The 418,732-nt window shown below is 45.4% G+C and overlaps 5 protein-coding genes, 2 long non-coding RNA genes, 1 other non-coding gene and 1 pseudogene across 32 annotated transcripts; 4 read left to right on the forward strand and 5 right to left on the reverse strand.

Moving 5' to 3' along the window:
* Positions 1-37,240: 37,240 nt before the first annotated feature.
* LOC118638441 (zinc finger protein 90 homolog) lies at positions 37,241-56,144 on the reverse strand. 6 transcript variants are annotated; one of them, XM_036274279.1, is made up of 5 exons: positions 56,022-56,144; positions 55,626-55,692; positions 43,075-43,201; positions 42,624-42,719; positions 37,241-39,016 (listed from the first exon to the last, which is right to left on the reverse strand). In XM_036274279.1, the coding sequence occupies exons 2-5, from the start codon at positions 55,656-55,658 to the stop codon at positions 37,359-37,361; spliced, it is 1,914 nt and encodes a 637-aa protein (XP_036130172.1). In that variant the 5' UTR covers positions 55,659-55,692; positions 56,022-56,144; the 3' UTR covers positions 37,241-37,358. The 6 variants fall into 6 exon arrangements, with proteins under 6 accessions (XP_036130172.1, XP_036130171.1, XP_036130173.1 ...); XM_036274278.1 differs by having other exon boundaries at positions 55,970-56,144; XM_036274280.1 differs by lacking the exon at positions 56,022-56,144 and adding an exon at positions 55,861-55,894.
* Positions 56,145-71,841: 15,697 nt separating this feature from the next.
* LOC118639721 lies at positions 71,842-71,948 on the reverse strand. The gene has a single exon (XR_004961273.1). It is a non-coding gene; the product is annotated as a U6 spliceosomal RNA (small nuclear RNA).
* Positions 71,949-167,562: 95,614 nt separating this feature from the next.
* On the forward strand, positions 167,563-247,148 carry LOC118638539. The gene is made up of 3 exons (XR_004961114.1): positions 167,563-167,677; positions 232,990-233,059; positions 247,086-247,148. It is a non-coding gene; the product is annotated as an uncharacterized LOC118638539 (long non-coding RNA).
* LOC118638538 lies at positions 243,948-257,944 on the reverse strand. Of its 6 annotated transcripts, none has more exons than XR_004961109.1 (5): positions 257,749-257,944; positions 254,019-254,351; positions 251,143-251,333; positions 249,745-249,822; positions 243,948-244,033 (listed from the first exon to the last, which is right to left on the reverse strand). It is a non-coding gene; the product is annotated as an uncharacterized LOC118638538 (long non-coding RNA). The 6 variants fall into 6 exon arrangements; XR_004961111.1 differs by having other exon boundaries at positions 243,954-244,033; positions 249,757-249,822; XR_004961112.1 differs by lacking the exon at positions 243,948-244,033 and adding an exon at positions 249,443-249,558 and having other exon boundaries at positions 249,757-249,822.
* On the forward strand, positions 247,286-261,820 carry SMPD3 (sphingomyelin phosphodiesterase 3). The gene is made up of 7 exons (XM_036274526.1): positions 247,286-248,578; positions 253,959-254,034; positions 254,162-254,317; positions 255,877-255,966; positions 256,260-256,323; positions 258,397-258,559; positions 258,820-261,820. Exons 1-7 carry the CDS (start codon positions 247,286-247,288, stop codon positions 258,919-258,921), a joined length of 1,944 nt encoding a protein of 647 aa, XP_036130419.1. The 3' UTR covers positions 258,922-261,820.
* Positions 261,821-262,565: 745 nt separating this feature from the next.
* Positions 262,566-345,462, reverse strand: PRMT7 (protein arginine methyltransferase 7). 9 transcript variants are annotated; one of them, XM_036274518.1, is made up of 19 exons: positions 345,459-345,462; positions 343,243-343,250; positions 332,204-332,341; positions 321,470-321,506; positions 312,294-312,443; positions 302,566-302,674; positions 288,861-288,973; positions 285,445-285,686; positions 285,041-285,221; positions 277,056-277,183; positions 276,479-276,614; positions 275,492-275,575; positions 275,053-275,100; positions 274,319-274,408; positions 268,661-268,822; positions 267,466-267,540; positions 264,095-264,255; positions 263,103-263,199; positions 262,586-262,852 (listed from the first exon to the last, which is right to left on the reverse strand). In XM_036274518.1, the coding sequence occupies exons 3-19, from the start codon at positions 332,296-332,298 to the stop codon at positions 262,685-262,687; spliced, it is 2,076 nt and encodes a 691-aa protein (XP_036130411.1). In that variant the 5' UTR covers positions 332,299-332,341; positions 343,243-343,250; positions 345,459-345,462; the 3' UTR covers positions 262,586-262,684. The 9 variants fall into 9 exon arrangements, with proteins under 9 accessions (XP_036130418.1, XP_036130414.1, XP_036130413.1 ...); XM_036274517.1 differs by lacking the exons at positions 343,243-343,250; positions 345,459-345,462 and adding an exon at positions 336,708-336,806; XM_036274516.1 differs by lacking the exons at positions 343,243-343,250; positions 345,459-345,462 and adding an exon at positions 336,708-336,787 and having other exon boundaries at positions 332,204-332,369.
* On the forward strand, positions 336,487-346,007 carry SLC7A6OS (solute carrier family 7 member 6 opposite strand). 4 transcript variants are annotated; one of them, XM_036274530.1, is made up of 5 exons: positions 336,487-337,094; positions 337,217-337,501; positions 341,069-341,269; positions 341,521-341,609; positions 343,408-343,515. In XM_036274530.1, exons 1-4 carry the CDS (start codon positions 336,900-336,902, stop codon positions 341,593-341,595), a joined length of 756 nt encoding a protein of 251 aa, XP_036130423.1. In that variant the 5' UTR covers positions 336,487-336,899; the 3' UTR covers positions 341,596-341,609; positions 343,408-343,515. The 4 variants fall into 4 exon arrangements, with proteins under 4 accessions (XP_036130423.1, XP_036130422.1, XP_036130421.1 ...); XM_036274529.1 differs by having other exon boundaries at positions 336,493-337,094; positions 343,416-343,526; XM_036274528.1 differs by lacking the exon at positions 341,521-341,609 and adding an exon at positions 343,651-343,764 and having other exon boundaries at positions 336,496-337,094; positions 343,416-343,536.
* Positions 337,439-410,973, reverse strand: LOC118638534 (Y+L amino acid transporter 2). Of its 4 annotated transcripts, XM_036274512.1 has the most exons (16): positions 410,802-410,973; positions 407,386-407,542; positions 403,054-403,172; positions 402,458-402,556; positions 401,882-402,106; positions 398,804-399,219; positions 379,537-380,092; positions 359,832-359,957; positions 357,755-357,899; positions 356,950-357,073; positions 356,641-356,744; positions 352,902-352,998; positions 349,768-349,917; positions 349,473-349,656; positions 348,789-349,057; positions 337,548-337,699 (listed from the first exon to the last, which is right to left on the reverse strand). In XM_036274512.1, the coding sequence occupies exons 1-15, from the start codon at positions 410,914-410,916 to the stop codon at positions 348,963-348,965; spliced, it is 2,712 nt and encodes a 903-aa protein (XP_036130405.1). In that variant the 5' UTR covers positions 410,917-410,973; the 3' UTR covers positions 337,548-337,699; positions 348,789-348,962. The 4 variants fall into 4 exon arrangements, with proteins under 4 accessions (XP_036130407.1, XP_036130406.1, XP_036130405.1 ...); XM_036274514.1 differs by lacking the exons at positions 337,548-337,699; positions 398,804-399,219; positions 401,882-402,106; ... (2 more) ...; positions 407,386-407,542; positions 410,802-410,973 and adding exons at positions 337,439-337,494; positions 389,231-389,273; XM_036274513.1 differs by lacking the exons at positions 337,548-337,699; positions 398,804-399,219; positions 401,882-402,106; ... (2 more) ...; positions 407,386-407,542; positions 410,802-410,973 and adding exons at positions 337,439-337,494; positions 387,243-387,343.
* Positions 354,430-354,521, forward strand: LOC118639646 (annotated as a pseudogene).
* Positions 410,974-418,732: the final 7,759 nt, after the last annotated feature.

Genomic DNA, 418,732 nt, shown 5'->3' on the forward strand with positions numbered 1-418,732 from the left:
CATAAAAAAGGACCAGTCAGAAATGAAGGAGGCACAGTCAGAAATGAAGGAAGCACTAACTGCAATAAAGAATAATTTACACAGATTCAATAGTAGAGTAGCTAAAGCCAAGAAGCAAACCATCAATTTGAAATTTAAGGAAGCAAAAAACACCCAATCAGAACAGCAAAAAGAAAATAGAATCCAAAAAAATGAGGATAGTGTAAGGAGCCTCTGGAACAACTTCAAGCGTGCCAACATTCGCATCTTACGGGTGCCAGAAGGAGAAGAGAGAGAAGAAATCAAATACCTATTGAAACAATAATGGCAGAAAACTTACCTAACTTGATGAAGGAAACAGACATACAAGTCTAGGAAGCGCAGAGAGTCCCAAACAAGATGAACCCCAAGAGGCCCACACCAAGATACATCATCATCAAAATGCAGAAGGTCCAAGAAAAGAGAGAATCTTAAAAGCAGCAAGAGAAAACAGTTAGTTACCTACAAGGGAGTTCCCATAAGACTGTCAGCTGATTTCTCAAAAGAAACTTTGCAGGCCAGAAGGGAGTGGCAAGAAATATTCAGAGTGATGAAAAGAAACAACCTACAACCAAGATTACTCTATCCTGCAAAGCTGTCATTAAGAATCAATGGCCATATAAAGAGATTCCCAGACAAGAAAAAGTTAAAGGAGTTCATCACCACCAAACCATTATTATATAAAATGTTGAAGGGTCTTTTTGAAGAAAAAGATAAAATATATGAACAAACAAAATGGCAATGAATATATATCTATTGACAATTGGATCTACAAACAAAATGAACAAGCAGAACAGAAACATTCTCATAGATACAGAGAATATTTTTTGTTGGTTGCCAGATTGGAGGGGTGTTAGGGGAATGGGTGAAAAAGGTGAAGGGATTAAGAAGTACAAATTGGTTGCTAGACTGACAAACCTCAAAGGGAAGGTGGTTGGGGGATGGGAAGAAATAAACCAAAGAACTTATATGCATAGCCATTGGGCACAGACAACAGTGTGGGAAAAGGCAGGAGGAGGGTGGTAGTGTGGAGGAGGGGGGGGGTCAATGAGGAACATCTGTAATACATTCAACAATAAAGATTTTAAAAAAGTCTAAAAAAAAAAAAAAACCGAACACATAGTGCTTAAAAATGTCAGGCAGCATTCCGTCTCCTGTGTAAAATGGTAGAAAAATAAGACCATATATTCATATTTGCTTATATATAAATGAAGTCTAGGGGAATACAGAAGAAACTGATAATGGTGGTTATCTGTGAGAAGGGGCTAGATAGTATACTGTATATATATTTAAGTGCAAAGAGAAGGTAAATAGTACATTAGCTTTTACATAAGAGGAGGTAAGAGTCTATTTTTACATTTGTGTATATATATGTATATGTGTGTATATACTATATATATAACTATGTAACATATATCATTAAACTCCAGAAGGAAAGAAGCTGTAACAGTGGTTATCTGTGTCTTCTCTTGGAGGGGTGGAGAGGGCATTAGGCAGATGGGGAGAAACAAGGGGAGATTATTCATTGTATAATTTTGAATATTTTAAAATTTTTTGACCCATGTACATATTAGCTATTCAAAAAATTAAATTAAAAGAAACAATGTGGCCAAGTGCCTCATGTCCAAATTCCCAGAGGATCATAGGATTGGCAGTTCTGTATTGAAATTACCTTCACCTGGGGTTTAACCAGACACTATGGGAAAGGAAAGAGAGGTGGGAGAGAGAATCCAAGGGACAAGGGCACTGGACTATTACTCACAAGGTGGCTCTCTGCCGCCCCTACTGGGCAGCTGCAAGCACTACCCTGTGGCAACTGAGGGTTACCACTGCCTCTGAAGAAACAACAAGGCTCACAACCACAATGTGGGCATGAATGAAGAACATCTTTCTTCCATCCTGCAGGTGGACATGGTGTTTTACCTGGACTGTTCTGTCGTTCAGTACAGTGAAGTCATCGTCAGTGCTAAGCAGGGCTGACTCTTGCCCAGGGCAGCCCATAGAAACTACTGTGGGGAAGAGAGAGAGTATTAGGAAGGAGGGGCTTCTGGAAGCTACCCTAGAGAAACAAGACCAGACGACAGCCCCCTGATTGGACCAAGGACTGTTCCAGGCCACTGCAGAAGGAGGCTCAGCTTACTTCCTCTGAGCGGCAATGTGACCAAATACAAATTTCAGATGGGGCTTCCAAGTTCGGTCTCTAAAGGGAGGACCACTTTGTGGTCAGTTTGTGGACCAACCCCCTTTCTTCATTCATAAGGCAAGAAAACCAACGTCATAGACATTGAATGACATTAGTCCCCAGTGGCCTCATGAGACATAGAGGTGACCCAAGGTCACAGCTGAAGGCAGTAGATTTTCAGCATCTCTAAAAGCCACACGTTTACCTACATGCAATATGCAGCCTGCTACACCATCACTCACACAGGTTACTCTGGGCAACCTCTGGTTGTTTCAGCTTGTCACACTCCTTCTGAATCCCTCCTGCTTGGCCACCCTTTAAACAAGCATTCTGAGTTTATAACTGCCATTCACCAAGCCAGAGACTGGGACCATTTCATCCTTACAACTACCCCACCAAGGTAGGTGTTAGCCTCTTTTCAAAGATGAGAAAACTGAGGTTCAGAAGCCAGGTCAGTCTGATTCCAAAGCATATGCTAAAGAATACTCATAACCAATGCTCTTACCCACCCTTCCTTGTAGCCAAAGCATGAAATCAGGGAGCCTGCTAGAGGCCACACCTGGACCCATCAGCACCATGCCCTGGCCCAGTGGTTCCCTTTGTGCTGGCCCAGATACCAGCACTCATCAATTCACTAGGCTGTAGCACAACCAGGACCAAGGGGACAGTGCTGTGCCATGGAAACAGCAGGGTGAGGTCTTCCAACTGTCCTTTTTTGAAAAATTGTCCTTTAGTCTTAGATGATGATTGTTTTTTAAAAACCCTTCCTTAGTATAAGCAAGGATAACAGATGAGGTTTTCAATAAACTACAAAAGCAATGTGGTCCTGGCCGGTGTGGCTCGGTTGGTTGGGCATCATCCTGTGCACCAAAGTGTTGCTGGTTTGTTCCCAGTCAAGGTACATACCCAGGTTGCAGGCTTGATCCTTGGTAGGGGGTGTGCAGGAGACAAGCAACAATGCTTTGCTCTAGCATCAAAGTTTCTCTCTCTCTCTCCCTTCCTCTCCAAAATCAATTAAAAATATTTTTTAAAGGAAGTAATATGAACACGATAAAGTCTTCAAACAGTATAATATAAAAAAATAGAATTCCAGCCCTGGCTGGTTTGGCTCAGCAGTTAGAGCGTCGGCCTGCAGCCTAGAGAGGCCTGGGTTCGGTTCCCGCTAAGGGCATGTACCTTGGTTGCAGGTTGTCCCCGGCCCTGTTTGGGTTGTGTGGGTGGCGGCCACTTGATGTGTCCCTTTCACGTCGATGTTTCTCTCTCTCTTTCTCTCTGTTCCTTCCACTCTATCTGAACAAAAAATAGAAAATGTCTTCAGGTGAGGATAAAAAAAAAAATAGAATTCCAAATGATTAATATTCAGAATATATGCCCTGGCTAGTTTGGCTCAGTGGTAGAGTGTCGGCCCCCAGACCAAAGAGTCCCAGATTTGATTCTGGTCAAGGGCATGTACCTCGGTTGTGGTTTGGTCCCTGGCCATGGTGAGGGTCATGCGGGAGGCAACCAATCGACATGTTTCTCTCACATCAATGTTTTTCTCTTTCTCTTTCTCTCTCTCCCACTCTATCAGAAGATAAAAATGGACAAAAAGTATTCTCAGGTGAGGATTTAAAAAACAAAAACAAAAACAGAATGTATAGAGAACTCCTTAAAAACTGAAAAACAGCCCTGGGTGGTGTTGCTCAGTGGTTAGAGTATCAACCCAAGCACCAAAGGGTTGCAGGTTTGATCTTCAGTCTGGTTAGGGCACATGCAGAAGGCAACCAATTGAGGTGTCTCTCACATAGATATTTCTCTCTCTCTCTCCCCCCCACCCCCTCCTCCACTCTTTAAAAATCAATGGAAAAATATCCTTGGGTGAGGATTAACAAAAAAACAAAACAAAACAAAAACCCCTCAAAAACAAAAGATAATATCATTAGTCATTAGGGAAGTGTAAATCAAAATCACAATGAGATACCACTTCACACCCACTAGGATGGCTATTAAAAATAACCCCACAGGGCCCTGGCACCAGTAGCTCAGTTGGTTAGAGCATTGTCCTATATGCCACGGTTACAGGTTCGATCCCCAGTCAGGGCACATACAAAGAATTAACCAATAAATGCATAAATAAGTGGAACAACAAATCTCTCTTTCTCTCTAAACATCAATAAATTTTTTAAAGTGTGTAAAAATAAACCCCACACAGCCCTGGCCAATGTGTTGTAATTGGTTGGGCCTCATTGGTAGGGAGTGTGCAGGAGGCAGCCGATAAACGATAAATGATTCTCTCTCACATCACATCAATGTTTCTCTCTCCCTCTCCTGTCTCTAAAAATCAATAAAAATATTTAAAAAAGAAACCCACAACGTGAAGACATTGGAACTCTCATGCATTGGGAATGTGAAATAGTGGTTCCTCAAAAGGTAAACAGAACTACCATATGATCCTGAAATTTCACTTCTAGGTGTATAACCCAAAAGAATTGTGGGAACTCAAACAGATACTCATTCACAAATTTTCATAGCATCATTATTCATAATAACAAAAAGACAGAAACAATCCAACTGTCCATGAAGAGATGAAAACATAAACAAAATGTGGTTTCTACATACAATGGAATATTATTCAGCATTTATTTATTTATTTACTTTTTGTTTTTTATCCTCACTCGAGGACATTTTTCCATTTTTTGTTCAGCTAGAGTGGGAGGGAGGGAGAGAGAGAGAAACATCAATGTGAAAGGGACACATTGAGTGGCTGCCTTCTGCAAGGCCCTGACCCAACCAGGGTGGAGGACAAACCACAACCAAGGTACATGCCTTTAGAGGGAACCCAACCCAGGTCTCTCTGGACCACAGGCTAATACTCTAACTGCTGAGCCAAAGCGTCCAGGGCTTATTCAGCCTTTAAGAGGAATCAAGTTCTGCCCTGGTCGGTTTTGCTCAGCAGTTAAAGTGTCTGCATGTGAACCAATGAGTCGCAGGTTCGCTTCCAGGGCACATACCTGGGTTTTGGTTTCTACCCGACCCTGATCAGGGCTATGTAGGAGGCAACCTGTCTATGGGTCCCTCTAACGCCAATGTCTCTCTCTCTCTCCCCCTCCCTTCCTCCCTCACTCCCTGCTTTCTTCCCAATCTATCTGAAAATAAATAGAAAAATATCTGGTGAGGATGAAAAAAAAACACTAAAAGTGAATAAAGTTCTGAAATGTACAATATGGATGAGCCTTGAAAACATTATGCTAAGTAAAATAAACCAGTCACAAAAGGACAAGTACTATATTGTTCTGCTTACATGAGGTACTTAAGATAGTCAAATTAACAGAGAGAAAGTAGAATAGAGGTTCAGGGGCTGGAGAGAGGGGAAAATGGGGAGTTACTGTTTAATGGATATAGAGTTTCTGTTTGGGATGATGAAAAAGTTCTGGAGATGGATAAAAGTGATGGTTCCACAACGCTGTGAATGCACTTAATACCAATGAATTGTTTACTTTAAAATGTTTTTTAGCCCTGGCTGGTTTGGCTCAGCAGTTAGAGCATCAGCCTGTGGTCCAGAGAGACCCGGGTTCGGTTCCCACTAAGGGCACTACCTCGGATGCAGTTTGTTTCTGGCCCTGGTTGGGTCGTGTGGGTGGCAACCACTCAATGTGTTCCTTTCACGTTGATGTTTCTATCTCTCCCTCCCACTCTATCTGAAAAAAATATGGAAAAATGTCCTCAGGTGAGGATAAAAAAATAAAAAATAATCTAAAAAAAATGTTTTTTAAATGGTCAATTTTATGTTATGCATATTTTAGCTCAATAAAAAAAAGGGGGAAGTCTGACATGAGAGTGTAAAATGGGACAGTCATTTTGGGAAACTGCTGGGCAGTATTTACTGAAGCTAAATACACACATTCCCAAGACCCAGCAATTCCACTTTGAGATATAGTCCCAACAAAAATACATTGACCAAAAGACATATTCACAGCGGTACTATTTATAATAGCTAAAAACTGGAAACAGCTTAAATGTCCTTCAAGGCAGAACAGAGAGAAACATTAAGGTATATTCACATAATGAAATGAATAAACTACAAGGACATTCGATAACATAGATAAATCTTACAAACATATGATTGCCTAATAGAAGCCAGATCCAACAGAGAACACATGCATGATTCCATTTACATGAAGTTCAAAAACAGACAAAACTATCCTAGGTGAAGGAAGTTAACATATTGGCCATAATTTGGGGAGAGGGGTTAGTGAATGGGAAGGGGGGTAAATGGGGACTTAAAAGCACACAGAGCTGCCTTCAGCTCCCACAGCCCAGTGCCAGTTCCCCAGGGCCCAGGAGCTCACGAATAATGCATAGAGGCAGGATCCTTTGTGGGAAGGCTAGAATGTGCCCACGAGAAAGAGAAGATTGCTGAGAAACCAGCCCTGCATCCTTGACGACATACATTCCCACTGAGGAGTCATGGGAGGAAGGAGAAGAGGGCTCTAAGCCTGATTCAACTCCAGAGGGTCCCAGGGGCACAAGATCCCCAGGAACACCCTGCCCTTTACCTCCAACACACAGCCTAGTAGTCTCATCTTTTGAATTATCTTGCTTTGCTTTAGGGCTAAAAGGACCAGGAATGACATGTGGCAAAGGTTAAATCATCTTAATATAGGGCAAGAGTTAAATAATCTATGGGGTACTAACTCCATGGATTATTAATCCAGCTATGCAAAGTGATATTTATAGTAGTTTTTAAATTATCTACAGAAGTTATGCTATGACATAAAACAACATGAGCAGAATGTGGAACTGCACATATAGTATATGAAATTAGGCACAGAAAAAAAAAAAAGACTAAAGTCCAGTTTCCCAGTGATTGGGGTTATCAAAAATTTCTTTCTCTCCCAGCTGGAGTGGCTCAGATGGTTGAGCATTGTCCTGTGCATGGAAGGGTTGCTGGTTCAATTCCTGGTCAGGGCACTTGTGGAAGGCAACTGATGGATGTTACTCTCTCACATCAATGTTTCTCTCTCTCTCTCTCCCTCTCCGCCCACCCCCCTTTCTCTCTCGAAGCATGTCCTCTGGTGAGGATTAAAAAAGAAAAAAGAAAGAAATTGCCTTGGCTAGTTTGGCTCAGCGTTGGCCTGTGGACCAAAGAATCTCTGGTTTGATTCTGGTCAAGGGCACGTACGTCAGTTGTGGTTCGCCCCTGGCCCTGGTCAGGTCATAGGGGAGGCAACCAGTCGATGTCTCCCTCTCACGTCGATGTTTCTCTCTCTCTCCCCCTCCCACTCTATCTGAAGATAAAATAGAAAACTATCCTCAGGTGAGGATTAACAACAACAACAAAAAGAAACAGATGCTATTTCAAAAAAATAAATAAATAAAATGAGGAGCCCTGGCCGGTTTGGCTCAGCGGTCGGAGCGTCGGCCTGTGGACCAGAGAGTCCCAGGTTCGGTTCCCGCTAGGGGCATGTACCAAAAAATAAAATAAAGTTAACAATATTTTTTAAAAAATAAATAAAATAAAATAAAATGAAGTCATTAGGATGGACCCTTATCCAGTATTAGGGTCCTTCTAAGAGGAGGAAATCTGAACACCAACAGTTAAGAGGGAAGACTATGTAAAGACACAGGGAGCAAACAGCCATTTACAAGCTAAGGAGAGAGGCCGCAAAAGAAACCAACGCTGCTGACACCTCCATCTCAGACTTCTGGCCTCCAGAATTGTGAGAAAATAAATGTTTGTTGTTTAAGCCCTCAGTGCATGTTGCTTTGTTACAACAGCCCTTGTAAACTAATATGACCAGACCCACACCAATCTCAACAGTCAGAAACCTCTCCCCTCATGAATTACTATTAACAGCTAATATTTATATTTTTTCTCATTTTATCTTCACCAAGCACCCTATGAAGTCGATTTTATAATACCTGTTTTCTAGACTGGGAAGCTGAGAAGTCAAACAAATTGAACACTCAAGTTACGTAGCTGGGAAATGGAAGAGCTAGAAGTGGTACCCAGACCCCAGACTGTCTACAGGCTGAGTCATTTTCTTAACCACTGTGGTTAGATTGCCTTTCTGATAGACCCAAGAGTTTTTTGTTTTGTTTTTTAAAAAATATGGTTTTATTGAAATTATTAGAGAGAGAGGAAGGGAGAGATAGAAACAATGTGAGAGAGAAACATCCATCGGCTGCCTCCTCCATGCCCCCTACTGGGAATCGAGCCCAAAACCCAGGCATGTACCCTGATCAGGAATTATACTGATGACCTCTTGGTACATGCAATGGCACTCAATGCACTGAGCCATACGGGCCAGAGAAAGATTTTTTTTTTTTAAATCTCCCCAATTCCCATTACCTATTTTCCTTCTCCATCTATTGAAATGGCAGAGATTGATTTTTAGAGCACAGTGAGGCAGTGTGATATCTGGAGAAAAATACTAGGCTTGGGGATAATAAGAGTACCTTTCTTGCAAGGTTGTCGTAAGGACTAAATTAGAACAAATGTAAATTTATTAGACTGCATTATGGCCAGGTCGCTGTTAATGCTATTAACGGTGACAGAGACCCCATTCTTATGCAGGTGCTGACATTAATTTGCTGGATAATACTGGATAAGGAACTTGAATTCTCTGTACCCAGCTTTAAGCTGAGGCCTGGCTTCCCTTAGTCGGAAAGGAGAGAGGCATGTTCTCAGAGAGGTATTCAAGAGCAGTAGGACCAAACACACTTTTCTTTGATGTCATAGGAAGACTCAGAAAAGTTTAAAGGGAATACTCTTTAGGTGATTCAGCATTCCTTAAAGCTGTGTTAAGGATGCATGCAAAGGTCCCTCAAAATTCCATTAGTTGGAAACATCAATAGGTTGATGCGGAACTTTAGTTAATTTATTAGGAATTTAGGTTTTCTCATTTGGAAGATGGAAATTAGACTTTGCAGGGCCATCTTGAACATAAAATAAGCTAGAACCTCAAAATGCACATTTGTAAACCCCAGCACCTTACACAGACTCTCATACCACATGAAGAAACTGAGGTTCAGGTGAAATGACTTGCCCAAGGTCACACAGCTAGTGAGTGGAATTAGAATCTGGGGTGGTCAGATTCTAAAGGCAAGTTGTTCAACACAGCCATTCATTTAAGAACTATTTAGTGCCTATGTGCCCAACATTCTTCTAGATACCAGGCCTGCATTGGGGAACAAAAGTGTCTATCCCCTAGTACCTTTACATTCTTATAGGATACTGCCTCCTGTCCATCACCTTTCCTCAGCTTTCTAGCAACCTAACCAACAATGCATTAATTGTGATAGTAAAGGCCAGAAAACCTAAATGTCCATCAGTAAGAGGTTAACTTTGTGTGATGATACCATTTATACAAGAGAACATGATGTAGCCATATAAAGCTGTAAAAGATGAGGAAGCTTCTATGCCTTGATATGGAAAGATCTCTAAGATATATAGCTGATATTTTTAAAAAGAAATAGAATAATGTCTCTTCCAAGTGCTAGCATCTGTATTTTTAAGTTGTATTTAAAAAATACCTCTGGAAGGTGACTCAAAAAACTGGGCTTATGGGTGGAGAACTCAGCAGCTAGGGAACAGGGATGAGACTTTTTAGTGTATACCCTTCTGAATTCTGACTCACATGACTGCATTAGCTATTCAAACACTGGTAAAAAATTAACAGTCACTTTTTCCATTCTTAAAACAGCCCTCTTCCTAAAAGAAGATCATTAGCTAGCAGAGGGCTGGCCAGATAAGTCTGTCAGTGATTTTCCTTCATGAGAGACTCAGTGAGCCCTCCAATCCTCCCCTGCTAGGTAACCCAGCAGGAGGCTAATACATCAACTCCCTTATAACTCAGGCCTGACTCTCCCAAACTCTAAAAGCTTTCAGGAACCCAAAAACCCTCCTTTTGCTATCTACAAAATCTGGCCCCCAGGAATGTGAACATACTTCACTACTGTTCACCAGCACATTTCATTATTCTATGGTTCCAATATGTATAGCATAGTATCTGGGCTGTCCATCTATTCTTAGAAAGGACAGCCAATGATCAAGAAGCCAATAGTGCCCGGCTGGTGTGGTTCAGTTAGTTGAATGTCATCTCATGCACTAGGAGGTCACCAGTTCTATTTCAGTCAGGGCACGTGTCCTGATTTGGGGTTCGACTCCCAGTGGGGTCTATTCAGGAGGCTGCCCATTGATGTTTCTCTCTCATCAGTGTTTCTCTCTCTTGCTCCCTCTCTCTTCCTCTCTCTGAAATCAATAAAAAAATTTTAAAAATAAAATGTATTTTGATCTGAAATTGATCTGAAACCAGGTCTCATAACCACTCATTGCCCTTCTACCCCACCTTCTAACAGCTAGTGAAGTAAGCTGATAAAAAAAGCCAGTAGTGCCCTGGCCGGTTTGGCTCAGCGGTTGGAGCGTTGGCCTGCGGTCCAGAGAGACCCGGGTTCGGTTCCTGCTAAGGGCACATACCTCGGTTGCAGTTTGTCCCTGGCCCTGGTTGGTCGTGAGGGTGGCGGCCACTCGATGTATCCCTTTCACATTGATGTTTCTCTCTCTTTCTCTCCTTCCTACTCTATCTGAACAAAAAATGGAAAAATGTCCTCGAGTGAGGATAAAAAAAAAAAAGCCAATAGTGATGTACCTCAAGTGTACATGCCTCCCCCCAGGCCTCATATTCCAGTTGCACCAGAAGGCCTGGCTCAATCAGCTCTAATCCACATTCAGCTGGATATAGAATACAGCCAAGTGCATGAGTCAGGCAGGCAGGAACAAGCTTCAAAAGCCCGAGACACCCAGCTAAGTGTTTCCCTATCCAGTTACCCCCCCACCCCACCCACTTTCCGACAATTCAGGAGACCAGAGGCTGCCTGGGGTTGAAGTGCCTCAGGAAGCAGCTTCAGACAGGTAGGTATAGGAGGCCCCACAATCGGGACCAGATTTCAAATCCCAAAGGCATCTAAGTGATGAAGAAAATGGGATTTAGAGAATGAAAGACTTGGGTTCAAATCCATATTGTATGAACATATAGAAGCTGTTCCCTCCTCTGGAAAATGGGAATAATAATACCTATCTCATATGATTATTGGGAGGATTAAATGGGATAATGTTCACACAACACTGAGCACTGTGTCTAGCCCAGAGTAAGCCTTTAATGAAAGGTTCCTTTAGCCTACTCACAAATAACCTAGGCTTCAGACTGGGTGGGTAGGGCTTAGCTACAGCCAAATGCTTTACCTGAGGGATGAAGCATGGAAGGGAGGAGGAGATACACAGAACCAAAGAGCATAAAAGGGAGCTGGCTCAGTCTGCCTTTGGAGAGGTCTGTTTTGTTAGGGGTGCTCTGTGGTTTACTGGGGGAGGCAGAGGCTACTGTGTATTTAGGCTCAGTGCTGACAGCTCACCAACCTGCCCACGGAAGCTTGCTGAGGCAATTGTAGGAATATGAGCAGTTTTCCCTGTAAGCCATGAGTCACAGAGAGACAGGTAAACAGTAAGCCGTAGGGCAAAATCATTACAAGTTCTTCCCAGATGCTTCCTGGCACCAGAGGCTTGTATCACTGGTTTCAAAATGAAATTAATCTGAAACCAGGTCTCATAATCACTCATCGCCCTTCTACCCCACCTTCTAATAGCCAGTGAAGTAAGCTGACTTCCTGTTCCTGACTGCAGCCCAGCTCTACAAGGCCACAAACCTTGGCCAAGTCAGGAAGGCATGATTGGGCTTGTGTCAAACTCTTTGGGAGGAGCTGGTGAGCACTGATGAGCACATGGGGCAACAGTTCAGATCTTCAGGCTGGAAAACAGAAACCTAAACGTTACTCTCCACACGTATCTGGTACCTTAAACAAAGTTATCTGACCGCTTCAGATTCAGTTTCTCCCACAGAGATTCTGTATCACAAAGTCAATGAACCTGATGAAAAGGAAGGTTTTTTTTGTTTTTTTGTTTTTATCCTCACCCGAGGACATTTTTCCATTTTTTGTACAGATAGAGTGGGAGGGAGAGAGAGGAAGAGAGAGAGAGAGAGAAACATCGACGTAAAAGGGACACATCGAGTGGCTGCCACCCGCACAACCAACCAGAGCTGGAGACAAACTGCAACCGAGGTACATGCCCTTAGCGGGAACCGAACCTGGGTCTCTCCGGACCGCAGGCCGACGCTCTAACCGCTGAGCCAAACCGGCCAGGGTGAAAAGGAAGGTATTTATACTGATATAAAGTGATAGCTTTCAGCACTGAGCCTAAATACACAATTCCTAGAATATTGTTGGAGAAGGGAGTTAATAACCTGAGACTGCTTCTAGAGAAATCAGGTTACAAAAACTGGAGCTCTGTGTACCTGCACTAGATAGAAAGACATCCAGTGGAACCAGGAGTGCCTGGTCTGTGCTCAAAGCTCCTCTCTAAAGAACATCCTGCTAAGTCTGGCCTCAGATCATGAACTGGCACCCCCATAATAAAACTTGGGTAAGAACAGTCAAGTCCCTGGGTTACTAGAGCTGTGGTAGAAAGAAACCTTATTAAATAGACTGATATGAACTGATGCATACTGGACTGGGAACTCATTCCAGGCCTGCTTTAGGTTGGAATTGCCTAGACACCTCCAAACTCTCAAGGGAACACCTTGGAAGGTCAGGAGCCTGTCTTCTCAGCCATGACATGGAGGTACTATACAACCCCAGAATCCATTCCTACTGAATGTTTTGGCAAAATACAACCACCCTGTATTTGGGGGATCCTGACTGATACAGTGTCCCTTATGAAATAGCAGAGCGCATTCAGGTCTAGAGGAGAAACCTTTCATTTGAAGTTGAACCTGAGAGCTGTTGATCCCTACGTAGGTACTGCTTCCTCTCTGTGCTCATTACCTGGCGTAGTTTGTAATTCCTGAATAACTCATAATTGGCACTTATTGCCGATAAGTCATTGCAGTCTCCAGTAAATGATAATGAACTGTGAAACCAAAAATATTTGTTTATATTATCCTAAGTGAGAAGTCTTTTATGAAATTTTTATTTTTAACATACTGCAGAATTTTCTATCTTGAAAAATCTGATATAAAAAATGTCAAAATGTGTTCTGATACACTAGGAATAGTGACTTTTCTGGACATAAATGTGTTTACAATTCAATTTTTTATATGCACTGTTTAATGGTTTGAGAAATAAAAACAAACAGAAACCACTGGTAATTTGCACCCCCAGTTATTTTCCTTCTAAAAAACCATACAAAGCCAAGCTTTTCATGTAAAATATTTTTCTTTAATTATATTTTATATCTTGATTAATGAAACATGGAAAGAGTGAGTTTCAGTTTTGGTCACCTGAGGAAAATATTTTTGTTTGCTTTTGGAAAAGTCCATTTCCTAGACACAATACGGCTACAGTAATGTGCAAAAACCTTTTTTGGTAATAAAAAGTTGTCTGTTATTTACAAAAACAAAATACACTGCCCATCTCTCTGAGGAACAAACATCCTTCGAGTGATCAATCGTGTTCAGTTTCCCTACAGATCGTAGGGCATTTTGACTGGAAGGGAAGAGTGGTTGAAAGTGTTTTAACAGAGGGCAGCTTGCGGGGGATCGGGGAGGGACTGTCAAAGAAGTCTCCATCTAGCTTGGTGTAGGGACACATCTAGCTCATCAAGCAAACAAATTTGTCCTTACAGCTATCACTACCTTCTGCTAGGGATTGGGATAAGAAGGTACCTGGGAAGTATGCAAAATTGCAATGAAAAGATTTTGGCGTTTTCCTGAGTAAGACTACATATAGAAAAGAGGTTCCCTCACTAAGAGATACAAAGGATAAGAAGAAGTGTTGTGAACTACTTGGGAAATGGGTGATGCTATATATTGTTAGGGGGTGGGGGGATGTCAATTAGCACAACCTTTCTGATAATTAAGCCTCAAACAAGCCCTTTGACTAACCCAAGAATTGTGCCAGGAAATCATCCTGGATGTAACAAAACCATAACTACAAGGATGTTCGTGACTGTTGCTTGAACAGTGTATATTTAAAAAAAAAAAAAGCTTCAACTTAACTTTCAAAAGAATTCTTAATTATGTGTGTGACAATTTGTTCAAATTTCTAATACATAGCCTTCAATGTCATAAAAGAAGACCCATCAAGAAAAAGCAGTGCTCTGCTGAAGGAGGGGGCAGGGACAGGCCACAAAACAGCCATTTATAGTTTACAGTATGAATATTTTTATACTTGTAAAAGAGAGAGACAGATTAGCTAGATTAGCTATGACCATGAGTGCTGGCACCAGGAAGGCAGACTAGCTCTCCTCAGAACCAATGATGTTCCTGGGAAAAGAATAACTAGCTGCCGACGGGTGAGCAGGGCTAGAGGGAGGAGGCCAATGGGGCAACACCTCAAGGCATGCTGGGAGCCAAGGGGCGCTAGGTCATTTGATTGACCCGGGGCCGCCCAGCGGCTTGGAAGTGTTGGTGATAACTCATCACCAGAAAATCACCATCTTCGGGGACGCCAAGGAGTCAAGCGCTGTGCTGGAGCTGAAGCGCTTGGTGGAAGGTATTTTCCAGTGGTCGCCAGCCCAGCAGCAGCTTTACAAAGATCATCAGCTACTGGACGACAGCATGACCCTGGCAAACGGCCCCCATCTATGCACTCTTCACCCTGGAACTGGAGCTTCCTGCAGGCAGAGTGGAAGGGGCAGTTGAGGCCCTCAGCATGGAGCCCTCTCCGACTCACAGCAGGTAAAGCTGGATTGTCAGTGGAGCGGGGCTGGAGAGCGGGCTGCGGAGCAGCAGAACGGTGGGACTCGGGTCCAGTCCCTCAAATCAGACATCCTCAACAGAGACTTGGTTAGGTAAACAGACCTGAAAGATCTGTTGAAAGTGTTCACTTGAAAAGACAAAGGTGACCTCCATTTTGCTTATTTTCCACAGTAAACATTTATTTGATTTGCAATCAAAATGAGATGTGATCTCCCTGACCCCCACTTCCCGAAAAGTTATATGTTAACCAGTTGTTAAGGATAAAGCTTCTTCCTAGGGGAGTTAGTTTTGCCTCTCTGCAGAAAGCTCTTTGGAAAGCACTACATTACCCAGGTTCCTCCTAATCCATGGGAGCTGGGTCCTCTCTTAAAATCCTGAGAGAAACGCAAGCTGGGATACACTCCACAGCACTCTGAGAGCTTGAAGCACCAGCAGACTTAAAGCTCAGCATGAGGCAAGCTGTCTGGCTCACTGATTCCTACCTTCAAGGGCCACAGCAGAATGAAGATTCTAGTGATCAACCTGGGACATCTGGGATAGCAATTAAGGGTCTGTTGGGTAAAGGTGCTGCACATTGGCTGGCCCTGCAGCCTTGAGCAAGTCACTTCACATCTAAGCTGTGTAATAGTAAGCACTCAAGATATATAAGCCCTTATTAATTTCCAGTCTCTAAGATGGGAAAACACACACACACAGGCTCTAAGGGCCAAACAAAATGTATTGTGCTATTAGAAGCACAAATAGTCCTGGCCAGTGTGGTTCAGTAGTTGGGCATCTTCCTGAGCACCAAAAGGTTACCTGTTTGATTCCAGGTCAGGGTACATACACAGGTGGTGGGCTCAATCCCCTATAGGGGGCGTGAGGTGAGGCAGCCAATCGATGTCTTGTTCTCACATTGCTGTTTCTCTCTCTCCCTCTCCTTCCTATTTCTCAAAATGAATGAATAAATGAATGAATGAATAAATAAATATTCTGCTCCGGCCGTTTGACTCAGCTGTTAGAGCATCCACCCTCAGACCAGAGAGGCCTGGGTTCAGTTCCTGCTAAGGTCGTGTACTTTGGTTGCAGTTTGTCCCTGGCCCAGTTGGGGTTGTGTGGGTGGTAACCAGTCAATGTGTGTCTCTCCCTTTCTCTCCCCCTTCAACTCTATCTGAAGATAAATGAAAAAATGTCCTCAGGAGAGGGTATAAAAAAAAAAGTTCAATAAAAACATAATTAAGTATTAAAAACCAGGGATAGTGATTTTAAAAAGCAAAACAGAATAACCAGAAGGTGAAGGTCATCCAGAATCCTGATGCAAGCAGAAAGTTAGAAAAAAATAGATCAACTGCCATAGATGTAAGCATTGAAAACTAAATTCAAAATGCCATGCTTCTTTCATTCATATCGTACCAGGTTTTTACTTTTAGATCCTCTCTCAAAGAGACACATTTAGCTCTTCACAATGGCCTTCATGGTATCACAAAGCAATGATTCCCAAACATAGCTATAAAATCACCCGGAGAATTTTTTTTTAAGTTTATTTATTGATTTGAGAGAGAGGGGAAGGGAGAAAAAGAGAGAAAGAATCTTATTGATTTGTTGTTCCACTTATCAATGCATTCATTGGTTGATTCTTGTATTACCCTGACTGAGGATCAAACCTGCAGCCTTAGAGTATCAGGATGTAGCTCTAACCAACTGAGCCACCCAGCCAGGGAGGGGAAGCTTTTAAAAAATCCAAATTCCCTGCTTCCAGCCAACTTATCACTTCTACTGAATCAGGGTCTGGAGGTGGACCTGGGGAAGGCAATTTGTTGGTTTTTAAAAAATGCTCCCATTTATTTCTTATAAGTAGATAGATTGGTATGGCTTTTTGAAGGCACATTAGAATGTGCATCAAAATTTCAAATGTCCAGCCCTGGCCGGTTTGGCTCAGCGGTTAGAGCGTCGGCCTGCAGTCCGGAGAGACCTGGGTTCAGTTCCCGCTAAGGGCACGTACCTTGGTTGCAGTTTGTCCCCGGCCCTGGTAGGGTCGTGTGGGTGGCAACCACTCGATGTGTCACTTTCATGTCGATGTTTCTCTCTCTCTCTCTCCCTCTCACTCTATCTGAACAAAATATTGAAAAATGTCCTTGGGTGAGGATAAAAAAAAAAAAAAAAAATTCAAATGTCCAGATCCTTCCTCTGACCAACACATATCTGTCTATTCAATATTTCACCTAGATGCTTTAAAGGCATCTTAAAATCATTATGTCAAAAAGCAAACTCATGATCTTTTTTACTCTTAGTCTAAATATAGTCCTTTTCCACCCAGCTGGTGTGGCTCAGTGGTTAAGCATCGACCCATGCACCAAGAGGTCACCAGTTCAATTCCTGGTCAGGGCACGTGCCCAGGTTGTGGGCCAAATCCCCAGTGGGGGGCATGCAGGAGGTAGTCATCGATGTTTTTCTCTCTCTCTCCCTTCCTTCTCTCTAAAATCAATAAAGAAAATAAATAAATAAATAAATAAATAAATAAATAAATAAATAAATAAATAAATAAGGTCCTTTTCCACTGCTTCCCAGGGAACAGCATGTCAAGCATTCAGCTACTCAAATCTAAAATCTGGGTCTCAGAAGCAGTCCAGAGTCTGTGTCTAGAGTACCTGGGCTCAAATCTTGGTTCCACCACTGCCTCTGTGTAAGTTTGTTTCCTCACCTATAAAATGAGAATGGTGCTAATAATATCTATCTCAGTTAAATGACTTAATACTTAGCACAGTGCCTGGCATATGATTAGCTAGCATCATCACTTTCCCAGTCCATTTCACCCTCAGACTCCCCCTCCCAGTCAATCACCTAGATTGATGCCTCTCCACCTCTACCTCCACCACTTTGGTATTTACTACACCATCTTTAATCTGAATGCAAAAATCTCAATTTAAAAAGGGATCTCTGGGGAGCACACCCACACCTTTCCCTTCCCCCATCTCTCTCCCACAGGCACTTATCTCCTAAACTCTAAGGGTCCCCATGAGACTTGCAACCAGAAAGCAATAAGTGGCAGCTCATCCCAAGCTAACCCCCTGAACCTGTCTCTAAGGCCCCCTTTTCTCTGACTTCCCAGTGAGCCAAAGAAGCCCAGCCTAGGCTCTCCTGTTGCTTCTTCTATGCTAAGCCCATCTTTGTTTCACTGTCTTGATTGTGCTTTTGCTGTAGCCAATAAATTATTGCTTGCTTTGCTGCAGAAAAACAAAAGCAGGCTGGGGGCTCTTTTAAAAACTCAATGGATGATACATTTGAGAAAATAAAATAAGATCACTTCCTTGTTTAGAGTGCCATTGTTCTTAAGATAAAAAACAATATCTTTAATGTACTCAATCCTTATCTCTACCATCTAGCCATATTAGTTCTCTTCTTAAATTCATCATAAACCCCTTACCACAGGTCATTTGCACATTCTGTTTCCTCTGTGTAGAACAGTGTCTCCCTATGGGCCCACTGCAATTTTAACCAGTTAACTAATAACATCTTTCAGATCCAAATTCAAAAGTTATTTTTTCAGGGAAACTTCCTCAACCCTCCCAAAGTAGATCAGTCTCCCATTTTAAAAACACTCCTGGCTTGCCCAGACAGTGTAGCTCAGTGGATTGAGTATTGTCCCATGGACCAGGAGGTCCCAGTTTGATTCCTGGTCAGGGCACATGCCTGGGCTGTGGGCTTGGCGGTCCCCAGTGTTTCTTCCTCACATGGATGTTTCTCTCTCTATATAAAAAAATCAATAAAAACACATTAAAAAATAAAATAACTCTCCTAGCTCTATGTAATTTCTTTGTATAGAATTCCTTACATTTTGGCATTTTGTTTACTTGTTATTATCTAATTTCCTGTTTCCCCTACCAGTTTCTATAATGCCTAAAGGCAAAGACTGTGTTAGAATTTGCTTATCACTGTATCCTAACACTTAGCACAATGCCTGATACAAAGTAGGTATTCAATAATTGTTGAATGAACTATGAAAGTCCTTTGATATGGAAATTTTTCTTCTAGAAAAACACTCTAAAGAAATATGTATACAAACTTGTCCAGCTGTAATAATACAGTAATGCCTAACATTTATTTACAACATGCTTTTTTTTTTTTGGTGGTACGTGCCCCTAGCAGGAACCGAACCCAGGACTCTCTGGTCCACAGGCTGACACTCCAACCACTGAGCCAAACCGGCCAGGGCTCCTTTGTTATTCCTATTTTACAGATGAGAAAACTGAGGCATAGAGGTTAAGCAACTTACCCAAGTTTCCACAGCTATAAGTGGACAAACAGATTTAACTCAGGCACAGTGGCTCTGGAACTCCAGCTCAGGCACTCTCTGCATTATAATATGGTTATATTCTGTGCAAACTTCAATTATAGAAAGTTGAAATGGTGCCATAAATATTAAATCTCACTTTGTATGCAAAGTTTAAAGAAATGCAAATCTCCAAAATTAAGAACAAGCCTAAAAAGTCACATAATTTCAAAACTAGAAGGACTAATGAATTGTAAGCATCCTCCTAGCTGCCTCATCCCACACACATACACTTCACATATGTTCATATGAGAATGTAAGTCTTGAATTATGGAAGTTATGAATTTTTGAGGTTTTTAAGAATGCATATTTTAGATCAATGCAACCACCCTATATAAGACAAAAACCCATAAGCTCCTCTTGGGGGAAGGGGGAAGTAAGACCATAAATGAGTATCCTCTTTAAGAATAGAAATCAGAGCCCTGGCCGGTTTGGCTCAGTGGTTAGAGCGTCGGCCTGCGGTCCGGAGAGACCCGGGTTCGGTTCCCGCTAAGGGCATGTACCTCGGTTGCAGTTTGTCCCCGGCCCTGGTTGGTCGTGCGGGTGGCAGCCACTTGATGTGTCCCTTTCACATCGATGTTTCTCTCTCTCTCTCTCTCTCTCTCTCTCTCTCTCCCCCTCCTGCTCTATCTGAACAGAGAATGAAAAAGTGTCCTCGGGTGAGGATAAAAAAAAAAAGAATAGAAATCAGACCTGACCTGTGTGGCTCAGTGGTTGAGCATCGACCCATGCACCAAGAGATCATTGGTTTGATTCCCGGTGAGGGCACATGCCCAGGTTGTGGGCCCGATCCCCAGTGGGGGGCATGCAGGAGGCAGCCAGTTGATGTTCTCTCTCATCGATGTTTCTCTCTCTCCCTCTCCCTTCCTGTCTCTCTAAAAAAAAAAAAAGAATAGAAATCAACTTTTATTCAGCACAATGCTTGCTAACTAGATTTTGAAATCTAAAGAAAACTTGAGAAAAATGCATTTTTGCTTTAACTAAATGTCACATTCTCAGGCTCTCAACACAAGAAAAATAATACAGTACAAGTGCTAATAAATTTGAGTTATGCAATTAAAATTTTTTACTTTTGGTGATTTCAATGCTTTTGAAACATTCAGATAATTAAGACATACAACAATGGTTAGTGTGAAAACTGTGATTTTTAAATGGTACAGTAACCTTACTACTAAGCTTATAGCAAAGTTTGTCTTGAAGGTATTATTCAAACATAAAAGCTTAATTTATCTGGATGGGGTTAAGATGAACAATTCATTTGCTCATCTTTCTACAGCAGTCTTTCCTAATAAGGTGATTCTTGATAGAGTTCTAAAAGTCCAAACACTTTAAAATTTTTATGTTAACTCCTCCCCACCTCCACATCTGTAAAAGATAAAAATAGGGGGTTAGCTATATAAATCACAGTATATCTACCATGTGGAAGACCACAGAACTGTTAAAGGACAAGACAGATGTGTATTTAGCAGTCTGGAAAGAAGCCTGATTCAGTAAGTTAAAAAAGCAATTGCAGAGTAATATTGTAATGCATAATATACTCCAATTATTGTTTTTAAAATTTCTGTATGCATCCATAAGTTTTTTGTAAAGAAAAAGGTCTACAATGAGTCACGTTAAACTATTAATTGTGCTTAGGCTTAGGGAGTAGAATTGAGGAAGAGAAGAACTTTCATGTGTTTATTTCTGAGTTGCTTCTATTGTGAGGCAGTGAAGTTCAGTGGTTAAAGTTCAGGCTGCTTAGATTTGAATCCAAGCTCCACTATTCATTAGTTGTGTGAGCTTGGGCAAGTTACTTAACTTCTTTGGCTTCAGTTTTTTCATCTCTTACATGGGAACAATAATAGTATCTACTTCAAGGAATGACATGGTGATTAAACAAGCTAACACACATCAAATGCTAAGGGCAGTACCTGTCACAGAATAAGTGCTACATATTTGAAAAACATGGTTTTTACAGATATCAGGTTATACTACAAGGCGACTGTAATCTAAACAGCCTGGTACTGGAACAAGAACAGGCATATAGACCAGTAGAACAGAATAGAGAACCCAGAAATGGACCCAAGACATTATGTTCAATTAATATTTGACAAAGGATGCAAGAGTATACAATGGAGTAAAGACAGCCTCTTTAATAAATAGTGTTGGGAAAACTGAACAGCTACATGCAAAAAAATGAAACTTAGACCATCAATTTACACCATACATAAAAATAAACTCAAAATGGATAAAAGACTTAAATGTGACCCGTGAATCCATAAAAATCCTAGAAGAAAATGTAGGCTACAAAATTTCGGACATCGCCCTGGCCGGTTTGGCTCAGCGGTTAGAGCATCGGCCTGCGGTCCGGAGAGACCCGGGTTCGGTTCCCGCTAAGGGCACGTACCTCGGTTGCAGTTTGTCCCCTGCCCTGGTTGGTTGTGCGGGTGGCGACCACCTGATGTGTCCCTTTCACATCGATGTTTCTCTCTCTCTGTTCCTCTCTCTCCCTCCCACTCTATCTGAACAAAGAATGGAAAAAATGTCCTCGGGTGAGGATGATAAAAAAAATTTTTCGGACATCATACGCAGCAGAATTTTCACTGAAGTTTTTACAGTGAACATATATTCATCTATTAATGTAAAATTCCAACCAACCAGCCCAACCCTACATAAACAATATAAAATAGTACATACAGAAGGGAGTATAATAAAAATAAAAAGCTCCCTAGGTAATTCCAATATTCAGTCAAGCTTGCAAATTACTGACTCAGAGGCCAAAGGCAGGGCCAAACCAGTTAACAATGTGGTTAAGACCCAGTTGGAGAGTGCAGGAGAATTCAGGAAGCAGAAAAGACCATAAAAGACAAAAAAATAACAGGTCTTGAAGCCCAGGTGGGAAGCCCCAGCTGAAGCCGACTCCACAAGAAGAGGGCAGGGTGTGGGCTTGGTGTCTTGTTCTGGCTTGTGTGTGGAGAGCCCACAAGTAGCTGTCTTTTCTTTCTGCCTGAAGCTACAAGATGGGGCTTGTTGTGAGAGGGCAGCCAGCCTAAGCAAGACACCCAGGATGGTAGCTGAGCCCTCCAGCCCTGCCCTCTCACTGACCAGCCAGCAGTCCGCCTCCTCACAGCTCCAGGGGAAGGGGCATTTCCTACACATAGGACAGTTAGAACCTAAAGGCTGAGGAGCTGGGAACAGAGTCGCTTGCCTCAGACCATATAGTCTAGGATGAGAAAGCAGACCTAGAACCCCATTTCCCTTGTCGGTGCCCAGATGTTCATTATCAAGCCTGTCCCCACTGCTGGGTTGGACAAGAGTCTGAAGAACTTCTGAATGGACCTGAACTAGAGGACAGAGAAGAATGGGGAATATGCTATGATTCCCAAATTTGGGGGGGTAATTTTCTCAGAAGAGTACAAATGCACTCTTAAAATTTATTTATTGAGCCCAGCTGGTGTGGCTCAGTGGCTGAACATCGACCCAGGCACCAAGAGGTCACCAGTTCGATTCCCAGTCAGAGCACGTGCCCAGGTTGTGGGCCCTATCCCCAATGGGGGCCATGCGGGAGGCAGCCAATTGATGTTCTCTCTCATCGATGTTTCTATCTCTCTCTCCCTCTCCCTTCCTCTCTCTCTAAAATCAATGAAGAAAAAAAATGTTTTTAATTAAAAAATTGATTGATTTGGCCCTGGCCGGTTTGGCTCAATGGTTAGAGCGTCGGCCTGCGGTCCCGAGAGACCCGGGTTCGGTTCCCGCTAAGGGCATGTACCTCGGTTGCAGTTTGTCTCCGGCCCTGGTTGGTCGTGCGGGTGGCAGCCACTCGATGTGTCCCTTTCACATCGATGTTTCTCTCTCTCTTCCTCTCTCCCCCTCCCACTCTACCTGAACAAAAAAATGGAAAAATGTCCTCAGGTGAAGATAAAAAAAAAAAAAAAAAAATTGATTGATTTGAAAGGGAGAGAGAGAGAGAGAGGGAAATATCGATCTGTTGTTCCACCTATTTATACATTCATTGGTTGATTCTTGTACATGTCTGACCGGGGACTGAACCCACAACTTTGGCATATTGGGACAACACTCTAACCAAGTGAGCTACCTGGCCAGGGCCACATGCACTCTTGCACACAATTAATTGTAGGGGAGCAAAGACTTCCTAAAAGTAATGTGAGACCCGAAGGTTGGAACTCTGGGGCAAGATCAATTTACTTCTAGCCCCCAGCTCAGGTTTAAGGTTTCTTGGTAAGAGAGATGTATTTTCGAACTAATCTTATGTGCTCTTAAACAGACAAGAGTGGCTTACTGAGATTGAGGGGGAAGTGGAAAGCCTGGGGTGGTGCCTCCTCAGCCCCATCTCCCCATCTCCCCATCTAGCAAGTCCTTGAGATGCCTCAGAGTTCTGGGGGAGAACAGATCTCTCCTTTCTAGGGTTTGGTGTAGCCTAAAGAGGCTCTCTTGTAGGGGAAGCAGCCACCAGCCCTCCCACCTCCTGGCTGTGTGGTCCTGGCTATGAGCCTTCTCCTCAGAAATCAGACAGCAACAAAGCCAATTGTGAGTTCAAAGATGGAGTAAAGGGAGACAGAAAGGTGTTCATTTGGCTTCCTTTTCAAAGATAAGGCATTTGGGTTCACTGAGCAAGAGGCAGGACTCCAGCATCCTGAAGTTCATCAGGACCATGGCCACTCAGCATGGAGGGGATTCTGTTAGCTTGAGGAATTTGCAGCCCACTGATGCTCCAGGTAACCCAGAACTGCAAGGGTCCCCAGATGTGGCTGGAGGAGTGGGAGGGGGCAAAGTACATCAAACTCCTCCTCTCAGAGCAAGGTAGGGAACTGATGCTGGAGAGGGGCAGGGTGAGGAGAGGCAGAAGATAAACAGTCAGAAGCAGATTCTTTGCTGAGAATGTCAGTGAGAGCGCTATCAGGCCTGGTATCTGAACCCTCCCTATGCCCCCTATATCCTAAAAGGAAGGCCAGGGGTCCTAGATAGAAATGCTCCCTCCCCCCAACTCCAGCTCCTGGTCATTAACAGAGGCCTGTGAAGGGGATAGGAATTCAAAGCTCTTGGGTCAGAAGTTCACTATTTCCAATCTTCCTCCTGTTTGGCTGGGGCTCATACCCTCTTTCCCTCTCTCACCCTGACTCCCAAATGGTTATTACCTCACACTTAGAGTCCAACCTGGATTCAAATCCTAACTCCACAATTTACTAGCTGGGTGACCTTGGATAAGTTACAAAGTTAAAAGCCTAGGTTTCCTATACAGTTAGATAGGGCCAATTCCACCCGCTTCGTGAGGTTTTCTTGAAGGATTAAAGGGGCTTGTTACATAAAGTACACAGTATAGATTCTGGAAGTCAGTTGGCTCTTGGTGAATGGTATTTAGGTTGTGTTTTTGTTTTGTTTGAAAGTTCTTCCTCATCAGCATGGTTGCCAGGTTGACAACGCTGGGTAACTAAATGAAATGAGAGGAAACATTCACTTGAGGCTGACAACGTCCTCATCCTCAGGTCTGGGAAAGTCCAGAGGCAGGTCGAGAAGGGATGCTGGCAGTGGGCCCAGCGTCTTTGTTCCAGAGGACTTCAGATGCTGGCCTCCATGGAGGCACAACTGGGACTTACGCCCCATCTCCTGTCTTTCCCAAACACCCCGCTACCCCTGTTATGAGGGGATACTAATTCCAAGCTAGACTTACACTCCATGGGACAGCCAGGTTAGGTGTATTTAAGTTCTGGAACCCAGCTCAGCCGGTGTGGCTCAGTGGTTGAGCATTGACCCATGTACTAAGATGTCATCGGTTCGATTCCCGGTCAGGGCACATGCCCAGGTTGTGGGCCCAGGAGGCGACCGATCAATGTTCTCTCTCATCAATGTTTCTATTTCTCTCTCTCCGTTCCTCTCTCTCTACAATCAGTAAAGAAAAAATATTCTTTAAAAAATTGCCTAAAAGGAGAAACATCTATAACAAAAATTAATTAATAAAAAAATAAAAAGTTGCCTGGTGACTGATCTGCTTCCTCCTCTAATCAGAGGAGCCCACTGAAGTTAAGGAGCTGTGGGTCTTGCTCATTTATGAACATGCAGCACCCTGTGGGTATTCAGACATTTGTTGGCTGAATGACCACTCATCCTGGCTTTGGATCTGATACCTCATTGCCTCTGTATTGAGGGAGGAGTTGGACTTGATCACCTTGGTCATATAAGGAGGCTGCTGCCTACCCACACACTGGCCAGGATAAAAATCTTCACCCAGGAAAAAAACCTCACCTAAGAAATTCAGAGCCCTTTTTTTTTTTCATCTTTATTGTGGATGTAAAATGAATTAAAGATGTTCCACATTTTTCCCCCATTGACCCCCTTCTCCCCACTCCTGCCCCCCTCCCACCTTTTCCCACACTATTGTTTGTGTCCATTAGTTATGCATATAAGTTCTTTGGTTCATTTCTTCCCACCCCCCCAACCCCTTTCCCTTTCAGGTTTGTCAGTCTAGCAATGAATTTGTACTTCTTAATCCCTTTACCTTTTTTACCCATTCCCCCAATCCCCCTCCCACCTGGCAACCAAAAAATGTTCTCTGTATCTACGAGAATGTTTCTGTTCTACCTGTTCATTTTGTTTGTAGATTCCATTGTTGATAGATATGTATTCATTGCCATTTTGTTTGTTCATACATTTTATCTTTTTCTTCAAGAAGACCCTTCATCATTTCATATAATAACGGTTTGGTAGTGATGAACTCCTTTAACTTTTTCTTGTCTGGGAAAGTTTTTATATGTCCATTGATTCTAAATGACAGCTTTGCAGGATAGAGTAATCTTGGATGTAGGTTCTTGCTTTTCATCACTCTGAATATTTCTCGCCACTCCCTTCTGGCCTGCAAAGTTTCTTTTGAGAAATCAGCTGACAGCCTAATGGGAACTCCCTTGCAGGTAACTAGCTGCCTTTCTCTTGCTGCTTTTAAGATTCTCTCTTTGTCTTGAACCTTTTGCATTTTGATGATGATGTGTCTTGGTGTGGGCCTCTTGGGGTTCATCTTGTTTGGGACTGTCTGAGCTTCCTGGACTTGTATGTCTGTTTCCTTCACCAACTTAGGAAAGTTTTCTGCCATTATTGTTTCAAACAGGTTTTCGATTTCTTGTTCTCTCTCTTCTCCTTCTGGCACCCCCAAGATGCGAATGTTGGCACGCTTGAAGTTGTCCCAGAGGCTCCTTACACTCTCCTCATTTTTTTGGATTCTTTTTTCTTTTTGCTGTTCTTATTGGGCATTTTTTGCTTCCTTATATTCCAAATCGATGGTTTGCTCCTTGGATTTACGTACTCTATTACTGAAGCTGTGTAAATTATTCTTTATTTCAGTTAATGCCTCCTTCAATTCTAACTGTGTATCCATGACTTCTAACTGGTCCTTTTTTATGCTCTTGAGGCCCTCCCTAAGTTCACTGAGGTTCTCACTAAGTTCATTGAGCATCCTTATAAGCAGTATTTTGAACTCAGTATCTGTTAGGTTGCTTATCTCCATTTCGCTTAGTTCTTTTATTGGGATTTTGTTCTGTTTTTTCATTTGGGACCTGTTTCTTTGTCTCCTCATTTTGGCTGCCTCCCTGTGTTTGTTTCAGTGTATTTCTTAATGAGAGGTATGGGGCTCGCTCAGACCAGATGCTGCTCATTTCAAAGAATTTAGGAAAAACCTGAAGCAGGATCCAAGACAGGCCAATCCTATGGTTAAGCAAGTGGCAACAGCTTGGGTGGGCTTGAAAGTTGGGTTGGGTTGAGTTGGGTGGGGTGGGGTGGGGTGGGGTGGGGTGGGGTGGGGCGGGGCGAGGCCTCAGGGAGTCAGCAGGGCGGGGCTACCAGTGTGAGCCAGGTTGCTGGAGTCCCAGATATGGCGACTGTCTGCCGCCCCAGGGAAGGGCTCACCAAAGGAACAAAGGCCTCTTACAACACATTTGTCCCTGAGAAAGCCCCCTCTCCAGCCCTCGCTCCAGTGCCAAACAGCTCAGTTCTTCCCTGTATGTCTCTGGCGCCCCTGGAGCTTCCTCCCCTCCAAGCTTAGAGGGAGAGAGTCCGATAAGTCCATGCGCGGGCCCTTTAGGGAGCTGCCTGGGGCTCCAACCACTTCAGTCTCCCTGAGCCTCAGTTCCCGCTGGTTTTTCCAGCCAGAAGGTATGGGGACTTCTCTTTCTGGCACTGGAACCCTGAGCGGGGCACCTCAGGAAGGACCTTCCCAGCCACGGGAGCCTCCTGATTTTTATCCGCCACACGTGGGTGTGGAACCAGCCCATCGCGCCACCGCCCCTCGCACCTCCGCCCCTCCTACCAGTCTGGATGTGGCTGCTGCTTTAATTTCGTAGTTGTAGGACTTCCATTCAGCTTGATTTCAGGGGGTTTTAAATGATGGTTGTTCTGTAGTTTAGTTGTAACTTTGATGTGGTTGTGGGAGGACGCGATACCACGTTTACCTACCCCGTCATCTTGACCAGAAGTCCCCTCAGAGCCCTTTTGAGATTTCCTTTCTACTTTGGTGTAAAGTACAAGCATTGCCTTAAGGGCAAAGAAAGGAAAGGACTTCTCTCCCAAGATAAAGGAAGCTACCAAGTACATAATAAAGACTTGTCTTTTAGCATAGGGCCAGATGAGAAACAAGAATCCAGACGGAATGTGTCTGGTAAGGAAACTGTTGGGGGAGGGGAGATGGCTGAATCCAGAAGAGACTCAGCTACTTCAAGACAGAAAAACTGCCCTGGCCAGTTTGGCTCAGCGGTTAGAGCGTCGGCCTGTGGTCTGGAGAGACCCGGGTTCGGTTCCCGCTAAGGGCACGTAGTTCGATTGCAGTTTGTCCCTGGCCCTGGTTGGTCATGCGGGTGGCAGCCACTCGATGTGTCCCTTCACATCGATGTTTCTCTCTCTCTCCCTTCCTCTCTCTCCCTCCCACTCTATCTGTACAAAAAATGGAAAAATATCCTCGGGTGAGGATAAAAAAAAACAAAAAAACAAAAAAAACCAAAAAGACAGAAAAACTGATTTCTCAGTACACAGTCACAGTACTGAGAGCCTCAGTTAACCTCAATTATGCTCCCAGGTATGTACCTAACAGATCCTGCATATAGTTTCATCAAAACTTGAACAATAGTGTTCAATAGTGTTCACAGTAGCACCAGTCATTATAGCCAAAAAATGGAAACTCCTCAAATGCCCATCAACATAACTGTGGATAGTCACCTCATGACTACTATATGACAATAAGAATCAACTATAACCACATCCAGAACTATGCAAGAATCTCACATATGCAGTAATGAAGCCAGATCCAAGAGGATATTCTCTGATTCTTTTACATAAAGTTCAAATATAGGTAAATTAAATGATGGTATTAGAATGAGGATAATAATGATTTTCTTGGGAGGAAGGTAGAGACTGGGAAAGAAGAAGTATCTGAGGTTATGGTAATACTATTTCTTGATGTGTATACTAGGTACATGGATATTTCCATGATATTCATAGAGCATGTTCCTCCGCCTATGCTATTCTTCAACAACAGTGGTTCCCTGAATAGAGACATTTCAGTCTCAGAACCAAAGACTAAACTGATTTGGGGCGGGGGCTTCTCTACCTCCTCCTCCATCATTCTCCATATGCTTTGCAGAGCGAGTTTCTAGCCCTAGAAACTCATTGCTCATTGTAAGCCATGCCTTCCTCGAGTTTCTAGCCCTAGAAACTCATTGCTCATTGTAAGCCATGCCTTCCTCACACAAGAGAGTTGTGGGCACCCTGTACTGGGTAATTGCCTTGTGAGGAGGTGGGAAGGGAGTCTAGAGATTTGAAACCTACCTCCCAGGCACAAGCTAACAGTGATGTACAACAGACTTCAGCAAACAACCCTACTCTGCTGCTGAACTAGAAAGGCAGGCAGCCAGCCAGGCTCAAAGCCTCAATTCCCAGTATTCATTCCTCAGAGGCAGTATCAGGCATTGTGGAATCCCTCTGGCTTTAAATCCTTGCCTTAACTGCTGACTGCTCCAGTGACCTCATGCCAAGTCCCTTACCCTCATCTTACAGCTAAGGGAAAAACACCATCACCTGCTTTGCAAAGCAGTCAGTCATAAGCTCAAAAGTAACTAATATCAGACTGTAAGCTCCCCAAGGGCAGAGACTTAATTTTGTTCATTGCTTTATAGTTGCAGTTCTAGAACAGTGCCTGATAGATGCAGATACTAAATATATATTTACTAAAATAACATGTAAATAGAAGGCATAGGCCAAAATGGGGGCTTTGAAACAAAAGGCAATTTTTATACAACTTGAAATAAGCAAAACCATCTTGAAGTTAACTCATGTTCAGTCAGATTCATTACTGAACTTTGAAGTTACCCAAACTCTGACTAAGCAGGAGTTGAACCTGCTGAGGGACCATATGAAGTACTGGGTTTCTTGTACTGTAATTAATCTGCCTCTCTCAACAGTTCGCCATTAAGGATGTATAGACCACTTTAGGTCACTCACTTTTTTGTTTTAATCTTCACCTGAGAATATTTTTTCCATTGATTGTCATATAGAGTGGAAGGGAGGGAGGGAGAGAGGAAGGGAAAGAGAGAAAGAAACATCAATGTAAGAGAGACACATAGATTGGTTGTGTCCTATACAACCCCGACTGGGGCCAGATATGGAACCTGCAACCCAGATACATGCCCTTGACTGCAACAGAACCCAAGACTCTTCAGTCCAAGGGCCGACGCTCTAACCGCTGAACCAAACCGACCAGGGCACGATCACTCACTTTACGATCACTCACTTTTATTTTATTTATTTATTTTTTATCCTCACCCGAGGACATTTTTTTCCATTTTTTGTTCAGATAGAGTGGGAGGGAGAGAAAGGAAGAGAGAGAAACATAGATGTGAAAGAGACACATCGAGTGGCTCCCACCCACACGACCCATGTGCAACTGAGGCACATGCCCTTAGCGGAAACCAAACCCAGGTCTCTCTGGACCACAGGCTGATGCTCTAACCACTGAGCAAAACCGGCCAGGGCTGGTCACTCACTTTTAATCTCTACACTAATATTATGCAAATCCTTCCTCCTACCTCTCCTTTGTCTTTGCTTCCAGACCATACTTGAAGAAATGTAGATCCTACACTATGGGGCTGGGGTGGGAAAATATTCCTGCTATCTCCATTTCATCCACCTCCCACTTTCTGGTAGTAAAAAAATGTCAAATGCCAGGGGACTTGGGAGTCAGAAACTTCCATTCCAGTGCCAGCTGGTTACTGCAGTGATGACTTTAGTGAAGACATAACAACTCAGGTTTCACTGGTAAAATGGCCAGACCCATTCATGCAAACCTATCCCGGGGATCCTATTAAGTACCATGTCCTGGGCATAAACCTACAGGTAAAAGTCATGTCCGAGATGCTCAACGAAGCTCATGAACTGTTTACCCAAGTCAATTGAATCTATTTAGCTCTTTCTCCATTTCTCTACCTTTAAAATCTCCAGCAGGCACTAGCCGGTTTGGCTCAGCAGTTAAGAGTGTCGGTCTATAGTCCAGAGAGACCCGGGTTCGGTTCCCGCTAAGGGCACATACCTCAATTGCGGTTTGTCCCCGGCCCCGGTTGGGGTCGTGTGGGTTGCAGCCACTCAATGTGTCTCTCTCACATTGATGGTTCTCTCTCTCTCTCTTCCTCCCTCTCTCCCTCCCACTCTATCTCAGGATAAATGCAAAAATGTCCTCGAGTAAGGATAAGAAAACAAAAAACAAACCTGATTGGAGTGGGTAGAGACGATGGAAGGAGAGGAATTGGAGATAATGAGTATTAGACACCTCTACTGAGGTATATTCCTGTTAAGTGAAGCAAGAAATGGAGCGGCAGGTGGAAGGGGGCATGTTGTATATTTATAAATATATATGAGAAAAATTACATATTATTATGCTGATGGAAGAGATTAAATAGACAAGAAAAAAAAGAGATGCAGGAAAGCAGATGATTGTGGAAACAATGTCCTAGTTTAAGGATGGTATCCAATACACCACAGGAGAAGTTGGTCTAGATAACAGTCAACCACAGTAACAGGAAGAACTGGTGGACAAGAAGCATGTAGGTGAGTAGTTGTCTTCTGATTGCTTTTATTTTTTCCTGTTAACTAGGAAACAGTTACCAGTTAAGTGACAACTGGGGAGAAGTGCTGGAGGTTGAGAAGAGAGAAGCTATAAAACAGTATCTTAGGAGACCAGGTCAATGACTGGACTAGGGAATAAATGCTTGAGGTCAGCAGTCAGGAATTTAAAGTGGGACTCATAACTGTGGTTCTGTTTTTCTCCAGCTACATTTAGTTGCATGGGCACAGTAGCAGACTGGGCAAATATAGAATGTTTTGTTTTAACCAGATGCTCTGGTTCCTTCATTTATATAGTGTTGCATCCATATTTTTACTATTTCAAACATTGCTGGAATGAGCATCCTTGTGCATCTTTGTGCTCACACAGAATTTCTAGTCTAGGGTATATATGCTGGGTCATGAGAAGTGCTTAGCTTCAACTTTACTGAAAATTGTCAAATTACTCTCAAAATAATTATATCACTTTACCCTCCCACCAGCATAAAAGCTCTCATTTTCCTCCTGCCAGTCTTCTAAATTTTTGCCAGAAATAGTACTTCACTGCTTTCTTTTGCAATATTCTGATTTCAAGATTGAGCATATTTTCATTTATAAGCCAGTCTTCTTTGTCTATCAACAAATCTCCACTCCACTGCTCACATAACAGGATTATATCAAGTACCTACTATGTCCCTAGCACTGTAATAAGTAGGGGAAACAAAAAGTAGCAAAATTGATGTGGACTAGCCGTCCTAGAACTCATCTAGTCTAGGGTGAGGGGTGAACACCAAATGATCAAATACAAATTGTGGTAACATTAAGGAATTCAGTTTTCTGAAAATTTGAGACTTAGTTGAAGTAGGGCAGTCAGTGACACTTGTGTTTTTTAAATTGATATTAGAGAGTGAAGAAGGGAGAGGGAGAGGGAGAGATAGAAACATTGATGAGAAAACATTGACTAGTCGCCTCCTGCATGCCCCTCACTGGGAATCAAGCCCACAACCTGGGCATGTGCCCTGACCAGAAATCGAACCGGGGACCTCTTAGTGCATGGGTCGACACTCAACCACTGAGCCACACCAACCGGGTGGCATTTGTATTTTTAACAGATGAGTAAGAATTAACTAGTTTACCAGCTATAAAGAACTAAGCATGACCATCATCAATATGCCTTCAAACTGCAGAAGTGGTTTCTTATCTTCCCATGTGGGCAGAGGTATGCTGGATGTTCTGGGGGACAGAAGGCCTGCCCTAGGGCTTTCCCCAGGAGTAGAAGGCTGGTTGTCTCTTGGACCTCTTTTACAATTTTGAGATGGTTTCTGTTGGGCTACCATATCTAGTTTATTCTTGTATGAGTCTCACACTATCTGGTATACTAACCTCTACATGCAGACCTAGTAATCCCATTTTGGATATTTTATCTCATTCTGGATATGTTAAGAAAACTTTCTGTAGAAAAAAAGGTGAGAGTGCTTAAAAAGATAAAAGTATTCAATGGCATTATTATCACAACAGTAAGGGACTGTAGCACCATGGAAAATATGAAAGTTCCTTTTTATGTGTAATAGATTTTATCTACAGCTCTGGCCAGTGTGGCTTAGGAGTTAGAGCATTGGACCACGGATCAAAGTGTCATGGGTTCAATTCCGGTCAAGGCCACGTACCTGGTTCCAGGTTCAATCCCTGGCCCCAGTTAGGGAGCGTGTGGAACCAATCAATGTGTCTCTCCCACACCTGTCTTCCTCTCTCTTTCTCCCCTTCTCTCCCTCCCTTCCACTCTCTCTAAAAATCAATGGAAAAAATATCCTCAGGTAAGGATTAGCCAAAAAAAGAAAAAAAGATTTTATCTAGAGAATGGGTTGATGTACATAATGATACATTCAGGTATGAAGGTTGTGAGTTTAGGGATTTAATTTATTGAGTCAAGAAAAACATTTCAAGGCCCTTCATTCTGTGGCTGCTTGGTCTCTGACCTATCACCATATCCCTTCCAAAAGACATTGCATTATATACAGCTCCTTGAACCCAACTTGGCCCTAGAGACATCAGTTGGTGGTTAACAGCATGACTTTTTTTTTTTTTTTTCTTTTATCCTCACCCGAGGACATTTTTCCATTTTTTGTTCAGATAGAGTGGGAGGGAGAGAGAGAAACATCGATGTGAAAGGGACACATTGAGTGGCTGCCTCCTGCACAACCAACCAGGGCCGGGGACAAACCGCAGCCGAGGTACACGCCCTTAGCGGAAACCGAACCCGGGTCTCTCTTGACCACATGCCAACGCTCTAACTGCTGAACCAAACCGGCCAGGGCAACATGCCTTTGCAGCCAGTCCTGAGACAGAAGCCTGAATCCACCATGGGCATTACTACTTGGGGTGAGTTACCTTACCTTTCTGGGTCCCAACCCCCATTATAAAACAAGGATATAATACATGAATCAGGTTTATTTAATGAAAGAAACAGAAATCTGACAGATTAGCTTACTCAAAAATGGCATCACTGGACTGATGGTGGGGAACCCACTGAATCCCAGAAAGGGTTTCAGAAATTGAGCCAGGTCCAAGGACCTCAGGAATTAGAATGAGAACATCATCGTGTCAGTGGCACCATCTTCTACAAGAGATCTCCCCTCTCTGGTAAGGAACTGGGCTCCAGGTAGCTGTAGGCCTTCACCTTTCTGATCTAGCAACCCAAAATTAAAGTTTCCCTATTAACTTAATTTTGAAAAAACCCTGGCAAAGGACTCTAATATTGGCCCAACTAGGTCACATGCTTCCCCCTAAAACTATCATTGAGCCCCAGGGACATCCTGATGTATATTTCTGTGGTCAGTACAGCAGGGATGGTTATACAAAAAGGGAGGAAAAAGTTGGGCAGACAGACAAACGTTATCACAAGATCTAGAATGGGGAGTTGTAAGAATTAACTGAAATGATGGCTATAAGATACTCAGTACAATGACTTTAAAGTAGTAAGCATTCAATAAGTGGTAGCTGTTATGAACTCACCTGGCTGTGATGAGTTTTTTTTTTTTTTACACTTTCATTCTTTATTCAGATAGAGCAGGAGGGAGAGAGAGAGAGAGAGAAACATCGATGTGAAAGGGACACATCGAGTGGCTGCCACCCGCACGACCAACCAGGGCCGGGGACAAACTGCAACCGAGGTACATGCCCTTAGCGGGAACCGAACCCGGGTCTCTCCGGACCGCAGGCCGACGCTCTAACCGCTGAGCCAAACCGGCCAGGGCTGTGATGAGTTTTGCAGTTAATTCCTCCTCCTTGACATGCCACTCTTTAATCTAAGCCAAATTCTGAAAATTGAAATAGACAAACTGACTCCCATTCAACTAAAGAGGCTATTTATTGAAATAATACGATGTTACAAGGATGCATTTCATGTGGCCTAGAAAGCTAAGTGTTCATAAGTGCATGGTGGATGGATGCTGGGACTCCAGAATCCTCTGCTCAATAGCCACACATATATCCTGGGCTCCCTCCCTGTCAATAAAGATGTGCTGAGATTCAGAGATTGGTTGGATTTAGGCCAGGCTCCACACACAAACCAGCGGTCTCCTAGAACTAAGTCTTTATAAACTTCCGTAACAGTAGGGTAGCACTCAACTGGTTACAATTCATGCCCTTCTTACAAATAGTCCACTATGCGGACCCCAAATCAATCAGCAGCAAAATGAGTTCCTGATAGGCATCTTGGCCAATCAATCAATAGGGGAAAGTTTGAGTATAACTACCCAAACTATGTACCAGACAACACAAGCATGGCTTTGGCATTGTGTGTGCACTAAGCATGAAAAATCATAAACAAGACATTTTAAATGGTTAATGTCCTGGAAGGGCAGATCTGCTAGGGAGTATCCCATCTTGCTTCACATGAGATAGACATTGGGCTAGACAGCCCATATTTCACCCCCCAGGCAGTTTCCTGTGAAGAATTATGAAGAATGTTTGGGAGCTGCCTCATGTTGTACAGGATGAAACAAGGATGATATATCCTCTGCTACCTGGCATGCAAGAAAGCCAGTAGGAAAGGTTCACCACCAACACCACTCAAAGCACTCCTCCCAATGATTCATCAAGATCGGAAAATTTGCTGATAGAGGGGAGATGCTCTTGTATGAATAGGGTTAATGTCCACAGTTGCTTTCAAATTTATCTGCATTATTAATGCCAATGAACCAACAAAGTTTCTTTTTTTTTTTTTTAATCCTCACCCGAGGACATTTTTTTGCACAGATAGAGTGGGAGGGAGGGAGAGAGAGAAACATCGACGTGAAAGGGACACATCGAGTGGCTGCCACCCGCATGACCAACCAGGGCCGGGGACAAACTGCAACCGAGGTACATGCCCTTAGGGGGAACCGAACCCGGGTCTCTCCGGACCGCAGGCCGATGCTCTAACCACTGAGCCAAACCGGCCAGGGCCCAACAAAGGTTCTTGAAATCCCTTTAGGAGTCTATGAAGTTACATTAGGAGACATGAAGGATTTGAGTGGGCTACTGAAGCTTAGCTCTCAGGCTTTACTGCTGGAAAATCACTACAGAACTTAAAAAGTTAATTTTCAATGTGAAGTATTTCCCTGGCACATATGCTAATTTAAAGACAAATGTTATGGCAAGAGGTAACTGGATTTATACTTCTCTACAGTAAAATTAATCTGGGGAAAAGTCCTTGTCCTAGTTTTGTGTTGTTTCCCCACTGACCCAATATAGGAAGCTTGGGGCAGTGCAAAGAGGAGGACTTAATAGTTATACAATACTGACATGTTAGCTGAAAGTATAATTATGATACTTGGAAAATGGAAAAAAGCTCACCAGTAGTTCAACCATTTAGTTTCTGTTAACATTTTGGTTTGTAAGCTTCCAAGTTGCTTCAAATAAGTTTGTGACAAATTTGAATGTCTTGCTGCCTTGTATGCTTTTATGAATTCCCAGTGTATCCAACTCATTAGTGCTCATTAAATTTTTTGCACCTGATTTAAAATTTAAAAGCCCTCTGAATTCCAAAATACCTTTTCAGTGGCAAGACCTTGGGGCCAAAGATCCAGACCAGCATCCTCCACCCAGTTTTGCCATTATAAGCTGTGTCACACTGTGCAAACCACTTCGTCTTTGGTTTTCAGTTTATTCATCTGTACAATGAAGTGGTTGGACCAGTTGATTTAATTCTTTGTATAGTGCATTTCTGGAGGTGGAATTGGTTTCCACGGTGAATTCAATGTAAGAATTGCAACTGCATGCAGTTGTCAAGCAATTTAAAAAATGAGTTTTGGTCATTACTACAGGAATTTTATCTTCTAAAAAGGCTGTAAACAGTAACAGTTACAAGTCAAACTGTTGAAAGTTGGTAATCTGCATATATATTAAAAAGCTTAATAATGTCCAATATATAGGCATATCATTCCAATAGTTTATATATTTTTGTTTGTAGTTGTTTTTATAAAAAATTGTAACCAGATCCAAGAATGTGGCTTTTATTTATTGAAAAAAAAGTTGTCTATTAGCAGAGTTTTCTCTGTATACAACATACAAATACATACAATTCATTACATTCTCAAGCTTTCTCTTCAGTAAGAATCCTTTGATACAGAGCAAGAATAATATTTTAGCTAAAGTTTTCTGCATATTCTTTAATTCCAGGGTTCCTAGAGTTTATTTTGCATATCAATTCTCTGGTGTTTAGTCAGAGCTGAGCTCCAACTGAAGTTTTTCCCCATATTCCTTACAAGCATATGGTTTTTCTCCAGTATGAATTCTCTGATGATCATGCAGATTAGTTTTTTTTTTTTGGAAGGCTCGCCCATATTCATTACATTGATAGGGTTTCTCTCCAGGATGAGAAATAGGTTGTTGACTGGAGGTCTGCTCACAATCATAGGGATTCTCTGCAATGTGGATCCTCGGATGGTCAGAAAAGTCTGTAAAGTGACTGAAGTCTTCCCCACAGTCACTACAATGATAGGGTTTCACTTCAGTCAGAGTGCTTTCATCTTGAGTAACAGATGAGCTGTGCTTGAAATCTATGCTGTAGTTATTGCTTTGGTAAGGTTTCCCTCTTATGAATCCTCATATGTTTATAAAAGGATGAGCTCTGACCAAAAGCCCTCCCACATATGCTACATTCAAAAGGTTTTTCTCCAGTATGAGTTCGCTCATGCTGGACAAGGGAAGAACATCGACTAAAGGCTTTCCCACATTCCTTACATTGAAAGGGTTTCTCTCCACTATGTGTGACCTCATGCTGAATGAGGGATGAACTCTGACTGAATGCTTTCCCACAGTCAATACATTCATAGGGTTTCTCTCCAGTGTGGGTTCTCTCATGCTGAGTAAGTGTTGAGCGTCGACTGAAGGCTTCTCCACATTCATTGCATTCATAGGGTTTTTCTCCAGTATGAATTCTGTGATGCTCTATGAAACTTGTACTCCTTTTGAAAGCTTTTCCACATACATTACATTGATAGGGTTTCTCTCCAGGATGAGAAATAGGTTGTTGACTGGAGGTCTGGGGACAATCATAGGGGTTCTCTCCAATATGGATCCTCTGATGGTCAGAAAAGTCTGTAAAGTGACTGAAGTCTTCCCCACAGTCACTACAATGATAGGGTTTCACTTCAGTCAGAGTGCTTTCATCTTGAGTAACAGATGAGCTGTGCTTGAAATCTATGCTGTAGTTATTGCTTTGGTAAGGTTTCCCTCTCTTATGAATCCTCATATGTTTATAAAAGGATGAGCTCTGACCAAAAGCCCTCCCACATATGCTACATTCAAAAGGTTTTTCTCCAGTATGAGTCCGCTCATGCTGGACAAGGGAAGAACATCGACTAAAGGCTTTCCCACATTCCTTACATTGAAAGGGTTTCTCTCCACTATGGGTGACCTCATGTTGAGTGAGGGATGTGCCATGCCTAAAAGACCTTCCACATAAGTTACACCGATAGGGTTTCTCTCCAGTGTGAATTCTCTGGTGTTGAACAAGAGAGGAGCTGCGCTGGAAGGCTTTCCCACAGAGATTACACTGATAGGGTTTCTCTCCAGTATGCGCATTCTCATGCTGACCAAGGGATGAGCTATGCCTGAAGGCCTTCCCACACATGTTACATTCAAAGGGTTTCTCCCCTGTGTTAATCCTCTGATGCTCAGTATGCTGTGTCTTCCAGAGGAAGGTTTTACCATAGTCAGTACATTCATGGTGTTTCTTTGCAGCATAAAGTCCCTGATCTGTACCATTGGGAAAAGCTCCCTCTCCTTTATGAGTTTTCTCATGTTTAGTAAGTGATGATCTATGAATAAAAGCTTTTCTACATTTACTACATTTATAAGGTTTCTTTTTTGCAAGGATATTATTCTGATTGAGTGAGTCTGAATTACATCCTAAATTGATTCCAAGTGTATCACATTCACTAGACCTTGAAGGAATGTTCAATTGTGTAACCAGGTCTGTATTCAACCTAGAGTTTTCACCAAATTTATTATGCTCAAAAGTTTCCTCTGGTGTGATTATTTTCTTCTGGGTGGATAGATCTGGCCCCAGATACCTCTTCCAGTTTTCCTGGTGCCTCTCCAACTGATTGCTCACATCCCAAGCATCTTCTAATGTGGCATGTGAGAGATCATCTGTGTGAAGGGATACTTCAAATATGTTCTGCAGCAGATTTGATGATTTAGGTTCAGGCCTGGTCTTCCAGTCTGAAAGAAATCCCAAGTGCAAAAGTCCCTGTTCCCTCCTGTTGAAACAAACTGCTACAGTAGGAATGAGGAAATGAAAGAGATTCAAATTATACGTGACCCTGTTTTGAAATTAGCCCTGTAGCTTGGGGGAGAATACCTAAAATGGAGGAAAGGAAGAGTGAAGAGATGTGATAGTGCAGACTGTAGATCCAGAATGAATGATAAGTCTAGAACTAGGAAGCCCATCTAGGAGAGCTTGTTAGGGAGTAAGGAAATAAGTGATTAAGAGAGTGTTAGGCATAGATACAAAAGCAACAGGATCATAGTCTGTCTTACAGGATCCTATCTGCTCTCCATGACTCCTGACCATTTTACAAACCACCAAAGAATCTATCTTCTTAATTCATCTATTTTATAATTTCTTTAAAGTCACCTCTGAGGCTCCAGATATTCAAACCCTGCAGAGAAAAATCTGCAGCCAGTGATCTAACAGAAATGATTCTTTGATATATTTGGAGATCAAGAACTAGATGTTATAAGCTGAGAAAAATATTTCAGGAGAAAAATCATCCTTGCCCTTTACAACTTTGGATGTGGTTTTAGTCTATTTGACTTCTGGTTCTACACTAGTCACTAACCAAAAAGGACTTACTTTACTCTGCCTAATAAATTGATCTCTAAAAACCATTAAGAAAGATTGAGCTCTAAGTTAATAATATGCACATGAAAAAAATGTAGGAATGAAATATACTCATCTGCACTTGGAAATGTGTCAAAAAGATAAACTGATAGACAAATAGATGAAAAGGTATGGGATAAAGCAAATATAATAAAATGTTAACTACAGAATTTTGGTGGTAGGTATGTGGTGTTCACTGTATAGTTTTTCAACTTCTCATACATTTAAACATTTTCATAATAAAATGTTAGGAGGGAATAACACAGTAACTAAGAGGCCCGAAACTCCAAAATTCCTTACCCTGTAACAAGACTCAATTCTCAATTCCTGAGGACAGGGAATGCTTTGCATTTCTTTTAGAATACGTCTCATTGGGATATTCAAGAAATGTTTGTTGAAATGAATAATAACATTATTTCCCAAGCTAGGTTCCATTAACAGTCAATCAAATAATTTCTAACTGCCTTTTACATGCTTTGCACCACAGACAGAATGTATAGAAATAAAATACTCTAGGAGCTTGAAATCTGAGAACATAAATGGGACTCAATCTTTTGACAACTAAGCCCTGCCCAGTTTTGCTCCATGGTTAGAGCATCGGCCCACGGACCAATGAGTCGTGGGTTAGGTTCTCGTCAAGGGTATGTAACTTGGTTGCCATTTGTCCCTGGTCCTGGTCACGTGGCAGGCAACCAGTCGATGTGTCCCACTCATAATCAGTTTCTCTCTCTCTATCTCCCTTCCTCCCACTCTATAAAAATAAATAGAAAAAAATATCCTCAGGTGAGGATTTGAAAATAAAAATTATCAGATGGTTTATTATTAAATCTGAATTTGTGTGGTAGAGATGATATAAATGGTATTTGTGATCAGGGAAAGAAGTAAATATATTAGTACATATTAGGTTTCATGAATTAGACCTTGAACTTAAAGTAGATGGCTTTGGATGGGCAGAAAGCAGTATCTAACGAGGAAAAGTATATGCTGCTTACAAAGATCATTAAAAAGAAGTTCAACCTAAATAAAGGTTGTTTTAACAGGAATGGAAAGATAATCGTCGAAAGTATGGTGCAGACATTTAAATCAAGGGAGTTTGTTTCCTATAATGAGGTACAGGGAGTAAAAGAAAGGTTTTTTCAGAGGGGGGTGGTTTAATATAATAAGGTCCATCGAGTGATGAATAGATAAACAAAATGTGGTCAATACGTACAATGGAATAAATACAAAGGAATGAATACCAATAAATGAAGTAATACATGCTACAACATGAACCCTGAAAACATTATGCTAAGTGAAAGAAGCCACTCACAAAGAGTTACATATTATATGATTCCATGTATAGAAAATACCCATAGAGAGAAAAAGTAGACTAATGGTTGCCAGGAGCTGGAGGGGGGTGGGGGGAGATGAGAAATAGAAAGTGACTGCTAATGGGTCTAGTGTTTCTTTGTGGGGTGTTGAATATGTTTTGTAAGTAGATAGTGGTGATGGCTGTACAACTCTGTATATATCCAAAAATGACTGAATTGTACACTTTAAAAGAGTGAATTTTATGTTTTGTGAATTATATCTCAATAAAGTTATGATTTTTAAAAATCCAATATGGGTCATAAAAATAATAGAGGAAGCAATTTTAACTGGGAATTATAGTAATCTAAGCCTGGGGCTTGGTTTAAAATGTCACCAAGTGGAAGTTAAAGGCAGGAAAATCTAAGATACTTCTCAAATCAGAAAAATAACCTGGGTTGAAAGTAAAAGACTAAACTGACTATGCTGCCTGGTCTGAGAGATTAGAAATCGTAATAGGTTTCTAATAGGCAAGGAGTGATAGGCAAGGTAGAAAAATGTGCTGGCTAGGGATGAAAATGATTAATTTAGATTTCTATATCTTTTTTTTTTTAATCCTCACCCAAGGATATTTTTGTATTTATCTTCAGATAGAGTGAAAAGAGAAACATCGATGTAAGAAAGACACATCGACTGGCTGCCTCCTGCAGGACCCGGGCCAGGGCTGGGGATGAACTGCAACCAAGGTACGTGCCCTTGACAGGAATCGAACTCACAACTCATTGGTCTGTAGGCTGACGCTCCAACCGCTGAGCCAAACTGACCAGGACTAGATTTTTATATCTTTAATAAGAACTGAGTGGGACTTCCCAGTAGAGGTGTCTTGTGAAAAGGAATAAGTGACCAGGATACAAGTAAGAATGATTTCTGAGTCTATAGCATAAATAAAGAGCTGCAACTACCAGAAGGAAGGTACCCTTTTAGTAATAGAGAAAGAAGGGGGAGGAGGCAAGAGGGCAGACCCCTTAAGGCAGATTTGTTTAAGAAGAAAAGCCAAAGACCTAAAGCCAAGAAACACTTAATAAGTTGAGAGATCAGGAGAGGATGATACTCCAGGAACTGCAGAGGGAGGCAATGAATCAAATCAGCATGAACACAGAATGGATGGCAGACCATTTTGCTCCCGTGACAGGTGTGTTCAGCGAAAGAAGTCTGAACACAAGTTATGAAGGGAGGAAGAATCAAGGCTGTGGCTATTTCCTACAAGTCTTGGGCAGCCAATAGTGAAAGCAGTAAGACACAATGAGAAGGAGACATGAAAGTTCAATTATGCCTGAATGAGTAAGAAAAGGGATCTCTACATAATGATGGGAGACTGAGGACACCAGAGGAGAAAACAATTCAGCAAGTAGGGTTATAGGATACGGAAAGATGGTATACTGAGTATATAACAAAGTGGTATCTTTTCCTCTAAAACCTACCAGCAGCAGGAGCACCCTACTGGAGAAGGAAGATATATAGAGGTGTCATCCAGGAGATGAATCAGCCTCCTCAGCCTGTCTATGAGCTCCCAGGACAGCAATCTGAAAGTGCTTCCTCTTCTTTCAGCTATGCCATTGTCTGCACTGACTCCTACATGCTTGATCTTCACTCATTTACCTGGACAGAAAGATCTTTGGATTTCTCCCTCTGATAGCCACAGCTCTTCTCCTTGCTCCAATTTGAAGATCACCTCTGGTTTGGAAACTTGATATCCTGCTCATGGATAAAAACACAAGATTTGTTTGTTTTGTGCAAGTGGACAAAGAACCCTCCTACAAGTCAGTACTAGTCCTTGATCCTCAGGAACTCTGAAGGAAAAGAAAAGGTGCAACTTGAGGAGTCATGCAATCAAACAGCCTACTTCCAGTTCTGCAAAAGAAAGACCTTTGATCTAAAGAGCAAGCTCAGAAACCCATAGGCTGGGTCTCAAAAAGATGAACAAGTTCTGACCCTGCACACCCACACCCTGCTCACAGTCACCTAAGCTACAGTCACAGAGTCCCACAACCTTAGCAACTGAGAAAGGAAAGTCCCACCAATGGGCAAGATATTGAGATGTGGTCCTTACCAAGAGAAACCAGGTTGCTGTAGTTCTCCAGCATCACATCCCTGTACAAACGCCTCTGAGCAGGGGCCACGTGGTGCCATTCTTCCTGGGTGAAGTCCACAGCCACATCCTTGAATGTTACTGATTCCTGTAGGATCACATTCCTGCTCAAGTAGGATCAACCCCACAAACATTCCCATGGCAACATACTGTAGGGTTTATTAGAAACAATGATCACACATTTAATGTCCCGAGGGGGCAATGTTGGGTTAAATATACTAGTTGTTTACATAATTATATAAAGAATCTAATATTCAGGCCACAAAGTCATGAGGAGCAATATGTGCTGCCATCCTTAGTTTTTGCCTTATTTCCCTTCAAAGCCAAGACTTTTTATATAATCACCAATTCCTCCTTGCCCATGCACTTCCTTTGTTACAAAATCCAAATGTGGTGGGAAGTAAAAAGTGGAAGCGGGAGCCTTCCTTCACCCCCATCACCAATCTTAATTTAAACCCTAGAAATAACCAGTTAACAGTTTGGTGCATACATTTAAGAGTCTACTTTCCATGTTTCTTACACACACACTGTGTCTTGTTTTGTGAAATACCATAAATATTATTCCACAACTTATTTTTACATTTAACTGTGTACCTTGGAGATCTTCCCATAGCAGTATATATAATTTCACTTGATTCTTTTGAAGTACTTCATAGCACTCCACAGTATCATAATATCCCATTACCTAAAACCAACAGCACCCATTGTACTGAGAATAAGATTCAAACTCCCCATCACTTACTGGGCTCTAGTTATGCTGACCCTGTTGATCCCCGAACACATCAAGCTTGTTCCCACTCTGAGCCTTTATGCTTGTTACTTTCTCCCTCCCAGGATCTCCACATGGTTGACAACTACTTACTATTGGTTATTTAGGTCTTATCTCCAGCATCACTTCCTCAGAAAAGCTGTCTTAGCACCTTTCTCTAATTCACTTTCTATCATATTACCATGTTTAATTTTCCCCCAACACAGTTCTCCCTCTTTATCCAAATTCCTGCCACCTGAACTCAGGAACCAAACAGATTCAGATAAAAAGGACACTTCTACTTCTAACCATTATCTGAGATTGCTTACTTGTTAGCTTGTCTGTCTCCCCCACTGTGAGCTTCATGAGAACTTCATCTGTCTTCACAACAGTAATATACCTAGAATGATACCTATACTGAGAATGAATGAATGGACAGGTCCTGTTAACAGACATTTGGCTTATTTCTATTTTACGATTGCAAATATTACTGCATAAATATTGTTTGTGCAATTATGTGCGATTACTCTGGGATAACTAGCTAGAACTGAAATTGCTAGGTCAAAGATCTTTTCACACTTCTTTTCCCATTCCAATCACTTTTTCCTCACCACCCTACTGAAACTAGGCAGACTGAGGTCCTCCATGCCGTTCATTCATCAGTTCTGATGCTCATGGGTTGATTTTTGGTTTGCCTTGCCAGTCCTTGTTAAGCCACGAGACACCTGTCACCACACCCTTCTTGAAATTTCTCCTTTGGTCCTGGTTACTTTCTACCTCAAGAAGGATACAATAAACTATGGTAAAGACAATTCGTACAAAAAGGCATGGAAAGCAGAGCCATGAGTTCGCTGGAGCAGTGAGGGAGGCTACTTGGAGGTGGTCTGCCTTTATCCATGCCTCTTCTCCCCATGTGCTTGGCTACAGCTGAACTGGTGGACTTCTTTCAGTTTCCTGGAAAGTATCATTCTTCCCACCCTCCCACCAGTCTTTCCCTTGATAATTCCATTTCATACTTCAGGTGTTGGTTAGCAGATTTTCACTGAAGGCTTCTGATCCCCCATTGGAGGGTCAATCCCTGTATTGTGTGCTTTAAGCCACTTGGCACAACCACAATTATTCAAATAGACCTAGTAATCTACTTAATGCTTGTTTTCCTAATTAGATGGTGAGCATTATGAGGGGAGCAACTACACATTTGTTTTTAAATTCTAAAACACTAGTATCCCACAAGTGCCTGACCCACACTACACGTTTCCTGACTGAGCTGAGCCTCAAGGAGATGGCTGAGATTTGAATTTTAGAGAATCAAGAATGGCCTCATCTGCTGAGTGAGGTGCATGACTGCATTCATACACACTGGCTTCTCTGTGGCGATGTCCTCACACGAACAGGGAAGGCTTGAAATGTGGCAGATTTTTCTGACCAGCTTCAGAGATCTGTCTGTGCCAGTTAAGATGACACTAGATATTTACTAGGTGTCTAACTTGACCACATGCACTGTGGCAAAAAAATAAAAAAGCCAATGAAAAAACACTGCAGTTCTTGAATATGTTTCAGTTTATTTTAAAATGTGTTATTAGAACATGATACGAGACAATGCAAAATAAAGTGAGATGCTATGAGTGTGCAGGGCAGAGAAGACAGGGAGAGGCACAGAGCCTTCAAGGTGGGCTATACACTGGGCCTTGAGATAAGTACTGATCACCTTCTGCTCGAACTCTTTAGTGGGGAATCTAGGAGGAGCTTCAGGCTGTGACTACACTTCCAAGTGATTCACCAAAGAAGCTTACCCCACCCTCGACCACAGCATCTTCTCAGATGACCCGTGAAGAAGATTCAGCTGGCACTCAAGCTGTCTCAGAAGTACTAGCCAAGTACATTAGTAATTTGACTCTCAACTCCAGTACCGAATTCCTTTCCCTCTACCAGAATGTTCACCTAATAGCAGGACAGAGAAAAACTTACAGGGTCTTGGACTGGAGCTGGGTCAAGGTATGATCTAAAGCAGTGGTTTTCAACCTTCCTAATGCCGCGACCCTTTAATACAGCTCCTCATGTTGTGGTGACCCCCAACCATAAAATTATTTTCATTGCTACTTCATAACTGTAATTTTGCTGCTGTTATGTCTTAGGCGACCCCTGTGAAAGGGGTCAACAGGTTGAGAACCACTGCTCTAAAGAAACAGACGTGTAGTGAGGACACTGGCAATTGCTTAGAAAGGATGCAAAAGATGTTACAGGTTATTAGATAATGCACCCTTTCTCTGCTCCAAAAAGATCCACAGGAGAGGAAACCAGAGATAGAATCAAGATTCAGAAGATTTAGATATAACTGTCATTACTACCTATATCATGTAGATCCTTCTGATAATGATTATGACATGGAATTGATTTAGCTATAAACCTTATTCTTGTACTTTTTTCTCCTTGCTAGTAATTTAAGGTCATTGTGCAGCTGCTTAGGTAAGCTACTCTGTGCTAGGATAGGCTGTATAGCAATATTTTGATAACCTATAACAAAGTTCTGTGATGTCTTTTTCTTGCATCTTTCTATTGTCTACCTAAATGCCAGTGACTTATAAGAAATCAATTTAGTTTGCATTTAAATGACTTCAATATAATGACTTTATGGCAGGGCAACAACTAGCCTCTGCTATTCTACTCTTGGTCCCAAGTCACGTCTCTAAAACACAAATTTGATCATGTTTACAAACCTTTCATTTCTTCCCACTTTTCCCTATTCCTACCACCCTTACCCTACTCCATGCCACCATCATCTACTACCTGGACCATTGCTACAACCTCCTAACTTGCCTCTCTCCTCTTCCACTCATGTCTTCCTCCCAAGTCTGTTTTCCATATGACAACTAGAGCAATCTTGTTAAAACATGCATATCAAGTCACTTCTTTGCTTTAAAGCCTCTAATAGCATCCCTATAAAAAGCCAAATCTTTACAGTGTCTACATAGGCCTTCACAATCTGGCCCCCTACTATCTCCCTGACTTCATCTTGAACCTCATCCCTGACCTACTGCTCTCTCCCCTTCCTTCACTCACCCTGCTCTCCTTACAGTTCCCAGAACTCACTACACATGCTCCTGCTTTGGAGTATTTGCTCTCACTGTTCTTTGACTTGGAAGCCTCTTCCAGCAGATATGCTTGTGGCCCCCACTCACTTCTTTCAGTTCTTTGTTCAAATTTCATCTCACCAGAGAAGCCTTCTCTGACTTCCTTACATAAAACAGTGCCCCCGACAGTGCACTGTCACTCTCTTATTTTCCTTTTTCACAGCCCTTACAACACATATTTTTATTTGTTTAGTCTGTATTCCAAAGCAGAATGTAAACTCCAGGAGAGCAGGAATGTTATCTATTTTCTTTTTATTTTATCTTTGTTATAGATGTTTCTCCTTTTCTTCCCAATTGACACCGTCTTTCCCATCCCCTGCCCCATCTCTGGCTTTGTTGTCCATGTCCATTGGTTAGGTGTACATGCATATAAGTTCTGTGGTTTATCTCTTCCCTCCCCCTACCACCCCCTCTTCTGAGAGTTGTCAGTCGTCACCCTACTTCCACATCTCTGGGTCTACCCTATTCCTCAGACTGTTATGTTCATTATATTCCACAAATAAGTGAGATCATGTGGTATTTGTCTTTTTCTGCTTGGCTTGTTTCGCTTAGGATAATACTTTCCAGGTCCCTCCATGTCGTCTCAAAGGATAAGAGATCTTTCTTTCTTACAGCTGCATAGTACTCCATTGTGTATATGTACCACAGCTTTTTTATCCATTCGTCTACTGATGGGCACTTGGGCTGTTTCCAGATCTTAGCTATCGTAAATAGTGCTGCTATGAACATGGGGGTACATATATTCTTTCTGATTGGTGCTTCAGGCTTCTTAGCGTACATTCCTGGAAGTGGGATCACTGGGTCAAATTGCAATTCAATTTAATTTTTTGAGGTAACACCATATTGTTTTCCATAGTGGCTGCACCACTCTGCATTCCCACCAGCAGTGTACTAGAGTCCCCTTTTATCTACACCCTCACCAACACTTGTTATTTGTTATCTATTTTCTTTCTTTTTTTTTTTTTTATCCTCACCCGAGGGCATTTTTTGATATTTTGTTCAGATAGAGTGGGAGGGAGAGCGAGAGAAAGATCGACGTCAAAGGGACACATCGAGTGGTTGCCACCCCCACACAACCCAACCAGGGCCAGGGACAAACTGCAACTGAGGTACATGCCTTAGCGAGAACCGAACCCAGGTCTCTAGGGACGGCAGGCTGATGCTCTAACCACTGAGCAAAACCGGACAGGGCGTTATCTATTTTCTTTATGGTTGAATCTCCATTGCCTAGAACAGGCCAGGCACATAGTGGGTGCTCCATAAATATTCAGTAAATGTTCCTTAAGATTAAAAATTAGATTCGTTACTGTGAGCTTCAGAACCCTTCCATAACCTAGTCCCCACCTTACTTCCACAGCTTTAGCTCTCTCTGGCTTCTCCTCCCCTCTACACCAAAACTCAGTGTGCAGAAGAGCTATAGCTCCTTGAAACCAATCTCTTTCATCTCTGCAAGTGTTGCTTCAAAACCCTCGGCCTTCCCTCCTCTGCCTAGCTAACACTGATTCTCTCCTTGGAGGTCCATTCCTACTCCCAGGTCTGTGCTAAGTGCCCTCTCATATCCAACATGGCTCCCCTCTCTGGGCCTCTCTCCAGCACAGATCATAGCACATGTGTTACGGTGTCTGTTATCTATTATTTACTGTGGGGCTAGAGGGTCAAGACCTTGTCACGGGCACCTTCAAATCTCCATAATCATTTTGGTACATAAAAGACAATCAAGAGTTTGCATGATTTAGTAGGTAAAATACACTCTGAGAGCCTTGGTGTGAGTTAGCCACTCTGAGTCACATCAATTTTAGGGCATTCTCAGAGCTGCAGGTCACATCTTGGACCATAATAAAATGAACCAGTAACATCTTGTAAACACTACTCACTCTTCTTCCAGATATAACTGGACTTCATCATCAACCCTTTGGAAAATTAACAAGAAGTATCAAATGTTCCCCTTCCTCATGCTGACATAAAAGGACCCTGGCCAAATAGTGAAGCTCAAAGCAAAGAACTGGAAACAGCATATATTAAGTTGAGAAGACTCAGTTTCATGGGTCCCTAAAAAGCCCTACAATTAGTAAGTGTGTAATATCCTTGGTAAATTGCAGATCTTCAAGAGATCCAATTTTCTCATCTATAACGGGGTTCCCTGAAATAAAGAAGAATTTTAAGCCCTGGCCGGTTTGGCTCAGCAGTTTGAGCGTTGGCCTGCAGACCAGAAAGTCTGGGTTTGGTTCCCACTAAGGGCACGTACCTCAGTTGTGGCTTGTCCCCTGCCCTGGTTGGGGTCGTGTGGATGACAGCCACTCAGTGTGTCTCTCTCACATCAATGTTTCTCTCTCCCTCCCTCCCGTTCTATCTAAAGATAAATGCAAAAATTTATCCTCGGGTGAGGATAATAAAAAAAAAAGAAGAATTTTAAAAGCAGAAGGGTGGAAAAGGCACTTCCAGAAAGGATAACACGTACTAATATAAAGAGTCATCTAGCTGATTCCGAAGACTCTGTCATAGGGGTGTTCGGAATCAGACACCAGCTGGCTAATAAACAGCTCTTATTTGGGAAGAAAAAAAAAGAGTCATCTAGCCTGGCTGGAGTGGCTCAGTGGATTGAATGTTGTCCTGTGTACTAAAGGGTTGCCGGTTCAATCCCTGGTCGGGGTGTGTGCAGAAGACAACTGATTGATGTTTCTCTCTCACATTAATGTCTGTCTGTGTGTCCCTCTCTAAGCACATCCTTGGGTGAGGATTAAAAAAAAAAAAGTCATCCAACACTAACATATACCAATTCTAGAGGAGAGATCAGCTCACACTGTAACTCACTTTGAAACTTTACAAAACTGAAAACTAGAGAATGGCAGCTAATGTGTAAAATCAATCTAATTTATAAAAACTACCATCCCAAGACAAGGTTACTTTGCCCAATTAGAATACATTAATTTTACTGGCATATAGTATGGTGTTTTTATTTTTTTCAAATATTGTCATTACTTTTTTCTTTTAGAGAGAAGGAGAGGGAGGGAGAGAACAAAGCGGGGAGGGAGGGGGAGAGAGAAACATCTATGTGAGAGAGAAATATAGATTGGCTGCCTCATGCAACCCTCCTACTGGAGATCTAGCCTGAAACTGGGGCATCTGCCCTGACCACAACCCTTAGGTGCACAGAATGACACCCAACCAACTGAGCCACATTGGCCAGGGCCAGTATCGTGTTTTTATTCAAGTAGTCAGTGCTCTCTGATACCAGACCATAACAGATTGGTAAGCTGCAAGTCAATAGCATACCTAACAATTGAGTACAGAAAGAAGAAAATTACTGTTAGCCTTTACATACATAAACAAATGTCCTATTTAAGCATCACCATTTACAGTATCCCAACTGGAAATCTGGACCTCATCTGTGACTATTCATTTTTCCTATATGCCCTGGAATTACCAAGAGCCTCAAAAATGTCTTCTATATTCACCCTGGCCAATTTGGCTCAGCGGTTAGAGTGTCAGCCCTCAGCCCAAAAAGTTGTGGGTTCGATTCCAGTCAAGGGCACATACCTCAGTTGCAGTTCGTCCCTGGTCTTGGTCGAGGTCATGCAGGAGGCAACCAGTCAATGTGTTCCTCTCACATCAATGTTTCTCTTTCTCTCCCCCACCTTTACTCTATCTGAAGATAAATGAAAAAATATCCTCAGGTGAGGATTAAAAAAACAAAGTCTCCTACATTCATTTCCTCCTCTTCATCTTTCAAACCTAGCTCAAATTCTACCATGCCAAAAATGCCATTTAGCCAGGAAATAACATTGTAGATCTAGGCTAACACTGTTAACCACTAGCCACATGTGGCTAATGAGCACTTGTAATGTAGCTAGTCCAAATCAGATGTGCAGTAAGTGTAAAATACACACTTGATTTGTATTTTAGTGCCCCAAAAAAATTAGTACAAAAAAAAAGGTAAAATACCTCTTTAATAATTTTAAAATATTGATTCACATAGAAATAATATTTTGGCTATACTGAGTTAAATGATATGTATTACAAAAATAAATTTCACCAGTATCTTTCTACAGTATGGCTACTAAAAATTTTAAATCACACGTGTAGCTTATATTTGTTTTATGCAGCATTGTTCTAGATCTCCAACTCAGGCCATTCTCTTCAGGCTACTGAATCATCTCTCTCAAACTCTGCCTCCTGCCATACACTCCTTGTTCTACCACGTGGAATCTTTGCCCTAATTACATTATTCTGTTTTGTGTCTCCTTGCCTTTTTACATACTATACTGACCATCATGTACTTTCTTTATGAAAAGAATGTTATTTCCTCAGCTCTATAGGAGAAATCCCTAGTCATCTTTCCAGAACAAGTTCATTGGTCCCCTCCCTTCTGAAGCTTTTCTAGATCCCTCATCTTCCCCCATTCCTTTCAGCACTTGGTCATCTCCACTTCAGGATGGTAGCTGTTTATTCATGATTTTCTCCCTCTACAATTTATCAAACCCCTTCTCATTTTAATATCTTCAGAACCAAGCATGTTGAAATTTTCCACAATCACATGGGCGATTTTAAAAAACTTGCCCATGGAGGGCCTTGTCAAAAGTTTTTTTGTTTGTTTGGGCGGGGGGGTGTCTTCTGGTGAGAACTGTAAAGCCTGCTAGACAACTTAAAAAGAGCTGTAGCCCGGCTGGTGTGGCTCACTGGTTGAACGTTGACCCATGCACCAAAAGGTCGCCCATTCGATTCCCAGTCAGGGCACATGCCCAAGTTGTAGGCAAAATCCCCAGTGCGGGGCATGCAGGAGGTGGCCAATCGATGTTCTCTCTCATTGATGTTTGCCCCCCTCTCCCTCTCCCTTCCTCTCTCTCTCAAATCAATAGAGAAAAAAAATAAAAAAAGAGCTGTAAGGTTCTGGCTGGTGTGAGTCAGTGCAGTGTCAGCCCTTCTACAGAAGAGTCTCAGGTTTGATTCCTGGTCAGGAACACATACCCAGGCTGCAGGTTCAGTCCCTGGCCCTGTCAGGGTGCATTCGGGAGGCAACCAACCAATGTGTCTCTCTAACATCTCTCTCTCTCTCTCCCCCCACCCCTTTCTCCTCTCTCTAAAAATCAATAGAAATAATATCTTCAGGTAAGGGAGGAACAAAAAAGCTGTAAGTACTCCAAACAACTTTTTTTTTAACCCTCACCCAAGGATATGTTTATATTGATTTGTTTAGAAAGAGAGGAAGGGAGAGAGATAGAAAAAAATTCCATGTGAAAGAGAAACATTGATGGGTTGCCTCCCATAAGCACCCTGACTGGGTATCAAACCCACAACATAGGTATGTACTCTGACTGGGTATTGCACAGGAATCAAATCCAAAACCTTTTGGTGTAAAGGACAATACTCCAACTAACTGAAACACCTGGCCAGGGCTCAAACAACTTTTATTTTCTTTATTGATTTTTAGAGATAGAGGAACAGAGGGAGAGACAGAAACATCGATGAGAGAGAACATTGATTGGTCGCCTCCAGCATGCCCCCCAACTGGGGATTTGGCCCATAAACTGGGCATATGCCCTGACCAGGAATTGAACCAGCGACTTCTTGGTGCATGAGTTGATGCTCAACCATGGAGCCACATCGGCTGGGCTCAAACAACTATTAAAAGCTCCTCAGGTGATAACATTATAAACAAGCAACAGCTAACATATATTAAACACTCACCAGAGGCCAGGTACTAAGCTTAGTCATGTATGTGCTCCCTCTCACTAAATTTCCTCATTGAGGCCTTTACTGTCACTCCAAGAGGAACAGGTACCTTTCCTTGACTGGTTCTGAAACTTGAACCTGGTTAAGAACCACTGCCTGGCATAGAGCAGGCACTCCAAAAATGTCTGAGTTAACAGAGTCTGGATAATTCTTACTGAAGGAAAACGAGGATTCGGTTTTTTTTTGGTACATGCCCCTAGCGGGAACTGAATCCAGGACTCTCTGGTCCACAGGCCGATGCTCCAACCACTGACCAAACCGACCAGGGCAAATGACTCTTTTTCAATTAAAAAGTTTGTATTATGCCCTGGCTGGTTTGGCTCAGTGGTTAGAGTGTTGGCCTGCGGTCCAGTGAGACCCAGGTTCAGTTCCTGCTAAAGGCATGTACCTCAGTTGCAGTTTGTCCCTGGCCCTGGCTGGATCGTGCGGGTGGCAGCTACTCCATGTGTGCCTTTTACATTGATGTTTCTTTCTCTCTCTCTCTTCCTCTCTCTCCCTCCCTCTCCCTCCCACTCTCTCTGAACAAAAAATGGAAATAATGTCCTTGGGTGAGGATAAAAAAAAAAAAAAAAGAAGAAACTGTACTAGTCCCCTGCTTCAAAACATTGGCTCAAGCTATAGTACGCTCCTTGCTGTTCCCTGAACTTCACCAGACACATATCTTGCTGTTTTCAGAAAACTTTTTCTCAAACTTCCTTCAAGTCTGCTCAGATGTCACCAATACCCTGGCCATCTTATTTAAAATTGTAATCCTACCACAAGCTCCCACATCCCCTCCTCAATCCTCTTACCTTTTCTACTTTCAATTATTTTTCTGAGGTCCTGTCACCGTCTAGGATACCATATAATTTTTCTGTCTACTCCTTCTAGGATGTGAGCTCCAGAAAAGAAGAGACCTTTATAAATTTTGTTCACTAATGTATCCCAGTCACCTAGAAAACTGTCTCAATACATCATTGGGTTCAACGACTATCTGCTGAATGAATACATAAAGGAATAAATGGATTACCAAGGCCAAAAGCAAAAAGTCCAAAGTCCTTTCTATTCTCATTTACCCATTGCCTACAACCCATGCCCACTGTCACATGGGACAGTGGTTTCATGAAAATGTCCCTCATCTTCTTACCTCCCAACTCCCCTGACCTACAATCAGCTCGACCTTGATCCCCTTCAATTTCACCTGCTTAGATTCTGCTCCTACTCAAAGATGTCTCCACTGACTTTCCCAACGGCAGGATTTCCTCTTCCCTCTTTGTACTCACAACAGCCTCTGGATCTCTGCAACAACACTTGACACCACCTTTCTTGTGCTCTACTTCAATATGAGGCTGTCTTCCCTCACTAATTAACTTTCTGGATAAGTTGTCACATGACTCAATTACTCATCTCTTGCATTCCCAAGGGCCATGCTCAGTGAAAGGGAACCACTGACAAAGGGAAATTTCTACCTAAAAAGCCTCTGTTGTCCAGCAGGTGTGGCTCAGTGGATTGAGCATCCTCCCATGAACTGAGAGGTCCCATTTTAATTCCTGGTCGGGGCACAGGCCCAGGTTGTAGGCTCCATCTCCAGAAGGGGGCATGCAGGAGGCAGCCAATGATGTTTCTCTATCCCTTTCTCTCTTTGAAAAAAAAAAGCCCCTGTTGTAGGTTCACTGTTCTGTTCGGTCCTTCAGCTGAAGTTCAGTAACCATCAGGCCATTCAATGAGAAATATATAAATAAACCAGAGTGCTTGGGGAATGTGCTTTAAAAGTGAAGCTTAAAGCAGTCTCTAAAACTCACTGCTCAGAACACAGATACACTTTCACCATTAAAAAGGCAACCCACATCTGTGGAAAGGATCATCACCCCCATGAGGTGTTAAGTCATCCTAATTCTCACAGCCTATTGAGACAACACTTTGCATAGAAAGGTGCTGATGACAGTGATTTGCTCTGGCTCGCCTCAAACCCAATAACTGTCTTATTCTAATGTTTTTACTCGTCTTATTCCTTAAGGCTCACCCCTGTAAAACAAAAACATGTAACAGGAAGTAGCAGATATACAGGCATCTTATATCACTTATATGGTGTGTTAAATTTACTGTAAAATGCTTTTAAAGGACATTACTAGTTGGCATTTTTACCTGGATTACTCTTGTCTCACACACAGAGCCATTAGAATCTGATTTTCCCTTAATTCTAAAGAGGGTGTGGATTAAAATACCATCTCGGCCTTGATATATTTGCACCTATATGCTCTATGTAAACCAGTGAACAACCTCAGAGTTGTGATGCTCAGAATACCTTCTCCCTAACAAGAACAAATGGGTTCACAATTCATCTTCATACTCATTACACTGAAGGCTGGACATCTGCGGATGTGCACTACTATACCTTCTTAAAGCAGAAAAAGACATGAAAAGTTATGAGACAAGGCTCCCCCCCCCCCCCCCTTGCCCAAGAAAGCCTGTCTCCAGCCTCTTCTGCTGCAAATCCAGACCAAGCTTCTTAGGACCCTTAGGTTTGTGCATGGCTCCTGGGTCAGAAGCTTGGCTCCTCTCTCCTTCACTCACTCACTGGCAGTCACTTCCTCTAGTACAGCTGTCTATCCTGTAACCCCACCCTCTCCATTCCTTATTGACAAGAGTTCAAGGAACTGGTTTAGGACATGCATTTTCAACATTGATACTTTCCAACACATCTACTCTTAACTCCTCCCAGAAGACCGCACGGCCCTGTTCCCTTCCTCCCCCCACTACAGTCCCCCTTTTGGGAAGCCCGCTCCCCCCCAAACTCTGGACACCTTAGGTTTCACATAGCTAGAAGTCTCTGAGGGGACGACCGAGCCAGGAAACGGAGTCTCCAAAGGAAAACAACGATGGCTCCAAACACGCCCAGAAGTAGAAAAGTCCGCGCTGCTCACCTGGGGCGCGGCCGTCGGAGGCCTCGGGGCCATTCCTTCTTCTCAGGGCCAGGTTCCCAGACAGGGACTGGGGAGAAAAGAAAGGGCCTACTCACCCCACTGAAACCGCCGGCACCACCCCTTCCCTTCGTTCCCGCCTCCGTCCCTCAGACACTTTTCTCCCAGGAGAGGGGTGGAGAGGTGCCTGGGCCCCAGCGTGGGCCCGCCGCTACCCTTCTCCAAATTAAAGGCTCACCGCGTCCAGCACACCCTCTTCTGGCCACGCCCAGCCCCACCCGCAGGATGGTGGGCGCGGCCCCGCGGACACGCGCCAAACCCGTGGGAAGTGCCGCCCCGACCCGCACGTTCGGAATCACTGCCTCCTGGAGTTTCCAGATTTAGCGACCGCAGGCCCACCCAACGTCTGGGCCGGCTCTTCTCGTCCCCGCTTCAGGATCAGTCCTCTCCAATTCTGATGTACGGAGGTGCGGCCAAAGCCGCCTTAGACGCACCGGCCCGAACAATGGCCGCAGTGGCGGGGCAGAGCCGGAAGTGCGCCTGCGCACGCGGAGCCTCGCTCCCGCAACCCCGGTCCGGGCCAGCGCGCGGACTACACTTCCCAGAGGGCCCCGCGCGGCCTTTCAGAGGTCTCCTGAGAGTACTGCACATCTTCCCTGGCGCAGCGGTGGCGTGTGCTGTGAGGGCCCAGAGAGACAGAGCTAGGACTGAGTGCTGTCATTTTCACTTCTTCCTATAATAGTGTCTGAGCACCTCCTATTGTGCCAGGGGCATGTTGCTAGGATCGGGATACAACAGTATATCCGACAGAAAAGACCCTGCCGTTTTTTGTGGGTTTTTTTATCCTCACAGAAGGACATTTTTTTCCATTTTTTATTCAGATAGAGTGGGAGGGAGAGAGAGAGAAACATCGACGTGAAAGGGACACACTGATTGACTGCCACCCGCACGACCAACCAGGGCCGAGGACAAACTGCAACCAAGGTACAAGTCCTTGGTGGTAACTGAAGCCCGGTCTCCCTTGACCGCAGGTGGGCGCTCTAACCGCTGAGCCAAACCGGCCAGGGCAAAGACCCTGCTTTTGAGGACTGGCTTGCAAGCTTGTGGTGAAGGGCGACAGTGAAAACAAACGATCAACAAAATAATTTAATAATTTCAGAGAGAAACATCGATTTGTTCTACTCATTTGCGAATTCATTGGTTGATTCTTTTAAATGTTTTTATTGATTTTGTAGAGAGAGGAAGGGAGAGAAGAAAAAACACCCATGCATCAATTGTCTGCTTCCTGCAAGCCTCCCACCTGGGATAGAGCTAGAAAACCCCGCATGTTCCCTGACTGGAATTGAACCAGCGACCTCTTAGTGCATGGGAGGAGGCTCAACCAACTAAGCCACACCAATGGCTGGGTCATTTGATTGATTCTTGTGTGTGCTCTGATCCCAGATCAAACCAGAAACCTTGGCACATCAGGAGAATGCTCTAACCAGCTGAACTACCTGGCCAAAGCCTCAACAGAATAATTTCAGATACTGACTTCAGCTATAGGAATAAGACAGTGAAAGGGGTGTTGCAGCTTCATCACAAAAATGCTATTCCTATGCCTCTTCTATGCCATCTTACTGGAGGTTTGGACACTGACTCACCAGACCAAACTACTTTCACCGGAAACACAAGGTGAGATATTTAATGATATTTTAGGAGAAGAAAAAAAAAAAAGAACTTTCAGATAAATCCGTGGCCTGTGTGCAGAGGCAAATGGTGCTACCACCATGTTCTTTCATTCTTTGGTATTTCATTACTCAGGATTCTGTGCTCGGGACAAGATATAAATGATGGAAAATTTCAACACCGAGATAGGTAAAAGCCAGTTACAACCATCACATTTATATAATTGTGTTTTACATGTACACCAAAACGTGGTGGGTTCGATTCCCGGTCAGGGCACATACCCATGTTGTGGGTTTGATCCCTGAGTGTGTGTGGGAGGCAACCAATCACTGTTTTCTCTCTCACATTGATGTTTCTTTCTTTTTTTTTTTTTTTTTTTCCCATCCTCACCCAGGACACTCCTACATTTATATTCAGATAGAGTAGGAGGGAGAGAGGGAGGAAGAGAGAGAGAGAAACATCAATGTGAGAGAGACACATCAACTGGTTGCCACCCACACCATCCCAACAGGGGCTAGGGACCAACCAAAACCGAGGTATGTGCCCTTAGCGGGAACCAAACCCCAGAATCTCTGGTCCACAGGCCGACACTCTAACCACTGAACCAAACCATTCAGGGCTGATGTTTCTTTTTCTCTCTCTCTCTCTCTCTGTTTCTCCCCCCTCCCTCTCTTCTTCAAAAATTAAAAAAGAAAAAATAGTATGGGTGTTTAAAAAATTAATGTTTTCTACCACTGCCACATTAATATAATGCTTGAACAAGCAGAAAGCATAATTCATAAATATAAATGAGTTGTCTAAGGTGACCTCTGAGGTAGTGCTTAGTAGTGGAGACGTCGGCAATTGCAGGAACATGAGAGAGAAGAGAATTCCAGGTTGAAGGCACCTGAGGGTGCAGAAGCCCAGAGTTGGAAATGAGCTTACTGTGTTTTAGAAACATGTCTAAGGCAGCTGTAGCAGAGTGAGGGACAGGGAAGTGAGTGGACAAGTAAGCTGGGGTGGTTTGATGGAGCAAGGTTTTGGAGGCTGTGATAAGCAGTGTGGACTTTGCAATGGGAGCCAATGGATTAGCTGCAGCAATGGAGTCACTTACTGAGGGGAGATAGTTTTCCTTTTGTCCCAGAATTGCTAACCAGGACCCAGAGCTGAGATGAAATTATTCTGCATTCTAAAGAGAGGCAAAACAGTTGGGGCTAGATACTCTCAGATCTTACAAATGGGCCAGGTGCTGAATTTGCCCTGCTGCTATTATTAATCATTGCCTCAACTCCACCCCTTTTCCCCTATAAAGAGATTAGATTAGGAAAGAAACAGAATTCCTCAGAATAGCAAGGCCTCCACCTAGTGGGGAATGTGATGTTCTACTGCCCACTCCCAAGATCAATGTGAGAAAGAAAACTACTCAAACATTCAGAGAAGGGGAGGGTTTATAAGCTACCCAGTGCTTCCCCAAGCAAGAATAAGGGGAGTTAAAGCAAGAGTCTGAGGAGTGTAAGGAAAGCAGCATGAGTTTTCATTGTTTCCCTAGTAAGTGGATGAACTGGAAAATAATTGGTCTTTAACCCGCTGGCCCCTGGGGGGGTGGGGGGGGGCAGCTCAGAACTGTAAGAGACTTCAGAATTAACTGGGGGAGGTTGAAGCAGAGCCAGATCTCCCAAGTCAGGTATCCCTGGGTTTCCTCTAAGGAACTCACAAATGCACTTCTGTTTCTGCTAGTGTGGCTAAACAACTTTAATAGTGGATGAAATTATTTTTTAAATCTTTTTAAATGAATTGAAGAGCTGGAAAATTCATAAGGAAGACACAGAGGCCAAAAATGGAGCAAAAATGATAACTTCAAGAGGTTGATGAAACACTGAGAAGCTAGCTTTCACCTGGAAGTCATTTGCCAAAGAGCCTTTGTTTTTCATGGTACTGTAGGCACAGGCACCAGGTGATGAAACTCAAGTACCATCCACACACACACATCCACACACAAATACACACACATGCACCAATACAAATTGGGACTTCAAGGCCCTTGTCGGTGTGGCCCAGTTGGTTGGAGTGTCATTCTATACACCAAAAGGTGGTGGGTTCGATTTTCAGTCAGGGCTCATACCCAGGTTTCAGATTTTGGTCACGAGCTGGGTGTGTGCAGGAGGCTACTGATCGATGTTTCTCTCTTACATCAATGTTTCTCTCTCTCTCTCTCTCTCTCTCTCTCTCTTTCTCTCTCCATCTCTCCTCTCCCTTCCTGTGAAATCAATTTTTAAAAATTAGGGACTCCAAGGGGGAACACAGGTAAATTGCCTGTTTCAAACCGTGGTTGGCATTGAGGGCAAGAGGCAGAAAGCATCTCCCCTGAGACTGTAACTACAGGGTGGTTCCTGTGTAGATTTGCAGCTTGATTTCACAGTCCCTAGGTCCTCTAAAAACTGCAACTGATCATTTAGTTTATATGTTGGTCCTAAGCTAACAGTGCTTCCAGGAATCTGGCAAAAGCAAACATAGATTCTGCCTGGAGGAACTGACCTTCAGCCCAGGCTTCCCCAAATATGATCCCAGGAAATATGAGCTCACAGTCTTATTTTTAAAATATGTTTTTATTGATTTCTTAGAGAGAGAGAGAGACATCAATCGGCTGCCTCCTGCATTCCCCCTACTGGGGATCAAGTTTGCAACCCCAGCATGTGCCCTGACCAGGAATCGAACTGGGACCTCTCAGTCCTTGGGACGACACTCAATCCACAGCCACACCAGCCGGGCTCACAGTCTTTTTTAAAAAAATCCTCACCCAAGGATATTTTTCCATTAATCTTCTGAGATAGAGTGGGAAGAGTGGAGAGAGAGAGAGAGAAACATATTGATGTGAGAGAGACACATCGATTCGTTGCCTCCCACACGACCCCGACTAGGGCTGGGAACCAAACCAAAAACGAGGTATGTATCCTTGACTGGCATCAAACCCGAGACTTTTTGGTCCTCGGGCTGATGCTCTAATTACTGAGCCAAACCGCCCAGGGTTCACAGTCTTTTTAAAAATATATATTTTTATCAATTATTTTTTTAGGGAGAGAGAGAGAGAAACATCAATCAGTTGTCTCCCATATGCACCCTGACCGAGGATCGAACCCGAAGCCTGGGTATGTGCCCTGGCCGGGAATCGAACTGACCTTTGGGAGAACTGGGCAACACTCAACCAACTGAGCCACACCCACCTGGGCTGAGCTCACAGTTTTGAATTACAAAACACATAGAAAACAAGGACCCATGAATGACAGACAGTACGGAAAAATAGCAGAATTGAATTCATAACAACCTCAAATATAGGGAGTTCCCACAGAATTTATAATGTCTAATATGTTTCAAAGTTATTTTAATAAACTCAAGTAGAGGGTTGAGTATATGAGTAGAAAGCAAGAGACTAAAAAGTAATGTCAAATAGAATTTAATAAGAACCAAATAGAACTTGTACAAATGAAAATCTATAGGAAGTTAAATTTATACTTTACACACAGAGTTAACAGCAGATTAGACATAGCTGGGAAGAAAAATCAGTTAACTGAAGATAGACCTGAAGAATTTATCAACAAAAGGCCAAAGAAATGAAACTGAAAAAAAAAAAAAAAAAAGCAGAGAACTATAATATATCTACCTGGATTCCAGAAGAAGAGAAGAAGGGTACTGAGGTTATATTTGAAAGGATAAAGGCTGAGAATTTTCAGAACTGATGAAAGATACAAATTTACAAAACCTGGAGTACCAACATCCCAAACCAGATAACTAAAAAGAAATACATAATGAAACACATCACAGTGAAAGTGAAAAACACCAAAGAATATCTTTAAGGTAGCCAGGGGTGGGGAGAACAGTTTACCTTGGAAAGAATGAGGTGTAACTTCTGGTCAAGATAGCGGAGTAGGTAACCGTGGTACTTGCCTCTGCTCACAACCACATCAAAATTATAACTAAACTACAGAACAAACATCCTTTAGAATTGTCTGAAATTGAGCTGAATGGAAGTCCTACAACTATGAAATTAAAGAAGAGGCCACGTTGAGACCAGTAGGAGGGGCAGAGGCTCGGATGAACTATTCCCACACCCACACATGGTGGATAAAAATCAGGAGGGATACCTCGGCTGTGAAGGTTCTACTTCAGGAGCAAGGGGTCCCTGTCCGACAACAGGCCCCCAACTCAGGGATCCAGTGCCAGGAAGAGAAGTCCCCATCACTTCTGGCTGTAAAATCCAGCGGGAATTGAGGCGGAGAGAGGCTGAGGCTGCTGGAGCCCCAGACAGTTCCTCTTAAAGGCCTTAGCATGGACTCAGACTTTCTCCTTCTGAGCTCCGGCATGGAGGAGGCAGCTTGAAAGGCACCAGAGACTTATGAGGAAGAACTGAGTTGTTTGGCATCAAAGCCAGTGTTGGAGAGGCAGTTTTTTCTCGGACAGACATGCTGGTGGAGGCTGTTGTTCCTTTGGTGAGCCCTTCCCCCATGAGGCCAGTAGACAAGCACCATATCTGGGACTCCAGCAACCTGCCTCACATTGTTTGCCTCACTCTGGTGATGCCCCACCTAAATTTTGGGCCTCCCAAACTGTTTCCAGTGGCGTTACCATAGGATTGGCCTGTCTTGGCTCCTGCTTCAGATTTCCCTTAATTTTCTCAAACAAGCAGCATCTGGTCACAGTGAGCCCCATACCTCTTGCTAAGGGGCCCCAAACCTGACACTAGAAGCAGCCAGCCTTACTTCACAACTTGGCTTTGCCTGGGCACCTCCAAGCCCAGCACAAGAAACAGCCATTTGGCAGATCACTTTGTAGCTTATGTCTGGTGGCCCCAGGTAAAACACCGGCAGTGGCTGACCTTGCCCCAGAGACAACACACCCAGTCAACAGCTTCAGACCAAGTCAAAGCACCACCACCCAAACACCTCCACAAGTGATACACTCAAAGAATGTATACACTCAGTGGGTACCAGACCCCTGCTGAAGTAAGTCTTGCTCTGTGTGGTGGGCCCCTGCACAGTTGATCCTCCAAGGCAGCCAGAGGTCAGTGGTCATTCGGCACAGGCAGTCCTTGCAGCCGATCAGCCTGAGGAAAACCCTCCCACTGACATGCCAACAGCAACCAAGACTCAATTACAAAAGAAAGGTGTAAAGTCCACATGAGGAATGTACCTCAAGGGCCCGGCTGGGGTGACCAGGAAGACTGTGCCACTGGATTTTACAGGACACCTACTACAATAGGCCACCCTAGGAAGCCTAGGAGACCTAGCAACTCTACCTAATACATAGAAACAATCACAGGGAAGCAGCCAAAATGAGGAGACAAAGAAACATGTCCCAAATGAAAGAACAGAACAAAACTCCAGGAAAAGAACTAAACAAAATGGAGATAAGCAGTCTCACAGATGCAGAGTTCAAAACACTATTTATAAGGATGCTCAAGGAACTTAGTGAGAATTTCAAGGAACTTTGTGAGAACATCAAAAACTTAATGAGGAACTCAACAGCATAAAAAAGGACCAGTCAGAAATGAAGGAAGGACTCACTGAAATAAAAAATTATTTACAGGGAATCAATAGTAGAGTAAGTGAAGCCAAGAAGCAAACCATCGATTTGGAATATAAGGAAGCAAAAAACACCCAAGCAGAACAGCAACAAAGAAAAAAGAATTAAAAAAAATGAGAATAGTGTAAGGAGCATCTTGGACAACTTCAAGCGTACCAACATTCTTATCATGAGGGTGCCAAAAGGAGAGCACGAAATTGAAAACCTATTTGAAAAATCAATGACAGAAACTTCCCTAACTTGGTGAAGGGAACAGACATACAAGTCCAGGAAGCACAGAGAGTCCCAAACAAGATGAATCAAAAGAGGCCCACACTGCCCTGGCTGGTTTGGCTCAGCGATTAGAGCGTCGGCCTGCGGTCCGGAGAGACCCGGGTTCGGTTCCCGCTAGGGGCACGTACTTCGGTTGCAGTTTGTCCCTGGCCCTGGTTGGTCGTGCGGGTGGCAGCCACTCGATGTGTCCCTTTCGCATCGATGTTTCTCTCTCTCTCTCTCTCTCTCTCTCTCTCTTCCTCTCTCTCCCTCCCACTCTATCTGTACAAAAAATGGAAAAATGTCCTCGGGTGAGGATAAAAAAAAAAAAAAAAGAGGCCCACACCAAGATATATCATCATCAAAATGCAAAAGGTTCAAGACAAAGAGAGAATCTTGAAAGAAGCAAGAGAAAAGCACAGGGAAGTTCCCATAAGACTGTCAGCTGATTTCTCAAACTTTGCAGGCCAAAAGGGAGTGGCAAGAAATATTCAGAGTGATGAAAAGCAAGAACCCACAACCAAGATTACTCTATCCTGCAAAGCTGTCATTTAGAATCAATGGCCATATAAAGAGTTTGCCAGACAAGGAAAAGCTAAAGGAGTTCATCACCACCAAACCAGTATTATATGAAATGTTGACGGGTCTTCTTGAAGAACAACAACAACAATATGACCAATAAAATGGCAATAAATATATATCTATCAACAATCGAATGTACAAACAAAATGAGCAAGCAGAACAGAAACAGATTAATAGATAGAGAACTTTTTGTGGGTTGCCAGATGGGAGGGTCATGGGGACATGGGTGAAAAAATGAAGGAATTAAGAAGTACAAATTGATTGTTAGACTGAAAACCTCAAAGGGAAGGGGAAGATGGGGTGGGAAGAGAGAAACCAAAGAACTTTTATGCATATATGCATAACCAATGGACACAGACAAGAGCGTGGGGAAGGCAGGAAGGAGTGGGGGTGGGAGCAGGGAGGAGGGTGTCAAGGGGGGGGGAAATGGAGGGACATTTGTAATACATTCAACAATAACAAGTTTAAAAAGAAAAGAAAAAATAAGGTGTGTATAGAGATGTCACCTATTACAAGGTTCAAGGCTCAGAAGGGACCTGGAGAGACAGAAAGGTGATCAGAATGGCTGGAGGTGAGTGTGCACAAGTTTCTATCACTCTAGAGCAGTGGATTAGCAAAATAGTGCAAAGTTACTTTAATTCATTATTTACATAACATTTAAAAAATTTCCATCATCGATTTCAAGGAGTATTTAAAAAACCTAGCTTGCTATGGGAGAGGGGACCAATTGGAGATTTTGGAGGGTGAAGGCCCTCCATTCACAGCGCTCCAGTGGTTGGCTCAGATTTCTGCTTAGAATCTAAACCTTGGGCTTACATGGACTCACATATCAATGCACTCATTTGGAGGAATTCTCCGGCGCCTCCTCACATAACCAAACCAGAACTTCCCCTAAGCCCCAAGCCACTGCCCCCAAGGTTCCAGTGCACCAGAGGTAGGCAAGGCAACAGATGCCAGTCCACTAATGGCCGCTTTGGAAACCCCACTGGTCTCTGGGTCCTGGGGAGGAAGCCGAGTCCGCTGAGGAATGAGGGGATGGTCTGCATGGAGTCTGAGAGCTGCCATTGACAGCCACCACCACCCCCCCTCCTGTCCGAGGCTCAGTCTTCTTTTTTTTGTTCCAGGTCGGAGCTCAGGACTGGAGGGCTGGGAACACTGAGGGGAGCAGTAGGCTCCTTGACTGTGATGCTAGGAGCCCTGGGCCCTGCGCAAACAAGCCTCCCGGCCAATCAAGGGCCACATTCTTCTCAGCGCTGTCCTGTCTCCATGACAACTGCCTTGTAGTCAGCTCCAGACTGGGAGTTCTGCTTCTGAAAGACAGCTTCGAAGGTCCAGTCGAGGTTCAAGTCACTCCAGGGCCTGAGTGGTGCCCCAAACCTCTTCACATGCTGCGACTGGTGGGCAGAAGGCCGCCCGTCTGCTTGAGGAGCAGATGTGGGACTGAGCGGGACATTGTCCGAGTCGGGGCAGAGGTGAAGGAACCGGGACACATCGTTAACACCAAATGCCTTCCATGTCACCTGCTTTACCTTTAACATCCACGTGTGGCATTGACCTTACTAGGTCTACGTGGGTCAGGCCTTCTGGCTGAGGACTTCACTCATAACACAAGAATATATCCAAGTTCCAGTCATTTAAAACGTTTATAAAAATGCTTCGCCCTCATCCAGCCAGTGTGGCTCACTGGTTGAGCATCGACCCATGCACCAAGAGGTTGCTGGCTTGATTCCTGGTCAGGGCACATGCCCAGGGCCTGATCCCCAGTGGGGGGCATGCAGGAGGCGGCCAATTGATGTTCTCCCTCATCGATGTTTGTTTCTATCTCTCTCTCCCTTCCTCTCTAAAATCAATGAAGAAAAAATTTTTTATTTTTTAATGTTCTACTTTCTGGTTTCCACTAAAAGTCGTGAGATGGGACCTAGTGAAGTTGGCTTGCCCACATTCGATTCTGTTAAGCCAGAGAGCCAGCAATTCCTGGTGCAATAGAGAACTCAGGTCCTCTGTCTTCCATGGACTTTTGGGCCTGGAGGACAGAACTGGGGAGCTGAATAGGAGCTGAGTAGCTTTATCCCTCGACTTTGGAGATCTGAAGCCAAGCTTTGAGTCAGACTCAGGGGAAGCATTTCTCAGCACCCAGGTCCCCTTGTTCAAATAAGACCTGCTTCAATTTGGAGCTTCCAGAGCGGGCATCCGCACCCCACCTTCTAGTCACTATAATTCTCTACTACTATAAAGTCATCCACATAACAACAATGCAAACTTTCATTTGGCAGTTTCTATCTGCCAGGAACAGGCTAGGCACTTTATACATATTATAGCAACTGAATTTAACAACCTAACTTTACATATCAGGAAACAGATTCAGGGAGAAAATAAAGAAAACAAAATTTTAATTAAAATAAAAAAAAAAAACTAGGTAATTGATATTGGCACAATAGTTCAGATCTCTTTTATTTTGTTTTTTTTTTTCTTTATTTTTTGAGAGAGAAAGAGGAACATTGATGAGAAGGAACATTAAATTGGCCACCTCCTGCATGCCCAACACTGGGGATCGGACCCACCACCTGGGCATGTGCCCTGACTGGGACTCAAACCAGTGACCTCTTGGTGCATGGGTTGATGCTCAACCACTGAGCCACCGGTCGGGCAATATTGGCACAATAGTTAACTAGTCTACATACCTTACTTGGATTTTTCCTATTTTGCATACACTTTAAAAAAATGTCCTTGTGTATAAATCTATGGTGCTTTATCACATGTATAGATTCATATGACTCAAGACACAAAACTCCTATCACCACAGAGGAACTCCCTTGATGTCATAGTGATACTTTTCTCTCATCCATAGCTATCACTGGTCTGTTCTCCATCTCTACACTTTTGTCATTTCTACAATGTTATATAAATAAAATCACACAGTATGTGACCTTTTGAGATTGGCGTTTTTAATAATTCCAATTTATACAAAATGTATTATTACACTCTGTTCAGGATTACAAACCACCAGGAGGTCAACAACACAACAACAAGCATAAAATAAAGGAAAAACGGGCCAAGCTGCTGAATGTCACCAGCTCATTTGTGGGGGGAAACAGCTCTAGCCTTTGGGGAGCCTGAAGAGATTTGCTCCTTAATAAAACTCAGTATATTGCTCTTGAAGTCCGTCCAAGTCACTGTATATATTAATAATTGACCCCTTTTTATTGCTGAATACTACTCTATTGTATGTATGGATGTACCAGTTTGTCACTAGTTCAGTCTAATGAAAGTCCTTTACTCAAATATATAGGGGTAGTGAAGGTACATGAAGAAAAAACTGAACACTCAGTCTCCCAGGCCCACACACTGAATTGTGAACATCTGGGGCCTTATCACAGACACCCCATGGTGACATCTGATAAAGCTTGATCTTGGTCAATTTTCTGATCATTACGGACCCTGCCAGCTCACCCTCAAGTAAAGTGCTTGAAGTATTCACAAGCCCCAGAAAATGTTTTTCAATTCAACAAAAGATCACTGAGCAGCTATGTAGCCCAAGCTGTATGAGCCTCTGCTGCTTTCATCACAAAACCTGGTGGTGGTCTGCGACCCTAGGCCAAGCTGAAGAAACTCACAGACATTTACTCCATCCCAGCCAAGGTAACTCAGGCCAAAGCCAAGTGGCAACACTTCCCAGGCAATGTAGTCTCTGCAGGTAACGGGCCAGGTGTCAGGAGACCTCTCTTTGGCTTCTGACTCGGCCACCTAGCTCTCCCAGACAGTTTTGTGCTCTCTCTCTTCTCCTTTTGGCACCCCCAAGATGCAAATGTTGGTATGCTTGAAGTTGTCCGAGAGGCTCCTTACACTATCCACATTTTTTTTTGGATTCTTTTTTCTTTTTGCTGTCCTGCTTGGGTGTATTTTGCTTCCTTATCTTCCAAATCAATAGTTTGCTTCTTGGCTTTACCTACTCTACTATTGAATCTGTGTAAATTATTCTTTATTTCAGTTAGTGCTTCATTCATTTCTGACTGGTCATTTTTTATGCTCTTGAGGCCCTCACTAAGTTCAATAAAGTTCTCACTAAGTTCTTTGAGCATCCTTATAAGCAGTGTTCTGAATTCTGCTTCCGTTAGATTGCTTATCTCCATTTGTTTAATTCTTTTCCTGGAGTTTTGTTCTGTTCCTTCATTTGGTACCTGTTTCTTTGTCTTCTCATTTTGGCTGCCTCTGTGTGTTTGTTATTATGTATTAGGTAGAAATGCTATGTCTCCTATGCTTCTTAGGGTGGCCTATTGTAGTAGGTGTCCTATAGGATCCAGTGGCACAGCCTCCCTGATCTCCCAGCTGGGCCCTCGAGGTGCACCCCTTGTGTGGACTTTACACCCTTCTGTTGTAATTGAGTCTTGATTGCTGTTGGCACAACAATGAGAGGGTTTTCCTCAGGCTGATCAGCTGCAAGGATTGGCTGTGCCCACTCTCCTCCGACGTCTGCCTACCTTGAATGATCAGCTGTGCAGGGGCCCACTACACAGAGCAAGACTTACTTCAGCAAGGCTCTGGTACCCAGTGAGTCCATTCCTTGAGTGTGTCACTTGTGGAGGTGGTTGGGTGGTGGTGCTTTGACTTGGTCTGAAGCTGTCCACTACCCAATGCTGGCTCTGGGGCCAGGTCAGCCACTGCCTGTGTTCTATCCAGGGCCATCAGACATAAGCTACAAAGTGGTCTGCAGATGGCTGCTTCTTGTGTTGGGCTTGGAGGTGCCCAGGCAATGCCAAGTTGTGAACCAGGGCTGGCTGCTTCTAGTGCCAGGCCTGGGGCCACTTAACAAGAGGTATGGGCTTCCCTGAGACCAGATGCTGTTTGTTGGAAAGAATTTAGGAAAACCTGAGGCAAGATCCAAGACAGGCAAATCCTATAGTACAGCAACTGGCAACAGGTTGGGTGGGCCTGAAAGTTGGGTGGGGTAGGGCCTCAAGGAATCACCAGGGCGGGGCAAACAGTGTGAGCCAGGTTGCTGGAGTCCCAGATATGGTGGCTGTCTGCCACCCCAGGAGAGGGCTCATTAAACGAATAAAGGCCTCTGAGAGCACATCTGTTCAGGAGAAGGCTGCCTCTCCAGCCCTCCCCCCAATGCCAAACAACTCAGTTCTTCCCCATATGTCTTTGGTGCCTTTCAAGCTGCGTTCCCCACACTGGGTAAATTCATGTGCGAGCCCTTTAGGAGGAGCTCCCTGGGGCTCCCGCAGCTTCAGCCTCCCTCAGCCTCAGTTCTCGCAGGTTTTATAGCCGGAAGTGATGGGGACTTCTTTCCTGGCACTGGAACCTGTAAGAACGAGGCAGAACGAGGCGGTGCAGGGTCTCCAGAAGTGCAGGTTTATTGGGAATTAGCCTGCCGGACTACCTCAAAGGAGAGAGTAGCAAAAGGCTTGTACAGACTAAGGATTTTTAAACTTAGGGCTGGGGGGTGGTCTTTCAGCCCAGGAGACGTCGTCGTCTCTGATTGGTCGAGGCTGGGGTCTCCCGAGTTCTTGATTGGTTGGGGTTAGGGTCTCCTGAAACTTGTCTTTCTTGTCCTGCAGTTTTGGGTGGGTTAGGGTGATTCTGTCATTCCATCCACCTGACTAGGTGATGGGTTTTGGTTTTCTGGAATGAGAGGCTTAGGGAAAGGTTAAACCATAACAGTGATAGGTTTTGGTTTCTTGGAATGAGAGGTTTAGGGCAAGATTAAACAATAAGAATGATGGATTTTGGTTTCTGGAATGAGAGGCTTAGGGCAGTAATATGGAAGTTAAGAGCTAAAAGAACCCAGAGCTGGGTGCCTGTTGTGGGATAGGGATCTCTCACTCCTCAGGGAGGACCTTCCTAGCCAAGGTATCCTCTTGATATTTATCCGTCACACGTGGGTGTGGAACCAGCCTGTCCCGCCTCTGCCTCTCCTACCAGTCTCGATGTGGCTGCTTCTTTAATTTCGTAGTTGTAGGTCTTCCATTCAGTTTGATTTCAGGCGGTTTTGAATGATGGTTGTTCTGTAGTTTAGTTGTGTGCTGGCATGTTTATAGCTCCATAATTGATGATTGGGAAAGTCACTGTGTGCCCCCTAGCTGAACTGTTTTGTAAAGATCCCCTGAACCAAAAAATTGTTGGAAGCCTGCTACATGTCTGACAGAGTCCACAGAGCCTGGAGGTCTTGAGTCAGAGACTCAACCTCCCCCACAATCTTATGGAATTGGGCTTGCTTTGTGTTTGTGCAGTTCGGGGCTAAGTGGGACACAGTGTACCTTGAAATACCTGAGATAACAGACTGGGTGTTCCTGGGTGTTCCTGGGTGGGCCTGGGTGTTCCTGTTATCTACAAGGCAAACTAATTCTATACAGCATTGTTGTAGGCCTGGGCATTATATCAAGAAGATCCTATTTTCTTATATCATTAATATACCTTTCTTATATACTTTTTGCTGTAAGGTATAAAAGGCATGTAATAAAGCATATCGGGGCTGATTCCAAAGACTCTGTCACAGGGCTGTTCAGAATCAGAAGCTGGCTAGATAATAAACGGCCCTTATTTGAACTTTAATTCTCTAATGGTCTTTCTTCAACTCTGTTGTGCCACAACAGTTGTAACTTTGATGTGGTTGTGGGAGGACGTGATACTGCGTTTACCTACACTGCCATCTTGACCAGAAGTGTTGAGTTGGTTTTTTTAAAACATGTTTTTATTTATTTATTTATTTATTTATTATTTTTTAATCCTCACCCGAGGACATTTTTCCATATTTTGTTCAGATACAGTGGGAGGGAGAGAGAGAGAGAGAGAAACATCGCTGTGAAAGGGACACATAGAATGGTTGCCACCCACATGACCCAACCAGGGCTGGGGACAAACTGCAACCGAGGTACACGCCCTTAGCTGGAACCGAACCCGGGTCTCTCCAGACCTCAGGTCAACACTCTAACTACTGAGACTGTTGTAGACCAATGAGACAGACCAGACTCAGACTCCGAACTGGGTTCAAATTAAGAGAGTTTTATTAGCCGCGGCAACTGTCCCATCCTACACAGAGGAGAGAGCAGCCCTGAGCTCGGAGGTGGGTTGCTTATATAGTTGTCTTAGCCCCTGTTAAGGAATTTGGGTTAAGGGTATGAGAACAAGCAAGCACATACAGAAGCAGATATTTGCAGTTAGCTGTTATGCCTGAGGGAACAATCAGTTTCTGTGTACACAAAGCAGTGGTTATCTGTACAATGCAGTGGTTATCTACATAATGCAGTGGTTATCTATTAACAGATAGTTCTTGCCATTCCCTTAAAAACCAGGGGGCAAGTTCATGTGTTTGTCCTTTACATGCCAAACCGGCCAGGGCTATTTATTCATTTATTTTAGTACATGCTCCTAGTGGTAACTGAACCCGGGACTCTCTGGTCCACAAGTTGACACTCCAAACGCTGAGCCAAACCAGCCAGGGCTTAAAACATGTTTTTATTGAATTTTTTTTTTTTTTTTTTTAGAGAGAGAGAGTAAGAAGAAAAGAGATAGACACATTGACCGGCTGCCTCCTGCACCCCACTACTGGAGATCAAGCCTGCAAGCCAGGCATGTGCCTTGGCTGGGAATTGAACTGGGACCTCTCAGTCCATGGGATGGTGCTCAATCCGTTGACCCACACTAGCCAGGCTGTATTTGAGCTTTTAAATAATCTTGCAGGTTAATTAACTTGCAAATATTCTCATCAAGGTAATTTTTTGCTCATGGCTAATGTTCTCAAACATTGCAACCAGATACATGAACCCAAGGGACCTGGGTTAGGTTGACCTTAGACTGAGCCTGCCAGGGGCCCAGTTATAGAGATATATGACTGCCAACTGGGTTCTAGCCCCAAGAGTACCTTACCCACTTGTATACTCAGTAAGCTGTGTGTCCAGTTCACTGGGCTAAGTTTATTAAATGAATGCTATGCTTTATTACAAAGAGTAATGGGCTTTGAGATCAGCTAGGCCAGCTTCTTCATTTGATGGATGAAATAGAAGCCCCGACAGGGAAAGGCACTAACTTGGATTAGGAAGAAAATGTGAGAAGAAAAAGATGCATGTGATCAGCTGAAGGAGACTCTTAAGTTACATTGTAGCATTGTGGATTTTTAAAAAAAATTAATCAGGTGAAAGCTGGAGTTTGTTTGTTTGTTTATTTAATGGAATGCTTCACAAATTTGCGTGTCATCCTTGCGCAGGGGTCATGCTAATCTTCTCTGTATTGTTCCAATTTTAGTATATGTGCTGCCGAAGCGAGCATGAAAGCTGGGGTTTAAAACAATTAAAATTTAAAAATGGTAATTTAAAAAATAGAACATAGCCCTAGCTGGTGTGGCTCAATTGGTTGGGGTGTCATTTCATACACTGAAAGGTCATGGATTCCATTCCTGGTCCGGGCACATACCCAGGTTGTGGGTTCCATCCCTGATTGGGGTGCATATGAGAGACAACTGACTGATGTCTCTCTAGAACACATTGCAAGATCCATTTTTTGTCATTTGCTTGCTTTTTTACCCTTTCTTTTCTATTTTCTCTTCAGCTCTATTTCCAGGACTGCTGTTGTGTTGTCTCCAGTGAAGTGTATTTTCTTCTTTGGTTTCTGTTTCATCTGTAAAATGAAGAATCTGGTTTGGCTGATCCAAAACCCTATTTTATTTTTTTCCCTACAATGGCTATGCCTGGCTTAACCTGCGAAAGTGTGACCCGAGCAAAGGTGAGAAAACTTGAAGGTGAAAGTCAGCTGGGTTCTTTGTCCGTGCCTGGGCTTTTGCTTGGAACTGATGACCACTGATCAGACAGCATCCAGGACACCACTCTTGGGGCCCTCTCAGAACCTATGTATATTCTAGGGGTAAGTCAGCTTCAGGTTCCTCGGTTACCATGGCGACCAGCCCGTTGACTTAGCCTCTGCTGCCCCTGGTGGACATCCAGACACTTGCATCTCTGTCATTTCCTTTGAAGGGTGTGTTCGGAAGGGCAGCTCTGTCCAGAGAGGTGATGGGTTGTGAACTGGCCCCTCTACTGCTAGACCCTGTCCTGAGCCTTGGTTTCAGCGGGTCTGCTCCCTGCCCCGCCTCTTCAACCATTCTGGCTTCTGTGCCCTGGGCCCAGGCTTCTCTGGCTTTGTCACCTAGACACAATAGCCCTAACCACCCACCCCTTCCAACCAGGTGCATAAGAAGGGCTCTTACCAAGAGTATTTCCAGAGTCCCTTTAAAGACTGAAAAATTCTGATGTGATGTAAACTAAAACACCCTTCTCTTGGCCAGACCCTCCCCCCTCCCCCAACACCCTGGATTCAGACCTCAGCTTCCGGAGCCACACCTCCGCCTCTGGAGCCACTTCTCCACATGGACCTTGTCCAGCCTTAGGATGAGATCCCATAGACGGGACAACCCGACCAGAATCTATGTAGGCATGAGTATGGTGGTGGGGCATCACCAGAGCTGGACGTGGCAGCCTCAGGTGGGAGGTGGGCAAGCATACAGAAGGCTAACCCTTGGGGATGGAGATGGGCAGTAACAAGGTTGGTGGTACAGCATGCTCTAGGGCATGCATGGGGAAGAGGGACCCACTACAGCCTGAGCTAGAAAGAATGGCTCCTTGGGGAATGTGATGCTGAATTGAGGCCCTAAGGATGACTAGGCATCTGGGCTGGAGTAGAGATTTCAGTGATGGTCAGCTTTAGTTGGGCTAACAGGTCTTTTCTTCAGAGTCTACTTTCCTGAAGGTGTTATTTCTCATCAGCAGTCCACTGATCCCACATCTCTTTCTTGCCCTTTTTCTCTTCTTATCCTGCCCCTCATTCCTGGGCAATCTCCTTTAGCCTCATGATTGTAACCAGCACCCCTTTGCTACATGTGATCCATTGTACCATGTCACACGCAGTCCCTTCTACCTGGACTGCTTTTGACTTACTTGCCTACCTAGTGAACTCATTCATCTTTCAAAACCAAGCTTGATGTTCACTCCTTTCTGGTGCCTTCTCAGAATCACCCTTTCAATTATGCTTTTTTACTCCACAAATTTCTATTGAGCACCAAGTGTTAGGTCCAGAATGTGACCCTACATTGTAACTTTCTATTCACTTGACAGTTTCCCCAACTGACCAGAATCTCCTGAAGGCAGGGGCCGGCAGGACTGTGTGGTTTGTTTTCTTTTCCTTTTTTCTTTAATATTTTCTTGATTTTTAGAGAACTGGGGAGAGGGAGAGAGAGATAGGAACATCGATGAGAGGGAAACATCTATCAGCTGCCTCCTGCATGCCCCCCACTGGGGATCGAACCCACAACCTGGGTATGTGCCTTGACCAGAAATTGAACTGGGATCTCTCAGTCTATGGGACAATGCTCAATCCACTGAGCTACACCGGCCAGGCTGGTTTGTTTTCTTAATCTTCCGGCTTTAACATTTACACCCTGAATGAATGGCTTGGCTGGATAAATGAATAGAAGTACAGCTTCTCACTGTAAAACAACAAACAAGAAACACCCAAGTTAACAGGGCTGGCATTCTCTGATTCCCATTTCTGTCCCCTATTACTGCCCCAAAAGAATTTGGCTAAATGTTATTAAATTAAAATGAATTAAAATTTGCTTGAAATAACCACAGATTTCCCTGCTTCCCTGAACCTGCAATGACCAGATTACATCTCCTCCAGGCACAGAAGTTTGACATTTCATTGTAAAGTAATTTTCTCCTCATTTCCTTATATTGCTAAAATATTCTATTTCCCTTCATTTTCCCTTTGTGTTCCCATTACTCACATTTAGTTAAATTTGTCTGCTGTCATTTAATCATCTGAGATAGGCCTTGCCAGTGTGGACATTTCTAGGGTATTGCCTGGCCTTCCAGACCAATTGTCTCCTCGTGGGTCACTCTGAGAACAAGACCCAGACCATACCCCAGGGCTTCTGTCCTGACCCTTGGACCCTAGGTTTCTCCCCAGTGCAGCTCTGATTCAGGTACTCCCTCCCCTAAACCCATTGCCTTCCTCTCTTCAGCCTTCTCCTCTTCTGTTTCCTGGGGCATGGTTTTCATTCCACCTCCAGGCCTGGCATTACTTGAAACCCCTTTGGTCACAGTGAGCAGGGGGCCTCATAATTCTCTCAGTGGGTTCCCTGAGTGAGTTATTAACAGGACAAAATATGCAGCAGGGCAGCCAATGTGGGAGGTTGTTTGGTGCCCGCTTGGGAGACTACCACATCCATCATGTTTCTGTGGCTGGCTAGGACACCTTTCTCCCTCTCTCCTACCCACCTACCCTCATAATGTAGGGGTGGAAATAATTGTTCTCCCTGGAGAGAGTGGGAAAAGACCAGAAAGGCACATTTTGGCTTAGAGTGGAATCCCAGTTTGGCTCTCACTAACTGTGCCACTTAGTGGTTACCTTTGGACTTAGGGCTTGAAAATTGTCAGGACAGGGGCAGTGGGAGGCAGGATCAGAAGCCCAGGACGGCTTCCATGTATTGGGCATTTGCAGCATGCTGGCTCATGGGCATGTTTGGAGACTTGCGGCTGTGACTCTCCTGTCCACAGGGTGATAGTGAAGGATGCTTGCATCTCACCTCAAGCTTAGGGAAAAGGGCTTCTATAAGACAAAGAGTTTAATACATGTCCTCTGGAGCTCCAATGAAGTGGGATGATTCAAGCCAGAGAGATCTCAATGGCAGGAGACAGGAGAGTAGATGGCTTCGCCAGGCAGCTAGGAAAGTAGCCATGTTGGGACCTACCTGCATGTCCAGAGATCATGAGGGCAAAGAATGAATGAATATTTTCAGTGGATGAGAGAGGTGGACACTGACATGAGAGAGCCAGGGTGGGGTTGTCTTACAGCCTGATCAAGAAATCTCCTGCCTGGCTGGTGTGGCTCAGTGGTTGAGCATAGACCCATGCACCAAGAGGTCACCGGTTTGATGCCCAATAGGGGGCATGCAGGAAGTGACCAGTGGATGTTCTCACTCATCAATGTTTCTATCTCTGTCTCCCTTCGTCTCTCTCTAAAATCAATAAAGAAAAAGAAGTTTTAAAAAAAAGAAAGAAAGAAATCTCCTGGAGGAAGAAAGCCGAAAGTTACTCTCAGGCCAAAGGGTAAAGAAGGGGTCATATGAGGAAGTAGCTTAAATTTCATCCAGTGGCAAGTAAAAAAGTAGCGCCAGCCCAGCCTGTGTGTCTCAGTGGATTGAGTGGTGTCCCATGGACTGAGAGGTTCCAGTTCGATTCCGGGTCAGGGCACATGCCCGGGTTGCAGGCTCGATCCCCAGTTGGGGACATGCAGGAGGCAGCTGATTGATGTTTCTAACTCTCTCTCCCTTCTTCTCTCTCTAAAAAAAAACCCAAAACAATAAAAACATTTTTAAAAAGTTAGCTCCATAGTATACATTTAAAGGAGAAAGAGAGACAAACACAAATTGCAAATTGTTTTTATGGTTCTATGAGTCATGTTTGTAGGGCTACATATTAATTACCTTATTTAATATTTTTCTATAATGAAATGTACTTCATTCTTGTGTGAATTCAAAACATATTCTTATTTCTAGAACAATATATCTCCAGCCTACACTCATCCACATTTTCTATGATCTTTAGTTGCATCTAGGTCAAAAAGATCTATTATCTTTATTTCCCAAATAGTTTGTGGTCTCCAACTCTTATGTCACTTAATTTTCACAGCAACCCAGGAAGGGAAGGGCTCTTGTCATCGCTGTTCCACTTTTGAGGATCAGAAATTGGGAAAGGGACTCGAGGGTATACAGGAATAAATAGCAGAGTCAGGTTTAATGGGAAAAGTCAGGCCTGGGGCTGGGGTGAGGGTGTGGGCAATGGTGGTGCCATTAGGGGGTAGAAATGAGGGACTTCAGTAGCCTTGCCCAAAATCTCCATCCCTACCCCCATTCGGAAGTATTAGCAGCTGTCGTTTAGACAGGTTCCCAATGGGGCCTCCTGGCAAAAGCCTACAGGACAGTGGCCCTTAAGATGCCCTGGACTTTAATGAGGGTGCATGGGGCACTCTGTTCACAGGAGACCTTCTCAAAGGGGCCAGCAGGGAGCCTCCTTGGATTATACTGACTCTCGAACTACTAGGTCCAGTATCATAACCAGATGAACCCAGAGCCATGTTTGTGTGAGTTCAAGTTTTGCAGGGAGCAGGAGCCAAGGGCCCATTGCAGAGGTGGGGATTGCTCAGAGCCAGGAGACTGGTGAGGAGGCTCAGGCCTAGTACCAGGGAGATGCTGCTTGAGACAAGACAGTTCCCAGGAGGCCTGGAAGGCTATCACATTCAGCTCTAGCCCAGGGTTTTCCTGGTCCCTGCAGGGACATGCTCACTCTTGTAACCTTGGCTGTTGATGGTTCTATTCTCACATCAACACATCTCTAAGAAAGAAACTAAATAACCGGACTTTATAAAAATCTACAATTCCCTGCATACACAGGCCCACACCAGATTCTTCCTTTCTTAATGCCACTTACTTATAGGTACCATATACTACCAAGAAGGCCATGGGCCCTTGTCCCCCCAGTCTCCTTCCTGCCATTTTGTTTCCTTGGAATAGATGGAGAAAATGGGCAGGCTGGCCTAAAAGCAACTCCTTATGCAGACATAGGGCTATCACTTGCAATAAGGATAGAATGAAGTCCCATAGGTTTTTCTTAGCTCAGTAGCATTTGCCCAGTGGTCAGAGGATATGTCCGCCAGGGGCTCAGACACAGCTGACATTGAACCGGTTCTGAAGGGGCAGGTCTTGAATCACCCTTACTGGGACTTCACAGATGACTTAACATGAGTCTGGAAGAGACCACATCTGGGATGTCTAGTGGGTGTTATTTTAAATCAGAAGCTCCTCTTTCATTTTTGCCCGTGAGAGGGTTTCAACATGTGTTGAAAAGTCTAAGGCAGCACACAATAAGCAGCGTGTGTCTGGCATCTAATTTGATTTGACTTGTTATTTTGGCCATGAGAACTTGGAGCCAGGAATAAAAAGCACAGGCTGTGGAGGTGACAGCTCCCTGCCTCCTGTCTCTGACTCTCTCCAAGAGTTCACTCTATAGCCACAGAGCCAGGTGAAGGGAGATGGCCAGGGACTCGTGTCAGACACACACAGCATAGGAGATTGTTTTTTATTATTTTTAAAAAGCCCCAGCAAAATCTCTTCCCCAAACTTTCCACTATCAGGCAAGGGGTGATTTATTAAGCATGAATCCAAATGGGCCAGCTCTCCTGGTTGGCTAAAATTGGCCTGAAAAATAAAGTAATTTGTGGTTGTCAGATCTTAAATTAAATGATTCAAATACTACTGCAGCTGATTAAAGGACTTTATTCAATTTCCTCTTGGCCATATGTTCTGTGAAAGCAGGTGAGATACTGTTTCTAGAAAAAAGGCAATATTCAGATGCCATTGATCTAATCTAATGGATGGTGTTTATTAAATATGGTTGCCCCTGCCCTGGCCGGTTTGGCTCAGTGGTTGGAACATCCGCCTGTGGACCAGAGAGTCCCCGTTTTGGTTCCCGCTAGGGGCACATACCAAAAAATAAAATAAAATAAAATAAAATAAAGTAAAATAAATAATAAATAAGGTTGCCCCTCCCTTTTTGACAAAAGGTGAGACTAAAGATGGAGGAGGAAATGACTATTTGTTTAACTACAAATGGCTCTCCCTCTGCCAGGCATCTGGGTTAGAATTTCCACAGTGAACCAGGTTGGGTGCCTAAGGAATTTTTAAGGGCCCTTAAAAGACCTCTGGGCAACAATAATGAAGGTCAACAAATGATACTCAACATGAGAAAACAGAAAAAAATAAAAGTGAATTTGGGACTGTAGCAGACAGTCTAATAACCTGTATCACCCAGGACACCAGAGGAAGTGACAACCTTTTGTGCTGGCCACCTTAGTGCTCTGTTCTTGGCCCTGCTGATTAGACGATGAGGGGACCATGACCCAGAGCAGCCATTCCAGAGATATAGGATGTGTCCTTGCATGAAAAAGATGAGCTGGCTTGGGGACATGAAAGAACTACAGCAATGAGGCGGTTAGCAGCTGGTGCAGACACAGTAAAGAGGAAAGGGGAGGGATCAGCTATTCGGATCAGCAGTATGTTCAGATATGAGGAGGCAGAAATTGTCAGGAAACAGGAGGTAGGAGAAAGGGAAAGGAAACTCAGAGTGGAGGTGGAACAAAGGGGTATTTGGTTGGTCGGGAGAGTGAAGAGAGCAAGCTTGAAGAGAGAATTCTGTGACCGCGGGAGAAATGAAGAGACCAGCTGGCCCCAGAGTGGCCCTTACTCTCAGCTGCCTTCTGTTCCAGGTGCTATACAGTTTCTGCTCATCCTGAAAACAAGTTCACCCCTTCTTATGGGGCCTAAGCAGGATTCCAAAGAGCCCCAGTGGATACAAGAATCAACAGACGTTTTTCAGCACTGAACAACAGGGCAGTTCACCAGATGAAGCATAAGCAGGATTTAGAGAGTGATTCATCTAATTTCAAAGGGATGTGATGAGATCAAAACAGTGGAGAAGGGAATGGCTTTCTGGGAAAGAACTGGGTTTGCCACCTTCAGGGCTAACTGATGTCCCTCTGACCTTACTCTGGGCTTCTGTCTCTGGAGGAAAGGAGGCCATACAGACCACGATCATGGCTTGGCCCTCCTACCCCAGGTCAACACACAGGGAACTGACTGAAGAGAAGTTCACTGTGCATTCTAGGTGCCTTCAAGATCTAGTGAAGCAGAGAGACATGGAGACCTGGGCCCCCAGGCTCCCCAGGGCCTACCAGTAGGTGCAGATGCACTCATTCGGAATTCCCTTGAGCCCCTGTGCAGGCTGCCTTTTCAGATTCTGGGATGGGTTAGATGAGAAGGTCCCCCCTGATAAACCTCTCTCAATGCATTTAAAAGGGCTAAATCTTGCTGCTGTCCCAGCCCAGAGGCAGGAATCTGGATCAGCTATCCTAACCCCAATATTAGTGGAGACTTTTCTTTCCACTTCCCCAGATCATCCCATTCTCTCCTAAGACTCATGGGAACAGTTGTCACATGGGGCTAGTTGCAGGAAAGGGAGTTAATGCCCAGGGCAAAGGCAGGTGTTATCCCACTGAATGGTTAGCAGGCAAGTCTGTCCTCCCTGAGAGACATACCTAGCATGGCCCTGGGCACAGGAGAAGGACCAAAGTAGCTAGACGAGAGCCCACCACCTCCTGTACTAGCCTCAAGAACTTTGCCCTTTGCCTGGAATGCTCATCCCACAGATAACCACAAGGATCCATCCCACACTTAAGCCCTGACTAGGTGGCTCAGTTGGTTAGGGTGTTGTCCCATGCACCAAAAAGAAAAAAGGTTGCAGGTTCAATTCCTGGTCAAGGCACATACCTAGGTTGCAGGTTCGATCCCCAATCATGGTGCATACAAGAGGCAACCAATCGATGTTTCTCTCTCTCTCTCCCCCCTCATCTCTCTCTAACATCAATAAAAACTTAAGCCTAGGTGAGGATTAAAAAAACCACACACACTTGATTTTATTTTATTTTAAAAAATTGTTATTTATTGATTTGAGAGAGAGTGAGAGAAACACCTATCCATGCATTCACAGGTTGCTTCCTGTGGGGAACCCGCAACCCTGCCACTTCACGACAATGCTCTAACCAATTGAGCTACCCTGCCAGGGCTCCCTCCCTCTTTCTTTATCTTTTAAAAAAAAATGTTTTTATTGTTTTCAGAGAGAGATAGAAACATTGATGAGAGAGAATCATTGATCAACTGCCTCCTGCATGAGCCCTACGGGGGATCAAGCCTGCAACCCTACGGGGAATCAAACCAGTGACTTCCTAGTGCATGGAATGACGCCCAATCAACTGAGCCATGCCAGCTAGGCCCTCCCCCCCCCCTTTTTCTTAGGTCCCTGCTCAAGTGTTCCCTTCTCAAAGCATTTATACCACCTGTCAAAGAATATGGTTATATGTTTATTGTCTGTCTCTCTCCACTGGCACTTAAGCTTCCTGTTTTGTGTACTTTAGTATCTATCTCCCTGCACCTAGAATAGGACCTGGCTCTTATTTATGCGTTTGATAAGTACTTGTGGAGTAAATTATTGAATGAATTGTTTTAATTTGGTTTTCAGCTAAAGTGTTCATTTTTCATATATTGAGAATAAGTCTAGTAGTGGCATTCCCCTGCCATTACTGTGTGGGCTTGAGAAAGTCACTTAGCCTTCTGTGCCTCAGTTTACTCACCAGTAGTATGGGAATACTTTGCACCTCCCTATTAGGGTTGTCAAGAGATTTAAAGTTGATAGGCTTGCAACATACACTGCCTATGTAAACATCAGCTTAACGTTTTACTGGCATTTGTGTTTCATTTCAAATGTCTGTACCTTTCCTTTGCCTATTTTCATAGGGGTTATTTTTCTTTTCTTTTCTTTTTTATCCTCACTCAAGGACATTCTTCCATTTTTTGTTCAGAGCAGGAGGGAGAGAGAGAAACATCAACATGAAAGGGACACATCAAGTGGCTACCACCCGCACGACCCAACCAGAGCTGGGGACAAACTGCAACCAATATATGTGCCCTTAGTGGGGAACCGAACCCGGGTGTCTCTGGACTGCAGGCCGACGCCCTAACCGCGGAGCCAAACCGGCCAGGGCCACAGGGGTTATTTTTCTAGTTGATGGGCAGGAAGTTGTTGACGGGAGCCTCTGTGCTGCGGGACCGCAGCCCCTACAGCCTCCAGGGGGCGCCCAGGGCCCACGCTGCCTGGAGGAGAAGGCCCGTGGACATCTGAACAGAGAACTCCAGCGGAAGCCCAGACAGGGTCCACTTGGGTTTGTCCTCTTCGTCCGTATCCTCTCCCTTCTCCCTCACCCAAGGATGATGAGGGATCTGGCGCAGGTGGTTGTGCTCATCATCTGGGGACTGCAGCCTACTGGTTTGATCCCAGTTTTGTACCACCTGGATTTCCAAAGGGATGTTGGATGCTGCCATCGCCCACCGCGCCCACAGCAACCCTGCGGAAGCAAGGGGGATTGCTCGCCTGAGGGGCTAGGGGACACTCCCTAAGGGCTGCCCACAGTTGGGGGAGGGGGGAATACAAAGTCCTGGCTATTTTACTGGAAAGAACTTTGCATATTAACACGTCTTCACTGGCGTTTAGCTGTGACCCTAGGAACTGGGAACAGAAGCTCAGGTGGGGTGCGAATTCCCACTGGGGCTGAGCTAGTCTTATGTGCCAGGTACAGAAGATGACCAGGGTGCAAAGACCCAGGTACCTAGGTACCTGCAACACCAAACCAGGAAAACAAGGACCTCCTCCCCAGGGTAACCTTTCCTGTCCTAGCCAGTCACTGGTCATGTGGTTTAGATCCCCTGACCTTTTCATATTGTTGGTCAAGCGGTTTGGACCCTCCTCTGGTCTTTCCTCAACTGGCATGTTGCTAGTCATGGAGGTTAGATCCCCTTAAAGGGTGTATGAATAAAGGGGGCCTGAGAATAGCCCTTAAGCATTAAGCTCCCAGGACAACAAGGTTCTGACATACATCAAATACATCTAGGCCTTAGTTGGATTTCAGCTCCAAGCCCAGAAAAGCAGCAAAACCAGACAAGCTTGATTTCAGGAACCAGCTGCATTGACTAGTGACACCACCACCACCACCCCACACACACACACCTGGCACTGATCATTCAGTGGAAACCACAACCCTGAAAGGACACACCTGGAAAGCTGATGGATAGTTTAATTGAGATCTTCCCCTGGGACCAGCCCTAAAATCTCTACCCTTTAAAACCCTTAGGAGGGAGGACCCAGAGTGCTCTCCCTTTGGGGAGTAGGCCCGCACCTTTCCCGGCCCTCCTCTCTTCCTCTGGAGGTGTTAGTTACTTTTACCCTTCTCTCTTCTAAGCTCCAAGGACCCTTCTTTTGTCTCTGTAACTTATTTCTTAAGCCCGTTTCTTCTACTGCTCACTTCTTCTATCTCGGTGACTTTCTAAATAAATGTTATCTTATAGTCTGAGTCTTGACTCGGAATTCTTTCCTTTCCACAACTAAGTACAGAGGCTGTGGAACTAAGGTCTCATCTGACCCAGTCGGTCTAATACCTGGTACTGTTCTCGCCACTGCCAAAGTAGGGTCACCAGGCAGCAACTCCTTACCCAGGCAGGGGCCCTGGATGACAGCACCCAGGGGTGATGGATGGAGATGATGGGGTTCAGGGGCTTGAGAGGGAGGCAGAGGTCCCAGCTGGAAATGAAGGGGCACAAAATCCTCGGGTCTGTAGGCCAAAGGCCTTCACAGGGAAGAGGGTGAGGAAGATACAGGGTGCTCAGTTTTGACTGAAGTGCTACCTTAGTAGCCAAGACTACAGGGTCAGGTCTGGACATGGCAGGAAGTGGAGGGGACATTAAGAAAGCTTGTGATCCGGATGGTGGGATGGGTCATTGACACCCTGTAAGAGTTACCCAAGATGAAGGTAGGTGTTTGAGGTGAGAAAGGGTGAGAGGGTGAGCCAGGGCCAGAGCAAGGGCTGGTAAGGGGAGAACAGAATGCAGAAGCCTCAAAGGCTGGCGTGTGTATGTTCAAGGGCATAGGAGCCATGGTCTATAGGGGCATTGGAGGGGACTCAGAAGAATAAGTAGCAACCCCAGGGGCTGTAGGGAAGCTGTGGTGGGAGAAGACAGATTCAAAGCACGTGTCTATGTAAAATGGCTCTGTTTTACCAGGTAGGAGAACTGCAGGGGAGGGGAGGTTATGGGACTTCAGAGGTGAGAAGTATAAAGGAGTAACCAAGGGTATAAAGGTGGAAGGCTGGACAGGCCCCAAGACATCACATGGGCCTCTAGACTGAGCCAGAGCAGCAGAGACCTCACTCAGCCACTGCTTCCAAGGACCCATCTTCTGTTAAGAATGCCCGTTACCATGACAGGTCCTTAGAGAGAGCTAGTCAGGGCTCTCAGTGCATGCAGAGGAGCCCCATACGTAAGAACACTTCTGGAAGCATTAAATGCTTTAAAAGGCCCACTGCTTGGCATGTTGGCCCCATTAGAGGGAATATTTTATCACAACGGAGGCACAAGTAGGTTGTTTGATGTTTATTGCTTTCCTAACCCATAGAGAAAATGCATCACAAGCCCACCACAATTAAGTAAAGTGGTCACATTCCTCTTTTTTTGATTTAGAAGTATTAGCAACTGACTTTGCTTCCAGGGAGTTTTGTGTTTGTTTGTTTGTTTGTTTGTTTCTCAACTGAAAATTTTCTTTGAATCTCGTAAAATATTCTGAGTGCTCCAGGAGGGAGGAATGAAAAAATGTTTGCATTTCCATCTCTGCAGCCAACCACTGCTCAAATAATACCCTCAGTGTGTAATCTGGGAGTTTAACACCCTCAAATATTTATAATTATGCAGAAATAGCCCTAAGGAATGTTCCATTTATTCATAGCTGGATAATTATTGGCATCCAACTTTTACAACCTCAGAGTTGCTTCTGAAAGTTCAGTGGTCCCTCTGCCACTCCAGGCATGCAGGGTATGTGGAATCTGTGGGCAGATTTCTAAGGGGGCAAAGAGATGGCCTGTAGAGTTCTCAGCTCTCCCTAGAGCACTGCAGCCCCCTTCCCTACTAGGCAAGCCTTCCCTTTCCCCAGTGCATGAAAAGTCCAGGCATGACATGCAAATGGCACTCAGCTCCACTGGTCATGAGGAAGAGCTGGTGTGCTGTGCAAACACACATACAAAAGGAGGACTCAGTTATTTATTCCCAACAAATCCTTTAGTCATCCATGGATGAAATCCCAAGTCCAAGAGTACCCCATGGAATCTCAGATGCTACCTGAAAAAAGGTGTTGTGGTCAGATAAGCATGCAAAGTGCCGCAATCACTATCTCTGTGCCTCTTTGGACAGGCACAACACATATCCACTATTAATACATTTTCCCTGTCCTGTCAGCTCTCCTGCTGCTCCCTTTGCTTCATGTGTATTTCCAGAAAAATATTGAGAAAACTATTTTCCCTGAATAATTACCTACCTTCTCCCCACCCACCTACACACATCTTTCCTGCTTTGAAGGAGCAGCTGCTCTGATTTCTTCAAGTGAACCTCACTCTGCATTTACCAGTCAGGTGGAGTTAAATTAAGGGAGCTGCCAGCCAAGGCTTGGGGCAAGGGACCTGGGCACCAGCCCTCCCTTCACCTGGCCTGCTGCCCCTAGTCTCCTCTGGCCACATTGTGGTCACCTTCCCACTTTTCCTGGGCTGGGAGTGCTTTCTCAGCAATGTCTGAGAAGCTCCTGGGGTCTCACCTATGTTCCTGACACACATGCCAGCTTCTTTGGCTACAAGGCTGCCTCTGCTGCCAGTGACCCTAAGATGGCCACTCAGCTGAGCACTGCTGGCCTCCCTGGCCATCCCTGAAGCCACACTCTGGCTTCAGGAAGAGATTATCTCTTCTTAGGGCCAAGAGATCAGTCATAACAAGGCTTGTAGCCAGATATAATACGGTCTTCCAAAAGTCATCTGTCTCAGAAATGGCTTATCTTTGGGCACTGCTGTGGCCTCCACTGTGGTCAGTCCTGTTGGTGCTGCCATCAATCCTCCCAGCCAACAGCAGCTGCCCAGTGCAGCCTCTATTATCGCTCTCCTGCTCCTTCCTGCCAAAATGTGGGCATTTGGTTCCACACTAGATCACCCAGACATCTCCACATAGGGTGTCCACTGTCCCACTTAGCTTGGGACTGAGGAGTTTCCTGGGATGAGAATTTTCAGTGTTAAAACCAGGATAGTCCCAGGCAAACTGAGATGGCTGATCACACTATCTTCACATCTCAGAATCCAGAGGCCTCTCAGTCCGGAAGTCTTTTTCTCCTCCAGTATAAAGGCTAACTTCATTCCTGGCCCCAAGATTAATATTTTTCAGGAGAGTTACCTAAAGGAATTATTGTTTTCAGAGGCAACTCAAACAATTGCCTCTTACCCTCTAGGGCCCAACTGGACAGTTATCAAATAATCTGAGAGGGGTCCGGTGTCCCAAAGTCTGGGGAGTTCTGCCCTGGGCATTACCCCCTGGTTAGAGCTAAAATAAAAGAGACTTCCTTGACAACCAAGCCTGCTGCAGGCAACTCAATAAGATATGTACAGAGGCCCTAAACAGTGAAGTGCCTGACAATGATGAGGTAAACATATATATTATTGAGCATCTTCTGTGTTCCCAGTGCTAGGGTACACAGGCAGGGAGGTGGATACCCTAGGACTTATGTCTTCAAGGACTTGCACACCCCAAAACTGGGTGAGTCCCAGTTATTTCCTATTGGGACATATGGCTTAACTTGAAATCTGAATGTTGGGGTGGGTCCTACTAAGAGAGATCAAAACAAGATTCCACCTACCCATTACATCTCTTCAAGAAAAAGGCTTTCCTGGGAACAATCCTTATTTATTTATTTATTTATTTATTTATTTAATTTATTAATGTTTTTATTGATTTCAGAGAGAGAGTTAAGGAGTGGGAGAGAGAGAGAGAAACATCGATGTGAGAGTGAGACATTGATCAGCTGCCTCCTGCACGTCCCTTACTGGGTATCCAGCCTGCAACATGGGCATATGCCCTGCCTGGGAACCAAACTGGCAACCATTCATTGGACAAAGCCCAACCAACTGAGTCCACCAGCCAGGGCGACAATCTCCATTTGTTGATGGCACACTCATTCCTGGGACCAACTCCTAACCTCATGAAAACACAAGGACATCAGTAATCTTGTAATTTTCCTCCCATACCTAGATCAAGATTTCTTAAGAGCCAAATAGGATCTAGCTGTAGGTAGAATGTCACTATTGAGGTGCAAATGAAATTTCCAATCCAGACTTCTCCCTGGGCAGACAAAGTGCTAGAACACATGTGGTCTTTGTTCATTGACCTATCAAGCAGGAAAATGCATAGCTGATACCACCTACCTTCAAGGCTGCCTTGCCAGGTATTGGGAGGGTATCCCTGGAGAAATCTCATAAGCTTTATGGGAAGAATCCCCAGTGATTCTCAAGTTCATCTCCCTTGTTTGATGAGGTGAACAAACTGAGGCCCAGGGAGGCTGGAGGGTTGCCCAGGAAGCCATTAAAGCAGGATGGAGGACTGAGTGGTAAACCGAGTCCTGGGCTCCTGATCCCAAGGGCAACATTCCTATCAGATCAATGAATCAGAGAAAAGACCAGTAGTGTCAGCTAACAGCGACGGAAAATGGTTGAACTGCCTGCACTTGGCTAATTGCTTCCTGGGCATTTACTAGAGGGACCAACCGTCCTAGTTCATCAACTACTGAGGGGCTAAGCAGGACTTTCAGTGTGAAAATGAGAAACGTACCAAACAGGGACAAGTTGATCACCCTACATTTAAGACCCTCTCAAAACCATATGAAGGAGCCATTATCACTGCTTTCATTTTAAGGATAAGAGAAACTGAGGTTTCGAGATGTTCTGTGTAAGGTCTCAGTGTCGGTAAATAGTAGAATCAGCATTGGAACTCAGGAAACTTAACTCCAGACACTACCAGCTTAACTGTTGACTTATAAAGGATACCTTTCCTAAAAGATGAGAAATCTTGTGAACTTTGGCTTATAGGTATATGTATTTGGGTGATTTATTTTCCCTAGAAAAAGAGTCTAAATGCACTCATCAGAAGGGGCCCAGGACCCCATAAAGGCTGAAGAGAAGGTCTGGAGGTGGCAAAACAAAAGCTTTCACCCTGAGCTCACTTCCCTTTTACTCTGAAGATAGAAAAGTGCTCAACTGTAAGACTGGGGCACAATCCAGGAAAACATACAAGGGTGAGGGCTGTGCAATGCTGGACTAAGTCTTGAGGAGTTGTGAAATCGCCTTCCTTGGAAGTATTTGCAAAGGGGAGAGGCCCTTGTTTAGCTGTCATGATGTAAGCCTGACCTCCACAAGGCTCTGGGGATGTGACCCCTTGAAGACCCCAATTTGGGAAAGCAGAAAGAAGCTTCTGAGCTTTACCAACTCAGCAAGGCCACTTCCCCCTCTTGCCTGCTTTGGTCAGCAACTTACAGGGACTTTGGAGTTTCCACTGGGAAGGACTTTCCTAAAATGTACCATATAAGAGTATATGGACTGGGTGGGTGCTTACTATTTGAAGTACTGTGCTATTTGCTTTATGTGAAATAATCCATTCGTTTCTTACCATAGCCTTATGAGGTAGATACTATTAGCCCCATTTTACAGAATAAACTGAGGTTTAAAGCTGCTCGTGGACTTGCTGAGGTCACCCAGCTGTTAAGAACTAGCTCTGGGCTTTGAATCTAGGCAATGTGATGCCAACCACCCTTCTATCAAACACTTGGCTTCTTGCCTCTTCAGCCATTATAGACTCTGTGGTCTGGTGGACTATTCCTGTTCCTCCCCTGTCAGGTTGCAAGGGACACTCTTGTCAGATCTCAAGTTCCCTCCCCTTACTTGGTACTTACCCTGGCTTTGGGGTCACTCTTGGAACACTATGACCATCAGCATGGTGACAGGGATTAACATCCCTGTGGGAAGAATGGAAAGTGAGATGAAAGAGAGAACAAGGCCTCCTCACTCCCTGCCTATGTGCCACTCCCCAGCATGACCTAGAGAAAACAAGACTGAGGGGCCCATAGCTGTTAGCTCTGCAGGGAAGCAGGAGGGCTTTACCTGCAGGAGAAGAAGGAAAGCTCTGGCCCTGGGAAGGAAGGGCTCTCAGCCCACCTAGGTATATCTGGTCCTTCCTCCCACTTTGGCTGGGGGGAGGGAGGTAGTCGCCACCCCACACAGCATCCAAATAAATATTCTATAAGCTCTTCCCAAGTCCCAAATAACCTCCTGAGCACCAGACTTGCACATCCAGGGCTACCATGCAGAACTGTATAGTTTGCTCACTGCACAAGGATGTATGGCCAAAGGGACTCATGGGGCTGAGGTCCAGCTGTGCTCTGCTCACCAAGCCATGTGCCCTGGTAGAAGGCTACATTTGCCTAAAGCAGTGGTTCTCAACCTTCCTAATGCTGTGACCCTTTAATATAGCTCCTCATGTTGTAGTGACCCCCAACCATAAAATTATTTTTGTTGCTACTTCATAACTGTAATTTTGCTATTGTTATGTCTTAGGCGACCCCTTTAAAAGGGTCATTCGATCCCCAAAGGAAAGGATGCCTTTCTTTCATTTGCACAAAGGCACCATACGGGCAGATAAAAACCTTGCATTTATCCATCTGCCTCCTGGATAGCTCCACTTGGTATCTGACAGGCAGCTCAAACGTTGCATGACCAAAACTGAACACTTTATTTCTGGCCACCTCAACCTACACTACCCCAGACTTCCCCTTCTCAGCGATCGACACTTCCGTTCACCCAATCACTTGTGCCAAAAACTAGACTCTTTTCCTTTAATTGCCCCTCACATCCAAACCAGCAGCAAGTTATTCAGCTCCACTTTCAATCCAGACAATTCCCCTGTGCTCTGTGGAAGGAAAAGGGGCCACACACTAAGCCTGACAAGCTCAGGGGAGACCTGCATGATGGCCTTACAAACTCAGAGACCTAAAATAACCACATAGGATGGTCTGAAATTAAACCATTCTAACTAGCCCGGCTGGTGTGGTTCAGTGATTGAGCGTTAACCCATGCACCAAGAGGTCGCCAGTTCAATTCCTGGTCAGGGCACATGCCCAGGTTGTGGGCCTGATCCTCAGGGGGTAGTGGGGGAGGCATACAGAAAGCAGCCAATCGATGATCTCTGTCATTGATGTTGCTATGTCCCTCTCCCTTCCTCTCTCTCTCTCTCTCTCTCTCTCTCTCTCTCTCTCTCTCATTAATAAAGTAAAATTAATAATAAAAAAAATAAAAGGTCCTAACTAAAAGCAAGTGATGGTGAGTAGTCAAGTCCTAGGCCAATATCTTCCTTGACAAAGGTCAATCTTGAACTTAAGTATGCCTGTCTATTGTCTTTTTGCATCTAAGATAACATACCTTTGGAATATCTAAGTAATCCCTTTTTCCAGACCCCTCAGGGCACAATCCCCCACCAGAGTGCAAGACCACAGAACCTCTCGTTGTTATCTTGTTCCCATATATCATCTCTATATGCTATACATGTTAATTGTTAACTATCCTATACCCACCAATGTTAAAGAAGTATTTGTCTTCTCATTTTACTCTATTCAATACCAGAAATTTCCCTACTTTGCTTTCTCCCACCTCCCTAATCTATCACCAGTGAATTTCATATAACCCTCCTTATGCCTCCTCTTTTGATTATAATGTATAAAATAAGGTGCAAAACTGCCATTCTCTGGAGCATTTTCTCAATCTGTTGAGATTTTGCTTTCTGGCAACTGTCATTTTCCTCCCAGACAGTGTGGCTCAGTTGGTTGGGAGTCATCTTGTACACCAAAAGGTTGCCCATTCAATTCCCAGTCAGGGCACATACCTGGGTTACAAACTCAATCTCTGGTAGAAAGGCATGCAGGAGGCAGCCAATCCATGTTTCACTCTCACATTGATGTTTCTCTTTCTCTGTGTGTTCCTCTCCCTTCTTCTTTCTCTAAAAATCAATTTAAAAAATATTTTTAAAAATTCTTTTAGGTTTGGATGTTTCTTATGTTGGCGCCTCCATAACTCCCGTTCTAGGAAAAACCATTGTCTTTTGTCTGGACCATTGCAGTAGACACCTATCATGTCATTCCCCTGCTTCAAACCCTCCAAGGGGTTTCTATAGTCTTAGAATGCTAACATCCAAACTTCTCTCACAGATGCCTACAGAGTATGGGCTTCACACTCACCCTCAAACTCCCAACAGAAGGGAGCTAGCCTGGGGTCATCATAGGGAGATCCTGCCCAACAGAGCTTCCTTCCAGGTGAGGGGGCAATGACAGAAAGAGGCTGGAATAGGCCACAAGCAGCCACCTGAGGAGATTAACTCCATGCTAGGGAACTGCATTTGGAAGTTCCTAGTGGGGAGGGGATGAGGAGGATTTCTAAGGAACCCATGAAAGAGTCCAGATTAGAAAGATACAGAAGTTATACATCTGCCATGCAGAAGGACGGGGTGTCAGATCCCAGTTCCACTGTCAAGAAAGCACTTCTTAGGCCTCACGCTTCTCTCTCCATCTGGTTTCCAAGCCTAGTCCATCCCCAAAGAGATGGACAACATAGCAGGTAGCAAATGAGGATGAGCTGGAGCAAAAGAGAAGAGACAGGCACACCACAACCTCCTATCCCCATTGCAGGCTTCATGTAGGGCAAGGTTTAAATAGAATAGATATTTTATTATGTGATGGTGGCTGAAAATTATTTGGAGCAGAGGCCAAATCCAGCTCATTCTATGAAATGCATGCAGGAAAGTTGGAGATTCAAAATGCAAGGCATGTCCAGGGAACAAGTCACTCGGTACAGCTCTTGCATAGAATATGCTGGGGGCAGTTGTGGGAGTGGTGGTGAGTAGCAGGCAGGGATAGATAACATTGGTCTAATAGGTCAGGTCAAGTAATCTGAACTTTACCCTGAGGACAGTGGGAAACCGTAGATATAGGCAGAAAGTGCCATGCTCTGATTCATATGTACTAAAGTTCATTCTGAGTGTGGAAAACTCAGTGGAGGGATCAGAAAAGAGGTCTAGAGAGGCCTGAAAAGTGATGGGTAAGACAAGGAGGGGGTAGACCGGTAAGAAATTTAGGAAATGAAACTGGCAGGCCATGCTATATTGGGTCCCTTGCTACCCGAGTGAGTCACTGAGGTCTTGTGGGAAGAGCTGAGCACCTACTGCTTGCCAGGTCCCAGACTGGATCTTCCCATTTGTTCTCCCACCCAATCCTTAAATTACTCTTGAGGTCAGAATCATCACCCTCACACAGCCAGTGAGGAGACTGGCTCAGAAAATCCTAGTGGTTTGTTGGAGGCTACACATCTGGGTTGTTAAGCAAATGGAACTGGAATCCAAGTGGGCCAGGGCACTGAGCTTCTCAGTCCTGTGTCTGCTGACAGACACACCTGCCAACAGCTGGGGTGGCACCTCATGTACAGAACACCATATATGTCTTCACCAGTGTCCAGGAGAGAAAAAGCCAGAGTGCCAGAAAGTCACTTAGGGTCCTGACCGAAATGACAGGGTTTGAGACATGGTACACATGGACTTGAATCCTAAGGGCAAGGGTCATGGGGGAAAGCAAGAACCAGCTGAGGCCCCTTTCTGAGCAAAAGAAAGTGGGCTGAGAAGTCAAGCAGAGAGTGGGTCTTGAATCCAACATGTGCCCACCACCCTAACCAGATGGTACCTCAACAGCTGGCAACCTACCCTGGCTTCACTGCCAGCCCTGAGGCAGAAATCCTTCATTATCCACTCCTTGCAGGGGAGGGAAACCTCACAGGAGATTGGCTATCCTATCTGACAGAGGGGCAGTGCTGAGCCACAAGGGAACTGCAAGGTGTCAGTCATGATTCTAAGTGTTTCACACTTAATTCATTTAACCCTACAGGACTGAGTGACCTTGACCCAGCCATTAGACAGAACTTTGGCTACCCTGCTAATCCCTAGCATCTGCCCTACTTTGTCCAAGTGCCTCAGGCAGGGGCCTATGGATAAGCCTGCCCTCTCCAGTTGGCCTGATGGGAGTCAAGCCAGATCTTTGGGGTGGAAAATGGGTACCCTGCAGGCAAGCTGACCCACAGGAGTTCAGATGAGGGCCAAAAGCTAGGCCCACCCATCACAGCCTCACCATGTGCATAGACCACAGACCACAGAGACACCAAGCCCTTTGTTCCACCCAGCTTAAAATAAGTCAGGCCTTGCTCCACAGTGAGAAGTTCCTGGCCACCCTCCTAAACTGGACTCATGAATAGGGAGATCTGAGGTTGCAACTCCGTGACCCACTGTGACCATGCTACCTCCTGACTCTCCATGGGGAGTGCAGGACAATCCCATAACCATGCCTGGGAAAAACCAAGTCTTATTCTGATGCCCCAGGACATCCCAGACATGCCACTAAGGCAGTGAACATGAAGCCTGCCATCCCCCCTGGCAGTTTTTCCTAACCACCATACTGTGATTTTCCCTTTCATTTATTTTTCCAGACAGTCACATAAAGAAAACATAATAAAAGAGCTCCCAAATTAGAGATGGGCTATAATGGCAGAGAAGTTTAGCTATAAATAGAAGAAAGCCAGCAAACAGCCCTTAAGATGGTCTGATTAGGCAGAGGCCTGTACCCTCTCATTAAGCAGTCTCACTGTCGTTCCTTAGGCCCTGGGAGGCAGCTGGGTGGAGCATGGGGTAGTCAGCGGGGCTGAAGGGGTGGTGCTTACTGGGCATGTTATCCAAACTTTTGGGGAGGAAGTTTTGGCATCCATCTATTCTGGACAGCATTTCCTCTGCTGGGGTGGGAGGCCGGGGGCAGGTCTGAGGGTAGGTTGTGGACAGGGGTCACCTGAACTTGGGCAAGAAGCCTGTCCACCCTCTCAGGACACATTCTTACACATGGACAATGGATGTTCAAGGAGAGTCAGAAGCAGCTGGTTTGGCACCATTGATAGCTGATCGACCTTCCTCGGGTATTTACTATATGCCAGGTCCAGTACTTCACACAAATGACGTCATTTAATCCTCATAACAACCCCGTGCAGTAAGTAGTATTATGATTGCCCTTATTTTACGGATGATGCATAGAAAGGTTAAACAACTTGTCCAGGGTCACACAGCAGGTAAGAGGTGGAGACGGGGTTTGAATCCAGGAAGTTGTCTTCAGCACCCATAGGTCTAACCAAGACACTACATTGCTTCCCTGAGAAGGCTGTGGAAGAGATCTACACCGCCCTGATGGAGTCTTTGGTTTGACAGGCCCTGGATAAAGAAAAAAATACATTAACGAGGATACATATTTTTTTCATATATTGATTAGCTATTTGTATTTTTTATTTCTTCTTATTCATTTTAAGTATTCTTTTTATTGGTTTATTAAAGTTTTTATGTTTTCTTTATGACAATTTGCAAGTGCTTATTCACAAGGTTGTAATTTGCCTTTAAATTTTATTATATGTTGATGTAAACATTTTAAAATTTATTTGTTTAAATTTATCCGTTTATATCTCCGATTTGTGGTTTATCTTATTGCTTTTATATTTAAATAGTCATTCATTCTGAGTTCTGAAAAAAAATTGTTACTAAAAAATTTACTTCTTTAATTCTGCTAAAATGTATTATATAGTAAAGTGATGCTATACCTGTTTCTTTAAAAAAAAAGAAGAAGAAGAAAAAGATAAATAATATCTGGCAATGTCTGAGGATGTCAGAAAGATAGGAGGGAGAGAGGAAGGGAGGGGTGGCTGACATGGAGGATGATGTTCACGATCCTCGGAGCTACCTGGCAGGAGTGACAAGTTGTATGCATTAGAAGGTAACATACCTGAGGGAAATGTGGAGAGCTGGGATTAGCTCCCAGAATCAGGATCTGATGTTGTGGGAAGCTGTGCCATGTTTTAAAAGACACCCATCAAAGCGGTTGGTTAAAGAGGTCCACATACCAGAAGCTGTCCCAGGGTCACAGGACCCAGTGTCAGTAGGGACTAGGGGCTATGCGTCCCTTGGGTTGAGATACACAGGGCCACTCAGCATAAAATAAGCTTCCTGGGTTGCAGATATTCAAGTTCATGGGCCTCAGAGTCCCTAAATTCAAGAGTCACCAGCCCTAGATCTGAAGGCACTCAAGGCCACAGGTCCTGGCTCCTGGCATGTGCCTCTCTCTTTCTCCCACCTCCCTGGCCAGAAAACTATTCCAGTGGTTACAGATGGGTTTGTGGCCACCGTGTCCAAGGGCAGTGAGGCTCTGCCAGGTGGGGATGGTTCTGCATGGCATCAAGATGCCTAACATAAACAGGGGCCTCCGAGGCTGGTATGAGGTGCTCTTGGATGGTGCCCAAAGGATGATGTGGTCTGAGGATTTATCTCAGAGGACAGTGCCAAAACAAAGGAGGAGAGAGAGGCTGTGCCACACAGCCTTGGGAGAACTCAGGGTCCTGCTGTGGGAGGGTACTTGAGGGGCCAGGAAGGAGCCATTAGACAGGGAAGACCAGAGCTAAGGTCAAATGGGATGGTTCTATGCCCCTAGGTTGCCCTGGGTAGAGGGCACAGTCAGTCCTTCCTTCAGGGCTTCATGGTGCCTGACAGTACTCACACGTAGGAGGCACATGAAACACAAAATGGATGGCCACCTGGGAGGTGGCTGGTGCTCTCACCAGAATCCTGAGATTTATAAAAAAGAAATGCTCCACCTTCTTTAGGCCTGGAGGGACAATCACCAAGTCTGCTGATAGGGGTCTGCCTCGTTGACCTACACAGACCCCAAAGTAAAGGTCTTATACTGTCTATCAGAAGCCTGGCCACGGTACTCAGGGTGGCTTCTTCCCTGGAGTCCCAGACTGATCCAGATCACTCAGACCCTAGGAATGGCCTAGAAAGCAAAATAAGGGGCCATGAGAGACAGCATCAGCCTGACCAGCCTCTCCAGGGACCTAAGTCAGTGATCAGAAGGCTGGCTTCTTTCTCCTGCATAATGCGCTGGTACTAATAAGACCATTGCTGTGCAGATTTACAGAACCTTTGATTTCATAATCACTGAGGTCCTTGAAACTATTAATTAAGACTCAAAACCCCTGGAGCCTGGAGCAGATTCTCATTAACATCATTCTGCAGAGGCTACAACTCTGCTTCCTTCCCAGAGCCTGTGGATGTGGCAATAGCTCCAATCCTGGGAGCCAGACTGGCAGGGCTCCATCCCATGTCACAAGGTAGCAGGGCAGAGAAGCTTTGAGGCTCCTAATGACTCCATGACACTTATGTTAGAGCCAAGTTCAAATCAGACAGACCCTGGCTTCTATTAGAGTAGCCAACATGGAAAGGATTTCTCACCATACAGCTTTTTTTTTTTTTTTTAAACAGTATTATTGAAATATAAGTCACATACCATACACCCATTGAAAGCATTCAATTCAATGGCATCTAGTATATTCACAGAGTTGTGCATCCATGACCACAATCAATTTTAGAACATTTCATTACCACAAAAAGAAACTCTGCACTCATTGGCCATGACCACCACTTTTCTCCACACCCTCCTCAGTCCTAGGCAACCCCTAATCTATCTACTTTCTGTCTCTATAGATTTGTCTATTCTGGGTTGTTTTTATTTATTTTTGTTGTGGTAAAATAAATAAAATACATAACATAAAATTTACCATTTTAACCATCCAGTCCAATGGGATTAAGTACATTTGTGTTGTGGTACAACCATCTCCAACTCACGAACTTTTTCATCTTCCCAAACTGAAACTCTGTACTCATTAGACAATAGCTCCCCATCATCCTTCCCCTGAGCCCCTGGTAACCACTGTTCTACTTTCTGTCTCTGTGAATTTTTTTTTTTAATTCTCACCCAAGGATATTTTTCCATTTATTTTCAGATAGAATGTAGGGGAGAGAGAGAGAAACATCGACTGGTTGCCTCCTGCCCGACCATGACCAGGGCCGGGGACAAACTGTCAACGAGGTAAGTGCCCTTGAAGAGAATCGAACCCACAACTCATTGGTCCGTGGGCCGATACTCTATCCACTGAACTAAACCGGCCAGGGCTGTCTCTGTGAATTTCTACTACAGGTACCTCATATAAGTGGAACCACACAATATTTGTCCATTTGTGTCTGGCCTATTTCACTTAGTGTAATGTTTTCAAGGTTCACGCTAGCTTGTTTTTAATTTAATTTTATTTATTTATTTATTTTTAACTTATCTTTATTGTTGAATGTATTACAGATGTCCCCCCTTTATTTCCCGATTGACCCCCACCTCCCCAATCCTGCCGCCCTTCTGCCTTTCCAACACTATTGTCAGTGTCCATTGTTTATCCATATATGCATAGAAGTTCTTTGGTTTATCTCATGCCATCCTCCCTCCCCTCTTCCTTTTGAGGTTCATCAGTCTAACAATCAATTTGTACTTGGTAATTCCTTCATCTTTTTCACCCACCCCTGCAGCCCCCACCCATCTAGCAAGCAACAAAATGTTCTCTGTATCTATGAGTCTGTTTCTGTTCTGCTTGCTATTTTGTTTGTAGATTCAATTGTTGATAGATATGTATTAATTGCCATTTTATTGTTCATATTTTTGTTCTTTTTCTTTTTCAGGAAGACCCTTCACTATTTCATATAATACTGGTTTGGTGGTGATATACTCCTTTAGTTTTTCTTTTGTCTGGGAAACTCTTGATATGTCCCTTGATTCTAAATGACAGCTTTGCAGGATAGCGTAATCTTGGTTGTAGGTCATTGCTTTTCATCACCTTGAGTATCTCTTGCACTCCTTTCTGTTCTGCAAAGTTTCTTTTGAGAAATCATCTGACAGTCTTATGGGAGCTCCTTTGTAGGTAACAAACTGCTTTTCTCTTGCTGTTTTTAAGATTCTCTCTTTGTATTTAACCTTTGGCATTTTGATGATGATGTGTCTTGGTGTGAACCTCTTTGGGTTCATCTTGTTTGGGACTCTCTGTGCTTCCTGGACTTGTATGTCTATTTCCTTCACCAAGTTAGGGAAGCTTTCTGTCATTATTGTTTCCAATAGGTTTTCTTGCTCTCTCTCTTCTCCTACTGGCACCCCTATGATGCGAATGTTGGCACACTTGAAATTGTCCCAGAGGCTCCTTACAATATTCTCTTTTTTTTTTTTTTTTTAACTTTTTTTGCTGTTCTGATTGGGTGTTTTTTGCTTTTTTATATTCCAAATCAATGGTTTGCTTCTTGGCTTCACCTACTGTACTATTGATTCCTTGTAAATTATGCTTTTTAAAAATTTTTTTATTTATTAATTTTTTTTGTTACAGATGTTTCTCATTTTTCCCCCATTGACACCCTCCTCTCCTTCCCCCCCCCCCCCCCGCCCCATCCTCAGCTTTTTTGTCTATGTTCATTGGTCATGCATGCGAGTTCTGTGGTTTATATCCCCCCCCACCCCAAACTCCACTCCTCTGAGGCTTGTCAGTCTGTACCCCACCTCTATGTCTATGGGTTAATTCTGTTCATCAGTTTGTTTAGTTCACTATATTCCACAAATAAGTGAGATCATGTGATATTTGTCTTTCTCCGCTTGGCTTGTTTTGCTTAGCATAATACTCTCCCAGTCCTTCCACGCCATCTCAAAGGATAAGAGATCTTTCTTTCTTACAGCTGAATAGTATTCCACTGTGTACATGTACCACAGATCTTTTATCCACTCATTTACTGATGGACACTTGGGCTGTTTCCAGATCTTAGCTATTGTAAATAGTGCTGCTATGAACATAGGGGTACATATATTCTTTCTGATTGGTGTTTCAGGTTTCTTAGGGTATATTCCTAGAAGTGGGATCACTGGGTCAAATGGCAGTTCAATTTTTAACTTTCTGAGGTAGCACCACAGTGTTTTCCACAGTGGCTGCACCAGTCTGCATTCCCACCAGCAGTGTACTAGAGTCCCCTTTTCTCCGCACCCTCGCCAACACTTGTTGTTTGATGATTTGGTTATGGCGTGAGGTGATACCTCATAGTTGTTTTAATTTGCATCTCTCTGATTAGTGGTGTTGTGCATTTCTTCATATGTTTCTCAGCCATTTGTATGTCTTTTTGGAGAGGTGTCTATTCAGGTCCTCTGCCCATTTTTAAATTGGGTTCTTTGCCTTCCTTTTGTTGAATTGTATGAGCACTCTATATATATTGGAAATTAACCCTTCATCTGATGCATCATTGGTGATTATGGTCTCCCATATAGTGGGATTCCTTTCCGTTTTGATGGTTGTTTCTTTTGCTGTGCAGAAGCTTTTTAGTTTGATACAGTCCCATGTGTTCATTTTTTCCTTTGTTTTTCTTGCCTTAGGTGTTGTATCAGTGAAAATTCTGCTGGGTATGATGTCTGAGATTTTGTTGCCTGCACTTTCTTCTAGAATTTGAATAGATTCACGAGTTGCATTTAAGTAATTAATCCATTTCGAGTTTATTCTCATGTATGGTGTAAGCTGATGTTCTAGCTTGATTTTTTTTGCATGTAGCTGTCCAATTTTCCCAACACCATTTATTGAAGAAATTGTCTTGACTCCACTGTATGCTCTTGCCACCTTTGTCAAATATTATTGAGCATATTGTGTAAATTATTCTTTATTTCAGTTAGTGCATCCTTAATTTCTGAGTGGTTCTTTTTTATGTTGTTGATGTTCTCATTAAGTTCCTTGGAGTTTCCTTTAAGTTCCTTGAAGATCTCGCTCCTTGAAGATCACTAAGTTCCTTGAATGTCTCGCTAAATTCCTTGAGTGTCCTTATAACCAGTGTTTTGAACTCTGCATCTGTTAGATTGCTTATCTCCATTTTGTTTAGTTCTTTTTCTAGAGTTTTCTTCTTTTCTTTCATTTGGGACATGTTTCTTTGTCTCCTCATTTTGGCTGCTTCCCTGTGATTGTTTCTATGTATTAGGTAGAGTTGTTATGTCTCCTAGGCTTTGTAGGGTGGCCTACTGTTGCAGGTGTTCTTAAGGATCCAGTGGCACAGCCTCCCTGATCATCCCAGCTGGGGCCTCGAGGTGCACCCCTAGTGTGGACTGTATACCCTTGTGTTGTAATTGAGTCTTGATTGCTGTTGGCACATCAATGGGAGGGATTTACTCAAGCCGATCAGCTGCAAAGACTGGCTGTACCCACTGACCACTCGCCTCTGACTCCCTTGAAGGATCAGCTGTGTAGGGGCCCACCACACAGTGCAAAACTTACTTCAGCAGGGCTCTGGTACCCACTGAGTGTGTCACTTGTGGAGGTCATTGGTGGTGGTGTTTAAATGTGGTCTGAAGCTGTCCACTGGGTGTGCTGGCTCTGGGGCAAGATCAGCCACTGCCTGTGTTCTATCCAGGGCCACCCGGCATAACCTACAAAGTGATCTGCTGATGACAGCTTCTTGTGCTGGGCTTGGAGATGCCTAGGAAAAGCCAAGTTGTGAACCAAGGCTGGCTGCTTCTAGTGCCAGGCCACTTAGTGAGAGGTATGGCGTTTGCTGAGACCACAGGCTGCTCGTTTGAGAGATTTTAGAAAAACCTGAAGCAGGATCCAAGACAGGACAAGCCTATGGTAAAGCCTTTGGAAACAGCTTGAGTGGGCCCAGGCCTCAGGGCATCACCAGAGTGTGGCAAAAAGTGTGAGTTAGGTTGCTGGAGCACCAGATATGGTGGCAGTCTGCCTGCCCTGTGGGGGAAGTGCTCACAAAGGAACAAAGGCCTCCACCAGCATGTCTGTCTGAGATAAAGCTGCCTCTCCAGCCCTCCTCCTAAGGCCAAATAGCTCAGTTTTTCCCTGTATGTCTCTGGTGCCTTTTAAGCTACCTCAGCCATGCTGGAGCCTGGAGGGAGAGGGTTCAAGTAAGTCTGAGCTTGGGCCCTTTAAGAGGAACCCTGGGACTTCAGTAGCCTCAGCCTCTCTCAGCCTCAGTTCCCGCTGGTTTTATAGCCAGAAGTTAAGGGGACTTCTCTTCCTGGCACTGGAACCCTGGGCTGGGCGCCTGGTGTGGGACGAGGACCTCTCACTCCTCAGGGAGGACCTTCACAGCTGAGGTGTCCCTCTTGATTTTTATCTACCACAGGTGGGTGTGGGACCAGCCTGTCTGCCCCTCCGCCCCTCCTACCAGTCTTGGGTGTGGCGGCTGCTTTAATGTCGTAGTTGTAGGACTTTCATTCGGCTTGATTTCAGGCAGTTCTGAATGATGGTTGTGCTGTAGTTTAGTTGGAATTTTGATGTAGTGGGAGGAGGGGATACCATGTTACCTACACCACCATCTTGACTGGAAGTCTGGCTTGTTTTTTTTGTTGTTGTTTTTTGTTTTTAATTTTTTATTTATTTTTTTGTTACAGATATTTCACCTTTTTTACCCCATTGGCACCCCCCTCCCCACCCCACCCCCGCCCCGTCCCCGGCTTAGTTGTCCATGTCCATTGGTCATGCATACATGCATATAAGTTCTGTGGTTTACCTCTTCCCACCCTCCCACCCCCTCTTCTGAGGGATTTCAGTCTGTGCCCTACTTCCATGTTTCTGGGTCTACTGTATTCCTCAGACTGTTATGTTCATTATATTCCGTATACAAGTGAGATCATGTGGTATTTGTCTTTTTCTGCTTGCCTTATTTCACTTAGGATAATACTTTCCAGGTCCCTCCATGTAGACTCAAAGGATAAGAGATCTTTCTTTCTTACTGCTGCATAGTACTCCATTGTGTATATGTACCACAGCTTTTTAATCCATTCGTCTACTGATGGACACTTGGGCTGTTTCCAGATCTTAGCTATTGTAAATAGTGCTGCTATGAACATGGGGGTACATATATTCTTCATGATTGGTGTTTCAGGCTTCTTAGGGTATATTCCTAGAAGTGGGATCACTGGGTCAAATGGAAGTTCAATTTTTAATTTTTTGAGGTAACACCATATTGTTTTTCATAGTGGCTGCACCAGTCTGCATTCCCACCAGCAGTGTATTAGAGTCCCCTTTTCTCCACACCCTCGCCAACACTTGTTGTTTGATGATTTGTTGATGGCGGCCATTCTGACAGGTGTGAGGTGATACCTCATTGTTGTTTTAATTTGCATCTCTCTGATGATTAGTGATGATGAGCATTTCTTCATATGTCTCTTGGCCATTTGTATGTCCTGTTTGGAGAGGTGACTATTCAGCTCCTCTGCCCATTTTTTAATTGGGTTCTTTGTCTTCCTTTTGTGGAGTTGTATGAGCACTCTATATATATTGGAAATTAACCCCTTATCTGATATATCATTGGCAATTATGCTCTCCCATACAGTGGGTAGCCTTTCCGTTTTGATGATTGTATCTTTCGCTGTGCAGAAGCTTTTTAGTTTGATGTAGTCCCATGTGTTTATTTTTTCCTTTGTTTCTGTTGCCTTGGGTGATGTATCAGTGAAAATTCTGCTCCGTATGATGTCCGAAATTTTGTTGCCTACATTTTCTTCTAGAATTTTTATGGATTCATGAGTCACATTTAAGTCTTTTATCCATTTTGAGTTTATTTTTGTGAATGGTGTAAGTTGATGGTCTAGTTTCATTTTTTTGCATGTAGCTGTCCAATTTTCCCAACACCATTTATTAAAGAGGCTGTCTTTACTCCACTGTATGCTCTTGCCACCTTTGTCAAATATTAATTGAGCATATTGCCTTGGGTCCATTTCTGGGTTTTCAGTTCTGTTCCACTGGTCTATATGCCTGTTCTTGTGCCAGTACCAGGCTGTTTTGGTTACCGTCGCTTTGTAGTATAACCTGATATCTGGTATTGTGATCCCACCTACTTTGTCCTTCTTTTTCAAGATCGCTGTGGCTATTTGGGGTCTTTTTTGGTTCCATATGAACTTTTGAAGTATTTGTTCTAGTTCTATGAAATATGTCGTTGGTATTTTGATGGGGATTGCATTGAATCTATAGATTGCTTTGGGTAGTATGGACATTTTAATGATGTTAATTCTTCCAATCCATGAACAGGGTATGTGCTTCCAATTTTTTATATCTTCCTCTATTTCTTTTTTCAATGACCTGTAGTTTTCTGCAAACAGGTCCTTTACTTCTTTGGTTAAGTTTATTCCTAGATATCTTAATTTTTTTGGCGCGATGGTAAATGGGATTGTTTTTCAGTTTCTCTTTCTGTGAGTTCATCATTGGTGTACAAGATGCCGTCGATTTCTTGACGTTAATTTTGTATCCTGCTACTTTGCCAAATTCATTTGTTAAGTCTAGTAGATTTTTTTTTTTTTATCCTCACCCGAGGACATTTTTCCATTTTTTGTTCAGATAGAGCGGGAGGGAGAGAGAGGAAGAGAGAGAGGGGGAAACATCGATGTGAAGGGACACATCGAGTGGCTGCCACCCGCACGACCAACCAGGGCCGGGGACAAACTGCAACCGAGGTACGTGCCCTTAGCGGGAACCAAACCCGGGTCTCTCTGTACCGCAGGCCGATGCTCCAACCGCTGAACCAAACTGGCCAGGGCAAGTCTAGTAGATTTTTGATGGAGTCTTTGGGGTTTTCTACGTATAGCATCATGTCATCTGCAAATAATGACAGTTTCACTTCCTCCTTTCCAATTTGGATCCCTTTTATTTTTTCTTCATGTCTGATTGCTGTGGCTAAGACTTCCAGTACAATGTTCTGGCTTGTTTTTTTTTAAAAAAAAAAAAATTTTCTTTATTGATTTTAGAGAGAGGAAGTGAAAGGGAGAGAAACAACGATGAGAGAGAACATCAATTGGCCACCTCCTGCATGTCCCCCACTGGGGATTGAGCCCACAACCTGGGCATGTGTCCTGACCGGAAATTAAACTGGCAACCTCTTGGTGCATGGGTCAATACTCAACCACTGAGCCATACCGGCTGGACTGGCTTGTTTTTAATTATGAAATATTTCAACCTGAAGTACTGAAAATATGCAACACAACCCTTTGATTTAACCCATACACCTCAGATTTTTATAATCTGCTTGTTAGCCTTTTGCCATATTTGCTTTTACCCCCTTTTTGTTAATGTCCTCCCCAGAGCTTATCCATTTCTGAAGTTAGTATGCATCTTTCTTGTTCATGTTTTGCTATTTTTAAGTTTATAACCATAACAATGTATGGTACTATTTTGTGTCTTTAAAACATATTTAATATACAACATGATGACTATAGTTCACACTGCTGCATCCTAAAAGTTCTCATCACAAGGGAAAAAAAATTTCTTTTCTTTTCTTTTCTTTTTTTTTTTTGGTCTCTATATGAGATAGTGGATGTTAACTAAACTTATTGTGGTTAACTATTTCATGATATATATGTAAGTCAAGTCATACCTCAAACTTATACGGTGCAGTATGTCAATTATACAGAAATGGGCAAAAGTAGGTTTATAGTTGTGAGTACACAAAACACAGTTTATTCTTATTTTCTTTCTTTCTTTCTTTCTTTCTTTCTTTCTTTCTTTCTTTCTTTCTTTCTTTCTTTCTTTCTGATTCTTAATCTACTCATGCCCATCCTTGTATCTCAAAACTAGGAAAAAGGGAAAAATTAAAAAGTGCTTTTAAATATAATTTGATCTATTTGAAGAATCTTCACATATGGATACAAGGTGTTCAACTACAAAAAAAAAAAACAACACATTTAAGTGGTGTCATATATTATCCATCTGTCATTTGTTCTCCACTGCACACTGTATGGATCCATATTGGCACACATGGTTCTGGTTTGCTATTTCTTCCTGATGTACAGTTTCTGTGCATGTGAACCCCACTGGCACATCAAGCTGATCAGGGGTTTATCCAGGGGATTCCCACATTTAGATTCTCACCAGAGAAGCCAGGGTCATCCCATCTGAGCGGGGCAGACACATACAGGCTCCCAAGCAGAGGACCAGCCTCAGAAAGAAAACTGAACACATAAGTGAGCCCAGAGCCTTGACCCTCCACCCAGCCCAGGCTCTGAGCTCAGAGCTGTGAGAGGCATAGCCTGACCATAAGTGCAGGGCCAGCACCTTAGAGAGGGAGCAAAGGTATTATTCTTTGTTCCATTACATCAGTCTCTCTTTCTGGATTGCAAACTCCCTTGAGAGGCTTACAAAGCTAGTAATTCCTCTTCCCATGGAAATGTACCCACAGAGAACTTTCAAGCTCACTCACCCTCATGCCCCTAGATTGGGCTCTGGCCACATCTTCCTGCAGGTTGCTATATACAACTTGGGGAACCATGTGGCTTGCAAGCATCAGGGAGGATTAACTGGATATGGTGCTGCACCTGGTGGAGAGATCAATGAGTGCTTGCTGAATGAGTAATCAAATGAGTAGATGGATGAGAAAACAAGCAGAGTCCCTGGCACAGTGCCTAGTAGGTGCTCAGAAAGTGGCTGTGATTAATAAGTTTGGGGTTTTTTTAAATCCTCACCTGAGAATATGTTTATTGATTTGAGAGAGAGAAGGAAGGGGGAGAGAGAGAGGAAAAGAAAACATTGATCAGTTGCCTCCGTAAGCACCCAGACTGGGGATCAAACCCACAACCTAGGTATGTGCCCTGACAGGGAATCAAACCGGTAACCTTTTATTGGTGTGTGGGATGATGCTCCAACCAATTGAATCATCCAACCAGGGCAATACGTGTTTTTTAAAAGTCAGGTTTAATGAAGAATTATGTACATACGGTAAATCCACTCTTTGTAGTATAAAGTTTTATGAGTTTTGCTAACTGCATAGTCATGTAATCACCACCACAGCCAATATATAAAATAGTTCTATCACTCCAAAAGGTTCCCTTGTGCCCCTTGTAGTCAATCCCCACCTGCCTCACCCTTAGGCCCTGGAAATCCCTGGTCTGTTTTTGTCCCTATACTTTTGCTTTTTCTAAAACGGAAATGGAATCAACAGTATGGAGCCTTTGGAGTCTGGCTTCTTTCACTTAGCTAACATATTTGAGATTGATCTCTATGGTTGCTCATACAAGTAGGTGATTTCTTTTTATTACTGAGTGGTATCCCACTGTATGGAGGTACCACTGTTTATCCATTTGCCAGTTGAAGGACATTTGGATGGTCTCTATTTGGGGTGATTGTGAATAAAAGACCCCTATAAATGGTTGCTTCCAGGTTTTTGTGTGAACCTAAGTTCATTTTTCTTGGGTAAATATCCAGGAGTGGAATTTCTGGTTCGTATAGTAAGTGTATTATAAGAGGATGCCAAACTGTTTTCTAAAATGTCTGTGCCATTTTACATTCCCTCCAGTCATGTCTAAGAGTTTCAGTTGCTTCAAATCCTGATTAGCACTTGGTATTGTCAGTTTTTTTCTTTTGACCATTCTAATAGGCGTGTGGTTGTATCTCCCTGTGGCTTTAATCTGCATCTCCCTAATGACTAATGATGTTGAATCGATGTGATTTATTGCCAACCAATCCTGTGGCATGTGGTATATGACTGACCAGGCTTCTAGGTCCAGACACAGCTCACCTGAAGTGCTAGGAGCACCCAGGCCCAGGAATAGAAGTTAAGGATGGGTTGGAGCTGCCCAGGTCAAAGATCCCATGATTGCTTCACATGAGCTCCACTCCAAACCTGTCAGGAAAGAGGTGCTGCCCCATTTTATGGGTGGAGCTCCACAAATGAGATTGTCTGTTTCTGCACCCAAAATGGGCCCTCCAGTGATTTCTGACCAGATCCTGTCACATGCCCCTCTGCCTGGATCCTACTGCCTAGATTCCCAAGGGAGGATGCAGGGGGTAGGGCCTCATCCTTCACCTTACCATCCAGAGATGCCCAGAGCCAGGTCTCTGGCCCTTCCTCCATTTTTCTGTCTCTTCCAGTGATCACAACTCCCACTCCCAGTGAAGCACTTGCCGGCCTCACCAGCTTGGCCCTCAGACCAGGGCTCATTATTCACTTATCCCTATACCCAGCCTCTGCTGGCACAGATTCCAGAGACGTGACCACAGCCTCAGGCCTGCTTTCTTGGGAGCCTTGGCAGCCTCCAGCTTCTACTCCGGGCCCCTACTCAACTGTAGATATGCTGGCTGGGGCCTTACTCTCCTTCCACTTTCCTTCTCTGGCTGCCTCCTACACCAGCTCCCATCCTGCCTAGAGACTGGTACAGAGACAGGAACTGATAAAGACAGAAGGTCTGTTGCCCTGGCCAGTATGGCTCAGTTTGTTGGAGCATCGTCTTGTACACCGCAAGGTCATGGGTTCGATTTCTGGTCAGGGCACATACCCAGGTTATAGGTTCGATCCCTGGTTGGGGTGTATGTGGGAAGCAACTAATTGGTGTTTTTTTTCTCTCTCTCTAAAAATCAATAAACATATCCTTGGGTGAGGATTAAGAAAAAAAATTAGCCCTGGTCAGTTTGGCTCAGCGGTAGAGTGTCGGCCTGTGGTCCAGAGAGACCCGGGTTTGGTTCCCGCTGAGGGCACGTACCTCGGTTGCAGTTTATCCCCTGCCCTGGTTGGGTAATGCGGTGGCAGCCACTCGATGTGTCCCTTTCACGTCGATGTTTCTCTCTCTCTCTCTCCCTCCCCTTCTATCTGAACAAAAAATGGAAAAATGTCCTTGGGTGAGGATAAGAAAGAAAGAAAGAAAGAAAGAAAGAAAGAAAGAAAGAAAGAAAGAAAGAAAGAAAGAAGAACAGCAGGTCTGCAAGGGTTGGTGCATCAAGGAAGACTTCCTGCAGGAGGTGGAGAAACTGAACTGGGCTGGAGGTTAGGGAAGGTTTGGTAGAGGAAGAAAGGGGCAGGAACAAGGGCATTGCTGGGGGTATTCGGACATTAGAAGGGAGGGTGGGAGCAGTGTCTTCCCATATCTGAAGAAATTGATGTTTGACTTTGGAAGTGCTTGGTGGCCATCAAGCTGGCCAAGGTTAGTGGCTCATTCCACGCCCCCACACCCCCACCCACACAAATGAGAGTCCCAGACCATACTCTTTCCCACACTGGGGGATGGGAGCCCAGGGGTCTGAGGGACCATCTGTCTAGCTGCTTGCTACTCCCCTTCCATCATTCATTCAGCAAGCAGCCAGGAGCATTTCTTCTCTGAGCAGGAGGGACACAGAGAAAAGCCCAGAGGAAGTTTAGGGTAGGGCTATGCCACCCTGGACTGTGCACCCCATATCTGTAGCTACTAGGTGGCACCAGGAAGTGAGGAGTAGTGTTTATTGCACAAATGCAGGACTAAAGTCACAGCCTCCCTCCCTGGGGGCAGTCCCTACCCAGTTCTTCCGCATTCCTCCTCACTCACCTGAGGCACACTGGCAGTCACCCCAAGTGGGCTTCCTGGCAGAGCTACTAAGATTTAGAGGGCACTCTTCTGCTCCAAAGTTCCTGAGTTGCTGACAGGAATTCTTGCCCTGAGTTCAGGGATGCCCAGCCTGTACTATCTGGCCTAAAGCCAAACACCTCATCGCCAGGTCTCCTTCCCAAGGTTTCCCAGGCTGGCACCACCATTCAGAGCTTGCTCTGGCCTTTACCTTCAAACCTAAGGGAATGCCCTGGACTGACAATAACAAAGCTAGGCTCCTGCTCCATGTGCCAGGTACCCCCTGGCTTATCATAAGCCTTGTCTCCTAGCACTGGGCCTCTCCTGCCTCCACCCTGCCCTTGGGTTTCTCACCCACAGGTGAAACAGCAAATTGTCTGCACCTGCACCACTCTCCCTACTCCTTCTGCTGCTACCGCTATGACAGCCTGGTGGACAGGAAAGCCACATTCAACCACTAGCTCTGACTAGGCAAACTCTCTTCTCTCCGTGGTTTGATGGACAAGGGCAGAAGGGGCCCTGCTGGTTGTGCCACAGGGCAGGGAACAGGGCCAAGGTGGTTTGAATCAGTGGTCACTGGATGGATGCCTCTCATACTGCAGCCCAGAATGCCAAGCACTGAGATCCCCTGGGAGCCCTTGAAGCCCACATGGACAAGTTTGCCCATTTCCAGCCAGGACCTTGCTGCTCTTCCTCCCTCTCTGGGCCTCCATTTCATCTCACATCAAACGGAGGGTTGAGTGAACCTCTCTGTACCCTCCCAGCTTTGAAAAATTAAGATCCTCTGGCTATGAATCCTGGGCATCAACTGATTGACAAGTAGCAGCCTGAGCAGGAGAAACAAGAGTGAACACCTTGGCTCTGCCTTCTCAGACCCAGTTCTGAGGCTGTATGTCCAGTCCTCCACCCTCACAGGGCCCAGACTAAAGTAGAACTTGCAAACACCAACTTATAGCCACTGTGATTGGGGTCCAGATCAGCTCAGAGAGGTAAAGTGATTCTCTCCTGTGGTAGCTCAGTGGAGGTGGCGTAAGGGATTAGAACCCAGAAATCCAGGCTTCTCCTGCATGGCACCAGTGTTCCTTCTTCCACACACACAAATTCAGCAGCCCCTGCCCACAGCCCCTCTCATCTCTCCTCCCCTGCCCCTCACCTCCATACACTATTTTGAAGGTGAACTCTGGTTATGGTGAATGACCGTCTGAGGTCACCTGTGGATGGAGCTTTCAGCAGGTCAGTCTAAATGACAGAAACGTGCCTCCATGGTACAGTACTCACTGTGTATAACCAGAAAAAGATCACATGATGTCAATGATCAGTGATCACAGCTGAGACCCAGCTCCTTGGTAGGCATCAAGCTGAGACCTCCCCATCAGGCTCTAGTTTCTCCTTCCCTCCTCTCCTGCCTCCAAGGATGGGGTCTCCATGGGAAACTGAGGTTTTTCATTCCTAGAAGTTCAAAGTTATGGCCCCAGGGAATCCTTCACTGCCTTAGGCATTTGAGAAAGAAAGGATAGCGGTATGCTTGCTTTACAGGTGACTAACTATGCCTCCAGAAGTCAGTCCATGCTGAGAGCTGTCAGAAGTGAGTCAGTGACATTCTGCTAGACTGGGAGGACATTTGTGGTCCTCACCTTCAACTCAGTGAAGGATGGCTGCTCAGGCAGAAGGTGATGGATGGGTAGGTAGGGAAATGTGTGCCTTGGCTCATTCCTGAGCCAAATAGCCATCCCTCTATCCCTCCAACCATCCTTCCATTTATTTATTATTTATGAATTCAGTGTTTGGTGTGAACTGGGACAGAGCAGTGTCACCGAAGCCATGAGAGGAAAGAAACGGCTATGTGATTAGTGGTAGTGATTTCTCACCCCTTCACCCCCACATCTTGTGCCTCTCTTGTCCTCCCACTGCTGCCACCTGCTCAGATCCTCCCTCACTTCTTCCTGATGACCACCCTGCCCATGGTCTGTCCATTCTCAAATCTATCCTCCACACTGGCTGTCAGGATCCCTTTCTAAAATGCAATCTTAATCTAATCACCATTTGTGACCCTCCCATAAATACCATCCAAATCCCTTGGCAGAACTTGGAGGGTTGCACAACCTGACTCCAGCCTGCCTGAATCATCTCTGGTTCCAAAGCGGCACTGATGAATGTTTAGGAAGGAAGGGAGGAAGGGAGGAAGGGAGGAAGGCAGGAAGGCAGGAAGGCAGGAAGGCAGGAAGGCAGGAAGGCAGGAAGGCAGGAAGGCAGGAAGGCAGGAAGGCAGGAAGGCAGGAAGGCAGGAAGGAAGGAAGGAAGGAAGGAAGGAAGGAAGGAAGGAAGGAAGGCAGGAAGGCAGGAAGGCAGGAAGGCAGGAAGGCAGGAAGGCAGGAAGGAAGGAAGGAAGGCAGGAAGGGAGGAAGGCAGGAAGGAAGGAACAGCATACCCCAAACTCTGGGAGGGCTCACACTCTACAGACATCAGGAACCTGCAAGGCCAGGCCCCAGAAGTGGCCAGAGGCACATGGACACTGGCCTTGCTCCACAGCCCCTTCCTGTAAGGACCATGTCTAGATCATCAGCCTTCACCTAGAATTTCCCAATGGCTCTGAAACTCTGTATTCTCTAGCTCCTCCAGGAGCAGTCTGGCCAGAGGGCCACCTCCCTGGAACAGGGCTCTGAGCCCTGGACCACTCCCATGAGTGGTTGGGGCTCTGACACCAGCTGAAATAATTTATTTAGAAAAAGTTAGTTTCTGCAGAAACTGGGCTATAGTCTGTTGGACTGTGTCCTCTTCAGGTCCACCAGGATTTTCTCACATGCTGAGCTAGAGGAATGCCTTAGTTCATTATCCTCCTCAGGTCTTGCTCAATTTCTTCAGCCCCAGGGGCCGTATCAATGACCAACAAGCCTCCCCAGATAATGCCAAGTTTGACACTATCTTCAGGAAGCACTTTCAGGACCCCTGTCTGGAGGGTATGTCTTAGGGCTTTAGCTGTAGTCGCCAGCCAGGCAACTCCAATGGAGACTCAGTTCTGAGTTCTATAGTTTGTAGCCAGTCAAAAAAGGGTATATGAAAAATTCATACATTGTTGAAAGGAATGGAAATGGAACAACTACTTGGAAAACAGTTTGGCAATTTCTTTAAAAGTTAAATATATATTTGTTATATGATCCAATTGTTCCATTCCTAGATATTTAGCCAAGAGAAATAAAAGTGTTTATCCACACAAACACTTACATGCAACTACTTATAACAGCTTATTTTTAGTAGCCTCAAACTAGACACCATCCAAATGGCTATCAGCAGGTGGAGAGATAATCAAATTGTGGTATAATCCACACAATGAAATACTACTTAGCAATGAAATGAAATGAACTATTAATATATGCAACAACATGGATGAATCTCAAAATAAATATGCTGAGTGATAAGGACAAACAAAAATAGTAAATACAGGATGACTTCATTTATATAACATTCAGGAGATTCAATCTAATATGTGGTGACAGAGAGCAGCAGATGAGTGGTTGCCTGTATACAGGGGAGATGGGAGGGAAGGATGACAAAGGGACTTGAGGAGCTTGTTGGGATAATACATACGCTCATTATTTTGATTGTGTAATGGTTTCACAGGTGTATACATACGTTACAACTCATCAGATTGTACACTTTAAATATTTTTAGTTTGTTTATATATATATATATATATATATATATATATATATATATCAATTATACCTTAGTAAAACTCTTTTAAAAAAAAGAAGAAGAAAGGGAAAAGTCTCCTTGGACCCTCACGGCAGTCTTCTTCCATTGCCTCATCTCGGTCAACACTCATCTCAGTCTGCAAGACCTTTACTGCAGCCTGGGCACCCTCTCTGGCCTCTTCTTTTATTTCTGTCTTTCAGGGCAACCAATCAGTTGTGGTTCCTTGAATGTGCCATTCTAATTTACTCTTTCATGACTTGTGCATACTGTCCCCTCCACCAGTGTGGCCATCTCCTGCCTCACTCACACAGCAAACTCCTATTCCATCATCAAGGCCCTAATCAGTTGTACCCACTCTGGGGAAGCCTTCCCAATCCTGGTGGATCACTGTGAACAGCCTCTTCCTTCTGTGCTCCACAGCACAAGTGCACAGTTTCCAGTTAGCTGTCTGTCCCAGCAGGCTATGTGCTCCTTGAACCCAGGAACAGCATTATATCCATCCTTGTTTTGCCAGTGCTGGGAACATAGGAATCCATGAAGCTTTACTTAGTGAATTCAGTGTGCCCAAAAAGTTGGGGGTGGGGTGGGGTGCAAGAGGTTGAGAAGAACAGGAGCTAAGAGGTTGGAAGAGCTGGGAAGGGCAGAAGGCACAGCCTCCAAAGAGAGGTAGGCTGCTTCTCTGGGAAGAGGAAAGAGTGCACTGATCAGACAGGACTCAGTCAGCACCTCACTGAGGTGGCGGTAGGGTGGGGTGTGCCCTCTTCCTCTCTGTTACAGAGGAACACAAGGAGCCCTGGCAGAGGAGAAAGACTGGCTCTGCCCCCTCTCCAAAGATGGGAGGGTGCCAAAGTCTTAAATCCAGGGTTCATTGGGAAGTTCTAAAATCTGTTTGCTCAACAAAAAGAAAACCCCAGAGCAAGTAGAAGGAAGAAAATAGTAAAGATCAGAACAGAAATAAATGACATGGAGACCAAAAAAACAATTCAAAGGATCAATGAAACAAAGAGCTGGTTTTTCAAAAAGATAAACAAGATTGATGGAGCCCTGACCGGTTTGGCTCAGCGGTTAGAGCGTCGGCCTGCGGTACAGAGAGATCCAGGTTCGGTTCCCGCTAAGGGCACGTACCTCGGTTGCGGTTTGTCCCTGGCCCTGGTTGGTCGTGCGGGTGGCAACCACTCGATGTGTCCCTTCACATCGATGTGTGTCTCTCTCTCTCTTCCTCTCTCTCCCTCCCGCTTTGTCTGAACAAAAAAATGCAAAAATGTCCTCGGGTGAGGATAAAAAAAAAAGATTGATGGACCCTTAGCTAGACTCATCAAGAAACAAAGAGAGAGAACCCAAATACACAAAATCAGAAATGAAAGAGAAGTAACAACTGACACCACAGAAAAACAAAAGATTGTTAACAACTACTATGAACAATTATATGGAAACAAATTCGACAATCTAAGTGAAATGGACAAATTTCTAGAAACACATAGTCTCCCAAAACTGGACCAGGAAGAGATAGAAAACTTGAACAGACCAATAACAACAGAAGAAATTGAAGGTGTAATCGAGACTCTCCCAGCAAACAAAAGCCCAGGCCCGGATGGCTTCACAGGGGAGTTTTACTGAACATTTGAACTAACACCCATTCTCCTCAAACTATTTCAAAAAATTCAAGAAGAAGGAAGACTTCCAAACTCATTTTATGAAGCCAGCATAATTCTCATTCCAAAACCAGAAAAAGACACTACAAAGAAAGAAAACTACAGGCCAATATCCCTGATGAGCATAGATGCCAAAATCCTGAACAAAATACTAGCAAATCGAATCCAGCAATACACCAAAAAAATTATCCACCATAACCAAGTGGGATTCATCCCAGGGATGCAAGGCTGGTACAATATTCACAAATCAATAAACGTGATACACCACATAAATAAAATGAAGAATAAAAACCACATGATCCTATCAATAGATGCCGAAAAAGCCTTCGACAAAATCCAGCATCCATTTCTGATAAAAACGCTCAGCAATGTGGGAATAGAGGGATCATATCTCGACATAATAAAGGCCATATATGAAAGACCTCCAGCCAACATCATACTCAATGGGCAAAAACTAAAAGCATATCCCTTAAGAACAGGAACAAGGCAAGAATGCCCACTTTCGCGACTTTTATTTAACATAGTACTGGAAGTCTTAGCCACAGCAATCAGACTGGAAGAAAAAATAAAAGGGATTCAAATTGGAAAGGAGGAAGTGAAACTGTCATTATTTGCAGATGACATGATACTATACGTAGAAAACCCCAAAGACTCTATCAAAATTTACTAGACTTAATAAATGAATTTGGCAAAGTAGCAGGATACAAAATTAACGTCAAGAAATCGATGGCATTCTTATACACCAATGATGAACTCACAGAAAGAGAGACTAAGAAAATAATCCCATTTACCATTGCGGCAAAAAAAATTAAGATACCTAGGAATAAACTTAACCAAATAAATAAAGGACCTATTCGCAGAAAACTACAGGTCATTGAAAAAAGAAATAGAGGAAGATACGTATAAAAAAGTGGAAGCACATACCCTGTTCATCGATTGGAAGAATTAACATCATTAAAATGTCCATATTACCCAAAGCAATCTATAGATTCAATGCAATCCCCATCAAAATACCAAAGGCATACTTCACAGAATTAAAACAAGTACTTCAAAAGTTCATATGGAACCAAAAAGACCTCGAATAGCCACAGCAATCTTGAAAAGGAAGAACAAAGTTGGAGGGATCACATTACCAGATTTCAGGTTATACTACAAAGGCACTGTAATCAAAACAGCCTGGTACTGGCACAAGAACAGGCATATAGACCAGTGGAACAGAACAGAGAACCCAGAAATGGACCCAAGGCAATATGCTCAATTAATATTTGACAAAGGTGGCAAGAGCATACAGTGGAGTAAAGACAGCCTCTTTAATAAATGGTGCTGGGAAAATTGGACAGCTACATGCAGAAAAATGAAACTAGACCATCAACTTACACCATACACAAAAGTAAACTCAAAATGGATAAAAGACTTAAATGTGACTCATGAATCCATAAAAATCCTAGAAGAAACTGTAGGCAACAAAATTTCAGACATCATGCGCAGCAGAATTTTCACTGATACATCACCTAAGGCAATAGAAACAAAGGAAAAAAATGAACACATGGGACTACATCAAACTAAAAAGCTCTGCACAGCGAAAGATACAATCATCAAAACGGAAAGGCTACCCACTGCATGGGAGAGCATAATTGCCAATGATATATCAGATAAGGGGTTAATTTCCAATATATATAGAGTGCTCATACAACTCTACAAAAGGAAGACAAAGGACCCAATTAAAAAATGGGCAGAGGAACTAAATAGACACCTCTCCAAACAGGACATACAAATGGCTAAGAGACATATGAAGAAATGCTCATCATCACTAATCATCAGAGAGATGCAAATTAAAACAACAATGAAGTATCACCTCACACCTGTCAGAATGGCCGCCATTAACAAATCATCAAACAACAAGTGTTGGCGAGGGTGTGGAGAAAAGGGGACTCTAGTACACTGCTGGTGGGAATGCAGACTGGTGCAGCCACTATGGAAAACAATATGGTGTTACCTCAAAAAATTAAAAATTGAACTTCCATTTGACCCAGTGATTCCACTTCTAGGAATATACCCTAAGAAGCCTGAAACACCAATCATGAAGAACATATGTACCCCCATGTTCATAGCAGCACTATTTACAATAGCTAAGATCTGGAAACAGCCCAAGTGTCTATCAGTAGATGAGTGGATTAAAAAGCTGTGGTACATATACACAATGGAGTACTATGCAGCGGTAAGAAAGAAAGATCTCTTATCCTTTGAGTCTACATGGAGGGACCTGGAAAGTATCATCCTAAGTGAAACAAGCCAAACAGAGAAAGACAAGTATCATATGATCTCACTTATCTGTGGAATATAATGAACATAACAGTCTGAAAATGGGGTAGTCCCAGAGACGTGGAAGTGGGGTACATACTGACAATCCCCAGAAGAGGGGGTGGTGGGGAAGAGATAAACCACAGAACTTATATGCATGTATGCATGAACAGTGAACATGGACAACAAACGGGACAGGGCAGGGAGGGAGGGGGAGGGGGGAATCAGTGGGGGGAAAAGGAGAAACATCTGTAACAAAAATTAATTAATAATAAAAAATATATATTGGGAATTGGAGGTAAGAAGAGAAGAGATGGGTAACTGCTGTTTTTATAAGCCTTGAATTACTTGACTTTTAGAACTACATATGTACAAATACTGTATTTTTAAAATAAAAATTTAAAAAGGCAAATAAATAAATAAATAAAATCTGTTTGCTCATCTACATTCCCCAGGTCTGGTGGAAAATAGCATGAGAGACTCCATCTACAGTTAGCAGCTCAAGAGGAGTAGAATGGATGGCAGGCTCCACAGTCATTCCTGGGCACAGTGACAGAGAAACACCACAAAGGAAACCACATGAGGCTCTTGATGCCTTGAGGACTGCCTGGCAGTCCTGGCTTCCTCTTCCATGGGTACAGAGGTCTTGAGTGGGCCTCTGGCCTGACGACTGGGCAAGGATGATCCATCTTCACCCAGCCCTGCAGCCTTGGCCTTCCCATTTCACTTCAGCCAAGATGAGCTGGTCTTTGTGTTGAGAGGTGGGTCATGCAGGTAGATGAGTGCTTCCACTCTGCCTGCTCAATCAGAGAAGAGTGCAAGGGCCAGTACAAGAGGCTCTGGGAAAATCAGTCTTTGGGGATCAAATATGGGATGACAAATACCCAGAATTGATGCCCCATAAGCTTCTAAGTTGGTAACTAGAGATACATGCATGTGCCAGGGGCCTAAAGTCCCTGCACGACAGCAGCACATTTAGGAGGAAGGAAAGCCAAGAGCCAGAGGCTCTAAGAGTAACAAGCCTGGGCCCAAGGCAGGAACACTACTGTCTGACTCTGGTCAAACTATTTCCTGATGCCACAGGCAGCCGATCATAAACCATCATAAATACAATACTTTTTTCAAAACCCGAGTGATACCAGTAGGGACTGTTCCTGTTGTTTACCCTTGAGCAGAACTAGCAGTGATCTGGTTGTTCATGGGTCTCATCCTAGCTGGTTTAGTAACTGGTTTCCTACCAAAGAGCTCATTAAAGTTCAGCCTCTCCTAAAAGGTACCTTGTGGTACCTCTGGAGATGGGCCATCTAATGTTGCATTGCTTGAAAATTTCTCAAGCTGGCATCCCAAAGTAAGGTCCTAGATACCCATTCTGAAGCTCTACAATCTAGTTTAGGAAAGGCGCTTAAGACTCTCAGCACCTCAGCTTCTTTCGTGGCAAATGGTCTGTAATCAATTCCCTTTCTTTCATTTTACAAGTATTTTCAGAGTACCTACTGAATGTGGAGCTCTGTACTAGATGCCTCTGGGAAGACAGATGAATACCCTACCAGACAGAGGCTTGCAGCCAGCACTCAGACACTCACTGTCCCCAACAGCCTGCAGAGCCAGGTCCAGCAAGGGTCCCTGGGGATGTAGAGAGTGGTGGAAGGAGACTCAGCCCTGTTCTCAAAGGGCTTACAACCCAGTGAGAGGCTAACACAGTCAGAGTGCTCTGTGAATAGATCAAAGAATGTTCCAGAATAGGTGTACTGGAGAGGAAGATGAAAATTGCACCTGTTTTATGTCCTTCTCACTCACATCTCACTCTTCAGCAGAGCTGGATAAGCTGGTCTTTCTATTGGGTGTGTCAGGGTCAAGGCCGGCTTTGTGGGGAGAGGCTTCTTGAATACTCTCTGAGTAATAAACTGAGGTTTTCCAGGCAGATAAAGGGAGGAAGGGCAGGCCAGGCCAAGGGAAAAACACAAATAAATCTGAGAAACATCTTTTGGTGTGAGATATGGTGTACTGCCTTAAAAGAAGTACAAACTTTGCTATGGGAGTTCAAAGAATTCCAGAGAAATTCCCAACTTAAAAAAAAAAAAAAAGCAGTGATGTTTGCCTCTTGATATAAGAATGCATGCCTGGACTCCTGGTTAAGATGGCGGGGTAGGTAAACACGGTGTCGCCTCCTCCCACAACCACATCAAAGTTACAACTAAAGTAGAACACAACCATCATTCAGAACTGCCTAAAATTGAGCTGAATGGAAGTCCTACAACTATGAAATTAAAGAAGGAGCCACAAGCAGCCACACCAAGACTGGTAGGAGGGGCGGAGGTGTGGACAGGCTGGTCCCACACCCACGTGTGGCAGATAAAAATCAGGAGGACACCTCAGCTGGGAAGGTCCTCCCTGAGGAGTGAGGGGCCCCCGTCCCACATCAGGCTCCCAGCTCAGGGTTCCAGTGCCAGGAAGAGAAGTCCCCATAACTTCTGGCTGTAAAAACCAGCAGGAACTGAGGCCGAGGGAGGCTGGGGCTTCTGGAGCCCCAGGCAGCTCCTCTTAAAGGGCCCGAGCACTGACTTACTCAGATTTGCTCCCTCTAAGCTCAGAGGGGAAACAACTTGGGGGGTGATGAAGACATTCAGGGAAGAACTGAGCTATTTGGCCTTGGGACTAGGGCTGGAGAGGCGGCTTTCTCCTGGACAGAAATACTGGTGGAGACTGCTATTCCTTTGGTGAGCCCTTCCCTGGGGTGGGCTGCCATATCTGAGACTCCAGCAACCAGGCTAACACTGTTTGCCCCACCCTGGTGATTTCCTGAAGCCCTATCCCACCCAACTTATGGGCCCACCCAAACTCTTTCCAAAGGCTTTACCATAGGATTAGCCTGTCTTGGATCCTGCTTCAGATTTTCCTCAAATCTCTCTAACAAGCAGCATCTAGTCTCAGCGAGTCCCATACCTCTCAAAGCAGCCAGGCTTGGTTCACAACTCGGCTTTTTCTGGGCACCTCCAAGCCCAGCACAAGAAGCAGCCTTTTGCAGATCACTCTGTAGCTTATGCCGGGTGGCCCCAGATAGAACACAGGCAGTGGCTGACCTTGCCCCAGAGCCAGCACACCCAGTGGACAGCTTCAGACCACATCAAAACACCACCACCCAACCACCTCCACAAGTGACACACTCAATGAGTAGACTCAGTGGGTACCAGAGCCCTACTGAAGTAAGTCTTGCTTTGTGTGGTGAGTCCTGCACAGCTGATCCTCCAAGGCAGTCAGAGGTCAGTGGGCAGTGGGCACAGCCAGTCCTTGCAGCTGATCAGCCTGAGTAAATCCCTCCCATTGATGTGCCAATAGCAATCAAGACTCAATTACAATAGGAGGGTGTACAATCCACATGAGGGGTGCACCTTGAGGGGACCAGCTCGAGTGACCAGGGAGGCTGTGCCACTGGACCCTACAGGATACCTACAACAATAGGCCATCCTACGAAGCCTACAAGACATAATAACTCTACCTAATACATAGAAACACAGGGAGGCAGCCAAAATGAGGAGACAAAGAAACATGTCCCAAATAAAAGAACAAAACAAAACTCCAGAAAAAGAACTAAACAAAATGGAGATAAACAATCTAACAGATGCATAGTTTGAATCACTGGTTATAAGGATGCTCAAAGAATTTAGTGAGAACTTCAAGGAACTTAGTGAGACCTTCAAGGAACTTAAGGAGACCTCCAAGGAACCTAGTGAGAACATCAACAACATGAAAAAGGACCAGTCAGAAATGAAAGACTTATTAACTGAAATAAAGAATAGTTTACAGCCCTGGCCAGTTTGGCTCAGTGGTTGAGCGTCGGCCTGCGGACCAGAGAGTCCTGGGTTCAGTTCCCGCTAGGGGCACATACCACCACAAAAAAAAAAAAAAATAGTTTACAGAAAATCAATAGTAGAGCAGGTAAAGCCAGGAAGCAAACCATTGATTTGGAATATAAAGAGGCAAAAAACACCCAATTAGAACAGCATAAAAAAAAAAAAAAGAATTTAAAAAAATGAGAATAATGTAAGGAGCCTCTGGGATAACTTTCACATCATAGGAGTGCCAGAAGGAGAAGAGAGAAAGCAAGAAATTGAAAACCTATTGGAAACAATAATAACAGAAAACTACCTTAACTTGGTGAAGGAAACAGACATACAAATCCAGGAAGCTCAGAGAGTCCCAAACAAGATGAACCCAAAGAGGTCCACAGCTAGACACACCATCATCAAAATGCAAAAGGTTAAATACAAAGAGAGAATCTTAAAAGCAGCAAGAGAAAAGCACTTTATTACCTACAAAGCTCCCATAAGACTGACAGTTGATTTCTCAAAGGAAACTTTTCAAGCCAGAAAGGGGTGGCAAGAGATATTCAAGGTGATGAACAGCAATGACCTACAACCAAGATTACTCTATCCTGCAAAGCTATCATTTAGAATAGATGGACATATCAAGAGTTTGCCAGACAAAAAAAAAGCTAAAGGAGTTCATCACCACCAAATTATATGAAATGTTGAAGGGTCTTCTTGAAGGAGAAGAACAACAAAAATATGAACAATAAAATGGCAATTAATACATATCTATTAACAATTGAATCTACAAACAAAATGAGCAAGCAGAACAGAAACAGACTCATAGATACAGAGAACTTTCTGTTGCTTGCCAGATGGGTGGGGTCTGGGGGGCTATGTGAAAAAGATGAAGGGATTAAGAAGTACAAATAAGTTGTTAGCCTGATCAACCGCAAAGGGAAGGGGGGAGGGAGGGTAGGATGATATAAACCAAGGAACTTCTATTCATGTATGCATAACCAGTGGACATTGACAATAGCGTGGGGAAGGCAGGAGGGGTTGGGATTGGAGAGGAGGGGTCAATGGGGGAAAAAAGAGGGGGACATCTGTAAGATATTCAACAATGAAGATGATTTAAAAAAAAAAAAAAGCTAGAGCTCATACCGTCAAACAAAAGAATACATGCCTGAGTCTGGGGCAAGCCTAATTCTCCTCCCTCTGCTCAGTAGGGATTTCTTGGAGAGAGCTCTTATTAAAAGCCCTTAGTAATGTTTTCCTCCAAAGACACACTGTTTCCCCACTGAATAATTAGGATGTAGCTGAATCTTTTGAGAATGATTGTGTTCTCTAAAGAGCATACACAGCAGAAGCCCAGGGACTAGGGTCCCATAATTGATACATTTTATCCACATTTAAATCTCATTTTCCATTTTGTAAGGATGTATTTGTTTAAAAATATGTCTATTTTATGCATGTATACAGGTAAAATGGCAAGAAGTTCTGCATTTGATAAGAAAGTGGCTTTGTTCTATAATGATTTAGATCGTAGGACTTTTCGTTCTTCCAGACCTGGGCTATGCTATAGCCAATGCAATAATTTCCAACCTGCTCCCCACTCTACTTGACTCTGAAATTTAGGTCTCTCTGGGCTGGGACCCTGCTGCAATGCACACTGTCAGAGTAGACCTATCCAGATTGCCTGGCCAGACTTCCCAGGGAACTTACATAGGGCTATGGGGACAGAAATGACTGAGGTTAAGTTTAGGAAAGGTCAGGAGGTTCCCCAACCAAAACCATGAGACTCAGGGAACAAGATACTTTGAGTTTGGGGAACTCTCACTAGGGAGAAAATGCTATCCACAGAAAGTTGTGTCTAAGTTTGGGAACACATTAAAACACTCCGGTGTCAGGAGCAACTGTAGTGATCAGGGCTGGTGGGGGTGGGGGTGAGGGTGAGGGTAGCCAGATAGGAGGACTGTCATGGAGAGTGGGGAGAGGTCAGAATTGATTATGGGAGGCACACCTGCCCCAGGGGACTCCCTTGTTCTAGTTCTCTAGGGTGGAGAGGGGCACCCAGGCCTCCTGGCCCCAGGGAGTGGTTCCTCTGGGAATAGATACTCACCAGTGGACTTCTAAACCCAAAGGAAGTGTTTTTCCCAGAGGCTCAGCCCACAAGCCAAGTCACCCAAACTACTCGCAGTCAAACACTCCTTGTAGGCCTGGTGGTGGCACTTCCAGGATTGCTGCTGAGGCCATGGGTCCAGATTCCCCCAGGGACCCTTCATGCTCCCCAGCACTGCAGCAGGTGGTCAGGTGCCTCCCCTGTTACTGGCACCTGGCCCAGCTTGGTTGGGCTAAAGACTTCCATCTGTGGGGTCAAACATTAACTGGTATCTCAGGGGTTGAATGAGGAATGGGGAACTCTGGGCATTAGTGTGCCAAGCATAAGCATAATGTGTAAAGCACTATGCTAGGCCCTTTACCTTCATTTCCTCATTTAATTCTCCCAGCCACCCTATGAAGTAGGAGAGGCTGAGGCCCAGAAAAGGAAAGAGACTTATTCAAGGTTGCACAGCATGAGAAGATCTGCCAACTTCTGTTTTGGGTAATATAGTTGCTGAAAACAACCAAAAATGCTGAATAAAATATGAAAAATGCCTTCTGAAAGCATCGTTGAACTGGCAAGAGAAAAAGGAATAAGATTAACATTGAAAGAGAGACAAGCACCAAGAGAAGGAGTGCTGAAGTCTTTTTGGCTCTGTGGGTATTTGTTGACACAGGTATATCTAAATCTCAGTTTTAATGGCCTTGAGTGAAAATGTGGATAAGTGTCAAAACTCAGGGCCTGTCCCAAGAGGAGAATCTACCAGGATACCCTCCTAGATTAAGCTGGCACCCTAAAAGGCCTCACCCACAGGGGAATGAAAAAGAAGTAGGGTGGCCCTGGCTGGTTTGGCTCAGCGGTTGGAGAGTCGGCCTGCGGTACAGAGAGACCCGGGTTCCGTTCCCGCTAAGGGCGCGTACCTCGGTTGCAGTTTGTCCCCGGCCCTGGTTGGTCGTGCGGGTGGCAGCCACTCGATGTGTCCCTTCACATTGATGTTTCTCTCTCGCTCTCTTCCTCTCTCTCCCTCCCGCTCTCTCTGAACAAAAAATGGAAAAATGTCCTCGGGTGAGGATAAAAAAGAAAAAAAAGAAGTAGGGTGGAGCTGTCCCTCAGATGTTGTAACTTCAAGCCAGTCTTTACACAGAGTAGCAGCCCAAGTTCCCATCATTTTGGTGGTTCAAAAACCAAGTCATGAATTTAATTAAAAAATGCTCCTGGACTGCTAATACCCTGAGGCACCAGGCAGAAGGATGTGAAAATCCTCTGGGAGAAGGTATCTTCATCCTAGGCCTCAACAAATACCCACCAATGAATGTGCAAGTGTACAGGGCAGTACCCAAACACACAAGGAAACAATGAAAAAGAACCAGCTGAAACAATAGACAGTAGACACAGACCAACAAGAACTTCGGATAATGAAATTATTGAATACAGATTTTTTAAAACTTACCTTTATTGTTGAAAGTATTACAGATGTCAACGACTATGAGGTATCACTTCACACCTGTCAGAATGGCCGCCATCAACAAATCATCAAACAACAAGTGTTGGCGAGGGTGTGGAGAAAAGGGGACTCTAGTACACTGCTGGTGAGAATGCAGACTGGTGCAGCCACTATGGAAAACACTATGGTGTTACCTCAAAAAGTTAAAAATTGAACTTCCATTTGACCCAGTGATCCCACTTCTAGGAATATACCCTAAGAAACCTGAAACACCAATTAAGAAGAATATATGTACCCCCATGTTCATAGTAGCACTATTTACAATAGCTAAGATCTGGAATAGGCAACAAAGCTGAGGATGGGTGGGTGGGGGGGGAAGGAGGATGTCAGTGGGGGAAAGATGAGAAATATCTGTAACAAAAACAAATTCATAAATAAAATTTTTTTTAAAAAAAGTATTGCCCTGGTCAGTTTTGCTCAGTGGTTAGAGCATCGGCCTGCGGTCCAGAGAGACCTGGGTCTGGTTCCCACTAAGGGCATGTACCTTGGTTGCAGTTTGTCTCCGGCCCTGGTTGGGTTGTGCGGGTGGCAGCCACTCAATGTGTACCTTTCACATCGATGTTTCTCTCTCTCTTCTTCTCTCTCCCTCCCACTCTATCTGAACAAAAACCAAAAAAAAAGTCCTTGGGTGAGGATAAAAATAAAGTATTACAAATGTCCCCACCTTTTTCCTCCATTGATCTCCTCTTCCCCCTGCCATCCCCTCCTGCCTTCACCACACTATTATCTATGTCCATTGGTTATGCATATATGCATATAAGTTCCTTGGTTTATCTGTCCCCCCCACCCCTTCCTTCTGAGGTGCATTGGTCTAACAACCAATTTGTACTTAATCTCTCACCTTTTTCACCCATCTCTCCAACTCCCCTCCCATCTGGCAACCAACGTTCTCTTTATCTATAATTCTGTTTTTGTTCTGCTTGTAGATACAACTGTTTGTAGATACAATTGTTGATAGATATGTATTTATCACCATTTTATTGTACATATTTTTGTTCTTCTTCAAGAAAACCCTTTAACATTTCATATAATACTGGTTTGGTGGTGGTGAACTCCATTAGCTTTTTCTTATCTGGGAAACTCTTTCTATGTCCATTGATTCTAAATGATAGCTTTGTAGGATAGAGTAATCTTGGTTGTAGGTCCTTGCTTTTCATCACTTTGAATATTTCTTACCACTCCCTTCTGGCCTGCAAAGTTTCTTTTGAGAAATCAGCTGACAGTCTTATGGGAGCTCTATTGTAGGTAACTAACTGTTTTTCTCTTGCTGTTTTTAAAATTCTCTCTTTGGCTTTAACCTTTTGCATTTTTATTATAATGTGTCTTTGTGTGGGCCTTTTGGGTTCATCTTGTTTGGGATCCTCTGTGCTTCCTGGACTTGTATGTCTGTTTCTTTCACAAAGTTAGAGTTTTCTTTTCTTAAAAAATTTTTTTTTTCTTTATTGATTTTAGAGAGAAAGAAAGGGAGAAGGAGAAAGAGAAACATTAATGAGAGAGAATAGTGATTGGCCTCCTCCTGCATGCCCCCCACTGGAGATTTGGCCCACAACCTGGGCATGTGCCCTGACCGGAAATCGAACTGGTAACCTCTTGATGCCTGGGGAGACACTCAACCACCGAGCTGTAGTGATTGGACAGGGAAGTTTTCTGTCACTATTTTTTCAAATAGGATTTCAATTTCTTGTCTTCTCTCTTCTTCTTCTGGCAACCCCATGATGTGAACGTTGGTATGCTTGAAGTTGTTCCAAAGGCTCCTTACACTATCGTCATTTTTTTAAATTGTTTTTTCTTTTTGCTGTTCTAATTGGGTGTTTTTTGCTTTTATATATTCCAAATCGATGGTTTGCTTCTTGACTTCACCTCTACTATTGATTCCCTGTAAATTATTCTTTATCTTAGTTAGTGCAGCCTTCATTTCTGACTGGTTCTTTTTTATGTTGTTGATGTTCTTATTAAGTACCTTGGAATTCTCATTAAGTTCCTTGAAGGTCTCACTAAGGTTTTTGAGCATCCTTATAACCAGTGATTTAAACTATGCATCTGCTAGATAGTTTATTTCCATTTCATTTAGTTCTTTTCCTGGAGTTCTGTTCTGTTCTTTTTTAAAGACATGTTTCTTTGTTTCCTCATTTTGGCTGCTTCCCTGTGTTTCTATGTATTAGGTAGAGTTACTATGTCTCCTAGGCTTTGTAGGGTGGCCTATTGTTGTAGATAACCTGTAGGGTTCAGGGGCACAGCCTCCCTGATCACTCAAGCTGGTCCCCTCAAGGTGCACCCCTCATGTGGATTGTACACCCTCCTACTGTAATTGAGTCTTGATTGCTATTGGCACATCAATGGGAGGGATTTACTCAGGCTGATCAGCTGCAAGGACTGGCTGTGCCCACTGCCCACTGACCTCTGACTGCCTTGGAGGATCAGCTGTGCAGGGGCCCACCACACAGAGCAAGACTTACTTCAGCAAGACTCTGGTACTCAGTGAGTCCATTCCTTGAGTGTGTCACTTGTGGAGGTGGTTGTGTGGTGGTGCTTCAAGCTGGTCTGAAGCCGTCCACTGGGTGTGCAGACTCTGGACCAAGGTCAGCCACTGCCTGTGTTCTACCCAGGGTCACAGGCATAAGCTACAAAGTGGTCTGCAGATGGCTGCTTCTTGTGCTGGGCTTGGAGGGGCTCAAGCAACACCAAGCTCTAAACCAAGGCTGGCTGCTTCTAGTGCCAGGCCTGGGACCATTTAGAGGGAGGTATAGGGCTCACTGAGGCCAGATGCTGCTTGTTTGAGGGAACATAGGAAAATCTGAAGCAAGAGCCAAGACAGGCCAATCCTATGGTAAAGCCACAGGAAACAGCTTGGGTGGGACAGAAAGTTGGGTGGGACAGGGCTTCAGGGAATCAACAGGGTGGGGCAAACAGTGTGAGCCAGGTTGCTGGAGTTCCAGATATGGTACACGTCCACCAGCCCTGTGGGGGAAGTGTTCACCAAAGGAAGAATGGCCTCTGCCAGCACATCTGTCCAGGAGAAAGCTGCCTCTCCAGCTCTTGCACCAATGCCAAATAACTCAGTTCTTCCCTGTATGTCTCTAGTGCCTTTCAAGCTGCCTCCCCCTTGCTGAAGCCTGGAGTAAGCCACTCTGAGTAAGTCCGTGTGCAGGCCCTTTTCTTTTATCCTCGCCCGAGGACATTTTTCCATTTTTTGTTCAGATAGAGTGGGAGAGAGAGAGAGAGAGAAACATTGACGTGAAAGGGACACATCAAGAAGCTGCCTCCCGCCTGACCCCAACCAGTGCAACCGAGGTATGTGCCCTTAGCAGGAATCAAACCTGGTACTCTCTAGACCGCAGGCCGATGCTCTAACCACTGAGCAAAATTGGCCAGGACCATGCGCGGGTCCTTTAAGAGGAACTGCCTAGGACTACAGCAGCCTCAGCCTCTCTCAGCCTCAGTTCCCGTTGGTTTTTACAGCCAGAAGTTATGGGGACTTTCCTTCCTGGCACTGGAACCCTGAGCTGGGGGCCTAAGTATAGGACAGGGAGCCATTGCTTCTTAGGAAGGACCTTCACAGGTAAGGTATCTCTCCTGATTTTTATCCAACCATGTGAGTGTGGGATGAGCTGGTCTGTGCCTCTGCCCCTCCTATTGGTCTCAATATGGCTTCTTCTTTATTTTCATAGTTGTAGGACTTCCATTCAGCTTGATTTTAGGCAGTTCTGAATGATGATTGTTCTGTACTTTAGCTGTAATTTTAATGTGCTTGTGGAAAGAGATGGGCACCGCATTTACCTATACCACCATCTTGACATCAAGTCTCCCAATATAGATTTAAAAATTTTTTTTCTATATTGATTTTAGAGAGAGAGGAAAGGAGAGGTAGAGAGAGACAGAGACATCGATCGGCTGCCTCCTACACACCCCTCACTGGGGATTGGCCCACAACTTGGGCATGTGCCCTGACCTGGAATTGAACAGTTGACCTCTTGATACATGGGTTGATGCTCAACCACTGAGCCACACTGGCCAGGTGTTGAATACAGATTTTAAAACAATCATTTTAACTCTATTTAATGAAACAAGCTTGAGAATATCTGCAGGAAATAGAAAACTATAAAGATCAACCTGACAGATTTGCAAAAGAAGCAAATGAAACTTCCAGAAATAAAAAAATATCAAAACTGAAATTTTTAAATGCAGCAGAAGAGTAGACTTAGCTAAAGAGAGTATTTGTGAACTGGTAGATGGATTAGAAAATAAGCAACAGAAACCAGCAAAGAGAGACCACAAAATAGAAAATATGGAATCAAGGTTAAGAGAGATGGAAAAGAGTGGTCTATGATTATTAGGAGCTCTAGGAGGAAAGGAAAAATGGAGTGAAGCTGAGAATTTTCCAGAACTGAAAGATTGTTATAAGGTTCTGTGCCATTACAACAAAACGAGATAGAATTAAAGTACATGACAATAATGTAACAGGAAGGGTTAAACAGAGTTAAGATGTTTTAAGATTTTGCATTAGGGAAGAGGAAGGTAGAGTAATTGACTAACTTTAGACCTTGATAAGCATGCATGTGGTAATTTCTAGGGTAACCACTAAAAGAAAAAAGAAAAAGAAATAAAGTATGTAACATCCAATTAATATGGGGTGAAAAAGGACAATAATAAAAAAGAATCCATCCAAAAGAGAAATAAACACAAAATATATGAGAAAAATAGAAAGCATAAATAGGATAGTGAATTCAAGATCACGGTGTGTGTGTCTGTGCGCGCGTGTGTGTGTGTGTGTGTGTGTTTCATGAAGCTGGGTCTTCTTCCTGGTTCCACATAGCTTTGGAAAGTCATCTTCCATTCCAAGAGCACCCACACTGTCTCCTGATAAAGTCTCCAGCACTATTTGTCTTCTACATGTGTCTGAGCACTACCAGGCTTCACATTCTGCTCCTTCGGATGATCCTCACCCCCCATCAGTGCTGGGCTCTCTGAGGTGAGATAGCATATGGGCATCAATTATGATCATTTGTTGAACGCAGGTACATACTGTGCACACCACAGTAATACCTCCATTTACACCTCACAGCTACTCTATGAGTTAGTTTTAACATCATCCCAGTTTTACTGATGAGGAAACCCAGGCTTTGAGAAATAAACTAAGTTGCCCAAGTATGAAGCAACAAACCCTGGTCTGCCTATCTGATTCAGAGGTCCTGCCCTTAAGCATTAAGCTGGCTTTCAATAATTTTAAAAAATTGTACACATAATATAAAATTTATTATCTGTACCAGTTTTGTGTGTCCAGTTCAGTGGTAATAAGAACAATAACACTGTTATACAATCACCACCAAAACATTCCTCTCCAAACTCTTTTCATCTTACAAAGCTGAAACTCTGTACCCCTTAAACAACTCCCCTTTCCCCTCCCACAAGTCCTTGGCAACCGCCATTCTACTTTGTCTCTTGGCTTTTAAGGATTTGTACAGACTGGTCCCAAGCTCTGATTTTAGCGTATATTCAAGCAACACTCTGTTCTGTCCTTTGTACATGCCCTGAATGATCCTAATTCCTTGTTTGCTTACACAGAGCCTTCCTCCTGAAATTTCCTTCTTCAATCCCTAACCTCCTGGAAGTGTCATATTAAAGAGTTCCTGCCTATAGTGATTGTCAGGGACATGCATCATGCTTAAACATAATCATGCATCACCTGCCCTGTTGGGCAGTGAGTTTACTAAGAGCCAAGACTATTCCTGGTTCATCCTTCAGCTCAGCTCCCTAGAAGTACCCTGTATGGTACATGATGTACATGCTTTCTGAATTCTTTAAATCCAGTTCAGGCAGATGGGTAGAGCTGCACACAAGGAGATCCTTTCCCTGGCAGCACAGCTTGGAGGACAGGGCACATTCTCCAGGAGCTTGGCATGTGGAGCATTCATACACATGCTGTGTAATTATCCCAACCCCTTGCCCTCTGTGTGTGAAGCAACAGAGAAGTTTCTGTGGGCAGGGGCACTCCTAAGTGGACCTTCATTTCTCTTGCCTTCAGAGAGGAACACCAGCTTCTGTTAATTTCAAGTCTCCAGCTGGGAGAGCAGTACATATCTCTATGTCAACATTGCCAGTTTCCTTTCTAGAATTCATAGGAAAACTATAAACTGTAGCTGGCAAACCTCCCATCTTCCTGCCAAGACTTAGACCCAGGCAGAACAACTCCAAGCAATCCATATAGACTGGTACAGCATGGATGATGCCGGGTGCTGAAGAGATTTGGTGGAATGAGGAAGGATCAGACTGTCTGTGCCCAAGAGGAACTTACAGTCTAGGTGTGGAGATAAGACACATGGGAAAGCTATGCCGAGGGAAATGGGATGTGGCCTAATTATCAGTTTCATGCCATAGAGAAAGAGATTTTGCAAGACTGAGCTTCAGAAACAGGTTTAGTAGATGTGAGGGCAGCCAGGCCTGAAGATGCCAGAGCAGAAGCAGGCCCATCTAGCTATGAGAAACTGGTACCCAAGCTGGTTCTTGGGGGACCAAGTGTAGGGGCACTTAAGCATGCAAAGCTGAGGAAAGGGGAAGGGTATACATTAGGTAAAGGGCATGAGTGTTTCTGAGGCGGCCAGCCTGGCTGGATAATCAGAAGGTTGATGAAAGAGCCAGGAAAAGAGGCTGAGGTTGGAAATGGGCCAGGCTGAGAAATTTGGGTCCTGATGGGGACAGTGAGGCATCTCGAAGGACCTGATGTGTACATCAGACCACCCCTACCTTCTTTACTCCACAGACGCAGTGCTGTAAGCTGTACCCTGAATCCTATAGGAGCACCCCTTTTCTGGACCTAACAAAAGGCAGAAGAAAAAATAAAGCCTAGACATCTTTTTGAAGAGGGGAAAACCAACCACTACCCAATCTACTTCTTTGTCTTGCACCCAAAACTGTAAATATTCCCTTTGAAATCCTTCATCTATTGAAGTTGCTTTTCTTTGAGACCATAAAATGTAGGGCTGCAGTTTGTCTTGTTGGCAGAAAAATTCCACATGCAACTTGTAGCATTTACAGGATGGGAACCACTGGCCTGGGAGCAGGAGGTCTGAGCCTAGGTTTTTTCTGGATCCATGGGTAAAAACATTCTGTGATGAGCCAGTTGGGGGATTTGGGAATCTTATGAAACCTCAGTTTGCTCACTCTTGACATGAAAACAACCCCTACCCTCACTCAGGAAGGTAGCCTACACTTCCACACACATGGGTTTCTGCAATTGCCAATAGAATGTCAGGCTAACTGAGATTCCAATTGGATTTTAGAATTCTAAGAGTCTGGTTAGCTCTCCCAGTGGGGAATTCCAGACACTTTGACTGTCATTGCAGGAGACAGATTGTCTGGGAAGACAAATTGTCACCAGAACTAAATAGCTATCAAGAGTAAAATGGCCTCAAAGGAATGCTTTCTGGGTTTTGCCTCCATGATCAATGCCAGATGGTACTCCAGGGCATTCAGAGATGGGGGTGGGGAGGCATCCTCTGTTCCAACCAAGTGCTTAAGTATGCAGCAGAAGGTCAGAGGCTAGACAGTTTAGGAGACATCAACTACTGGAACAGGATGATGGCTTCATGAAGAGGTAGAGATTGAAGTGTGGTGGGGAGAAAACAATACTAACCCAGAGCACCAAAAATCTTGGGGAAAAAAAGTGACTAAACCTAGATCTGTACCTCACACCATATACAAAAATTAAAATGGATCTAAATGGAATTAAAACTATAAAATGAATAGAAGAAAATATAGGGGAAATTACTTGTGGCCTTTGATTTGGCAAAGATTTCCTAAATAGTATACAAAAAGCACAAGCTCTAAAAGATAAAAATCAATATGTTGACCTTAATATCTTCATCAAGATTTTAAACTTTTGTGTTTTAAAATACACTACTAAAAAATAGAAAAGATAAGCTACAGACTAGGAGAAAATATTTGCAAACTATATATTCACCACAAGGCCTATCTATCTAACTATCTATACACACACACACACACACACACACCACAGACTCATGTACCACATAACAAGGTTTTGGTCAATGACAGACCACATATATGATAATGGTCCCATCAGATGTCACCTAGTGATATCATAGCTATCATAACATCATAGTGTAACATAGTACTCTTGTGTTTGTGGTGATGCTGGTGTAAACAAACTTACTGTTGTTCGTATGGAAAATAAAACAGTAATTAATAAATAATAATACAAAAATAAACTCTGTATTTTGTGTATTCACAACTGTAAATCTACTTTTGCCCCACCTTGTATTTACTATACTATAATTTTTTTAAAAATATGTTTTTATTGATTTTTTGAGAGAGAGAGGAAAGGAGAGAGAGAAACATCCATGTGAGAGAGAATCACCGATCAGCTGCCTCCTGCACTCCCCCTACTAGGGATTGTGTCCACAACCTGGGCATGTGCCCTGACCAGGAATTGAAACAGGACCTCTCAGTCCATGGGACAATGCTCAATCCACTGAGCCACACCAGCTGGGCTAATTTTTTTTTAATCCTCACCAGATATATGTGTTCATTGATTTTAGAAAGAGAAGAAGGGGGAGAAAGAAACATCAATGTGACAGAGAAATATCAATTGGTTGCCTCCTGTACACACCCTACTGGGAATCAAACCCATGACCTTTTGGTGTATGGGACAATGCTCCAACCAACTGAGCTACCCAGTAGGGCCTATACTACGTTTTTCTGTTTGTTTGCTTTTGTTAATCCTCACTGGAGGATATTTTTTCCATTGATTTTTTAGAGAGAGTGGAAGGGAGGGGGTAGAGGGGACAGAGAGAGGAGAGAGAGAAACATCAACATGAGAGAAATACATTGATTGGTTGCCTCCTGCATGCATCCCAGCTGGGGCCAGGGATGGAACCTGTAACCCAGGTATGTGTTCTTGACCGGGAATTGAACCCAACTCTCTCCGGTGCACAGGCTGACACTCTAACCACTAAGCCACACTGGCTAGGGCTACACTATACTTTTTATCATTATTTTACAGTGTACTCTTTCTACTTATAAAAAAAGAAGTCTGCGGTATAACAATAAGCATGTTATGCTAGCAGCAGCCTCATATACCTCCTGTTTACTGCATCTTTTGATTGCACCATTTTCTCTTTTGCTTGATTTAATCTCATGTTGTTTTATACAATAACATTCTATACAGGCTTGTAGCCTAGGAGCAATAGGCTATACCATATAGCCTAAATGTGTAATAGGCTATACCATCTAGGTTGTATAAATACACTCTATGATGTTCACACGACAAAACTGCCTAATGATGCATTTCTCAGAACATAGCTTTATTAAGTTGTGCATGATTATATATATATATATATTTAACAAGCAAATATAAATTTTAGTCTCCTTCTTGATATTTCAACATAATTGTTGTGCCATTTCACCACAGATATTGTTGTCACTAAGTTCCAAGGGGGACTATACCATATTTTAATACATATTTGAAATACAAGCTTTTTTATTGGATATATAGTTTGTAAATATTTATATAGAATGTATATAATATTGATATAAACAACCCAACTTAAATCTTTTCATGTGTTTATGTGTCATCCATATATTTTCTTTGGTGAAGTGTCTCTTCAAATCCTTCGCCCAGGGGAATGGATGGAGGTGGAAGAGGGCATAGAGGGGATAAATGGTGATGGGAAAAAAGATTCTTTGCCCATTTAAAAATATATATATACTTATAGATGTTTTTAGGGAGAGAGATAGAAACATCAATGTGAGAGAGAAACATCTACTGGCTGCCTCCTGCACACCTCCCACTGGGGATTGAGCCTGCAACCCAGGCATGTGCCCTGACTGGGAATCAAACTGTGACCTCTCAGTCTGTGGGACAACACTCAATCCACTGAGCCACACCAGCCAGGCATCCTTTGCCCACTTTTTAAGTTGAGCTGGTCTATCACAGGGACCACTGGTGATCACACCAAAACCCTGGAGGAGTCCTCTTGACTGTGGAACACGTGGAACACTGTCATTTCTGCCTTAATTGTGGAATGTGCAGCGATTCACTCCAGCAATACGCCCAGCATTGCTTCAGAATTGGATAAGACAGATGTGAGATTCTGAGCGATGCTTGGTTCCTGAAGGAACTGAACCATCATCGCTTACCCTTCAGGTTGGAGCTGTCAGACAAGATGGTCATTACCTAACCTACAGTGAGTTGTGAAATTCTGGAGCCAGGAAGCCAATGCTATGTGCAAGGTGCTTATCCAGCAATTGGCTGAACCAGATTCCAATCTACTACACTGACCTGATTGAAGTCTCTATGGTCCTGTGGTCAAACTGTCATTCTGGCTGAGGCACTCAGAGGCTGATGAAAACTGCTAAGCCAAATTCATAGTTTTCTTTCTTCTAGAAGCCAAGCTAGCAATCCTTCATGTCAGCAGGTTTTGACTTTCTGAGGGCCAAACATTCAACTCTACTTAAAAGAGTTAATTTTTGTTGCATTCAAGCACCACAAGGGCCTTCAGTGACTGTGGTTCCCATACATTTGTGTAAACCAGTACTGGCTTGGCTAAGAATGCAATTCTCCACCCTTTAGTCAGTCTGTCAACATCTATGATTCGCCTTCACCCACGAGGGATTTTTCTTGATAGCACTAACATCACTAAATAAAAGCTTTATTCAAAAATTCAGCCACAAAGTGGACATATGTATTGGGCTTACTATTTACATGACCAAAACAAAAACTACTCGCAACACTTATGACACCAGATGGAGGGGTTTTCCCTCATGTTGAGCAATTCTGATATTAACTACCTGAGTAAGCACAGACCCAAAAGGTTAAGGCTCAGTCCCACAAGACTGCATCCCTTCAGACACCAATCACAAGTAGTGGGTCCCCCACATTACTCACACTTTGGTCTGACTTGGCTACAAACTGGGGTTCCCAAGACCCCTCTCTTCAGGTTCCATAATTTTCAATATGGCTCACAGAACTCAGGGAAGCACTTTAATTACTATTACCAGTTAATTATAAAGGCTACAAGTCAGGAACAGCCAAGTAGAAGACAGGCATATAGCAAGGTATGGGGAAGGGGTATAGAGATTCCATGCACCACCCTCCCAACACCTCAGTATATTTACCAACTGGAAGCTCTCTAAATCCCTTTATTTAGGGTTTTATGGAAGTTCCTTTACATAAAACCCCTCTCTCCTCCTGGAGGTGGAGTGGGAGGTAATGAAAGTTCCAACCACCGATTACACATGGATGGTTCCTCTATCCTCCAAAAGCCATCTCATCAGCATAAACTAAGGTATGGTTGCAAGGGGTTCATACAAATAACCAAAAATGCTCCACTCACTTTAACATTCAGGAAGATACAAGAGTTTTAGAAGCTCTGTGCCAGGAACTGGGGACAAAGACCAAACATAAATTTCTTTTTTTTAATCCTCATCTGAGGATATTTTTCCATTGATTTTCAGATAGAGTAGGAGAGAGAGAGAGAAACATCGATGTGAGAGAGACACATCAATTGGTTGCATCCTGCACAACCCCAACCAGGGCCGAGGATCAAGCTGCAACCGAGGTACGTGCCCTTGATTGGAATTGAACCCGCGACTCTTTGGTCCGCAGGCCGACACTCTAACCGCTGAGCCCAACCAGCCAGGGAAAACATACATTTCTTATATCACAACATCACAATCACAAAGGAATTAGTCACCTGATGGACAAGTGTCCTGTGTATTCCTTTAAATCACACATTCTCTCATGGGCACCCACAAAATAATGTGGTTTGCAGAAAGCTGCCTACAGGTGGATTTTCAGGGATGCCTGAGAAGCAGGGTAACTGTTCTAGTGAAAGTTGTCCTTTTCTCTGGGTTCTTCTATGGATTTATTTCCTCAGGAAGTTCACCTTGACTTTGAGAAGGGCCAGGCTGCAGTGAGAGGGCAGAGGGTGTGTGCATCGCAAAGAGTCTGAACTTCCTCTCCGGGCCACTCCCAATGTCCTGCTGATCTCTGTGGACACCACAGACCTTGCTCTGCTCTCTGGCTCTGGCCAGCATCTACATTCTCTCCTTGAACCAGTGTCTCTGTAGGCTCAGAACATGGGAGCACCCCTACCCCCGCATTCTACCAGACACTCCTGACTGAGCTCAGCCTCCTGTATGGTGGGAAAGACCTGCTTTCTAGATCTTTCACCCAGGAGAGACCAGTGACAGCTCACCACCTGGTCAGCGAATCCAGCAAATCCTCCTGATGAATTTTAATTGAAATCATGTGCCCAGAATGGCCACCCTGGGAAAGAAGGCAAAACTGTGTGACCACTCTCCTGACCAAGTACTTGTACAAGGCTCACATTGGCGCAGCACACATTTCCCCAAAGCACTTGTGTTTTAACCAAACATTGTCCTTCCAGGAGAGTTCTCATCCCCATTGGCATATGGGAAAATGAAGGCATGAACAAGCAGGGCACTAAAGCCAACTGCAGAGTCAGCTAAAGAAGGATACAGGGTTCTCAGATTTAAGACCTATCTCAGTGCCTCAGACACACCTGGTGTTTAACATGCACCACTCCCAGATGTACATCTAAGCAGCATGGGGTAGAGGGCATCAGGGCCCTGACCCTGAAACCACTCACCTCCCTATCAGAAACTCAGGCCCCTGTTCAAATATTCATCTACTATGTGCTGGCACTGAGGATTCAGTTGTAAACAAGATGGACTAGACCCCTGCTTACACATTTTTCACAGCCTCAGCCCTGCAAAATTTGCCCTGAATGGTCATGAAGCAAGAACAAGGTTGGCCAGATTGGGTGCCAAAAGGAGCCCAGGTAGAAGTCCAGAATACAGCTGACATCTCAGTCAAAAACAAATAGGTAGGCCCTGGCCGGTTTGGCTTAGCGGTTAGAGCGTCGGCCTGCAGTCCAGAGAGACCCAGGTTTGGTTCCTGCTAAGGGCATGTACCTCGGTTGCAGTTTGTCCCTGGCCCCAGTTGAGTCGTGTGGGTGGCAGCCACTCAATGTGTCCCTTTCATGTCAATGTTTCTCTCTCTCTCTCTCCTGCCCTCTCTCCCTCCCATGCTATCTGAACAGAAAATGGGAAAATATCCTCAGGTGAGGATAAAAAAAATAACAATATGAAATTATTTTAAAAGGAAAGAAATTGATGGCATTCTTATACATAATAATGTACTCACAGAAAGAGAAACTAAAATAAATTTAATTTACCACTAGAGCCAAAAAATTAAGATATCTAGGAATAAACTTAATCAAAGAAGTAAAGGACCTATTTGCAGAAAACTACAGGACATTGAAACAAGAAATAGAGGAAGATATAAAAAAGTGGAAGCATATAACTTGTTCATGAATTGGAAGAATTAACATCATTAAAAAGTCCATATTACCCAAAGCAATCTATAGATTCAAAGCAATCCCCATCAAAATACCAGTGACATATTTCACAGAATTAGAACAAATACTTCAAAAGTTTATATGGAACAAAAAAAGACCCCGAATAGCCACAGCAATCTTGAAAAAGAAGGACAACGTAGGAGGGATCACAATACTAGATACCAGGATATACTACAAAGCCATTGTAGTCAAAACAGCCTAGTACTGGCACAAGAACAGGCATAGAGATCAATGGAACAGAACAGAGAACCCAAAAATTGACCCAAGACATTATGCTCAACTAGTATTTGACAAACAGCATACAATGGAGTAAAGACAGCCTCTTTAACAAATGGTGTTGGGAAAATTGGACAGCTACATGCAAAAAAATGAAACTAGACCACCAACTTACACCATACACAAGAATAAATTAAAACTGAATAAAAGACTTAAATGTGACTCGTGAATCCCTAAAAATCCTAGAAGAAAAGATAGGCAACAAAATTTCAGACATCACATGCAGCAGAATTTTCACTTATACATCACCTAAGGCAATAGAAACAAAAGAAAACATTAATATATGGGACTATATAAAGCTAAAAATCTTCTGCACAGCAAAAGAAACAAGCATCAAAATGGAAAGGGATCCCACTATATGAAAGAGCATAACTGTCAATGATACATCAGATAAGGAATTAATTTCCAAAATATGTAGAGTACTCATACAACTCAACAAAAGAAAGACAAAGAACCCAAATAAAAAATGGGCAGAGCCCGGCTGGTGTGGCTCAGTGGTTGAGTGTAGACCCATGCATCAAGAAGTTGCCAGTTTGTGCCCTGGCCAGTTTGGCTCAGCTGCTAGAGCGTCGGCCTGTGGTCCAGAGAGACCTGGGTTCGGTTCCTGCAAAGGGCATGTACCTTGGTTGCAGTTTTTCCCCAGCCCCTGGTTGGGTCATGTGGGTGGCAACCACTCGATGTGTCCCTTTCACATCAATGTTTCTCTTTCTCTCCCTCCCACTCTATCTGAACAAAATATAGAAAAATGTCCTCAGGTGAGCATAAAAGAAATAAGAGGTTGCCAGTTCGACTCCTGGTCAGGGCCCATGCCCAGGATGTGCAGGAGGTGACCAATTGATGTTCTCTCTCATCGATATTTCTATCTCTCTCTTTCTCTCTCTCTAAAATATCAATCATGAAAAAGATATAAAAAAAGGGGACTTCTGGCCCTGGCCGGTTTGGCTCAGCGGTTAGAGCGTCGGCCTGCGGTCCGGAGAGACCCGGGTTCGGTTCCCGCTAAGGGCACGTACTTCGGTTGCAGTTTGTCCCCGGCCCTGGTCGGTCGTGTGGGTGGCAGCCACTCGATGTGTCCCTTCACGTCGATGTTTCTCTCTCTCTCTCCCTTCCTCTCTCTCCCTCCCACTCTATCTGTACAAAAAATGGAAAAATGTCCTCGGGTGAGGATAAAAAAAAAAAAAAAAAAAAGGGGACTTCTGGTCAAGATGGCAGCATAGGTAAATGCGGTATCGCGTCCCCCCACAACCACATCAAAGTTACAACTAAACTACAGAACAACCATCATTCAAAACCACCTAAAATCAAGCTGAATGGAAGTCCTACAACTACGAAATTAAAGCAGCAGCCACATCCAGACTGGTAGGAGGGGCGGCAGCGCGACAGGCTGGTCTGACACCCAAGTGTGGCAGATAAAAATCAGGAGGATACCTTTGCTGGGAAGGTCCTCCCTGAGGACTGAGGGGTCCCCGTCCCACACGAGGTGCCCCGCTCAGGGTTCCAGTGCCAGGAAGAGAAGTCCCCATAATTTCTGGCTGGAAAAACCAGCGGGAACTGAGGCTCAGGGAAGCTGAAGTGGGTGGAGCCCCAGGCAGCTCCCTAAAGGGCCCGCATGCACACTTATCGGACTCTCTCCCTCTAAGCTTGGAGGGGAGGCAGCTCGAGGGACACCAGAGTCATAAAGGGAAGAACTGAGCTGTTTGGCACTGGAGCAGGGCTGGAGAGGGGGCTTTCTCCGGGACAAATATGCTGTCAGAGGCCTTTGTTCCTTTGGTGAGCCCTTCCGCCATATCTCAGACTCCACCAACCTGGCTCACTGGTAGCCCCGCCCTAGTGACTCCCTGAGGCCCCGCCCCGCCCCACACAACTCTCAGGCCCACCCAAGCTGTTGCCACTTGCTTAACCATAGGATTGGCCTGTCTTGGATCCTGCTTCAGGTTTTTCCTAAATTTTTTCAAACAAGTAGCATCTGGTCTCAGCGAGCCCCATACCTCTCATTAAGTAATACACTGAAACAAACACAGGGAGGCAGCCAAAATGAGGAGACAAAGAAACAGGTCCCAAATGAAAGAACAGAACAAAACCCCAATAAAAGAACTAAGCGAAATGGAGATAAGCAACCTAACACATACTGAGTTCAAAATACTGCTTATAAGGATACCCAATGAACTCAGTGAGAACCTCAGTGGACTTAGGGAGGGCCTCAAGAGCATAAAAAAGGACCAGTCAGAAATCATGGATACACAGTTAGATTTGAAGGAGGCATTAACTGAAATAAAGAATAATTTACACAGCTTCAATAATAGAGTACGTAAATCCAAGGAGCAAACCATCGATTTGGAATATAAGGAAGCAAAAAATGCCCAATCAGAACAGCAAAAAGAAAACAGAATCCAAAAATTGAGAATAGTGTAAGGAGCCTCTGGAACAACTTCAAGCGTGCCAACATTCGCATCTTGGGGGTACCAGAAGGAGAAGAGAGAGAACAAGAAATCGAAAACCTGTTTGAAACAATAATGGCAGAAAACTTTCCTAACTTGGTGAAGGAAACAGACATACAAGTCCAGGAAGCACAGAGAGTCCCAAACAAGATGAACCCCAAGAGGCCCACACCAAGACACATCATCATCAAAATGCAAAAGGTTCAAGACAAAGAGAGAATCTTAAAAGCAGCAAGAGAAAGGCAGCTAGTTACCTACAAGGGAGTTCCCATTAGGCTGTCAGCTGATTTCTCAAAAGAAACTTTGCAGGCCAGAAGGGAGTGGTGAGAAATATTCAGAGTGATGAAAAGCAAGAACCTACAACCAACATTACTCTATCCTGCAAAGCTGTCATTTAGAATCGATGGACATATAAAAACTTTCCCAGACACGTAAAAGCTAAAGGAGTTCGTCACCACCAAACCATTATTATATGAAATGATGAAGGGTCTTCTTGAAGAAAAAGATAAAATGTATGAACAAACAAAATGGCAATGAATACATATCTATCAACAATGGAATCTACAAACAAAATTAACAGGTAGAACAGAAACATTCTCGTAGATACAGAGAACATTTTGTTGGTTGCCAGGTGGGAGGGGGTTTGGGGGAATGGGTGAAAAAGGTGAAGGGATTAAGAAGTACAAATTCATTGCTAGACTGACAAACCTCAAAGGGAAAGGGGTTGGGGGGTGGGAAGAAATGAACCAAAGAACTTATATGCATAACCAATGGACACAGACAATAGTGTGGGAAAAGGCGGGAGGGGGGCGGGAATGGGGAGGATGGGGTCAATGGGGGAAAAATGTGGAACATCTGTAATACATTTTACATCCAACAATAAAGATTTAAAAAAAAAGGGCAGAGGACCTAAATAGACACCTCTCCAAAGAGGAAATACAAATGGCCAAGAGACATATGAAAAAATGCTCGACATCACTAATCATCAGAGAGATGAAAATTAAAACAACTATGAGGTATCACCTCACACCTGCCAGAATGGCTGCCATCAACAAATCATCAAACAATAAGTGCTGGCGAAGGTGTGGACTCTAGTACACTGCTGATGGTGCAACCACTATGGAAAACAATATGGTGTTTCTTCAAAAAATTAAAAATTGATCTGCCATTTGACCCAGTGATCCCACTTCTAGGAATATATCCTAAGAAGCCTGAAGCACCCATCAGAAAGAATATATGTGCCCCTATGTTCATAGCAGCACTATTTATAATTGCTAAGACCTGGAAACAGCCCAATATGCAGCTGTAAGAAAGAGAGATCTCTTACTCTTTGAAACAACATGGAGGAAACTGGAGAGCATTATGCTAAGTGCAAATAGGCCAATCAGAGAAAGACAAATACCACGCAATCTCACTTATTTTTGGAATATAATGAACAAAATAAACTGATGAACAAAACAGATCCAGAGACATAGAAAGGAATACAGTTCAGACTGACAAACCTCATAGGAGGGGGCTGGGGAAGAGGGATGAGATAATCCAAAAAATGTATATGCATGTATGCATAACCAAGAGACATAGACAACAATGCTGTGGTGAGTGGGGTGGGATTGGGAGGAGGGAATCTAGGAGGAATAAAGGAGAAACATCTGTAACAAAAATAAATTAATAAAAGTTGCAAATAAAATAAAATAAAAAAGATATGGCTTGCGGGAGGCAACCAGTAAATGTGTCCCTCTCACGTCAATGTTTCTCTCTTTCTCTCCCTTTCTCTCCTTCTCTCTCCCTTTCACTCTATCTGAAGATAAATGGAAAAAGTCCTCGAGTGAGGATTAAAATAAATAAATATATATATTTATATATATATATATATTTTTATATATATTTATATGTCTTTTTGCTGTGGGGGAAAGAAAAGAATCGGCAACACTGTGTCACAGCATACAGAGCATATTCAAGTCGGGACAATAGACCCTTGGCTATATCTTCCATAGGAATTGAGAGGCATGAGAGCCAGAGACCCTCAGTTGCTGCAGCTGACCTCGTCTCTTCTTTTCACTAGCCACTTCCCTCCAAGTCACCTTTTTCAGGCTTTGGCCCCCTTGCCTGTGTCACCTGTGTCTAGTTTGAGCTCACCCTGTGGACTCCACATCAGAGTTGGACTTCCTTGCCCCAACTCCTGGGTAACCACATGTCCAGCTGCCCTGCCTATCCTCTGGCTATTTTGGCTCCTACCTGACCCAACTCTGTCCCCATTCCACACCCTCTTGCCAAAGTATGAGGCTAGCTGGTCACATCCCACAGGGCTTTTCTTGACCCCACTTGATGGAGGATGGTTCAGACAGAATAAAGAGATGTGGCAAAGTGCAGGGAATTCTGGTAAGAAACCAGGGGCCACTGAGGAGCTGGATGGGGAGGAGTCGAGGACACCTGGGCAGGCATGAGCTGGAGGCAGGTTTAGTTCAAGATCCGAGAGAAGGTTGAAGGGGCCGTCATGACTGAAGCTGGGAAGTCTCCTGGAAATCTCAGAGCTGAACTGAGAGGTGTTGAGAGCTGCTAAGCAACGCCTGAGGCCAGGAATCTGAGAGGCTGCAGGGAACTCAGCAAGTGGCTAGGGACAATCGTCAAACTGAGCATCTTTCTCACCTAGACTCACTTATTCTTGTCCAGCAGCATCTCAGAGATACTGCGGGCCCCTGAAGGGTCAGGGTATAACAAGCCAGACAGATGGGACTGGCCAGCCAAAAGAAAAGCCACAGCAACCAAGATGGCTCCTCCCTGGGGGCAAGGAGGAAGTCTTCTAGGTACTCTGAAGAGAATGCTAGCTCACTCACCTTGCAGCCCAAGCTAGATTCTCCCCAGGGCATGGCACTCTGTGGGAATGGCACTTCAGAAAGTTTTCTTAGCTCCTGCAGCCCTCAAAGACACAGTAAAATTTTGTCCTGAGGAATTTCAGGTTAACTGTTCCCATCTGTTCATCATCCAAAATCTGGAGCAGAGTTGGGATGAGACATGAGACACATATAACAAATCAAAATCCCAAGATGTCAAACATCAAAGAGTTAATTCGGTTTCAGAAACATATAATCTTCTCCCAAGAAGAATGTGGCTCCAAGGCTCCTAATAAATGAGAATGATCCACAATCACCTGCAACCGCATGGCCCATGCTGACCAGGGCAAAGGCGGTAAGAGCCCAGCACTGAGCCCGGTTCTGCCACAATTTTGCTGTGGGATCCTGAGCAGATCATTTCTCTCCTGGTCTCCGATTCCTGATCTGCAAAACACTCCCTGCCCTGTGTCAAGCTGCATAGGGAAGCCTCGCCCACTGAGCATGGCTCATGGCTCACTCTGCCTGGGCTGAGCTCTGGATAAAGACTTGTCTGGGCCATTCATTTTCCCCTGTCAGAAAAACTGAACTTCCTCTAAACTTCTGTGGCTTGTGGACGGCTCAGCCAGCACAGAGCACTCAGAGGCCTGCCGCTGAGTGACCAAGGACAGCCAAAAGGAGAACAGAGAAAGGAGAACTAGACCAGAGGCATGTTTGCCCTCAGAGACATTCGGCTTCCTTCCCAAGAGCACAGGGCTCAGCACCAGACTCACTGCTGTTCTTAAGAAGGACAGAGTGGTTTGAGCTGACAGCTTCTGCAGCGTCTCTACTCTTTGGCCTTGGCCAAGTGACTGTCCTGCTCTGTGCCTTATTTTCCCCACCTGTCAAGTGAGAATTAAATAACAATATGTGTTAAACAAGTGTCATAATAAACTCTCCATAAATGTAACTTCTCTCTTTGCTTTTCTTCTAACCACACCATCACCTCATCTCTAGGCAAGACAAGAAATTGCTGTCGTTCTCAGTTTATCATAAGACAATTCAAAGTCTGACCTCCAGATTTTGGGTGAAACAGTTAATGACTGACTGTAAAAAATGTGTAGCTACGTTACAAATAAACAAAAAAGTGTGTTTCCCTATTGCTTCCTTTGCGATCTTTTTTTTTTTTTTCTAGCAATACTACCACTAACAGAACCCAGTATTTTGGAAACTTTCAGTGGATAGGAATATAAAAAAATTATGTTAGCCCAAATAATTTTTAAAAAGAAGGAAAAGAGGAGAAGAAGCAGAAACAAAACAAACCCAATTTATTTTTAGAAATGCCTTTTGGGGGGACATATTTATTTATTTATTTATTTATTTAAAATATGTTTTTAATTGGTTGTAGAGAGAGAAGGAAGGAGAGAAACATCGGTAAGAGAGAAACATCGATTGGCTGCTTCCTGCATGTCCACTACTGGGGATCGGTCCTACAATTGTGGCATGTGCTCAAACTAGGAATCCAACTGGTGACCTCTAGGTGCATGGGGCAACACTCGATCAACTAAGCCACACAGTCCAGGGTACAAATGTTTATTTTAAAACAATAAGAATATTAACACACACAAGCAGTATCTCTCCTACAAAGTCTTTAGCCATTCAATCTTGGGAAGTACCAGAACTCTTCAAATTTTCCATTCTGACTCAAATCCCTTTCAATTCACTTTGGGAGAACCTTCTACTCATATTGAATAGAATATAAAATTAATTTTTCTAGTCACAATATTTGTTAAGAAAAATCTTATAATTTTTAAAACGAATTCAAATTTGTTTAGAAATATTTCAAAACTAAGTTCTACACTATTTTGTATTGTGCCTTATTAGTATTTTGGTTGGAGTGTTTTGTTAGTCAAAATTCCCTTACTTTTGCTAGTGATTATCATGTTGATTTTGTATTTCATTAGATTAGACAAGAAGCCACACAGTGAATTAGCCAAACAGAGCTAGCTGTAGGTGGCTTAGTCTCCATACTTTTCCACAGAATAGTTCTATTTATTTATTTATTTTAATATTTTTTTAATTTATCTTTATTGTTGAATGTATTACAGATGTTTCTCATTTTTCCCCTATTGACCCCCTCCTCCCCACACTGCTGTCTGTGTCTATTTGTTATGCCTATATACGTATAAGTTCTTTGGTTTACCTCTTCCCACCCCCACCCCCATCCCTTTGAGGATTGTCAGTCTAACAACCAATTTGTACTTCTTAATCCCTTTACCTTTTTCACCTGTTCCCCCAACCCCTCTCCCATCAGGCAACCAACAAAATGTTCTCTGTATTTATGAAAATGTTTCTGTTCTGCCTGTTCATTTTGTTTGTAGATTCCATTGTTGATTGATATGTATTCATTGCCATTTTGTTTGTTCATATTTTTTATCTTTTTCTTCAAAAAGACCCTTCAACATTTCATATAATAATGGTCTGGTCCTTTAGCTTTTTCTTGTCTGGCAAACTCTTTATATGGCCATCGATTCTAAATGACAGCTTTGCAGGGTAGACTAACCTTGGTTGTAGGTTCTTGCTTTTATCACTGTGAATATTTCTTGCCACTCCCTTCTGGCCTGCAAATATTCTTTTGAGAAATCAGCTGACAGCCTAATGGGAACTCCCTTGTAGGTAACTAACTGCTTTTCTCTTGCTGCTTTTAAAATTCTCTCTTTGTCGTGAACCATTTGCATTTTAATGATGATGTGTCTTGGTGTAGACCTATTTAGGTTCATATTGTTTGGAACTCTCTGTACTTCCTGGACATGTATGTCTGTTTCCTTCACCAAGTTAGGGAAGTTTTCTGCCATTATTGTTTCAAATATGTTTTCGATGTCGTTCTCTCTCTTCTCCTTCTAGCACCCCCAAGATGCGAATGTTGGCACGCTTGAAGTTGTCCCAGAGGCTTCTTACACTATCCTCATTTTTATGGATTCTGTTTTCTTTTTGCTGTTCTGATTGGGTGTTTTTTTGCTTCCTTAGATTCCAACTCGATGGTTTGCTTCTTGGCTTTACCTACTCTACTATTGAATCTGTGTAAATTATTCTTTATTTCACTTAGTGCCTCCTTCATTTCTGACTGTGCATTCTTCATTTCTGACTGCTCCTTTTTTATGCCCTTGAGGCCCTCACTAAGTTCATTGAGGGTCTCACTAAATTCATTGAGCATCCTTATAAGCAGTGTTTTGAACTCTGCATCCGTTAGGTTGCTTATCTCCATTTTGCTTAGTTCTTTTCCTGGAGTTTTGTTCTGTTCTTTCAGTTGAAACCTGTTTCTTTGTCTCCTCATTTTGGCTGCTTCCCTGTGTTTGTTTCTATGTATTACTTAATGAGAGGTATGGGGCTAGGTGCGACCAGATACTGCTTGTCTGAAAACATTTAGGAAAACCTGAGGCAGGATCCAAGACAGGCCAATCCTATGGTTAAGCAACTGGCAACAGCTTGGGTGGGCCTGAAAGTTGAGTGGGACAGGGCCTCAGGGACTCACCAAGGCTGGGCAAACAGTGTGAGCCATGTGGCTAGAGTCCCAGATTTGGCAGCTCTCTGCCGCCCCAGGGAAGAGCTCACCAGAGAACAAAGGCCTCTGATAGCATGTCTGTCCCAGACAAAGCCACCTCTCTAGCCCTCGCTCCAATGCCAAACAACTCAGTTCTTCCTCATACGTCTCTGGTGTCTTTCAAGCTGCCTTCCCCATGCAGGAGCCTGGAGGGTGGGAGTCTGAGTAAATCTGTGCGTAGGCTCTTTAAGAGGAGCTGCCTGGGAGTCCAGCTGCCTCAGCCTCGCTCAGCCTCAGTTCCCACTGGTTTTACAGCCAGAAGTTATGGGGACTTCTTTTCCTGGCACTGGAACCCTAACTGGGCACCTGGTGTGGGATGGGGACCCCTCAATCCTCAGAGAGGACCTTCCCAGGTGAGGCAGCCTCCTAATTTTTATCTGCCACATAGTGGGTGTGGGACCAGCTCGTAGCATCTCCGCCCCTCCTACCAGTCTCGCTGTGGCTGCTTCTTTAATTTCATAGTTGTAGGACTTCCATTGAGCTTGATTTCAGGTGGTTTATAATGATGGTTGTTCTGTAGTTTAGTTGTAACTTTGATGTGGTTGTGGGAGGACGTGATACCGTGTTTACCTACTCCGCCATCTTCGTCATTGCCTATTTTTAAATACTTTAATTGACTTTTAGAGACAGAGGAAGGGAGAGAGAGAAGCATAGATGTGAGAGAGAAACATCGATCAGTTGCCTCCCACTTGCACCCTGACTGAGGATCAGCCCCACAATCTGGGCATGTGCCCGGACTGGGAATTGAACCAACAACCTTTTGGTGCCTAGGATGAGTCCTAACCAACTGAGCTACACTGGCCAGGGCTCCAAAGAATAGGTTTAAACATTACTTTGGTACTTGAAGCCTTAGCTACATGACTGTAACCATAGTGAACAAAAACATTGTTACACTGCAAAAACAAAGAGAACCAAGAGAAGAATTAGGTTAAGTGGCTAAAACCATTGAGGGACAAAGGTAGGAGTGCAAACTCCAGACACAAACTTGACAGTTTGGGATCTTTTCACAGAAACTATGAATCCTGTGCCAACAGAACTCAATACACTCACACTGGGTCCTCCACTAATCCAGAATATGGGAGGCGATGGAATTTGGGGCACTTATGTCTGAAGGGTGTGACATATAGAGCTGGCTTCATAGGCCAATGACCAGTGCAGTTGCACAGGACCCTGAACTCTGGATTTAATGCTGTATGGTTGCCATCTCAAAATCCTTAACAATTTTATCTCTGAGTTTGTGTTTTGTAAGTGAAGTCTGATGAGACAATAGCGCATGTTCCTCAATTCACTCGTGGTCATGCCTCCCTGGAACAGGTTCTCTGCTGCCTGCCCACTCAGTGGCCAAACCCGCCTTGGCAGGGGTCTGGGGACAGGCACAGGAAGGATCAAGATTAGGTGTGTGTGCCACGTCAAAGGCTGGACCCATGTACTGTGAAGGGCTGCACTTGAGCTGTGAGTAATGTTTGTGCCTGAAGAAGCACAACATTAATATTAAATAACAAATTTAAAACACTGTTATAGGTTGAGAGGAACTTGGAAAACAGGGAAAACATTTCTTCGGCTTTTTAAACAAGGGACCCCAATTCCCACAAATGATGTAGCTGGCCCTGACAGCAGTCACTTATAAGAGAAAGTTCCAATCCAGGAAAAGTTGGAAATAGCCTCCTTGTGAAACGTAGGAACTCTCCCAGAAGGTTTAATTAAGCAGGAGGACTGCCAAACAGCACTGAGGGCTTAGGAGAAGCCAGAAAGCAGACACTGGGGTCTGGTACAATATACACAGAGCTTTGTGGGACATTCCAATAACAGTAGCCACCTGGAAATGAAGAAACAGATGTGGCTGGCTGGATTGAGGCAGGTGGGGCTTTTGTCTTTACCTTTGGTTCAAACTGTTGGGGACTATGATGCACATTGATGGGAGTGTACACTGGTACAACCTTTGGGAAGCCACTTGGCATTCACTAGTAAAGATCAAGAAGCACACACACACACCCTTCTGCATGTGTTCACAAGGAGACAAGTATGAGAATGTTACAATAACATTGTGAAAAATATTTAAAAACTGGGTGCAATTTTAATGTTCAGCAGGAGAATGGATATGGTAGTATATCCATGTAGTGGAATACTATAGACAATGAAGACAAGTGAATTAGAGCTACATGTGTCAATATGGAAGACTCTGGAATGTAACATGGAGCAGCACTGTGGGCACACAGCCTTCATGAGGCACAGCTCTATGTCCTCCAAGTTGGCTGAGTCCTAGAGCAGGGAAGGGGGTGGCCCACTATAGGTGAATGTGAGTCACATACAAGACTCACCTGCACCCAACCCACCAAGGGCACAATGCCCAAATTTCCATTAATAGAAATGTACTTCTCTGGGTCATGGCTATGAGCTATGTTGGAGATCAAAGAGGCAAATGGTTTCCAGTTCTACAGTTCTCTGCTGGGCAGCTACCAGCCATGACCCAAACCCTTTCTCACTAAAAAGATCATGGAAGGATGCCAAGGCAGGGTCAAGGACAAAATTGGGGGGCACACTATTATTTAAGAATTGGTCAGATAGAGAAGTCAGAGGAGGCAGCTGGAAAGCATCAGGAAATGCCAATGGAATTACAAGAGTTTTAAGGAGGAGCTATAGAAACTGATCACATAGCACAGAAATAGGTCAGTTCAGGTGAAAAGATTCATTTAATAATTTGACAATTAAAAAGTCACTGGTGACCTTAGCAAGGGCAGTCTTTGTAGAATGATAGGGGTAGAGACCAGATTTGGTGGGGAGTAAAAGAAGCTGAGGAAATGAAAACACAAAATGTGGGCTAACTTCAAGAAGTTTGCTTATTAAAGGGCAGGGTGGGAGCTGCCAGGGAAGAGAAAGTAAAGGTAAAGTTTTCTAAAATGGGAAATAATTGTACTTGTACGGTGAGGAAAAGGAACCAGACACAAGGGGACGGTTAGAGAATCAAAGAAAGAGGGTCATTTATTGAACCGGATCCTGGAAGAAGCAAGAGAGGGTGGGAGGGAGATCCTAAGAGGAAGCTTGATCTTTTTAGGAGCAAGGAAGAGAGGAGCTGAAAACATCATATGCTCCATTCTTCTAGGGCAGCAGCAGTCAAGTTCATTGGAGATAGAGACAGTGGTAGGTGGACAATTTGAAAAGAATTGGACAAGCAGGGAACAGCCATGGTGGGGAATGAGATTAGTGTCTGGCCAGATGTGAGTAAAAGTACTGGCAAACTGCTGGCTGAATCGGAAACCACATCTCTATGGTGGTGCTAATTTTCTTTTGTCATAGTGGAGCTTGACAACCCTGAAGTCCTGCAGAAAAGGTGCAAGACTGGATTATTTCAGACAGAGAGGGTATAGCTGGATACGGGGCATAAGGCCACCAGAGTGCTGATTAGCCAGCAGCAGCTCTGGCAACTGCTGGGGTTAGCAGATAAAAGAGACTTTTCCACTTTTCTTTTTTATAAGGGACAATAGTCTGTTTTAACTTAAAAGGTATTAAATTAAAAAGCCATTTGAATGACTGGAGTTGACAGTCTCAACACTGAAGTAGCAACCTGCACCCCAACCTGCTTCTGGGTCACTGACCAGGGTCAAGTGCTTTCTATGGGCACGTGACCTTGTCGCCTATGTCTCTGGGCCTCATTTCCACCCCACAAACTCAGAGGTAACAATGGGATGAGGTTCCTTTCTTTACTTCCTACTCCCGTGCAGGTGACTGATGCCAAATGTACAGACAAAGAAAAGTTTATATTTCTAAATGTGGTGCTTTGGTCAACCTGATGAACTATTATTGCAAAAATGACTAGGTAGAAAACTATTATGCCTACTCATTGCTTTTTGAATAGGAACCGTGCTGCCCAACACTGCAGTAGTATTACAGTAACTCTGTTAGTTTTTCAGAATTTAGAGATTAGGTCTACTTTTCTGTGCTTGTTGTAGACAAATGAGACATACCAGACTCAGACTCCGAACTGGGTTCAAATTAAGAGAGCTTTATCAGCCGACTGTCCCATCCTACGCAGAGGAGAGAGCAGCCCCAAGCTCAGGGGGTGGGTTGCTTATATAGTTGTTTTAGCCCCTGTTAAGGAATTTGGATTAAGGGTATGCGAGCAAGCAAGCAGGAATAGAAGCAGATATTTGCAGTTAGCTGTTATACCTGAGGGAGCAATCAGTTTCTGTGTACACAAAGCAGTGGTTATCTATACAGTGCAGTGATTATCTATTAGTAGATAGTTCTTGCCATTCCCTTAAAATCCAGGGGGCAAGTTCATGTGTTTGTCCTTTACAGGCTTTATTAATTTTAAACTTGTTTTTAGCCAGTTATTCCTGCTCTGCACTGTTTATACTCATAAAAAGTAGAAGCACCTAAATATCGAATGATAGGATTTGTTTGTAATTCTAGTTTTTCTTATTAGAAAAACAATTCGCCCTGGCCGGTTTGGCTCAGCAGTAGAGCGTCAGCCTGCAGTCCAGAGAGACCCGGGTTCGGATCCCGCTAAGAGCATGTACCTCGGTTGCGGTTTGTCCCCGGCCCTGGTTGGGTCGTGTGGGAGGCAGCCACTCGATGTGGCCCTTTCACGTCAATGTTTCTCTTTCTGTCTCTTCCTGTCTCTCCCTCTCACTCTATCTGAACAAAAAATGAAAAAATGTCCTTGGGTGAGGATAATAAAAAACAGAAAGAAAAGAAAAACAATTCATGTTCATGACAGAAAACTTAAAAATGCAGATAGGTAAAAGGAGACCTGAAAGATGTTTGTACTTCCTCCTAGAGACACCACTACCAGTTAACACCCAGGAGCACGTCTTCCAGCTCCTCTCTAAACCTGCATGTAGGTCGAGATGGCGGCGTAGGTAAACACGGTATCGCGTCCTCCACAACAACATCAAAGTTACAACTAAACTACAGAACAACCATCATTCAAAACCACCTGAAATAAAACTGAATGGAAGCCCTACAACTACGAAATTAAAGCAGCAGCCGCATCAAGACTGGTAGGAGGGGTGGAGGCAGTGGGCTGGTCCCACACCCACGTGTGGTGGATAAAAATCAGGAGGACACCTCGGCTGGGAAGGTCCTCCCTGGGGTCTGAGGGGGTCCCCGTCCCACACCAGGCACCCAGCTCAGGGTTCCAATGCCAGGAAGAGAAGTCCCCATTACCCCTGGCTAGAAAAAACAGCGGGAACTGAGGCTCAGGGAGGCTTAGGCAGCTGGAGCCCCAGGCAGCTCCTTAAAGGGCCCGCACACAGACATTCTCGGACTTGCTTCCTATAAGCTTGGAGGCAGCTCGAGGGGTGCCAGAGACATAGAGGGAAGAACTGAGCTTTTGGCATTGGAGTGAGGGCTGGAGAGGCAGCCTTCTCCAGGACAGACGTGCTGTCGGAGGCCTTTGTTCCTTTGGTGAGGCCTTCCCTGGGGCAGCAGACAGCTGCCATAACTGGGACGCCAGCAACCTGGCTCACACTGGTAGCCCCGCCCTAGTGACTCCCTGAGGCCCCGCTCCACCCCACCCAACTTTCAGGCCCACCCAAGCTGTTACCAGTTGCTTAACCATAGGATTGGCCTATCTTGGATCCTGCTTCAGGTTTTTCTAAATTCTTTCAAACAAGCAGCATCTAGTCTCAGATAGCCCCATACCTCTCGTTAAGTAATACACAGAAACAAACACAGAGAGGCAGCCAAAACGAGGAGACCAAGAAACAGGTCCCAAATGAAAGAACAGAACAAAACTCCAGGAAAAGAACTAAGTGAAATGGAGATAAGCAACCTAACAGATGCTGAGTTCAAAATACTTCTTATAAGGATGCTCAATGAACTTAGTGAGGGCCTCAAGAGCATTAAAAAAAACAGTCAGAAATGAAGGAGGCACTAACTGAAATAAAGAATAATTTACACAGATTCAATAGTAGAGTAGGTAAAGCCAGGAAGCAAACCATTGATTTGGAATACAAGGAAGCAAAAAACACCCAATGAGAGCAGCAAAAAGAAAACAGAATCCAAAAAAATGAAGATAGTGTAAGGAGCCTCCGGGACAACTTCAAGTGTGCCAACATTCGCATCTTGGAGGTGCCAGAAGGAGGAGAGAGAGAACAAGAATTTGAAAACCTATTTGAGCCCTGGCCGGTTTGGTCCAGCGGTTAGAGCATCAGCCTGCGGTCCGGAGAGACCCGGGTTCAGTTCCCGCTAAGGGCACGTACTTCGGTTGCAGTTTGTCCCCGGCCCTGGTTGGTCGTGCGGGTGGCAGCCACTCGATGTGTCCCTTCACGTCGATGTTTCTCTCTCTCTCTCCCTTCCTCTCTCTCCCTCCCACTCTATCTGTACAAAAAATGGAAAAATATCCTCGGGTGAGGATAAAAAATAAAAAAAAAAGAAAACCTATTTGAAACAATAATGGCAGAAAACTTCCCTAACTTGGTGAAGGAAACAGACATACAAGTCCAGAGAGTTCCAAACAAGATGAACTCCAAGAAGCCCACACCAAGACATATCATCATCAAAATGCAAAAGGTTCAAGACAAAGAGAGAATCTTAAAAGCAGCAAGAGAAAAGCAGTTAGTCACTTACAAAGGAGTTCCCATAAGGCTGTCAGCTGATTTCTCAAAAGAAACTTTGCAGGCCAGAAGAGAGTGGCAAGAAATATTTAGAGTGATGAAAAGCAAGAACCTAAACCAAGATTATTCTATCCTGCAAAGCTGTCATTTAGAATAGATGGCCATATAAAGGCTTTCCCAGACAAGAAAAAGTTAAAGGAGTTCATCACCACCAAACCGTTATTATATGAAATAATGAAGGGTCTCTTTGAAGAAAAAGATAAAATATATGAACAAACAAAATGGCAATGAATACATATCTATCGGCAATAGAATCTACAAACAAAATGAACAGGCAGAACAGAAACATTTTCATAGATACAGAGAACATTTTATTGGTTGCCCGATGGGAATAGGGTTGGGGGAATGGGTGAAAAAGGTGAAGGGATTAAGAAGAACAAATTGGTAGCTAGACTGACAAACCTCAAAGAGAAGGGGTTTAGGGGTGGGAAGAAATAAACCAAAGAATTTATATGCATTAAAAAAATAAAATAAACCTGCATGTAGTAGGTTCATTCCATACTTACTTTTTGCAACCACTTATAATTACCTTAAGGAATCTAGCTCTTCAGGCTCAATCCCCTATCTACCTCACACATACCCTCTGGCCCTATACCTTAAGAAGGACGTTTGAAAACAAGAGTTGAGGGTGCTGTGAGACTAACCTAAGAAGCTGAAGAACAACATCGACATCATGTGCTCTTCTCGGAAGGTGAAAGGGCCACATCTGCTTCAGGAACTGCAATGCCGTCACTGAATACTCATGTTAACAGCCACCCCCAGACATCTGTGAATAATCTGGAAATTTGTAATTTGTGCTTTTGGAGAGCTCCACAAAGCCATATTGGGTCTCTCAACCAGGGACACTCAACTCACAGCTGAGTAGAGCCAGTAAAACTTGAACTTGAGCCATAACAGACAAGGAACAAAGTTCAAAAGATTAAACAAGCTAAAAATGACACCAATGATACTGAATGATTGTTATCCTGAAATAACATAGCAAGTGGGCCCTTTTCCTCATGGAGCATCCCCGTGTGTTCCTACTTGGCCCACTCAGGAACAAGGGGATGTGCTCTAGACCCCCAGAGGTGCTGCCTTCCTCTGCCCACAGTCAAGTCCTGTGACCCCTGCAATTTCAGTGTTCAGTACAGGAAGATAGAACATGGGGAGTTTCTTTCATGCCCCTGTAAAACAGCAGTGAGCTGAATTCCTCATGCAGTCTCTAAGAAATCTATGGGTAAACTGGCTTTAGGGGGCCACAAGGTGTATGAAGAGAACAGGAGCCCAAGCAGACTAGGATTTTCATCTCGGTTCTGCCCATTCCAGACTTGAGAAAGTTCTCTAATTTCTCTGATTCTTCAATTACTTGTCTATAAAGTAGGGATGTTTGTAGGGTTATGAGGATTAAACTGGGCTATGCAGGTAAAGCATCTGGCACCTTACCTGGCATATAGGTGGTACCCAGAGAGCATTAATTTATCTCCCAGTTCAGTGATTCCATCATTCCTTTTCAGACTTGCCAAGACCTGAGCAAGAGCATCCTGAAGATTGGGGTGAACAACATTCATTCATTTAACCAACATTTACAAAATGTGCCTATATGCCTGGCTGGTGTGGCTTGGTGGTTGAGCATCGACCCATGCACCAAGAGATCACCAGTTCGATTCCTGGTCAGGGCACACGCCCAAGTTTTGGGCTAAATCCCCAGTGGGGGGCATGCAGGAGGCAGCCAATTGATGTTCTCTATCATCAATGTTTCTATCTCTCTCCCCCTCTCTTTTCCTCGATCTCTAAAAATCAATAAAGAAAAAAAATGTGTCTATATGCCTAGCCTCTGAAACATAGACCACACTTAAAAAAATTTTAAATATTATTTTAATATTAAATAAGTATTATGGAGAAGAATACCAAATTTGCATTAACTTGGAAGAAAAATATGAGTCCTTTGCTCATGACCCAGACTTCCCAGGGATACTACACCCCAGCTTGAAGATGCTAAGATGCCCAAGGACATGACCTCAGGTCCAATTCACACAGATCTCTACTTTTTTGTACAGTGAGTCATGAATCAGAAGTAACATGGTCCCTTCCTAGGAAATCGGGGTAGAAGAAAACTGGTCCAGGACAAACCAAACAATTATTCAGTGAGCACGAGGGCTGTCTCCAGAGCCTGGCTTGTACATTCTGCCTTTCGACTTGCGAGTCATCTTGGGAGAGACTCTTCCAAGATTATCTTACCTTCAATTCTCAGGAAAAGACAATCTTATTTCTAGGAAATTTGCTGTATGTCAAATCTGAGATGTTTAATGGGGGAAAAGGAGAAACATCTCTAACAAAAATTGATTAATTAATTTTTTTAAAAATCTGAGATGTTTAGCCAGGTCAAAGTTGTTTTCCTCACCTCCCATTTTAGCCTCCTGCCACTTCTGGGGTCACCCTTCAAGGTCAGATTTTGACATGTGAACTGGAGGTAACCTTATCCATTTACCTTTGCTAGCTGTACCTTACTGGACTCAGATCTATGGGTTCCTCTTAGCATAGGTTGACCTGGGCTGGGAACTACATCTCCCATGTTCATTTTCTCATAAGAAATATGAATCAATCATCATGTTAGCTAATTTCAGTATTTGATATAAACAGGAAAATTATAGTGGTGACCATCTCTGAGTGGTAGGAATATACATGGTTTCTATTTCCATCATTTTGCTTATTTAATTAACCTGTATTTTCTCATTTTCAACAATGAGCATGTATTAATTGTGTACAGAAAATAAAAAATATGTAAAGACTAACATTCCTCTAATTTAGCTGTTTCCTAATTATTTTACATTTTTAAGTCAAGCTCAAAATTCAAAGCAGAAGGTCATAGAATGTGTTTCCATAGGACAGAAGACTACAAATCCAATAACTCCTTTATCAAGCTGAACCAAATTCCAGTTTAGACTTAGGTTTACAAGATCAAATAAAATTGCTTTGAGGTAGAGTTATTGGCATATGGTTAAGGTTATCTTCTTATAAATCAAAATCACAACAAAACTAAAAAAACTGCTGGTGAAGTAATGGAAAACAAAATTCAAAGCCATGGTCTTGGAAGATCATATTATTCTTCAAAACACCATAGTAACCTCCTCAGGTTAGTACTCAGGTAACACCAGACATGAAATTGTACTAGTAATTCATTCAAGAAATATGTGAATATTTACCACTCTGGCCACTATTCTAGGCACTGGGGATACAGCAGCAAACAAAACTACCAAAAATTTCTGTCCTCATGAAGCCGGTATTCCAGTCAGAATACAAGGGAGACAGAAGATTCCCATGCAGCAATACAATTCTTGGCATAGTATTAATAATATTTCTGCTGTTTTGACTGTCTTCCTGCCATTTTTCTTAGAGAAGAACTTTATAACAGTGCCTTTCTTCTAAAGCTAGTGATTAGGTTGACTATTTTTTTAAAAATATTTTTTCTTTATTCATTTTAGAGAGAGAGGAAGGGAGGAGAGAGAAATAGAAGCATCAATGAGAGAGAACATCGATTGGCTGCCTCCTGCATGCCCCCCACTGGGGATCAGGCCCAAAACCTGGGCATGTCTCCTGACCAGGAATTGAACCAGTGAACTCTTGGTACATGGGTCGATACTCAACCACTGAGCCACACCAGCGAGGCTAGATTGACTATTTCTTGACATAACCTTGCCAGAAGCGGCATGAACTGGATGCCAGTACCTTTGGAGAGGGTACTTGTAGAAATGAAGAGCTACTTAGCCATCACCTTCCTGCAGTGATGATTCTAAGGACTTAGTTGATACAAAATGCTTCATATGTTCCCAGAGGAAGAAGCTGGAGTGCCCCCAATCATTAATAGAGTAGGGAACTGAGCCAGAAGACTGGGAGACCAGGAACTGCCATAGTAAACTATGGGATAAGCAGAAAGAAGAATGGGACTGACTTAGGGAGACAAAGATTTTAGCTCCGTGTGAGGGAAAACATTTCAACAGCCAGAGTTGCCCCATAGTTGAATGGGCTGAGGGAAAGTCAGTTCTCAGGCTCTGGGGGGTATATGATCAGCCCAGCTCTGCCAGTTACTGGCTGTGTGACCTTGGGCTAGTCCTATAGCCTCTATGAGCCTCAGTTTCCCTGCTTGTAAATGGGAATTATAATGGTACTTATATAAATAGTACCTTATAAATGGTATTGTAGTGACTATTAAATAAGAGAAAGCATGTAAAGTATCAGGGTACTACCTGGCCCAGAGTAACTTAGACACTGAAAGGCTATCTAGATCAGATGATAAAGTTTAAGAACTTACGCTGTTTTTGTTTTGTTTTGTTTTTTTGTTTTGGTACCTGCCCCTAGCGGGAACCAAACCTGGGACTCTCTGGTCTGCGGGCCAACACTCCAACCGCTGAGCCAAACTGGCCAGGGCTTGTATTGTTTTTAATAAACTTTCTTTATTGATTTTAGAGAGAGAGGAAGGGAGAGGGAGAGAGAGACCAAAACATCGATGAGAGAGAACATCGATTGGCCGCCTCCTGCATGACCCCACCAGGGATTTGGCTCACAACCTGGGCACATGCCCTGACCAGGAATTGAACCGATGACCTCTTGGTATATGGGTCGATGCTCAACCACTGAGCCACACCAGTCGGGCAGAATTTATGCTATTTTTATAGTGGATTTGATTTGATTGCTATCAAAACAATATTATATATAGTCATATTTTGCAAGAGGATTAAAATCGGTAGTTGTGATCTTAACATCACAAAAATCCAGCCCTGGACGGTTTAGCTCAGCGGTTAGAGCGTCGGCCAGAGGACAAAAGAGTCGCAGGTTCTATTCCGGTCATGGGCACATACCGCAGTTGTGGTTGGGTCTTGCAGGAAGCGACCAGTCAATGTGTCTCTCACATCTCTCTCTCTTTCTCTTTCTCTCTCTCTCTCTCTCTTCCTTCCTCCCTCCCTCTGTCCCACTCTGTCTGAAAATAAATGGAAAAATATCCTCAGGTGAGGATTTAAAAATAAATTAATTAAATAATAATAAATTAAAAAGAAAGAAAATCAGGTTTGGAAGCACACAATCAAGAACAATGTCTCGCCCTGGCCAGTTTGGCTCAGCGGTTAGAGCATCGGCCTGCGGTCGAGAGAGACCCATGTTCAGTTCCCACTAAGGGCGCATACCTCGGTTCCAGTTGTTCCCAGGCCCTGGTTGGTCGTGCAGGTGGCAGCCACTCGATGTGTCCCTTTCACATTGATGTTTCTCTCTCTCTCTCTCTCTCTCTCTCTCTCTCTCCCCCTCTCTCTCTTCCTCTCTCTTCCTCCCACTCTATCTGAACAACAACAACAACAACAAAATGGAAAAATGTCCTCAGGTAAGAATTAAAAAACAAAAAGAACAATGTCTCAAACTCCAATTCAGCAGTGGTCTAAGAAGACATCATTGTGACCACTGAGTCTGCATACAATCCCTGCCATCTACACCACAGACACCTTATGAGGGATGCTATCGATTAAACTGCTATCACTGGAAACTGAGAATGTACCCATCAAAGCACTAAAAGGGTTGCAAAGCAGACCCTCCTATTTTGCTGTCACTGGCTTCCAATTCAAAATTGGTGAGGAGTGGCTTGGGGGAGGGAGGGCTTGTCAGACTGGAGGAGACTAAGCCTCAGGCTGATGCCTATACCCTCGCTGCAAAGGAATTGTTCCACTTCATGGGGCATGGAAATCTTCAAGCATAGGAAGGAAGCTCAGCTGCCAGGCAACCAAAATGAGTGACCAATGTTCAACATCATCTCATTTGATCACACCAACACATAAAGTTGTCAGACCAACTCTTATTATCCCCATCTTAGACAGCAGGAGTGGGACCAGGGCATCTCCTCTATCAACACATTGAAATAAAATAGGGAGAAAGGTAAAGTCTTGTTTTCAGGTTTAAAAAGATCAACTACAGAAATGTGGGATGAGAGGAACTAGGTTTGGCTGCAGGTCCACATAAAGGTCTTAGAATTTCTGCTGACTTCAAGTTTCATATGAACCCAGCTGTAGAGGCTGCTGATACTTGTGGATAGGGCAGTTCTTCGCCTCTAGGCCTACCAGACTTATGGAACTGACCATTCTAGCCATCTATTTGCAGAGAGGGGCAGCAAAGGTAGGGAGGTTCTGTAACATCTCGTACATGGGTTCTGCTACTTCGGAAGGCAGAACTGGGTCCACATGGGAGCCACAAGGACCAGAAGCTAGTTCAACACCTGCAGAGCAGGCCAAAAAAAGAAAAAGAAGACAAGCTTTCATAGATGATGAGGTCCCCATTGCCAGGCTATGAAAACAGAGGCTAGAAAGTCATATATCAAAATTTTAGTTACTAGATGATGAATGTTGTCACTTCCAACTCTAAGATGCTATAAGCCGCCAATGTGTGTTAAACATTGTTTATGTGGTGTATCACATTTACTGATTTGCAAATATTGTACCAGCAGCCTTGCATCCCTGGGATGAATCCCACTTGTTCAGTTTTTGGGTTTTTGAATTGACTTTTTAGAGAGAAAGGAAGAAAGAGATAGAAACATCGATGTGAGAAACATTGATCGGCTGCCTCCTGCACTCTCCCTACTAGGGATCAAGCTGCAACCCTGGGCATGTGCCCTGACCGGGAATTGAACCGGGACTTCTCAGTCCATGGGACAGACGATGCTCAATCTACTGAGCCACAACGGCCAAGCCAAAAATGTACATTCTTAATAGACATAAATTATAAATAAAAGGAAGGATCACTTTATACTTTGCATTAGCCAAAACTGAAAGTAATATCCAATGCTTGAGAGGCTGTGATGAAGCTGGAACATTCATGCTGCCAATTGGGTAAATGGGTACCACCCTTTTTGAAATCAATGTGTCACATAGTATAAAACACCAAACTACCTAGATGGTGTGGCTCAGTGGATTGAGCATTGTCCCATGGACTGAGAAGTCCCAGTTTGATTCCAGGTCACGGCACATGCCTGGGTTGCAGACTCAATCCCCAGTGAGGGGTATACAGGAGGCAGTCGATCGATGTTTCTCCCTCACATCAATGTTTCTATCTCTCTCTCCCTTCCTCTCTCTCAAAAAAAAAAAAAAAATCAATAAAAGCATATTTAAAAACAAACCAAAACCATGTTTAATCCTTCAACCCAGTAACTGTTAATTTGAGAATTTACCTTAAAGAAACATTTGTAAAGGGCAATCATTATAAACTTGGAGTATTCATTACATCATTTAAAATAATAAACAAAAAGTCTAAAATAGGGGAGAGGTTAAGTATAGTGTGGTATTTGATGGAATATTAGGCAATCATTACAGACGGCATTTATAAAGAATTTCTGTTCCTCAAGGGCAAGTCCTGTGTCCTGTTTACCACTAGACTCAGTACTGTCTGGAACATAAAAACACCTCATTAAATATTCATCGAATAAATGAGTGAATGAACAATTGAACCAATGAATTCAGACTTAGCAAGGGAAAATGCTTATAACATGTGGTGTTAGAAAAACTAAAGCAGAATTAAATATTATATCTAAACTATGATTTCCAGAACATGAAAGATTATATACATGTGTCCTACACAAGGACTGTAATGTAGAAAAATAAAAAATAGATGTTAGGGTCACATGCTATGGATCATGTGTTATTCTTTTTTTTTAAGAGTTTTTTTAAATTCTTTTCTTTATTGATGTTAGAGAGATTGCAAGGGAGAGGGAGAGAGAAACAGAAACATTGATGGGAAAGAACATCAATTGGCCATGTCCTGCATGCCCCCCACTGGGGACTGAGCCCACAACCTGGGTATGTGCCCTGACCGGGAATTGAACCATGACCTCTTGGTGCATGGGTCAATGCTCAACTACTGAGCCACACCACCTGAAATGATGTGTTATTCTTATGCATTTGACATGTTTTACTGAGCACTTGTTATATATTAAGTGCTATGTCACATTCTGTTAGTACAGCAGTAAACAAAATAGACAGTTTCTACCCTAATGGAGAGTTTAGTCTAGTGGGTTACTGGAGAAGAGTAGGGGAGAGACAGACAATAAACAGATAAGAGAATGCATAATATGTCAAATGGCAATACATAAAAAAAAAAGGCAAGAACGAAGGATAGCGCGTGCTAGGAGAGGAAAGGCTGCCATTTTATTTTATTTATTAAAGTATTGACTCTTTTTATTGATTGATTGATTTAATTGATTTGACAGAAATGTTGATCAGTTGCCTCCTGTATGCACCTCAGCTGGGGATCAAACCTACAACCTGAGTATGTGCCCTGACCAAAAATCTAACCTGTGACCTTTCAATGTATGGGACAATGCTCCAGGGCAAGGCTGTCATTTTATATGAAATGTCCATGAGGGTATCTAGGGAAAGAGCTTCAAAGCAAATGGAACAGCAAATGCAAAGTCCCTGAGGCCAGAGTGTACTTGGGGCAATCAAGGAACAGCATGGAGGTCAATGTGCTAAAGCAGAGGAGACCTACGGAATGAGGCAGAGAGGCTACGGGATTGAGTGTATATGGCCCTATAGGCCATCATAAGGGCTTTAGGTTTTCCTTGCAGTGAGACAAAGAAGCCACTGGAGAAATCTGAGCAGAGGTGTGAAATGACCTGATTTATGTTTAAAAAGAATCACCCTTTTATAAGACTATAAAAGTTTGAGATGAAAGGAAGAATTTTAAACATGGACATTGTAACATTCATGGATTGATTCACAAAATATTTTCTGAATACCCACTGTTTTAAAGGGCTGGAATAGCAGGCTTATTTCAAGTTTACAATTATTTATCAACCATACAAAAATATTTTTAATAACATTAGCTTTTTTTAAAGACAGAAATTGCTCAAAGTAATTAACTGATTTTATCCTTTTTTTTTCTTTAGAATTATGGGGACCATTTTTCTCCATTAACATTTAGATGCATATTTCATATGCTATATCAAGTCCCATAATTGTAAACTAAGCTTCTGTTTGGGAAATCCTCAAGTTGGCTGCTTATTTGACTTGTCTTAACTATCTCATGCACAACACTTCTGCAGCATCACTCACAATCCAACCTTACCGATAGGAGACCCTTGTGGGAAGTGTGTATGTGATGGCAAGATTATCTGAAAAACTCAAGGACTCAGAAAGAAAATGGCTGTATTTCAAATTCATGGCATTTCTTTTTTTTTTTTTTATCCTCACCCAAGGACATTTTTCCATTTTTTACTCAGATAGAGTGGGAAGAGAGAGAAACATCGATGTGAAAGGGACACATCGAGTGACCACCACCCACACGACCCAACCAAGGCCGGGGACAAACTGCAGCCAAGGTACATGCCCTTAGCAGGAACCAAACCCGGGTCTCTGTGGACCACAGGCTGACGCTCTAACCGCTGAGCCAAACTGGCCAGGGCAAATTCATGGCATTTCAAAGGCACGAATTAAGCTCTAAGCTCTACATTTGAAAAAAAAAAAAAAAAATTAGCACAAGTTCTCTAATTTATGTTATCAACTGAGAAAACAAATGTTGCTAAGAAATTAAATGTGCAAAATTCTCAACATTTTCTAGCTGATACGCACATACTTAAATCTACAAACTATACCAAAATAGATCTACCCTTGAACTTGGTTGATACAACTTCACCATGAAATCTGGAATTGTTTTTTGTTTGGCTAATTCTATTCCTAGACATCCCGATCCTTTTTAGATGTTGTTGAGATTATACTTCTGTGAAAATATATGAGAAAGCTCATTGGTTCTCTTTCTTCTTACCCCTCATGCCTTGGGTGAGAGGACTTCTTAGTTCCCCAACAACTTGATATCCGTGACACTCATGACAGAGGGCTCAGCACCCTCCCCCTCCTCCTTGACATCATCTGTTAACCTCCCACTCACTGTACAGATTGGCACAGAGTTACCAGGGGTCCTCTCTCCTTCAAAGCAGCCAACTTTCTGGGAGAATTTGCCTTTCAATCCCATGACCTTCTCTGTCCACTCCAGCCACCTTGCCCCTGCCCCTGCCCCTGCCCCTGACCAGAGCCCCTCCACCTCTGACCAGCATTGCCTGTCCTCCCTTCTCTTCCCTCCCACACATCACATCTATCCTCCTCTCACTCCGCTGAGAATACCACCCCTCCCATCTGTCCATTCCATCCTGGCCTCAACTCCTTCCTCTTGTGAACCACCACTTCCACTTCTGTTGTCAGAATCTCCAACTTCCTTGCTTTCTAGTCTCCCTTGTCCAACAAAGCCCAGTCCTGAATCAGCGTCACCAGTAGCCTTCTCCATGCCTATCTCAGGGCTGATGAGATGCTGATGATCATGCTAATAATCAACCACACAGGTTATCTTGGGAGAATGCCTTAATATATGTGCCCCAGAAATTCATGGCCTCCAACCTCAGCAGCAGGCTCTTACCATTGTCCTTCAATCTCTGTAGGTTGCTATTAGCTTTTTCTCCTTGTTTCCACAGTGGCCATCTTGAATATTTTTCTCTTTCTACAAGCTTCCTATGGACCTACCAAGCTACTGACCAACCTGCATCCCCAACTTCTTCCTTTCTCTCTTCCCATCTTAGAGGAAAAGTGGGCCCTGCTCATGCCTGAGAGTCACTCTGAACCCTTCACTTCCCACCCTCTTGCTGACCTCACTGCATCCTTCAATCACTCTCTTTTCTATATCCTCAACTAAATTTTCCCCATCAGCATTTTTAAATGTCTTTTTCTGTCTCAACTTAAAACAAAATAGTCGAGCACTCCTCCTTCCTTCCTTCCTTCCTTCCTTCCTTCCTTCCTTCCTTCCTTTCTTCCTTCCTTCCTTCCCTTTCTTTCTCCTTCCTTCCTTCAAATAAAAAAAAAAATTGTCTACATCCTTTCTAGTTTTCTCCCTCCTCTCCTTCAAAACAACTTCCAAGAGTAATCTACATTCATTTACCATGCACTCAGGCTTCTGTCCCTGCTACTCCACTGAACCTACTTGCAAGGTTGCCAGTGACCTTTTTGTTGCTAAATAGGGTATCCACTTGTTCAAACCTTGGCTAACTTGACCATTCTGTACCATGTCGCCTCACTTCTTCCATTTGGCTTCTGTGGCATACTAGTCTTTGGTTTTCCTCCTATTGTTCTGACTATTCTCATTTTTCTTTCTAAGCTCCTCTTCTTCTACCTGTCCCATAATGTTGGCATTTCCCAAGGGAGTTTGGTCTTCTCTCTCTCTCTCTCTTTTTTTTTTTAATTTATTTTTTTATCCTCACCTGAGGACATTTTTCATTCAGATAGAGTGGGAGGGAGAGAGAGAGAAAAACACCAACGTAAAAGTGATACATCGAGTGGTCGCCACCCGCACGACCCAACCAAGGCCGGGGACAAACTGCAACCGAGGTACGTGCCCTTAGAGGAAACCAAACCCGGGTCTCTCTGGACTGCAGGCTGAAGCTCTAACTGCTGAGCCAAACCGGCCAGGGCTGGTCTTCTCTTTGACTCCCTCTATTGAAGGAATTCATCCATCCCCATGGCTTCAGTTATGACGTATATATTGATAATGTGATAGCTTAAGAGTTTCTTCAGCTCAGATCTCTCAAGGATGACAGGCTCTCAGGCTCTGCTTTTGGTTTGAATTAGGTTCAGGGTACCAGTTCCCTGAGTTACTTCTTTGACCATGAATGAATTATTCCCATATATTAAGGCATTCTCCCAAGATAAGCTCCAAATCACTTACTAGACATCTCACCTGGATGTCTACCATTCACCTCAAACTCACCTCCTCCTCTTCCTGCCTAAGCCTGCTCCTTTACTATTCCACATTCAGAGAAAAACGCCACCATCCACCCACTTAGTTTCTTTTTTTTTTTCTTTTTTTTTTTATCCTCCCACTTAGTTTCTTTTTTTTTCTTTTTTTTTTTATCCTCACCCGAGGACATTTTTCCATTTTTTGTACAGATAGAGTGGGAGGGAGAGAGAGGAAGAGAGAGAGAGAGAGAGAGAGAGAGAGAGAGAGAGAGAGAGAGAAACATCGATGTGAAGGGGACACATCGAGTGGCTGCCACCCGCACGACCAACCAGGGCCGGGGACAAACTGCAACCAAGCCGAGGTACATGCCCTTAGCGGGAACCGAACCCGGTCTCTCCGGACCGCAGGCGGACGCTCCAACCGCTGAGCCAAACCTGTCAGGGCCCACTTAGTTTCTTAAGGCAGACATCTGGGCATCATCCTTGACTCACCACTCCTCCATGCCTTCAACAAAGTCCTCTGAATATTTACCTCCTTAATACATCTCAGATCCACCCCCTCTTTTACATCTTCATAGCAAAGATGCTGGATCACTTCTGGCCTACATCCCAGCCTTATCTTCTGGCCTTTTCCACAGAGGCCCTAGACCTTTTAAAAATGCACATTTCCTTTAAACCATTCATTATCTTTAGAATAAAATTATATTCCTCAGCCTGGTATATGAGGCTTTTTGAAATCCAGCCCTGGTTAATCATTTCAACCCCATGTCTGAGATTCAGCATTCTGGTTAATCCCCTTGTCACTTAATTAGAAGACCCATGGAACTTTACTGAGACCTTTTCCCCCTTAACAAAGTTTGCAATTCTAGCTTCTAAACATCTATAATTCCATTATCTTAGGGTTCTCTGCTCTAAAGCACCCCTAAAAGATGACATATGAGCATTTAGCTGACCAAAATTATACAACTAACAAGAAGATGACAGTTTGAACACAGATTACCTAGGACATTACCTCCTGCCTGTTTATCACAGTAGAACCAATTTCTGATAATGCAAGATGAAAAATGTGGAACCAGACTAATGTTTGTTAAGTGCTTGATATGTATGAGGTGTTTTACATAAGGCATCTCTTGTATCCATTACCACATTTTCAAATAAACAAACTGCAGATTCGAGAAAGCTGTTTGTTCAAGGCCACACAGCTAGTAAATGGATTTGAATTCCCCCACCTCCACCTTATTAGCTGCTTCTTAACCAATTAATAGCATTTTACAACTGAAGAAATCAGTCCAGCCCAGGATCACATATCAAATCAGAGATAAAGTTAGAATTAGAACCCAGGTTTCCTGACTCTAGTTGGCTAAGCAGATGCTATTTTAAGGAGACTCGTGGAACCCAACTTTTTTCCTATTTGTAACACATTTCTGAAAACTAGCACTATCCTGAAAGGCTAAGCTGACCTCTAGAGTTTCAGCGGTGGCACGCAGCCCTCTGCTGATACTGTGCTAATGCTCTGATGCTGCCTGCGCTGTGGCATAGTCCTCCCCTTACCCACTTTTCCAACATCCTCTGCTCTCACCACATCCACAGAATGAGGCACTCTTGCTTCAGCACAAATCCCATTTCCCCCTGCCACCTTACAGCTTTCTATCTTCAGTAATAAGTTCTCATCTATTCATCCAGTTCCAGCAGCTTTCCCTCATGGTTGAGCCAGGATCAAAGTCCCTCTGCCATGCCCCTTAGAATTCATTAATTCTTCCCTAAATGCAACCCATTTTACTCTCCCCCTCATCCTAGCCTTCCTTTCCTGGATGTCATCAACTCAAGGATGACAGGGTTGCTCTTGTTCAGGCTCTGTCTTTTTGCTTTGAATCACTTCAGGGTAATATTCTCCCATGGTTACTTCTTTGGACACGAGTTAATTATTCCCATATATTAAAGCATTCTCTCAAGAATGCTTTAGCTGAAATATACCCAAAATGTCTGGATGAAGCATGTGTGGAATTGGACCATTTAGCCAACACCAGGGCCCTGAGTGGGAAAAGATTCAGAAAAGATGCTATCTAGCAAGGTAGGGCATCACCACCAGGACCCTATGAAGCTGAACAGAGGGTTAAAAGATGGGCAGGAATCTCAGTCCGTCTTTACTTCAGGGCCAGAACATCTTTCCCAGAAAGGGAACAGGGGGTAGGGCATTTAGGTACAGAAAGAAGGGCTATCAACTAGAAATAGAGGAGGAACAAGAAGAACTGATGATATTTAGGAGAGAATTCATAGGACTTCCAAGGAATAATAGGCATGAATCTATCAATCTCTAGCATCAAAGGATTGGAAGGGCCTTAAAGCATTCAGGTAAAGTTCTAATCCACTATACGAATGACATAAACATTTCTTCAAACAGAGGTGGCATCTCTCTAGTTGAACACTTCCAGCACTGGGAAACGCTCAACCGTAGGAAATCAAGATTATGGAGGTGTGAGTGAAATTCAGTTAAAGTTCAATTCGTTTTCAATTCAAAAAATATCTATTGAGTGCCTATTATGTGTCAGACACTACAGGCACTGTACTGTAAGTGTGGATAATATAGACATGGCCCCTGGTCTGTGGATCTTAAAATCTCATGTGGAAGATAGATACATAAGCACACAAGCAGAACACAGGAAGAACAAGGTGCTGCTGCTCAAACATAATGTCGGGTACCTAACACGAAGCCGGGCACCTAGAAAGGCTTCATGCCCGAGGCAGCGTCTGGGCTGGGGCTTGAAGAGTATAAGGAGTTAGCTAAATGCCGGGTGCAGGGACCTACGCAAGTGAGAGAAAACGGGTTGTTAAGGCTTCTCAGCTTCCAAAGAAGTTTAGAGTGTTGCAGTAAGGTGGAGTCCTGGCCACCATCGGTGTGTAAGGCCCCATCTCCCAGAAGCAGGCTGGGACCTGGTTACTTCTTAGATGGGAGACCGCCTGGGAATAACCCATGCCAAATGTTTTTAAAAAGAAGAAAGTGGCCCTGGCCGGTTTGGCTCAGCGGTTAGAGCGTCGGCCTGCGGACCAGAGAGACCCGGGTTCCATTCCAGCCAAGAGCAGGAACCTCAGTTGCCTTTTGTCCCTGGCCCCCGTTGGGGTTGTGCGGGTGGCAACCAGTCTATGTGTCTCTCACAGCGATGTTTCTCTCTCTCCCTCCCACTCTGTCTGAAGATAACTGTAAAAATATCCTTGGGTGAGGATTAAAAAAGAAGAAGAAGAAGAAGAAAGTGGAGTCCAGATCTTGAAGGGTTTTTCAACCGAGGTTGTGGAGTGTGGGCTTAATTCCTGAGGCAATGGGAAGCCTGTGAAGAGTTTTGAGCAGGAGAAGCGCCCTCTGGCTACGCTGAGGGAGACGCTGCGGTATCCGAGGGTGGCATGAAGGAGGCCAGAACCCGGGGGAAAACGGGATGGGAAGGCTTTCACGGCCCAAACGTTATAATAAAAAATAATGCACTCTTCAATGACAAGATAGAGACAAAGGTAAAGAGAGAAATTCAGAATGTGATGGACAGTTCTCCGTCCTCTCTCCTTTGTTGGACAAACCAAAGCAGCTGGCCCTCGGTTTGGGGGGTGGGAGGGACGGCTCCACGCCCTCATTTCACGTAGGAAAACTGAGGCCCACCATCCCGAGGTGGGGACCAAGGAGAAGAAAAAAAATCCAAACGGCTTCCTAAGAGGCTGCCCGAAGTCACGCACAATCCTTGGAGGGTTCCCATTTCTCGTCAGCCATCTGCAACCAGCCGCCTTTGCTATGGAAACAGTCCTCCCGCCCTCCTCAGCGCTTTCGTTTCTTCCATGCACCCTGGAAAATGCAGTCTGTCTCTGGTTACCTTCCCGCTGCACGAGCTCACGCCACGTCCTTAAAGGACTACGAGTTCCAGAAAGCTGCGCGAAAACGCCAGCTGTCTTGGGGGAGGGGGATGTGGTCTTGACAAGAGAGACCAAGAAACCCTCCCGCGGAGCCGAAGGGTGTGGGGAAGGCGCCCCCCAATAGGCGGCCTCCTAGGCGGGACCCGGGTCGCCATTGGCTATGGCGGTTCACAGAAGGCGGGGTCATTGGAATGAGGCGCGGAGCTGTTCGTCGCTCCAGGTGCTGAGTCCGAGGGAGGCTCCAGACGCGGGATCCGCGGGAGCTCCTGCCGTCGCCGCCGCCGCGTGAGAACTACCATTGGGAAGCCAAGGCCGTGAGGAGCCCTGAGGAGCTGGGTGCACTGTCCAGAGTTGACCGCTCTCCCGTCTCTCTGAGGTTGGTGCTGCTGAATTCGCTTTTGTTTTATTGGGGAGGGAATGAGGAGGCCTGGGGAGTTGATGGGACCTGTCCTCAGCTCCCTCAAGACCATCTGTCCCACACAGCGGCTGACTGTGGCCCCTCGCGGGCCTCCCTTGTAGCCAGGCACCTGAGGTCGGAGCAGCTCGGGCCAGTTTTTGTTTTATGGTGGAGGGAGCTCTTGCGTGTGAGGGACAAAGCTGAGGAACCACTCCCCCGCCCCGTCTCCTGAGAGGGCGTTGAGCCCTTGGAGCCTCCCTCCCCGGTGTCTGAAGTCGCGCTGCTTGGATTATTGAGGATGGGAGGGATGAAAGGTTCAGAGGCAGGGGACCCTTCCCCACAGCACCTCGGCTGCGTGTGGTTACAAAGGGGGTCTGGATGTGACCCCAGGACTCCTCCTTCTGCTCAGACCCTCCTGGGGTTATTATGGAAGGGCTCTTTGGGATATCAGGATGACCCTTTCCCGTGCCCACCCTTCTTCCGAAGCCTAAGATTTTGTGAGACAGGGGACTCCCCCCTCTCACTTGGACCCGCCTAGGTTATTGGGGCAGAGGGGATTTGGTGTAAGAGGCAAAGGCCGGAGACCTCTCCCCACCTTGCTTGGAGTCGCGGAGACAGGAAAGCAGGAACGGATTCTCGGGGTCCTCCGCGCTCGAGCTCCGCACCTAAGGTCGGAGTGGCCTGGGGGTGAGGTGTACAGTGGGGAAAGTAAGAGGGATTGAGGGAAACCTCCCGACCTCTCCCCTCCCAAGTCTTGTCTCCTAGGCCATCTCTACCTGGGTCCAGGCCAGGGACAATAAGTCCAAAGGACCCTGGCTGATCTGCCCCGCCCCGCCCCGGGGCCCCAAACTCCTGCTCAGCAGAGGAGAGCCAGACCCGGGTGTGTGGAGCGGGACAGGGTGGCCCCTGGAGCTCGGAGCGGACAACCCCCACAGCCGCAGAACCTTGGGGTTACTCCACTCAGCTCCCCAAATCGGGCTGCCGAGACCTACATCCCGGCACAAGGCGGACGCCCCAGGAGCGGGCTTTCGCCCTCCGCCCTCCGCCCTGGCATATGCAGGAGGACAAAGCGGCGGTGGCCGCACTGGCGGGCCTGCGCCAAGGGCTGAGCGGGGGGCGCGCCCAGGAGAGGAGGGGCTTCGGGCGCGGCGCTGGGAGCTTCCTCGGAAACATGCCAGATACCGGGCTGGGAGACAAAGCGAGCTCGCTCCTCGCGGGCCTGCGCCAGCAGAGATGGAAAATCCCAAGAGAGGAGGCGGCTGAGCCCGGGCAGGGCACTTTGCCCCGCACTCTTCCCCGCACCCCCACCTTCCCCAAACACACCCGCTGCCAGCCTGGCACCCAGATGCCATGTGTACAGTGGTAACCAGGATCCCTTCTGGGGGGCGTTCAAGACCTGTGACCACAAGGATGTGGACAGTTGGGGGACTCCACCTTGCGGGGAAGGGCCCACGGTTCAGTAGTCCCCAGTGGGCCAGGGTCTGGAGGGACACCCTGACTGGACCACCCCCACCCCCACAGGCGCTATCAGCCATGATAAGTCAAATTATTTCCTGGGTTTGAGTGTGTTGTGTATGTCACCGTGTGTTTGCGAGGGTCATAGTGTTCGCATGGGTCAATGTGTGTGTGAATGTGTATAAGTGGGTGAATGTACACGTGAGTGCTCTAGTGTTCATGTGTGTGTCGTGGTGAGCTTGGGCATCTGGCTGAGTGTGTGAGAAGAGGAACCACTTACTGATGGCCTTGGATGTTGGGGGTGGGGAAGAGTGTAACATAGTCTCTCCTTACACTCTCAAGCCACAGTAATGAACTAGGATCCAAGTGGGTGTCCTCGGGGTGGAGGTAGCTTCAGGCCACCTTGGGACTAGCCTGCATGCCTGGGTGTGACCCAGAAAGTGGACCTCACAAGTATGTGGAGCTCTTTTCAGCCCTCTGGGGTCTCGGGTCTAAACCTAACATCCTCACCAGAGCCCTGTCCTTTCCATCCCTCAGAATATTCAGGCTGAGGACCAGAATTCTGAACCTCGCACCACCACAGGCTGCCAAGTGGGGCTTGGGGTGGGGGTGGGGCATCAACAGAGTCCCTTATGAATGTGGGTGCACGATTGTGTGGGAAGGCAATTTTTGTCACTTTGGTCTCCATGTCTGGAAGGACTGTGGGGCTGGTGTTGCTGGTCAGGTGGCCTCTCAGTAATACCAGGTACACTCACAGAGAGGGCACAAGCATGACACAGAGATACCACTGTGGGTAGACATCCCTAGAAGATGAGAACAGCCATCCCAGACCTGCCCACTCCCAGAAAGTGACCTCAATTTCATAGTACTTTTATGGCAAAGGTGCTATGTGGCTTTGATATAATCCCTACCTGAGACCCTCTTCCTAGTGGAACCACGAGAAGAACCACTGCGAGACAGTGGAGCCACCACCCAGCCCTGCCAGGTCCATTCTCAAGTATCCACAGCGACCTCTGCTGGTACGAAGTTAAACCAAGATGAAATTTGGCAACTAACACCCACCATGGTGTGGAGGCTCAGGGTGGGTGTAAGCACTGTTCGATGAAAACTACAAACCCTTCTATTTGGGGACTCCCTGTCTGCCTTTGTAGTCCCACGTTGATGTTCTTGCCTGCAGTTCCTTCAAGCTAATTCAAGCAGTGGAACTGCCACTGTCTTCATCCATAGGGAAATATTTAAAGAGGGCCTAAATAAAGATCTTTGTTCAAATATCCATTCAGTTGGAGGTGGGCATCAAATCTACTTATGAAGAAAATGTTTATCAAATCAGGGAGATCTAAGCATCTTTCCTGTTTCTCCTTTCACTCTACGCTTTCTTTCTCCTTTTTTTCCTATTTCACTTTTATCCTCTTCTCTTCCTGTTATTAGTCAATAACATATTTTTCAAACATAAGTGTTCTTCTCCTAGTTGGCAATGTGGTCCAGAAAATACTGGTATCAGGAGGCTATAAGGAGCTGGCAAACACTGGCTCTTCCAAGCCTATGCATGGGAGTGGAGGAGATGGATGAGATGAACTCAGACTTAAATGCCCACCTGGTGACAGTGTCTCTTCTCCTGGAGTTGCTGTAAAGGGATTTTATGCAGCCACAAAATCTTTCAAATTCCTCAAAGAAAAGGAGGTATTTAAACACCTGGCATAGTTCTTACTTTGGCATCCATGTGATTTTCATTGAACTATGTGACTCAGTATCATAAAGTACAAATAGGACTTAATATCTTCCTTGCCTGTTCAGAAGGTGACTGTGTGTTGTGTTCTGCATTGGAGAGTGAAAAGCTAAATTATTTCATAAATTGAACCACCTACTTATTCTGATTAGAGAATGACGCTCAACGTCACTTACAGACAATAACATTATTTTATGTTTCTTTTAATTCAGACCTGAATCTCTTTATCTTGTAAAACCTTTTTTCATGCTCACACATTATTACTGTCACTTGAAGTTATTCAAGAATGTTTAATCCTTGTACCAAAGCCAAACAAATTAAATATCAGCAGATACAGGAATATGTGGGTGGTGTTTCTGTTCTCCTTGGGCTCAAAGAAAAAAAAAAAAATCCTTGGAGTTTATAAGAGAAAAGGAAAGGTCCTGAAGATTCAGTAAATCCTATGGATAAACTTAACGAGTTTCTGAGGAGAGGTTCCTCAGAATATTTGAGGAGGGCTGGTCATATTGAAGAATGCAAGTGGCATGCATGCTGAGAGACTAAGGTCCTTGTGATTCCTAAACCCCTACACTAACACAGCCTTTCTGAGAAAATCCCCCCCCCCCCCCAAGTCCCTTTTGCTTCCTCAGGCAGCCAGCAGTGACCAAGGAATAGAACTGTCCAAGGTTCTGCAGCATTGGCCTCAGCCCTACTAGTGGGAAGGGAGGATGTTAAGATGTGGAACAGAAGCAAGCTCTGAGGACTATAGCCTCTGAGGATTTTCCCAAAGCTCATCACATAGTGGAGTAAGAGGAAACAGAGCTGTAGAGGCTTTTACTGCATCACTTTGAATGAACCCACTGGCAATCCCTATTTAAAGAATTATGAGCTAATAATTAGAAGAAATATTTCTAAGTCAGGTTCTTCACATGTAAGAATGTATTTAATCCTCACAGTTCTATGAGATAGGTGGTGTTATTCCCACTATCACAATGAGGAAATGAAGCTTTGAGAGGAAAGGGACTTGACGATGGTCACACAGATCAGAAGGGACAGAGTTTAGGTTCTAACCTGGATCTCTTGAACTCCAGAGCCTCCTCTTACCACTATTTTTTTCCTACCACTATTGTAGAAGTGAAACTGAAGTACTGGACCATCCTATATGATATTCTAACAACAATTTAGAGGATCGGATTGGGGACCACTAAAATTCAGGCATAAACTACACAAAGTCCTTTCAAATTCATTCATCAAGGATTATTACCACATACTTTACATATTATCATGACAAAAGACTTGTTACCTGAAGTTGATTAGCAAAGGAGAGGAAAGGAAAGTATAATGACCCTTATGGCCACTATCCCAGGGTTTTTCTTCCAGAGTGGAAAAATTTCACAGGAAGCCAAGCCTGTATGCCAACAAATGTGTTTTAAAAATCTGTAAGAATGGGGAAAAAAAAATCCTGAGGAGACTGTTATTATTTGACAGAGTACATATAGAACCAAAGAATTAAGACTTTATTTGCTGGCATCCTGCTTCAATTCTGAGGACACTTGGATATTGTTAAGAGGCTTCTTCCACCTATTCCTACTCTCAGATTTTCACAACAAAGCCTCTAGTACCAAAATAAAAGTTTTGCCCTGGCCGGTTTGGCTCAGCGGTTAGAGCATCGGCCTGCGGTCCGGAGAGACCCGGGTTCAGTTCCCGCTAAGGGCATGTACCTCGGTTGCAGTTTGTCCCCGGCCCTGGTTGGTCGTGCGGGTGGCAGCCACTCGATGTGTCCCTTTCACATCGATGTTTCCCTCTCTCTCTCTTCCTCTCTCTCCCTCCCACTCTATCTGTACAAAAAATGGAAAAATGTCCTCGGGTGAGGATAAAAAAAAAAAAAAAAAGTTTTCACTGTTGTTAGCATCAACTAATCTCAGGGAAGCATCACATTCCTGCCCCTATGTCATCAAAATCAGTGTTCTGCATTCATAGGTGGCTCCTGAAGGAGGGCAGGTTTGGGGGCTTGAAGGGCTTCAGGCCACATGTCCTCCAATTATCCCAGGGCAGCAGTGCCAACTACACCAATCATGCTGCACACACAAGGGCTCTATACTTGAGAACTCCCCATCAGTAGCTGTAGGTTTGGGTATCTAAAGAGAATAGAGAGGAATAGACTAGTGCTTTTTCTCCTCTCCTTAGACTTCAATCTGTACAGCACACAGATAGGGAGCCTGGCCTTTTAAGAAAATGCCTCCAAGCAAGCTGGGTCTCCAATCCATCTAGAGTAATTCCTTCCCCTTCTAGGCTGGGAATTTGCAGGGTTCTGACACATGGAGCAAAGGCTGCTATTGCTTTTCCCGAGGGCACTTGGAGGCCAAGGACCTGGCTCCCCATCTGGGTCTGCTCTGACTCATATGACCGCAGAGAGATTTGATTGTTTTCTTATTTAGAGTCATTAATTAACTCTCCTCAGCATCAGAACAGCATGTAATAAGAGGGAGGCCATTTGTGGGGGGTCTCTAGGCAGCTGTGCCTACAGCTGAGCACTATCTTCTTTGCTAAAAGGATCAGGGAATGATTTTTAACTTGGCTATAACCCTTCAAAAAGCCTGGATTGTCAAGATTTTAAGCCAATATGAGAAATGAAATAAAAGTGTAATTAATTGTTAAGGCTGTTATAGTTATTCTGGCAAAAACTGGGACACCTACGGGTCTCTCAAAGAAGAACTGAATTTTCATTTCTTATTATGCCTGCAGTGTCAGGCACAGAGCTGGGCACAGGGAACACAACCCAACTTGGGATAAGCCTTGTCATATAGGAATCTTGAATGGAAAGTGGAAACAGATGTCAAAACCCTGAAAAAGGTGTGTGCAGTTAAGCAGAAAGAGTTTTTTTTATTTTTTATTTTAGAAATGAAAAGAACCTCAATAATCATAAACCATTAACTCTTTTTTAACACAAAGAAAGAGGCTGAGGAAAGTTGAGGGTGGCCACAAGCCAGAGCCCCATTTAGTGGGAAAAATGGGGATTAGAACCCAGGTTTAACTCCTAAAGCTTATACTTTCCACTGTCCTAACCTGCTGTTTTGTTTATTAAATTATCCAAAGGGCATCTTTCCATTAACATAGATTTACTTGACCCAATCATAATGAAAAACTCAAATTTAAAGCTGAAATAAAGCCCTGACCAGTTTGGCTCAGCGGTTAGAGCGTCAGCCCGCGGACCAGAGAGTCCTGGGTTTGGTTCCCACCAAGGGCCCGTACCTCGGTTGCAGTTTGTCCCTGGCCCATTTTGGGGTCATGTGGGTGGCAACCAGTCAATGTGTCTCTCTCACATCAATGTTTCTCTCTCTCTTCCTCCCTCTCTCCCTCCCACTCTATCTGAAGATAAATGCAAAAATGTCTGCGGGTAAGGATTAAAAAAAAAAAAGCTAAAATAGAAATAAATATTAGATGAAATAGGAAAAGGAGAAAGTCCATTGGAATATCCACATTGTCCAATATAATAGCAACATGTGGCTATTGAACACCTAAAATGTGGCTAGTCTGAATTGAAATGTGCTGTAAGTATGCCCTGGCTGGTTTGGCTCAGCGGTTAGAGCGTCGGCCTGCGGTCCTGAGAGACCCGGGTTTGGTTCCCGCTAAGGGCATGTACCTCGGTTGCAGTTTGTCCCCGGCCCTGGTTGGGTCATGCAGGTGGCAACCACTCTATGTGTCCCTTTCACATTGATGTTTCTCTCTCTTTCTCTTCCTCTCTCTCTCTCTCCCACTCCATCTGAACAAAAGACAAAAAAAATGTCCTCGGGTAAGGATTAAAAAAAAAAGAAAGAAAGAAATGTGCTGTAAGTATAAAATATACACCAGATTTTGAAAAATCAACATAACATAGATCATTAATAATATTAATATTGATTACTGGTTGAAATAATATTTGCATATATTGGGTCAAATTAAATATATTAAAATTCATTTCACTTGTTTTTTTTACTTGTTTAATGTCTACTAGAAAATTTGTAATTACATATGTAGTTTGCATGTATGACATATTACATTTCTATTGGATAGTGCTATTCTAGAGTGTTCTCCTTTAGGAGGAAATTGTCTTTACAATTGAGGCATTTAGCAAAGTAGGTTCTGTAATCAGTCAGCCTGATATGAATCCTGCTTGGCTTTACCACTTGGGCTGTGTGACCTTGGGCAAGCTGATAAATCTCTCTGTGCTTCTGTTTCCTCACCTGTGAAATGTGGATGATAATATAGCTTACCTCCTCAGTTATGAGTTAAATCACTTGACTGGTACATAGTGAGTGCTCAATTAACTGTAGCTGTTGTTATTATTAGAAAGGGCTTATACAATCTTACAAGACAGGGGCAACAAGAAGGAGAACAAGCAGACAATTTTCAGATAAATCAAGTCAAAGATTTACTGCTAGTTAACACATGATTGAAAACACTTGCTAAGCTCATGAATTACCTTGATGTGGCCCCAATTTTCTGACAGATAAAGATACTGAGGAAAGATTTCAAGCATTTACATACAATAAATAAATTATCTAACTGCATTATGCACAGGTCTTGACCTCTGCTAGTGAGTTGAGGGGAGGATGTCTAGAGGGTGCCTGTAGCAGATGACCTAAGAGATCTAAGTCTCTTGGACTCCAGATTCCTCAGGGAAATGTGAGCCTTGTGCTTTAGGAGAAAGATTCTGGACAGGAGTCAGAAATATGCAAGGTCAAAGCCACTCTGCCATACTTTGGCCTTGATCAAGACACTGAGTCTCAGTTTCCTAGTCTTAGTTTCCTCTTCTGTAAAATGGAGATAGTACCACCTCTCTGGCAGGTTATGGTGAGAAGTAAATTAGATAAAGCAAATAAAACACCTAGTGCATATACTTTGCTTAAAAATAAAGGGACATAAATCTGGAAATCATAGCCCCAGGTTCTCCTGCCTCTAAGAGCAGGCCACAGGTCCATTCACTGCACAGCTCTGAGGGAGCACATTGTTGCTGTCTTTGACCATCTCTTCCTCTCCAGAAAGTTTGCCTTCTGGACCAAAGAAATATATGTTAAGCTCAGTGAAAACTTATGTTAATCGATGTATGGGGATCCCTGGAAGTGTTTCGGCTGGAGAGCAATATAATCACATCCCTGTGTCAAAGTGTGGTTGGTGGGCTGAGGTGGGGAAGAGCCTGGTGGTAGGCTTACCCCTGATTCTATTGAGAGGCCCCTCACTTCTGGGCACCTAAGTACCAGTATTAAGTTCTTTGGGGATAGGGTCTTGTCTTGAAATATATTTTTCCACTTTTCCTCAATAAATGCTAAATGGTGGATAACAGGGGTGGGATTGTTTTGAGAAACCTTGCTCTAGAGGAGCCCAGGGTCTGGCTGTGGAGAGCAGAAATGCCCTGTGCTGAGTGTATGTACCAACGAACAAGAGCTGAAGTAACCACAGGAAGCCTGATTAAGGTGGGTTAGCTACAGCCGTGAGAAAGCTGTGGATCCCAAGTAGACAGACCTCAGGCTCACCACCAAACATGTGGCCTTTGCCAAATGTTTGATACTTTCTGGGCTTCATTTTCCTCATCTGGGACAATAACAGCTATTTTTCCTAGGCTATGGCCATTACATAGCAACATATAAGAAAATCCCTAGGATAATACTAATCTTCCTTCATTTAGTGCTTACAGTGTGTCAGGCATTGTGCTCAGAACTTTATATGCATAAAAAAGCTACCCTTATTTTATAGCTGAGGAAAGCAATGCTTGTGATCTTAAAGTAACTGGCCCAAGGTGACAAAGGCAGTAAGATGGGGAACCAGGACCCCAACCTAGGCAATCTGACTGCAGAGCCTGCTCTCAACCACTGTGATTACTGCCTCCCTGGTTCATAATCAGCAGGAAACCAATAACAGCTATTTTGAAGAAAGGTGAGGTAATTTGTGGGTCAGCTTGTATAGAGGTCTTCTGCTTGGTCTTCAAGAATGGGTACAATGGGAGAGGCTTTGAGGGGTAAGTAGGGTGGAGAAGGAAGGCAGGAAAAAGCTGTGATCAAATGAACAGGGCTGGGAATGCCAATGGGGTCTGCTGGGGGCCCTGAAATAGAAAAGAAGGTTTCAGTAGGAAATCGATGTTTGGAAAGCCTGAATGTCAGGCTAATAAGTATTAGAGAGCCAAAACAGTTCACAGGCAAAGGAAGGAATGTGGAATCAGAAATCACCAATTCAAGGTGTCTCACTAAATTTGGGCATTCTGTTGCAGTGTGGAGCATGCTCACCAAATATGCTAAAGCCTGAGCTTGTGGAAGGCATGGCATACAGCATTACAATCCAGTGCTCTTCACTTTTAAAAGTATGTGCTTCTTGCCCTGGACAGTTTGGCTCAGCAGTTAGAGCGTCGGCCTGCGGTCCGGAGAGACCCGGGTTCGGTTCTCGCTAAGGGCACGTACTTCGGTTGCAGTTTGTCCCCGGCCCTGGTTGGTCGTGCGGGTGGCAGCCACTCGATGTGTCCCTTCACATCGATGTTTCTCTCTCTCTCTCTCTCTCTTCTTCTCTCTCCCTCCCACTCTATCTGTACAAAAAATGGAAAAATATCCTCGGGTGAGGATAAAAAAAAAAAAAAAAAAGTATGTGCTTCCATTTGGTCTTACAAAAGTCCTGAGCAGTAGAAGGGTAGGAGGTCTGCTGCAAGGATTGCTGCCTGGGTCAAGTGGCAGGCAGCATGAGCTGCCAGGAAGCACTGATGCCAAGCACAGCTGCAGTTCCCAAATCCAGGCAGTTTAGGATGGCTCTTTCTGTGAGGGAGGAGGCAGAAGCCTTGACCCTGGGCTGAGGCCTTTCTCCCGTGTTCCAGGAAGCAGGCTGTGTTATCCTTGGGTCCACGACTTCCCAGTGACACCCCTGAGTAGCTGCCTCCAGGGTTGGCTACTGTGAGAGCCTGAGTCAGGGTCATTGCAAATCCCACAGACCTTTCTGGATACATCTGTCAGTCAGTGCAGAGATCTTGTTTGACAAAATATTTTTCTGGACTTGCCATTTTGCATTCATTCTGCTTATTTCTCTGCACATTGCAGGGACTGGAAACCAAACCCCATTCTCCTTAGTGTGGTTAGAAGGAAAATCTATCTTTTCAAATAGCTGCGGTTGCTGCTGACCACCAGATTTCTCTCCATGGCTACGCTTCTAATAACAATAGAAAACAAAGGCAGGGAGGAGAGGGACAAAGATGCAGCAGTTCTTCCAAGAGGCACCTGCAGTTCTCTGAAGGATGTGAAGCAGAGAGGAGGTAACTTTCACAGATATGAGGGAGTCCTTTGATAAGTAAGGAGGAATTTTGATGTAGAAGATGATAGAAGATGAAAGAGATCATGGTACCATACTATTTTCTCTGGAAAGTCATGCTAGGGTACCAGATGCCTTCCACAGTTCTGGAAGGATAAATACATGGATTGGCAAGGCCACACAGATTTTGACAAGTTGTCCAGCAATAAGTCCCTAGTGAGTATAAGCATATCACTAATGAGAAATGACAAACACTTGGTAATGGAATGTTAAGGGCTCATCTGGCCATTGACCCCAGTAATGATTAATGTGTGACAGCGTACACTGAATGCAACAGAGTGGAATGATGACTTTTGAAGAATAAAATCAAAATGGTAATTTAGAATAATAATAATAAAGGCACAGATAGATGATGCTTAGACTTACTGGGCATCAGAAGTTAGAGCCATGGTTACTTCAGAGCAGCTTTAGCAACCAGGTCACTTTTACTTGATCTTTCTGACCCCAAGGCTCTGACATGTCAATTTTTAGACATTTCTGTGATCAGCCTCCAGCACAGGGCCTGGCACACGATAAGTGCTCAGCGAGGGTCAAAGTTTGCTCATGCACCTGGCATCTACTCTGTGTTAAATCCTAGGCCCAACATTAGAGAGATGGAAGTAAATGAGACATGGTCCCTATCCTTGGGGAGTTTGTCAATTCTAAAATAGAACAAGGAATGCAGTGTAGGAAATGTGCAAATAAACATGGCCACCTCATGATGTTCTCTTCTAGGTGTTTCCTCACACCTATGGAATAATATAGTCCGGCAGTTGAGCCAAATTCAGATCTTATAAATTCTGCCAACCTTATCTCATGTCAAGTCTGAGCAGGTCTAACTATGGATGTGAGGCCGCAGCATGAAAGGCAAAGGAGCCAGAGGCTGGTGTATTTCAGAAACCTATTGTATACATTCAATGAAAATATTTTTCTTTTTCTTTTTTCTTTTTTTTTTTCAACCAAGGTGAGCTATTATTATTATTGTTGTTGTTATTTATTTTATTTTATTTTTGTTACAGCTGTTTCTCCTTTTTTACCCCATTGACACCTTCCTCCCCATCCTCCCCACCCCCCCGCCGGCTTTGTTGTCCATGTCCATTGGTTATGCGTACATGCATATAAGTTCTGTGGTTTATCTCTTCCCTCCCAAAAATATTTTTCTTTACACACTTCATTTGAAAGACCCACTCTTGAGAACCTTTGCTTGTCACAAGGGGCACCGAGAAGCAGCCATGCTCTGCACCGGCGTGCTGTCCACAGGTGTGGTAAATTGAGCAAAGTATTGTTTTTCAGTTGTTAACCTACAGAAGAACATAATTTTTTTTTTTAATCCTCACTGGAGGATATATTTCCATTTATTCTCAGAGTGGGAGGGAGGAAGAGAAAGAGGGAGAGGGAGGGAGGGAGAGAGAGAAACATTGATGTGAGGGAGACACATTGACTGGTTGCCTCCCGCACCACCCTGACCAGGGCCGGAATTGAACCGCAGCCGAGGTGCAAGCCCTTGACTGGAATCGAACGTGTGACTCTTTGGTCTGCGGGCTGACGCTCTAACCGCTGAGCCAAACTGGCCAGGGCAGAAGAACATAATTTAAAAATACTTGATTATAAAAGGATTGCACATTTTATGGGACCAAGCCTCTGTAACCCATGTATAGCGAGTGGAGAGGTGTGAATTCATCAACATTCATTTAACAAAATTTGTATACACCTACTATATACTCTTCAAAGAACAACATGAAGTTCCTGCCCTTAGGTACTCACTCCTGTGAGGAGGACAAACAGATAATTCCAGTGCAGTGAGATAAGTGGTATAATAGGAGGATGAGCAGATAGCACTGGAAGCACAGAGGAGGAGGACTAACTCTGATGCGGGAATACACACACACTCGCATGTGCTGGGTCCAGATGTTAACAACTGAATTAGAGGGTTTACACTAACACACGTAGAAGGAGAAAAGAAAATGGAATGGAATATTTTGAGACACTGTAGGGAGTTGGGATTGGCCTGTTGAGTAATTTTGGATTATATCATCTCCATTTCTGTACTCAGTTTCTCATCTGGTGCCCCAAGGGCTTGGTAGGGATCAGGATGGCCTGAGAACTTGGAGCAGCATGGAGAGTAGAGTGATGACTTGATCTCCAGTGGCCAGGCCTGTCCCAAGTCTTTCTTGGAACCTGCTTGTCTGGACCCTGATGATGCTACTTCTTGATTCTGGTTGAAATGTTCCAAGGCATTTAGAGAATCAGCCGAGATGCTGATCCCAGAGGAACTTGGTGTTTGTAATGTGTCAGTTTTTGGTGTCCAGTGGAAATGGTCTAGCTCTCCTGTGTTGCTATTTGGTTTCACCACCCTCCCCAGGACTCAGGCTGCCCCCGCCCCTACCCCTGCCCCACCAATGTCCTATCACTGCGTGCACTATCCTAGTTCCTTTTCAACTGGTCTTTTGATCTGTGGCCTGTCTCTGAGGTCACTCTTCAGAAGCCTTGGTCCAGTCAGGCAGAGAATCACTGGCAGGTCACCCCTGCCTCTCCTGCCCTTCAGAAGATGAAAACCTGTGGTAATCATTTTGCAATGTATACATGTATCAAATCATTACATTGTATACCTGAAACTTACATATGTTATATGTCAATAATATCTCCACAAAGCTGGCGGGGGGGGGGGGGGGTGTGGCGGCAAGAAAAGCCCTACCCAGCCTGTATCTCTCTCTAGAGACCTTCTTGGGCCCTGGACAGCCCCACCTGGCCTTTTCCAGGTTCCAGCGCTCCCCCGTCTGTGGGTGTGGTAGTGCCCTCCCAAGAACTGGCACACACTCTGTATTAGGGGATACAGAGGAGCAACTATGCTGCATAAATGAGAAAAATGCCAGAGTGTTTAGATCTAAATGTGTCATTTAAAGCTTTTGATTGCCCCATAGAGAGAGTTTTTTTTGTTTTGTTTTGTTTTTTTTGTGTGTGTTTTTTTTATCCTCACCCGAGGATATTTTTTCATTTTTTGTACAGATAGAGAGGGAGGGAGAGAGAGAGAGAAACATCGAAGTGAAGGGACACATCGAGTGGCTGCCACCCGCACGACCAACCAGGCCCGGGGACAAACTGCAACCGAAGTACGTGCCCTTAGTGGGAACCGAACCCGGGTCTCTCCAGACCGCAGGCCGACGCTCTAACCGCTGAGCCAAACCGGCCAGGGCCATAGAGAGAGTTTTAATATACATTACATTAGAGCAATATCTGGTTAAAAGAGTAAACAAATGGAGGCACCAAAAGAGCCCTCACTGAAATGCCACTTGGAAGTCTTAAAAAGCATATTTTAAAGTAATTCATGTGCCCAGAAGTTTCACACCTGAAACTGACGGTCCCTGAACTATCTGGCTAGGCCAGAGTCACAACCCTGCCAACTCCCACCCCACCCTCACTCTGGTCCCCCAGCCCTGGGACCCTCTTTCTGCAGAGAGCTCATCCCTGCCACCTGGGACCAGTCTGCTCAGACTGCTTTTCTCAACCAAGGGCCAGCAGGCACCTATTCCCGAGGCTTCCACAGGCGGTGGTGATGACACTTCCTGCCTTGCCCCCTCCTTTCACCAAATACACACCTGCTCTGGTTAGGACCTGGATGGTCCCTTCAGTCTCACAGGAAGCACCAGGGCACCTCCTAGGAGTAGCCATCAGCTCTCCTGCTCCAGCTGTGTAGGACTCTCTTCCCAGAGTGAGCAAACAAAGAAAAATCAACATAGAGCCTTTAAAACCATTCTGCAGAGGATGTTGCCTCCATCAAAGGAGATGAGAAGGGCCTGGCCAAGATAAGCAGAGCTGCTTAGAAACCAAACACAGAGACAAATTAAAACATTTGTTGGAGGCGACAGAATGCAGATCAGTGGAGTGAGAAACAAGATGTCTCCTTTCCAAATCACTGCAGAAGATAAAACAAATCATCAGCTGTGGCCCAAAAGTCAGAAAAGAAAGGAAATGTAGAAAACCTAATATGAGATGATAGGCCACTTAAAATGGCTATGACAATAAATGCAAGCATTTAACATTCCCTTGTTAGAAGACAAAGTTTCCCTGATTAAATTAATATAAGAGACTCACCTAAAATAAAACACTCCAGGAGAGGCAAAGCTACACCAGGTAAATGCAAACAAAAGAAAGAGCATCAGTGGCTACATCAGACAAAGCATGATTTAAGACAATGAGCAGCATCAAGCAGTATAATAAGGGTAATTTTATATTCATAGGAGCAATTGTGAAAGCATGACTGTTCTGAACATTTGTACCCTCAATATTTTAGCATCAAAATACTGGAAGCAAAACCTATTACCTTGGAAATACAAGACAAAGACAGTAAGTGTGCATACTGCTTTCAGTACCTGACATCAAGTAGCCAGAACATATATAACGACAGAAAGGAATAATATAATGAAGAAAATAAACTAAAAGGTGGTGCTGAACTTTGTTGCAGTCTAACAGGTTTGCCATGTTTAAAAAGACCATCATAGACTTATGCTTGTGATATAAATGTTAAATTCAGTACAAATTTATATATACAATATAATTATAATTGTAAAATTTAAAACCCTAAACCACTGAAAGCTAGTGAAAAAACAAAAATACCAAGATGTTAACATTTGGTGTGTTTAGAAAGATTAGAATTCGGGCATTTAAATTTTTTTTCATTTTTTACTTCCAAATGTTCTTTACTGATTATAGATTATTTGATGACGTTAAAGAAATGATTTTTTTAAAGAGTAAAACTTATCTCCATAGCATAGGGTTATTATTTTCAAGATTTGGGTAAAATTTAACAAACAAGAGCAGCAGACAGGAATCCTTACATGTCCTCCTGGTCACTCCCTCCTACAAAACCCTCTGCTTCTTTGCTCCGGGGCATTGTTTTCCCAACTCAGCTCCCTTCTCTTCTCCTGTGCCTTTTTGACCCTTCTATCCTCCACTGGCAGCTCAAACAGACAAACCCCAGGCCCCTTGCTTTTCCCCGTGTGCCTGTGCCCCTGGTGACCTCAGTTACTCTTGTAGAGGGACACAGTCCCCCTCTATATGCCAAGGGCTTCCAAATTTATCTCTTGCGCCAAACTCATCACACATTTTCAAGGGCATACAGACTAGAGGTCACCCCATAGATGGGGGGCAGGCATGGTGAACGTGCCTGCAGAGGAAACTGTCAGGGAAGCCCCTCCTAGTACAGGATGGTGGGGCACAGGGATTGAGTGTCAGGTGGGATGCCCCAGGAGGAGGTGATGAGAGCATTTAGGCATACACAGATGTAGAAGAAGGTTCCCATGAATAAATCATCACCTTGAGAATGGCTCTCTATTTGAAAACAAAACCTATGGCTCTGACTTTGACTATGAATTATGGTTGTGACAGTAATCAAGAAAAACAACAAAGCCAAATTTAAAATCCAGGCCCAGGCTTCCCTGGCCCTTGGGATACTCAACCTGGGTCCCTCGAAGCCTCTTCTGCCCACCACACTGCCACCAGTTCAGTGGACAAACCCTGCTCCACCACTGAGACTTGTTGGTCAGTGGTTCCTGGTCTGGCCTCCTGACTTCTCAGGGCAGAGCAGAAAGTCTGTAAATACATACCTAAAAGTCTTCAATCTACCAGAAAAAAAAGAGCAAGGATGAGATCAGGTTTTAACCCACTGATGTGGGATGTTAATTTGAAGGTGCAGTTTCTTATGAAAATGACAAAAATAAACTTCAGTACAAATTCTAAACATATATTCTTGTAAATTTCAGCTCTAAGTAATACCCTCACTTGAAAGCAAATTACTTTAAGAGAGCTTTCTAAAAGTATCACATATAATTCTCTTTCATTCCTAGGTCTGGATTGCTATTCAGTTACCATTTATTTTGAAAAGCAAACATGTATCAAAGCACTCTTTGTACAGGGGTGGGGGTGGGCATTAAATACTATGCAACTGTCGGGTTTTAGAGAAAAGATATTGCTAAGTAACCTCTTGCAAGTCAATTAACCTTTCTAATTCACAACTTCCTTAAAAGTGAAGAAAAGAATACCTACCATAAAAAAACAGTTGCCAAGCCCTGGCCGGTTTGGTTCAGCGGTTAGAGCGTCGGCCTGCGGTCCTGAGAGACCCGGGTTCGGTTCCCGCTAAGGGCGCTTACCTCGGTTGCAGTTTGTCCCCGGCCCTGGTCGGTCGTGCGGGTGGCAGCCACTCAATATGTGTTCCTATCACATCGATGTTTCTCTCTCTCTCTCTGTTCCTCTCTCTCACTCCCACTCTACCTGAATAAAAAAATGGGAAAATGTCCTCGGGTGAGGATAAAAAAAAAAAAAAACAAAAAAAAACAGTTGCCAAGAAAATCATGTTTTCTTACATGAGGTACCTACCACAAAGTATCTATCCTGCAGCAGGAGCTCAGGAAAATAGCAGTTATTATTATGCTTAGATCAAACAGTGGTTTTCAGCCTTCCGGCCCCTGCCCTTGTACATGCTGGATGAGTTCATGAGGGAAGTACTCTCAGTTTTCCACAGTTCCCGGCAGTATAGCTCTAACTCCACCTCGTTCCTCCTCCCACTCAAGAAACATCAGAGGGCAGGTGACTGAAACTGATGTGATTTTAGGAAAAACTCCTAGCATCTGCTTTTTAGATAAATTAGTTCCAAATTTTATTATTTTTTTCATCAGTTACAAATAAATAGAGATGGACCAGTGTCTAAAAGACAAGTTCCAATTATTTGAGAACCTAGTTTCCCAGAACCATACATGTCCTTACTTCCAAGATGAGAAGCCCTAACATCTCCCCACATCATGCAAGACTTGGGAGCCTATCTCCTTGCCCTAGTCAGACTCCCAAGCAACTGGGGATTTAGGGCCACATTTTCTTACTCCCCCAGACCCTCTTTTCTCCCTAGTATGGTCCCTTGCCTTTAGCTGACAGTTAAATGTTTCATGAATAAATGCATCTCAATCCTGGCTCCACTGCTGAACCTCCCGGCACTGGGGCTGGCGCATGTGCACTAAGATCCAAAGATAGGTCAGGTGACTTGGCGTCCAGCAATAATGTGCACAGAAGGCAAATGATTAAATAACACATTTATCCACCTGACACGGCATTCTGCAGCCACTGGAAATGATGCTCTTGAAGACTCAAAGGCCACACAGAGATGCATCTAACATTAATTGAATAAATAGATAATAAAGAGAGTGTCCTGGTCCAACCATCATACATATGGCCCCAAACTGAAGGGGAAAACCAAACAGAATTTGTTGCTACAAGAGGGGTGTGATTATGCCTGATGTGTTTCCAAAATATCTTTTATATTGTTTGATTTTTACAATCAGCAGTGGGGTGATTGGAGGGAAAATGCCCCCAAGATTGAAAATTAGCTCTGGGCTTCTGCATAGGCATGTGGCCAAACTCAATGTGATGAACTGAAAATGGAGACTGAGAAGCTGGACCAGGGAAAGAATAAGTAAGCCAGAGTCCACTCAGAAATGAAATGTGGACTTGACCCAAAATAGCTGTCATGCTCAGCCTCAGATTCTGAATTAATCCTCATCTATGCTTATTGACATCTATGAAATTGATTCTCACCACAAAATCACAGCCCATGGTCCAGGCATTGCAGTCAATAAAAAGTGTGCCTGGGAAGGCAGTAGAAAGCATCTGCAACAAATATTCACAGAAGGGCACCATGGTGGGTTTTGCTGAGACCTATGTGTCATCTCTGGAAAACATTCCTATGCATTCCTGGAGACAAAGAGAGAGGGAAAGGGACAGATGGGGGACCTGGGAAGAAGGGAGGGCAACTTCTGCTGCTATCAGGTCAAAGCTGACCTTGAATGTCACCTCCTCTACATTCATGCTGGAAGCCTGGCCCCACTTTAAGTTTCCTTCCTTGCTGCTGACCTGGACTTCACTCCCATCTCCTAAGAGTGGACCCACTTCTTGGTGCTGGGTACAGTTTCCTCCCTTGGTCCTCAAGTCCTTCATTTGGAAAAGAACAGGGAAAGGCACAGCCCAAAGAGCTCATAGAGACTCATTGCTGATCAGAATAACTAGGACAGGCTAGTGTCAGCCCTGGGCTACACAGCCCCCCTTCTCCCTAACCAAGCTACACCTGATCATGCTACACCATAGGCCAAAGAGGAAAGGTACCCCAAGCTTCTCCCGCCTAACACAAACTTTGGCTTAGAGCAGAGACAACAGTTCTCCTGGAATCAATGTAGTAGCCTTGAGGCCCAGTGCCCCTCAATCCACCCAAATCCTTCTCAGGAAATCCAGACTGACACTAGGGTTGCCAGGGCAGTCAGAGTTCCCTGGTCACCAGACACAGAGGTTTGCTGAGTTTCAGAACCCGACTCAAGCACAGAGCACTAACCAGCCCTCATGCAGCCCTGACTGGTGCCTAGCTCCGGTAGCCCCTCTTACACTGACCTTTACCACAAATGCAAAGTCTGGCAAGTGAATTGATTGGACTCCAGCCCAATGTATCCATCAGGAAAGCAGATAGGCCTTGGCTTTGCCCACATTGGAGCCCAGATCACCAGTAATAGAGTTCTGCATTTTTCATACCCTCTACCTCAGGGTACCTGGTGGGACAGGACAAACCCCAGATCTATAACCCTACAGTGACCTAGACCCTCACCCCTATCTGCCTCTTTCCTCCAGGCAGGGACCAAATCTGACCCCCTCCCACCCCAAATTCAGGCTCAGGCACAGATACAAGGTTCTATGATGTGGGGACATCAGGAAATGCCTTTCATAAACCTCACAGGGTCACTCTTTCTTCTCTTTCCATAATCAGGACAGAGAAGAAGGGGTTAGATAGCTCACTTCTCAGCACGATTTCCAGGAAGTCTCTTTCCTCCCCATGACCAGTGCTGCTATTGGCCTCCTGCCCTTTGAAGTCCAGACTCAAGACAGAATGAGGACAAAAGGGTAAACCTGCCCCTGTCTTTGAAAGCTCAAGGCGAGGATCTCCCTCTGGAGCAAGTAGTCCAGGCCCTTCTGCGATTGCACCTGCTTCCCCCTAATCTACAGAGTAGTGTGGGAATGGACTGAGGGGCATATTAATATGCAAACCAAAGGCAGAGTGGCTGTTTGAGGTGGCCTATGTGATTGTCCTGTCAGGGATTCGTCCTGTGTCTTTCTGATCACAAGCAATTTATTGCCCTCAGCTTCCAGTTTGTCTTTTTTCCATGGCCAAATCTTCATGGGCAATGCTCAAAGAAGCAAAAGGGCCTTCAAGCTGGAAAATCATGGGCTTTTTGTCGTTGTAAATGGAGTCAAGTTGAGTCTGTCTCCACGATGATGTTTATTTCTCTGCTCGCAGGATGAGGCATTGGCGGCTCAGATGCTCCAAAACAAAGAAATGGGAAGCAGACAAAGGTGGGCACAAGCTCACAGGAAGTCTAGGGCACCTGGCAAGAGGAGCAGGAAGGTGCTTCCCTTTGGGGCAGACTCATTCACTGGAATTGAGCCCTCTTGTCTCTGAAGACTTCTTTCCTTTGCATTTCTGGGGCACAAGGAGCAGGGGACTAGATACTCAGGTGAACCCATCTTGTCCTACCCCCACTTTCCAAGCCCCTTCTCTCCCCTCTACCACACCCACTCCCTCGATCCTTCTTTTCTCTGATTCAGTGTCTCAGCTCCCACATCTAGAGGTGGCTGCAGAGGCCTCACCGGAGCTCACAGTACATCGGGGACCCCCAATAATTTTCAACTCCTATTTCTATGACCCAAATGCAAGAGTTTCACAGATCCTGATCCAGAATCATTTTATTGGTTTCTTCCAAGAGTGCTAGGTATGGTCCTAGCACAGTAGCCACTAGCCACATGTGTCTATTTCAATTTAAATTAAGTTAGAATGTTAGCTTCTTAGTCGAACTAGCCACGTTTCAAATTCTCTAAAGCCATGAGTGGCTAGTGGTTACCATACTGGACAGCACAGAGACAGAACACTGTTATCACTGCAGAACATTCAGTTGGACAGTGTACCCAGGGCTTCAAGATATTTTAGTCAGATTCTTTCCCTGAATGCATTCACTATTCCTCCCAGCTCTTCCCTGCCAGCTGCAAGTTGATGGTCACAGAGAAGTAGGAAGACCATCTTTGTTTGAAACTTACAGATGAGTTTAAACCTGATTGCAAATTGGGATCTGAGTGACCCTAGGTAGCTTCAACCTCCTCATCTGTAAAATGGGAATAATCATATCTACCTAAGTGGATTGGTGGGAGGATTAAATGAGCAAATTGAAATACCTGGCATAGAGAAGCAGTCCATAAATGTAGTTAGGTTTTGTTATTGATAAACTATGAGACAGCACAGTATAGAGGCCTGATTCTGTATGAGGTTTTTAAATGCAAGCACATGATTGGGCTTGGGAAATGAGCGAAGTGAGAGCGATAGCAATAAGGAGTGTAGATCTGTCCCTTGGCTTCTTGGGGTATTTCTATTTTGGGTGCTATTTCCTCACCATATTGATTTTAAATTATTGTTAAGAGCTTTTCATTGTTTCACAGTTTTCTGAAGCATGTCTCTCTCTCTCTTGGGTATTCAGTAGCTACCACTGGAAATTTCTGTCAATAAGTCAGTTCTATAAGTGCCAAGCAGAAGTGAACTGCTGGGCCAGCTGTGGGTCAGGTCAAGGTCACATAGGAAGACCTACAGGAACTTCTTGGTATGATCATGAACTGGTTATTAGTGTAATGGTGGCCAGCCAGCTCAACACTCTTTGTTTGGTCTTCTTCCAGTGCCCAGCCCCCATAATGACATAATGAATGGAGTTGTCAAAGATCAAGTGAGATTATTGAATCAACATTCATTTCCTTGTGGGTACACCTGTGTCTGGCACCCACAGGGCCCGGTTCTGCAGTAAACCTTAGTAGATACTTGGCAAACATGTTGTCTGGATGGCTGATTGTATACAGATGCTGTTTAGAATTATGCTATGCACTTTGCAAAACTGGGACAGGATTATTAATAGTGCCAAAGATAAGGTAGTCCAAAATAGAGACTATTTTATTTCCATCTTTGTTCTACTCTGAAGTCTGAAGGTTTTTTTCTTGAGGAAAATCTGGCCCATGGTCAGTATCAGGAATCCTTTTTTGATCAAGCCCCTTTACTCAGTGACCCTCAGAGCACCCTTCACATGCCAGGCTCTGTGCTGAGGGTACGTCACAAACCTCAGGGAAACATGTGTGATTGACTTCCATGAAGCATAGCACAGAGAGGAGCGCTGGCAAACCCAAGTGCCATCCTCCTGGGTAGTGTCTGTCTCCCGCTCTCTCCGCAGGACTGCTTGTTCTCCAGATCTCCAACACTCACTATCAGCCTGGGCTGGGCCTAGGCCAGACAGCTTGCTGAGTATCCGGCAGCCTCCCAGCCTATAGGCTAGCCATCCTCATCTCCTCGCAGTTCTAACAATAATCCAAAGAGATTAGAATTTGTTGCTACCCATAGGGCCTCCACCTTTCTGTCTCTGTCCTCACAGCCTCCTGATTTGTATTGTTCCTTCTTTCCATTTGGATCTGCTCCAGTGGCCAGTGGAGCCACTCTGGCTCCTTAGGGGCCTCCCCTTATCCTCGTGGCATCCAGTGGAGTTTGCCTCCCATTCCTGCCTTGGTGCCCCAGGAACTCTCTGAAAGATGAAATAGCTGGGCCGCTTTCTTCTCTCTAGAGTAAACCCAACCACTGACTCTTCACATGGAATCTTTGAACCTTCCATCTGGAGGAGACCCTATTAGCATACAGGGCTCTTGCCCATGGTACCTCCACCCTAAACAGCCTCTCTCTTTTGAATAGGGGATGTCTTCCCTCATCAGTTTCAGCCTTGACTGCAGGGTATCTCCAGATGTCCGTGAGGTTCACTTTTTATTACTCATATGCTGGGAGTTGACAACCAAAGATCCAAAGCCAGAGATACTGATTCTGGCCCTTGTAAGCCCCACTATCTGATTATGAGTGGGGGTGGGTGCCATGAGGGACACTATCCCATTATCAGTTTAGGCCCAGGCTTCTCTTACACACTTTCCTGTAAGGTTTCTGCATCTTTTATTAGGGACCATTTCCTTAAGAATGTTCTTTTGGTTTATAATAGTGTCAGCAGGACCACAACTTTGAAGAACAGATGCAGTCATCTGTTGAGCATTCTGGTGCCCAGCACAGTGCTGAAACATTATGTATGGGTTTCCTCATTTCTTCCTCTCAACTATTTAACTGTGGCTGGTGTGATTACTTCCACTTTACAGATGAGAGAACTGGGGCTCAGAAGTTAAGTTACTTTATCCAGATCACAATAAGTCAGGCCCTACTTGATGACTTGAGGTGCATGTCACATGCACCTGGTACACAACACCAATGCTCTACAGACAGTGCCCAGGACTCACAACAGTCTCTGGAGATGCTTACCCTCCTACAGCACCCATGACAACATGTGGAGGGACCAGTGAAGTGGGCATGAGCAAGGTTAATGCCCCAGGGGAGCGCTCAGGATTCAAAGCCCCGAGATATCATCTGTAGGATTAATTACATTAATAAGGGCATGGCAGTCCTCCAGGCCAAAGAGAGGAATCAGAAGAGACAGTGATGCCAATGGCAGGACAGGGAGGGCTGTGGCTGTCCTTTGGCACCAACCTGCCATGTGTCTGTAGATGCTGGCCCAGCACCCCCACAGCAAGAGCCCTGAAGGGCTCAGCCAGAGCTCTGCAGGTGTGTCCTCTGATGAAGCAAAGAGAAGGGCTAGTGAAGAAGGCAACACTCAGAAAATGCAGAAGCAACTCCTCTGGCTTTGTGAAAGGAGTGCCTGGATTGAGCTGAGACCTCCCAAGGCTTTGGTCACCTTGACTCCTAACCCTCATTTTGGGCCATATCCACCCTTACGGTGGGCTGCCCAGCCCCTACTGAGACTTCTAGACTTCTAGACACTCCCTCTCCCTAGTGTTCCTCTTCTGGATGACAGCACTCCAGTGGCTTCTGCTGGGCTCCAGAGCCACCCACATCAGCCTCCATGACTTGCTTCACCCGAGTCAGTCCATGCTCAGAGCTTCCCCACAGAGCCTGGCATAGTGCAATGCTTACTTATCAGTGTGTAAACAATGGGGCGGGGCCTGAAGCAGAGGCCTGAGGTACAGAGATGAGATCCCTAGGAAGGAAGACCCAACCCGGTTTGCTGTTAAGTTCCTGTGGAATCTCAGTAAGTCACTGAGCACAGTCACAGGATAGGGTGAATAGGATGCTCTTTAAGCTCCCTTTGGTACCATAAAGAAAACTGGGTCAAAATCTTGGCTCTGACACCTAACTTGAACAAATCACATCTCTTCTCCAAGCCTCAGTTTCCTCAACTGCAAAATGGGACGATACCAATACCTTCCTTATAGGTTGTCGTGAATATCAATGACCTAGAAACTTTGAAAATGGCTGCAAAGCCCCCCGAAGAGTGTTTGAACATTAACAGTCATAACTAAAATCCTATAAACCAGGGAGGGACTATGTATGTGTACGATGGTTACCAAAACTGTTTCTTTTCAAGGAGAAGCCGACATTTTAAGCTGAATGGGGCCTCAGAGATCCTAATTGTAACCCCCTCACTTTAATGAGGAAACAGGCACATTCCTACCAAATCTTTCCCAGCCCCACCTCTCTCTTTGTAGCAGGTATGCCCATGGGAGGCAGAGATTCATCCTGTGATCCCTGGAGATTAAAATGAGGAGACTGCAACAGAAAACCAGTCATCTCAGATCTGTGTGACTAAGTAGAAGAGGTCCCCCCTCTTCTTCCCCAAATGCTGTCATTATAGACTACAACAGAAACCCTCAGTAGGAGGCAAAATGCCTCACCACCACTTCTCCCCTCACCAGGGGCCTCAAGCAGCTGGGGCCCATACCTTGGTGACAACAGCAAAATGTTTGCTTTCCTCCTCTGAGCTCTGTCTCATCCTCTGCTTCCAACACACTCTTCCAGCCCCCTTTCAGAGTTTTTATCCCTCTGTCTTGCTCAAGTACCTGACCCAGGTCATAGCTCTAATGAGCTATGTGTCATAGACCAGGCCCAGTGTCTATGGCTGTCCGAGTTCTGAGTAGGGAAAGATTTTTGTGAAGGCCTCTGCAGAATCAAAATAAACCTCTACCCTTGCCCAGAGTAAGTCGCACCTCCTGGTGAGGATTTCTGTTGTGGTTGGATGATACTAAGGGATTTATTATCTTACAGTTTTGGTGTTCAGAAGTCCAAAATAAATTTCAATGGGCTAAAATTGAAGGGTCAGCAGGCTGGCATTTCTTCTGGAAGCTGTTTCCTTGTTTTTTGTAACTTCTAGAAGTTGCTTTTATTCCTTGGCTTGTGGCTCCTTGCTCCATCTTTAAAGCACATTCCTTCTATTGCCATCACCTTCTCCCACCTTTGGCATTCTTGCTTCTCCTATAATTACATTGAGCCCACCTGGATAATCCAGGATAGTCTCTCCAGCCCAACATCCTTAACTTAACCACGTCTGCAGAGTTCCTTCTACCATGTAAAATTGTCAAGTAACATAGTCACAGGTTCCAGGGATTAGGGCATGGACATCTATCAGGGACCACTCTTCAGCCTACAATTGGCAGGTCACTTAACCTCTCAGCCTTGCTTTCATCAAATGGGGAACAGAAGCTCACCCCTGAGACACTTCTGTGGATCATACCGATGGTGCCCTGGAATGTCCATGAACCAGGAATGGAGGCTGAGCTCTGAGTGTCAGGTCTCATTCTCTGGCCCAGCCAGAAAGAGTGGTGTCTGGGAGGTGGTAGTCAAGGGAGCAGGGATTGGGCTCAGTTGTTCTACCTGACATGGCTTCTCCAGGAAGCTAGGGGAGTTGGTTTGCACTAACATAGCCAAGTTTGTCACAAGTTTACAAAGCCCAGTGATGGACAGAGAAGGGACAAATGCCCAGTGGAGTGGATCTGTCTAATAGCTGGAAAGTCTGTCTAGGGCTCCCCTTCTCCCTCATGCCTGCTGCCAAGTAGTCACCAACTCCTGTGGATCTCCTTTCTAAATGCCCCCCAAGCCCCCCTTTTCCACCCCACTGCCACAAGCCAAATGGAGCCCCATCTGTGTTCCTCTGGTTCATGGCCATGGCCTCCTCTTGGCCCCACTGTCTCTGGCCTCCCCAACCCTCACCTCATACATATCTCCCTGATCTGTCATCCCAAAGCATAAATCTGACCATGTCTTTCCCTGTTGGGTTTCTCCTCATCCTTGGTTGGAAGCCCAAACTCTTTACCCTGAATTATGCAGTCTCTATATGCCTCCCCACAAGCTCTAGGATGTTACAGCCACAGCATGCAGGTGGTAGATGTGAGGGCAGAGCTGGGGATGAGGGTGGCACAGATGAGGGATGGGGGTGGGGGCACTGCACAGACAGTGTTGCAGGGAGGGCCCAACCCCAGGTCCATGTACTGGTGCAGTAGGCTCTGTTAGGCCGGCAGGTGCAGGGCATGAACTGCATCAGCCCCTAGGTAGTCTAGGTGGGCCAGTGGGTTTGGCACCAGGTAAGGCCCGGCCATGGAGCTGTCAGCCTGGTCCTAACTCAAATAGGAAATGGCTTCTGAGTGCTGGTTATTTTGAAGTCTGTAAGGACAGTGAGGAAGTCTTTTCTCTGCAAATGATTTTGGCCAAATTCCAGGGATAGGAAATGCCACTGGGACCTGGCCAGGCTAAAGGCCATGGCTTGCTGGGGGAGTGATTTTGCATCAGTGAAAGATATGTGAAGTGGATCCAGGGCCCTCACCTACCTGAGCCACCACTATGAAGCTTAATTAGTGTTTGGCTGAGAGGCCTCATGTGAATGCAGAATATCCTTATTAATCACTGCCATAGTGCCACGTGGGGTGGACTATGGGGCAGTTGCCTCCATGCACAGAACAACGAATGCAACCAAGCAGATAGATACACTGTGCTTCTGAAGAGCAGTCCTGATCAGCTGGCTCAAAAGCAGCTTGGCTGGAGGAGGCAGGCCTATCCAGGAGCCATTTAACTCACTTGGCCATTATCTCCATGCATTAAGTAGAGGTGATAAAACCTCCCACCCCACTGGACAGGGATTGTGGGAGGACTGTTAGGTAATGGTGAAATGTCTCTTTTAATCCTGATAAGCAGGCTGTTCAGCCTTGCCAGGGTTAGCCAGCCGGGGGAGCATATAGGCTCCGTAATCATGCTGGGTGTCTTTGGGCAAGTCCCTCAACCTCTCTTGAAAGTGTAATAGTAATAATCATACTTTTTCCCTTATAGGATTGTGAGATTCAAATGATATACTACATGAAAAGGCCTTGTAAACTACTGTAATCATGTCAATAGTAAGAATAGTAATAATAATAGCAATAGCAGGTAAGGACACTACTATGTGCCAGGCACCCTTCTAAAAACATTCCACAATTAGCTACTCAGTCCCGTTTTACCAATGAGGGAGCATGGCACAAAGACGTCAAGGGACCTTCAGGTTCCCACAGCTAGTGAGAAATGGCACCAGGATATGGGCCCAGGTTGTCTAGCTTCAAAGGCTGTTCTCTACCCCACTCCCTGATGCTGTCTTTATCATGATTGTCATTACACCCATTTTAGGAATAAGGCTGTGTGTTTCATTATCGTCATCACCATCATTATTACAGGAGGTAAATGTACCAGCCAGTGCTCAGAAAGGACCCCAACTCTTCTGTGCCATGTCGGGCAAGGGCAGGGGTCTTTAGTCTTCTTTCTTCCATAGGCAGGAAAGAAACTTCTTTTGATCAAGATGAAGATCACTTACGTGGGTTTTCTCACTCATCAAAACTCTGGAGGTGTAGTGAAATGTGTAACAGGTTTTTAAGGAGAACAGTCATTACATACTTAAAAAGGACTAAAAATGCAGCCCCACCCTGCCTCCTTCCTGGAGCTATGCAGTGAGGGGGACATTGTCTCCACATGTGGTAAACAAGGGGCTACCTGTGGGTAGTGACCAGGAGGTCCCTGGTCCCCCAGGCATTGACTTTCCCTCTTGCACTGGCTGATCCCAGGCGTACAGGAAGGCTCCTAAAGCCTGACCTAGCCCTGGCCGGTTTTGCTCAGTGGTTGACGCATTGGCCCGTGGTCCAGAGAGGCCTGGGGTTGGTTCCCACTAAGGGCACGTACCTCCATAGCAGTTTATCCCTGGCCCCTTGGCAACCACTCAATGTGTCTCTCTCACATCGATGTTTCTATCTTTCTCTTCCTCCCTCTCTCCCTTCCACTGTATCTCAAGATGAATGCAAAAATGTCCTCGGGTGAGGATAAAAAATAAAATAGCTCATCTTTTAAAAAAAAAAAAAAAAAAAGCCTGATCCAAACTCCCAAGAGTGGTTAATATGCTTAGTCCATGTCTCAGAACTTCAGCCAGTCCTTGCAGGGGCACTCTAGTTCCAGGGCCATAACCCCAAGCTTCTCCCTGTGTCACTGGTGACTACAGCAGCACTGAGGCAACTTCTTCCAAGACCCACCTGGCCCCTCCTAAACCAGCCCAGGGGTGCAGCTCAGCATCCCTCACACCTTCAGGACTAAATGGCCCAGCCAGATACTTGCTTTGCCCACTAGATCAACAGGGTCTGCTCTGAGTTCAGCTTTGTCTTCATGCCACCCACTCTTCATCCTGCCCTTGAGTCCCTCCTCAGCATCCTGCTCTCAGGCCATCACCCTATTCTCCCAGAAAGGATGCGCCCAGGAGGCCTGTCCTAGATCTGGCTTGGGGATGGTTTCCTGCTTCAGACTCCTCATTTCCAAGAAACACAAGGAACTCTGGTTTCACACCCATTTTTTAATGGACTCCAGATTAAGGTTTAGGCCCATGTGGCATTTACAAGGGGACAGAGCCAGGTGTCAGTTGATTTTTGGAATGAACAAATGAAAGACTTTCCTAAGCACCTCCCTTTTGAAATGGACTTTTCTGTTCCAATATAGGTTCCAGACTGGTTTGCAAGGTAATGTGTAGCATTTGGGGTGCTAGTGTAGACTACCAAATGCGCAGAACCCTCCTCAGCTACCCAGAGGGGTGTGATGCCGACATGGATGTTACTGTTTACCTTCCCCACGTGCCTTTTAGAGAACATGTTCCTATCAGAAAAGAGAGTCTCTCACCCCAGGAAAGACCTCAGCTTTTAAAATTTAGTGCAGTTCTTTTATATCAGATGGTTATATTGTAAGTATTCGAAGACCTAGATTTAGATCATCTTGGTTAAATTACTCATCACCAATCTCTTATCTACAACCTTTTTTTCATTTTATGAAGACTCAGTTTACATAGTTTTATTTTTATTTTTTCTCCAACCAAGTGGGTGCTCATTTATATTGTGGGCGTTTTACCTGTGTATTCACCTGCCTGGATAACAATTGGCAAACTGTCTCTTCTGCTAGTTCACACAGTCAGCTGTGAACTGTGGGTGCCTGAGCTGGTCCCACAAGAAAGCAAAACCCAACAGGCCAGAAATGCATCTTGACTGACAGCCAGCACATGATAGGAAGGAAGGAAGAAAGGAGATTCGACCTCATGCAAGAGTAGGTTCTTCAGAGCAACATGATTTTATTAAAAAGTGTTATCAGCTCTGGTCAGTTTAGCTCAATGGTTAGAGTGTCGGCCCACAGACCAGAGTCCTGAGTTCGGTTCCCGCTAAGGGCATGTACCTTGGTTGCAGTTTGTACCCGGCCCCGGTTGGAGTTGTGTGGGTGGCAACCAGCCGATATGTCTCTCTCACATTGATGTTTCTCTCTCTCTCTTCCCCTCTCTCCCCCTCCCGTTCTTTCTGAAGATAAATGCAAAAAAATGTCCTTGGGTGAGGATTAAAAGAAAAAAAAAAGTGTCACTAAGGTCTACCATTTAGTGAGCACTTGATATGTTCCAGGTACATGCTTAATGTATGTACCTTCAAAATGATTCTACGATGCAGGTATTACACCCACTCCTTGACTGAAGAAATTAGGGTTTAGAGAAACTGTGACTTGGCAAACGTCCCAGAGCTGGTAACCAGCATCTAGGTCTGTCTGACAAGACAACTCCATGGCAATATGTATGTGTTTGTTTATTTATATCCCCACCTCATTTCAAACAGACTTTGAGGCAGCTCAGAAGAAGCTGGGTGATAAAGCAAAACAACACAAATAACAATAGTAAGGAAGGTATATTAAGGGAGCTCAGAAGGCACCAGGATGTCTTGCAACAAACACATGGGCCTCAGACTGGACTCCGAGCTTCCTAGTAGCCAAAACAAAGAAAGCCCAATCTCTTCCCCAATTATCAGTATTGGTAGCATAAACACAAATCAAACATAGACCAAAGGCCCAAAGAAGCACAATTTTCCCTAAATTCAAGTCCAAAAACAAACAAATGATGTTAGGGAAGCCTGAGCATAACAATAAAACAATTGCAGCCCTGGCTGGTTTGGCTCAGCGGTTAGAGCGTCAGCCTGAGGTCCAGAGAGACCCGGGTTCGGTTCCCGCTAAGGGCACGTGCCTTGGTTGCAGTTTGTCCCCGGCTCTGGTTGGGTCTTGCGGGAGGCAGCCACTCGATGTGTCCCTTTCATGTCGATGTTTCTCTCTCCCTCCCTCTTCCTCTCTCTTCCTCCCACTCTATCTGAACAAAAAAATGTCCTCAGGTGAGGATAACAAAAAAAAAAAAAGAAAAGAAAACAATTGCAGCATCTCAACAGCCCCAGCACAGCATAGCCAGGGTGGCTCTGGAAAGAACCAGGGGCTGTGGGTCAGCCAGCCCCGCCTCTCTCTCTGCTAAGTCCTGGCAGCTGCCTTAGACTGAATTCTCAGAGTTGTATGCAGATTTGATGGTGCGTGCAAAGAAGTGAAGAAGACAAGATCAGGAAGAAGAAACCAACCCAGATTGAAGTTGCACCTGAGGCTTCAGAGTTCGACAAGGATTTCGGGAGCTGAGATGGCCCCTCAGAGTTGTCCCACATGGAGGCTAAGGGGTCTGGCCTTGGCCCTCCCCATAAGCCAGTCATTGGTCACAGGCCAACCTCTGGGAGAGGGCTTAGCCTCACCTCTGCTGAGGGCAATTCCCAGGGTGAGACAAGCTGTGAGATAGCATCTAGGGCATAAACATGCCAGCCCTAAATCGGGGTCAGGGCAGAAACCACAGCAGCCATTACAAAGAGCCTTTTGGTGCAGCATTTGTAAATGAGTGCCCCAGGAATCCACAGTGAGCTTTCCAGCCATGGGGCTTTCGTGGGGACTGTGGCATCCTCCAAGGACACAGGCCTCCCACCTTACTTGGACAAGGCAGGCCCTAAGACCAGCCAAGATGCCCCTGGAATATAGCATTCCCTGTCTCTGACACACCAGGTAGACGGGGCACGAAGTTCCAAAGTTCTGCTCTTTTGAGCATGGGCAGTAATAACTTCAGCCCGGAAACTTCAACACCCACCTAAAGCACAGCTACCTACACACACACAACTTTAGAAGTACAGGTCCACCAAGCGCCTGGCTTTAGCAGTAGTATTGCTTCCTGGTGAACCTGCCAGGATAAACTGTTTGCTAAGCATACAAACAGGAGGCAGAATGGGGGAACGAGTCGGGTGGTGCCATTCAAAGGAAACCTGCCAGGGTTAGGAGAAGACAACAATGAGCTGAGACTAGATTTTGCAGTTTGTCACTGACACTCTGGATGAGGTCAGAGGGGTTGCAATGACTTGTGGAGGGAAAGAGGGATGGGGAGTGTAGGCCTGGGACAGCTCAGGATCTGAGGCCCCAGAGAGGGAGATGGGAAGAGCCTGGCAAGGGACAGGGAGAGATGGAGAGATAGGGAGACAGGAAGCACAGAACAGAGGGAAGGGTCTGGCTCTGAGCTGTGCCCCAGGAGAGTTTTCATTCATAGCGAGATATCCTCCCTGACCTGAGCCCAGCAGGAAGTAACTGGCACATGCCTGATCACCAGGCACAGTGGCGACAGCAACCTTGTTAGTTTTCTTAATGGAAGTCTGATCTTGGAGCCTCATGGAAGGCAGAATGAACAGTTCCATTCAGATTCCACTTGGTTCTGCCTGACCTCGTCTAGCTGCCCTTGCTGCGCAGATGTTGTCAGTTTGAATCTGATGCAATGAACTCTTTAAATAGCTATCGTAATAGATAATCAATCATTTCAGAGTTTTAATACTAAATCAGGCTGCTGGACACATTTGGGGGCAAACCTGCTGTATCTGAGCCAAAAGCTCCCCTTCCTCTTTTATTTTGCAAAGCAGAGCATGTCAGATTAAATGCCTAATGGTCTAAGACAGATCTCTGTGACCTAAAAAAGAAAAAACAAAAAACTGAAGAGGTAGACTCTCTAAGAGTCTACAAATTACAGAGGTAATTTATAGATCTTTTCAATTAGGCTCTTCATTTGAAGAGTATAAAGGATAGTAAAACATAACTTCATGTTGATGTTTAGAATAAATATCTGTATAAATACTTTTAAAGTCAAGATTAAAATAATATGAACACATTAGCCATGGTTACATTTTTCAGGTTACCTACATTAAAAAAGTCCTAGCAGGGAGAAATTTTAATATGAAAGATAGTTTCTATAGGCGGATCTCATGGAAACCCCCTCAAGAAGCCCACTTTGGACCTTCCATCCAGGGAAACAAACCATCTGCAAACCTGCAGAGTTGGCTGAAACCTCTGTATGAGTGTCAGCATTGCTGATCTGGCAAATCCCTGTCACTCGCAGGTTAACCCAGCTGTGAGCCCAACCGCTAAGGCCATCCTTCCGGCTGCCCCCACCCTTGCAAACTCTCTTCTTGGAGTCCTCCTGACTCCATGCGCTCCCAGTCACTTCTCCGCTGGCTCCTTAGGCTTTTCCATGGAATCTGTTTCCTCAAACTTGAATGTCAGTGGCTCCTGGAGCTTCTTCCTAGCCCTCTTTGGGTCTCACCCTGCACTCTCCCCATGGGACTTGTCAACATTTTGCCTTCAGTTACTGGCCACCTGTGTGCTGGCCTCATCCACCTTTGTTTCTAGCTTGATTCTCTCCCTCACTGTGCACCTTTATGTCCCATGTTCTCATGGACATGTCAACCTGAATGTCCCTCAGGCACTTCAGTTGCTACTTGTCCAACTCTGACTCACCATAGATACCCAAATCCCTACCACCCTTCCCCCATCTCATTTCATATTAAAGCCTCACCATCTGCCCAAGAATCCAGGCCCACTTCTTCCCTAACCTCCACGTTATACCAGATTCATTAGCTCCTGTATCCTCGCCACCGTGTCCCTGAGTGACCAACACAACCTCCGACCTGTCCCTGCTGCCTCTGAGCTTTGCCCTCCTGCAGCCCATGCAACATCGGTAGAACACAAATGAGGCATGACTGGTGCCTGCCTCCTTCATCTCCTCTCTGTTGACAGACCCAAGAGCCTGTGTTCTCCCCTACAGACGTTTTGCACATGCCATTGCTGCTGGTCCTACTTGGACACAAATCAGGAAACAAATGCCAGCTCCCAGGCCCAGGGATGGCCACCAGGAAACCTGACTTCATCTCCCAAATCCCCTCCTCTATCCACCAGTGGGTGGGCAGAGGTGAGAGAAACAGGATGGGCCTATACCACAGGCAGAGCTGTACAAAACAGCAGAGATGGAGCCTTCATTTGCTAAAGAGGGGACACAGCTGTTCCTTATCTTCCCAAAGACACTCTTAAAGATATTCTCCAAGTTCTTAATTAATAAAAAGGGAAGTAAGAATATTACCGTCCAGGCTGTGTTTTCAAAATCCTCTCTCATTTCCCCATTACTCACTCAGCTTCACAAAAGCAGTCAAATTACCAAGTACTCTTTTAAAATGTCCAAGTAATGGGGGTGCCTTAACTATTTATCTTCCAGCTGCAAGGACTTCATAGGTCACCCAAGTCCAAGCACAGCTGAGCCCTATCAGTGTGGGGACATCCAGTGGCCAGAAGTGGGGAAAGAGGCCAGAGCAGGGGATCTGTCTCCAAGCTGTGGTCCAGCATCGCACTCCTCAGAGTCTGTAGTGTCAGCAGGCCAAGCCAGGGCTCAACTGTTCGCCTCTCAGGTGAAAGTCATGGACGGATTAGTGGGGAAGGTTCTCAGTGCGGGAGACAGAGGGATCTTTCCCATTTTGCAGGACAGGGAACTGAGGCTCAGAAAAGTAAGAATACTTGCTCTGATTTCACACTTGGTGTGTAGCAGCTGCTCAGAGATTCTGCCCCAGGGTCCTGGTCTGTATGTCCCACATGCTACTCATTGAAAGTTACTTACTTCATGTCCTTGAACCTAAAAACAGGAATTTAACACACCCTGGGGAGAATAGAGGGAATTAATATGAGCTGTTTCCAAAGAAGGAATAAATCCTTTTTTGGATCCATTATATGCACTGCCACATTTTCAGAACTAGCCTGGATTTCACTGAGTCTATGTACCTTATTATAGTTTGACCTTTACACAGGAAAAACGTCAATGATTCTTCACTGTTTTGAATAAACTGAAATGGATGTATTTTTCTTTTTTTTTAAATTTGTTAATCCTTACCCGAGGTTATTTTTCCATTGATTTTTTTTAGATAGAGTAGAAGGGAAGTTGGGAGGGGGAGAGAGAGAAACATCTATGTAAGAGAGACACATTGATTGGCTGCCTCTCCCACAACCCCAACTGGGGCCGGGGATCAAACCTACAATCCAGGTACATGCCCTTAATCAGGAATCAAACCCGTGACCCTGCGGTCCACAGGCCAACGCTCTAACCAGTGAGCCAAACCAGCCAGGGCTGGTTGTATATTTCTTAATGATTGAAGAAGGAAAAACAACTTATCACCAGGAGAAACTTTCCCTGGAAGACGGGGTTCACAAAACTACCCTTCGTGATGGAGTTCTTCCAGCTATCTGTTTATCTTCTAGCTGCAAGGAATCCACTGCCCAAGGTCTACCCACAAGGAGAGGAAGCTTCATCCTAGACTCAGAAGCAGGATCGGGGATAGTAACACCGCCCCCAGCCCACAGAGTTGCCAAAACTGCCAACGCCAGTGCAGAAGTGTGGGGCCCCACAGTGAGCTGATGGATCAGTGAGAGCATCACCACACCCTCGAGGGCATCGCTGGAGCTGAGCCCAGTGGGTCCACTTGTTGTCAGAGAGCAAGCACTGTACACAGGCCCTCTGCTGAGAACTGGAGGGAAGCAGAGGGTGATGTGAAAGAGCATCCACAGTGTGAGCTGGGAAAAATCACTTCTGCGCTCTAAGTCTGGTTTCTTCTATAAAATGGTAAACATAATAGTTAGTTGTAGGATTGCTAGGTTTATGTACTTAAGATAGCGCTCAATAAATGTGGTTCCATTCTCTCTTCAAGAGCTGAAACCTTTCTCTTTTTTAAAATTAATTAATTTTTTCTTTTTTTTTTATCCTCACTCAAGGACATTTTTGCATTTATCTTCAGATTGAGCAGGAGGGAGAGGGGGAAAAAGAGAGAGAGAGACAGGAATATTGATGTCAGAGATACTCATCAAGTGGCTGCCACCAACACGACCCCAACCGGGGCAGGGAAAAATTGCAACTGAGGTACGTGCCCTAAGTGGGAACTGAACCTGGGACTCTCTGGTCGGCGGGTCGATGCTCTAACTGCTGAGCCAAACCAGCCAGGGCTAATTAATTGTTTTTAATTTTTAAACTTACCTTTATTGTTGAATGTAGTACAGATGCACCCTCTTTTTTCCCCATTGACCCCCTCCTCCCCAGTGCCATCCCCCTCCTGCCTTCCTCACTTCCTGGTTCGATTGGTTATGCATACAGTCGGCCCTCATTTATCATGGTTAATCAGTTCCAGACTCTACCACGATAAGTGAATTTCCACGAAGTAGAACTCTTTATTTATAAATCAAATATTTTTGCAGTTAGAACATAGAAATCCTGTTTATGACTTTCTAAATACGTTTTTTAACATTATTAGAGCCCTCAAGACATGAAATAACACCCTTTAGTCACCATTACACTCATATTACCCAATATATTAGAGAAAATAAGACATATTAGATGTACAAATATCATATTATTATTGTACATTTAATTACACACGCACACAGTTCTTACACACAACTACTAACCTATGAAAATAGTGCAACTCGTTCAATGATGAAGCGATGAAGATGAAGAGATGTGCTCCACAGCAAAGAAGAGCAATGTTACTGCTTCTCTGAAGGCACCACTTCAGTAGGAGAGTCTTCAGGTGGTGTGGTATCTTCAGTAGGTGCGTCATCGTCTTCTTCCACTGAAGGAGCACTAGGAGCAGGCAGTGGGTGTCTGGTGCGCAGCTGAAGAACATCATGATAGGCAGTTGCTGGTGCTCTTTTCATATGTGTGAGGAGGCTTTTGTAGGGTTCTATTGCTCCATCAAGTGCATTCTGGAACCACAATGCACGCATCATTTGTGGGTCCCATTCGCCAATCATGTCCTGTACTACCTTAATAGTTCTCACAACTTGCGAGAGATGCTCAAGTATAAGGCTGACTTCCTCCTTCTGACCTCCAGGAACCTCTGGCTGCTCTTTCTCCTCCTCACTCGCAAACTTAGTCATCTCCACCAATTCCTCATCAGTTAAGGGATTCAAATGTGTCTCCGGCTGCTCATCCATGTCATCACGGGTCATATCCACAGAATCTTCTCCTTCCAGCATCCGGGCTAGCCTAACTGCTTTATCCACTGCCAAGTTGCTTATATCCTCTGGAGTGAATCCTCTGTAGTCCTCTGCTGCAGGCTGATCAGCAGAGGCAGCTCCTTTGTGGAGAACGACATTCTTCAGATGATACCTCTTCTGGAACTTCTCGAACCAACCCTTGCTCACCGTGAAATCCATGAACATTTCAGAAGAGGCTCCTGGTTGAGGTTTATGCTCCATAAAGCACTGATAGAGCTGCCTTGCCTTCTCCCAGATGACCAGTGAATCCAACGGAATGTTTTTCTTTCGGCTGTCACTGATCCAAATGGCTAGGGCAGACTCCGTTTTCACTATGAACTTATTACGACTTGTCATGATGCACTTTGCTTCCTTGTTGAAAGAGACCGTAGCCGTTGCACGGATGTTCTTTTCATTTTTACAGATGGAGCAAACAGGAGACTCATTCAAGTCATAATGGCAGGCAACCTCCACGATTTTCTTGCCATCTTTGATCATATCCAAGAGTTTCACCTTCTTCTGGATGGTAAGCATCTTCCTCTGGCGCTTAGTTTCATTGTCAGAAGGCTTAGAAGAAAAAGCACATTTAGGAGCCATCGTGGAACTTAGATAAAAGTTCTCAGAAACCGCCCTGGCCGGTTTGGCTCAGCGGTTAGAGCATCAGCCTGCGGTCCGGAGAGACCCGGGTTCGGTTCCCGCTAAGGGCATGTACCTCGGTTGCAGTTTGTCCCCGGCCCTGGTTGGTCGTGCGGGTGGCAGCCACTCGATGTGTCCCTTCGCGTCGATGTTTCTCTCTCTCTCTCCCTTCCTCTCTCTCCCTCCCACTCTATCTGTACAAAAAAAAAAAAAATGGAAAAATATCCTCGGGTGAGGATAAAAAAAAAAAAAAAAAAAAAAAAAAAAGTTCTCAGAAACCACAAACACTTACAAGAGCAAAGATGTTTCTGATGCATAGTGATGTAGAAGCGTGTATGAGAGAAATGAACTTGCATGAGGCTGAGCCAATCAGTGGCCAGAATAGGAAGAGGATAGGCTAGCCAATCAGTGAACAGCACACTCTGATTGGCTTAGTTTCACCACACCCCATTTTTTGGAAAAAAGTAACTGCCCACACACAAGGAGTGGTCAAGCTGTTGCACCTGGCGCTGAAGGATTCGCAGGGGTGATAAAATACATAGGCCTACAGTCCATACGTACAGTAATATTAATTTTAATTGTAATACAGGGGTGTATAATTGACTCAGGCAACCAAGCACACACTTAATCAGTTCACTGTCTCGATCAACTTTTTTAATGGATATATTTGGAAAAACCACGATAGAGTGAAGCCGTGAAAGTCAAAATGGCAAGGGATGACTGTATATGCATAGTTTTTTAGTTTATCTCATCCTACCCTGCCTCCCCTCTTCCATTTGAGGTTCATCAATCTAACAACTGATTTGTACTTCCTAATCCCTTCATCTTTTCCACCCAGTCCCCTAGCCCCCTCCCATCTGGCAAGCAACAAAAAGTTCTCTGTATCTATGAGTCTGTTTTTGTTCTGCTTGCTATTTTTTTTTTTTTTTGTAGATTCAATTGTTGATAGATATGTATTAATTGCCATTTTATTGTTCATATTTTTGTTTTTCTTCTCCATCAAGAAGACCCTTCAATATTTCATATAATACTGGTTTGGCGGTGATGAACTACTTTAGCTTTTTGTTGTCTGAGAAACTCTTTATATGGCCATCGACTCTAAATGATAGCTTTACAAAATAACATAATCTTGGTTGGAAGTGCTTTTCATAACCTTAAATATCTCTTGCCACTCCTTTCTGGGCCTGCAAAGTTTCTTTTGAGAAATCAGCTGACAGTCTTATGGAAGCTCCTTTGGAGGTAACTAACTGCTTTTCTCTTACTGCTTTTAAGATTCTCTGTCTTTAACCGTTGGCATTTTCATGATGATGTATCTTAGTGTGGACCTCCTTCATTTCATATTGTTTGAGACTCTCTGTGCTTCCCGGACTTGTATATTTGTTTCCTTCACCAAGTTAGGGAAGTGTTCTATCATTATTTTTTCAAGTAGCTTTTCAATTTCTTGCTCTCTCTCTTCTCCTTCTGGCACCCCCTTGATGCGCATGTTGGACGCTTGAAGTTGTCCCAGAGGCTCCTTACACAAGTCTCATTTTTATGGATTGTTTTCTTTTTGCTGATCTGATTGGGTGTTTTTTTGCTTCCTTATATTCCAAATCGATGGTTTGTTTCTTGGCTTTACTACTCTACTATTGATTCTCTGTAAATTCTTCTTTATTTCAGTTAGTACTTCCTTTGTTTCTGACTGGTCCTTTTTTATGCCCTTGAGTTCCTCACTAAGTTCCTTGAGCATCCTTATTACCAGTGTTTTGAACTCTGCATCTGACTGATTTCTTATCTCCATTTTGTTTAGTTCTTTTCCTGGAGTTTTGTTCTGTTTCATTTGGGACATGTTTTGTTGTCTCCTCATTTTGGTTGCTTCCCTGTGTTTGTTTCTATGTATTAGGTAGAGTTGCTATGTCTCCTAGGCTTCCTAGGGTGGCCTATTGTTGTAGGTGTCCTATAGGATCCAGTGGCACAGCCTCCCTGATCACCCCAGCTGGGCCCTCGAGGTGTACCCCTAATGTGGACTGTACACCCTTCTTTTGTAATTGAGTCTTGATTGCTGTTGGCACGTCAATGAGAGGGACCCACTTAGGCTGATCAGCTGCAAGGACTTGTGCCCACTGACCACTGGCTCCCAACTAACCTGGAGGATCAGCTGTGTAGGGGCCCACCACACAGAGCAAGACTTACTTCAGCAGGGTTCTGATACCCACTAAGTCCACTCATTGAGTGTGTCACTTGTGGAGGTGGTTGGGCGGTGGTGTCTCAACATGATCTGAAGCTGTCCACTGGGTGTGCTGGCTCTGGGGCAAGGTCAGCCACGGCCTGTGTTCTATCTGGGGCCACCTGGCATAAGCCACAAAGTGACCTGCCAATGGCTGCTTCTTGTGCTGGACTTGGAGGTGCCCAGGAAAAGCCAAGTTGTGAACAAAGGCTGGCTGCTTCTAGTGTCAGGCATGGGGCCACTTAACAAGAGGAATGGAGCTTGCTGAGACCAGATGCTGCTGGATCAAGAGATTTTAGGAAAATCTGAAGCAGGATCCAAGACAGGCCATTCCTAAGGGAAAGCCATTGGAAACAGCTTGTGTGGGCCCAAAAGTTGGGTGGAGCAGGGCCTCAGGGAATCACCAAGGTTGGGCATACAGTGTGAGCCAGGTTGCTGGAGTCCCAGATATGGCGGCTGTCTGCCTGCCCCTTGGGGGAAGGGCTCACCAAAGGAAAAAGGCCTCCAGCAGCATGTCTGTCTGAGAGAAAGCTGCCTCTCCAGCCCTCCAGAGGCCAAACAACTCAGTCTTCCTCGCACATCTCTGGTGCCTTTCAAGCTGTCTCCACTCTGCGCTGCAGCTCAGAAGGGGCAAGTCCAAGTAAGTTCATGCTCGGGCCCTTTAAGAACTGCCTGGGGTTCCAGCAACCTCAGCCTCCCTCAGCCTCAGTCCCCACTGATTTTACAGCCAGATGACTTCTCTTCTCGGCACTGGAACCCTGAGCTGGGAGCCTGGTGTGGGAGGGGGACCCCTCAGCCCTCAGGGAGGACCTTCACAGCCGAGGTATCCCCCTAATTTTTATCTGCCACACGTGGGTGTGGGACCAGCCTGTCCACGCCTCTGCCCCTCCTACCTGTCTTGATGTGGCTTCTTCTTTAATTTTGTAGTTGTAGGACTTCCATTCAGCTCAATTTCAGGTGGTTCTGAATGATGGTTGTTCTGTAGTTTAGTTGTAATTTTGATGTGGTTGTGGGAGGAGGCGATACCGTGTTTACCTAGGCCGCCATCTTGACCGGAAGTCAAGAGCTGAAACTTTTCAAAGCACAGCTTCCTGACATATACCATACATGGCCCTGCCTTCTTAAGCAACACAGATGGAATATTATTTCACCATGTCTTCATAACTGGGGTATCCTATTTACAAAAATATGGCAATCATACACTATCAGTCTTGAGTGGGAATTGGGAGTATACCCGGGCTAATTTCTCACTGTGATGATCTTACACATTTGAGATTTGCAGAGCCGCTTATCTTGTGCTTTTTCTCTCCGGTTTTTTTTTTTTTTTCTTCTTCTTTTAATTGAAACCAAGTTACAATGTTTGTCTGAACTGTGTGTTAAATGAAAGCAGTTTGGCTCTGAGTGAGGGCTTCAGGGTCTCTCCTTACAAAACAAAGTATGCTAGGATTGGAGGTGCTGTGGCAGTCATTTTGAGTGTTCAGAGATGTTTTCTGTACTTTTGGATTCTGTGTTTTGGGAGGTAGATGTGGGTGAAAAGCTGTTCAGTTTCCTGATCTTAACCTTTATGAATGTTTGCTGTTAGGTGGTTTGATCACTTGTAGGACTTGGCAGCTGTCATCAGGTGCTGTGCTGATGCTCCTCTGAGTACTGAGTCCTCTTCAGTCCTCGTGAAGCAGTGTTGGGAGGTTGAGGGCCTCTTCACAGCCTTCACAGCCTTGATTCTCACAGCCCTCAGGAGACAGGCAGGATTTTTCTGGATGCCCCACTTCTCACACAGGGTCAAGGAGGCCATGAGGCTTGCTCAAGTGGGTAACTAAGTTCAGCTTCCTCTCCTGTGGGTGTAAAACCTGTATCAAGGTGAGAGAGGGAGCTGGTGGGTCCTTTGGCCTCCAGGGCACAATATGAACCACGGTAATCATGACCACACTAAGCATTAGCTCTGGGCCAGATATGTGATAGAACTGTGTGCATTTTAGCCTCAGGCCACCTTGATGTGGTGTTACTGAGGAAATATTCAAGTCCTTACTTGGGCGCTGAATAAAACTGAGGCCCAGGGAGAAAACTTGACTTATCCAAATCCTCTCTCTGGGCATTAGATCTGCTGCCATGAGCAGAGGCAGCATTCCCACTCTGTTCTCCTCACCTCAGATACAACTGCCCCCAACACAGCTTGGGTCAGACATGAGGGATCCACATGACCCTACCTTGGCCACAGCTGATGTCTTTTTAGCAAATGCATCCCTCCTCCAGGTCATGGCCCTCCGCCCTCACCATACCCGGCCCCCAGCATCCCTGACCTCGGGAGCTTCCCTGAGACCCCACCCACCTGTGCCCAGGGCTCTATTTCTCAGGAAAGACATTCTCTGCAGGGGCCAAAATAAGCCCTCTAGAGAGTATTCAACAAATGGTGGATTAAACACAAATGATCTTTAGAGCAGCACAGGAATCTGCACTGAGTAATTGAAGATGAAAGGCAGCTACAAACCAGCTGGGAAAACGCAGTGCCTGCTCCAATCCCACCCTAAAGCCTGCTGGGAGGACAGGTCAGCATTCTCACTGAGGGTCCCTCCCCCAACCACCATCCCTCCCCACCACCCCTCCAGGGCCCATCTATCACCCTCAGGACCCTGACAGCCCACCTAAGCAGAGCCCCTGGATGAGCACTCCACCAGAAGGGCTATGACAGTTCCTTCTAAAAAGAAGCCCAACATTAAAACTGTATTTGTTCATCCAATGCTTCATAATTGCCCACTGCCCCTGGGCAGGTCCATCCAGGAGCTCTCCATCAAAATAACTGGCAGCATTGATGGTTGTCATTGAGAGCTTTGAAAATGCTTCTGAGTAGTGTTTGTCATTTTATGGATATTTTTCCCATTGTTAAGTTTGTGAGCTATTATCACCCAACACTAACTGAGTGGCTACTAGTAGCAGGTAGACACCTAGGAATGCTGAGAATGTGTCCTTACTCTCCTGGCTGCTGAGTTCCAGGGACACAGAGCCATGGTTGAGTTCTTTTTGTGCAAAATGTACCAGGCAGTGTCTGGGAAGAAGAGAGAAATAGAACACCTGAGGATGCTGAATATCTGGGTCCTGGTCTGTGGCCCTGGCTCACTCACCACAGGAAGTGATTCATTCAGCAATAATCTGATGGAATCGGAGACACCCCAGTTTCACCCAGATTATAGTGGATGTGTCTGTCATTGTCACCCAAGCTTTTCCTCTCACAAAAAAAAGTTTTCAAAATCCATCTTTTCCTTTCTAAATATTTAAAAATATCTCCCCCCTTTTCCCAGAAGTTTTCTCTGCTTCTCTTGATTTTATAAAATCACAAATAATTAAATACTCATGAATTGATATACTTTGACTATTTTAGTAGCTGAACCTATATAATTATGTTTCCCATTTCACCTTGGATTACAGGAAACTCAGACCTAAATTTAGAGTTCCGTCACAAAAGTAAGGTTAGCCACTGTAATTAGAAAATTTGTACTCTCTTTTCTGATTGGGTTGTAATTTTCCATTTCTATTTTAATAACTTCACTGTCATATCTTTAGTTATAAAACTTCACAAATATTTTCTGATAAGAGGAGAATAAATGAAGTCAATTTAAAAAAGGAGAACTCTCTAAGTATTCTTTCCAAAGAGATTATTGATCATTTAAATTATACCTGTGCAAAGAAGATAGCTTTCTTTAATTTATGCTAGTGAGCAGGGTTCTCCGCACTTCCATGATACTGTCTCAGACATGAATTTGGTAAATTGATGGCACAGTTCTCTTTGCTGACATTTTATTTTCCTTTAAATGCCCTTAGCAACCTATGTGTGAATCAATGCATCTTTCCAAGCTACATTTATAGCTAAGTAATAATTATAATTTGCCTGAACCAGCTTCACATGTCCCCTTTAATCTTTCTTGATCCTCATCTGGCCCCCACACCCACATCTCCCTGAGAATTAATCTGAAGACCACATTAGTGAGCAAACAGCCGGAACACCCATGTGATTTTAGAAGCTGCCCTCCAGAGCACATTAAATCCTCATCCTCCACCACCCTACCCCCCATGCCCCAATGTTCTGCTGTGAGTGCCTTTCATTCCTACCAGCTGATTGTGTTCAGCAAATGTTTGTAAATGTCGGTGTGGCCTGTGTCCTCCACACTACGGTGAGCTTCCGCCCTCTGAACCTGTGTTTTCTGAGTCTTTTGTGACTCCTAATGGTGCCTGAAACATTTTACACATGATAAGGAACTCAAATAAAATGAACAATAAACATCCCAACCAGCCAGAGACTTTTATGAGGCTCTCAATGAAAACATGGAACCGCATCGACGTCTGATACAGGCAAACATCTGGAGATGCCAGTGGCAGATGCCCAATTATGTTGAGGCTGATGAATGGGCATGAAGTTATTTGGGGCTGGTAAGCATCTCTCAGCTAGTCCTGCTGCTACCGTGGCAACAGGCTTCCCCCTTCCCAATCCTGGCAGGGAGAAGGCTGAGAAGGCTAGCTCATTCACCCCAGCCCAAGCCATCACAGCCGACTGCCGCCATGGGTCTGCTGTCCTGTCCCCAAGGAAGAGGAGGGGGTTAGATTTATTTTCTCATTCACTTTTCCATTTCACAGAAATATCATATTTTCTAGACAAAAATGTTAATTATACCAGAGGCACCATCAAATGGCACTAAGTGATAACTAGATGTTCAGGAGGTTGAAATGTATATTGTTTCAAGCAGCTCCATGATTTATTATCTAATTTAGATAAACGGCAAATAGTGATATCATAATAGCCCCCTTTTATTCTGGTTTACGCCTCATTGTCTCTGGGTAGAGAATAAGAAATGAATCATCCAACAGGCTCCATGGAAAAATGGCAGGCTGGCTAAGAGCATGGGCTCTAGAATCAGACACAAGGGCTTCAAATCTCAGCCCTGCTGCTGACCAAGGGTAAAAGCTGTGACTGCTGGGGTGTTCTCAGACCTTCTTCAGGCCTCAGCACTGTGTTCAGCATAAAGGTTATGTTCCCTGGTATTAGTTGTTGTTAAGTCTTGGGCGGAGAGCAGAGGATGACTTTGGATTTCCATTCTCAGGGTGAGGCCCAGCTGGGACAGGATAATGTGTCCATGTCAGCTTCTGAATTGTCCCCATGGAGGAGGGGGAGTGAAGCAAGGGTTTTACTGCAGAAGGTCCGTGCCTGGGGGTGCGACTGTGTGGTTAAGCTGGCATTTCTTCAGGGCCCGTGCCATGCTTACTTACATTTCTGAAAGAGGAGAAGGGCTTCCAAGTCACACACGTTTTACCCCAAGTCACCATTTTCATCTGAGGGTAGGTAGGTTCATGATGGGAGACTCACATCAAGCCTCCCAGACAGAATGATTCTGTGCATCGCCTTTATTGACACCTGGCCAGATAGCCAACAGGGTCACAGGAACCATGCAGTCCAGGCCAGCAGGACAGAAGATACAGGGCAGCCGTGAGTCCCGAGGCTGTGACCCCAAAACCTCATCCAAACACCTGCTGTGGGGAAAGAAACCCTGCAGTCCCCAACCACTAGTAGTGCCTTTTGAAATAGATCTTCACCCAAATGCTACAGATTCCACAAAAAGATAAGTCCCCAAAGTTGAAAATCAAATCAGCAGGAGGAAAATCCCACTTTCTAAGAGTTACCATGTCAGGCAAGAGGCAGTTTCTACCCCAGCCTGGCCGACAGAGCCCTGAAGCCTGACACATGACCAGGATAGCAGAGGAAACTCAGGGCTGCCCCACTTCTGGTGTTGCCAAGGATGAGGTTCCCCACACAGTGTTCCAAGTCACTGGAGTGTTCCTGTCAAGGACTAGTACCTTTTCATTTCCAATTCCTGTGGAAATCTTTCTTTTCTATGTTATATTCTTGGAATCAGTGTTTCAGGCTGTTGTGATACCAGACTTTATTATTTATTTATTTATTTTTATCCTCACCCGAGGACATTTTTTCATTTTTTGTTCAGATAGAGTGGGAGAGAGGGAGAGAGACAGAGAAAGAAACATCAACGTGAAAGAGACATATCGAGTGGTTGCCACCCACACAACCCAACCAGGGCCGGGGACAAACTGCAACTGAGGTACATGCCCTTAGCGGGAACCAAACCTGGGTCCTACTGGACTGCAGGCCGATGCTCTAACTGCTGAGCCAAACTGGCCAGGGCATGATACCAGATTTTATACTGGGCTGGGCTGCAAACATAACAGCCTCTGGGGTCCAGAGCCTCAATGGCAGGTGGGCCAGGGGCACAGGTGACTCCCTAACCTCCTCCCTGAGGGATCCTGACTTGTCCCAGCAATCCTGCTACTACAGGTTCCTTGCCAAACCCTCCTCTGCCCCACCCCTTGCACACTCACACTTGAGTTTGACCTGGAATAGAACCTGTGACCGTTCAGTCCTCAGGCCGATGCTCTAACCAATGAGCCAAACCTGCCAGGGCCCAGCCATAGTTTTGAAAGGAGCTGGGGTAAATGATCATGCAAGCGATCAAACATCAGCAAGTCGATTAATTTCAAATGTTTGTTTTCCATAAAGAATTAGGCTAGGAAAGAAATTAATCACACCAAATCCATTCCTAAAATGGTTACAGCTCCCATGATCACAAATGATTAGAAGAATAGGCTAAAAAAAAAACCTGGATGTTGAGGACTCATGTTTGGTATTTAACTGATTAAACCAGCCTTCCTGACACCAAGAAGTAGCTTTCCTCCAGATTAGTGGTTCTGTCTTCACGTTTCAGGCATGAATGAAGATAGAGGTAGTGGTGGGGTCAGGGCACTTTCCTTTACATGGAGGTCAGTTCTGACCTGCAACAAATTTGTATTGGTGTCTGCTATAAGCCAGGTGCTATGCTGGGTATCACAGATCCAACAGGGAGCAAAACAGACATAATCCCTACCGCCATGGGGCTGTGCCTTCTAGTGGAGGCAGAAAGACAATAATGAAATGCATAATGTGTTAAGTGTGATGGAAGGAGATGTTAGTCTGTCATGGGGCTGTGCCTTCGAGTGGAGGCAGAAAGACAATAATGAAATGCATAATGTGTTAAGTGTGATGGAAGCAGATGTTAGTCTCTACGGGGTGATACAGGCTATTCCAAGGAGGTGACATTTGAGTAGGACCTAAATAAAGAAAAGAAGTGAGCCATGTGCGCATTCAAGGGCAGAACGTTACAGAAGCAACAGATCCAGGGTGGGAGGGGCATGGCACTTGGTGTACTTCACCCTGATACAGCATCTACAAATCCACTCTCCAGCCTCAAGAGGGAAAACTGCCTCATCATCATTGTGGGAACAAACCCTCCTCGCCAGCAAGTCAGCAGAGTTAGTCTCAGTCCGGAGGAGCCATTCTCGCCTTTCTCAGCATCTTCCTGGAAGCCTGTTAATTCAGCACACACTGCTTCCTAGGGGAATTGCGTTCCAGCTGGGGGTTGCATTCCCGACTGAGATACCAGCATCCAATCAGAAAAGGCTCTGACCAGCCAGTACCTTGAACACTCAGACACAGCCTCCACAATGCTATATAACAGACCATTGGAAGGATGCTCCACACCTTCCACCACTAGCATACATGCGTCCACTGACCTCAGGTGGGCCCCACTCTGTGGGGCTCCTACAGCTGGTGCCAAGATGAAAAGCCTGACTGAATCATGATTCTGGCCTAAAGAGTGCACTCAGATTATGACAGATGTGCATGCCAGAATCATCTCAGCACCTGGATGTAGCCATCTAAATTACTTTTGTTTTCTGGATCAGAGAAAGGTCACTAGCCAGCTCTGGTATAGGTGAAGGGGTGTCGGAGCTCACAGGGAGGTCTACAGGGCAGGCTCATGCAGCTAAAGGAGCCTGGGGTAGGAGTCTTTGGAACATTGTTGGCTCCTAGTGGTCTTGGTGAGTTTGCAGAGAAGTGTCTGGTGTGGGCCTGGGATCACTGCTGGTCAGATGGGCTGGCAGTGGGAAGAAGGAGGAGGCAGAAAGTTCGATCGAATCCAAAAGTAACAGATCTAATTACCATCACCCAATAATCTGATTATTATCTGGCCTATTTATTGTCTCCCAAACCACCAGTCAGAAGAGAAATTCTTGCCCTGGCCGGTTTGGCTCAGTGGTTTGAGCGTCGGCCTGCGCTAGGGGCACACACCAAAAAAAAAAAGTAGAAGAGAAATTCCTTCCCACTCAGACTTGGTCATGTACATGAGCTCAATATCTGAGAGCTTCACCATTCCTGGGCACAGAAGGGGCAGGAATGACCAGCCCTGAATCTTGCAGGTTCAGTTTGAACAGGGCAGTGTTCCAGGATTTGAAGGATATGACCATGGCAGGGTGAGGCTGCAGGTATGCACACAGCCGGACTGAAAGATGACTCCATCTGTGCCTGGAACACAAGAGTGTGTGTACCTACAACATGGTACTGAAAAAATTTGTCTCTCCTACTAATTTTTTTTAACTATCGAAAAGTACAGGTTGATTTTTATCTGAGTCTAGTCCAACAACCACTGTTGTCTGACTCATTGGACCAGTTTCAGTATCTTGATAAATGTTACTTAGAGCCACCATATTGAGTTAGGAGCTGATTATATCTGATTTAGCATGTAAAAGGGTTAGGTCAATTCCTGGGATGTAACAGGAGGGCCTGATGGTTACCACGCTGACCCATAATTACCTCCTAAAATTAGAGCCCCAATGGGTCAAACCAACAAGATCCCCTGACTAAGGGGGATACCCCAACAGAGTTACGTAGGACTCGATAAGAAGCAAAATGGTTGCTGATGCCTCTACAGAGCCCTTGACCCTTACTGAGGACGACTCACCCCTGATGCTTGTATTTGAGGGTGGCCACTTTCTAAAGGCAAAAAGTGGGACCAAGAGGCTCTGTGGCAGGGTAGATTGAGAGGAGCTCTAGTTTCAGAATCAGATGGACCTGGGTATAAATCCCAGCTCCTCCACTGTGATTTTGGGCTGCAAGCTTTACCTCTCTGGGCCTCAGTTTCCTCATTTGTAAAACGGTGAAGACAACAGTAGGCACACTGCTTTAGTGTATAGTAGAGAGGTGTGATGACATCAGGAACTTGGCTTTAGTCCCATGGAGTCAGGGGCTTCAGAGTATCACGGACGTCCCTGACACTCCCATTTGTAACAAGGTGCTCTACTCTGGACATGGTCACTACAGAAGCAGTATTGGTATCTGGCCACTGGCTGAATCTTCCAATCAATGAGGAAAGTTAACCTGGCAGTCAGGATAAGAAACAGCTAATTGGGCTCCAAGTCCTCTAAGAGGAATGGGGACTACCACCTGGCCCCCACATTGCAGTCAGCTGCCTCGGAGGAGCCTGGGCCTGGAGGATCCTTCTGTGTTGGAGTCCCCAAGATGGGATTGATGACAGCTCTTCTGGACCCCATGGGACTAGTAGGGATCCCCTCCAGTCCCATTCCCCTCCATCGTAGCTGTCTTGGGGGAGGTGAGGGTGGACACCAGTGTCATCCTATTTACATTCAAAGTTTGAGGGACCAGGGACTAACATTCACAAATGAAGCAAGGTGGTGACCAGGTGTGCCATGGGGCAATGGTCCCTCCTGCCTCACACCTCTACCCTGAACCCAGAGTAGGAGCCCTGGTAGTAGCAGAGGCCAGAATTCCTATTGAGGAAACCAGAGCCGCAGCCTACAGCATAGCCAGGCCTGACTTTGAATCCTAAAGTGACACCACCACCCCCACCACCATCACGAACAGAGGGACAGTTTATTCCTTCAGTATTTGAATGAGAGACTGCCATGAGGTACAGGGAGGGGCTCTGTGGGCCTGAGGAGCCTTAAGGATGTGTTCTCTTTGTTCAGAGCCAACAACTACAGTGTTTAAAAACGTTTGAATCAACAGAGGGACTGTTTATCAATATTTAAAACAGAAATGTAATTACAGGTTGGCAAACCCCCAGAGTTCCTGGCCACGATGTCAAAGGCTTCCTTGACCTGGGGCCAGGAACAGAATGAAAAGCGACAGCAGACACGGTCTGCCACGGGGTACTCTGCCACAAATCCCACTTGACAGGCGCTCCCACAGAAGCTCATAAAAGATTCTGTGGCTAATGGAATGGCATTTCACGTGTCCACATTTTTTCATTCCTAGGTGGTTTTTCTTTCTAAACTTGGTAATATGGACATTCTATTTTAAAAACTTAATTACTGCCCAATTTTAAAGTAAATAATGTAACAAAAAAACCAACAACTTTGAACTGAGAAAAGGAAACAAAAGCATTTTATGGGGTAATTTTGTATTCACATCCCTCACAAGAACATGTGTCTAATGCATTTATTTCTGGTCAAGAGAAATGAATAAGCAGCTTTTTGGTGGTTTCTGGAGAACGAGGTGATGGCTGGCCACGTTTGCCTTAGAGACACCACACAGGCTGCCTCAGGCCACCTCAGGCCAGGTTCCCTCCTCAGGACTCAAAGAGGTAGTGTGAGGAAGGTAAAAATAGTGTGAGGGATACAGCAACAGCTTTGACACATGGTTTTCTCATTCCCAGGACTGCCACGTAGGGCCCTCCTTTTCCAGCTATTCTAAGTAGAAAAGAAAAAAGTAAGATGATCTGTGAACCGAATAAAAACAGTGCTATATTTTAGCCACATTTTCTGTATTCCTCCACCTTCTCACAAGTGCTCCTTTTAGACCCTTTTTCCACACCAAACCAAAAATGAGATGAGCCCCAAGGTTCTGTCCTTGACCCCCTTTTCCCTCTGCCTGCCCTCCTCGAGAATGGGCTCTACCACAGGGTCCATGTGGCCACAGCCCTGGCACATGCCAGGCACCTGCCTACCTCTTGGACAGTCGCCCTCCCAGAATCAGATTCAGCATCTCCCTTTGAAGGGTCGCATTTGGAACATATTTCTCTTCCCAGCTGTCATTCCGAATAGCCTTGTCTATATGCTGATGGCCAGAACTGTTTGACATGTGACACCAGTCCCAGACCCTCTGAAATCACATCTGAGGCAGGGCTAAAAATAATGTGTGCTCCCTGAAGGAGGCATTAACACTAAATGCAAGGGGAGGTCATGAATGCTTCCCAGAGAAGGAAACTTTTCAGCTGAGACCTGAAGGTGAAGAGCAGCTACCCAGGCAAGGTGGACGGTTCTCGCGTGAGGGGACAGCATGAAGAAAGGCCCACCCTGAGAGAGACCATGGGAGAAAGCAGAAGGGCTCTGGAGGCGCAAGCAGGGCAGGATAAGATTCACAAGGAGTGGGCAGGAGAGGATGGTGGACTTGGGGATGGATTTTTTTTCCTTTATTGATTTTAGAGAGAGAGAAAGAGAGAAGGGGAGAGAGAGATAGAAACATCGATGAGAGAGAACATCCACTGGCCACCTCCTGCATGCCCCCCACTGGGGACTTGGCCCACAACCTGGGCATGTGCCCTGACCAGGAATCGAACTGGTGACCTCTTAGTTATGGATCGATGTTCAACCACTGAGCCACACTGGCCGGGCTCGGGCATGGATTTTATCCTAGGAGTAACACAAGTGTTTTAAGCTGGGAGAGTGCTCAGGCTTGTAAGTAGAAAATCATTCTGCCTTCTCTGTGAAGACTGGATGGTGGGGACAAGGCTGAAGGACACAGTGAGAGACAATGGGGCTCGGCCACAATATCCTCCCAACACCCTTGGCCTTCCAACAACAGCTCTGCCAGGTTCCTGCTGGTTCACACCTTCCAAGCTTCACAATTTCTCTAAGACAACAGCCATGAGCCAATTCACACTCAGGTAGGTATTAAGACAAACAGTGGCAGCATCCACCTCAAATCCCTCTGGGACGGAGAGGGTAGCAACAAAGTGGGTGGGGGTGGCTACAAGCCTTCCCAGACCCCTGGGGTGTTGCTCCTTGCCTGTGGATGCCTCCTGAGCAGTAGAAAACCCCATGGGATGGCATCCCTAGCCAGAATGGAGCCATGGATAAGTCTTACCCAAGTCTCTAGCTATGTGCCATTCTCTAGCTGTGTGACTCTGGACAGATAAGTCATTTACCCTTCCTGAGGCTCACTTTCCCTCTCTGAGTATCAGAACAATAATATCTAACCTCCCCAGGGTGTTTAGAGGATTAAATGAGAGTTATGCTTAGTACAGTGCCTGCACACAGTGGATGCCCCCAAAATGCTGATGAAGATGGTGATCTCAGTAAGCTTTAGGTGCTAACACCACACATGGAGTCACACAAGTCTTAACCTTTAAGGCTACAATTTTGTATATCTCCCTTTATACAAAGTAGCCTAATTGATGCACTAGTTCAAAGAGTTGAGAGCAATTTTCTCATAGCTCCTGCCTGGTATGTACAGAGGGAATTAAACCTTTTGTTGATGAACATTCTGACCTGGCTAGAAACCATTTTATTAATTCAACCAAGGTTCCCTGTGTGCTGCTCAGGGGCTGGGCTCTGTGCTTGATGCTCAGGGGGCTCTAGGCTGCCGGTACAAAGCCCAGTGGGTGTGCGATTGAAGGGAGGAGGTGAAAACTGTAGAACTGAGCCTTAGAGGATGGGTGCCAGGTGGGCTGATTGGGAAGGGTGTTCCAGACTCAGGGGACAGCACGTGCAAAGGCACGGAGGCGTGAAAGAGTGTGGCATGTTCCAGGAAAGGTGAGCACTACAGGCTGTCAGAACAAATGAGTGGGAGGAAGGGAAAGGCAGAAGTGAGGCTGAGGAGGGCAGGGACCCATCTCCAAGGGCCGCCACGCCAGGTAGGTAGAGGAATTTGTTCTGTGCTGGAAGGGAGGTCTGGAGATTTTGGACAAGGACAGAATAAACTCAAAGCTTCTTGTGCCCTGGCCGGTTTGGCTCAGCGGTTGGAGCGTCGGCCTGCGGACCAGAGAGTCCAGGGTTCAAGTCCCACTAGGGGCACATACCAAAAAAAAAAAAAGCTTCTTGTGGTGGGAATCACGGGCTTGGACATGGAGCATGATGGAAGGGCTCAAATGCAGGCCTGGTGACTATGCAACTGTGCAGGCAAGAGGTGAGGCTTGAGGAGGTGATGGCCAGGGAAGAGGGGGAGCAGGGACTAGGAAAGGACCACAGAGCTGGAAGGATTGGCCTTAACTCTGGATAACACAGGGCAAGGGTAAAGGAGAGGCCAAAGACAGAATCTCTGCCCCACTGAGGCTGAGAGCATGGAGCTGTAGCAGGGAGAGCACAGGACTCCACCTCCTGCCTTCCCTCTACCACTTCAGTCTCCCTCTGTCTTCTTTCTGTAACTGCCAACAATGTGACACCAAATACTTTTAATTGCTTAATATAGTCCCTTGTTTTTAACCTAAAAAGAATGAGTGAATGGAATATTTTCTATTTCCTCCTCAAACAGAAAAGCAAAGTAACCTATACATAGTATCTCATATATATGAATGTCTAGATTTTTTTTCTTGATATATTTAAAAAAAAAAAAAAAGACCATTCAGGCCCCAGGATGAGGTTTGGTGACATTCCTTTGGTGCCCAGCTGGCCCTCAGTGCTTCACCACCACCCCCCTCCACTGACCCTGAGAGAGCCTACGACTGAGAAGCCACATCCCAGGCTCATCCTCCAAGGGCTGGAGCAAGACCCTGACATGACTGAAGATCTTCCTGCAAAGCCAGAGGGCATGTTCTTAAACCTGGGACAATGACATTTTGATAAAGTTAAAACTATTTCACTTTGTAAGACAAACAGCTAATAAAATATTCTTTTTTGGTAACCACCCATACAGCAATCAATCTGTCACTTGAAAAATTGTTTCCTGAGCGGTGTGAAATGAGGCCAATCTGGCGTTCTGTGGGAACAGAGAGCCCCCGAGAAGCCTTCCTTTCACCCAGATTACACTTGCCACCGAAAAACAGGCAACTATCTGATTCAGAGCACAGGGAAGACCTAGCAAGTAGTTGCTCAATCAATAATGACTTTTGGAAGACAAGCAGGAGGCAATTTTTCCACTGTTTACATGTGGCCGACCCACACCTAACGTCATGTGTGTTTTCAACTACCCCTGTTAATTTTCAATTCCATCCCAATTGGGAGGGGAAAAAAGTATTTCCCACACAGGTGGCTCTCAGAGAGAGCTATACCATGGTAGGGGAGGGTCTTTGCTATGCTGTAGCCATTCAAGTAATAACTTGAAACAAAGGGTCATTTCCACACCACCACCAAAAATCAAAAGGACAGGCCTGGGTCATAAGACACCACCTGAGGCCACTGTCAGAATAAAGAGGCCTTCCCCTCACTCACTCTATCTTCAGATTTGCTTGGCTGCCTTGTGTTCATTCTTCCTTTATTTTCCCTTAGCGCTCATCCTCTCACTGCCTTTTTTTTTTTTTAGTTTCATTATATTGTAGATAGAACACAATTTAAGTCATTTTAAATTTTTTTTGGAACAAGATGGACGAGATCTTACTCAGAACCTTCCTCAAAGCAGATCTAACTGAAGAATTCTGCTGCATTAAACTTGGAAGAGAAGCAGGTTGATGCAAATGTTAAATACTGAACAGTAGTGTCTGCACAGAGTAGGCCCTCAATAAATGTCAATTGTTTTTAATGGTGGAATCTGAAAGGCCTCAGGAACAAATAAGATGAACAGGGTAATATCTACTTTGAAATAAATAAAGAAAGAACCAATATATTACTAACAGGAACAGAGAACAAACAATGGTAAAACTAAAAGAATTGAAAAACATCTGGAAGTAGTAGTTGGCATAAAGAAAACAATAGAACAAAAAAATCAGTGATGTTGAGGATTAAATAAAGCATCAAACCAGAAATGAAGACAAATAAAACAGAGGTACAAATAACTGATTTGGAAAATGGGAAATGGTACTACAGCCCTAAAATAGGAGAGAGAAATAAATGGGATGAGGGAGATTCAGGAAAAAAATAACACAAGGACTTCTGGTCAAGATGAAGGCATAGGTAAACACGGTATTGCCTCCTCCCATAACCACAATAAAATTACAACTAAACTGCAGAACAACCATCATTCACAACTGCCTGAAATCTAGCTGAATGGAAGTGCTACAATTACAAAATTAAAGAAGCCACATTGAGACTAGGAGGAGGGGTGGAGGCATGGACCAGCTGGTCCCTCACCCAAATGCAGAGGATAAAAATCAGGAGGCACACCTCAGCTGTGAAGGTTCTCCCTGAAGAGTGAGAGGGTCCCTGTCCCACACTAGGTCCCCCAGATCAGGGATCCAGTGCCAGGAAGAGAAGTCCCCATCACTTCTGGCTGTAAAAGCCAGCGGGAGTTGAAGCTGAGGTAGGCTAAGGCTGCTGGAGTCCCAGACAGATTGTTTTGTTTTTTTTTATCCTCACCCGAGGATATTTTTCCATTTAATCTTCAGATAGAGTGGGAGGGAGAGAGAGAGAAAACATCAATGAGAGAAAGACAAGTCAATTGGTTGCCTCCTGTATGACACAACCAGGCCCGGGGATCGAACTGCAACTGAGGTACATGCCCTCAACCGGAATCAAACCTGCAACCTTTTGGTCCGTGGGCCGATGCTCTAACTACTGGCCAAACTGGCCAGGGCCCAGGCAGATTCTTTTAAAGGGCCCTCTCATAGACTTACTCAGACCCACTCCCTCCAGGATCCAGTGTGCGGGAGGCAGCATGAAAGGCATCAGAGACACACAGGGAAGAACTGGGTTGTTTGGCATCAGGGCAAAAAGTGGAGAGGCAGCTTTCTCCAGGAAAGACATGCTGGCGGAGGCTGATGTTCCTTTGGTGAGCCCTTCCCCACGGGCTGGGCAGACGGGCACCACATCTGGATCTCCAGCAACCTGGCTCACACTATATGCCCTGCCTTGGTAATTCCCTGAGGCTCTGTCCCACCTCACTTTCTGGCCCACCTGATCTGTTTCCAGTGGCTTTACCATAGAATTGGCCTGTTTTGTCTCCTGCTTCAGATTTTCCTAAATTCTCTCAAACAAGCAGCATCTGGCCTCAGTCAGCCCCATACCTCTCACTAACTGGCCCCAGGCCTGGCACTAGAAGCAGCCAGACTTGGTTCAAAGCTTGGCCTTGCCTGGGCACCTCCAAGTCCAGCACAAGAAGCAGCCATCTGCAGATTGCTTTGATCTTATATGTAGTGGCCCTAGGTAGAATACAGGCCGTGGCTAACCTTGATCCAGAAGCAGCACACCCAGTGGTCAGCTTCCGACCACGCTGAAGCACTACCACCCAACCATCTCCACAAGAGACACACTCAAGGGGTAGAATTAGTGGGTACCAGAGCCCTGCTGAAGTAAGTCTTGCTCTGTGTGGTGGCCCCAGCACCGCTGATCCTCTAAAGCAGTCAGACATCAGTGGTCACTGGGCACAGCCCGGTGTTGCAGCTGATCAGCCTGAGTAAATTTTTCCCACTGATGTGCCAACAGCAATCAAGACTCAAATACAGCCCTGGCCAGTTTGGCTCAGCGGTTAGAGCGTCCACCTGCGGTCCAGAGAGACCCGGGTTCGGTTCCCGCTAAGGGCATGTACCTTGGTTGCAGTTTGTCCCCGGCCCTGGTTGGTCGTGCGGGTGGCATCCGCTCGATGTGTCCCTTTCACATCGATGTTTCTCTCTCTCTCTCTCTCTCTCTCTCTCTCTCTCTCTGTTCCTCTCTCTCCCTCCCACTCTACCTGAACAAAAAATGGAAAAATGTCCTCGGGTGAGGATAAAAAAAAAAAAAAAAAAGACTCAAATACAACAGAAAGGTGTACAGTCTACGTGAAGAGTGCACCTTGAGGACACAGCTGGGGTGATCAGGGAGGCTGTGCCACTGGACCCTATAGGACACCTGCTACAGTAGGCCACCCTAAGATGCCTAGGAGACATAGCAACTCTACCTAATACACAGAAACAAACACAGGGAGGCAGTCAAAATGAGGAGACAAAGAAATGTGTCCCAAATGAAAGAACAGAACAAAACTCCAGAAAAAGAACGGAGCAATATGGAGATAAGCAATCTAACAGATGCAGAGGTCAAAACACTGGTTATAAGGCTACTCAAGGAACTTAGTGAGGACCTCAAGGGCATAAAATAGAACCAGTCGAAAATGAAGGATGCACTAACTGAAACAAAGAATAATTTACAGGGAATCAATAGTAGAGTAGGTAAAGGAGAGAAGCAAACCATTGATTTGGAATATAAGGAAGCAAAACACACCCAATCAGAATAGCAAAAAGAAAAAAGAATTTTTAAAAAATGATGATACTATAAGGAGTCTGTGGGACAACTTCAATCGTACCAACATTCACAACATGGGAGTGCCAGAAGAAGAGAGAGGGCAAGAAATTGAAAACCTATTTGAAAAAATGACAGAAAACTTTCCTAACTTGATGAAGAAAACAAACATACAAGTCCAGGAAGCACAGAGAGTCCCAAACAAGATGAATCCAAAAAGGTCCACACCAAGACACATAATCATCAAAATGCAAACGTTTCAAGACAAAGAGAGAATCTTAAAAGCAGCAAGAAAAAAGCAGTTAGTTACCTACAATGGAGCTCCCATAAGGCTGTCAGCCGATTTCTCAAAAGAAACTTTGCAGGCCAGGAGGGAGTGGCAAGAAATATTTAAAGTGATGAAAAGCAAGAACCTACAACCAAGATCACTTTATCCTGCAAAGCTATCATTTCGAATTCATGGCCATATAAAGAGTTTCTCAGACAAGAAAAACTAAAGGGGTTCATCACCACCAAACCAGTATTATATATAATGTTGATGAGTCTTCTTGAAGAAGAAGATAAAAAAAAATATGAACAGCCCTGGCCGGTTTCACTCAGTGGTTAGAGCGTTGGCCCGTAGACCAGAGAGTCCCAGGTTTGGTTCCTGCTAAGGGCATGTACCTCAGTTGCAGTTTATCCCCAGCCCCAGTTCGGGTCGGGTGGGTGGCAATGAGTCCATGTGTCTCTCTCACGTTGATGTTTCTCTCTCTCTCTTCTCCCTCTCCTCTCCCGCTCTATCTGAAGATGAATGCAAAAATGTCCTCGGGTGAGGATAAAAAATATATATAAACAATAAAATGGCAATAAATACCTATCTATCAACAACTGAATCTACAAACAAAATGAGCAAGCAGAACAGAAACAGACTCAAAGATACAGAAAACTGTTTGTTGGTTACCAAATGGGAGAGGAGTTGGGTGAAAAAGGGATTAGGAAATACAAATTGGTTGTTAGACTGAGGAATCTCAAAGGGAAAAGGGGAGGTGGGGCAGAAAGAGAGAAACCAAAGAACTTCCATGCATATATGCATAACCAATGGATACAGACAATAGTGTGGGTAAAGCAGGAGGGGGTTGGTATTGGAGAGGAGAAGGGTCAAGGGGGGAAAAAAGAGGGACATCTGTAATACATTCAACAATAAAGATAAGTTTAAAACAAGAACAACAACAAAGATTGTCAGCCTATTTCTCAAAAGAAACTTTGCAGGCCAGAAGGGAGTGGCAAGAAATATTCAAAGTTGCCCTGGCCAGTTTGGCTCAGCAGTTGAGCGTTGGCCTGCAGACCAGAGAGTCCCAGGTTCGGTTCCTGCTCGAGGCATGTACCACAAAAAATAAAAAACAAAGAAAGAAATATTCAATGTGATAAAAAGCAAGGATCTACAACCAAGATCACTCTATCCTACAAAGCTATTATTTAGAATCAATGGACATATAAAGAGCTTCCCAGACAAGAAAAAGCTAAAGGAGTTTATCACCACCAACCCAGTATTATATAAAGTGTTGACAGGTCTTGAAGATCAAAAATATGAACAATAAAAGGACAATAAATACATATCTGTCAACAATTATATCTACAAACAAAATGAACATGCAGAACAGAAACAGACTCATAGATACAGAGAACTTTTTTTGGTTGTCAGATGAGAGGAGGCTTGGGGGGATGGGCAAAAAAGGTAAAGGGATTAAGAAATACAAATTGGTTGTTAGACTGAAAAACTTCAAAGGGCAGGGGGGAGGGGATGGGAAGAGATAAACCAAAGAATTTATATGCATATATGCATAACCAACGGACACCAACAATAGTGTGGGGAAGGCAGGAGGGGGGCGGGAGCAGGGAGGAGGGGGAAAGGAGCAGGAAGGAGGGGGGGAAAAGGGGAGAACATCTGTAATACATTCAACAATAAAGATAAGTTAGAAAAAAAAAGAAATAACACAAGAAAAGTTTTCAGATATGAAAAACAGCTCGGGCTAGACTAAAGTAAATACAATGTACCTTTCAAGTTTAACTCTAAGGGAAAGAAATAAGCATTTGCAAAAATTTTTAATAAATTTTCTGGAAAGTTGAAGTGAAGAGAGATTTGTTCTTTTGAAACTAGATAAAAGGACAAGAGAACTGACATCACAAATAGTGAAGACAAGATGAACCTTAAGAAAAAGTATTCAATTCTAACCACATATGCTCCTAAACAAGACTTGCTCTGTACAAGTAGAAAAAAACAAAGTCATTTAAAAATTGCAGAGAATTTGTGCACAATTATACTTTTGAAAAGCAAAGGAGCCCTGACCGGTTTGGCTCAGCAGTTAGAGCATCGGCCTGAGGTCTGGAGAGACCCGGGTTCGGTTCCCGCTAAGGACGCATACCTTGGTTGCAGTTTGTCCCCGGCCCTGGTTGGTCGTGCAGGTGGCAGCCACTCGATGTGTCCCTTTCACATGGATGTTTCTCTCTCTCTCCCTCCCACTCTACCTGAACAAAAAATGGAAAAATGCCCTCGGGTGAGGATTAAAAAAAAAAAGAAAAAGAAAAGCAAAGGAGAGGGGGCTTTCTCTGGGAAAAACATGCTGTCTGACTTTTTATAAAAATGTAAAAGACAAAAGCTGAGCCCTGGCCAGTTTAGCTCAGTGGCTAGAGCATCGGCCCATGCACCAAAGAGTCCCAGGTCCAATTCCGGTCAAGGGCACATACCTCGGTTGTGGTTTGTCCCTAACCCTGGTTGGATCGTGCGGGTAGCAACCAGTCGATGTGTCTCTCACATCAATGTTTCTCTCTCTGTCCCCCTATCTCTCCCACCCTCTCCCTCCCTCCCACTCTATCTGATGATAAATGTAAAAATATCCTCGGGTGAGGATAAAAAATATATATATACGTATACACACACACACACACACACACACATATGACAAAAGCTGATATAACATGCCATTGTATTAGGGTGGACCAATCAAAAAAGAAGGAATAGGACTTCCGGTCAAGATGGCGGCGTAGGTAAATGCCATATCGAGTCCTCCCACAACCACATCAAAGTTTCAACTAAATTACAGAACAACCATCATTCAAAGCCGCCTGAAATCAAGCTGAATATAAGTCCTACAACTATGGAATTAAAGCAGCAGCCACATTGAGACTGGTAGGAGGGGCAGAGGCAGACAGGCTGGTCCCACACCCACGTGTGGTGGATAAAAATCAGGAGGATTCCTTGGCTGGCAAGGTCCTCCCTGAGGATTGAGGGGTCCCTGTCCCACACCAGGTGCCCTGCTCAGGGTTCCAGTGCCAGGAAGAGAAGTCCCCATAACTTCTGGCGGGAAAGACCGGCGGGAACTGAGGCTCAGGGAGGCTGAGGCGGCTAGAGCCTCAAGCATTTCCTCTTGAAGGGCCCACGCACAGACTTATCGGACTCACTCCCTCTAAGCTTGGAGAAGAGGCAGCTCGAGGGGCACCAGAGACATACAGGGAAGAACTCAGCTGTTTGGCATTGGAGTGAGGGCTGGAGAGGGGGCTTTCTCTGGGACAAACATGCTGTCAGAGGCCTTTGTTCCTTTGGTGAGCCCTTCCCTGGAGCAGCACACAGCCGCCACATCTGGGACTCCGACAACTTGGCTTATACTGGTTGCCCCGCCCTGGTGATTCCCTGAGACCCCGCCACACCCAACTTTCAGGCCCACCCAAGCTGTTGCCAGTTGCTTAACCTTAGGATTGGCCTGTCTTGGATCCTGCTTCAGGTTTTCCTAAATTCTTTCAAACAAGCAGCATCTGGTCTCACCAGCCCCATACCACTCATTAAGTAATACACAGAAACAAACACAGGGAGGCAGCCAAAATGAGGAGACAAAGAAACAGGTCCCAAATGAAAGAACAGAACAAAACCCCAGGAAAAGAACTAAGCGAAATGGAGATAAGCAACCTAACAGATGCTGAGTTCAAGACACTGCTTATAAGGATGCTCAATGAACTTAGTGACAACCTCAGCAAACTTACTGAGAGGCCTCAAGAGCATAAAAAAGGACCAGTCAGAAATGAAGGGTGCACAGTCAGAAATGAAGGAGGCACTAAGTGAAATAAAGAATAATTTACACAGATTCAATAGTAGAGTAGCTAAAGCCAAGAAGCAAACCATTGATTTGGAATCTAAAGAAGCAACAACAACAACAACAAAAAAAAAACCCAATCAGAACAGCAAAAAGAAAAAAGAATCCAATACAATGAGGAGAGTGTAAGGAGCCTCCGAGACAATATCAAGCGTGCCAACATTCGCATCTTGAGGGTGCCAGAAGGAGAAGAGAGAGAGCAAGAAATGGAAAATCTATTTGAAACAATAACGGCAGAAAACTTCCCTAACTTGGTGAAGGAAACAGACATACAAGTCCAGGAAGCACAGAGAGTCCAAAACAAGATGAACCCCAAGAGTCCCACACCAAGACATATCATCATCAAAACGCAAAAGGTTCAGGACAAAGAGAGAATCTTCAAAGCAGCAAGAGAAAAGCAGATAAATACCTACAAGGAGGTTCCCATAAGGCTGTCAGCTGATTTCTCAAAAGAAACTTTGCAGGCCAGAAGGGAGTGGCAAGAAATATTCACAGTGATGAAAAGCAAGAACCCACAACCAACATTACTCTATCCTGCAAAGCTGTCATTTAGAATCGATGGACATATAAAGACTTTCCCAGACAAGAAAAAGTTAAAGGAGTTTATCACCATCAAACTGTTATTATATGAAATGTTGAAGGGTCTTTTTGAAGAAAAAGATAAAATATATGAACAAACAAAATGGCAACGAATACATATCTATCGACAATTGAATCTACAAACAAAATGAACAGGCAGAACAGAAACATTCTCATAGATATAGAGAACATTTTGTTGGTTGCCAAATGGGAGGGGGGTTGGGGAAATGGGTGAAAAAGGTGAAGGCATTGAGAAGTACCAATTGGTTGCTAGACTGACAAACCTCAAAGGGAAGGGGGTTGAGGGGTGGGAAGAAATAAACCAAAAAACTTATATGTAACCAATGGACAGATAACAATGTGGGAAAAAGCAAGAGGGGGGCAGGAGTGGGGAGGAGGGGGTCAATGGGGGAAAAATGAGGAACATTATACATTCAACAATAAAGATTAAAAAATAATAATAATATAATAAATAAATAAATAAATTTCTGACCTCCCCCCCCCAAAAAAGAATAAGTGATCTGAAATGTAATCACTCCTAAGACTTCACCTACACTCTAGTAATTCCCAAATCCTGATCCAGTCCACGTCTCTCCTCTGAGTTATAGGCCTGAATATCCTATGGTCACATGGCACATCTATGCAAATATCCCTCAACACCTGCCTTCACTCACCTCACCCTGATTAGTGAGCAACTTTAGTGCCCATGCAGTTGCCTGAGCTGGAAACCTCTAAATTGATTACTGGTCCTTTCCATGCTCTTCACACCACCTCTCGATCTCATCCATTTACATTAGTTTGCCAGAGCTGCCGTAAAAATATATATATATATATCATAGGCTTAGTGGCTTAAACAACAGAAATTTATTTTCTTACAGTTCTGGCGAGATCTTTCTTCCTGGCTTGCAGTCCTCATGTGACCTTTCCTCCAAGCATGTGTGAGGAGGTAGGAGCTCTCTGATATCTTTTTTATAAGGACACCAATCCTATCGGAATCAAGGTTCCAACCTTATGACCTCATTTAACCTTAATGTTTTCCTTAGAAGCCACATTTCCAAATACAGCCACATTGAGGGTTGGGATTTCAACATATGAATTGGGGGAGGGGAGTACAGCTCCTCTCACCAGCCATCCCTAGCAGTTATTTCAGGGTATTTCTGAAACCACCACCACCACCACCACCACCACCACCAAGGTCTCAACCAAGTGCACACAAGCCATCTGAGCATGCCTGTCCAGCCATGCTTCTTCCCTTGCCTTGGTTTTGTGGGTCTAGGGGTAACTCCTTCACCAGAGTTCAGTCAAGACCGTTCCCCAAGGCCAGCAGCTGCTCCCCACCCTCACCTAAAGGGATTTCTGCCACCCCAACCTTTTGTCAGGTATGCATGAAGTCTGACCCTGACACTCAGCTGGAAGGCTGTGTGATTTTGTATGTTACCAAACTTCTCTGGGCTTGAACTTTGCTGAAGGCAGCTGGCCCCAGCACCCCCATGTGGATAAATAAATCATCATCCTAGGTGCCAGGCTCTTTACAAATATTATTTCTGGACCCATAAAGTTGGTGTTATTATCCTTATTTCAAGAAAGTAGAAACTGAGGCTTAGAGAAATACCTGGCCTGAGGCCACTACTTACTGGTCTATGGAGCAGGCTGGTCCAACTCCACAGCTGTTTCTGCTGCCCAGGCAGTGTCTCAGAAGAGGTAGGGCATCCAGGATATGGACCAAGCTCTTTTCGTCTAGGGACATGGTCTCACTTGGAGCTACACGTCCAGCAGGGGTCACCCCAGGTGCTGGTCTGTGGTCTAGGGGCCTGTGGGCTGGAGGCCTCTGGTGGACAAGCAAGCAGGCGCGTGCTTAGGGCCGTGGCTGGCCCTATGGACACTGCCTTGCTGTGCTGGGTAAACGGCCCACTTTCCGTGCCCGCCCCCTCAGGCCTGCCCTGCCCCACTCCCACTGCCTATTTAAGCAAGAGGCCCCCACTCCACTGGGCTCAGGCACCAACAACCTCCAGAGCTAGGAGAGCAGCGCTGCAGGCCTCGCTCACTCGCGGGATGAGAGGTCCTTCTGCTTCACCATTTCCTACCGGTGGGTTTTGAATGATGCTGAGCTGGGTTGTAGTGGGAGCTGATTCTGCTCACCCGGGAGTGTACTGAGATGTGTAGCTAGCAGAGGCTCTGATTGAATATTTCCCATTTCTAATCCCCGACTTGATGTGATCTTATTTTCAAAGAGGGAGAAAGGCTGTTTGTGAAAGGACAGAGGAGAGCATATCTCAAAACAAGGTCTGCTCGGAATATCAATGATCTGACATGTTTTTCTTTTCTTTTGAGAAAAGAAAAGGTCCTGTAATTTTAAGGTTGTAGAGATTCCATTTCCCCGCAGGACACCCTCCCTAAATAGTTTGTTCCTGTCATTTAATTCTAATTTGGGGGGTGGGGGGAACAAAACACAGGAGATTATTTTCAGAAGAGTTTGGTAAGGGAGAGGCTGTACAGCTGGTGGGGGACAGTTTGGGGGACAGTTTAGGAAACGTCCCTGGCAAACTTCTCATTGAGAGATGAGGAGTGAGCAGACAGTGGAGCTGAGTCACACAGGCCAGGATGGCTCAGGAGAGGTCTGCCTTTTTCATAACTACTTCCAGCCTGTGATCTAGGGTCAGATGAGCCCAGCAAGAGGGTGAAGAACAGCGGTTCATGCAGGTCATCACCCTGGCAGGTGTCCCAGGTACAGGGGACAGGGCCTCCCTGGAGGCCAGGACAGCAAGCTATCCTCTGCCCTCTCAGGAGATTAGACTCCCCAGGCTGTGGGTGGGGAGAGATGCCTACCAGGTGCTTCACTCAAAGGAAATAAGCCAAGCTGCCCACATTGAAACAAGGGCCCTTAGGGGAACATGGGTCACCTCATGTACAGCAAGGACTTAGGAGCTCTGACTTCCTTCTTCCCACCCTGATCTGGCAACTTCAGGCATCTATGCTCATTGGGTCCTGGCCATAGCCGTTCAAGACCTTGCAGTGACCTTCAGTATTGCAGAGGAGGGAGCATCTGAATTTCACAGGTTAAATAACTTGCCCCAAACCATTCAGCTGACTAGAACCCATGTCTCACTGGAGCTTTTCTGTGTGGATTCCTCATAAGGAGGGTGCCAACTGTTTGCCAAGTAAGGAGACACTCCTTTCAGCCCTTCTGCAAACATCTTTGGCTTGGGGGCAGAGGGATTGGGACTCCAGGTTCAGATTCTTCTAAAACACTTAGTTTGGCTGATTTACAAAGTAAGTTTACACAAGGGACAGGGAATGGCCCAGTGGGGCCCGGGGAAGTAATTAATGGTCGCCCTACTGGGGCTGTGGGGGTGGTAAGAGGGCTTTGGGCTGGGCAGCAGAACTGGCTTGAGAAGGTGGAGAGCCAAGGAGAGCTGCATGGGGATCTTGCCAGGTGAGGGCTAAACTTTCTGGGCCTCAGTCCAGTGGTCGGGGCCAGGAGCCAAGGATTCGGCTGGAAAGTCAGAGTCTGGACTTGGGACTGGACAAAAGAGCCAGGACTGTTTATGTGAAGCCAAAGGGCAAGCTCAGAGGGTTGCCTGGGGCCAGGAATCAGGGGCGGGACCAGAAATGAGGGCAGGGCCAGCACCTGAGGTAAGGGATGGAGCTAGAAGGGAGGGGCGGAGCCAGAGAACAAGACCCCGCCTAAGAACCCCGCCTGGACATGAGAGCCCTGGGCAAGATCCGCGTCTGAGAGGAATGTGGGACGCTGATGGCATCCTGTCCAAAGGCCTCCGCTCACAAGAGCGCCCCTCGCCCCGCCTCCGTCTCCTCGGAAGACGCCACTGGGTTCACAAAGTGTCCCCGCTGAGCCTTTTCTCCACAGTCCTGTTTACTTACCGTCCTGTATTCGCTGCCAAATCCCTCTAGTTCTTCCTCTCCACAGGCTTCCTCCCCCATCCCATCCCATCCAGTCCTGATAGTCACTGTCCCTCTTCCTGGGCCTGGGTTATTTCCCCCAGCCCAGTTTTCCTTCACCCCCAGGTACCTCCTGGGGAGAGCTCCAATTGTTCTAGCTTCACCTATCATATCAAACCCAGGCCTCACCGCTGGAGCTCTGAATTTGCCTCCCTCATCCCCCTGGCCCCCGCACATCCCTGGCCTGGCCTAGGTTTAGCTGTCCGGGTGGATGTCTCATCCCTCCCACCTGCAGAGTTCTCCCCATCTGTCAACACCCCTCCCCCACCCCCACCCACCGCCTCACCTGTCCAAGTCTGTCACACACACCTCCGTCCCCACCCCCTCTGGCTGCACTAAGTCCACAGGGACAGCGGTGCCCACACCCTCTCCTTGGCGACATGGAGGGTGCGGCAGTGCCTCTTGTAGCTTGGGTGGGGCCCCTTGGCCACTGCACCTGGCTCACCTGTACTCGGCTTTTCTGCAGTGGACTGTGTTCTGGCCACCTCTAAACTGCTCATCTCCTTTCAGGTCCTTGACTCCACAGTGAGGCCCCCTCTTCAGACAGAAGGAAAAGAAAGTCCCAGCAGCCCATCCTCCGGTAAGACAGGGGCTTCTGGAGAGGGGAGGCCTGTAAGGAGGTTCTGTGTGAGATTGCTTAAGAAAAGGTTCTGCTGGTTGGTTCAAAGTCTGGAAAAACAGTTCTGGGCTAAGCAATCAGGCAGGCAGTTTGGTCCTACTCTGAAGCAGTCCTCCTGTGGAATACAATGTAGCGGAGAGAGTATGTGTGATACACCCAAATCAATGGAGAAAATACAAACTTCAATAGGTAAAAAAAAAAAAAAAAAAAAGTTGAGGCAGCACTTCACAAAAATGAAGGAATACAATTTAAATATCCTGTAAAATGGAACCAGATACCCAATAAACATTTTTTTTTATTTTAATGCTCAAACCGAGCTGGTAAGGATGCTATGAAACGCACTCTCAAACAACTTGGGTGGAAAGCAGTTTGGCAATATGCATCAGAAGCTTTAAAGTTTACCTGGTAATTCTACTCTTGAATCCATCAATAATTCAAACTATTGGGCCATTCTCAGGAATAAAAGCAGAAACTAGCAACACAGTGACCCCCTGACAGTGGGGAACCTAAGTCCAGGAGCCAGGACAGGAAGACCATTGTAAGAACCTCCCCCCCCTCCAAAATATTGGTAAACTGAATGCTTTTGGCATTGCCAAGCTAGGGGTAGAGTTTGGGGGGATCCAAGGTGATGGTGACTGGATGAAGAACGAAAGAGGAGGTAGATGAGGCTGGCAGTCCACAGGGAGGAAGGACGATTATTGGGATCTTTACTAGGGCTTCAGTGAGAGTGGGTGACAAATGCCACCTTCATGAGACCAGAAACAAGTGATAAGGATCTTGTTTTGTGGGAATTGAGGGGAAGCAAAAGCAGGACAAGGGAGATAGTTTAGGGACTCTTTTTCTTTTCTTTTTTTTAAAGAAGAGAACATTTATTTGGAAAATCACAGAGGCAGAAGAAGTAATTTGTAGAAGAAATGGGCTTAGGAAACAAGTTATAGAGGTAAAGAAAGGGCCCTTGGAGCTTGGGAGTGAGGAAGGTAATGGTAATGCATCTGGTGAAGGAGGAGGAAGAGGGGAAGGGGAAGGCGTGGCTGTGCCCCTGGGAGGGAGCAGACTGAGTTTAGGGACTCTTTTACTTTTCCCTAGGGACTTGTCCTGGATTTGGGGGCCTTGGTGCTGTACAGCACTCACTTATAAATTTTGAATATGCTTGTACATCATTTGTACTCAGCCTTGCTGAGGAAGGTGGGGAGGAAAGGGAAATTGAAGTCAGGTGATCTGACTGTACCTCTCAGGGACTGTCATTACTGCGTCCCAGTTTTCTCATCTGTAAGTGGGGCCAACAGTACCACTCGGGATGGTTGAACAGTGTAGAAGCACCATGATTGTGAAGAGCACATTCTGGGAGGTGTGTGCTATGCGGCATCTGCGCAAATGTCCCCAAGAAGTGGATCTGTTAGTTCTGCTTGTCTGATGCTCATTTCTAGTTTCCCTCATGTCTTTGCCATGGACTGGCTCATAGCTGTGCCCCCACCTCACAGGGACAGAGAAAAGAAAGAAGGAAGGGAATGAGTTTGAGGTCTTGAGCGGGCTGCTGGTGCCCAGATGACCCGGATTGCTAAAGCCACCCTGGCTGGGCTCTAGGTTTGCAGGGGCAGGGCTGACACTTGACAGTCAGTCATCTGGGGTTCCTATTATCTGTCCACTATGTGCCAACACACAGCTAGAGTCAGGTGATGGGATAAGACACTGAGTGCCACCCTGGCTGGTTTGGTTCAGCGATTAGAGCCTCGGCCCATGGCCTGCCTAAGCCAAAGGCCTCTAGTGATCCCTGGGGCCACAGAGTAGGGGACTAGCTGGGGTTTGGTGAAGAGACCATCACTGTGACTTCGAAACCTTAGCCCCTCCACTGAGGCCTTATCCCTTCGCATAGATGAGGGCTATGAGGGAATAGCCCCAGCAAAGGTATGGAGATCTAGAAGGGCGTGGTGGGAACTGTGCAGGTCAGGACCCCTGGGACTCCAGAAGTAGGGGAGGAGCAGAGCCATCGGCTGCTGGGCCTAGCCTGCCCTTCCCTGCCCTTCTTTCTCTGCCAGGTGCATCTTTCTGGGGGCATCTGGGGCCCCTGAAGAGTTTAACAGGGAGCAATTTGTTCCGATGTATAGTGTAGGAAGATCCCACCAGCTGTCACGTGGACCAGAGGAGGGGAGGCCAACTCAGGAAGACCAGTAGGTGGCTGTTGCAATACCTAGGTGGGAGAGGCTGAGACGTGAACTGGAAATGGCTGGCCATGGGAATGGAGACAAGGAGTTAGCGAAGCAGAATGGTGGGCTGGTGGGAGGAGGCAGGATGTGGAGGAGGACCAGATCCCTGGGACTGCTTTGGAGACAAGCAAGTGTTGGAGAAGTGAAAGAAGAAGAAGAATGAACTTTTAGGGGAAGATGAAGAGCTGTCAATCAAATTCATGGGGTCAGAGATTAGGAGAGACACCTGGGCTGGCTGTCACCTGGAAAAGGTGACTCACAAGGGGTCAACAGAGAAAAGAGGCAAAAAAAGGTCCATCTCCTAAGGAGTGGCAGGGGAGGAAAAGACAAGCTCTCTGAGAAGGAGCAGTCTCAAAGGCAGGACGTGAACAAGAAGGAGGATGGCCCAGGAGCAGGGGACAGATTGCTGAGAGACAGATGAGGATCAAGCAGGTTAAGCCTCCTATTGGGCCTATTTCTTTTACTTTTTTTCCCTTTATTCATTTTAGAGAGAGAGGAAGGGAGAGGGAGAGAGAGACAGAAACATCGATGAGAGAGAACATCGACTGGCCACCCCCTGCATGCCTCCCACAGGGGACTGGGCCCACAATGTGTGCATGTGTCCTGGCCGGGAATCGAACCGGCGACCTCCTGGTGCACAGGCCGACGCTCAACCACTGAGCCACACCGGCTGGACTATTTCTTAAAACAAATCTGGTTGAAACTGCATGGACTTTTCTCATTGGTGCTGACCTCTGTTCTGTTCATTTCTTTCCAAAACTTTACCAGAAAGTCCAGTGAGACATCCTATCCCCCTTCTGTCTAGCAGTGGGGGTAATGCAGGTAGCCTCAAGCTGAGTGGCAACTGAGACCCCCAGCCAGCCAGAGGGTCACTCAGCCTTTCCAGAGAGCAGGACACAGACCCAGCCAGCATGCTAGGCTCTGAGCTACAGCTAGCCCTTGCTTGAGGCTAGCTGGGTCTGTTGGTGCAGGTGGGTTGCTAAGCAGACATTTAAAGCATTTAAGTTAAACAAACCCAACTAGGGATAAACTATAAGTCAATGTGGCAGATCCTCCTCTCAGGCCCATTTTCCACAGCTGTTCCTCCCACCCCACCCCCAATCTCCTCCTGGCCTGCAGCCTGGGATCTGGTGGTCATGGTGGCCTGATAGTCAGGACTTCCTGAGTGACTCCGCCTCCTTAGTGCCTGTTCCCAGTTCTCTGATGTTCCACCTGACCTCCTTCCCTTGCTCACTACTGGCTCCACCCATCACCTACCACTTTCCCATCTCCATACCCTCTAGGAGGACACTCCCACACTAAATCTGCACACCTAGAAAGCAAAGGCTCTGCCCCCAGAGATTCTTGGTCCTTGCTGTGAAATATCCCTTGCACTCACAGTGTTGCATCTGATTCATAGGGAATGTATCCTGAACACCCCCAGCCTACCAGCCTAACAGCTGCTGCCTGGCCCCTTCCCCTCCCTGGGGCCTGTCAGCCAGCATGATCTGGCTGTGTCTGACCATGCCTGGCCTCTCGGGCTGATCCCTGAGTATCAGGCATAGGCTGTTGGCTCCATCTCAAGCTTCAGTCCACCTCAGTCCACCCGTGACACTCTCTCCTGTCCGTCCCCTGCAGGCCCAGCATGGCCCCTGGGACCAAACCCATGCACTGATCTCTGGCAGAAGTTTCTACTGGATTCACTTCCCCATGTCTACAGATTTACTTTGTTACCTATATGACCAGCCACAGCCTCTTCTCTGAGCAGAAAAGTTCCCAACAAAAATTAAAAGATTAAGGTTCAGTTCCACTGGTGCCTCATGGTCCTGAGGACATGGACACAAAGCAGGAACTGACTTCTCAGGCCACACATTGAGGGGGTGGGAAAGAGTGAGCCTCCCACCTGGTTTGTATTCAGGGCAGAGGAACATCGTTATTACCATTTAAAATGAACATCTTTCTTGAAGAGAATTGGATCTGAAGGGTAGTTCTGTTTACATTCCTGGGAAACTGAGAGCTGTCAATCAATAAGTCTTATTTTTGGTAAATGGACTGAATAAATGCCAAATTGGAAGCATTCCTCTCTTGGTCAGGATAGAACAGGTTATGCTGTGGCTTCTCATCATAGGTTTTCTTCTCACTCCAACTACACGGGGGTGATCTAGGGTCCTGTTCTGTGTCTCCTCAACCTGGGACTCAGGCTGACAGAGCAGCCACCATCTCAAACACTGAAGATGCATATGGCAGAGAGGGAACTCTGGAAGGTCTCACACCTGTTGTTAAGCACTCTGGCCAGCAGTGACATATTTCACTTTTACTCACAGCTCACTGGTCAGAGCTAGTCACATGATCTACCCAACCACAAGGAGACCAGGAAGTGCAATCCTGCCTCCTGCCTGGAAAGCAGGCTCCAGCTGCTCTAGGGACCAGAGAGAGTAGCCAAGAGTCTGTCCTGGGCTTGGAGGCAGGTATGAACAAAAAAGGAAGTCTAGCAAAGCGTGCTTATCCTTTTAAGTTAGTCACTCCTGAATGAAGATGTGTCACTGTCTTCATTAGCATGTTTATACCAGCAATTTGGGGACACATAACCTCCACAATTAGAGCCGAGAGCTCTTGTCACCCTTTCCAGAGTACGATTCAAGAGCCAAGAGCAGGTATAGACAGGGGCAGTGGAACCCAGAGGCAGGTTTGGTGGCAGAAATTAGTTGGAACTTGGGGCACTCTAGACCCCCGTGCTTTCTCTCCCACTGATGTTTTGCTGTAGACAAAGGACTAATTCAGTCTTATGCAGATAAAGCTCTAAGTCTCACCCTCCTGGGCAGTACTCTCCAGTTATACATTCTGGAGCAGAACCTGGCCCAAAGGCACGTTGGAGGCCTCCCCAAGCAAGCAGCCCAAGGTTTGGCCTGAGCTGAGGCATCCTTTCTCAGGGGGAGGTAGTCTTCTGGCTGGTTCTTTCAGAGCCAAGAACTCCTGTGGTACCATGTGCAGAGGGAAGAGCTCAGTATAGCAGTGACCCAGGGTCCAAAGTCCCTGAAAAGTCCCAGGACAAGGGCCTCATCAGTGGTGAGTGAGACCTAGCCTCAGTCCAGAAATCTAGCCCTCAGGGCTGCAGGGAGGGTTGGTGAGATACTGTCACCTGATTTTATTTACTCATTTTCACTGATTTTCTTTTTCGTCTCTGCATAAATTCTCCTGGAGGACTCAGTTTGTTACATGTTCTTTGCATAGAAAACTTAAGGTTGAATGTGAAACAATTCCCTTCAGAAGAATTTTAGCAAGTCTGTTCTGTTTTGGGAAGGTTTGTTGTCTTCATCATGTTCTCTGGTGCCTTGAAATGCCTGCACACCACTCAACCGGCGAATCCATTCCAGGAGAAAATGCTGTACTTGAAACGCAGCTGAACACTAGGTCTGCATCAATCATATCATTTGTGTGGACTCGTATTTAAAATTCTACTCCCACAGAGAGTATATTATCATTTCTCCTTAAGCAAACTATGTTCCAAGCCTTGTTCAGCTCATGAACCTTTAACATCAGCCCTCATGTCAGGGAGGCAGGGACTTGGCTGGAACAGAAGCCTCAACAGCAGAGCCTGAGAGAAGCAAGATTCCTCCTGGTCTCTGTCCCTGAGCAGGGTCTCTCTTGAGGGTGGAGGTGGCACTGGCAGGCTGGGAGCATGCTGGGGGCTGGCACGCAGTCAGTCACGCAGCAGATACGGCAGAGCTCACCTGAGGGAGGTGATGTGACCTGCTGAGGAGTTCAAGGATCCCCTGCTTATAGCTTCTTGCGAAGCTCAATTCAGCACACGCCTCAGCACCTGGGCAGTCTCAGAGCTCTTGAGGTCTATGCCCATCTAGATGCTCAGCTGTTGGCATGTGACCTCCTGATATGAGCCTCACTTAGGGATGGTGAAACCTCCTCTCCAGTGGTCACACTGCCCGCTCCAGTCTTGCCCTGAAGCTGCCCTGTCAGTGCCCGTATGGAGAAGACCCTGTGACAGAGTGACCTTGGGCCTGATTTTCGTCATGGAGGAAGCCCTCTGTGTCCCCCACCCTGGGCTCAGTCTCTCTGAGAGCACAGGACTGGTGGGAGCCCTGTGGGCTTCAGCTTCCAGAAGACTAAGCAGACAGATCTGGCTGCAGACAGGTTCTTGAGTATAGTATAAGGGTTCATGGGAATGAGAGATGCTGCTCAAAATGGCTCAGGTGTGGTCCTTGCTGATTTGGCTCAGCAGTTAGAGTGTCAGCCTGTGGATCGGGGGGGGGGGGGGGGTTATGGGTTCGATTCCAGTCAACGGCTCATACCTGGGTTCCAGGTTCAATCCCAGGCCCCAGTTGGAATCGTGCAGGAGGCAACCAGTCGATGTGTCACTCTCACACTGATGTTTCTCTTCCTCTTCCTTCCACTCTCTCTAAAAACCAATGGGAAAACATCCTCGGGTAAGGATTAACAATAACAAAATTGGCTCAGGTATGGATTCAGGTGCCAGCCACCATCCAGCCTGTCCTTATGGCCCCCTTTTCAGTCACCAGTACTCTGGCAGGCAGTAGAGAGTAGGGTCGTCAGATCTTCAAACTCAGTCCGCTCCTGGGATGGAGCCCACACTCTCAGGGCAGCTGCCCCATGTCACTGCAGCACAAGGTCCTGAACCCAGGACTGCTGCTATTTTAAACATTAGGTTGGTTCAGGCATCCCTGGCTCATAAACCTCCAACCTGACTTGAGATTTGCTTTCCAGTCACAAAAGAATCAGTTTAATCTGGGCTTTCTGAGTTCTGACGTGGAAATGCCGAGGCTGGCTGATTGAAGGAGTGCCACAGAGCTGCTTGCAGCCTGATCCTATTCTCAGAAACCACATGATGCATTAATAGCTTCCATGGAAAGTTTCGCTGAAGATTTTATAGCCCCTTTGCCTGCACCTGGCTTCTGCACAGGCCTGTAGCTTGGGCTTGCACAAGCTGCCCACAACAGACAGTTCGACCAAGAGATGGAGGCCCCAACACCCCCTGCACCACCCTCGCCCCACAATTGGAATAGCAGGGTGCCCTCTTTGTCAACCAAGCAACCATATGAGGAGGACACTTTGAAAGCTCCAGTTGTATCTTGCGGGCCTTTGCAGCAAGAATCGTAATAAAAATATCACCACAGAGCACTTGTCTGCCGCTGCCTCTGGGACCCCATGTCATCGCTCGCCCGGAGCACAGCGCCACCCAAAAAGGGAGGTGAGGGGATTAAACCACTCCCAATCATTGGAAGATTTGGGACCTCCTTGAAAATTGGTATTGTTGGATTGCCAAATGTTGGGAAATCTACCTTCTTCAATGTATTAACCAACAGTCGGGCTTCAGCAGAAAACTTCCTGTTCTGCACTATTGATCCTAATGAGAGTAGAGTACCTGTGCTGATGAAAGGTTTGATTTTCTTTGCCAGTACCACAAACCAGCAAGCAAAATTCCTGCCTTTCTAAATGTAGTGGATATTGCTGGTCTTGTGAAAGAAGCTCACAAGGGACAAGGCCTGGGAAATGCCTTCTTATCTCATATTAGTGCCTGTGATGGAATCTTTCGTCTAACACGGTATACTAATAAGGTCGTGAGAGATGCTAGAAGTAATGAAAGATCATCTTGTTCACATGTGTACAGATCTGGAGTTACAGCTTCTAAAGTATATTTTTAAAGTTACTGTATAGAACAGAAATTCTTTATGAATTCTTTGTATATTTTCCTTTTCTTTGGCTTTTTTTTTTCCTTACTGGATCATGCCATTGAGAAGGAAAAGTAACAGTATCTGGTGTTTGAAAAAACACTACAATTTAACATTCTAAAAATTATTTAATAGATGAACTGCTTTTGAAAACAACAGATATTCATTATACTTAGTATATATTATTTTTATGGAACATTTTGTTATGAACATCTGTTTTTAAAAGCTAAATACCATGTTTGTTTAGTTTTAAGAGTTATGCCCTGGTCAGTTTGGCTTAGCAGTTAGAGCATCAGCCTGCGGTCCAGAGAGACCCGGGTTCGGTTCCCGCTAAGGGCATGTACCTCGGTTGCAGTTTGTCCCCGGCCCTGGTTGGTCGTGTGGTGGCAGCCACTCAACGTGTCCCATTCACGTCGATGTTTCTCTCTCTCTCTCTCTCTCTTCCTCTCTCCCTCCCACTCTGTCTGAACAAAAAAATGAAAAAATTTCCTCGGGTGAGGATAAAAAAAAAAAAAGTTATTTGAAGCTAATTATCCACATTTCCTTAATAGGTTAGTTTTTTATATATAACCTGAGGTAGCTTTTTAAACTAAAATAAAGTAAGCCTTTATTCACTTTGAAAAAAGATATATTACTAGAGAGATGGCAGGTAGATGTTAAGTGCAGCCCATGTATCATCTCCAACTACCCTTAGATGGTGTTCTCACACATGCTTACCAGAGAGTCAGTGATGCAACATGTCCAATATCCAGCAGGAGGACCTGAACGCAGCGTATCTGACACCAGAGTTAGTGTTCATAATGGCTGCACTGCTGTCACCGGAAGGATGCTCCCTGAGCACAGACCATGGGCACCAGGTAGTGAAGGGCCTTCTAGGACTCAAGAGAGAGGCCACAGTGCCACAGGAGCGTTTCACAGCACAGCAACCAATAAGAATCAAGTTTTAGAAAGATCATGTAGCTGGTATATAGTAGACAGGATCCCTTTGGTGGCAAGTGGCAGAAATGCAACTCACAGTGACATGAGCAAATAAAGGGGTAACTTGTTGACTTATTAACTAAAAAGTCTAGGAGTTGTGTTGCATTCAGGCATACGGAAATTGGAGCTCAAAGATGTCACCATGGCCCTGGCCGGTTTGGGTCAGTGGTTGGAGCATCAGCCTGAGGACCAGAGAGTCCCGGGTTCAGTTCCCGCTAGGGACACGTACAGAAAAAAATAAATAAATAAACAATAAATAAATAAAGTTAACAAAGATGTCACCATGCCTTGGCCTCTCTCCTTCCAGCCCTAAGATTTTTTTTCCTCTGAATTGAATTCTTTCTCAAAGAAGGCTCCAGATGCTTCAGGTTCTTCGTGCTTCCATCTCAGAGAAAATGCAGTCAGTCCTCTTTGCTGAGGGGTCCAGTAAGAGCTCCAGGGAGGGCTTGGGTCATGTGACCATTCAGCTTGGGGTCAGAGGGCTGTGGTGCCGATTGACCTGGTGTAACTCACTGCCCTCCCCTTGGATTGGAGCGGAACCCACAAAAGTGGGTTTGCCACAGCCAGAGAGGTGGAGCAGGCTAGGACTTGGGCCTGTGTTGGTGCCTGAGACTCCACTGGGAGCTCCCAGGTTGGGGATGGGGTGCGGGTAGGGGGATGTCCCAATGTGCAAATAGACACAAGCCTGATTAGAGGGACAGGTGGGGACTGTGCATAGGAGGGGTAGGGAGGCTGGAGAGGGCTTCAAGGAAGGGGAGGCAGGTACTTTGGATCTAGATGGGTGATAGGCATTTACCTGGCACAGTTGTGCCGGTAGGAGTCACCACTATGGCACACATGTCATGCCAGACCCTGGACCCCAGTTCTGCTTCTGGGATGTGGCCTTTCAGGGACTAGCCTAGATCTGTCTGACATGCATCACTCAGGAAGGTATCCTCTTCAGTCGTTCTTTCTGTCCTCCCTGCTACGAGTTGACTCCAAGTTTCAGAAGCTCAGAGCTCACGTTGCCATGCCAACCCCTCCCTGGCAGGCATCCAGACAGAAATGGGCTGGCCCCATCTCAGGGCTGCCAGCTGATGTGAGCATGTTCTGGTAATTGGATTGGAGCAATCCTCTCTGCCTTTCCTGTGGAAACCTGGGGGTTGGCCCAGCTCCTACTAGACATTAGACTGTGGACACAAAGAGGGTGGGAGGAGGTCACTCTGCTCCGGGACTGGATAGAAGGTTCAGCATGAGGATCAGATGGAAGGGCCATGAAGGAGGGACAGGCCCCATCCTAGCCTCACATGCGGAAACTTGTGACCCTCCTCAACTTCCGAGTAGTTCCCCAAGGCTCAGAGATCCCAACAGATGATGAGGGCTTACTCAGGGGCCAGGGCTTGCCTCCGCCAGCAGAACTGAGGCTCTGCTCACTTTCCCACTGTAGAAGCAGCTCAAATTCAAGTCAGCACCCACTTAGGACCTTGCAGCCTCTGTGCAGCACGCCTTCCAGGCCCATTCCCCGGGGAGGTGGGAAAAGGAATGGCTGTCTTGGTGCCAGTGTCATTTGGCATCCAGTAATAGAGGTCCTGTTCATGGCAGCTTGCCCACAAAGGCTCTTGGGCACCCAACCTCCCCTCCATCTTGGGACCTGGCCAGGCCCCATTCCTGAGGATGCCCTCCCCAGGGATTGGCAAAGCAGCTGGCCCTGGAGCCCTCGAGACAGTGTATAGAGGGAGGGGCACTGGCCTCTGAAAAGTCCAAAACCCCCCTTCCCATGCTGTGGTGGTTGCAGGCCACAGATTAGCAACCAGGTATCTCAGTGTTGACAGGTCATTGCAGGTTATCAGTAACCCACAGGAACAACTGCAGTGTGTGGCTGGGCCTGTGACCTCCCGGGCCCTGGCCAGGACCTGACCAAGCACTTCCTCTGCCTTCTAGATGTAGGGTCGTCTGGGCTCCCAACCCTCCCTGAACCAGTTCTCCTTCCACCGGGGTCAACCTACAATTTACGGTGCTCTCCACTTCCTCTGTCCATCCTGGCTCTTTAGCCCAGTCTCCTTGTCACAATCAGGCCCAGTCAGTCTTCACTGCAGGGAGAGGAACAAGTCAGTGAAGGTCAGGGGTTCCAACCTAAACAGAGTGAGCAGCATCTCTCAGGACCTGAAGACCCTTTGGGTCAGTCAGGGACCTGGGAGCTCAGCTGGCAGGCTCAGGCTGCCCCCAGAACAGTGCACAGACCAGTTTGTACCACCTTCAAACTCCATGGAATTCATGGGCCAGGAGAGCAAACAGGGCATGTAGGGGCCAACCTCAGGGGAGGAGAGTTCAAGGAGGTCCTACAAGGAGTAGGGGGTAGGGAAGGAAACAGGACCAGCCATCTTAGTTTTCTGTCCAGCTTTCAACCTCACAATAGCATGATAGCTCTGAGAGATAGGGATTGCCACTCCCATGTCACAGATAACGAGACAGAGGCTCAGCAAGCCTGACTCCAGTGCCAGGATTTCATTCGGGTCAGCCTGAGCCCAGAGCCCAAGTTGAGCGTGGTACAATGGGGCAGGGGTGAAGGGTGAGTCTGGGGTCTCCGCTTGCAGGACAGAGAGGTTGCCCTCCCTTAGGGCACTGTGTAGCCCCCCACACTGACCCCAGGGCTCAGGAATGACCATGAGGATCTGAGGTCATCTGAGACTCCAGCCCAGCTCTGGAGACCATGGTGTTGGGGCCGAGGGCATCCTGAGCAACCCTGGAAGCCACACACACCAGGATTCACAAGGGATAAACCTTGGAGTAATTGTCAGTTTTAAAATAGGAACCTGAAAGAACAGCCCAGCCTGTGGGGGTGAGCTTACAGCTCAGCATACATGGCCTTCGAGGGACCTGTCAACCCCATCAGATATCCATGGTGGACTGTGCCGGCAAAGGTGCCTGCCCCAGGACAGGGAAGCAAAGAACCAATGAGTGGAGGAGAAGAAGGCATTCTTCCAGAGAAAGAGCCTAGGCTGAGCCACCCACAATGTCTCACCCAGCCAAGTGGTCCTGTCAAGAGAAAGGGCCCAGACAAGGGGTGGAGGCTGGGCACCTGTGTGCCCCCATCCTGCCTTGCCACCCCTGCGAGGACTCCGGAGTTCACTGAGAAGTTACCAGCCTCCAGTATTTAATTCTCGCTCTCCTCTTTCATGGGGAAAGTGTAGATCAGACTAATTAATGTGCTGTTGTTTGTTTACCCTCCTTTCATTTCACTGAGACAAAATAATTAACCACAGAGCTTTACAATCAGCTCCATTGGTGGCAGTCCCTTCTGTCAACTGCGTCAGCAGCTCCTGGGCGTATGTGCAGGGACTGTAGGCGGGAGCAGGGCAGGTGGGCAGCACCTGGAGGCTCCTTCTGTCCAGGGCATTGCTGAAGGGTGGCAGGGGGACCCAGGGCAGCCACAAAGGGTTAGGATGGCAGGCAGGAGGGGCTGGGATGCTCGGATCTGCCACTTCTTAGAGGACTGCCATCGTGGCTCCTGCTGCCTGTTGGCCCTCTGGGCCACCTAAACACAGTGATACCTGAATAGGGACCACAAACATTCCTATGGCCCGTCCGGCCTGGCCGCTCACTGCCACTGCAGGCAGGGCTGGGGAGGGAACTTGCCCAGAAGGGTTTCTAGGGCCATAGCAGGAGTGAGGACACAGGACAGCCTAATGAGGAGACCCTCTCCCAGTCCTCTCCCAGCTAATATCAAATACCAACCCTGATTGGCCAGTGTTAGGGCCGAGCCACACGGAAGAACAGAAGGTTAGTACTTTCTCTCAGGAAGCTTTTTAGAAGCGAGGCTACATTTACCTCTGACCCATCAGAGCTCTGACCATCCTGAGGGCCACAGGCCAATTCTGCTTGGAGGGCAGCATGATATAGACAGAACAGACCCTCTCCTCCTCCCAAACCCTTTCTTCAGAACTGTCTTCACAGCCAGGGCTCAGCCAAACCCGAGTCCTAACACAATGTGAAGTGACCCTTGGGGTGGACAAGCCCGCCTATGCCACCTTTCCAGCCAGGAGAGATGGCAACATGGTCAAACCCCCCTCCACCCCTACCCCAATGGAGCAGAGCAGAAGTTGGTCTCGGTCAGTGAGACAGTGAGCAGGAAATGACTCCCCACCTGATCTGGGGTGAAAACTCGGAATTACACTTCTGCAAGCTTCACCACAGCGTGACCACTATGGGTCCCTGGAGGCTGAGTAAACACTCCACATTCTTGTTTTTATAAATTCTACAGTCAGCACAATAAATGCACCTGGTGGTCTCTCCTGGGCGGAGCTCTGGGGCCTGCTCTGAGAGGAGGATCAGGGTGGACTTACTGCAGAAGCTTTGGGCGTTTTGGGCCCTGAAGCTGCATCCTGGGAGCTTAGGGGAGACGTTTGGGCCAGACCCTCAAAGCCCTAGGGAGCCTCTCTAAAAGTTGCAGGGACCATCAGCATCCCTTGTAACTGGGCAACTATGATCGTTCTGGATGTTAGTAAGGTCCAGGCTATGCCTAGATCCCCATCAGGTCGGGATTTTTGCTGGAGATCAGTGGTCTGATGCTGCAGGCTGGGTAGTGAGAGCCTGGCTGTCGGGGAGCTTTCTCTCAGGGGTCCCGCCAGCCACTCTGCCCTCCACCCTAGGACTCTCTGGCTGCTTTTCTCCCTGGTTTGTTCCCTCTTCATTCTGACTTGATGGACACTCAAGGATAGGCAGCTGTGTCTGAGGCTCCTCAGGCTCACCTCAGGCTCCTGATGAGATTCCAGCTGCTCTGGGCCCAGTGTCAGGCCCAGGCATCCCTTAGATCCCCAATCTGCCTCCTCGGCACCCACAAAGCCGTGCTCCTCTGAAATCCTGGGCCAGATTTCAAGCAATTAGGTTATGAGATCAAAACGGTCAGCTAGAGGCAGTCATGTCACCAAGCTGTTTACTCCAAAAGAACTTAACACACACAGGCCAACGAAGTGTGCTGGGACTGGCTCCTGGCCCCAGACACCCCGTGTGAGCCTACTAGCTCCTGTCTGGTCCTTGACACAGTCCTTCTCATGTCAGAGTAGGAACGGGGTAGATAACAGCCACAGCATACAATCTGCTCCCCTAAAAATAAATAAAAGCTCCCATATCTCTGTCTTGCAGGCTCTCCAACAGGCCTCGGTGGCCTAGCATGGCCCACTGAGGTCAACCATGACTGTCTGGCCAATATATGCCATCAACCATCTCACCAGGAGGTGACCCCTCCTCCAGCTTCTCCCCACTCACCCACCCCACCCAGGAACGTGCCCGCACTGCCACGGACACCATGTAGTAGGGCCGGCTGCGGCACCCAGTGAGCTGCGATGGTTTTGTACACGACCCCCTTTCCCAATAGCTGTCTGTCTGCCCTGCACACTGTGTCCTGGGCCCTCATCTTCCCATGCTACTGGCTGCTGGACCGGCTCCTGGCCTTGTTCATACCTGTCCCCTGTCAGAAGAACCAGCTACTCTGCATCGTGCTCTTCATGCCCATCTACCTGGGCCTCCTGGTCACCTCTCTGCCCTTTGCGTTCCTTGGGTTCCTCTTCTGGTCCCCCCTGCAGTGTGCCCGCAGGCCCTACATCTACTCTTGGCTGGAAGACAAGGGCCCAGCTGGTGGGGCAGCCCTGCTCAGGGAATGGAAGGGTACAGGCCCTGGCAAAAGCTTCTGCTTCGCCACTGCCAACGTCTGCCTCCTCCCTGACTCATTGGCCAGGCACAACAACGTTTTTAACACCCAAGCACGGGCCAAAGAGATCGGGCACAGAATCCGCAATGGGGCCAGCCGGCCCCAGATCAAAATCTACATCGATTCGCCCACCAACACCTCCATCAGTGCGGCCAGCTTCAGCAGCCTGGTGTCACCGCAGGGTGATGGCATAGCTCGGGCTGTCCCTGGAAGCATTAAGAGGACCGCCTCTGTGGACTACAAGGGCAACAGTGGGCATCACCCTAGTGACGAGGCTGCCAACGGCCTGGCTTCTGGGGATGCAGTCGACTGCAGTAACCTTGAGAACGCCTGCATTGTGCGCATTGGTGGTGATGAGGGGGGCCAGCATCCTGAAGTTGATGACCCTGCCACTGGGGGCCAGACCAGGAATGGGGCTGGTGGGGGCCCTCGGGTCCAGACACCCAACCACAGTCAGCGGGATGGGGACTCAGGGAGCCTGGGCAGCCCCTCTGCTTCCAGGGAGTCCCTGGTGAAGGCACGAGCTGGATTGGACAGTGGCAGTGGGGAGCCAGGTGCCACCTACAGCAAGGCCCCGCTCAAGGCCTCGGCGGTGAAGAAGGCAGCCTCACGCAGGAAGCGGCATCCGGATGAGGTCTTTGACCACGAGATCTCAGCCTTCTTCCCCGCCAACCTGGACTTCCTGTGTCTGCAAGAGGTGTTTGACAAGCGTGCGGCCAGCACATTGAAAAGCCAGCTGCATGGCTATTTTGAGTACATCCTGTATGATGTTGGAGTCTATGGCTGCCAAGGCCACTGCTGCTACAAGTGTTTGAACAGCGGCCTCTTCTTTGCCAGCCGCTACCCCATCATGGATGTGGCCTATCACTGTTATTCCAACGGGAAGGGCTTCGACAGCCTGGCCTCAAAGGGAGCGCTGTTTCTCAAGGTAGGAGGCCTGGGCACAGGCCAGCCATTTCCAGAGCAACGTGGGAGGTGGGCTGCAGTCCGAAGTCCTCACCCTGTGGGAGGTTTATGGGCAGATGAGCCCTATCATGGAGCTGAACCAGAGGGCCCCCAACTCAGAGTCAAAGGAAATAAGAATGCAGGGACAAGAGCCGAGGCTCCAATATCAAAAAGACCTGGCTGGGTGATCTTGGACAAGTTCCTCAGATCTCTGAGCCACCATTTCCCCATCTGTAAATTGGGGGCAATGTGGAGCCTGCTCACAGCATGGGGAGTGAGTGGTAAGGCCTAGGAGGTTCTCCTGGTGTTGGTGGTAAAGGTGGCCAGGCAATGATGGCATGGGGAGTATGGGGGACGGAGGATACCGCGGTCTCTAATAAAGCAGACATTCACAAGACAAGACCAACAAAAACCAAGAGTTGCAGGTCCTGGACCCATTACCACACCAGCCTCATAGGCCGGGACACCCTCTCCCTTCTGGCTGTCATGCAGCTGCCATGCCAGGCTCTGTGCCCACCAGCCCAAGGCTTTGCTTCCACAGTCACTAATTAAAGTGAATCATAATTATTTCTGCTAATTTGGATGCAACTGGAGGAGTTTTTAAACCATGGTAATTTGGTCATTATGCATTATCTTCTACTGAGCCTGACACTCTCAGAGTGTTGACTTCTTGTTCTTTATCCAAAAGCCACTCTTGGTGCTTCCAGAGTTTCTGAAGCATTGTTTGGCCAGCTGATACAGAACAGGGCTTTCTGGCCCCAGAGGCAGCAGTTACTATGGATATGGGTTCTGTCCATATTTCCCTCAAGACTTCTCACTTCCCCCTAAAAGGGCGTCCATAGGACAGGCAGGGGTACCTAGTATGGCTGATGTGGAAGTCCAGTGTGGGGAGGCTCTTGTGCCCCAGGCCACAGCTCTGACTGCTCCGCCTGTCCAGGAAGGTGCTATGTGTCAGCCAAGCACCTGCCGGAAGAGAGGACCCGGGTTGCCTGTCTGCATGAAGACTGCTGGAGCCAGACCAGCATCCCCAGGCCCAGGCCTCCACTCCAGGTGCTCAGTGGCTCTTGTGTGGCTCAGCAGGCCCAGAGTTGGAGTCCTCAGCTCTCCACTCACAGCCTGTGATGCTGAAATTAAGTGCACTGCTCTTACAGGAGTACCAACCTTCCATTTTGGCATATGGTTCATCAATGTTCTGTTCCATGGATGTATTTTCATCTCAGTGAATTTCTGGGGAAGGAGAGGACATGTAGTCAGGCTAAGTAAGAGGGAGAGCATACCCCCTCTCCCACCTGCCCTACTACAGATGGCTGGGAAATCCCTCAGTCCTGCCCCCAGCCCACACACCCCATCATCTCCCTCCTTAGTCTGGCACCTCAACCACCATGCCCACCAGGGCCACACAGGGTCCTCAGGACAGCCCCTCCACCATAAGCTTTCGTCCCACCTCTCTGCCCATCCCTTCTAGGCTCCTTCTTACCTGCCCATCCACTAAATGTCATTGCTCCCTCTATCTCCTGGGTCGAAAACTGTTCTCCAGATATCTTTAATTTGGTTCATACCATTAAAATATTTCTTGTCTTGGCTAACCTTTAAAAATTAAAATATTTGCCCTGGCCGGTTTGGCTCAGCGGTTAGAGCGTCGGCCTGCGGTCTGGAGAGACCCGGGTTCGGTTCCCGCTAAGGGCACGTACTTCGGTTGCAGTTTGTCCCCGGCCCTGGTTGGTCGTGCGGGTGGCAGCCACTCGATGTGTCCCTTCACGTCGATGTTTCTCTGTCTCTCCCTTCCTCTCTCTCCCTCCCATTCTATCTGTACAAAAAATGGAAAAATATATCCTCGGGTGAGGATAAAAAAAAAAAAAAAAAATTAAAATATTTCACATAAAACCCAGTTTATAATTTTTCTCCCAACCTGGGTAGATCTGGCAGCACCAGGACTATTGCTTCTGCCCAGCTCTCAGCCTGAGCAGCCTCACAGCACAGTGACCACACTTGGCCAGGGCTCTTCATTTCCAAATGATCACCATAGGTGACACACCTGCCTTAGGAAAGCGACTCCACAGCCTCCATTTCCACACTTGCTGAAGGGTCTCAGGTTTGTCTCAGCCCAAGTCTCTTCCCTAAGCCCCCAGCTCTGTGTCTGGTGGCCGCTGGACACAGTCCCATTTATTCCTGAAGGGAACTCATCTATCCTAGTCCCACCCCTTCCCCAGGTTCCACCATCCCTCAGCCAGAAGGGCCCGCCTTGACTCTTCTCTGTGCCCTGAGCCCATCCAATCATCCAGACAACTAATTTCACTTCCCAGGTACATCACGCCCCATGTTTCCAGCTGCACTATCATGGCCACCATTCCTCTATATCCACCCAACTGTTTGTGACTGTCCTCCCCCTTCCAACCTATCCTCCTCCTGTCCCAGGGCTGACTCCTGTTTTACCCACTTCCCACTGCCTCAGGGAGAAGCTCAGCCTTCATTGGGCCTCTACCCTCACCTGAGCTCTGCTCCAACCCAGCTCTCCCTTGTCATGATCCTGCCCCAATTTGGCCTCACCATTTCTGTGGAGCTTCCTCAGCAGCCATCCACACAAACCATCTTCCCCTTCACGGGTTCCTCAGCATTTGCTCCCAGCAGTCTTGTTGCCTGTCCCGCCCATCAGACAGAACCCCTCAGAGTGGAGCCGGTTGTGCCGAGCACACAGCAGACCCAGCTCATCTCTGTTTCCAAGAGTGAGCCTGTTTCTCCTGCGTAGAAAAATGAAACAAATGAGTTTTCAGAAGATAGGCTGGCCCAGGAAAAGGGCCCGGGGCTGGGAAAATGTGGCCCTGGCTGCACTTGGAAGCCAGTGCTCCCTTGGTTGGCAGGGCTCCCTGTCCAACCCTGCCCTCCAGATTGAACCTGTGACACTTCCAATCTTTGAGGAAAATGTGCTTTCCTGCTACCATGAGGGCCTGAGAAAGAAGGAACTGGACTTGCTGCTGCCTTACCAATGAGAGAGCCCAACTCTGGGCCCCTCAGCCTTTGCCCACCAGGATTAAGAGGCACAACCTCTCAGTGTGAGTGTTTGTTTTTGTAAGAGAAACACAAGCCTCTGCAGCTCCTGAGGACTTGAGCCAGAAATCAACAAGTCCCAATACATAATCAAGTGGGTCTCAGGGCGCTCACAGGCTGACTGAGCAGGGGAGTGGGTGAGGAGCTGCGTGAGACTCCTGGTGGAAGGGCTGAGGAAGAAGCTGGATGGCCTTGGCCTCTGTCCCCTCCAGAGAGGTTCTCCTCAGAGATAGAGCTGAGTGGTACCTCTCTGCACCTGTCCTGTCCCTGCCCAAGACTCAGCACAGGCAGATGACACTAAGTGCTGAGGGAGTGAGGGGATGAGGCTCTAAGCAGCTGGTGAAAAGTCTGGCTAAATCATCAGGAGCTGAGAAAGCAGCACAGAGCTTAAGGAGAAACTGGAAGGGGGCTCAGCCATCGGAGCCTTGTGACCCCAGCCAATCGCAGTATAATTTTAGTATAATCCTCACAGATGTAAGGCTCTAGCAAGTCAGCGTCAGTGAAGCACTAAACAGGAATGCTCACAGCAGGAATGTTATGATTGAAGAGGGAACAGAGGCAGTCACTGCCCAAGGAACACAGGGGCAAGAGCGCCATCATGTGGCCTTGTGGGGACATTGTGGCTTTAAAATTGGGTTGTTTTTGCAATAGGGCACATCAGTGGTAGGTGATTTTCAGAAGTGCAGGGAATATTGATTAAGGTTTGGGTCTGGAATACAGGTTAAGAAGTGAATGTTGAACATGTGAGTTTATTAACCCCAAATCCAGGCTATATGGCCCATTATAAAGTAACCAGACATGTATCCCCCCAGGGTGCCAGGAAAGGAGAGATGTGCACTCATCTGGCTGGGAAAGGGAATGAGAAGCTGCAGAAAGCTAAGGGTGTTTGATGACACCAAAGTCCATATGGAGGAGATTAATGCCAACCTGACTTTGACAGCAGAGAGATGGAAGCTTTGGAGGCTCTCAGAGTAGAGGACCTGTGACGTGGCAGCAGTAGTGGCAAGTTCAGACCACTCTTAGCTGGAGGATGGGCAGGGTTGTGCTTGGTAGAGGCCAGGTGCACCCACCCTGCTGCTGATGGACCTGTACACCTGGCCTCTACAGTCACCTTCCTGGGACAGTTTCCAGGGTCCAGGGTCTCGTCATTGTAGAAAACCCAGTTTGGAATGGATTGGTGAACTTTGTGAAAGACAGATGAAACTCAGGTGGGAGGAAAGGCCAGAAAGGAAGATGAATCAACCAGAGGCCTCTGGGCAAAGATGCCCACAGACTGTGCCAGGGAGCATACCTGGGAGGGACTCTCTCATTTTAGCCTTCAGCAGATATGCTGTGTTGAGGGCCTGGGAGAGACAGCAGGCTGGGTGGCTGCCCCTCACCTCTCCCCACAGCCCCTAACAAGGGCTTAGGCTTGCATCAGGGTAACCACTGGGGGTCATTTTGAGTTGTCTGTTTTGTACCATTGAGATGTTTGTTTTCATTACACCAATCTGTGAAGACAACCTGCCAGGGTCATTTTCGGCTGGGCACGGAGTCGTGGCAGGATGCCCGAGCCCTATTCCACTCCTGAGTACTCCATCTCTCGTGAAGGGGGTGAACAGGAAGTGAGGACTGAGGTCTGGGGAGAGTAAAGCATGAAGAAGCCGCTATGAAAGGAATGGATTTGGGACGGAAGCCATGGGGCACCTGGGCCACAGAGACACAGGCCACAACTATTATTCTAGATTGGGGAGGTAAGAGCAGATGCTGTGATTTCTCATGAAGCCAGAGAGGCAGAGACTGGAGAGAGGGAGGAGAAAACAGAATTCAAGGCCTCTGGAGATGGTGTCGAGCTCTGCAGTTGGGCCTAGTCCCCTAGGGAGCCTGATTTAGACTTCAGAAGGATGGGCTGTGGGGTGTGATCAGGTCTGGGGTATGAATAAAGGAAAGAGGAAAGAACCACCAGACAGGAGTGAACAGGAAACTGAGAGGCTGGCACACGCTAGTCATCAGGGGATGGCAGGGGTTTGGGTTAGAAATCTGTGATTATTTCTGCACTTGTCCTCCTATAAAGCCTAATGAATAGCAGGTGACACCATGCTATAGGCTGCCATGTCTTTATGCATCTGCCTCTTGCACTAAACCAGAAGCTTCTGGAAGCAGGACATGTGCTGTTCCTACCTGGGCCCAAGTCTAGCCAGAAGCCAACAGAGCTGGGCTTGTAAGGATCTTTCCTGGTGGTGGTAGTTGTGGTGGTGGGGTGTCATTATGTACCTTTGTGCTCAGAGTACTGAACACTTACAGACTTCCTCAGTGACACCTTGTCTCCTACTCCACAGGTGATGGTGGGAAGCACACCTCAGGACCAAAGAATTGTTGGGTACATCACCTGCACACACCTGCACGCCCCAGAAGGTAGGGTCTGGTGGCCTGCACTCTTTTAGGGGTGGGGGATCTTTCCCTGGCAGGTTGGGATCAGCCAGGTCCTGGTTGGCATCTGGCTGCAGCTTTATCCTCGGGTCTCTGTGGTTCTGCTCCACAGATGACAGTGCTATCCGGTGTGAGCAGCTGGACATGCTTCTGGAGTGGCTGGCTGATTTCCGAAAATCTACCTCCTCGTCCAGCACAGCCAACCCCGAGGAGCTGGTGGCATTTGACATCATCTGTGGAGATTTGAACTTTGACAACTGCTCCTCCGGTGAGGCTGGGTTCTACCCCATTCGGGTTGGCTGCTGGAAGAGGGTGGAGCTTCAGTCACAGCTAGCAACACTTAAGTTAGACAGCTCAGAGAACCTCCTGCTCCTTGTGTGCATGTGGGTGGGATATCAGCAAAACTATGATTTCTCTGCCCCCTAGAAATCCTAAAATGAAACGCGCCCACGCTCTGCCTAGAAAGCTCAGAGGCCTCCTTACTGGAGACAAAAAGATGCCCTAAAACAAACCTGTGAAGGGAAGGCCTGGAGCCTCTGAAATTCAGACTAAGGACGAGTCAGCTAATACCATTTACCAAGTCTTTATTCAGCTCTTGCTTTGCACCAGGCACAACTCTGATGGCTGCTCATGGGCCAACTGTGTCATTTAAGTCTCATAACAACCTCAAGAGTGGGCATTGTATTTATCCACATGGTATAAAAGAGGAAGCTGAGACCCAGAGAGGTGGAATAACTAACTAATTCAAGGTCACACAATCAGTGAAGTGGTGAACTGGGACTTGAACCCTGCAAATCATGCCTTAAACTATTAGAAGATTGAAAGTTCATCATGGGTAAAATTTCAATCTGATTTAAATAACTGATCTGTGAATCAGACAATCATGCTCATCCCAGGGACCTCCTGGGAGTTTGGGCAGCTCTGAGCCTCCCCCCCAGCCCCTGGCTCCTGGGCTCCTTCCACTGTGGCCACAGCCCCAGAGGAAATTGAGGATGGGTGGGTGACATGGCCCTAATCCTCAGAAAAGACAGAAAACCTGAAGGTCCCACCTGGAGCACAGGGTGCTGCCCTCATCTGGTGACAGCTGTTTTTATCTATTCACAACCAGGGAGGTTTCCCTTGACAACGGTGGCAACTCAAGGGTTTGTGGGAAGAAAGGTGCCTACCATGGAACACACATCCCTGCTGCAGCCCTGCAGCCCCTCATTGTCACATGCCTGATGCCAGCTCCAAATGCTGGGTGCTCCTAGGATCTTCCTGAGTCAGGACGGGGACTTCCAGGACATACAAGAAGCTGTCGGGAGGGGTTCCATCCTGTCAGGCCCCACTCAGGGACCTGTCCTTCCTCCCTGGGGTCTCAGAAAGGCCCTTCTGGCTACATGAGTTAGCAGAACAAACTAGAACCCAGGGCAGGTCACCTCCTTCTCTGAGCCTTAAGGAGTCACTCAGCCTGGACCCCAGGTCTGTGAAGGGCAGGAGTCCCAGCTGAGGCAGCATCAGCCAGCCCCCCACCCCCAACCCCACCCCCCGCCCCAGGGTTTGCCACAGGATCTGGGAAGGCCTCGAGATCACTGTCCCCTGCAGCCCAAGAGGAACAGTGACTTCTGTCCTCAGACCAAAGGAAAGCTGAATACTATAGGGGGTAGGAAGGGGGGTGATTCTTAAGGACACAGAAAACCACTGACAAATGGGCCAGATCCCACCCAGCAGTATACCTGAGGGACAGGGGAACCTGGTGGCATCTGGACCAGGACCAGAGGCAGGCAGCCCTCCAGGACAGGACAGACACTGAGACCCACAGCAATACCTCTCTTCCTCCCTGCATAGATGACAAACTGGAGCAGCAGCACTCCCTGTTTACACGCTATAAGGACCCCTGCCGCCTGGGGCCTGGGGAGGAGAAGCCATGGGCAATTGGTGAGCTGGGGCTGGGAGCAGGGGATGTGGGGAGAGGGGAACTGGGGCAAGGGAGGGGTACTGCCAAGTTCTGAGCCCACCATGCTGAGATCTGACACTGCACCAAGGCTGGGCTTCCCACAGGCTTCCCAGAGGGACTCCAGGACTTGCTCCCAAAACCCTAGTGCTGTGGGAGTTGGGATACCCAGGATGGAAGATGCCTGAGCCCACCCCCTTCTGCCCCAAGGAGGCAGCCCTCCTCAAGGCTGGCTGAGTCCTACCTGCAGTAACTGCTCTCACCCCTTTGTCCCCAGGTACCATGCTGGACAAGGATGGCCTCAATGATGAGGATGTAAGCACCCCTGACAACCTACAAAAGTAAGCACCCAGCTGTGGTGGAGCAGGCAGTTTCCAATTCTGGGCTGAGCATCCAGCCCTGACTCAGCTGTGGAAAGATGACTATATTCCAGGTAGAGAGGAGAACACAAAGTCATGAAAAAGAAGTCTGTGAGAGCCTCAGAAACAGAATCTGGGGGCAGCTGGAGGCCGTGAAGGCCCTCTTGCCCCATGAGTTGGCCTTACAGAGAAGCCCCTAAGTAGGCCTGGGGTCCTAAGGTGGCATTTCCTAGCACCTGCCGTCCTGGCTCACTTTTCAAGAGCCTGCCTTGAACTGAACCCCAGTCTGCCTTGGGGCCCTGCTGGGCATAGGAAAAGAGACCAGAACCTTCTGGGGTGAGACTGATAGCTGCCAAAGAGCTCTGGGAATGGCATGTGCTCCAGGGAGGCCAGCAGGTGGTAGCCACCAATTAGGCAAATAAAGATACAAGCAAGCTGCCCTGGCCGGTTTGGCTCAGCGGTTAGAGCGTCGGCCTGCGGTCCTGAGAGACCCGGGTTCAGTTCCCGCTAGGGGCGCGTACCTCGGTTGCAGTTTGACCCCGGCCCTGGTCGGTTGTGCGGGTGGCAGCCACTCGATATGTTCCTTTCGCATCGATGTTTCTCTCTCTCTCTCTCTCTCTGTTCCTCTCCCCCCCCACTCTACCTGAACAACAACAACAAAAAAAAATACAAGCAAGCTAACATAAGCCAGTCATTTTCAAAGAGACAGCTCCATTCCAACCAAACTTAATTCTTGAACCCAATGACACTTCCATAAAGAACACGTTTGAGAAGCTAGCAGCAGAACCAATTTATAATTCACAGCCTGAGACTGCACAAAGTCACGGTAATGGCTCCTTGCAGCTAATTTGAGCCAATTAATTAGATTACAGACTAAATTTGAAACATTATCCTATGCTGAGAAAATTACCTTTCTATGAGATGATTAAAAAATGACTATCAATAACTCTCAGATCACTGTTGCTGGAATTAGTTATCAAATGCAAAGGACAGTAATGGGTTATATTCTGAGATGTACCGATGTTCTGCATTCATTAGTGTATTTATCTCACGGCTGATAAAGACCTTGTAGAAACCCATGTTTGCTGGCTGGGCCTGTCTTGGCACCCTTCCACCTGTCCAGGGCCTGTCAGTGGCTGCCACTCTGCCCCCGACATCAGCGCGCACCTGCCCTCTGCGGCAGTCTCCCATGAAGGCTCCTCCCCGCTGGTGCTCAGACTACACAGGAAGCCTGGCAGGAAGGGGATGGCAAAGAGGGAGTCAGAAGACCCAGGTTCGGGGTATAACCCCACCTGAGCACTCTGGCCTCCCTGTGGAGCCTTGGGTAGCACTTAAGCACCCATGTCAGTTTCCTTACTCTGAGGAATAGGATGACAGTCACATCCCATTACTCCTTTCTTGACATACCTGGTCCCCACAGCAATCATTCTTGCACCAGAGGAGGAAGTGGAAGCTCAGGGGTTTGGCACAGCTGCTCAGGGACAGACTGATACTGGAGTCCAGTCCTGAGCATGGGTGCTCTTCTAGCTCTTCACCCCACTCCTACTGACCTGAAACAAGAGTCATGAGGTTCTGGGGACCTCCAGAGACAGTCTCCCATGAAGGCTCCCTGAGATTCACTGTCAAGACAAAGTTCCCCCAAACAGGGCCTTACTGATTCAGAGCGGGACCCTGTTCTGCAGAGAGCACAGACAGTTCTGTCCCCGACTCAGGCGGTCTCTGGGTAGCACAGAGTCCAAGCTGCAGCCACAGCCCAAGTCCCAGTTCAGAAAGAAAAAGAAACTGCTGGCCAGCCCAAGGTGGACATGGGACATTCCAGGGTAGTTTGAGGAATGGCCTAATTCAGTCAGGAATTTGCAGCCTCAGACTCAGTTTCCCTCCATCCCAGTCCCTTTTGGGGCCCAAAAAGAAGACAGATGTTAAATGCAGGTGTTTGGTCTGACCTGCTTCTCTTGGGGTTGAGAACCTGGCACCACACTCAAGACCTGGGACCTGAGACCTGGGGACTGGGGGCTGGAGCAAGGGCTCACCTTACCTTCCTATCTGTGTGAGCAGGGTCTTGGAGAGTGAAGAGGGGCGCCGGGAGTATCTCGCCTTCCCCACCAGCAAGAGCCCAGGGGCCTGCCAGAAGGGACGCAAGGATGTGCTGAAGGGCAACGGCAGGCGCATCGACTACATGCTGTATGCAGAGGAGGGGCTGTGCCCCGACTGGAAGGCCGTGAGTCTGAGGCCAGGCAGCCAGGCCATGCCTGTAGATAGGGGACCCTAAGCCCTGCATCCCTAAATAGCACTGAGCTCTCTGAAAGTGAAACCTGCCAGTTTCAGAGACCTCTGGGGCCTTCGGGGATCCTCTCACCCCTCTGCCCTCAGGAAGATCAGCCAGCTCCAGCCCAGAGGCCCCACCCCTACCCCCCAGGCCCTTCCTCTGCATGGTATCCTTTGGGTCTAATCAGGATGCTTCTCTTCCCCCAACCCCAGGAGGTGGAAGAATTCAGTTTTATCACCCAGCTATCCAGCCTGACTGACCATCTCCCGGTGGCCATGCGGTTGATGGTGTCTACAGGGGAGGAAGAGGCATAGACCACCCAAGTCGTCACAGCAGCCTGGCCTCTGCTAGCCCTTTGAGCCAAAGCCCCTCTCTGGCCATGTCCCCTCCAGCAGCAGTGCCTGAGAGAGGGCAGGGGCCTGGGGGAGCCGAGGTCATCCTTGGGTGAGCTGGAACCAGTGCTGCCCTGCACCTCTGGGCACTCACTGTGGACAGAGGAGTCAGGACAGCCCAAGGAACCCCAGCTGCCCAACCAGTGCCATTCTTTCAAAATGAGATTTTCTACAAATCTACAGCACAACCTAGTTTATAACCCATGGGTTAGTATGAGAACCGGGTTTCTGTACTCTTTGTCCAGGGTTCATTTTTTCTGTCTGCTGCCATGTTGTCTCGCATGCCTGTACCCTCACATGCACGCTGCCCGCATGCCACGTCCACATCATAGCCACACAGACCCCTTGCTCAGGCCTCACCCAAGGCCAAACTGCAAACACAATTAGAACCAGCCAAAGAAGCATTCCTGGGCACAGGGCCGCCAGCTCGCTGCCTCCAGTTGGGTCAGCTAATGAGCAGGAACCATGAGGGCTGTATCCAGTCACCACGAGCCAGGGCTCTTCCCAGGGTCTTGCATTCAAGGGCGATTACATTTTCAAAAGAAAAACAGGAAAAGTTAAGAACAGAAACAACCCTTCACTTTAGAGGGCCTGCAAACCTTGAGGGAGATTGCTGCTCTTCCTGAGACAGGCTCCCTTGTCGGGGTACCAAGGCCCCAGAGACTCCTAAGTGAGCCACAGACAGGAAGCAGAGGAGAGAGCACCACTTTTTACAGAAGAAAACTCACGGATAAAAGAGAAAGGGGGCTGCTGGTTTTGAAAATGATAGATTTGTAGCTTCTGTTCTGCCAAAACCAACACCTCTTTCTGCTTGATCCCATCTCCCCTCCAGACACCTTTCTGGTTTGGGACCAATCCTTCCCTGGGGACTGTCCCCATCCACGTGCTGGTTGAGCTCAGGAACTGTCTGCCTGCCTCTTGGTCAAGCTGCAGCTCTATCCTCCAGACCCACTCTCAAAAGCAACCCCAGGGCCCTGAAAGGGGCCCTAGATGAAGGGGTGGGAAGCCAAAGTGCAGAGAGTGGCCTGTCTCCCCACCCTCCCAAGTGTGCAGGCTGGGGGTGGCAAGGTCAGGGGCCACTGCTTGCACATGGCAGGGAGTGGTACTGGTTGGCATCCAGACATCCAGGCATGGCATGGCTGAGTCTATAGGTGAGGCCTGCAGCTCACCACCCCATGGCAGCACTGCCTCTGCCCACCTGCCTTTTTAAACACATCTGGGGATGCTTCCTACAGTCATGCATGGAAGGTTGTGTCTAATTCCAGGTGCAAGGCTTCCCTAATTCAGGAGGCTGTCCTTGACAACCCCCACTGGGCCCTCCTGGCTTGAAGCCAGCTTTGCCCAGCAAGGCTGGGGAGCATACTAGGACCCTTCTGGTGTCAGTGTGCTGACGCTGTGCCTTGTCACCCACTGAGCTGCAAGAGGGACCAAGAGGGGTTCAAGCAGCCAGCCAGAAGTCAGGTCCTGTGCTGGGAGGTGACACTCCTGAGAGCCATACCCACAGTGGCACTGGTCTATCTGAACCCACCTGGCTGGGGCAGCAGCAGAGCTGAGGGCTTGAACACTTCCCCAGCCCTGCCCCTGGGGGTCCAGAGCCAGAATAGGCTATTCACCACTGAGGGCAGTCCCACCTGGGCTCTCTGTTATGACCCTCTTCCAAGGGCCTGGCATTCAGGGTCTTAGCCAGGCTTCATGGGGTCGGAGAGCTCCCCACTCCCAGAACAGCCAGGAAACTGCTCACACAGGCAGGGCCTTACTGGCAGGCACGATGCCTAGATGGCAGGACCTGAGCCTAGGACCCCAGGCTGCAGGTCAGCTGTGTGCCCAGGAGAGCAGTGGAGACAGGCCAGGGCTTCTGAAACAGAGAAACTCCACACAGCTTCCAGCCCTCCGAAGAGCTGCTTCCCTCCCAGGGTAGCCGGGTGGAAGCCAAGGCACAAGGACATGTGCTTCTCTCCCTTCTCAAAGGGTGGCCTTAGGCAAGTCATACCTCCCTGTGCCTCCGTCACATCCTGTCCCAACAAGGTTGACTGTGCCCTGGTGTATGGCCTACCAGCTCCCTAGCATCTCCCTCTGACTCAGCCTCAGTACCGAAGGCCGCCACTGCCCGACCACATGTTTCACGAAGCCTGTGAACTCCCGGGGCAGTGCACAAACCAGGCTTTTCCATTTTAATTTTTAAAAAGGAAAGAAAAGAAACATTGCCAGGATCTCAAACTCTATGGTGTTTGGCCTGGGAGGGACAGACACAGGGGTAACCCAAATCCCCAACCAAGGTCCCACACCAACCCTGGGCCCAACCTCCTTCAGAGAAGCCAGGAGGCAGGGGCAGCTTAGAAAGGAAATGGTCATTTTCATTAGTCCAAATCACCTTAAGTTTTAAGTATGAATATTAATCTTGATGCTTTTTAACTATTGTATTAACTTGCTGAGATTTAGAAATACTGTTTAAAAAAAGAAAAAAAAACTTTTTTAATTTCTGTATTTTTTTCTGTATTGTATCTTCATGGGACATTAGGGGTTTTATATGGTAAGCACACCTAAAGTTTTGGTAAAAACATTATCAATATATATCTAGACGATTCTTCCCTAGAAGAAAAACAATCTTTCACCTGATAAAATATTTTGAAAAGAGAGGTGTTTTTCTCCTTTACTGGTGCTGAAAGGAAGGATGGATCACGAGGAGAAAATAAAACTGTGAGGCTCAAGGCTGGTGTTTTCCACTTATTTGAGTGACAAGCTGGGGGCAGGCCCTGCTCTGATTCCAAGCTGGGCAGCCAGGCAGAGCAGTAGGGGAACTACTGGAAGAGGGGCCTGCCTTTCCCGCCTGCCCCCAGAACAGGCAAAGCCCAAGTCTGCCCTGAGCTGCCTGAAAACTGGGCCACCTAAGTTTTCTTACTCAATATCCCCTCATTCCCTCTAGAACTGGCAGTAAACAGCAAAAGGTTATTTTGAGGGGGGCAGTGGGAGAAACAGCATACTCATCTGCCCCAAAGTTCTGAGGTGGTGGGAGGTCCTTCTGCAAGAAGTGGGGCACACGGGAAAGGTGTCTTCCTGGCTTCCTCCTGGTGGCTGGTTTCCTGAATCTGCGTCAGGAACTGCTTTGAAATGGTCTCCAGCAGCCTGGTGTCCACTGTCAGGTCTTGGTCACCTGCTGGTGCTGCACACTGAGGCCAGATCCTTAGAATGTGGCTCAGTGACATTACCCATCAAGTGAAAGGGCCAGAACCCAGTCCTTAGCCCAGCCCTGCTAAGGGCTTTAAGGCCCAAGGCCCAACTACAAGTCAGAGTCCCTGCCCCTAGAAGCCCCTCTTAGCTAGAGACAGGCAGAAATTCCCAGTGCACAGGATAAGCTGGCAACTACCATGGCTAGCCCAGCCACCTCAGCACCATGAGGCCCAGAGAAGTGATTAGAGCTATCTAAGCACATCAGAACCACTGCAGGGAGGCCTCTCTGGCCCCTCCTCGGTTTCAAATACAGCCAGCAGCCCGTGCTGCCTGCCACAAATGGAGTGAGGAGTGAGCGGAGCAAAAATACATAAAGGGAAGAGATCTGAACACTGAGAGATCAAGCTGGGTCCTGAAAGGAGAGGCACTTTCACCTTCCTTCCCAGAAAGCCACTCCATTTAGAGCCCAGAGCCTCTCAGGCCACTTTATTTCTTAACAAGTGAGGGTCAGCACCCATCACCCAGGGTATTTAAGAGTGAAATCCATGGTGATGTCTCCAGTGTGGGGCTGGAACTCCACAGCGTAGCTGACTGACTGCGGGCCTCCTGGAGGTGCTCTGGGGTCCAGTATGGTGCTGAAGAAGTACACAGCCTGCTTGCAGTGCGGGTTCCAGCAACAGTCCTCCTGAAGGAGGAGAATCAGAAGGTGGTGAGAGCTGCCAGCAGCTAAGCCCTCTTCTGGCCAGCCTCCCTTGAAAGCAGCTCAAAAATGGGAAGCTGCTGCTCAGAGCCAGGTACCCAGGGCCCCTGAGGGGTTTTTATCTGGCTAAATGTGTCCCATGAATACCCAGAGCACACTGAGGGTGCAGCCTCCCCTAAGAACAGCACCTACTCTCAGGGTCAGCCAGCTCTGGGGCCCATGTGCACAGCTCTACCTTGTCCTCTGCAGACTTCAGGAGGCCAGTGCTGATCGTGCTGTCTGGGGTCAGGTGGTATTCCATCCACAGGACAGCCCCGTGGCTCCTCCCAGGCCTGTGAGAGGTGGGATGTTGGGTCAAACAGAAACAGCACCACAAGAGATGGGTGAACATGGCTCCCCTCTGCTTTCCAGAAAACTGTCTTCCCCACTTCCACCCTGCCTAGTCAGGAGGCTCCTAACACTCAACCTGATTAAAGGCCACTCAGTAAAATGCCGAACAAGAAGAGCTACAACCCAAAGTTCCCACTCACTCCTCAAAGCCTGGCCAAGTACTCAAAATAACTATGGCAAAGGGCCAGGTTGGCGACAGGACCAGCCTCCTCAGAAAGGCTTGGTCCAGAAGACTCAGAGCACAGCCTTAGCACCAAATGCTGAAGACCCCTCCCTGATACCCTGGATGGCAAGCCCAGGTGGGTATCTGCCCTGCCTCCCTTTGTCAGAGGAGCCCCAAAGGGATATGGGCTCAGAGCCTCCACACAGTTAGAAGGGCTCTTCTTCTGGGAAGCAGCAGCTTCTCTTCATGAAGGAAGCTGGAGCTGGGTAGGCCAAACCATGCCTCACAACGAGCGTCCTCACCAATTCCTAACTTGCTTTAATTCCCAGGAGAAAAATGGTCCAATGGATAACCACAGCAACTAAATTCACATTTCTCTGCAGCTGTGATCCAACATGCTATTTAGTTCAAAGAGAGCCTGAGATGTGAAGGGAAGAGCAAAGCCTACTCTGGTTCTGCCTCCTACCCACACATACGCAGAGGCTGTGGGGACCCTCTATATACTCAGGGCCACTTTAGACCAAGAAGGGCGAGGCTGAGACAAGCAAGGCCATCATACCCATGGGAAAGTGGCCAACATAGGTGGTTAGCCACATGGGCAGTAACTACTAGACAGAAAGCAGGCGTCCTCTATTTCCTTCCCTCAAGACCCCTACCCAGGAGCCAACACTCACCTCTTCAGATCGATGGCGCCCTCAGCACGGACAGACTGTGGGGGTACTGGCTGCCGAAAATCAAAGGTCAGGATCTGCTGGGGCTCAGAGAGGCTGCGGCATGGGTATTCCCACAGCGGGTGGGGTTCAGCCTCCTTGCTCTCCCTAAAGTCCAGGGCATGCTGAGAAGAGAGGGAGATGCAGGGCTCTGCAGAGATAGGGCCAGGATGCCCAGGGGACAAGGGGCTTATGTCCCCGTCTCCAGGGTCTATGCCAGTGGCTCCTCATCTCCATGCATTAGGTCCCTCAGGGTAACTGCCAGTAACATGGGGCAGTGGGTCCTCACAGACCACTGGCTTCTCTGTTCCCTGCTGCCATTCATGAGCCATCCCCGTAAGTCACTTCACCTCTCTAAGCCTCACTTTCTCCCTTATTTTTTAAAAATGTGTTTTTATTGATTTTTTTAGAGAGAGAAGAAGGGAGAGAGATAGAAATCATTGAGAGAGGACATCATCAATCGGTTGCCTCCTGCACGCCACCTACTGGGGATAAACCCACAACTCAGGCATGTGCTCTGACAGGGAATTGAATTGGGACCTCTCAGTCCACGGGATGACACTCAATCCACTGAATCACACCAGCTGGGCATACTTTCTCCCTTTTTATTTATTTATTTTTTCCTTTTTAAAATTGGTTTTAGAGAGAGAGGAAGAGAGAGACAGAAACATTGATGAGAGAGATCATTGATGGGCCGCCTCCTGCATGCCCCGCACTGGGGATTCATCCCACACCCTGGGCATGTGCCCTGACCAGGAATCAAACTGGCGACCTCCTGGTGCATGGGTTGATGCTCAACCACTGAGCCACACTAGCCCGGCACTTTCTCCTTTATTAAAATGGGATGACACTGCCCATCTCATGGGCTACTTTGAGGACCAAATGTCTATACTGATGACAACACCTGGTGCTTGGACACTCATCCACTCAGTGGCCCTTACTGAGCACTACAGCTGACAGATCACCCCAGAGTAGAGACAATGAGGAGACAACCACAGTGCCTGAGGAACATTGACCTCATGCAGAAACAGGGGTGGGCTAGGAAGCTGCCTGGAGGGATGACCTCTGGGCTGCCTCCTAAGATCACACAGGAGTTGGCTGCAAGGAGAGTAGACAAAATTGAGCAGGGAGAGGATCCAGCAGCAGGAGTCAGTGATTCTGCAAGGGGAGGTGTGCAGGGAGCCTCAGAGGGTTTTCCTACAGGGGTTGGACAGGGCCAGACTCAGAAGCTACAGGTTTTTCTTGAGCTCTGTGTAGGGGGGCATTGAAGAGGAGAGGCAGGAGGCTACATGGTCACAGGCGTGAGAAGTGGTCCAGACCAGAGCAGCAGCAGCAGGGAAAGAAAACTGGATTTGATGGTTAAGAAACCTGATGACCAACTGCAAATGAAGGTGAGGACTTTCCCAGGAAGATGCCCAGGCCCAGGTATGAAGTAGTGGCAGGCCTAGGATGGGAGCCCTGAAGAAGCTAGGCTGGGGGTGGGGAAAGAGCACGTGGATTTTGGAAGCATCAAGGTCTGAGTGTCTGAGGACATCTCAGTGGGGAGTCCACCACTCTTAGATATTTGGTCTGAGCTCAGGACAAATGCAAACATTAGCCAACAACAGAGATGGGACAGGGGACAGTAAAGTAAGGACAGGGGCCTGAGGGAGACCTAGAACACAAGCCACCTTAGGGGGTGGAAAAAATGGGAGAGGCCAAGACGGTGCTTAAGGAGTAGCCAGAGGGAATTAAAGTGTGTGGTGATGCAGCACAAAGGAGATTTCTAGAAGCACAGAACAATCAGTGGTTACCTGTGGAAGGGCAGGTAAGATGCAAACTGAAAATATCCGTTGGATTTATTTACTTAAAAAAAAAAAAGTTTACATGAGCGATCCACAATCACTGTAGAAAAATGTGAACATGGCCCTAGCTGGGTGGCTCAGTTGTTTGGAGCATCATCCCATACACCAAAAGGTTGTGGATTCAATTCCCAGTTAGGGCACATACCTAGGTTGCAGGTCTGACCCCTGGTCAAGGCACGTATAAGAGGCAACCGATTGACGTTTCTCCCCCCCCCCCCCAACTACCTCTCTTTCTAAAAATCAATAAAAAGCATATCCTTGCTCTGGCCGGTTTGGCTCTGCAGTTAGAGCGTCGGCCTGTGGTCCAGGGAGACCTCGGTTCGGTTCCCGCTAAGGGCATGTACCTCGGTGGCAGTTTGTCCCCGGCCCTGGTTGGAGTCGTGTGGGTGGCAACCAGTCAATGTGTCCCTCTCACGTTGATGTTTCTCTCTCTCTCTTCCTCCCTCTCTCCTTCTTACTCTATCTGAAGATAAATGCAAAAATGTCCTCGGGTGAGGGGAAAAAAAATATGTGAACACAAAGATAAGAAAAAGAACAAAAAAATTAATCACTTCCAAATCGCACAACATTCTGCTATCTACTATTCCACCCTTTTCCGTGTGTGTGTGTGTGTGTGTGTGTGTGAATTTCCTTACTGCATAAGATGAGACAGCATTCCTTGCCCAGCCCTCTCACATGGACAAGTCTTGACTCTTTACTTCAGTCCTTGCAGATCCAATGGCACTTTATGAATTCCCTGGATTCTGGGGGATGCAGACACTGGGAGCTGACTCAGTCCCCAAATGATGTACAAATAGCCCTGCAGGACCCTCCTTCCACAGCTCTTCCCATGCTCTAGCACCTCCCCAGGACTGGAGTCTCCAAAATGAAAATGGCTGGTTCATTGCCTAGCCAGTGTGGCTCAGTGGACTGAATGTTGACCCATGGGCTGAGAGGTCCCAGTTTGATTCCTGGTCAGGGCACATGCCCAGGTTGCGGACTCGATTGCCACTGGAGGGCATGCAGGAGGCTGCCGATCAATGTTTGTTTCTCACATCAATGTTTCTCTCGCTCTCGAAAATCAATAAAAACATATTTCAAAAAAAGCATCTACTATCACTATCATTTAAAAAAAAGAAAGAAAATGGCTGGTTACCAAATGCCTTCTAGAAAGGCTGTCCCAACAGAGAACAAGTTGTTGACATTGGCAGGAGCACTCCCAGAGGCATGGTGACAGATCCCAGCCTGAGATTTAGATTCAGGGTTACAGCCCAGGCCAAGAACTGCCTAGTACTAGACCCTGAGACACAATGGTTCTCAGACTCATGCTCATGGTGAATCAAGCAGAATAGAAACACCTGCCCTCTCTACCCCCAACAGAAAAACTCTCTGCACACTGTTCACACTGTCCAACCCATGTCTCTCCACAGGAGTCAGACATCCCTGTTAGAGGCCTGTGGTGATTGGAGTGGGTGGGAGGGACACTGCTGTTGGAGCTGTGGTCCCATCTACCTTAATCATGTCATCCATGATGTGTACATCAAAGCCTTCACAATTGCCACAGGGGCTCCGGATCCGCCACAGGTCCTGTGAGGAAGGCACAACCCTCATTGACACCCATCCACCAGGGCACCCTTGTGTCCCACCCAACAGGGCCACAGGGAAGTGTGGCAACAAGATCAAGAAAGGTCAGTGAGGTCAAGCTGGGGTGGCCCCAGCCCCAAACTGAGACACACTGTGCTGTTTTCACATGCCTAGAAGAGACCTCAAGGTTGAAGAGACTCAGAGATGCCAAAAATTGAGGACAGTTCTGTGACTCTGCCAAGTCTCCCATGACCCCAAGTCCTCTACTATGAGGAGACAACTGGCCAGAGCTACTGGGCTGTGGTTTGTTGCTCTTTTTCCATCCTAAACACCCTTGTCTTTAGGAAGAAATCTATAAACTAGTTCTTGAGGCTCTGTACCTATAAACAGAAGGTGAGGACAATGGGAGGGAAGGGACCAGAAGCATTCAGACCAGTCAACTTGGTGTCCTCTGTCTCCTGGATTTTTGCCTAGAAACAAGCGTCATTCTCCATAATCCTTCTTTGGCCATGAAAACCAGAATTCATGTGGAAATCTCATCAGGTAAACAAATAACACAAAAGAAATACCCAGAAAATAAGTGACCAAGCCACTACACTACCAATGGACAAAGCCATTCTTATCAAAGAAATAACAAATAAGGTTCACTCTATATTTCAGGTTAAAAGCATTCTAAAATCCTTTTAATAAAAATGTCTTTCCCAAAATGACTCTGTGACTGTGGTTCTGCTCTGATGAGAAAATTAAAATAAAGCTTTTCAATTTTTTCTCGAATAAAGAACATGACTCTCCCATCTCAAAATGCTTTTAACAAGTGCAGCCTCGGCTCTTCATGAGAGCAGAGCAAGTTACACAGCATGTCTCCTGAAACTCTTGATTTATATATTTTAATTATTCTGATAAGCCATATTGTACAATGATAACACATAACCAATTACATTTCATACGTCAAATCACTGCATTTTAAAAAAGACAGGCCTCTTCTATTCAACCCCACAGTGTGCTGAAACAGAAAAGCAGAGGCCAAGTCACAAAAACCCGAGGAACTCCATCTACACCCAAGGTCTTTGCAAGAAAACAAGGTACTCCCTCCCCTTCTGAAAAAAACCTCTGGGTGGCTTACCCTGAACTCCACGACCACAGCGTGCAGCGAGGCAGCCTGGGGCATCACCACAGCACCAGGTCCCAGGTGCTGGTCCAAAGCAGTGCGCACATACCAGAAGTAAAGGTTGTGCCATGGCAACAGGCTGGTGGTGAAGAACGGCTCACCCAGGAGGAGAGAGACCTGGAAAACAGAGCAAGCAGCAGAACCAAGACATTAGGACAGGTCACAAGTTTCACAGGTGCATGGAAGTAATAGGTCATTCCTTCACTCACTCACTCAGTCAACAGACAAGCATGCCAGGTCTGCACCTGCCCCTGAGGATACAAAGATGAGAAACAAACACAAACCCTGCCCTCAGGAGTGCACAGCAGAAGAGGGAACAGATGAGGCTGGGAACTGTCCTTGTGGAGGGTGATGAGCTTTCACAGATGCACGGAAGGGCATGTGCAGGAGGCAACCAATCAATGTGTCTCTTTCACACTGATGTTTCTCTCTCTCTCATCTCCCTCCACTCTCCTTCCACTCTCTCTAAAAAAATTAAATTAAATTAAAATAAATAAAATGTGGTATTCCTCATACCATACAATGGACTATTACTCAGCAGTAGAAAGAAATGAAGTATTGATTTATGCTACAATGTGGATGACCTTGAAATAAGCCGGTCACAAAGGGACCATGTACAGCACGATTCCATTTACATGAAATGTCCAGAAGTGGCAAATTCATACAGACAAAAAGTACAGACCTGGCCGGTTTGGCTCAGCGGTAAGAGAGTTGGCCTGCAGTCCAGAGAGACCCGGGTTCGGTTCCCGCTAAGGGCACATACCTCAGTTGCAGTTTGTCCCCGGCCCGGGTTGGTCGTGTGGGTGGCAGCCCCTCGATGTGTTCCTTTCACATCAAGGTCGGTCTCTCTCTCTCTCTCTCTCTCTCTCTCTCTCTCTCTCTCTCTCTCTTTCTCTCTCTCCCTCCCACTCTATCTGAACAAAAAATGAAAAAATTGTCCTCGGATGAGGTTAAAAAAAAAAGTACATTTGTGGCTGCTTAGGGCTGGAAGGATTGGTGGCAAATGGGAAGTGACTGCTAACAGGAAAGAGAGTCTTCATTTGGGTGATAAAAATGTTCTAAAATTGACTGGGGTGAAGGTTGCACAAACTTACGAATATAATAAATCACTGAGGTGTGTATTTTAATATTTTCTTTATTGATTTTAGAGAGGAAGGGAAAGAGAGATAGAAACATTGATGAGAGAGAACATCAGTTGGCCACCTCCTGCATGTCCCGCACTGGGGATCAGGCCCACAACCTGGGCATGTGACCTGACCGGGAATCGAACCAGTGACCTTTTGGTGCATGGGTCGATGTTCAACCGCTGAGCCACACCAGCCAGGCTGAAGTGTGTATTATAAATGAGTCAATTGGAGCCCTGGCTGGTTTGGTTCAGCGGTTAGAGCGTCCGTCTGCAGACCAGAGAGACCCGGTTCGGTTCCTGCTAAGAGCACGTACCTGGGTTGTGGTTTGTCCCCAGCTCCAGTTGGGGTAGTATAGGTGGCAACCAGTCGATGTGTCTCTCTCACATCAATGTTTATCTCTCTGTCATTCTCCCTCTCTCCCTCCCGCTCTATCTGAAGATAAATGGAAAAAATGTCCTGGGGTGAGGATAAAAAAAAAAATTAAATGGGTCAAATGTATGAAACTAGAACACCAACTTATACCATACACAAGAATAAACTCAAAACGAATAAAAGACTTAAATGTGACTCGTGAATCCATAAAAATCCTAGAAGAAAAGGTAGGCAACAAAATTTCAGACATCATATGAAGCAGAATTTTTACTGATACAACACCTAAAGCAAGAAAAACAAAGAAAAAAATAAACACATGGGACTACATCAAACTAAAAAGCTTCTGCACAGCAAAAGAAACAATCATCAAAATGGACAGGGAACCCACTATATGGGAGACCATAATCACCAATGATGCATCAGATAAAGGGTTCATTTCCAAAACATATAGAGTGCTCATACAATTCAACAAAAGGAAGACAAAGAACCCAATTTAAAAATGGGCAGAGGACCTAAATAGACATCTCTCCAAAAAGGACATACAAATGGCCAAGAGATATATGAAAAAATGCTCAACATCACTAATCATCAGAGAGATGCAAATTAAAACAACTATGAGGTTATCACCTCACATCTGCCAGAATGGCTGCCATCAACAAATTATCAAACAAGTGCTGGCAAGGATATGCAGAAAAGGGGATTCTAGCACACTGCTGGTGGGAATGCAGACTGGTGCAGCCACTATGGAAAACAATATGGTGTTTCCTCAAAAAATTAAAAATTGGGGATGGGGTGGGAAGGAAGGGGAGGAGGGTATGAATAGGGGAAAATGTTTCGAGAAACATCTATAACAAAAACAAATTAATAAATAAAAAATTAAAATTAAAAATCGATTTGCCATTTGACCCAGTGATCCACTTCTAGAAATATATCCTAAGAAGCCTGAAACACCAATCTGAAAGAATATATGTGTCCCTATGTTCATAGCAGCACTATTTACAATTGCTAAGATGTGGAAACCGTCCAAGTGTCCATCAGTAAATGAGTGGATTAAAAACTGTGGTACATATACACAATGGAATACTATGCAACCATAAGAAAGAAAGCTCTCTTATCCTTTGAGACAACATGGAGGAACCTGGAGAGCATTATGCTAAGTAAAATAAGCCAATCAGAGAAAGACAAATATCACATGATCTCACTTATTTGTGGAACATAATGAACAAAATAAGCTGATGAACAAAACAGACCCAGAGACATAGAAAAAAGTACAGTTCAGACTGATAAACCTCAGAGGAGGAGGGCAGGAGAATGGATGAGATAAACCAAAGAACTTATACGCATGTATGTGTAACCAATGGACATAGCAACAATGCTGAGGGGGGTACGTGAAGGGATGGGATGGGGAGGACAGTGTCTAGGGTGGAAAAAGGAGAAACATCTGTAACAAAAGTAAACTAGTAAAAATTGAAAAAAAAAGAAATCAAATCAGTAATTCCAAAACATTTGAAATAAATTTTTCCAATAAATAAATAAATGGGTCAATTGTATGGCATGTGAATTATATTTCAAAAAAGTTGTTCTTAAAAAGAAAAAGAAAAAGGCATGGGGGTGAAATGGGCAAAACACTTGAGTAGATATTTCACCAAATAAGACATAGAAGAGCTAATGAGCACTTGAAAAGGTGTTCAACATTGTTAGTCCCTAGGCAAATACAAATCAAAACCACGAGACATCACTACACACCCATTAAATGGTTATACTAAAAACAATAGACAACAAGCACTGGTAAAGATACAGACAGACAAACTGGAACCCTCATGCATTACTAGGGAGATCAAATGGTATAGCCACTTAGGACAAGTTTAGCAGTTTCTTAAAGGTTAAAAATACCTTACAACCCAGCAATTCCAAACCTAGGTAGCTACCTAAGAGACTGAAAACATGTATCCTCACAAAGACTTAGACACCAATGTTCACAGCAGCACTAAAATAGCCCAAAACTGGAAAAAAAACAAATATCCCCTACAGGTCAGGGTACGTGCTTGGGTTAAGGGCTTGATCCCCAAGTAGGGGGTATGCAGAAGGCAGCCAATCGATGTATCTCTCACGCATTGATGTTTCTATCTCTCCCTTTCTCTCTCTAAAATATAAAATAAAAAATCAACAAATATCTCCTACAGGTGAACAAATATGCAAATTGTGGTATATGCATACAATGGAATACCAATCAGAATGAAAAAGGAAGAAAATACTGACACATTCTACAATAGGGATGAATCTCATTGACATGCCCAGTGAAAGAAGCCCAACACAGAAGACCATATATTGTATTATTCCACTGATATAAAATGTCAAGAAAAGAAATTCATAGACAGAAACCAGATCAGTGGTTGCCTGGGGCTAGGGGCCGGGTGATGAAAATGTTGTAAAACTAGACTGCGTGACAGTTGTCTAATAAATTTACTAAAAATAAATTTACTAAAAAAAAAATCAGCCCTGGCCAGTTTGGCTCAGCGGTTAGAGTGTCGGCCTGCGGTCTGGAGAGACCCGGGTTCGGTTCCCGCTAAGGGCATGTACTTCGGTTGCAGTTTGTCCCCAGCCCTGGTTGGTCGTGCGGGTGGCAGCCACTCGATGTGTCCCTTCACATCGATGTTTCTCACTCTCTCTCCCTTCCTCTCTCTCCCTCCCACTCTATCTGTACAAAAAATGGAAAAATATCCTCGGGTGAGGATAAAAAAAAAAAAAAAAAAAAAATCATTCAATTGTACACTTGAAATGGGTTAATGTCATGGTATGTCGATTACATCTCGAAAAAACAAAAAAGTTGGCAAGAGCTCTGGCCAGTTTGACTCAGTGGTTGGAGCATCGGCCCACAGACCAATGAGTCTCAGGTTCTATTCCGGTCAAGGGCATGTACCTAGGTTGTGGTTCGTTGTGTGGGAAGCAACCAACTGATGTGCCCCTCTCACGTCGATGTCTGTCTGTCTGTCTGTCTGTCTGTCTGTCTCTCTCTCTCTCTCTCCTTTCCTCCCTCCCTCCCACTCTATCTGAAGATGAATAGAAAAATATCCTCGGGTGAGGATTAAAAAAAAAAAAGTTGGCAAGAAATGCCCAACTAGTGTGGCTCAGTGGTTGAGCGTCAGTCCATGCACCAAGAGGTTGCCAGTTTGATTCCCAGTCAGGGCACATGCCCAGGTTGTGGGCCAAATCCCCAGTGGGGGGCATGTAGGAGGTGGCCAATCAATGTTCTCTCTCATCGATGTTTCAATCTCTCCCCCTCTCCCTCTAAAATCAATAAAGAAAAAAAAAAGTTGGCAAGAAAGATGACAGGTTCCAGCTTGAAGGGCCTGTGGGACATGTACAGAAAGATACCCGGTTGGCAGTGGAACACACAACATTTGCAGACCTAGCTTTGTCCCTCATATAGAAGAATGTTCTTACTGGAGAAGTCACAGAGGGAGAGGAGAGGATGGATAAGGAGGGAGCTACAGAAACATCCCTAGGGAAGGATCAAATGAAGGAAGAGAGACCCATGAAGGACTGAAAAGAAGGAGCCAGAAAGATAAGAAGAAAACCTAGAAAAAGCAGTCTCTTAAAAAGAAGTATGTTAAGGAGAGAGAAGGCCCATGGGTTATAAGGGCCCAGAGGGCTGGTGAGATGAAACATGCAGAGAGACTGTGTTTAGTAACTAAGGGGTTACTGAGAGGTGGGGGGCACGTACTGGGGCCTGAAGTCCAACTGTGCAGGAAGTGAACAGGAAGGAGAAGAGCACAGGAGTGTCATGAAGGGAAGCTGCCTGCCCTTACTTGAAGGAGCAGAGACTGGCCAGAGTTCAGAGTAGTGCAAGTGTCTGCTCAAATGGGCATCACACCCGACAGTGGCCAGTTCTTTTTTTTTTTTTTTTTTTTGGTACGTGCCCCTAGCGGGAATTGAACCTAGGACTCTCTGGTCTGCAGGCCGATGCTCCAACTGCTGAGCCAAACTGGCCAGGGCCAGTGGCCAGTTCTTAGCTGGTGAGTTCCACATGGGACCCTCCATGATGTCAGAGGAGAAAGCAGGGAGCTCGAGCCATCCAGAGCTGTGCCACCCAGTGGGAACTCTCACTACTTACCTTTTTACCTTCCAAGTCTGTAGATGTTAATAATTCAGGCCGTTTCACTATTACATTAATTTTATCTTCCAAGTGGTTAGCTTTGAAGATCTTAGAGATAAAACATAAAAGTATTATTTTTGTCCAGAAAAATACATCTCCAAGTTGCTTTATCTGTCTGCAGCTTTCTGGCCAAGTAGTTCCAGAGTACCACTTTTATCTGCTTTGTGGAAATTCTCCCCTCCAAGGGCATCCTATATACCAGGGATGAGATCACTAGCAAAATGTAACAGAAAAAGAAGCTTCTCTCACTGGCACATCAATAGGATTTAGCATTAGGCTTGCAGTTTGGGTGGAGGTGGGTTGTCCATTATAGAGGAAAGCAAAACCTATCACTGGCCAGGAGGAAAAGTATCATCACAGAACCAAACAGGCCAGCCCGTGAGCAATGACTCCCTGGGCACTGGTGTCCCAGAAACAAATCATAGAAAGAATTTAATGTTTTTAGTTTCATGTGAATTGAGAAGAAAAGCTTAGACTTTTTCAGCCAAAAACCAAAACAAAGTCTACACATCTGTTTCTAATCAATGACAGCCCTAGAAGACTTCCAGGCCAGATAGGAGCAACAGAGCTCTCACTGCTGCTACTTCTCCCAGTTCCCTTGGTACCCACACTACTTCACAGCATCAAGTGCCAGACGCAGGAAGGCAGACACCACAGGTACTTTCATTATTTCTGTGACAATTATCACTTACCTTTTTCATCAGTCTATGAGAAGCTTCTGAACTCTCTATTGTAAGTACCTAGAGAGAATACAATGCTATCAGTGTAGGAGATTCACTTAACAGAGAAAAAATTAAAAATTTAAATGTGACAAGATCATATCAAGGTAGAGGGCACCACCTAACCACCTCCACCTGTGCTCATTACCCACTGGCACAGCATCCATGTCTGCACTGACCCTAGAGCAAGGCGGCGGCTCAGACAGCAGAGCTGAAGGTATAGGTCAATGCTACAGCCTGACTCCTGCTGCACACGAAGGCAATAAACCCCTAACTCTGAACCAAGCACACTACATACATGGTAGCTGCACCTGCAAAGAGCTTTAGTCACAAAACTGTGTACCCAGACTACACGGCACCCTAAGTCAAGAGATGTGCTCAGGAAGCTGACAGAAAGGCACATGTCTAGTACCTGCTCTGCCCCAAGGTAATGGGCCAGCATGGAGAGCAGACTGCCGTCACTGACACACAGGCAAACACTGTCTGGATTCAGTACCTGTGGGGAAAAAGCAACTTCAGCACAAGGTTTCTTACAGTATGTCAAGAAATTCTTGTTGTCAAACTGGCAGATCTCACTGCCCAGGTGGATCTTTTTGCTTCCCAGGCCCAGGTGGTAGCCAGTCCCATCCACCAATACTTCTACCTCATACACCTCTCCCCACCCAGACCCCATGATCAGGAAAGACCCATCTTAAGCTGTCCTAGAAGGCCCACCTGAAGACCTGCCCCACTTTCCACTGGCCACTTCCCAGTCCATGATGACAGGCCTCTTTCCTGTCTGGACAGCACACAGACAGCTGTGGGCCTGTAGAGTGACTCAACAAAGGCAGGGATGCCTTTATGGGGCATAGATCTGAGAGAAACTTAGGATGGTAGGGATCCCCATTGCATCAAAATGCATGCATGTACACACATATTTTTCTGCATACAAGTCCAAGGGGTCCAAGAGACCCCCCCTTCAAACCCGGTGTGTGGTCCCCAGGCTGAGAGGCCCCTGCTATAGGCAGTAAGGAGCAAAGGTTTTCAGGCAGGAAAGTTGCATGGCCAGAATTACATTTTAGAAAATTTCAGAAAGGAAACGGCAATGAAAGGAAGGATGGGGTGGCTGCATAGGTTGGGATCACCCACAGGAATTGCTTATTATCACAAAGACAAAGTTCCAAGAGGACAAAGGCAGGAGCCAAGGAAAAGTTGTTAGCTGAAGGCTCTCATAGGTGAGCAGAGAACAAGCCCCCAGGAAGTCCAGTAACAGGCTCCAGGCTCTACCTGAGCACCCACCCAGAAGGAGCTGACTGAAGTCACTCAGACCAGGAAGCATATAAAACAAAAGCAACAAATCCTAAGTGAGACCAGACAATTTCCTTCTTGCCCACAAGCACCCAAGAGCATAGGCACATACCATCCTCAGGGCCTGGACATATTGATCAGTTCTGTGCTGATCATTGATTTCTCCAAACCGAGGCCGGTTCCAGAGCAGGTGAGCCTGGCAGTCGCACACGGGGCGTGCTGGGTGGACTCTCCCATTCTTTTTGGGACTGGGCCAGCAAATGAACAGACACAGAGTGGTGAGTGTGACCTGCTAGAGATCAGTGAGCTTGAAAACATGGCACAGGGACATGCCTCAGAGAAATCAAGATGGGCCTCAGAGGACACACCCACAGTCCTCTTCCGGGCATGAGTCTAGGCATTGGCTCTCAAGGGGCATTAGAACTTGGAGGGCCCTCAAATTCAAGACTCTCATATACGTCTGTCCCAGATGTGGGCCCCACAATGGAGGCAGCCTCTTCTGAGTACATGCAACAGGTGCTGACACATCCAGTCACAGACTTCTGCCCTTATTCTGTTCAGATATAAATGTGCCCACTCATACTTCTGTAATTCCCCAACACAGACACATAAATATCTATAAAAGGGGAATTTACATAAATGTGCAGTGTCACAGGCCCAGTGCCCACCCCATGAGACTCAGGGCATACCTGGTCCTCTGAAGGCTGTACCACACACAGTAGTCATCATGGTAGGCCACCAGGCAGAGAGCTGAGCCCTGGACAACGGGCTCCTCTTGTGGCAGAAAGTATACACACTGCATCCAGTGGTCCCGCCACTGAAATGGGAAACAGAGAATCAGCAGTCACTAAGCTGCAACAGGAGCAACACTTCTAATCCAAACCTAAGTCACAAATCAGTTTGCAGGAAGACCACAGTGTGGGCAACACACAGCTACTGTGGTCAAAGATATAAAGAAGAAAATTCTCAACTTAGAGAGGCTAATGGCTGGAAAGCTTGCTAGAACAAACTGGCTTTACGGAGATAAAATGTAGCCTAGGGTAGCAGTCTTCAAGAAGGGGCTCACGCCATGGCCGGTTTGGCCTAGCGGTAGAGCAACAGCCCGCAGACCAATGAGTCACGGGTTCAATTCCAGTCAAGGGCACGTACCTCGGTTGCGATTCATCTGCGGTCCCTGGTTGAGGTCATGCAGAAGGCAGCCACTCGATGTGTCCCTTTCACATTGATGTTCTCTCTCCCTTCTCTCCCTCTCTCCCTTCCTCCCTCCCACTCTATCTGAACAACAACAACAACAAAAAAAAAAAAGAAAGAAAAAATGTCCTCGGGTGAGGATAAAAAAAAAAAAAAAAAAACAATTATAAATTTAAGTAAAGCGCACATTAGTGTTCATGGTCACTTATTCTTTGGCTTTTAAAATTTTCAAAATACTCCCAGCTGGTGTGGCTCAGTTGAGCGTCGTTCCATGCACCAAAAGTTTGCCAGTCAGGGCACATGCCTGGGTTGCAGGTTTGATCCCCGGTAGGGGGCATGCAGGAGGCTGCCAATTGATGTTCTGCTCTTACATCAAGGTTTGTCTCTCATTCTCCTTCTCCCTTCCTTTCTCTCTAAAATTCAATAAACTATTCTTAAAAAAAAAAAAAAAAAAACTATATTCACACAAAAAAAGCATATTACGGAATTATTTTTTTTTCTTTTCTTTTTTAAATTTTTATTGTTGAATGTATTACAGATGTTCCTCATTTTTCCCCCATTGACCCCCTCCTCCCCCCTCCCGCCCCCCTCCCGCCTTTTTGCACACTATGTCTGTGTCCACTGGTTATGCATATAAGTTCTTTGGTTTATTTCTTCCCACCCCCCAACCCCTTTTCCTTTGAGGTTTGTCAGTCTAGCAATGAATTTGTACTTCTTAATCCCTTCACCTTTTTCACCCATTCCCCCAATCCCCCTCCCATCTGGCAACCAACAAAATGTTCTCTGTATCTATGAGAATGTTTCTGTTCTACCTGTTCATTTTGTTTGTAGATTCCATTGTTGACAGATATGTATTCATTGCCATTTTGTTTGTTCATATATTTTATCTTTTTCTACAAAATGACCCTTCATCATTTCATATAATAACAGTTTGGTGGCGATGAACTCCTTTAACTTTTTCTTGTCTGGGAAACTCTTTATATGGCCATCGATTCTAAATGACAGCTTTGCAGGATAGAGTAATCTTGGTTGTAGGTTCTTGCTTTTCATCACTCTGAATATTTCTCACCACTCCCTTCTGGCCTGCAAAGTTTGAGAAATCAACTGACAGCCTTATGGGAACTCCCTTGTAGGTAACTAACTGCTTTTCTCTTGCTGCTTTTAAAATTCTGTCTTGAGCCCTGGCCAGTTTGGCTCAGCGGTTAGAGTGTCGGCCTGCGGTCCGGAGAGACCCGGGTTCGGTTCCCGCTAAGGGCATGTACTTCGGTTGCAGTTTGTCCCCGGCCCTGGTTGGTCGTGCGGGTGGCAGCCACTCGATGTGTCCCTTCACATCGATGTTTCTCTCTCTCTCTCCCTCCCATTCTATCTGTACAAAAAATGGAAAAATACCCTCGGGTGAGGATTAAAAAAAAAAAAATTGTCTTGAACCTTTTGCATTTTGATGATGATGTGTCTTGGTGTGGGCCTCTTGGGGTTCATCTTGTTTGGGACTCTCTGTGCTTCCTCAACTTGTATTTCCCTTTCTTTCACCAAGTTAGGAAAGTTTTCTGCCATTATTGTTTCAAACAGGTTTTCAATTTCTTGTTCTCTCTCCTCTCCTTCTGGCACCCTCAAGATGTGAATGTTGGCACGCTTGAAGTTGTCCCAGAGGCTCCTTACACTCTCCTCATTGTATTGGATTCTTTTTTCTTTTTGCTGTTCTGCAAAAAATCGATGGTTTGCTTCTTGTATTTATGTACTCTACTACTGAATCTGTGTAAATTATTCTTTATTTCAGTTAATGCCTCCTTCATTTCTGACTGTGCATCCATCATTTCTGACTGGTCCTTTTTTATGCTCTTGAGGCCCTCACTAAGTTCACTGAGGTTGTCACTAAGTTCATTGAGCATCCTTATAAGCAGTATTTTGAACTCAGCATCTGTTAGGTTGCTTATCTCCATTTCACTTAGTTCTTTTCCTGGGGTTTTGTTCTGTTCTTTCATTTGGGACCTGTTTCTCTGTCTCCTCATTTTGGCTGCTTCCCTGTGTTTGTTTCTGTGTATTAATTAACGAGAGGTATGGGGCTAGCTGAGACCAGATGCTGCTTGAAAGAATTTAGGAAAACCTGAAGCAGGATCCAAGACAGGCCAATCCTATGGTTAAGCAACTGGCAACAGCTTGAGTGGGCTTGAAAGTTGGGCGGGGCTACCAGTGTGAGCCAGGTTGCTAGAGTCCCAGATATGGCGGCTATCTGCCGCCCCAGGGAAGGGCTCACCAAAGGAACAAAGGCCTCTGACAGCATGTTTGTCCTGGAGAAAGCCCCCTCTCCAGCCCTCGTTCCAGTGCCAAACAGCTCTATTCTTCCCTATATGTCTCTGGTGCCCCTCGAGCTGCCTCCCCTCCAAGCTTAGAGGGAGTGAGTCCGATAAGTCCGTGCACAGACCCTTTAAGGAGCTGCCTGAGGCTCCAGGCACGTCAGCTTCCCTGAGCCTCAGTTCCCGCTGATTTTTCCAGCCAGAAGTTATGGGGACTTTCCTTCCTGGCACTGGAACCTGAGCGGGGCATCTGGTGTGGGATGGGGACCCCTCAGTCCTCAGGGAGGACCTTCCCAGCCGAGGTATCCTCCTTATTTTTATCTGCCATATGTGGGTGTGGGACCAGCCCGTAGCACCTCCGCCCCTCCTACCAGTCTCGATGTGGCTGCTGCTTTAATTTTGTAGTTGTAGGACTTCCATTCAGCTTGATTTCAGGTGGTTTTGAATGATGGTTGTTCTGTAGTTTAGTTGTAATTTTGGTGTGGTTGTGGGAGGACACGATACCACGTTTACCTATGCCGCCATCTTGATCGGAAGTGTCTAGAGAATTATTTATACTAACAAAAACTAGGACCAACCCAAATGTCCAACAGTTCAAAAATGGGTAATAATTCCTTATACAGAAACTTGCGGACATTTAAAATGATGAATATGGCCCTGGCCAGTGTTGTGCAGTGGTTACAGCATCCGCCTGTGCACCAAAGAGTCACAGATTCGATTCCCGGTCAAGGACACGTATCTGGGTTGCAGGTTCAATCCTCAGCCCTAGTCCAAGTTGTGCAGGAGGTAACCAATTGATGTGGCACTCTCACATCGATGTTTCTCTCTCCCCGCCTCCACTCTAACTAAAAATCAATGAAAAAATATCCTTGGGTGAGAATTTTTTAAAGAATGAACGTCTCTCTCTCACATCAATGTTTTTTTCTCTCTCTCTCTCTCTCTCTCTCCCTCCCTACCTTCCACTCTCTCTAAAATTCAATAGAAAAAACATCCTAGGATGAAGATTAACAACAACAAAAAAGATGAACATGAAGACTATGGTGCAGCAGGAAGAAACAAAAATTCGTCTGACAAAAATCCATGTATGTGGAAACAGAGCAAAGAAAGGGAGTTCTTTTGGGTGGCAGGCTGGCGAGTGTCTTGATTCATTTTTGTTTTATATAATGAGGTTTATTACTCTTGTAATCTTTAAACCTCTTTTTTAAAAAAGAAAGAATTGTCCTAATCAGTGGGTACCTGGTTCAACTCTGATGAGATGACTGCTTGTGCACTTTTTTTTTTTTTTTTTTGAGAGAGAGGAAAGGACAGGGAGAGAGAAACATTGATTGGTTGACTCCTTTTCACGCCCCAACCCGGGATTGAACCTGAAACCTGGGTGTGTGCCCTGACCAGGAATTAAATCCATGACCTTTTCATGCACAGGACAATGCTCCAGCCAATTGAGCCACACCAGCCAGGGCATTAATGTGTGTCTTTTTTTTTTTAATTCTCACCTGAGGATATTTTTCCTATTTATCTTCAGATAGAGTGGGAGGGAAGGGAGAGAGGGAAAGAGAGAGAAACATTGTCGTGAGAGGTACATATCAAATGGTTGCCTCCTGCATGTCCCTGACCAAGGCTGAGGACAAACCACAACCGAGGTATATGCCCTTGACTGGAATCAAACCCATGTCTCTTTGGTCCATGGGCCGACGCTCTAACCACTGAACAATGGCCAGGGCTGATGTATATCTTTTATATAGATTGCCATTTGTAATTTATACACTTATACCCCAAAATGCGTTTTTAAGGCTGGATTTGAGCTTTTGTACATCAGCAAATGAACCAACATTTGAAGTTGTCTTATGGCAGTCATAGGTGTTAATTTGTGTATACATTTGAATAATTTATTTTATTTAGTTTTTTGTGTTTTTTTTTTTAATTCCTCACCCGAGGACATTTTTCCACTTTTTGTTCAGATACAGTGGGAGGGAGATAGAGGGAGAGAGAGAGAGAAACATCGATGTGAAAGGAACACAGTGAGTGGTTGCCACCCACACGACCAGCCAGGGCCGGGGACAAACTGCAACTGAGGTACGCGCCCTTAGCGGGAATCGAACCCGGGTCTCTCTGGACCACAGGCTGACACTCTAACCGCTGAGCCAAACTGTCCAGGGCTGCTTGTGCACTCTTAATCAGGACTGCATCCTACCCTACCCCCTACTCTAGAATTTAACTAAAAGGCAAGTGAATAGCATTCCCTATAGCTAAGATGTCTATTTGAACATAAAAGCTAACAAATGAAATCTAACCAGATATATTCTGGAAAAAAATAAACAGTAACAGGAGGGAAAAAACAGGTTCTCTAAAAGCTGTTGTTCTTTTCCTACTGGCAAATTGATCATAAGACAAAAGAAGCCTTCCTCCTAACCCCTCCATGCTCCCATGGTGCTTCCCTGTCACTGTGTCCTTCCTACACACCAGCCTCCCAATGTCCTAATGAATGCTAAAGAGCTGCTGACAAACCACCAAGGTGAGACAGGCTAAACAGATTTCAGACCAAGAGCAGTTTAGTGAAGTCAGGAGGGAGATTCATTAGCAGATCTTTGGATTCCTAACAGTCCAAAAGTCCCTGCTGGTAGAGGAAGGACACAAGCCGCACAGTCAGGAAACTGGGGAGGAACACCCACCAATGCTGCATAGACACAAGGCCCTGCTCCAATCACTGGGCCAGGCTGAGTCTCAGCATGTCTTACATGAAGATCCAAGGAGAAAACATACAGTGGCAACTCAAGTTAGGCAAATGAAAAGTATTAACATGTTCATGATATTCATATGCTAATTTTGTAACCATCACACTCCTAGAAAGGAACAAAGCAGCCCAGTGCCAATCTCAACTCTGTGAAAGAATTCTCACAGACTGCCCCCCACCCAACCGCCCCAAGTCTGCAGAGAACAGAGGCTGTGGAAGAGGGAAGTTTGCACCACTGCCTAGAGACATACCTGCCTTGCCTACCTAGGCCAAGGGACTAGAAGTTAGACTAGAGATGGGGAAGCTCACAAGGCCAGGGGAACTGACCATAATCCCACAGCAGTCATGACCCTTTGGCCTAAGCAGTTAACTCAGGGAACAAGGGAGCTGCTAGGCCTTCCCTAAGTCACCTGCATATACCTAGAACCAATCAAAACAAAGCCAGTGCCCAGCAAGTGGTAACAGAAGCATTGGACACAGAGGGAGGTACTCAGCAGTTCCCAGGCAGAGAGGGAAGCTCTGATTCCTCAACCCTGAAGCACCTTCCCCACTTTGTTCCACTGAGCATGTATGTGGAGGGGTTGATAACACATGCACATGAGAGAAAATTCAAGATATAAAAGGGTCATGGAGTGAAAAAAAGTTTCCTTTCCACCCCTCATCTTCTGCCCAGAAGCAACCATTTTTAGTGATTTCTATGAATTCTTCCCAAGATACTCTTATACACGCATATCACACATATACATTTATCCACATATATTCTTAATTTTAATAACACCAATGTTGGCATACCACATACTGTTCTGTACCTCTAGTTTTGCCTCACTTAATAACATAGCCTGGAGCCCTGGCTGGTTTGGCTCAGTTAGAGCGTCAGCCTGCGGTCCAGAGAGACCGAGGTTTGGTTCCTGCTAAGGGCACGCGTACCTTGGTTGCAGTTTGTCCCCGGCCCTGAATGGGTCGTGCGGGTGGCAACCACTCGATGTGTCCCTTTGACGTCGATGTTTCTCTCTCTCTCTCTTCCTCTCTCTCCCTCCCACTCTATCTGAACAAAAAATGAAAAAGTGTCCTCAGGTGAGGATTAAATAAATAAATAAATAAATAAGTAAAAAAAATAAATAAAATAATAATAATATCATTCACTGAATGTAGGATCATGGATAAGCCAGTCCTCTACTGGTACCCTCTAGGGTGTTCCAGTCTTTTCTGTTAAGTCAGGGTTCCAATGAATATCCTGGCACACACATCACTCTATACATATGCAAATCTATCCAGAGCCTAAATGTTTAGAAGTGGCATCACTTCCTATCACAAGGAATTGGGCCTTGCTGAGCTCCACAGATGCTCTGACGATCACTTCCTGCTCTTCCCCACATACAGCTCCACCACAGTGCACTACCAAAATTTTTGAACTTTATTCATTAATAGGTGAAAAATGTTATCTCACTGCAATTTACTTTTCATTTTTCGTTAATCCTCACCCAAGGATATTTTTTCCATTGATTTTTAAGGCGAGTGGAAGGGAGGGAGAGAGGGGGAGATAGAGAAACATTGATGCAAGAGAAACATCAATTGGTTGCCTCCTGCATGACCCCAACCAGGGCTGGGGATCAAACTTGCAACCCAGATATGTGCCCTTGACCAGAATTGAACCCACGACCCTTCAGTGCCCAGCCTGATGCTCTAACTACTGAACCACACAGGCCAGGGCCTCACTGAAGTTTAAATCTTCACTGCTTTTGCTCTGGCTGGTTTGGCTCAGCGGTTAGAATGTCGGCCTGCGGTCCAGAGAGACCCGGGTTCGGTTCCCGCTAAGGGCACGTACCTCGGTTGCAGTTTGTCCCCGGCCCTGGCTGGTCGTGCGGGTGGCAGCCATTCAATGTGTCCCTTTCACATTGATGTTTCTCTCTCTCTCTCTTCCTCTTTCTTCCTCCCACTCTAACTTAACAAAAAAAAAAGTGGAAAAATGTCCTCGGGTGAGGATTAAATAAATAAATAAAATAAATAAATCTTCACTGCTTTTGTAAGTGAAGTTGAACAACTTTTCACATGTTAAAGGGCATTCTGTATTCCTTTTTCTGTAGTTCATATACTCTGCCCACTTTCAATTGACCTGGGAAAGGTAGAATTTGAGACCAAGAAAATGAGGCTGTAGACAGGCTGTGGTTCTCTATTTCAAGCTAATTTGACGGGAGAGCCAGCATACCAAAGCTTCCCTATGGTTCACTGTGTCCACTGGTGCTGACCATGAACTTGGCCTAAGATGTCTATCTTATACCTTACTATATATATAGCCTTGCTTTAAAAAAACAACTACTCTTCTTTAACATTGATTTTGACATAGTCCCTCTGGCTCTAAATTCTGGTAAATCTAAGAGTCAACATGTTACTTTCCCACAACAAAATGTGGACAAGTTTTCTGATTTACATGATAACATGCTCAGCTCCTGCCTCTTACCTGGAGCTCCTGTGGGTCTGAGTGTGCCCAGAAGGGGGCCATGGTGCACTTGATCTTCCCCTCAGGGTCCATTTCAATGTCCCACCAGGAGAGAACCACCTGGGCTTGGCCAGATGCCAGAGGTTCAAACTGCCTGCTATAGCAGGCTGCTGAGCTACTGACTTGCTTGCTGAAGTCCACACTGTGGAAGAATATTTAGGAACTTAAGCATATTTTAAGCTCACATATTCCATTTTTAAGCTTTTATAGTGACCTCACCAGCAATACAGACTTGTTTGCAATGGACTCCAGCCTTCAGAGGCAGATGACATTAGCTGGGTTCCTTTCCACTCAAAAAGAATTTCCAAAGACCCCTATTCCACCAAATGTCTCAAAGTGCCATCACCCAGGTTGCTCCTTGGTACCTGAACATAGGCAGGACATCGCTGAGGATAGTAAAGTCACTGGGTGACACCTGGTTCAGCTGAATGTCATAGACAGAGGGTGCACCAGGGCACCTCTCCAGTTCCGAGGGGGGTACGATGACCTGTTCTCCAAGGCTGGTCTGAACACGAATGGGAAAGAGCTTGTTCCATGACCACATCCTTCTGGATTCCACCAGTTGCGCATAGACGGTTGCTCTGTGAGGTACTGCCTCACAATCTTCCTAAGTTTATATTAAAAATGAATAAATAAATAAACCAGGCACACTGACCCACAGTAATTCCAAGTGAACAAAAGAGTTATTCCTTAATATTAGCCTAGTTCAGTAACATCTCACACCTTACCACTATGGGCATAGTCAACTTTTTTCGGCCCAATGCCCTTGGGAGAAAAAATAAATAAACTAGATTTGAAAAAGGATTACATGTTATGCCTAAAATGATTTATGTCATCAGGTAAATTCCTAGTTACCTGACACTCTTAAATATTTCAAAAATAAATCTTAACTGTTATCATGTTGATTAACTCCCACACACACTTTGAAGAAAGAGTCCAATTCTCCCCGCACTAATTCTGGCATTGGGCTCAGAGCTTCCCTTCAGTGCAGCTCTTGCCCAGACACCAGAACCTTCTTATCACACAACCCAATGGATAAGTGTCCACCCTCAAGTAACCTGACCTCCTGGCCTTACTGGGCACTGCAGACAAATTCCTCATCCAGTTTTCTCCTACCTCATCCATGCATTGCCAGCCTATACATACCAGGCACTAGGGGCCCAGCTGTGAAGAGGACACTAACAGCTGCTACCACATGGAAATGCCAAGCACAGGGATTCTCTATCTCGGCACTAGGGACCTCTAGGGCCAGAAGACCCTTTGTTGCAGGGACTGTAGGATGTTTAGCAATATCCCTGGCCTCTGCCCACAAGATAATAACAGCACCACCACCTCCAGTTGTGATACAAAAAATGTCTCCGGGCATAGCTCTGGATAAGAAGCACTGCTCTAGTTGGACTCTCCAGACCGCAGGCCAACGCTCTAACCGCTGAGCCAAACAGGCCAGGGCTCTAGTTGGACTCTCAATGCTCCCTGCCTATCCCTCATAGAGAGGACTTCCCAGAGACCTGGTCTGGACCACCCTCTTTCTGCTTCCACCTAGAAGAGTAACCTCAACCACTCCACCTTCATTTACCAAATACCTCTTGTATCCAAAGGCCTCTTGGCCCTTTCTCCCTGGCTGACCCTCAGACAACTCAAACTCTTTCTGTCTAAACTGGAAAAGTCCAACTTCATCCATGCCTACCTTCCCAGGCCTGGACCTCCCATAGTCCCAGTTGACAGGGAGCACCACCACTCAATCCAGTCACCCAAGCCCTAAATAAACCCTGGCAACATCCTCAATGCTGCCCCATCTAAGTAATCACCAAGCCCTCAGCCGCCTTCCTCCTCCCAAGTCTACCTCTCCAGGCTCATCTCTATGGGCTTACCTGAGGCCCACCTTAGCCAGGAACTACATGAGTCCAACCACCTTTCTGCCTCTAGTCTTGCTCCCCAGGTGCTTTCTACATGCCTGCCTGCATAAATCAACCCCCTGCTTAAAACACTTCTTTGGTGCCTGTTGCTTTCTGGAGCATGGCAGCTTTCTCAATTTAGCCCTGCCCAGCAATCCAGCCACATCTCTATCCCCACCTCCCACACTACCCATAATCCAAACCACATGCAGGATCTGGGAGCCACCACACCAATTCACCTTCAAGTCTTTGTGCATGCTGATCTTTGATATAAATATCCCCTGCATGTGCCAGGCCAACACCTGATCACTCTTCAAGACTGACTCAGCTCGAGCTTCATCTTCCTGTACTCCCCCCCCCCCACTTTCCCCTCAGAAGAGTGGGCAGGATCTCACCTCATTGACTACCATCAGTGAGTAATTCAAACTGTACTGTGATGACTTGCTCACCTACCTGCCTCCCCAGGAGCTCATCTTCATATTCTTGGTACCCCATAAAGGGTCTGGCAAAATGAAGGTGCTCAATAAATGCATCTTCTAAGATCAATCCCTGGGTCAACACCATATGGACTATCTGTCAGACATGCAGCATCCCAGTTCCATGACCTCCAATAAGACAGGGAGAGGGTCAGGGCAATGGAAGCTTTTGTGTGCCAGCCCTAACTCCTTCAAGCTTAGACACAGGGTGAGCAGATGGGGACAGTGATAAGAGTGGACAATCACACCTGGCTGCTACAGGCCAGCTGGGAGACGAAACTGAGGACAGTTGTCTGGCTACCTTTTTAATATGAATGAGAGAAAGACAAACTGGGCAACATTAACATAAATTCTAAATATCCTTGTTGTCTCTTTCAGGGATATATCTAGTTGATGATTTTAATGTAGAAAAATAGAAATTGTTACTACTGAAGTTACTAGAAAAGGGTTTTTTAATACTTTGGAAATGAGACAACTCACAAAGTGTGAGGACCTACAGAACAATTGCAATCACACACTGCTCATATGAGTAATGTGGACTCTTGTCCTGACTGCCTTGTAAGGAGCCCCCTTCCTCTCTCTAAGGGCACTAAGAACCCTCAAAGAGGATTCCTGGCTGGGACAGTTTCAGTGACCACAGAGCAGATATGGGCAAAAGAAGTAGACACACCTCCCTGGCTGGCCTTTGCCTCTGGGTCTCTGCCTCCAGTTTATGTCCATACAAATGCAAGACTAACATCTTCAAGATAAGTTGGTCAACATGTTTCTGTCTTTTCAAAAAAACTGTCAAAGGCTGCCACTACCCAAACTCTTTCACCTGGAATGGCCTGGCCTTCAAGGAATCTCCACCCTCTCTCCCATTCTTTGCCATTAGCTCATAGCTCCCCAGGCTGATATTCTCAGTGACCTACCAAGCAGGTCCCTCTACCTGGGACATCTCTCCCAATCCTCAGTGCCTTTCCAAATTCCATCCTCTCCACATTCTCCCTGATCTTTTCTATCAGTCCTAAATCATATATGTCTGTGGTGCTTCTGTCTGCCTCTCCATTCAGCCCACCCAGTCTTCACCATCACTGACTAGTGTGGGTTAGAGCAATAGGATGTCTTATACTTCTCCCTGGATGCTAGCAACACTTTACATACAGGTGATACTCAAAGAATGTTTGCTAAACTGAACTGAATTGGAAGATAGTTTCTTGCCTTTTGACTGTAACCTACCAAGACTTGGCATTTAAGAGGCACAGACATCATGATTAAGGAGAACCAGAATCCTGCAGGAATCGGGGGTGTCCTAGGGTATATGGAGAGGTACTGAGGACTAAGGCTGTGAAGAGCATGGTGCATAAATGAGAGCTGTGTAAGCTGGCTGAGATCACAGGGATATACCTGAGAGAGGCTCTCATCTCCTACCTGCACAAGGTGCCTGTGTGCATGCTCGTAAGAGGGCAATGCTCCCTCCCCAATCAGTTCCGTGTCAAATAGCTCTGTGATCAAGATATTGGCACGGCATGGCATGTCACCATCTGAGAAACACAAGGAAACAAAGTCAGAAGCAAGCAACAGGCTAGAAAAAATATTAACAGCAAATAGATGTAAGATAAAAGGTTAATAAGTCATTAAACTGAAAGTACATATAAATGCTGAAATATTTAAAAGTGTCTTGTCTCAACTGAATTTCCAATGGTTTAGCAAAAAAAAAAATACATATTCATATATCAAAATGCTAACAATTGGTAAGTTTTGATTAAGAGAATATGGGGGGAAGAGAATATGAGGGTTCACTGTACTACTGCTCTTTTAACTTTTCTGTATACAAATTAACAGTTAAACTATTAATTATTAAAGTAGCAAAGTTTATTTGAAAAGCCAAAACTGATTGCTGGCACTTCAAATATTTCTAGGCTGCAGAGAGGGAGAGAAAACCAAAGCAAGAAAGAGAAGCTGATTGATTCCACTGATGATACCCAGGGTCCAGAATCCCCAGTTCCTTATACTAAATCCCTCTGAATTACATTCATTTCTTGCTACCAAACAATTTGCCAAATAACAATTGATTGGGAAAGTAGGGTTATGGAGGATCTTTCTATTAACTCCATTTTCTAAACTTCTATAATGTTACTTCTACAGTTATCTTTTTTTTTTTTTTTTTAATCCTCACCCGAGGACATTTTTCCATTTTTTTGTTCAGGTAGAGTGGGAGGGAGAGAGAGGAACAGAGAGAGAGAGAGAAACATCGATGTGAAAGGAACATATCGAGTGGCTGCCACCCGCACAACCAACCAGGGCCGGGGACAAACTGCAACCGAGGTACATGCCCTTAGCGGGAACCGAACCCGGGTCTCTCAGGACTACAGGCCGACACTCTAACCGCTGAGCCAAACCGGCCAGGGCTACAGTTATCATTTTTAATAAGCCAAGAGACAAAACATACTTTGGAAGGGGCCATTCACCATAAAGAGTTAACTAAACACTCCTAATGGCTCATGAATTACAATTTTACAAAGCCCACTCATCTTCTTACAGAGAAGACAAGTCTCATGGATGATACAAGAGAAGCATTACAGTGATTCAAAGAATGGTGCAGTACGCCCTGGCCGGTTTGGCTCAGCGGTTAGAGCGTCGGCCTGCGGTCCGGAGATACCCGGGTTCGGTTCCCGCTAAGGGCACATACCTCGGTTGCAGTTTGTCCTCGGCCCTGGTTGGGTCGTGCGGGTGGCAGCCACTCGATGTGTCCCTTTCACATCAATGTTTCTCTCTCTCTCTCTCCCTCCCGCTCTATCTGAACAAAATATTGAAAAATGTCCTCGGGTGAGGATAAAAAAAAAAAAAAAAGAATGGTGCAGTAGAGAGCCTGAACTTTGAGTCGTGGAGACCTGGGCTTTGAGCCTGCTTTCCAGTCTTGAACCCTCAGTACTGACCATCAGTTACTCATCTGCTAAGTGGGGGTGATGAGATCTGCTCCAAGCAGCAGTGGCTAGGCTAGCAAAGGTAAAAACTGTCCACTTCCTATGAAGTACACTTGTGCTCAATGGCACTATGATATGAAAGGAGACTAGAAAGAAACTTCTGTCCCTTGGCACAGGATCACCCTCCTGAATGGCTTTGCCCATCCTCTCTGATATCGTACCAAACTCCAACTAAAATACACCATCCCAAACTGAGCCAATCACACCCCACCCCTATGCACCTGCTTCTCCCTTTGATGTTTCCACTTCAATGAACAGCACTACCAGAAACCTGGGCATCCTTTAGGAGCTCCAGGAGAGTAGGGATCCTGATGGATCTGTTTTATACCCCAGTGCTTAGAACAATGTCTAGCCCTCAGTAACAGTCAGCAAACATTAGCTGAATTCTTGATTCCTCCATCATCCTATATCCAATCAATCACCAAGCCCTGCCAATGCTACCTCCTGAATAATTTTTAAGTTCACTATGTAACTTAAAATGATTTATTGCCCAAATTTGCTTCAAATAAATAAAGCTTTATGATCCAGTGAACTTCAACAAATACTAATGGGAGCCTGGTGTCTAGCATGTGAATGAGAGCCTGAGGAGGGTGCTTACTCCAGAAGCCTCGTAAATCTTACAAGTCATACCCAATGACTGGATGGATAAACAAATGCCCCCTGAATCAGATGTTACATATGCCTGTGTGTAATCCATCCATCTCTGGGAAATAGGTAATAAATTTAGATGCTATTTTTTTTTAAGGGCTGAGAAGAGAACCTTGGAAAACATGTATGTGGAGGAGAAAAAAAAAGCTGCAAAGGAGAACCAAAGCTGAGAGATGTCTCTGAGGCCTGGAAAGAGAGAGTTACCAGAAAATAAATGGCAGAAGTACCAGAGCTGTAGTGTTCGAGAGGAAGAACAGAGGGCAGACCATCAGCTTTGGCAATAAAAAAGCCACTTGTCAAGTTGGGGGAGTGGAAACAAAGTCCCATTTACAAGAGATTAAGGACCAAGCAAAGCTGACAATCTACTCACTAAACAAATATTACTGAATTATTTCATGCCAGGCATATGCGAGTTATAGAATGGCATGAATTAATAATAACACAGTCCATGACCTCAGGATGCTTCAACTGTATGGGAATACTGACATTAAATACATAATTACATGATGATTTCATTATTGCAGTGGTAAGCACCACAGAGAAAAAGTATTAAGAAAGTATATGAGGAGTCTGGCCAAATGCAGGGTATGTGTCAACAACACAGCCTGGAAGAGGGCACGGAGTCACAGAGAAAGCGACATGGCAAAGGCTGCTCTGCTCGTTGGTCTCTGTGCTATCAAGACTCACAAACTTGAAAAAAATTAACGACCTCCACCTCTGGCCAAAATGTAATAATTGGAATCAGACTTACCCATCCACTGTAATCAACTAGAAAGTGAGACAAAATATATGAAACAAGTGTTTTCAGATATTGAACAAGAGGCAACACAATTTGGCCCTGACCAGTTTGGTTCAGCAGTTAGAGGATCGGACCATGGACCAGAAAGTCCCAGGTTCAGTTCCTGCTAAGGGCATGTACCTCGGTTGCAGTTCGTCCCCAGCCCTGGTTGGGGTCGTGCGGGTGGCAGCCAGTCAATGTGTCTCTCTCACTTCAATGTTTCTCTCTCTTTCTCTTCCTCTCTCTCTCCCTCCCACTCTATCTGAAGATAAATGCAAAAATGTCCTCGAGTGAGGGGGAAGAAAAAAAAGAGGCAATACAGTGTGTTCCCCAAGAAGGGACACAAAATGACCCCCACTACTGCTCTGGCTTACAGCCAGCAGGCACTTTCCAGACCACAGTACAGAGAGTGAGAAAGCAAGAACACAGCAATCTTGCTAAGCTAAGGAGACAGCAGCTGCAGTTCAGGGAAGAGGAGGCAGTTGGGACTGGCAGGGTAGAGAACCAGAGAGGAAGTTACACAGAAAGGTCTTCAGAAATTTGCACAGGGCTTCCCTTAGGTCTCTTGTTGAATATATTCACACATACAGACTCTAGAAGGTCAAGTAAAGGTAACCATGTAGCTATAAGATAAACAATTTCCAGAGCTCACAAAGGACTGGGTAATATTCCAGTTCTGATCAGTCAGCATGTCGGCACTTAGCAGAAACCATAGAAAGGTCATGCCTTACTAGTATGGCTAAAGTAGCCCAGAGCAGTGGTTCTCAACAGGGGGCGATTTTGCCTCCACCCTCACCCTGGGACATTTGACAATGTCTGAAGATGTTTTCAGTTGGCACAAATGAGGAGGGAAGTGCTACTGATTTCTACTGGTAAGAGGCCAAGAATAAACATCCTACAATGCACAGAATAGCTCCCCCATTCCCCAACAAAGAATTACCAGGCCTAAAATGTCAACAGCGCTGCTGTTGAGAAACCATGACTTAGAGCTACTCTAACCCTGTTTCAACAAAGCTTAAAAACAAGCCTTGAAAGGATCTGCAAGTGACACAACTGCATGCTAGGCGAAGCTTTTAAAGGAAGACAACAAAATCCAGCACTTAGCAAAGCAAAATTCCCACTATACACATCATCCAAATATAAATTACTAGATATGCCTGGACAGTGTGGCTCAGTGGATTAAGTGTCGTCCCATGGACTGAGAGGTCCTGGTTCAATTCCCAGTCAGGGCACAAGCCCGGGTTTCGGGCTTGATCCCCAGTAAGGGCTGTGCAAAAGGCAGCCTATTGATGTTTCTCTCTCCCATCGACATTTCTCTCTCTCTTTCCCTTCCTCTGTCTCTAAAAAATCAATAAAAACATATTTAAAAATAAAAGTTACTAGATAAGCCAAGAAGGAAAATGCTGCCCAGAACTAGGATAACAGAACAAACCCCTAGAAGACAGAGATGATAGAAATAGGAAATAAGAATGTTAAAAAAGCTACTATAAATATGTTAAGAATTTAAAGGAACATAGGAGAAAAGTTAAAGTTATAAAAACATAATCATTTTAGAGATTAAAAAATACCATACCAGAAATGAAAAGTTACCCAGATGTGCTTAATATCAGATTAGACACCACACAAGCAAAGATCAGTAAACATAGACCTATCCAAGAAACTATTCGTGTCCATCAACAGGTGAAGAGGTAAACAGATTATGGTATGTCCACACATGAAGTGCTGCTTAGCAATAGAAGAGAATTAACTCTTGATACACAGAACAACATGGTTAAAAATCCAAGAGCATTGTGCAACAGAAAAGAAAGTAGGCACAAAGAATACACACTGTATGATTCCACTTACTCAAAATTCTAGAAAAGGCAGATCTCATTGATACTGAAAAAAGCAGATCAGTAGATGCCTAAGGCCAGGACTATGAGAGGGATTGATGTAAAGGGTATTAAAGAATCTCTTTGGGCCCTGGACTATGTGGCTCGGCGGTAAGAGTGTCAACCTGCAGATCAAAGAGTCATGGGTTCAATTCCTGGTCAAGGGCACGTACCTCGATTGCAGGTTGGATTCCTAGCAACCAATCGATGTGTCTCTCTCACATTGATGTTTCTCCCTCCCTCCCTCCCTCTCTCCCTCCCTCCCTCTCTCCCTCCCTCCCTCCCTCCCTCCCACTCTATCTGAAAAAAATCAATGGAAAAATATCCTCAGGTGAGGATAAAAAAACTCTCTTTGAGCATGGTAGAGATATTCTATTATCTTGTTTGTGGTGGTGGTTACAAGTGAATTCACATTTGTCAAAATTCATCAAACTATACACTTAAAATGGGTGCATCCACTTTATGTAAATTATACCTTAACAATCTTAATCAAAGATGGGATAGTGACTTGCACATTCTTTTCTGTATATCATGTTTTAAAAATAAATAAAAGGAACACTCATTCCTTCTTTTGTGCATGTTTCAGATTTTCCCTTCAAAAAATTGTTTTGGGGTGTTTTTTTTAAATCCTCACCCAAGGACACTTTTCTACTGATTTGCAGACAGAGTGGGAGGGAGGGGGAGAGAGAGAGAAACATCGATGTAAGAGACGCATCAATTGGTTGCCCCCAACACGACCCAACCAGGGCCGGGGATCGAACTGCAACCAAGGTACATGCCCTTGACCAGAATCGAACCCATGACTCTTTGATCCACTGGCCAATGCTCCAACCGCTGAGCCAAACTTGCCAAGGGAAAATCTGTTTTGTTTTGTTTTGTTTTGTTTATCCTCACCGAGGACATTTTTATTTTTGCATTTATCTTCAGGTAGAGAGAGAGGAAGAGAAAGAGAGAGAAACATCAATGTGAGAGAGACACACTGACTGGCTGCCACCCACATGACCCCAACCGGGGCTGGGGACAAACTGCAACTGAGGTACGTGCCCTTAACAGGAACTGAACCTGGGACTCTTAGGTCCACAGGCCGACACTCTAACCATTGAGCAAAGCCGGCCAGGACAAAATTTGTTTTTTAATGGGAGAAAAATGTTGACTTTAGGTAGATGCTTCTTACTAAAATACTGCATTTTGATTCCAAAATGGCGGCAGAGTGAAAAGAAGCTACACAGACCATCTCCCGGGACCAAACTGGTATTACAACTAAAATAAAGACAAATCATCAGGAAAAAGCAACAGAAAAGCAGCTTGTGAGGACAATATAACCAGGGACACTGAACCCATCCTGGTAGGATTGTGGAGGTGCGAGAGGGGGACAGGGAGCCCACGGACAGCAGCAGTCTTAAATGTAAGCAGTGCCCTCAGGTTAAACTCCCAAGCGGCTCCACAGTGCAGAGAACCAGGACAGAACGCTAAAATAGCCACAGCCACTCACCTTGGGCTCCGGCAGAGGGAGGGCAGACTGGACTGGAACTGTGTGGGGACACTCAGGATTTGGAGGGCATTCAAAGCTTTTGCTGAATTGTAGCCACAAAGGACGGCGGCCATCTTACTCCTTCCCAGGGCTCTGGGGAGAGGTGGGGGCCCCTCCCTCGGGATTCAACCTCACCCAGGTAGGGCATTGAAATGCAAATTGAGACTCATTAACAACCAGCATCTGCCCCACTCTCAGGAAATCCCCTTACACTAAACACCTGAGGGAGTTTTTCATTCAACTGAGAACCCAAGGCTCTTCAAATAAACAAGACTAATAGCCTACAGGCAAAAAGCTAGAGGATAACTAAACCTTTCCAGGGCTTGCAACTCTACCCAAGAAAGTAAGACTTGACAGTGGTGTTTAACGTGGGTCCTCCCATGCTCATCCAAACCCAGTAGAGAGAGCTACAAACAGCAGAACACCAACACCCACAGGGAAAATTTGGCAGGATCCAAAGCCCACTGAGATAGCCAAAATGGTGAAACAAAGAAACAAATGCCAAATGAAAGAACAAGAGACCTCTACCAAAGATGAGATAAATGAGGTGCAGTTAAGCAAGTTAACAGAGCTAGAATTCAGAGTCATGATCTTGAGAAAACTGAACAGCATGAGTAAGGACATCAACACCATGAGTAAAGACATAGAAACGTTGAAAATCAACCAACTGGAAATTAAAAACCACCAAGAGGAAATCAAGAATGACATAGCAGAAATAAAGAACTCACTGGAAGGTCTAAACAGCAGAGTAGAAAAAGCTGAGGACCGGATCAGTGAATTAGAAGACAGGGTAGACAAAAATCAACCAACCAGAAAACCAAAAGGAAAAAACAATTAAAAAACAGGAAGTCAGCTTATGAGAACTGTGGAACAACTGGAAATGAAATAATATTCGCATCATAGGAATCTCTGAAGATAAAGAAAATGAGCAAGGGTTAGAGAATATATTTGAAGAAATAGTGACAGAAAACTTCCCTAATTTGGTGAAGAAGGCATTCAAGTTCAAGAAGCACAGAAAGCCATGGCCGGTTTGGCTCAGCGTTTAGAGTGTAGGCCTATGGTCCAGAGAGGCCCAGGTTCAGTTCCCACTAAAGGCACGTACCTCAGCTGAAGTTTGTCCCCAGCCCTGGTTGGGTGGTGTGGGAGGCAGCCACTCGATGTGTCCCTTTCACATCAATGTTTCTCTCTCTCTCTCTCCCCACCTCCCACTCTATCTGAACAAAAAATGGAAAAATGTCCTCAGGTGAGGATTAAAAAAAAAAGAAAAGAAGTACAGAAAGCTCCAACTAAGAAGAACCCAAACAGGACCACACCAAGACACACAGTAATTAAAATGCCAAAAATTAAAGACAAAGAGAGAATCCTAAAAGCAAGAGATAAGCAACAGGTTACCTACAAAGGAACCCCCATAAGGCTATCAGCTTATTTCTCAACAGAAACACTACAGGCCAGAAGGGAATGGCACAAAGTAATCAAGGTCATGAAAAATAAGGATCTGAATCCAAGACTACTCTACCCAGCAAGGCTATCATTCAAAATAGAAGGTCAAATAAAGAGCTTCACAGACAAAAAAAAGCTAAGGGAATACATTAGCACCAAACCAGCACTGCAAGAAATGTTGAAAGGCTGCTATAATTAGAAGAAGAAATAGGAAGAAAAATGTAACCACACTAAACAAAAATGGCAATAAATAAGTACATATCAATAATCACCTTAAATGTAAATGGATTGAATACTCTGATAAAAAGACACAGAGTAGCTGATCGGATAAGAAAGCATGATTCATCTATACATTGTTTACAAGAGACCCACCTCACAACAAAAGATTCACATAGGTTGAAAGTGAAGGGATGAAAAAAATCTTCCAAACAAACGAAAAGCAAAAAAAAGCTGGGGTAGCAATACTCGTATCTGATAAAATAGATATCAAAATGAAGCCCATAACTAAAGACAAAGAAGGCCACTACATAATATTGAAAGGATCTATCCAACAGGAAGATATAACCTTGATAAACATATATGCGCTGAATATAGAAGCACCAAAATATATTAAAAATCTTCTGGAGGACTTCAAAGGAGAAATCGACAGCAATACAATCATTGCAGGGGACTTCAACACCCTGCTGACATCAATGGATAGATCCTCTAGACAAAAAATTAGCAAGAAAACAGAGACTCTAAATGAAGCATTAGACCAAATGGATTTAATAGATATCTACAGAGAATTATACCCCAAAACTGCAGAATTCACAGTCTTCTCAAGTGCACATGGGACATTCTCAAAGACAGACCACATGTTAGGGCACAAACTAAGTCTCTACAAGTTCAAGAAGATTGAAATCATATCAAGCATCTTCTCAGATCACAAGGGCATGAAACTGTAAATCAATTGCAGCAAAGACATTTGAACACATGGAGGCTAAATAGCATGTTATTGAACAATGAATGGGTTACCATGGAGATCAAGGAAGAAATTTAAACTTCCTGGAAACCAATGAAAATGAACACACAACAACACAAAATCTATGGGGTGCAGCGAAAGCAGTTCTGAGAGGGAAGTTCATAGCAATACAGGCCTACCTCAAGAAACAAGAAAAATTTCTAATTGATTGTCTAACCTCACAACTTAAAGAACTAGAAAGCAAACAAAAAGAAAACCCCAGAGCAAGTAGAAGGAAGGAAATAGTAAAGATCAGAGCAGAAATAAATGACATAGAGACCAAAAAAACAATTCAAAGGATCACTGAAACAAAGAGTTGGTTCTTTGAAAAGATAAACAAGATTGATGGACCCTTAGCTAGACTCATCAAGAATCAAAGAAAGAGAACCCAAATATACAAAATCAGAAATGAAACAGGAGAAATAATAACTGACACCACAGAAATACAAAGGATTGTTAACAAATATTATGAACAATTATATGGCAACAAATTCAACAATCTAAGTGAAATGGACAAATTTCTAGAAACATATAGTCTCCCAAAACTGGACTAGGAAGAGAGAGAAAACTTGAACAGACCAATAACAATGAAGGAAATTGAAGAGGTAATCAAGACTCTCCCAGCAAACAAAAGCTCAGGCCCAGATGGCTTCACGGGAGAGTTTTACTGAACATTCAAAGAACTAACACCCATTCTCCTCAAACTATTTCAAAAAATTCAAGGAGAAGGAAGACTTCCAAACTCGTTTTATGAGGCCAGCAAAATCCTAATTCCAAAACCAGAAAAAGACACTACAAAGAAAGAAAACTACAGGCCAATATCCCTGATGACGCCAAAATCCTGAACAAAATACTAGCAAATCAGCCATATATCAAAAAAATTATTCACCATGACCAAGTGGGATTCATCCCAGGGATGCAAGGCTGGTACAATATTCGCAAATCAATAAATGTGATACACCACATAAACAAAATAGAGAATAAAAACCACACGATCATATCAATAGATGCTGAAAAAGCATTTGACAAAATCCAGCACCCATTTCTGATAAAAACGATCAGCAATCTGGGAATAGAGGGATCATATCTCGACATAATAAAGGCCATATATGAACAACTTACAGCCAACATCATATTCAATGGACAGAAACTAAAAGCATTTCCCTTAAGAACAGGAACAAGTCAGGGATGCCCACTTTCGCCACTCTTATTTAACATAGTACTGGAAGTCTTAGCCACAGCAATCAGGAAGAAAAAATAAAAGGGATCCAAATTGGAAAGGAGGAAGTGAAACTGTCATTATTTGCAGATGACATGATATTATACATAGAAAACCCTAAAGATTCCATCAAAAATCTATTAGACTTAATAAATGAATTTAGCAAAGTAGCAGGATACAATATTAACGTCAAAAAATCGATGGCATTCTTATACACCAATGATGAACTCACAGAAAAAGAAACTGAAAAAACAATCCCATTTACCATTGCAGCAAAAAAATTAACATACCTAGGAATAAACTTAACCATAGAAGTAAAGGACTTATTTGCAGAAAACTACAGGATATTGAAAAAAGAAACAGAGGAAGATATAAAAAAAGTGCATGCACATACCTTGTTCATGGATTGGAAGAATTAACATTATTAAAATGTCCATATTACCCAAAGCAATCTATAGATTCAATGCAATCCCCTTAAAAATACCAACGACATATTTCACAGAACTACAACAAATACTTCAAGTTCATATGGAACCAAAAAAGGCCCTGAATAGCCACAGCAATCTTGATAAAGAAGGACAAAGTAGGTGGGATCACAATACCAGATATCAGAGCATATTACAAAGCTACTGTAATCAAAACAGCCTGGTACTGGCACAAGAACAGGCATATAGACCAGTGGAACAGAACAGAGAACCCAGAAATGGACCCAAGACATTATGCTCAATTAATATTTTACAAATGAGGCAAGAGCATACAATGGAGTAATGACAGCCTCTTCAATAAATGGTGTTGGGAAAATGGGACAGCTACATGCAAAAAAATGAAACTAGACCATCGACTTACACCATACACAAAAATAAACTCAAAATGGATAAAAGACTTAAATGTGACTCATGAATCCATAAAAATCCTAGAAGAAAATGTAGGCAACAAAATTTCCAACATCATATGCAGCAGAATTTTCACTAATACATCACCCAAGGTAACAGAAACAAAGGAAAAAATGAACACATGGGACTACATCAAACTCAAAAGCTTCTGCACAGCAAAAGAAACAACCATCAAAATGGAAAGGCAACCCACTGTATGGGAGAGCATCATTGCCAATGATACATCAGATAAGGGGTTAATTTCCAAAATATATAGAGTACTCATACAACTCAACAAAAGGAAGACAAAGAACCCAATTAAAAAGTGGGCAGAGGAGCTGAATAGACACCTCTCCAAGCAGGACATACAAATGGCCAAAAGACATATGAAGAAATGCTCAACATCACTAATCATTAGAGATGCAAATTAAAATAACACCTGTCAGAATGGCCGCTATCAACAAATCATCAAACAAGTGTTGGCGAGGGTGTGGAGAAAAGGGGATTCTAGTACACTGCTGGTACGAATGCCGACTGGTGCAGCCACTATGGAAAACACTATGGTGTTTCCTCAAAAAATTAAAAATTGAATTGCCATTTGACCCAGTGATCCCACTTCTAGGAATATACCCTAAGAAGCCTGATGCACCAATCAGAAAGAATATATGTACCCTCATGTTCATAGCAACACTATTTACAATAGCTAAGATTTGGAAACAGCCCAAGTGTCCATCAGTAGACGAATGGATAAAAAAGCTGTGGTACATGTACACAATGGAGTACTATGCAGTTGTAAGAAAGAAAGAGCTCTTATTCTTTGAGATGACATGGAGGGACCTGGAAAGTATTATCCTAAGTGAAACAAGCCAAGCAGAAAAAGACAAATACCACATGATCTCACTTATTTGTGGAATATAATGAACATAACAGTTTGAGGAATAGGGTAGACCGAGAGATATGGAAGTAGAGTACAGACTGACAACCCTTGGAAGGGGGGGGAGGAAGAGATAAACCACAGAACTTATATGCATGTACGCATAACCAATGGACAGGGACAACAAAGCCGGGGATGGGGTGGGGGGAATGGGGAGGAGGGTGTCAATGGGGGGAAAAGAGGAGAAACATCTGTAACAAAAATAATAAATAAATAAATAAAAATTAAAAATCAAATACTGCGTTTTAACTATTTTTTAAATTAATTAATATATTTTTACTCGCCTGGCCGGTGTGGCTCAGCGGTTGAGCATCGACCCATGCACCAACAGGTCACCCATTCGATTCCCAGTCAGGACACATGCCCAGGTTGTGGGCCTGATCCCCGGTGGGGGGCATGCAGGAGGTGGCCAATTGATGTTCTCTCTCATCAATGTTTCTCTCTCTCCCTTCCTCTCTCTCTAAAATCAATAAAGAAAAATTTAAAAAAAAAATTTTTTTCAATCCTCACCCAAGGATATTTTTCCATTTATCTTCAGACAGAGTGGGATAGTGGGAAGGAGAGAGGGAAAGAGAGAGGAACATCGATGTGAGACACACTGACTGGCTGCCTCCCACACGACCCTGACCAGGACCGGAGACTGAACCGCAACCAAGGTATATGCCTTTGACCAGAATCAAACCTGAGAGTCTTTGGACCTCGGGCCGACGCTCTAACTGCTGAGCTAAAATGGCCAGGGCTAAAATACTGTATTTTTAAAAACTGAGGTGAGCCCAGCTGGTGTGCCTCAGTGGACTGAGTGTCATCTCATGAACTGAAAGGTCCCAGTTTGATTCCTGATCAGGGCACATGCCCGGGTTTCGGGCTTGATCCCCAGTAGGGGACGTGCAAGAGGCAACTCATCCATGTTTCGCACATCGATGTTTCTATTCCTCTCCCTTCCTCTATCTCTCCCTAAAAATATCAATTAAAACATACTTTAAAAAAAAAGAAAAAAACAGGCTGATATCCATAATCTCACCCTACGAGCTTCTTTTACAAATCCTTCCACTACGCTCTCCAGGTATTACCAATGTCATGTGTAATTTTAGAAGTCCAGTTCAAACTCCTAGACTATAAAAAATATTCTGCCCTTGGCCAGTTTGGCTCAGCGATTAGAGCACTGGCCCGTGAACCAAAGCGTCACGGGTTTGATTCCTGGTCAAGGGCACATACCTGGATTGCAGGTTTTAACCCTGGCCCTGTGTGGGCATGTGCAGGAGGTAACCAATAGGTATCTCTCTCTCTCTCTCTCTCCCCCCCTCCCCCCTCCTTCCCATCTTTCCACTCTCTCTAAAATTCAATAGAAAAAAATACTCAGGTGAGGATTAACAAATATAAAAAATTCTGGGAACATGGAGAGATTGTGCTATACAGGCAAATCTCTCATGTTAGATGTTAAAACAGGATGTCAGAACTAAACAAAACTATTTCTGCAATCTACTTATTTTCACTTCTGTTTGATAAAATTTGAAACTCAGAGAACTGAGCCACACAAGAATTCCAACTTGCTTAAAGCAAAAGGTTTTGTTTGCATCAATGCTATTGCTCTTGATTAGTTCTGGTTTATTCACTGCTGATTCATTTTATTTTATTTTTTTTAATTTTATTTTTGTTACAGATGTTTCTCCTTTCACTGCTGACTCATTTTAGCTAGTAGAGAAATAAACTAGTAGAGAAGCAAAGTGCTTCTCTTCAGACACATGGAGAGGCCCCACATCTCCGCAATTACCTAGATACATTTATTCCAGGTAACTTAAGCCTTTTCCTCTCTCTTACAAAAGTAAAGCTTTCAACACAGTATGTGTTGAACTTACCTGGCCCCACGGTCACCTCTGTAGAGTGCTTGTTGATAACCTTAATCTTATCACTGAAGCCATTTTTCTCCACAATCTTCACAGCAGCATCAGCCATAGGCCTGAAAACCTAGAAATTAGAGCCAAAACCCCCCCAAAAAGAAGCAATCAATTTAATAACATCCTAACATGCAAGATTAGCAAGATGTTCCTTGATTCTAGTCCTACGATTTGAAGGTCTGCACTACAGAACTTCCTTCCAAATATACAAAATGTACCTTTGTTACCATTCAAGATATAGGCAAAATATTTCTTGGGCTGATTTAATTAATTTAAATAATAAGACTTCATCCATGTAACTTCAATACTTTATTCTCCAAATGTATGTCATGGAAATTAGTATAATACAAAGACATGAGATTCCACTGTGTTTAATTGGCAGCTTAGGAGTCCCCAGGCACAGGGGGTTTGCAAGGGATCCCAAAAAAGTGGCACTACCATGTAAGGACAGCAGGTGCGTCAGTGCCACACTAGAGGGAACCAGGAAGAGGACTTGCCTCACAAACCATGATCTGTGACCTGGGACAGATGAAAGTGAGACTGCTACTGTGTTAGACCTAAGTGTGAGCAAAACTGCCCCAAATCTCCAATGCTGGCAGGATACCACCTATATTTTCTTATGGTATTCAAGGCCCTCCATAATATGAACCACATTGCTTCTCCTCAACCCCTTCATTCCCTTTAACCCTATTCCCCCAACAACTGATGCTTCAGCCACACTCACTGCTTCCAGGCACACCTGAGTCTTCCCTGCCCTAGCCCCAACTGCCAAAGCAAACCAAACTTTCCAGGACAGCACAAAAAACCCTCTCCAGAAGTATTCCCTAATCTCTTTGCATGTCCCTAAACATAAGCCCCTCCAACTGCTACTTTCCAGCCTGCCAATTTAGATTATACAGCTTCAGCCATGTTAGGGCATAAAACATGTGGCCACGCACGAAGAGTGGAAATATAACAAACTGATTAAGTGACTGATTAGTCACAGTGACAAGATTTCCTTTTTTTTGTCTTGTTCTGCATTTTCCACTGTGAACACATACTTCTTTTACTATAATCAAGGGGAAAATGCTATATTCTTCTGTAAAGAATACCTGTGTGCTAAGCTAGATTAAAAAAAAACAAACATCTTGCCCTGGCCGGTTTGGCTCAGTGGTTAGAGCGTCGGCCTGTGGTCCAGAGAGACCCGGGTTTGGTTCCTGCTAAGGGCGCGTACCTTGGTTGCAGTTTGTCCCCAGCCCTGGTTGGTCGTACGGGTGGCAGCCACTCGATGTGTCCCTTTCACATTGATGTTTCTCTCTTTCTCTTTCTCTCTCTCTCTCTCTCTCTCTCTCTCTCTCTCTCTCTGTCTCTTCCTCTCTCCCTCCCACTCTATCTGAACAAAAAGTGGAAAAATGTCCTCGGGTGAGGATAAAAAAAAAAATCCTCATATGTTTCAAATTATTTCTAGGATCTGGCTTGATGTTTTCAGATGTAGTCTGAGGGCCTCAAACCCTCAGCTCTCACCAATCACTTTGCCTCCACCCCAAAAGTATCACAAGCTCATACCTTCTCAGCCCTCCCATTTCTTGACATATCATTCCTCTCATTCCTAACCCTTCAGGCTCTGACCATGCATAGCCTCCATCTCCTCAGTCACCAAGAACTCAAGATCTCACCCAAAATACTACCTGGAATGGACCCTAGATAATGGCTTCCCAATATCATTGTGTCCTCCCTGCCCCTCAAATTAGTTTGGAACAATCTTACAAATGGTGCATCTGTCTGGTCAAAGGGCAACCGAATCCCTCTTGCCAGGGATAAGAGAAGTTAAGAGAGATTTAACCTTATTCTGGCCAAATGACACCCAAGCAGAGGTTTGCTACAGATTCCTAGGGAAGTTGTTCTTGCTCTTAAAAAGGAAAAAGTGAGGAAGCCAGGACCATCTTTGTCTACAAGGCATTTGCCACAGAAATCTCAGGCTAGAGCAGCAAGAGAGAATTAGAAATTCAGTTAAGTGAAACAGGAATATGGAAAAACCCAAGAGTGTAGTCCTATCAATTCTATCAAAAAACATCTTCTTACTCTATTTCTAATCAGCAGTCCACGCATATTTAACACACCCGATATAAAATGCCATTCTTTCCCAAACAGTAAGCATCTTCCTCTGAGTTCCTCTTACTAGTCGATGGCATCACTGCTCCCTCACACACTCACATTAGAAAACTTACACACTTGTTCACTCTCACTTCCTCACACATTCTCTCTTTCTCTCTCTCCCTCTCTCACATACACCCAGATGACCGAGGTTCCAATTCTAGCTCTCCCAGTTATTAGCTGTAAGTCTTTAACCTATCGTCTTAGTTTCTTCATTGGTAAAGTAAGGATAATGAAATCTACCTAAAAATATCAAGGCAATCATCCTAAAACAGATCGCTTTGTATGTATCTGCTCAAAAATCTTGAGAACTCCCAAAAGGAAGAGAAATGGCTCTTAATTCTTTCTATGAAATCCTGAGACAACTGTATAGCATATACACAAGCATGCATTCATATAATTCTCAGGACTTTCATGGAGACCTGAAGCCCCTTATTCTTATCTTAGGTTAAGAACACCTAACTCAAGATATTAAGAGTTAAAACTCTTTACTGTGGCATTCAGGTCCTCCACAATCCGACTAAAATCTACCTTTTTAGGTTTTTCTACCATAACACCCTTTGCCAAGACTCTGGATGATCTTGTGCCCCAAAAACACCATGGTATTCCCTAGCGGAAAATGCCCACCTTTCCAGACCATGACCATGAGGGCCATGCTGTAGACATGGTGGGGTAGGCAACTAAAAGAAGTCTTGGGAGAATATCCTGGAGTGCTGACTTCCAAACTTTATGTGAGAAAGTAAACAACTTCTACCTTGGTTATGCCACTATTATTTTGGTATTTTGGTATTTGCAACTCAATCACCATATGAACCAAATTTTGCCCCCTCTCCTAAAGCATAGAAGAATATACACCGTCTAAGTGGCTCAGTGAATTAAGCATTGTCCCACGGACTGAAACATTCTGGTTCAACTCCTGGTCAGGGCACATGACCAGGTTTCCTGCCCAATCCCCAGTGGGGTGGCATGCAGAAGGCAGCCTATCAGTGTATCTCTTTCACATTGGTGTTTCTCTCTCTCTCTCCCTCTCTCTCTAAAAAATCAATAAAAACATACTTAAATAAATAAACAAAAAGAATACACACCAAAATTTTAGCAATGGTTAACTTTTAATTAACACACTATTTTAATTTTATATTTAATAAATTTCCTAAAAAGATACGTATCATTTGCATTATCAGAAAGATAACAGTCCGGCCAGTGTGGCTCAGTGGTTGAGCATCAACCCATGCATCAAGAGGTTGCCAGTTCAATTCCAGGCCAGGACACATGCCCAGATTGTGAGCCCGACCCCCAGTGGGGGGCATGTGGGAGGCGGCCAATCGATGTTCTCTCTCATTGATGTTTCTATCTCTCCCTTTCACTTCCTCTCTCTCTCTAAAAATCAATAAAGGAAAAAAATTTAAAAAATAAATAAATACAATTTTTTTTTTTTTTCTTTTTTTATCCTCACCCGAGGATATTTTTCCATTTTTTGTACAGGGAGAGAGAGAGGAAGGGAGAGACAGAGAAACATCGATGTGAAGGGACACATCGAGTGGCTGCCACCCGCACGACCAACCAGGGCCGGGGACAAAGTGCAACCGAAGTACGTGCCCTTAGCGGGAACTGAACCCGGGTCTCTCCGGACCGCAGGCCGACGCTCTAACCGCTGAGCCAAACCGGCCAGGGCTAAATACAATATTTTTTTAAAAAAAGATAACATATGTTTAATGTTTGATCAGAGGAAAGAAATGGCAGATTGCCAAACTATTGTTAAACATAATAAGACAGCTGACTCGGTATGGACATTTAAGATAATGGATCTAACCGGGCCGGTTTGGCTCAGTGGTAGAGCATTGGCACGTGGACTGAAGGGTCACAGATTCAATTCCCGGTCAAGGACACCTACCTGGGTTGCAGATTTGATTCCCAGCCCCAGTAAGGGTCGGGGTCATGCAGGAAGCAGCTGATTAATGGGTCTCTCTCACATAGATCTCTCTCTCTCTCTTTCTCCACATCCCTCCCATTCTAAAAAAAAAAAAAAAAAAAGATCAACAAAAAATATCCTCAGATGAGGATTAACAACAACAAAGATAGTGGATCTCAACCTTGGTGTATATTAAAAAATAATCCTGCCCAGGCAGGTTAGGCTGAGTGGTCAGAGCGTTGGCCCACGGACTAGAGAGTCCTGGGTTCAGTTCCCACTAAGGGCACATACCCTGGTTGCAGTTCGTCCCCAGTCCCGGTTGGGGTTGTGTGGGTGGCAACAAGTCGAAGTGTCTCTCTCACGTCAATGTTTCTCTCTCTCTCTTCCTCCCTCTCTCTCTCCCTCCTGCTCTATCTGAAGATAAAAGCAAAAATGTCCTCCAGTGAGGATAAAAAAAAAAATCCTAATTCCCCCAGAATAATTAAATCATAATCAGGAGGCGGGACTTCCAGTCAAGATGGAGGCATAGGTAAACGCTGTATCACCTCCTCCTTCAACCATATCAAAATTACAACTAAACTACAACACAACCATCATTCAAAACGGCATGAAATCGAGCTGAATGGAAGTCCTACGACTATAAAATTAAAGCAGCAACCACACCTAGACTGGTAGGAGGGGCAGAGGTGCAGACAGGCTGTTCTCACACTCACATGTGGTGGATAAAAATCAAGAGGGACACCTTGGCCTCAGGAATGAGGGGTCGCTGCCCCACACCAGGTGCCCAGCTCAGGGTTTCAGTGCCAGGAAGAGAAGTCCCCATAACTTCTGGCTGGAAAAACCAACAGGAACTAAGACTGAAGGAGGCCGTGGCTACAGGAGCCCCAGGCAGCTCCTCTTAAAGGGCCCGTGCATGGACTTACATGGACTCGCTCCCTCTGAGCTCAGAGTGGAGGCAGCTTGAAGGATGCCAGAGACATACAGGGAAGAACTGAGCTGTTTAGCCTCGGGATGAGGGTTGGAGGGGCAGCTTTCACCTAGACAGAGGTGCTGGCAGAGACTGATGTTCCTTTGGTGAGTTCTTCCCTCGGGCGGCAGATGGCTGCCATATCTAGGACTCTAGCAACTTGGCTCACACAGTTTGCCCCGCCCTGGTGATTCCCTGAGGCCCCGCTCTAACCAACTTTCAGGCCCACCCAAGCTGTTTCCAAAGGCTTTACCATAGGACTGGCCTGTCTCGAATCCTGCTTCAGAGTTTCCTAAAATCTCTCAAACAAGCAGCATCTGGTCTCAACAAGCCCCATATCTCTCGTTTAGTTGCCCCAGGCCTGGCACTAGAAACAACCAGCTTTGGTTCACAACTTGGCTTTTCTTGGACACCTCCAAGCCCAGCACAAGAAGCAACCATCTGCAGATCACTTTGTAGCTTATACTGGGTGGTCCTGGATAAAACACAAGCAGTGGCTGACCTTGCCACAGAGCCAGCACACCCAGTGGACAGTTTCAGACCACATCAAAATACCACCACCCAACCACCTCCACAAGTGACACACTCAATGAATGGACTCAGTGGGTACTAGAGCCCTGCTGAAGTAAAATCTTGCTCTGTGTGGTGGGCCTCTATACAGCTGATCCTCCAGGGTAGTCAGAGGTCAGTGGCTAGTGGGCACAGCCAATCCTTGCAGCTGATCAGCCTGAGTAAATCCTTCCCATTGACTTGCCAACAACAATCAAGACTCAATTACAACAGAATGGTGTACAGTCCACCTTAGGGGTGCACCTCGAGGATACAGCTGGGGTGATCAGGGAGGATGTGCCACTGGATCCTACAGGACACCCACAATAATAGGCCACCCTACGAAGCCTAGGAGACATAACAACTCTTACCTAATACATAGAAACAATCACAGGGAAGCAGCCAAAATGAGGAGACAAAGAAACATGTCCCAAATGAAAGAAAAGAACAAAACTCCAGGAAAAGAACTAAACAAAATGGAGATAAGCAATGAATCAGATGCAGAGTTCAAAATACAGGTTATAAGGTTGCTCAAGGAACTTGGTGAGATATTCAAGGGACTTAGTAAGAACATCAACAACATAAAAAAGGACCAGTCAGAAATGAAGAATTCACTAACTGAAATAGAGAATAATTTACAAGGAATAAATAGTAGAGTACGTAAAGCCAAGAAGCAAACCATCGATTTGGAATATAAGGAGGCAGAAAACATCCGATCAGAACAACAAAAAGAAAAAAGAATCCAAAAAAATGAGGATAGTGTAAATAGCCTCTGGGACAACTTCAAGCGTGCCAACGTTTGCATCGTAGGGGTGCCAGAAGGAGAAGAGAGCAAGCAAGAAATTGAAAACCTATTTGAGCCCTGGCCAGTTTGGCTCAGCGGTTGAGCGTCGGCCTGCGGACCAGAGAGTCCCGGGTTCGGTTTCCGCTAGGGGCACATACCACAAAAAAAAAAAAAGAAAGAAAAGAAAACCTATTTGAAAAAATAATGACAGAAAACTTCCCTAACTTGGTGAAGGAAACAGACATACAGGTCCAGGAAGCACAGAGAGTCCCAAACAAGTTGAAACCAAAGAGGTCCACACCAAGACACATCCTCATCAAAATGCCAAAGGTTAAAGACAAAGAAAGAATCTTAAAAGCAGCAAGAGAAAAGCAGTTCATTACCTACAACAGAGTTCCCATAAGCTGATTTCTCAAAAGAAACTTTGCAGGCCAGAAAGACTGGCAAGAGATATTCAAGGTGATGAAAAGTAACGACCTACAACCAAGATCACTCTATCCTGCAAAGCTATTGTTTAGAATCGATGGACCTATCAAGAGTTTCCCAGACAAGAAAAAGCTAAAGGAGTTATCACCACCAAGCCAATATTATACAAAATGTTGAAAGGTCTTTTTGAAGGAGAAGAACAAAAATATGAACTATAAAATGACAATTAATACATATCTATTAACAACTGAATCTACAAACAAAATGTGCAAGCAGAACAGGAACAGACTCATAGATACAGAGAGCTTTTTGTTGCTTGACAGATGGGTGTGGGCTGGGGGGATGGGTGAAAGATGAAGGAGCCCTGGCTCATTTGGCTCAGTGGTTAGAGCATCACCCACAGACCAGAGAGTCTTGGGTTCAGTTCCTGCTAAGGGCACGTACCTCAGTTGCAGTTTTTCCCTGGCTCCAGCTGGGGTCGTGTGGGTGGCAACCACTCAATGTGTCTCTCTCACGCTGATGTTTCTCTCTCTCTTTCTCCCTCCCACTCTATCTGAACATAAATGCAAAAATGTCCTCGGGTGAGAATTTAAAAAAAAAGGAAAAAAGAAAAAGATGAAGGAATTAAGAAGTACAAATTGTTTGTTAGACTGATGAACCTCAAAGGGAAGTGGGGAAGAGGGTGGGATGAGATAAACCAAAGAATTTCTATGCATATATGCATAACCAATGGACACCAACAATAGTGTGGGGAAGGCAGGAGGGGGTCGGGATTGGAGAGGAGGGGGTCAATGGGGAAAAAAGGGGGGGGGAAACATCTGTAATATAGTCAACAATAAAGATGAGTTAAAAAAATAAAAAATAGCATGCTGGCTGGTTTGGCTCAGCGGTTAGAGCGTCGGCCTGTGGTCCAGAGAGACCTGGGTTCGGTTCCTGCTAAGGGCATGTACCTCGGTTGCAGTTTGTCCCCGGCCCTGGTTGGGGCATGCAGGTGGCAGCCACTCAATGTGTCCCTTTCACATCGATGTTTCTCTCTCTCTTCCTCTCTTTCCCTTCCACCGTATCTGAACAAAAAAATGTCCTCGGGTGAGGATAAAAAAAAAAAATTTATAAAAAAAAAAGCCCCTACAATAGCTAAGATCTGGAAACAGCCCAAGTGTCCACCAGTAGACGAATGGATAAAAAAGCTGTGGTACATATACACAATGGAGTACTATGCAGCGGTAAGAAAGAAAGATCTCTTATCCTTTGAGACGACATGGAGGGACCTGGAAAGTATTATGCTAAGTGAAAGAAGCCAAGCAGAAAAAGACAAATACCACATGATCTCACTTATATACAGAATATAATGAACATAACAGTCTGAGGAATACAGTAGACCCAGACACATGGAAGTAGGGCACAGACTGACATCCCTCAGAAAGGGGATGGGGGGGTGGGGGGGTGGGAAGAGATAAACCACATAACTTATATGCATGTATGCATGACCAATGGACATGGACAACTAAGCCGGGGACGGGGCGGAGGTGGGGTGGGGTGGGGGGTGCCAATGTGGTAAAAAGGTAAAATATCTGCAACAAAAAAATAAATAAAAATTCATAGAAAAAGAAAAAAAAAAAAAAAAGCCCTGGCCAGTTTGGCTCAGCAGTTGGAGCGCTAGCCTGCGGACCAGAGAGTTCCGGGTTTGGTTCCCACTGGGGGCACGTACTAAAAATAAATAAATAAAAATAAAAAATAGTAATCCTCTCTCTCTCCCATTTTTTGGGGGAAGCAACCTAATTTTTGGTGGCCTTGTTTCCACAAGGCTAAAATAAAAATAAATTAATTAATTAAATTTTAAAAAATCAGGAGGCAGCGGTGAGGAGGGGTAACTAAGCATCAGTTTTTTTGTATTTTTCTTTTTTCTCTTTTTAATTATATTTTTTATTGAGCCCTGGCAGGTTTGGTTCAGCGGTTAGAGCATCAGCCCGCAGACCAAAGAGTCACAGGTTCAACTCCAGCCAAGGGCACATACCTTGGTTGGAGTTTGGTCTCTGGCTGTGGTCAGGGTCATGTGGGAAACAACCAATTGATGTGTATCTTGCACGTCGATGTTCTTCTCTCTCTCTCTCTCTGTCTCTCCCCCTCCCTCCAACTCTATCTGAAAATAAATTTTAAAAAATATCCTCAAGTGAGGATTTTTTAAAAATGTGTTTTTATTGATTTTTAGAGAGAGAGAAAGGGAGAGGGAGAGATAGAAACATCGATGAGAGAGAAACATCAATTGGCTGCCTCCTAAGCACCTCCCACTGGGATTGAGCCACCAACCCGGGCATGTGTCCTGACTGGGAATTGAACTGGTGACCTCTTGGTGCATGGGTCAACACTCAACCACTGAGCCACACCAGTATTTTTTATTTTTATTTATTTTTTTTATCCTCTCCTGAGGACCCTTTTGGTTTTTTTTGCATTTATCTTTAGATAGAGCAGGAGGGAGAGAGGAAAGAAGAGAGAGAGCGAAACATCAACGTGAGAGATACACACTGAGTGGATGCTACCCACAAAACCCCAACAGGGTCGGGGACAAACCGCAACTGAGGTACATACTCCTAGCAGGAACTGAACCTAGGTCTCTCCGGTCCACGGGCCGAAGCTCTAACTGCTGAGCCAAACCGGCCAGGGCCACACCAGTATTTTTTTTAAGCTCCTCAGTGATCCTGACATGCAGACAAGGCTGCGAATCAGTTTTCAGACGAGAAAACATACTTCTAGAAGAAGAAATTGTGCCTGATTCAGTTCTATATCCTCAGAACCTGGCCCTGTGATTGGCACAGAGTGAGCACTCCATGAATGTCTGTGAACAAATGGACAGGCAAAATGCAAGAGGCATAAAGGGCTTCCCACACAAGAAGCAGGACACATACCTGAAGAGTGTGACTTACCTCAATGGCATAGCAGAAGTCAGCACCTGCTGTGACTGCCATCATTGACAAGAGTCCTGTGCCAGTCCCAATGTCGAGAACCAAGGCCTTCTGTCCTCTGGCCTTGACCCTGCCTACAGCAGCCCGGACACCCTGGTAGTATTTTCTATTCTAAGAGAAAGGGAGAAATAGCTGTCACTTCACACTAATTATAAATAAGTAGAAAGGTGCTTTGTGAAATTCTGGGGTCACGATGGCAGCAGCAATTAAGTCATGACTTTGTGGCCTTTCTGGCTCCTAAGGAACAACATTGGCTAGTTGTGTTGGGTGAGCCTTGGCCGCTTTTGTTCAATGGTTAGAGTTTCCGCCCATGGACCGAAGGATCATGGGTTTGATTCTGGTCAAGGGCACGTACCTAGGTTGCAGGTTTGATCCCCCACCCTGGTCGGGGTCATGCGGGAGGCAACCAGTCAATGTGTTCCTCTCACATTGATGTTTCTCTGTCTCTCTCTCCCCTCCTTCCCTCTCTCCCTCCTACTCTCTCTAAAAAGTTAATGGAAAAAACATCCTCGGGTGAAGATTAACAAAAATAGATAAATAAATAAAATTGTTTAATAAAAAAAAAAGGGAAATTCTAAACTCACAGGTAAAAGATTAAATCAAAAGGAAACTAGAAATGTCCAGAACTAAATAATAAAATTACATATTAAAACTCAAAGGGACGACTAAAGCAATATTTAGAGAAAAATGTATTAGAAAAGACAAAAGTTGAGGTAAGTATCCACCTCAAAAAATTAGAAAGAGGACTGTAAAATAAACTCCAAATAATTAGATGAGTAAAAATAATAAAGAACAAAAATTAACAAACTAAGAAATATAGAGATCAAAAAAGGATAAAAAGGATAAAAGTTGGTTATTTCAAAAGACTAATAAAATCAATGAATTGGTAAGACTAGTTTTAAAAAAGGGGTAGAGGGAGAGAAAGAAGTACAAATATCCGAAAACTGAGAATGAAGAGGGGGTGGGGGCAGGTGGGATAATATCAATATATATGCCACAGATATTATAGAGATTAAAAGATATCATGAACAACTTTAAACAAATAAATTTTTTAAAAATAAGGAGCAAACAACATTAAATTGAACATTCTACCCAACACTCTAGAACTGTAATTTTCAACCTTTTTTATCTCATGGCACATATAAACTAATTACTAAAATTCTGTGGCAAAATATATTTTGCTAATCTGACAAAAAATAGTTATAATTTTCATTCATTCACACTAGACAGCTATTGTGTTAGCTGTTGTGATTTTTTATTTGACAATCTAAGGGAAAAGAGGTCAGTGCCCTTGACTAAATATTCAGGTACTGCATGTTTTAAAAATTCTTGCAGCACACCAGTTGAAAATTGCTGCACTAGAGCAAGAAGAAATGAGATAAGGTCTAGAAAACATAAAATAAAATTGTTATTTTTCACAGATAAGATGAATGTCTGCAAAGAAAATCCAAAATAGCCCTGGCCGTTTTGGCTCAGCAGTTGGAGCATCAGCCCACGGACCTGAGAGGCCTGGGTTTGGTTCCCGCTAAGGGCACAAACCTCGGTTGCAATTTGTCCCGGGCCCCAGTTGGGGTAGTGTGGGTGACAACCACTTGATGTATCTCTCTCACATCGATTTTTCTCTCTCTCTCCCCAACTCTATTTGAAGATAAATGCAAAGATGTCCTTGGGTGAGGATAAAAAAAAAAGAAAACCCAAAATACCTACAAATAATAATTAGAATTAAGAAAAACATAGATTACAGGATTCCAAATCAATAAATAAAAATCAACTGAAATCTTATGTATCAGCAACAGCCTTAAAAAACCCAACAAGACACAAAAAGCACCAACCTTTAAAGGAAATATAAAATAAATATGACATTAAATTTAAGACTTGTATTTATCAGATGAAAAAACAACCTACAAACTAAGACACCTGCAATTCATATAACTGACAAGATTATTACCCAGAATATATAAAGAACTCCTATAAATTACTAAGTTATAAAAGAGGAAACATGCATAGCCAAAAAACAAGCGAAAAGAGCTCATACTAAGTAGTAATCAGAGGAATGCACATTAAAACTACAATAAGAGCCCTGGCTGGTTTGGCTCAGTGATTAGTGTGTCGGCCCGCAGACCGGAGAGTCCCGGGTTCAGTTCCCACTAAGGGCACGTACCTAGGTGCAGTTTGTCCCTGGCCCCAGTTGGAGTCATATGGGTGGCAACCACTCGATGTGTCTCTCTCACATCGATGTTTCTCTCTCTCTCTTCCTCCATCTCTCCCTCCTGCTCTATCTGAAGTCTCTCTCTCTCTTCCTCCGTCTCTCCTTCCTGCTCTATCTGAAGATAAATGAAAAATATCCTCGGATGAGGATAAAAAAAAAAAAACTACAGTAAGAGATTAGTTCAAACCTACCAGATTGTCAAAAATGTAAAAACTGGTTAATACCAAATACTGGTTAAGGATGCAGAGCAACAAGAACTATCATACACATGCAGTGAGATAGCATGATCCCTTTGGAAAACAATTTGGCATTACCTGGTAGAGCTCAACACACCTGATGGCCAGCAATTCCATTCCTAAGTATACGTAGCCTATAGGAAAGTGTGCGCCAGAATACATGTACTGGAATGTTCCAGCAGCAAACACCACAAAGTCTACTGACAGAAGAATGGGTAAGTAATGATACAGTCACACAAAGGAACCCACACAGAAGTGAAAGTGAATAAACTAAATTTACAATGCTAAGTGAAAAGGTAAGTCACAAAGAATAAATACAGTATGGCTCCACTACGTAAAGTTCAAAAACAGGCAAAATGAAGAACTTATTTTTTAAGAATACATAGTAAGTGATAAAACTATAAAGAAAAGCAAGGGTATGACCAACACAAAATTCAAGATAGTGAAAACTTCTGGTGGCATGGACAGGAGCACAATCAAAGAGCACACAGAGAAATTCTAAAAAATGGTAATGTTCTATTTCTTAAGCTGAGTGTTGAGTTTATTGGCATTTATTTTATTTTAATTCTTTAAACTGTACATACACATTTTATGCTCTTTTGTATTATATATTTTTAAAAATAATTTTTTAGCCCTGGCCGGTTTGGCTCAGCGGTTGGAGTGTCGGCCTGCGGTCCGGAGAGACCCGGGTTCGGTTCCCGTTAAGGGCATGTACCTTGGTTGCAGTTTGTCCCCGGCCCTGGTTGGGTCGTGCGGGTGGCAGCCACTCGATGTGTCGCTTTCACGTCAATGTTTCTCTCTCTCTCTCCCTCCCACTCTATCTGAACAAAATATCGAAAAAAATGTCCTCGGGTGAGGATTAAAAAAAATAAATAAAATAAAAATAATTTTTTAAATAAGTATGGTACCAGACCTCAAAACAGCAACACTGAATTCTACAAGAAAATGGAATAATGTCAAAATTCTGAAGGGAAGTGATTTGCAAACTAGAATCCATATTCAGCCTAAGTCTTAAGTGTAAAGGTTGAAAAAATAAGTTTTTAGACAAGCAAATTCTCAAAATCCGTACCTCCCATACCCCCTCTCACAGAAAAATGAGGAAGGATATGCTTCACCAAAAAGAGAGTTAACCAACCACACAGGAAACAGAAAGCCCAATATAAAAAGAGAAGTGAAGGAAATCTACAAGACAGTAAACAAGAATCCCAGGCTGACAGATACACAGCAGATCTGGAGAGCACTTGGTCCAGACTGGAGCAGATCAAAATGATCCCAGAAATATGTCCAAATATAAACTGACAGAATAGCTGATTGTTGCACATTTCCTTGTGAAAAGAAATTTAGACAATTGGGGGAAAATTTGGGCATAAAAGGATGATGTATAAATAGAAAACAAAGCAAAAATAAGATAATTATTAACAAAGAGTTATGCAAAAAAGGAAAAGTAATCAGAGTATATCACATAGGTCAACTGTGAATAGTGTTTATATAATCTTAATAAAGTAAACATATGATTTTAACAAACATATACTTATAGAGTGCTTACCTCAAACCAATCCTTTAAAAGGAAGTACTATTGTTATCTCTGTTTTACAGATGAGAAAACAGGCACAAAGCATTTAAGTGACTTGCCTACTGAAACACTGAACACTGATTTAGCTAAAATTATCATTGTATTGGGAGGGAAGGGGAACAAGGTGAAAGGAGGTTAAAGAAAACCAAATTCGCCCTGGCCGGTTTGGCTCAGCAGTTGGAGCATCGGCCTGCTGTCCGGAGAGACCCAGGTTTGGTTCCCGCTAAGGGCACATACCTCGGTTGAAGTTTGTCCCCGGCCCTGGTTGAGTCGTGCAGGTGGCAACCACTCAATGTGTCCTTTTCATGTCGATATTTCTCTCTCTCTCTCTCCCTCCCACTCTATCTGAACAAAATATGGGAAAATGTCCTTGGGTGAGGAAAAAAAAAAAACAGAAAAAAAGAAAACCAAATTCTCAGCTCTTCCAGTGGGAAGTCAATAGATAATAGCTATTTAGATATGAAGGTAAACACATAATGAATAGCTCAAAGAGAAGAAATAGGTTGCCTATGAGGTTGAGCATGAAAAGATTTTGTCTGGGGAAAATTATACACTAGGGAACTGCTATTGTTCACAATAAGCTTTATAAAACTCATTGATCATTAAGGTAGCCCTGGCCAGTTTGGCTCAAGGCTTACTCAGCTTTGATTTCCGGCCAAGGGCACATGCCTGGGTTGCAAGTTTGATCCCCAACCTCCACCAGGGCCTTGCAGGAGGCAATCAACCCATGTGTCTCTCTCACAGTGATGTTTCTTTCTCTCCCTCCCTCCCTCTCTTCCACTCTATCTAAAAATTAATGGGAAAATATCCTCAGGTGAGGATTAACAACAACAAAAAGTAAGTGCATTTATGTCTTAAATAAAACCAGCATGGCATTTTGTTATGTGTTTTCTACCATAAAAAAAAAAAGCTTTAAGGTATCAGTATGGCAATTGTTAGAATTTGTTGAAGTAGAAAGTTGACCATCAGATACATTATATCCTGAAAAGGCTGAGATAGGGTGGGTTGTTTTCTCTGACTGTAACAGGCAGAGCCTGGGAAGTGCAGTCCAGCCATGAGCTGATCACCTGAGAACCCTGATAAGCAGATCCTGAACAGTAAACTAAGCTCGGCATTCCCTTCAAATTAATGACACCTATTAAATTAGCTAAACTTTTTTGTAAAATAAATTTTATATCCTTTATTTTAGGTTATTTAGAAATGTGGTTTGTTTGTTTTAATCCTCACCCAAGGACATGCTTAGAGAAAGGAAGGAAAAGAGAGAGCAAAAGAGAAACATCAATATGAGGGAGAAACATCAATTGGTTGCCTTCTATACGCACCCTGACCAGGAATGGAACCGGCAACCTTTCAGTGCACAGGACAATGCTCAACCAATTGAGCCACTCCAGTTAGGCTAACTATACTTAATTATCCAATTTTGAAGAAACTACAGTGAAATCAGAACCCTTTTAAAAAGCAACTTGGCAGTGTCTATAAAGAGTCTACCTATGTTCATAACTACACTAAGACATACAGATGACAAGCACATAAAAAGATGTTTGACACCATTAGTCATTAGAAAAGAGAAAATTAAAACTACAAAGTTAAATGTAAACTTAACATATAGAGCCAGCAATTCTACTCATATATCTACCCAAAAGAAATAGAAACATGTTTCCACACAGACTTGCATGTGAACGTCTACAAAAGGACTATTCAAAATTTAAAATAGTCAAAAACTGGAAACAATCGAAATGTTTGTCAATTGTTAAATGGATAAACAAAATACAGTATGCTATATACACATAATGGATTATTAATCAGCAATAAAAAGGAATAAATACGAACACATACTCAACATGAACTTCAAAAATATGATGTAGAAAAACAGTCCTAGCTGGGTAGCTCAGTTGGATGGAGCATCGGCCCAATACACCAAGGTTGTGGGTTCAATCTCAGGTCAGGACACATACAAGAATAAACCAGTGAATACACAAATAAGTGGAACAACAAGTCAATGTTCGTTCTCTCTCCCCCACCTTCCTCTCTCTTAAATAAATTTAAAACACACACACACACAGCCTGGCCAGTGTGGCTCAGTGGTTGAGTATTGACCCATTCACCAAGAGGTTGCCCTTTCAATTCCCAGTCAGGGCACATGCCCAAGTTGTGGGCCAAATCCCCAGTGGGGGGCATGCAGGAGGCAGCCAACTGATGTTCTCTCTCATTGATGTTTCTATTCCTCTCTCCCTCTCCCTTCCTCTCTCTCTCAAATCAATAAAGAAAAAAAAATTTTTTTTAGAACACACAGCACAACAGGTGTGGCTCAGTGGTTGAACATCAACCCATGTACCAAGAACTGACCACTTCGATTCCCAGTCAAGGCACATGCCCTGGGATGCATGCAGAGGCAGCCGATCAATATTGTTGTTTCTCTCTCACATCAATGTTTCTCTCTCTCTAAATTCAGTATTAACAAATTAAAAAACAAAAACAGACACCAAAAGTATATATCATATAAGTTCATTTATATGAAATTTCTAGAAAAGGCAAATTGATAGAAAGCAGATCAGTGGTTGGCTGGGTTGGCCACTGGGATTGACTGCAAACGGGCATGACGTAATTTTATGGGATAATGGCTATTCTAGAATAACAACAAAATGTAAGGCACCATGCAAAAGTATAGAGAAATACATTTATATTGGCTCTGCCACTAACCAGCAAGTTCCGATCCCATTTCCTCATATGCAGAATTGTGGAGGAAGAGAAGAACTTAAAGGGTTAAAATAATGAAGAACTACAAATGTTCTGCCAAGAAGTTTGGATTTTATCCCAAAAGCAGTGAGAGGCCACTGAAAGGTTTTAAAAAGAAGAGTATTGTGGTCAGATTGGCATTTCATAAAGACACCTTCGGCTGCTATGTAAAGGAAGAAAGATGGACCAATACCAGTAAATGAGGGCTGAGAAGGAAGTGGAGTTGAAAGATCCATAGAATTTGATGACAAACTGCAGGTTCAGATAAGGAAAAGAGTGCCATCTTTCTGGCTCGGCTAATTGAATAGATGGCAGTGCCATCTGTCCAAATTCCCTGGAAGCTGTGACAAAATGGACCCTCTTTGTAGACAATAATAAAATCAGAGAGGCTCATAGCCCTGAGAGTCCAATAAGAAATCACAACCACTAAGCTAAAGAACAAAAAGCCAAGAACAGCCCTGGCCAGTGTGGCTCAGTTGGTTGAGCATCATCCCATGTACTGAGAGGCTAAAGGTTCAATTCCTGTTCAGGGCACATGCCCAGACTGTAGGTTTGGGTTTGGTCACTGATCGGGGTGCATGCGGGAGACAATCAATCCATGTTTCTCTCTCACACTGATGTTTCTCTTTTTTCTCTTTCTTTCTTTCCTCCTTTCTCTTTCTCTTTCTTTCTCTTTCTCTTTCTCTCTTTCTCTCTCTCTCTCTCTCTCTCTCTCTCTCTCTCTCTCTCTCCTCTGTCTTCCCCCCCCCCCCTTCCCCTGGCTCGGTGGACTGAGCATCCTCCCATGGACTCAGAGGTTCTGGTTCAATTCCTGGTCAGGGCACATGTCCAGGTTGTGGGCTTGATCCCCAGTAGGGGGCGTGCAAGAGGCAGCCTATCAATGTTTCTATCTCTCTCTTCCTCTCTCTCTAAAAAATGAATAAAAACATATTAAAATAAATAAATAAAAAGGTCATTCTCTCACAGTGCTTCCAAAAAGCAGATAAGCTGAGTAGTTAACCAGGGCTGGGTGAAGGAGACACCAACACAGCCTCATGACCAACCCTACCAAATGCCCTGATCCTTCTCCTGCCTTGCATTGCTCACTTTTACTAATTTAGTTTTAGAAACAAAGTAAGAGGATAGAAACATCAATGTGAGAGAGAACCATCGATCAGCTGCCTCCTGCATGCCCCCTACTGGGGATCGAGCCCACAACACAGGCATGTGCCCTGATCAGACATCAAACCTGTGACCTCATGGTGCATGGGTCAACGCTCAACCACTGAATCACACCAGCCAGGCACACTGCTCACTTTTTAAACTTGACCCTGCTTCTCCTTCAAGCCTCCTTGCTTCTAAACCATCCAAATAAGATCGAATAGTCAAGCATCTGGTAGACCAGGAAAATTTGGGTTGCTAACATCAAAAGACTGTAAACTCAAACAGGAAAACTCAGATAAAAGAAAAATAAAAGAAAGCTGAAATGTATTCTGCAACAAAAGCCAAATCTGTTTTACAAAATACAGTCTACAGTGACCTCTAGAGATTTTATTTTTATTTTTATTTTATTTATTAATTAATTTTATCCTCACCCGAGGATATTTTTCCATTTTTTGTACAGATAGAGTGGGAGGGAGAGAGAGGAAGGGAGAGAGAGACAGAAACATCGATGTGAAGGGACACATCGAGTGGCTGCCACCCGCACAACCAACCAGGGCCGGGGACAAACTGAACCGAAGTACGTGCCCTTAGCAGGAACCAAACCCAGGTCTCTCTGGACCGCAGGCCGACGTAGAGATTTTATTTTTAAATTACAAACTGTACAAGGTGAAAATACCATGTAATTAGAGAATTTTTATCTAGAGGAGATTATGAACATCAGCTAGTACACCCCCCCCACCCCCGCCCCTTATTTATTTTTTATTTTTTAAATCCTCACCTGAGGATATTTTTCTTTTTATCTTCAGATAAAGTGGGAGGGAGAAAAAGGGAGAGAGAGAAAATTCAAAGTGAGAGGGACACATCCACTGGTTGCCTCCCACATGACCCTGACCAGGGCCAGGGAGGAACCGAAACCAAGGTACGGGCCCTTGACTGGAATCAAAACCGAGACTCACTGGTCTGCAGGCCGACACTCTACCACTGAGCCAAACTGACCAGGGCCACCCCACCTATTTTAAATTCCAGTAAATGAGATCTACAGAAGTCTCATGTTTTTTCCAAGTTCACAGTCAGGTCAAGAGCAGAGCCAGAAGTAGGACCCAGCCTCCTGAAAATTCCCAACCACTATACCATACTGACTCTCAGCATCATTCTAACAGCATGCCTCCAGGGGAGTTTTTAACCTTTCTGTAATCCAAGGTTTCAAAACCCCACATCAAGATAATGATTTCCTACTTACTCTGTCTTTGTCATGCAGCATATCAGCATAAGAAGATCTAAAAAACAAACAGACAGGTCAGAAACCTCTGCTAATAACATACATCAACATATGAGCACATTCACATTTATATTATGTATTCTTAAATCAGATGAAACAAACATCCAGGCAGATTTTAAACTATTTTTAACAGAATTATGTGGGCCAAAAAAAGAGGGGTTTTATGAAAAGTAACCTCACAGGGTAATGCGGTCATAAATTCCTAAATTATCACACCTTTTAAATAAACCACCTTTAAGAAAGCACATAATCTTGTTAAACTATCCTATAATCCAATCCCCCCGTTTTTCCCTACCTCCATGTAATCTTACTTCTCTCCTTAATTTCAAATGCATAGAAGCTGCAAAACTGTTAATTCTCTGGAACATTTGAGATCTTGCTCCCTGGAATATGTCATCAGTTTGGATCAAATAAACTCATAAAATCCAGCCGGTGTGGCTCAGTAGTTGAGCATCAACCCATGCACCAAGAGGTCTCTGGTTCAATTCCCAGTCAAGACACATGCCCGGGTTGTGGGCCCGATCCCCAGTGGGGAGCATGCTGGAGGCAGCCAATCAATGTTCTCTCTCATTGATATTTCTATCTTTCTCTCCCTCTCCCTTCCTCTCTCTCTAAAATCAATAAATGAAAAAGAATTTTTTTTAACTCTACAGGTTTGGCCCTGGCCAGTTTGGCTCAGCGGTTAGAGCGTTGGTCTGAGGTCCACAGAGACCCGGGTTCGGTTCCCGCTAAGGGCATGTACCTTGGTTGCAGTTTGTCCCCGGCCCTGGATGGGTCGTGCGGGTGGCAACCACTTGATGTGTCCCTTCTACATCAATGTTTCTCTCTCTTTCCCTTCTCTCTCTCCCTCCTACTCTATCTGAATAAAAAATGGAAAAATGTCCTCGGGTGAGGATAAAAATAAAAAATAAAAAAAAACTACAGGTTTGGAATTTCATATGTTGACAGTTACATGTAATAATTCTTTGGTACTAAATAAAAAATCGCAAACAAATACTTATTTTTCAGCAAATAACTTCGGACCTAAGAATGGGAAGAGGAATTGGGGAAAGAGAAAGTATATTATCTGCTGTATATGTGAGGAGTATGCCCAGCACTTTCCCTTGTCATCAGGAAAAACTAAGAGTTTACCAAACTTTAGAGTGTTAAAGGGAGGAGGGTTGATTATCCATATTTTCAACTATAGCAATTTACAAATTTGAAAACCTCAGCAGGGTAAGAATGAGCCCCCAGAACTCAGCAGGCCCAGCCCAAAGATGCTTTTTGAGAGTTCTAAGTGAGAGCTAAGGCACTCTCACTGAACAGGGGACTTCTAGCTTCAGGTCAACATTAGAATCACTGCAGAGCTTATTTTACATGCAGATTCCCAGCATACACACAAAAAGATTCTGATCCAGAAGATCAGCTAGAAGTCTAGAAATCTTCACTTTGTATAGGACAAACACATGCTATGTCAATGTACAGGAAGATTTTTTCCATTAGGCAGACCTCACCCCCTGGACTTTAAGAATAGCAAGAACTAGTAGCCAGAGTTAATAGTTAACCATTATATTGTGTAGTTAACAACTGCATTGTACAGACCCAAAACTGCTTGCTCCCTCAGGCATAACGGCTAACCACAAATATCTGCCTTTGTATGGCTTGCTTGCTCGCAAACCTTTAGCTCAATTTCTTAACAGGGGCTAAGACTGTAAAGGACAAACACATGACCTTGCCCCCTGGATTTTTAAGGGAATGGCAAGAACTATCTGCTAATGGATAACCACTGCATTGTATAGATAACCATTGCTTTGTGTACACAGAAACTGATTGTTCCTTCAGGCATAAGAGCTAACTGCAAATATCTGCTTCTGTACGTGCTTGCTTGCTCGCATACCCTTAATCCAAATTCCTTAACAGGGGCTAAGACAACTATATAAGCACCCCCCCCCCCCACGAGCTCGGGGCTGCTCCCTCCTCTGAGTAGGATGGGACAGTCTCCGCGCAGCTAATAAAGCTCTCTTAATTTGAACCCAGTTCGGAGTCTGAGTCTGGTCTGTCTCGTTGGTCTACAACAAGACAATTATATAAGCAACCCTCCCCCTGAGCTCGGGGCTGCTCTCTCCTCTGTGTAGGATGGGACAGTCGCCGCGTGGCTAACAAAGCTCTCTTAATTTGAACCCAATTCGGAGTCTGAGTCTGGTCTGTCTCATTGGTCTATAACATTTGGAGGCCCCAGCAAGATAAACAAACAAGGTCCCCCACATCGGCGGGTTGACCTCCTCAGACTCCGGGAGATAGGTCCATCCCAGGAGCAGACGGGCGGTTTAGGGGAAGGCCTCGGAGAAGACGTTCCTCCACCCCAGACGCCATTCTGCCCTGGAATTGTCTCCACTCCAAAATTCCATCTAGAGAGCATCTGGAAACCCTGGGTCCAGGTTTGGTTCAGTAGACAGGACGTCCGTTGATAAGTCTGTTTCTGAAAACTGCAGAGTAAGGGAAAGTGGATCTGCTGGACGCAGCACATAGATCCTGCCCCAGGGACATAGCGAGAGGTCGCTTTTGGCCTCTGTTGGGTTTATCTCGTTTTTTATCTGTCTTATTTGTTTGCCCTTATTTGTTTGTCCTTTTGTGTTTTGTGTTTTATGTTTCTGTGCTGTGCCGGCCTGTATCCTTCAAAATGGGTCAGGGACCTTCAGGACCTAAGACCCCTCTTCAATGTCTCCTGGACAACTTCTTAGACTTTTCCAAGTGCGCCTCAGGTTACGGCATCTTGGTAGACCCTGGATTCTTGCGCATTTTGTGCAAATTGGAGTGGCCCACTTTCTGGGTCAATTGGCCCTCCCAGGGCACTTTTGACTTAAGCTCTTTGTTTGAAGTTTGAGGCATCATCTACGGGACTCTCGGACACCCAGACCAAACTCCTTACATTGATGTTTGGATTGACATAGCTACTGAAAAGCCTAATTATATTAAGAAATGTTCATGCCCTAATAGGGAGAAGATTTTAATTGCCCAGCTTCCGCGGAAACCTCAGAAGCCCTCAGCTTCTGCTCCCTCCCAAAGGCTTTACCCTGTTCTTCCAGGTCCCCCAGAAGACCCCCTCACTGACCCTGTGGGGCCACCCCCTTATCAGCCACCGCCACCGTTGCCGGAGAGGCAAAAGCCCTTCAGCCGCTCAGTCCTTCCCATACACGTGGCGGCACCCCTTATAACCCCCCTCCGCAGGCGCCAGACTACTCGGCTGCCATCCTGCCTCTCCGTCAGATTGCTCCACCACGAGGTGGAGACTAGACTCGGCCCTTCATGGTCTATGTCCCCTTTTCAACTAGCAATCTGTATAATTGGAAACAACAGAACCCTTCATTCTCTGATAAACCCCAAGGTTTCATCTCTCTCCTAGAGACAGTATTCCACATTTATCAGCCCACTTGGGATGACTGTCAGCAATTGTTGCAGGTCCTGTTCACCTCCGAGAAGAAGGACAGGATCCACAGAGAGGCAGCAAAATTCATCCTCAGGCCAGATGGCCAACCCCTCACAGATCCGGCCCAAATAGGAGCCTACCTCCCATCTACCTGACCCAATTGGGACCCGAACACTGATCAAGGTAAGGAGGCTTTAACCCAGTATCGCCGATCTCTACTTCAGGGTCTCCGTGGGGCTGCCAAAAAGCCAACTAATCTGTCTAAGGTAAGCGAGACTGTTGAAAACACAGGGCAGCCCTGGCCTGTTTGGCTCAGCGGTTAGAGCACTGGTCTGTGGACCAGAGAGACCCGGGTTCGGTTCCCGCTAAGGGCATGTACCTTGGTTGCAATTTGTCCCCAACCCTGGTTGGGTTGTGTGGGTGGCAGCCACTCGATGTGCCCCTTTCACGTCGATGTTTCTTTCCCTCCCTCCCTTCCTATCTGAACAAAAAATGGAAAAATGTCCTCGGGTAAGGATAAAGAAAAGAAAATGCAGGGGAATCCCCAGCTGCCTTCCTTGAGCCTCTCATGGAGGCTTATCACCTCTTCACTTAGGTAAAGAAACTATCACTCATTCCTTCCTAGTCATGCTGGACTGTCCCTACCCCCACCTTGGCTGAGATCTCCTCCAGAAACTGCAGGTTACTATCTCCTTCAAGCAGGAGGGCTCCACCCTGACCCTTGGGGAACCGGCAGTTACTCTCCTGCTCTCTGTGCCCCTATCCGAGGAATACCTCCTACCTTGAATACAATTCTTGAGTAATAGAAAAAAAGAAATACTGAGGGTTTGGGCAGAGACTAACCTCCCTAGCCTAGCCAAGCATCAGGCTCCAGTTATAGTACAACTAAGCAGCAATGCCTCCCCTGATCTCCATAAAGGCCAAACTAGGAATAACAACGCATATTGATAGACTCAGAGAAGCTGGCATTTTAAAACCTTGCCACTCGGAAAACTACAGGACACTGAAAAAAGAAATAGAGGAAGATATAAAAAAGTGGAAGCACATATCTTGTTCATGGATTGAAAGAATTAACATCATTAAAATGTCCATATTACCCAAAGCGATCTATAGATTCAATGCAATCCCCATCAAAATACCAACGACATATTTCACAGAACTATAACAAATACTTCAAAAGTTCATATGGAACCAAAAAAGACCCCGAATAGCCACAGCAATTTTGAAAAAGAAGAACAAAGTAGGTGGGATCACAATACCATATATCAGGTTATACTACAAAGCAACTGTAATCAAAACAGTCTGGTACTGGCACAAGAACAAGCAATATAGACCAGTGGAAGAGAACAGAGAACCCAGAAAAGGCAATATGCTCAATTAATATTTGACAAAAGTGGCAAGAGCATACAATGGAGTAAAGACAACCTCTTTAATAAATGGTGTTGGGAAAATTGGACAGCTACATGCAAAAAAATGAAACTAGACCATCAACTTACACCATACACAAAAATAAACTCAAAATGGATAAAAGACTTAAATGTGACTCATGAATCCATAAAAATCCTAGAAGAAAATGTAGGCAACAAAATTTCCAACATCATATGCAGCAGAATTTTCACTAATACATCACCCAAGGTAACAGAAACAAAGGAAAAAATGAACACATGGGACTACATCAAACTCAAAAGCTTCTGCACAGCAAAAGAAACAACCATCAAAATGGAAAGGCAACCCACTGTATGGGAGAGCATCATTGCCAATGATACATCAGATAAGGGGTTAATTTCCAAAATATATAGAGTACTCATACAACTCAACAAAAGGAAGACAAAGAACCCAATTAAAAAGTGGGCAGAGGAGCTGAATAGACACCTCTCCAAGCAGGACATACAAATGGCCAAGAGACATATGAAGAAATGCTCAACATCACTAATCATTAGAGATGCAAATTAAAATAACACCTGTCAGAATGGCCGCCATCAACAAATCATCAAACAAGTGTTGGCGAGGGTGTGGAGAAAAGGGGATTCTAGTACACTGCTGGTGCGAATGCCGACTGGTGCAGCCACTGTGGAAAACACTATGGTGTTTCCTCAAAAAATTAAAAATTGAATTGCCATTTGACCCAGTGATCCCACTTCTAGGAATATACCCTAAGAAGCCTGATGCACCAATCAGAAAGAATATATGTACCCCTATGTTCATAGCAGCACTATTCACAATAGCTCAGATCTTGCAACAGCCCAAGTGTCCACCAGTAGATGAATGGATAAAAAAGCTGTGGTACATATACACAATGCAGTACTATGCAGCTGTAAGAAAGCTGGAAATTTTGGATTCACCACACTCAGGTAAAAAAAGCATACCCTGAACAATGGGCCTTACAGCTGACCGAAGATCCCCTGAGGGTAAAGCTCTCCAGGGTTTCCTCCTAGTCTCTTTCCTGACTCTGATGCCAGTAAGGCGCCTACCCAATTTAGATGCACTCAAGGGTGGCCACTGCTATGAAGGTTCAGGCCCCCATTTGACCTTCGGAGACCTACAAGGACAGGAGACATGCTTCATCATCGGCAGCTACGACCTAAGCTCCTCCCCTTATGCGCACTCATGTGGGGACACTACCACCCTAACTGCATTAAGCCCCTCATCACAAGTGACTTGGGTCCTAACTACACTCCCCGGGACTTGGTTTGCTTGCGCCTCAGGACTGATTCCCCGTGTCTTTCCCATTGAAACCAAAGACTTATGTATTCTTGCTAACATTATTCCACAGGTTTATTTCTTCTCTGTTTAGCCTTAGGAGAAACCTACTGCTTTTATGCTAACCACTCTAGTTATTAGGAAAAGCTTAAGCCTGGTCAGAAAGCAGCTGAACGAATGAGAAAAAGCTCAGTCAGTCTCCAAGAATTGGTAGGAGGACTTACTCGGTTGGTCCCCATAGCTCACTACCCTTATCACAGGCCTTTCGGGCCCCTTAATCTTCCTCCTATTAATATTAGCTTGTGGCCCAATCCTGATTAATCACTTGATGCAGTTAAGCTCATGGTCCTTAGCACTCCCTATCAAAGGCTAGCCACAATAGAAGAAATTGAAGACACTTTAGAATCAAGGATTTGATTTAACCCTAAGACCAGTGGGGAATGTAAAGGACAAACACATGCTATGTGAATGTACAGGAAGATTTTTCCCATTAGGCAGACCTCACCCCCTGGACTTTAAGAATAGCAAGAACTGCCCTGGCCGGTTTGGCTCAGTGGTTGGAGTGAAAGCCTGTGGACTAGAGAGTCCTGGGTTCAGTTCCCACTAGGGGCACGTACCAAAAAAAAAAAAAAAAAAAAAATAGCAAGAACTAGCAGCCAGAGTTAATAGTTAGCCATTATATTGTGTAGTTAACAACTGCATCGTACAGACCGGAAAGTGCTTTCTCCCTCAGGCATAACGGCTAACCACAGATATCTGCTTCTGTATGTGCAAACCTTTAACCCAATTTCTTAACAGGGGCTAAGACAACTACATATAAGCAACCCTCCCCCTGAACTCGGGCTGCTCTCTCCTCTGTGTAGGATGGGACAGTTGCCGCGTGGCTAATATAGCTCTCTTAATTTGAACCCAGTGCAGAGTCTGAGTCTGGTCTGTCTCGTTGGTCTACTTCAACTGGTGTTCCAGGCAACTATGACACAGGCAATCCGTACTCTACACTTTGAGAAGCCCTGTACTAAAATAGGGTGCTTTTATGGCACACCAAAGATTTTACATCTGACCCCTCCCATAAATGTTTAGTTAAAATCTGGTCTTTTATACCTTTCTCTACTTTTTTATTTTTTTAATCCTCACCCAAGGATATTTTTCTATTTATCTTCAGATAGAATGGGGGGGCGCGGAGCGGAGGGGGAGAGAGAGAGTCATCAACTGGCTGCCTCCCGCATGACCCTGACAAAGAGCAACCAAGGTACATGTCCTTGACCGGAATCGAACCTGCAACTCATTGGTTGAACCTGCGACTCATTGGTCCAAGGACCGACGCTCTAACGGCCAAGCCAAACCGGCCAAGGCCCTTTATCCAGTTTTTTATTTTATTTTAAATTCTCATCTGAGGACACCTTTTTATTTTTTGTTCAAATAGAGCAGGAGGGAGAGAAAGAGAAACATCGATGTCAAAAAGGGACACACCGAGTGGCTGCCACCCGCACAACCCAACCAGGGCCGGGGACAAACTGCAACTGAGGTATATGCCCCCAGCAGGAACCAAACCCAGGCTTCTCTGGACCGCAGGCTGATGCTCTAACCACTGAGCAAACTGGCCAGGGCATCTACTTTTTAAGAGGCACTTTCATTCCCCACCTTCCCTGCTTATAACCCACTCACTCCCCACCACTCCACTGACATCATTCTGCCTAAGCACCAGCTCACTTCAACTGCTAACACACAGGATTTCTCTGGCCCTGTTGGACATGCCCTCTTCCTGAACTGCTCTCCTCCTTTCTACTCTGTGGCCATTCCCTCCTGGTTCTCCTGCCTCCTCAGCTACTCCAGGAACTCCTTCAGCCTTCTACCCTTCTCATTCCACACTATCCCTGAGAGCCTTGTTTCAACTCTCACTAACAACTGCAAATTGTGGACATATCTGTCTACTGGCATCTCTACTACATGTCTAAATACCTACTCTCCTTTTTATTCCCCTGCCAAACACCACCAATTCTTCCTGTGTTCTTCCTCTCAGGAAACAACTCCATCTACCTAGTCACTCTAACCAGAAATCTTTTTTGTTTTATTTTGTTTGGTTAATCCTTGCCCACCTGAGGATATTTTCCCATTGATTTTTAGATGAGAGTGGAAGGGAGGGAGGGAGAGAGAGAGAAACTTCCAAGTGAGAGAGACACATTGGTTGCTTCCCAAAGAACCCAGATCGGGGCCTGGGACTAAACCTGCAATCCAGGTATAAGCCGCTGACCAGGGGCCACAGGGCCAACACTCTAACCGCTAAGCCAAATCAGCCTGGACAAACCAGAAATCTTGATACTTACTGAATTTTCTCTCTCCTTCTATCACTGCATCCTCTGAGTTATCAAACTCAAGCTCCTTCAAAGCTGTCTCTTCCTCTCTCCATCTCCACTATCTCTGCTTTGTGGTTACAATATCCACCCAAAGGGTCCTCTCCCTCCAACTTACTTTCCACACTGCTGTCAATGAGTTTTCCAAAATGTAAACTAATCCTTTTTCTTCCCCTGTTTAACATCTCAATCACTCAGAAAATAATCTCTAAAAGTTTTATAGAGAAATATTCCGGCCCTGGTCAGGGTGGATCAGTGGTTAGAGCATCAGCCCGTGGACCAAGGGGTCTTGGGTTTGATTCCTGGTCAAGGGCAAGTACCCGAAGTGCAGGTTCAATTCCTGGCTCCAGTTGGGGTCTTGCAGGAGGCAACCAATCGATGTATCTTTCTCACGTCAATGCCCCCCCCCCACTTCTACACTATCTAAAAAAATAAAATCAATGGAAAAATACCCTCAGGTGAGGATTAACAAAAAAAAGAAATAAATAGTTAAAAAAAAAAAAAGAAAGCCCTGGCCGGTTTGGCTTAGCAGTTAGAGCGTTGGCCTATGGTCCAAAGAGACCTGGGTTTGGTTCCCACTAAGGGCACGTACCTTGGTTGCAGTTTGTCCCTGGCCCTGGTTGGGTCCTGCAGGAGGCAGCCACTTGATGTGTCCCTTTCACATCGATGTTTCTCTCTCTCCCTCTCTCTCCTTCCCACTCTATCTGAACAAAAAATAGAAAAATGTCCTCGGGTGAGGATAAAAAAAAAAAGAAATATTCTGTACCAGACATTGTATTTCATTCAATCATCAATCTTAAGAGTATTATGATGAGGTGTATATTAATTACATTGAGACATATACTATTATATTGTATATTGAGGAATATACATTATATCCACGCTCAGAGAAATTAGGTAGTTTGGCCAATGTCAGAGTTAAAGAAGTGGTAGAGCCCTGGCCAGCTTTGCTCAGCAGTTAGAGCATCGGCCCATGGACCGGAAAGTGCCGGGTTTGGTTCCCGCTAAGGGCACGTACCTCGGTTGCAGTTTATCCCCGACCCCATTTGGGGTCGTGTGGGTGGCAACCACTCAATTGTCTCTCTCATGTGGATGTTTCTCTCTCTCTTCCTCCCTCTCTCCGTCCCCCTCTATCTGAATATAAATGCAAAAATGTTCTCAGATGATGATAAAAAGTGGCAGAGCCACACATATACTCATGTTCCTCTTCTTTTTTTTTTTTTTTTTATCCTCACCCGAGGACATTTTTCCATTTTTTGTTCAGGTAGAGTGGGAGAGAGAGAGAGGAACAGAGTGAGAGAAACATCGACGTGAAAGGAACACATCGAGTGGTTGCCACCCGCACAACCGACCAGGGCCGGGGACAAACTGCAACCGAAGTACGTGCCCTTAGCGGGAACCGAACCCGGGTCTCCCAGGACCGCAGGCCGACACTCTAACCGCTGAGCCAAACCGGCCAGGGCTCATGTTCCTCTTCTTACGTTGTGTTACCAACCTTGATAACTGCCTACCTTTTCAGCATCCTCTCTCATCACAGCCCTACTTTTACACCACATTCCAGCACACTGAACTGTTTGCCACTCCTCAGACTAGTTCATCTGGAAATTTACACGTAATCCATGATGCTCAGAAAGCAATTTCTCTCCATTTAGATATCAACCCCCTAGCCCAGCTGGTTCTTGCTGCTTGCACAAACTTTTGTGCCCATCCCCACTGGCCTTTATCTCTCTGTGCCGTAATTTTTTATGTCTATCCTTTCCACAAAACGGCTTGTTCTTTAAGGATGGGAACCCTTTCTTCTTCATTTTTGTAGCCACAGCTCTAGCACAGTGCTGGTGTTTTTTATGCTCTTAATGATTGCTAAATAACAGTAACTCACATACTTTTAAACATCCTTTCAAAGGAAAATAAAAACATTTTTCAAGAGAATTTAACCATATGAGGAATGTGTCACCATTTAAGTGACACAAATAATGATTAACTTTCATAAACTCAACTACTACTACTGAATCCTAGTTCTTCTTTGCTCCACTAGACAGATCCTCTGACTCCCCACACAGGCATGACTCAGCCTAACGTCCACACAAACCTCCCCAGCTAAGCACCTGCTCATGACCATTACCTGCCCAGAAGCACTGGGTGACACCCTATTGCACACTCAGACTGGATTCCACAGCATCTGCTTTGAGATCAAGTACTCCACCCAGCTGCGGCCAACTGTGAACAAACCTTTGTTACCTGGCAATCTCCTGATGGTAATCATAGTGCTCATCTTCCTCCAGCCATTCCACAGATCCCGTGGTTGGATTGGCCCGCCCACAGAAGATCTTCATGGTGCCAATCAGCTCCTTAGTTTTATCACTTGCCAGCTCACTTCTTGTGGACAAATAAGATGGTCAGAAATCTATTTACATCATAATACCCAAGAATGTAGAGAAAAAAAATGTTAAAAGACATGAAAACAAAACAGGGGAATCAATAAATTGACAAACATGTCAAAGCTACTGAAAATATTTGTTAATCAGTATTTTCATTTTCACAGCAAGAGTTACTTGGTTTTATATTCCACATATAACATCAAAAATTATAATACATAAATTCATAAAGCTATGTGGAAACTTCAGTAGTCTTCAGTGATTCCAACAGGGTCAAATGAGCCTCAAAGGTACATCTGGGCATAGCTTCAGGTAAAGGCAGGTGAGAAAGGAAATAAAGCAGAGGAACAGGCTAGTAGGAAAGAACAAAAAGAGACTGGAGTGGTGGTAAAGGAGTGCTACCAATACTACCTAAGGATACTAAAAACTGAGTTTAAGAAAAAAGCCCTGGCTGGTTTGGCTCAGCGGTTAGAGCGTCAGCCTGCGGTCCAGAGAGACCCGGTTTCAGTTCCCGCTAAGGGTTTGTACCTTGGTTGAGGTTTGTCCCCGGCCCTGGTTGGTCGTGCAGGTGGCAGCCACTCAATGTGTCCCTTTCACAACGATGTTTCTCTCTCTCTCTCTCTCTCTCTCTCTCTCCCTCCCTCCCTCCCTCCCTCCTACTCTATCTGAACAAAAAATGGAAAAATGTCCTCGGGTGAGAATAAAAAAGAAAAAATACAAAGATTGAACAATTCAAACAAATTAGGAAAATCTTCACCTAAACAAGTCATAACTATACAAAAACATGGATAATCCCAGAAATATAATGTTGAGCCATAAAAAGAAAGTAAATCACAGAATATATCTAATGTTATATTTATATAAAATCTATAATTATGCAAAACAGAACAATACATTCTTCAGGGATCACACTAAAACATATAGCAGGAAATAAGATACTGATTACCTCTAAGAGGGAAGGGAAAAGGATGATCCAGATCAAGGAGGACCATACAGGGGACTTCAAAAGTAATTATATTATTCTTTTTCTAAAACTGGGTGGTGGGGCCCAGCAGGTGTGGCTCAGTGGTTGAGCATCAACCCATGTACCAAGAGGTCACTGGTTTGATTCTTGGTCAGGGCACATGCCCAGGTTGTGGGCCCGATCCCCAGTGTGGGGCATGCAGGCAGCCAATCACTGTTCTTTCTCAACAATGTCTTTCTCTCCCTCTCCCTTCCTCTCTCTCTAAAATCAATAAAGGAAGGGAAAAAAGGCTGGGTGGTGGGAACACAAGTGTCCATGATACTGTCATTCTTTATGTTTCGCTATTTAATAATAATTTCTTATCTACTCAATATTTAACTTTAAAGGCAATTTTCAAAAACCCTTCAGCCCTGCTGGTATGGCTCAGTGGTCGAGCATGGATCCATACACCAGGAGGTCGCCAGTTCAATTCCTGGTCAGGGTACATGCCCAGGTTGTGGACCAAATCGGGGGGAGGCCTGCAGGAGGCAGCCAATTGATGTTCTCTCATTGATGTTTCTATCTCTCTCTCCTTTCCTCTAAAACCAATAAACAAAAAAAATACCTTTCTTCATATAAAAATATTTGCTGCAAATAAATAAAATATCATCAGACAGATAAAATGTCTTATATGGTATTTTACCTCAAAGATATCTACTTCTGAGAGACAAAGGAACACCACAGCTCAAAGTTTGAAGGCACTTCTCAGCAGTAACAGGCTCTCCCAATGCCCTCCCTCTTACCATTCAGAAAATAGCAAGTGTGCCACACTCCCCTTTATTTCTTGTTAAACACTGATCCATCTTCAGGAAACCTGATTATTTTTTGTGGAGGAAGTCCCCGAAATATTCCTGAGGCATTTTATTGGCCAGAGTTTTTTACTTTCTCTTGAAATTATCTAGACTAAGTAAATACTGAATTCTTATACAAGCGGATGGGAAATACTCTTTTCTGAGAAGACTCAAGCAGTCACTACCTTGATTCAAAGTAGTCAATCTGTCTTGGGGCAAAACTCTACTTCTAAAATCCCAGCATATCTACTCTTAATCTAGGGGCTCTCAAACATCCTGACAACCCCAGTAATACACACACACTCACATGAAACAAAGTTTCACAAAACAGTACATATTTAGCCTTGCTATGGGTAAGGCCCTCTCATATATTTCATCCTTTTTTTTTTTTTTAATCCTCATGCGAGGATATTTTTCTATTTTTTTGTACAGATAGAGTGGGAGGGAGAGAGAGGAAGGGAGAGAGAGAGAAACATCGACGTGAAGGGACACATTGAGTGGCTGCCACCCGCACGACCAACCAGGGCCGGGGACAAACTGCAACCGAAGTACGTGCCCTTAGCGGGAACCGAACCCCAGCCTCTCCGGACCGCAGGCCAACGCTCTAACCGCTGAGCCAAACTGGCCAGGGCTATTTCATCCTATTTTAATTTTATTTTTTAGTAGACCATGATCCACTAAATTGATTTCATAACTCACCAATGGTTTGCAACCTAGTTTGAAAACTATTACTAAAATCAGCTCTGTACATCTCACATGGTAACATTTCTTTTAGAAAGACAGAGTATCTAGAACTACCAGTATCTGTAATGTGCTTTAGAAATCTGTGTCCAACAAATGCTGAAGTAGAAAGAAATGACCACAACTCACTCAATGTTCAGGGAAGTCCTAAAAGATGGACATTATTTGGGTGGGCATGGGGAAAGGGCACTTCACCACATAAGAAAGGCTTAGACAGCCCTGGCTAGTTTAGTTCAGCTGTGCTGACATGTTCATAACCCCATAATTGATGATAGGTAAATTGTTGTGCTAACTTGTTTATAGCTCCATAATTGATGATTGGGAGTCACTGTGCACCCTCTAGCTGAACCTGTTTTGTAAAAAATGTAATCAACAGGATAGAGATCAAAACAACCTCAGTAAATTGGAAGATTCCCTGAACCAAGAAATTGTTGGGAGCCGGCTATGTGTCTGACAGAGCCCATGGAGCCTGGAGGTCTGGAGTCAGAGACTCAGCCTTCCCCACAATTTCAGAGAATTAGGCTTGCATTGTGTTTGTGCAGCTCGAGGCCATGTGTGACCCAATGTACCCTGAAATACCTGGGTATGCCTGGATGTTCCCGTTATCCGCAAGGAAAACTAATTCTATACAGCACTGTTGTAGCCCTGGGCATTATATCAAGAAGATACTACTTTCTTGTATCATTAAACTTTTGCCGTAAGGTATAAATGGCATGTAATAAAGCATATCAGGCTGATCTCCGAAGACTCTGTCACAGCAGTGTTCAGAATCAGACACCAGCCAGCTAATAAACGGCTCTTATTTGGACTTCGATGCTCTAGTGGTCTTTCTTTGACTCTGTTGCGCCACCATACAGCGATTAGAGCATAGGTCTATGACCAGAGAGTTGCAGGTTCAATTCCCGGTCAAGGGCACAGACCCCGGGTTGCAGGTTCAATCCCCAGCCCTAGTTGGGATCATGCAGGAGGCAACCAATCCATGTGTCTCTCACATCGTTGTTTCTCTCTCCCTCCCTCCTTCCCTTCCACTCCAAAAATCAATGGAAAAATATCCTCAGGTGAGGAAGAAAAGAAGGAAGAAAGGAAGGAAGGAAGAAGTTCTTAAGACTATCATGCACAGTGGATAAATCAGTCTAACTGAAGTGAAACTGAACATGGAGTCAAACAAGTTGGTGGGGTCCATATTGTGCAGGGTCTAGAAACTCTTATGCGAAGGAACTCCTTTATTGTCCCTAATGTTGCTGAGGCTATAACTAGGATCACAGTGTCTTTTCAGAACTGTAAAGACGTCACTGGTTTCATATTAATCTAAACGAATGCTTAAGGGGAACCATGTCCTGTAACCTCTCTGGGTGAGGCACTATACACCTTCTATGGATAAATCACCTCATCTATTATATTACGACGTGTCCTCTCCCAAAATGAGATCACACTCCAGATTCAAGAGATAGTCTGACCCCCTCCTGATTCTCCAAAGGTTGTCAACTAATATGGTCACTTACACCATGGAAACCACCATGCCAAACCCTATCGCTAAGGAGAGATTGTACGTCCTATCAACCAGTTCACTGCGTAAGTGCCCCACCCACGGGCCCAGCAAGCGGCAATCACCAGGGAGGATGACAGAGCCGGGCCCCGCCTGGAATCCCGCTTTCCCGCCGGCCCAGGCACTCCGAGCCGCCCTATGCAGACTCTACAAAGGTCCTTCAGGGTCCCGCAGAGGTGCGTACCCTGGCGTCCGAGAATGCTCACACTAAGCCCTGCCGCCGGATCCCTGGAACTGAAAATAGGATGCTGGCTGCTTCCGGAACTCCAAAAGTGACCCCACCTACCCAATATGCTCAGCGCCTCACCGGTCGTGGGTACCGCTCAGTTCATTTCCGACGCCACCGCCACATTGCCGCGGCCGGCGTGAGGGGGTTGGACCTTCCTATCTCGTCTGAGCGGGGCGGGACCCGGAAGTAGAACCTAAAGGCTCTCCGTCACACCCCACGCAGTTCCCACAGTGCTCCGCGACAGTCGCCATGGAGGTTGGCCACACAGCTGTGCTCCGCGTGAAGCGGAAGCGGAATGCGGAGCCCGCCGAGGCTCTTGTCCTAGCTTGTAAACGCCGCCGGAACGATGCAGTGGAGTCGGCAGCCCAAAAGACTCCCCCCGAGGGTCTGCAGAGAGCAGCAGAGAATAATGTCTTCCAGTTAGTGGCTACCGTGCGCTCCCAGGTATTGGGCGGGGATGGAGCCAGACTGGAAGGGATCTTAGTGTGCAGCTAGGATGAAACTGTATCCCTGATCCCTACATGAACCCATACTTACACGGGTCCCCCTCCCCTACTGCTCTTCAGGAGGAGCCGGTCCAGCCGCTCTTGCGGGCCGCTTTGCGCCCATCCTGGGGCAGCCAGCAGCGTATCCGCCGCGACCTCCGCGCGTCGGCTCGGGAGATCCGGCAGGAGGGCCGCTACAGGGTGGTCTCTAGCCTTCGATCCTCCTCGGGAATTACCTCAGATGGCTTGGAGTCCGAGGACGTGCGGGGAAACCCAGAAGCCAACGATGACGCAGGCTTCCAGCTGTTGGATCTGGTCCACGAAGGAGGAGACCCAGAGGTGGCTGCTGCTGCCGGGTCCTGCAAAGTGAGTACATGCCGGAAGGAGAGCTGGGTATCTCCACACAGGTAGTGCTAGGAATCTGGGCGCTAAGTCAGCATAGAGTTAAGATGAGTACGGCTTCACGTTTTATTAATGGGTGATACCTCCGGCCTCATTTTTACAGATTAGGTTATCCATTCAACAAGTATGTACTGAGTCCACTGTGTGCCAGGCATTGAGGACCTAACATTCAGATAGAGGAGAGAAACGAACAAGTAAATTCAGTGTCAGATAGTGATATGGGCTGGGGCGGGGCAAGAAAAGAGTGGTTCCATTTCAGAGGTCTCACTGAAAAAAAGTGACATTTGTGTGAAGACTTAAAGGAGGTGAATGCCAGGGCATTGTGGATAGCTTGGGGATGGGCATTCCAGGCTGAGGACCTGGCAAGCACAAAGGCACTGAAACCAGGTTTGTCTGATGTTTTCAAGGTCAGTGTGCCTGGAGCCCAGTGTACTGGGGGAGAAGAGTAATAAGGAACTTGGGGGAAAGATGTCTGTTTACTAGACCCCGTAGGTACTTCAAGGACCCATTGCCTTTCATCCTGAAATAGGGAATTATTGGAGAATTTTGAGCAAGGTAAAGATAGAGCAAATGGGAAAATTCATCAGAGGGAGGCTAAAGGACTAGTCTTGGGTAGCATATCAAGTCTGAGACAGATCTAAAATGCACACTTAATCCAGTTTCCTTTCCACTACCCTACATTTTTTTAAATTTTATTTTGGTACATGCCCCTAGCGGCAACTGAACCGGGGACTCTCTGGTCCGCAGGCCAAAGCTCCAACTGCTGAGCCAAACTGGCCAGGGCATCCACTACCCTACATTTAATATGTTTGTTTTGTACCTTACTTTAAGTTTAAAAAATGAAATTTTAATTCAAAATACATCAGGCAAAACACATTTAATCATGGTGCTAGTATACCTGAATAGCAATTTGAGCATGATGTCTATAGCCACATCTTTTACCTAAACTAATTCCAGAGTGATTCATGATTTCACAGTCAGATAATATTTAAAAGTAAACCAATGTTCGATGGAATCAAATCAATTAAATAGCTCGATTTTATAAGAAAAACTAGTAGATAAACTGAAGGATGTGAACACAAGTTTTCCCAACAATGCAATACAAACTGTACACATCACAAATGTTTGCAGGGTAATTATTTTAAAAACATGAATTTAAGCTGAAAGCAAGCTTGAGGTTTTATGTCTACTAGGATTAGCCGAGAAAAGGTTGCTGATAGCACTGCTGGCAAGGCTCTGATTTAAATGGTACATGACTGTGTGCTTAAAATTGATGCCAGTCTTTTGGAAAACAGCATGGCTAAAAATAGCTTGGGGCCTATTTTAAAACCACTTAAATTTATTTTTATTGTTTGGACCCTAAAGCCATCCAAAATTCTAAATAAATTTAAAAATTAATGATAGCATTCCAATGCCACATTACAATGGGTTTTTCCTTAAATTGACACCATTTAAGTTTTAAGCAAATAAAGTACTCCTTAATAGGAAATCTTAAAAAGGGAAAAGGTTTGATTCATTTTATTTAGTAATCTCACCCTCAGGATTTAGCTTAGGGAAATAATTCAGCAGAAGCAAACAGTTGTAGTATTAACAAAGCTACTGTTGGTTTACTAAATAATTACTATATGTTAAGTATAGTACTTGTTATATTTTCTTTTAATTTAGCTCATTTAATCCTCACAAAAACCCTACAAGGTAGGTACTTTAATCTCCGTTTTCAAATGCAGGAAAATACACATTTATTGCAATATTGTACATGGATGCTAAAAATTATGTCTGAGAAACTGACTACACAACTGCCTGAACCTTTAAATTAATAACCATCAAGACTGGCAAGATGAGAAAGTATATATATAATGGTTGAAAATGCTATACGTAGTATAATCGATATGGGTAAGCATACACAGACTAGACTTAAAAATAATTTATTTTATGAACATAATGTGTTTATTAAAGGAAATTCAAAAATATATATATAGCAAAGGAATATGGCTGCATAATCTACTGGAGTGAGGGCTGGGGATTTGTGAGCAGGAGCCAGAGCTTTCCTTATAAACAGGTTGGTTTGAGGTTGGTTAAGAGTCTGCACAAAAACTGACATCTCTAGCTCCTTTTGACTTTGGAGCAAAGAATTAATTTCCTTTCCCTTTCTCTGCCTGGCCATGGTACACCCCTACCTCCCCGTATGTTGAGTTGCACAGCCTCCTGTGATGAACCCGTCTAGGTCATTTGCAGCATGTCCCCTTGGTTTCCAAATTGACCTGTGCCACCCTGAACAACACTGCCTGTTGGACCTGGGGTATATCTTACCTGGGCCAATTCCCATCTGGGTCAGTCCATCTTGAGCTATTCTTTCTAGCAGGAAAAGGATCGTAGGGCACTCCACTCCTGGTTGTGTTTAAAAGCAGGATGTCACCCAGCCAGTGGGGCTCAGTGGATTGAGCATCTTCCCATGGACTGAGAGGTCCCAGTTCAATTCCCAGTCAAGGCACTTGCCTGGGTTTTGGCCTCGATCCCCAGTAGGGGGTGGCAGGAGGCAGCCAATCGATGTCTCTCTCTCTCTCTCTCTCACCTCAAAGTTTCTTTCTCTCCCTCCTCTCTCTAAAAAATTAATAAAAACATTTTTTTATTTATTTTTAATCCTCACCCAAGGATATTTTTTACATTTATTTCAGAGGGAAAGAGAGAGAAACATTGATGTGAGAGAGAGACATCGATTGGTTGCCACCCGCACAACCCCAACCAGGGCCAGGGATGAACCGCAACCAAGGTATGTGCCCTTGACTGGAATCGAACCCAGGACTCCCTGGTCCGCAGACCGACACTAACCACTGAGCAAAACCAGCCAGGGCAATAAAAATGTATTTAATAAGTAAATAAGCCCTGGCCGGTTTGGCTCACTGGTTGGAGCGTCGGCAGGCTGACTAGAAGATCCTGGGTTCGGTTCCCGCTAGGGGCACATACCAAAAAAGAAAAAAGTAAATAAATAAAAGCAGGATGTCAGTGTGAGCAAGTTAAGTGGTGGGTGATGGCTATGCTGGTAGTAGTCATCAGAGCCCAGGAATTGCCCTTGGGTCCCTATAGGAGGCCATACAAAATGCAGGCCCATTTATGCGTCAACTATAAAAGTGCTACTATGGACCTACAGATTCCCAAAGGGAGAATATTATACTAATGGAGCTCAGGAAGACAGAGGAAAGACTCAACAGCTCTGCTGGCTCCTCCCTTCTCCTTAGGCCCATCTTCACACACAGGTCTTCACATATGCTCTTGCATCAGCCAAGCACAAAAGAATAGGAGTCTGTTGTAAGTTTCTATCTTAAAAGAACTGCACATTAATTTTTTTAGAGATCCTTGGTTTTTTAATCTCATAACTAATTAAGAAGAAACTAGTAGGCCATGGGGATAAGACTACTGAGTCTAACATAGATAACTGTAGGGAGGCTTCCTTCACCCAACTCCTAGGTTCCTTTTCTTTGAACATCCATGTTTAATCTCATGCATTAATTATTTGCTGGGTTTTTTTTATAGGTATCTGACCCAAATGTGATCCTCTGCAATTCTGTAGAGTTGATCCGTGAGCGGTTGACTATATCTGAGGATGGGCCAAGCATCAGGCACTGGGAGGAACAGAATGACTACGTTTATGACATTTACTACTTGGAGACGGCCACTCCAGGGTGGATTGAGAATATCCTCTCTGTGCAGCCCTACAGCCAGGAATGGGAGCTGGTAAGGAGACCCATGAGGATGACGGGGCATGAGGCAACCTAAGTGATTCTCTAGCCTGGGTATTTTGCCTCCTTAGGCTCTAATCCTAATCAACATTGTTCTTGCTTAAAAGGAAAAATTTATTCTAGATGCTTTCTAGGAACCTGGGTTTAATGCAGGAAAATTTGGGAGTCTACAATGTAGACTCTACGTGTATAATTTTTGCTCTTAATGAATCTTTTTTTTTTTTTCGTGGTACGTGCCCCTAGTAGAAACCGAACCCAGGACTCTCTGGTCCGCAGGCCAACGCTCAACCGCTGAGCCAAACTGGCCAGGGCTGCTCTTAATGAATCTTTTACAGGTTTGTGACATCATCTTTATCGTTTATACCTACCCACTCTTTGGGGGAAATGTATGAGGGCTTTTAATAAAATAAAACCAGAAATTTTGCCCGGCCATTGTGGCTTTGTGATTGAGTGTCAGCCCATGCACCGAGAAGTAGCTGGTTTGATTTCTGATCAGGGATCACGCCCAGGTTGTGGGACAAATCCCTAGTGGGGAGCATGCAGGAGGCAGCCAGTCCATATTCTCTCCCATCGATGTTTCTCTCTCTCTCTCTCTAAAGTCAATAAAGAAAAAATACAGAAATTTTAATAGAGAGAACAAAACCTTTTTTTTTTTTAATTTTATCTTATAAGGGGGGAAATCTTGGATTAAGAAAGCTAACTTCCATTTTGTTTTAAAAACTAACTTCCCGCCCTGGCCAGTTTGGCTCAGCGGTTAGAGCATTGGCCTGTGGTCCGGAGAGACCCAGGTTCGGTTCCCGCTAAGGGCATGGACCTCGGTTGCAGTTTGTCCCTGGCCCTGGTTGGGTCGTGCGGATGGTGACCACTTTATGTGTCCCTTTCACGTCGATGTTTCTCTCTCTCTCTTCCTCTCTTTCCCTCCCGCTCTATCTGAACAAAGAATGGAAAAATGTCCTCTGGTGAGGATAAAAAAAAACTAACTTCCCAACAATCATTTTTTTGTTGTTGAAAGAATTAACAGATGTCCCCTCTTTTTCCCCTATTGACTCCTCCTCTCCCCTTCCACCCACCTCATCTTTTCCCCAAACTAATGTCTGTGTTCACTGGTTGTGCATATATACATATAAGTTCTTTGCTTTATCTCTTCCCACCCCAAGTCCCCATCCCTATACTTCCATAACTCTGGATGTCTTTTGATTAACAGCTTATTTTGTTGATGATAATCCATAAATGAGTGAGATCATGTGGTACTTGTCTTTCTCTGGCTGGCTTATTTCGCTCAGTATAATACTCTCTAGGTCGCTCCATATTGTCTCAAAGAGTAAGAGATCTTTCTTTCTTACAGCTGCATAGTATTACATTGTGTAAATGTACCACAGCTTTTTTATCCACTCATCTACTGATGACACCTGGGTTGTTTCTAAATCTTAGCTATTGTAAATAGCACTGCTATGAACATAGGGATGTATGTATTCTTTCTGAGTGGTGTTCCAGGCTTCCATTCCATTTTTAATTTTTTGAGGAAGCATCATATTGTTTTCCATAGTGGCTGCACCAGTCTGCATTCATATCAGCAGTATACTAGAGTCCCCTTTTCTCCACATCCTCACCAGCACTTGTTTGAAAAGACAATAATCTTGAAAACAAACTCTAAAATGATTAATGAGACAAGTTAAGGTGGTGCCTATCACACTCACAAAAAAAGCACTTTATTCCACACCTACACTACCACCATAATCTGAGGCAGGCACTCACCTTGGACCACACATAGGCCCTCCTTTAACCTTCCTGCATCCCTCACACTTGGGTTTTGGTTCTGATCTTTGGCATTACCCATAGTCCTCCCACCTGGCTGCCCTTCAGCAATTTAAAGATCACTGCTGTCACCTGCTCAGAGCTGTCTCTCTTCCCCATCCTGGGGTGTTCCTTTTTAGTGGAGTTCAGTCTATACCACCAGGAATGTGGTGCCTGGAGCTGGACTTGAGTGGAGTAGGGCCAGCACCGGAGTCAAACTGACTCCAAGGCTGCCTCTTTTTTGTACAGCACCCTTAAATGACATCTCTTTGATTGGTTTGCTATTAGCTTCCCCCAGACCATAACTTTAGGTGTTTTGACTTATGCTCTTGTGTTGAGATGTGCAGGTGAATGATGACCAACAACCGGGGGACATTTATGAAGATGAAGATGATGAGAATAGTGAAAATAATTGGCGCAATGAGTACCCAGAGGAGGAGAGCAGTGATAGAGATGAAGATTCCAGAGGTAGGTGGATGACAGCCCTGGATGGGGTGGGAATACTGGGATCCAAGACTGAGGCATGAGCACAGTTGACAGGTCCATCCTAACTAGCTTTCCTTCTCTTCCACTGAACTCCAGTAGCTCAACCACAGCTGTTGGAGCTATAGGAGACCCACAGACCACTGTTTCCAGGGGTGTTACTAGAGGTGAGATGTCAGTCAGGTGTGGTTTTAAGTCTTTAGTTCTGTCGTTGCCTAGCTATGGGTCTTGGGCAAGTTATTTCACCTCATTGAGACTTATTTTCTTTATAGAAAATGAGAATATTGCACCAACTTGTGAAACATTTAGTTCTCTGTCCCTTTCCCTGCTTCAGTCTAAGAAAGTAATGGAGAGGTTCTAAGTGCCAACAAAAAGAATTTGTGTCTGTTAATGGAGTAAATTAAACTATGGAATATTCTGTTGGGAAAGTGCCTATGTTACAAGGGGCAGTGTTCAATGTTATATTTACAACATGACTACAACTATTATAACAAAAAATCCTTTACTTAGGGGAGAAATGATAGAATGTTCCAATGTTAAGATAATGGTTTAGGCCCTGGCTGGTTTGGCTCAGCAGTTAGAGCATCAGCCTGCGGACCAGAGAGTCCCGGGTTCGGTTTCCGCTAAGGGCACGTACCTCGGTTGCAGTCTATCCCCAGCCCCGGTTGGGGTCGTGTGGGTGGCAGCCACTCGATGTGTCTTTCTCACATCGATGTTCCTCTCTTTCTTCCTCCCTCGCTCTCTCCCTCTGTATCTGAAGATAAATGCAAAAATGTCCTCGGGTGAGGATTAAAAAGAAAAAAAAGCCCTGGCCGGTTTGGCTCAGCGGTTAGAGTGTCGGCCTGCGGTCCGGAGAGACCCGGGTTCGGTTCCCGCTAAGGGCGCGTACCTCGGTTGCAGTTTGTCCCCAGCCCTGGTCAGTCGTGCGGGTGGCAGCCACTCGATGTGTTCCTTTCGCATCGATGTTTCTCTCTCTCCTTCTGTTCCCCTCTCTCCCTCCCACTCTACCTGAACAAAAAATGGAAAAATGTCCTCCGGTGAGGATTAAAAAGAAAAGAAAAAAAAAGATAATAGGTTTAGATGGTAGGAATGTGATTTTTTAAAAAATGTTCTAAATTCTCTTTGTTGAACAAGTATTTTTAAATGGTGAACAACAACAAACACACACACACACAAAACAGACCGTTTTAGCAGGGAAAGAACTCTCACAGTCACCTAAAGAAGTCATGCACTTGGAGTCCATTCCTGTTATTTCATTCTAGGCTCTGATGAATCCAGTAGCCTCAGTGAAGAGGAGAGAGGCAACAGCAGACTACAGATGTGGAGCAAGTACCCTTTGGATGTGCAGAAGGAGTTTGGCTATGACAGCCCTCATGACCTGGATTCAGATTGAGGATCCTGTGATAACCATGAGGTTCTATCACAGGCCCTTGAGGGCTCTGACTGCAGCATGAGCCAACCTGGTAATGGGTTTCCTGACATAACAGAAGGAAAAAGCACATCCAACAGCACCATCCTGTCAATGAAAACTTGTGCTGAAGGAGTGTGTCTTTCCCACTAATAGTAGGGCCCCTTTGCCTCAATCAAAAGTGACCCTACAGTTTGGGGGACATTTGGGGGGGGGGGAAGGCCATAAAAATGAAGCTTCCTGGCCTAAGCATTTTACTGCTCTTCTACGCTGAAGCCAGTAAGTGGAGGAGAGGATCCTGTTTTATCAGAGCTAAGGTTCAGCTTTCCCATACCACCAGGATGCCTCCAGTAAAAATCTGTTCTTTTGACAAGGGGAATCTAGAAGGGCTACATTGGGTCCCTTGTAGCAGCACAGACTGCATAGTATTGACCATTAGGAAAAGTAGTAGAATCTGCCCGTGCTGTGGGGAGTTTTAGTTAACAATTGTCTCTACCTCCCTGCTTCCTATGATAATGATTATAAACACTGCTGTCTTGAGCAGTGGTGCCAAGGAATAGGGTGTGTGTGAATGTGCATTTAGTAAAAACACTTTAAATATGGGAGCAAGTAAGTCCTTTAAAATCTTTTAAATCTGAATATATTAGGTGTTTACCCATTGTGCTCCCTCTCCTCTCCCTGCCCCCCACCAAAAATGGGGGAGTTAGTGAGATAGAAGTTTCAGAATTGACCTTTAAATTAGGAAAGGACTTAAGGCAAATTAGGAAAAGGAAAACCCATCCTGAACTTAGTTTTCCATTGAGAAATGTTTATATATTCACAGCACTCACCAAAAACTATCAATAAGACCAATTTTTTCCACCAGAATTTATATCTCTTTCCCTGCCCCTTCCAAACCACAGATGCCTTAACTCTGACTGAGTTAGCATTTAGTCTTCTAATGTAACATTGTTCCGTAGAACTTTCTCCAAAGACTAATATGTTCTATGCATGCACTGTGCATTAGTAGCCATTAGCCTCATGTGGCTGAGCACTTTTTTTTTTTCTTTATTGATTTTAGAGATAGAAACATTGATGAGAGAAATTTATGATTGGCCGCTTCCTGCATGCCCCCCACTGGGGATTTGGCCCATAACCTGGGCATGTGACCTGACTGGGAATTGAAACGGCGACCTCTTGGTGCATGGGTCGATGCTCAACCACTGAGCCACACCAACCGGGCTGGCTGAGCACTTTTAATGTGATTGGTGTGACTGAGGAATTGAAATTTATTTAATTTTAACTATCTACAGTACTGGACAGTGCAGTTCTAGGGTAGTCAAACATAGAACCTTCTATTTAGGATGTTCCCTCTTGCCCCATTGCACAGATTATCACGTGGGAAGGTGAGTTACACAGGGATGTGTCTTCCCACCTTTTTACTTTTTCCATCCTGCCTTCACTCATTCTTTCACTCTATGTTCATTTTGCAAGTCTTTATCTACATTAGTTCCTATCTACATGGAGTTAAACCTGCCAAAATGATTGAATTGTATGTGTACGTGTACTCAGGCTCTACTATTGTGGCTGTAAAACCAACACACTATGGTTCCCCACTCTTAACTATCCACAAAAGTACAATTCAGTGTTGCAAGTAACAGGCAGCAGCAACTTAAGTCTCCAGTAGGTGTAGAAACAAATGATTAAAAACCACTCTGAACCATTATAATGTGCTCACTGTTATTTATGTGCTCATTAAAGTTTGCCAACATTAAAGGGCTGACAACTTCATAAACTGTAAAAGGGATTAGCAAACCAGGAGGACTGAGGTTAATGAACAGAAACCTCATGGAGATTAATTCCACCACAAAGCTTGAGTGGAGGGAATCTCTGGCTTCCCTCCCACAGGAGGGTTCCTAGGAAGTCTGTATGCAGCACAGAGGGGAAGAATGCAGTCACCATCCAATAATGAGGATGACATGGCTCACTAAGCGAGTGTTAGGGCACCTGGGGTATGAGGCTCTTGTTTCCCCCAGGAGCCACAGGGGAACAGCAAGTTCCTGGGATTAGCTGGTCATTTGCTTGTGTGGATAAAGTTAAAGCCTGGCTCAGGGATCCTCAAGACAAACGTACTCTCCTTAAAGGATTAGCTCTAGAGGATCCCTGGAACCAGGTGCCAGCTTGGCTCAGACAGGAGACATGTTTATATAGTCTAGGCAAGACTCCCTGTTGTAACAGGAATTTGCTGTACACACCCCCAACCCATGATAGTAGGAATGTCCGTCCCCCTGTTCTCACAGGTGCTTGCCCTGAACCTAAAGGAAATTGTGAGCATGCTCCCCTAAATTATTTTTATTGAACAAGTATGACCAAGGTTACCTCTTTGTCTTGAGGTGGGCAGGTTTGGTGGAGAAAAATGGTCAGAAAGGGAGATTGCCTCATATAGTTCTTGCCTTTACCATTGATTAATTCCAAAACCTAAGGATAAGAAGCCCACAGGGTGTGCCAAGCCAGCAGGTTCTTCTGGGCCCAGGATGACTGGGTCTGAGGTCATTATAGGACAGTTGTACAATCCCATGCAGCCATGCTGCCTATGAAGGAGCATCCATTAGGCCAAACCTACTGCTGTGGCCTGACCTGGGTGCTAAGGAGCAGCATGAGCACCAGAATTAGTTGTTTCCAATCGTGCAGTCTGCTGAGGAGCCAGATTGAGGTTAAAGTAGCTTTTTTCCCAGAGTCTTCACTGATCTCCACAGGGAAAAAGAAGTCCCCCTGAGTACCAAGGTCTTCCTGAGACTGAAGCCCCACCAGACCTCACACCAGGAGGCAGGCAGGAGAGGAGTGCACTATCCTGAGCCACCAAGGTGGCTCAGTGTAAACAAAGCCTGGTGTTGGGGACAGAAGAGGAGGATGCAGCCTGGTGTGAGGTTTTCAGAAAAAGAAAATGACCACGTCTAGCACCAAGGTGGGCTTACACAGCAGTCCCTCACACTGACCCTTTCGGAGAAGAGCAAGCTATTTGGTGCCACTGACAGCTGCAAGAATTCAGGTGATCCACCTGAACTCTAGAAGTTTCTGTCCCCTTAAAGTTCATACCAGAAACCCAGAGATTTTCTTTTATCAACTAGAACAAAGACAAGGTCTCAAGTAAAATAAAGGATTATCCTTCAAAATAGCATGAATTTGTTCATTTGTCCTTGCTGAACTTGAACCAGGTGTGTGACCTATCTATATATTAAAGTGTAACAGGTACAGAAGTAAAAAAAAAAAATCAAGTTCACCTTTGCAGGTAAGACTCAATAAATAGAACATCGTGCTAAAACCAAGCAAAAATAATCTGTGGTCAGAGACTGACCCACCACCACATAGAGACACCTCTAAGGACAGAGGGACTTGGCTTTGGGTGCTTTGAATTTATAAACAGCCTATTGCATCCTTGATGAATACTTGGCAAGAACTGGTGTTCTGGATTAAATAATATCAATAAATAATAGAATACAACCGTCTCCTCAGGGAAGGATTTTGAACCAAAGGAAGAAATGGTATTTTTAAGCCTGTAAAGTGAGGTGCCTGGACCTGGTCAGAGGAAAACTTCCCATAAAAGCAGCCCCTTTGTATAGACTCTTGGTTCAAACCTCAAATGTCAAATTCAGAAACCACCAGCCACAGCTATTAACCTAGCTAGCACTCCCTCTTCCCCCAGTGCAACTCACCAAGTATAAGGGCTGCACCCACCCACCAGCAACAAAACAACCACTCCTAAGCCCCTTGCCCCCCTCCCCTGCAATCACCCCCTGGCATCCCCACCTTCAGGCTGGTCTCAGACTCTGAGTCTGCTCCCATAGCTTACCAATGAGAGTGACTGCCTAAGGAGGCCGTAAGCCCTCAGCCCCTTATGTAATGTAGGCCAACAGTCTCCTTTAGTACAGAGGGTTGAGCCCACACAGTCTTGTCATCCGGACTTTGGTAGCTGTGGTCACAGGTAGCCAACCTTCCAAGCCTCAGGGGACTTCACCTCTGGCCTCTAGTCAGTTTTCCTCTCAACCTTTCTCTCTTCAGCTACATCTAGCTCAGTCAGGACACAAAAGCAAATCTGCTGGGTAACTCTGGTGACAGCAGCTAAATGAAAAAAGAAGAGAATTTAGTAAACACTTTCAGTTACAACCCCAATCAACACCATAAAGCTGGTTAAAGCTCATCTGTGGCTCTCTACCCATCTCTCCCTTGGGTACCCTGTGCCAGGCTTTGTCCCTCACCCCCAACAAGCTTCAACATCCCCAGTCCTAAGCCCAGACAGACTCATCTTTCCATGTAGATTGCACTTTCAAGAGGTAGTGTTTTAGCCCCAAAGATAGAACTGAAGTGATCATATCAAGATCCAAAGGGAAGAAGTTATATGGGGCAGTCAGGTCTCATGGCCTCCAGCACCTCACTAGTATGGAGGAAGCCAGCCACCACTCCCACCTCCCCGTGCATCTGAACACACACATGCCTGCATGCACATCTAGTGCATTATGGGCAAAGAGAAGCTCACCCAAGATATTCCGAATAAAGAGTGGCCTCCGGGACTCTGGCAGGTAAACACCGAGGAAGTAGATGGGGATTCCTGAGAGGGCGATCCCAATGCCAATGAGGGAATTGATGGTGTCACCAAAGAGGGGCACAATCACCAGAAACAAGGAGCATACGCAGAACACAATGGGAAAAAACAGGCTCAGCTGAAATGAAGGGAGATGATATATTAGGTAAAGTGGGATGGGACAGGTTATGGGGAAGAAGCCACCTTGGGGAGAGGGCCCATCCTTCCTAGTCTGCCCAGAGCCACTGACCTTGAGAGGCCGAGGCCACTCTGGCTCCTTCCAGCGAAGGTAGAGCTGTCCAGCAACAGACAGGCCCACAAAGAACCAGTAGCTGAAGCTGAAGTAGTTGATGAGTAGGAAAACATCCTCCACAATGAGATAGATGAGTGACATTGTGCACTAGATGGGGAGGGAGGGAGCAGGAGAGGGCAGTGTCACCATCAGGGACCCCATGAGACTTTACCACTCAGTAGTCAACACCAGATCTGCTAACTGCTGATCTAGCTTCACCAGATTACATCCGGTTCTTCACATTAACCTTCAAAGTGACATTTCTCCCTCTTCTGTTGGAGGCCTTTCCTCCACTCGATGCCTCTCTTCTTTTTGCAAACACTTCAGTATCAAGCCCGATTCCTTTCCGATTCTGAAGGCAGACAATAAAGCCCTCCTCACTTCAACCCACCAACCTCAACATGAATCACAAGGTGCCCTCCAGACCTTTACACATGGGCCCTAATTACCTGGCATACAAATATGACAAATGCATCAGAACCATCTCTCTTGTCCTGGCACCTTAGAAATGCAGATTTGCACCCTGGTTAGTTGGGTGTCGTCCCATGCCCCAAAATGTCGGCTCAACTGCCGGTCAGGGCACATGCCCAGATTTCAGACTCAATCCCTGGTGGGTGTGCACACAGGTGGCAGCTGATCGATATTCTGTTCTCACATTGATGTTTTTCTCTCTCTCTCCCTCTCCATTCCTCTCTCTCTAAAAATCAATAAAACACTTAAAAAAAAATTCCAAGAGGAAAATACCCTGTTTTCAGATATTCAGTATAAAGCTAAATAATAAAGCTTAGTGCTGATAGGGTGGATTAGTTAAGATGATGATACATTTAAGGGGCATATCATTATACCTGGCATATATAAAGCACACTAAAAAATTGGCTATTATTTTTATATGATAAAAATTTGAAAAATAGATTATTCAATAAGTGATATTGGCATAGCTGGCTATTTCAGAAAAAAATTAAGTGAATCTCCACTTCACTCCATACATCAAAATATAAATACCAGATGAATCCAAAATTTAAACAATGTATTTAAGACCTAGTAACAAGAAATATAAACTGTTTTTCAAATCTTGGAGTAAGGCTTTTTTTTTTTAAAGAATAGTTTATTGCCCTGGCCAGGTTTGCTCAGTGGTTAGAGCATCGGCCCACGGACCAATGAGTCACGGCTTTGATTCCGGTCAAGGGCATGTACCTCGGTTGCGATTCATCCCCAGCCCTGGCTGGGGTCATGCAGGAGGCAGTCACTCGATGTGTCCCTTTCATGTCGATGTTTCTTTCTCTCTCTCTTTTCCTCTCTCGCCCTCCCACTCTATCTGAACAAAAGTGGAAAAAGTGTCCTCGAGTAAGGATGGAAAAAAAAAAGTTTATTTATTTCTTTTTATTTTTCTTTATTGATTTTTAGAGAGAGGAAGGAAGAGGGAGAGAGAAACATCGATGAGAGAGAACATCAATTGGCTGCCTCCTGCATGCCCCCCACTGGGGATTTGGTCTACAACGTGGGCATGTGCCCTGCCTGGGAATCAAACCAGCAACCTCTTGGTGCATGGGTCGATGCTCAACCACTGAGCCACAAGTTTATTGATTTTTAGAGAGGAAGGGACAGAGAAAAAGAAACATCAATGTTAGAGCACTGCATTGATCAGCTGCTTCCTGCATGGCCCCTACATGCATGTACCCTTGACCAGGAATTGAACCAGCAACCTTTTGGTGCACCAGACAAAGCCCAACCAACTGAACCACACCAGCCAGGGCAGAGTAAGGCCTTTCTTTCTCAGGGTCCTGTCAGCTTTTATTTATATAATACCTTACTGCAAATTAGAAAGTGGTGGTTCCTTCTTCAGGACTTTCCATCTGTCAGAAATTTTTCATAATTTACTAATTCTGTTAGAATGAAACACTTTACTGCCATCTACTATATATGAATCTATGATGTCTATAACATAAATAGAAGCCCTTAGGGTAATTGATGTACAATTGGTCTGGCTTCTTTTCTAAATATAATTAAAAAAAAGAAAATTTTACAGCCCTGGCCAGTGAAGTTCAGTGGTTAGAGCATCGGAGGGTCATGAGTTTGATTCCCAGTCAAGGGCATGTGCCCTGGCCGGTTCGGCTCAGCAGTTGGAGTGTCGGCCTGCGGACCAGAGAGCCCCGGGTTCGGTTCCCGCTAGGGACACGTACCAAAAAAAAAACAGGGCACGTACCTGGGTTGCAAGTTCGATTCCCAGCCCGTCGGGGCTCGTGCCAGAGGCAACCAGTTGATGTGTCTCACATCGATGTCTCTCTCTCTCTCTCTCTCCCCATCCCCCTTACCCCTTACCCTTCCACTCTCTTTTAAAAAAATCAATGGAAAAAAATATCCTCAGGTCCGGCCAGTGTGGTTCAGAGGTTGAGCGTCAACCCATGCACTAAGAGGTCCCTGGTTTGATTTCCGGTCAGGACACATGCCCAGGTTGTGGGCCCGATCCCCAGTGGGGAACATGCAGGAGGCGACCAATCAATGTTCTCTCTCATCGATGTTTCTATCTCTCTCTCTGTCTCACTTCCTCTCTCTCTAATCAATAAAGGAAAAATTTTTTTTAAAAAAACTTAAAAAATATATATCCTCGGGTGAGGATTAACAACAAAAAAAAGTATTGATTTCATCAATCGGCTGCCTCTTGCATGTGCCCCAGACAAGGATTGAACCTCCAACCCAGGCATGTGCCCTGACAGGAATCGAATCTGCGATCTTCCAGTGCAATGGACGATACCCAACCAACTGAGCCACACCAACCAGAGCTCTAAATATGAGTTAATAATAATTTTTTTAAAGGAGGAGCTGGAAGAAAGAGAAGAAGCCAATGACATAAAAGATAGAGAAATCTCATATAAATTCATTTTAATATTCTTTTATAGCATTTGCCTTCTCTAATATGACTATGTTTTACATTTATATTTTTAAATAATTTTAAGGAAAAAAAAGAAACACTGAGAGGTTTAGGAAGTAGCTCAAGAAATCTAGTATACCTCCCACCCAACAGTCTTCTCATAAAGTCAGCAGGAATAGTACGGAGATATACTCAGTGCCCACACTCCCTCAGCAGAGCTTACATTGAACAATAAAGCAGGGACAGGTGTAAAACGCTCAATGTGGATCATGGACAGAAGGTCTGGGAGGTGGCCCTCACGGGAGCCCACAAAAAACAACCTGGAGGGACAAGAAATGTGTCAGTAGGATGCTTTTACTCAGCCATGCAGCCACACTCCTCACTCAGCTAAAACTAAGCTCAGAGCTCCAGAATAAAGCTGGGGACAGTCTCTCAGGAGCATCACATGTTCTCTACGCATGCCCAATCCAACTTACTCCCTTTACCCAGATGTCTCCACGCTCTTCAACCTGGGCACCTTACCATTATCCATAAATGCCCTACCCCAATGTTACCCAGACACCACCATTACCCTCAGACACCCCCACTTCTCTCAGTCACAGATACCCCACCATCACCCAATGGAGGACTCTCCCTGCCATCACCCACTGGCACCTCAATCCATCCCACCAGAGGTATCCTCACTCTGCCATGGCTTTAAAAAAAAAAAAAAGTAAGTAGCCCTGGCCAGTTTGGCTCAGCGGTTAGAGTGTTGGCCTGTGGACTGTAGAGTCCTGGGTTTGGTTCCCCCTAAGGGCACATACCTCAGTTGCAGTTTGTTCCCGGCCCTGGTTGGGGTTGTGTGGGTGGCAACCACTCGATGTGTCTCTCTCATGTCAATGTTTCTCTCTCTCTCTTCCTCCCTCTCTCTCTCCCACTCTATCTGAAGATAAATGAAAAAATGTCCTTGGGTGAGGATAAAAATTAAAATAAAATAAATTTGCCAGACTTCTGTTGTGTCTTCATATATATCTTCTCTGAGCTCTTGACATGTGATAGGCCAGGGAAAACCTGAAGCTCAAAGAGACAACCTAAGCTTCCTCTCTACACCTACAGAGCCCTACTGACAGGGAAACAGAGCAGCAGAGAAATGAACGCCACCCAGGAGTCAGCATCATCATGAAGTACACTAGGCTTCAGAGTAGGCTTGGGGAACAAAAAGCTTCATAAAGGATGACGACATCTGGGCTGGGAAGAAGAGCTAAAGTTTGCCAGAAGGTGTGTGGGTAGGTGGGTGGGGAAACAGCATGGGCAAAGGCAAAAGAGGCTTGAAGGCTGAACAGTGTGGCCTCTTTGAAGGTTGGTGCTAGAATGCTTATAGTCCCAGAATAAGGTGTGTGAGGAGTATGCTGGGAGGAACTGGAGTGAGGCCATGCTGTGAAGTCTGAACAAGCATGAGAGCAAGCTATGGCTCTGAAGTAAGGGCCTGGTAGGATATGATACAGAGACTCTGGTAGCATCATGGAGGTGACTGGAACAGGGAGAGACTAGGGTATGGACAGAAGGCCAGACAAGATCATCCATGACAACTGTCCCATAAGAGAGGAGGCCTGAATGAGGGTTGATGCCCTGGCTGAGGTGAGAACAGGACAGATGTGATAACCTCAATCAACTCTAGTGATCTTGTGTGTGTATATGCACCACGCACCCAGGCACGTGCACACACTGGAAGAAGAGGGTGGACCCCAAGGGTAAAATGAAGAAGCAAGGAGGTACTCACTTCGGCAGCATATACACTAAAATTGGAACGATACATCCCCTGCACAAGGATGACACACAAATTCATGAAACGTTCCATATTTATTTTTTTCTTTATTGATTTTTGAGAGAGAGGAAGGGAGAGGAAGAGAGATAGAAACATTGATGAGAGAGAGCATTGATTGGCCCCCTCCTGCCTGCCCCCTGCTAGGGACTGGGCCCACAACCTGGGCATGTGCCCTGACTGGGAATCGAACCAGCAGCCTCTTGGTACATGGGTCAATGCTCAACCACTGAGCCACACCAGCCGGTAAGCATTCGATATTAAGAAAAAAAAAGCCCTGGACAGTTTTGCTCAGTGGTTGGAGCGTCAGCCTGCGATCCAGAGAGACCCGGGTTCGGTTCCCGCTAAGGGCATGTACCTCGGTTGCAGTTTGTCCCCGGCCCTGGTTGGTTGTGCGGGTGGCAGCCACTCGATGTGTCCCTTTCACATCGATGTTTCTCTCTCTCTCTCTCCCCCTCTCTCTCCCTCCCACTCTATCTGAACAAAAAATGGAAAAATGTCCTCGGGTGAGGATTAAAAAAAAAAAAATGTCCTGGCCAGTTTGGCTCAGCAGTCAGAGCATCAGCCCACAGACTGATCAATCGCAGGTTCAATTCCAGTCAAGGGCACGTACCTCAGTTGCAGTTCGTCCTCAGCCCTGGTCGGGGTCATGCGGGAGGCAACAAATCGATGTGTCTCACATCCATGTTTCTTTCTCTCTCTCTCTCTCTCTGTCTCTCTCTCTCTCTCTCTCTGTCTCTCTCTCTCTCTGTCTCTCTCTCTCTTTCTCTCTCTGTCTCTCTCATGTTTCTCTTTCTCTCTCTCTCTCTCTCTCTCTCTCTCTCTCTCTCTCTCTCTCTTTCCTCCCTACCCCTCTTCCACTCTTTCTGTGAAATCAATGGAAAAAATTTCCATGAGTGAGGATTAACAAAAAAAAAAAACTAGTAAGAAGAAAGAAAAGGACAAAACTTTCTATCCTATCTGTTCATGTGGCAAATCTTTATGCAGTGCCTATTACACTCCTGGCCTTGGGGATAGCAACATTTATAGAGTGAGAAATCAAGAAAAGAAAACTTCGTAGCTACCAGAGTATCACAGAAACTGCAGGAATCATTTCAGAAGTACTGTAAAAGGCCGTTAATGTCACTTGCTTCGTGGGTCCAGTAGAATAAGGACTAGTAGAAGCAGGTTCAGGAGGTCACTGATACCCTTAATAAGAACATTTTTTAGGTAATAGAAGCCAAAGTGTAATGTGTAGAAAAATGAATGACAGCTGAAATGCAAACTATTCCCTCAAGAAATGTGTCCAGTAAGGAATAGGGGAGATGGGAAAAGCTATTTTGTGACTTCTGTATATGTAAATGAAAGGAACTTCTGCAGAGATGGCTCCAACTGAACATCCACCAAAGAGAAGAGCCAACTGATGAAATGAAGTGCTGAAGCAGGGAAGTGTGTAACCTTGACACCAGCTAGCAGAATCAGCTTGGCAAGGCTCCTTTCTCAGAAACAAAAGAAAGGACAGTCTCTGCACAGAGAGGAGAGCAGGAGCTTACCTGTCAGCCTCAGAGTTTTCTGTGAAGTGAGGGGCAGAATCATTCTGTACCAGTACCTGGTACACAGCAAGTGCTCAAAAATCATTCACTGAAGGAATGAATCCTGGGGCTGTATGATACATAACCCACAAGGAGCCTAGAATCTGGTCCCTGACTCCAAGCTATTACCTTCTTTTCTTCCACCTCCTACCAATCCATCCTTGCCTCAGATGGAAACATGAGCCACCAGGCCCTGGCCAGGTAGCTCAGTTGGTTAGAGCATCATCCCGATATGCCAAGGTTGTCAGTTCAATCCCCGGTCAGGGCACATACAAGAATCAACCAATGAATAAATAAATAAGCGGAACAACAAATCAATGTCTCTGTCTCTCTGTCTCAATAAATAAAAATTTTAAAAAAGGAAAAAGAAACATAAGCTACACAAATATTTGCACAAAGGCAGGCAGATGCATGCACAGAGATGCATGCATACACACGTGTACCCAAACACACACACACACACACACACACACACACACACACACCTGTATTTCCAAGAGAGGGAAAAGGAAAAAGAAGAGCTCTTATGGGCTCACCTAAAGCCTCAGAGAATCATGGAATCTGTTATCAGTGAAGCAGAGACACAGTACCTTGATGAAGCAAGGATAGACGCATTGAGGCCCCCAAAGCAGGACAAGGCAACAGCAATGGGAATGGTCCAGCTGAACACGCCAAATGTCTGGTCAGCAAATGTCTGGAGGCAGAACACAGAGGCACACTCAGCATAAGATAGGGTTTCATAAGCTTCCTGCATCTAGGCTGTTGGGACAAACAAAGTCACGGCTGAGCATCCCACCCTCTAGTCTAGACCCATCACCTGCAGAGCTAGATGGGTAGAGAAAAATTGAGCCATTCAGTATCATAAGATGACAAGCAAATGGGGATCCCAAAAGACTCACCACAGCCACAGCATCACTGCCAAGGACATCTGAAATACTCAGCACTGTGTAGTAAGCCACGTTGGTCAGAATGTAGATGAGCGTCACAATTGGCAGAGAAATCCCAATGGCCAAGGGCAAATTTCTGTCAAGACAAGTGAGACAGGATTATCTGGAACCAACCTCTCCTTGGGGTCGAAGTTCACTCAGGGATTTTTCTGACATTTAACAGTTCCCTGGCCTCTGGGTCTTTGAGGCATCTCTTCCCCAAGTGGCCTAGGGTGGGTATGTACCCCATTCCCCTGGGGGAGGGAGGGAGCGAGGGAGAGGGAAGGGGAAGAGAGAGAGAGAGAGACCCTTCTCTGTGAAGATAGTTCATAATCAATATTTGATGCTCACTACACTAGGACCAGTGGGTCCCACTGAAGAAGGAATAATGTCCTCTAGGGGCTAGAGGCTGGGCTGAGGACCTGGCTGCCCAGAATAAACTTCTGGCTCCCCAGGCCTCATTGTCAGTACTACCATGCAAAGTCCTAACACCTTAGCTCCAGCTAGGTCTGCTGCTGCCCACTGAAGGACCTCTCCTACATATGGGAAGGACCCTGGTATCTTCTAATATGAACATTAGGGCGAAGAACCAATGGACTTCCCACCTTCACTCATTCCCATTCTAACCCCTAATCTCTGCAAGCTGGAGAAGGAGTAGGGAGAGATGAGAGACAGAGGACAAGGGGAGGGAAGGGGGAGAGCTTGCCCTCTACCAGCAGGACTTCCAGCCACGTTGGGGAGTGAGAGCTGGGGAGTGAGAGCGTGAGCCCACTTTTACCTTTCTGGGTTTTTGATTTCTTCTGTTACAAAATTAAGGGTGTCCCAACCTGAGTAAGAGAAGAGGGCAGAGTAGAGGGCGAGAGAGAGGTTTCCCACGTCCCAGGAGGAACCCTCAAAGGCGTCCTGAAAGTGCTCAGAGTGTCCTGTGGGAGTAAAGGTCGGTAGGGGTTCAGGGAAAAGGAAGAGAAAGGAGAAGGGGGAGGAGAGATAGAAGGTATAAGGAGAAGGGAAGGATGGGGGGAGTAAAAAAAAAAAGGAAGAGAAGATGAAAAAAAGGAGAAAGGAGGAGGGTCAAGAAAAGGGGGGGTTAAAAAAAAAGAAAGAAGGGAAAAGCAAGAGGGAAGGGGAGAAGAAAAAAAAACATTATTTAACACCAAAAAACTAACAACCACCAGCTCCCTATACTTACCACTATCCCCACTCCCTCAGGAAGTTCCTATTCCTTTGGTAAAACTAGACAATCTCAGATAAAGAAAAGTACTCCTAGCTGCCTGTAATGTGACACCTGTTCCAAAGCCCTAGTGAATTTCCATTTCCAGCAAGTAACCTCACAGTAGGCCACAGCTCTTCCTATTTTTAGAAAGCACCCTGTTTATCATAAAGGAGTAATTTTTCGCTAACAGTCAGACCTTCCTATAGAACTACATTTCTTTGTCCAGACTACTGCATGATTTGGTTAAATGGGTTTCTCAGTTTCATGAAGAGAAAACTGTTGCTCTACTTGTAGTGGCCACAGTTGCGTGGGGCAGGAAATTACAGGGTTAGTAGGAACTGGGGTCTTATTTCTCACTAGGCCTGGGGTAGATCTGAGTCACCTCCACCTTTGAAGAGCCAGCCTAGGCATTTGTCATTCTCCTTGGAGGCCTCCAGAAACTACAGACTTGAAAGCCCAGAATGGGGCACTGAGCTGCCCAGTAGAGAGACTTTCTGGACACACTGCAGGTTTTTAACAAGACCCAGACTTCTAAGGAAGCCTGCTGTCACACCCTGCAGAAAGCCTAGACCCATACCTCAAAGTGGCAAAAAGGGCTGGGTGTACAGCAAGAGAACAAAAATAGTAATGCCCACACCTCAGAGGTGTCAGTCAGCACACACAGCAGGGGTTCTCTAAGGTACAAATGGGGGGGGGGGGGATTACTCAACTATCCAATTTGATCCCAAGATGTTTCTGAGACTCCAGGGACATCCATATGGCTGGCTGTACTAACTTGGCACATGTGCAGAGGTTCTAGACCAGCTGCTTAAGAATCACACTGGGCACTTCTTTAAAATACACCTTTTTCAACTCCAAACCAACCAGAATTTGACCCCATAGGTCTGAGATGGGGCGGGCTCAGTGCCCCCAGGTAACTGTAAACATAGCCAAGTTTAGAGATAGATAATCTAGAGAACTGGTTGTTAAATGACTAAGGTATCCTGGGCCTGAGGACTCAGAAGATCTTGGAAGACCTATTAACCCTCACTGCCAGTTTGCTCTGATCCAGGAATTAAAAAGCTTTCTAAAGCCACCCTGCAGAAAAGTCAGTACCAACTTCACAATATTTTAATATTTTTCTGACAGCTGACTTTGGGAGGGAATGCTGAATAAGAACAAGTCCAGATGAAATAACCACTCATTTCCACAACCCATCTCCCCTGCGCACACACACACACACACACACACACGACACCCTCTTCCACCCCTCTCAAGGAGGGCCAAGTCTTCCTACTCGCTGCCTCTCAGTACAGAACAAAAATAGGAGCCAGAACAGGGTTCACTGTATCTCTGCTGTTTACTTTTATGACCCAATTACAACCCAAGTTTCAAGAGCTCCTAGGCCCTCAGCTGGTTTCTTGCAGTATTCCTAGTCTCCTTAAAGGGAAAGCAACCCTGAGGGAGGGGCTGACTCATGTCCATTTGGCCAAGCCAGCCTAGCCCAAGAGGCCCAGGAACAGATCTCTTGTTCTCACTGACACAGTCTAGCATGTACAAAAAGCTGGACAGTAAAGCTAACAGAATCCCCATGTCCTCCTAAGGGAATCTAGGGAAACTCCTGGAGTCCTCTACCCTCCTTCCCACCTCAGGCCCTTCTTACCCTGGCACAGTTTAACAAGGCCCATGACAATGATGGCAATGAGCGCTAGGACCTTAGCGTAAGTGAACGTATCCTGTACACGTGTGCCCCACTTGACATAGGCACAGTTCACAAATGTCAGCAGACCTAGAAGAAAAACCATAGAGTCACTGGCAGGCTTGAGTTGAGGGTATAGAGGCCCAACTTTCTTTATAGAGTATATCACTTCTGCCCTATCTGCCTAAGGCAAAGGGGCCAATGGACCAGTCAGAACCAGAACAGGTAAATAGAGAGACATTTCCCATATGCCCCAGCTGAGAGCTCCCATGAATGTCCCACCACTGTTGACAAGTAAAGATACAAAGGTCTATGCACTAACACATATTCATAAGTTCTGACAACGAGAACCACTTTTGGAAATTCCTCCCAGGCTCAGGAATGGTGGAGGATACCCACTCTTCTCCACTCAGACTCCCAAAGCACAAGACCTATCCATGGCTCCATTAGAGAGTAGAGAGAGAAAAGAGAGGCCCGTTAATAAATGAAGTGATTTTGAATATAGGTGGCAGGTCACCTAGGAATTAAAGAGACAATGTTTTGTATGTAAATGTTTTTAAAAAGCCTGCCATGTGCCTAACAATTTCACGTAATTCCTGTCAATTAATTCTCACAACCCTAAAATATAGACATTCCTATTCACATTTTATAGATGAGAAAACTGAAGCCGAGAAAGGCTAACTATCATTCCCAAGCTCACATGGACCCCACGGATCTCTCCCACTCCCATTTCTATCCAAACCCCCCAATTCTTGGTGAGGTCCATGGAGGAGTGAGCTCACTTAGGCATCCCCTAAGTTCCTGTCAGCACTGCTGGCTTTACATTCCAGTTCCTCACACACCTCAGTGATATCTGAGCCCTGTATTGAGGATCCCAGCACCTTACCCCTGCTAAACAGGGATGGCTGTGATCCATAGGGAAGACACAAGAACAGATAACAAGGGGTTCCACAGTGACACCTCTTATTACTGCCGCTAGCCTCCAAAAATAGAGCTTTAATGTGAACCTCAAATGGTATTACAAAATATTTAGGCTCATTCTCCAGACCACCTCTACTATTCCTACCTATTCTGCACTCTCTACTTCAGCCAAACTCTCTCTTTACTGGTGCCAGACACACATGAAAAAGAAATGCCCTCTTCTCTTCCTCCTGACACAGACAACAGCAACTCCCAATTTCAAGGTCTAGCTCTATCCCCACTTCCTCTGTAAAATCTTCCCCAAACATACCAGTCACTCACTGACCACTCTCTCCTTACTCTACAGCATTCCCACTTCATAGCACAGTTTAGTGTCTCATGCTATGGTCATGTGAACATCTGTCTCAAGATGTTTTTGGATATTTGGACAGTGCTTCTCCAAGATCATAAATTCTTAGGGAGAAACAAAAGCATTCTATTTTTTTAAGCTTATTGCCAAGCAAAGAGGGGAAATGGTGAATCCTGATTAGAATCAAGATGGTGATGACTTTCACTTAACCAGTCACTCACTGACCACTCTCTCCTTACTCTACAGCATTCCCACTTCATAGCACAGTTTAGTGTCTCATGCTATGGTCATGTGAACATCTGTCTCAAGATGTTTTTGGATATTTGGACAGTGCTTCTCCAAGATCATAAATTCTTAGGGAGAAACAAAAGCATTCTATTTTTTTAAGCTTATTGCCAAGCAAAGAGGGGAAATGGTGAATCCTGATTAGAATCAAGATGGTGATGACTTTCACTTAACCATGAATTCCCTGGAACAAGGCAATTGTCAGAAACTTGGACATTCCTCTGCTCAATGGAGAGGAAAGGCTAGGGCCAGCCTGTGGAAATAAAATATGGGTAGCTGAACAGCCTTGGAGACACTTGAAGAGCTTTTACTCAGTACTCTGTCAAAGATACTGGTGCTTACTAGTCAGTCATATGTGGTGAAGGTTGGGGGGCCGGGGCAATGGTCAAGGGGAAGAGGAGAAGACCAAAGGAATGCATGCTGCTGGTAGGTCTTCTCAGGAACCTACCCTGCTAATCAAAGTTTTCTGTGTGGGGCTAAGCCTAGATCAACTAACATAAGGATTACCTAGTTAATAGCCACCAATAATCCACAGACCCCTGTGCAATACAGTAAGCGTATTTTGAGGTACCTGCCTACCTGCCAGGCCCCTTCTTGAGATTTGCTTCCCCTCCGCTATTGTGCCTAATCAAGCCAGACACTGGGCCCAAGCTGAGCCTCTTGGATCATCTTTCCCAGGAACATGAAGTCCACATACCAAGAGACTGAATCTATCTAATAGCAGCAGTCAGGGCCACAGCAAGTCAAAGTCACACACAAACCCTTGTACTAAAGGAAGAAAAACCACAGTAAAGCAGAGGAAGGAAGCAGAACTACAGAAAGAAGAAGTAAGATGGTGTACAGCTTGTGAGAAAAAGACAGACAAAGACACAGAAATACACAGAAGACAGAGACAAAGAAGAGAGAGAGATAAGACAAAAACAAGGAGACAGGGACAGAGAGAGGGACAAAAATAGAGAGAAAGCTGGGCATACACATGAAGAGACTGTTTCATATCATCCAGGCTATGCTCACTGTGCTCCTGGCTTGAGGCACCAAGATGCAACTGCAAGATAGTAAGAGAAGCTAATATTCTCCTTAGCCACACGAACAGGCACTCCCTCTCACTTCTACTCCATTCTCCTTCCCTCTGCCCTGCTACAAACTTCCACCATGGCTGATTCCTCTCTGCACATAGTGGGAATTTAATGACAGTGCTGAAGGAATGAGTGAAGGCAGTGCCTCATAGAAGTCCCTGCAGAGCACCTTCTGTATCTTGTTGTTGTTGTTGTTTTTTTTGTATTTATCTTGAGATAGAGCAGGAGGGAGAAAGGGAGGAAGAGAGAAAGAGAGAGAAACATCGACGTGAAAGGGACACATCAAGTGGCTGCCTCCTACACGGAGCCGGTACAAACTGCAACCGCGGTATGTGCCCTTAGCGGGAACTGAACCCGGGTCTCTCTGGACCACAGGTCGACACTCTAACCGCTGAGCCAAACCGGCCAGGGCCAGAGCACCTTCTGCAAGACCAGCTGGAAGGGTACAAAAGAGCCTGATTGCTGTGGCTGCCTCTGGGGAGGAAGATTAATGCTTGGAGAGGAAGGGAGACTTTTTCCATTATATATACTTTTATACTTTGACTTATTTACCATGTATATATGCTTTTTTCTCAAAAAAAAATAAAAATATTTAATTAACAACATGCTGCCAGCCAGGGAGCAGAGCCAGAAATAGAGTGAGGTGAGTAAGGCACCTAGGGCACCAAAGTTAAGGAGGCATTCACTGTCAGAGGGCCACTTGGCAAACCATCCTTAAATGCTGGCCCCAGGCACCTTGCTTGCTTCAGCCAACTCTCAGCCCTGCCAGAGAACAGACAGCTCTGAAAACAGTCTACCAAGCAGCAGTCAAGTCCTCTGAATATTTTCTTGATTCTAATTAAGAAGTAAAATTTTCCCATTTGATGATCCTCACCCTTCCATGTGTTGTAGCTCACTGTCCTTAGAATCCAACTTGTCTTTAAGCTGCCCTAATTAACAACATCAGAGACAGCAAGATGAACAATGGGGAATGTTATAGAGGGCTTTAGCCCCATAAAAATTAACTAGAGTTTGACCTTCACTGGGAATTTGAAAAGCAACATCCTTCAAGAAAAGGGAGGACACAAACGGCCCCAAGGCCAGAGTGTCCTGCATGCTCTGTAAAGAAACTGATAGGGAGAAACTGAAGCTCCCTTTACCCCATAAAACTGTAACTGTTCAACATGTGTGTATTGCACCTGACTGACCGCTGATATCTGTCTCGAATTTGTTAGTTTTTAAAACTTGGATAATGGAATGAATAGCAGGACAGATGTATGCTGACCCAGTTCCCTTTCGCCTCAGCTCCCTCCCCCCTCCGTTCCCTCCTGCTTATCACTAACTGCCTCCGCTTCTGTACAAGCAGCTTGCTTGCTCTGCTAAACTCTTGAATGACCCCTGCCCTATATAAGCAACCCTCCCCCTGAGCTCGGGGCTGCAGTTCTCCTCTGTGTAGGTTGGCTGCAGTCCCTGCGCAGGTAATAAAACATCCCCAAAAACTGAAAAATGGAGTCTGAGTGTGGTCGATCTCCTGGGTTACAACATTTGGAGACCCCAGCGAGATCAGCCGCGAGGTCCCCCTTTTCCGTGGGGTCGACCTCCTCAGACTACGCGGAGGGCTGCCTCCTCGCCCTCCGCACCTACATTCGTTCTGGCTTTGATTCAGCTAATTTGGACTAAGACTTCAGCCTCGAGGATCTGGGTAAGGGATTTCCCCTTCCATCTGTTTTCTGTTCGGTAGCTCCGGAGCGTTCTGGGATTGTTGCGGGCGGGACGCCGCTGAACCGCACTTCCCCCTCAGGGTCGAGACGCCGACTCCTGACCTGGGAAACCCGGTGGGTTTCCATCTGTTCTGAAATTGGTACCAATCTGTTTTAATCTGGCACTTTCAGGTGCGTCTGGCACTTTCGGGTGCATCTGGCACTTTCGGGTGCAGGAGACCCGGTGGGTTTCCATCTGGCACTTTCGGGTGCGTCTGGCACTTTCGGGTGCAGGAGACCCGGTGGGTTTCCATCTGGCACTTTCGGGTGCGTCTGGCACTTTCGGGTGCAGGAGACCCGGTGGGTTTCCATCTGGCACTTTCGGGTGCATCTGGCACTTTCGGGTGCAGGAAACCCGGTGGTTTCCATCTGGCACTTTCGGGTGCGTCTGGCACTTTCGGATGCAGGAGACCCGGTGGGTTTCCATCTGGCACTTTCGGGTGCATCTGGCACTTTCGGGTGCAGGAAACCCGGTGGTTTCCATCTGGCACTTTCGGGTGCGTCTGGCACTTTCGGGTGCAGGAGACCCGGTGGGTTTCCATCTGGCACTTTCGGGTGCGTCTGGCACTTTCGGGTGCAGGAGACCCGGTGGGTTTCCATCTGGCACTTTCGGGTGCGTCTGGCACTTTCGGGTGCAGGAGACCCGGTGGGTTTCCATCTGGCACTTTCGGATGCGTCTGGCACTTTCGGGTGCAGGAGACCCGGTGGGTTTCCATCTGGCACTTTCGGGTGCATCTGGCACTTTCGGGTGCAGGAAACCTGGTGGGTTTCCATCTGGCACTTTCGGGTGCGTCTGTTCTGAAATTAGTATTTTGTGTTTTGACCGCGGTTGTCTGTCTATTTGTGTTTCGTGTTCTCTGCTGCTCTAACTGTTTTGCTTTCGGCAGGATGAGACAAGGACCGTCAATGCCCCGTACCCCCCTTGAATGCATTCTTGCTAACTTTTCTGACTTTTCCAGGAGATCCCAAGGCTACAGAACACCAGCCGATCCTGGGGTCCTCCGGACCTTCTGTGAGTTGGAGTGGCCAACATTCCGAGTTAATTAGCCATCCGAAGGGTCTTTTGACTTGAATCTTTTGTTTGCTGTGAGGTCCGTTATGTACAGGGTTCCCCACCCTGATCAAAAGTATACATTAATATTTGAATTAGAAATGTCAGTGTCCGGAGGTTCAAATGAAAGGAAAAAAGTTTTGTTAACAATGCCTCCGCCTGTCCTGAAGGACAGTTAACTCCTCCCAGCCCCCAAGGAAATTCTATCCCATCCTTCAGGACCCCCTTGAGGTATACTAAAATGTCAATTAAACTGAGTTTGCCTACTTTGGGTTCTTATTACAGAAAAGCTATAAGATGAATTTAGATCTGTTAATAATCTATTGATTAAAAAATGTCTATTGAAAATATGAATATATTTGCTAATCAGAGGAATGTTAATTACTTGTACTTGTCAAAACAAAGAAAAAATATTCAACGTTTCTAAAAGTTAAAAGTTCAGATTAGGTTAAAAAGAAATTATATAATTTTAATAAAGGAAAATATAAGATATAGAAATATATATATTTTTGAAATTGTTCTAAAACTGGTTATTTCTGACTAGATAAAAAGGTTTATAAAAGATAAAAGATTTGTTAAGAGAAATCGTAGAACGAAATTATAAATAAAATAAATAAATATAGAATTTATTTGGTTCTTTTTCAGCCTGTTAAAAGGGGAAAACATTTTTTTCCCAATGTTTGCCTGGAAAGCAAAAGTTATATATATGTTATTGAAATGGTTTTATGTTATGTTAATCAAGTACTTGATTCCTTAAAGAGCCATTTTTAAATCATAAGAACTGAAGTTTCACTGACCTATGTTTATGTTTAACATTTGTCATTGTCACTTTAAATAAATAATTGAATACTATTTAATTATATATATAATACTATATAATCTTTTGGTCAAATATGTTTGACAACCTTTCCAGGATTCGAATTTTAAGAAACTTTTTCTTGACCTGGAATTAGTTTTGAGTCATTCCAATAAGACCTGGAATTCCTCAAAGATTTATGTTCTCTCCTTATAAAAGGAAATCAAATCAGTGCAGATGGCTTAACACAGTCTGTTTCCTCACTAAAAAATAGATAAGAGGACAACACACTCCAAATGCAAGAGCATATACACTACTAAGAGTGATTATTTGTTCACTTAGCAGATGCACGGATGCCTCTTATACGTGGGTCTCTGCTAACGCTGTGGGTTATGCAAACAGTCCTCACTTTAAAGGGGCTTATAATATATTTTGTAAAGTCATGCTTGAATTATTTAAAGAAAGAACATAATTAAGCCCCAGAGGCCTAAAGATCAGGCTCTTTTTAGTTTAACTAAAAAAGTTTTTTCTTTCATGGTGCGATAATGTACTCACATATAAATAGAAAAATAAATAAATAAATCTGAACTATAGTTACTATAGCATGAATAAAATGATATCTCTAATGTATTTGGGTCTCCACCTGAGAAGGGCTTTATGAAAAGAAAATTATAAAAATAATAAAGATTTAAGATTTATGAATAATGGAAAATAAAAATTGACATAAAGGAATAAAAAAAAAGAATGATGATTCTTTGCCGCTTTCTCCTGCCTTGTCAGCAGGGCAGGCTTTTCTCAGAGCCTCAGTTGCTGTGTCCCCTGTATACAGGGGGACCCAATGTCTGAATGGATATAGACGTGTTCGGATGTACTAGCTTCTTTATGATGAGGTCTCAATGCCTCTTTGCAAGGCTTAATAATATTCTTACAGGCAAACTGTTTAACCTTTGAAATGCCAGCCCGGGCTGCTCGTCCACAGCGGGTTTGACAGCAACTAATTTCCAACAGGCTTCTCTGAACTTTAGGGATCCCAGGCATAGATACGAAATTCTCTTAGAGAGTTAAAAAAAAAACACTCTGCCCCATGTAAACAATGTTAAAACATTGCTCCCCTTTCCTGTGTCCTTCTGTAAACCTGGGGTTAGAGGAAATGTTCCCATTCCTCTGCCCACGGTAGGACCCAAATACTGTCGGGGGAAGGGCTTCCTTAGAACACTTTTCACCGTGTTCCCCTGTAAGGACTATTGGCCCAATTGGCTGAATTAGCAAAGGTAGTAATAGCAGCCTTAAGAGAAACAGGGCACATAGAATAGGGTCACCCTAGGAAGGGAAATATAAGGAAGGGTCAGGACCACAGGCCTAGGTCCCAATTAGGAATAGAAAAGACAAAGACAAAGTCAGGTATAGAAAGACAAAATAAAATGCTGTACTTAATTTAGGAAAATGACAGGGCTAGGGCTCCTTCCAACTGAGCCCTCTGAAACCCAGAATAATACTAAATAATAGGGGATAAACTAGTTAGTTTCCTAATAGACACTGGTGCAGCAGACTCAGTCTTGACCGAGCCAATGGGGCCCTAACTTACCCCTGGACTTCAAAGAGGACTATAGACCTTGGGAAAAATACTGTAACTCATTTGTTTCTGTTCCTGCCGGAGTGCCCATACCCCCTACTCGGACGTGATCTCCTCCAGAGATCATTTAATTGCTGGCCACTGCCACTCCAAGCCAGACCCCGCATCAAGTTCCACAAGACGTTGGCCATCAATCCTGCCAGCCTGCCTCCAGATGATGACCCGGAATAACCTCTGCAGGATGGCCTGGAGACGCAATCGACACTGCAGACGGCCGCCCAGACCTCAGGGATGACCCACTGCCATCATCAGATGAGGTATTGCTCATAGACGGGAGCAACTATGTCCAGGAAGATATCAGGTATGCTGGGGCAACAGTAGTAACTCTGGACCATGTCATTAAGTAGGGGAACTTCAGCCCGATGGGCTGAACTCATAGCCCTAATCCAGGCTCTCTGATGAGACAAGGGGAAACCATGCTGCAAATAAGGAAGATCAACATGTGGCCCTAAAACTAGTGGGGACCTCTCCAGATATCAGTTACCACACCAAACCCAAGTTCACCTCTGACTCCTACTTACACTGGGTCAGAAAATGACTTAACTGAGCAGAAACAAGTCATAAAGAAAATCAACAACTAATAGACACTGCCTGCTGGGAGATTGTTGGTCCCACAGGCTCTAGGTCGGACTTTAGTCAACAAGCTGCACCAGCCTACCCTCTTAGGTTACACCAAGCTTGCTAAACTCCAATAAGGTCACAGGGAAAAGGAAAAGATATAAGGAAGCAGGAATATATAGGTCTAAATAGGGAGGAAAAGAAAAAGGCTAGGGGATATGCAGACAGCAGATAGATTGAGCAAGCTCTCAGGTTCATGTCAGGGGAGGGACTAGAAAAGTCACAGAGAGTCTATGTAAGTTGAAGAAGGATTATGCAGAAAAATAAAAAGATAGGAAGAAGAAAGAGAGGGGCATACATATTACAGGAAGACAGGACAATAGAGGATTACTCAGGAAGGGAAGAAGATAAGACACTGAGAGGGAGAACTTGCCCCTACTAATATTATAATAGTCTAGGATGCAATAAAGGGAGTAACAGATTTAGGCTACTCCCAGCCCTTAGATCAGACAATGACCCCACCTTGATAGAAAAGATATCACAGGATATCTCTAAGGGATTAAATATAAATTAGAAGCTCCATTGTGCTTACTGCCCACAGAGTTCCAGGCAGGTAGAGCGCATGAACAGGACCTTAAAGGAAACCTTAACCAAATTTACTTTAGAAACCGGTGAAAACTGGACCACTCTGCTCCCCTCGCCCTCTTACAGTTCTTACAGGCCCTGCAGTCTGCCCAGAAGGCCGTCCATAAACACATCTGCGATGCCCTGCCTGTGCCCACCTCAGACTCTGTGCACCCTTTCCAGCCAGGGACTCGATGCAAATAAAGAAATTCACCATCCAAGGACTAACTCTGGCCTGGAAGGGACCATACACTGTCATCCTGCCTTCACCAACGGCTGTCAAGGTCAACGGCATCCTGGTCTAGCTGCATCATTCCTGGTTGAAGGCAGAAAAAGCAGAATGAACGGTGCAGACCTCTCCAGATCCCTTAAAATGAGACTCTTACGTTTATCGGGACTCTAATTTTTCTGATTATAACTGTACAGGGGAATCTTTATAGATCTAGACCCCAGTAGAACTGGGTACTTAGAAATAAAACATTTTTTAAAAATCTTAAAAAATGTCAACCAGAAGAGGGTCTATATGCAGCCTTAGGTGAAACCTGCTATTTCTATGCCAACCATTCAGGTATAATCAGACAGAGCATCCAAATTCTAAGACAAAGAAACTAAGAGAAGGAGAACAGGTCTCCCATAATTAATATGAAAACTTATTTAGTCACCATAGCAAACATCCCTGATTTCAGCTATAGCAGGGCCCCTACTGTTATTATTAATCGGAATAACTTGTAAACCCATCCTAAATTTAATAGACTCCTAGCCTTCATCAGAGAGAGAGTATAATCAATAAAACTTAGGGTCTTAACACAATCCAACTAGAGATTGTCTCCCCATGACAATTGTGAATCAATGGTTTGATCCACTCTCAAGAAAAAGGGGGGAATGTTGTAGCTCACTGTCCTTAGAATCCAACTTGTCTTTAAGCTGCCCTAATTAACTACCTCAGAGACAGCAAGACGAACAATGGGGAATGTTATAGAGGGCTTTAGCCTCATAAAAATTAACCAGAGTTTGACCTCCACTGGGAATTTGAAAAGCAACATCCTTCAAGAAAAGGGAGGACACAAACGGCCCCAAGGCCAGAGTGTCCTGCATGCTCTGTAAAGAAACTGATAGGGAGAAACTGAAGCTCCCTTTACCCCATAAAACTGTAACTGTTCAACATGTGTGTATTGCACCTGACTGACCGCTGATATCTGTCTCGAATTTGTTAGTTTTTAAAACTTGGATAATGGAATGAATAGCAGGACAGATGTATGCTGACCCAGTTCCCTTTCGCCTCAGCTCCCTCCCCCCTCCGTTCCCTCCTGCTTATCACTAACTGCCTCCGCTTCTATACAAGCAGCTTGCTTGCTCTGCTAAACTCTTGAGTGACCCCGGCCCTATATAAGCAACCCTCCCCCTGAGCTCGGGGCTGCAGTTCTCCTCTGTGTAGGTTGGCTGCAGTCCCTGCGCAGGTAATAAAACATCCCCAAAAACTGAAAAATGGAGTCTGAGTGTGGTCGATCTCCTGGGTTACAACACATGCCTCCCAGAACACCCATCCCTATCTAGCACCATATACTATCAGAGCTCAAACAAAAGACAACAGGGCTGGATTCAACTACCACAATTAAAACATCCAAACATTCTCTGTTCTCCTGATCTCATGTTCTTGCTGGAAAGCCTGCACCAATTAGTGTAGGACCCATGTGAGGGGTCTTTAAGGCTCTCTGAGGGCTTGTTGCTGAGAAAGGAGTATTCATTCGAATAGTAGATCTAGACCCAACCCCAAAGCAGAAACAAATCCCCAAGTCTCTCTGTGGCAAAGATTGCCAGTTATCTTCTAATATCTGCTCTTCCTTTTTTCCTTAGTAATAGAAATTTTACCCAGAGTTTGGCTGCCCCCAAATAAAGTTGACATTTCCCAGCCTTACTTGCAGGGAGGTATGGCTGGGTAACTAGGTTCCTGCCCCAGGATATAAGCAAAGTTTTATATAAAAAAGACCTCAGGAAGTATCTTTAAAGGGTGAGGAATGCCTTTCTTTGTCCTTCCTGTCAGCTATAATGCAGACATGACAGCTACAGCTTGAGTAGCCAGCCTGGCCCACCTGCTAGAAGTCACATGCTAAGGATGGCAGAACAGTAAGGCAGAAAGAAGGAACCTGGCTCCCTGAAGAATTATGAAGTCATTCTACAAGCCCCACAATGTCTACTTTTAACATATGAAATAAATAAATTTCAATAAGTGTGAGCCATGCTGCTTTTGGTTTTCAGTTGTCTGAAACACAAACTAATCCTGAATAATACATTTGCCCTCAGACAGACCTGTGCCTGTACTCTGATGAGGAGCTGGTCTGGCAACCTGAAGTTGTAGTCCCAGTTATGTTGACAGTCACAGATTCCTCTTCCCACAGGCCACAGGGGAGGGAAAGAACCCCTTCCAATTCCTCCCACAAGCAGGCTGGGTGTTTCCAAGGGGCATTCAAGGACACAGGAGTATAATCCTTAAGAAGGTGGGAAAAGAAAAAAAGGCAGGGAGGGACCATCTACAAGTCTATTAGGAGAGACTCATTCTACAGCAGTCAGGAAAGGCAAACCCTTCCAAATGGAGATCCTTGTAATCAGGAGCTACCTCCTGAGATGTATATGAATATGTCATGTACATGCCTTTTTTTTTTTAATCCTCACCTGAGGATATTTTTCCATTGATTTTCAAGTAGAATGGGAGGGAGAGAGGAGGAGAGAGAGACACATCAATTGATTGCCTCCCACACAACCCCGACCAGGGTTAGGGATTGAACCTCAACCAAGGCACGTGCCCTTGACTGGAATCAAACCAGAAATTCTTTGGTCCATGGGCCAATGTTCTAACCACTGAGCAAACCCAGCCAGGGCATGTACATGCCTTTTAAAAAGCCTCTTTGTTTTTAACTACACAAATATTCACACTTAGTCTTTTTTTTTAATCCTCATCTGAGGACATTTTTCCATTTTTTGTACAGACAGAGTGGGAGGGAGAGAGAGAAAGAGAGAGAGAGGGAAACATCGATGTGAAAGGGACACATCGAGTGGCTGCCACCCGCACGACCAACCAGGGCCAGGGACAAACTGCAACCGAGGTACATGCCCTTAGCGGGAACCGAACCCGGGTCTCTCCGGACCGCAGGCAGACGCTCTAACCGCTGAGCCAAACCGGCCAGGGCTCACACTTAGTCTTAATATCAAAACATTCAAACTATATATATGGTTGAAGTACAAAGTCTTTGAACAAGTATGGTCAAGACCCAGTCCTCTTTAGGTCTATCACAATCAGAATATGAAAATTGTCTATCAATAGGAATAACTGACCAAAATAGGGGTGTTCTACCTACTCAGAACCCTGCCCAGGCCCAAGTTCAAGACAGGAAGAAACAATAGAATGCACAGTGTTTCTTCACTCCATTGTCACCCTTGACAATATTCCTCTCCTTCCTTTTCCCCCTCCCCCTCCTCACCATTGGCCTTGCTAAACAAACCCTCAAGGGTAATGGAATCTCAGCTGTGAGCAGGTCTCTGGTTTGATGGCACTATGTTAGTGCTGAACTGACTTCCATGTTGAAACCTTCATGGCAAATAGCCACCAATGATGTGTGTGAGGCTACATAAAAAGCAGGATCCCACAAAGATAAATGTACTGACAATACCTAAGCCAGAAACATATGCTCCTGTACTCTTACAATGCTGGGCAACTGGCCAGAGAGGGGACCTGTGGACCTCAAGAGCTGCCATTTTCCCCTACAATCCTATAAGTGTATGAGTCCCTACCAGGGGTGGGGAACCTTTTTTCTACCAAAGGCCATTAGGATATTTATAATATCATTCACAGGCCATAAAAAATTATCAACTTAAAAATTAGCCTGCTATATTTGGTCACAAAAGTTCCAAGATCCCAGAACATATATGAGCTGAATGCATGTTTAGGACAGTTTCTCAACCTCAGCACTATTGACATTTTGGACCAGGTAAGTCGTTGTTGTGTTGGGCTGTCCTGTGCATTACAGGATATTCAGCAGCACCCTGGCTTCTACCCATTAAATGCCAGTAGCATCCCCTCCTAGCAGTTGTGACAACCAAAACTGTCTCCAGACCTTGCCAACAACTCAACTCTGGTTGAGAACCACTACTCTAGGAAAATGAGTAGCTAAGGCAGCCTGAAATCCAAAAATAGCTACTTGGATCTCCCTGCCAAGTGTAACCTAGGATTGGGAAGTGGGGGTGGGGTGCTGCTAGAAAGCCAGCATCTAAAACAGCATTGCCTTCAGGTGCCAAGCAGGTAATACAAATGAGCAATGGCAAGAATGTCTGGGTATAAAACAGGAGGGAAAGTTTTTAGAAATTTTGGTTTTTCAAGAGAAAGAGCAAGTTCCGATTTTCTTTTTTTTTTTTAATCCTTACCCGAGGACATTTCTCCATTTTTTGATCTGATAGAGTGGGAGGGAAAGAGAGAGAGAGAAACATCAACGTGAAGGGGACACATCGAGTGGCTGCCAACCAGGGCTGGGGACAAACTGCAACCGAGGTACGTGCCCTTAGTGGGAACCAAACCCGGGTCTCTCTGGACTGCAGGCCGACGCTCTAACCGCTGAGCCAAACTGGCCAGGGCCAAGTTCTGATTTTCAAATGTTGGCAAGTAGTTAAAAAATGTTTAGAATACTGTACAGGCCCAACAAATATACTTGTGGGCCAAGTTTGGCCCATGGGCCACCAGCTTGCAACTCTGTCCTAGTGCTGGTTATATGGAGACCACCTGGGCCCTTTCTTCTAGAATGGAACATTAATAGTATAGCCTGTCATGGTTATAACTTCTTTAGGCAGTCTCCCAGCCAACAACTTAAGACTCCTCTCATGTCTCCATTTCAAGACTAATTTAATCCTCCTATCCTACCCAAGCCTCACCCTGGATTCAGTGCAGATCTTTGTTTTTTTCCTAATTATGATCTTATAGGTTTCTTCCAGTTTGTGTCTCTTGATCCCAAGCTGTTCTCATTGCCAGCCCTGCCCATGGAGACAGATTCCCTCCCATCACATCACAGTCTTGCTGGATGATTCTACGCCCTAAGTTCCAAGTAGAAAAGTAAGTCCTAAACTCCAAGAATAAAGTAAGCTGAATCCTAAAGCCTAGTAAGTTAGGATGGGACATAGTTTTATGATTTGTCCCAACCTCTGACAAGTTCCTGCCTTCAGGCCTATATTATGGAAAAGCCTGGACTTCTGGGATAGGAGGCTTGCAGGAATTCAGATTATGAGATAGCTGGGTATAAGTACATTTTATTGAGAGAAGTTATGAGATACCATGACTTTGCATTTCTAAGAGGTGAGGTCTCTCCTCCAAACAAAAGATTGTGGTGTGTGGCCCTGGCCAGGTGGCTCAGTTGGTTGGATGGTTGGAACATCGTCCCATACACCAAAAGATTGCAGGTTCGATTCCTGATCAGGGCACATACCTAGATTGCGGGTTTGATGTCTGGATGGGGCATGTACTGAGTAACATATAAAGAACCCAAAACAGCCCTGGTGGTGTGGCTCCGTGGGTTGAGCGTCATCCCATGCACTGAGAGGCCAGTTTGATTCTGGTCAGGGCACATGCCCAGGTTTCAGGCTCATTCCCCAGTAGGTGGCATGCAGGAGGCAGCCTATCAATGTTTCTCTCCCTTCCTTTTTCTCTAAAAAATCAATTAAAAAAAAGAACCCAAAACAGGTTTTTCCTTTAGACACAGGGATTTCTCTTGTACAGGGTGGGGCAAAAGTACATTAACAGTTGTTCGTATGAAAAAAATACAATAACTAATAAATAATAATACAAGAACTGTTTTGCATACTCACAACTGTAAACCTACTTTTGCCCCACCCTGTATCCTAAGAAAATACGCAGAAACTCTGAAAATAATTTATACACAAGATCCCCACAGCAGCATTATTGATAATATTATAGAGCACTTACTATATGCCAGGCAGAGAAGTACTATACGTATATTGATTCATTATTCCTCACAAAAATCCCTTCAGATAGATACAATCAATATCCCCATTTTACAAATGAGAAACAGAGGCAAGAGATAACTAACTCCTCTAAAGTCAGCAGCTACTCAATGGTAAAGCTGGAATCAAACCCAGTCTGCATGAGAGCCTGTGATCTTAACCACTATACCACACTGCCAGGAAACTACTTATGTGTCCCTAAACTAAGGAATATTTTTATTTGTTTGTTTAATTAAAAATGTTTTTCAATTACAATTTACATTCAATATTATTCTGTATTATTTTCAGGTGCACAGCGTATTGGTTAGACATTTACTTTATAAAATGTTCCCCCAATATTACCAGTACCCACCTGGCACCATACATAATCATTACAATATAACTGACTACATTCCCTATTCTGTACTTTACATCCCCATGACTATTTTACAACTACCAATCTCTATTTCTCAATCCCTTCACCCTTTTCACTCAGTCCCCCAACTCCCTGCTCCCAGAAATATTTGATGAAAGAGATTAAATATTAATTTTTTTTAAAAGCAGTATACAAACCACAAAGAATATATCTTTTCAAAAAGTAATTTCATCAAATCGAAAGTTTGAATCTGCTCGTGGCTTTTGGTGCCTCACATTCCTTCCATTCTTGGCTGTCCCTGAGTTCTCTTCCCTGGTCTATGTGACAGGTTGGTGCATATCTTATATGTGTCTTGTAGGTGAACTCAAGGGTACTTTTTTTTTTTTGGTACATGCCCCTAGCGGGAACTAAACCCCAGACTCTCTGATCCGCAGGCCGACGCTCCAACTGCTGAGCCAAACCGGCCAGGGCTCATTGTTTTTTTTTTTTTTGTTATTAATCCTCATCTGAGGATATTTTTCCATTGATTTTTAGAGAGAGGGAGAGAGAACAAGAAACATCCATGTGAGTGAGACACATTGATTGGTTGCCTCCGGCATGACCCCAACGGGGCCGGATATCAAACCTACAACCCAGATATGGGCTCTTGATCAAAATCAAACCCTCGACACTTCGGTGGACAGGCTGACACTCTAACCTCTGAGCCAAATCAGCCAGGGCTCAAGGAGACTTTTTAAAAAGTATAAATAAGCACAGAAGAATCTACTGGAAGTTTTCTCATATAAATAGAACAATAGTTCTCTGGGAAGTAAAATCATGGGTGATTTTAATTTTCTTTTTTTCTAATTTTTGCATTTTTCAAACTGACTGTAAAGTCTATGTATTATCTTTCAATTTAAAAGACACACACACACTGCCCTAGCCGGTTTGGCTCAGTGGTTAGAGTGTCGGCCCGTGGACTAATGAGTCGCGGGTTTGATTCCAGTCAAGGGCACATACCTCGGCTGCAGTTTGTCCCTGGCCCTGGTCTGGTCATGCGGGAGGTAACCAGTAGATGTGGCTCTATCACATCAATGTTTCTCTCTGTCTCTCTCTCTCCCTCCCTCCCTCCCTCCCTCCCACTCTGATGATAAATGGAAAAATATCCTGAGGTGAAGAATAAAAAAGTAAAATAAAATAAAGGCACACACACACCTGGCCAGTGTGGCTCAGTTGGTTGAGCATCGTCCAATGCACCAAGAGGTCACTGGTTCAGTTCCAGGTCAGGGCACATGCACAGGTTTCAGGCTCCATTACCAGTAGAAGGCATGCGAGAAGGAGCAGATAGATGTTTCTCTTTCTCTTTCCCTTACCCTCTCTCTAAAATCAATAAAAACATATTTTAAAAAGGAAAGAAAGAGCCCAGCCGGTATATGGCTCAGTGGTTGAGCACTGACCCATGCACCAAGTGGTCACTGGTTTGATCCCTGGTCAGGGCACATGCCCAGGTTGTGGGCTCATGGGGTGCAGGAGGCAGCCGATTGATGGTTCTCTCTCACATCGATGTTTCTCTCTCTTTCTCCCTTTCCCTTTCTCTCTCTCTAAAATAAATCAATAAAAATATTTTTTTTAAAAAAGAAAGAAAGCCTGGCCAGTGTGGCTCAGTGGTTGAGCGTCAATCCATGCACCAAGAGGTCAACGGTTCGATTCCCAGTCAGGGCACATGCCCAGGTTATGGGCCCGATCCCCAGTGGTGGGCATGCAGGAGGCAGCCAATCGATGTTCTCTCTCGTTGATGTTTATATCTCTCTCTCCCTCTCCCTTCCTCTCTCTCTAAAATCAATAAAGAAAAAACAATTTTTTTTTAAAGAAAGAAAGCAAAGACACATACACTACTTTAAAAAACATTTCTTCTACCCTGGGTTTGGCTCAGCAGTTAGAGCCTTGGCCTGCAGACCTAAGGGTCTCAGGTTTGATTTCCAGTCAAGGGCACATGCCTGGGTTGCAGGTTCGATCCCGACAGACTGGGTCGGGGTCATGCAGGAGGCAACCAATCAATGTGTGTGTGTCTCCCCCTCCCTCCCTCCCTTCTACTTTATCTAAAAATTAATGGAAAAATATCCTCAGGTGAGGATTAACACACACACACACACACACACACACACAAATGTTTCTTCTGAAGAACATTCCACAAAAAGGGGAAAACCCATGATATACTAAGTTTAAAAAGCAGAGTATAAAGTTATATGCAAAGTAGGATGCCAGTTCTATAAAAGAAATGAAGACACAGTTGAACTACTGGAACTATTAAAAGTCCTCATCTCTTGGTGGTAGATTAAGGATGATTTAAGGCTAAGTTAATTTTCTCTGTGATATACATGTTTTATAATCAAGAAAACCATTCCCTTTTTAATTTTTTTTATTATTTTTCTTTTCTCTATTGATTTTTAGAGAGAGAGGAAGGGAGACAGAGAGAGAGATGAAAACATCAATGAGAGAGAACACTGACTAGCCACCTCCTGCATGCCCCCACTGGGGATTTGGCCTACAATCTGGGCATGTGCCCTGACCAGGAACTGAACCAGCAATCCCTTGGTGCATGGGTCGACGGTCAACCACTGAGCCACACCAGCCAGGCTATTTTTTTTTTTTCTTTATTGATTTTAGAGAGAGAGGAAGGGAAAGGGACAGAGAGATAGAAACATTGATGAGAACCCTGGCTGGTTTGGCTCAGTGGTTAGAGTGTTGGCCCAAGGACCAAAGAGTCATGGGTTTGATTCCAGTGAAGGGCATATACCTCAGTTGTGGTTCATTCACCAGCCCTGCCCTGGTCAGGGTCGTGCAGGAGGCAACCAGTCGTTGTGTCTCTCTCACATTGATGTTTCTCTCTCTCTCTCCCTCCCACTCTATCTGAAGATAAATGGGAAAATATCCTCCAGTGAGGGTTTTAAAAATAAATAAATAAACAAAAAGAAACATCGATGAGAGAGAACATCGACTGGCTGCTTCCTGCATGACCCTCACTGGGGATTTGGCCCACAACCTGGACATGTGCCCTGAATGGGAATCAAACCAGCGACCCTTGGTACATGAATCGATGCTCAACCACTGAGCCACACTGACCAGGCCAATTTCCTTTTTTAGAGAGGTCAGTCAGACCAGAGTCCTCCTGGTTAAACCCTATTAGATATACAACTGAGTACCTACTTTCCATCCTTCCAGGGTATCTGTGGAGGGGTTCCCTTTAACATTTGTCTTTAATAAATTCCTTATAGTTAGCAGGCCTGTTCAGTGTACTGTATAATCTTTTACTGTTAACTCCTCGGTGCTCTCTGTCTATTTTTAACACTATGGATAAATTACAAATACTGCCAAAGCTTTGTAAGCAGAGATATGGAAAGAACAGAGTATAATTAAGTGCCTCTGGCAACACAGTGCTAAGGAACACAGGAAATTCTGCACCACTTCTCAGCTAAATAAAACACAGGCTCTACATGACTGAGTAAATTCACAGCAATCTCTCTCCCTTTCATTGACTTCATACACAATCCCTACTTATCACCTTATGAAAGATAAATGAAAATAAAGAGGGATCCACTGGGGTCTCTTAGGTTCTGTCCTCAGAAACCCAAATATGGGGTAGAAGCCACCCTGCTTCTCACTGGCCCCTGGGAGAGCTTGTTTACAAAGTCAGTGTAAAGAAATCTGAAACACCAATGGGAAAAAGCCATTTTGGTGTGGTGCCTGCTGCTTAAAACAGGCTGTGGAGAGTGGCAGCAGCAAGAAGAAGTGGCCCTGTGGTACTATGGGCCTGAGGGATAATGACTTGGGACCCCCACAATCTAGAGAAGCCAATTTCCTTACTGATGTCTTTAAACTAGTTTAAGATAAAAGCTGGGAAGCAAAGTAACATATTTTTTAGCAGCATAATAAAGGCCTCAGCACTTAGGTTTTGTTCTGGGTTAAGTTACAACTAGTGATGTTGATTCCAATCAAAACACGTACAAGACAAATATAAGACATGCACCAACCTGTCACATAGACTGGAGAAGAGAACTAAGGGACAGTCAAGAGTGGAAGGAATGTGAGGCACCAAAAGCCACAAGCAGATTCAAACTTCTCACACCCCTATTTTTTAGACTTATCTCAGGACCAAATGACTTTGGTTAAATTACTTCTTGAAAAGAGATACACCTCTTTCCTCCCAAAAAGCAATATATGCTGTTCAATATAAAGTACTATTAGCATTATTAAAGTAACCCCCACCCCGACAAATACTCCCCCACTAAGCCCCCAGACTTACATATGCAAGCAGCAGCAAGGAGACGGCAGGCCAGGTACGGGGGATCACAGGTAGGAAAGGAGGGCTGGATGATGTAGTTGGCGAAGGTGATGGCAATGATGGCCTGACTGGTAGGCTCAATGATTAGCAGGGAGGCCCACAGGCGGATAAAGGCAATGAAGCCCCCAAAGGCCTCTAGAATATAAGCATAGCTAGCCCCAGACTTGGTAATGGTGGTCCCCAGTTCTGCATAGCAAAGGGCACCCACAACGGAGAAAAGCCCACCAATGGCCCATATGACCAGCGACAACCCATAGGAAGCTGTGTAAACCAGAACGCCCTTGGGTGAGACAAAGATTCCTGAGCCGATCATGTTGCCCACCACCAGGCTGACTCCATTCAGCAGAGAGATTTCCTTCTTCAGCTGCATAGTTTCTGTGGTCCCTTGAGGTGGCATGCTGTCATCTTCCTCCCTGGGCTGGCTGGTCTCAGGAATGAAATGATATATGGACGCTGGGCTCTCCAGTTCCTTGGCTTCCATGACAAATGGTTCCTTCACTCCTGTGTTTACTACAGCCTGGCAAAGAATATAAGTATGTCAGTCTAAGGCAGGAGCTGGCGAGGCTCTAGTTTAGACCTGCAAGGTAGGCAGATTTCCCTGCCCACCTCTTATGTAGGAACAGCATGCCTCACACACAGACCTAAAAACAATGAGCCTGTCTCAGTCCCCACCTCAGGACTCAGGGAAATGGATTTAGGCAGACCTCCACTGCTCCCAAGGAAGACACCTTAAGAGTTCAGGCACAATATGAAGGCACCTTTCAACGAGAGGTACCTGGCTTGATGCCCAGAGTAGGCTGGCATTAGGTTTATCCATAGCACAGATTCTCCTTGAAAAGTAGTTTTTGTTCTGTTCTTACCAGCTTAAAACCTGCAAATCTTCCCTGCAGAGATGACCAGAGTCCCAGCACCAGGTTCACAGCCCTAGCCAGCCTGAAAGGTTTCTCATTGTCCATACCCAGGTAATCCTGCTCACTCACCTCCACCCAAACGTAAGCAGGGACTTCTGCAGTGTCCAGCCACATGTGGAGAGGTCTGTAGCTACTGTCAGGCTGGCAAAGAACATGAGCAGGTGGTGGGAAGGGCCAGGGTGAGATGCTAAGACAAGGGCATATCACTACTGCAGAGACTGGACCAAGGAGAGGACCTTCATGAAAATACACACCCATATGTCACTATTTCCAAAACACCTTCCTTACTTCCTCCATTGCTACATGCCATTCAACACCTTTCTTTTTTCAAAGTGCCCAGAGAGGAATAACATAATAATACCAGACAGAGAAAGAACATCCAGAGGCCACTCTACCCTGGGGCTCATCTGCTTTTGGCTTATTTGCTTTTCTCCTCAACATGCCCCTAACTACCAACTGGGTTGCAAAGAGGTCCTCCCAAAATAGGACCCAAGAGCCCTGGCCGGTTTGGCTCAGCGGTTAGAGCGTCGGCCTGCGGTACAGAGAGACCCGGGTTCGGTTCCTGCTAAGGGCATGTACCTCGGTTGCAGTTTGTCCCCAGCCCTGGTTGGTCGTGCGGGTGGCAGCCACTCGATGTGTCCCTTCACATCGATGTTTCTCTCTCTCTCTCTTCCTCTCTCTCCCTCCTGCTCTATCTGAACAAAAAATGGAAAAATGTCCTCGGGTGAGGATTAAAAAAAAAAAAAAAAGAAACAAAATAGGACCCAAGAGTCTTGACACCCAGTCAAAGCTATAAAGTTCCTCTTATCCACAGATCTTGTTTTGGAAGTCATCCTGAAAGGAAATGGCACACACACACACTACTGCCTTTGGCTTAGAGTTGGGCCAGTTCAGAAACCTCAAGGAAGTTGGATTCCACACCAACCTACCCACAAAGACCCAGAATCTGTCACAGGAAGCCAGCAACTTCGTAACCCTCCATTCAGCATGGCCTTCTCCCTCCCTCAATTCCTGTGACTCAGGAGCCAGGAATTCAGATTCTCTACTCCTAACTCATCTTTTGGAGAAAGGAATCTGGTAGACCATTTGATTCCCACCCAAGAGTCAGTTCTTTAAGGGCACAGAGATAACTTCCATGAATAAGAATGGAATCATAAACAAACAAAAAAAGAATGGAATCAGCACATCATCTTCCCAGAAGCCTTTCATCTGCTCATCAAAAATGGATGTGCCAAAACCTTGCATCACTGAGCTCAGCTCAAGGGAACCAGGGCCCTTCAAAAGGGAGCAGTTCTCAGGGAAAATTCCAATCTCCACAGCCTCACCCAAAATTCCTGCCTTACCTGTTCCATACCCTTCCAGAGCCCCAGTGAAAAAAGCTCCTCTGGAGCACTAGGAAGCCTTCCCTCACTCCCAGAGTGGTTGAGCCAGCCTACCTCTGCTTAGGTGAGGCCTGGCTGTAAGGTGGCACCACTTTCCTTTCACTCCTGGAACCAGCCTACATGTTTCTTTATGCAGGCACATGGAAACATATTTGTTTTCACATACCTGTCAGGTGAGCTCAGGCAGCCATGAAAACAAAACAAGGCAACAGCTGAGGAGCTTATATTCTCACATAAGTCAGGTGTAGAGAAACCTGGGCTGCTTTTTCACCCAAATCAACACAGAGGCAAGCAAAAAAACTGGCCCCAGTGACCACTCTAGCCTCCTCCTATTCTATCAGACCCCAGCTGGAAAGTCAAGGAGAAGAGCAAGCAGTGTTCTTTTTGGCCATCTGACACCCAACGTGTGGGTTTTTTACACATCAAGCAATTTAGCAACACCAGCTGGATGTCCTACAATTTAACTCAATTCTGACACTAGCTACTCAGAGATAGTATCAGATCAGGTTAAGGGCTCAGTCCCACAAAACCACCCCTCTACCACCACTTCAGATGCCAATCACAAGTCTAGGTTGTTACCAGTGCTTTTGACTGACTGGCCATAAATTGAAGGTTCCTATTACCCCCTCCTTGAGTTCAATTAATTTGCCAGAACAGCCCTGGCCAGTTTGGCTCAGCGGTTAGAGCATCGGCCCTCAGACCGGAAGTCCTGGGTTTGGTTCCCACTAAGCATGTACCTCGGTTGCAGTTTGTCCCCGTCCCTGGTTGGGGTCATGTGGGTGGCAGCCAGTCAATGTGTGTCTCTCACATCTATGTTTCTCTCTCTCTTCCTCCCTCTCTTCCTCCTGCTCTATCTGAAGATAAAAGAAAAAAACAATGCCCTCGGGTGAGGATAAAAAAAAAAAATGTGCCAGAACAGCTCATAGAATTCAGGAAAATTTATTAGATTACCAGTTTATTATCAAAGGTTATATCTCAGGAATAGCCAGATGGAAGAGATGTATACAGTAAGGTATGTGGAAGGGGGTATCGAGTTTCCATGCTCTCTCTGGGTACACCCCTCTCCCAGCATCTCCACATGTTTAACAGCCCAGAAGCTCTCCAAACCCTATCCTTTTGGATTTTTTTTTTAATCCTCACCAGAGGACATTTTTTTTTCTTTGTTCAGATAAAGCAGGAGGGAGAGAGAGGAAGAGAGAGAGAGAGAAACATCGACATGAGAAGTACACATTGAGTGGCTACCACCTGCATGACCCAACCAGGGCTGGGGACAAACTGCAACCGAGGTACGTGCCCTTAGTGGGAAACGAACCTGGGTCTCTCTGGACCGCAGGCTGACGCTCTAACCGCTGAGCCAAGCTGGCCAGGGCTCCTTTTGGATTTTTTATAGAGGCTTTAGTACAAAGGCATAAATGATTAAAATGTTGACCGCTGGTGATTGAATCAACCTCTAGCTCCTCTCCCCTCCCCAGAGGTTGGGTCTAGTATGAAAGTTCCAACTCTAATTACAGGGTTGGTTCCGTGGCAACCAACACCCATCCTAAGAGGATTTAGATGCTTTCCAAAAATCACCTGATTAACATAAATCTGAGTGTATTGAAAGGGGATTGTAATATAAATAACAGAAGACATTCATTTCATTTCACCTGTGTTGCTCTGGAGCTATTTCAGAAACAAAACTAAATATTATAACAACAAAAAAGCCCCTATGCCCAGCTGATGTGGCTCAGTAGATTAAACACTGTCCCATGGACTAAGAGGTCCTGGTTCAATTCCCAGTCAGGGCACATGCCTGGGTTGCTGGCTCAATCCCTGGTAGGGGGTGTGCAGAAGGCAGCTGCTCAATGTTTCTATCTCTCTCCTTTCCTCTCTCCCTAAAAAATCAATTAAAACATTTTTTTTAATCCTCATCCAAGGACACTTTTGCATTTATCTTCAGACAGAGCAGGAGGAGAAAAGGAGGAAGAGAGAGAGAGAAATATCGATGTGAGAAAGATACATTGACTGGTCACCACCCACGCGATCCCAACTGGGGCCGGGGACAAACATCAATGGAGGTACGCGCCCTTAGTGGAAACCGAACCTGGGACTCTACAGTCTGTGGGCCGACGCTCTAACCGCTGAGCCAAACCAGACAGGGCAAAACATTTTTTTAAAGCCCCTATGGCTCTTATATTGGAAATTACAGGAGCTATGTGCCAGAAACAATGAATAAAGATCAAATATATATTTAATCATATCACAGACAGGAAAAAGAGAGGTAAGCTCCTTTCACAGGAAAATTAAATCTAGTATAAAATGGAATTTCCTCAACTTCAAACTTCCATTTAGGATGTAGAAAGCTGCGAAAAGCATCACTCCCACTCCTATAACAAGAAAAAGTCAAATAATCTACAAAATCATAACTTTCCTTGAAGTCATCAGAGAACTGAGGTTACTCAAACTTCCACACTAACAGCCTAATAAAAGAAGAGGCGTACCTATTTCCCAGAATTAATGCTATGTACCTCAGTCTCTACTACTCCATATACTACATACATCTGGCAATCAATAACAAATTACAAGCAACACATATACAAACAAACACCCAAACAAGAATAACAACCTACTATCAAAAGGCAAAGAAGTCAATAGGATAAGACTTAGAGATGACCCAGATATTGAAAGCATCTACAGGGAATTTAAAATAACTATGATTATATAAAAAATAATATAAAGTCACTAACATGGAGTAGGTGCTCTCATCCCAGACAAACTGCCTTGCACATCCTACTTCTCAAACTTTTGGAATGTTAAGACTGCGTAACCTTTGGGCTGGGCCTAAAATTTATTTATTTTATTATTATTTTATTTCATTTTTTTTCTTTTCTTTTCTTTTTTTTTTTATCCTCACCCGAGGACATTTTTCCATTTTTTGTTCAGATAGAGTAGGAGGGAGAGAGAGGAAGGGAGAGAGAGAGAAACATCAATGTGAAAGGGACACATCGAGTGGCTGCCACCCGCACGACCAACCAGGGCCGGGGACAAACTGCAACCAAGGTACGTGCCCTTAGCGGGAACCGAACCCGAGTCTCTCTGGACCGCAGGCCAACACTCTAACCGCTGAGCCAAACAGGACAGGGCTATTTTTTTTTTTTTAATATTTTTTTCTTTATTGATTTTAGAGAGGAAGGGAGAGAGAGAGAAATATCAATGAGAGAGAACATCGATTGGCCACCTCCTGCATGCCCCACCTGGGGATTGGGCCCACAACCTGGGCATGTGCCCTGACCGGGAATTGAACTGGTGACCTCTTGGTGCATGTATCTACGCTCAAACACTGGGCCACACCAGCTGGGCTAATTCATCTGCCTTTAATTTGTCACAACAGTATCTACATACATTCTCAAAAAGCAGTGGATTACTGTGTGAGATGCATTGTTTATCTTGTCTCCACAGAGTAGACTTGCACACCTTCTGCAACAATGAGATGAAAACCACAAGAGTTCATAATTAATCCACTATCTTTAGATAGGTAGCCTAGCATTTATGGGGAGGGAGGATGCAACAAAATTCTAACCCATCATCTCTGAATAGGTTATCCTTTAGCCTTCAACTTGTATTCAATTGATGAAAGAAACTGGTATGTGAAGATCACACATAATTATCAGTCTCTCAGTCTCTTAATACACAATCTTTAAAATCACGGTTGAAGATAATTTCCATTAAATCATTCAGTGCACTCTATAACTTACTGTCTTGAAAAAACAGTATTAAACCCCACTTGTAAGGACATAAGGTAGCTTTCTAACAGGTTTCCATCCTATTTTCCAAGCTCCTGCAGCAGTTAATAAAGAAATTCACCAGATCACTAAAATTTCCTTATGAAAATTTAACCATAAAACAATGATATACAATTTTCAGGGGAGAAAAGGCTCTTTCAAAGTTAAATTGCAGCCCTGGCCGGTTTGGCTCAGCGGTTAGAGCGTCGGCCTGCAGTCCAGAGAGACCCGGGTTTGGTTCCCACTAAGGGCATGTACCTCGGTTGCAATTTGTCCCCGGCCCTGGTTGGGTTATGCAGGTGGCAGCCACTTGATGTGTCCCTTTCACTTCAATGTCTCTCCCTCCCTCCCTCTCCCTCTTTCTCCCTCCCACTCTATCTGAACAAAAAACAAAAAAAACAAAAAAATGTCTTTGGGTGAGGATAAAAAAAAAAGTTCAATTGCAAAGACTATTTTACAAGCTGGAGTTAAAAAACTCTTATAATTGATGACTATGGGGAAAAAATGCTATTGAGAAATATACCAAAATTTTAACTGAGGTAAAAAAAAAAACACACTGGACTTTTTCCTTCTTAAACTTCTCTGAGTCTTATAAACTTTCCACGGTGTGTATGCATTAATTTGTTTAATGCTTAAACTTTAAAATATATATATATGGCCCTGGCTGATTTGGCTCAGCAGTTAGAGCGTCAGCCAGCAGAACACAGAGTCTGAAGTTTGATTCCGGTCAAGGACAAGTACCTCAGTTGTGGGTCAGTCCCCAGCCCTGGTTGGGGTCGTGTGGGAGGCAACCAATTGATGTGTCTCTCTCACATCAATGTTTGTCTCTCTCCCTCATGTATGTGACTTTTTATATTGGACTTTTTACATGGGATACCAGGAAACTCAAGATCAAATTCAGCTCAATCTCAGTGAATAACTACACTTACTTTTCTTTTTTTCAGATAGAGCGGGAGGAAAAGAGGGGAAAACAGAGAGAGAGAAATATCGATGTGAGAGAGACACATCAAGTGGTTGCCACCGACACGACCCCAATCGGGGCCGGGGAAAAACTGCAATCAAGGTACGTGCCCTTAGCAGAAACCGAACCCAGGACTCTGGTCCGTGGGCCAACTCTCTAACCGCTGAGCCAAACCGGCCCGGGCTACACTTACTTTTCAACTGTATTTGCTATCTAGTTTTTTTTTCATGGCTTTGGTTTTCTATTTCTTTTTAACAACCTCAATGCAATACCTTTCATTATAAACCACCACAATAACTCTTAGAAAGGAATATAATATAGCCCTGGCCAGATTGGCTCAGCGGTTAGAGCGTCGGCCCATGGACCACAGAGTCCCAGGTTCGGTTCCCGTTAAGCGCACGTACCTCGGTTGCAGTTTGTCCCCATCCCCGGTTGGGGTTGTGTGGGTGGAAACCAGTCGATGTGTGTCTTTCACATCGATGTTTCTCTCTCTCTTACCCCTCTCTCCCTCCCACTCTATCTGAAGATAAATGCAAAAATGTCCTTGGGTGAGGATAAAAAAAAAGAAATATAATGTATCATATACTTAATTTATATAATAAACAGCCTTTTTACTAGGAAGCTTAACAGAGAACAGAGCAATAATATTCACCTGTGAAAAACAAGCAAACATCACAGTTTCATTAGCCGCCTCATCATGAAGAAAATAAAGACTCCACACCAAGGCCTAATTTCACTTGTCTGTCTTGGCCATTTAATCTCTGCAACAAACAGTAAGAGGTAATTTATCAAAAAATGAACCTAGTAAAGCACCAGCCCATATTTCCCTTTGTAAAAAAAAAAATCTAAGTTTTGCCCTGGCTGGTTTGGCTCAGCAGTTAGAGCGTCAGACTGTGGACCAATGAGTCTCAGATTCTATTCCGGTCAAGGGCACATAGCTCGATTGTGGTTTGTCCTCAGACCCCAACCAGGGCTGTGCAGGGGGGTAGCCAGTCAATGTGTCTCTCTCACATAGACGTCTGTCTGTCTGTCTGTCTGTCTCTCTCTCTCCCTCCCTCCCACTCTATCTGAAGATAAATGGAAAAATATCCTCGGGTGAGGATAAAAAAAATCTAAGTTTTACATGCCCAGCAGGGGCAACACTCTATTACTGAGAAGTTCCACCACACCCACAGCAAGGGTGTAACTAAAGCAACCAGCCTGGTCATCTCAAATCATTCATGTCCAGACAGTTGCCACTCCCCCAGTCCCACGTCCCCAGAACACTATTTGCGTCACTTTTGTAGAAATATGTCCACATCCTGAAAACTACAGCAGGAATTACAGAGGACAGAGGACAGGAAATTTCCTGTAACGAGAAGTGCCAGGGAGGTTGGTCACATAACTTGTATTTATTTTTGGTCTGCCATAAAAGTACGTCCACAGCCAGACAGGGAAGGAGGAAGACAGGAGAAAAATCAGCTTGTGGTTTTCCACATGTTTGTCAGGAAAGGCAAATCAAATATAAGAACATAAATGACCGTCTGAGACCAGTCAGGAGGTAAAAACCATTAGCACAAAATGGGACCTGAGCAATGTGGGCAGACTGGAAAGGGCCTCACAGCAAGCAAAGAGAGGTGAAAATGATCTCAGAAAGCATTCACAGTTTTTTAAAAGTGTGCTCCTCCCAGATTTTTAAATCAGGAAACAGCTTTCAGAGATAAGCCCCATATGGCGAGGGTTTGTCTAACCCTCGCTGGCAGTGTCTTTTCCCCATCAAGGGCAGAGACTTAATTCTTTTTAACTGTGCCACCAAGCGCACAGCCCAGTGCACATAAGAGGTACTCAAAAACATCTGTTATATTACAGATTCCTACTTATAATGACCATTACACAAAGCAGTGCCCAGTTTGTTTGCTTAGTGCTTAGTGAAGACTTCCATTTATGACATGAGATGATCAAACAAGATGCCGGCATGTGGAGACACTGGAAAGAAAACTAACAACAGGAGCACTCCTTCCCCAGCTCCAGTAGGCCAGCACTCTAAGCCAGAAACTAAATCCCACAGCATCCCCAAGAAGCTCTGTTCCTGCCTTCCCATCCTCAGAGTCTTGTACCCTCGGTCTTTCTCACTTTGTCTCCCCCACAGTTCAGGTCCTCTTTCCTACCAGCTGACTCACACTTGAGTATTTCACACAGTCTTTCTTACAGTGTCCTGCTCAGGGCCACTCTCACCAGTTTCTCTCACACAGCCTCTCTCTCTCATGGAGTCGCCCTCACACTCAGGGTCTTGCACACTCAGTCACCCTCAGACTCAGGGTTTCACACACATAGTCTCCTCTCTCTCTCTCTCTCTCTCTCTCTCTCTCTCACTCTCTCACACACACACACACACGTGGCGACCTTCTCACACGCTCAGTCTTACACTCAAGGTCTCCCACATTTCTAGAGCAAACTCCAGCTGAAGGTCCCTCTTACACGCAATGTCACGCTCTCACCCGCAGCGTCTCTCACGTGGCCCGGCCCGCTCGCCTGCCCCGCGCCCTTTCCCAGGCCCGCATCCCGCACAAGGCAACGGGAGCAGGGGCGGCGCGGAGAGTTCGGCCCCACAGGACACAGCCCTACCCCGCTGCCCACCGGCGCCTGCCCGAGGTCCGTTACCTCGCGGGTGGCCAGGCACCACCAGGATGCTCGGTCGCGCGGCCGCCACGGACGCCCCGCAGGCTCAGGCCCCGCCCCTGCCACGTCACCTGCCGCCGGATCGCGATAGTGCGCGCCTCCTTAGGACCCAGCACCCAGCTCCTTGTGGGGCCTGCGGGCAGCGGCTCTTCCCCACCTCAGCGGTCTGGCGGGCCGCGCTCAGGCACCCATGTGTGTTCTGCCGGCCTCTGCATGCGCTTGGCAGCCAGCCCCCAGGTCGGCCACGCCGGGACCCACGCGGGCCGTGACCTGGGCCCAGCCACCCTCGCCAACTGGCGTGCCACTCCCTGACGCTGCACGGAGTCACCTCAGCCTCTGAGGGACTCAATACTCAATATGGGGACGCTCCCGCAGGGAGCTCATACTGGCCCCCAAACCCTGTTCCTATGTGTCCCTTGGCCTGGGCCCAACATGGGGGGTGGGGAGTAATTACAGCTTACACAAGGAGCTCTAAACTGGTTCCTCACGCCCTCCACAGTCAACACTCCACCTGGGGATCCTAGGAAGACACAGAACCAGCACTTGTCCTCCATATTCACAACTCACACCACCACACATCCATTGAGGCACCCACAGACACATGGACACTGCTGGGCTTCAGTAGCCAACCCCGGCCTTCCTGGGGCTCAGGCTTAAGGACATTTTTCCCTTCTCATCTTGCCTGACCCTGCTGACACCCCTCTTAAGAGAGTGCACCCTCCTGCCTCATTCTGACCCTCAAGTTGCTACTTCTCCATTGATGGTAAGGCTCCTTTTCCTCTGATGGCCCTGCGGTTCTGTCTAGGGTTTCCTAACAGCACAAGGCAGCTGAGCTCTCTCCCTTAGTTTCTTGTCCACACCTCAAGCCATAACTCTCTCCTGGGCCATGGGAAGTCATTTCCCCCAGACATGTATTCACAACCGCACATCCTGGTTCCATACTGACCATACCCAAACCTCTGTTCCCCACCACCTGAAAGGGGCAGGAGAGAATAATAGAATATAGAGAACTAATCATAGTGGGATACTACCCATAGTTATAAGAAATGTTAAACATCCTTGCTCTGTTAATTGTGATTGTTTTGTTCTAATTAAAGAAAGCCCATTCTAACCTAGTTAGGAGTTGTAAACCCTGGGAGTTTACCTCAAGAATGCTGTCCAGCCCTGGCCGGTTTGGCTCAGCAGTTGGAGCATCAGCCTGTGGACCAGAGAGTCCCGGATTCGGTTCCCGCTAGGGGCATGTACCAAAAAAAAAAAAAAAAAAAAGAATGCTGTCCATTCTTCTTATATGAGAACAAGGGAAAACGAGGGCCTATAATCTGTAACCCATTTACATTTTACCCATTGTTATTCCTTTTTGCCTACCTGCCTTCCCCACCTAACTACCCAATATAAGTGACCAGCTATTAAAGAAGTTCAGAGCAGATTTTTCAGGGAGGACCTGCTGCTCTTCCATACTGCTGGCAATATTGGAATAAACACTCATATCCAGTTCAACATTCTATCTGCTTAATTGGCTCAAGTAGTGACAGGCAGCCCAGACCCATTTGTTGTCCAGTTTCACACCTAGTGACCCAGCCAGAGATGGGCAGCACCCTGGACCATTCCTCCTCCAGCTCCTCAGGCCCTGCATCTCATGGTTTTATTCTCCCCAGCAGTAATAATCCAACCCCTATCCTATTCCCTCTAACTCATCCCTACAGGACAGGGAATGCTCTGAAAATACAGATTGGGCCCTGGTCAGGGTTGTGCGGGAGGCAACCACTCAATGTGTCCCTCTCACATCGATGTTTCTCTCTCTCTTTTTCTCTCTCTCTCTTTCTCGCTCCCTCCCCGACTCCCACTCTGACTGAAGATATTTGAAAAAATAGCCCGGCTGGTATGGCTCAGTGGTTGAGCATCAAACCATGCAGCAAGAGGTCACTGGTTCAATTCCCGGTCGGGGCACGTGCCCAGATTGTGGGCCAAATCCCCAGTGGGGGGCATAAAGGAGGCGGCCAATCAATGTTCTCTCTCATCAATGTTTCCATCTCTCCCTACTTCTCCCTTCCTCTCTCTCTAAACTCAATAAAGAAAAAAAAAAAAGTGATTTTCTGTAGACTGCATGTTGAGTTTTGCATTTTTAGGTACTCTGTCAATGTCTGTCTTTTAATTGGTATGTTTAGACCATTTACATTTCATGTTATCTTTGATATGGTTGGATTAGAATCTGCTGTCTTGCTAGTTGTTTTCTATTTATTCCATATGTTCTTTGTTTCTGCCTACTTTTAGATTGAGTATTTGTTAGGATCTGTTTTATCTCCACTGTGGGCTTATTTATACCTCTTATTTTATTTATCTATTTATTGGTTGTCCTAGGTTTACTTTTTTTAAAAATCTTTTTTCTTTATTGATTTTTAGAGAGAGAGGAAGGGAGAGGGAGAGATAGAAACATTGACCAGCCACCTCCTATATGCCCCCCACTGGGGATTTGGCCCACAACTTGGGCCTGTGCTCTGACCTGTAATCAAACTGGTGATCTCTTGGTGCATGGATCAACACTCAACCACTGAGCCACACCAGACAGACTGCCCTAGCTTTACAATGTGCATCTTTAATTAATCACAGTCTATTTTAATTAATATTGCATAGTTTCACATTTAAAAACCTAACAACAGTATAATTCTTAATTCTTCCTATCTTTGTACTATTGTTGTCATACATTTTATTTTTACCTGTGCTATAAATCCACAATGCATTGCTACTTTTGCTTTAGGCAGTCAATTATATTCTAAAGCAATAAAAAATAAACAAAAAAGTATTTTTAAAATATGTACCTCAGACCAATTGGTATTTTCCTACAACTCTTGAAGGCTCTATTCTGTTTTATTTTTTTACTTTTTCCCATTTGACTCTTATGGTACTTATCTCTCTGCTGAAATTTCACATCTGTTCCTGAATACTGCCAACTTTTCCATGAGAACATTTGAAGTATTAATTGTTAACCTATGAAAAAGGCCAATGTGAGAGGCAATAAGCATTTGAGATCTAAAACAATAGCCCTGATTCAGGTAGAGAGGATTAGGAGGTGAAGTCAAGAGGTATTTATGAGAGAGGGAAGAATACATAATGACATGAAAAGGAGGGAATTTTTATGGTTGTTAATAAGCTAAGGAAGCCCTGACCAGTTTGGCTCAACAGAGCATTGGCCCATGAACCAAAAAGTTGCGGGTTCAGTTCCGGCCAAGGGCACGCACCTTGGTTGCGGTTCTTCCTGGCCCTGGTTGGGGTCGTGTGGGAGGCAACCACTCGATGGGTCCCCCTTACATCAATGTTTCTTTCTTTCTTTTTTTTATCCTTACCCGAGGACATTTGTGCATTTATCTTCAGATAGAGTGGGAGGGAGAGAGGGAGGAAGAGAGAGAGAAGGATCGATGTGAGAGAGACATGTCCAGTGGTAGCAACCCACATGACCCCAACCGGGGCTGGGGATAAACTGCAACCGAGGTACGTGCCCTTAGCGGGAACTGAACCCAGGACCCTTCCTTCCTTCCTTCCTTCCTTCCTTCCTTCCTTCCTTCCTTCCTTCCTCCCTCCCTCCCTCCCTCCCTCCCTCCCTCTCTCCCTTCGTCTCTCTCTCTCTCTCTCTCTCTCTCTCTCTCTCTCTCTCCCTCACTCCCACTTTTTCTGAAGATACTTGAAAAAATAGCCTGGCCGATATGGCTCAGTGGTTGAGAGTCAACCCATGCACCAAGAGTTCACCAGTTCAATTCCTGGTCAAGGCACATGCCCAGGTTGTGAGCCAAATCCCCAGTGGGGGGCATGCAGGAGGTGGCCAGTCAATGTTCTCTTTCATCGATGTTTCTCTCTCTCTCTCCTTCTCCCTTCCTCTCTCTCTAAAATATAAAGAAAATAAAAATACAGATTGGAATGGCTTCATATTTCCTCTGCCTAAAAACTCTTTCATCCTCCTCCCCAAAGACTTAAAATAATCTTTGAAGAGCCCTAACTGGTGCTGCCCTCATACACTCTGCTTGAAATACCTTCTTTATGTTTCAGTGAGAGTTTGTATATATTTGGAGTCATTAGAGTCTGACCCTTTGCCCCCTGGATCAGTTCCACCTGCCTACCTGGCCAGGCAGAAAAAGAGCTCTGGACCCTTCTGTCACTCAGTGGCAGCTAGTCTACTTCTACTTGCAAAAACCGCATATACGACCTTCCAGCTTCCAGAAGAGGGACCAAGCTATAGCAGGTCTGTCTCCGTCCAGCCTGAAGTGTGTGGGTTCTTGACTTCATGCAGGGAAGTTTTCACAACATGAGTCCAGGTGATTTTAAGAGTACTTTTATCAAAGCTGAGGACAGAGAAACAAGAAAAGACTTAGAATACAAGAAGCAACAAGATTGCCTAGATGGGTCTGCTTTAAGTCATTGGAAAGTCAGAGAAAAAGGGTCCTTGGAGACAGGTTCAGGGGGTTAGCCTGGAACAAGCTGCCACTGCCCATTGCTCCCCTAGTTGTAAGTGTGGACCCTTAGAGTTTAGGAGACGCACACCTGAGAGAGAAGAAAGGCATGGAAGAATGCACCCTGGGTCCTTGTCTTGAGGGTTTAAAAGGCTGAGAATTTAGGGGAGGTCTTAGGGAAGGACCTCAACAGAATGTTCATCAGCTTTTTATTTTTAATTTTTTTTCTTTATTGATTTGAGAGAGAGAGGAAAGAAGAGGGAGAGAGAGATAGAAACATCAATGAAAGACAACATCGAATGGCTGTCTCCTGCATGCCCTTCTGCGGGGACTTGGCCCACAACCTGGGCATGTGCCCTGGCCAGGAATCGAACTGGCGACTTCTGGGTGCATGGGTTGACGCTCAACTGCTGACCCACACCGGTTGGGCAAATATTCATCAGCTTTATACTGATGCACCAAAAATGGGATTTAGCCCTGGCCAGTTTTTCTCAGTGGTTAGAGCGTCGGCCTGTGGTCCAGAGAGACCTGGGTTCGGTTCCCGCTAAGGGCACGTACCTCGGTTGCAGTTTGTCCCCAGCCCTGGTTGGGTCGTGTGGGAGGCAGCCACTCGATGTGTCCCTTTCACATGGATGTTTCTCTCTCTCTCTCTTACTCTCTCTCCCTCCCACTCTATCTGAACAATAAATGGAAAAATGTCCTCAGGTGAGGATTAAAAAACAAAAGAGAGAGAAAGATTTATTCCCTTAACTTCATTTGTCCTTGGGTGTAGTTGGCACAAATGTCACTAGTTGAATTTCCATCTCCCTGAGTGGGGTGATTTAAGCTATTTACACACTGGTTGGGGGAGAAGTGTAAACTACTGACTCCTAAGTGTCCTTGGTTAGGGAAGACAGGACTTTGAGATTTACTACATGGCTGTAAACTTCTTGGCCATTTAACTATCTGTCTCAGTTTCCCTATTCCATTTGTCCTGGCTTACTAGGCTGTCTCACAGGCCTCTGGCTTGGCTGTCTCACACCCAGTTAGAGCAGCCCACCAGCTGAAAGCCCACTATGCACCAAGTACTGAATCGAATGTCCTCCAACACCGTCAGTGTTCCTCAGGACTACCCTGCAGGGTATATCTATTTGTCCCCATTCTTCAGATAAGCAACCTGAGGCTCAGGGATGTCAGAATGAGCCAGGATAGTAAGAAGCTAGGAGAATTCCTTGGCAAGTGGAATGGGGAAACTGAGACAGACAGGTGAACAAACTGGCTAAGCAATTTACAGCCAGATAGAGGTCACCAGGGCAGAAAGCCTTTAGTGCCTAGCAACAGGTAAAACTGGTGCCGGATCTGGCCCCCAGTGTGGCCTTTCCTCTCCTAACATATCACTGGCCATGTAGTTTAGACCCCCATGACCTATCCTCCCTAGAGATAACATCTAGGCCTCAGTTGTATTTCAGATCTAGGCCCAGAAAAGCAGAAAAACCAGGTGGGTGACAACCAGGATCCGCTTCGATAACTAATGACCCCCTGCCTTGGTGCTGACCAATAAGTGGAGGCCATGACCCTAAAGCTATACACCTAGAAAAGCTGATGACTATTCTATTGAGATCCTTCCCTAAGACCTCCCCTAAACTCCTAGCCTTTAAAACCCTCAAGCCTAAGGAATAGCACCCACTCTCCTTCCCAAGAGCACACCCACATGCATCTCCTAAACTCTAAGGGACCCCACGAGACTTGCAACTGGCAGGGAATGGGCAGCAGTAGCTTGTCCCATGCTAACCCCTTGAACCTGTTTCTTTTTTTTTTTTAATCCTCACCCGAGGATTTTTTTCCATTTTTGTTCAGATAGAGTGGGAGGGAGAGAGAGAAACATAGACGTGAAAGGGACACATTGAGTGGCTGCCTCTCACATTACCCCAACCAGGACTGGGGGCAAATTGCAACTGAGGTACGTGCCCGACTGGAATTAAACCCTCAACTCATTGGTCCGCAGGCCAACGCTCTAACTGCTGGACCAAACCAGCCAGGGCTTGAACCTGTTTCTAAGGCCCCCTTTTCTCTGCCTCTCCAGTGAACTGACATCAGCCCCGCCTTGACTCACTTCTTTCTTATAACTTTTCTAGAGAGCCAAAGCAGCCCCACCTAGTTTCTCTCCTGTTGCTTCTTCTATCCTAACTAAGCCCTTCTTTGTTTCACTGTCCTCGGCTTTATATTTTTTATTTGTATTGATTTGAGAGGAAGAGAGAGAAAACATCAATGTAAGGAGAAACATCGATTGGTAGCCTCCTACATGTGCACCAACCAGGGATCGAACCCACTGCCTTTTGGTACAAGGACGATGCTCCAACTAATTGAACCATCGGCCAGGGCTCACTGTCCCCAGCTTTAATAACATACTCTCAAAATCACATGGACTCATGTTGTGAAATCTTTCCTGCATGAAGTCAAGAACCCATACTGGGGCAGTCCCTATCCGGTAACAAAGTGACTCCACAGTCTACTTGGCTGGAGCTGGCAGAGCTCAGAGTTGAACCCCAGTCTGCTGGTCCTGAAGCCTGCTCTGACTCCATTCCCTCTCTGAAACTGTGAAACAAAGTGTGGCAGTTCTGCTGAAATGGGTCAGGGGTGAATGGGTGTGCAAGGCCACCATAAGGGTGTGGCATGGATGGGTGGGTATCAGGGCAGAGCTAGGAGTCAGGCTGAGCAGGGCCTGGTGGTGAGGGTTTGCTCCCTTTCATGTTGTCATCCTTTTACCAAAGCTGGCAATGCAGCTAGACCTTTGCATCTCTGGCATCCTCACCTTCTCTGGGCCAACACTTCTTCCAGGCTTGGCCAATAACTAGTGCAGTGAGAGGGTTCAGAGCGCCCTCTAGTGGGCCATAGGATGTATTAAAGCCTGAAGCCCAGGCTGGTCCTGTCTTGCAGACAGGAACGGGAGCTCCCACCACTCCAGCCTGTGGCTGGCTGGCTCTGGGCTCTACATGAGAGAATTCAGACCTGGACCCCATCTCTATGCATTCTCCCCTTTATCAGACTCTCTGTGTTTGTCTCCACTTGGTCCCCAGTCTCTCAGTCCATCTCTGCACATCTTGGCCTCTGTCCTTACTAGTGTCAGCCAAGTGTTTCTTTCTTTCTGTCTCACTGTCCCCAAAGCAGGAGAGATGGTGGGCAGATGAGCTGAAACAAAATAGAAGGGTGGCATTCTACAAAGAACTCTAGGTTCTGGATGCTGAGACCTGCAATCTAAGAGAAAAGAGGAAGCTAGGAAAGGGAGTCTAGCCAGTGTGACCTGCAGTATTGTCTCTGGTACCCAGATCTGGGGTGGCATGTGAAGCCTGCTAACCAGGCAGGGGAAAGAGCTGCATTCCGAAAGGAATGTTTCAGGTCCTGGTTCTTAGTCCCAGAAGGGGAATTAGATTTGCAGGAGAGGGCAGGAGAATGAAACCCAAAGTGGTGCTTAGGAACCACACTTTGGTGCTGAGAGAACCCATCAAGGCCCCAAGAAATATCTAGCCCCTGATTACCTGCCTCTCTATCCCCCTTACCCCACCACTAGCTCCCTCCTCTCATGTTCAGAGTAGAGCCTAGGCCAGGGCACTTTACAGCATCCAGAATACATTTATTGCCAGAATCAAAATACAGCCTGCCCAGAGCCCGATATGGGGCCCACCACTCAGGAACAAAGGGAGAGACAGATGCTGGGTATGTACACAACAGAGAAAATCTGGCTCCACAGAAACTTTGTGGGAGAGCAGTACAGTCCAGCCTAACTGTGGCTTTGGGGCCTCACCCTAGAGGCTAGAACCAAGTCTTGGCCTATAGCTGTCACCTACTTGGAGACCACTGCTGCCAAGGCAGATACAGACTCTCCAGCCCTGCTATTATAGGAAGACCCATGAAGCATCTCTGAGGCAGACAGAAAACCCACAGTGGAGCTCCAAGGCACCTGGCTCTCATAGGGGCCCACTCAAGTTTCTGAGTTAGTCCCTGCAGATTAAACACCACTGAGCTGCCTGGTAGAGGTAGGTACTGAGCAGGGTGGGCAGGAGCCCAACCTCCTCTCAGCCCTATGCCAGCCCACTTGGGTGCCAGAGAAACCCTACAGCAGGATGACAATATGGTGGTGGGGTTAAGAAGAAGGCAGTTCAGGGAAGCTCTGAGTCGCCTTGGCCTGCTCTTGAGTTCTCTTTCTTCATCAAGGTCTAAAAGGCTATGGCACTGGGTACTGCTCTCATCCTTGAACCATAGTTCCAGGGTGAAAGGAGCCAGCATCAATACTGTGGGCAATAGCCCAACCAAGGGAATCAGAGCTCCTGGGACACAGCCTGCAGAACTGAGGGGCCATCTCCTGCCCAATCCTGAGTTAGGCTATTCTTGGAGGTGAGGGAGGTAGGAGTGAATGCCCCAGGGCCTGGAAACTACAGAAAACACAACCCATCCCTGCCTGCAGGGGGAACTGGGCTGCCCCGAGAAAGCCACAGTTAAGCTGTTGAACAGCTAGGCCAAAGAAAAGCCAGCAGCTCCAGCCACCCGTGGCCAGTAGCAGCTGTACCTGTGGCCAGTGTGTGGGAAGGATCACCCTAGGGACCAGGAGCCCATCCCTGGAATCTTTCGGGACAGAGACCACAGCTCAGTCATATTCCCCACAGGAAGTCTGAGGGGCCAGGGCCTGGTGGGAAAATGTGAAATGCCCACAGGAGTAGAAGGAACACATGGCCCCTAGTTGGGGATTAATCCAGGTGCCAGCCAATCCACCTGTGGAGCCAGTCCTGAGGTCACAATGATTCCATCAGCAGCAGCAGTCTTTCCATTAAGAGTCCCTTGAGTGAGTCTAGACTATTTCTTCCTTCCTCACTCCCAGAGAAAGTTTAAGAAATGGCACTTCCTGAAGGCAGATGTTTCACAACCCAAGACCTATGGCCTTGGAAGGTCAGTTCACAAACTGCTAAATTTGTGGGCCACAGCAGCCCTGAAGGACAAGAGAAACAGCTGTGGCTGAGCCATCCCATAGCCCTGCCTGGCACAGGAATCAGGGCCCAAGGAGCACGCATTTCAGATAGGCCAGGGTAGTGGCATTGGCCAGCATCTCAATGTGCTCACTGCCTGGCAGCGCCTGCAGTGATACCTGGTGTTCCTGATGGTTACGCCAGGTCTGGCACTGCAGGGCACTCTGCAAGTTCACAGTGCCATCTCCATCACCAAAGTAGATTTTAGGGTCACGGTCTGGGAAGCTCTCATAGTAGAAGGAGTCTGGCGTGGGAACACCAGTGCCATAGAGGCAGTGCATCTGCACGCCAGGTGGCATCATGGCTTCAACCAGCCCCTCTGTGTCCTGCCGCATGAGCCAGCCGTCTTCGAAGCCAATGTCCTGGAAGAATCGTCGATAGTCACGCAACGTGTAGTTGGTTGTAGGTGTGCGTACAAAGACCTTGTCAGGTGACCAGGTATAGTTGTAGGGCAGCAGCCAGCTGGTAGAGACAGCAGACCTCTGCTGCTCCCGGATCTTCAGGGGACTAATGACTGGGATCCGGTTGTTGTCCCCTGCAGGGAGAGGGCTCTAGTCAATCTGTGCTCAGGAATACAAGCCGGCTGGGCAGCATGTTCACCACCAGGCCCCTGCTGGACCCCAACCAGTGGCCCAGTCAGCAAACCAGCATCTCTATACTGTTTTATCATTATAACTCCTATGCCTGCATTACCATTTATTGTTTCCCTTTATTTTTGCTACATCTGGTAAGCACCCAACCAAGACTTGTTTCTTTCCTTCTGCATTTCGTCACCAGAGATTTTGGCAGCACACACCCACAGGATGATTTATCACTGGGTCTGTGAGCACTGACCTTATCAAAGGTGAATCAACAGGTTATCAGCCCAGAGGTACATCCTCTTTTTTTATTACATTGAGCTATGAAAATATTTTTCTTTTTCTAGGCTTAGACCTGCAGCCAGCCAGTCCTGGTTTCATACCAGCCACCTGCCTGTCACTGACCTGGGCAGCCAGGCCCACAGGCAGGAGGGAAATTTGCAAACTAGAGCAAGAGTCCTTCTCACACAGGAATACCAACAATACAAACACCAACCAGCCAGTGAAACTTCTAGAGGGTGAGTTGGAACTTGGGAACAGGAGCCTCTGACCCTGTTCAGGACTGGTGGCCACTCATCACTCTACCTCTCTGACTGACCACAGAACCACAGCTCTGCCTGGTGGGGCCTGGTTCTAAGACACCTGAGAAAAGGGAAGCCCCTACCCAGGGTACCATGACTACCACCCCTCCCATCCCAACCCTGCTCCTAGACTGCCAGGGCCTGAAAGAACATTTTCCCAGCATCTGAGGCAAAGCTCTAAGGCAGGGGTGGGGAACATTTGGCCCATGGGCTGTATAAGGCCAGTGAAATCAATACCAGCTAACATCACACACTTCACCAAATTAGCCTCACCAAATATAACAGGATAATTTTTTTTTCCTTTATCGATTTTAGAGAGAGGAAGTGAGAGGGAGAGAGAGAAACATTGATGAGAGAGAACATCGATTGGCCACCTCCTGCATGCCCCTCACTGGGGATCGAGCCAACAACCTGGGCATGTGTCTTGACAGGGAATCGAACCGGTAACCTCTTGGTACATGGGTCGATGCTCGACCACTGGGCCACACCAACCGGACAGCAGGCTAATTTTTAAGTTGATAATTTTGTATGGTCTGTGAATGATGTTATAAATATCCAAATGGTCCTTGGCAGAAAAGAGATTCCCCACCCCTTCAGTCTAAGGGAACACATGGGGAGCGGCCCAGCCAATCCAGGGTCAATACTGGGACAGGCACTGGATCTGACCTGATCATAACAATCAGTTGACCTGATCATAACAATCAGTTGACCAACAAGCAGGTCAAGCAGTGTTGGTGACTTGAGGAAGAAAGTTCATTGGCTGGTGTGGCTCAGTGGTTGAGCATCGAACCATGCACCAAGAGGCTGCTGGTTCAATTCCCAGTCAGGGCACATTCTCAGATTGTGGGCCAAATCCCCAGAAGGGGCATGCAGGAGGCGGCCAATCAATGTTTTCTCTCATTGATATTTCTATCTCTCTCTCCCTCTCCCTTCCTCTCTCTATAATCAATAAAGAGCCCTGGCCGGTTTGGCTCAGCGGTTAGAGCATCGGCCCGCAGACCAAAGAGCCCCAGGTTCAGTTCCCGATAAGGGCACGTACCTCAGCTGCAGTTTGTCCCCCGCCCAATTGGGGTTGTGTGGGTGGCAACCAGTCGACGTGTCTCTCTCACATCAATGTTTCTATCCCTCTCTCCCTCCCGCTCTATCCAAAGATAAATGCAAAAATGTCCTCGAGTGAGGATAATTAATAAATAAATAAATAAAGTGAGGGGACATGGGGCTCACACCTAGTCCTAGCAGAGGGAGGAAAGCCCTATGTCTGCAGTTGTCAGGTTCTGACAGTCATGAAAATGTAGGTGGTCCTGGCTGGTGTGGCTCAGCTGGTTGGGAGTCATCCTGTGCACTGAAAGGTTGCTGTTTCAATTCCTGGTCAGGGAACATGCCCGAGTTGTGGGCTTGATCCCTGGTAGAGACCATGCAGGAGGCAGCTGAGCCATGTTTCTCTCTCACTGATGTTTCTTTCTCTTTCTTCCTCTCCCTTCCTCTCTCTCTAAAAATATCAATATTTTTTGAAAAGAAAAGAAAATGCAGGTAGATTGGGGAGAAATGGAATGGAGGAAAAGGTGACTTTCCCAAATGCCTAGCAAACAGGCTCAAACAGTTCTGCACCTGCTTCTCCTTGTGTTGCTCACAGAGGTTCCACACTGCTACACATGAAGGTGTAACTCATAAACAGGAAACTGGTCTAGCCTTTCTTCTCTGGGGCAAAAGTGGGGATGAAAAAGTGAGGATGGGAATAGGAGAGAAGTCGAAGGTTCACCCAAAGAACTCTGGGCCAAACCTACTTAGGCCAGCCAGGCCTGAGCACAGTGTGTGTACACATGTGCATAAGAAAGTACCTACATGACCAAGAGTTATGTCCATGTACATGCTGTAAGAAACTTACAGATAACAAGCGTCATCAACTAGAGAGGTGATATTATTTGGAAAAGAATACCATTCTGGGGAAAGAAGGGTTCCCCAAGAGGACACTATAGAGGGAAAGAGAGGGTGCCACCCCCAACATTAGCCCCACTTGCTGGGCCAGGCAGGGTCTTACCTGAGGCCAGGACGCGCAGGGTCTTGGCTACGCCCCCCCAGGGAGCACCCAGTGCCACGAAGGCACGGATATACTTGTCCTTCCAGGCCTGTGGCTGCTGCTGCAGAAAGTAGAGCGTGTACATGTTGCCCATACTGTGGGCAACCAGCACCACAGGGCCCCCATACAGCTGGTGCATCTCCTCGATCATCTCCTGGAGGGCCAGGAAATAGGGCCCATTTTCATCTGTAGGCCAGAGCCAGGCAGGAGTCAGGCAGGAAAGGGCCTGGGGCCTGAACCACTGTTTCTCAGGTCAAACCCAGGACTAGGTGGGTGGAGAGAATGCTAAAATCCTAGTCGGAGTGGTCTGGTTTCCCTTCAAATTCAATGAAAGTAGGAAACAAAAGGGCTCCTTTTCCCCTCTTCAGACTCACTATCCCTGTCCAGGGTTCAGAGACCCATAAATTCTGGGGTAAGGGATAGGGAAGGACAGGATAGATTGACCAGGACTAGGGGAGAGCCCAGGGCCTATGTGGCTGTAGCCTCCTCATCCCCACCTCCCCCAACATCAGGGAGAAAATGAGGGTGGTCACTTACTTGGGGCTCGGCGCCAGTCATAAGGGGCCCCGCGGATGTCCTCACCCCGTGTGTAGCCCCAGCTCACAAGGCTCTCCACCATGGTGTGGAAATAGGAACCTATACATAGAAATGCATAGGATTAGAAAGGGTACTGCCAGTGCCAGCCACCTATACCATGCCTGCCAAGAAGACTGTGACATCTACTGCAGGGAGGTCCCTGAAGGAGTGATCTCTGCCCACACTAATCAAAAACAGTTCACAGCCCTGGCCAGTTTGGCTCAGAGGTTAGAGTGTCAGCTCATAAACCAAAGAGTCTTGGGTTGGATTCTGGTCAAGGGCACGTACCTTGATTATGGTTTAATCCCCAGCCCTGGTCAGGGTTGTGTAGGAGGTAACCAATCCATGTGTCTCTCTCACACGATGTTTCTCTCTCTCTCCCTCTCAACCCTCCCACTCCATCTGAACATCAATGGAAAAATATCCTCTGGTAAGGATTAAGAAAAAAACCCAACAGTTCACAGGCTACCCCTTCAAACCAAGCTGTTCCTCCCACTCTAAGAGTCCAGCAAAACCTCCAGCCCCATTCCCTGGAGAGCATGAGCAGGGCTACATACCCACACTGCTTTTGCTGGGGTCCAGGAACTCCAGTGAAAAAGTCTTCCCAAAACCAGGGACATGCACATCCACACCATCAGGAAACTGGGTAGCCCGGGACGTCCTGTTGTAGACCAGCCTGTCAGGAGGGGATACTGAGCGGGTGACTCAGAGTTGGCATTGAGGATAAAAAAAAAAAAAAATCAAGCCCTGGCCAGTTTGGCTCAGTGGTTAGAGCGTCGACCTGCAGTCCCGAGAGACCCGGGTTCGGTTGCTAAGGGCGCATACCTCGGTTGCAGTTTGTCCCCGGCCCTGGTTGGTCGTGCGGGTGGCAGCCACTCGATGTGTCCCTTTCACATCGATGTTTCTCTCTCTCTCTCTGTTCCTGTCTCTCCCTCCCACTCTACCAGAACAAAAAAGGAAAAATGGCCCTGGCTGGTTTGGCTCAGCGGTTAGAGCGCCCGCCTGCGGTCCGGAGAGACCGGGTTCGGTTCCCGCTAAGGGCATGTATCTTGGTTGCAGTTTGTCCCCGGCCCTGGTTGGTCGTGCGGGTGGCAGCCACTCGATGTGTCCCTTCACGTCGATGTTTCTCACTCTCTCTCTTCCTCTCTCTCCCTCCCACTCTGTCTGTACAAAAAATGGAAAAATGTCCTCGGGTGAGGATAAAAAAAAAAAAAAAAAAATCAGAGTTGGCATTGAATTTGGGTCCAAATACTGCCCTATGTCCTAAGCCACACTCCCTTCTCATCCTCAGGTTTGGTCAATTTTATAGGGGAGACCAAAAAGTAACTGTGGGGGTTCAGAGCTAGTCACCAGAGATTGCTTCTGTAGATTGTTTTGAACTAAAGAAAATTTTAGCTTCAGGCTCAAGAGAAACTTCTGCCCCTTCCTTTAACTACCTAAAACTTGAATTAGGGGTGATGCCCATAATAAGAGATTATCAACACTAATCTCTTTTTAACCTACCAGTATATAGTAGGGCAAATTTCTATTTACTAAACACTAGCTCATTTAAAAAAAAAAAACTTTTTTTTCTTTATTTATTTTAGAGAGAAAGAAAGGGAGAGGGAGATAGAAACATCAATGAGAATGAACATCACCTGGCAGCCTCCTGCATGCCCCCCACTAGGGATCAGGCCCACAACCTGATCATGTGCTCTTAGCGGGAATCAAACCAGAGACCTCTTGGTGCATGGGTTGATGCTCAATCACTGGGCCACCCCAGCCAGGCTGCTTTTATCCTTCTGTAATGACCCACTGAAGCCTCCAAGGGCACCTTACTTCAACCCCAGCTCAGAATGTCTCATATACCCATATTCTCTTTCTGTCTCTGAACCTCTCTTGCATGTGGGGGTTCCCATACATACATATATATTAAATTTGGTTATTTTCTCTTGCTAATCTGTCTCATGTCTATTTGATATTAGATCAGCCAAAAGAACCTTGAGAGTAGAGAAAAGTTTGTTTCTCCCCAACGTAAAAAAGCAAAGTTATAAAGCAACGATCAGAGTAAGGACCCCCTCCAAGGCTCACTTTAAAGACTGACCCCTAAGCCCTGGCTGGGTAGCATTTGGTTAAAGCGTCATCCCGATACACCAAGGTTGTGGGTTCAATCCTCAGTCAGGGCACATACAAGAATCAACTGGATGCATAAATAAGTGGAACAACAAATCGATATTTTTTTCTCTCTCTCTCAAATCAATTTAAAAAAAAAAGGACAAACCCCAGAACCCTTCTCAATGTCATCCACTCCAGAATGTAGGTCTTAGATATGTTTGGGAAAGGTAAGCAGCACCAGGCCTGGCTCTGCCATGAATATCACACTTGACCTCAAAAGGCAGCCTAACTTCGCAGATTCCCATTGTTCCATCTATACGGATACAGCTCCTGTCACCCACCACAATACGTCACAGGGCAAAGAAGATGGTGAGAGCAACACACAACAGAACCAGTGAGACCCCCCTACTTCAGTGGCTACTGTGTGGGGGGACAGACTAGGCCTGGAGAAATGATGGGGAAAGGGTGGTGGGAGACAGGAGGAAAGCCTTATGTTAAACCAGGAACCCTGCTCTGGCCCCCCCAATACCAAAGAGGACAGACAATGTGCCTGAAAAAAACACAAGGTAGACAAGCAGTCCCTGGTAGTCCCGAGTCCCAACCCACCTTAAAGATTAGCTACAGAGCCCTAGCCAGTTTGGCTCAGTGGTTGAGCATCGGCCTGCGGACCAGAGAGTCCTGGGTTCGGCTCCCACTAGGGGCACATACCACAAAAAAAAAAGATTAGCTACAGAAAGCTGACAGGGGACAGGGCCCGGTCAGTGTGGCTCAGTGGTTGAGTGTCAACCCATGCACCAAGAGGTCGCCAGTTCGATTCCTGGCCTGGGCACATGCTCATGTTATGGGCCAAGTCCCCAGTGGGGAGGCGGCCAATAGATGTTCTCTCTCATCGATGTTTCCATCTCTCTCTCCCTCTCCCTTCCTTTTTCTCTAAAAATCAATACAGAAAAAGAAAAAAAATTTAAAAAAGAAAGTTGACAGGATTCCCAACACTGGCCCAAATAACAGGTCCTGGTGGCCTACTGTCTCAAGGGCAATCTACAGATTATCCCAATGGCCACTCAGCAAAGTGCAGAAAATTGCTCTGGAAAGCCAATGCAGCTCTGTGTTGGATGAAAGTCTAAACAGCTCAGAGGAGTAATGAAGGCAGACTGTCCCCTCTCGGTGTCAGCCTGCACCTGCAGTTGGCAGTAACTGAGACCATGTCTCTGGTACAAAAATAGAAAGGCAGATCAACAGCCCAGAAATGACTCAGATGACGAACACACACAGAGGAGAAAAGAGTCAACAAAGTAGGCATCTTAGCCCTGGCTGGTTTGGCTCAGCAGTTAGAGCATTGGCCTGTGGTCCAGAGAGACCCAGGTTCAGCTCCCGCTAAGGGCATGTACTTCGGTTGCAGTTGTCCCTGGCCCTGGTTGGTTGTGCGGGTGGCAGCCACTCTGTGTCCCTTTCATGTCGATGTTTCTCTCTCTCTCTCCCTCCCACTCTATCTGAACAAAAAATGAAAAAATGTCCTCAGGTGAGGATTAAAAAAACAAAACAAAACCAAAAAAAAAAAGCAGGCATCTTAAACACTGGGGAAGGGTAGGGTGCCTGGAGAGACATCTAGTGCATCTTCAGGAAAAAAATTTTAATTTGTTAGATTCCATTCAGCTCAAACGTTTATTGAGCACCAGCTGTGTTCCAGGTTTTACCACTATAAAGATAAAAGAGAGCCCTGGCTGGTTTGGCCCAGCAGTTAGAGTGTCAGCCCATGGACCAATTAGTCACCGGTTCGATTCCGGTCAGGGCACGTACCACAGTTGCGGTTCGTCCCCGGCCCTGATTGGGGTCGTGCAGGAGGAGGCCACTCGACGTGTCCCTTTCACATCGATGTTTCTCTCTCTCTCTCTCTCTCTCTCTCTCTCTCTCTCTCTCTCTCTCTCTCTCCCTCTCTCTCCCTCCTACTCTGAACAAAAATGGAAAAATGTCCTTGGGTGAGGATAAAAAACAAACAAACAAAAGAGATACAGTCCCTGTCTTCAGGGAGCTCAGTCTGAGAGGGAAAACTTAGCTCATGGTCATACACTTCTGGGTTTGAATCCTGTTTCTGCCCCTAATTAGCAAACAATTTTGTAAATGATCTGAGATTCTAGATGTTCTATACTATAGAAGAGGTTTGTAAATAGCACCTCTTTCATAGAGTTGCTATAAGACTAAAGAAAGTATGTAAAATGTACAGTGTCTGTAGCAATAAACAGTAATTCTTACTGGGAAACATCCTTAGAAACAAAGTTTTATGAGGCTTAGAGAAAACAGGCATGTGGCATGAGGGGAGGAGAGATTAACAGGTCTAGAGAGTGGCATGGACCTCCTCAAGATTTAAAAGGTGAATGGGGGTGGGGCTAATTTATCAGGCAAAGGGTGTAAAGGTAGATTCCAGGCTGAAAGAACAGCATCTGCAAAGGCCTGGAGACATGGTATCCAAGGAGATCAAAGCAGCTGGAGGGGCAGGTATGACCAACCCAGAGGCAAGGGAAGGGGTAAGGGCCATGTTGAGACTATGAACAGAGGATGGAGCATAAAAACCACAGGTAGGGCTCAAAGCACAAGGTGTGACCTCGAGAGGGTAGGAACAAGAGTAGAGGGAAAGAGAAGAAAGTTCTGTCTGGGAGAGTGCAACGGTGATGCCAAGCAGACTGAGAAAGGTCAGTAACCTTAAGGTCTCTTAAAGTTGGGATGAGATGGAAATGGACTCTAGAGGCCTCTTTAGATTGAGTTGGTAAGCAGCACCTGGTCTGTGCCCCAGCTCCCACCTGATATTGTCGATCCAGCAGTCAATGATGACAGGCAGCAGCAGTTCAAGGTTCAGCCAGAGTGTGAAGTAGCTGTCCGTTTTCTTGGAGCACAGGTAGTGTACAACTTTCGGCTTGTCCAGCTTTGCCTCCAGCTGGTTGCCCAAGTCACCAGGCACTGTAGTGGGGTATATAACAGGTATGAGGCCCTAGGTCTGACAGGCTGGAGACCCTCAGGGCTTGAATCCAAAGGCCTTCTACCATCCCAGGCTATAGTGGGCAGGACTTTGTTCACTCTGACTGCAGTGGGAAACAGGACAGAGCATTGTGCCACTTAACCAGCCAAAAGTGAAAGCACTCCAAGACAGGCTTGTGAAGGAAGGCAATGAACAGAAACACAATTGAAAGAAACTCATATTGGTATGTGCTGACCGGCCAAGGTGCCTAGGCTTTGCTAAAGGCCAGAGTCCAGTAAGGTTCCAGAGGACAGATCATCTGGAGGTCCTACCATCTGGGCACAGCTGGACCAAGAATTGGAGAAGATTACTCTGAAACAACACACCATTCTGGCCATAGCCCAGTGCAGAGTGGGAGAGACTATGACTAAAGGTTAACTTCTCTCTACCTAAACTGGCCTATTGAATCTACAAAAAGCCCTGGGGGGGTCTTGTGACACTCAAATCTATTCCCATTGCCTCACTGCCCAATATTCAAGGCCTTTTATTAATTTTTTTTTTTTTTTTGGTACATGCCCCTAGCAGGAACCGAACCCAGGACTCTCTGGTCCGCAGGCCAACGCTCCAACCACTGAGCCAAACTGGCCAGGGCGTTTATTTATTAATTTTATTTATTTTTTTTAATCCTCACCTGAGGACATGTTTATTGATTTTAGAGATAGAGAAAGGGAGAGTGGAAGAGAGGGAGAAGAAGAGGGGGGGAGAGAGAGAGAGAGAGAGAGACAGAGACATCAATTGGTTGCCTCCTCTACTCACCCTGACGAGGGATCAAACCTGCAACCTAGGTATCTGTCCTGGCCAGGAATTGAACCTGCAACCTTTTGGTGGGGAGTCCAACCAACTGAGCAACCCAGCCAGGGCAATATTCAAGGCCTTTTAGAGTTTATTACTTCTAGTGACCTTTCAGGCTTCACCTATTCCCACATGCCATGCTCACAACACCTCTCATATTCATCCTATTAAAGATCCATGATCCCTAGGTGAACAACCAGCCTTTGGCTCTCCTTGGCATTCACTGGGCTCAGACTGTGAACCCAGCCCTGCAGAGGGCATGCCCTCCCTGTGCACCATCTCACAGTGTCCTCGGGGCAGCCACGGGAGGCAGTTGTAGCACCTGCCTTCACCTCCTTTCATGATGTGGGTGCAGAAGTGGGGAGTCCCCAGCATAAAAGGTTCTGAATGGCATGCCTATGGACTGGGCAGTGGAATATAGAGACCTTGGTCATTGTCTCCACCAAAGGAAATGGCTGAAAGAGGAAGCTGCTCTGCCTGGATGCCTTTCAGCCTGGCCAGGCTATGTGGCCTCTAAAAATAGCAGTAGTCACTTCCTGAGCCCTTGTGCCTAGAACAAGGACAAAAGCTATCCATGTACCTTTCACTTCAAATAACACTGGGAGAGAACATCCTTATTACAGCCACTTTACAGATGAGGAGACTGAGTCTGGGAGAGGTAGAAATAACTCACTACAGGCCCTTCCCCCTGCCCACAGTCTTCTGTGTCACTTCTCTGGCCTCTGCTTCCTCTACCATCAGTTTGAGTCCTACTCATAAAGGCTGGTCACCCTTGGATCACTGATCTGTGACTAGGAACAGCTTGTCCACTGCCAGCTATGGGGTTTCCTAGGATTAATGCCAACAGCCTCATTTTCTGGGCAGGTTAAGATTCTAGTTGCTCTGTGACTCTGGGTGGGGACCAAGGCTCCTCTGCTCTGACTTAGGATAACCAAGAATTGAATTACTTAATGAGTTAGCACCAACCCAGGAGAAAAGGCTGCATGCCTTTCATGGACCACACAATTCCTAATGCCGCACCCTTTTACTCAGAACTCCTTAGGCCCACCCATGGTTCCCAGTGGGCTCCCAAGATAAAGTCCAAATGATCCAACCAGTCACAAGCCTGCACAATCCACCCCACCCCTACCCACAACCACTCCATTCCAGACAGCCTGGAATACCTCCCTCTGATATGTAGTTGCCTCTGCCTGGAACTCTCCTGGCCACAGCTCCAGCTGCATACTCCAGGAAGCCTTCACTGACTGGGTCAGTGGATTCTCTATGCTTGCCCAGCACAGACCTCATCTCTGGCGATCATCCTGCAAGCTTAAGGATGGCAGAGCCAAGTCTGCCCAATTCCCATGGTTAACCTGGGCCCAGCATCGCTCTGATGGACATTTCCTGGCCCAGAACTCCTGGTGGGGGACCCCTTGGAACCAAACTATCTGCTAACCTTTACCCTTCTGTGATTTGTATCATCCCCATTAAAATAGTCCCAGCAAAAACCACATGGGGGCCATGCAGACTCAGTATAAAATATATGCCTCAGCATAGCTCTGCCTTCAGGAGTCCTGGTTGGTCACCAACAAACTAGCTCTGGGAGTGACAGCCTGCATTAGGCATCCTAGGCCCCCAGACAGAAATCTCATCCCTGTCCAACACCCCAAGGAAACACTGTGACTCCTGTACAGTTGTCAGGGGTCAGGACCAAGAAGGGGGTAAGCAGGAGAGGTCACCTAATCCCAACATAGGTTAGTCCAAGTAGGTCTGGAAGGATAAGAGTACAGGCATGACATCTGTTCATAGCCACTGTCCCACCTTTTACCTCTGTCTATAGCCATCCTCAGTTCTGTAGGGCCTCCTACCTCGGACCCAATGCTGCTACCCATTTGAAAAGTTTAGGGGGAGCCTTGGTGGCAGGGTAAAACAGCAATACTTTCTCCAATGAGCTTCTTTTCAGTAATGCTCTCTGAAATGTGTGGGGCTGAACGGGTCGAGGGAGACAGCCTACTGGCCAAGCCCAAATAAACCCTAAGATCCCTGGGGGCCAACTCTGAGGCCACTTTACCCCAAAACCAGCACTCAGGAGTGGGGCCAAAGGGCCTCAGTCTTTCCAGCTAAAAAATGGGGCTAAAGGGAGGCAAGGTTTGGGGCTGACATGGACAGGCCGACCGATGGACAACCGCACGGTAACCCGCCTACTTACCCCCATATTCTACAGGGGAAGGTGACAGAGAGGTTGACCACACCCACGACCAGTATGGCCGGAGGTGGACGGACCAACCCAAGTGAGTGACAAGACAGTTATATGCTCCTCTGCCTCGTGCTTAGAGCAGATGCAAACCGGGAAGCCATTCCCCCTGACCCTTGCACTCTGTCCTGCCCCACGCATGAGCGAACCAATCCACGATTGGACGCGTGCCTCACCCAGGATCACCGGGGGGTGACGTCCGGTCGAAAGCGCCGGGTCTGAGAGTAGCAGGAGGAACAGGAGGCCACCCGGGTGCAGGGCTGCGCGGTGGGGGCAGAGGTAGGGACCCATGGCGTGGGACAGAGGGTTCAAGTCCCTGGTGCGGATTCAGAGCTCCGGGCTTGCGCCTAGGCCTGGGCGCGGCGACGCGCTTAACCCCGCCGCCCACCGCCTCTACAGCGTCCGGGCCAATCAGGGCCCACCTCCCGCAAACGGCCTACCAATAGGGACTCGCCTCCAGCGTGTCTCGCCCAGTCGGAGCTGGCCATCCTGCTCCTGCTCATCCCGGACTAAGTTCCCCTGACAGCACGGCGAGCCGAGCGCATCGATCGATCCAGGCTCAGTCTGGCTTCCACGTTCTCGCCCGACCCAGCAAGCCACTGCTGGGTACACAGCTCAGCCCTCCGAATTCCAACTTTACGCCGCGCAGCCCTCACCCCCGATTCCTGGCGCCTACCTGACCTGGAATCTGGAACGGGCCGGGCTGAGTGACGATTCATGGTCCAGTGTTCGCGGCTGCTGACCGACTCCGGTCAAAGCAAGGGGAAGAAGGAAAGTAAGCCCCAGGCAGTTTTTGGTCCTTAGTAGACCAGAGCTGACCAGGACCTTTGTGCAATCCCCACATCATTTCTTCATACCCTGCCCAGAGAGCATTTGGGTTATTAGGCAAACTCACGCCCAGGCCGACGACCCTCTGCTGTCTGCCCCAACGTCAGGATGGGACGGAGACAGACCAAGTCAGCATATTTTGTTTCTGAGTGAAATGTATGTCCTCCCTTTTTACGGGCGCGGAGTATGGAGTCACCCTGACAGAGCAGTTCGCGGGCAAGAGCTGAGAGTGGCCTTGAGTCTTGAATCTGCGCCAAGCCCATAGGCAAGTTCCCCCGCAGAGCGGTTTGCATACGCAAACACGGGGATCAAGAGAGGACACAGACTCCCTGCGCGAGGAATGGGGGTGAACAGAGTGGGCAGAGACTTGACAGCCGGTAATATACCAGCACCATGCATCGCTCTGGGAGAGGGGGACCACGTCTTTGCAGACTGGAGGTATTGATCCTCCACACACTCCCTCTCAAGGGTTAGTCACACCCTAGGTCAGCTGATCTCAAGACCTCTATCCCTCCTATCCCTCCCTTCCTCCCTCCTTGGTCAGTGGCTGACCCTTTCCAGTCTCTCCCAGTGCCCCTCAATTAATCTACTCACCATCTTGACCTGCCCCTCCTGTTTTCTTACAGGGAAATGCATTGGTAGATGAGGTAACCTCCTCCTTTAAGGTCCATCTATCTCCCACCTCAGGCCCTAGCCCAAGAATGCCCCTTACCCCCCCCCCCCGCCCCCAAAAAACCACCCCTGCCTCCCTCACTTCCATCCCAGGTGAGGAGTCCCTAAGGATGGATCTGGCAGATGTAGTGTGGGAGACCATGGAGACCATTCAGGCAGGGCTAGGGACAGGCAGGAGATCAAAAGCCAAGGGTTAAGTGGGGGAAGAGAATAGGGAAAATGACAGCTTGGGCCACTTTGGACTCTGGCAGCAGGAATGTCTTGTCAGCCCAACAGCCTCAGGTGACAGAGATTCAGAGTGGCTCTGTCCTGGGAAGCAGTTCCCAAGGTGTTCCACTCCCTTAGGCCCTGAAGGTAATAGGAATCATGGCCATTGAGGGAAGGGTGCCAAGGTTTGGTCAGCAATGACCCATGCTGGCACAGTGGAGAGGAGTCAGAAGTCGAGGGTCTCCCATTTCACATGACCCAACCATCCACATGATGGCTGCAGACCTAGAGTCAATCTGGACTCTAGATATCACCCTGGCTCTCAGGCCTACAACCAGGTGGTCATCAAGTCTCCCCAGCTCTACACTCCCAAAGCCAGACTCCCCTCATCCCCATAGCAGCCTTCTGATGCCCCCATTTATCATGCCCTTATTGCTGTGAATTGTTCTCCATATGCCAGGTTGACACCATTAAACATTGTCAGGCCCCATCACTGTCTGCCTAATCCCACTCATGACCCTCCAATTACATGCATACATCATAGTGAGAGAGGACCCTGCAGTGTACTCTGGCGGTCTTCCCCAATTTCCACTCTAGCAGCTCTCTCATCTCCAGCCTCAATGGCTTCCTTGCTGCTTAGACAGGACAATCTCATTCTCCCTCAGGACTTCTGTACTTGTTGCACTGGGCCCAGTCTGCAGCTTCCACTTTTGGGGACTCAACTGAACTCTGTATTTAGGCTTCAGCTCAGACATGACCATTGACTTTGAAGCAGCCTCTGACTGACTCCCATTAAAATATAAAATCTGGCCCTAGCCAGTTTCGCTCAGCAGTAGAGTGTTGGCCTGCGGACCAATGAGTCGCAGGTTCAATTCTGGCCAAGGACACGTACCTTGGTTGTGTACCTGGTCAGGGTCAAACAGGAGGCAACCAGTTGATATGTCCCTCTCATGTCGATGTTTCTCTCTCTCTTCCTCCCACTCTATCTGAAGATGAATGGAAAAATATCCTCAGGTGAGGATTAAAATATACACACACACACACTCACTGAAAGAGCAGGCCCATCATCACCTGTGTTATTACTGTGGCCTCCTGCGTTACTAATTACCATCAGCATGATCCCTGGCACACAGCCGGTGTTTAACATATGTTGAATGAATAAGTAATATGCCCCCTTCTCTACAACCCTTCCAGTATAGGGTCCTGGTGCCTGTCAGATCTAGAGAAGGAGATAAGGGACTGATAGGTCCTCAGGGCTAGATGTGAGTTCTGGTAAAGACTAGGAAAGGGGGAGGATGTTCCTGTGAAGGGGAACATTCTGGGTAAAGGCCAGGTGTAAGAATAAACCCAGAGACTAAGGAGCCAGGCCAGTTGTGGTGTCTTCCTCAGGTGAAAGTCCAGCCAACAGCCTTTACCCCTCCTGTGTTATTTTATTTATTTATATATTTTTTTAATTGATTTTAGAGAGAGAGAAAGGGAGAGGGAGAGATAGAAACATCTATGAGAGAGAACTGCTCGATTGGCTGCCCCCCTGACCCCCTTGAACATCGATTGGCTTCCCCCTCACACATGCCCCCCACTGGGCATGTGCCCTGATGGGGAATTGAACCGGCGACCTCCTGGTGCATGGGTATACACTCAACCACTGAGCCACACTGGCCGGGCTGCCCTCCTGTGTTATTATTGGTCCCTTTGCATTCCCTCTCCCTTGCCCAAGCTGCAAACTCCCCTGCCTGAACCAGGTGGGAGTCTGGGCTTGGGGTAACCCAACCAAGACCAGGGTTTCTGAACTGGTTTGGTAGCCAGAACTGAGCCCATTTGGAAGGCAGCTTATTCTCCTAAAGCTCATGGCTCAGCTAGCTCCTATCCCTCTGCTGCCAGAGCCTTCCTCTAGTCATGAGAAGCCAACACTGATCCAATTATGACAGAACCCTGATGGAAAGGGGCCTAGAACAGGGCATCTAATCTGGCCTAGGAATCAAGGAAGGCTGCCTGGAGTAAGAATTAGAGATGGATCTTGAAGAATAAGTAGGAGTTTGACAAGAAAACAAAGGGTGCTCTAGCAGGGAGTTTAGCATGTACAGCAGCCTAGAGACCTTAACAATCACAGCAGTGTGTCTGGAGCACATGGTAGGTGACAGTGGAACTGAGAGTTTGAGGACCCTGAAAACCAGGCTTAAAAGTGTAGGGGGAAGGGGGGGGAGGCAAGAAAAAATGTGGCCTAGCCCTGGCCGGTTTGGCTCAGTGGTAAGAGCATCAGCCTGCAGTACAGAGAGACACAGGGTTCGGTTCCCGCTAAGGGCATGTACCTCGGTTACAGTTTGTCCCCGGCCGCAGTTTGTCCCCGGCCCTGCTTGGGTCGTGCAGGTATCTTGTTCACGTCGATGTTTCTCTCTCTCTCTCTCTCTCAGATTAAAAAAAAAAAATGTGAAAAACACACACACAAAAAAAGAAAAAATGTGGCCTACGTCCAGAGAATCAGGAGTCCCGAAGAGTCTCAAGCCTGAGGGAAGCGGCCTGGGGGCTGGTGTCAAGCGCCTTCCCTTTTCACCATAAGTAGAGCCCTCCAGTGCATGCTCCTCTTCCCTGAACCTAACACCTGGTTCAGGCGACAGTGTCAGTGCGCCCTCTGGTGGGTACTCAGCGTCGGCAAAAGGGCAGAGATGGGAACTCAGGGGCAGCCCAGCGCTTTTGCTATTCTGGAAGTCCGGGAGATAAGGAAGGGTGGCTGATCCAGCTGGGGGTTGGAATGGGCTTGGGACAGCGAGTATGGATCGCTGCGGAGTACACCAGCAATCATCCAACATTGAATCCTCTCCCACAGCTTGGTATTTCTTGGCGCGGGAGGGAGGGAGAAGGGGGGTTAAACCACTCCTAGGCTCCCTGGAGGTCCAGGAGAACTCCCACACTCTCGGTCCCAGGTGAGGATCCCCAACCTGGTATCTGCCCGTACAAGCGGCTGGAGCCCCCGCTGCCTTCGTGGCAGGAATCGAAGGGCGAGTCCTGCCACGAAGAGGTGAGGGGAAGAGGCGAGGATGTGATTCCGCAAGCGAGGCCCAGCTGGCAGGAACAAGTTCCTTTCTCCCAAATACCTGGAGTGCGATTTGGGAAAGGCATCTGGCAGGATCGTTGGAGCCTCATTCACCCTTCTCGCACACCTTATCTCTGATTCATTCATTCATAATTTGTGAATTCTAGTGGGGTGGAATGGGGGACTTATCAGTGAAATACTGACATTTCAAACTACTGTAGGGATCTGCTAAGGAGGAAGATGCCTGGAGAGGGGAAAATCTGGAGGAAGAGCACTGTTAACCGGGGCAAGGGCGAGTTGTTAGGGAAGTAAAAATGGCAGATGAGACTACTAATGCAAAGGCCCTGTGCCCAGGGAAGGTGACTATCCCTGGAATACCTAAAGGTAGACAAAGCAAGCCAACCATTCATTCATTAAGCCATGAGCAACTATAATGTTCCCTAAATATCTTGAGGGGATTGGTTCCAGGATGTCACTCCTCCCAGGCCCCATACCAAAATTCTCTGGATGCTCAAGTCCCTTATATAAAATGTTGTAGTAGCCCTAGCCAGTGTATCTCGGTTGAGCGTCGTCTTGTGCACTGAAAGATCACTGGTTAGTCCTGGGTCAGGGCACATACCCGGGTTGTGGGTTTGATTCCCAGCCAGCCAATCGATATTTCTCTCTCCTCTCTTTCTCTCTCTAAAACCAATGAAAACATTTTTAAAAAGTAAATAAAGGCCCTGGCTGGTTTGGCTCAGCGGTTGGAGCATCGGCCTGCGGACCAGAGTCCCTCCCGGGTTCAGTTCCACTAGGGACACGTACCAAATAAAAGAAGAAAAAAGTAAAAAATAGTGTAGTATTTGCATGGCCTACACTTTAAAAAAATCCTCACGTTTTTATTGATTTTAGAGGGAGGAAGAGAGAAACATCGAACTCTCTCATAAACATGGATCCAATCCGTTGCCTCCCGCTGCGGATGGAACCCAAAACCTGCGCAATGTGCCCTGACCTGAATTGAATCCGCAACCTTTTTGGTACCAGAGGACGCTTCCAGTCTTCCAACAGACTGAGACAGTGGGCCAGGGTTTGGCCTACACTTTATTATTATTTTTTTAATTAATTAATTAATTAATTAATTTTTGTTACAGATATTTCTCCTTTTTCCCCCCACTGATTCCCCCCTCCCTCTCCCTCCCTGCTCTGTCCCCAGCTTTGTTGTACATGTCCATTGTTCATGCATACATGCATGTAAGTTCTGTGGTTTATCTCTCCCCCCCATCCCCTCTTCTGGGGATTGTCAGTCTGTACCCCACATCCACGTCTCTGGGACTACCCCATTCCTCAGACTGTTATGTTCATTATATTCCACAAATAAGTGAGATCATATGAAACTTGTCTTTCTCTGTTTGGCTTGTTTCGCTTAGGATAATACTTTCCAGGTCCCTCTATGTAGTCTCAAAGGATAAGAGATCTTTCTTTCTTACCGCTGCGTAGTACTCCATTGTGTATATGTACCACTGCTTTTTTATCCATTCGTCTACTGATGGACACTTGGGCTGTTTCCAGATCTTAGCTATTGTAAATAGTGCTGCTACAAACATGGGGGTACATATATTCTTTCTGATTGGTGTTTCAGGCTTCTTAGGGTATATTCCTAGAAGTGGGATCACTGGGTCAAATGGAAGTTCAATTTTTAATTTTTTGAGGCAACACCATATTGTTTTCCATAGTGGCTGCACCAGTCTGCATTCCCACTAGCAATGTACTAGAGTCCCCTTTTCTCCACACTCTGGCCAACACTTGTTGTTTGATGATTTGTTGATGGCAGCCATTCTGACAGGTGTGAGGTGATACCTCATTGTTGTTTTAATTTGCATCTCTCTGATGATTAGTGATGTTGAGCATTTCTTCATATGTCTCTTAGCCTGGCCTACACTTTAAATCACCTCTAGATTACTAATAGTACCTAATATAAGGTAAATTATATGTAAATAATTGTTGTATTGTTTAGGGATCAACTTACTAGAATTTTAAAAATATGTATATTGCCCAGCTGGTGTGGCTCAGTGGATGAGCGTCTACCCATGTACCAAGAGGACGCTGGTTGGATTTCCGGTCAGGGCACATACTGGGGTTGTGGACCTGATCCACAACCAATAAAGAAAAAATTTGAGTCCAGCCGGTGTGGGTCAGTGGTTGAGCTTGCACCAAGAGGTTGCCAGTTTGATTCCCGGTCAGGACACATGCCCAGGTTGTGGGCAGATCACACATGCCCAGGTTGTGGGAGACATGCAGGAGGCGGCCAATCAATGTTCTCTCTCATCAATGTTTCTCTCTCTCTTTCCCTCTTCTCTTCCTTCCTCTCTCTCTCAATAAAGGGCCCTGGCCAGTTTGGCTCAGCGGTTAGAGCGTTGGCCTGCGGTCTGGAGAGACCTAGGTTCGGTTCCCGCTAAGGGCACACAACAGTTTGTCCCCGGCCCTGGTTGGGTCGTGTGGGAATAAAGGGGAAAAAAATAATAAATAAAAACTTTTTAAAAAAAGAAAAAATTCAAATCTCGACTTGCGAGGGCCAACTGTCATTACTCCCAGGCCCAGTGATAGACACTGGGAATGAGCCTGTCCTTAAGGATCTGGGGTTCTCATGGGTGGGGGCTGGAGCAGGGAAACAGTAAGTGATTTATTGTATTGGTTGTGAGAGCTGAATAGGGAACAGGAGTGCGGGTTGTTCAATGTTAATGGCGTGATTTGGGAGGACCCATCAGAAGATGAGTAAGAGAGCTCAACAAAGCAGGGCCCTAGGTTATTTTAACGAATTTCGTTTTCAAGGAGAAAAAGCCTCGGGAATTGTCATGCGGCTGGGGGCGGTGGGACGGAAGCAAGGGGTTTGAGGGAGCTGCCCCAAGCTGCCAGTCCCTTGCCTCAGGTTCACTATCCAGTAGGGACTTGGACACGCGTAAAGGCGTCTCCAATGGGAATGCGCTCAGGACTGCCAGAGATACCATACTAGAAAGGTCAGTCACTTCGGGTGGGAGGCACCGGCATCGAGACCCACGCTGAAAAATAGGGAAAGGCCTAGCGCAGTCTAGAGGCTGAACGCATGGGGGCGCGAAGATGGGCGAGACCGAGATCAAGCAGCTCCAGAACGGCCCGCGGGGGGCGCCGGGGCTCTGCCCTGTAGGAGCAGCCGGGACAAGAGCCAACAAGGAGCGATGTACGCCAAGGGCGTTTTAGGAGTCCGGGACTCTGAGGTGCTGTTGGGATAAAGGAGAGAAGCGAAAAAGGCCTGACTCCGCTTGGCGCATGCGCTCTCCAGGATGGGTGGGGGAGGGGCCTTACCTAGCTGCCGCGCTGAGCCTGGTGAACAAATATTTGACATTCCAGACTTAT

Source organism: Molossus molossus, unplaced genomic scaffold, assembly GCF_014108415.1.
Source record: "Molossus molossus isolate mMolMol1 unplaced genomic scaffold, mMolMol1.p scaffold_m16_p_21, whole genome shotgun sequence".
NCBI classification, from domain to species: Eukaryota; Metazoa; Chordata; class Mammalia; order Chiroptera; family Molossidae; genus Molossus; species Molossus molossus.

Excerpts from the sequence above, each read along its gene's own strand:
- LOC118638441 (XM_036274279.1), bottom strand. The coding sequence starts at position 55,658 with ATGGCCCCGAGGCCTCCGACGGCCGCGCCCCAG. Across the intron at positions 42,720-43,074 it reads CAGCAACCTGGTTTCTCTTG|GATATCAAGTTTCCAAACCA; the intron begins GTAAGGACCACA and ends ATCCATGAGCAG. Across the intron at positions 39,017-42,623 it reads CCAAAGATCTTTCTGTCCAG|ACTGGAAGACCAGGCCTGAA; the intron begins GTAAATGAGTGA and ends GATTTCTTTCAG.
- SMPD3 (XM_036274526.1), top strand. The coding sequence starts at position 247,286 with ATGGTTTTGTACACGACCCCCTTTCCCAATAGCTGTCTGTCTGCCCTG. Across the intron at positions 256,324-258,396 it reads ACCCCTGACAACCTACAAAA|GGTCTTGGAGAGTGAAGAGG; the intron begins GTAAGCACCCAG and ends CTGTGTGAGCAG. Across the intron at positions 258,560-258,819 it reads TGTGCCCCGACTGGAAGGCC|GAGGTGGAAGAATTCAGTTT; the intron begins GTGAGTCTGAGG and ends CCCCAACCCCAG.
- PRMT7 (XM_036274518.1), bottom strand. The coding sequence starts at position 332,298 with ATGAAGATCTTCTGTGGGCGGGCCAATCCAACCACGGGATCTGTGGAA. Across the intron at positions 285,687-288,860 it reads CACACAGGCACCTTGTGCAG|GAAGATTGTGAGGCAGTACC; the intron begins GTAGGAGATGAG and ends ATATAAACTTAG. Across the intron at positions 263,200-264,094 it reads GGCGCCATCGATCTGAAGAG|GCCTGGGAGGAGCCACGGGG; the intron begins GTGAGTGTTGGC and ends CACCTCTCACAG.
- SLC7A6OS (XM_036274527.1), top strand. The coding sequence starts at position 336,900 with ATGGAGGTTGGCCACACAGCTGTGCTCCGCGTGAAGCGGAAGCGGAAT. Across the intron at positions 337,095-337,216 it reads TGGCTACCGTGCGCTCCCAG|GAGGAGCCGGTCCAGCCGCT; the intron begins GTATTGGGCGGG and ends ACTGCTCTTCAG. Across the intron at positions 337,502-341,068 it reads CTGCTGCCGGGTCCTGCAAA|GTATCTGACCCAAATGTGAT; the intron begins GTGAGTACATGC and ends TTTTTTTTATAG.
- LOC118638534 (XM_036274512.1), bottom strand. The coding sequence starts at position 410,916 with ATGGGTCCCTACCTCTGCCCCCACCGCGCAGCCCTGCACCCGGGTGGC. Across the intron at positions 356,745-356,949 it reads GCAGTGATGCTGTGGCTGTG|ACATTTGCTGACCAGACATT; the intron begins GTGAGTCTTTTG and ends TTCTGCCTCCAG. Across the intron at positions 352,999-356,640 it reads TCTATCCTTGCTTCATCAAG|GTTGTTTTTTGTGGGCTCCC; the intron begins GTACTGTGTCTC and ends TTGTCCCTCCAG.